Here is a 541086-nt window from a genome sequence, read left to right as displayed (position 1 = left end):
TTTCGATAACTCACCGCCAATCTCTGGGGACACGTTTTCCCCAAACAGTTACATTGCCTCCTTGACACTCTCCGACTCATGTAATGCATATTTTATACTAAAGACAATATAACAACATTTGATTTTACTGTCTGCTGAAATAAAATTTAATTTTCATATAATTATTAACACCGATATACTTTATCTATTTTATATATTAATAAAAATCATCAAATGTATAATTGTAATCAGCCCAACCGTTATCTTTATCCTTTAATTAGTATAGACGAATATTGCTCCTGGCATCCGTCGATTTGCTTTTTAAATTTTTCATTTGGTATCAGATATTAAAACATATGACAAAACATTTGAAAAACACATGAAAACGGGCGTTCAATGAAATGAAGTAATTAGACAATTTGGTGGATTCCTTAAAATTATGTACGAGCTACTCGCCCTTGCTTCGCACGGATACAATATATAAACTAAGTAATATACTATATACATACCTATATAATTTATAGCAGTTATGAAAAAAAAAAGAAGAATTAGAATATTTTTACCGGTGATTATCCCCTATACTAACAAACAAAACTTATTTATTATATAAGCTTAGATTCAAGTAACTCTAACAGTCATTGTACACGCCAAAATCTGTAGACAGATTTTTTTAAGACTTATTTTTATTGCTATATTTTGCGCAATTTACAATTATGAGGCTACGAATTTTTCTAATAAATAATCTTTATTATTGTAAAGTTCCATTAAAATTCATTCAGCATTTTTTGTGTGAAAGAGTAACAAACATCCATACATACTCTCAACACACAATATAACAAGGGTTAACTGAAAAAATAACGGACCGTTAGAGTTACTTTTGTATTTATATAATACCAGAAACGATAAAAGTATGTATTTTGATATATGGAAAAATTTTTTACTGCTAAATGTGCATTAGAAATAAATTATCAATTTTTATTGTATTCATGATTCACTACATTCGCGATAATGGCATACATCTGCCGTCGCAGACTTTTACAAGAGCTGTTTAAGATAACGTGTACCTAACGGTACTTGAAGGCAATTTTTTCATATTCACTAGCCATATTGTTATATTTTTAAACATTCTTTTTTGTTTTGTTACTCTGATATATAAGCTATTTAATTGTATAGTTTAATCAAATCAATTCAGTACTTTTTTAAGAGTAAATAGATGGAAAAGAAGTACCTACTTATATATTAGTAACGTGTGATACCTATATATTTTTTATCATCATTTCTAATAATTATCACGTTATAATCGGGCTCGAAAAGCAATACTTTATATGTAAATAAATATTTGAGATTACTAAGAATATAATTTAAGAAGTTTTTTTTTTTAACAATAAACACTAACATAATAATAGTTGTGATCGTTACAGTAATACGTAGCTGAATTTTTTTTTTTAATTATTTTTAGTGGAAGTTACACTCGCTTTTTAATTTACAATAATCGCATGGCAAATGTTAATTTCATATTGTTGGATAATTAATCTGTAACAAGTTAAGATCAAATAAGTATAGAATAATACGTTGACAAGTCGCATGTTCGTTAAGATCGATGATGTAGGAATTGTTACCAAGGGAAATCTACAGACGGACAGCGTGATGCGTGTAATTGATATAGTTAGCGTGCGAGGGTCCAACGCATTCCCACAGACCAACTCCGCAGTCATTGTAATTCTATTGTAATCAAGTAGCGAGCGATATAATGATGAATTGATTATATACTCCTATCTACAAATGACGTACCAGCTGACTTTCTACTTTTAAAACGAATTAAGTACATCGATAAGTCGCATAATTATTAATTTAAAGTAAAACTACTTACAATGTAATTAATTATAATGTATGTGATTTTTATTAATTACTAGCGATCGGCCTCACAATATAACAAGACACGATGATACTAAAAATAGTACTTTTTTTTCTCTTATTATATTGTTCATGTATATACAAAACCCTTCCTCTCAAATCACTCTATCTATTAAAAAAACGCATCAAAATCCGTTGCGTAATTTTAAAGATCTAAGCATACCTACGTAAGGACAGACAGCGGTAGTTGACTTTGTTTTATACTATGTAATGATAATGATTATGAAATGTTATTATTTTTATGTATTCATTAATATTTTGTTTGTTTACATAATATACTTGAAAATTAAGTTACCCTTTTTTTAAATCGAAAATTTATAAAATTGTTTTAGTAACATCTGGGGGCACGGCAGTGCCCCAGCCAAGTCTAGAGCAAAACGGCCGTACAACTTTTCTCGATGCGATTCGAGTCTGTTTCGCCCCCCCTATATCTTCGAAGTGGACACAGCTAGGAGTTTGGGTTTTCAGTGACTAACAGTAGGCATTAGAATAAGCTTAAGTTCGAAATTACATGCCAATTGAATTAATAGTTTAGGATTTACGATCGATCAAAGTTAACACCATTTTCTCACTCACTGACTCACTGACCGATCATCAAAAATCTAAGGTACTTCTAGCAGACTTAGAAACTTCAAATTTTGAACCAAGATAGGTCATTACCCACATATAAATGAAAAATTATAAAAACATAAAAAAATAATATACCATAGAAAACAATTTTATATTTGCGGTTTGGCAAGAACATTGTGTATGGATTTGGACTGCATTGTTAACTTTGTTCGTTGTTTAAGTATTCATTTGGATGAATACATACATAGAATAGAAAAGAATAATGTAAATGTAATACATAGGCTATAATTAATACAAATTAATACATAAAGTTCATAATTCTTTAAATTTTAAAGCTCCCTTATATAGCGATAAATATTGTATGCGCGCTCGGGCTCAGGAGACAGCAATGGCTAAATACAATCGACTCCGAAGTAGGTATATATCGCCCAGACTTGTCTACCTTAGAAGTAACGAAGCCTCAGAGAAAAACAGAAGAGATAGAGATAGAGAATGGATTCTAAGCAAAGCAGTAGTATTTAACTATTATATTATAATATTTTAGTATTTAAGTTAAATATAATTATAATATAATAGTCACTATATAACATATAATAGTCACTATAATTATAATATAAAGAAAACTATTGATACAATTACTAAATGTAGATTTATAATTTCATAATAATTTGAATAGGACTTGGCTTCTATGAGATCTCAAAACTTTTTACGATGGAAAGACTGCATCGAGAGGCTTGACATTTTTTTACATTTAATGTTTTTGGTGGGATAATATTATGACAATTAATTATTTAGTATCACTAGTGCTTTTTTTTTTCTTTTCATTTAATGCACACCTGTATTTGTATACTAGTTATTAAAGTAGCTTCGACATTCATAAAAATGAAGCATCAATAGCGCATTAGTTAACGAGCCGCCTTGCGAGGTTAACGGTTGCAGGTTCAACCATTTGGACCATTGTCTTTCATACTTCTGACTTCTGATACAAGCTTTGAGCTTAATTGGCTATTTAAAAAGGAACATTGGCAATTCTATAAAATGGCTCATCTTTATTCTTAAAAAAAGTTACACTTTACGATTAAATATACGTCTACGGAAAAAAATGCAATGGCAGTTTTATAACGTTCTTCATAATACAATCATTAAATTTATCTAGATAATGTAACGAATATATACTTAGCTGTCGAAAAGTTAGATAATGTTTGGAAAATAGAATTGATTGTAATCGATACAATTTTAACAAATACAACTATATAACACACGCTTTTATATTTCTCATACTTAACATGGGAAGTTAATGCGAGGCGATCAATAATAACATTCAGTTTTGATATAAATATACATAATCATATTACGTATAAAATCATTTTCATTATATATTTTTAACTACATAGGTCCGGTATAATAATTTAAGTCTTGTGGAGAACGCCCAAATGGACAAGTGATGACATCTATTGCATAGAAATAAAACTAGCCTCGTTCTTTACGCCATCTATGTAAATAATTCCAAAGCACAAAGAGAAAACATTTTAGGTAAGCATTGTTACCACGAGATAGGTTTTCGTTCCGCTATTCGACAAAAGATGACTCTAGTAGTCTTATATTTTATGAAACCTGAAATCATTTCAATTTACAAAGCAAATTAAAATTAAGGGTATTAATGTTGCATAAAAATAATCATAAACGACTATAAGTGGCTGCAAAATTAGAAAAATAATAATTGTAAAATAAATGAGAGTATAACCAAAAAAGTCTCGAAAATCTACAAGTAGGTACTATTTCGGTTGTTAAACACTCGTAGCATTTAACAAGATAAATAAATATGACTGTGAACTCTATGACATGAATTCACGGCCAAGAATCGGGATAAACAAAATCAGTGCCAAGTTTCGCACTCGGAGTTACCTCACACGCTGACGTCACATGTGATAATATTAGACGTTTCCCTCCATTGATTGACATAAAAAAAAAATCAAAAAGCTTGAAAACTAATTACCAAAATTTTAATTAAGGAGGTAATTATGTGAATAAATACTTTTTCGTTTGTTAAAACTCAAATATATTTTTTGAGACTTAATTGGATTATAATAGCGAAGGTTATGTAACTGTTGCATTCTCCAAAATCTCTTTCAGATTGTCTGTCAGATAAAGTCTTTAAGGATTCGTTGTTTTAAGGATTCTTGCATTGGATAGCAAATCGCTATAAATATAGCACCACACCTTCCTTTGTCTTTATAAATAGATGTAGAGTATTATCATTTATATTAGATATGAATTATTTTTATAGTTAACGTTGGACTATTTCAGTAATGATGACGAGAGAGAGACGAGACGCATATAGGACGAATAGTAAACAATAAAGCCATGTACGAGTAGTACGACCCTTGTAGTAAAACTAGCTTTACTTTGTGGTAGGGCTTTGTGCAAGCCCGTCTGGGTAGGTACCACCCACTCATCCGTTATTCTACCGCCAAATAACAGTAGGGTACTCAGTATTGTTGTGTTCCGGTTTGAAGGGTGAGTGAGCCAGTGCAACTACATGCATAAGGGACGTAACATCTTAGTTGATGTAAGGAATAGTTATGGTAACCACTTACCATCACGTGGCCCATATGCTCGTCCGCCAATCTATACCATAAAAAAAATGCTAGAACTGTAACTTTTTCAATTATTTTTATAAACAAGATAATTTCAACAGGAATAGTAGAGATTCAGACACCAAAGGCGCTGACAACGGTCTATTGAGATTTATTGAAATGAAAAAGAAACATTACAAGGGAAGAGAGGAAACCTTTCATTGATAGGTAGAATAAACTCACTAAAATAATGTGTAGAAGTGACACATATTTTTATTGTATATAAATAGAACGTAATAAGTACAAAAATCTTTTACTACCATCTAGCCAAATTTCAATACATACCTTTTAAGGTTGGAGTAATGTTTATTGATTAATTGATATTACAAGATCAAAGTGCACAATGATCTGAATCCAATAGTTGGCAGCAACTAATAATTGATTGTATAAATAATTTAATTAAAATTGTTTATTTTTCGAATTATATAATTCTAGGGATTTTTAAATTAAATTCGATAGTAAGCGGTTGGTTTTAGATTTTGTTAGCTGAAGGCTCTTCTGCATGTTTATATATTTGTATTACCTGCATGGTGCATTAACAGTATATAAACAGTATAAAAACTTGCCTCATGAAATGTCCATTATCAATTATCACCCTATATAATTCTCAACCTTTTTATTTCAATAAAACTATAGTGTTTTTAAATATACAGTCACGGCGAATTAAAATGTATTTAGTTTAAGATATTTTTAAGAATTATCAAATTCAAAAAGAGAAGAATTTATTTTATTTTTTGGTTTAAATGGAATATAACATTAAATTATTATTAATTGTAATATAAATTATAAATATTTTCGTATGACGTCGACGTAGGAAGCAGACCGCGATGTTATTTTAAAGCGTCCCGACGACGCTCGACGCCCGTGACGCAGCCAACATTCCACGCTACCAAACTGAGTGATAAATAAAAAATAACTTTTTAATAAGCATTTATTTGGCGGTAATTTCAAACAAATAACTATAACTTATAATAACTAATATCCTGTGGCATGTGGCAAATATCTATTGGTGCATGCTTATATTTTAAAGTCTAACTAAAGAGGTTAATATTTTATTAATAACTCACACTGATGTAAGATTTTTTTTTACCTTTAGATAGGCAAGAGTTTTTAAAAAACAGCCTTAATAAATTCTAAAATTAAACCCTTTCATGTTTACTCTGTGCTATTTTTATTATTTAAATGGAGGAATTATATCATTTTTATGTTTAACTTAAACATAATATTTACAAAAATGCACACATTTTTTTTAATTTATGTTAGAATTGATACAACCAAAAATAAAATTATTATATAAAAAGCTAAAAGGCTTTTCGTTTTTTATAAAATATATGTAAAAATTATAATAATTTTTTTTTTTGAAATTTTCTAGAAAAAATAAGAATTTGATGGAAAATATAATTTCAGGAACTACTGTGAATTATAGCAATTGTATTAAACACGTCATACTTTGCAGAATAAGGCAATTTTAGCCAACAATGAAATACTCACGTAGTATAGGAAAAAACCCACTGTTAGAATTTCAATATGTCATTTCCTCACCGATCTCCATATACGTAAGATTACTACGTAACTAAATAAAAGTAAAAGTTATTAATTCAAAATTGGATAAAAAACTGCTTTTTAGACAAATTAGTCAAAATTTTAAAGTATCTATGTTAATTCATCTTAACAAGGCTTATTAACACTGAAAGAATCGATAGGAGTATTATATATTAGCAATATAAAATGGCGAATAATTTATCTTTTCAAAATATGATTGAAATTACACTAAAAATAATTTACGGTGATAAATTGGTTTCACATTCGTTTTATTGAAGAATTCATGTCACTTATCTGAGTTAATTGTTCCAGATTGATCAACAACGGCCATTTTAAACGAATCGCAATTGTAACATCGAGAAATTTCGAGAAATCAATTCAAACAATTTTATTTTTTAATAAAAATATACTGTCATTGGCTTAATATTTCAAAATATGATATACCTAAGAAGCTGAAATCAAAAACAACGAATTACAAGTAACACTTTAGATTACGACGACCATTAAATGTGTTTTCTATATAGATAAGAGACCATAAAATTAGCAGTGTACACAATGAGCTGCTCCTGAAATAATGCCTACCCTCCACGTTCTAATTAATCATGATAAAGAAAATGGAAAAAAAAATATTAAAAATATCTTGAAAATTCGCACATGTATAACATGTGACCATTGTTTATTTATATTCAATGTTATCTCTTTTATCAGTCGTTAACCTTTAAAACACGTGGTTGTAGTATCGTATTTTGTTGGATTTGAAGCTGTAGCTCTGCATAAGAACACAAATTTTGCCCCATTCAAGCTCTAGAGAAAGACAGCTAACAAAAATCATTTGGCCGACGACCGAGAAGTATACATAGCACAAAGCTATTCGTAAAATAGAACGTTCAGCGAAAGAGAAAGGTATATACCAAAGTGTATATGTGTGAGCGGTACCAACTCGGTAGGTCAGACCGTCTGCGATGACTCCAAAAGACAGAGACGGAATTATACGCTGGAATTAATGCAAGAAGAGTATAGATGATGGTTGCATACTTATGCGTGGAAATTTCCACTGTCGACAATGAAACATGAACGAAAGGTACGTGCATTTAACGGGTATTCAATGCTATCGATAAACTAAGTGTCAGTTTTAAACTTAAAAGGAAATAACCATTGACTATATTACACACGAGCTATCGTTAAGACGTATTATTCTTATTTATTTTTTATTTAATTAAATCAAATTTTGAGTGTGTTTAATTGCTATTTTAATATGCAATGACTATTAATTTAAAGGTATAAAATAAAATAATTATATAATGAGGTAATGTTTTTCTTTGAATCACTTAATTATTTTTAATAATAACATACTTTACAGAAATATAGGTATTCAGGTTTTCACTGTCCCTCAACCATATTTTATAATATCACACAAACACTAGAAAAAAGTACTTCAATAATTTTATTCGATGATTAATAGCGTATCTATTCCTTCGCTGTCATTTCAAGGGCTTAAGACTAAATTATGCTAAAAGAAAATGATCTCTTCCATCTCGACAATAAATTAAACAGAAATAAATTAGCACGATTTATAAAAAAGAAAACACTAGGAAAGATGAGAAACACGGGGTATTTCCAAGGAAAAAAAATATAGATAAAATAATATTTGTCACAAAATTAATGAGTTAGTGTTAAAATAATTGAATCAATTCTAGTTACCCAACGGATAGGTAACGACAATTACTCTAGCTAAAATTACACTCAGTGTCAATCAGATAGCCTTGGGAAAAGATTACGTCGTAGTTATCTTTCGTCAAGGTTATATGGCTGAGCTATTCTTACTTCACTTGTTAATAAACTAAATTTTGTAATTAAAATTCCTATCACATGGCTAATCATCATTTCCATTTGCTTGCCCTTATCGCATTTATTTGAGACCACTGCATTGTGTAGCTCGTGTAAAGTACATATTTAGCAGTATTTCATAGACTGCCACCTAATGCTACCTTTTTTGGGAATTCTGTTAATCCCTTTCCTTCAATTGCTTCGTGGGTTGTTTCTTCCCAATCAAGTACGCTTGTAGTAAGCGGATATTTTTAAATCATTTTCAAATACTATATCTAATCGTTCAATTAACTGCAACTTATGAATTAAATTTAATAACCTTGCAATATTTGCTTAAAAGGATTTTTTTTTATGGTATAGGTTGGTGGACGAGCAGATCGGCCACCTGATGGTAAGTGGTCACCATCACTCTTAGACAATGACGCTATAAGAAATATTAACTATTCCTTACATCGTCAATGTGCCATCAACCTTGGGAACTAAGTTGTTATGTCCCTTGTGCCTGCAGTTACAGTGGCTCACTCACCCTTCAAACCGGAACACAACAATACTGAGTACTGTTATTTGGCGGTAGAATAACTGATGAGTGGGTGGTACCTACCCAGACGGGATTGCACAAAGCCCTACCACCAAGTAGATAAATAAGGGATGTTAACTTTTTATTTTTTCTTTACATTGATACAGTAGAATAATAATTAAATTAAATTTGTAAAAGATAATATTTTATCACAGAAAAATTGCTAATTATTTTAATAATGTAATAAAAGTTCTTATAAAAGTATTTTAGATATCGATATCGATACTCGAATGACCTCGACGGGACAACACTTAAGACGGAGCCCCTGATAGTCGCGGTCTGTTCGTCGTCGACTCGCAACCGTGAGGCTTGCATAATTACTCTTAACGGTCACAGCTCACAGGGGCTCACGTCGATTCACCGATATTTATAAATAGAGAAAGGAAAACATCGATTCATACAATTCAAAGAGTTTAAAAATAGAATGCTTCTTATTTTTATTTTTTGTGTCATTCTATTCTTAGAATTTTTCTGAACTTTTTTCGAAATTATTTTTCAAAAAGATTGAATTTAATATATTTGAAATTAAAAAAAAAAAACGTTATATCCTTTTAGTTGGACAAGTTTAAAACTTTTCTGTTTTATCATCGTAATATTTACTTTAAATATAATATTTTAAATTAATTAACACGTGCTCCACTCGTGGCTTAGGATTACTCAATATAAATTACACATAATAAGGATAAATAATGTTTAAAAAAGCAAATGTTCCTAAACTAAGCAACTATGGTGGACATCATAAAATCCACCTGTATTTTGGAAAAGTTCATTAAAAATTTAAATACGGCTCTAAATGATAATACTTTCGCCTTTTACTTCACACGCCCACATGCAAAATATCTGTATACTAGATATGTGAACACAAATTAACTTATATTTATATTCATATTTTTACGTCGCAATTGAAGGAGTAGCTAACGCATTTGTATATTTATGTGTGTGTAAGTAGTCGATTCAGTAAAGTCTATACTCTTAACAATTATAACGATGTCGAATAGAGTTGCATAGCGCCTATTGTACACAACATCAGCAAATGTATGACCGACGGTAGGTGCTATATCGCCGTAAATCGTTCGTTGAACTTGATTGGGTATTTTATACGTCTAATAAATTTTCGACTTCGGATATTGTCAGCGGATGGAATACTTAACTGAAGGTCACAGATTCTATTCTGGTAAAATAGCATTGAATACGCAATATGTACCTAATTTTGATTTGCATGAACTAACAATAGGTGTGGGTTCCAAATCTTGTACAAGGTAACACAAGATTTATTTGTCCAGCTCAGTTACATTTACGCATTATTAAATGGTCAAATTTTAACTACAAATAATCAAATTATCATAAAGTAGAGCCTTTTTCCAGTTATGATTACATACCAGAACCTAGTGTAGATAGGTCAGTTACAAATGACACAATAGTCCTGTATAATATACATATTATACGTATAATTTATATGACATGACGCTGTATTGCGTCGTACGCCGTTGCTCGACATAATATAATCTAATACAACCTTTATAAATGAGAACAAAACAAAACGCGTCATTCAGTGTAATGAAAATTAAATGAAAAGGACGTGTGTAGTTGTTAACTAGGAAAATATAACGCGAGCTAAATACATCTTTATAACAAGTTATTATTATGCATCCAATTTTTGGTTGAAATAATAATAAGTAATCGCTTTGATGTACTTAGGGCAGTGGCATAACTATCGCAGGATCAGATGGTGCAGTGCACCAGGGCCCCCGAGTTCAGGGGGCCCTCTAAACTAAACGTTGAGCTTCTGAAGCTAGAAAATCACGACTCTGAGCACAAGTTTTCTTATTTGGTATCTATAATTTTAAAGGGTAATTATTAGTTTAAGAGGGATTGAAAAGAGGGGGTGAGGGCCCGATTATTTTTCTATGCACCTTCCTCAGTTATCGCCACTGATTTAGGAGACCAGTTCTACCAAATTGTAACTGTAATGATACATACCCGATTCTATTCCGATCTTACTTCGATTATTCCTCACAAAAATAAATCTCCACATCATCATTACATTGATATACCATCGCGATTATATTTCTTTGAACGAATCGTTTGTAGAATTTGAAAACAGTTGAAAGGTGACGATTATAACTCGATTCGATTGCGATAGTGACAATTAGTTAAAGGAATTGGTGATTGTAATTCTGTGGGTATAATCGTGAAATATCAAAACAATACTTAAGTAGGTACTAAGTCAGCAACGTTTGTAACAACTTCAAGAGTTGCGTTATGGAAATTGTAATGAATTCTTGAAAATGTAATTTTTTTTTAATATGTTTATCTGGTATATGGTACTTCTAACAATTTGCACCAAACAGAAGTCATAGTATTTCTATATCCTGGTTTGAAAATTGGATTAGTCCACAGGCCTGTGCCTGAACCTATGTACAATATATCATAATATCATGTATCCCATTTCCCAATGTTAATATTCTATGTAAAAGGAAGTGAATAATCTTCTTAAAAATCAATTAATTCGATCCATATATAGACGGTGTCATATTTTGTTAGAGGTTATGTTTTTAAACCAACAAGTTATATTTCCCCCCTCAGTTAAATAATAATTTTAAAACCGAATAATTTACTTTCTCTGGTTGTGCGAATTTGAGCATTTTTCTCTAATCGTCTTTAGTTTTATATAGTAATTGATAGCAGTTTACTTCTTCGTAAACGTTGGGACAAATCTTTCAGTAAAAATATTTCATTTTAGAGGACAAGCTTTCGTATAAACTCAGAATAAATTATTAAGATACACATCAACACCCGTGGGCGGAAAATACGGTATTTAACCCATTAACTCGTGATGAAATTCAGGCAAGCGCCACTGGTTTTTGTTAGCAAGACAAATTACGTCTAACGCTTTAGTGAAGGACAACATCGTGAGAAAACTTGCATGAATCATACAAAAGTCGAATGGAGTTAAGAGCATTGACGACACCAAACTTTGAAAGCCTATATTATACATATATGTTTAATTTTTAAAAATAATGTTTTAGTTGATAATTGGCCAAATATTTTGCTGATTGAACTGAGCCTCTTAATCAAAACACTGGGCTGATAATTGAACGACTAATACTGATAGTCGCCTTCGACATTTGCTATACATATGTACAGTTTCGGCAGTATTGACGCGAGGAACCAACAATTTCCACAAAAAGACTATTCCGTTTAAAATGTAAAGAATTTCTTAAATATTTTCTGGTAGGTGGTATAAAGCAATTTCTGAATCTAGTTTACTCAAACGAAGTTACGGGTAAAACTGCATCGTAAAATATTACATCATATTATTTTAAGGTTATATTCATTTTCATTGTCTGTTTGGAGTTGGAATAAAGAGAAAGGTCAAAAGGCAGACGGAAATGTCAGAATTTCATTTATTTCCATTTCATTTGAGCTTGGCTTTATTGTGATGTCGATATATATATGAATAGCTCGCATTGCTTTCATTGTTAAGGAATTATTTTTTTATCAAAAATTAAACTCAGGTGCTTAAAAATAGGAAAATGTCAAAATATCTTCATATATTTAATATGAAATACAGGAATGCTACAGTCCTTGTAAAAGCCCACTTGAATAAAGTTTATTTTGATTTTGAGGATAACCAAATTCTATAAAAACTGTTAGGCTGATAGATTAATTTCGATATTCAGACAACATATATGGTTTGCTTTTAATCAAATCTTATAATATTTGTATATCCACGTGTTAATAATGGGTCAATGCTATTATTAATAACCCCTATATTCAATATTTAATTTTAAAATTATCTTATGCGTTACACTTGCTTATTATCAAAAAAAGTTATCACCGGTTCAAATACCTTAAGGATGAGAGAACTCAAAGAAATTAACTCAGAGGATGTTTTTTACCTTAACGATCGGAATGCGGTTTTTACCAGAATACGACAAACGACAAATGAGTTTTATTATTAACTCCATTCAGCATAAAAAAAGTTAATGTTCGATGTCTTTTTCAAATTTCAATTTGATTTCGTACAATTTCAAATGATAAACTTAATTCATAATACCTTATTTACGTCTGTAAAAATTCCTCTACTGGGGGGAAGATGCTCTTATACTGCTCTCTTGTTGAGTGGAACGCTTAACAACATATTCTCTACTCTGCCATCTTTTTTTCTCAACAACAACAACAACAGCCCGTAAATTTCCGACTGCTGGGATAAGGTTATATAGGGATAAGGGCCCTCTCCCTTTAAGGAGAAAGTTTGGAACGCGGGTTAGTGAAATACACATGTGGCTGAACTTATATGAAATTACACACATGCAGCTTTCCTCACGTTGTTTTCCTTCACCGCCGAGCACGAGATGAATTATAAACACAAATTAAGCACATGGATATTCAGTGCTGCAATCATCGGTTAAGATGCATGCGTTATAACCACAGGGCCATCTCAGCTCAGCTTTTTTTCTCACCTTACATGTAAAAGTGTTCGATAATTGTTTCCACAGTACTTAATAACGAGATTAGATTAGAAATAGAAAAGCGCGTGAAAAACAATGCGGTCACTTAATTTGAATCGCAGACCCTTGTTAGATAATTAAATTCAAACGCCACATCTCTCCGTTAGGTTTTATCAAATTCACAGAATGACACAGCGGCCTTGTAGGACTTTCTATTTTTATGGCAATTTCTATTTCTATATTTTTAAGCAGATGTTATCTGTGTCAAATAAATCTTCGTAAAACGGTTTACTTTAATTTGTTTTAATTCTTACGTATCAAGATTAGAATTAGAGTTAGATCCTAGCTTAAACTATACACTACACGCGTGTTTGATTGTGGATCGATGCTCGTTTGAAAGTTCATTGACCTATTAGGCGGGCTTTCTATTTTGTACCTACAGTGCGCGAGCGCCTGTAACATGACAACAAATGTTGGCAAAAAACGAAAATGTTTTTTGAATAAGACCATAATTTTTATATATGTCTTTTGTGTTTTTTTTCGCAGTGACTTAGTAACAGCTTTTTAACCATATCTGTTAATTATGATAATTTTAAGCGATTGGCTCAAAGATAGGCTTAATTATAGAAGTATTCTACATATTATATTATTGTGACTTTGGTTCCAAATAGATCCCATGAGTTTACATGTGTTTTGCATATTAAGTTAATTAAACAAGGTGAAAAATTATGTAGTATAACGTAGGCTTAGACGAACTGTCGCAAACTGAAATTTTCGAATCTATTATCAGAATGAAAGTAAAACAACCATATCTTAAAAATTAGGACAAATTATAAAATGTATAAAAAATTACTTCACACAAAGTTCAGTACCTGTACATTTTTACATACCCATACATTCGGTACCTTTTTTTTATAAAAATACATCTATTTAAATTCGAACATTTTTTAAAAAATCAATCATCTTTCTATGTTTTTTATTAGAATAATTATAACTGATAATCCTGAGAAACTGTAATTTTATTAATATGCATGAGTATTTTTTCACTCCTTCACACAAGAAAAGATTTACATCATATAATCGGTATAATAAAACTCGAAAGATTACAATCGAGCCAATATCACCAGTTCAATAATCTCAACTCGGTGCACCGGCCAAATCGCTTAACCTTCCGTCTGCAATGTAGGACAACTTAGTGTTATACCAGAGCACGTGGCGAACAAGGCCGACCGGAGACATCGCGAATGTTATAATCTACCTTTTAAACTACCATACCAATTTGAACTATAAATGTATGAAAAGAAAGCCTAAAATTACTTGGCCGTCTGTAAAAGTAACACAGCTATGCAGTGATAGTGTTTACGAGCAGTTATGTAAATTGTCTGGTTTTTGCCTGACTGTAACTTTGTATTTTATATTGCATTATATACATTATTACCTTTATTTAAAGGTTAGGTGTTTCGATGTGAGATGAGACGTTTATTAACTAACCACAGAATACATTTGTCTTTTTTAGAATTAACTTTTTTCCTTTTTAAATTTTTTGAAATGCCAGCTATATTAAATAAATTACAACACTTTAATTATACTACATTATGTGTACATGTAAAAGTGTATACAGATAAAAATTGAGATTAATATTTCAAATTCTTAAAATGTTTTATACAATTGAAACACGTTAAATTTAACCTAGAGGTACCGCATTGATTAATAATTTTGAAGATATTCCAAGCAATTCGAATTTCGATATTGGCAACATTGAAGGTCACGCAAACATGAGTCGGTCACATGTTACGCTTAGCTTATCGTTCTTTGATTGTTATTGCCAATGGCAAAGTGTGCTGCAACCATAAAGAACATGTATTGGTTATAAAATATCAAACCGATATAATACATTTTCGAGTTACTTTAAAGTAACCTTAATAATATTCTCTTTTCATTTGTAGCTTGTCTTATGCGATAAAAAGATATTACAACTTATGTCCTACGCTTGGTGGCTCGAACACAATGTATGTAAGCATGTATTATATCTCTGACAATGATTCAATCCGTAGACAGCAACAAGAATTTGCTATTGAATAAACACCTCAATAATTCTCAAACGACACAAACACATTTATAAAACAAATCATTTCAATTTTTGCCTTACCAAAAGATATTTTGGGCAAGTACTAACTGAGTCAATTATAAAGACTCAGGATTATGAAAGTTACACGTGAAAGTAATATACCTATATGTCCTCTATAAAACGTCATATTCAGACAGATACCCTTCAAAATATATTTTATTAGGTACCACAAATTCAAACCTGTCAACGATACTTTATTCGATTTTCACCCACTCGCAGCGACAAATTCATGAGAAATTTTCAATTCTGGCTTCGACAACGGTAGGTAACCTAAATTTCTAAACTATTCCGCCTCAATAAATAGTGTCTGACCATGTGATCCTTTAAAAATAGTTTCCCAGAATATTATCTGTTCCGTGTTGGAGTTTTAGGAAACTAAAAGAGGCGGAGTACTAAGAAGGTCAACTTGATTTTATAAAAAAATATTCTTCAATAGATAACAATACAAACGGTTTTGAACTGTTAAATGAACTGATAATTTCTGATACTTTGTTGGAGCTTATTCAACCATGCAGCTCCGATATGGGCACAATGTAAGCAGATTTTTCTTGCAGAAATGTTAATTTTGCCCACAAAAGCCCGATATGTAATAAAGACAACGTACATAGTAATTCCTATTGAAAAATACCTGAAACTTTGGATAAGATTCATTAATTTAACCGCGGATACATTTCGAAGGTATTTTCTTTACATTATATTGTTTGTATTTTATAATATAAAAGAATTTTCGTCATTTAGGTATACAAATACTTTTCGCTAAACTTATATCGTGAGAAAATAAACTGTGATTCATTGCCATTTCTGAGTGTCGCGTCCAAAGAACGTGTTGAACGCTAATTTTAAAACAAATAAATTGAAACATTAATTTATTTTTGTATGGAATTTATAGTTTGTACATAAAAATAATACTACATTATGCGTGGGATTAAAAACACGATATTTTTAAAAAATAACTTTACATATCTAAATTTTGCTCTACACAAATTGTTAGGTGGTGCTTTACTAACTTTATCACATACCTTAAAAGCAGGTCGTTTTTCTCCGTGACTCGTATACGGACATTCCATCACACAAAAAATAAATAATCTATAAAGTTCCATAATTTAATAGTATAGATTAATTATCATTAAACAGCGAGACAGATTTTAGTATTGATTGGTTGGTTAGACCAGAGCCTATTTATCTTATCTATCTATCCAAAACATTAAAAGTTTTCTTACAAATAGTACATGAATTGTAGAAGTCGAATGACAATTAATAATATTAAACAACAAGCAAGCACACAAATTGAGCGAGCAAGTTATATTTGGTACTGGATTATTTGATAATGTACCTTATGGTATAGTAATTAAAATCATTTTTGTTTATTTGGGATACCGCAATGCCGAATTTGATCTCATGAAGATGTTTGTGCGTAACAAAATTTCAGATATGATATGATGTTGTTATTTATCGTAAAATGTTAGACCATTTTATGATTAGTGACAAATAAATAAGTAGAATTAATTAAGAGTAGAAACTCTTTGCTTAATTGGAAAATGAATAATATAAACATTTAAAAAAAGATTGGTGAAGAAAAACAAAATGTTAAGATTAATAGGAAAGATAGGTGGAACGTATAGAAATCTGTCAATCCATTGAATTACCAGTCCAAACTGCAACGGCTGCTTGGCAAACTTGTAAATGTAAATAGGTTACATGGTACGAAACTCGCGTCAACAATTTCATTTTCTAAACTCTTGACCATCAAAAGTTCCCAATTCGGTTTCATTTCTAGCCAAGCCCTGCATGTCATATTGTGCGAAATCTGTGATGACAAATTGAGAATGTCACCTTTTAAATCTCATATCGGACTCAAGTCAACCCTAAAGTATCTTTTGTGCTCACCCTTTTCTTTCCTCCCCAAGTACTTAACCCACTATAGATTGTTCTTCGGATATCCGCTTCTGTGATAAAAGACTATTCAGATGGTATACATCAAAAATGTATTATTGTGTATATGGTGTGGTTCTTCTATATAAAATATTTCAATTAACACAATTACAAGGTTCAAATACTTTCGATCTCTAAATACTTCATAATAATATTTATTAATGATGAGCATAATATGTTAGTTGACCTAAGAAAATGACATGATCTTTAAAATTGGTGGTGAAGTTTTCACGCCTATAAAAACACGTAAAACCATTGGTCCTGGAGAAGGCACTATAATATCTCGTGCGTAGATAGCTCGACGTCATCACATCAATAGTATTAATTAAACCAATAAAGTATTTGATTTAGAACGAGTCCAGTTAATTGTTTGTTGTTTGGATGACGCTTATTCATTTATAAAGTGGTTCTCATCAGATTCCACGGGTGTGAGCCAGTAACGTGTCCTCAGCGTAATTGATATTTCTGGATCATAATTTACGCTTCCCTGGTACGACTGAATGTAAATTTGTAGCCTTGGCATTTATTTCGATGGTATTGTAGACATCATATTATAAAGAGATAAGTTCTGTATGTTTATATTTTCCGGAGTAACGTTAAAACAAGTGCTTATTGGCATGAAACTTTCATACTGTAAATTTTAAATTATAATTTTCGGATGGGCTGAGGTTATATATTGTATAAACGTTATACATATGTAATGTATAAAGTTTATATTTATTGCATTTTCTTTTCAGTATTGCTAATTAATATTTATTTTCTATGTACTCAGAGATCAAACTGCGGGGCGCTTTAAAAATTTTAATTTTTAAATTAAAATAATAATAATACATATAGACTAAACGTTGTAGCGGTTATCCGTTACATACAATTTATATACACATATACATCTATATACATTGTAATTTGGAGTTTCAGCGATATTACAAAATGCTTCTTTAAACGTCATTTTTTTAATGAAACTTGGCTTTCTGTGAAATATTAAATTCGTAAGCAAAGTAAGGACGTAGAGATCATTTGCCTCGATGTTTATTTTAGATCAATAAACTGCTCTAAAGATTAATTGTAATTATTTTTAAATCCCCCGATTTCTTTCAAAAATGTAACAATGGCTCAAAATTGTTGAAAATTTACTTAGAATGTATTACGGTAAGGTTTATTTTCGTTGTACGTTATATTTAATGTTTTTAATACTTTGGATGCTTAGAAACCACTGGCTCTTGTGTGATCTCATATATTTGATGATGTTCTTGCACCTACAATTTGGGTAGAATAAAAATTTTGAACATTGTTATCTTAACTTTGGTCATATTTGACGCTGACTGTACAAGAACATGAAATTCACGCTTGTCTCGTCAAAGGTCTAAATTTAAAACGAAGCGAAACTGCGAAGCAGGACTACTTACATAATAATAATACTTATACACTTAAATTGCTTCAGAAATTCGCTGCATATTCATACTTGTAGTTTTTGGAATATTGGTGTAGTATTTTTTGAGAAGGTCATAATAAAAAAATAGGTTATCGATATTACTAGGTAATATTTGTTTATATAAATCGTTATTTTAATGATATTACGTTATAAGGTCCAATCATTATCCCCAAGAGGAGAAGATGACACTGCCCAGCTCTGGACCATTTAAAAACTACATAATATAAAAATTAACATGCTTATTTTACTATTACAGATATATAATACGGGATATTTACCAACGAGACAGTTTCGTATACAAAACATTCGTAAATAATGTTGACATATCGAGCTCCACCAACTAAAAATACAAAACATTCAGTATTAAATAACTGTGATTTACGTCATATTTCAGCATAAAATCAAACTTTGGTTATGTTTACTTGTAAGACATAAAAAGAGCAACTGATATGTACTTAATGCCAATTACATAGGCCATTAAACCATTATAAAACATATCACAGAATGCAAACTATGTGAAAGACCGCCTGCCTAGATACCACCCAATCATCATTTATTCTACCACCGAACAGCAATAATCAGTGTTGTTCATTGTCTATGGGCGGTGGTGACCATAAACCATTTCTTTCAGCTTGTCCGCTGTATATACATATACAACTAATATGTATCTTTGTACTATATAGGATATATAACTCGTGTCAAAATATATAGAATTATTATATGGTGGTAGGTATAAAATTATTTGGCAGAGTACTGGCCATGTTTTAATAGCAGATGTTGCTTACAATAATTTTGTCTGGCCGACAAGACTGCTTTTCATCAAGTGATCAATTTATGTTATTGCCCTAATTAAAAATTAAAATAAACTGTTGAGGCTGTTTGCACATTATTATATAGGTATAGGATCTTAATACCAATTTAATAAATGTCAACTTTCCCACTTTTAATAAAATTTAAATTAAAAAATAAATGTTTCAGTATAAACGTGACATAAAAATAAAAGACACATAATCTGGGGAATAACGCTTCTTCACAATAAGTATTACAAAATATTAATATCTTGTGGTTAAATATAATACTATTATTTTTATCTAGAATAAAGAACAACCTTTATTACATAAAACAATATCTAATTACGTGTAACATTAATGTGCACATATTTTCAATTATAGATCATAAATATTAGGTTCTAATGGTTCATCATTCATTTTTAGTTTTAGCATAACATTTTAATTCAAGTCCCTTATTTTTGTTGACATGACTTATTGTTATGATGAAATAGCTATCGGAAGCAGATAATAGGTACAGGTATTAGGATCTAGGACCTTTTTTTGTACCAGATGTACAAAGATGGGTACATAAACCATGGAGGTGCGTCTTGAAGAGACACGACATGCAATAGTCTCGAAATCATCGTTGAAGCAAGGAAATTATTGGAGGGATGATGGGTAAAAGAAACAAACTTTTCATAGCGATCGCTTAAACTGAACGATTCAAGACTCACTGTGCTGGATCGCCATCTAGCGGTGAATTATAATAAGTGGATATAAGAAAAGCCTATCCATGAATAATACATATATACGTACGTACATTAATTAACATCCGTGGAACGATATTGATGTCACAAATACAAGTATTTTGTTTATTTATTTCATTAAAATACAACGCAATCATTGCCGAAAGATTTAGTTGGCGCCAATGCACACATCCTTATAAAGATAGTTGGCATCAAAATATAGTATCTATTTACATTCATATTATATTAATTAATTTAATTGTTTTCTTAGAGTAATTTTACCTGTATCATATATATTTACTAAATAGTTCTTATGTATGTATTATTAATATTCAATTGATGATAAATGATTGGCTGAATGGGTTCTTCCGAAATACTGTGACTACAAAATACATATAAAAAATATTTGTGAATTCGTTGTTTGACCGATAAATACTTCCAAATAGTGTCAGGATGAAATTGAATGTAAGGTGTTTCTGGTGCTAAATGTAAATTCTACCCATAGATACCGTCAAGAAAATCATTAGGTAGTACACATTTTGCGTATTGTAGTCATAATACGAACATATCATAACATCTACGAGACATGGCATGCTACACATTTCTCCCTTGGTACATCTATATTCTTTGCCAAATTATGAACAAAAAGTTGTTTCAATGTTAAAGAAATACCATTTAATCGGACGTCGTAATTTGAAAAGACGAAATTAGCACTGGCGAATTCTTTGGGCGGCGTTTATATTACTCTCCATGTCCGTGCCAGCATTACGTAGATGATTTGTAAAAATAAAAAAACATAAATAACAAAGCAATCTTTACCTTACCGTATTTGTATAAAGTACATTGTTTCTTGCATTTGATTTGTGAAAATGATTAAAAACATTCGATTTTGCTGTAGACTACTTGTATATAACGTAGCGTTCAATGTGTTTTTATGCGCGTGAGAATTCACGTTAACGCGCATGTGACTGGTCTATTTTTATTGGCGAACCCGAAAATCCTGAAATGAGGAACCTAGATAGAGTGAAAACGTGATAAGACGCTTTCTTATCGAAATAGGGTTAAGAGACGAAATAATTTAAAAACGTATTTAGATTATTCGACAGTGTAGTATGACCGTTGAATTTTCTCAAAAGTACTATTATAACATAACGCTGTAATATTCAATATTTAAATATTAAACGCTGTAATATTTAATATTTTTTAAGAATTCTTGCAGGAGATACGCTACTTACATGTCAATAATGGTTTTTTTAAATAGCAATAGATATATAATTTACAAAATTCAACATAAAAACTATAGTAATATTAACTAAAATGTAACTATCTCATATGCTGCGGAAAGTAAAACTCCATCATATATAATAAATTGCAGTAAAGATTTCAGATAGGAGTGTTTTAAAGCTGGGTGCTAGCCGGTCAGGCTATTACACACTTACTACTACCGTTTTTAATGTTCTGTGAAGCAGTAAAATTATAAAGGATATAACATCTTTGATCCTGTGATTCGTGGCCCAATTACGATACAAGAAATAATTTAGAATACTACAAACTCCAGTATCATCACGTATCATCAAGTGGCCTATTTTATCGTCTGCAAAACAAAATAAAAAAAAAATCATTTTTTCCTCAATATTACATGATAGTGGCAACCCTAAGACTTACGTCTAACGTGACGTAAATACTCTATTGTCTACGTTCATTTAATCAACAACTCTTCTTAGATTTATACCACCTTAACGTACGACTCTGATTAACTGTTATATTTTTAACTAGTGAGATAAATTCAAGCTAATGAGATTTACAGTAGAGTATTAGCAATAATGCCCTGGCAAATCTCCAGTGTTTATTTTCAGACACAAACAAAATACATGTTTAATATTAACGCGTCATAAATTACTAATATTTAAATTCTTAACATAATATATGCACGTTTTTCACGAACACCACATCACACACGAACACAAATTATTGTTATATTATCTACTACAGCGGTAAATTTTCCTAACGATATAAATATTATTAACAACCCCATACAACTATAATATTAGTAATACGTTTGGGTTACTCAAAACAAAAATACGCATGTCCTTGAACGCGTGACCTAAATAAACCCTGCCTTGACATTCCAAGGACAATAGTTTCACCCCTAACAACTGGCAGCTGCCCAAAGATAGTCGTTTTCGCTTTTTAAATGTCTATCGTTTTATTAAATGTTTGAAATTAAGATACTCTTTTGAATTTAATATATTCGACTCAAGTAGGTAGGTATATAATATATGATTGCTTTCATACAATTATTTTTTCTTTTATTTTTTATGACTAATTTTGATTTTTATACGGAAAATTTAACCTTGTATGACTTAAAATAATAAATATTAATTATTATTTTAATGTAATCCATGTTATCTTATCACAATAACATTTACAGACGTTTTAATAAAACAATTTAATTATGTAGGTTGAAAAAAAAACGCTCGTTCATCATAACAGTTCATGTAATTCAAGGTCTTGATATTCATTGATCCGAACGAAAACGAATAGTTTACTGATAGATTATAATGTATTTCTCTGTTTAGTATGTCGTCTACTCTTTGGATTATGATAGAAATGAATAAGAGAGTGCACAAGGTTTTTTACATTAACACTTATGTATTGTAATGTCTTCTGCGCAGTTGCATATTCAGGCGTTACATAATATACCTACCTAAACCATAATATATAACCTACTAACAGCCGCATCGTTTCAAATGTAACTGAGTAGATTAGAAGATTTAAATTAACCCTAGAAGGAGTTTAGAGGGTAACAATACTCTTTTTAATTATTACATTAATTCTAGCAGCTCGCCTTATTCCTTCCGGGTAGAAATACGACTTCTATTTACTTCCCAGTAAGGACGTCACTCGTACTAATGCCGTCGACAATTTAACACTAAAGGGCGCGGCTCCGTGATTGAATAGATCAATAACATGTAATGAACGTCATAAAAACAAATGTTTTAGTAGTAAAAGAACTCTGAATTTTTATTAACATAAGAAATATTAACATTAAATGCTTAAATATGTACTAATATGTACTAAAAATAAACTAGTTACTGTATAAATCTTGACCACCTGGAATGGTTGCAAGAATGCTAGCAGCATTTCCCCTTTGAATCGCAATCCCTATCCTCTGGGCAAAAAACGAACCAGCCCTCCTGTCACAAGTAGAGGCAATGAGGCGATGTGTTATACTTTTGTTAATTTAGTAGTTATTATAATCGTCATCAATGAACGATATATCATCCTCATTATTTTTTCAACCGCGTAAGGTATGATTCTTATCTTTTTGTGAGTAATTAGGTTAATCATGCATTTATATTATCTGATGTGATAAATTCATTAAAAACCAGAACATTCGAGAATATTGGCAAGTTTTGTATCTAAATAATATAATAATAAATGATAAGAAGGTTAATTCTTAACTATTAGATAATAATCAGTCAAGATAATGCCGTCTTTAAAATATTGTTGATATATTTTTTAATCTAATAAAACAAAAGGAGACTACTGCCGAAAGAATTCTGCTTGGTCTCCAGAAAATATATTTTCTTATCTGTTTGTTTTAAACTTCAATAAGGCAATTCAATGGTATGAAAAAACCTTATTGTTGTTTCAAGTTTACAAAGAGAGGCACACAGCTTAAATCTTTAGTTGCTGTAAATTTTTTTATCATTGTAGTTGATTGTTTGTCAAGGATAGCATTATCTGTAAAGTACGAGTAACAAAGAAAGTCGACGTAATAAAAAGTTATGATTTAAGAAAAGGATAATAATAAATAAGGAGGAAAGGAAGAAAATAGAAATATCGGACGAACGAATCGAGTACCTAGCCTAGCTAGCTAGATATATTGGAAGAAAAGTAAAAAATATATATATAATACGTAAGAATTTTATTTTTATTTTTGCGTATTACTTTGTCAATCTAAAAGTAAATATAGCACGTATTCAGTTTGAATAATGTTATCGTAATAAGCGTTTGAAAATAGGATTCTAGGTAGAATTTATTATGGAATGCGTTGCGAATTATCGATTACATTTTAAGTGTTTCAATTTACATAGCTATAGCATATAGAAACAATTGTAATGATATGACTAGGATAACAACCTAAGCGTTAAGGAGGAGCATTTATTCTCATCTATCATTTTTTCTTAACTATGGGGGCGAAATTAATTTAAATTGTAAACAGAACACGCATGTTAAGCTTTTTTTAAATTTTAATAACAATTTCGATTAAAACGCTATCAGAAGTCATTTTTTGTTTGAGGGTGTCCTTTCGTTACTTCTTTATTTATTTATTTATTTGATCTTTATAATTTAATTGAACAATCTCAATATATTTTATATACAAGTTTTTCAAGATTTTCACCATCTCGAAATCCAAGCATTCCCTAAATGATTTAAATTTGTGGCAGTTGGTCATAAATATAATTTATCTCTTTCGAAATATTCTGTTCTTTATATTCAATCGTTTAATAGCAATATTTTTATCAATTGATGTATCTGGTGTGGTATAGGTTAGATAAGGTTAAAATAAGGTTTTAAAAAATAAAAACGCATTTCTTGCATATCTATAATATTATGAAATATTAATTTCTTTATCTAACTGATTTCATCTATCACCTGAAAAAAGAAAACTAAAACTGGCTGTTACAAATAATTGATTTGACTATAAATACTTCGTAGACTTCGACTTCGGGACCGTGTCGTGCAAAAACAGCCTTTTTATTTTGCTCCAACAAATGTAATGTTCAAGACGATCTGTTCTCAATGGTAAAAAATACAGATCTTCTTTCTGACGGCAACATAGAGACAAGAGAATCCAATTTAGATGTAAAAAGAACTAAATATATATAATAGCTGGTTTGGAATTTGAAATTGGAATAGTAATTAGATATAGTACGACACAACTTAGATGTCGCATTGCCAAAATTCGTAAAACCGATCACATCCGAATTGAGTACGCGATCCCAAATTATCAATATTTATTTCTCATGGGAATATGATCTTTGCACAAACGTAATAACTTGTAATATCACATGACCTAATATATTCGTCAATTTGACGCTTCGATTTACATGCACTTGCTTTCTCTGACGCGTGAATCTATAGCGACGAATAGCGTCGAATGGCGCGATAGGGAGCTATTTCTATTGGTTGTGTAAATCGGCAGTAATCGGTTTTATTTTCATTTAATTGCATTTTCCGATGCTACATCTAATTTGTGTCGTACTATACTTATTATCATTATTATTGTTATATTTGTAAATCAATTTTTAAATTTGTATATTTTTAGAGTGCTTGCATATTTTTATTACCAGACAGCATCCAATTTATTAGTTGATACTGACAGTTATAAGTTTAATTCATTTATGAATATGACGGCTTACTATATTCATCAAAAGGCTTTCACGAAATTAAAATTGGAAGCTAACAAAAAAGGGTGAGTAATTGAGTTTTGGATGAATAACGCATACAGCTATGAGTGCTTTTATACGATACGAACAGGCTTCCGGGAAAATTATATTACTTCAAAAATCTAACCATACATTAAAACAAACTGAAATGTAATTGTCCAACTGTCTCTTTTTAGATGGAATGTATGTACAATATACATATATCCAAGGAACAATTAATCAGCATGGAAAAAATTAAATAAAAAAAAGATATATGTCGAAGATACTAAAAGTTTAATTAGAATTGATTTATTTTTTATCGTAGGTAAATGCTGGCAATGTCAGGATGACGTAGAATAGATGACAGCGAAAAAAAGTGATATTTCGAAAAATATCGAAAGAAGATAATACGAACGTAACGACTAGACTTATATTATAAAATTTATCATGTCTGGTGACGAGTTTATGCCTAACTACTCGTTATATATATTCGTATTCATAGACATCGTCCAAATACAATAATATAATACAAACACTCTTTCTCTTTCTCTCTGTATCTCCGATATCTTCTTAACGGAATGGGTTTTGATTTGTTTTAGGAAATTAGGAAAATACGTTGCAATTATTTTTATGCACATAATATAACAATAATTTATTAGAATAATTTAATTAATAATATGTCGATTGGCTAATTTTAGAAAATGTAATAAAGAAATATTTTAATTTTTCACGATTAACACTGGCCGAATGTCTGATACTGGCCGGTAAGAAAAGAAATGACAAGAAATCGAACGCGGCGGTGTTTTGTTATAAAAATAATTAGATTTTTTTTAATTTAGATTTGGTAAAATAAAAGTGAAATTAGTGTGAAATGAAACTATAATAAAAATACATGGTTACATGATATTTACATGGTTTTATAAGTTTCGACAACGATATTGTCGAAACTTATAAAACCATGTAAATATTTTCGATAAAATAACTGCTTACTTAGGTACGTAACAATCCTTCAATTCAGTATAATTGCTTTTTCAGTTTATTATATTAAATTATCTTGAACATTTAATATAGAGAAAAATTAATTCTTACACTACAAATTTCCAAGGAAAACTATAAAATATATTATACAACGTTTCAAACTTATGTAAACGTGCAATAAATCGTTCGCTGCGAAACGAGTGCTCGTATAACTGCTGTAACAATAAAATTATGTGGGGACACATTTTTATCTTTGTTTGACAATTTTCAGTCATATTTCTTATTAATGATAAGTTATATAAAGTAATAAATAAATATACGTACTGTAGTGTACACAGATCTGTAATAATATAATAAATATTGTTGGACTTATATTGTATATGGATATATATATTATCTGTGTATTTATGTATCTGTCCCCTCGAGTGACACACATCGCGGAAAGCGCGGGAATATAAAATATATGATTTGGGCGCGGGTGAAGACGGTGTGTGTGCACGGCGAGTGGATATTTAAATATAATATATATTTATATGTAACTTGTAAAACGATCTTACAAGTACATATGTGAACATTACACGTACTATATACTAACTATTTAAGTACACTTCTCATTATCCGTGCGAAGTCGAGGCATGTCGCTAGTTGTAATATAAGGTATTCATTAGACAATCATAATCCTGAATAAAGCAACATGTAACTCAATAATGTACCTATTCATATATTTATTTCCATTGGGTTCCGACTGCGGTATAAATAATGAAACCATATATGTATATCTATACTTATCATCATTACATAGTATAAAACAAAGTCGCTTACCGCTGTCTGTCCCTATGTATGCTTAGATATGTAAAATCACGCAACGGATTATGATGCGGATTTTTTTAATAACTTCGAGTGGAAGATTTTTGTATATATAGGTGAATAATGTAGTTAACAAACACTGATAATTTTAGAAATTTCTTATGTGATGTCGTAAATAAACAAATTCTCTAGTATATTTTGTTAATACTAAACACACGCACATTAATACTAAACACACCAAAAACGAAACCGGGGCAGGTCGCTAGTATTCCTTCCTATTCCTATTTAGTCCTTCAAATCGCTGAACCGCTGAAATGAAACTCGTTATGATATGGAGATAGGTTGAGTCGCAAGGACATTTGCCCTTTGACAAGGCTACTTTTACCCATCCTGGAAAAAAAATGATTTCAAATAAATTTTGTGCAGGTAAGGCCGCATATTCTGCTAGTGAATATTAAGGTACTAATACTTGAATATTATATAATTTAGAAAGAGCAAGGAGAAGGAGAAAGATCAATGAAGGGGTAAAGTAAGTGACGGTTTGTGTTCTATAGGTAAAGTTATATAATTTTAGTGTAAAGCCGTAGGTTTAGCTAGTGGCATATAAATTAAATTCAGAAGCCACACGTTCACAAACGTGACAAGCGATCATAAAAGTATATGGTAATCTGTCCTGAAGCTAAATATAGCCTACAGCAGTAATCACTATATTATTATCTCTGTTTGCTTCTCATATTTTCCGTTCAACCACGTGTGTATGATTCACTAGGCTTATGAATTGCAATGCATTAACGTGGCAATGGGTTAGGTACATTAGTTTCATGCCATATTTTCATATTTCAATACAGTCACAATTAATTCGTATACATTCGTTAAACTTATCTGCACATTTTTAAATACTGTCAAATAAGCAATAGCACATTAACAGCCTGTTAATTTGCTATTGCTAGACTAAGACCTCTTCTTTATTTCAGAATAGAGTTTATTCTATCACGCAGAACCCCTTTAATTTCGTCGATACACATGCTGCAGATTATCATACGCTACAGGCTGGGTTCGGCATTAGATGAATTACACAAATTACAATTGAAATTGTGAAAATGATGATTAAGAATGACGACTTATCGGACTTAAATGAAGGCTTAAATACTGAGAACTACTGAATTACTTGAAACTGCTGGAAATAATATAATCCAAAATCTTTGATGCTATTCTGCGGCTTTCTTATCGCGGTAGACATGAATTATAGAGGCTTGATAACATTGTAATTAAATATAAAATATGTACGTAAACTGTTAAAGCGTCGCGTCAGATTGGTATCTAGGTTATCCGACACTGAACTACGCTGAACTTATGTGTTTAATAATAAAATGTTATTCTAAAATTATCAAGAGGTATATTATATCCGGGTTTATATAAAACAGCTTATATGATTGATACAGAAGTCTAAATTACTTTATCTTATCGATAGGAAAATATCTCAAGTTAAAACCTTATTTTAACCTTGTGAAGCAACCGGGTATATATTTTGATACAGAATAAAAATTAACTGTATATTGCTTTTACATAATATTCCCACAAATTTCGGTTTTATATTTTAATACCTAAAACATTTCCACATAGGTACTTTGTATAAATTGATGTTTTTATATTAAATTGGACGGGGAAGATCGAAAATATTGATAACCTAATGAACCTAAATGATTGATAGACTGACGGAATTATATGAGCAAGCATAAAATTTTTAAAGACATAACTAGCGATAAAGATAAATAGCACCTAAAAAGTGAAGACTCTACCGCCATTAACTTAATTGGTTTTAGGGCTTTATGGTAAAGTATCACTTCAGATATTCTAACGCCTAACAGCTATACTTAGTATTGTCGTATTCCGGATTAAATTGTGAGTAGGCTAGTGTCTTATTTTTTATATACATTACTCTGATGCCAATGTAAGTAGCTAAAGCACTTGTGTTATGGGGAATCAGAAGTAACGACGATACCACAAACACCCAGACCCAAGACAACATAGAAAATTAATGAATTTTCTACATCGACTCGGCCGGGAATCGAACCTGGGACCTCGGAGTGGCGTACCCATGAAAACACACTACTCGACCACGGAGGTCGTCAAATGAGTGGCTCATGGTGGCGCATTGATGATGTTGGGAATGCTTATAATTTTTTACAGCGCCAATCTATGAGCATTTATGTCCAACGACCTTCGTGTGGTTCATTTGCATGTCCACCTGAATATTAAAAAACATTTTTGGGATAAGGACAAGCGAATGATTATGGTGGTTTAAGATATGAGTTGTTATTTACTCGATAAATGATATCTGTTTATTCATTTATTGAACAATATTGCAGGATATGAAGCACATTGATAATCATGATTATTATCTTTTTAATAAGAATAAAACAAAGGAAAGCGCCGCGCTGATGTGGTTGGTGCAGTAATTCTTTTTTTTTAAATAATGCCGTTGACTTACCTTCATAATATATTATTGACCTAATAACGTATAAATAAATATTAATTAATCCATTACGCTTTTGTACTATTTATCACAGCTAACACAAAAATAAATTAGATTATAAAGTAAATGAAAACTTATAATATTTCATTTAATTTAATTTGTTAAGTGCAGAATAGTATAAAATGTTGTTAGATGAACAACCTCGATACGGCGATTTTAACTGTTTTTTTGTATTATTTAGTCTCCATAAATAAACTTGTTCAAAGTTATTCGAGTACCGAACAGTCACTACAATATAAATAAGGTGAGTGAATCAATGTTACTAAATGTAGAAGAGTCATATTCGCAGTATTTTAGATAAGCTTATTGATTGTTTCTATGTTTTAACAATCGTATGAACACAGACAGTGATGCCGCCATCAAAACTTCCTTAGCAGGGACAAGACCTATTCGTACACCAAACTTAGGTACGCCATATCCACTAGCGAACAAGATATCCTCGCTTGCGACGCCTTTTCTCATGGACATGACAAGCGAAATCTTCCTGCATAACACCCGACCAGTACAGACCGACCAAAGCCGAGCTATCTGCTATCTCGAAGGAGACACTGATGGAAGGTTTGCCTGTTTGAGTCATCATGAACTCCCTTTTTGGTGCCGGACAACACAACAATAAAGTACCATAGCGATAAAATATAATAATAACAAATAAAATAAAAGACTACTTCAATTACTGCTGTACTAAAACATAATAAGTGCAAGTCGGGGTCGCACAATCTTTTCGTAAGAAAAACACAATACTGTAATTCTTAATAAGGAGTATTACGATGAAACAACAATACATATAAAGAATTAAAATGATATTACCTAATAATGTTCAATAATTCTTTGTAATAAAAAAAAAAGTGATCATATTTCTCATAACGAACTTATTATAATATGTTACATTTTCTCATATATTTCGACTTCCAAAGTCATATTTCTTTAGACTACACATCCATGACTTCTTAAAAAAAATTATGTCACCTACAGTTTGGAGTAAAATATTTCATTTTCATCGAAAATACGAAACCATTAAAAAGTGGAGCATTAAAAATCTCAAAGTAGATACAATTTTATGCAATCATACCTATATTTATTACAAAATATCATACACTGGATGCGAAAGCAAGATTAAGAGCCCGATGTGAAAATCGAAAATAGAATAAATCCAATTTAAACGGATTACAATCCCAGGCAAAATGAACTATATTATACAGCCAGAACCGATACATTTTTAAATATAAAAATTCTTGAAAAACTCATTTTACTTAAAAGATATATGTTTTTTTAATTAACTTATATAGATTTCATACATTAATTTTATCTATATGTGTGTATCTAACGTGAAAATAATGCTAAACGATTTGTCCTATTATCGCCTCCGTATTTTTCCGCGAGATAGAACTTGCGTTGGGTCATTGAACTTGATCGATCACGTCACTTCTCAACAGACAAAAAATTTAACTCAGTCATTTTTATTATTTTTATATGAATAGATATTAATATTACACTTATCACAATACTTAGTAGTAAAGATATATTATATTTGAAGGAGAAAGTACTTCAACATAGCTTAAATTGATGATCAATTTTAATAAATAGAAAATCAGTACCGATAGGTATTTCTTTGCCATTGTAAGCTACGCGTTTTATATTCATAATTAAATAATTAATCCTTAAGGAATAAACGATTAAATTATTTCAAAACCTTAGCGTCAGATAATTTCAATTAAATGATTTTATACTCTTAACTTGAAGTTAAACCTTGACTTTTTTTATTTTGTCATAAAAATCAAGATAATTGCTCATTATTGCTTTTTTCAGCAATGTAACATACGAGTAGGAACATACGTTACGGAGTAACTTAATTTTGCGTCTTGACTAAGCCGTTATTTATATTTAAGATTATGTGCACTCTCAATCGTTATCTAATGAAATCATCGAACTATTTCTAAGCTTGATGAAGCATATTGTATATTACATAAACGCAGCATATACTTAACATAGAACACAAACGAAAATAAATGAAATCAATTTTGATCATAAAAGCGACATAAAACACGAGTGTATAACAGGCAAACATTATTGATTTAAAATATTTCAAGAAACTATAAGCTTTATGTCCTAGATATTAAAACTCAAATAAATATCGGAAAATAATGCATTTTCATCACTGTAATTTAATGAACTATGCATATTGCGTTCTCGTTTACGTCATTGGATGTGCGTCGGTGTAATAAACTTTGGCTATTATTTTCGGTTTCAGAATTACAAGCACGTGAGACATCAAATCTTGCCATGAAACAAACACATATATATATTGACAAACGCTTCTATGCAACACACACAACGCTTACTCACACATATAAGAATCAGGTCTGAAGTATTCCTTTCGTCGTATCACCTATGTATAAGATAATAAAAAGACTTTTGATGTACGGTCAGAATGCACGACAGTCATTGAGTCATGTAGGCTAATCCCTAATAGACACTAAATGACTAATTTGATTACTATAATAAAAATGTTACGACACCTTGCGTTGATTCCTAAGTTCCTAGTATATATCTCTTATAATCATAATAATTGAATAGGAGGATCGGAATTGCAATTCAAAGGGGAAATGCTGCTAGCATTCATGCTACTATTCCACGCGGTCAAGATTTATACAGTAACTAGTTTAGTTTTAGTACATATTTGTATATATTTAAGCATTTCATGTTATTAATTCTTATGTTAATAAACTTGTATTTTAAAAACGCTTGTAATATAATATTGAATAGTTATTATATTAATTTTAAGCGTTTCCACCATAATCTGATAAGTTTATAAGACGTACAATTTCCACACATGTTCATATTTTTATGACTCGTGAATGTAGTGGTAGAAGCCCTGCATTTTCTCTCATAACTTTTATAGTTTGCGATCATTGCCAAATGCCAACATGGTTCTTAAAACTCTAATTAATTAAACCATTCCATTGTGTTGTAACAATACTTATTGCTTAGCAGTTATCTTTACAAACCATTATGTCGTCTATTTTACAAACTACTACTTTTCATTACTGACTAAATGACTCCTTTATTGTAAAAAGTAATGGATAGCACTAAGTATTTTACTAATATGGCATTATTAGACATTATACTCTACAGCTTCTTTTAAATTGTTTTTAAATAAAATATATTTAATATTGTTTATGTTATGTCTTGGCTTTGTGTTAAAAAAAAACAAAGCGGTGTTCTTAATTTGAATCATTAACTTTAACATGAACACAAATTTAACATTTTATTTGTTTATATGACATTGTTTTAATTTATGGCGGTGATTGTAAAAGTTTATTACAAAATATTGTTATTAATATACGTTAAAGTTACTTCATAATAATATAATAATAATTAATCTATTGTTTATCGTTTATATCTTAACAATGCAGATATTATTTATTGCTGCAAGTGTAAAAGATAGGTTCCATACCAAACGTCACAATATTGCATTTCATACGATTATAAGATTGCCAGTTCTATACACATAATATATAATATAATTTGAGATTGTAGATGTATTTAACATATGAATATATGTATTTAAATGTTTACCATAACATTTAACATTTCATCAGGACTGTCAACGAAATACACAAGCTTTATAAATCCCAAAAAAAAGAAAATCCCACTTTTACTGTTTTCTGTACAAAATTAACATTATAAATTGATTGAGCTCAAGCTAATAAACTGAAATATGTCGAGTTAAAAGTAATTAATATAAATATTGATATATTCTATTCCTGAATAATCCTACAAAGACAGTAATTCGTAGTCCCACAACTACTGATATTTAATACAGATCGCCGGTTTGGAAGACCTTATGTGTCGGGATGTAGTAAGTAAGCATAACTACTAATTAAGTCCTGTAAAATTTAATTATTTACTATTTTGCATTAATACCATATTTAGAACCATATTTTTTCCTAATTATATTATATAAATATGTAGGTATGACTATGTATTACTTAGATTAATAGCCTGTATTGTATAATATTATTATGCAATTTTTCTTTGTTTTCTCTTTATATCTAATTCACATGAAATTGTCCGAATACTTGGTTTTATACTGAGAGGCTTTTAAACATAATCTAATTATATGATTTTATATTTACTATTTATAAATGTCTATCAATTTTGGTTTGCCGTAGTTTTAGATTTATTACGAGATCATTGAATATAATACATGAAAGAAGGGCGCGAGACTGTCGGTACAATGTACAACAGTTTGTTGTTTGTGTTGTCTAATACGATCAGTATCTATAGCATTTGATTGAGTCTCGCTGTTTCATAAAACATTTATGGGGTAAAACCCCGATTTCCCCTTACTTATAAAATATACAGGTATTTCTGTTTTTAAATGACAATTATTAATGACGTACTGATAGTACGATCATAATCATTACATAGTATAAAACAAAGTCGATTACCGTTGTCTGTCCCTATGTATGCTTTGATCTTTCAAATTTTGCAACTGATTTTGATGCGATTTTTTTAATAGATAGTGATTCGAGAGGAATATTTATGTAGGTAATACGGTAAATACATGGACGATATGGTAAAGGAAACTGGAAACAAGAAAAGTCTAGTGTATTTAGTATCAGCATCGAACCCGAAGCCAGGGCGGGTCACTAGTTAATCTATAATGTTATTTAATAATCAATATAAATTATTATTTATTAATGAATATTACCAGAGCCAACACAATGCTCGTTCTACTTTACTTATTAAATCCTTTAACCTAGATGTGTTTATCTACCTAGATTACCTACTAGTGTTCACACTTAACGATTGGCATCTAATCTCCGTAACCTTAATATAGCAGTTGACTAGTTGACATAGTAACATTTCGTTCCTAGTTTATTTCAACAAAACTTTGAATATCAATACCGAAACGCAGGGTAGGATTTAAAGGCCCAGGGGCTACAAAGCAGTGGAGGCCCTAGACCAACAGGAGCGTGGATACCCTAATAATTATATTATGGATTAATGAGCTTTTTATTTCAATCAGTAAGCTATAATTTATTTACTTGTATCGGTAAGTAAGTAGTAACCTTATTATAATTTGACTATATCTCGGTATTTGTTAACTTGCTGAAAACTATTGTGGCCCCCACTCATGTGGTGGCGCCCACTCATGTGGAGGCCCCAGGGCAGTTGCCCCGGTTGCCCTTCCCTAAACCGGCCCTGCCGAAACGTATACATACACATACGTTAGATGATACAGCGTCACTAATTGACACGTTCATAGATCACATGTTATTAAGATGTTAAAAGGACTCTAATTTAATTCACGTTTATCGTCATCAAGTGTCTGACGTATAAAATGATAATAAAGTGTTTATAAATTCTAAGCTCACGTCAGTGAATATTTGCTTTGTTTCCATATACCTCAAAATTTCCATTTTACTTGTAGTAAATTTTTCATACAGCGAGAAAATGACTACAAGTAATATAAAATAAATATGATATTGTGACAGAAATAAAAAGGCAGTGCTTATTCAACATTTGATTCTAAATTCACATTGATTCCTAAATAAATTTCAGATAAGCAATATATTGTCTTTGTCATAAATAATGAACAATTTGTGTTTAAATATGTCCGATGTCTCTATTTCCTAAAACGGACTAAGAAACGGACTAAGCGGACTAAAAATATGTCAATTATGTTTTTATCTAATACTATATAATCAATGTGGGTGTTATCTGATACGTCCTTCGAGGATGAGTGCGTCCAACCTGCGCGTAATATTGGCGACGGTATGGCGGCGACACTACATTGTTATTTCAAATGTAAGAAATGTTGCAATAAGTATTATGTATACAAAGAAGTAAAAACAAAAATAGTTATTGTGTAAGGATATAACCAAATTGCTCTTTAACGGTCTGAAAGATTATATAGCCATCTATTTTGAAAAGCAATTATAACTAAATCACATGCTACTTAGCAAATGCTATATGATTGGTCTAGAATTGATATCATCATTTATTATCTAGTATCAAATACAAACATAACACATATATATTTTTAAATCCACAATCACATTTGTGGAGCTTTGAAACTTCAATAATTGAACCAACTACAACACAGTTTAATAATAATAAATAATAATATAATAATTATAATATAATAAAAAAATACAATATATAGTACAGTATTAATAAAGAATGATAGTTACACAAAGATATAATTATGTATAAGGGTAATTTTTCAAATAAAATGTATTATCATTTCGTAAATTAGATCTAGAAATAATAAGTACCCTTTATCGTGAAAAAAAACATGCGAATTTATTTTTCAATAGAGGTACGTATATTTTACTATTAGGTAGAAAAAATGTTAATCCATCATTACAGGTCTTTTTTTCGTATATTGTCAAGGTCCATCAATGCCGCCCGTAGATATTTCCGCTGTTCTTAAAGATATTTAATTTTTTTCGTGTTTTTTATTCAAATAAATACAAATGTTTAATTTGATCAATACAATAAACAACCAGTAAATACTACTAAACAAATGCCTCCAAGGAGAAGATTCAGATACACATTTGTCAGAATTGCATCACACCCACAAATTTGGTCAAGATGTTTTCTTACACGAGATCTACTAACATAAATTAAGCTTATCGAATGTTTATTTCGTAAAATATAGTTTCTTTATCATAATTTAAAATGGATTAGTTTTACGTGCTTCAGGGATAAGTGCGGATAACACACGTGTAGGACCGGCGACAACATGGCGTTGTCGCTAGCGTGACGCGAACGTATTGTAGTTTAATTTGTAAAGAATATTGCATTTAATCCTTGCTTGAAAATTGACACACAATACTCTTTTGTATACTCAATGTATTTCTATGAAGTAAACAGTACATACAATATCAAAACAAAACAATTTATGATTTAGGTATATACCTAATATTCAACTTTTGTTAGGGATGTTAAAATCACGTTAAATCTATTTAATGAATATATTTTCTACGTCTGCATCGTATCTGTATAGTTTCTGTATAACGTATATATCTGTAAGTAATAAATGATAATTAGCATACTTTAGATATTCGATTATTTTTTATTACAGAGCAGCATTACGTGTATTATAGAAGATGTGATACTTCTATGATCAGAATAAGATAAAATTATCAGGTGACCTTCAAAGGTATCAAGTCGACATGGGAATGTGATATTTACACAATTTCAATGGTATTTTTATACAAAACTAATATGATTAAATTCCTACTTCAGTGTCATATCATTTTTAGTAGGAATTTTCTTAACAATGTTTAAAAATAGAAGAACTGATTAATAACTTGCAAAGAATTTTCAAATATAATTGGTATTTATCACCTATCTGACCCGTTATAGGTAGAAATTTTTGGACGGCTTCATTGTTATAGATCTAATATAATTAATTATTATTTATCTTATTGAATTATAATAATATACTATATAGTGAGTTTGGAGAATACCCATTTTGCTGAAATACATAGTTTGTTTGCGATATTTTCTAATTATAAAATTACTAATACATATTACAGAAAATCAAGGATAATAATAATCAATTTCAGTTAAGCCAAATTTACGAATTAAAATAATAAATTTTGACATAAATATGGAAAGAAAATATATTTAACGTCAAAATAAAATAATTTGTACGTATGTTAACTTCCATTAATGAATTAAATACAAAAAAATATCTAAAAATGTGAGAGCGTTAGAAAAAAAATGATAAAATTGGCAGAAACACGTACGTTGCGTTATAAACCGGTATTAACCAGTTACATTTATCAGTAAATTCGATTTCTATAACGAAGGTATCTCTATTATCAGATTTTGTATTTATAAAGATGATTGAATACTATAATAATCTTTATTATTGTGAAATTATTCTCGGTACTTAATTATTTTTTACGATATGTAAATATACACATGAAAAGACATCAGCCTTTGCGACATAGTTTTTTTAATAAGGTTAACCTAGAAATAGCAAATAAATATTTTTATAACAAAAATTAAAGATTATATAGCACCTTTGATAACTATTGATCTACAAATCTATTTAAAAAAAAACTTTGGAAATACAAAGTTTGCACTAATTTATCATACCACTATCAACCTTAGAAAGACATTTTTTAATAAAAAAAGTAACGCTCAATTGAATGAAATCCTAAGTTAGTCTTAATATTTATTACGCAACTACGCATCGCATGGAATTACATGGGAATCCTTATTTGTTTTTAAAATTGCTGACAAACCTAGTAACTGAATAACCTAAAAGAAAAAAAATATATAAAAATGAACCGGACTTTTTACAGCTTATTCATATAGTACTAGCCACTTACAACGCGTTCGATAGTTCGGAGCGGAATCAATACAGTATTATATCCGGTATAATCTGGTTAGCGATTCGCTTTGCAGTACCGACCAGTCATCACGTGATAAGTATATTTTGTATATGATATTAAAAGCGCCGTTCATACTGAAAATATATTACGTCTAAAGCAAAAAATATTGTTATGCTCTTTGCTGCGCTTTCTATAAACGATACAATTTACACAAACTTTATGAGATTATCCATATAATTGTTTAATCTAATTTCGTTATAGCATAATAAATACAAAGAAAAAATAATTATATATGTATTTGAACAATTTCACGTTAAGAAATACACACAAAATATTTTTCAAAATAAAGAATTGTGCTCTATAACTCAGAATAGTTACAATAACTTCGTAATAACTCAAGACGGAATCGTCATTTCTTATTAAGTTATAATAATACTGAAATACCGAACTGTATGTATATATTAATAAATGTATCGATATTAATATTGGAAAAAACGGATGAGATTTCGAACGTATGAAATCGAATGTTCCTACAACAAAAATAACCTCCTTCTTCATGAATCGACAGAAAAACGAAGAACTGAAGTACATGTATATACGTATTGCATATTCACTTTCCTGGGCTCCTGTTACATAATATATAAAATTCCGCAGACATTTTTAACTTTGCCGTTTAGTAAATTCAAATCGTTTGTAAAAAATACATTGGTAGAAAAAGCATATCATTCAATACAAGATTTTGTAGATTATAAAAAAGCGTGGAGCTAATACCTGTTGACTTCCACGCAGGATATATTAATTTAAAATTATTGTATTTAACCAACATGACTTTGAATTTTTAAATGTTAAAAAAGAGTAACTACTGAGTTTCTTGCCGGTTCTTCTCGGTAGAATCTTCTTTCCGAACCGGTGGTAGCTTCACTTAATTGTAAAATGACGACTCAAAAGTGCTTGTAAAAGCCTACTTGAATAAAGTTTATTTTGATTTGATTTGATACATATTTCCGTCCCTTTTCACGAAAGTGCTTCCACCGGATGAAAGCGAAAGGAAAATTGTTATACTTCAAAAATTTAATATACAGGGTTATTGATAATCCGACGTATATCCGTTAGGAGGTGATAGAGGTAACTATTTGCAATAATTTTAACCCCCACATACATAGTGCAAAAATGAACCATTTTTGAGTTATCACTTTTTAAGCTTTTTACAAAATCTGTCAAGAATGAAACTTCAAAAATTCATTTAAAAAAAGTATCAATTAATATCTATTTTTTTCTTTTGTTTCAAAAAACGATTAAACACTGGATATTTGTCAACATTAAAACAATAATTATCGGTCCAAATTTAAAAATGCGAGATGTAAAACCAAATTATTTTTTGATTTTTTTTCTCAAAAATGCCTTACAAACAAAATAAATGAAGCTAATCTTATAGATAATTATATAATTTTTATTTGTAATATTTAAATGTACAATATATTACGTTCAAATTGTATAATTAAGTATTACAATAACAAATCAGTAAGTTCCTAGTAATATTAAGACTAAGTTTTATTTGCTTATTATATAATCGTATAAAAAATCCTATAAAATTCTACATCATTTAAATACAATAGTTGATAAGAAAATTTCCATAAATACAGATAAAAAATTACTAACACTACACACACTACACTAAAACAGTTAATTAAAAATCTAGAACTGTCTGACACAATATAGAAGAGCTGATTAATGAAATAATAATTCCATTCATTTGGACGCTAATGTTAGTCACCTGTCACTTCGTCACATACTTGGGTAATTACGTAGACCCTTGAAGTACATAGATCACTATATTTACGTGACTAGAGCGTGTCATCATGTGATGCAATCAATCTTGTAATTATTATTTTTCCGAATTCTTTATGTACGCCACATTTTTAAGGTACGACGTTAATTTTTTTTTTTTACTTTATATACAACCTCTTTACTTTATTTATTGGGTAAATAATAAATAAAAGAAGGCTTAAATTAATAAAAAAAAGGAGTCTAACATATAAAAAGTTATCTAATCAATAATAAGACATTGACATACTATATATGTAAATGAAAATGACAATTTACCTTGAAGATACATTTTATTTGTAATTTTTATCGATTGTATTGGTATTATTCTAACTCTTAGTTTGTCTGGATAAAATCGCTATTAAGCCTTATTGTAAATCCGTGTTTATTATGTTAAGTACTTTTGTATTTGTAATTCTATATGTAAGTGTGCTACACAAAAAAAGAGTAAGTATCTATTTGTAAATAAAAAGTATTATTTGAGTTAGCCAAGGTCACCGGAAAGAGTAACGTTAAACATTTTAAAATGCATAGATCCTTCAACCGATAGTTGAACGGAAAGGTTTATCTCTATAAGGAAATACTTGAAAACGATCACATTTATAAATTGAATGAGTACTTCGGAAATAATTATAAAGATTATTACGTGCACCATTGATGCAATTTATAAACGCTTTTTTGGTTGACATTTAACGTAAATGAGCCGAGATGGCCCAGATGGAGCCGAGATGGCTCAGTGGTTAGAACACGTACATCTTAACCGATGATTGCGGGTTCAAACCCAGACAAGCACCACTGAATATTCATGTGCTGCGAACCCGCAATTGAACAGCATGGTGAAATATTTTCCAAACCTTCTCTTCAAAGGGGAGAGGAGGTCTTTGCCCAGCAGTGGGAAATTTACAGGCTGTTATTGTTGTTGTTTAACATAAAAAATACGTATTTTCTTCTCCTATTGTAAAATGCTATCAATAATAATAACGACACATTTTGTGTATTTTATAATAACGATTATAATGCAGTAGGGATCAAATTAAACAGTAAATAAAAGTATAACCTTCAAACGAAAATGTACATGCGCCGCTCTTACTTATTTTCTACGTACGCTCGTGTTTACTACAATTTTAAACCTATTTGAACTGGAAATATCTAGCGACTAATGGGATCAAATTCAATTCGATTATAGCGTACTAAAGAAACCTCACAGTATGGCTTCTGTATTCAACGATTTTTATCGCGCGTTTTTATCCAAACGAATAACTTGAAGTTTTTCTATTGTTGGTCTACACCTGAATTTCGCAACGTGGACCGCATTATGTAGGGCAATAACTGAATATAGGTTTTTGACAAAACCGTTGCGATAAATGGAAAATTGTATTGCACAACTCACTCTAGGTCAGGGATTCCCCGTTTTTTCCCCTTTTTTTAGTCAAGACTGCTGTAAATAAATTAAACTAAATAATCCAATTTAATATATCAATTATTATTTGTCGTTTTTGATTTATGATTTAAAACATTATTTTCTTGAGTGCTTTATATAATTAGACGTTAGACGCTTCCTGATAGGATATACATAGTTAAAATCTGTAGTCTATCTGTACCAGTCAAACAAATAGAGTTAATTGCGAAATTAAATTATAAATGATGTCAATATCCTTAAATTATTTTTGTTTATACAGTGGCTTTTGTATATAAGTCCCCATGGGACTGTTATATAGGTTAACTGTATACTAATTTGTGCAGACATGTTAATAAAACTAATAGAAATTTTATTATACATATGTATGCAAATCATTTTATCGAGTACTTGCTAATGTTTTCTACCATAACTGTGACGTACACACATTCAACCGAACGTCATAACGTATCGGATTGAGATTACTTTATAAGATATATATTATTCTCGGAAATTTTTATTTTTTAATTAACCATATGGGCTATTGTTCTTTCATAGAATAGATTCGTTTGTATAAAAAGTAATTTATTACAAAAAGGAAGTCAATCTTTTGTTTTTATATCGTGAAGACATGATTTGCGAAAGGTCAACTACCTAAATAGTCATTAGGGCTACACGCAATTACACTCTCAATGTCACTATCCCGCCAAATAGGTCTATTAAGAAGTACGACTTTTCCTACCATTTTCCTAACTCAACAACAGAATGCCCAAAAAGATACTTATTTGGTCATCAGACTAACACACAATATCATTATCCTAGCAACGATGGAACTTAATAAATATAACTTATTGTGCTTTATCTTGCAAACTTTACCCTGCAAAAGATTTCAATCTTTATGACAAGAATACTGGCGAGCAAAAACTTTCCAACTGATATTGCACCTACAGTCAGTATCAAATCACAAGTACCCTAAACATATGGCCTAAGTTTTCATGTGCGTATCTTGGACGAATTATAATATAATATTATTGCAAGGAAACTAGCATGTATCGAATGATATCCTGTCTCATCCAAAATCCCGCTAAGCTTACAAAGGAATTGAAAGATTTATCCCATCTACGGTTTGATACTTCATAACTATCAAATTCTTTACAATAAATATGTTGTATTGGTCTATACTATCAAATAAAAAAGGGTTCAAATGATTTTAATATAGTTGTTTTAATTGATAAAAAAAATGTCTGTAACTGGTAAGTTTCCTCGAGTATGAAATCAAAGTAATGGAAAAATTTCTTATCGAAACATTTAGGTAACGTTTCCATACACGCTGAAACAATGAATCATCTGTGTTTCACAGGGATATTTGTATTCTACGGACATATTTTTACGGTTGACCGATTACGGTGACACGGGGAAGGTAATGACATCCCAATGTCTGTATGTTTGTCACATATATATCGAGACTTACATATTTTTTAAGATATAATTAAAATTAAGGCATTTGTAGCGTCAGTTTCATTGTAAAACTATATTATGTATTTGTAAATATTTTCACATATGTACATGTACCTTAATAAGTATTTCTTTCAATTTTTGTAAATATCAAAATAACCTTAAAAATACATTATTCTTTGATGTTATAATGTTTTTTATATATTATTTAGTTATGTTAAGCTGCAAAATCGAAAAATTGTTTTAAAAACAATTATGTAGAGCTCACCAAAAGTAAAGCGGTATAATGTTTCCACTAAAATAATATCATTGTTAATATAAATGATTCATATTAATAATATAGATATTATGTCAATCAATACCTACTCTTTTATCATATTTAATTTCCCAAAATTTTATAAGTACATGATATCATCTTCTGATAAAAATATACGTATTACGCGTTTCTTTTGTAAACTCATGCATTAATGTAATTTATTTGTAATTATCAATTAATCAAGTATAATCATTGTAGTACTTACTAATACAAATTGCATGTATTATAAAATAACGTCATCTAGAAAGATAAGGGAACTCCAGGAAGAATGAAACTATTTTTCTGACCTATGGTAATAGTAAACCATACATTCAAAAATACACAATGAACGAATGAATATTTTTTAATGCAATATTTACATCAAATATTTTGTAATAACGTGAAGTTGATAACATTTTAGTATTGTTAAAAATACTTCTTTATGCTAATACATTTATATTATAATTATATATTTAATAAACTCATAATTTCTTAGTGTATCCGATTTCATAAAAAGGTAATCGATTTTAGAACGTCATTGGTACGGCTGTATAAAATAATACAAGATGATTTCCCGCGCAAACGGTTTATAAAAAAACAAAAGAGAGTCGCGCATGGAACGACAGTTGAAAATTATTGTAAATTTGATTTGTTAACTTAATATTTTATAAAAATAAAACCAATAACAAGTATACATTCTACTGGCGTACTTTACTTTACTTTTCTATTAGTATAGTTTCCAAGTTATACCGGTGCGCGGATATTTACATAGTAAAGCACGTGCACCTGAGAGACCCTTTTATACTAGTACACCCTTACGATTGCGCGGAATAAGCCTGAACGTTCTCGAATGTTCCGCGCCGCGAAGGGGCGACGCGACACAAAACGCCTCTGAGTCCGAGTCACATTCAGGCACTGTAACAAAAACTTTACCGGACTTGCTTGATATTTTAAAAATTTAACGCAATTTATATATTGCTCTACATATTGATAGTTACACAAATCAATAAAAATGTGTTAGATTAGTGATACCACACATTTTCTTTTACTTTTGTTAATAAGTATTTTTTAATAAAATTTGATAAAATTAATAGACGTCCATATAAACAACATATAAGTAGAACATTAACTTTGTAATTATTACTGAATTAAAATGTTAATTGTTACGGCACCGATACCGAAAATGTTGTATTTATAAAAGAACAAAAGATTTATTGAGTATTGTGATTGTTAAAATAATTTTAACTTAAAAAAAACACAAAACATCTTATTAGTGGATTACGAGCATCAATTATAGGTTAATTTGTTCATGGGATAATGAAACAGATCATTAGGATAAGCATTATATATTTTTAAAAAATCATCAGATCAGACAATGCAGATTACATTTAATTGTATATAAACATATTGTATAGAAATTATTACATTTGATGAAAACGCAGAAACGTCTATAAATACGGCAGTTCTTTTGACAAAGGAACATAATTTAATAGGCAAAAGAAATACTATGAATATTATTCGCTTATCAATATAGCTCTACATTTAAAATACAATCACTATAAGTCACTTGCGTTCAGTTTCACTGAAATAATACCTAAAATTTAATAAATCTGGTCCATTTACACAGTCATTTTAACATCACATAAAATCATGCAATATGTAACAAAAAATACTTAATCATGTACATAATAATGTAGTTGGGACAAGCTAATGTCAAATCGATGGTTAAATATACTCTACCTAACATAATAATTAAATCACTATGTCGTAAAATTTGTATGCAAACGCATCTTCTATTTAAATTACAATCAAAGAATACTGAATCAAAATTTCGAACCTAAACTGTAATATCTACTAATCAAGCTAAACGAAAATTACATATCTCAATGAAACATTTTCATCAGATTTTCATATCATAATTTTCTGACAATTTATCATTACGGCGTTTACGCTTAAAGAAATAAATAATAAGGTACTTCTTTTCATTTAAAATTAATAACACCGTAACTTACAGTTAACAAATCACAGATACCAATCGCGAACTGCCAAGACTACTGGGCGTACGATTATACGAACGGTTTAAGAGCTCTTCATAATAGCTTAATAAACGTTCCCGATACTCCACCTTAAACTAAACGCAGTCTTAAACATTCTACATACAGCCCTGTTACAACCTCACTTTCAACAACCCTTTAATACTCGAAGGTGAACATAATACTAAACAAACATGCAACCGCCAAAGCGAACCAAATAGGTGACGACTATTACTATTGCATTAGGATGTTCAAACATTAAGGTTCCAGCGTCCATCCTCGGTTAACACATTCAAACGTACTCAACTGGTGTGCTCTATCGCGTACATATCACAGATGGTGTGTCTGCGAGGGCGGTGGCGCGAGCCCTCGGGCCTCTCCGCTTCACAGGTAGGGCATGCAGGCGCCACAGCGCGAATGTCGCTCGGGGGAGCCGGCGCACGCCCTGTACACAAGCACGCCCGGTTAGCTCACGAGCTCCTTTCGTCGTTACGGGTCTCAGAACGACCGAACGCCCGCCGTAACTTCTCCACCAACCTGCTGTGAAACTTGTCCGATTCCCGCGCGCTGCTAGGCGGGCTACCCGAACCCTTTCGGCTTTCGTGCACTCGCAATGACGCTCGGGACGGAGGTACCCGGCAGTAGGACAGCGAGCGCATCGCTGGAGCACTTCGGTGAGGGCTGAGCGCGGAGGCTGTTCGTGGGGACAACACGGGGCCTTCCGATCTGGATTCGGACACTTTCCGTACCCGGCCGCCGATCGCCACTTTGTCCGCGGACTCTGAGGCTCGCCGCGACCGCTGTGAGTTGTAAATGTCCCAATCGTTCTTCATAACTGGCATCATGAACGCCATCTCGGCGACGGTAACGGTGACTCTTGACTTTTAACGTTTTTGTTGAAATATAGTCGGCGCCGCTGTAAACTATAGCTTGTTCACGGAAAACTGTTTGCCGATCGATACTGGTAAATAGGAGTTAAATTGCTTTTCACTGTAGTAGCTAATATAGCGATTATAATTTTTAAAAATACTTTTTGATTTCCTTATTGTTATAATTGTTTCAAATCATATATTTGATTATTTCAAGGTATTGAGGAAGGAAACAAGCTTTCACTTCAATGTCACACACGTTGAAACTATTAAGCTCGGATGTTCACCTTAGGACGAATTGCAGTAGAATGAAGTATTTGTGAAAACACACCCTGAATATAAGGAAAATAGTGGCGCCACTGTCGCTGCGGACACTATTGTAAACATAATTTTATAGTTTTTCATTAGACATTGAACTGATAATCACATGTATTTTTTACTCTGTGTATATATAAAATAAAGATTTTTAAGTGTTATTTTTCCGGCTTATTAATAAATAGGTGTAAAAACATTATTAACATTGTAGAGATACATTAGCTACTCGATAAAAGATGGCGTAACTAGTTTTCAAATACTTTTTATTATTTTACCTAAATAGAAACTTAAATCAAATATTTTGTTAATTTTGTAACAATAAATTTGAACTTTATATTAAACTTCAACTTGTCTTAAAATTGCTACTTGCATTTGAACAATTAATGAAGTGATAAAATATCAATTACGTAGTTTAGGCCATTACCGTTAGATGGCGCTAAATTTATATATTTCAAATGGTGTGAGAGATTTGTACAAGTCCGTCGGGTAAGTACCACCCACTCATCAGCTATACTACCGCCAAACTGCAAGTCTTAGTGTATTCCCTTTTAAAGTGAGTGAAGTGAGTGAGTTAGTATAAATATACAGACTACATATACACATTTAATTAAGCAATATTAAACCTACCTATAATTAACAATAAGTCTTTAACATTAAAAATAAAATCGCCATCCAAAATGGTCTCTATTCTTTAAGCCATTAATTATACCTATATATATCATTAAATATTAATGCAACATATGTTATACAAACTTGATTTACAAATAAATATGTAGTTTTAACGGCAAGGAGACAAAGTCTACTGTTTGCCTCATCACGTAAGAAACCAAAATTTAGAGCTGGAATCTTTAATTTTTTTAGAATCACTTTTGTTTTTTTTTGTTTCTTTTTGTTTATCCTGACAAAGACTCAGCTTCGCAGTACATCCTGTTCGAAAAGTAAGACAGCTAACTTATGTTGATAATGCTCGACGAATATACTTTGGTTATTTTCATAGTACTAGTGTTATGGCATTTTAATTTTTGGGTAGTGCTAAATATATTTCAACTGATTGCTTCTGCAAACAAAAAACTGTACGACCCTATTCATAGTCGGAGCTCGAGACTCATTAAGATAGCTTTTAATAGAGTGAGTTTATATACAGGTGCCTTCAATGATGTTGTAGTAAACAGATATGTTATTAACGCGCAAAAAGTGAAGACTAGAAAACGTCCTAATTGGGGCGTTTTGCTTAAATAAAACATCTAGTTATCCCTTTTACTTATTGTTTTTATCAAGCTATCCTTTTTACTTTTAATTAAATGTAAAAATAAACTAAAATAAACGCTTACCGGCTGGGCACACTTTTTTCTGTTGTTTAGTGTGGATATAACATATCTGTTTATTAGAATATCATTGGGTGCTTTACGATTTGTTTACAACTTAATTATGTATTCAATTCAATTCAGTTCTTGGTTTAATGCCAATATAACATTGATTAACGGGGCATGTTACTTATTACAGAATGAGATTAACTATAAAAAAAAAACGCGAACTTTAGTATATGTTGATTTTTAGCAGGGTCTGAACAAATCCGATTTTATAATGAATATCCAAAATCCGATTTTTTTATATATATTTGATATATATCCAGGCTAAGAAAACGAAGAGCCTGTCATCCTGTAAACACTTAAAAATGTGAAATACAATTTTTGAAATACCACTTTTTTATTATAAAATAGTAACAAAGGAATTAGTTTCTATCTATTTGAGAAAGAAATTTTTAATGAACACTTAAAAACAATACCTTTTTTTCAATAAAAAGCTAGCCATACTGGTAAGTAAAGGGGATTTCCTCTACTTTAAATGAGGTTGCCATTTTGGGAAACAATCTAAAATCTAAATTATTCTGAATTGTAGTTTTTCGCTACGTGTTGCCAGGGTAAACATTAATCTACAAAATTTGTAGTTCAGAAGACAGGAAAAAAGCAATTGATATATATACCTTGAACCTTGATTTTTAGGCAGGATATATGTAAATTTGTCAAATTTGGTGGGTCCAAGGCTGATTTTGATCTATCTTCAAATCCGGGACATTAGTCTTTGAGCTCGATCCGAGAGGAGGTATAGAAAAAGGGAATATTTATTATGTTTACGTATATCACTCAAATATACTTAGTGAGTAAAAAGTTGACCAAGTTATTTCTTAAGCTTAATTTACAGACATTAGTACACTTAATTTATATAGTGAGCATTCGATAAATAATAAAAAAACAGTGGACTTTTATTATTTAATATATCAATAGTTTAATTAGGCACGTCAACCAGTTAAAATGAACTCTTAGGATATTAATTGAAAGTCGAAATTTTAATGAAATGATAGAAAAAATACATGAGATGGGAGTTCAATAACATTTTCATAGTGAAAATACAATATTTATGTGAGTATTAGATTTATTAATTATAAATAATATCAGTATCTGAATGGACGTTAAACAAAATTGTTTATAAATTATTTCTAGTTCAAAGCGAATTACAATTAATTGCTAAAATGAGTTTGAATAATGTCAGTAATTTGCATTGAATCATGCTTATGTAATTACAATGAGATAAGAAGTAATGATACTTTAAATACAAAAATTAAAAACATAATTATAACATACAACTACATTCTTATATTAAACAAAACAACATCAACAAACACATACTTCAATGATTAATTTGGTGGGAAATATATCACAACGTTAAAAATTATTCGATTATAACTTGCTAAGCAAAATTAACTTTATATTGACAAAAAACAGCTATATATACACTTTTTCAATGATATCATATTCCTTCAAAACTTATGGCAACATCCATACATAAAAATATCATCCATTTTGGACTGATTGTGTTTTATAGATTTTAATTGTAATAAGTAATAACAATAAGATTCAATTTAGTTTTTTAAAGCTATTATGATATTCATAGTAACTATTTTTAAAAAATCCAATGAATAAAATACCTTATACACATTGAGATGCTATAAAAAATAATTTTCATGATTTAATTGAATAATAAAAAGCATTAAATTATTATTCTACAATCTCACATACAATACAATCTAACCACAGACATGTAACAAGATATCTTAATAAAACTATGTTATAAAACAAACGCATTCTTCTAACTATAAAATTAACTTACAATACGACATTGGTTTTAATTAGAGAGTCATATTGACTGATGGCACGGTTATTAGGAAGGATTTAATTAAGTGTTAGAATGTGGTAGTACCCATTATCTAAGTGACTTAGTCACTATCCCACTATGCCATAGACAAGAATTAATTGTTTAAAATTATTTTCTAATGCTCGACTAATACGAATGATAAACGATACTTTTCAGAATCTATTTAGTAGACGAAAAATGTTTCCCTACAAAGGTTTTCTTTTATAGATGATGTTATGACAAACATTCGACTCGAAAAAAGTTTTAATTTTAACGAAATTACTTATCATAATTTTGCCCAAAAATAAATTATGATATGTTTTTGTAAAATTCGAGACTCCTAAAAATACAAATTTGGCAATTTTCACGTAGACTGTAAACTAATATTAGTGTCCTCTTTCGACCTGTCGGGATCATAATAACCATTTAAGTTAACCATAGTCAATAATTCAACCAAATGCCTTTGATAACCGCATTCCATTAACTTAGTTATGACTTTGTGCAAATACTTTGCTAGTTTTTCAAACAAATGGAAAAGTTCCTCCAATTGAACGTAACTGGTATGCGTGAAACAGCCGTTGGGCGCGTTTTGTCGCCATTCTCTGTAAAAATAAAACCATTAAGGTATTATGTTAATATCAATTTTCTTGTAAAAATACTCTTTCGTTTAAACAAACGTATCTGATTTTTAAATATATTGCAACATATATATATAATATTTTAGAATAAAAATCAAGTACAATTTTACAAATAATGAAAAATACGTTAAATTTTACGCAACTTTGTATTCTATTATCTTCGCTATTATATAAAACTAAAAATATAAATAAATAGGTAGAACCACTTAATCTGTACTCGGTACTCAAAATCACTTTTAGCATGAATAAAAACTAATACTTGGTGGTAGGGCTTTGTGCAAGTCCGTCTGGGTAGGTAGCACCCACTCATCAGTTATTCTACCGCCAAATAACAGTACGCAGTATTGTTGTGTTCCAGTTTGAAGGGTGAGTGAGCCAGTGTAACTACAGGCACAAGGGACATAACTTAGTTCTAATCTTAGTTCCCAAGGTTGGTGGCGCATTGACGATGTAAGGAATAGTTAATATTTCTTACAGCGTTATTGTCTATGGGTGATGGTGACCACTTACCATCAGGTGGCCCATATGCTCGTCCGCCAACCTATAACATAAAAAAAAAAAACAAATGTTAACAAATATGTGGTCTATAACTTACCCCGCTTTTAAAACTCGATTAAATTTCAATATAACAGTAAAGATATCGTTCAAGAGTTTCATGACGGGCGTCGATCTATTATTCAAAAGGCATCTGAAGAGTACTTTCTTTATGTAAACCACGTGACATTCGTACAAATCGTCCAACGTTTTAGCTTTCTTCAGATCTTTCTCGAATTCCGTCCAAGACGTCAGGATGCATGTGGTCACTATGTAATTGTCCAATGCCCTTATTAATGACGCCATATTATGTCGGTATATTTGTACTGATATGTACTGAGCGGACTTTAGGAGTTTTCGTGAATGCTGTCTCGATAATTTCGCTGTTAGTTTTAGTGTCTGTAAATTGAGTAAAAGGCGATTTTTTATCGTACTCATAAATAATATAAATAAATTCGTTGCAGAAAATTATTTTATTAGAGAATATTTTTACTTTACAAAATTTCCTTCTTTTAAATTTGATTATTAGGTATTTTGTTCTTGACCAAGATAAGGTATAGTATAGAATGTGTATGACAAAAAAATAACCATGATTACTAACCACAAAATCATCGCTCAAAACCCAAAATATTCGCCTCATTTTAATCAGAAACTGGAACACCTTGGCGTATCGCAGCAACGCTTCCTGAGACAATATAATGTTCAGAGGCCAGGTCACGGAGTACGTCAGAGAGAGACATTGCAATACATCCGGCGAACTGTGTTGAAAACTCAAGGGCGAATCCGTAATCGTAAATGATAAATTTTCAGAAAATTTGTGAACATCTGCAAAACAATACAATAACGATTTGATAAAATATAACAAAAAGGCCAACGACACGCGGTGTTTCCAGGCGGTCAACCAAGAGTAGGGTACGCAAGGTTACGCCACTCCGAGGTCCCGGGTTCGATTCCCGGCCGAGTCGATATAGAATTATCATTAGTTTTCTATGTTGTCTTGGGTCTGGGTGTTTGTGGTACCTTCGTTACTTCTGATTTCCATAACACAAGTTCTTTAACTACTTACATTGGGATCAGAGTAATGTATGTGATGTTGTCTCATATTTATATTTATATCCAAGTACTGAATTCGCCCGACGTTACTTAACTTCGGTGATCGGACGAGAACCGGTGTATTCAACGTGGTATGGACGTTGGCGATTAGATACTTGAATCTATGTAATATATATTCTTGATTCATACCTACCTAATCATTTAAATAAAATATTCTAATAAGCACGAGTCGAAATGACCCAGTGGTTAGAACGCTTGCATCTTAACCGATGATTGCGGGTTCAAACCCAGGCAAGCACCGCTGTTTCATGTGCTTAATTTGTCTTTATAATTCATCTCGTGCTCAGCGGTGAAGGAAAACATCGTGAGGAAACCTGCATGTGACAAATTTCATAGAAATTCTGCCACATGTGTATTCCACCAACCCGCATTGGAACAGCGTGGTGGAATATGTTCCAAACCTTCTCCTCAAAGGGAGAGGAGGCCTTTAGCCCAGCAGTGGGAATTTACAGGCTGTTGTTGTTTGTTTGTTGATTGTAATAAGTACAAACTTATTGAAGCAAATTAATATTATCGATTGCGTCGTTGGTCTAGTGACTGTGACTATGTGGTGGTTCGGCAAATCTAATTAAATGATAAGGTAATTGTACATCATTATGTTTGAAAAGAATATTAACTTACGAGAAATCGATGACCCCAGAGCTTTATCTAAAATATTGTGTAGAGTGGCGAAATTCAGCAACTCTTGCGGGTTTAATGTTTTTGTTAACTTTGCAAATAAATTATGGCAAATGCTTCGAGAAAACTCTCCATCCATCAAGAAAAAATAATCCTTTAAACTCCTTAAATGTTCATACATGTCTAAATTGACTAGAAAATGTGTGAGAATCGAATTATTGACGACCTCCAATTGATATGTCAATGGCAACATTACTGATCTCTGCAAGCAAGCTGTCAGTGTTGCTATATTATCGCACGATATCTTCAGATCTTCTTCTTCGTGGTCGCAATGTGACATAAATATGTTATTGTAAGGTCTTTTCTTTACTTCCTCCATTAGGACAGCTGGATGAGTGTAAACAGAATTTGAATCTTCATTAATTTTATGGTTAAAATAATCTTTAGAATAGTTCTGTAGTTGTTTCACGCCAAATGGATCGAAAGATTCCAAGCTGTACGAGCCATCGATTATATTAAACAATGATCGCTTGCTGTATAACGGACTAATACAAGAATCTACGCTTTTTGAAGGAGAACTCTCAGGGCTGACTTCTGTTTGAGCATCTATTATGTCTTCTGACGCGGCAGCTTCGTCTTCCACGATCAATGAAAAATTAAACCCATCTGATGTCAAAAATTCTTTATCGGGTTTAACTTGCGCTGACTCGAGGCCTCTACTGCCGTCACTGCGTGGAGTAAATATGTCACTTGTCATTGCTCCATCCAAAGGCATTTCAGCGGTTGTAGGAGTTTCAAGGTCAAGCTAAAAATGGCAAAGTAATTACAATTAGTTAACTATTAGGAAAAGTACATTCGGTCGACAAAGACTTTCAAATAAGTTAAAAAATCAAATAGAGGTTAATGATTTATAGCGAGTTGAGCAATATGCCAGTATATTGCCAAATAATTTCTTCAAAGACAGGTAGGAGACTTTATAGTAAGGCTTTAAAGAATATAAAAAAGCCTTAAATTTGTTTATATGCTGAAGACGTTTTATACATTGAGATGTTCAGTGCATTAAAATTATTAAATTTTAATACTTAATTAAAAGAATTAAGGAATAATATAGAATTTGATCAAAAGGGACTCAGAATATATTATATAACTGACGCATAGATTAACTACGACCTACTTTCTTACGCAGATGAGACTTAAAATTTTGTATAAACTTACCGCTGGGAACAATTCGCCTGGAGTTATCGCCCCAGTATTTGGTGTAACACTGGACGTCTTTGCAATCATAGGATCACTATATGGTTTCAAGTTTAACCTCAGAGCGGACTTTTTAGCGGCATCAAACTTTGCAACGGTTTTCATAGTTTTTTCATAAACTGAACCCAGTACTCTATTCTTATTACGTATTGCCTCTTCTTGGGCTACATTAGCAGGTTCTTTCTTAGCAAGAAATTCGCATGGCAGATTGTATTCAACGCCTAACACTTTCTGTCTATTCAAGAGGGCTTCTTTCTGTGCCTCAGTTCGAGGCTCCGATACAATCTCCTTGACTTCTGATTTGATCATTGCGAATTCAGCGCCCAATACTTTTAACTTGTTTCTTTTGGCTTCAGCATTGGGTGTCCAAAAGTTTTCGTTATTTTCTTCATCAAGTGCTGGAAAATTTACAGTAGGCGACAGGTCTTTAGCCTGATTATTCTCTGTGTCAATTTGACCAAACTCGTGCGCCATAACTTTCTGTTTATTTTTCAACGCCTCCTGTTTGCTTTCAAGAAATCTTAAATTGTCGATCGCATTATCTAAGTTCGCGCCAATTACGTCGTTAGATGTTTGGTCCGTTTTTGTTTCACGATTAATTTCTTTAACATCACTAACAACGTTTCCTTGAATATCAACTTCTACTTCATTATCGCAGGGCGAACCGGCTTTAGATTTTGGTGCGCCGAAGATACTCTTGGCGACATTGCAAATGGCGCTAAGCACGTCTGACGAATTTTGTGTTTTTGCCCGGTTTCTATCAAATTCTGAGTTAGCAGAACTTTCAGGCTCTTCGATGTTCTCAACAGAAGGTGTTGAGTCTGCCGTAGAATTATTTTCCATATCGCCATTATTATTGTCAACATTATCGAGATCATCGTCAGACTTGAAATCACTCTGTATGGACATCGCCATGACTTCATTACGTTGATGTTCCAATTCCAACTTTTCTCTTTTTAAATTTCTCTCCTCAGTAGAGAGGAGTTGCATTCTAGTTTGGTCCAACTGCAGACGTTTTATCTTCCACTCTGTATGTATCTTACTTTTTTCCACTTCCATATTCAATTTTGAATAGTATTCCATGATCTTACTCCTTAAATGAAACAAACATAATATTAACACTTGGTGGTAGGGCTTTGTGCAAGCCCGTCTGGGTAGGTACCACCCACTCATCAGTTATTCTACCGCCAAATAACAGTACTCAGTATTGTTGTGTTCCGGTCTGAAGGGTGTGTGAGCCAGTGTAACTACAGGCACAAGGGACGTAACATCTTAGTTCCCAAGGTTGGTGGCACATTGACGATGTAAGGAATAGTTAATATTTCTTACATCGTCATTGTCTATGGGTGATGGTGACCACTTACCATCAGGTGGCCCATATGCTCGTCAATCTATACCATAAAAAAAATACAAAAAAAATTAAGCAAAATATAGTGTCGAAAAGTTTCGTATCCATTTTGTCTACTTAAGATAAAAAGTTTTGTTATATTTAGATGTAAACCCCTGTATATCAGGTTACAATACGAAAATGATTTAAAAATATACAAAATGGAAAATCCAAAATAACAGTACAAACAGCGAAATACCAAAAAAACTAATTAAACATACTTTTCATCATCCCTTAGTTTCGAATCTACTTCCTCGGTAGCCTTCTTAGCCGCTTCTTCTAACTTACAAAGCTTCCCGTCCCGCTTTTTACCCTTGGTTTTACTAGCTTTCGCTTCAGCCATCGCTGCTTCTAAGATCCTCAATGAATGCTGCTTTTCAGCTATTATTAATTGAGCTAATCTTTTTCTTTCAGCTACGGAATATAGAATAGAATCTTATTAATTAAAGTAAAAGTAAAGTAACAGCCTGTACATTTCCCACTGCTGAGATAAGGCCTCCTCTTCCATTAAGGAGAGGGTTTGGAACATATTCCATCACGCTGTTCCAATGCGGGTTGGTGGAATGCACATGTGGCGGAATTTCAATGAAATTGGACACATGCAGGTTTCCTCACGATTTTTTCCTTCACCGCCGAGTACGAGATGAATTATAAACACAAATTAAGCACATGAATCAGCGGTGCTTGCCTGGGTTTGAACCCGCAACCATCGGTTAAGATGCACGCGTTCTAACCACTGGGCCATCTCGACTCTTATTAATTAGATGAGTATATTGCAACATTTTGTTTTAAATTAAAAACTATTAAGACTAATCTTGGTCCTAATGGCCTCTTAAGCGTCACCGGGTAGGTTAGGCGAGTTAAACTACACAAGCCTGGAGTTGAGAATCCACTTAACGGTTCAGAATACGCTCGTCCTAAGGCCTCCTATGAGGCCGGACCTCGGCTAGGCCTCGACGAGTCGGTAAGTAAAGACTACTCATTTGAAATTGAAAAATATGTATTACTGTATAGTACGACACAACTTAGATTTCGCATCGGCAAAATTCGTAAAACCGACCACATCCGAATTAAGTACGCTAACCCAAATTATCAATATTTATTTCTCATGCGAATATGATCTTTGCACAAACGTAATAACTTGTAATATCATATGACTTAATATATTCGTCAATTTGACACGTCGATTTACATGCACTTGCTTTCTCTGACGCGAGAATCTATAGCGACGAATAGCGTCGAATGGCGCGATAGGGAGCTATTTCTATTGGTTGTGTAAATCGGCAGTTATCGGTTTTATTTTCATTCTATTGCATTTTCCGATGCTACATCTAATTTGTGTCATACTATAGTGTAGTATATAAGCAGATGACACATTGTATTGAGGAGCAGTAATAAAATCTTCAAACCTTAAACATCTACTTTATTTACCTAGTCCCGTCCTTACAATTACGAATATTGTTAATCATATACCATAATGCTCTCTTAACTATACTCCAGTCAAATTCGATGTGGAATGTTTAATAACAAAGCGTTGCTTGGCAACCAACGTCAGGCAGATGCTCAAAACATTTTTAGAAATATGTACAACAATTATTTTTGATGTTAATAAAAATTAAATTTGATGATTAACAATAAAAATATTTAAGACAAAGGACTAAGCACATTCAACTAAAACATATCTCACCGACAATCTTCTCCATAGTTTCGGCCTGTTTCAAAGAGGCCATTTCCGTGAACGCTTTCCTTTCTGCTTCCCTCTTAAGCAATATTTGCTCGAATGTAACAGTCTCGCCGCTGACGAAAAGGCAGCGTGTGCGGTACACGTCCAGGATTTCCTGCTGACGTTCCAACTCCTCGAAGCTTGCACAGCAACGGACGGACGGATGGTCTGACGATATCAGTAAGACTAGAGGATCCTATAAAAATTGTACACAAAGTAATATTAATAATTCAACAAACACAAGAGTCGAGATGGCCCAGTGGTTAGAACGCGTGAATCTTAAACGATGATTGCGGGTTCAAACCCAGACAGCTGTTTCATGTGCTTAATTTGTCTTTATAATTCATCTCGTGCTCAGCGGTGAAGGAAAACATCGTGAGGAAATCTGCATGTGACATATTTCATAGAAATTCTGCCTAATGTGCATTGCACGAACCCGCGTTGGAACAGCGTGGTGGAATATGTTCCAAACCTTCTCCTCAAAGGGAGAGGAGGCCTTTAGCCCAGCAGTGGGAATTTACAGGCTGTTATTGTGGAATTCAAACGTAGGTATAACACAAATTTATGATAAAATGTCCAAAGAGTTTTTAATATTACTATTTAATCTATAAATAAGCAAAAACATTGTAGACAGACTATTGATATACTCTCCTATTGCAAGACAGTTTTCCACTGCGTATTTCTGGATACACTCACAAGAAGTACTTTTTAGTAAGCAGACTCGATATTTATTTATTAATTTACTAGAAACCAAAACCAAATAACGTACATATATGTATCATAGCTATGAATAATGTAACAATTTGTAAGTACTTATTCTATGAATACAATAGCCTGAACTAGGCCGAGTCTGTGTCTGACATTAGAATAAATAAATTACATACAAACAATGATATTCTAATAAACAGATATGTTATATCCATACTAAACAACAGAAAAAAGTGTGCCGCGCCGGGGACCGTTTATTTTAGTTTACATTTCGTTAAAAGTAAAAAGGATAGCTTGATAAAAACAATAAGTAAAAGGGATAACTACATGTTTTAATTACGCAAAACGTATTACTACGTAATTATGCTGTATTATAACGTATTACTACGTAAAACAACTAAAGGCAAACGTCTCAATTAGGACGTTTTCTAGTCTTCACTTTTTGCGCGTTAATAACATATCTGTTTACTAGAACATCATTGCATACAAATATCAAAACGATATTTTGACCTCAGGACTAAAACCAACGAGTTAGATAATTATAGAAATTATACAAATTATAATATAAACTTACACTAGGATTGCAAAGCTTCAATAGTCTTAGAGACTTTCCACACAGCAGTATAAACGTCGCTAGAGGTCTCAGAAAATCTGGAACCGCTACACTTAGCGTTATATGAAAACCTTTATCCCAGTAACGTTTCGAACGAGAATTCACATACTGATTGTCCTTTCTTATGAAGAATTCATTAAAAGTATCATCCAATTCACCTTCGAATATAAAACGTTCTATGAATCTGTAAAATTGAACAACATTTTAGTTTGTGTATCCTAAGAAAAAAATTAATCACAAGTCAGTAGTATAGTACGACACAAATTAGATGTAGCATCGGAAAATGCAATGGAATGAAAATAAAACCGATTACTGCCGATTTACACAACCAATAGAAATAGCTCCCTATCGCGCCATTCGACGCTATTCGTCGATCTATAGATTCTCTCGTCAGTGAAAGCAAGTGCATGTAAATCGAGGTGTCAAATTGACGAATATATTAGGTCATATGATATTACAAGTTATTACGTTTGTGCAAAGATCATATTCGCATGAGAAATAAATATTGATAATTTGGGATAGCGTACTCAATTCGGATGTGATCGGTTTTACGAATTTTACCGATGCTACATCTAAGTTGTGTCGTACTATACTCTATATCCAATTTGATTCATTTCACTAAATTAATTATACACAATATCATACACATTATAAACACTATGAATTTCGGCTATTTTGTGTGTAATCAATTCAAGAAAGCAATTAAAATATGTACAAAACTTACTTAAAATAAACCCTGCAGATACAAAACAAAGAATTAAAAAGCGTTAGAGCCGTCTTCCCGTGCGTCACGAGAGATATTTCATTGAACAAATATGACATCAGCTCAGCGCCGTGCGGTATCGATGTTGAATCTATAACAACATAAAAAATATTTACAATCAATAAAAAAGTAATGTTTTGTTTTGCGTATCATTTTGAAAACATCCCATAAGTTATTTATCAAGGTCACTGTCTCTATTAAAAGAATTTTCTCTTTAAAATTCTATTTAGCTTTTATTATTGTTTCTGTGCATTTAGCACATTTTAAAACAACATTTCAATGGACTCATAAAAATTTAAAAAAACATCATAACTCACTTCACATCAATTTTATCACCAATACGATATACTTTCTCTTCATATTACAGTTTAGAAGGAATTTGGTTTAAAATACATATTTATTCACACTCATTTTCTGACATCAATATCAAGTTCAATAAAAGAATATCCTACTATAGAAAAAGAATAAAGAATACTATCTTATTTAGGCAAGAATGGTAAATCTCATGGGATAGTGGATAAGTATGGAGGACATATTGTAATACTTAAAAGTATAATTTACATCTCATCAGTTTTATCCAATTGGCTGTCCCATATGTGACACAACAATAAAAAAATACAAGTGCAGAACCAATGTCCTTATATGCTTTCCAGAGGGATGAAAGTGTAAAATACTTTCAGCCTACTTTCAGCTGCTGTACTCAATCTCAAATCAAAATCTCAACCAACAAGATAGGCAATGAGTAAATGAGTATCTAAACCAACAGTTGGATCTACTTGTGGTCTTTGACATAATATTACAATTTTTTTTAAATATATAGTTAATGGTTTAATACCTGGATCGACCATTTTATATATCGAAGCAATAGTTTCAATCTCATAAATTAATGGTTCCATATGATGCAAGATCTGCAATAACGTTGGCATACAATTCAGCTCCTCTGCCTTATTGTTACAATATTCTTCATATATTTCCGTTGCAGTCAGACGAAATTTTAATAGGTATCTTCTGATTACTTCCCTCGCAGCCTGCACATTTAGTAAAAAATGATAATTTATTTTAAAGTACATAAGTAAAAATAATAATTGCCTAGTAGTCAGAAAGTAGTCGCATTTGGGTGTTGCTAGCAATATCTTTGCAAAAATACTGTAATGCTAACTACGATAATCGAACAAATATCACACAATCATAGGCTCTGGGTCAAATCTACTTGTTTCTTATCTGACAACAGGAGTTGGTATAGAGGAAGCTCACGTCTCCAACTATCCAAATTATCAAGTAAATATTAAAAAAAAAAAAACAAACGAAAATTTACTATAAATTTGATATGGTATTTGAAGCCAGGTTAAAAAAAATTTCAATAAATGATTAACCTAAAGTTAAGTTCAAGCAAAAAAAATGTTTAACCAAAATAAACTCACTTCAAAAACAAGCCCTTTAGTGTGAAAGTGATCTTCAGCAGTGAGATTAAATGCAAAATTGTAAAGTCTTCTATAATATGTGCCGACTAGTAGCAAGGGTGCAATATATCCCCTTAAATGTTCTTTGGATATTGCTTCGAGAACCAAATTGTCTTTAATGTAAAAACAATTTGATACTTCACTAAATGGAAATGAATTCGTTTCTACGCCAACTGAAAGAAAGTAAATTAAAATAATTAATTTAAAGACAAATTTAAAAACCACACACTTGAATTGTATATATCCTTATTACAGAATCCTCTCCAAAACTTCAGAACAGATTTTGGATTAAATTTCGAATTAAAAAGATATTTTAAATTAAGGAATAACACATTATTAGAACTCTACTCAACAGAAATTAATATTAGATTATTTACTCACTTATCAAATACATGATATGCCTTATAAATTGTTTTTCTGAAATAATCTTAAGATCTGATAATTCACTGCCATAGATACTCCTCCATAGACCCATTTCTCTTGATGAAGAAGCTATCAACTGTCTCTCTTTGACTATAGGCATCTTAGCTAAAAAAAATATACTGACTAATTAAACAATACTAACAAATCAGGAAAGACTAAATAGGTTTCAAATAAGTGTACTAGCCATATTGGGCCAACAAAATAGGCAGACTGCCAAAATGGGCAACCTAAGTAGGCAGATTGGCATGACATGCTAAAGGGTCACAATTGAACAGGTGCTTGGTACATTAAAGCACCAATCTGAAATGAAGAATGTTTAATATTTCTCACCAACACCACCACCAATATTGGGAACTAAGATTGTATGTCCCTTGTGCTTGTTGTTACACTGAGTCACTAACAATTTAAACCAGAACAACAATACTACATATGACAAGTGGATGCCATAGGTACCAAAGTATACCATACTTTCCTTATAAATAATTATTATATATGTATGATCCTCATGGATATATAACCCTCATGTTTTCATTTACATTTACCAGTATTATTAAAATTGTAAATAAAAACATACTTTTAGTAGTATAACAATGGTTTCAAATATGTATGTATAAAATAGTGTATTTTTTTTTTAATTGTACTAAACAAAAACAATCCTAGCCAATTCATTTAAGTAAAACATTCCTTATATATATTGTTAACAAAAACTATGCTGTCTTATATCTTTGTTAAACATTAAGACAGTTAAATTATACAAAATTAACATTGAATACAAATAATTATTTACACTTACAAACTTCTTCCCAAATATCCTCTGGTATATCTTTATCTATTTGTGTTACAATCTCCCATATATTCAAAGACTCATCTGTGTTGATTTTATATATAGCTGGTACATCTGATTTAACACTTGTGCTCACTAAGGAAACCTAGAAATAATATTCATTTGTTTTATTTGTTGTTGTTTGGAATATATATTTAATTTATATTGTAAGACAGAATTAAATTAATTTAAATAACATTTTTAAGGGCTTTCATTTATACCACCAAACTGTAGCACATATTATTTTATACATGTTTGTTTTAATTTTATGCAATACATGATTTCCATTCATAGTATTTATTCACCTTATTCTACAAATGAAGTTTTGTTAAAGCCCTTAATTAGTCTTAGTGCATGATGGCTTTGAACTTATAAGTAACTTAAGTACTTATGGTGATCAATTTCTATCTCAGTTTATACAAACAAAATTTTTTGAGTAACTTTTATCATTTCATTCAGTTGAGTCCAATAAAGTCAAATACTATAATTGATTGAGTAATAAATTTGTATTTCTTATTTTTGATTATGAAACAATAAATTAATAATGAAAAATGTAACAAACCTTAACATTAACATCCATACAATTTTGAATTTCAAGATCAGATTTTGGTATGTGAAGATCTCTGGGGGCTATCAGTCTGGGATAGTTAAATATTGTACTTTCTGCATAAGGAGATAAAGCTGTTGACGTCATAGATGGTATTGACATGGGACTCTGGATTGATTTTGTTTCATCTATGCCTGGTTGAGATTGGAAATCAGGAATAACTGCAAAGATTTTATGTATTATTTTTATCAAGAAATTTTCAATGTACCACATTTAAAATTTCATTAGCTTATTTTGCATAAAATTTGAAATAATATTGATAATCTTACATGATCGTGAATCAAAACTTTCAACTGTGTACTCAGTGTAGCATTGAGATGCTTTGTTGTCTAAAATATTTTCTTGACGTTTCAATGAATATGGTAGTTCAAAGACATGTTTTGGAAAATATGAGTATGGCTGGGGTGATCCAAAAATCTCTCTCCTCGGCTTTGGAAGCATTTCATCAAACAGACCAAAAGAAAAAGGATTCTAAAAGATTACATTAAAGTATTATACAACTGTAACAATTTATTAAATTAAGCTAACACTATAAACAATTAGCATTATTATAATATAAATGTTATTCAAATAGAAATAAGAAATCACCTGAAACATTTCACTTGATAAATCTTCATTAATAGAATTTTGGAGCCCAATCAATAATCTAAGCACATTATTGATAAGATCCTTCTTTTCTCCAAAGTCTTGATTCCGTATAATGGTTATATTCTTTTTTAGCTCAATAGACCTCTTATATTCGGCTACATTTTTTACAGTTTGTTGTAACACAAATTGGTGAGACAATAAATCCTTAATAGGATCAGCTTTCAGTGATGAAACTCCAGTGGAAGATCTTTTTAGAATAATTTCATATGATTGTGCTCTTAACTTTGATGCCAAGAGCTTTAGCGATAACCTATTATTATCGCAATATTTTTCAGCCATTCTCTCACACAATTTCGTGATAAGTTCGTAAACACCGGCATTTTCTATATCTGATCCTGAATTATTCATGTTTACCTGCTGTTATTTGTCAAAAGGTTTAGATTTTTGTTTACAGGAAAACTTTAGTAGTATTTGAATTTGCGCATCTTTAAAAAAACTATAATAATAACTTAATACATAAAATAAAATCCCAAAAGAATACCTAGGAAAGAAGAACAACAATTACTAAATACCAACCAAACAGTAAATAGTAGTAAATACCTATTAACATTACAATGTAATAAAAAGACAATTGTCACTTGTCATTGTCAAGTTGTCAGTTTTAGTGCTGTTTCATTAGTAATCTCATCAAAATTGACCCTAAAAAATAATAGTTGAGTTGGTAATTACCAACGATTCCCAAAATTATTATGGATTCTTTTATCTTATAGTAAAATGTACTAACTTTATGTTTTTGAACTTGTAAGAAATGACGAATACCAAACAGTTACATAATTTAAAGCTCTTACACCATTTATTTTCTTATATATTTTTCATTTTTTAACTTGTATTTTAAGTGACTTATTTTTATAATAAAACAATTATGTATAATATCATAAGCTTTAATAATATAATATTGATACTATTTTAACAAAAAATGTACATATAAAAATTATATATTATTGCATTGAAAACTACTTATGAAAAAACAAGAATAACAATATTAATTAAATAAGAGACATACTTTTTTTTAAATTTAAATTACCTTCGTAATGTTTATGTGTGTAACTGTAATATTATAATCTGTGCAAAATTGACATAGGACATACATATGTACATGACATAAGTAATGATAAATTAATAACCTATATAAGAACAGTTGAATTACATTTCTGTATAAAAAAAATTACTATAAGATACAAATATGAATCAAGCTGATGTTTCAAAAATAGTTTCGAAGTTGCGAATTAAAGTACCACCCGAACATCGCCGTCTAAGAGGTCCACAAGGGCCGGAAGGCAGGCTAAATAAATTGCGGAAAACTGTTACAGGTTTAATTAAATATGAAAGAATTGAATTAAATTACCGTCGCGGTGACGAAGCGCGTCAATATGCTGAGAGGGTTAGTAAATTTAATATTTACTATTAACCTTTAAAAGCTAAGTTTACCTTTAATTTTTTCTTTAATATTTCAGTTAATATCCGAAGCTATCAGTCATGGCGATTGTCATAAACCAACAATGGAAATCGCAGACTACTGGTTGCTTGAAAAGCAACTAATTCACAAATTATTTAAGGTCTTAGTGCCAAGATATGAGAATTATAGTACAGCTTTTACAAAAATGTATAAAGCACCACAGACTTACTATGGAAGGAATATTGATAAGGCTGTTCTCGAATTAAGAGGAAATCCATACCCCTCATTGACAAATAAACAATCAAACAATAGACTATTACTACAAAATGTTCTATTAGATGCCGCTAAATATGATTACAGACAAGCAAAATATGCAGAAATGGCAGACAAAATGACTAAAACTGAAGAATTAAAGTCAAAAGTAGACCAAAACCCAGAAACGAAATCTGAATCCTCATAATGCCACAGTACTAAAGGTTGTTGATAATTATGTAATAGAGTATGTAGTGAATTAATTAAAATAAGAATAAAAAGTTAAAGCTAAATTGATATTCCATGTACTATGTTATTATTTCAAAACCTAAACAAGTATGTTCATAGGCATAAGTTAACCCAGACTAGATAAGGTTTTATTATTGCCTGTTTTAGGACTGAACATTACTACTTTCATTATTTTGGTAAACTAGTTTCATTTAAATTACTTTTAAAATGTGCATTATAAACTTATTATTTGGGAATGCAAAAGCTGAACACACATATGTATTTTTAGATTATTAAAGGATTCTGTTGAGATCATTATTTATTTGTTACGCAGCAAGAAAAGAGCCAGAATTAATTAATAATATATATTTCCTGTTGCTTTAAACAACAATAAATAAAGAACATGGAATTATATCATGCTAATATTTTTAATAATAACATTAAGCTCCCTTTCTAAAACTCCAAAAAGATGGTTAACCTGTTTTATTTCAGTTATTGAAACAGTATAAATGCAAACAGGTATATAAAATATATTTTGTTTTTGTTAATTAATTTTTACCATTACCTACAACTAATTGATAAAGTCGATAGATCGATAGTGATTAGTCTCGAACTCGATCTTCTCGAGAAGGTTGAGTATGTCAACCCCAATAAGTCAAAGTCATATGACATTTAGATGTAACAAATAAACGTCTGTCGTGAATCGTGATGGTATAAAGATGGTATTGGTGAAAATGAATCGGTTAATCAATACAATGTATTATGTATTGAATACATAATATTAGGACTATATCTCACATACAACCAATTGAAGATTAACATATATTTTTTAATGTATTTATGTTTTGATGTTGTATATTGTTTAAGGTAGTGTTAATAGACAATAATAAAAAACACAAAATAGAAGATAAATGTAGTGAAATTAATTATCTACATATTATATTTCAACATATTTCGCTTCGTAGCAACTAGGTGCAGAGTAATATTAAAATTTGTCCTGATAACACAACAACTATTGTAAATACTGATAACAGATGATATAAAGAAAAGCGACTCATCTATTGCCTGTTAATATTATAATATTAGCTTATCTTAAAGTTACATTACCTAACCCATTTTTTGCTCTTCATAAGCAGAATGCAGTCAGAATTAAAGCATCCAAAAATTGTAGTTCTTGGATCCTGTTGTGTTGATTTTACAACGTATGTATATAAGTCATTTGTATATTTCCTTTTTTGTCACTCATATATTGGTTGCATACAACTTTGGAATTATTGACATGTAACTGATAGTTTAATTTCCGTATCTAAAGGCCAAAACTAAGTTATCAATAAAGTTATTAAATAGGTACTTAAGTACCTATTAAATATTACCATTTTAACTTGAAATATTACGACTTAGGTTGTCTATTTCGGGGTTATATTGTTATAGAGGTTACATTATTTAAGTATATTATTTTCAGATATTGTCCACGGCTTCCTATGCCTGGCGAAACACTTCATGGCACCAAATTTATGACGAGCTATGGGGGAAAGGGCGCAAATCAATGTGTTGCTGCAGCTAAACTAGGCGGAAATACCTTTATGATTAGTAGAGTAGGTTTACCACCTTAATGATTTGCAAAATACATGTAAATAAAAATGTATACATCACGAAGATTCAATTGATCAACTCATCAGTGTAAATCTCTTATTCATTTTTAGAAATGTTACCTCATTGTCACTTCTTAATTTTGCATGCTGTTTTAAGGCGGACATTTTATTAGAAAGTTAATTTAATTATATCATTATAGTATAAAACAATATACAGCAGGTAAGCCTAGTTAAGCCCTAATAATAACTTCACCATGGCATTAGTAAAAATGTTGAATTCTTGTTTTAGGTTGGGGATGACCAATGGGGTAAGCAATACAAGGAACATTTGAGTTCTTTAGGCGTAGACGTATCCCAAATTCACGTAACTCAAAACGTTACGACCGGTATCGCACAAATTTCAGTGGCGGAAAATGGTGAAAACCAAATAGTAATCGTCGCTGGTGCTAATAACTTTTTAAGTAAATCTGATATTGACCTTGCTAAGGACTTGGTAAAGAATGCAGATGTACTAATTGCACAACTGGAGACACCCTTTGAAACTACGCTAGAAGCATTCAAACTAAACACCGGTGTAAGTTATTGAAAACGAAGCAATGATATTCTAATAAACAGATATGTTATATCCATACTAAAAGACAGAAAAAGTGTGCCGCGCCGGGGACCGTTTATTTTATTTTCACATTTCGTTAAGAGTAAAAAGGATAGCTTGATAAAAACAATAAGTAAAAGGGATAACTAGATGTTTTAATTACGCAAAACGTATTACTACGTAAAACAACTAAAGGCAAACGTCCCAATTAGGATGTTTACTAGTCTTCACTTTTTGCGCGTTAATAACATATGTTTACTACAACATCATTGAAACGAAGGGTCAACAAAATAGACATATTTTTGTAAAGCATAAACATAAAATTGTTAAATCTTGATTATTACAGATTAAATTACTAAATGCAGCTCCAGCTAGGCCTGATATTGAAGCTATATTGCCTTATTGCACCATTTTGTGCGTTAATGAACCTGAAGCTTCTTTAATAGTCGGTTTTAACGTCGAAATAGCGTAAGCAATATTACATAGTCGTAACTGTTTTTTATTAATTGTTACTATAAATTTAATGTTAAAATATATAAGAGTGTTATTTATTTCAGTAATGTGAAAAATGCACTTAAAAAAATATTAGAAAAGGGTTGTGATACTGTCATCATTACATTAGGTGAAAAAGGAGCTGTTTATTCTTCAATAAATTCACCTGATTGTGTTCATGTTTTTTGTGAGAAAGTGATTCCCAAGGATACGACAGTAAGTATAAAGTTTGAGGTGATATACGAACTGTATGTTTTCCATTATTAATAAATAAAATTTATAGGGTGCAGGTGACGCCTTTGTTGGTGCTTTGGCTACTTTTCTTATGCGTGATAAAAGTAAGCCTTTGCATCAAGTAGTCGGTGCAGCGTGCGAAGTAGCTACTTTGTCTGTTACGAGGGAGGGAACCCAAACAAGTTATCCTGAAAACCATAGTGCCTTTGCTGAAGAATATACTTTTGTAATTCTATGATCTCAAATTATTATAAAAATATGTGTACAAGTAAAGGATGTTTAATTATTTATAAAAAGTATAAATTTTAAAATGCTCTCTATGTATTTACATAATATTACGACGAAATGTCTCATTCACGACACACCCTTAAGAAACTGGAAGTACACAGGCAATAATTCCGCTTCTATGTCGTTAAATGCAAAATTATATTTATATTACTTATGCATTAAAATCTTATTACAATCAAATTAAAATAATACATGCCAATTCTACGTCTAAATATGCTTTAAGTAAATAAGATCATATAACATTAAATTAGTAATACAAAATATGTATCCATATTCAGCTCTTAGAAGTAATTTATATTATTAAATATCAAACGATACCTTATTTTTTCACTTGACATTTATTCCACAAAATTGCTAAAATTATTTTATGTAAAAAAAAAGAAGAAAAAACAACAGCTGGACATTTAAAAAATATTCATAGGTATTTTTATTTCAAATAAATAAAAAACATTTTTAGAGTTAAGTATTTATCATAGACATCGTTAAGTTGATCGTTCAACTCATTTGATCAAGAAAACACGAAATAAAAATTAACTAAAGTATAAACTAGGTATCTAATCTAATGAGCCGTAAGGAGTCTAAATCGTAGTAAACATATATTTTTTAATAATAGTAGAGAACTACACTGATTAAGAACTAAATACAGAAAATAATCTACTTGAAAATGTTCAATGTTACCATAAGACATAATTAATATTCATACAAAGATGTATTAATTGCTATCGAATGTTACTTATAAATCATTTTAAATTTCTATTTTGAAAACTTAATAAAATTTTGTATTTTTTTATTCTTATATACGACATGTAGCAAAATTATTTGAAAAATTTGACATAAGGGAAGATAATATTTGACAATATATATTAACTCTTGTCAATTTTAATAATTGACTTATGTATTATTAAATAAATTTAAACAAGGTTAAGTGATGATGAGTGTCATTGTAGGTTATTTTTATCATTTTCCTGAAAAGAATTGTTGAATTCCATAAATATTGACCTTTTTTCTGTATTAAATGTATTGTGATGACTTAGTTTAGTTAAGTAAATTTTAGTGTCGGTAATAGATTATAAAAAAAAAAATATTTTCGTATGGCAATAAAACTCTTGTTTTTGTTTGTATTCTTATTTTAATCTATATAAAATCTAAATCAATTTTATTGCATTAGTATGAATACTATACCGTTATCATCAAAGATCAGATATTCTTGCCAGAAAAAAAAAACTGAGGTGAAATAAGGATTTTTATAGATGAGATAGTGTTAAATTGTTTTAACTGCTGGTTATTCTGCCAGGGTAACTGAAGTACTGTAACTTCAAATATAAGAGAACCATTACAATAACACTTAAAATTCCTAGACAATATTATATTTATAAAAATTGTAATGGAAGGTTAAGAAAATACAACAAATTTTCACTAATTTTATAAATAATATGAACACTATTTAATAAATGCAATAATAAGCATACCCAATTCTTTTCTTCATAGTATATTATATTTTGGCTTTTAACCTATTGGATCTTATAATAAAACATTTTTAAAATTATCAACCTTTTAAACAAATGTGTATTGTTATAACTATAACAAATATTTGGATGAAATATATTGATATTCCATTGATATAAAGGCAAAATGTTATCCTATTATATTCTATCTCTATAATTAATGTTTTTTCAAGTCAACTATTATATTTGTTATGACAAAATTACATTAGGTCATTTTTTTTAAATAGTTATCATAGGTTTGTCCAGGTTTATTTAAGCAAAACAAAAACTTCAATAAAGTACATATAAACTTCTTAAGTCTGTCTCATTTACAATTTGTAATAATACCTGTAAGTCTTCTAAACTTGATATATATTTAGGAGCACCTAAAAACTCCACAGATTTTTCTTCTAATTCTATGCTATATTTTAAATTTTTAGGACATGTCACAGATTTTAGACATATACCATCAACCACTTTTTTAAATACAACATGTGTAATATCTTCTAATTTAGATGTTGGAAATAGATTTAAATCATTTTCCGAGCTTTCTTTCAAAGGGCTCTCATTAGTGCTTTGGTCATTAATTATAGCTTGTTCAATATCAGTGTTTGTTTGGTTTTCATCGATTATCGTTTTATTTTGGTCAGCGATATTACTACTTTCTTCTGGTAGCGCTTCTACTTCAGGAATATCGGGTTCACTTTTTTGAGATGTATCGCATGGTAAGTGTTCTTCTATTCCTTTTTGTAACGCCTCATCTAATATTGATGGGCTATGAGGATTTTCAATTTCATTTATTGGGGTAACTTCAGCCTTCTCACTTTCAGTGCTAGTACTAAATTGTGCAACATCTTCTATTAATTTATTAACATCAGTAGTATCAACTTCCATAGGTAATGGTTCTTCTACTGCTTTGTTTTCTTCCGTTTCCTTGTTATCAAGGGCAGGCTGGCTACCAAGAAGCATTGCTTCTACATCACTTGATTCCAAGTTATCTTTAAATTCTATATTACTACTTTGGTCTTTTGTTTCTGTACTATTTACAGGAGGATTGTTATCGTTAAGTATGTCCATAATGGACGGAAAATCATCCACTTTATTTTCTGCAGATTCCGATTTACTAAATTTATCATCTGGTTTCTCACTATACATTAGATCTTCTAGTTCAGCCGCTATACGATCATATACTTTATCATCAGTTGGCTCTTCATTTTTAGGAAAATAATCTATACACCATTCCTTTGAAGGAAATATACTTTTATCTACTTTAGGTAACAGTTCCATTAAGGAAAAATCACACTTAACATCATAATTATTGTTGCATGATGGATCATTAAATATGATAGCATATTGTTTATTGCAATTATTATTTATTTGTTTTTGGGTTAAGTTTTTCTCCCTTACAATATCTGTTTTATTGGAGCCATTATTTTCTTTGAGTACATTATTTACTTGACGAGGTGTAACCGTTGACATTTCATTATTTTTCTGTTTCTTGGAATTAGAATTAACTAAATCTTTAACGGGATGTTGATTATAAGCCGTTCTTCGTAGGAGTACCATGCCATTTTCGTTGTTTTTTAACCTAGCATTTGAGTTTGGTACCGCTGTTTCTGTAGACTTCTGGGTTTTTGGTGAAGAACTACTTTCATACTGAATTTTAACTTTAGTAAACTTTCCCAATATTTTAGCAAAATCCATTCGCGTCACCACCACTGAACAGTCACGGCATTTCCCTTCTTTATATAAGCGTTCTATACTCCTAGGCATTTTTATAGCCTTACCTCTCTTATTTTCTCGGCCTTTGTATGCAATCATGTCGATTTTTTAACACAATATTTAAAAATAAAATGAGTTTTAATTTGCGGGAATACAAAACGTAACTATCCACATTTCCCGCGCAGATGATATCACCTATAGTATATGGTAATTCTTTTTTCTGATAATCTTACTAATAAAGTAAGAACATTACACATTTAAAAAAAGAATTAAATGTATAATTGAATATGTCTTTTAATAATAAAATTAACGTAAATAGACAAATCGTCACACAACAGTCACTTCCATATCACGCAAAAATGGCGTCTTAATAGTGTTGTATTGTGATGATAAAGTTGGATATTATCGATAACATTTCGACATGTTGCGTCGTAACTATAGATTCACACACAAAATAATTTATATATATTTTTTTTTACGATTTTTATATATATTTATCTCACAATTTAGTATTGTTAATATTGTATACATATATACTTTACAACATTGTCGATTTTTCAGTCTTTAGAATATTATAATTTCATGTAAAGTCATAAACAAAATAAAAAACACACTGATAATTTTCAAGTTACATTTTTTTTAGTTATAACCTTTGAAATATTATACTTATAAAATCTATTTGTAAGAGCACACCGAAATTTTTTTTTGAATGTTATTAATTTCTTAGTAAAGTAACATAACAATTATCTTAAAAATTATACTATAAATGGCAAATTGTATCGTTATGTTACATTTATTTTAATTATTGAATTACGTATTAATTTTAATACTATTGGATGTCCAAATTCCAAATAGTTTTGTGTCTATGTTAAAGTAACAAAGGACGATACGGTGTAAATATCAAATGTTTTACTTCTGAATCTTTTATCAATGTTAGATAGTTCTGAATTTTACTGTAGAAAAAATTAACTCAACCTGAAATTCGCTATATAGTTATATGTGTATACTACATATTATACTACTTACTATTATATATGTATGTATGTGTGTATAACTTTTGACAAGTGTTTCGTTGGCATGTAAAGGGTAAGGTGTGTACAATTTATATTGAATGTATAAATACAAGAGCAATAAATATTCTTCTCTGAGTGTATACTTAAATTCATTGTTTTTATACGATAATCTTTGTATAAAAACAATGTATTCAATATTGTTAGAATTTTATTAATACAAGTGGCACGAACGTCGTATCATTTTACGCAGGAACGTAATTCCATTTTTTTAGGCAATAAATAAACATAAAATCAGCAAATCCATCTTTAGTAGCGAATAATAGAATGGAGGAGTAATAATGGATGTTTGAATGCATATAGATACATATGCATATACAAAGTATACTTATCCTTTTCTTAATTAAAACCTATGGCCTCTTACAAAGAATGTTTTATTATTAATTATCTAATAAGCACAATAACGTTTAAGCTCATTTTCTTATTAGTGATTTCACAAAAAATACTACTACTTAACAAAATTACTGTTAAAATTAACGTAAAAAACGTAAATCATAATTTTATATAAAATATATAAGGTACTTACTTCATTTCATAATTGTATGAATTATTTAATGTGTTCAGATCTGAAATGATTCTAAGACAATTGCATTTATATATTTTGTGGTTTGAAGGAAAAAGGTTAATTTAGAGGAATATTAATGTTCTGTATCCCAAAATCGAAGTTGTTGATTTATAAATAAGGTTAACTACAAGAAAACGAAAATTCCTTATTTTCATACATTACAATGTATGCATGATTATAGTTAAAAATTTTTTGTTCCAATCAATACAGTATCTTCGAAGTAAAGCAACATTTAAATTAATTTTAAGATTTTACATACGAATTTCTTATATAAAAATTGATCGTATATTTGTGAGAAAACAGAAGATATTTTTCTTACTCATATAATATATCATATTACTTGTATATAAGTAAATAGGCGCATAGGTATATGCGGATTATATGAATATTTGACATATTCAACTTTGACTACAGAAGCTTTAATAATTGTTGTCGTCCAAGAAACTAAAACTATGCTTAATATTGCAATTTTATGTAGGATAAATATACGGAATAAGTAAGTAACTTTTTTTTGTACTGTAATTGAAAAAAACATAGTACAATATTTTATAAACCAAAAGATACTAATAAGAGTTTTGATAGCCTTGTATAAACAGTAAATAAAGAATATACAATAGTCCTCTTGTTATTAAAACAATCAAAAAAGAAAAAAAAATAAAGTTGTATGATATTATTTTTATTTACTTGACTATATTGCGACTTACTGCTGTCATCAAATCGTAGTATATTTATTGTACCCTATCGGCACAACTAAAAGCCTTTTTAACTAAGAATTGAATACGAAATTCATACTTTTCATGTCGACAATCTAAATATATGGTGGTTGGAACTGCGATGCGTAACGTTCATATAATAATATGATATGCCAAAACCTTGTCAGGAAAACTGCATTTTCTGGTACCAATTTAAGAATGGTAGTTTAGTAGTTTTTTCAGTTACTTATCATAATGAAAACGTCCCCACATTTATTAGCATTACACTCTCCTCCGAGTACTTTTTAATCATAAATTTACGAGGCAAATTTTAATATGTACTATTCAGTTAATTAAAATAATTATAATCGGCTTTATAGTCAAGGAAGGCTATCTACTAATGTATCTGTTACTATTTTATTTTAGGAATAGTCCTTTTTTATTAATGCCATTTTTACTATGGTATTTAAATTTATCAATTGGCAAAGTTAATCTAATCTGCTATTATCGATACCTTTCATTTTTGTACATCACTACGTCACAAGCCGCATTGTCGATAATCGTTAATCTATGCGCAGCGTTCACGTTTATCAAAATGGCGGCCGAGTGTTGTTAAAAAATCTATATTTGTAACATTATTGACAACTGCTCATTAATAGTTTTAATAACACTTCTGAATGTTTGAACTTATAGATATATTTAATGATTATATATAATTACGTATATATTATTGATCTAAATCATGGCGTGGTCAATGCCGACTACAGGTCAATGGAATCCTAACATTGGTATGACGCCAGATATGAATATGGGAACATATACGGCTGAACAATGGGCTCTAATGCAACAACAAAATTGGCATCAGTGGGCTCAATGGCAACAACAGTATGCTCAATGGCAAAGTCAGTATGGAGATAAGGTACAAAGCTATTTACGTAAAATTAATTTAAATCACACATTTCACTATTTCATATTAAAATTACAAAATAATGATTTCATATGAGATATATATGATATATTTTATATGTAATATGAGAAATATAATATTTCAAAATGAGAATTATTATTACAGTATGCCCAGCAAATGCAAGCATTCCAAGCTATGGCTGGTGCCCCACCTGTCCCACCACCCTCTGCCCCTCCACCAGCACCGCCACCGCCGGACAAGCCACCTCCACCGCCACATGAGAATGATCAACCATTATATGGAAATATTCAGAAACAGGATACTACCGTTCCACCTCCAGTACAATCCCACAACAGTGCGCAAGCTGGCTACAACAATACTATCACCACAACAGGTAACAATCTAAATTGGTCCTATGCAGCAAATGTCAAACCTGATACACTACAGTCTCAGTCAGTCAACTCAGAAGCTCTCAAAAAGCTTGCAGAGGAGGAGAAATTGTTTGATATTCAATTTAAGAAATGGGAAGAGGAAATTGAAAAATGGCGAAAAGAGAATGTTAATCACCCTGATAAACAAGCATATAAAGAATATGAACAAAAGTTTGAAGCTTGCCGTGTGCAGCTGTTAGAGCGTCGCCAACAAATGAAGTTGAAAAGGGCTCGCCTTATGGGTGGTGCATCCCAAGTGACAAATACTACAAGCCCAGGTAATATATCAACTGCTATTCCTCCTCCATTGCAGAATACAAATGTAACAAATTATGCCCAAAATGTGCATCCAAATAAACAAAATCAAAATAATATTCCTGCACATAATCACACAATTCAGAATATACCCCAATATCAGCAGTTTAATAATAATCAACAGGGTTACAATAGGAATAATAACAAAAATGTAGATCCACAAGATAGGTATGAATCCTATCAACCTATGAATGAAGAATATAAATCTTCTCAATCTGGCAGTCAAAACTTTTTACCAACAAATCAATCCAAGGGAATACCAGGACTGGACTTAGTACCAGAATTTGATAGAACTACAAGTAAACAGCAGGATGTAATTGATATAACAGAAGAGAATTCTGAAAACAAACACATGCAGCAAAAGCAAAATCCGAGACAGCCTGATTATTCAACAATTTCAAAGGGTATTAATAACATTCTTGGAGATGAGAAAATTATGAATATCCTGTCTATGGTAACAAATCAAATAAGTTCTGGAAACAGTAATGTCACACAAAATGCACCTGGACTTTATAGACAAGATGAAAAAAGTAACTATAACAGCAACTATCACAATAATGATTATGGTCCGAGGCCAGATATGCCATATAAGCAACAAAACCTTAATGCCTATTCCAATAACCCAGAACAGGCCAATTCCAATTATTCTGAACCTCCATTTCAGAGATTTGAGGAAAATTATGCCAGAGATGATTTTAGACAGAATGATGCACCAAAAGAACAATACTATGATGGACATAATAAAAATATGGCCCCAAGGAGCGTTCCACCACCATTGAGACCTAATATCGCTCCACCTAGACCATTATTGTCTAATTTGCCATCTCAGCAAAATTCAAATGATTATTCTCATGGTGGATTTGAAAGAAGGGATATACATGACAACATTAATAAACCTTTGATACAACCAGCTAAACCTAAATGGATAGATGAACCACTGTTTACTCCATCTATCATAGTTGACTATGAGCACAAATGTCTAAGATTGAAAGGTAATTAAAAATAATGATACTGATTGCTAAGATTGCATTTAAAATCTGTTAAATAGGATATCCTTATATGATTTTTCAATTTAAAATGACTAAAGCTATAAATATAAATTTTGATCCATTGCATATTCTTTCAAATCAAACTAGCAAGTTGTGTGTGTTTATTCATCCTATTTATAACACCATATTAATAAAGAGAATCAAAATAATATAATCTAAACATTTGATAAATGTTATGGTTCCTTTCTTGGAATTAAAAAAAATATATTAAATACTGCTACAATATAATACAAAATTGCTATCAGTGATCATGCCAGTCCATGTAAAATCAATTTAATCATTACTTGGTAACAATATTGTACAAAAACCTATAAAAATATTTTAAAAATTTTAATGCCTAATCATAAATTTTAGTTTCAAATCAAAAATCATAATTATAGATCAATATATGATAAAATGTTTGTTGGGGTTCATCAGATTGAAATTAATTTGCCTTTGGTTTGGAAATTACTGTACCATTAGGTATTTGAAGTTTCCCATAGTATATAAAATTAATTTCTGACTTGAATTCCAATAAGCAATTTTTTTTTTGATAAAAACAAAATTTATGACAGCAAGAATAGATATGTGCCCACATTTATTAGTATATATTTTACAATTACATAAAACCATTATTAGATTAGTCATTTCTCATAATTATTTTATAGTTTAGGATAATTCTCACTGAACTTGCATTAGTATAGAATGTTCATACTGTATTTTGTTTTTAACAGACATATAGACATAAATATCTGCTTTCATATGCACATTAAAGCTTCATTTTGTAAAGAAGGCAAATAGTTTACTATCATTATGGAGTTCCCTCAACAGGGACATTCGCCTGTGTGATTAACAGTTGAGATTTTAGTAGTTTTAAACTGAATGAGAAAATCTGAGTATACCAGTGTGAGCTTGTAATGTTACAATTTGGTGTTATACTCACAATTCGATCTTAGATTGTTCCATTACAGTCAAATGCTCCCAGTGAGGGACTGCTCTTAGGTAGGGTAGGCCAAAATTAAAAAGAAAATGTTTACATTTTAAATCATATATGATATTTTTCTTTTTAGCTCGAGGATTTATTGAACCTGTCCATATGTTTGATTACAATCACAAATCAAAAGATGGTGAGAGTAGCAGTAAAAAAGATTTTGAAAAGGAAATTGATGATTTATTTTCAAGAAAACCCCGCAGGCCAGATGACGATTGGAATAATTCTGTAAAGCATAATGATAGAAGACCTCTAAGGGATGACCACAGGGAGCGGTCTAAACTACCAATTAGAGACGATCACGATATCTTCAATAGAAGGTCGGATAATCCCTACGAAGAACGTAGACGTGATGATCGTGATCGCTTTTTACGTGAAGACTATGAACGGAGAGACAGAATACCAGAATATGAACGATCAAGAGATCCTGGCAGGGAAAGAGATTATGGAAGAGATAGGGATTTCGGACGAGATAGAGATTTCGGAAGGGAAAGAGATTTAGGTAGAGAAAGAGACTCGCTGAGGGAGAAAGATCCACTTAGAGAAAGAGATTTGGGTAGAGATAGAGATTTCGGTAGAGATAGAGATTTAGGTAGAGATAGGGATTTAGGTCGAGAAAGAGAACGAGATAGGAATATAGGTAAAGAAAGAGATTTTGGGCGAGATAGGGATCTAGGCAGAGAAAGAGATTCTGGTAGATACAGGGACTTTAGAAAAGACGACTCTCGAAATCGTAGCCGAAGTCGGGAAAGGGACAGCCGAAAAAGAGAACATAGCAAGGATTCAATTGATAGTTCAGGATCAAAAAAACTTAGAGAGTTGAAAGAAATGTCTGCAGCTACCCAATCTGGTAAACCGCAGCACATAGTAATGATTGATGATATATTAGAACCACCTGGCCGTGACATGAGACCGGATAAGATTGTTATTATACTTAGAGGTAAGAAAATAGTTTAATTATAAATATCCGGAATGGTATAATGTAGATTATTTAAAAAATTTCTAATAAAATCCATTGAATTTAGGTCCACCGGGTAGTGGAAAATCATATTTAGCGAAACTTATAAGAGACAAAGAAGCAGAACATGGAGGTACAGTTAGGATCATGTCGATAGATGACTATTTTATGCAGGAAGGTGAAATAGAGGAAAAAGATCCAACCACCGGAAAAATTGTAAGTTGTTAAATTCATTGCATTTCATGTACTTCAGTGAGAATTAGCAAACCACATGTAGGCTACTAAATACTAATATATCTTATTTTCTATAAGGTGAAAAAACCATCCCTCAAATATGAGTATGATGAAAAATCCGAAGAAGTTTATCTCAACTCATTGAAAAGAGCTTTCAAGAGAAGCTTAACAGATGGTTACTTTACATTTTTAATATATGACTCCGTAAACGAACAATTAAAGAGCTACGCCGATATATGGAATTTTTCACGGCAAAATGGTTTCCAGGTACAATATTTATTGTTAATCATACTAGTTAATTATACATGCTATTTATGTGTTATTATATATTAGTATTTGTAAACAAATTAAGGATTTAGACATCTGCTATGACACGCGCTCTCTGTTCATTAAAAAAATAAATGAATTTATTTGTACAGCCCAGTTGTAATTAGTGTACTGTAATGTAGTGTAATGTAGTGTTAATGTTACTCCTAAAATAAATTAATTCAATGAAATGTTTTAATCTAAAGAAATATAAATATTTATGTTAATTTTTGTTTAGTTGGTTAATGCTTTAATATTTATTTTCTAATTATTAATTAATAATATTTCTTGATTATTTAATAGTTTAGTCGAATTGTTATATGTATTCGTTTTCACTTAAAATATTTTATAAAATGTGTATTGTAATGTTATAAGTGCATGCCGAGACTACCTGTAATTAGTAGAACATTTTCCTTGATTCAAGTTCTTATAATGTATGTATTCAATGTGTTATTGTATCTACTGTTGGTTGTCCTAAGTAAATAAATAAACTAAATATTACAGGCTATTTACTGTTATTTTCTCAGGTCTACATTTGTACAATGGATATTGACCCGCAAACATGCTTCAAACGGAACATCCATGGCAGGTCGCTAGAGGAAATAGAAACGATCGTTGCAAAGTTCTTCCCGACTCCCGCGCACCACATACACTTAGACGCGACCACTTTGCTCCAGAGCGCTTCCATAACCGATGTGCAAATGGAAGACGCCGACGACGTTACAATGGAAGACGCACAAGACACTGAGGTGAGATTCCGCTAATGAGATGCAGCCTTCCTTCACGGCAGCGGACCTACACTTCGATAACATATATTTTATCCAACATATGACAACATTCATGTTCAAAGGACAAGTACAGAATCGTTTCGATAATGTTTATGTATCTAATTGTTTCAATTATCCTCTACTTATCGTTTTTTTTTTTCCCGTTTATTTTATTTTTATCAGGTTAGGGTTAATGAATTTTATTTCAGCTTTGTAACTAAAGACATAAGTGCTGTCCGTCACAGGTCGAAAGTAGCTTTACTTCGAAGTGGGAGAAAGTGGACGACGCCGCGCAACTAGGTAGGTTATGGGTTATATTAGCCTATTTTCATTTTTATATCGTATGTTCTTATACTTTGGTTTACTCTATCAATTTAGTTATTGTCTCAAATTATCGGGCTGCAGTGAAATCGATATTATTTTGTATTGATGAAATAAATGTGTTGTTTCAGCTCGCCTCGACGGCACCAGTAAGCCGCTTCGATCATCCCAGCTCTCAATGGAAGACTACCTACAGCTAGACGAATGGAAGCCTAATACAGCTAAACCTGGAAAGAAAACTGTAAGTATACTCTACTTTTACGTCACTTCAGACACTTTACGTGGTAAAATTCGTTTCGGATTTTTAATGTAAACCGTTACGCGGTTAATTTATTTTTTCGAAACAAAAAAGCAGCCATTTTCCCTTTGGAAATGTGGTGTACCATTCGGTTACGAAACATTTTGTGGGTTTGCACAATTTGCTATACGCCAAATTACTTTTACTACAGTATTTATTGTATTGTTAGTCGCAGGGTGACTAAAATATCGTTTGAATACTATTTTCACAAACAGTATTATATTATTCGTTTGTGAGTATAAAAAAATCTCTACTTTCTCATTAAAGATGATCACATTGTTTTCGGTTTCATCTATAAAAGATAAGGTTTTTTTCAATTATTTGTTCTCCGACGGTAAGTTTGGAATTACGTTTATAGTGGGGTTTCATCATGTTGTAATTAAAACAGGTACGGTGGGCTGACATAGAAGAGAGAAGGCAGCAAGAGAAGATGAGAGCCATCGGATTTGTAGTAGGGCAGACCGACTGGAATCGAATGACGGACCCGACCATGGGCTCCAGTGCGCTAACGCAGACAAAATATATAGAACGAGTTAAACGATATTAGAAAAGAGGGGTTTCAATAAGTAACTCGTGTTACGTGCGAAAGCTTTTGCAGATAGATAAATAATTCTGGACGTAATATTATCTCTTAAAAATAGCAGCTAATTTAGGAAAAGCAATACAGAATTAAATATCTTCTGTTTCTCAGTTGTTCGGATAGTTTTGAATGAATGAAAGCTATCCTAGCATAGAAAATATGAGATATATTTGACTTCCAGATTTAAAAGTATAGTTAAAAGGTGGTTTAAGTAAATGACTTTCGCATTGAATACTTATTAAGTTTAAACGGTGTTAAAGTTAAGTCGAAATGAGACGACGGCATAAACGTTTAGCAAACAACGTTAATAGTATAATACTTTAATATGGTAAATTTTACTTTTTTTGGCACCAATTTCAAAAAACGCCAGGTCTTGATAATTGAGGGAAATGGGGATTCGGTGAAAACAATTCGAATATTTATTATAAAATGTTTGTTGAAGGTCTCGACTTATCATTTCAGACTTGAATTCACATAAGAATTTATAAATTATAACCTCAAAAATTAAGTAATGGATGTATGAACCGATAAAGTATTGTACTGCTACAATGTATCCTTTGTAAATATACTCGAATATTTTGAGTAAAAACAATTATAGTTGGTGTTTTTTTCATTTTATCCAGGTATTAAAATATATTACAAATCACAATCTTAAATGTTATTGAACTCTCTCTCTCTTTCCCCCATTACCTTACATGCTGTCAACCTTAAATTTAACTTCCATAGTAGGAAGAAAAGATTTTACGACTTGGAAATTGCGTAAGTGAATAAATGAAAATCAAATACCATTGCAAGTAATATTGTCAATGAATTCATATAAATTCTGACAATTTTTTCTTTCTCTGTATGGACAATCAATGAAGTATAAGTTTAAAAAAGTTATTTTGTGATATAAATGATTTAATAGCATTTCATAAGGGATGCGCACGAGTTAACAAAATATGTGAATATTTTTTTCTAGAGTCGTAAGTTTCCTTGTTAATGTTCACTCATTAAATTAGAAAATGCCTGAATGTTTTGAAATATTGTAATTGGTATTTCTTAATAAAGGACCTTATGATTTTTATTTATATTTTATTATAATTTTAGCCAACCAATGAATACAATATATTTTAGCGAAATTATTAATGGATTCGAAAATCGGGCGTTTCATTTTCCGCGGCGCTGATATAGCCTGAAGACGTTGAGTGTTGATTACCAAATCTGTTGAAAACTTTACGATTTTCTTGATACTTTTCACGCGTGTCATGTTGTTTCCACGATCCGTGTTCGGTAGTGGGGATTTTCATTAAGTGTTTTTCTTTATTATCATTTGATGCTTCGGCTGCACCGTGATTGAATGTGTCCTTGTTTTCTTGTTCCGTTTCAAGTTCGCCGGTTTTATCGATTTTACTGTGGGATATTTTGGCGATGTGTTCGTCGCCTTCTCTTCCACCGGTCATTATCATTACTTGCGAAGTACTCATAGCGGTCATATGGTCCTTCAAACATTGTTGCAGAATATGCAGGAAAAATAGAAATGCCAGAAGTGTCAGAGCTGACATAGCTGCATTGTTTTTATGACCTCCGCTTATGAATTGGCTAGAAAATTTAATAAGATTATTTATTTCAAAATTTAAAAAATCAATCTTTTTTTATATAATAATTGCATATTTCTGGCATCAACAGGTACAAAGATTACCAGGTACTTTATTTGGATACGCGCGTTCTTAACTTAGAAATTTATATAATTTTATAATGAGGTTGCGCGAAAAAAAAAATTGATGAATGAGACATTACTCAATACAAGATTATATTAAACATATATAAACGTCGATTAATAATTATTGATATTAAGACATGAAAAAAAAATCATACTGATATAATCTGTGTTTATAATTGTGGAAAAAAGTATCTACGGAGTTTCTTGTCGGTTCTTCTCGCTAGAATCTACTTTCTAGAACTGGTAGTAGCTTTATAGTTAATCCAATAATTTAACATGGCGATTCAAAATTGATTTTATGAACCTACTTGAATAAATAACATGTCGATGTATCAGTGTTTAACTGTTATTTAATAACATACTTACTGTTTAAAGGGTGGATTTACGTGCACTTGTGATGGTGCTGGTTCATATGGATAATACAAAGATTGATCCTGCCCTGGGCCGGAATACTCTGCATATCTAACAAAATTTAATTACCGTACATTTGCCTTTTTTTAACACGACATTAAAAAGTGTAGTACGACACAACTTAGATGTAACATCAGCAAAATTCGTAAATCCGATCACATCCGAATCAAGTACGCTCTCCCAAATTATCAATATTTATTTCTTATGTGAATATGATCTTTACACAAACTTAATAACTTGTAATATCATATGACCTAATGTATTCTACGATAATCGGTTTTATTGAATTTGCTGGTGTTATATCTAAGTTGTGTCGTACTATAAATATAATTAAAAGAGGATTAATTAAATGCGACACACTTTTATGGATTCAGATAATAAATAATTTAATGTAGCAATATATTTGTTTTTATTGATTTAAGTTTATTAATATATAAACTACATACTTTTTTTACTATTTGCCTTTGAATATATAACTATATCGCAAACCATATTTTGTTATATCATAGTAAATTTAAAATGTAATAATTATAACTATACGATTTGACAGTTTTCAAAAGTATCACTTCAACATAATTATGTATACGTTTAAAATAATTATTCTCGGTGTTTTTAAGCGTCACATTAAACAAATAATTAACTACCCAGCTAATTGATTGGGCTAATTGTCAAGTAGACAATCTTAAAAGTAAATTTGTAGGCGTATCTGTTTTTGAAATGACACTATTCACGTGGTACTAACAAATTATAACAAAAAAAAAATACTATATTTGTGAAATATTCCACACCAATACAAATTTAAGTTTATTTTTATATTACTTCTGAACGAAATACATAGTATATTGTATTTTGGAAATCTCCAAAAATATGTTACATCGATACAGATAATCTGTAAAAAAATGTTACTTTTAATCAATTATATCTCTTTATGCCATTTGGTGTGAATAGGCTTAAAATATTGTCAAACATATTTTTTATTTTATTATTTCCAATTTGACAATTCGTTATAAAGCTATTGTATTAAAGTGGGCACTACTTACCTGTCTATAAATTGCTTTTGAGCCATTCCCAATTGGGAGAGGTAATTTTCCATCGTCATATCAGATGTCACACAGAACTGCGAATGTCAAGGCGTATGGCAGAGAGCGTCTTTCGAACACATTTTCATTACGCTCTAGTTCTTTTGCTGCGACTAATCTTTTGTACTTATGCATAACGGCATCATCACTTGATGATTTACCGCGAATTATCAAGTAGAGGGTGATAAGAATAAAAGATTTATATTTTATTTAAAAAGTTTTATTTTACAATCACAATCACACAAGGACGTCCTCAGTCACGCACGAACACAACAATATACACAAATATCAACTATCCGGTGATATTAATTAATTTATATCACTCAATACATCAGTCATTAATTACATGTAATTGGCGGAATTAAAAAACGAATTCGGTGCCAATTTATTCACAAAGCTCAAATCTATCTGTACGTCAGAACTGTTTAAATTTTGGATATATGAGAACACTACACATTTGCGGTTCGTTAAAAGGGTTTAAGCATTATCTTCTAAAATAAGTTAAATAAATAAAATAATTTAATTAAATAAAACCTTACTTTACGCGTTTAAACTGTGCGATGGGATGTATTACACCACTTGCCAATTTTTATGCAAAGCAAAATCAGAAATTTTACATATTCTACAAAATAAGCAAGTCTTAATTAATATTTTTCCATAAGACAGCCTTTCCTAAAAGCAAATCCTATTTTTACTACCTGCTTTTTACATAAACGATTCTCGTGTTTTTTTGGCCAATTGTAATTTGTTTTGGCGCTTTATCATGTAAAAATACATTTATTAGTGACTTAACATATTAAACTTCGTTACATTCAAGGTAAAGTTGGCGACAATCGATTCCGGAACGTCCGCGTCTTCCCGCCTCGTAAAACTGTTCAAATGTTCCACCAGACTGTCTTTCAAGGACAAAACTTGCGGCGTAACTAAAAAAAAAATAACACATGTTGTCATTTTATTTTTTTTATACATACATACATTTACATAACAGTTATTAAGTAGATAACTTACGTTCCAAGTTGGCAGAAGACACTCTTCGGTCCAATGTCAGCGGAACACTCGCTATTAGCATCGCATACATATTTTTGGAGACATTTATCATCATTCGTTCCGAAGGCTCTTACGTAGGTCTTCAACATGGCAATGCCGGCAATGGCGGCGTCACTAACTGAGTCTTTACGGCCAATTGATCTAGCAGCTAATGATCGGTGAGAGAAAGATGTCTTGAGAGCATCCAGGAGATTCATGACGACGTTGATAAACTGGAAAAAAATATACATAAATTATAAATAGAAGGGGTTGTTATGATAGATTTAAAGACTAATTGAATACTTTTAATAAATATTATGAATGGAGTTTTGAAAAGGGTAGGAAGGATAGCTCGCGTACCTCTCCAGCCTGCTTTGCCATGGAGGCGACTTGATCGGGATCTTTTGCACCGAGCATCGTCGACAGAACCACAGCCAATACACTCTGAAGCAAGCGAGAAGCGAAACCGTCTCCATAACCATAATTTACTATTTACAACTATACTATAGGAGTACCTCAGAGATTAATTTACTATAATTGATTTTCCTGGATCTTTTAATTATTCTGTGAGGTAGTCCTATATATATATATAACGTGAAGGATGGAGTTATTGTTGGTGACTAAAATCTAAATTGGAAAACCTAATCCGTACAGGTGAGGAATAAATCTTAAGTGCTTTACACTAGTGTCTGACATTACAAAAAAATATGCAATAAAATAAAATAAAATGCAAATATCTACATAATCGTTGTTAGTGGATAAGTATGATATATAATGTGGCTAATTTATAAAAAATATATTTTGTACAATAAATTGCTATATATACGATGTTTCAATTATATTTTCTTATCATGCGTTAAAAATTAATAGTGGTGGTTTGTACCTGCATAGGAGAATTGTTGTCACCTTTGTCGATACTTTCGCTGTTTCCGCCGGTCAGAATAGCGGTTAAAATTTTAAAACCCAAAGATAAGTAATTGGCCCATGGAGAAGGCGATACAGATTCAGTGTCCAAACTGTCGCTCTTATTGGGGCCCGTACTTCCAGGGTTGAAAATCATTTGCATTAACGAACCTAAGAAAGAATATAAACATTTATCATAACAAAACAGACGGATATCGGTCCAAAACTTTTTAACTGTATGTCATTTATATACGGATTAAAATACGTTGGTCTGTTTTCTTACTTAATATATTCGTCCATGAAAATCCATTTTCGGATAATGAATTGGTCTGAATGTCGTCTAGGTCGTCGAGTGCCACCTTCTTCAGCGCGTTAGATTTTTCAGCAAATTTACGCTCTTGAGCTATTTGCTCTCGGTTTGGTATCGGTAAAGAATTACTGTAGTATTGTGGATTTTGTGTTCGCACATTACTTGTGGACTAAAAATAAAAGAAACATTATTACATTTTATGTCTTCTAAAATAACTATTTTGATAATACGAGTAAAATAATAATTTAAAATTAAAACCTGTGATATGAGAGGTGCATGCTGCGGGTATGCCAGCGTGTGAAGAATTGCTGATGAACTTATAAGGGCTAAAAACACCCATCCTGTAATCTTCTGCTGCATTTTGCTGTAACAATAAAAATTTAGTTTAAGGAACACATTTTAATATACACTCGGCGATTAATACATATTCATGAAATGATATTTTATTTCTGCACTCTCAGTGGACATCAGATTAGAAAGTATTCTTATGAGTGAATAATGATTCGCTCGGATTGATTGCCTGTGTTTGGAGTCGCTTATAGAAAGTAGCCCCAGACGTCGGCTCGGAATATTTTTACGAGGATGTCGACTAATTAGAGGATGTTCATTAAAGTAATTATTGTGCTGGCGCCATTTGGCTACACGTTTTTAACTTTTTTATTATCAACATATTTTCAAAACGTTAGACAACTTTCTACAAGAAACGGTGTATCATGGCGTTATATTTATATTAGAGATGCGATGCGCGGTAAGATACGCTGTTTGATCACTTATCCGGTATGGAAGTGTGTTAGCGGTTTGACCGACAATCTCTATACAGGTGACCCGGTCTTTGCTAACTGTAGTTTGGTTGTCACCTCTCGCACCTGTCTTAATAAGGTGTTACTTGTATAAATTGAAGTTAATACGCTCACGACTATGTCAACACAATCTACTATTTTTGTTATTTATAATTAACACTGTTTATGTATATTATATATAGTATGTACTTTTACAGTTATAATTTGTATGTTATGAATATTTGTTTAGATAACTATATGTTACAATACACATTTAAGTGAATAGTCATTTCACATGTACTTAGTAATAATAATCACATTAAATATAGTTAAATGATTGGATATAGTGTACGATATATATTTCTGTATCGAAAAAAAATAGTATTCGAAGTTCCTGTTCGTTCCTTTCTTTAAAGGCTCGTGTTCATTTGTTTAAACTATTTCATGTATTAGCATAGTTCATAGATACATCATATTATAACTTATAAAACAAATCTATCGCGTCTCGATAGCAGGCACTGCGTCCACGAGATTCTCGTAGAGAAATTTTACTGCATCAATACAAGTCGCTTATGTATTATGTATGGTTTTGCAAATAGTTATTTAGCTATTGGTTACTTAGTTACGTGGTATTTTTTGAAATATAATAATATTTCTTTTGCTTGATTAGACTGTTTCTTGTAAGGGAAATTTCTCTGTTTGATTTATAAAGAGAAATGAGGAAATTACTTGGAAAATCCATGTAATTATTAAACACTAGTGAACTTGTCACTCACACAGAAGTGTGTGAGTGTGTGAGCGAAGTAAGAATATAAGAAAATTTTGTTTGAAACAACTTTTAGCAAATCATTAATCAATATAAGTTAAATGCGGTAATTAATTATCGTTATTTTGCTCAATTCTTCACTTATAATATATTTTCGTATTTGACTAAAATATGAATTTGTTTAAAAATTAAAAAAAAAACCACTACATTTTTTAATTTTATAACGTATCATTTAATGGCGTTGACATCGCGACCTAGTGACCCTGTGTAGCGCAGGCTAATGAACTTTGGTGCGTTCCGCGGGAAAGCCTCACTTTCAATTGAGACGGATGTTGACATCAATCGTGCATCTCTTTACCTTATTCCGTCGATTTTCCTTATTTTAATTATAAATAATTTTCCTTAAATTCGGCTTTATTGGCGCATTTAAAAAACAATATTTAATAAATAGAAAACCTTTATTTTTTTTTAACATAAATTTAATTTGATATAAAATATTAGCATTAGCATAAAATTATGTCTACTTGTATGTATATAAAATCTGTCAACTGATGGCAATGTAAGGTGCGGACGGAGCAGCGAACATGGCGATAGGTGAAAGCAACGCTAGCTGGTTGCGTGTGCTATGCAAGGTTAACGTTTTTCTAATTTCGGAGTGAGGGCTTGAGACCTGCTATCACGGCGCGACCAACTGGCTCCCTACTTTCATCGGAAATTCACCGTGGAAAAATAAAAGTTGTCTATTAACTTTAAAGATAGTTTTCTCGAACACACTTATTCTGATCTAGTACAGATCTATAAAGAAAATGAAAATGTTATATTAAGGTTTTTATTTTCAACGTTTTTGATTCCATTTTCGCCCATTCGCTGACCGGTTCGGCTTGCAATCCGCTTTCTAAAACCGCGCATAAGACTGCCACTGCGTGTTTCACACGCGGATGTGAGCACGAGCTGATTATTCAGCCGTGGACATATTGTATTAGTAACTGTACAGTTGAAAAGAAAAATAAATAACTAGTGTAATCGTCGAAGTATTCCGCATATGTAATAATTGTTAAAAGCGTAATTATTAAAAAAAAGAATTAACTTATTATTATTTATACGGTGAATTAATTCATCGTTAGTTCTAATTTTTTTTTTGTTTAAACTTGATTATAGATGTCTCGGAAAGTCTGAAATCAATGTTCCATAAACTCGATTAATTGCACGTGCATTTTATATTCCGTTACGGTGTTCTTTAAGTGGACCAAACGGTACACCGGCAGAAGTGCACTTCATATGTTCTAATCTCTAGTTAAACCTCGAAATAACTTGTATCCATTTGACGTTAACGTTCTTGGGAGTTAATACCGCTTATGTCTATAAAACTTGCGTGTTCTTGTTGGGAACTCAATAATTAATAAATACGTTTCCTTCTACAAACAAATGTTAACGCATGAATAGCATATTTTATGCTCTATTAATAATTTATATTTGTATATTTCCCTTTACTTCCCTGTTAATTGGGCGATTGTTCTTGTAATCAGATATGACATTTATTACTTAAATAACATCAAGAGAAATCTTGATATCGAAAAATAAAAGACATGGTTGTAATATAATGCATAATTATTTACGTGTTTAAACGATTTTGTAACTCAACGGCCGGTGAATGACTAGATTCCTCTCTCGTCGTCACAACTTTCACTTTAAAGTTTTTTGGATATGAAAGGAATGAATCGGAATGGTTTACGACCTGCGAGTCGGAGAACTTGTTTAGTAGAAGTACATTCGTATTGTTTGCTTTCTAAAAAATTCTTTTGAAAGTTTTGAACTATAATTTAAAACTTTTTGTTTTTTACTAAATATCATCATATAGCATTAACAACAAAGGGTTAAAATATATTGCTTGTGTTTTTGTATGTTATATATAAGCAAACTTTCATATTTGAAAAAGCAATTGTTGCATAATTTTAACGTAATTGTAATACGTAATTTCTGTTATTCTACACGAGAAACTACATGAGTGTCAATGGCACGCAAACTGTATTGACCATTCCGATCGGAGCAGCTTTCATCGCCACTTTCAACACTATCCGCAAACGTTTTAAGACTTTTAATTAGATACTTGAGTATCTCTATATAAAAATAAGCGTTTATTTATATAGCATATTGCGCATAAAAACTATGTTTTTTAAATTGCATATAAAAAATTAAACATTGACGGAGGTGAGTTCGTTATAGTATTTGATTCGCTCCATTTACAAATTGGAGCAATTAAAGAAACAAGCCGTTAAGATAAAACGCGGCTACCGGTCTAAAACGCGATCAACACACAATTCTTATGTGGTTTCTGTATGATTTTTTTTCAGTAACAACATTGTGGACTCATATTGTCAACAAATTTATGCCATGATGAATACTCTTTTGTTTTCATCGAGCACGTCTAATTCAGGGCTGAATAATTCAGAATGTATTTTAAGATTTTAGAAAGTGAAGGTTTTCATTTACATCTCTAAAGTATGCTTAAAGAGTAATAGCACGTATCCCCTTAAGTATTGTGAAATTCTCGTGACCTCCAAGCTATTGTTTCTTGTGCATTTTCAATAGATTTCCACCTATTCATCTCGTAAATGATGGCGTGTGAATTGAGCTGTGGCATACGCACATTATGTAATTTGCGAATGAATGCCATGGTGTGTGTGTGTTTTAAGAGAGCTTTCATAATGTCAAAAGAAGAGTTTTTCTTATTACGTTTTATGTTTTTGCGTACTTATTTAATTTTTTTTACAAGTTTTTTTTTAACTCCTACTTATTTTATAATATATTAAATTGTAAAGTTTTACTTTCTATTTTTTTGGAATATAACTAATTGAGAGATACTTTAAATTTTTCATTTTACATTTGGTGAAATGTTATTAATATTACATGTGAACAATAATTTCAAGAGTCAAAATATTGCTTATGTTATATGGTTTTCTTATATTTCTTAATTAATTTAAAACATACAATGGGACGGTTATGAAAAAAATCGTTTTCAACTTATATCCACACCACTAACGTATTAATTACGTATCTTGTTCCTCGTTCTGCATGCAAAAATACGAATACTTTCTCTTAAAAATAAAATTGTTATGCTATCGGTACTTTCACAAATATGGAAGGTGTTCACAAAATGTCAAATAATTTATAATCACAAGAATATTGAACGAATTTGAGTAAAATAGTGACTTGCTAGACACTCACTTAAGACACTAAAATCACTTGTGAAACCACCTTAGATAAGTGCGAGTATGATCTCGTGTATTCTAGGAGCGTCCACTCCGTAACCAGACACCCAGAAACTTTCACATGGTCTTCAAACACGGTATCACTCACTGCTGCAAATCATTAACTTCCAAAAATCTCTTACCTTATCTCGTTCCAAAGAGCAATCACTGAATCACTAAACACTGTCTATATCTTCCACGAGGTAGCTAATCGTCACCGGTGAAAGTGCGTCTTGCTTGTGCGAGAGTTTGACTTGCAATGAGTGGTGCGCCTTGAACTTCACATATATATAGGATGACCCAGATACAAAGGCAATAGCTAACTGTGCTAGCCCGTCCATCCGTCTGTGTGTCCAACCTGTTCATCCCGTTGCATGGAACTCGCGTTATCGGAGTCCTTGGCAAGGACATTCTGTTTGAGGTGGAAATTCTAACTCGGCTATGTCATGGGCGCCTGACGAGAAGAATATCATACATAACATTTAGTTTATTTATAATTTTTTTTTGTTACAGGTACTCCTCACTGTATAGTGCGTTGGTAAGATTGTAAAATAGTCCTTGATCCTTGGTTTCAGATTGAAATCATGCAAATAAAATATAAAGTATACAAATCGAAATATAAAAAATTATACATTGAAATTTGAAACATGTCAGCATTTAGGGTAACTTATATAATCACTTCTTAACACAGGTGTAAATAGACTTTTAGAAAATAGATGTCTAAGTATATCAAGCAACAGCCTCTGATCGTAACAGTCTTCACACGCTGTTTATTATTTTTTGTCATCTTCATAACATTTTCCAAAGTAGATCAGTGCATCTTTCTTGTGTGCATTAATTTATGTAAGTATAGTCTTCGTACGGTTATTACATATTGATTTCTTTCCTCATGATTTATGTTGGTATTTCGAGCTTGAAAAGTATTGATAATTCAAAGTACGCATTTCATAAGATTCAAAATTTAGATTATCTATCTATTACTAATGCTAACGTCCTAAATTAAGAGGTACCTATGTCTGCTTAGTTTTCGGTAAGTGGTATAAATATGCGAATAAAATGTATAAATGGGTGATGCAGCGCCTGGCTTTGCAAAAAAATAGTTGTGCTTTAATTTTGTGGCTTATATACAACTACTATTTTAATTGAAGTGCATAGTGCAGTGATTTGCATTATAGTTGATTCCTTATGCTCGTTGAATGTTCACATTAATCAACGTTTTAAATTAATTGAAAAACTAATATCTGTGATCTCTATACATTTAGATTACTATATTATAAGTAGTTTTTTTACACACGTAAAAAGAACCATTTGTTTGTTTTGATCTTCATTTGAAACATTAAAGCTTTCTGGTAATTGTAATTAGATTTGCAAGGCTTAGTTTCAGAACCAGCAACTGCACAGTAAACAAAAACATCGGTATGTATCCACGGAGCAGTGTTTGAGGAAAAAAAGATCTCGATACTCTTTTTTTTAATACATAATAAGAACGCAATACGGCTTAGGGTTGAAATAGCTTCATGTAGCCTTTGAACAAAGTGCGTCCAAGTTCGTCTTTAAAATACCCGATGTTACCTTAAATTATTATTTCAGGACTTGCAAAATATTCCGAATCGTTACTACTTAATACTTATTTGATCTCTTAACTTCATGTTCTATAAAACAATATTCAAACTTCTAACGCAAGCTAAGTATTGTCATATAATAAGATGAAGTATTGCAAAATTTTGCATTTATAGGTACTATTTATACTATTTATATTCACTGTAAGGACATATTCCTAACAATGAATAGTTACGAAAATATACATTTGATAGAAGTGGTAGTTGTCTATGGAAATCCTAAGTTTTAAAATCATATAATATTAAGATGCAATAAATATCTTGTGTGAGTTTAAATTTATACCATCAATCTATTAAAGATTTGTGTTACAATTGAATTTATATTCCATTTTATATTTCACAGGTACAAAGGTCGTAGCTACGGTTTTTTACTTATTGGCTATAAGCAAAATTGCGGATGTTTACGGTAAGTGTATAGCCTTTTTGGACTGAATCGATCGTTATTCTAACTTATTATGGTGCTTATTTACTTTTTTTCTGATAACTATTGCTTATACACTGAATGTATCTTTAAGGTTTTGGTTTTTTTAATAAAAAGGTTTTTGCAAAAAGTTTTTTATTTGTCTGAAGAAAATATAAAAAAACACAATTCCGATCTTTCAAAATTTGATTATACATAAGAATTCTAATATTTTTGTATTTATTTTTTCGTCAATCGCAATAAAACTAAGAAGTAAAAAATTGGTAGAACAACAGAGGCGAAGATGGTAATATAGATTTATTTGCTTGTGTGAATAGATTTACCTATAAGCCATTTTTATTTGCTTTTTTGTTCTTAACAATTGGATGAAATTCGATATTACCTGTTTTGTATGTGAGTCCAACAATTGAATATAGAATGAAAAAATATTTCATTTTTTTTTTATTCTTTGGTAAGATAAGGAGTACATTTTGAGAATTAATTGTATGATTAAATAATATGACTGTATATACTTTCCAACGGACTCTGGTTGAGTGCCGAGGAAAATATTTGCCCCCTTTCACTCGCGTCCTTGAAGTTGCAAGATTTAACGCTGTATGTTTACATACATTCTTTGAATGAAAGAGAAAACCTTAAGATCTTTATCAAATTGTTCCATTTTGAAGCTCAAATTTTCACATGATTTGTGGCGGATAAACCGTAGAATCTTAAATCCCACGATATGTAAAAATAATAACACTCGTTCATATATTATTTTATTTTTAAGGCTTATATAATTTTTAATATTTTAGTTGTTACCTACTAATCCAGCTGTTCCATTGTTTAAACTTAATTGATTGATTGCGGGTTCAAACCTTTAGCTCAGCAATTGAAAATTTATAAGCTTTTTTTTACATTTAAATATAACTTCTCCAAGAATACATTGATTTTCAATTATATATTTATATAGTAAGGTAAAAATACTTGGTTAAAAGAAAACCATCTTATTTTTAATTTTATATTTGTGCTGATTTGAGCAAATAACAATTGATTGAGTTAGTAACTTTGTAGTTGATCTATATTTTGTGATAGACACTGGTCTCTTATCTGGTCTGGTCTGGCTCTGATCTGGAAACTCATAACATCATAATCTATTTGTACTTTTAAAGTTTTCCTTAATTTTTTATTTCTCAGACAAGTATCTATTCATTATGTTACAATTAACTTACCAAAAAGAAGCAGATATCCCAAGTACCCCAAACGTAAATACGTTTGGGGTACTTTATCCAAGTGACCCGTAAAACTATTACAATATAGATTTTTTTTCTATATTTTTTTGAAGAGATATGACGAAATAATTCGATGACTTATACCAATATACCAATACGACGAAAAAGGTGAACACAGCGTGTATCATATCTAAAGAATTTTATGAGATAGGAAATGTTTTCAAACTACTAACACTACTAAAAGCTATAAGTAACTGCAATCGTCTTTAAATTGTGTACTTACTCCTAGAATCTTGTTAAAAATTTCTTATCTTGCTTGTTTGTTCAATTCACGATTAGTTAGTATTGGTATATATCGGAAGTTAATCCGACATGTTCAGACTTTTCTATTTTTATGATATTTAGGATACGTAGATAGACTACGCAAATAGTCTACCTGATCATCATCATCAGTGGTCATCGCTGCCTGACAAAGTTTTTCTTTTCAACGGAGGTAAAACTCCTGAATGTTTTTTTTAAACTTCTTTTACATCAAAAATATAAGAATGTTGCGATAATATATCAATATTTGTCTGCTTTTAATTATTTTATAGTGCCGCAATTATTATAACAGTTTTTGGGTGTCCGGTATGATGATACTCGGACATAGCCTTCTGCGGTAGGGTACTGTTAAATATACTTAAAAGTAGGTACTCTCTTACTCAAAGACACAGAGATTAAATCATAGAGAATTTTGTTAATTTTTAATGATTTTGTTTATTCCACAATAAAAAGACTTCGAAGAATTTTTATACAATTACATTTTGTCAATACATATACCTATGTTTGGATTGTATAATTTTTTTATCAAATATTTACAATATGATTGGTATTGTAAATATAGTCGCTGTCTAAATCTATATAGATTTACATTACCTTGGCTAATACGACAAATTATAGAAAAAAATAACTGCAATAATTACGAATAGTTATGTTAAAATTAAATTTTGTATAATGTATTAGGGGTATGAACCTCGATACTATCTTACGATATAACGAATAGGAATTCATAATTTCGTTGTTTTGGGAATACCAAATGTTGGATTTTATGGAGATGTTGATATTATGCTCCAAGACTCAGTATTATACGCAACAAGCGTGAGTCAACGCAACTTTCTTATTCGGGGAAATACGAACACGTTACTTCAACTTCGATGAAAGGTTTTCTGTATAAAAATACGTATATATATAAAATATAGGAAAAAGTAATTTTATCCTTCACGATTTTTGTCACCTTTCTTTACATTTCTTATCAATTTTAAACGAAATCATAACATCGATGTGTTCTTGACACAAAATATATTTTAGGTTTACTATTTGTGGATTCAAACTGATAAAAAATATTCGTCAATACGTATGTATTTGCTTTCAGCTAGCTATAGGTTTTGACGGCGTGTAAAATAACACACTGAAAAGCTAAATTTCTAAATTATCCCTTATTCACACTCATGTGTAACTTCACCTCCATACCTATACCTGCGAGAGTGTATTTATCAATTTGCATGTCTTAGAGGACGGAGGGTAACTGTAAACTTGGAATGTGTGCTTGACTTACATTTCTCTGAAGCAAATGGTCAAGCTGTATCGCTGATACAGAGAAGGAAGTAATCGATAAGAAAAAAAATTCGCTTAAACAGTTTATAACAATTTTAATAATGCAAGTTCCTTTCAAATGTAATAAACTTGGTCTATATATAACAAAATTAAAAAAAAATTAGCGCTATGCTATGGTTTTCTATCTTTAGCGATATCCATGTGTATAGTTACATTTCTTCCTAAATATGAAACTAATTTAATAGAAAAGATATTTTCGGCACTATGATATCTATAAGTTACAGATTCTTTTATATTAAATTTGACATAATTTCCTTTTCATATTTATTTTGAAACAATATATATGCATAAATATTTAATTAATGTTGTACCATATCTTACATAAACAATAATTTAATAGTTGAAGTTAATTATAACAAGTTACAATAAAAAATACTGTATTTAATGTTTACGTAAGATTCTTATTTCACTTTCAATTCGTTGTAGAGCCTTAAAATAATCGTACGAATATATATAACGTTAAATCTTTTTGAAATGAATTCGTAATTTTTATAAAAGGATTTGATCACTTAGAAGGAATACTATTGATGCTAAATATAATGATCATATAATAAAGTCATTTACAGAATATACTTAGATATAAAATCATAAAAATAAAGTTTATTTATAATAAGCGGAACTTGTTGAAATCGTGTCGAGCTCTCATTACAACTAAGCAATTTCTAAGCAACCGCAGAGGGCGTGGTGAAATGAACGCTGAAAACTAAGTTTGTGTACCTTCATAATCCTTGTCTATGATTTTCAAGAAAAACATGATATATGACGATATTTTTCGGTTTTTAACTTAAAAACTATGTTTCTTATACTGCAACGTTGCATTTCTCGCATTCGTCAGAATCCCCCCTTTAGGGAGACCAACACATGGACAACTGCAGTTTGCAAGTTCTTTATTCATTACGTTATATTACGTCAATCTTATACTCCCATGGGATGGTATATTTTTGCTATGTCAGCTGCTTTTGGTAAGGGAGGGCTCAAGCGCTTTGTGTGCTTGCCGAGGTATGATATTACCCTATCCTGTCTCGGAAAGCACACATTGCCAACTTTCAAATTACGAATTGCTATTTCGACTCGATTTTGTGGACAAAAAAATATAATATATTTTATGTCCTGTTCCGGGTAAATGCAGTGTCCCAGTATCTACGGACATATAATTAGCAAGGAACAAACCTGAATTATAAAAAAATTACCGTAGTCTTTTTGTTAAATAGATTGAAAATTAATGATAAAACTTTAAATTCGATTTGTGGTTCGATTATTCACGTTTTAAATCATCTTAGAAAAGAGAAATTACAAACGAAATTTAACTTACTTAAATGTACTAAAAATATAAAAAAATACTTTTTGATAGATAATAAAAAGAGGATGTAAATAAGTCATTATCAACAGTAAACGCCCCAGTAGGGCAGTAGGACAGCGAAATGTTGGCTTTCATTCTTACTGGTCAATGACAGTCTATTATCGGGCCGCTGACCTAGAAGGACACGCCGCATTCCGATTACCATAGACGCATCGTCTTATCATCATACCAATAATAATATTCGACGAACGCAAGTAAGTCAGGTAGATAAATTCAAAATTAAAATGAATTATGTAACTATTATATTTGCTTCATTAAAATTCAACAAAAGCTAGATACTATGTATCTTGAGTTCAGCATATTATCCAATATACTATTAGGTAAGTGTAAATACCTATTGAAGTATACATTAATAAATCCTTCAAAAGTTTTTAATGATCTATACTTACTAATATTATAAATTCGAAAGATACTCTGTGTTTTTAAACCTCTGAACCGATTTACATGCAATATGGTATCAAGATACTTGGAATCCTGGGGAAGGACATAGGCTTTTAAAATCAATTCTGAAGGTAAAATGTAGGTGACTGTTTGTGTGCTATAGGTAAGTAAGAAATGCCGCAAGTTCAGCCAGTCAGTAATAATCAGACGCGAGCATCGTAAGTTAATGTAATAAAAGACAATATCACCTTTACATAGTATAAAACAAAGTCGCAGTCTATACGATTTTAATGCGGCTTTCATCAATAGAGTGATTCAAGCGGAAGGTTTATATGTATAATATATTTTTAAAATTTTAAAAATATATTATACATATAAACTCAAATTTTTTTACACTATAATATAAAGGTTTAAAAACACAGAGTATCTTTCGAATTTATAATATTAGTAAGTATAGATCATTAAAAACTTTTGAAGGATTTATATATATTTTCATAATTTTTGTAAAATATAAAGTTTATATGTTTATATGTTTATATAACATGCATATTGTTGTAGGGAAAAGTCGATAATTTCAACTTTCTTGCTAGAAAAAACTAGAGTTATTATTTACGTGTTTGTTCTTGAAGCTAAATGTTGTATTTTATATTCAGTGAAGGCGATATAGGTCGCTAGTTTTATAAAAGTATTATAGTGTAAAAAAATACTCGTCATAAGCTTCACTTATTTTTGATTACCTTCTCAAAACTTTCTATTACTAATTTTAAGAAAGAGCAAAGAAAAAACTATAATTTTGGTTAATATATTTCATAAAAAATTCAATTTTTAAGCTAAATGCCGACAAGATTCACAAAAATAGATTTGTAAGTAAGTTAAAGAAAGTTAAAAACATAAACCAATACGTTTCGAATAATTACATAGAATTTTCCAAATTTATTTTACCCTTTAGGATACATAGACTAGATCTAGAGGAATAAGTAACTGCACAGGAAATCTTGTATATGTGCGTCAGTACGCAATCACAGTAGCAGTGCATAAACCGATAGAATAATGATAATCCGACCGACGAATAATAAACGACCGGAAACAAAAATCGTTAAATTAATCGCAGAAAAATATTAAAAAGAAATAGGTATATTAAAATTTAAAACCTTTATATAAACGCTGTGTTACAGAGAACTTTAGCGTAAATTTTAACGTTTAAGATTTTGATTGTGATAATGTGCTCTTCGATGTTTTTAACAACCGCGTCTATTTTAATGACTTTCTCGAAATTCTGTATCGAAATTCTTGAAAATACGAAAATAAAAGTATATGGGGAAATACTAGTGCACTTTTACATACATACAGTACATCTTTCTTTTAGTAATCTCTTGAGATGGACTAAAGGACTTAAGGTGCAGAACCAATATATGTCTTTCTGGTAAGGGTAATGTAAATATTACCAATTTCCAGAATCTAGACTGCTACTGAGAATTTATCGATTGGCCCTAACTTAAGGCTTATAAGGCAGCCAGCCACTAAATAAGCGAGGCAGTTGATAAACAAACAAATGCCTCTGTAATATCGCATAGAAAGTGAAGTTTGATCTAAATGTGAACCAGGACAGATCATTCGTAGGTACAAAACAACAATACCTTATGATTTTAAATTACCATTTCATGTGAAGAGAAAATACTAGGAAATAGCATAACAATTGTTTTCTTCTATTTTCACCAATGACATACTTTATTTCATATATTTTCTATGTATATATTTATAAGTGTCAAATAACCCAAAACCGTTAAATAGCTGCATTTTACTACTGGAATTTAATATTTGTTGTTTGATAATATAATGAAATAATGTGTCGTGTAAAGTCTATAGGTACACGATGTATAGAATATAGTTATAGGATTATAGAGTTCATTGTTACATTATATAGTTCCTAGGATTTTTTAAAATATTTTGTAGAACTTTAGACGTAGCTACTGTCAAAATAAATGAAACTCTTGATAATTCGAGAAATTGGATCGGCTGAGAATTTACAAATAAAGATCAAAACATCCAATTCTGAGTCAATTCTGCTGTCATAATGTAAATAAATAATTGAAACTAAACTAATTTATTTTCGAAATAGTAGCAAGTCGCTAGTATTGGTTATATTTGTATACTTAGGTAAAACTTTTAATCGAGTGTTAAATGTTCTATTTTATTTGAGAACCTCCGTACTGTAAGTTAATTTTCATTTGAAAAATCAAGGAGTGTGTTTATTTTCAACCGACTTCCAAAAGGAGGAGGTTATCAATTCGTCTGTATTTTTTTTTTTTATGTTTGTTACCTCATAACTTTTCACTGGGTGGACCGATTTTGATAATTTTTTTTTTGTTTGAAAGGTAGTGCTTCCCGTGGGGTCCCATTTTTTTTTAAATTTTTTTCCGATGATGGTATCCATATGAAAACGACATAAGTCTTAAATTTGCATTATGTATATGCGCGACAAATCGGTGAAAAACTGAAAATCACGTTAACCAATTTTGATAATTCTTTTTTTATTATAAAATATATACTTCAAGGGTAATTTGGTGAAAGTTTGGTAAGGTTCTGAGCACAGGATTCATGACAAAGTAACGGAACGGAAGGGAACGGAACAATTCTGAGGAGCACGTTAGCGATACTCAGTCGAATCTTTTATTTATAGGTTATTTGGATATTTGAGTCACCTTCTCTAATGTGGTTATGTTTACGTAATAATCATAGTCGAATATTATAATCAACTAGCTACCCACCCCGGCTTCGCACGGGTGCAATACTGATACTAAATATACTACAGAATTTGTGTATTTACGACATCACATCGCAAACTTCTAAAATTATCAGTGTTTCTTTACTATATTGTTCATGTATTATATACACAAACCTTCCCCTTGAATCACACTATCTTTTAAAAAAAACCGCATCAAAATCCGTTGCGTAGATTTAAATCAAAAATCAAAATCAAAATAAACTTTATTCAAGTAGGCTTTTATAAGCACTTTTGAATCGTCATTTTACAATTAAGTGAAGCTACCACCGGTTCGGAAAGTAGATTCTACCGAGAAGAACCGGCAAGAAACTCAGTAGTTACTCTTTTTTAACATTTAAAAAATACAACGTCATGTTAATTAAATACAATTATTTCAATTAATGTATCCTGCTTGGAAGTCAACAGGTATTAACTCCACGCTTTTTTATCATCTACAAAATCTTGTATCGAATAGTATGCTTTTTCTACCAATGTATTTTTAACAAACGATTTGAATTTACTAAACGGCAAAGTTAAAAATTTCTGCGGAATTTTATTATAGAAACGGATACCTTGCCCCAAGAAGGATCCATTGACTTTGCGGAGTCGGAAACTTGGCGTTATAAGTTTATCCTTACTTCTAGTGCATATACAATGATTATCAGTGATTTTATCAAAGTGATCAATGTTACTATACTATACAGCCAATAATACCCTACAGTATATCTATCAAAAAACAATACGAGAATACTTTAACAAATATGTTTTTTACAAATTACCTTTTACACAATAATATACTGGATCAATCAAGGGGCTCGTATCGCTTCTTTCTTTTGATTGTTGGGGCAAGGGCACCGTGACTGACACCGGCTCCAAATATACCAATAACTATAACTACATGATATAATCGTTAATCGACTTTTAAGTAGTCTAATATTTTTCATTTCATTTAACTTAGGAAGACTCTAAAAAATATGTTGAATACGCAATTATTTTTATTACTTTTTCGTGCATATTCATTTGTTTTAAAATAGTGTTTTGTTTGAAGTCGGTTTTTCTTTTTGTTAAAATTTTTTTTTTTTTTTTTATCTCGTAAATGACAAATTCATGGTTTACAATGGATTTTCAGATATGATTTTTAATATTTGTATTAATAAAAGTAGGCTACCTGAGATATAGTATTTAAGGAAACTACCTATAGTTTAATCATTAATAAAAATGTTTCAATGAAAACTTTCACAAAACATACTTTTTTATAAACGTTTCCTTCCATAATTTATTTTTATAAAAATGAATAAAAATATACCTTGCTTAAACATGAACACTAATACAGACATTCAATAATTATAAGTCGTTATATATCAACATTATATAAAATATTTCTTTTTGGCAGCAAAATTAAAGAGAATGAATCTGGGCAATTCAGGTGAATGTCCGAATTTTGCGCTTATATTTTTGTTTTAAACAAAATTCGTCTACTTTTTACTTGGCCGTGTGACCAACACTTTCTCTGGCGCACATTGGCTGCACGAAATGCCTATATTTATCCGTTTATAATATTTTACTTGTGGGTCAAATTAAAGTGAAATTTAATAGAAGAAATTACCGTGATGAGACCTCGACTTATATTTACTTCATTTGCTGTGCGTCTTTTCATACGGGTATTATTTAAATGCATTTAAAGATTAGCTGCACTTTTGACTGACTGCGTAATTACGTATACATAACGTAGATTGTAGTTATATGTAATTATTTTTGTGAAATCGTTATAGCATATTGTTGAGTTATGGTTATTCAAAAAGAAATATATCTATAAATATGTGATAACTGTGACGAATGTTGTTGTTTACATAAATGACATAGTATTTCGATTTAAACATTGGTTATATTTTATTAAATTTAATAAGTCGATCAAAAATATAATAACAATTGAATGCTTATATATATTGTTGGACTACCAATACATTACACATTCCAGCGCGAAATTTTGGCAGTAAGCTTTTCACCGGCGACTGATGGCCTTTCTTCTTGCACCTACTTATATTCTCCTTATGTAACACCATTCACCCACTCGGCCATCGATCTGCCATTATCTAATTATTACATCACCGATTATTACATAACTTTTAAATTATTGACATTCGTTAATTTACACTTTTAAAACTAAGTAAACATTAGGCAAAGATCAATAAATAATTACGTTGATAAGTAAGTGCTGCTTAGCCTGCTTATAATAAATTCATGGATATAACAGTTATTTTTGCATATTTGTGTTTCGATCACTGGATATAAGTGTTCATTGCTATTTTTTAAATATGGATGATTTTGTATTTATACCAATAATTATAGGCCTCTCTTATTTTAGGCTATTGACAGTAATGTCAAAAGCTATTTTGTTTTTTTTTTATTATATAACCTTTTAAGAAGTTTTGACTTTCACAGATCATAGCGACATGTTTTCTACGCCATGCAGTCTCTCGCCACAGACACATTACATAATGTTTAATTAAACAAAAATAAACTGGTATAAAATGATTTTTTTAGAGGTTATTGACATCGTCGACTCAGATGTTGTGTAATGTGCAATAATCATATTTGTTAGTACATAATAAAATGCATAAAAAGATCTTGAGTATATTTACTTATCATAGTGTTAATAAAACGTCTACTAAGGAGATATCTATTTATGAATTTTGAAGAAAATTATACAATACAGACTATATAATAACAACATTACATTGCACCAGTATATGTACACAGTGAAATATTTTATTTATATAAAATATTTCAAATTATTTTTTATTTATTTGAATTTACAATAAGTAAGAAACATCTATTTTATATTATAAATAATCATTTGATAAATTATTTTTATAAAAATATTTTATCAAAGTTTGTAAGGGTAGAAATGTTAAAAGGTTTAACCTTATAGATGAAAGCGGATAAAGCACGCTCAACATAGTAACAAAAAATAATACAATAACAAAATGAGTACAAATTCCTGGCGCGCGTAGTTATTGATTTGTTAGTCACTTTGAAAATGTTATTATTAAAGATTTACTTTAATATTTTTATTACAAAAAGATTCCTCGCTTTAAATCTCGAGATAGAGTCTCTTTTAATTTTTTATTCTCTTTAATAATTTATTTATTGGTTCACGTTAATGTTTAACGCGCTCCATATACCTCTTGTTTTATATTTGAGATTTTAACTATAAAATTAGAATTTTTAATTTAGGGTGATAGAAAGTGAGAAATCAACGTTTCACTAAACATTTGCTTTGTTTATATATAATTAATAAGTATTTTACAATTAATTTAACGATTTGTTTGTTCCATACCTAAGATGAAACAAAAACGGGTAGATAAATAGAATTACTCATATAGTTTACAGTCTTTGTGTTTTTCCTCACATATTTCACTTGTAGTATGAAATTCATCATTTGTGGGTAGATGTCTATACATAAAAGATGCACCGTGCGTTTTATCATAATCATCATTTTTCTCACCAAAAACCGCATCTTGCATTTTATTTATAAAAGGTGTTATTTTACAAACTAAAAGTCGAATACAACTAGTTTCTTCTTTCGATTCCTGTTCCAGAATAAGATCGTCTATCAAATTTGGCAGAGACTCATTTCTAGCTGTCGCTAAGAGATCTTGAAGTTTTCTTGAATTTTTATTAATAATCCATTGCGTAAAATCATCCGATCGGTATGGCTTGTTAATACGTCTAGGTCCTGCTAAGAATGTTGTAATCTGAAAAAATAAATGTTTATCTTTTTTTACTCTTTTTGTTTTAAACATATTATTCAATAAATCTGACGTTATGTCTGTCGATTTATAATACAAGCAGAATCATCCGAAAAAAGTTAGCACCAGTGTCATAAGACTTTTCATATTATTTAATCTAACTTTGATGTATGCTTCATTTATATGAATGAAAAATGAAATGAAAAATGAATATATTAAATCAGTCTTGATAGTAAAGAATCATAAATATAAATTGTAAAATAATTGTTGTAAAAAATAAGATGACAATAATTTAATAACAATCTTTGTTCATAATTAATAGGAACATCACAAAAATTTACAATCAATTCAAGGAAATATTTTAGGTTTAACAAAGTATCAAGATTCGATTATTGAGATTTGATTGACGGGTGCTTCAATATGGATAAACGTGCATATTATGACAATTTTGTTAATAAGTTTTACGACTTGTTCAAGTTAGAAAGGCGCGCATTTGTGAGTAAATACACACTTTTTTAAAGTTATGAAAACAATAAATTATATATGTTAATGTTTTATTTTTAAAATATGCCGTTGATATAACAGTTGCAAATCGTCTATGGAAATATAGAATAAGTTTTTTCAGTTAAAATACTTATATAATTCCAACATACGAGTAAGTTTACTGTTTTTGAATTTGTTTTCGTTCATATGAAAGGCTATAGAAAAAGTAATTACCATTTGAGCGACAAATATGAGTGCGTTGACAGCAACAGCGCTGATTTGTTTCGGCTGAAGTCCCAGCAATCGTACCAAGTGACGTAATGGTGACATCGAATAAGGAACCTCATTTGTATTGTAACTATGTTTATTTTCTTCTGAATAATTTTCGTTAATATATTCATTGGAATTGTCAGGTTTTGGGCGCTTATTATTTAAGGATACATTAGGTTGAAACGCACGAACAACAAAATCAGCAACTTTGAGTGCGACTGATTCGGATCCTGAAAGATATTAATTTATGTATAGTAAATATTCATTTTACTGAGTGTCTTTTATGAAATGCACTAAAACCGCGGTGGCTTAGTGTATGGTTTGGGTATAACTTGCGGGTTTATTCCGCGATAAGAAAACATTTGAAATTTTAGAAATTTTGAAATGACTTAGTAGGTACTAATTAAATAAATTGTAATAAGACTATTAATATTTTTCATATATTTTTTTATTTTTCATTTCTAAAACTTATAAATGAATCAATAATTGGAACATACCCAAAAAATCCTTAGCAAATTTTATTCCAGTGTTCAAGTGGTGTAAAATACTATCACTTCTATATTCTTCATTTCCTGCTACGATTTGAATCATAAGAAGACAAATAACAAGTGACGCCATCTTGAGATCACAAACGACACTACAAAGAGAGTATGTAACTGTCGGTTCTGAGCTACGCTTCGGTTCTCCATGTGATGGCTGCGCAAGCGCAATCATCGCAGTAGAGCGTAAAAATTCGTCTCATTATTGCACAATATAGGCTGTTCATATAAGTTAATATACACGATTTAGTAACAAAAAAAACTGATTTACTTTATTTTGTATATATATTTAGTTGTACTCGTTTATATATAAAACTAATTAGAAATAGCCCTCTAAGTAAAGTTTCCTTAAAGTACCGATAGATGTCAGTGCACGTAATAAAATTCGTTATAATATTAATAAACGCGTGAATCAAATTGTTATGCATTTATAAGTACAGACTTATCTATGCTTATTTTGTAAAATGGGGAAATTAGTTTTTATTACTATGTAGTATCGACCTCCGAAATTTACGAACCAATTCTAAGAAAAAAATATTGAAGCTGCATTATTCCTTAGTTCTACATATGTGGTATGAATTATATTTATATTATATAAAAAAAATCTATTAATAAAATTAACTCGTGCGAAGCCAGGACGGTTCCTAATTTATTCTGAAAGAAGAGAGGTGAAAATTGTATCATTTGATAGCTAAAATGTACTGTACAAAACTGGTCAATAATTCGTGCATGCAAATGAGAAAAATCGACCATTAGTGATACTCTATACTTTGATAAACATTCGAGAAGCTTTATCACCTGTTTTACTATAGTTTATGGTTTAATCGTACCCCTATAAGTAATCATTCAAATTATAATAAGATCGGTTGAGTTAAATTGCACTTTAAAATTAGAGTAAAAAAGTCGTTTATCCTATACAAATGACTCGACATTTTATACTTTCCATATTTAATGAAATTGATTAATTTAATATGGAGATTAATATTTCGAAATTATTCAAAACACAATAAATTATACGTTACTGTGTATCAAAATGTATACAACATAAGATTAATATTATTTATGTATTTAGTCATTATAAAAAACTAGTACGCGTATATCGACATCAAACATAACTTTAAGGTAATGTAGGTCCAATATTTTAGTTTTTAACATTTGTTATTTGGGAATTATTCAAGCTTTTCCTATCGTATTCTATTAAATAATGAGATATTATAAACAAAATCAAGCAGCATCTATTCAAAGGATATTACTGCTTGTACGAAATTTAGGTAGGTATATTTTCATTTAAGCATTTATTCACAAACATATTAGGTACATGTATTTTGTTTATCTTTTTTTTTTTTGTTTAAAGCAAAGACATTTAATATGATATTTACGTATTTATTGATTGAAAAATGATTCCAAAAATATATCTATATTACGTCGTGATCTTTTCAGTAGCTATTTTAGAATTCCAATTTAGGTACTAATTAATACATAGTTTTTATGTTTATTTAGATTTAGTTAGCATAAGCCATGCTAGTGCTCTAAAAGTATCTTGGCTTGATTATAATATATTACAGTATGATTGATGATATGATTCAAAACATGGCAACATTTGGTGAGAAATTATCAACAGTATTTAAAACTGCATAAATATAAAAGGATATTTTAGAACACGTAAATAATCAGGCGGAAATTCTATTATAATAATTGTATCAAAATGATAAAACATTCACATCACCATGTATATGGCTTGATTCTTACATACATATTGACGATAAAGAAAACAAAAAACAAAAGAACAATAGACATTTAAAACATTCGGACTTCAATATTAAAAGGAAAAGTCAAATAAATACGCTCTTTAAGCGTTCATGTTTGCAAATAGTTATAACTTACATATGAACTTTTTTCGAAATAATTGTCAAGTTTATATGACCGCTACTTGACTGTTGTGCTTAGTAGACCGCAATAATATTTCTTTCACGCCCTCGTGATAACTTCTTAACCATGTAGGCACCAGTGTCACGTAGATCAAGCTGTAAGCAACAATGCTATGTCATGTTATCATAATATTAATACTGTGTCGAAATATTAATATGGATATAACAACAGAAGAAGTTCAGTATCTCAACGAGTTAACTATAGACAAGCTGTTGCAATTAAAGAATTCCTTAAAAGATTTTTCAACCGAATACGACAATGTGACGGTCACAACACCTGCTAATGTAGAAAACTTCGGCGCTGAAGCGATGCCGTTAAAAGCACCGCTTATTAAAAGGATGGAGTATGAAGGGCTATACAAAAAAGGCGGATACAGCAAAATAAGTAACATTTTCTCAATATCAGTTACGACGTTAGCCTTTCTGGCGTTTGGTGGTTATTTATTATGTCTTATTGTGCAAGCTGTGAAATCGAAACAGAATACAATCGTTACAACTCCGGCACCGACATTGTTCGTTAACGCTGGTATCAAGAGGCCTCAAACAACTTTTAGTTCATATGGCCGCCGGAGGAGAGCAAGAAGAGGTTTGCAAGATTTGGATGTCCCTCCTGAGGAAATGTTTTCTGCGCTTTTGACTCTTTGCGAGGGCTACGCTAAATGGAGTAAAGGACGTTAAATGTATTTACAATCAGAATTATCTTTGAAGGCACACAATAAAGAAGAATACTAAAATAAGACTTATTAGTTTCTTCATTTTATATTCAAATTGATAAAGTCAATATAAAGCTTTGTGTATTTAACATAGAATGGATCAAATGATGTTACTAAAATTAATTACTACACATTTTTATATTTCAATTATGCATATAACTGCATAGTATACCTACAATTATACGTTTTTCATCATTGACCTTTTGTATTTACTCAAACTAAATGTCTATTTAGCGAATCAAAATAACAATATATTACTTATTAGTTAATCTTTTAATTAACAATTTGGTACACTAAAATAAAAGCAACAAAATTATAAAATAAATAATACCTACTAGTTCAGTAAATTTTTACCGTAGAGATTAAATTTATAATATAAAAACAGTGTGTAGACGCAAGATAAACACACTCTTGAAATCTTTACTAATATTATACATATATGCCAAATGAAGTATATAGCTTAATAATTATGTTTATCCTTTATTAAAGCAGCAAAGAAACTGAGCAATGAGCATTGAGCAACCGATAAATGTGATAGTTTTCGACACGATTGTGAGAAAAACTTATGTTTATCTCGAAAAAAAAAACAGAAGCAATGTTTGCAATGCGGTCAATAACTAATATTTTGACATTTGCTGTATAACATTTACAATGTCTATATTTCTAATTCTTTGTGTTCCTTTTGTGTAATATTTTTCTCCTTCTGTTTTTGTCTTGCTTTTCGAAGTACGACAGAAGCTTTACACGTGTGCTTTAAGACATAAGAATTATTTTTGATTGTTAATTTGATATCAATGTTAAAAAGACAAATTGAATATAAGTTAATTTAGATGTAGAGTTAAGTCAAGTCATATTTAACAAAAATACCATTTTCATATTTTTGATCTTTTTATTTTAAGGACGAGTCTCTTAATTTTACGATGAACAAATGTCACTCATTAAAAATCGTTAAAGGTATTAAATCTTAAGAAATAATTATTATCAGCACCTACATGTATAACCAATTATAACACATTATTTAGTTTTACTTTTATGTATTTCTATTAAAATAACATTAACCCCACTTTTAGATGATATTCTGAATGCTAGTTAAGTATCTATATTTTATTTAATTTTACTTATCTACCAACACTAGATTTATGTTTACTGTAAATCGGAAGCGTACATCATCGAATATACCAAAAAAGTAATAAAGATTAATCCCAAAACATATAAATTGCTATAAAATTATAAATAAAATACAAAATGCAAGGTTCAGCGCCAAGTATTGTTAGCGCATATTATCCCAACTAGCTTAAAAATCATATGAAGGCTGCGTATATTTAATGTGTACTAAATAATCGATGGTTATAAAATCCCGTCCGTTATGTAAAATACCGATTAATTTCCACTGAAATCGCAGCAAAACAGTGTTTACATTAAAAGCAGGAAGCCAGATTGCCTCGCAATATACCTATAATCTGTAAACGTTTTCAAACTGTCAAATATTCACGCTAACACCCAATAATAGCTGTATCTTCGTTTTAAAGATGCTATTGTATCTACCACTCGAAAATCGTTCCATTTACTTTTTCAACAAAATTGGTCCTAAAAGTCTTATTTTTAGAGTATGTTATCGAGTGGATTGTTACAGTTTTTATGATATTTTGGTTGGCTAAGTAGAAGCGGGTAATGAGGGGTTCTGTGGTGGATCTGTCATCGGGCAAGATCTACTGTTTACAGCTCGGCTCCAACGTACTTCGTTAAAACATATTAAAGCATAGCCGCATCGTTCTTTTTAAATAATTTCTGTAATGTTTAGCGATTTACACGGAATATTATTTGAAATTAAACATCTGTTAGCAATGAAATCGTTTCAACGCTATATAGACGTTTTGTTTATAATACTTTTATGTAAGTATGAAAATAAACTTAGCAAACTTTTTAATACGATTTTCCTTCAACTACTTGTTTTTCCAGTAAATTTTCTAATTTAAATAGCTGTTCTTATTAGTTTTTCCAGTACGTTAATTTTAAATTAAACGTTGTGTTAAAATCCTTGTAATTTAAACTATTGATTATGTTAAAGATAACAAAATGCCTCCGGGGTCGTCGGTGGTGTAGATAAGGGCTCATACACACCACATGTCGCTTGGCGATGATTTGTTACAATTGTTCACTGGGAACCAGTAGTAGTCTTATAAGTGTTTACCAAAACAAAGTAAAAAAACGAATGTTTAATGTGCATCTTCACGTTGGTAACTTATTTGTTTATCATTGATTCCGTTCTGTTTTACAAAACACATTTTGAAGAAATATTGCTCAAATTTATTATTCTGTATGTATATGTTTAATCTTTGTATAGTTATTACTTTTCTCTTAACATTTTAAATAAATTAAATTACTAATAATATATTTTAAATTGAATAAGTTTTTAGGTACCCACTACCAAATAGCAGTAGCTAAAATCACATTTATTCGTATACTTTTTCGCTATTTATACTATAAATACCTTCTGACCGATTATGTATCATCTGCCCAGGAGATATATACTCTATTAAACCCTCATTTACATGGGCCGATGAGACGACGATCCATCACGACCGACGAGAAACCAGGAGCAGGACAACGCTTTACATGCCGAGTCTCTTATTGCATTGTAACATAAGCAATTTCCTGACTTGGAGATTGCTAATAGAAATTTCTTGACAGAAGAACTTTTTGGAATCTCTACTTTTACTCTCATTCACATACTCTCATATCTCACTCTCAAACTTTTAAAATTATCGCTCATAAAGTTTTTTCCATAAATTCACTTAGTAACAGCCTGTAAATTTCCCACTGCTGGGATAAGGCCTCCTCTTCCATTAAGGAGAGGGTTTGGAACATATGCTGAGATGGCCCATTGGTTAGAACGCGTGCATCTTATCAAACCTTCAAACCCAGGCAAGCCCCACTATATATATGTGCTTTATTTGTGTTTACAATTCATCTCGTGCTCGGCGGTGAAGGAAAACATCGTTAGGAAACCTGTATGTGTCTAATTTCATGTAAATTCTGCCACATGTGCATTCCACCAGGAATTCGCTTATTATTATGAAATAGAAAAGTACTTATTTCATGACAATGATAGGGTGATAAAAAAATATTATGATTTCTTTTCAGTAAGTTAAAACATATAAACTTATGGAATACAGACAAAGAGAGAAAACACGAACAAATGATAAATGTTGCGGACACTCATAAAGTGTACAGGTAAATCAAAATCGTTAAAACACATGTAATTACACCGTTTATTATGATTATGTTTTATGCACGTTAATACGACACAAATGGAAACGAAATGCCCTTTGGGTCAAAGGTTTACGATGAAGCGATTTTAAACTAAATTGAATCTGACGCAAATCACGTCGTAAAGTGACTGAATACATGATTGGACGCGATCGATTTGGGTGTTAAGGGTAATAGCCTAATAGGATAAGTGAATGCGAATGTGAAGAATGTAGTTATTAGCACGATATGGAGAGTCGAAATGGCCCAGTGGATAGAACGCCTGCATCTTAACCGATGATTGCGGGTTCAAACCCAGGCAAGCACCGCTGTTTCATGTGCTTAATTTGTCTTTATAATTCATCTCGTGCTCAGCGGTGAAGGAAAACATCGTGAGGAAACCTTCATATGACAAATTTCATAGAAATTCAGCCACATATGCATTCCACCAACTCGCATTGGAACAGCGTGGTGGAATCCCAAACCCAAACCTTCTCCTTAAAGGGAGAGGAGGCCTTTAGCCCAGCAGTTGGAATTTACAGGCTGTTGTTGTTGTTGTTGTTGTTGTTGTTGGTACTGCAATTTCGATAAACTGCTTCTTTTAGTGCAATCTGTGTGTAAACTAAATCTGACTTACTTGGCTAGTGGTTGGACTTGCTACCACTACCAACCACTAGAAATAAGATCAAAGATACGTGCTCGAAGTATTGTTTTTCATTCGATAGAATGAAACAAATGAGTGTGATGTTTTAGTAAACGGATGTTGCGCATGCTCTCTTACTGTCTGACTGTTGATAATGTCGAGCTATATTTTTACCATATTTTAACTAGCTAGAATGCAGCGAAGAATTGTATAATATAATTGTATAGTATAGTATAATACTTAAATATATCATATATTATTATCACACGTTTTTATTAACTACGAATACAACAATAAACCTATAAAGTTATATCACTTTATAACTTAAAATTAACACTTGATGTAAGTAACATTCTACTGACATCAAATATTAATTTTTAGATATTATATTAATTTTAAGTTAGTATATTTGATGTAAGTAACATTCTACTTACATCAAATATTAATTTTAAGTTATTAATAAGGTTTATAATAAGTCGATGGTGTAACTATTACAATAAATAAATTAATTTATTAAAATACGTAACAAATAGATAAAGCCAGTTGTGGGACTTCGTGAAGAATCGTCTGTGTGCCATTTTCTAGTAATTCTGCCATTAAATATGAATAAGTAAGTGATTGTGTGTCACTTTTATGATCTATTTCTAGGCTAAGCATAACTTAGATACCACGGCACATGACCTAATGATGATTAAACTTACTCCTTGCAGTACCAATGTCTAAGGTGATTATTTTCGTTTCATGCTCTCTTGCTCATCTTAAATAAATCTATGTGGTTCGAACATTGATTTACGAAAGCGTATATACATAGACGGCCTTTTTGTATTACATACAACTATTTTTTACTAGATTAGATTACATTATATTTCTTAATATAAGTACTTATAAGCACTATCGTTTAATGAAAACTAAGTATTTCTAAAAATATCTTATATTACTATCCATATAAATCTATAGCTAGCGACATCTTGTACAAAAAATTGTTATTAAATTAAAAAGGAAAATGTGTATACTGTAGTAATTTTTCCATGGCTATTTTAAAATTTATCCTTATTACTAGACATACTGCTGTTTCTAAAAGTCTATCGTATTCCACTGAGGGTTGAATACAGATGTTACAGGAGGTAGTTTTTCATATGACATATGAAGATTTCCCTAGGATTCCCTTCACCACCGAGTAAGAGATTGATTATAAACATCAAATAATCAGATGACAACAATCAATATGTATTTGCTTATCAGAATTCAGTCAGTTCAGGCATTTTGTCTCGATTAAAGTTATTTTAAATTTTATGTAAGTATCGAATCTAAAATTATTTTAGATTGAAATCTAGAAAATAATAAATCCAAAATAACTCTTTAAAAATATATAAATACAAGTATATGAGGTAATGTTTTGCTATGTTTACTATGTTGACTTTATTATATATATTGCGCTTACAATATAATTCAAAATAAGTCTATTCTCATGTTTAGTACTGAAACACAAGGAAATATATTAAACATAGTCCAAATTCCAAAGTCATAAACCTTAGTTGATATATAATTATTTTACATAAAATATCGTTTCTCAGGAAACCGTTAGTATTAGTTGCATATTATATACTAGACTAATGATACAGCTAGTTACTGTCCGTACGGGCATATATTCACTTAGACTTTACATTAAGAAACTAACAATAAATATCTCAGGCTACAAAATACATCGCGCACTCTGTTGACAAATCCCGCAATAAAATATAAGCATTTACAATAAAATTAATTATTATTTACACGGCGCAGTCGACCATGATCTGACGATAGAATATAAAGGACATGAATAAAAATTAAGTTACTTTTAATGTATTCCTAATTTGTTAAATAAAAATAAACTTATACAAGGCTTCTCTCATTGTAAATTATAGTGCCATATAAAAACCTCACATTAATATTAACTGTCTTTTTATTAATGCAAAAGTGTCTGTATTTGTGTATATCTGCTGTTACACTATGACTAAGCTAACTAAATAATAATTGACTAAGCTAAGCTACTGAACAGATGTTGATGAAGTTAAGTACGAAGCAAGCTTAAAACCCAAGCAAGGACATTGGCCTTTTAACCCTTCAATGAGGTAAGGTTGTTGATGAGGCGTTATTTGCGAATTATTGGACTTCCATCCCAAACTGAATTCCATACGGGCAATTTGTGCGAGTAAGAAATATTTGCAAGTTTAAAGAATAAGAAGTTACGATATGAATCTTAGAAGTAGATACAAATTGAGCTTTTTTTTTTTTTTATGGCATAGGTGGCAAACGAGCAGGAGGCTTACCTGATGGAAAGTGACTACCACCGCCCATGGACATCTGCAACACCAGGGGGCTTGCAGGTGCGTTGCCGGCCTTTAAGAAAGGAGTACGCTCTTTTCTTGAAGGTTCCCATGTCGTATCGGTTCGGAAAAACCGCCGGCGAAAGCTGGTTCCACAAAGTAGTTGTGCGAGGCAGAAAATGTCTGAGAAATCGCGCTGTTGTGGATTTTCGGACATCAAGGTGGTGCGGGTGAAACTTAGAATTTTGGCGAGATGTCCGAAGGTGAAATTCAGCGGCCGGGATTAATCCGAACAATTCCTCGGAACAGGAATTCTTCTACCGAATTTTTCCCCGTGAAAAATTCGGTAGAAGATTTATTTATTTATTTATTTATTAAGATCCTCCAGGAGTAAATACATTAACACAATATTAGTAACAATAACAACATAAAGCTTAAAACTAAATGCATTACCTATAAAGGAGAATACCTCATGCAATGTGGATATAAAAGGAGCTTACACGATAAAAATATGTACATTTACAAGTTTAAAAATATTATGCTAATTGAAAAGTTACAAAAAAAAAAAAATATACTTAACAAAAAGATTTGCAAAAAAAAAAGAGATTTTTAAAAAAAAAATGATAACGAAACAATAACAATCAAATGGCTAATAATTCTAACATTTTCTTACGGAACTTAGATAAAGAGTCACCAAATGGATCAAGGGAGGCACTGTGCTCGTTTAAGATTTTACAAAAACGTGCCACAGGTGAGTTACTTCCTAAGACGGTTTTACGAAAAGGTCTTACTAATGGCGCTATCGGTTTTCGTGGGTATCTAGCAGGAACATTTAAATTTATTCTAGAAACTAGAAAAGAATTATCATATAAACTATTTAGAGATTTGTATAAAAACGTTAAATCTAGCATGTCACGCCGTTGACTTAAGGAAATAATTTTGAAGTACTTTAGTCTGTCATTGTAGGTAGGAAGTAATTTGGCTTTACCTAAAGAAAATGTAAGATGGTAAAGAAAACGTTTTTGAATTCTCTCTAGTCTTAAACTGTGAGTTGCGTAATGTGGCCTCCACACAACACTTGCATATTCCAAAATGCTCCTGACAAAACTGTTGAACAATATGATCTTAGTTTTTGGATTTCGAAACAGTTTACCGTTTCTGATAACGAAACCCAACATTTTAGATGCCCTGCTAATTATGTTGTCCATATGTGATATAAAAGTTAATTTTTTATCAAAGACCACCCCAAGATCCCTAATCGTATCTACGGATTTGATATGATTGCCAGCTATATTATAATGCGTACTAATCTCATTATAATTTCTAGTGAAAGATATCCATGAACATTTATCTGGGTTGAGTTTCATACCATTATTTTGACACCAGTTGTACAATTGTGTTAAATCATCTTGTAAAAGGATTGTATCATTTGAATTCCCAATGATTTTAAGAAGTTTTACATCATCAGCGTACAAATATGGGGTAGAATATTTAAGAGAACTAGTTAGGTCGTTTATGAATATATTGAATAATAACGGGCCTAAGTGTGAGCCCTGTGGAACTCCAGATATTACTTTGCGTTTACTAGATTGAAAACCGCTGGCAACAACATAAAAATGTCTGCTAGTAAGATAAGACTCAAGTAATCCTAACAGTGACCCTGTGAGACCACAAACGGACAGTTTTAAAATAAGAGCAGAAAATGGCACAAGGTCAAAAGCCTTACTTAGGTCAGTATAAATAACATCTACTCTTTTATTTCTATCGACAGATTCAAATAAAATTTCTGAGAAATTCACTAAGTTCGTACATGTAGACCGTCCAGCAACAAAGCCATACTGATGATTACTGAACAAGCATCTAACATGGTTGTAAATAAATGGGTAAATTAATGACTCAAACACTTTTCCAAATATCGAGAGAATTGAAATGGGCCTGTAGTTTTTCACATTATTTTTCTCACCACTTTTGAAAATGGGAACTACTTTTGCAGTCTTCCATTTCGAAGGAAATATCCCCAATCGTAGCGAAGTGTTGAATATAATTGTGAGGGGCAGAGCAAGATTTGATGAGCATTTTACTATGTAAATTGGGGGAATGTTGTCAGGTCCAGAACCTTTATTGCTATCCAAACACTTTAATTTTTCTAGAACGTCGGATTCTTTCAATTGAATTAGCGCTAAACTGCTATTGATTCTACTGTCCAAGGTTTTAAGAATATAATCAATATTATGGGAAGGTACTTTATTTTCTTCATAAACTGATGAGAATTGTGATGCAAATAAATCACAAATACTTGGGCCATCACTCGCTATAACTTCATTTCGCCTCATGGTTGCTGGATAAGTGCTAGCTTTGTTGTTTTTCTTTCTTTTTATATACGACCAAAAATATTTAGTATTAGATTTTATTTTCTCTTCCGCGAATTTATGATACGAATTATAGCACTCCAGTGATAGCTTGTCGCATCTTTTCTCTAAAATGGACAGTGACACCCCATCCATTTTTTTTTATATTTCTTAAATCTTATTCTTATCTTTTCTTTTTCTTTTATTCTTTTAATGAGAGTTTTATTGAACCATGGGGGGTACTTAAAAGTGTTTTTAACAATTATGTTAGGCGTATGAAGTTCTATGGAATTTTGTATAATAGCGTAGAAGCAGTTCACCATTTCATCTACATCATTAATCCCTGCAAACGTTTCGACCCAATTTACGTTGCTGAGGAATTCATTTATTGCATTGAAATTTGATTTAAAATAATTATATTTCTTTGTGTTAAGATTTTTATTCAGGTTTTTCTGCGAATTATCTTCTAGATCAATATTGATGTTAAGAGGTGGATGTAGAGGATCCACACGACTTAATTCGTTTGTTGAAGGGTCAACTGTGAGAGTTATTAATTCATCATTAAAGAGAACTAAGTCCAAGATTTTATTCATATGGTTTTTTACACGATTAAATTGACGGAAACAGTTTGTGTGCAAGAAATCTATTAAAGATTGAGCTAAGATGGTAGTGTGGTATCCATCGAGGTGACTTTCAGCCAAGTTCCAATCGATACAACTTAAGTTAAAATCTCCTATAATAATTGTTCTATAGTTAATTAATTCAGAGATACAATTATAATTATCCATAAAATTTTCTAAGACCAATTTATTGACAGGTGGAGGAATGTAGGCTGCACAAATAGCTAATTTAATAGATTTACTTATATCAAGAACAATCCATAAGTCTTCACATGTACTTTCCCAAAGGCCCATTCTGCGAGAGTTTAGTCTATTTGATACAGCAACCAATACCCCTCCTCCGTCTTTTTTCTTAGAGTTAAACTTATCTCTATCCCTTCTATAAACATTATAATCAGCGCTAAACATTTCAGAGTCCAAAATACTATTACTTAACCACGTTTCAGTCAATACAATGATGTCATATTTATTGCAACAAACATTTCTATACAGATCATGAGTTTTTGTCCGCAAGCCTTTAACATTTTGGTAATATATATTTAGTTGATTGAATTTTAAAATAATTTGAACCAATATGCGTGCTATTAAAATAGGTAAGAATAATTAATTTAACTTATCAAGGCAGTCCATATTGCTTATAAGTTTGTAGTCTGAATTGTCCGTTTTTCGCATATATATGCGCCCACTCCGTACCCAAACATGCCTGTAATTCAGTTCCTTAGACTTGCGCCTTGCAGCAGCATGAAGTAATTTATTGGCTGGGGATAAATGTTCACATACATATACAGGTACTATATTTCCTCCAATACCAAGGTGAGAACTGTTTAATTTTCCTGAGGGATTCTTTTTATTGAATTTAATAACGGCTGCTAAAAGCTGATCTCGAACTAACGGTGTGCTCAGCTGTAGAATAATAGATCTTGGTCGCTTTGAACTAGAATCAATTTTTGCGATGCGGGTACAATTCTGAATTTTGCTGTCGTCAAGGTCAAAACCAACGGCGTTTGACAGCTGTTTTGCGATTTTGATTAAGTTTTCGTTTTTCGACTCCGGTACACACTGGATTTCGATGTTGGTGGCTCGTGATCTTTGTTCAATCTGATTTATTCTGTTTGTAAGATTTAAAACAGTAGATTGAAGAGATTGGTTTTCCTGTTGTAATTTTATAGTCAACTCAGAGTATGTACTGACTTGTTTTTTTATGTCATCATACTGATTACTTATAAATGACACGGATTCCTGTAGATCTGCAATTTTGGTTTCTATGTTTTTTAGGTGAGTACTAACAGTGGATAAAATTGTTTTGTTGATGTTTTCTATTAGAGTAGTCATCTCCTTTTCAATAACTTCACTCACGATAACACGTACTTGTTCCTGGGTTACGGCTGCAGTTACATTCATAGACGTTGGAGAACTAAGCGCCTGTCTTTTGTGCGGTCTTTTGGTGACATTACAATCACTTGTCTTAGTAAGGTTATTACTTAGTCGCACAGGCGTTTCATCATGTCTGACTCCTTTTGGTGTTGATCCATTGCATTTTGGACAAATCCAATTATTACAATTGCCAGTACTTAATTTAACACCCAAGCAACCACAGTGATATGCTACATTGCATGTTGAGCATAGGATGTGTTCATCTTCGTCTGAACTTAAACTACAACATCCACAATTTATACGTTTGTCAGCCATGTTTCAATAATTGCTACAAAGACCCACTATTTAAATTCGATAAGGCGAATACTTTAAAACAAAGAAAAAGTTGAGATTACGCCAGGGTTTGAACACTGATTCTTCGAGTTGTCACCTAACTATCGCACCGTAGGACCAATCGTTTGATAATTGAAACGGTGAATTTGTCCTACTATAGAGTCATTAGCGATTTTAACAAACAAATAAATAAATAAAAGGAGGGTATAGCAGCGTACTTTGTTAGATTTTACACTACATACATTATAATAATCCCTTTGTAGTGAGCTTATATTTAGCAATTTTCAACACTTTTTGTTTGTATCACACTGAGTTTTGCCACTTATCACTTAACTTGCTGATTAGTACAGTCAATCAAATAGATTTTACAATTATACTATAACTTTTACTATTATTATTCGAATAAGATGTACAGAGCTCAAAAGAAACACGTCTATCTCCGTCAGCGCCTCGCTTACGTACGTGAAGATGCAGAGTGATCCAACATCTCTACGCAAAGCCAAAGGATCAAGGAGATCGGAAAGGGCTTGATCGTCGATAACTCGGGCCGCTCTACGTTGAATGCGGTCAAATGGAAGGAGCTGGTACTGGGGACCACCCGCCCAGAGGTGAGAGCAGTACTCCATATGAGGCCGAATTTGCGCCTTGTAAAGTTTTAGGCGATGGGCCGACGTGAAATACTGTCTCGCCTTGCTGAGCACACCCAGCTTTTTTGAAGCCAATTTGGCTTTACCTTCCAATTGACCGCGGAACTGAACGAGGCTCGAAATATCAACGCCAAGTATTCCGATACTACCTGTAGCGGCTATCGGAATGTTCTCAAATTGTGGAGATACGACAAATGGTGTTTTTTTAGCGGTTACACATACATATACATACATTGTATATGTATGTATATGTATTTAAAATCTTTAATAAAATTAAATGTTTGCTTTAGATGTTTATCTACTAAGACTTGTTGATTAAAATCTATTATTATACAAATATGTTTAATATATTATTTTTTTATTTTATAATGAGTCATGTTTGATTTTTCTGGTGTTTTTAATTATTTAAAAATTAAAATTTTAGGCCCATGTCCACACAATCCAGCCGGCAGTTCCGCCATGCTGGAGGTCCAGGGACCCCGCGGCGCCCTGCTTTATCGCACGCTGCGCGCGCGCCGGACACCTCGCACCCCCCACGCCCTAGCTGTAGGCTCACCACATTTATTGAAAAACTCATTCGCTATTTTATTACCCGATTTAAGATGATTGTTATGTGAATAGAAAAAAAGTGATGTTTATTTTAAATGGAGGAAATTAAAATACATTTATGTTTAATCAAAATCTATAAATATGGAATTGAAACCATATCAATATATTATAGATGTGAGGTTCGTGCAATTGATTATTAAGCGTAATTTCCGCTCTGGTATGGATATATTAAATACCACCATTAAAATGAGCAATGAGACAAGAATGAAGAAAACTAAATGATAATATTATACCCACATATCATTATTTATTATACCTAAAAATAATAATGATTATTCACTTATAAGCTTTGTCTTTGCAAAATTATATAAATACTAGCCACCGATTAAAATGCGTGAGCAATTAACTCATTTCGTTATATTATACCGTGAGTACATAAAGCTTTAGGCAAAAAATATTCTAGAGGTTCATGCGTTATTTTGTAATTTTTTATTTTAGATACTTTATTATTTGTTACCTGTTCAGCATTACTCGATAAACGTAATTAATAACATCTAAATGATTTATGTTAATTAAAATCATCTTTACTCTCTTATTAGCTTATTATTATTTAAAAAAATGTAATGAAATAGCAATTTACTCATCGTCAGTGGTTAAAAAGATGGCTAAACTAAATCTAAGTATAGCAGCTCTAGATGTCAGAAATTACCATAAAAACCATTTCGAAAAGTAGGAAATGCATTCGTTTCCATAATATATTGTGTACATCTTATCAATATTTGGATCTATAGGTAATTACTGTTAGAAAATATTTACTATGAAGATAAAGTTTGAAAGAATGAAATTTTAAATGAGCAAATCGCAAATATCCATTTGAAGCATTGCAGTGCGTACAACGTAGCGTAGTTTACGGCCATCCCGCGGCAATCATAATTCGTCTCCAGCCTCCGCGGCCTCTCAGGCGTCTCTCGAGACTTTTATTGTGATTTACACGCGTATAACCTTTGTGGCTTTTTGCAGTTTTTGCACGAACTTACGACTAGTTGGCGATTACGACGCTTGTTTGACATAACTGTTCAATATCTCGCTTATAATCTAGTGGATTTTAATTTTTATTTATAAAAGTATTCAAAGTTTCCTGTTTTTGTCGAATGATAATTAATTAGTTTGCTTTTCGCTTATGCTATTAATTATTTTTTCTCTATTTTTATTTATAGATAATAATTAAGTGGAATAGCATCTATTGGTATAGATGGGAGTCCAACTTTAGACTAGGTATTAAATTAAGAATTATTTTTAAAATGGTTGAATAATAAAGGTATTCTTTTAAAATTATGCTCGGGCATTATTTTGAACAAGCAATGTAAAAGATATTGTCTGCCTGCTTTTTGTAGTGTGAATACAGATATATACCTACTATTGTTTTTTTAACATGTATATTTTAAGACGATAAATTAAAATATGACGTTAATGGTAATCACCTTCCTCATTTAAATTCGGCATAAGGGGAAGAACGGGATATAAGATGTTATGTTATGTACTCATTAAAACAAGAACAAAGCAATATTTTTTACCTAAATAGAGTCCTACTAACGCTACCTATATTTCATACTACCCGGCAATCCTACAGCCTCAAATCCCAGTTCGGGACGACAAAAAGTTATTGAGCTATTCTGTTTATAAAAAAGTTAATGTTAACATTAGGCAGGTGTCAAGAGTTTATCAATTTGGAAGTTATGAACGCTCCAACTCATGAGACGGAAAGGATGTATCTGGTATACTGGTCAGCACCGACCCTTCAGATTGAGAGTAAATGAATAGTATGTAATTGGATTTCCGCATACATTTGTGCCTTATACAGGATAAGTTTGTGTAGCCTATGATGAAAATCACATTATCGTCATTTCTCAAAAGACCGATGTATTAAATCCATATTTAAAATAATATTATTTTCACGTCATCGTCATTTCGCAGAACTGCTTTATCATAAAAATTAAAATATTTTTAAGTTCAGGTTGTCAAAATATATTTAATGATTTTATCGAAACGACCATGCAAAATTTTTATATTATTATCTTATTGTTATATTGTTATCAATAAATCAAATCTAAATTTTAATTTATTCGTAGCCGTTAGATATAAAATTAATTCATTTGCTATATTAGCGAATAAACGAATCGATTAACTTTATCGATATCATGCACAAATAAAATCGTTCGTCCTGGTAGACTATCAAAACACAGCCTTAACGACTGAGTTTGAATCTGAGAAAGCCAAAATTTGGCAAATAGGTTTATTTTGTAAATTAAGTCTCCGCTAAGAAGTGGTTAGTGGAAAATTCTCAATGGGTTTCCCGTGTGGTTACATTCTATGAATTTTGAACTCTATGAACAGACTCCGGGCACCTAATTAGGCATAAATGAATAAGGTTCATTTTAGACTATGTATATTTATGGGCGGATTATGTATATATATGTCTATTTTTTCATTCCGTAAAGATTATTTGTAGTTGTAAAATGCAAATTATACAATAAATAATTCTCTACATTTCGCTTTTATATACGATTGGCGATCGACATTCAAAGGATATATAGAAAACACATTATAATTTTTAAATTATCTTAAAAAAACCAGCTGTCGTAAGATATATCAATATATTAGGTAATTAAAACGCAATGATACTTCTCTGAAAATTCTCAGCTATAAAAAACTCATAAAAATCTTTAATCATAATGGCGTATTCGATAATGAATATAAATCATAACGTTATTGATTGAAATTAATGCCATTTACACATTAGGTATTTCTATAAAAAAGGTCTTTATATCGGACTAATTCTTATAAGTATTCGTCGATAAATATTAAATTTCATAGAGGAACGTTATAGAATACGATTATGCAAATATTATTAGTTCTTAATAAACAGTTTAAGCATTTGATGGGCGCGCCACACGAGACGAACCTAATTATAATAAATATACAACAGCACATTAGAATCGATCAAGTTCCATAGTTCGTGTAATTTATCGGAACTAATAAACATGATGTACGGTTATCGTTATAATTATTTATTTTTTATTATTGTTATGTATGAACAGATAATATTAGCTGTTATAGGATCCGTGGAGTTCACCACGATGTTGTTATTTATAGCGTTTATTGGATTCGAGCTTTTCCCGAGGCGACATACTCTTACTGATGATCGCACGCGACTACTTATTCAGTAACTCTTCGATATATTCGATTCGATCAGTATTATATTTCAATTTATTTTACATACTCTCTCGTTCGTAATTACCTGTTAAAGTTTTAGTATATTCCTACAAAATAACATTACAAAAACTCAAGCTATGTAATTTATGATTTTTTTACGTTCCTTAAATAAAAGTCTAAAATAGAAACTGCTTTTATTCTTTAGTCGCTAATCTTTTTTAATAGTTAAATTATTTGCCGTGTCACGTAAAATTATGCTGATTCAATATTTCATAATTGTAAAATGTCCTATTTCGTTGCTTATTTATAGTACAACCGCTGTTTATAATAAGGTGGTTTCAGAATAGCCTTCGAGTCGCTCTTAAGCGAGACTCGTTCGCCAGACTTATGAGGATAATTCACGTCAACAATACACTTTATTAACAGTAAGTTATGCGTCGTTTGATGATATCGCGTCTACAATTAAATATTAATATGTGTTCGAGAGGTCGTAGGCGGCCCCTAAGAGATTTATTTAGCTTCTTAACGGCCCTTTGGATGCTGTTTAGTAACAATATGTAAGTTAAAGGTGAGAATTGTGATTAATGCTGCTTAGTCGTTCGTGTTATGTAGTTTGAGTTCTGTTTCTTGTGTCGAGTTTACTACTCATGTTTTTACTAAGTTATTATGAAGATAAAGAAATTTTTTTGTTAAAATATGTACTTAGTATGTACACAGTCAATATTTTACTAGATATAAGTTTAACAATGATTATAATAATTTATAATAAATATATATAGCATATTTTGATTAATTTTATCTGCACATAACAAACTTATTAAAATTATTCTCTTAGCCTATAGCCTAGAAGAAGTGACTGGATACCTTAGGGATATTTTGTGAATTATCCAAGGCCTTGGATTGTGCGCCAGGAAGCTAAGACAGTAAGGCATTAAAGGTACCACATTCAATAATATTGTAATGTACTACTAAATGTTAGACCATCCTAAATTTTTTGATAAAGCTGTAGATTATAAAGCTAAAATGTGACCGTCATATAAATGAACTGGCAAAAATTCAAAATTATTCAACTGGTTAAATTAAAAAATAAATCATTAAGGGACGTTTTTTGTTAAAGAATATGAAAATAATGACTTCTAAAATACACATCTTGCAGTTGAATCGACCGACGAAATTCAAAAATAAATATAAAAAAGCGAAATGAATTCCTTTGATATTGAATTATATAATAAAAGACAAAAATGTCTGGATTTTTTTTCCGCAATGGTGATGTATATTTTCCTTTGACATAATGACATAAGTTCCTAATTATAATTCTTCTTAGAGGAAATTTACATGAATTTACTTTCGCTTTTCGCTTTTAATTGATTTACTTTCGCGACTTGAATCAAAATTTCAAGAGTTCAAAATCATTTTTTTAAAGTAAATAATTAAGTAAAAGCTTGTAATTGTTGGGCAACAGTTGATAGATAGAAAAAAGCTAACGCTGCTAGCGATGTGCTCTTCGTGCTTGAGGAAACACATGTGTCAGAATTTCATCCGACACATGATAATTAGAAAAAAACTAATTAGAAAAATCTGTGGCACCTGTTCCTGATAACCCGCAATCATCAGTAAAGATTTATCCCAGGGTTACGGCGGCTTTATTTTACTCGTATAGATATTTATTGTTATATTTGACATTACTATTATCTAACTAATCTAAGGTATAGAAAGTTGTGAAATAATAAAAAAGAAAAGAGAGAAAGATATATACGCACTTCTTGCTAGATTTATGTATTTATAATTATTTAGAGTATTTATTGACGTATTAGTAATGCATATTACGACCTAATTTTCGTGTTCCGAAGTGTGAGATTCGATCTTAAATTCTTCAAACATTCACAGCGTAACTAACGATAATGATATCGATTTATAACAATTTGAAAACCAATAAAGCATTATACCGCAAGATCTCGAATAATATGCATATTGAGAAAGCGTGCGTGCATGAGAAAAAAATCCATAAATATGTAGAATGAACGAAAAAGTCAATTGATTGCCTCCTCCCGTACGTAAACATGTCTGTGAGCGCTCTCGTAAACTGTAAGAGGATATTTTTAACAGCGTCGATATTTAATATTTATGGCGACACAGACATCCAATATGAACCAACGATTTATATAAGTAATCGTCGTGGGTACCGATACCTACTAATTGATAATGCCCTTTATTCAATTTAGTAATAAAAATTGTGGTTTCTTTTATGCTTTATTCGGCTGTTTCAATGCTTTTGTTTTATGGGATTTAAATTTTTTTTGTCAATTCGATATTGTAGATATAATCTCGGTTCATTTGTAAATAAAACTAAAAAGTTGTGTTAGTTTTACGATACGATATGAATCTTAATTGCCTACTTAGGTTCTAATATTACTTTTCTACAGTTGAAAATAATATCTACCTATTTACTTATTACAATAAAAGAGATATTTATTTAGTCTAGTTAATTACATTTATTTAAATATCTTTTTTTATATCATTACCCATGTATGTTTTTTTTATAATTTATAAGTATGATTTACACAAAGATCTTACAGATCTTCTTTTTCTATTTTTGTATAAGTTTTGTTGTTAATGTTCATGTGCTTATAATTGTCATTTGGAAAGTTTTAAACTTAACACTTTTTTATATTTTAATGTTCGTGTAAATTAGAGAATCGAAATGTACTGAAATCTGATTGAGATACCATAAAGTTTATTTGAAATGCAGGTAATGGAGCAACGGCACGGTTATTTGTCAAGAGACGGACAACACCAAAACTCTGGTATGTCGGAATTTCGATCTCGATAACAGAATGTGGCAAATGCTCTCAATAGGTCCGAGCGTGTTAACAAACGCTTCGACTGAACTTTATTGATAGATCGGAGATACAGTTAAACTTTGTTGTACTCGAAGGGTTCACCTTTCTCGTCCATCAGTAGCTATTTTTATAAGATGGAAAACCGAATTCTGATAAAAAAAATCTTTTCTTTTTCTAAGATTGAAAGTTTACAGTTATTAAGAAAATAATTTTGTTCTTCTAGTAATAAATATTTTTAACATAGTACATTAAAAACTTCCAATGTTTTATTTTTTTAATTCTCATCCGATATCACAATAAGGATCAATGGTAGAAGATAAAATCATATGACCTAAATTAGCGCAAAAAGTATTAAGTAGATAAATGGCAAAAAATAATACCTCTTTCTTCAGTTAGTAATTAATCGTACTTTAAACCTCCTCTATTAAACGCCTTTATAAGTATTTATACCAACGCTATGACTAATATTGGTATAGAGACCAAAAATGCACTTATATTGAAATATTGCACGTTAAATTTCAACGAAGTCAATACGATACGTTAGTACAAAACAAAGCTTTTTATAGCGATTACAATAAAGCTATTTAAAAATTCAATTATAAATAAAACCACATGAGACATGAAAGATCAGCGAACGTCGTTCCCGATTAAGGAAGGATGTTGCTCTGTTTGTTAGTTCAACTACTTATATCCATTCGAATGGCCTAATTGTGGCGCGGCGTATCTCAGTGATCGGGCGATAACATTGACTTTATAGTCAAAAATGCTGTCAATACAGAAAGCCTGCAAACGATGAAAATGTGGTCTTTTTTATAAATATTAAATCAAATCCATAACATACAAAATAAAGTGTCACAATATATTGTGAATATATTATAGCATCGTATTGGTAAAACCTATCTAAAACTTCTTCTAAGATGATACCTTCGTACGTACATGTACGTTGCCCGTTTTTATTTTAATATTGAACAAATTTTAAGAGATTTCATTTATTAATATTCATATTTAATGTTATTCTGTTCCGTAAATACCCTTATTCTTAATCTCCGAAACGAATCTTAATCTCTGAAACGAATATGTTAAATTTTATCACAATCGGTTCAGCGGCTAACTTGCGTGTTATGGCGATGAAGTACAAATTACCAAAACCCATTTATAATGAAATGTAAATTAGTTTGACGCAATCAATATATACTTACATGCCAATATATACGTTACATTACATTAATTACATACTTTTTGAGAATCTTAAGGCTTGTTGTTAATTATTTTTATTGATAGTTGTACGATTTAAAAATGAATATTGTTAAGTGTGCGCTCGCCCTAAGCAGTAATAAATCTCCTCAAGAAGTGATTTCCGGAAAGTCATTCGAATCAGAATAGCAAGGCGGTCGTAAGATGCACCCGTTTGTCGATTTAAAGATCGAAACCGCGATAAATTAACTTAATTTGTCAGTTATGACCATTATCCTTCTTTTAGATTTTTTATTGTGTTGTAAATTGTTTTTAAGCCAATTGAAAATATTGTAGTGATAAAAATAATATTACTTTGTTCATTCATCAAAAATATGTTTAAATATTAAAAGATGATTCGCATTACGCATACCAACGGACTAAATTCCCTTAACGCCCTTAATACAGTTTCAGAAAATCAGAACTGTTTATTTTGTAAAGAAAAATGTTTGCGGGAATTTGCAGATTACAAGATATATTGCAATATTGCTTACGGAAAGTAAATGATTATAGTTATAATTCAACGTTTCGCTGATATCTCGCACGTGTGGGGATGCAATACATTTCGAGGCAAATCTTTTGATCCTATTGACGTTCGGTTTACAAGGAGATGCGGAGCTCACTCGCGTTATATTGAAATATGATTTATACACATTCAGAGCTTTGAGCAACTAGTTTAAGGGAATTAAGCACACCAAGAGGTATATAAGCACACAAGCTGATGTGCCCACGACTTTGTTTGCGTGGGAATTGAACGTTTAGATCTGATACATTCTTAACTAAGGCTATCTACTTATCTAATATAGGTACTTGTATTTCATTAAAACCTTTTATTGTTTCCTCATACATAGAAAATTATGAATAATAAAACAAAAAACATAACGCGCTTTGAATAATCTGGGACAAATATGTTATAATAAAATCTTGTAATTACTTAAGCTATTTTTAAAACAATTCTTCCAGTTCGAATGTTTTTAAAACAAAAAATATTGTTAGCAAAGAAACGACCTGTAAATGTCTCAATTCTGAGCTAAGACTTCCTTTCGTTGCAGTTGATATGAATGAGCCACCCCCAAAAATAACAATCAACATTATAAATTAAAAAATGCTCAACATGACCATGTAAATTCTATATAAATTGTGCTTCTAATCAAACTTTCGGTTACATAATATTTTACAATATATAAATAATGAATTTTCTTGTAGAAATTGTTGCAAGTCGGTACAGTTAAAATAAATGTTTGAATTTTATTGCCAAGTTTTTGTTTTAGCAATTTTGATGCAATGTCATAAGTTATAAGTTACAAATACCTATCTAATCTTAAAAGCTAATGTGAAACATGCAGTGTTAGAAACAACACAGTATTAATATAAATATTTAAATGTAAGATAGTTTAGAACTAAATGTTATTTTTTTTAAATAACCAACAAAGCTGGCAGGTTGTATATTGCCTGTGTATATATGTGTAATAATATCAATAATCATGGTTTTTGTTCAAACGGAAGTTGAAGTGCTGCATCGTTGTTAAAACTGAGTTACAAGTTACAACAAAGTAGATTGCATAAAACCTTCCCCCTAAAAGTTGAGATGGCCCAGTGGTTAGAACGCGTGCATCTTAACCGATGATTGCAGGTTCAAATCAAGGCCAGCACCACTATATATATGTGCTTAATTTAAGTGTTTATAAATTACCTCGTGCTCGGTGGTGAAGGAAAACATCGTGAGCAAACCTGCATCTAATTTCATCGAAATTCTGCCACATGTGCATTCCAACAACCCACATTGGAACAGCGTGGTGGAATATGTTCCAAAATGGAAGAGCCTTGAAGAGGCCTTAACCCAGTACCAGTAGGCCTTAAATTACTTTACTTCTTCATAAAAAAAAACAAAATTGATACTTGTGTCAAACTTACTTGTTTATCTCTCAAAAGGTAGCGAAATTATATCGTCACTGATACTTATATAATATACTTTTTTTTTATAAATAAGTTTCGTCATTACATATTAAAAAAAAACTATTTTCCGGACCGCGTTTGTCTGCCTGTAAAAAATACTCAAAAACTTCTTACTGGATGTATTTTCATAGCGTTTTCATTAATAGACAGACTCATTCATGGAGAAAATATATTTAAAATTAATACTGTTTCGTAGTTTAACTGGCGAAGTCCGCAATTTACAATAAATTTATATTTGTATTAGGATAAGAACGTTTAATGAAGGTATTTTAAGGTGTAAAGTAATACTAATCGATACATATAATAAAATTAGAGTGTCTGTTTGTGATATTAAAATTGCCCTTTTTTACTCAATGCATATGTATGCGTACACGCTACATATACCAAAATAACATTTGTCACAATTTTTGTCCGTCTGTCTGTTTGTTCCGGCTAATATCTGGAGCGGCTGGACCGACTTTGTCCTTCACTGGCAGATAAGTGATATAATAAGGAATAACTTAAGCTACAAATATTTTTTTTGTTAAATTCAAACGCGTACATGGTCACGGGCACAGCTAGACCAATAAATAATTTTAAAAACGGTGAAATTTGATACTGATCCGGTGGCCGACGAGCAGTGATTTACTTATGCTACTCAAAATATAATACATACATACATTATATGATTATAACAATAATTAGTAGCTTACGAAGCATTCTTTTCTTTTCTTTCTTTCTGAGTCTGAATAAAACATAACATGATATGGAAACTGAGTTCTAATTCGATCGTGGTTTTTAGAGAATCTTATTTCAGATTTTATGAAGAAAATCTATCTTACTTACTTATGATTTCCTTGTCCAGAATCTAGGATGGTTCCAGGATGGATCACATTCTGACGTATTATTTGAAAAAAAAGATGTACATTTCAACTTAAAAGCATATTTCATAGTAATTTGTCTTATGGCATGTTTCTTTGCGTAGGTACTGTTCGGTCTATTTAAATTCTTAGCCCTTGAGGCTCTCGAAGCTTAGATGTTTAAACTAAATAGGAAAACTTAAGATATGTATATCACAGTATATGTACAACAATGTTGTGTATATTGAGTTTAATGATTTTAAAAGAAACGGTGATACTCATTGCATAAACACGAGAAGTATGGATAAAGTTAAAAGTTTCCAACTGATATACTCCATCTTGGGTCTGAAAGTGTTCGTTTTTGATTGTGTCAATACTTCAAATAAAATAGAAAAAATAATGATACAAAAGTGTGCATCCACTCGTTCATTATCAGACAGGATATCTTCGATTGATTTAAATTCATGAACATTAAATGATTATCTAGTATTTTAAATGTTGGTAAAGAGTAACTGTTATACGGAGTTTCTTGTCGATTGTTCTCGGTGGAATCTACAAATCGAACTGTTGGTAGCTTTACATTTAATACTATTGTAAAATATTCAAAAGTGCTTCTTAATGTAAGCCTACTTGATAATAAAATATAAATATAAATATGAGACAACATCACATACATTACTCTGATCCCAATGTAAGTAGCTGAAGCACTTGTGTTATGGATATCAGAAGTAACGACGGTACCACAAACACCCAGACCCAAGACAACATAGAAAAGTAATGGTAATTTACATCGACTCGGCCGGGAATCGAACCCGGGGCCTCAGAGTGGCGTACCCATGAAAACCGGTGTACATACCACTCGACCATGGGGGTCGTCAAATAAAGTATAATTGATTTTTGATTTTGTATACGCTAGAGTCAGATCTCGCACGATGCACGAGGCACGATGTAACGATATAAAAAATAAAAAGTTTAATCAGCTTACTCAGATTTTCCCCATATATATCTTCATCTGTCTATTACTATCTAACTATCTCTACAGGGCCGTATTTAGGGGAGGGCAACCGGGGCAACTGCCACAGGCACAGTTTTCAGCAAGTTAACAAATACTGATATATAGTCAAATTATAATAATGTTACTATTTAATATTTTAAAAGTTACCGATACGAAACAAATCATAGCTTACTGATTGAAATAAAAAAAACTAATTAATTCATAATAATATACTTATTAGGGTGTTCACGCTTCTGTTTGTCTAGGGCCCTCACTGCTTTGTGGCTTCGGGGCTTCCAGACCTTTAAATCCGACTCTGTATCTCTATACATCTCATCTATATCCTTTAAATACAACGGTAATTTTATAAATGTGAAAGTATTTCTGTTGGCTTGGTTTTCATAACTAATTGAATATTGATGAAAATTTAAAGCTATAAACCTCGGTATAGTGATATATGATGCCTATTTAATTTACCTACTAATGAAGTGTAATGAGAAATACGACATTAAACTTTATTTTTAATTTATTTGGGCTGTTTTGGGTCTGGTAACCTATGCCTGTCCTCAAGGCACTTGTTATATCTTAAAGGTTCTGCTCTGGTAACTTTTTCTGAAAATCTGATAAAGTCACTAGACATCTGGCTGTTCTTTTTCCAGTGGTGTGACTGACTTCCCGTCGGATTAAAAGGCAGTCAAATACGTGTACCATGTAGGCGAACATACCTTAGCTCTACAGTCTTCTGCGCATTTGACTAGTTTCAATTGATAATGAACGAAATTGATCGAATAACAGGAAAGTATAGACTGGGCCATATGACATAACTGGAAGGCGTTCAACCCTGTTATTTGTTTAATTTTGGAACAAAAGCATTTAAAACGTTATCGAGTTTCTGTTGTAGTGATATATTGTCTCATAAAAATGTCACTAATCGGATTCTATCAGTATAGAGTCGAGTTATTTAATTAATCTCTCATTAATCTTAGTATGTAGACTGTAGTGCTTTTAGACTAATTGTGCTGAAGTAAAGTCGGTAGGCGTTTAATTTGATTACTAAAGAGTTAAGACTATTATTACCTACTTATAATTTAGTTTAAAATAGATACCAACCTATTTGTTTGTAAGGAAATATTTTTTATTAGTTAAATTTATAAAGTGGTTCGCTTTACCTCCGGTAATTGTATTAGGTAAACAATAGCACGCGCCTCTGCGAGATGTAATGATTGCATCTATATCGGGTGCCGCGGATGGACCGCAGGTGTTTTCTGACAAGCAAAATAAACTGAATCGTAATCGATTTTAGAGTTAGAGCGAACAGTTGTTCGTGAATGGAACGTTGATGTATCAGGTATTTAAAGATTACATTTATCAGAGGTTAAAAAATATACAATATTGGTTTTATGGATCGTTTATAAGGAAATGATGATATAAATTTTGAATCGAATAAAGGAGTATGTGACGCTCTTGGACTAAGTAGTCAAACGTTTCAAAGAATATGGTCTAAAACCACAGGATAAATTGTACCCAAGACCGCTTCGGATGGTGTCAATTATTGAAGACTTTATAATGATTTATACTGACGTTTAAAAAAAATCAAACTTAGCTAGAAATGTATTAGATACTTGGTGTATTTATAGACACTTATGGCCTGGCCTACCTATTAATATACCTATATATTAGTTATAAAGTAGGATACATATAAATTGAAACTGTTTGTAATAAACCATGCAATTCAATATTCATTATTTGTTTGGAATCAACAACAATTATGCGAATAAATGGAAGGGAGATTAATGTTTTACATAGATATGTTAAACATATATTACCCCCTCTAGCACATGACGTAAGCTTAGGAGTAATAAAATTAAATCGAACTTGCAAAGCCATATAAAACACATTAAGGAGTCAGTTTATTGTAAACAACTGCAGTGTTTGTAACATCAGTCCGTTCAGTGTTCGAAAGCACTCCATTGCGGCGCATACGCAACGCCCAGCGTCGATCAGCCAATCAGATCTTTTCATCGAGCTCGACACGCCCATCTCCTGCGCTTGCGCTGCGGTGCGCGTTGATAACGCCGCGCAAAGCTCAGTTTTTCAGTTGCGTTCGTAACGGAAGGTACGTTCTGCATATTTTTCTAATTTATTTTGTTATGGAGTCATGACGTCTGTCAGTGGGGATGTAAATACGTCCAAGTTGAAGTTCAGTGTGGATAGTATACTTGGGAACAATGAAACGTCATCGAGTGCCCAAGTGACGGAAGCGCGTACCCAAGAGCCTCCTTGTGCAGGATGTGTGGCGGCTTTATACAGATGTTGTAGAGATGAACCTCCTCTTCTTCAATTACAACTACCCTTGTCTTATGCACATTTGCATCCTGCTTTGAGACCTACGTCAGGTAAGATTTTTTTAAACATACATCTCCTTAAACTGTCATCTCCTTTCGAAGATCAGTGATCATTAACTATCACGACTTGTAACTTTTGATGTCAATGCTCTGAATAACGAACGGTAGCTTTTTCAGTACCATTGGAGTAGTTCTTTAGCCAAGATGTTCTTCTTGAACCCACCGTTCGTTTTTCTTGGGGTCTGCCCTGGCTTAATTCCTATGCATATTTAACCTCAAATAAAGTGGTTTTTGTTATTTGATTAAAATATCCATGCCAAAAATTTAGTAAGTGAGGCTCTGATATATTAATTTAAAAGGATCAATTATTTCTTTGAAATTATCACATATTACATAATATTTTTTGCTTACTTTATTATTTGTTTATTTAATATTCACAAATAACTCTTTCCACAGTCACTCCCTCGTGTTTTTGTGTCGAATAAATATTTGATCAAGATCAAGAGATTGTTTAGAAGTTTGAATGGAGGAAAGTATTTTCCTCAATGTAATAAATCTCATTTTATTAGATTTAAAATAATCTTTCTCTTGTATTTATATCTGGGAACCTTTTAAACATAGGTACATTTTTTTTTATATTTCTTACAAATTTGGTGACAAGGATTTTTACTAATTCATTCGGATTGGTATTACCCAATCATCATATACTCGTATTATACCGCCATGCAGCCATATTAGAATTGCTGTTTTCGGGTTTGGGGGAAAGTGACACAGTGTAACTACAAGGACTACTAACTAAAATATACACTACATTAACGTGAAAAGATACAGAAAGACAGAAAGAGTCAATACGAACATAATATATGAATATTTTCTTTATAAAAGTTGTATTGCTTCAAAACAACTAATAAAAAGTCCCTGAAGACTTATATTGATATTCTACAGGTATTTCACAAATGAAATATGACTAAAAGTTTAAATTATATTTATCATTAATTTTAACAACAAATTTTAGTAACACTTTAGTTAGAATAAATATGAATAATCTGAAAACTCTTTTACGGAAAAATGCCCAATCTTATGCACACTATATTTGAGTGTATCAACTGTTACACAGTATTGCACTACTGCTTACTGCACCAATTGAAAGGCGTTTTTAAGCTTGTGACTTCTTACTGTAGCGTGTAGCATTTAAATTAAGAAGTATTATAAAATATATTCTTTTGAAATATTGTTGTTCCCAAGCAATATTCCTTCAAAACAGGCAATGCAATGCAAGCCCATGGTGTTGCAGATGTCCATGGGCGGTGATTGTCACTTTTCATCAGGTGAGCCTCCTGCGCGTTAGCCACCTATAAAAAAAGCAAGACTACCCCATTTAAGCCGGAAGGCTAGCGCATGGTCTTTTTCGGCTTTCACCAGATTTGCTCTCCTATTTGAGAGTTTGAGAATATAGAGTGCATTTGTATATATAAATAGTTCACTATTGTAATTGAATAAGCATTTTTATATTAATAAGAAAAGATATATTCAAAGTAGGTATATATAGTAAAGTGTTTAAAATATTTTGTTACCTCAGAATTTTTTATAATTTAAATTTTATTTAAATTATAAAAATTACATTTAAATTTAAACACTTAATCGGTTAAGAAATGTGTAAGTAATCATGGCATAATTAATCATGTAATAATTTATTCGTAAATTATTGCTGTAGCGTTTTTAAAAGTCAAGCAAATCAAATGTCAGATAACTATTTTGTAATAGAGTTATTAAAGTTGATGCTTGAGTATCATTTTATTCTGCTTTACAAAGAAAAATATAAATGCTTGTTTAGTTTAGTAGTATCTTATTACTAGACGTTCACCTATAAGGACTATCTCATCGTAAACATTGGAGCAATATGAAAAAAAAAACGATTTTTTAATAACATTACTTCGGCCTGAGTATTAAAGTCTAAGTTTTTATTACATAAATGACTAATATACTTACAGACGTGTATCCATTATAAAACCTAGTTATATATTCGATATGTACCTAATGATTTTTAAAATGCTTTATTATACATATTTTTTAACTTCATACAAAAGCATAGGTATATACTAATCGCCATATTTCTAACATACTAGTCTCCAAACTCCATACAATCTTTCACAGCTAATTTCAACCACCTGGGCGAAGAATATTCAAACACGACGGAGGGACTGTTAAAGCAGAACTCTAAATTTGCTCCCAATTTTACTCCCTTGGGTGGTTATTTTTAAAAAACGCTGTATCAGATGACTTTTAGGTTTAAAGAAGTTTATTTCCAAAAGAACAAAGTTCGCTTACAAAGGAAATTTTAAAATTATAACTACAATTAAGATATTACAAATAATAAACAGTAGTGATATTAAACAAGATCAGTGAAATCATCTAATATATGGGTTCTTAATCGTTTTTTAAATAAATTTAGAGATTTTGAATTTACAACACTTAGAGGCAAAGAGTTATACAGCTGCGCTCCTTCAAATGAAATAGTTTTAATGCCGTACTTGGTTCGAGTTTTAGGTGTTTCTAGTTTATCTCTGTTCCTTGTATGGTAAGAATGGGTTTTGGTTTTAAAGGTAATTTGAGAATGAGTAAGTTTTGTTAATATTTTTCGAATAAGTATACATAATTTATATTTATACATTTGTTTAATAGTTAAAATTTTAGTTGTTTTATATAAATCTTTAGTAGGTGTATAATAATCCATATGAAATAAGACCTTAATAAGTTTATTTTGAGAAATCTGTAAATTCTTTATATGTGTTTTAGCCGCGTTGCCCCATATTTCTATAAGGTATTCTAATACTGGTTTTACTAAAGTATTGTAAATAATGTTTCGTACTCTTGGAGGAATACAACGTGCAGATTTACGTAAAGCTCCAGTAAGCGAAGTTATTTTGGAATGTATAGAATCTATATGAGGTTTCCAAGTTAAATGTTTATCTAAAATTAATCCCAAGTATTTTTCATTATTTGACTGTTTGATAGTTTGATTGTTAAGTATCAATTAATTATGGGAAGGAATAGATTTATTTTTGGCCGAAAAAATCATATATGAGGTTTTTGAGACGTTTAATGTAAGTAAATTGTACTGCAACCATTCGTTTAGGGTATTTAAATCGATTTGAGCTGTTTCAATAATACTGTGAATGGATTTTCCAAAATAAAATAAACAAGTATCGTCCGCGTACAATGATATTTCTCCACGCAGTGGCAATTGATCCATATCATTAATAAATATCAAAAAGAGTAAGGGCCCGAGTATGGAACCTTGTGGTATTCCACATGTGATTGGAGCTGGATTACTTTTGAAATTGTCTATTTTTACAATTTGCTGACGATTGCTAAGATAAGATGAAATAGTTTCGTACGCAGTCCCAGCTATTCCAACTCTTCTAATTTTTTGCAATAATATAGAATGTGAAACCGTGACCGTGACCTTTTACTGATAAATAAGCACAGATTTCCACAATTCGAACTTACGTCCTCACTTTTCACTTTTGGAGGATGTATTCTCATAAAAGCTCTCATAACTATCTGTTACTCATTAACAGAAGGCAAAATACAGAATTCTAAAACTACAAACAAAGAAATTCCTGACAAATATTTACTACTTGCTATATAAATACAATCTACCTTGCGGATGCGGATTAGTTGGCGCTATTTTTAATTTTCAAAAGTGTTGTTCTTAGTTCATTTTTAACTATCAATAAGCAAGTAAAGAACTTTTAAATTGAATAAAGATTTTATAAAAAAATAACTTTAACTAACTTAACTTTTGATATATGATGAATGAATAAGAAGTAACTAACCATCAGGTGGCACATTCGGTCATCTGCCTTCCTACTTTCATTATAAAGTATAAGATCACTAAATCGTAATCAGGCTGGTAATTTAATTTCTACGTAAACTATTAAGTGATTTAATTTAGATATAATTTATTACGCCAGGTGATTCTACTTTGACGTCGGTGTATGTTTTCGTCGTAAAATATATAACAAATATATTTAAAAAATGTAAATAATACCCAAAATATTTTATGATTATAGTTATGAAATTTTGACTTTAGTTGGTCCCTTGTTTAGGTACTGTTTAAATCTAATTGACAAATTAGTAATCCCAGTTGACTGTGGTAAGTTACTACTTACATCAGGTGGTACAACGAATAAAATAAATTAAATAAATGAATGAGTTATATAAACAGAAAATTCACTCTTAAAATCAAGATGACGAAGGACACAACAAGGTGCAGACTTCGGAAATAAAAGCTAACCTCTGCCAATGAGTTCTGAACAATTACTTCTGATAATTATTTCGATGTAAACCCCGTTTTGAATCTAATTCGATTTTATGCTTGTTCCAGTGTTAACAGTATGTAAGACGATTTCTGAAAAATCGTTTGTTTGTTTTGCATTTAATTTCAAAATCAAATATGTATCGAGAAGCGACAGTTTTTATTTATTGTTAATTTTTTAAATTTTAAAAATACCTAAGTATATTTTGGGCCTAAGCGTCATTTCGCGGATGCGCAAGCGATCTTCCTCGGAAAGTGGGAGTGATACCGCATACTTTTATACGGATGCCGCAGATTTTTAGTGGGTATTCCAGCGCTTTCAGCAACGGCGAGCCCCTTACACAAACACCCTCACATCATGTGGAGCAAAACCCGAGATGCGTTTTTTTTTTAATGGGCCCGGGAGTAGGTATAGATTGTATGAATTTCCTTATGATATTCCTGATATACAAAAATCATATTGATATCAGCTGCAATCCCCAGAGCAGAATACCCTAGATATTAAAATAAGAAAATAATTTAAATGTTATACTCAAAGAGCGGTGTCAACATCCATCAATAGTCATTTTTTTACTATGGCCCTTTTCAAATCTACTATATCCAAATTGCAGCTTAGGTTGTATAGTGATAGAAGTGTAATAACGTGCCACAGATGCCATATACATTAAGAATTCAATTGCTCGAATACGAATCAAAAGGTTGAGTATAGGAGGTCAGGAAATACGTCGCTAAGAAAACCATTGAATTGAAGAAATTAAAATTAAAATTGAATACAACAAATTAAAATTGAATACAACTATTGAATTGAAGGTAGTCAAGTCACAGAGATCCACCACAAATTGACCGTTATCCTAACGGGTTATCTAATGTTTTATAAGGACTTTTATATATTTAATATTTACAGTATGTATTTAATTTAAAGCTATATCTAACTTTGCTTTTAGTAAGGAATAAGTCAGAAGTTATTTAGTAAAGTACCTAATAAAGTTAGAAAATCATTTATTTTTCAGTTTGTTTCTAAATACTGGTCTTGTTTAATTTGAGGATGTTATTTTTTATTTTTCCAGTTACACAATTAACTCACCTCCATGTCATTTTAATTTAATGCCTCTAAATTTTTTTTGCGTATGTGGAACAAATTAAACTTTAAGCATGTAATGTAGATCAAGGAAGATATGTAATCTTCTAGATCCGGAATAATTTAGGTTTTCATCAATTTAAATATTTTTTTCTTTACATGACAATGCATACTCATTGTATATTAATAAAACGCTCAAATTATATTAAAATATAGGATAAAATTCGACTATAACAGGTTTACAATTAAAAAAGGTCAATAACGTTTGCATTTTGTCCTAAATTGTAGTTTTAATTATACGTAACTCGTGAGATATTACAACAACAAACAACAACAACAGCCTGTAAATTCCCACTGCTGGGCTAAAGGCCTCCTCTCCCTTTGAGGAGAAGGTTTGGAACATATTCCACCACGCTGTTCCAATGCGGGTTGGTGGAATAAACATGTGGCAGAATTTCTATGAAATTTGTCACATGCAGGTTTCCTCACGATGTTTTCCTTCACCGCAGAGCACGAGATGAATTATAAAGACAAATTAAGCACATGAATCAGCGGTGCTTGCCTGGGTTTGAACCCGCAATCATCGGTTAAGATGCACGCGTTCTAACCACTGGGCCATCTCGACTCAAAGTGAGATATTAATTTTGTATTTATGATTTTTTTTGTTCTGTAGCTGTATACCGCCTTCCGATACCAACATCATCACCGACGCAATCAGCAGCGCCCCGTTGCGACGTCTCCTCGAGCGGTAAAAGAAAACGTTCATGGTCCCGCGCAGTCTTTAGCAACTTACAACGGAAAGGCTTAGAAAGAAGGTTTCAAATACAGAAGTATATAACTAAACCAGATAGGCGGCAGTTAGCCGCTACGTTAGGCCTTACTGATGCACAGGTAAATATATTTAACTATTTTAATATTATCATTGTAAGTACATACAATAAAACTAAATGAACAAAATAATGATTTTTTTTTTCAATATGATTATGTCTTAAAATAGAGACTTTCCGTCAAGATCGTTGCAATTATATTTTCATCGTGTCCAAAAAGGAATAAGGATTAGCCAAGTCGCTATAGACAACAGACGGTCTTGAGATTGCAAAATAACGTCTATCTTACACTAATGTAAAAAACAGTTGTGTTATAAGTTATTTTATTTCTTTTAAGAAAATTAATAACAGGAATAGCAACTATATTGCAGGCCAAATAAATATTGAAAAAATAATCAAATAATTTTACGTACCTACTTTTCATAAACACTAGGGTATGAAGGACTTGTTAAAAACGAACGGTGACATGTGCGCTATAAGCTCTAGAATAACATCAAGTTTCAGAGATAGCCTTATGTATATTATATTTATCAATATTCCCCGTTTCATTTTTCTATATACCTTGTAATAACACTATTACAAGGTGGAAGTTAAGGTTGCAGTTGGTAAGGAAAGTCTAAAACTAATGCTTTAGACAATAATACAAATCCCGTTCCGTTTTGTTATATTTTTATACATTTACACGACTATTGAATTATCAAGTAACTTCCTTAAAATAACTGCATAACAATGGCAGCATATTTCATAACATATATATATATATAATCAACAATGAAATGTATGTAATTTGTCGTTGTGACTGCAAAAGTCACTATGTTTTTTTTTTCATATTTTTTGATTGCTGTGCCGCTTTAAACGTTATTACAATATAAGGAAATTTCGATGTATGACTACCGCATAGTTAAATTTAAACTATAAAAGTAATGACAAAACTGTTTTTACAGTTCGTGCGTATTGAAATAATGATTAAAACGGTGTAACAATCGAAAAACAAAAAAACACGACTTTTGCAGGAGCAACGACGATATGTAATGGTAGCAAAATAAGTCCTAATATGATTTCATATTTACAGGTTAAGGTATGGTTCCAAAATCGACGTATGAAATGGCGGCACACGAAAGAGGGCCGAGCGGGTCTTGGTGCGGTCACGGCTCGTGATCCTGACTCCACAGCCAACGATGATAACGAAGACATAGATGTCGATACGTTGAGTGATTAGTGAAAAAGGACACTTTCTTATTGCTTAAACTACATATATATTTAAATAAATATTATTACAACTCATGTCCAATATAGCACAATTATTAATAATTATAGGCATTTATTTTATTGTCATATAATTAATTACTTCTAAATAAAACTGTTTTATTGTTTACGATATTTATGGTATTGAAATGTGATAGTCTATGGACATTAGTCAAAAATTATTGTAAGGGGCGATATATCAATTAGAAATTATTTAATTGATAAATTACTTTAAATAAAATCAAAACGCTAATATTTTTTTGAGATTTGATTAAGTAGAAATTGCAATGAAAACTCGACCATAATATATTATAACTTTTTGTATATTTAAATTACAAATTCATACACTATTCTTTAGTAAAGTTAATTTTAGGCGTGTGTATTTAAATTATTTACACATTAAATTATATATTTTTAGTATTGGTGCCTTTTTTCAAGCCATCTGGAGAATTTGATGGCAAAATTATATTTTCATAAAAGGTGACTACAAGTGCTCTCAACTTAATATTAAAAAATATATAATTAAAATAGATAAATTGATAGATAACATAAGGTAAAACGATAATGCTGTATAAATTGTAAATAATTATTTAAAAAAAAAAAAACGTCATTGTAAGCTTAAATGTTTTATTATATACTTATCTAATTAATATAAAACAACCATACATTTGGCGTTCAATTTTAATAATCTACGAGTTTTATTTTGCTTCTGTTATTGCTGGCACCTTCACTCTCATCGTCACGGTGGCGGCTCGAAGGACCACCACCGTAACTATGTTCAGAATTCCTAACACTGCGAGTCCTATTTCCCGCTCCTTGTGAATAGGGACGTCTCCAGCTCGGTCCTTGGTGCCGATCGTGTTCGAATCTAGAATCATAGCTGTCATGACGGCTATAATTATCATGATTTTCGTAATTACGTCCATATTCACTATTCTGGTATCTATCATGTCTATTTTGATAATAATTTGATTCTCTATCATCATTTCTTCTATCGTCTCTGGAATATTCATCGGTATTATCTCCATAACGTCTTCTTGAATTGGAATAGTATGAACTCTCGCCCGTTTCAGACTGTTTGGACCTGTAAGGCAGTGGTGAAGGATCTTTATCGGTTTCCCATACTGGTATACGTTTCTCTTCAGGAGGATTACTTTTAGAGCGGCTTCTATTATCTCTCTTCCTTTCGGACATTGGGGATTGCCTGGAATGTAGAATAGAATAGTTTTGAATAATAATGATTACATAAACGAACTTGGTTTTTGAATGAGACATTGATAATGTACATATATGTTGAATAAATTGTATACCTCGAGGACGAGCCACTTGCACTTCTGTCTGAGTCGTCATCACTAGAGCGACGATACCGTTGGTGTCTCATTTCACGTTGTCTGCAAAATAATACGATTATGAAACAAGTTCCAACAAGTTTATTGTCATTATGTACAAACCTAAGAAAACTATAAATAATAATTATACAAGATACTGTTTACAGTAATTTTTATTTTTTTTGTAAGAAGATTGATTTCATTCCATTAGTAATGCCAGTTTGTAATATATCAGAAGGATGAAAATAATATTGGGTCTCAGGCTCGTAATACACCTTGCCGTGCCTTTTATGACTTGTTTTTTTGTTTCTAAGCAATGACTTAGTTTCCACTACTAGTAATTTTTAGTTAGGCACAAAAATAAATACGATAATATATTTATCGTTTCCATTATCTCTTACAATTTCAGGCGTCTTTCCGAAATGTCGAGCATATCGTAAGTGAACAGAAAATTAACAATAACAACACAGTGGGTTACAATGGGAATGTGACAATCATCGCAGAGCTAGACTAGAAGCAGGCTCACTTGCGGCCGTCACGGTAGCATGAGTGTATGTAAGCGATCCCGTGGCGTCTGCCATAAGACATAGGGTATCGCTGGTTTTTTAGTAGGTAAACCCGGAGTGCTTGGGGAGTGCCACCCCCCCCCCCCCCCACTTTCCATAACGTGGGGGAAGCAAGTATAGTAGGACACAAATTAGATGTAGCATCGGAAAATGCAATGGAATCAAATTAAAACCGATTACTGCCGATTTACACAACAAATAGAAATAGCTCCCTATCGCGCCATTCGACGCTATACGTCGCTATAGATTCACGCGTCAGAGAAAACAAGTGCATGTAAATCGACGCGTCAAATTGACGAATATATTATGTCATATGATATTACAAGTTATTACGTTTGTGCAAAGATCATATTCGCATGAGAAATAAATACTGATAATTTGGTATAGCGTACTCAATTCGGATGTGATCGGTTTTACGAATTTTGGCGATGCGACATCTAAGTTGTGTCGTACTATAATGCGTTTTTCCAGCGAGTAAATAAAGGCTCACTTGCGTCGCAGCTTGATGGCGAGTTCCCGCATCTCCTCGTCACGGCGCGCCTGACGCCGACACTCGCGCTCGATGCGCTCTGCCTCGGCGCGCTTGTCTGCCCGCACTGGAAGCAATAACAATTTCTCATTGAAACCACCCGTTTTAGACATACTTGACTAGAAATGTACATACATACATACATAATATAAAAAAATATATCTTAACTTCCGAAACGAATCAGTGCCGGGTAGTATTGGTATATATGTAAATATACATACGAACTTTTATTATATGGTTTAAGAACTTTATTAATTCCTCAAAAGAAATACATATATTTCACTTACTGAGAAACTATATAAAATAAAACAATTATAAAAGAATCGTACAGAGATAACAAAGTAAAGATAAAATAAAATATCACACAAAAGAGGGTAGACAGATCTTAAAAAATAAACACCGTATACATGCATGTTTCAATTATTAACTTCATAGATTAATAAGTACCAGAAGTGGCATCAATGGATATTGTTCATATGGAAGTTAAGTTTATAATGTTGCAATAAATTACCTAAGCCGGTATATATGTGTGTGTGTGATAATATAAAAGCTATAAATTTTAAGTCATGGAATTTCTTTCTTACATAGAGTAAATTATCTTCTTAATTTAATATCAATAAATAATCTATAAACTAGCAGTAGTAAGTTCTGATACATAAAACACAAACAGGTGTTTTACTCTGAAAATTAAATATGTTTTGCACAGTTTAACTCACACTGCCGCGACAACTGAGCTTGCATTTTCCTCTTCAACCTCTCTTTCATTGTCAGAGTTTCACGCGACGGACCCTGTAAAATAAATTATATGAATAAAATTGGAAAATATATATAACCTTATACTGTAATGAGTACTGTTTTTACATTGTATTTAATTTAAAAAAATACATTCAAACTATTAGACGAAAAGACTTTTAAATTAAAAAATAATTATAAGTGAACTAGATTATAAGATTTAATATTTTAAATTAGTGTATATTTACAGAGTTTGATTTAATTTCAAATAAAAAATGATAAAGACATAATAAAGCATCAGAAGTAACAAGAGCTAAGAAAAAATTAAAGTAAGCTTATGTAGCTTAAAGATTAATTTGATATTACATTTTGTCACATATTCAAAATCTTAGAACTAAAACACCAATAGGTACAAAAACTTCAGTACCAATCGACTCCAATTATTGTTAATTTTATTAACATAGGAATTTAAAACATTATAATGCAACATGCAGTATAAAAAACAAAATATTTGAAGTGTTGAATAAGTACTTAGAAGTATAATTTATTTAAAAACAAGATGATGCTTGGATGTTGGTGTTATTTTTTGTTAAATAACTTACAGACTCGTCTTTTTATTTTTTAAACTGCCCTATTTAAAGATTTCAATGTAAATTTTATGATTAAGATAAGAATTTATCACCTCAAGTGTAGATAATCGACACATTAATTTATGTTTGGAAAATCACGAGGAGGCTGTTTAATAGGAATTTTGAAAGCAAATATTCTTTTAAGGCTTATCTTCAATAAATGTTACAAACAAAAAATAGCACCACAATGATAATCCCGATGAAGCAAAGTATATCTTCATTCCATAAACTAAGGGTAACTAACTCAATGTGCTAAAATGTAAGCGTACAATGTAATAATAAATGATTCTTACTGACTTTGGAGCTGGATCCAGTTAATCGTAACTGATTCGGGTTTGTGTTTGATTTATTGCCAACCGCCGATCTGTAATGGATATATTAAAAACATTATTTACAGCTCATTCTAATATAATGTGTTATTTATATAACATTTTGCCTGTGAAATCACAATATATATGTTTAATGAATATTTTTTTAGTGTTCAAATATTTTGATATTAATTCGGATATTCTATTGATCAACAAATAATTTGCTAGGTACGAAAAATTCCGATTAAATTTTCTAACTTATTTTGAAGTTTATCAAGTTTGTAATTTATAAAGAACAACTAGAACATGTTAATAAAATTATTGTGTATGTACCAATATACATATGTAACGAGTTTATAAAAAAGGTTCAGGGAGAATTTAAAAGAAGAATGCAGTACATATTCCAAATATACTTCTTGGTCATTTTATTAGGTCAGCTTAGTCTTTGTTAAAAGTATTGAATTGTTCAACAACAGCTGCTCAAAGCAAGATATTTGAAAACTATGGCATATAATGCAATAGCATCTTTTGGGAAGGTTATTCAGCATAACAAAGGATGCTATATCTTTATATTTAAACTTATATTTAAATATAAGTTTAAATATAAAGATTTCTTCTAACTAGTATTCAATCATACGTTTGGTTTAAAATTTAAAACAATAATCTAAATTTTAATCCTGATAATTATATTTTTAACATTGAAAGGATGGTTATATGCTGATATCTCTGCATTATATAAGACATATTATTTAGAAAATTAAATTTGATGAACATTTGATTGAAATAACTAAAATCATTCTAGTTGGTATAAAATGTTGATCAAATGACATGTGATGTAAATGTTTTATAATGACCAGAAACCACTTTTCCCCCAACAAGCGTACTTCTTCATTGAACCTAACATATACAAAAAAAAAATGTAACAGTGTTAATGTCCCACAACTAAAGAGTACTGAGGAAAAGGTCTTTGGAGCTTAATTCGCCAAGCTACTTCAACGCTATTAGACGAATACATGTGTCAGACCCACATACGACATACGTTCAAATCAATATAAACTCACTTATTTTTGTCGTCGTCCTGCGACTCGCTGGAATCTGAATCCAGGGACAATTCACTAGACGATTTATCTTCTTTACGCCGCCCGTAGTAACGCGGCACGGGTTTGTTCTGAACCGTATTCCTCTCATTACTGGAACATTTAGGAAGTTTTAAGAAATAATTTTAAAAAAATGTACGCTATTCCATGATTAACTGGAATCTGAAAATAAATTATAAGTAGACTTATTCGCGTTTTCCTCCCTTAGTATGATATAAGAATACAAGCTTACCTTTCATACGACAATGACCTGGATCTATTACGATTCGGAAACCCACTAGCATTACTGTGAAGAGTGAAAACACATGTTAAATTATGTTAAAAATTAATGATATTACAATAGTTTTATAGGAAATTTGTATTTTTCTGTAGATGTAAAATAAATATAATAGATTTTAATATAAAATTAACGAACTTTGTAGGACTTCTAGAAAGCTTCGCCCTATAGTTCTTCGACTTGGAACGTGACCTCGACCTCGTCCTTTTGTACGAGTTGAAGGATTTAGATCGCGACCTAGACGATTTAGAGCGCGACCTCGATTTCCGGTACGAACGGGACCTCGACCTCGAGCGAGAACGGGAACAGGATCGTGACCTTGACCTCGAATTCGGCCCCCGAGGACCGATTTGAGAGCGCATCCCTTCCGTTGATCGAGATCTGTAATTATCATTAGATAAACTGAAAACCTACTGTATTGTACTACTGGTAGCAATTTATTTTGAACGGGTATTGAATTTGGGCTTAAATGTTTTTAACATCTCGTGTATTCCCATTAATAACTATATTCTATTAACCACTGATAACACTGTAAGACTATAATTATAGACTGAAAATATATTTGTTACACTTCGCTGCCAAAATATTGCAGACATGTATGTCCTAGTTACAATTTAAACATTGATAACAGGGAGTGTAGTTTGTTAGTTTAAAGTGGGTTTTTTTAACTTACCGAGGCTTATATTTTCGGACCGCCTCCGAATACAGCATATCCGGCTTTTTCAAATTTTGTTTCAATTTGTCAGCATATAAAGGTTTGGAGTTGTGTGCTGCAGAATGAAAATAGTTTTTTTGAGTACCTTATAAAATATTATTGCAAATTTTAAAGGTTCAAGATAGAGATAAGTATCTACTATTAATATCTTATACACTATTTATTCATTAAAGTATATAGGTATTAAATAACCGCCTAGATGGTCAATAACTACGGAGCTACATACAAAATGCATGTATTTTTTAAGATTCGATTAATATTTTTTGTTCATAATGAATACACCGCCTTTCTTGCAACAAGTCACGCGGCCACAACAATGACCACAATTGTCGATATGAGTTATTCTGGTGCTAGGATGATTATTATTGGATTGGGGGGGGGGACTCACGCGGTTTGTCGTCGTCGTCGGGCCCGAAGGAGGTGATGAACTCGATAATTGTCGACATGACTTATTCTGGTGCTGGGTTGACTATCATTGGATTGGAGGGGGGGGGGGTGACTACTCACTCGGTTTATCGTCGTCGTCAGGCCCGAAGGAGGTGATGAATTCGATGGTGGCGTGGTCGGGCGAGGGCGTGCGCGAGGGCGAGCGCGAGGGCGAGCGGCTGGCGGCTGCGAAGGCGGACGGCGCCGCGTAGCTCGGCGGGCTCACCACGCGCGTCGCCAGCTTCTTGTCCCTGAACAACGATTCCTTTTAATACACGAACTCCACGAAAACTTCAACTGACTTAGTATTGACTAAATTCACTCTCTGCTACCTTCTTAACCAATGATATTCTAATAAACAGATATCTTATATCCATACTAAACAACAGAAAAAAGTGTGCCGCACCGGGGACCGTTTATTTTAGTTTATTTTTACATTTCGTTAAAAGTAAAAAGGATAGCTTGATAAAAACAATAAGTAAAATGTTTTAATTACGCAAAACGTATTACTACGAAATTAAGATGTATTATAACGTATTACTACGTAAAAAAAACTAAAGGCAAACCGTCCCAATTAGGAAGTTTTCTAGTCTTCACTTTTTGCGCGTTAATAACATATCTGTTTACTACAACATCATTGTTCTTAACATTGAACTGCTACCGAAAAATGTTTGAGAGAACTGTTCACAGTTGTTACATAAATAGTTAAATAAGTTTTTGTACTTCTATCTAATGCCATGCTATATTATGTTTGTGAAGTAATGTTTAGTATTAAAAATGATTTACTTTTTAATAAAGGAATAATGATGAAACTTTTATTTTGTGCTGGAAACAGATTTATACTTTAATATATTTCAGTAATGCATTTAATTGCATTATGATTTTTTTTAATGAATAAAACTTATCAAATAACCTATGAGCACGACGTTCTCTCCTGCTTTTCCGTCCAGAAAACATCGCCTTTTCCTTTTCCTCTCGCAACAATTGCTTCTGGTGCTCTGCATCATCAGCATCACCAGTCAGGAACGAGAATAGATCACAGCCAGCCATACCATAATGAGGTCCCACTGCATTCAACTCGTGAGCCTGCACTCCATACAATTTTGTTATCCACATATATACAAAGACATTTTTATATTTCAGTTCTGACCTGCCCGCACCTTCGCATTAGTGCAATTTTATATATTTTTTATTGCTTTTTGTATGTTATTTATAAATAAGAATGTTGGGAAGTCTGGTTAATTGCATACAAATTTTAAATATGGTATCAATAATTAAAAAGAAAATATTTCTAATTATTAGAAGTTACATGTAACATTTAAGCATTCAATAAACTTCTTGATGATTGGATACTACATAAGTCAATGTAACATATGTATTTTTTTATGACTATTTTAAAACAAAATCTATTAAAGATAATGTTTATAAAGTTTAGCCAGTTGTTTAGCCAGTTGGTGATAATTTGAATTCAGAATGTATATGTAAGTATTGTATTTTAAAGATATAATGAACAGAAAAATGAAATACTTCTCATTTTTATAAATTTTTGAGTGCTGTGATAACATTATTTTTCTATTAAATATGGGTATGCAATACAAACATGCAAATATACAATGGCAGAGTAAGAAATATTAGCCATTCTTGCATCAGTTCCCTAGTGTAACTCAGACACCTTGTAACCAAATATAACAATACTAAATGCTTGGCAGTAGAATATGCGATGGGGATACCCTCAACAGACAGGCTTAAAAAAAAAACCAAGTGCAATATTTGCAAAGACAATAAAATGGACATTCTGAATCCAAATTAATGTTGAACTTTGTGACTGCATATTCAAAACAAAATTATTAATTTCAAATGTATATTAAAAACCCATTATATTAGTGTCTTAATCGACACTCAAGAAATTTAAGTATTAAACAAACAATGAATTTCTACCTTTTATTTTATTAATTTAAAAGTCATAGATAAACTATAATCATAGTTTGCTCAGCTGTGATTTAAAAAAATTACATTGTATTTATAAACCACAAACTTGAACTGAAATATTTATGCTTACAATTTAAAATGCTTTAATAATAATTAAATAAATTGTATGATTAGAACATAGCATTGTAACAATAATAAAATCTTTTCTTAGTCTCACCTGTGAAGCTTCCATTTTGTTGACATCAATGCTAAGATCCACATCAATGATTTCTAGATCTGAATCGTCATCAGATTCTTTTACTTCCGCTTTCTTTACATCTGGGCCTGTAATTAACACTGAATGCCATAAAATGTCCTTAAACATCTCATAAAGATGCCACTTATCCCCAAACTTTAATCTTCATCACAGCTGGATAAGAAATGCTGTATCTACCGTTAAAGCTGGATGTTTGTGCCCCTGGATCTGTATAAACGTATCCTATAGCAGCACCAGTTCCTTTCTTTTCACTTAACTTCTCCCTTTGCAGTTCCTTTTCCTCAATAGTCACCCCAAACTGCTCTTCAATTGCCAATTGCTGGAGAAACTTATCCTCGCCTAAAATAAAATTAGAAAAGTATGTGTAAAGATGTGATTATAAAATGTAAAACCTTTACAAATATTAAGGCAGCAAAAACCCAGTTAACTGATTTCAGATTGACTAAGAAATGTATTAACTGTCTATAATGAGATATGTACAAATAGTGCATTTGAAATATGTAATCCTTTGATTATATCTTATAATTAATTGAAAGCAGTATTATAAAATAAAATAATATATTACTTATTCCTAAAAAAGCATTTTGAGCCAAGATCCTGTATCTTTCATAGTTGCATTGACGCTCTTCCTGGTTGAGTTCTTCAGGTGGTACATCGGGGGCTTTCACGTCTGGGATAATGTCCAAATGTGCACGAACATCAAATCTATCTATCATATTGTTAATGTCACCTTGCCAAGGCATCCTGTAATTACATATTATTAATTTTATAAAACAATGGATTGTTTTTGAATAGACGACACTATACAATTACAGATGTACGAAACGCTTACAATTTAAATTGTATTAAAAGTATAATATAATATAATACACCATACTAACATAATAGCTGGACCTTCACCTGCTGCGGCTACAGCAGGGTCTAAGTGTATTTTACATTGTCTTCCGTGAAGTTGTAGAAACTGTGTTGGTTCCGCTTTCTGCAAAATTAAAATTGTATTTTAAGTGTATGTCTGTTTATGACTCTACTTATTTAACTGGATATTCGAGACGTATTTACAAAATTAAGTAAATTATACTTACTATCTTTTCATAAAAATCTTTGCGACGCTCGGCTCGTCGTCGATAATCAACTATCATGCCGCGAATCATTCGCTCTTGTTTTCTTGCTTCGTGCCACATATTGAGTTTAAATTTCGGTAAGTAAAGATATATATTCTTATTTAACAAATTAATAAAACGATAATGGTATGAAAAACGAAATGCATTAAGGTTTCGACGCCATTTTAAAAAACTTTATGTCACTTGAATTTGTTTTGTCAATTTCTTCTATCATAACAGGGTTACCAGAAGTATTTAACTTAGTGTTAGTATCATTTTTTAGATGGAATATTAATAATTTTAATTGTTTAACCACCACAAATAATAATACCCTTTATTTAAGTGTCCATTTGTCCAACATAAAATCTATAAAAGTTAAGGTTGAATACAGAGTTTTGTGCTATCAATTTTGCAGACTACCATTATTGTAGACAATTTCAAAATAGCCTTAAACCGTGTTAAATTAAAAAAAAAATTATTAAATTCTTAATAAATTGTGAATTAAATCCAGTTTCATTTATAAAATTGCATGACTGTCTTTTTTGAGTTCAATTTCATAAAATAATATTTGATTCATCTTATATATATGGGTTAGTATTGCTTTATTTAAATAAAACAACCATGTTTTGTTTCTATTTCTTATTTATTGTATATAAGTATAATTCACTGCAATCTTCAACATCAAAAAATATTTCATTTTCTAACTGATAAGGCTTGCAAATTGTTAACCAGTCCATAAATTCTTCAAATATATCCAAACCACTTAAAGTTTCAGCCATACTCCTATTAGTTACTAAATAGCTACCCTGTTTAATATGCTTTCGAAAGAAATACCACATTTTCTTATGCTTCTCTACATCCACAAAAAAGTCTAAAACATTGATTATGAAAATATCTGTACATTCAACAATATCAGCTATATCCATTACGTCCGAATGAATTATTTTTATTCTATTAACATCCATTGAATATTGATCTATTATTCTTTTTTGTACCTCACAGCATTCTTTATTTATTTCGACACCCACAATTTTCGATGCATTGGAGAAATAATAAGCCTGCAAGAAATATATATATATATAATAATTTGTATTACAATAATTAAAAACCCACTATAATAATTTAAAGCCAAACTCACTCCATATAATACAGCTCCTAATCGAGATCCAACATCCATTAGTTCTTTGCTCTCCAGGTCATGAGGAAGTAATACTTTAAAAATATATTGTAATGCTTGTTTAGACATTGAATGTGATATAAATGTTAATTTCTGGAAGTAAAATAAAAAGTAGATATAATTACTACATGTGTTATATTAAAGAATAATTTTTATATTGTTTTTTAATATTCATAGAGCGCAATGCTCTATTATAGCATGATTGTATATAGAAATAATATTGCATATACAAATATTACCTCAATATTTCGAGAGTTACAGTCTAAGCAAAAATTTCTTTTTACTTTTCCTTTATTAACTAAATGCTCGACTTGATCTTCATCATAAAGAAACTCATCAATATGGTAAGTGTTATGTTCATTACAATCAGCCTGATCACCAACAGTAGGTGCAACAATAGTTTCTGTTGGCATTTCAGCTTCAAATGGTACCAATTTCTTCAAAGAGTCTCCTATCTTTTTTAATAACTTCTGGGAGTTTTGAAGTTCCTTTTTACTTTTTAAATCTGTACGGATAGAAGAATATTCATTAAATATAAGTAAGGACGATATCTAAATAAAGTATAAATTGTTTGATAATAGTTAGGTACTTAACTTTTTTATATGATTGTGAACATATCCACTTTTCAATTGATGCCAAGTCTGTTCCATCAAGGTCGGAAAAGATTTCTAGTATTCTGCATTTTGCATTAGTTATGCCGTCGTCTGACATTTTTTTGTTAATTGAAATTTTGATTTGTTGATCAGAGAAACACTTGCACTTTGTTGTTTCAAAAGTAAGGTTATTTCTAAGAGCACAAGTATTGCTATTTAATCTAAGCAGGACTTACAGATTTAAGATTTTAATATAAGATTTATGGTGTAAAGATAGTTAAACAAAGATTTATAATTATTGTGTTTTGTGTTTTGAAGTTTCAATAAATGCTGTTATCTTTTCCTTCTTATCAGTTCCCACTTAAAAGACAAAACAATGGTGTTGCAAGCTGCAACATATCGAGAGTAAGTATTAAAGGATATTAAGAAAATTATTTATTTTATCAATATTTATACAGTTCAAAGTATATTTTTTATGATATTGCCAATTTCTTTTTGGATTGTGACCGGTTCACATTTATATTACAATACGTATTCAGCACTATGTATGTTGGTATGTATAATCTTTAAAATTTTTAACTCTGCAGTAATGAATCATCATAATATTGCACAATTTTTGCAAATCTAATGCTAGTGCCTAGTATTGTAATATAAAGGAATATCAATGCTCTCGAGTCTCATCTCCTTTCAGAGTATCCCAAGACCCAAAGAAACAATAATTTTTCCCGCCAATTGTTTTTTTCTACAATATTGCCCACTTCAAAAATCATAGGGAAAACAGTCTTAAATATATATCCTTTTTTATCGATAATTGTAATCAATCTATTGATAAAAAAGAGTTAACTATAAATAGTTAGTTAAATGTTTATGTTTCTGTTGTTATTGAAACTAGAACCACAAAAAAATTGTAAACTGTCAAAAAAATGTGGTTCAAGTTTGACATTCCATTCATAATTGGAATTCGTAGTGTCATTTGTCAAATTGTCAATACTCGATAGTAATACCTAAAATACTAAATGTTAAATATCTATGTGTATAGTTAATGAATAATGAATAACTGTTATTATAGAACCAGTGCTGTAAATATAATGTATTGTGTTTCTTATCTTATAGTATACACAAATTAATGTCTTGGTAAAGTTCATCAAATTATTTTGTAGTGTTTTTTAAACTTTAAATGGTTTCTTTTTCAGTTTAGCTCTGGTTTTTTCTTATTTATTTCAAAACAATAATAACTATCCATTTTACGATTAATCATAATCATTGAAATATGTTTATGTAAAGGATAAATCAATACGATAAAAATGAGCGACGATATTTATTACGGTAAAAGTATAGGTCTCTGGATGTCGGAAAAGAAGAGTCAAAAACTTAACTGGAAGGAATTGATTAAGGCTTGTAACTTACACGGCTATAATCTGGTTAAGGTAATTAATAGAGTCACACATTATTTTTTGTATTTAAGAATTTAAAAAAAAGTTGTGTACCATAATTTATATTTTGTAAATTACATTTAATTAAATAAAGATATTTTAAATTTCCAGTTAGATTTAGAGAGAGCTTTTGAAGACCAAGGAAGAATAGATGTTTTTTTGCACAAATTAACCGATGTCATAGCAGCAGCTGACCAAGGTGACATGAAGGTAAATCTATCTTTTTTTTCTCTATTAATTTCCTGTCATTACGAATCTTTGCCTTGACATAAAAAAACCTTAAAAGTAAATTGTATCGTAAACCAGGAAATATGTATTGCTACTTAGTATATCTATTTTGTGGCTTTTAAAGTGTTGTGAGTCATAAAAATTGTCAATTCAATTTGTTCAAAAGAATATTCAATTTGTTTTAATATTCCAGGCAGCAAATATTATAAATCGTGTGGAGCAGTATTTATCGAATCATCCTAATATAACTGTGATTGACCCTTTAGATAATGTGAGGATTTTATTGAATAGGTAATTATTAATAATATACACATACATAGAAAACAAAAGAAAAGATAATTTGTATTGTATTAAAAGATTATTGTATAAAATTGAAGCAGTGTATATTCTTATTACTTAGTCTGAGACGTGTGAACTGCTCATGTATTATTTGTGATATTTTAAAATGTAATATGATCATAAAAGAATTTTCATTATTGTTACGGTAATTTCAGGTACTGTTATTATACATTATTGCAAAATGAGTCATCATTTCAAAGTCAAGGTATCTTCACACCTGCCTTTGCAGAATTCACAACAAATAATACAGAACATAATATTGAGATTATGAGGCAAAGAGGTGTAAGATTTCCAGTGATATGCAAACCAACTATAGCACATGGATCTAAATCAGCGCATGAGATGGTTTTAATATTTAATGAGAGAGGCCTCAATGTAGCCAAGCCACCATGTGTTGTTCAAAGTTTTGTAAATCATAATGCAGTTTTACATAAGGTGTTTGTTGTGGGAAACAGGTTTGTCTTACTTAAATTATTAAAGCTGTATTTTTCTTATTATTTTTTTTTAAACATATACATATATTGATATTTGTAATTAAAGTGATGTTCATTTTTGGTCCACTTAAATAAAACCATCTCTGTTTTATCTTTATAACTTTGCTAATTAATATATTTTTGTTATAACATTTTATGTTTACATTTTATGTTTACATTTTATGTACTCTAGAAATGGATAATTAAAATTAAGGATAGGAGAAAGTAAATCTTAATATATAACAGAAAGGAAAGTTAAATTAAACAAATAAATATTTTTTATTTTTCTTTACAGATACCACATTTGTGAAAGACCAAGTCTTAAAAATTTCTATGCCTCTGAAGACTTGGATCCTATATTCTATAGTACTGGAGAAGTTTGCAAAGCTGACAGCCAATCCACACTGTCTATATTAGACCCCAATGATAAGGCTGATATAAAAATGTGTCTTAACGAAGACAGAATAAAAGATATAATCAAAGTAATGAGAAAGAAGATTGGCTTAATACTGGCTGGATTCGATGTAGTCATAGACAATATAACAGGTAATCATGCTGTTATTGATATTAATGTATTCCCTAGTTATGATAATTTTCCGAACTTTTTTGAACATTTATTAGATTGTATTCAAGATACTATAAAAAGTTCGAATAGTGATAGTAGTTTAGAAGGTAGTGGCAGAATAGATGACTATGGTGACAATTATAGGCCTAATGGCTTAATTAACATAGGTGGTAGTCATAATTATGGTGTAACAGGTATGAATATTATGTAGATAATAATAGTGATTGAATCAATATTATCAGATTAATGGGTCACGGGCAATTTAATAAATATGCTAGGTCTGAATTAAACATAGTGCAGCTTTCAAGTGTATAAGCAAATGTAATAAATTTTTTTATTTAATAATCATGTATAATATGAGCTTTCATTTTTTTAAAATAAATTAAGCAGAATGTTGGATTGTAATAATGTAGCATCTATTTATTGAGGAAAGCTTAATTTCGTGTATTTAACTGATTACATTTCTGGACAGCACAGATTTAAGATCAAAATTAATGTGGAAACAAATAAATAAGTCAACATTATTCTGGAGAAGCATTTTCCAGTCAATTTATCTCTTTTTTAATCTCATTAAGTTGTATAAATGTGTATAATTATATGAATTACCAGTTTTGGCCTTTTCTAAACTTAAGGCTATTCCTTTTTTTATAAACACTATTTGGATATGCATATTTTATTACAATTGTCGTAAGCCCAATATAAATGTACTACCAAACTTATATAACGTTATAAATATTAATCAGTAATATCGTTTTGGCGATCAGACCAAATACAGTCACTGCCTGATGAGTCACAGCATAGTGTTATAGTATCCTCGCAGTTATTTGAGGTCATATTTACTACAAAGCAATAAAAAGCGTATCCATATACATGAATATAAATGAAGGATAATGAGATATAAATAAGACATGCTTTTTTATAAAAATGTTGTTATGATTTAATCAAATATGGATAGGACAAATTGCTTAGTTTAAAGAAAAAAAATTGAGATGGTTTTGAGATTACTGCCAATACAAATAAGGTTCATTATTAATTGATAAAAATATCTTGATCATATTTGATATCATTACATAATTCTATTGTGGGCGTATGTCTGTCTAATCTAATCGAGTGTACCTTGATTGTGATGCTAGTATTTATTTGTAGTGATATCTTGTTTCTCTTAAAATACGAAATTAAGTTTGATTTATTTTTGGAAAAGATATGTCTCTCTGATTTTTGTAAAGTTGTATCTTAAAACGTTTCTTAATTAATAGGCTTCTAGACATATATTGTATTTTTAATGATTGTAATGTCATTGTTAAAAGCAACTCCTTAGAAGTTTGTTATTTCATTATAACTACTAAATACTAAATTTGTACAGTTTAGAGATTGTCCACTTCAGAATCACTAACATTGTTTTATCTGTGTGCCTTTGGCTTAAATTTATTTTGTCTATTGACATAATACCTAAAATAATATGTAATATATGTAAATATTACATTAATTTGTTAGCATTTATAAGCAATTATTTTTTTGTAGATATATTATATATATCAAAGATATTCTACAAATATCATCATTATTAGAGATCATTTTATTATTTTTGTTTGATTTACAAATCCATATATTCAAAATATTTTGAAATGTTTTAAGATATAAAATAACATTTAAGTAAAAATAAATTCTCAATAATTGTATTTAAAAAATGCGAGTGATTATTTAATTAAGTGTCATGCATAAAATGTATTTAGAAACAGATTTAATATAAAATGAAAATCATGCTCTATGCATTACTAAAGCATTATATTGATTAAAATATTTTTCTAAAAATAACGGATGTTTGTGTATATTATCGGCATTGTATACTAATTATAGTATCGTAAAGTATTTTTTTTTTGGAGCGAACCTTTTTTGATGCGATTAGAATAAAATTCAATGTAATCAAACTAAGTGTTCATCGCTTCATTATGTTTCATCATCTTACATATTTCTTGTCTGATTTTCATGGAAAAAGTGTTTCCGTGCTAGGAAAAAAAAGCCGTCGATTTGGACGTTTGTCATACCTAAGTTGATATTGTATAAGTAATTGTATTTTAAAAAGTATTTAACATACACGTATATTCCCTTTGCTTATCTTATGTCTACATAAGCTAAATATTTGATGCGAGTCGGGTAGCAGATTTGAGTGAATATTTGTATAATAGATAGACAGTTAGTTTAAGAATAGGGTATACAAAATAAGTTTGGTTTATTCTATAGAGTGACTAAATTATTACTATTTGAATTTTTTGGCTTTTTGACAGTTAGTGTGCAGCAACTTATCTTGTATTTCGATTATAAATTCGATTATTGATAACTTCTATGTTAGTCTTAATTGCTACACAAAATATATACGGTACTTGTAACACGTACACTAGAAGACTACACCAAATACAACTATTGCTAGATCTTTATAGCCGAATTAAAAAAAGTAATGAATTTTTAGGGGAAAAATTGTTCTGTGTATGTTTCTCGATAGCTTTTGTTTTTGATGTGAACGATGTATCTTATTTTATTTTCTATGTTTTATTTGAGGGTTCCAATCTTATTTAAAAACAAACCTAAACTTGATTTGTATATATATTATAGTATTCCGATATTTACAATATTTGAACATCTATTTTTGAAGTTAGTATCGTCGGGCTCCAGTCCCAGCGTGACCATGAAGGAAAGGTTGTGAGACTGGAATAGGATCATCGGTTCATGTTAAAGTTAATATTCAATATGTAGGCTGACTGATAAATGGATCACTAGATACATGGTTTAAATCGAAACAACAATGCTGAGCAATGCCGATTCAAAGTAAAAAGTGGACGTAGCCTACCTACTGATAATAATAGTTAATTTAATTGGGGAAAAATCGTCATACTGTAGCTCATCGTCAGATTTTCCATTTCTTGTCTTAACTTGAACGTATTTTTCTGTATTGACCAGCATTAAATCAAGTTTATATCGAACATTATATGATCTGGCAAAAAGCGAATAATTTTGTGAACGTTGTCTAAGTAGGTACATACAAGATAACAAAAGGATAATTAAGTTTTATTTGAAACATGAGAGCAAGTAAGTACATTTGTAATAATTATTGTTTCTTGATAATTTAATTATCAAGTCTCAAGATATTATCATTCCATAAAGCAATAGTGAAATGTATTACGAAGCGAGACTGATTTATATGACTATTTACTTCGTAGACTTAGTTTAAGTGAACAATGTATCTTTATACTTGAATTGTTATTGAAATATAAATATCGCAACATAACAGTATTTTTTTTTAATCACAGGTACCATCCCAATTGTATAACTGTATTTTATAGCTGACAGATTGGATACATTATATAAACTGTAATTATTATTATTTTAAAATATATTCGATAATATTTGATGGAAAGTTGGAACATAGATTGATTAAATTAATTAATTGAAATTTTGTAGTAAATACACCTTATTAATTAGATTTGGGTTATTATTGTCAAGATTACAAAAATATAGTTTTTTTTATTAATCTAATGTGTTGATTTGAGAAATAATCGTGTGTCCTGTCAGCTGTATTAATTCCATTACGACCAAAAGACGCAAGTGGCTGTCTGCACTTAATTACCAATAACAAATGACTGTTATAAATTAGTTTTACATAAAATATATAATATCGTGATTTTATCCACCTCGTCTCATAACGGTTGTCTAGCCGACGTTACTATAGAAGCGGTAATTGTTAATTCGACACAGTTCCGTGCATAAATCACACCTAGTTGCAGCGAGAGGTAAATCTGTACAATTTATTATACATTACGGTAAGCGACTTCCGCGGTGCTCCCGCGACGTACTGAAAACGCAGGAAGTTAATCCATATTAAAAAGCAAGAAACTGATTCTTTGGCGGTTAACGGTGTGTAATATAGATAGAAAAATTGGAACCGTGTAATTATTGTTGCGGCGTTGTTCCGAATTGCGATTCAGTCAGCTGTCGGCACATGCGGCCAATGCACGTGAGTCGCGCGCGCACTTTCGTCTGTTTTCGCGCTACGAATAACGTCGTTCGATTTTTAAATGTCGCATGTTAGGAAACAGGGAAATACAAAATGTCAAATGAAATATATATTTTTTAATTATAAAAATCCCTCGGTATATTCGATCTTGGTGACATGTGAATCTAAAATTAGATTGATCGATAGTGTATAACGAATATTGTGTTCTTTACGACTTTGTTGCGGTTTCGTTGGTTTGTTAATTTGATGATATAGTGTATCGAGGAATACGAGTTGTGTCGTGTAGTGATGCGCTAATTGGATTTTTCGGTGTTAATTACTACCCGAACAGGTTAGTGTAATTTCGTATGTAAACACTCAACAAGTTCATAAAAAATTAACTAACAATAATGAACATAAAACTTTGTTATAGTCTATGTATATATATAGGACATGGTACTTAATGTCATATTAATTGATATATTGGGTAAGATTACATATTTTGAAATTTAGGTTAAAATATTATGTATTAGCCTTTTTTGTCAAATGATTTAAAAATATATATATATCGCTGCATTTAAATTAAAACTATCACATTGTAGTCTAACCTAGTTTTTGACTTCGATACCTAGGCCCTTTGTTGACCCTTAGTTCAAATTACACTCGCTAATAATTAAATTCGCTGTTCTTATACATTTGGTCAACGCTACTAAAACGAAATATCTTCTCAGTCGCAATAACATTATCTTATACGGTTTAAATACAAGCATACGACTATACGAGTTCCTCGTTAATTTCCGTAAACATAAATACTCTTTACCAATTTTTGGAACAATAAAACGTAAGAATTTAAATGCCGTTTCATTGATATGCAAATAATGTCGTTAAATAAACGTTGCACTAGATTATTTTATAGCAGCATCTATACAATTTTATTTCAATTTTATTGTTTACATAGCTTTACCACTCGAGACGACTCAATTTAAACATTTATTATGCATTTTATTTAAGCTGCTCATGTATTAAAATACATCTCAATTTTACGATTTTTACTCCTTTACGATAAATGTACTCTACCTGTTAAGTTTTTATTGTAATATAAGATGCCCGAAAAATGTTACAAAACCTTTTAAGTATTCTTATCGGTAATTTAATTACTAAGACTCGTTTCAACCTCGTATTGTGATACTTTTCGAATATTTTAATATTCAGTCACAATAAGCAATCACTCAGCAGATATATTATACCCTTATTTAACCTAATATTAAGATGACTGACAAACAATGATGTTGAAATAAACAGATATGTTATTAACGCGCAAAAAGTGAAGACTAGAAAACGTCCTAATTGTGACGTTTGCCTTTAGTTGTTTTACGTAGTAATACGTTATGCGTAATTAAAACATCTAGTTATCCCTTTTACTTATTGTTTTTATCAAGCTATCCTTTTTACTTTTAACGAAATGTAAAAATAAACTAAAATAAATGGTCCCCGGCGCGCCACACTTTTTTCTGTTGTTTAGTATGGATGTAACATATCTGTTTATTAGAATATCATTGACAGACAAACAAATACGCCTTCCTGTCGGATCGACTAAGGACCTTTTCTCATAGACTTAGACTGCCATCAAATAATAACACACCGCGAGTACGGGATCAAAGATGTCATATCCCTTGCGCCTGTAATTACTCTAGGTCACCCATACTACTGGTACTGATGCACTTTGTACAGGATGTATTTATATGGAAAGTATTGTTTTTCAGATAACTCTATTTATTAAATAACAAGTACTTCTAGTACCCAAACCCTAGTACTTTACCGCACTTTCGATTTCTTTTTACGATTCCACCTATACATATTTTATTTTTATGTCAAGCTTCACTTTTTTTTAACAAGAATATTTTTTCATTTTAAATAACCTCGAAATGAAATAGGTCAATTAATTAAGCTTATTAATTGTCGACTATTATGTAATGGGCTTGTTTATATTTTGAAATGAAGACCTATCTTTGTGATTTTAAAATAATACTTTAGCATAATTTTCTATTATATACATATTTTTACAATGAGTATTAATGTTTAAAATGTATTTATTTGTCTATTTGATTTGTCGATTGTCGACGCAGAAAGGAAATTAAGAGATATTTTTAGAAAAATAATAATAGTTACTACTCAAAATGGCACTAATCGAGTCAAGAATATAAAAATATGGCCAATAGCCCTGAATAATTTTAAAAAGCTTGTAACATGCGATTATTTTGAATATTTCAATCAATAAATACATTTCGATATATATCCAGCGGCGAGTGAGTTACATACTTTATCTCCGATCCTCTGATCGATATTAAACTCGTTGTCAACTTGCTGAACAAATTGTAAATTAGTCCCGCTCGAGTTTCCGCGACCTTCGGCTAAGTATCGTCGCAGAATCAAATCGTCTCGTCTCGTAACTGTAAAGTAAAACTAGTTTGGCTGTCGGCCGTTTCTCTAATAGGATCGGACGTTCCGCACGGTAGGTGCTCTTTCTACACTTTTTCTCGAGCAATTGCGTAGACGAGATTGCCGAGGACTCGTGGTAGCCCAGACCGGATTCGATCAAGCATCCGCCCCATTTGCTCGCAGTGTTTGTTTTCATACAAGTATCTAATTTTCCCACAGACTTCCCATGGTTTATTGGCGTAATGATTATAAATATGTTTAACTTATATAACACGCTGTTAAATTTTAATTATTGTGCAGTAATTATATCGTTTAATAAATTGCATTGATGCCAATTAAAAGATATGATTACACATCAGTCCCAGTTAAAATTGACCAATATTTAAATGACATGTCAGCGGCAATGACAAAATATTAGGTGGCCTCAATTTTCCAATATTCAATTTTCAATCCTAAATTCTATATTCAATTCAATGTTTAATTTTCAATTCATAATTATAAAATTCAGAATTGCCGATATACATACATTTAATTATAATAATTTGTTGAATATTTTAAAGTTTGTATGTATTTTGTAAGTTTTTTCAATACCTACCTTATGTATCTATTTGTACATCACCTTGTACCATAACTAAAACTGTAGCATTTCAGCTCTAAATTTATTAGCCTGTGTCCATCCCTGGGGTTCTAGCTTCGTACCTAATGTCATCAAAATCGGTGCAGTTGTATAATTATGAAAGCGTAGGTATAAGTATATTAGATATATGGGCGAAGATTAAAGAAGAAGAATTTCTAAGGACAATAGAAATTATCCATTTCTTGTGATTAGATCAATCTTCTATAACATTTCTTTCGGTTGTACAATTTATGTTAGGTACTTTTTCATATTCAGCTAATCTCTACTAAAAATTGAAATTGTTTTTTTTTTCATATTACAGTTTTATTCCTAATTAGACAACTCGCTAACACAACGGATTTTGCTTTTATTAATTAATAGCGACCAGTCCCGCCTTCGCACGGGTGCAATACTGATACTAAATATACTACACGAGATCGATATATTGAGTTGCAGTGAAAACGCACAGAGAAACCTTCGAAAAGAACAACTGAATTCCCAAAAAAAGATTTTTATTCTTTGATTTATTGTAATTTTTTGGCAAAATTTTAACAATTGTTTAGCTAAATTATTATATACTTGTAGAATTGTATGCCAATATATAAAATAAACACGATATCGTTCTTTCGTTCCTTTTTTAACGAATTGTTTATCCATACACAGTGATTACGAACTGTGATCGACGAATTATTCACGTAGACTTTTTCAAACTTTTACGTGGCTTGTTCGCGTGGAGTTTGCAAATAGAGGGTAGATGGAGTTATTTGAAATTTCCCATGGGAACTCATTGATTCACCAGGATAAAAGTGTATTGTATATTGATCCAGAATATATACTGTCATTGCAAAATTGTCGTTGTAATTCAATCTTGACTATGAACTTCATTCTTTATATGGAGTCCTAACATTTTTTCTTTTTTTGTAATCTATGTATGTATTTGTAATCAGACTACAACATGTATAATCTGTAAATTTCCCTAAGGCTAAGGTCTCCTCTCCCTTTGAGAAGGTCAGGAGCATATTCCACCTCGCGGATCTAATGCTGGTTACTCACGATTTTTTCCTTCACCGCTAAGGACGAGATGAATTATAAACGCAAATTGAGTACTTAAAAATTCAGTGGTGCTTACCTGGGTTTGATCCCCCATCATCGGTTATGATGTACGTGTTTTAACCACAGGGCCATCTCGACTCAATCAGACTACATAGCCACGTTTTTATTATGAAATGTTGACAATCACTATCAAGTTATAAGTGAACATTTTCTATGAAACTTAAACTAAGAAAAAACAGCATACTTATAATTGTTTTTCTTTCCAAAGATATTTTTCTTAGTACAGTTGAATGACTTATAGAATTAAGAAAAGATATATGAGTCACAGGTATATGAACTCTTAATTTGCTTTTGCATGTATCTTTTAACTTTACTCGGAGCGATAAACTCTGTACAGTTTACCAAAGCTTGTTTTTACGTCCGATTGCTTAAATGTTATCTTAATGATACATCTATTGTTCTTTTAATTCATTAAATTCGTTCATTTTATAGCAAAATTTGTGTTTATATTGTATCATATTAACTATAATAATAATTGTTTATTAATAGTTTTTGTTTAAAATGAGTTCATTTCCATAAAAAAGCTTGCGTATCTGTAAAGCTTGTTAATGCATTTTTTTTCAAACTTTGTAATTTGAAGCACCTATCACATAAAATATTTAAAAAAAAAGTTATATAAACTTCATTCTTTAGACTAAATTTAAATTTGGAATCAGAAATCTTGAACAAAGATATTTATAAATACCATAAAGACATCCAGTAATGTAAGTTTTTCCATCGTCATGTTCGAGTGGTTTGAGTTTAGAGGCACCTTTCAGGTTGGCTCAAGAGCGTGGAAGTGTAAATATTGACTGTCCATTGGTAGCATTTGCTAAATGACGGAACGTATCGCTGAATAAACATGGCGATTTTTTTGGACAATAATGTTATGTGATATTATCTTTAAATATTTAAACCTAACCTTAAACTATTCTTCATTTTTTAAATAAGTTGTCTGGTCAAGACTCTGAACATATATAAAAACAAAAATTGTTTTACCACTGTCAGGGTTATTATTTTCATTTTGAGATACATAGGTATTAAATAATCTTACGTAAAAAATTGCATTATTGGTAATACTTATCAATAAATCTTTTAAAAAAAATATTCCATTATTCGCAATAACAACATTTTTTAAAGTTAAAGGTATATTTAAAAGTAAACTTACTTCACGTGAAAAGTTACAATTATTGTATTATCCTGTTAATATATGTTGCGTGGATACGTAATAATCTGTTTCCAAAACTCGTTCCAACAAGGTCTTTTGTTGTTCTGACAGGTCAAGGCTGCTGGATGTCGACAATTTGTTCATCTCTTAGCGCTGACAGAGTGACGGACAGACGCGATCCCCTATAACAATGCAAACGTCACCTCGTACTTAGGATTGTTTCGTGACTCAGCATTTCCTTACATTATTTTGTAAACTATTTAATTTTATAGTTTATCGTAGCTTTTAATTACCTTTAACTTTAACCTTTTAATTAAAAAATCTATTGGATATAAGAGTTTAATTGAAAAAATGCTAAAAGTATCATCCGCAATGAGTAGAACACTGGTCGGTTGTCTTGTTATTCCTGTTGTATACGCAGCAGCGTTATATCTCCAATCTCAAACTTTCATTTAATATAGACAGTGAAACTTAGAAACCCAGCTTAAGCTCAATCCATTTATCAACAGTGCAACTTCATCTATTAGAATATAGTTGAATAATAAGGAAGAAAGTGGCTTGCAATTTTGACAAATAATATAATGAGGTGGGGTGCAGTTTGTACATCAATATAATGAATCCTTGATGTTGTACATGATTTCCTTTAATGTTGGCAATTTACCTGATACTGACGCAAGCTTGAAAAGATCACGTTTCACCTTCTGATTATAGTGCGGAGTATAGTAAAGAATAATTGCTCTCGTTAAATTATTATAGTTAAAATATTACTAGTACTTGTCAAACAGTCGTGCGTTAATTATGCTGAGCTTACTGAAGTAAATAACTCAGGTAACCCATGATGAAGTAATTATTTCATAAAACAAAATCTATCCATACACGTATTGGATATTTTTAAGTGCATGATATATAGTTTTAAAATAAAAAGAAGTTAAAATTAGGTTTCAGTTTATGTATCACGTTTACGGCCGAAGCTTTAATACTCTCTTAAATAAATCTCCTTATAATAAAGTCATTTTCACGGCTTGTGATACTTATAAATTTGCATTTTTATCATGCATCATACTATTATATTACTACCTACCAACAATTCTAGCTCTTTGAGTTATTATGTAAACTCATTATATTTAGCTGTTAGCTGCGACCTCGCGCGCGTTGATTTATGCTAATGTCATGCTAATGATGCATAGTTTTGACGCTTTACTCATTTCTAATGAGGCTTAACAAAATGTATTTTAATATACAAGGCCGAATCACATTATTATTCAAAACAAAAATTAAAATATCGCCTGCATATCTATGACCATTTCGATACACAGACAACACTAGTTTAGAGTTGATATGATTTTCAAATTGGCATTATTGATATGTGTAACGGAACGTAAATAATTTTGATTTTCGATCTTGAAATTTATTATTAATTATACGTATGGCTTTTTAATAATTAATTAATATCTTCTGAAGTTATTTAATAATCTAATTTCAATACATATAGCCAATAAATATTCAATTTAACGCCTAGTGAGTTACCTGAACCTCTCCTGGACGTCAATTATATGTCATTGCTACTGTGATGTAATTGTCTTTAAACAGGTATAAGCAGCCGTGTATTTGTACTTGATCGACGGGATGGTATATAAGGTAATGTGTGGGAACGTCATGATCCGTAAGCACTATGAATATGTATCTTTTAATTATGATAGAATTACTTTATATTTCTTGAAATTGGGGCCTCCTTGTAATTGTAACTAGCCGTTATTGCTATTTACATAAAAACAAAAGGGGTCATATTGTATGACTAATTTTTGATATTATTACTATACGCCTATGTAGGTAAAGTACTGAATTGTTTCCATGCAAGTAGGAATGTCATTAAACAAAACCTAGTTCTCAGTTAAATCCGAGTAAGATCCGCTAAATTTACACGTGATTTATTTTTGTTTAATTCATCTCGAGCTCTGTATTGAAGCACAGCCTCATACGCCGTGTAGTCTAATCTAAGCAAAGTACAAAAACCAAATAAACAATCTTCGACAACGAATTGACGATATTGGTCGAGAGCTTGAATAATCTATTATTATCAATATGAATTTGCGAAAAACTGGCGTTTAAAACATCAGCAAAACTGTTATCGGAACTCGGGCTGTTAAATTAACGTCGTTATATGTATATTAAGTAAAAAATGCTGTTATATTATAAGAAAGTTAATTAATCAATAATGAAGTTATAGAGCTTTTAGAAAATCTCGTGGACTGCGTAAATCTAGGCCTCGTTTATAGGCCTATTTCGATTAGAAAGGACTATATATACATGTAAAGATCTACCACATTTTTATACGCATACACTGGAATAGCGCTGTGGAATAATCTTCAAACTTTAAGAAGAGACGAGTACTGCTTAATAAACCAAGTTGGATACGTAGACTATAGCGATACTCAACAGTGATTTAATGTAATGTTCAATACTAAAAATAGAAAACAATAATATTATATGGTTGGTATGTTATAGTAACTTTTTTTTTGTAACTTTTCTTAGTTCAATCACCATACCGTTATTGGGATTGAAAAAAATAATAATCTAAGAACTCTATGTGACATGATAATTAGGTATGAAAACTGTAATTTTATTGTGCGTTGCGTGTGACTCGTCTAAATAACGTCTGCGGAGATGAGAGAACGGTAAACTACAAACTGTTTTAATTATAACTTAGTTACTATGACGTAGATTTTCAATTTCAGATATCGCTACGAAGTTATTGGTGAAGTTGCTGTAATCGTTAATTTCTTATCGAGAATGGAACAGTTGTAAACTATGGCTAAAGTTTTCTTTGAACGCTTCGTTTAAACTATTTTATAATCAAATTTATATATAAGAAACGTTTTATTGCAGTGAGTTTGTTCTAATCGTCTCGGTTGAATTCGAATTAGCAATAAAGTATTTAGTTTTATTTGTATGAGATTAAAATGCAAAATTGATATCATTTCCTTTTGAACTAATGACTACTTATATAGCTACGATTTCCGGATCAAATAATAATTTTACTATTTCGTCGCTTATTATGAATGAACACACCTAGCCTCGAAATTATTATTGTTATTACAGAGCATAAAACAAAGTCGCTTACCGCTGCCTGTGCCTACGTATGCTTAGATCTTTAAACTTACACAACAGATGTTGATGCAGTTTCTTTTGATAGATAAAATATTACTAATATTAGTAATATTAGAAAGGTTTTTGTATATAATACATGGATAATATAGTGAGAAAACACTGATAATTTTAGAAATTCTAATGTGTTGTCGTAAATAAGCAAATTCTCTAGTATATTATAATACTGATAGTATACTGTGCGTTACCTTACTTATTTTAACTAAAAATTCCCTAGATTTATTAATCATATATTTACCCGATTATATAAGATATATGCTTTTTTGATATATCTTCGTATGCTAGTAGGTACTTAATTTACTTTCTAAAAATCAACACCAAAAGTCAAAATCGGTCCAGCCGTTTCATAGATTAGCCGGAACAAATAGACAGACAGACAAACAAAAAAATTGTAAAGAATGTTATTTTGGTATATGTACCGTGTATACATACATATGCATTAAATAATAAAGGGCTATTTTACTTTTACAAACAGACACTCCAATTTTATTATATGTATAGATAATCATAATCAATATAGGTAAATAAATAAGATAAATTGTCATTCAATATATTTTTAACAGAATCGTTTCATTTAAAAAATAGTTTTTTAATTATTGTTATAATTTAAAGTTTTTGGTAAATGACAAGCATGACATGGCCAGATTAAAACATTTTTCGACTTTTATTTTTAAGTTCTTTTATTTATAAAAGGATAGCAATGTCAAATACTCTAATAATATCGAAATAATTATCAGTATCAGTTATCTATGTCACACATACGCAATTTTGTTTTAAATATCTTATGACTTATTTAACAATTGGAGCTTAGATAAAGCATTTAAAGTTTACGTTCTCCTCCATTTTCTTTGGACAATGACTCAGCAACGGTTGGAGAGAAAATAAGGGAATTAGTTACGAAATTAGAATGTCAACAAAGGTTATTTTTAAAAGCTGAATTATCTTCCGTATCAGATTTAAATCAAAATTACTATTCAAATACATTTCGACTGACTATTGATTCTACCAGTTTTATTATTAATAGTATTACCACACAGTGTTATTAAACAGGTTACGAAAATATGTTATATTAAATGTAATAATATTGAAGTAAAGTTTCTATTGAGATCCTAGCAACATAAATCAATAATCTATTTTTAATAAAAAAAATCAATTCATAAAACCTCGATGTAACCTTAAACTATTTAATATTACAATGAACCATTCAATGTTAGAAGCATGGGCACTGTATGTATGTATATTTACATCGGTAATGAAAGTGTTTGGAAGATGAAAAGGATAATCTCACACCCGGGTTTCTGTAACGACCGTCCGTGTGAACGAAGTAGCTCGTTAAACATATTGTGATACCTTTCATGGCTTATTTATCTTATATCGTAATACACGAAGATCATTATAGTAACGTCAGACTAGTTTCCACATAAAACGATCGCCGTCATCTCTATATTATCTCATTAGGGATGGATCTTTGAAACGACGACAGCTGGGATTGAGAAAACATCAAGATTCTAATAAACGGACTACTATAAGTTTCGTTAATAGAATTTTATTGACATAATATTTTCATATTGGCAGGCTTGATTTTAAATTCGTAATGTTGCTCTATATTATTGAATTACAATTAAGTGCTGAAAACTATAATTTAAAACAAGTTATATGAATAAGTATTTATATGCAAAAAAGCCTAACTTTATATCGAGGATATAGTATAATCGTCTTTAGAATTGTAGTAAAACGTATTCAATTATGTGAATTATTTGAAATGGAGTCGGAAGTTGCGCGGGCGGATTATATGATATGCCGCGTAAATGAGCTAGGTTACTAGGTAAAAGGTGAGTGCTCTGCAAACCCGAAGCGTGTGGGTATGTCGCTTTCTATGCCGCGCTGAAATGGCGTACGAAGCTCTTGTATTCATGTACCATAATATGCTTACTGCCTACGTTTAAGTTTTACCTTTACAAATATCAAACAATATCGTTCGTTTTATGTTAGAATTAAAAAAAAAACTATAATTAAAATACTTAAGGAATATAATACTGTAAATAATTTATGTTCCTAATAATGAGAATATTGTTAATGGTCTTTATAGAGAAATAGGTTAAACTTACAGATAACAGTTGACAGAATATTAAATTTGCCTTCATCTATTTTATATATTTGTGGTAAGCCTTAATTCACTGAATACGTCTCATTTATTATGAATGCAAATAAATCGTCTATAAGGTTAGCCAAAGATCATTCAGTCCGAATATGGTAAACATCGTATATCTTAGGAAGCCACAAGCTGAAATATGGTCAGCTCATTGTTTGAGTATTGCGCTCACATTCGACAAAGATGCTGTAACACGAAGAAAGTACATATTGCATTACTTTAAATCCATATTAATATTATAAATGTACTCTGTCTGTCTGTCTGTTTGTAGCTCTTTCACGACCAAACCAATGAAACGATTTTGATGAAATTTGGTGTAAAGTAAACTTGAGCTTCAAGAAAGGACATAGGCTTATACGTTTTTTTGCCTAACACATGAAAACGAACCCTCTCAAACGAATCCGAATCGAAAAATGAAGCGAATACGCGAGAAACAACTAGTAAGTTAATGTAGTATAACTAATGTTAAACAAACTATGGTAGATAATTACGTTTGTTGAATTCCAACTGCTTAAAGATAGTGTTGCTTTATGTCTTAATTCTCTTAGTCTTAGAAGTTATAGTCTTAAGTCTTAATGACCGCTAAATAGCAGTACTTGGTACTCTTTTGTTCCGGTTGAAGGGTAAGTGAAACAGTGTAACTGCAGGAACTAGGAACATCTTAGATCCTAAGGGTAGTATAGTCGATGTAAATTATGTTTAATATTTCTTAAAATTCTAATATCTATGGGCCGTGGCAACCAATTACCATCAGGAGGCCCTTAATCCGTATTAGTATATACAAATGGAATATACATATATATGTGTACATTTTCTCAATTTTTTATTTATTAGTTCATTGTTCAGATTCAAATAGTATTGTAAAACCTATTGTTCTATAAATTGTGAAATTTACAAATGCGAAACACATCTGCCGGTACAACTATTGGTTGCTTTCAGAAGTGAAAGTGGGCTTCGTTGGTTGATAGCTTCTCATTAGTTCCCTCACGAACTAATCAAGTTTGTGATATGTCACATTTGACTATGAGTTATTTGTAAAATTAATTTCAGAATAAACCGGATAAACAGACGTATTATATTTATATTAATTTAAATTTTTTGTACAAATAAAATGGAAGAATAAATGATTAATTTTAATTTCGAACATTATCACACCCAACTTATTAATTTACCTAATTAGCATTTAATTATGATTATTTTCATTTGTATTAATCTATACTAATATATAAAGCGGAAGAGTTTGTTTGTTTAAACGCGCTAATATAAGTATATATTGGAGATGAATGAACTCATACAATAATACAATCGGAAATTGAACATATATAATGCTTGAGACAAAACTAACTTTGTAATTTTTCATTGGATTAACATATTATTATTTGGTAAAAGAATATTGAAATAAGAAGAATTGTGCTTGAAAATTGTTAAAACAAGACTAAGCAAAGTTATCATACTTTTAAGTAAAACAAACCATGAATTGATTACCTTTATTTTCATCTAAACTGGACACATCGATGTTCATCCATTTATAAACGATGTCTTGTGATGGCTCTGCTTACATATTCATTGGTTGGCCTTAGAAGCGAAAGTGTGCTGGTCCGATCGATACCATCTCGTCTCATTAGCTCCCTCACGATCTAATGAGCGGTAACACCTCACATTGTTGCTCTTTGACTTCTCACGTCTCTTAGAGCCTATGCACGCTGCGGCTTTTTGTTGCGATGTAATCGTGCGTTTTATGAACGCACCGTTGCTTCCTTTTAACTAATGCGCGATTAACAGAAAATTGCGATCGCGTCTTTCTGACGATTCCATCAAATAACGTTTCGAAATCGTCTTAATTCCCTTTTGCTATCAACGTATATTGTTAATGTAGGTACAATGAATGTAAGAATTCAATGCAATTCGAATATTGAGTGAGCTAGTGTAAGTAATTACGGAACAGACTCAAGGGACAAATTGCCGGCTCATTGGCAATGTAAGGATTGGTTTATTATTCCATTGCCAGTGTCTATGAGCATGTAGATACTTTCAGTTGGCCCATTTGCTTTTACCTAACTAGTTTATAAGCTATGTACGTATTTATGAGATAAGGCACATAGGCCTATTAATTAGAATGATATATACATATTTTGAATTGTGTTAATATAAATAGAGCTGAGATGGCTCAGTGGTTAGAACGCGTGCATCTTAATCGATGATTGCTGGTTCAAACCCAGGCAAGCACCACTATATATATGTGCTTAATTTGTGTTTATAATTAATCACTTGCTCAGAGGTGAAGGAAAACATCGTGAGAAAACCTGCATGTGTCTTCTTTCATCGAAATTCTACCACATGTGAATTCCACCAACCCGCATTGGAACAGCGTGGTGGAATGTGTTCCAAACCGTCTCCATAATGGAAGAGGAGGCCTTATCTCAGCAGTGGGAAATGTACAGGCTGTTACTTTACTTACCTAATAACATTGAAGTTACCGACTATAACAATCTGCAGTAAAACGTAGATTTGCATGTCAAGGATAAATGGATTACCTTAAAAAACTAATGTATATGGAAATTCTTTTAAATATCCATGGAAAATACAATAACATGCCATTTACCTTATTAGAATCGCAAAGATAGAATAGTTTCATCGTAATATTAATACGTACAATTTTCAACATAAAAATGGTAATTAAAACCTGTAATAAATTGATCATATCCTATTATAACGGACTGTTAGATAACACACGATTGCTTTTACATGTTATACGAGTAATAGTTCGTGATTAAAAGATTGTCTTATTCATAGCGGGCTGGGACGTGATGACGCATGCTCGTAAAGAGTGCTTGCTGTTTTGAGAGGAATCGTGATTCGAGATCGGACTATTATTGAGTATGACTTTTTTTATAAGAATATCAGTTAAGGTAATCAGCATTACCTTTGTGGTTATATCACTAAGATTAGTAAATAATTATTTTATATGTACTTCCTACTAATCGGTTTATATAGTTGTGTATTGTAAAGTTTTCAAAATTGTAAGTATGTTTTTTTTAATATTTACGTGAATATATTATAAGAAGGTTTAGGGTGTTGGTTGTGATGTAATAGGGAAAAAAGAAGCCTTTGTCCTTTCTTGGAGTTTAAGTATGCTTTATACCAAATTTCATCAAATTCAATTCAGCGGTTTGGTCGTGAAAGAGCGACGGACCGACAGACAGAGTTACTTTCGCATTTATGATATTAATATAAATTTAAACAATGAGATGTAAGTAAAGTAAGTAGTAAAGTAACAGCCTGTAAATTTCCCACTGCTGAGATACGGCCTCCTCTTCTATTAAGGAGATGGCTTGGAACATATTCCACCACGCTGTTCCAATGCGGGTTGGTGGAATGCACATGTGGCAGAATTTCGATGAAATTAGACACATGCAGGTTTCCTCTCGATGTTTGCCTTCACCGCCGAGTACGAGATGAATTATAAACACAAATTAAGAACATATATATATATATAGCGGGGTTTGCCTGGGTTTGAACCCGCAATCATCGGTTAAGATGCAGACGTTCTAACCACTGGGCCATCTCAGCTCTTTTATGAGATGTACCTATTCTGATCTAACATATCAGGGTGACCGGTAAGTCAATCACCAATAGTTCAAATCAAATATTCTGAAGGATTATTATCGTATTTATACAATACAACTTATACCGGCAAAACAGAATCAATTTTAATAGATGCTAGATTGTAACACACTTTTGAGTTTTATATCAAAACTAACTAATATCAAAACTTTATAATGATGTGCCTACTTAGATTGTAAGCCAAACCATAATTCAATACAGATCTTGGATCATAATCATGGATGACGTTGTATTGACGTGGCCGATACTTCTAACTGTGTCATTGTAGTAGTAGGTGGAAATTATGACTTGACATCAGATCGCCCACTTTCCCGTCAATCTCTACTTTAAAAACAATATAATTGTCTATGCATGTCATTATACTATGCCCGTATGAATTACTCGAAGCATTAATTATATTCCATAGGTTTGGCGTGTTTAACCGCTTTTATAACGGAAAATAAAGGCGCTTAAAATATTAAAATAATTGTAGGTATACCTAAGTTCAGTAGGAAGGTAATCGCGAATACTTAACGTAATGTAAAGATGTTTTGCCCTCTAATAAAACATTAAGGTAAAATATATCGTAATATAATTGAATATTATCGTCTTGGTGTTATCAAAAAATGATAAAACATTTTAAATTTTATTTATTAAAAAAACGGCTTTAGCGTATGTTAAGTAGATGACAAAACCGGTTTTAACGCCAACGCTAATTCGTAGTAAATCGTAAAATATAAACTACCTATTTAATGTATTCTATGTTTAAAATATCTGTCAGAATAATTTATTATGTCGTTTATTAAAAAAGTAAAAGTTGCTTGGTGTATAGTGACAAAAGTTGTTAAATACTCGTAGTGCAAACAAGAAACTTTTTCAGGTATACTGTCTGTATGTAATACTCGTTGTCGCCTGCGGCTTTTCTCTCGATTTAGGGGTTGGTAATCAGGTGTAACTCAAACAATTATCAAAATTTTATGAAATCGGTTCATTGGTTCTCTCCCATTTATAAGATTGCATAATATGGCATAGTTAAAAAAAATTTAGTTTGTGGATTGTATATGTGGGAATCGCCGGTGCCCAAGACTAGAACCCTAGTAGTACTAGGGCGCAGTGTGCACTAGACTAGTACCCACTTAAGACCCACTTAAAAACTATATACGCTCTTCGTCTTACCATAACGATACATAAATATGCTACGTTAGCACGATATATAAACTAGTTTGTTTAGAGGTTTTAGATACTTAAATAATCATATTTCAATCAGTATTTATAGGTCGGTCGAGTTTATTTGAAAAATTTGCGGTACGAGAATATCTTTACTTAAGTATATAATAGTTATAATATCTACATTACATGATATCCGAAATAAAAACCTAACCAAACCGTAATCGAATCCGATACAAAAAAATTAAAATGTTATTTCAGAAAATGGTCCCCTTTTTTAATAATTTATATATATTAACTTATGAGTAGGTACTAAATGATTATTATCTACAAATAAAGTCAAATTAACTTTTTAATTTATGAAATTCCCTTTACCATTTCCTAAACAATCTAATATCACTAACTGAAACTATTCGAAACAATCGGAAGCTCTGAAATAATATAATATCCGTAAGCATATCTAGATGTAAAATTTCATAATTTCAATTTAGTTGTTGTAATACAAGTTTTGTTATATCAATAACAACCGTTCTGTTTCCTTTGGAACAAATAATATCTATTGATTTACTAATGAGTACCGTTGTGTAATAATTATTGTGGTGATGGGGGTCACTGACTGCGCATGTTTTATTGTTATCCGCGTCTAATTGATCGATCACTTTGTTAATATCAATCACTTCACGCAACTTAACACGTGCATATATTATAATTAGTAGTTGCCCGCGGCTTCGCTTTTTAGGGTGCTGGTTGTCAAGTGTTAGACAAAAAAGTCCTATGTTCTTTTTTGGAGTTCAGTTTTGATTCATACCAAATTCATCAAATTCGGTTCAACGGTTTGGTAGTGAAATAGCGACAGACATACAGACTGACAGAGTTACTTTCACATTTATAATGTTACTTAATATAGATTAAAGAAGAAGAAAAAAGTCATAGTCTGTAATACTACTGCTTGATTTTTTTGAGCTTATTCCACATTTCAATGTGCTTTAGATACACCTGGAGTAGATTGTAGTTGATTTTCATACGATACTTATAGGTTACCATTAATTTGCACTCTAATTAATCTCTTGAGAATTATGTGGAGCAAGTCCGGATTTGAGCCCGCAATGATATGTTAAGCTTTAGGTGTTCTAACTACAAGACCGTCTTGACGTGTACACTTTGATATTTTGATTCAGAATTATACATATCCTTGATTATTTTTTTTTAGAATATATTTTTATTATAGAATTATAGTTATTTAAAGCATGCGATGTTTGAGTGCCAATATTGTCAGGTATCCATTTTGTATAAGGTGACCCATTTGCTAGTCAGCGTACCTATTTGAAATAAAAAATAAAAATAAAATATATCTTACATATCAAAATAAACAAGAGCAATACCAACAACGTACGAAAATAAAACGAGATAAATAAAATACCAGCAATAAAGTGCTTAGTGAAAATGTTCGTGAAATATTGTATTTTTGTTTTGCAATATAATAAATGTATTTTGATTTCAGATAAAATAAATACATACAATCAAGTCGAGTGTAACTTACGAGATTATCTTTAGTTCTGCAAACGGAATAACAATTATGTCAATAATGAAACTCGGCCAACCGTAACCGGCGGATGTATTGTTCGTTTTTTTAGGGACCAGCAGTAATATAAACGAAGTACCTGATATAAAAAATAAGGCATGTAATTTTAAACTTTTATATGGTACTGTAACTTTACAAACAACTTCGTATATGAGGTCATTGGCATAGCAAAGTAATTATTGATCTATCTCTTGACCCTTATGTGTTCCGGGATAAATGATTAGATAAATATAAATTGTCTTTAATTCAATAACCTGTCACTATACTGTTTTGTAAATTTTGTCTTAATTGCAGCATGACGAATTAAAGGTAGACTGTCTGATAGTTTAGTTCAATTTTAAAAAAAATCTGATTCAACATATAAATATCTTTTACATTTTACTAATGTGTAATAAACTTTTAAAAGTAGTGGTGTATGCTGAAAAAAGTAAACAAACAAAAGTTAGTATTAAATCATTTATCATTGTTCAATATTATTCTTATATATGCGACGATAATGAAGGCTATAAAAAATATTTCATTAAAACTTTGCTTTATGTGTTCGTACTTGGCCAATTTGCAAGCCCAATAGTGCGTAGATAACGATCGGTCTTAAACTATCCTCATTTACATAACGTTCCACCCACTAAGGGCGTTCACATGTTTTTCTTGACTTCAACGTGAAAGTTTAGGTGTAGTAAGTGGGTTAAAAAAAATATGCCATGACATGTACTCAGCCTGTTACATAAACGTTTGGACAGGTGTTAACGTGGAATCGTTTGACTATGTCAAGTCAGCCGTAAATTGGGAAATTAAAACGCTTCAATAACCCTCGTCGGAGTTGTATAGCAAATACACACCTTAACATACCTATATCAATAAAGATTATAAATATTTTCGTGATTTAATGTAATTTAATTCTAATTTATGCGATGTTTTTGTAACGAGTTTTGTTTTATAGTTCTTCAAAACTGTATTGTTGTTGCCTAATTTTATAGTCTCTGTTTTTTTTGTTTAACTATTGAGCCAGTCTAAAGCCTATACGAAAAAATCCCAAGAAATACGAATCCTTTGATCTTTTAGAGACGCGGATTTGAAACAAGATTTACTTTAATTCGTTTTATTGAGTACCGATATTTCTTACATTTCTTTTTCGAATTCAATGACTGTACCAAAAAGTTCGATTAGATAGATTATTATTAATGCGTTCTGTATTGCCATATCATATTTACTTACCTACTTAAATAAGCTTACAAATATTACAAAATCACAGGAAACAATGGAATTTTGTTTTGTTGAAACCAAATGCGTGGGATTGACTAATGAACTAAAACACATGCCTTATTGTGGTCAGTGACTATTTTCGTCATCATACATATGGATATGTATCAATACGGAATAAGATATTGTTTCTTTGTTTCTAATGAAATAGGCAGTCGCAATCATTATCTTTCGCGTCAAAGATGAAATTTATTTTGAGTTAGAACAATGGCCACCTACGAAAAATAAATAAACGTGGGCGCTTCCGTGTAGCAAACTATTTCTAACAAATTTAATTGTCTTTTTCGATAACTCTTCATAGCAATAATATCTTGGTCTCTTAATATATTTAAATGTCAAAACAACCTTAATAAAAGATTATAATATAGGAAATATTATAAATATAGTATTCATTGAATTATAAGCAGGATATATAATGTAGTTAATTGTATTTAATTAACATATTTAAATTGATGAAAAACAGTAACTATTGAGTAACTTGTAGATTCAGCTAGGTAGGATCTACATTATATCAAGATATAAAATTAATACAGTATGAGATAGAGTTTTATAATGATAATACAAAAAGTATCTAACATGTTTTACAAATATGTCTACTTTTAAAAGCTTTTAATCTTAGTTCTGTCAACGTGTCATTTGTCACGAGAAAGTGAGAACGAGGTATCTAGGCTTTCAGTGTAAGTTCCTCGTACCTATCTAACCTACGTGCAGTATTGATCACAAACGTGCTGTGACATTCTATTATCTTCCAGAACGAAACTGCGAACCTACGAGCTCTTTGTGAAATTACATTTAATATTATTTACTGTTATTTTAGAGTAGAATACATTTTGTAATTGTTTGCTTGTAAAATTACGCATTCAATTGTTACTATTATGTTTAAAATATTGCTAACGAATGTTCAATTTATCATCAATAAAATTAAACACGCGCTTAGAAAATATGAAATAGGTACGTTTATTTTATAACATTAATTGTTTATTACTTTGTAAATGATAAATGTTAATAATAAGTACTTATATTTGACTCATTTTAGTTCTTGTTTTTATCTCTTCAAACTTTGGTGATTTTAGTTGACAAGGTCAAAACTGTATTATTAGAACCAGCTATCCACTCATTTCCCGGCAAACTTTTTTGTTGCAAGTAGTTAAGAATTGGCCCAAGAATTAATAATAAAAACACATTTTTCATTTACTTTAAATGTCTATGATTAATTATTAATTGTAGAAAATGGCTTAGCAAATATGATTTTTCTATAGGCCTTTTTTAATACTATCAATTTTTTCCTGAGGCTTAGCCATCGTTAAATTAGTTGTTTGCCTAAAACATCATCATAGTTGAGACATTTTATTGTTTTATATGTACAAGTTGTCTTCGTTTATCACTGTATCTATTATTGAAAACCGCATCAAATTCCGGTGAGTGGTTAGCGGAGATACAGACAGGAACAGAAAGGGACTTATAGATAATGTATACGTGTGTTTGGAAAATATGTATTATAAAATAAAACGGTTATCTATTTTTGTCTTCACGTTTAGTTGTCATTGATGGTTATATATTTATTAGTACTAAGCTGTTATTTTAATATTGTAAACAGACAGTTCAATTTTATTAGACGTATTGGTATGTATTTCAGTCATATGTGTACGGTTGTGTAGTCCTGTGTCTCAAAATATATCAGGTAACAATACTATAAAAACTAAAATTACTGTCTGCTTGACTGTTCCACCTTCACGGCTAAGCCAGTGAACCGGATTTGATAAATTTGTTATAAAGCAAGCTAGTATCCCAAAGAAGGACGTAGGCTACTTTCCTTGCGTAAAATCAACTACCCTTCCAGCACGCGGGTGTTATCGCAGGCATACACTAATATAATACTACTACTACTTATGTATATCTGAAATACTACAAAACACGATGAAACGCTTCGTTAAAAGGTAGATAGTGCCAGGTATATTTGACTCGTCATGGCGGGGGCAGTACTGTGTTCCGGACGAGGGCAATACTTTATAATTTGAAATATTTAATAGTTTTCATATATTGTTATCAAAGTAAAATATACCTTTTTTGTCGCTTTCATGAATTGCATTTTTTTCTCAACAAATTGAATATTGCACTATTGTAAGCATACTTTAAGAGCTTAGATATCTATTTTATTGGCAAGGTATATGATATCAAATATATGATGGTATCAAATATATCAATATTTTTTGTAGTGGCAACATTAAATAATATAGATATGACAAATTATTTAAACATTGATTGTCAATTTGCATACTAGTAAGCAGAAAATGTTACCAAATCAAAATATTCCTAGGCGCTAACAAGAATTTCTTGTTACGAATAAATTACAATACAATGATATTTGTCTTGACAATGAAACCTAAGCAAGACGCCGGAAAGTTAGTGTGTATGGGGAATGTCATTAACTTGAAAATAATATATCACGCAACATTGTAAATAAATGTTAGGAATTTTGACTTATTGTTTGTTGCATAGGCAACACTGAGCTTTGAAAAGGGCTGAAGATTCATTTAAAGCAACTTATTAGCTTAGTTAATGTGGTTTTTTATTTGAATATTAACAAATAAATTATAAATATTTTTATATAATTTAATTTTTGTTAAATTATTTTATTATTTTTTTATCAATGAAGTAGCATGACAACTACAAAATAAAGTGTTAAAGAAATAAGATAATGAGTCCAGAAGGGAATTCTTTTCTTCTTTGTATAGTTGCAATTAGCAATAATGTTTGTTGTTGAATATGGTTTTGGAACATCTATGACACAATACTTCTCTTTAATGTAAATTTTATGCATCTTATTTAAATACTAAAAATATACCGCATATGAATATGTGCGGTGTTATCGTATGATATAAAAACTATGCTTTCATTTGTACATTATTCAGAGTCAGTTCATTGAATTGCATAATGTGAAATAAACATAAAACGATTTTGCAAACGTACACATGATTTAAATTAAAACCATGTACTATAATTACAAACATAAAATTCAAAAGACAAATTGTATCGATATAAATTTTCATTAGTTCGAAGAACACCAGTTAATCCTCTTTAAAGGGTATCGTAATCTACAAGTGGTTTACAATTAGTCCGATGTATCCTGTCGGTGGGATTTATAGAAAGCAGTTTGCTATGCAAATTAATCTTGGAGATCGTCGATCAGTGACAGATGTTGATTTGAGTACGGCTGAATAATCGCTTCTGTCATGACGCCAGGATATAAATGAATTAGGAATCATATAAGGACTTTGTACATACAAAACTGATATCATTTCAGCGTAACCTGGCCGTGCAATGAAACATTTCAAATAATTGTACTACCTAATATGAATTGTAACTCCACTGCGTAATGATTACCAGAATATTATTGTTCCTACTGTATTTATACAATACAATTATATTGTGACTATACCACAAATCTTGTGTAATTTAAAATTATTTCAGTCTAGGGTTAATGAGGTCTCTTGTAAAAGATAGTTTATCATACGTTTCTAAGATGAAACTTTTATTCAGCAGTTAGGTATATACGGGCTGTTTATCTATCATATATTATTATGTTTGTAGACACACAAAACGAATATACATTTCAACGAAGAATTTATTTTACTTATTAATATAAATAAGAACATGCACACGCGTGAAACTGAAAACGATGAAATATGAAAAAGTTTTAAGGAATTGCAACTGGGATAGAACCTGTTACGGCTAGATCGCTAAGTAGCTGGTACACTGCTAAGCTATTGGGTCTTTAGTATTATATTCCTAGACATAGAGAGTAGATGACAGTCACATGACATGGTTAAATATTTGCGGTCACGGTCCGTTTCCAATGTTCTCGTTGTTCATGCCTGTGCTCCCACGTTACATTCCTATATTGTCTATTCATTCTAATGTCTGGGTCAAATTAAAAGCATAACAAAAGAGGTTTTACAAATAACCAGTTTATCATTTTTATTACAGCAATTTTTTAGCTGTATTAACATAATCAAATTATTATGATTAGTTACGAACTTTCAAAGTATAATTAAAACTCTACAATTAGTTCATTGTCTAATTAGTGTCATATCTCGAATTTAATTTAGAAAATATACTATTAGCTACTTATAAATTAAATTAAAAAATATTATCTCGTTCATGAAAATCAAAATTCTTAATTCCACGTTTCTTATCATGTAAATAAAGTACTATGAAATACAGAGTCGATTTTCATATATTACGTTCTTTACGATTTAACAAAGAGACAAGACAGTATTGTAGTTTCTGTAGATTCGTGTAACAAAACGAAGCATCGTTAAATATTACGCACCACGCAATAAACAATCATCCTACACACTTAAATTATTTTTGTTCCTAAAAGTGGGTGTAATAATAACATTGTATTAAAATTACATCCGGATAAAATAAATATTCAAGCACGTACGAAATACGTTAATACATTTGAACTATTTTATGTCATTATCTTATTACTGAACATTTGCTGTTGTAATGATATTTCCATATTTAATGTGTTCAGAAATTTTACATCACATTTTGTTTCAGTAGTAAATTAATGTAATTAATTTTATCTTTAAAAAAGTAAATCAATATTATTTACTTGTCTCATTACAATTATGACTATATGACATTCGTAGTATTGGCATCAATGCATTTAATTAAAAATATTAATTACCGTTATCTATTTCAATTAAAACAATACAGTCTCTTTCATACGTATTCCTGTTTCCTATAATTATTTTAAAGTCGACTAGAAACCCGACCCGGCTTCGCAAGAGTGCAAGGATATGATATATATGTGAAACTAAATATATGTAGTAGAGAATGTCTAAATTATCGGCGTCTCTTTCCTATATTGTCTGTGGATTATTTACAAAAAACTTCCTCTCGAATAACTCGTATCTATAAAAAAACCGTATCAAAATTAGTTGCGTAATTTTAAAGATCTAAGCATACATAGACAGACAGCGGTGAGCGATTTTGTTTTATGCTATATAATTATAATGATACGTTCTATTATAAATTGAAATATATCGTAGTGAATATGCTATACATATATATTCTTTAAAGTGTAAGTTACAGTGGTTGAGCAGCTGGGTAAGTAGGATTAGTGTAATAAGGCTTCAAAGCACGCGTCAATAACGTCGGGAAGGGTTAGAGTGATCAATACATTCGTAACGTCTTCGGTTGCATTACTAGAGATTCATTCGTTATGTTTTTGATAACCTTAGTATGTTACCTAGTAGTAAGAGTGATATTTCAAATAATGAACTTAATATTTTAGGAGAACTAACTTTTTTTGTAGTAATATTGTTTTTGTAATTAAAAAAAACAGCTATGACATTTTGAGGAGAGGAGTATAGTTCTGTTGTTGAAATTCATATATATTCAAAGCTTATGCATATTTTAAAGTATCTATTACGTTATAAACGCAAACTCAATGCAACCATCGAAACCTCAAGTCATTCAGGGATTGAATCACTACGTAATAGAGCAATTTGTGTTGTACGTGAGGACACGAGGAATCAATTTCGTGGCACGCGCCATACAAACTGTTCGGTAATAAAACGGTAAAATGGAGCGACCGCTCGATCATAAACATTCGGAAACAATATTCAATTTTTTTATATACAAATTGCTCTAACATGACATATTCGATGACCTATTTTATAAAGCCGTTATAAAAATATATTTTTACGAATCGCAGACATAATTTAATGACACGTTTCTTATGCCGTAAACATATCTGGTTAATAGATACGACCTTTGTTTTATATGTATAAGCTATAAATAGCACTTTAATTAATTTGACATAAAGCCAGGTGTGCTGATCGTTTATTTTAAAAAGAAATCGAACGTTTTGTGTTTTTCTTTAAATCAGATTTTATTCGACAAAAAGTAAAAAGGAATGGTATTGGCTTTTGCACGGATTTCTTGTAGGTACATTGATAAATATTTTGGTCAGCGAATTTTATTTTATTTTCAAGTAAAAAGTGTGAGTATTTCTGTTTTAATTTTTCATACTAAATTTGTTACGCTGCGGTCTCTTTAAATAAAAACAAAACCGCTCCCCAGACGTCTTTTACGTTAATTTATTTTGTTCTTCTTTGTACCTTTTATTAAAGGCGTGACGGTTATAATTTTCTTTCTCTGAACTTGCTTTAGACATTTTAACTACAAGCTTAGTAAATTGCCAAATTATGTTTCCTAGACTCGTGGTTTTGATTTTGTTAAAAAGAGTTGCAATGAAACATTGTAATGATATATATATATATATATATATATATATATATATATATCACTGACATGCCAAGCGATAGGTTTGTTCGTATATTTGCTTATAAATATCGCCTTAATTTATTAAGAACTTTTACAAAGTTTAGTTCCTTAGTTTTTTTTTAATTTGTACTTATGAATAACAACATTATGACAAATGAATTGAAGTAAATTTGTTACCTTAATTGATTAGTTTCTTTTTTTTAATTTAAATAAATACTAGTTGCCGTTCCCGGTTTCACTCGCGATTTAGGAAAGCCATTCCTTAGGGACCTTGCTTCATACCAAATTTCATCAAAATCGGCACAGTTTTGTGGCGTGTGTAAGCGTAAGAGTATTAGTATATATGTATATTATTATTTTTAGTCTCGAACATTTCTATTTAAATTTTGTAGATCGACAAATTTTACATGCAAAGTTTTCTCGTAGTTGTTACAGTTTTGCTTGCTCAGAAAGTAGACCGAAAGTATTCTGTACGACTACGTTGACATAATAAGCTATATCTGAAACAGAAATGCAAGATACATTCCGCCTTGAAATACATATGATACATACAGACATGAAAAATCATTAAATATTAATGTTGATTTATTTGATTGTAAGGAAAATATAAACCATACGATTTTAAAGTCATAGTTTCAACATATTGTACTTTTTAATCTGATTATATATTTTAATAGCACATTAATAACTAACCCTTTTTCTCTCTAAGTAATTGTTATGAAGTTTACAAGGAATAGGTGGCGAAAGATTTAAATCTAATATAAAGTAATAACAGCAGAATTACCTCACGGTAGAAAGAAAAGTTAAATATTCAATCCAAGACGTCCGTTAACTTCGTTAGAATGTTTTTTAAATTTTGTTTAAGTTTCAATAAAACTTTATAAATAAAATTACAGGTAAACGAAAGTCTGCAATCGGATTTTGAATCAAAGACGAGGGTACCTGTACGTACTTATTTCCGCACTACTCTACTTGCATTTTACAAATAACTGTTCAACTTCCCCTTCGTAGTACCATTACGTCTAGTATGTTACGCTATATTGATTTTCTTGGAAAATAATAGCGTGACGTGAAATTTTCAAACAGCTTTTGTCTGAATAATTTTCATTATTGTCTATTTTGTTATACGTATCGCTTTCATCATACTCAAATATTTGAGGATTTCGGGAAAGTTTTTATAGTTATTACAGCTTATGCAAACCTATCTTAGTGTTTATCACCAATTACTCTGTTATGCTACGGGAATATTTTGTTATAAATAATTAGAAAGTAAGCTCGGTAAAGTGAAAATAATTATAAGTTATTCTTTATTTGAATTATCAGCTTTATTTTTGTTTCAAACCTTTTATATTTTATCATAGTTGTCTTCTTTTTGTTGCTGTTTAATAACGTCGGTTTATCATCAATGTTCCATTTTCAAAACTATGTCATTCGGTCTTCTTTTTAAGAAGTCACTACACTACCACCATGGAATTATATAATTTTAATAGTAATTCCACTATTACTTAAATTACGCGCACCTCGTTCCATTATCATTAACTCAAGTAGCGTTTACTTGAAAGTGCCACTTAGAAATACAATATTATAGGCACTTTCATACTAGCCCCTTTATTATTGTAATCGAATTGCAATAAAATCTATACTTTGTAGTCATTGTCGGACGGTTCTAATCGTTTTAATTCACACAAATTGTTCATTTTTTGTATTGAAGAAATAATTGGTTGAATTACTTTTATACACTCTGTGTAACGGTTTTTTATTTTTAAGTTATTTTACGATGAAATATAGTACCAGAATATTTAAAAAATATTCCTTTTGAGTTTTAAAAGAATCTTCAAAGAAATTAAACCGCAATGATCCGATATATCTATATCCTTCTTTTATGTGAGACTTTAAATAGGACAGTGGAAAATTTGACACCACTGTGGTCGACTTACCTCGAGATTGGAACATAGTTTCATATAACATTGCGGTGCGGATTAAAATAGTGTATTGTGAACCAGATGCTTTGTGATCATTCGTTTTGTCTCTGTGCACATCCTGAACAGTGTCGTTGACCTCTGATGAAAAGCTGATCTTCTTTGTTATGTGATTCGTTTGAGTTTCACGTACGAGTCTAATTAGATTATAGTACATTTGTTTCTTACGTTGGAACAATTGCGTGACTTGATATTGTAGTAAATCTTAATACGTTTATATGTATAAAGATTTACTGATTTACAGAATCAAGCTTGTCTAATTATTTATGATACATCTTCTTTCGTAGATGTTGAAAAAAAATGTTTTGTATGTTTAAAACATATTCATACATAAATTCTAAATGAAACTGTTGGTAAAATGCCAAAGTTTAGGTATTTCCATGCATATTGACATCAGTACCAAGAATAAGGCAACATTGAAATTAAGCATTCAAAGTGTATAGTGCTTGTTATAAATCTTTAACGTTTGTTCGGAATATATGTTAAATTATTACTGCATTTTAAAGTCTCTTCGTACTTATATATTTATTATTGCATAAATATTGACAGAACATAGAAATCTGTGATACCTGCGAGCTCAAACAGTAAAGAATTAATTTTTTTTTAATTTTGAGTATGGTTTAGATCTAATTTAGTAAATATTTCACTTAAAAATAAGCGTTAAAGAAAAATTAGTCGCACATATTATCGACATAACAATACTCGTACTACTACTTAATATAATTTTAAAGATAAATTATAGGGTTATATAATTTTAATAACAGATTCTAATAGTAAATAAAAAATGACACTAATATTAATTCTAAAAATAGAGTTGGATAATTATTTCTGAACACCACATAGATCAAAGTCAACTTAAGCTTACGAGATAAAAAATAATATAGATATATCTATATCAAATTCCTTGAGATTACATTTTTTATACGACATGTCAATCATAACACTGCTAATCGTGTCCATGTACAGATATTTCCAAATATTATTTGCAATATGATACTTACGAAGCCGTAATACTTCAATAGTATACAACCCGCCAAACAATATTAAAGCTGTTTCCGAATTAGACGTTTCATTGGAGATAGAAATACGAATGTAATAATGTCTTTGTTGTTAACTTTTATGATTTCCATTACATATTTTTTACATAGTTTAGCCTTACGAATTCTGTTGGTTTAGCATTTTCAATCACAGTAAAGCGAATAATATGTAATATGAAACTGAAAAATTTGTTTATGTGATTAAACGTGCTAGTCTTTGAATATGTTCTATACAATTAAAGAAAATTAAATATGTCTAAAATTATGCTCTAATTTTTGCAAACCAGAAACTTGTTGCGCCGTAACCGCGCAGAGTAAGTTCCGAAACACATTGTATTTATTTATATCAGCAGTGAAATTATAACTAACATATTGCTAATTTGAATTCGCTTTAACCGTGATCTCAGTGTTAATTTCATGATAATTAACACTAGTACATCGCACGTATAGTATTTTAAGCTAAATGCGTGTGTAAATTTAAGAATTTACACACGCATTAAATAATAAGTTATTTGAATTAAGTCCTATTTGTTATTAATTAACGTTAATATTAAAATGTATAAAACTTATTAGTGCTATGGAGATAACAGTTGATACTAATATTTTCTTTTATTAATGGACTTACTAGGTGTGGTTGTGAGTGGGTAGAAATGAATGGTTTGTGGTATTTCTAGTTTTATTTGATAATGGAATATTGTATTGTGGTTTTGATTTAATACTACATTATTAAAATAGCCGTCGCTCGATTGTGTTTACTATGTTATGTAAGATCTTCCTATAGTATTTTTATTGTTATACAACCGAGGAATTAGTGGCTAGAATGCGTTGATTTAAACCGACGAAAGTTGATTCAAACCCAGACAAACACCAATAAAATTTTCACTTGTATTTTAATTAAATTCTGCCATATGTGTTGGGTCTATATGATGGAATAAGCCCTAATTATTCTCTTAAATTAAAAATAAACCCTTAATTCAATGGGTCATTTACAGGCTGTTACATTACTAACTTTTATAATCAAATAAAATGTAGGAATATATAAGTATCGATGTTTTTAAACGATATATTAATTATCACTAGTTCACAATAAAACACGATTCCCAAACATTAACATTTCTGATACACCATTAAAAGGGTTCGAGGATACTCCCATTTGTATGTATCGATCAACTGTACAATATAGTTAAATGTTCAAGCGGCATTCTTTTATTGCCCTCATGCATGTCAACTCCATTTAAATTTTTGTTCACGCCAATGACCAATGATGTTGATAACACCTGCCGATTAAAAACACATTGATTGGTCCAGCTCTTATGTATTGTGACACACGGATTCCTCGTGCAGAAATGAATAAGATCGCCATACGTCATTCGAGCATTTTAATACGAAAGAATAACCCGCAAGGTGTAATTCGATCTACTGTCTTTGAGGCAGGGTAACCACAAAGATATAAGTATTTGAGGCTCTTTGAAGTATGCGTAATATAGTAGCTGTAAATTGTATTGAACTTGATACCATTAGTTTATTATTGACTAGCGACCCGACCCCGGCACGGTTGTCATGTTGGTACTAAATGTACTACAGAATTGGTTTATTTGTTGTACTAAAATTGTCAGCATTTGTTTACTATATCATAAACGTATTATATGAAAACAATATACAAAATATATACTAAATATATACAAAAACCTTACTCTCGAATCTCTTTATCTATTAAAAAAAGCGTATTAAAATCCGTTGCGTAATTTTAAAGATCTAAGCAAACTGTAAGCTGTTTTATTCTATGTAAAGAAAATGACATTTGTTTCTAACATTAATGAATGTTGATAATAAATTATATAATCATACAGTAGTTCTTTCTTGTAATGTTTGTTTGTAGAAAAGTGAAGCTTGTTCTATGATATGTAATAATAGGTGTAGAAGTAGGTAAACATCAAACCTTCAACTTTATCCAATTATGCAATATTAGGGTATTGAGTTTCACGTATTGCGTTTATGTATATTAATGAAATTTAAAGTATGATACGAAACAAACACAATTGTATTTGTTTATCAATATTACATAGATTAATGTAGGATTTCTTCAAGTAAAGTTATGATTTTGTTACGAATTATTAATAAATTTTTGAAATTATATAATCATAAATCGTAATGCAATGTTTCGAGTTGTCCTTCCATCATTTTTTAAGCATACATTTCTAAATTAAATCGAATAATTTCCATTATACTACCGAATATTGTTGCAAAAAAAGGTTTTATTCATTTCTAAAATTTATACTTCGATCAAATTTTAAATCTCGAATATATAATTATAATCCATGGACTATCGAACTCCGCTTGTCGCGGTTGGCATCCCTTGATGTAATGTAAGCGACACCGCACTGTGCTCGATGCCTACCTGTCGGTATTTTGCCTTATTTCAACAACTTTTTGTCCTCATCAATAAATCAAGTTTCGTAATATAATAAAAGGCAGCTAATTTTGTAATTTAACCCGACATCGGCCATGAAATCAATCTCGTAAATAAGATAATTTTTTGCGTTCTATTTCTCACATCAATTATGTATTCGAACATTTAAACATCGGAATCAATTTATCTATTAAAAAACCATTTTGGACTTCAATATGATGAATAGTTAAAATCTTCGGATCGGAAATATTCAGAACGTAATGAATTGTCAATAAGCGTGGTTGTTATTCGGTAAGTCAACTGTTTGCATCGTTTTATTAATAATTAAGTCAGACGAAATAATCTGGAAAATATTGATCACTAGAGACATTGCTGACGAATTCACGAGTTTTGATCCTATATATAGGCTAATGAAGTTGTTAGATTAGCAACAAGATTGTATTTAAACGATTTCGTTCATTTAGATTATATTCAAAGGCTTTAAATAATTCCGATGCGCAGATTGAATTTACATAAATATTCAATTTGTAAGTAATAATACTAATGTCCTCCTGACCGAATTTCTGTCACAGCGGCCGGTTTCAAAGATTACCAAACTGCACAGCAGATGTTATGGAGCACAAATGTACGAGTATGTACTAATATAGGTTCCCTATTTCACTATTCTCACATAGAGGAGCAGCTTTTACGTTCTTTCCTTGGAATGTTAATGACGGTAAGATCAGCATAGCATAGAATAGAACTATTAAGTCTCTATGTCAGAACTTATAGACCTGATTTTGGATATAAACCAGGGACAGGTTAAACTTAGCCACTGCACCGATATAAAATTAATTAATGAAATATGCATAATTAATAGATTCTTTTAGTAGGCTTAGAATAATTTGGTCCCATATGAGGCTAGCCTCATATGTATCAATTCTGTATTTATTAAAGTTATTGATTTCGGGATATTTACCATTATTTTTATTTTTGTTCGGTGGAGCTCGATATTTCGACATTATCTACGAATGTCTTGTTTACGAGAGTTTCGTGATTCGAACAAAAATAAAAAAACATGGTAAATATCCCGAAATCAATAACTATAATAATAAAAATAACCACGTTAATTTAAAATTCTATGTAAAGAAATACAGAATATGTCTTCATGTATCAACATGAAGACATATTCTTCGATTTATAAAAAAAATTGCTTTTTTAATTTAACAAGGTGTTAGTCATAAAATTACATATGTGTTGGACGAAACACACAAAATGATCATCATTTATGTTTAATGGAGCTATGTTCTCTGTTTAATGAAACCGGCAGAGTGAAATGTTATATAATTAAATTCAGGCGAACTTTGAGTTTAGTTCTAGTAGCCCATCTGCAAAATTCATACATAAATCATTCATTTCATCATTCAAATCAAATCTTATCAAAAATATACTTCATTCAAGTTTCTACAAGCACTGTTGAATCGTCATTTTAAACAACTGTGTTAAACGTAAAACTGTCGGTTTGAAATGTAGATTCTTCAAAGTCTTTTCCACATTTGAAATTCTGAAGTTAAAACGTAAAAGAGGGTTGCCTGTTCATTTACTTGCACTATTATGAAACAGTCGTGAAAGAAACGATTACAAAAACACAAATAACCTGTCATTAATATCTAACAGCAACAAAATCGGATAACAACTACTACAAAGTCAAAATAAATTCCAAACAGGAAGTTTTTAAACAGGTATGAGGTATACGTTCTCGCATTTTTTTTCTAATGTTATGTATATTTATGCAGATAAATTGTATTGATTATTTAATACGCTGTTACTTATCGGTTTTTAACAAATTTATTCTTTTAGTTATTTGAATGTTGTTACAAAGGTATGACCTATAAACAAAGTCATAAAAGAGGACACAAAAATAAAAAATGCTATCTTCAAACGTCAGTCCGTCCTACAAAACATTGCAAAAATACATCGAAAAGGCCACTGTGAAATGTCATGTTAGGAATTCCCAGTTCGTTTCGGGAGCCTGGCGCCCTGATGTCTGACGCGGATAAATGGACTTAGCACTGCCCTTGCCATGTCCGCAGTTGAATGGACATAAGATTGTAAGTTAACTGGACGTCCTAAATCATTTAAATAAAAATCGAGTTACATTTCATTCAAGTAGGCTCTTACATGTGCCTTTGAATCGTCGATTTACGTGAATTCATTAAAAGTATCAGAAACAAATATTGGGAATGGGTGTTTTTTTCAAATTGACCAATGATTTAAAAATAGAACTAATTTGAGTATAACTCGATGACAAAAAGTATAGGACATTTTTATTAATAATTTTAATGCCATATTAAAATCATAATTATTTAAAGTTAAAACTAAAGTATTTATTTTTACGTTGCTGGGCTAAAGCTTCTTCGTTATTTAAGAACGTGGAGAACTCAGTCCGCTCTGTTGCTCCAATGCGAGTTCATTTCGGAACATCAAATTTGCCATCAATAATATGTAGATAGTTATTAAAAGCCATGAATAATAGGTTACTTCTCTAATGGACTCTAGAGCCGGAAACTGTATTTTAAAGAAAGCAAGTAGTCGATTACATTATTTCATATCCATGTTAGAATATAAAATTACAAGGTAGTAATAATAACAACTATTTAGGCTTAAGATACGATCTTATTATTTATTTTTTCCGGTTAAATGATACAAGTTATTTGTATAATTATGACTGAAACATATATTTTTTTAATTAATATAAAAGTTCGAAGTTAATGATGCAAATGTCAAGAGGTATGTTAAAATAGCATACCTATGAGTATGTTTTAAAAGCGTTAGTCCAAACCAACGTCATTTTCAAGAATCGCAACGGATCTTTTTAACCTGGTTATGGTTTTTGTTCTCTGTTGAATAATGGAAGCTGTCACGGAACAGTAACATCAGATATTAACAGTCGGATCTCATCCGCCCGTGAACCCTCGAAATGCAAACCATTTTGTTTATGCTTCACAACATTGTCATATGAAATTTACATTCGTATACCTACATATATGAATTTTTAAGTGTTATCCCTATAAGCAGATTTGTTTGTATTTTGTTGAATGTTTCAACTTCAGATTTGCCTTAAAATATATAAATGAAAATTTTTCATTATATTATTTAATAATATTTTTAATTGATTTTTAGATACGAAAATTAACGTTTTGCTTTAATAAAAAAAAAAGGACTCGATACTATTGAGATGGCGCAGTGGTTAGAACGCGTGCATCTTAACCGATGATTGCGGGTTCACACTCAGGCAAGCACCGCTCGGCCGTGAAGAAACATCGCGAGGAAACCTGCATGTGTCTAATTTCATCGAAGTTCTGCCACATGTGCATTCCACCAAACCGCATTGGAACAGCGTGGTGGAATATGTTCCAAACCCTCTCCTTAATGGAAGAGACGGCCTTATCATTATATGCAGCAGTAGGAAATGTACAGGCTACTTTACTACTTAACTTTACTTTACTACGACAATTCACGAGATATATTTTTATTTCATTGTCAGAGCAATGAATCTAGATCAGAATTTGGTCATCTAAAACTATCCCTATTTCTAACTTCGCACGAATAACTGTAACTATATTCTGGATATACATATTGGATACTTTATATTACGGAAATGAGAAGCGCTCTCAGATGTATGACATGGTTTTAGCTTACCTGTTAACATAGTGTAATACGACACAAAATTTGACAATTTACCATTGACGATTGTCGTTTTAGGAGTATATTATATAAAGACTTAAAAGAGTAAGTTGAATTTATAAAACCTTTTATTAACATAATATTACCTTATCATATATATCTGATAAGTATCTGAAAAGGTGATACGATATCGCAATTAGTTCGGCTCGCCATGTAATAAATTAACGAAAATATTAAGTATTAAAATAAAATATATTTAACATTGTATTAAATATTTTAATTAAAGCCCTTGGTAAATAATCAATAAAGTGGATATCAGTAAATTATTCAGTGCAGTGCACGTAGTCGGCGATAACGAGTAAAACGGTTAATTTGGCGAATATTCAATTAACAAGGATTAACGTGTAACGCTTTTGTTACAGTACGTTTTCAGTTTTGTATTGAAAAAAAAATATATCTTTATTTTAATTCAGAAGTTGTAAATAATATGTCTGAAATTTGGAAAATGTTTTTATTTCTAAAGAATATACGTTGTATTAAAAATGCTTAAAATGATGAACAAGAGCTGGCAGTGTATCTAAGGCTACACAAATCACAGCTAGAAAAAATTTAGAGATTTGATCTGCTTTTTTTTTTAAAGTTCATTCGTAAAATATTGTACATGTATATTCATTAGTTATTTCAAAATCAACCTTCATATACTGGTTCATAGTAGATCTAACTTTCCAAGTGAGCGAAATTTTCTGTATGAGTTATGCTTTTTTAATTGGGTCTATAATAAACCAGTGCTCCGTAGCTTCGCTCGTGTTTTACTGGTTGATTGTTAGGTGTTAGATATAAAAAAGGGTCCATGCTTGCTTCTTACCAAATATCACCAAATTCGGTTAAGTGGTTTAGCTACGAAAGTGTAACAGACATACATACAGAGAAATAAAGGAAAGCGATAAAAGGAACATTTCAAATTTCTCATAAAACTTAAATAATTGCCATTCATTTTTGTTTTTGTAATGATTTAAATTCTCGTATTATAAGATAACCTTTGATAGGAGATTGATTTTCATTCAACGTCACGACAACACAATATAGGTGAATTGGACTTGTGATGTGCATAAATTACTTCAAAGTCAAGTTAGTTGTGTACACTCAGCCTCAAAAAGACGTATCACTAATAAAAAGTCATTGTTACATCTACACATTAGATACATGATTGTATTTGTGAACAGTAAATTGTATGAGTTCATAGAAATAATAAAAATATATACAAAACACAACAGTAGCGGTATTCTGTAATAAGTGAATTGAATCAACGCAGAACACGATGATATGTCAAAACGTATGTACTATGTGCCATTGAATTAATGAATTATTGTAGGTCACAATATATCACTAAAAATCGGTTGTCAATATTTCAAGAGTGAGATGTGAGTTCATATAGAATCGTACTCTTGTTCTCTGTGCACAATCGTAATATAAGATTATTTTGTTATAGCCTTGGTAGGTGGACAACTGATGAAAGTAGTTACGACTGTCGGATAATTTAAGGAGACCTTACATCGTCAATGCGCCTCCAAACTGGGGATCTGAAGCTCTATGTGTAGTTTCAATATATTGCGATCAAAATTTGTGATAGTGATTGTTTAAAATAATCGGCACTCTCGATTGTTACATTACATGGCGGTTCTGATTGATTTTAACATAAACTACATGTTTTTGAGGCTAACAGTACACATTTCACAGTATGCTTCATGCACATCTACATCTACGGTAAGTCACGGTTCTAATTTGATGGTTGACAGATTTACTATTCCATGTTCGAACCATGTTTCAACCGTATTTCAACTCCACAAATCGCTTCGAGTGGTCTGCCAATTGCGAACAGCATTGCGAATATTTCGTCACATATGGATTTCTTGAGATTTTGTAGCTTTTACTTAACTATAACTAAGTCTATATTACATTTACATGAAAAATGTCGGTAATATGTATATATCGTTTACGAAACAGGTATATTTAATTGGATATTATATGATTGCTTAAAACGCTTTTGGATATTTTATATCCAGCCTGATGCATTTTTTTTCTATTAGCACCTTTTATATATCTATTTCAAAAAAACCTCTTTTGATTGTCAATGATATATATGAAGCCGGTGGAACAGTTGGTCCCGCGGCTGATTCCCGGTCGTGTCATATTATCGTTCTATCAGACATTAGGATGTGCGAATAGAGATTTCAGCAATGTTTGTGAACAAATGGGTACTATTAAATACACTAGCGTAGTTGGGCGTAGTCTCATCATCATTTTCTGTGTAATACAAATACATATTTGTCCAAATTGTTTGATAACTCGACCAAATTGTATACATCTGCAAACACATGCAATGGCCCGTCTTAAACGTCTGACTTTATTGGACATGTGAGGCCTGTCCGTCGCTAAGTGTTATTATAATTAAACGGAGTGATTTATGTATTGCCGCCAAATTATTAAAGCTATAACTTATATTCAGATTATAGGTATCGTTATGCGTATAACATGGTTTTTTCGAAAGTTTGACCAGGAAGGACATGAAATGGACAGTTTAAGTTCTTAACGTAATTATCCAGTCGGAGCCGCGGGCGATACCTTAATACCATAATACGTAGGTCATATGTGTCTGCTTAAAATATTTGTCATGTAATTTGTAACTGACTGAATAATATAATATTCTATATAATGTGAGCGTGTGTTGCGTATTGTCAATCTTCTCAATCATAATAACATTTATGATTGACACAATTGTTTTGCCTTAGATAATAAAACTATTATCCATCCAAAATTCGCGCGAGTACAAAATACATATATATTGGTATGGTATAATTGGTATACGAGTATCAATTTCATAGTTTTCTTCTTAAATTATTAATAAACATAAAACATTAAAAATATCTGACCTTAATAAGAGTTCTTAAAAACAATCCTGAACAACCTAATTCTTAAAAGTAACTGATTACATATACCTACATATTATATATTCTACGAGTAGGCGCGTAAATGGATGTTGATCTACTGTTTAAGATTAGCTTAGGTATCGTTTGATGCATAACCATGAAAATTCGAATAGGTTTGTATCTTTCGTATAAAAGGATTTTCTATTAGCCATTTTCTAAAATTCACCGCTAGATGGCATTGCGGAATGTCAACTTTGATACCACCCAACCGATCGTATTTAGTTTTGCATTGTTACTCCATTCACAACGCTTACTAGTATGTGAAGTACTTTTGAAAATTTTACATTTCAAAGAGAGAAAATAGATCGGCAAATTTGTATGAATTTTATCCGTATGTAGAAAGCTAGTTGGTATATATAGAATTATGAATTACAAAGTTTAGATGGGCATATATATTTTTAGTAGACCATGTTAGCTATAATAGTGCGTATAATCATTGTGATAGAATGAGCGGCAACAATTGTTAAAATGTGAGAGATATAAATAAAATTTTAACAAAAATAAAAACCGACTTCAAACAAAACACTATTTTAAAACAAATTAAAATGCACTAAAAAGTAATAAAAATAATTGCATATTTAACACATTTTTGAGAGTCCTCCTAGGTAAAATGAAATGAAAAATATTAGACTACTTAAAAGTCGATTTACGATTATATAATGTAGTTATAGTTATTGTTATATTTGGAGCCGGTGTCAGCCACAGGCACACCCTTCAACAATCAAAAGAAAGAAGCGATACGAGCCTCTTGATTGACCCAGTATAATATCATATAAAAGGTAATTTGTAAGAAACATTTCTTAAAGTATTCTCGTATTGTTTTTTGATAGGTATAGTATAGGGTTGGCTGACACCGACTCCAAATATAGCAATAATTATAACTACATTATATAATCGTAAATCGACTTTTAAGTAGTCTAATATTTTTCATTTCATTTTACCTAGGAGGACTCTCAAAAATGTGTTAAATATGCAATTATTTTTATTACTTTTTAGTGCATTTTAATTTGTTTTAAAATACTGTTTTGTTTGAAGTTGGTTTTTCTTTTTGTTAAAATTTTATTTATTTTTTAATTTTAAGTGAAGCTGATGTAGACTAACATTATTTTCTTAATATGGATAGATTAAGCGTGCCGTTTATATGAATCAGAAACTACTTCAGGGACAATTTCAAAAGAAAATTTCGAATAAAGCAAAAATAGACTTTCGAAAATGCGGCTTTAATACGTCATGCGGCATAAACTACAAGGTACCACCCTCGAATGAGCTGTAATCGACCTCAGTACAAAAACTTTGCAAAAGAGCTATTCGTATGCTATGTCGTACATCATATGACATCACATCATATACACAAAATTTGATTAAAGACACAAAGAAATTCTGCCCCAAATCGCACCCTAACTGTAAGCCGTTTAGGAGTTCCGTCAATACATAGTATAAAACAAAGTCGCTTTCTCTGTCCCTATATCTTTAAAACAACGCAACGGATTTTGATGCGGTTTTTTTTAATAGATAGTGTGATTCAAGGGGAAGGTTTGTGTATATAATAAATGAACAATATAGTAAAGAAACACTGACAATTTTAGAAGTTTGCAATGTGATGTCGTAAATAAACAAATTCTTTAGTATATTTAGTATCAGTATTGCACCCGTGAGAAGTCGGGGCGGGTCGCTAGTTGATTATAATATTCGATTATGACAACCACGTTCCGGAAGGTGATTCAAATATCCAAGTAACCCATAAATAAAAGATTCGACCGAGTATTGCTAACGTGCTCCTCAGAATTGTTCCGTTCCCTCCCGTTCCCTTAATTTGTCATGGATTCTGTGCTCAGAACCTTACCAAACTTTCACCAAACTACCCTTAAAGTATATTCTTTATAATAAAAAAAGAATCATCAAAATTGGTTAACGAGATTTTGAGTTATTCACCTATTTGTCGCGCATATACATAATGCAAATTTAAGACTTATGTCGTTTTCATACGGATACCATCATCGGAAAAAAATAAAAAAAAAATGGGACCCCACGGGAAGCACTACCTTTCAAACAAAAAAAAAAAATTATCAAAATTGGTCCACCCAGTAAAAAGTTATGAGGTAACAAACATAAAAAAAAAAAAATAGACGAATTGATAACCTCCTCCTTTTTGAAGTCGGTTGAAAAGTAAACTTAGTACAGATAGTTTCCGCTTAGTCAGTACATCCTTCCGGGGCAATGTATTCGTTTCTATTGAAAAAAGACCTTAGAGGTTTTTACCTTTTTATATATAGAAATATTTAAAAAAACAATTGTTGACGATAAACTATAATTCTAACTGAGGAAAATTTTTTTATTGATTTTCTTTCTCTTTTTACCAGATAGAAACATTACGAAACAAGTAGCTTTGGTTAATTCAATGTTATGTTTACCGGGTTAAATACATGTCGATTTATAAGAGCTTATGAGAGCCTGTTTGAATAAAGAATATTTTTATTCCTTATTTAATTTGCAATGATTTTAAGAGTTACAACATATAAGCAAGCTGTATTGGTGTACCACTTTTCGATGGTTCCAATCATAGTATTGTTTGTTTGGTTTTTTGCCTGATCCGAATCCAAGGCCTTGCATTAAGACAAGTGTATGCCTATAGGTATATAATTATATGACTTTTTGTTGGGTTTTTAAATGTTATGGTAATTATTTATCTGCATTCCTAGAGGATCCCTTGTTTTCTATGTCTAGACAACTCCTTGTAAATTAATTTAATTGAATATATTTTTTCTTCGTTAAAAATACCATAGCAAAGTATATAATGTTTTGCTCAACGGTATAAATAAAAAGTAACATATAAATGATTTACATAGAATATAAATCAATGTTATAGTCAACTATACTACTTATAATATGTTACGAAAATAAAAGAAAAGATTTATGTTTTTTTACAACGAGAAGATGTAATTATCATAATTTGAATCGAAATTATAGTGAATATAATAGAGCGGCTGTCCTTGAAACAGATTTTATTTTTTTACGAATCAACAGCTACGAATACAAGTTATCAGTCAGTTGGTCGTTATGTTATTGAGATCCGTCTTAATATGTATATACAGTTTTTAATTCAATAACATTTTTTTTGTAATTAGCTACTTGTCAAAAATAATCTACACTTAAGACAATCCTGTGCTCAATAAATAATTTTCATAATGTATTTATCCAATGGAGCTGTAATGGCCCAGTGGTTAGAACACGTGCATCTTAACGGATGATTGCGGGTTCAAACCCAGGCAAGCACCACTAATTTCATCGAAATTCTGCCACGTGTGCATTCCACCAATCCGCATTGGAACAGCACGGTGGAATATGTTCCAAACCCTCTCCTTACTGGAAGAGAAGGCCTTTCCTCAGCAGTGGGTAATTTACAGGCTGTTACTTTTACTTTACTTTTATTTATCCAATGATTCGTTTATGAACCTAATTCAAAATTTTCCGCGACAATAATTATTGTACTTCGTGCACTCTAATTCTTACTTAAGATGCTTTGGATTTGGCATGAAACATACTTTAAGTCTGCGGTATTTGTGACGGCGACGGCGCGGCAAGGCGTCTTAAGGCAGTTAAAAGTTCTTACTTATCACAGCAGCTTTGCTCTCTTACATGTCGATTTTTCAAACTTAATTTTATAATACATTTCTACAAATTAAACTCCTAATAAAATAACTCGTGGATATATTTATACTTCATTTTGATTTATTGTAGTATTTTAATTATGAATCGCCGAAAATAGACGAAACATTCGTGATTATAAATGTATCTTAACAAACGTTAATATGCTTATTAATAAATTGTCGTCCGACTACTTTCATTTCTCGATCGTATATGTCAAATTAATGGTATGTTTTCTTAACATGTATTCGTATTTTAGGAGAATTCGGCACATGAATAGAATGAATAGAACCAGTCATGGCGATTTCTATCGAATAATTTTGTCTTCCGCATATCATCAATTAAAATGTTTACACGTGGATGAGTGACGCAAGGCGGATTCTTTTAAACCGGTTACGACAATGGTTCGATGGAGAATGAAGTTCGGTTAGCGCCACACTAATTTAGGCTGACCTCTGCCTCTAAGCACATACGTGCGGTTGTTTTACCACGCCCAAGTAACCACAATAAGCCCACTTCGCTATCTTGACCTCGGGCCTCGGTTCTAAGCGGTTGTTTCTGTAATATCTGCAATATGTTTTTTAAGGAATATATATAACTGGTGAAAGATAAAATAAACATTTGTTGTTATCATCAATAAAGAAAAAATAAATAAAACTTAAAACATTATTGCACAAAGGTTCTATTTCGATGTTTACTTAATTTAACTTAGGGTATAATAAAATGCCTCCGGATACTTCCATCATTACTAGATAATTTTTTATAAGAGGATTTTTGAATATAAAACATGAGTAATAAACATTCATATATGAACATTAAATAAATAGCTACATACATATGTACATATATAGCGGTAGATATCACATCACATACTCATCAGATATTCTACAAAAATCTATACTTAATATTGTTGTGTTAGAAGGGCAAGTGAGCCAATGAAACTACCGGCATAAATGACATCGAAATTTTATAGTTTGAGTTAAGGAATGGTTACTATTTCTTACCACACCCGTGTCTATGGGTGGTGGTGACTTACCATCAGGTGGTCCATTTGTCTTCGTCTGCTCATCTATATTTAATATAAATTTTATAAGGTTTCGATTAAGATATCGATTCTATAAAAGAAAGATGTATAATTATATTTAAGGATCCAAATCTCCGCAGAAATATAAAATGGAACTGAGCTCGAATAGTATTTAAACAGATGCTTTTAGTGTGATCCGGCACGTCTGAATACCAAATAAGGCAGGGATACGATAGCAGTACTATGACAGATCCACAGTGTCTACCAAACAATGTAATGCTCGGTTGATTTTATTGAAATAGAAAGCTAAAATTGTTTATTTGTCTCTTTGAATGTATCTCACAAAGGGGCGCTGCGAGAAGATAAATGATTAGAAAATAACCCAAGAGCAATTTTATTCTTCGAATGGAAACAATTGGTAAATGTGTACGATTTGTTACGACACTTATAATTACGTGTATACAACAGCAGCCTGTAAATTTCCCACTGCTGGACTAAGGCTCTCTCCTTTTAAGAAAAAAGATTTTGGGACATATTTTACCATGCGGTTTAATGCGGGTTGGTGGAATACACATCTGGTAGAATTTCTATGAAATTAAACCTTTGGAGGTTTCCTCACGATGTTTTCATTCACTGCTGAACACGAGATGAATTATAAAACACAAATTATGCACATCATTATTCAGTGTTGCTTGCCTGGGTTTAAACCCGTAATCATCGGTTAAGATGCACGCGTTCTAACCACTGGGCCATCTCGGCTCAATTACGTGTATATGTAGACTTATTAATCAGTCTTAGTTCTAGAGACTTGTACTGTCTAGTTAATTACAAGTCATTAAATTAAAGAAAAGTTCATACAATGGCGCGTGGACATTGAACCAAGGTGAGCAATTGTTCGCGACAGTTCATCATTCGATGGTTACTCTTTTGTATCAGTACGAGTTTGTCCTCAAGGCGATATCTCGTTTTGAACATAATAAAAATCTTAATGCTTGTTTTTGTGACCCATTCAAGACGGCTGACAATCGAGGCGTGAGACGACTCGTCTTGTTTGCAAAAGTCGAATCGTAGAAGAAGCCGTTGATTTATGTAGATTCGTGTATTACAAACTTAAACAAAATGCACGGACCTTAAGTATTACATTATTCATTAATTAATAATGACAAAAAAATTAAATATGTTACAATATAAACTATGGAGTTAAAAGAAAAAGAAATCGTAAGGACCACTTCATCAATGCAATATTGCATTTTTATTTCACGGTGCTTATTAACGATATTCATAGATTCGATGCGGAAAAAAGGTGATTGTGGAATGGATGTTATGAAATGTATAAAACACTCGTAATATGAGATTTATGACTTATTGTTCTTTGTTCTTGTTTTTGTTCGGATTTTAAGTCATGCAAAGTGCCTTGACCTCCGCGTTTTTGCCTCCATTTGGCGGTCTAATGGCCTTGGTGTAGCCTCTAAACATTTCCTCAATTAACGATAACAGACTACCACCCTATTGCGTATAGCTGAAGTGCTTATTTCCCATGAATCAGTACTCCTACTTCAGTACAAAAACGCTAATAATAATTGCGCAGTTAAATAAATTTGTTTAAATTGATAATGTGCGATCATATACGAGTATATGCCAAACCGGTATCAATATTTGTGAATGGAGTTTATGAGATTAAATATAAGTAAATTGATATATTACCTGTCCCTCTTTAAGCATGCGGTTACCTTTTAAACGCGTAATGAGTAGAGACTTCTTAATGTAGTTAATGGTTTTCTTCTTCGTAAAAACATTCTTCGAAGAATTTGTGAGCTCGCTAAATAATGATACGTTTTCTTTTATGTACTTTTATCTCGGTATGTTTGGATAATGAACCAGTAAACAAGTATTTGTTTTCATAATTTGGCGCAGCGGTGTCGGACCGGAGTTGTAATTTTCTGTAATCATTATTACATATTACATCTGACATTATCTATGCTTGATTTTTTGTTCCTCATTGCTACATACTTGTTATAAATTTATTTAACAATGAGAACTAATAATGTTATTGTATGTAATAATTTGTTATTGTAAGTTCTGATATTAGGTCGGAAGCCAATATTTTGTTTTTATAGTGATATATTTTTCTGTTTTTTTCCTTTCAATTTATTTTACGATATGTTTCCAAAGAATTTATTGATAGATAAATCGTTTAAGTCTAGCCATGACAAATTTTCATTGAAATATAATTGTAATACACAACGAACGTCTATTTTTACCTTTAACCAATTCCTCGTAAAATAGTACGTATAAATCACATGCATTTTTATGTAAGAGGTGAACACTTAATCGTCGACTGGCAGATGCTTCCCACGTCTGGCTTGACGGCATGATTGTGTAAGTGCCGGTACCTGCCAGTGTGCCAGTTAAATACCGCCCCATTACACTTGGCATCTGCTCACGAGTCCACCCTCGAGAAACAATGCTTTAAGAAAAGGAATAGCCAATTCGTTAGTGCTTTTATTTGGATTTAACTATTCTTTTTTTTAAGTGTGAAAATACCTTTAAATCGAATGTAATATAAAAAGTCAGCACTTGCAATGATTTAATGTGCACAAAGATGACAGATTTGCGTCCCGGGTTGGGCTAGTAAACGTAAATGGACTTTCTGTCAAAGAAATTTTATTACTTGTCTTGAGTTAAGATGTCAGCAGTGTTACACTTTCATATGTCACAAAGTAGATAAATGCATGCATCCAGCACTCGTATTCCATTCTTGGAACTTATTCTTCTACGCTGTTTTATTACGAGAACATGGATATACAACATGGATTATTTCAAGGAAAATTTAACGTAGCTTATACATACTAGCTTAGGAATTCATCTTATTTTTACGGAACGAGATAAATTTTAAATAGAACCATTTCAAAACTCAATGATGATTTGTTTACAAATTCAATCCAATTAAGCTTGGTGTGTTTTAGCTATTAAGCGACCTAATCTAGTAATCTATAAACCTATTTAATAAAAATTTAAATTTAATATCTATATATCTACTAAAAAAGCGTTTAAGAGTGCGACTATAATGAAGTGATTTAGAATGTAAAAACAACTTAATAACAGCGTTAAGCTGATAAGAATTACTACGTAATAATCAATATTCAATATACATAAAATATTAAATTTACATCAAGAATGGTTTCACACCATGAGATTAAAAAAACTAATGATTTTTTTATCTTGTTGTGACATTAATCTTTATTCTCTGACGATACGGGTTTGCCTTCAGGGTGGTCTGCTAATGTGATAGAGAAGCATTCGAAGGTTTTAACATTTAAATCTCTAATTTGATTAGATATCGGCCATTCGGCCCTAAGTCCTTTAACGTACGCGTAGATTAAATTAACTGGAACGGCTACCTTTTATAGATGAAGGCTTCTTATATGTAATTAGATTGCACCATTTTATTAAAATGAAACTTATTTAATTAACATATTTTAATTGTTCATAGTGCCAATTTGTATATTTCATATGGAATTTTATGTCCCATATTTAGGATGTATGTTTAATCAACCTATTCAGCGATCGCATGACTTAAATAAATCGTTTGTTGAACTCGCACGCCGCCATTGCCTTTATAAACTCGTTAAATTATTAATCATAGAGAAAAAATATTGCTTAACGTGAGAAGAAAGTGTTTAAGATATCTTAGTGATGAAGCTTAATAATTATCGTGTTAGTACATACAGTTCGATTACAATGTAGTCGAGCAAAAAGTCGAATGTATGCTACAAATAATAGTAATAAAATATCAGATGATATGAGTACGGTACTTCTGAAATGTTAGCAAGATGCCCGGGCTTTCCAGTCGTGGACCCACCCTCGATTGTGCCGCCTCATTGTATGCAAATCGGTTCGCCGCGCCCGTCGCTGCCGCTACCAAATATTTCACGCCGAACCTTGCGACCGACAGCGACCGCCCAAATTACGCTCTCTCTACATTTATTCGCATCCATCCGGAACTAGCTAGCTAGTATGCTGTTATAAAGTTAATGAAATTGCTTTTGTTATGAATTTATTTAAAAAAAGTACATAATGTTTATAAACTGTAGCAAATTTTAGCACCTATATGGATTATCTTCTTGAATTAAATGTCCGTACTTTCGGAATTGTAAATTGAAGTCAAAACTGTAATAACTAATATTGCTCTCATTGAAAACTATTTTTCCGCGAATATGTCAGTTAAAAGCTGTGATCTCACTATTGAAGCTCGAATAAGCATTCCTCGTACTGAGGACAGCCAATTTGTCCCTTCCGTGTCACTGATTCAGGCGCACGGACGTTCTCTAATAAACTTTCCGTACACAGCTATAACACGGTAAAAGCTGTTCACATGTATACAAGTAATCAACAACTGCGATGACATATTACTATCGTGTCGCGAATCCGCTTCAAAAGATAAATTGACTGTCAGATATTTTCAACCAGAGTATTACTATTCAAATTCCGTAGTGTAATTTGTATCGTCACGTCTAAGTCCTAGCCGGCACGCCTGCAATTCCTCACAACCGAGGCTTTACAACAACATAATATTACCCAACGATTCTCACCTTTCATTCAACATTTAGTGGTCGATGTCGAGTGCGGCCGCCTTTAAAGTTGAAATCTTAATAACACGTTTGTGTCACTCCTACACTCTCCGGACCACGGGTTGCTTGAATTTATGAATATTTAGCTCGTTGTAACTATTCCTTGAATACTTATGAGGGATCTTTGCGATGCTTGAATGAACTTCGATTCCATTTACATATTCTTGATTCACAAATTTGACTTATGTTTTAAATATTGCCCATTCATCAAGCCTTAACGTTCACGGCCCGTAAAATTAAATATGGATCAATCTAATTGTTATATCAAGATAATCACTTTAAAGGTCAAAAATGATATTCATTAAAATATAAACAAAATAATTTCTTGTATTTATTTAAAAACAATACCAAAACATTTCAATTAAACGGTATTTGTAGGCAAGTTGCAAATGAATGCTAATGACGGCGAATGCTAATTTGTGGTGTTAGATAAATGCTACTAAGTGTTAGAAACTGTAATTTAGTGGTTTGAGTAAAATGTTTTCGTTAATTAGAGACCGCGGCTGGAATACCCGTTCGTTGTTATGTGCGAACGAATTTCACTGTTCATCATGTAATTTTAAAATAGTTAAGATGTATAAGAAAAAGATTGCCTAAGGCAATTTACAGAATACAGTCCATTTTCAATAGTTATTTTTATCATATAAGATTTGTCATAAAGGGCAGAAGGGTCGGGGTATTTCAAATTATCACGTTACATATTCATATGAAGAATGCTTTTCACAACGTCGATGTTTCTGAATAGATCATTTGCTAGAAAGCATTTAGGATGAACTATCTTCTTGATCAAAATATTGTTATATGCATATTTTAATATGTAATACAATGATTGCTATTTAAATTATGTTATAAAATTCCGCCTGTGTGAGTATTTTACATTCACCAGTTATTAAATTTAAGTTTAAAATCGAGGGACATAACGCTTCCGATGGTCGGTGGTGGATATTCAGTGGAATCAGTGATTTTTACTTCTTACTAAACCAGTATCTATCGGTAAATATGAGCACTTGACATGTGAAAAATATGTTACATTTTCTTATATATTTGTTTTTCTATAGTAAATAAAAATTACTAGGCATATGATAATTGAAACACCAATAACGTAAGCTACTTATTTACTTATACGAGTGTAAGGATTAAAAAAACAATGAAGGAAAATTAGTAGTTTACACTGTTCACTAGGTACTTATCGTTGGAGGCTCGTCCGGTATCGGGTGGGCTGTGGCGTTCCACAGGGGTCGATTCTCGGCCCAATTCTGTGGAACGTCGGTTTCGACTGGCTCCTGCGGGCTCCCGTCCTTCCCGGGATGGGGGTGTTGTGTTACGCTGACGACACCCTCGTCACGGCGATTGGGCGGGACTTCCAGGAGGCGGCTCGCCTCGCCGAAGTCGGAACGGCTCTCACCGTGGACCGCATGGGAATGCTGGGCTTGAGGGTCTCCATATCCAAAACGGAGGCCCTCCTCTTCCACGGTCCACGGAAAGGACCCCCACGAGGGGCGAGAATCACCGTCCAGGGGACGGCGATCAAGGTGCAGGCCCAGATGAGGTATCTGGGCCTGATTCTGGACGGACGATGGAGTTTCGGGCAGCATTTTGTCCATCTCGGCCCGAGGCTCATCAACGCCGCTGCCGCTCTCGGTCGCCTCCTTCCGAATGTGGGGGGGCCGGGATCCCTATGTCGGCGTCTATATTCCGGCGTAGTGAGGTCGATGGCGCTGTACGGTGCCCCGATCTGGATAGACGCCCTCACCGCTAAAAATCGGGCCCTACTGCGAAAGCCGCAGAGGGTCATAGCGGTGAGAGGCATCAGAGGGTACCGTACGGTTTCGTGGACTGCGGCGACACTTCTCGCGGGCGATCCGCCCTGGGAGCTCCAGGCGGAGGTGCTCGCGGAAGTGTACCGGTTCCGGGTCGAGGTGAGGGACCGCGGCGACCGTCCAGGGTCAATGGAGATCGGGCGGATCAGGACTCTAGCCCAGCAAGCTCTGATCGGCCGATGGCAGGAGGATCTGGGGTCACCCACAGCAGGCCTGGCGACAGTGGAGGCGATCCGTCCCCACTTGAGTCGCTGGGTTGAAAGGAAGCACGGCACACTGTCGTACAGAATGACGCAGGTACTTACCGGGCACGGATGCTTCGGTAAGTACCTGCACGCGATAGCGCGGCGGGAGGAAACACCCTCCTGCCACGAGTGTGGTGCGCCAGTGGACACGGCGTACCACACCCTGTACGAGTGTGCTGCGTGGGGACCCCAGAGGCACATCCTTGCGGCGACTATGGGTGGAGACCTCTCGCTACCGAGCGTTATCAACGCCATGCTCAGTAGCGAGATGTGCTGGTCAGAGATGCGCTCCTTCTGCGAAAGTGTCATGTCGCAGAAGGAAGTCGCGGAGCGGGAGCGGGAAAATAATGCCGCCGCCGACTCGCTCCGCAGAAGACGACCGGGGAGGAGGAAAAGGCGCTACGCGCACCTTCTCCCCCCGCCTCAATAGGCGCCGCAGGGACCAGGGGGGGTCCCAGTACCCCGGGAATTCCCCGTAGGAGTTGGAGGCCCGCATAGGCGGGCCGACCGTCAGGCCGTCACGGTAGCATGCGTAAGCGATCCCGTGGCGTCCGCCGAAAGACGGAGAGGGTACCGCTGGTTTTTTAGTGGGTAAACCCGGCGTACTTGGGCGCACGAGGCGTCCAGGGCTCCGGGGAGTCCCACACACCCCCCCACTTTCCATCACGTGGGGGAAGCGCGTAAAGCGTTTTTCCAGCGAGAAAAAAAAAAAAAAAAAAAAAAAAAAAAAAAGGTACTTATCGTTGGAAATATTAAAAAACAAGTTTTCAAAATTAATAAAAATTCATTAACTAATTATTTATTGGTCAGCCCTAAACTTTAACTACATGATACATTACACATTCATAGATGTTATAATTTTTGTATAATGAACGCTTTTAATTCAAATATATTTCACTGCTGGGCAAAGGCTGCTTGTCCTTTTAAGTTTAGAGGATTATTCTCGACTCTATATCAGGCTGGTGGGATAATGAATTTTCTAAATTACTCTTTTTTTTAAAGTAATGAAACAGGTAACAATGCTGCTTTCCTTTTACCTTTGTACATTATTATTTAAATTTCTAATGTGATATAGTGTACGGATATCGTTTGGACATTTAAATCCATTTAGGACAGTGTGAAAGCGGCCGGTCCATGGATTAGAGTATAACATAGGATCTAACATTGTAATACTGTACATTGGTGAGTAAGCTCGGGCACAATTGCACACAGAATAGAAATAAACCTATATCACGGTTAACAGATGAATTATGGCTTATACAGAATATTTGTTATGCTTTTGATTCAAAACACACTTAAAATATAGTATACAATATAATAATTGCGCGAATGCGTTATTTTTTTTTATTAAGATGTAAATAATACAATGATCGGTTCATCATTGACGAAGTTCTTTTGTTTTTGACGACGTTTGATGAGATTTGAAATGTAGACGCGGAGACAATGATTCTTATTGATCTTCCACGCGATATGCGATGCCCATAATTATAATTCCTGCATTGCTTCTTGGTATTGGTACTGTAACAGTCTGAGGCTTTCTCCCCATGAGAAGGTTTTAGCTTATTCCATTACGTTGTTCAAATCCATGTCGTTCGGTACACAATTGGCAGGCCCGCAATCTTCGGTTAAGATTAGTTGGATCCGATTACCATTCGTTGGAATTCGTCGTATCGACTCTTTCTTATTCATACTGGCATTTCAATTAAACTATTATTATTAATGTTGTTATAATTATTTATATAGTAAAGTTATTCTGTAAAAACTCGAAAGGTTTTGTAGACCTTGACCGTGAAATATCAGAAAGCGTAATTGATTACAATTATATACTAGGCTGATAGTATCGATAGGCTTTGCGAAGGTTGTCCGCCAAAATATTGATATTTTGTATTAAAAAGCATTCTGTGTAATTTTAGGCATAACATAAATAACATCTTAATTCTCATAGTTGCGTATTGAAAGATTAAAAAGTTTATATATAAAAGGTTCTTCTTGTTCCACTTTAAAAAAAAATAATTTTAATAAAAATAATAAAAGAAACGCATCACCGCAGCGTCGTTTTTAGGGCAGACCGTCGATTTTCTTTTTTTTTTCCTAATAGAATACCTTCGCAGCGGGGTTTTGCATAATACGATACTCACCATCGAAACACAATGGTAAAAATAGATACACGCTCTCTACTTGCTAAGTTGTTTTAGAAAGTATTTATGTGTTATAATTAGTTACTCAACAAACCGTTAAAAAAACTTAAAATTTGAATTAAAAAAATAGATAAAACTACTAATCCAATACGTATCTTCTGTATGATTTTTATTATTGATAGTTATTATGTGTTAAATATGTTTAAATAATTATTATTTTGACTTTGGTTGTAACAAAGTTTAAGATATGTTTATATTGTTACATATTTTCTTTATTCTGGTAAGTAGTTATTAAGATTATTGAAATTCTCATTGCATGCGTTGTTTAGATTATACCTAATGTCACGTTAAGCTAATCATTCTGTTTCATTATTTTATGTGTTCAAACCTTTCACATATATAAAGAAACGTTATAAGTTGTTGATGCATTAAATAAAGGGAAAAAGTAGTGTTAAAGTAATACTCTACACCTTCATAGATAATATATACAATACTTGAAAATTTCAAGGCTATTTGTTCATGCTCGTTGAATGTTTATTTTACCATTCTATCTTTTAATCGCTTATCACTCAAAATCAATATTATATATTATTGTACTTAAAGGGTTAATGAATAAGTATTATCACGGGTACTAGATATATAATAATGTAGAAACTATGAAGTTTATTGATTTTATAATGACTTTGATGAAATCATTTGTTAATATTTTACCATATCAATAGGTTAACAGGGAAGTAAAATTTTGCAATGAGCGTAGTGTTGTGTTAGTCTAAGTGACAAGTGAATTTTAATCGAAGTAAATAAATTAAACATTTTGTTACTTACTTTTATAGTTTCCAAGTGAAATAGTCCTTGGAACTAATACGAGCTTAACGCTAATAGGTGAGGTAAATGAAAATAGTAGAAATTCCTTGAAAAACTACATCGTTTGAAATTTTTTCGTTTAAAATGTTTCTGTTGCTAATTTAAAAAAATAAACTGGGACCAAATTATAAATATATTGTAGAAACTATATCCATTCAATTTTAAGGCATTGTATTAATAATTCCAGTAGTGTTTCTGCAGTCGTAATGGTATATAAGATGTTCAGTGATTTTCTATTTAAGGTTATAATTTCCCCTGAGTCTGGCCTAGGTTAACTAATTCCACGTATCATTGTAGCTTGGGAAGCTATCAGAAATTTCTCAACAAACTTATTACGAGTGTTTGGTTCGTTGACTGAGGATTAGGTACTTATATAATATCGTCAATTTCTTAGTTCTTATTTTTTGTTATTTATATTTAGTATTTTGACAGAAAGGAACATAAAAAAAATATTTTCATAAAAGTTCGTAAATATTATCAATAATAATTGAACAGTTAATAATGTGTTATGTTTTTTTTTTGGTTTGCAGAAAGGCGGTGATATAGGGCGTTACCACATGTCCCCCAAAAATGATTCCGGTGAGTAAACATTACTGTTCAAAATAGACGAAAATTAGTAACGAAAATACAAGACACATTTAGGCAATAATAATAATAAACTTATACTTCTGGATAATAAATATATTGTTTATCTTATTTGACCTGGAATCACTGATGGGAATGTTCTATACTTTGTCAAAAAATCATCTCATATGTATACATCGTTTGTAGACAAATTTAGACTATTTTATACAAGATTATATTTTATAGACAGGCCTCGAGAAAATGGTTGCAATTAAAATTATCTTAATTGCGCGAGTTTGAAAGCTAGTAGCGTTTATACTCTCGTGCCGCGTAAAGAACGTAAAGCCCACGCTTCTTTATCCGTGTTGAATCGATTTCTCTCTTGGTCACTATGTCACTTATCACTATCCTTTTATAACGCAGGATGAAACAAAAGTACACCGGAGTGGTCCACATACATCCGTATTCCGTATTTAATGTCCTCCATCTCAATCTGCCTTCGCAGCACTTATGCTTCACCCTCAGTCTGCATGAGCCATTCCACCGTCAGAGTATTGAAGTAAACCTTCCTCTTATATCTGAGAGAGGGGAAAGTAATGATCCTCTATTCCGCCATTGAGTTTTGCTTTACCTCTAGGATAACCACCCTGTAATGTATTGAGTATACTGTTTTCAATTTTTTTTAGTATTTTTTGTTGTGTTATTGTCTAACTAAATATAAACCTTAAAGGGCGTTTATATTTGTAAAAAACAATCTTATGTCTGGTACTTTGATAAGATGTAATGCAACAATCTCACAGGATTAGTAATGATTACTCTTCTTTCGCTACGAATAATGAATGTAGTTTTTTTCCTTACAAAATTATTTTTCTATAGTTTTTAATTGTTTACAATTGATTAGCGTAACCAAAGTCGAATAAATATTTATGACCATTATTTCCTTTAAAATCGTTTAATGAATTTTCGAGTTTTTTGACAAGATTAACAATTACGCCATTTGCATAGATCAGAAGAGACTCATTCTTTTGACCTGTTTCACCTTCGTGCATTAGCGAAACAATTAACCAGGCACCGTTTGTTTAATGCCAGTCACCCCTACAAGTAATTACGTAAACATCTGCGTTAAGGCAGCTGGCGGACTTATTGCAAGGGTAATAAAGGAAGCAAACGCGTTTATAGAATACCAAGCGCTTTTTACACCCGTATTTAGTTCTAGACTATAATAGTACGTTTTTTCACGTTTTCATACGCGCCATACCATTTGTGGAAAAAAACAGTCGTTTTCAAAACATGTTAAGGAGATGTTAGAATTGTTTCTATTTTATATGAATGTTTAGATGTATATGGAAGTCAACGTCAAACGCATTGTATTAATTTAAATTGAAATGTCGTTATAATATTGTGAAGGCACCTTACGCATTCTTGGTCTTATTACATAGTTTATTTTTTTAAAATGTGCAAAATGCTTAGATGTCATTAAAGTTATTATTAGATAAGTATTCCAAGTTCTTCTTTTGCGCACGATGACGTACTGTGAAAATTCTAGTTTTTGTAAGCTTATGCAATGATTGCAGCTCACGTTTTGCTTCAGGAATAATATAATAAGACACGTCTTTGACGTTTTATTTTACCTATTAAACGAAGTGATTTTTTTTTGTTCTTATAAGTACTGCACTTAAGTAGATCTAAGAATAGGTATTGCACTCAAGAATATAGATGGGCTACCTGCATTTGCGGAAAGATAGACAAGAACACGTAGTAATTAAAATAACCTTTTCGATTTTGTAAGATTTGAATATTATATAAAGAAAGAAATAATTCTTTAAGTATAAATAGTCATCTTGCATTCCAGAATCAATTGCATATTCTTACTAATGAAGTCGTCAGCTATACAAGAATTCTCGTATTACAAAATACAGCCGTTAATATTTAATAAACACAGTCAACCTTTCAAATCTCCGTGCAGTTTTACGTATGTAAAATTATTAAACATCTTATGTCGGATACCTGAATGTACTGTAACTATGCCGCAACTAACTTACGCTTTCAACTTAAAAAGAAAATTATATTTACTTATATACCTTATTCCGTTGCGATAGAGTTCAATTTATGTCACAAGAATTTATAGAGATGATAAGTAAATTTGTAGTACTAATCTTGGGTCGCCCTCACAGACGCTTCTATTCTGATGAACATATAGACAGCTGCCACCAGGTGACAGTGATTACATTTAAATTTACATGATATCTTCCCCCCAGGGACTCCAATACATGATGAATATAGCAGAAAATGACAGGAAACTTGTTGGAGCCTTTCATGGGACGCTTTTGCATCGTAAACGTATTTTAACTGAAATTTGACGGTCGCCTAAGATGACAAAATCTTATTCATCTTCTGTATGGACTTACAGATGATTTTATTAAATATTAATCGTCATATAAAGATAGAAAACTATTATTTTTACATCACAGTTTATAAGTTCAAAATTATAAAGAATGTTTAAATATGTGTCTATATATTTATCTTTACACAGTATAAAACAAAGTCGCTCTCTCTGTCCCTATGTCTCAATGTATGCTTTAATCTTTAAAATAACGCATACCGATTTTGATGCGGTTTTTTTTAATAGATAGAGTGATTCGAGAGGATGGTTTTTGTATATAATATATGGACAATATAGTAAAGGAACACTCATAATTTTGTTTCTAAAGTGATTTCGCAAATATTCTGTTGTATATTTAGTGTCAGTATTGCACCCGTGCGAAGCCGGGGAGGGTCACTAGTAAATGTATATTGGCTATTACAAAGACACAGAATGTGTACTGTGCAAGGACATGAATAAGACTTATAAAACTATCCAAGAAGTTATGTATGTTGTACCATTCATATTTACAAACGTGCTACGATCTAGGTGAAGGGTCATTATTTAGTAGAATAAAAAAAATTATTCATAACAGCCCGACCCTTTATTCCTGCATGGCACTTCATTGTAGTTCCATTAAATAGTTTCTCACCACATTTCCGTTCTATTAATATGTGTATGGCTTTATGAAATTCTTATAATTAAATTCGTGTCGCACACATGAATTTCTAATAGAGCGTTGTAATTGAAAAGCTAATGAATATAAAGTAAGCCATTCATCTACGTACATGTTGGTATATGCTGATGTTTTTGATGAATGGAAGTGATTATAATCAGAGCATGCCTCTATTTGTAGTTCCTAATACGATGTGATACTTCTCGTTTTGCAAGTACCATATATGAAGACTTACGCCTCTGGCTGATAATGCCCCGAGCAGCTTGGAATTTTTTTGTTAGTATCTTTTATTTTTCGATTCTAGGAATATTACGTCTAACTCGATTTCAGACGAGTTTCGAATAAATCTTCCAATTAGTTCTCTAGTTTATTTTATTTATATACATACTCGTTGCACTTTTATTATTCGAATATAATCTCATTAGAATAGCATAATAAGTTTAAAATTAACAAAAGTTAAGAATATAATTCTAATCACTATTTATAATCATATTTTGAATTTGGCATCTATTCACCATTTCGTATTTTCAGTAAGGAAAACAATTTCTCTTCTTTATAGAAAATTCGACATATTTATTCGTTGTATTCATATTTTTAAAAACGTTTCCAATTTTATTTTAAGTCCTAACAAGCTGTATACCAGCAGAAAATATAATAACGGTGCAAGGTAAAAGTTCCAATAATGTGATTTCACGCCATTTTCGCACTAGTTCATACACAGGTGACGTTGGTGCCAATAGTTACCAGGTCGTTAGGTTCCGCTTCCCTGACCTTCCTCTTATACTTCTTTTACTTTTACTTTTAATACTTTAAAAAATATTAATAACATTTTCATTGGATAATTCAATTATGTTAGCAATAATGTAATGTATTTCATCGATGAAAATTTAAAAGGAAATAACATTATATTGTTGCTAAATGTTTTCATTGCATTATTGAGTCTGAACAACAAATGGATCATGGAAGACTAACTAGAACACGACACAAAATGTCACGTTTTGAACGATTCTTGCAAAATAATGTCTTAAACAATATTATGTTCTGTTACGGTGAAAGGATCGATCTACAAGAGTTCGCTTATATATCAAACGTTTTTAGTGTCTGTTTTATTGGCAACTACTAATCTATCAATCATCAAGTTTGGTAATCGAAATGCTTTGAGTTTTTTTGTCGATGATTTGTAAAGATTAAACCTTGCGTGGTATTTAGTAGTATTTTATGAATGTTCTAGTTCGTATTGTGTCTCTATTTTATTGATGTGATTTATTTATTACTAGCCACCCGCCCCGACTTAGCACGCTTGCAATAACTGATACCAAAGTGCATATACTATAGAATTTGTTTATTTACGAAATCAAATTAGAAACTTCTAACATTATCAGTGTTACTTTACTATATTGTCCATGTATTATACACATAAACCTTCCTGTCGAATAACTCTCTTTATTAAAAAAACCACATCAAAATCCGTTGCGTAATTTTAAAGATCTAAGCATACATAGGGACAGACAGCAGTAAGCGCCTTGTTTTATACTATGTAATGATAACGCATAATATTTTAAGGAAATAATCGGTGTACTGTATGATTAGTACTTTATTAAACGATATACAACAGAGACCAAATTCGTGATATTTACTATATTCGGTCTCATTTGTGTACATACGTTCCATGTGGTTTTTTTAGAGTAGAACCGATCTAGCTGGCGCTGGCGTTTCGGTAACACTCGTTTGTGTGAAGAGCGACTGCCTTAGTCGGCTAACTTTTGTTCAGCGCGTCCAATCGAGGAGATACACGCTTCAAACGCGGATTTGTAGCGGAAAGCAAACCCATCGGCTAAAGTATTCTGCCAAATCATTTCCATAGAGTTATATACAGAGTATACACGTTGTCGAACCTGAGTATGTGACATGCATGGTAATGATGATGAGAAAGACAAAATATGGGGTATTTTTATTGGAATTAGTAATACATGTTTTAGTTTTAAGAATCTTTATACATTATATTGACATTATCCGAATTCATAGTCATAGTTTAATTATTAACCAATACATATATGTTATCATTTTCATTCATAGCGTGTGCTTATGAATATTCGAAATCAATATAAATTGTACGTTTTTTATTATTAAAAAAAAATATAAATATTTCGGTTACAAATGTAACAGTACTGCGATCATTTTCTGTATATTTTTATAAATTGAAAAGTAAACATATTTGAATTAAATGTTTAAATAATCCATTATAATAAAACAACATGTGATTGATAAAATCATATGTTTATAATGCCTCGAAATATTGACAAAAAAACAAAATACTCAATTTGTTCCAAGTATGTTTGTAACACAATAGGTCTTGATTAACGAAACCAAAAGTAATTGAGTTAAATCACGTCGTATTTTATAGGTACGTTTTCCTGTAACTAAGTGTAACTCTTATCTCGAGTAAGACACCTCTTGAAGATTTCTAAAGCTCGGTATTTTGTACTTTCTGCAGAAAATGCTCGCCTATCGCTATCTGTTTTATTATAACCGATTTGATCCGGTTTCGTTCTTAAATATTCAGAATTAGTTCATAACGTATTTGGAAAACAAATTTTTATTTTTTATAAAATCGTAACTATTTGCCACAATTTTATTAAATGTATACAACAGTTTATAAATGTATAATCATTATGTATAAATAAACGTCATAATATAGGTAAATAAATAAATATTACGATTACGAATTTAGTGCAGATGCGAAAAAGTGATTTATAATTTACACTATTTGGTCACTTCCAAGAGGTTCTGTCCAATGAGTTATGTGCTCAGTTAAGTGCTTATCGAAGATTCTAAAAGCGGTGCATCTATAAAACGATCAATCATAACTATGACTTATTGCTTAGATATTTTTTGTCCGGATAATTTGTAATGACTCTCGATACGCACAGGACCATAAAAATGTTCAAGTGTTTCTGTCTAACAGGTCTGAAGTATCTCTGGCGCTATCTTTATTTAATTTCCTTGAAATAATTATATACGGTATAATATTTACATCATTCCTATATCAATCTATATCTGTAAAAAAGAGATACGAGTATAGTGTCAATTATGCTGATTATTTTGAACACATTATGGACATTAAATTCATTCGACTAAATATTTGCTATTCTTCTTTAATATCATAAAAAATAAATAGCAATAGCTGCAGACTTATAAATTTATATGCAATTGTAATTTGAATGCCTCTTGAGCAGATTACTTATTAACATTATTTATTGTTTTATCTGTATGGATATCTCCCGAACAAAAGAATGACAGACGCAATCATAACAATTTGACTTTTACCCGTCATTAGATAAGATTTCTGATTACGTCACACAGAGGCACTTACCACAACACATTGGCAATATTTCTTCGATTCTCACGAGATTTCGTTTGTTTAAATCGATTCTGGTATAAAGAGTTTACGTAAACCATATCTTCCGATTAGTTAATACTCCGTACTTATAATGTAAGCGTGCTTTAGTTATAATTATTTGGTGATATACATATTTATTAGAATTAACAGCAGAGGGCTAATTGTATTAACAAAATTGAAGGTTATTGTCATACTCCCAAAACGTAATCGTTGTCCTTTAGTTGCTATTAAAACAACCGGGTGAAAGCGCAACGATTGAATCGAATGATCGTTCGATGTTATATCGATATAGAATCGCGAACGTATCGAAATCGTTACAATTTTACTTTAAAATTGGCCTCCAGAACGCATCATCAAAAGGTAAATTTAAATTGAAGCACATCGATTGTTGAGTTCCCGAAAGCTGTGCTATAATTGCTACGTACTGTGCTGTGTAAGCTTGAAAATTGTACGTATTTGCGATCTAATTTGATTATTCATTTCTTCATTACCTCTACTCCCAATAGCAGACAACTAATTAACACCGAAGTATGTACTATGACCATAACACAGATATATATGCAAGCATTTATTGTCTTTATATCTGAGTAGGTAAGGTTGGTTTTCCATTAAAATATTTAGCCCGGTTACCTACCGCTGCACTAACCGTTCGTTAGTGCTGACACTCGATAGACAGACAGACGAAAGTGCTTGCTTATCTATCGATTTTATTCTGTATTCGACTAGCTTGTAATATATTAGTATTCGGTGATTTACGTTTTGATAAAGACACCTAATTAGAACGTGTGATAATTAAATGTAAATTGTATTACATAATGTGATTTATTTAAAATATTAGTAAGATTTATAACGAGATTTCATTACGATAACATACCAGTCAAAATGATTAGTACCCTACAATCATTAACATTGAATAATTTGTATAAAATAACAGCCAGTAAATGTCTTCTCTCCGTATACAGGGAAGGTAGTCATTGTACCACGCTCTTCAATTTCAGATCAGTAGATATGATAGATAATATTAACACTATAGGTGGTACTGCTACTACTATACTGACATCTAACATTGCTGGTTTCTTTTTTTTCCGAGCGCAAGATGAATTTTAAATTAATAGAAGTTAAAAAGAGTTACGCACAGAACACTGGTCCACAATATTTGTTTCAACGGAAATGGCTTTGTTTCTTATTGCAATTTTAAATAAAGTGCTTAATAGTAAGGAATTCAAATGAAAATATAAAGAAGTTAACTTATTGATAAATTCTAATTTAATTAAAGCGTGTAAAATATTCATAGACAAAATGTCCTCGGGGTCTTTATGCGATGCTAATTATCTTGACTATAAATGCTAACCATTCAGACTTAATTTAATCTTAGAATTATATTAGATACTAATTGATTATTTAATGTTATGTTATAAACAATATTATCTTTTAATTATTTATTCCGTGTGGCGTTTGTTTTTTAAACATAAAAATAACTTGAATTTAAATAACTGCATATGTTGAAATCTATACGTCGTCGCCAAATAGCTGTATTATGTGCAAACACAAACAATTTTGTAGTGTTTTTTTTTAATATTCTGTATAATCACAGATAAGCTTAAAATTTTTTTGAGAATATTCTTTCTTTTATACTATGTAAAGAAGAGTAACTATTGATTACTATTTCTTACTAGTCTATAGAATCTATATTACGAACGTGGTAGCTTTACGTTTAATATAATTGTATAAAAAGACTATTCAAAAGTTCTTGTAAAAGCCTTCTTGAATAATGTCTATTTATGCAGGTTTCCTCACGATATTATAAATCAATAATGGGCACCGATAAACATCAGTCATGTATGTGTAAATTCAGTAGTGCTTGTGTCAGGTTGAACCCTTCGAATGAAATACTCTAACTTACATCCTATAGATCTTTATTAAATACATGAAATATATATTGTTATCTAGTTAATTGTTTTGTTTCTTGTAACAGATGATAGTGCGAGTGTGGTGCGAGAGCGGCGCGGGTTGGTCTCCAACGCCGGTGCCCGTCACACCACACACGACCAGTCGAGACGTTCTCGATTGCTGTCGAGATCCTGGCGACGAGCCTTGCCTGCTGCTGAGCGTACATCCTCACCATGGAGGTAAAACTTTTCAATACTATGTTCTATGAGCCGACATAGTCCGGTGGTGAGTCGAGATGGCCCAGTGGTACGAACGCGTGCAGCTTGACTGATGATTACGGGTTCAAACCCAGGCAAGCACCGCTAATTGCTCGTGTGAAAATTTGCAGCCTGTTGTTGTTTGTTAATATTCTATGAATATCAATGGCGACTTTTACATATTTAACGAACTTTTGATTATTTAAATAAGTAATTATAATAAGTTCGATTCACATATGTATGAAATTGGCATCGAAGTAAGTGCCATTCAAATTTTTCCTTTGGCAAAACAATTTCAAGTTTGTGACTTAAATTACGATATTATTAAAATAGTGCACTGTGGAAGAAACCGTACAGTAAAAGTGCTTTTGAGATATTAAACTCTTAAATTTCAAGAGAAGGTGTTGCGTTGCTGAGTTTTTCTGAGTTTTGTAATAGTTCTAGGATATTTTTATTATAAAGTTAAGTAAAATAACTGATCGTATTTGTCTTAATGTGAAGTTAGGTACATCCATCACGCCGCTCCAGTGCCAGTTGGTAAACTGTGGAAGAGAATCATGGGATGCATTTTGATTTCCATAAGACATATTCATTCACTCATTCATTCAGCACGAGGTAACAAAGAATTTAACATGTGCATACCTTTTTTTTAAATTACATTTACAACCTATAAATTTAACACTGCTGGGCCAAGGCCTCCTCTCCCTTTGAGGAAAAGGTTTGAAGCATGTTCCACTTCGCTGTCCAAAGCCGGTTGGTGGATACACATGTAGATGGCATGGCAGACTTTGAATGAATGAATGATACTATGAATCATAACACAAATTAAGCATAAGAAAATTCAGGGGTGCATACCTGGGTTTGAAGTCGCAATCATCAGTTAAGATCCAAGCGTTCTAACCACTAAGCTGTCTCCGCTCTTTCATGCATACTTGATAAAGTAAAAGTAAAATTCTCAGTTTCTTGAAAATCTCTTATCTTATTATTATAAAGTAAAAGTAAATTAGAGTAGGCTAATTTGGTGTCTAGTACATAAGACTTGTATACACTTTGATACCAAATATGCAGTAAGTTTAGACTCAGGTCCTTACGTTCCATAATGATGTCACAGTTTTGTACAAAGTTCAGTGAGGATTGAACTATAGTTTGTTACTGAAGTTTGTCATCTCCACTTAGAGAATACGCGAGATGGAGAAACTTCGTGTATATACAATGAATGGATTTGCAAACTTGAAATTTATTGTAATTGCTCACTTTACCTTTATCGACAATAACATATTCTGCATTATGGAAATTTTAGTTATGACTATGTTTTAATGCAAGCAATTTTACTATAAATATATCTAATAATAATCTTCAGACACAAAATATTATTTTATTATACCTATGTAAAGTATAATACCCGAGGTAGTCCAGTCGTTCTTAGCCAATGATGGGGTAAAACCCAGGCAAGCACCACTGAATTTTTAAATATTTAATTTGTGCTTATAATTCATTTATTCGTGCCGAATCTGAATAAAATAAATCGTTAGGAAGCCTTCAGGTCTTAATTTCAATAGCGTGGTGGATTTAGTTCCAAACTTTCTGCTCAAATAAAGAGGAGGCATTAGTCTAGTTGAGAATATTAACAGGATGTTACTTAATTATTTTTTTACTTTATCAATATCTTATAATACACATTATTACATCTGGCATTATCAAACTTTGGCATGGAAATCTACTCGAAACGTGTTATATTTCCTTCTCTATACTGGAGTAAGCAATGCAAACCCAACGGTGTCAACTGGCGATAATATTGCTGGTGAATAGATGACGTTTACCCGCGAGGGCGGATTGTGAGCACGAATGGAACGATAAGCAGTGAATTGATGAATTACGTTATAATTATTTTAAATATTAAGATATTAATAAATTATTAAATATTAATATGAAAATATAAATTAATAAATTAACTATAATTTTTGGTCTAAATCCTAAACACAAATACTAATATAATGTAATATCTTTGTAACTCAGATGAGAAATAGTATTATTTTTTATCTCACTTTATATTTAAGACAAATATTTTATGTAAATAGCGTAAGTATATAGAGAATTGGTTATGATCTCATTTTAAAGAGCCTAGCCTAGATCTAGCCTTAGATCGGCAGAAAAATAAAAAATATTTCTGATTGCTAGTTACTAAATTTTGTCATTGAGTTAGTATTAAAGAGCGGAAAAAAATTACTGGCCGGCTAAGCATTACTAAGGCTGTATAAAAACTAAATAAATTTAAAGAAAATTGGTATCGACAATCTCCAATTCTTATGAATAAACGTGAAGTTTTGCGGGAGACCCACTTGTAATTTATTAATAACTCGACCGTAACGCTACCTATCGAGCCCAGATTTTGTGATTTTCTTTTTTGGCACAAGCCCAACAAAAAATATTATTATAAATATGAGTAGTTTTGGTTCATAAAAATAGTCACAAGCTTGACAAAACCGGTAAATAGATGTACCGGTATTATATTGGTATACTCTAGACAGATTTTGTAAATATTACCGCACTCAGTCAAAAGCAATGTTCAATAGCATAAGCACCCGTGTTTATATTATATATAACGGTTTGCAAGAAGTTTATAACATTAGTGTCTAGATACTGTTCAGGCTTTCCCACAAAAACATCCGATCCGTTACACAGTGTCACTTTAATTTACCTTAACAGTACTTGATGGGTGTTCCTTGACGTAAATCGTCGTGGGATAAAAACAACTATGTTATATTGAACATCACAATTGCAAAACATTTGAAATAACGTTGAATATTGAAATTACTTACAACATAAGAAAATAATCATTTGCGTTAAGAACTTGTAATTAAATTGTTTACCAGTTATTATTGAATTAAAAAAAAAACATTATCTTATTCATAGTAACAATTTTCAATAATTACAAAAAATATATTACATATATTTAATGATATCTGGGGCCGATAAATCGATGTTACTACGAAAAAGGTTTCGATTTTCGATAATCGATATCAATGATATCGATTAACTTCGGCAGTTGAATACGTTTGAAAGAGGTTTAATTAAAAATGTCTTGTTACTGTATAAAGAGCGATGACGGTTACACAAAGTTTATCTTGCAGTTCACTCTCAGCAAAAACGAGACGCCGACGTAATTGCCTCCCGATCGAGTCCTCCGTGGGAAAGATATGTCCGAAATGTCATTTTCACTCGACGGATCGGTCAAGGAAATCTTTCGACCCCACTATTGGATGCGATTTAAAATATTGACAGTAACATTGTTTTTAAAAACAATTTATATATTTGCCCATGAAGGATTTTTAGTTATATAGTTTGAATCAAATTTAACTTTTTTTTTCCAATGTTAATTGCCGTATTATTGTCTCCTTACAATAATCTTCTGGTTACTTACAGATCGATTAGCTCGCATTCCTGCTAATAATCATTTTTTCATGATTTTATTTAAAATAATAAATCTTATCTGGACACGATTTATAAGATAATTTCAGTCATTGTTTTTTAAGTAATGCTACTTATATAAAGTACAATTGTTCAATTGTCACGACGATGTTCCGTACGTTAATCAATGTAGGACAAATTATTTTCATTACGTCTTGCAGTTTCCCTTTGCAGGTTCGAATGTTACAATAAAAAATAATTGTGTGAACTCAATATCCATGTTTAAAAAAATAAAACAATGTGGAAAAGTATTATCAACATAAAATCAGAGATGTTAATATGATTTCGCAGAAACTGAATAAGTTAGCGTACATTAATTTCTCATCAGAAAAACATGCAAAAGCAAATTGCGAGGTAACAACTATAATTTGGCGTAATGAACTTATGTTCACGAAGAAGGACCATGATAAAGCGTACACGCGAGGGGTTGGTAATATTATTGTGGCTTGTTCGGACCGGACGAGGTTATACGAAAATGTCTAGCGAAAAGTCCCTTCTACGAAGCGCCTTATTAGGCATGATGTGATTTTTGAAGGTAATTTACGCTTACAGTGACTTTTACTTTGGTCCTATATTTTTAAATATAGAATAATGTATTATAATTATTGTACTTTCGAAAATTATGAAAAAGATCTTGTTTTTATTTAAAAATAGTGTCAGATTACGTACAAAAAACTTATTATAATTGATAATTCTGATTGAGTTATAATCAATTTCGGTTCGTAGTATCTTCAATAAACTATAAGTGATTTGTTTCTTCGAAATATAATCAACAAAGGAAGTTTTTATATCGCACGAGCGACGACAGCGAGAACCACTTTGTAATATCATCGTATATTTTTATGAAATAATTCACTCAATTATTTGCACGGAAAGCAATTATTGCTTATATTTTTTTATAGGCGCTCAACTTTATGTAAGTCTTGGACTTTTGGATATAAAACCGTAACAAGTTATCTTTATATATATAGTATATTTATATAGATAAATGAAAAATGCGGTGTAATTCATATTAATGATCTTACGTCATTGCGAATTTTTAAATTTTGCGAAGAATATGGTTATCAATGAAAATTATTAAAAATTAGTTTGCTGGGTAAGTTCGGCTCATTAACAACAACAACAACATCAGCCTGTAAATTCCCACTGCTGGGCTAAAGGCCTCCTCTCCCTTTGAGGAGAAGGTTTGGAACATATTCCACCACGCTGTTCCAATGCGGGTTGGTGGAATACACATGTGGCAGAATTTCTATGAAATTTGTCACATGCAGGTTTCCTCGCGATGTTTTCCTTCACCGCTGAGCACGAGATGAATTATAAAGACAAATTAAGCACATGAATCAGCGGTGCTTGCCTGGGTTTGAACCTGCATTTATTGCAATTTATTACGTAGTAAATCACCAAACTGCAATTCTTAGCATTGCTGCGACATAGTTTGAAGGATATATAATATAAAAGTAATAAATATGAAGTAAAAATCTATACCCAAGAGACCTTACTTTCCAGGGGCGTTGTAAGATATGATTAATATTTCTTAGTGTCAATATCTGTGGGCAGTGGTGACCCAGTTCCTAGTCTGCTTAAATAAATTAAATAAAAAAAAAACTGATAAAAAGAAACAAAAAGTAAAGATGATGCAATGTTCTCTGCATTATAATTAAGTCTGTGGAGCGTAACTTTTTACACCTTATATTTATATGAAAGTAAAAAAAAACACAAGGTACCTAGTAAAGAATGTATGCTTCATGTATGGAATGAATATTTCCTTAATAGTCGGTTATCGAAAGACCCTGTATTAAGTAACACTAGAATTACGAAAATAACTAGTATTATGAAGTGAGTAAGTGCAGTTGTCATTTCAACCTCTTCAACAAATAGTATTTATTAAATACATGAATTATGATTCCGGTAAAAAAACAGCTTCATACTATCGTAGTTAATAAATATTTTATGTAATGAATTGAGTTATACGAGTACATAGTATAAGTAGAAATTAGAGAAGGTTGCAAGGGGCGTTTACAATTATCTTAAACTAGCGATCTGCCCCGCTTCGCACGGGTGCAATGCTTTTACTAAATAAACTACAGATTTTTTCTTGTTTCTTTACTATATTGTTCATATATTATATAATACATATACAAAAACCTTCCTTTCGAATCACTCTATCAATAAAAAAACGCATCAAAAATCGTTGCGTAATTTTAAAGATCTAAGCATACATAGGGACAGACAGCGGTAAGCGACTTTGTTTTATAATTTGTTATGACACTGACGATGAGTGTATATGTTTTACTTGTTACGTATTCATTGTATTACCATAATAATATAGTATTTGTTGAGATCACAAGTTTCTTCAATTAAAATTCAAGACATGTTTAAAAAACGTATATGATATTTCTATTGTTGTCTCAGTTCTGCATTTGTTTTAGTAAATTATAATTTTTTTTATCACAAAGCATTGATTCGAAAGGACGTTCTATGTACATAATACATCGACAATATAGTAAAGAAACAATCATAATTAAAAAAAATCCAATGTGATGTCGTAAATAAACACATCTTTTATAGTACATAATTTTATTATCAGTATTTTACCCGTGCGAATTCGGGGCGGATCACTAGTATTTGTATAAACATGAAGGTCTTTGTACTAGCTACTAATTTGGTACTACCCCGTCATAAGTTATTCTGCCACCTAATATACACGTACAATACGCTTTAGTTCTATATTTTGGGCTAGCTAGAATAATTTCAGGTACAACGGCCATAATATCATTTCATAGCTGGCGGCGCATTGACGGTAGCAATGTATATTTATATATGTATTGCTGACAGTCTATGGTCGCAGGTGAACCATTTATCTGAGTTTCTCCCTGTCAACAATATGAATAAAAAATGGTATAAAATTGTAATAATTTTATAACTGTATCGTAATAAATATAAATATTTTTTGTAATTAGATTTTTATGCCTTTAAAAATGTACATATCACAATTGTTTACTTTAGGAGATAAATGTACAATGCTTTATTTCTTATCATATTTTTTACGAGCCTATGAGGAATGTTAATGTTGCTATTCACGTTTGTAGTATATAGGTCACCGTTTCGCCACGCTGATGAGTGTACGTTTCTTTTGACGGAAATAAGATTTTTGGAGACGTCCTTTATAAATTAAATGTAATCTTTTCCTTTGATATTTTATGAAAGTTCTGTGTATTTGTTGCCCCTTGTGTAATATCATTTTATAAGCGGTTATACCGCGGTTCTAGTTGATGAAATATTTAAATATAAATTGACCAATAAAATAATTAGGTATCAGTATCCACTTATTGAGTCGAGATGGCCCAGTGGTTAGAACGCGTGCATCTTAACCGATGATTGCGGGTTTAAACACAGGCAAGCACCGCTGATTCATGTACTTAATTTTCTTTGTAATTCATCTCGTTCTCAGCGGTGAAGGAAAACATCGTGAGGAAACCTGCATGTGACAAATTTCATAGAAATTCTGCCACAAGTGTATTCCACCAACCCCCATTGGAACAGCGAGGTGGAATATGTTCCAAACCTTCTCCTCTAAGGGAGAGGAGGCCTTTAGCCCAGTAGTGGGAATTTACAGGCTGTTGTTGTTGTTTGTTGTTGTTGTATCCACTTATTTGATACTAAAAATATAAGCCGAAATGATGTGGGATAAAAGCCTCTTTAATTCAATCTATAGTTTAAAAATACATATATGCATTACGTACTATACTTAAAGCCTGTGTTGATTGTAAAGATTATATAATGTTGTATTTAATTTTAGCATTCAAGTAAATTTTTTAAACGAGTTTAACACAGCCAATTGCATTGTATTAGATTCGCGCTTTTATATTAGGTATAGTAGGTATACTATAAAGATTCTATTTATTAGCATATGTATTTACTTACTAACATTAGGCTTAAAGGGAACCCAACCTCTTGTTACCAGTGGTGGCAATAAGTCTGTCTCATTCTCGGGCGGGGGGTTTGAGCTGTGTAATAAGTGTTAGAAAACTTCTTAAACTATTACTCCAAGATGCAAGTATTTCAACTGCAAACGGCGCGAATATATAATTTGGAATTAGAGAAAAATATACCTACGCTTGTTCTCGTCGACATTTTTACGGCGTTTCCTGTCTTAACATTGTTTCCTAGATTTTATTATACTTTCATATAAATCACGGATGAAGACTGGTGAATATGAATTCGTTTGGCCTAATTTTTTATATGTATAATCAAAAGATTTTATTAACTATGTAGTATATGGTTCATCCTATTACCTTTATTCCTGGAGAGTTGTATTTACACTTAACTCGCCGGTCGCTGTAATCTTTATTGATATTATAAGATAAAGAGTTTGTTTGTTTGACCGTGCTAATCTCGTTATCTAGATCTGTCGGATAAGTCTGATTTGATTAAATGCGTTTTAAGTAAAAGCCCATTTATTGCGGAAGGTTAAAGAGTTATACTACTCGTTCCACGTTAACCACGAATGTAGAAAGTAATAAGTGGCTACCAATTATAATTTAAATGTTTCTCTTTTTCAGTTCACGTTCTCCGAGATAGCGAATTGCCGCTTGAATTAGCTTCAGCCCTGGGCCCTGATGTTCAATTCGTCCTCAAATACGTTGATCCTGGTACGTTAAATTATTTATTTGAGTCAAACTTTAACTTGTTTCATGTAATTTTGGTTAACGGTTCAGTGAGTACTGTAAATACAGCCTACATATTCACATATATATCACCTCTAGAACCCATTGTTTGCGGGGCATTGAAAGTGTACGGAGTGATTTATATTTCTCACATTGATAATGTCCAAAAGAGAAGGGACTATTTACCATCGGGTGACCTTTTCGCTCGTCTGGATTCCTTATATATTTTTTAAAAGATACTTATTTGCGCTCATAATAATAGATACCAGTACATTCAGTGCGTAATCTCAGTAGTATCTCCGTACATAAGAGCTTCGCAATTTATATTTTGTAAGAAAAAAAAAACATATCAAAATAATTAAACAGTACTAAATTGCGCAACTGTGATATAACATAAGATTTTTTTACTTAAACTAGTATAATTTTAATGTTAATTTCTTATATATATTTTTTTCTTTGTACCACTTTAAAACATTAAGATTAATTACCTTTATATGTTGCGTAAAATTTACTTTACTTTCGTTAGTCTTGTTCGCTGTTGTTGGCCCTAGAATCTGTGACCTTAATAATATCGTCATGACCGATTTCGACGGCAACCAAGCTTAAGGAAGACTAGCCAACTACGCACAACATACTATAGTGCAGAAATGTGTGTAAACAGTTCTCTATTCCATCACTGTCATAATTTGATGATATATTCGAAGACCGGAAAGAGTTCCGGCGCAAGACCAACAGTTCTACGTGCTATCCGAGACACGAGATTCTAACTTCCAAAGTCTGGGCTACTGCTTGATTTTTAATAATTTTATTTTTATTAAACTTAATAACCTTTTATCGATCCGACTTGGATGAATGCTTCATCGAATCAGATAAACCATCGAAATGGTTAATCTGAAGGCGAATTTCAAAATATGTATTCGAATGTATTCGAAGATAATGTTATGAGTGTCAGTTGAAATAATTGTATATGTATCATCAATCTTTCCTGAGATCAAAGTAAAAATACATTTTACTCCATCTGATACGAAGATAAAATTGAACTCCAACTTTAAAATCGTCTGACCTTAAAATAAAATATATTGAAAACTTTATAAACAAAAGTGTATTCTATTGCTTCCAGTTTGTATAAGGATAAAAGTATTAAAAGAACCAATAACTCTCGACGTTCGTGTTTAAGTTTATCTGCAGGGTTTTCTATTAAAAGGAAGTTGTTAGAGAGTAATTGCTTCGTTTATTTGTTCCTCCCTATATTGAGTGCAATAAAACTGTCGCTAAGGACGGCTCCTGATATTAGCGAAGGGTGGTTTAATTTGGAATTGTAATCGTACAATTCAGAATAATAAAGTAATACTCTGTTAGTCACTTGATTTTATTTCTATTAAATAAAGGGTAATATAAAGGAAAGGAGGATCTACTGTATAAAACCGGTTCGTTACTAGCTTACATTAATATAAGTTATGTTAGTAAAATATTATTTATTGAAAAATATATTTTGCACAAAAATCAACAAAAGTAACATTTTATCATGCACCTACATAATTTTGTATTAAGGTATTGAGTAATAAGCCTTATTTATTAAATAATTAACGATATTTAACATTTTAATTTGCAAATTCTTAGTGTATATGTCTTTAACATCTTAAGTATTCCTTTAAACAGTGGCGTAGATATCGTAGGGCAGGTGGTGCAGTGCACGAGGGCCTCGGAGTTCAGGGGGCCCTCTAAACTAAACCTTAAGAATCTGAAGCTAGAAAAACACGACCCTGCGCACAAGATTTCTTATTTTGTATCTATAATTTTAAAGGGTAATTATTCGGTAAAGAGGGATGGGAAAGAGGGGGTGAGGTCCCGATTCTTTTTCTATGCACCGGGGCCCTTCCTCATCTAACTAGGCCACTGTCTCTAACAGTCAATATGTCACTAATTGTGAAGTAACACTGATTCATGTATCTGCAAATCGAACCACAAACTAATGATAGAATAAATAATATATTGCTTTCTGCTGGCAGTAAATTAATATAAAATGTTATAATTTGATACACATAGATAAAATTTTATTTTTGTCTTAAATAAAAACTTCTTTGAAAGTATGTATATAGTGAACCTGTATAAAATATTGGTCAAATGATTGAATGAATGATTAATTATTTACTGAAAATTACATAGATACTTAACCATACTGAGAGTAAGGATTTGAATTAATATCAGTGTCATTAATGTCATATTATACTGTTTGAGAATTCTCATGTAGTATAATATAAATAACTAGAGCCATTACAAAAAAATTAAGCAAATTAAAGGCGAAAGTTTTCTCATATTATTTTTTTATACCGTCTTACAAAACTTCATTAGTCGACAGTTAGACAGTTATGTTAGACGTGAAATAAAGCATAATGGAGGTAACGCTATTAAAGTGTTCTTATATAAGTGACTTTCTATTTATTATATAAAAATATACAATGATACCGCCTTAATTTAAAAAAAGATATGGTAGGCTATCTTTGTAATAGAGCTCTTAGTTAATGTTACAATTATTAAGTGACAATTTATAAGGGTTATCTCTTTATTCAAAAAAAAAAAAAATTTAAACGAACGATGTCGCAGTCATTATATTAATTTGTAATTATGTGAACTTTTTATCTTTTATTACGTTTACAAGTCTGAAACCGTCAAATGAAGTAGTAAAGTAAAGTAACCGCCTGTAAATTTCCCACTGCTGGGATAAGGCCTCCTCTTCCATTAAGGAGAGGGTTTGGAACATATACGCTGTTCCAATGCGAGTTGGTGGAATGCACATGTGGCAGAATTTCGATGAAATTAGACACATGCTGGTTTCCTCACGATGTTTTCCTTCACCGCAGAGCACGAGATGAATTATGAACTCAAATTAAGCACATATATGCTTGTCTGGGTTTGAACCCACAATCATCGGTTAAGATGCACGTGTTCTAACCACTGGGCCATCTCAGCTCAACCGCCAAATGTACGTCATAAAATTTTGTTTACATGTTTTAAGGGAGATATTCATACAAGAGATGGCTTAGGCTTGGTAACTCCTAATCTACTGACTTATTATTATATATATACTTTTTTTTTTTTTTTTTTTTTTTTTTTTTTTGGCATAGGTGGCAAACGAGCAGGAGGCTCACCTGATGGAAAGTGACTACCACCGCCCATGGACATCTGCAACACCAGGGGGCTTGCAGGTGCGTTGCCGGCCTTTAAGAAAGGAGTACGCTCTTTTCTTGAAGGTTCCCATGTCGTATCGGTTCGGAAAAACCGCCGGCGAAAGCTGGTTCCACCAAGTAGTTGTGCGAGGCAGAAAATGTCTGAGAAATCGCGCTGTTGTGGATTTTCGGACATCAAGGTGGTGCGGGTGAAACTTAGAGTTTTGGCGAGATGTCCGAAGGTGAAATTCAGCAGCCGGGATTAATCCGAACAATTCCTCGGAACATTCCCCGTGAAAAATTCGGTAGAAGATGCAAAGTGATCCAACATCTCTACGCAAAGCCAAAGGATCAAGGAGATCGGAAAGGGCTTGATCGTCGATAACTCGGGCCGCTCTACGTTGAATGCGGTCAAATGGAAGGAGCTGGTACTGGGGAGCACCCGCCCAGAGGTGAGAGCAGTACTCCATGTGAGGCCGAATTTGCGCCTTGTAAAGTTTTAGGCGATGGGCCGACGTGAAATACTGTCTCGCCTTGCTGAGCACACCCAGCTTTTTTGAAGCCAATTTGGCTTTGCCTTCCAATTGACCGCGGAACTGAACGAGGCTCGAAATATCAACGCCAAGTATTCCGATACTACCTGTAGCGGCTATCGGAATGTTCTCAAATTGTGGAGATACGACAAATGGTGTTTTTTTAGCGGTTAACGCGCAAACTTGCGTCTTTTTGGGGTTGAAATGGACTAGATTTAGTCGGCCCCAATTCGAGACTTCGTTTAACGAAGATTCGATTTCAGATACAAGTTTGATCCGGTTCTCTTCGACGTTTTCCCGAGAAATATTAGCGCGGCCGGTGTATAAGGTGTCAACGGTACTGTCGTCTGCATAGCAATGAATGTTCCCGATTTGCAACAAATCATTGATATGCAGAAGAAACAGAGTGGGTGATAGGACGCAGCCTTGTGGAACACCAGCATTGACGAATTTTAAGTCAGAGCATGCACCGTCGACAACGACCTTGATGCTCCGATCTGCCAAAAAGCTGGTAATCCAATTGCATAATTTCCCGGGAAGCCCATAGGAAGGAAAAAAAGCTTCGAAAGAAGCGCTTTGTGCCATACACGATCGAAGGCCTTCGCTATGTCCAAGCTGGCTGCTAATGCCTCCCCCTTGCTCTCAACTGCTTCAGCCCACCTGTGAGTAAGGTAAACTAGAAGATCACTGGCTGAGCGACCCCGACGGAAACCGTACTGGCGGTCACTAATCAGCTGATTCTCCTCTAGGTACCGCAGGAGCTGGCAGTTAATAAGGGACTCCATTACCTTGGAGAGCAAGGAGGTGATGGCTATAGGCCTATAATTGGACGGATCTGAGCGGTTGCCTTTTTTAGGGATCGGGTGCACCAAAGCTGTCTTCCATGAGTTCGGGACGACGCCTAATGTGTAGGATTGCCGGAAAAGACGCGTTAAGACCGGTGCCAACTCGGGAGCACATGTCCGTAGCACGATTGGAGGGATGCCATCAGGTCCACTCGACTTATGAATATCCAAGGAAAGAAGTGCTTTGCGAACTGCACTTTGCCGGAATTTAACCTCCGGCATCGTGGTATCACACCGCGGAATTGTCGGTGGAGACTTTCCTCGGTCATCCAGAGTCGAGTTCGACGCGAAGAGAGAGCCTAAAAGATCAGCTTTCTCTTTCGCGGTATGGGCCAATGACTCACCGTCCCTGTGCAGAGATGGAAACGAAGGCTGACAGAAATTCCCTAAGACAGCCTTAGCGAGAGACCAGAACGCACGTGTTCCTGAAGGGAGGCGCACCAGTCTTTCGCCAATTCTGCCAATGTACTCCGTCTTCGCCCTAGCAATCACGTTTTTGAGGGACCTAGAGGCAGAGTTATATTCCTTTTTGAATGCGCTGGTATTTACATCACGAGACGCAGATGCATTAGCCCAGGTTTGATAGCGTTCCCACTTTCGGCGTGATGCCGTTTTGCAGAAGCGACCAAACCAAGGCTGGGACTTGCCACCGATGGGTACTGCAGAGTAAGGAATGAATAGTTCCATACCCTGAAGCACCACATCGGCAACAGAGTCAGCAGCAGCGTTCGGATCATCCGGCGAGAAACAAATCTGCCCCCATGGGTAAGATGCAAAAAAAGACCGCATCCCATCCCAATCTGCTGACTTGTAGTGCCATACTCGGCGGCACCCAACAAAGCGAGGCCTTGAGTACCGCATAACCGGCACTGTACTCCGGACGAGACAGTGGTCCGACGAGCCCAGAGGGGGATCGACGGTAACCTGATAGCCATCCGGATGCGAAGTCAGCAGAAGGTCCAACAGGGAAGGTGTATGATCCTCCACATCCGGTATTCGCGTTGGCGAGTTGACCAGTTGTGTCAGATCATATGCTAGAGCGAAGTCCAGAACAGATCTACCCGCATGATCGGTGGACTTTTATTGTTTATTATACTAAAATATTATAAATAACTTATTAAATCTTCGATATCGTACTTATTCACACTATCTGTACCCGAAGTATGTGTGCGTGTTAAGTGTTGCTGAAAACAGTTCTAATCAATCAACTGAGCTGTTTTGAAGTCATTTTTCGAGCTGCATTGCTATTCTGTAATAACTCACTTCGTAACTAACTTATTATATGATGTTAACTTATAACAAATATATAATATTTTTATGCACGTATTTTTTATCTCACTATTAATATGTATAATTCAAGACTTCCTGATAAACGCTTTCATGGTCAGCGGTGAATTTTAAGTTCGTGCAAAATAGTTTAACTACATATATAATAAAATATTAATATTTATTTTTCAAAAATATAATTTATAACACACGTTTGAAGATGTTTTTTTTAAACGTCTCTAAGCTAAATAAATGGATATCAAAATTTAACAAAGTATAGCACTGACCGTTTGGTTAGAAGTAAGCATAACAAATTTAATTAATTTAATTTTACCCGTTAAAAGATGTTGCATATGAAACAGCCTTAATTATGATATAAGCCCTGTTAAAGGGTACAGATGGGTTAGACCCGCCACCCATAAATAGTCCTTTCGGTAATCCTTAAGATAAATTAAGGTTTTTCAGAACTCAAAAGTACATTTCTCATTCATAGGAATTCATTGTGCAACTTTAGGTATGCCATATGTACATATTTCAGGGTCTTTGTTTTAAACGTTAATTTGAAATAATTTTATATGGATAGGTCGGACCCGAAATTAAAATTGATTTGCACATAATAGTAGTGTTTGTTTGTAATATTAATAACCGCTTTTTACTAAATGCATTTGTACACATGGTACATATATTAAAATAACATTTTTTACAATTTTTTTCTGTATGACTGTATGACTTTAACAGGTAGAAAGCTGATGTAATAAGGACTAATTTAGCCTTTGTCGCTCCTTATTACAACATTTTTTTTTTGTTGAAGTACAAGACGCAAGAAGTCGCAGGCACATCTATTTATTAATAGGAATATTAACTCTTGTTGTTTCCAGGTGTAACGTATTCTAATTGAATTAAATAATTAATGATAGTGGTGAATATTTTCACGAATAGAAATGTATACTGCTCGTGAATGTGTGAAAATGTATGTATGGATATATAGTTTTAGTGATTATGTTACAGTATCCATTACCTACGACATTGCCGTTTCATTTTCATATTTCATAATCTTATTCGAGTTCTAGGCTCCGTTAAGCCAGACTGTAATTTCATGACGATCGGTTGAGTGGTTTAGTCATAATGAAGTAACTGACGTATATAATATGTATATACTGAATTGCTTTCGCATTTATAGCATTAAAATTATCATACAAGTATATGTTATTAAAACTACTTTACTTTATTACTTGTGGTAGGGCTTTGTGCCCGCCTGGTACTGTAATCATATTATAATAATTACTCCTCATATCACCAATGGGATTAATATTTCTTGAAGCAGTGACTATGGCCAGTGGTGTCCATTTATCGGTTATAGTATTAATCGTAGTTGTAGTATACCATATATTTTGTTTTTAATAATAATACAATTTTTGATAATTTAGTGCTCAGTTAAACGTGTGGGTGAGTCTTTTATACTTACTTTGCACAGAGGCAATGTCGCAGCCAATTGGTTTGGTCCAAGATTTGATTATTGCTAGATGATTACTGGGTCTTTTATACTCAGTGTAACTTTTATAAATATTGGGTTTTCAATAAATTAATTTAGTTCGTAAGAGAATTCAAAAGATTTATTAACCATAAATAAACATGATGTCGATCAGTTTGTCCAGTTAGCTTAATAATGGAATAATTTAACTTTAACCCTTTCCTTGTACCGCATATCATATATGATTTATGCTTATTATTTAATTATTGTAAGAAAAATTTATGAAAAAAACGCTTGAATAATATCGATAATATGTTATTTATTGAAAATTCATTTTTATACAAAGACGCATCCGCATCAAATCTCATTTAGGTATGGCTCGCTGCTCATAATTTAAAAAAATATGCTAACGTATCCAATTGGTTGCAATTGGTCAAATGTGACAAGTGTCAGACGAGTCACTGTTAGGATTATATCAATTAGTAAAAAGTAGTAATATTTCTTTGAATAGTGGCACATATAATATTTGACAGCAATAATTAATATGTAGTACTCTTAAAAAAAATAGTAAATAAGTAACTAAATAGTATATAAGCACAAGAATTCACAACTGATAGTAGTCACAAACAATTAATCCTTTCCTCGTTTAACCCATATCATTAAACATATCAAACCTAAAGTAACTATTCTCAATATCCATTTGTGTCACGGTCATTTTCACATTGAATACGTAATTTATATGCCTGCCCTGATCCAGGTCCTAGTCTATCTCTCTGTCACATTTCATTACTATAAGTTGAGCGGCTTAACGACAAACGGACAGACCGAGTCACTGTCACATTTAAATTATTAGTTCGATAAATTGATACGAAATAATAAGTTAAAAGCAACTGATTTCTAAAGCTATGGTACGTTGTGTATCCATAAAATTCGGAATTCGACAGCTATTTATCGCCCGAGATTGATTGTCTAAAGATAAATCGTTCGAAGCACTCTTTCCAAATTGTCCGAACTTGATTGCAAACGGCTTATTATGTTTTACTTGTCTTTCTTTTCTTTAACGAGAATTTGTTTTAAATTGTAATGTGACATTTGTTACTAACAAACATTACTGTACAAAGGTATTACGAAGACTTAAAATTTTGTTAATTCGTTTAAGAGCTGTGATTACGATTGCTATTTAACTGTAACGATCGAGGATTTTCATAATCTGCACAGATTTTGTAGACAATGATTTAACATCGCGAATTAAAATTACATTAAAATGTGCGATCGTCGATTGATTGTGATATTCCGATATAGTTTATATGTGCTTTTAATGTTTGTGTATTGGCTATTGCAAGATAAAATTTATCATTATTTAATAATTAAATTTATTACTACTAACTATTTCTTCTTTTTATTCCAAAGCTTGAATACCGTTGCCAAAAAATCTTGGTTGTAGTATCGGTTTTTTAAGCATTTAATTTTAAATTCTTAGTGATAAAGTGACTTCCAATAATATTAAAAATTATATTACAACGTGTAGACCAATATTCTGTATTGCTGTGTTCCGGTTTGAAGGGTGAGAGAGCCAGTATAATTGCAGACACTGGGGTTAGATTAGATACCAAAGCTCGCAGTGCATTGACTGTGTAATGAGTGCTTTATAGTAGGTACTTGTAATGCCAATGCTATGGGTAAGTTCTAATTGATAACTTACCATCTAGTTACCACTAGACGGCCTTTTTAACATAAATGATTAATAAATGTGTTATATGATAGCAAAAGATAAATTATCTTTTATCTCGTATAACGGAGTAAAAAAAAACAGTTCATTCATTTCCAACTCATAATAGCTTGTTGAATACCTGTTAAGTTTTCAGTTTTATCTCTAGAAGAAATCAAATCTAAAGAAGATTATATAACATTTTAAGCAGTGGCTTTATTATACAACTTATCCTATTTTGTTTGTAAAATTACAATACAGCTACGGCAGATTAATATTTTGATAATAGACTAAGACGTGCCGAGTATTATTTTATTAAAATTATTAGTGAGACGTTACAAAGCATCACATGCTTTACGATAGTAATCGGGTCTGACGGATTAACTTGTTTTCTGAGGCACGAATGGGTTGAGAACGCGAATAAAAGGCAATTTATGTCAATCAGATAATAAATCATATCTTAATATTTCTTATTAATGAAATTATGAATTTAATATTTTAAATTGGTATTTCGTTCTAAGCTATGTATTTAGTCTAGAATTTTGCAAATTTATTTTATGGTTACAATCATTGACATTGGCTCTGTAAGAAATAATCAAATACTAATATCACAACAAAGCGCTTCAAACCTCGGAAGCTTAGTTATGTTCCTTGTATTTGCAGTAATACTGTCTCACTCACCCTACAAACAGGAACGCAGCAATACAAAGTATTGCTTATTGGCGGTAGAATATCTATTGAGTGGTTGGTACCTACCCAGACATATTTGCGCATAGTCCTACCTGGTAGTAAATTATAAATTATATTCATTTCATTTTGTTTTTTTGCGATGTGATATTTATTTTTCAAATAAAAAATATATTGAAAAAAAAAGAAGCTTAAAAGCGCTGCAGTTCTTCACATAATAAAAAATAATAGTATTTTATTTTAACTTTTACCTAACTAATTAATTATTTAATAAAAACACATCATGATATGAAGATTCGATGAATGCTTTACTGAAATGGAAAATCAGCTTCATTAAAATCATCGAAAGTAAAAGTAAGGTAGCAAATATATTTAATAAGGAATGTCATGTAGGTAATTCGAGAAAGAGAATACGAAACGGACGAGAGAATATCGTTTTATATTCATAGGTCGATAAACTTAATGAATATATATTTAATTTCTCGTTAATAAATATCACAAATTCCATATTCGTCGGAACGCTACTGTGGCCGACTTCGGATTAAATGACATCTAACAGTTTTATCACTAAACATAATCAAGAGAATATACACACATTGATACGAAAAAAACCTAATAACTATACACGCACACATTTAAACGATTCACCTGTTGCTATGGTTGTGTTGTGAGGCTCTGCCGCTCCGGCGCAGGTTGTAAGTCTCCCCACTATTATCAATTTTGATATAGCCGTCTCTTTTTTTCCCGCTACTTTAAAACGAGATGGCAGATCAAACGTGTTTACGTCATGAAATGAGCGTCGGTAAAGCGATTCAACTGTTTTATCGACTATACAACTGGATCAACGGTCTTTCCTCGCTCATATCGCGACGAACTTAGTTTTAACTTACCACCGTAGCATAACGATTGCTTTATACAATTTAACGGACGGTTTTTCAGCAATGTTGTGTTTAACACGTCACAATTAGAATTAGGTATCGTGTTTATGTTTAAAGGGACAGGTTTTTTAACTACATAGTGTTGTTTTGAACGCTCGGTATAGTTTGTGCTAATTTAGGCTTTCATCTTAGTGAATGCTGGCTTAAATCACGCCATGTACCTCTGTGCACCGTAAGTTCGTTAGTGGTTGTGTTCGAATTTGTGGTGGAGATAAAGTTTTACACGTTGTACTCTGTACAACTGTTGTGTTGTGAATAGTGTTCAATAAAGGATTGTCACATACACTTCAGCATATAACAGGGTATGTAGTATTTGGTTCATAACAACTTTCTAAGCAGTTTCTCGAAGTTGATATACGGCCTCTTATAAGCAACCTCTTTGCTTATTGCTATGTTGTTTTATAGAAACAGAGATTTTATTGATAAATATTATGTGTTAAAAACTAGCGGTACGGATATTTTGAAATCCTTTCGAGATAAACTACCTGCGTTCATTAAAAGCGAATTGTGCTGTTTGAAATTCCTTTTGTGCTTTTTTTTGTCTCCTTTTGTATACTAAAGGTAATTCTTAAAAGGTTTCAGAATATCTCCAAAGTTGAACGACCGAAGTTAACGTAACTTGATGTTATAAAACGTAAGAACAATCACTTACAACTTTACTATTACTGTATAATGACTGATCGAGAGCATAATAACTGTTAGATTTCTTGTGAAGGAAACAAAAAAAAAAAACTGTAAATGACAAATTTCAATTTGTAATATTATTAATCCTAAAAAAAACATCAACGCGTCGCACACACAAACCTGTATTAAAAACAGGACTAAACAATACTTATTGGACACATTAAACAATTCACTTATGTTACAAGTAGGTGTCATATTAAAAAAAAAAACTTTTAGAGTTTGTACTCAAATAAATTCTAATAGTGTATGATTATTTTTCTTCTTAACCTTGAAAAGCGCGTGTTAAAACAAACAATATATGAAGTTATGATCATAGCTTAGAGTTCCTTCAACTCCATTAAAATCTATACAACCAAATATTTCAGATAGTAGATTAACAAATACATCGAAGTTTTCAAGTATTCTCCAAAGACGTGCAACTTCAAATATTTACGTATGAGATTGAATATTGAAGATAGCGAGCATAAGCGTTGTTCCCTAAATCTAATTACCACAAGGGATTCAATTAACGCAAGGTATTTAAGTATCACATATTTCTACCCTTAGAATTAAATTTCAATTTCGATGTAAAAATTGGTCAAGTTAAAAATGTTGATTACGTGTATAGAAACATGAAAAGTTAAGAGAATCCTAGTTGATTATTATAGGTATATTATTTTTTAAGATACTTTGTGCCATCTTTCATTATGTTTCTACTAAAGTTATTTATTCATTCTAAAATAACATTTACATTTTAAAATACTATTTATTTTTCGTCGACGCTCCTTCCAATATGTAGGTATTTTAGGCTCATATTGTTAAAATAGAAATGTAGTATGATATACGTACCATTTCAAAAGTACATCTCTGTAGTGGTAAATTAGCTATTAATATGTCTGCTGCGAGTAATAAATCATAACGTTTTTTTTTTAATTTTTCACTTGAAATCTGATATCGCTTAGATAAGAAATCCATTCCGTTTCCATCAATCTCGCGAGGATTCTTTACAGCTCAGCACATTTTGCGGATTCCTTTAATTAGAGACAGGTAATCCGAGAATAGGGCGGCCATGACATTTGTATCTCGAGAGACTTGCGGTTTCAGGGCTGCGAGAATGGTTTTTGTGTTAATTAACATTATTCCGCTCTCTACGACATTACACCTTGTATTACATACTGAGGTAGCTTTAACGGCGAAATTTTCCAAAATTATTCCAGACAATATTCCAAAGTCTTATTTGAGTTATCATAGAGAGATTATAAGTTTGTTACTAGTGACAATGACGAGTGATAAGATTTTTTTATAGAATATTCATTTGATGATGAAAAGTTGGAAGAAAATAATTAAAAACTGCTAAAACTACATTATCTTTTACAGTAATAAAATTTTAGTTATCAAGAAAAAATGTCGATGTTTCAAATACAAAAGAATTGACTAATAGAAAATATTCAATAGCCCTTAGCTCGAACATGTAAGCAATTGAAAGTTCGAAGGAGGAAAACTCATGCCTTCGGCGGATCGACCCCGTAGCCCTGTCGCTATTTAACTGGTAATAGCGTTGCTACACGATATTGCTATCCTTGCAAATCAGATGCTATTGGAAAATGGATAAAATAGTACTAGCTACGAAGTTATACCCATATATACCTATATTTATTGTTAGGAACGTACAATGTTTGAACTTTATACTGAGTCCTTTTACAAAGGCATTTTTTGGGCCGTTAGACCGTGAAAACAATATAAAAACCCTTGACCAATTTACTTTATACCTCATGACAATTAATTAGTCTGTAATAAAATAAACTCTTATACCTAATGTTCCATCTATATCGTGAGGTATAATAGTATCTTTGAATACATAAATTATTATTTATTTAAAATCAATATTCCAATTGAAATGGAGTTCATGAGGTTTCGTCTGAACACGCTCTTAGATATTCTCGACGATGATACTGGCCCGTGTGGAATCTCGTGAAAGTTGGCCAACGCGTAAGATCAAGTGGATGAGTCGAAGAACGAGTTTAGTGAATCGGCAAGTGTCAAAACGAGTCGATTTTTATAGGAAATGGCAATGAATGAATGAGCTATTCGGACCAGTATTTTTGAATACTTTGAAATGCTAACGAAGTTTTTGGAACTGGATTGATAGTATTTAGTTTGATTATTATTAAGGTTTTAACATATATTTTATTATAATTTAAGTCACGAAATTATTATGATAAAATATATTTTTCCTTATTCATTTAAAAAAACTTCTGATTATTGATACTTACTACATGAACATTGTAAAACTTTGTCTGAGTTTCGTCTATATATTGTACTGTCAAACACAAACGTTTTTAAATTAAGTGTTTCGGCTTACCTTTGTTAATAAAACTGTGTCATTGTCGATACATGGAATAAAATTGTGATCTCAATACAAGGGAGGTAGGTCACAAGTTTTTGGCAACTTATTTATTTATATTCACATTTTCTTCAACACATTGTTAAGATTATTAGTACTATTATTACTCGACTGTACCGATCCTCCTTCGTGTCTTTACATCCTATATGTTATTGATATACGTTGTGGGAAGTGTGAAAATGAAGATAGTAAAACGACTTAAATATTTAAAACAACAACTACCAATGTCGTCAAACAGACACAACCCGAAAGAAAGTCACAATCTACTGTGCTACATACAAATGATAAGGTTAAAAATACATATTATTTGGATAACACATACGGTAGCAATAAAGTTATTTGCGGTTCTTACTTATCGGCTTCGGAGTAAGATTGTGTTTTTATTCGTAACTCGTTAGGCCCCACACACTTCGCACGTGCGGCACTTTTTGAGGTTCATTTGGCTTATCATATAATATATTCCTTTATGAAGAGATGTTATTTCCTGAATTCTTTGTACATTTTTTTTGTTAATAAAATTATTTCGTTATCATTTTGTTGCCTTAAGGATACTTGATGCAATGTTTTTTTTTCTTGAAACAAGGTGATCAGTTCCAACTCTGGCAATAAAATTAAAATCTCATATTGTTGTTATATTTTGACTGCCACGCTGGTGTATTGTCCCGTGTATAAGACTAGGTCCGAGGTCCATTTGGGTTAAAATCGTTTGCAATTAAATTCTCAATAAGAGCACGTAGTTTGGAAGTTTGCAATGGTTATAATATCATGCTTGGGAATTTTATATCTACATCGTTAACATTACATTATAGGTTTTACACAATCCTTTTTCATGTTCAAAATAATACGAACTTCTCACTTATAGCGTTATGTAATTGCTCTTGAGTTCTCGTTGATCGATTATATATTGGATACAAAGTTGGCTGAATCTAGTAATCTAACCAAGCTGGCATGCACGTCCATGCAACCTTTAATTAATCAATAATTTGTTCTAACATACGATAAACGATTCGTATCCGTTGCTGTGAACAACGTTTTGTTCCTTCTATTTATATTTATATAGAAAAAGTCTCCCATGCGATTCCTCTCACGTGCTATTGTGAATTGTTTCAACCTAATGGCTACATTTAATTGTTGAGGTATTGTTATGGCCATCACGATCCCACAATGGTCCGCCAACAATGGCTCTCGAAGACGTTGAATGTAGTGAAAAGTTATCAGAAAGAAACGACTGACGTTTCAGATTGAAGAATAGCAATATATATGGCTTATCGGAATCGAAGCGGAATTGATCTTTTCTTTGATTTTACTATTCGCAAACGTGCATATGATTTTATATATTGATAAACATGGTACGTGTATCAAAGAAAGTAGAACTGCGAATGTCAGTACTAATTCGGATAACAAGTAATATTGAATGCTTCGTATATTTTATGATATTACTTAAAAAAATCCTGTAAATAATATATAAAATTTCGTTACTAATAAAGATGGCATAACTCCGTTCTGTTCGCCTTAATAAGGGTCGCTAAGGTTGAAGGAAAAAATAATGGCAGGCAATTTGCTCTTGATAAATTTAGGTAAATTGGTTGGTAAATCCAAAGGCCGTGTAATGCTTCGCAGTTATTGACTTTAAGTAAGCGATAAGTACAAAGAAGTTTAATAAAATGTTTATTACTTGTAGTAATTGGAAATGATGTAATGTACCTCGTGTTTTGCCTTAAACTGTTTTTATAAGATTAATATTATGCTATCTAAATATATTTATATTATTCTGTTTATCTAAACTGTTTTTAGGTTATTATGTACACATTTACAATATAATTACTACACGAGTTATTAAGCGAAATTTATTTATTATGATTAGTTTACGAAAATGTTTTATAATTATCGAATGTATTGGTACACAAATGCAATGTCCAATTTCAATCTGAAATCTCTGAAAAGCAACGTTATTACGTAAACGAGTCTGAACAATCCTTTTGTTAAACAACCATGACATCTGCTGGATTCATTACTGTTTACCCGACTCGTTACTTTATCAGGCCAATGGCCTTAATTCCTAATAGGAAACGTCTAGTATATTCTAGCAATTTATGCATGTAACAAAGTTTCTTAAGCAAACTCAGCGACTAAACATTAGATTATCTTCAATTAGCCCGTATTCGGTTGTGTGAACGGAAACTGTTAGTAGGTCCACGCGATTTGAGGTCACATTACGTAAAGTAACGCATTCACGCACCGAAACTAGTTTTGAGAGTACATGCCATAGACCCATAAAATAAATAAGGTTACAACCTCAGCAGTAAATCTTATTAAGGGGACTACAGGAGCTAATTGCCCTTGAGAATCACGCGCACACACTTACACTAACGACAAAAACGGCATGTCCCCGCGCGCACTACGCTTAGCGAGGCGGCGAGGTTACGCCTGAATATTCCAATAGATGGCGCCGAACCGCCGCGCGCCGCGCCGAGCGAAAGCGAAGCGAAGTCAATTCTATCAATTCTATCAATCATAGATTTCATAAAAATAGACAGGACAACAGAATTGTTTCTTTGTGTCATTTAAAAAATTATGATAAAATTAAACTGAATTAATTAAACTTAAATTATTATTATTTTATGTACAAAAAATAGTTAATTTAAACATTTTTTTCTTTAATTTTTACTGTATCAATTCAATTAGTTGTAATACTAAATATTAAATCGTACCTATTTTTAAATTTTGTAAGTTTGTTAAGCGATTTATTAAATAAAATTAGAACTGTTCGTAATTTGTACATTGACAAAAAGCTTAGAGTTTGTTCGTTTTACTAATATCGGTACACAAAGAAAAAAAAATATTTAAAAAAGTCAGCATCAAAAAGTTACTATAAAAATAATATCGTCAAGTCGGTTTAGTAGAATTATTGGTTAACTCGGTCAATCACAGTGGGTTTAGTCATAAATCTCATAAAAATAGTTTGGATATTAGAATTATTTGTATTGTTTTTGACTGATATTTGAAATAAAACTGATTCAATTAAATTCAAATATTTTTATTTATTTTTGGTTTAACAAAAAAGCAAATAAATTTCGTTTCAATTTTTTTATTAAAATATTTTTTTTAATTATTCGTTCGTCGTCGTTCGTTATTAAAATATCTTGGATACTTGCAGTCAATATTTCACCCACTTTCACTGAAGCTACGAGCTAAAATTTTTCAATTGATACTATTTCCAATCTTTAAAAAATATTGAATTACGTATATGACACTTCTAAATATTTTAGTTCTTTGGTTCACAACAATTACATATTTCAAGATGACCCAGTGGGTAGAACGCGCGCATCTCATTGCGGGTTCAAACCCAGGCAAGCACCACTAAATATTCATGTGATGTGCTAATTTGTATTTATTTATTTTTTTTATTATTAAATTTCATCCATACATAACTATATTTCCTATTATAAACAAAATTGATAAAATTAAACTCTAACGTAATAGAAATAGCTTCCGTGTTATTTTTTTTCGATTTTCTTAATTCTGAAAAAATAAATGCATAGTTGTTAGGAATTAAATTTTAATAATTATAAAATATATATATTTTTAAATATAGTCCTTTAAAAATAATAAAATTTTAGTTCAGAGTGCGAGGATCGAACCCGCACATTCTTCATGGACTTGCTTGCATTGACCAAATACTCCATGGTGACTGTAAGAAATCTGTCGAAAAATCTGATTCTATGCGAACTAATTGCATTGTTTTTAATAAATGTTTCCAATAATCATTATTTATAATATATATATATATATGTAGTATGTATATATATATATATATATATATATATATATATATATATATATATATATATATATATATGTTTACTAATTAAATACTCTTACCTTTTCATATTATCTTTCATATGTTGGGCTTTTTAATTTATATGAACGTTGAAGTTTTTTAGTTTTCTTCACAGATTGTACTTTATTTCCCATGTTTACAAAATTAAACTTTATAAAAATAACTTAACAAAAAAAATAAATGGTTAACTACAACTAGACTATTTTAACTTAATATATTTATTTACATAAAAGAATAATATTCAACAATTAATTTACAATTAAAATTACACAAAAATAAAATCTACGAGATTTTATTCGCAACGATGCGGTGAAAAGAGCGACACGTCTGTATAGCAACAGGCCTCGGCCGGCAGTGTCTGTACGAGGCGCTCACGCACACATGCTTACGCATTTTGGTCGAAAATAAGAAAATCTGATTTAAAAAAAATCTATTGATTTTACTAAATAATTATGATAATAAATTTTTAGTATATTGTTTGTAGAATAATCTGACAAAAGACCAAAATTATTAAAGGTATATAAGTGTTTTTAAAAAACAAAAAAAGACTTTTTTAGAGGTAACTTTGCGATTTTTTTCTATCGTACCAAATTAATTACATCATGTTTTCAACACAATTAATAACTAGCATCTGTCCTGAAGATTAACATATATTTTTTTCATTTGGTTTATTGCATTGGATTATATACTTTTTGGCATTTTAAAACTTGCATTTAGCTCATGTAGTCCCCTTAAATCTATTATGCGCTTGGGATCAACAGACGAATATGTTTCACAGGTGAATATGTAATTTTTATTTTCCGTTTATAAGATGCAGGACGGGTTACTATTAGTTAAGTCGATATTTATTAACTTTCTCGTTATATAAATTTCGGGAGCTCGATTTAAATGTGACAGCGTTCCTTAATATCTTATGTAGATTGTATTCGTTTATTTGACACAATCAGTTAATCAGATTTATAGCGTTTTAACATTTAGTTAAAATACAGCCATAGTTTATTTCACTTGTTTACTTTTATATAAAATAGGGTAGATTTATTACTGCGTTTGTTTAACGGACGCTTGCTTTTACATTTATGTAATAGTACTCTTTATTTCGTAGTCAAGGATGACATTTTCTCTATATGTATTCAGATTTGATATTTGCTAAAAAAGTAATAAAGAAATTCAAATTCTTGCCATTGACTATTATTGACTACTAATAACTTAAAATTTATGTAAATACTACAGTAGTCGTTTGTACATTTAACTACAAATATCTCAAATAAACAAAGTATTTAACTCGAACATAAAACATTCTTACACTGTAGTTCGATAAATATTAAATATATATATATAAATACGTAGGTACGGCAGCAATACTTTGTAACAAAATTCTTTACAAAACGCCTTATTGGGCAGTCAATGTTAGTTTATTGACATGCATTTCGAACAGAAAATGTAATGAAGCTGTCAAACAAGTAACCTTAAACGCGACGAAAGATGCACCCTCTAGTTAGAATGTGGTACGTGCCACGACACACCTGACATTTTTTCGTATTGAAATACCGCGTCATTGTCCACAATTAATTACATTCCACTGGGTTACATTTAATAGACAGGTGTTGATATAATACAGATGCATTGTAACAGCTGATTAGTGTTATTGAAATGAATATTGTCAATTATAGTCGTAGTCAATTTTCTCGTAAATTATTATAGCGAACTCGTTTAACTTGTGACTTTATTTTATTACGTAACAAACTGTTAGTAACAGAATTTTTTATTTAAGATAAGTGAACCGGCTGTATACCTACAGACTGCGCATCTTCCGAACAAGATATAACAACTGAGTTTTGACGTACATAATTTGTACTCAAAATACATGACATGCTCCGTAGTGAACGTCATGTATTTTTATGTATTACGTCGTCAAGCAAGTTTCATGTGTTCTGGACTGTTCAATTCCGACTCTTACTTTGTACAATATTTTGACGTTATATTCAAATTATTTCAATAAACAAATAAAACATTTATGAATTGTTTGTATCCTATAATGAGGGTAACAAAAATGCGAAGATTATATATATTATAGATATATTGGGCCTTCTGACCGTTCTCCCGCGAAACAGCGAAATATAGTGTTGCTGTGTATGTATATATATACCTATGTATCTTAGTTCCAAAGGTTAGTGGTGCAATGGTCATCTAAGGAATGATTAATATTTCTATCGCCCCTAATTTCTATGTGCAATGGGGATGTGCAACTAACCATGTGGTGGGCTATTTGCCCATCCGTCTATATATATCATAAAAAATAAGCCCATCACGTTTACATTATTCAAAATACGTAGATTTAATCAAGTATTGTAACATTCGATATCACAAGAGGAATTTCAAATTAGATAAAAATACATTAACGGAATTCAGTTCTTCGTTTTACTTGAAAACGATTCATGTTTATTATGACGTGTTCTTTGCTGCTGTAAATTATCATTGCGTGTACAGTACAACGGAGTACGTAATTGTTATTATCATAACAAAGTTTAAAAATATCTTTTATGTTTATCTTTACACAATTATTTTGTTTATTTGTTCACGTGCATTTATTGACAGTTGAGTCGCGTGCGGAAATACGTGAGTCATGCTCTACCGTGAGGTTCCCTAATCGCACGTCGCATGTTGGGCTCTTTAAAAACGAAAGCGTTTATATTAACGCTATTCATTGAAAACTATGATACAACAACGAGAATAAGATACGCAAGTAACACGCAATGGAAAACACACATTCGGTATGCGTTGTTGTATTAAAACGGTGTGTTATCCCCAGTCGATCACAAATTGTAGGGCTGCGGTTAGACATGTGAATACCTTTTGGACGTGAACACATTACGCTATCGACATTCGTGCGGTTGAATCACGCGAAAGTGTAATCAAAGCTTTAGCTGTCAGTGTTTCAGAGAATTTGAAATTTGGTACATGTAAAGGAGAAAATATATGCTCATATTTTGAACAATATCAACTTTCTTCAAGTTTCTTTTCCGCATTAAAGTTAACGGAAGGCTATTTACATATGTACATGTGAATTTATGCACACAGACTTAAATTGCGGTTGAATTTTATACGAAAAGTTACCGCTTGTCTTGAGATAACGATATATATCAGCATTTGTAATGAGATTTATTTGGGTAAAAGAAATTTTGCCTAACAAATTAACCTGCTTTAAATTTTAAAATTTTATGAAACAGATTGTTGACTTATGTTGCTTGCATTTCTTCCGTGATTCTATTAAATACTACAATGTAGTTGGCATACCGATGTATTTTTTCCGGGAAAGAATCCCTTCTTTCCCGGAAAAAATAACCACATTTAACACCAAATAACCCACCGCGGATTGTGCAAGCGAAATTCCAGCAAAAGCGATTTTATGCAATTACGCTTAACTTGCTGGAGTTATTACTGAGAGAGCGGTCACGGTGCGGGTAATGTTCGCTCAGTCACGAGCCTCTCGGCCTTAAAACCAGGACGTTTTGTATTTTTTAGAACTATTACCTTCGCACCCTTGGGGTAATTTGGGCGATTGTATGTATTAGTCAAGACAATGTAGTCTGTAACAAATATATATTATACGTATGTTTGTCTGAATTCCTGAGCGTAAAAATTATGTTTTAAGATTAGAACATCACTTATTATACTACAACTGATACAAACTGAATCATATTTTGCTGATAAAAATAGCAGTATTAGTGATTTTCATGTATTAAAATTTATAAAGATATCATACTGTGGAAATTCCGTCTGATGATCCACCCAATGTAAACTGACATAAATACATTAGATAAACTTGATTCTTTATTCTTACTCGATGTAAGTGTATATATTTTCTAAGTAATTCTACAGCTTGCATTTAATCTTCCTGTGTACTTGACTGCTTAAGGATGCAAACAGACTTCTTATTGTATCATTGTCATGCAAATAATTACATCAATAAAACCGACAGTAGACTTTTGTTTTCTTTGAAATATTTATTTTTAGATTATTTTGTATTAATTGGTTATAATTTAAATAGTACATAATTTTTTTTACTTGGTGGTAGTGCTTTGTGCAAGCCCGCCTGGGTAGGTACCACATACTCATCAGAAATTCTACCGCTAAACAATAGTACGTATTATTAATGTGTTCCGGTTTGAAGGGTGAGTGAGCTAGTGTAACTACAGGCACAATGGACATAGCATCTTAACTCCCAAGTGGTGGTGACCACTTACCATCAGGTGGCGTATATGCTCGTCCGCCAACCTATTCCATAAAAAAACATAAATCTGGGTAGCTTTTGCTATAAACCAAGGAATTCAATCCGAAAAGAATAATCTCGAACGATTCCGGCTACTATCATATGAATAGTCTTAAAACAATAAGTACTTGAATGACGGCGGATGCCTGCACGTAGCGCCGATGCGCGGCGTTATCGTCTTACTTTCCACTGGGTGGATGTATCTCCAGGTAAATTATATGTACAGTCAGAGTAAGAAAACCTTCGTCAGTGTTCAAATTCATTCTTTTCTCAAATCTTAAACTCTTAGTGCCTTTTGAATCTAAACATCCAATCATTGCGACGCAATATGTCATTCTCGATCGGTAAAGCAGATTATCGCTCATACTGAGCACACGAAAATATATTTTAACCTTTTCTTACCCCGACTGTACATACGTAAGAGTAGCGCGTTTTATCAAAGCTTTTTGAATTGACAAGTATGATGTACAAATTTAGAGATAAAAATGTGACCAAATGCTACATATTATTGGTTTATACTATTAATATTTGGTGTTTAATAAAGCAAATTATATATAATTATTTAAAGTAGTAAATATTCTTTTGACGGTATTTTATCTTCTTTATCTTACTTGGTGATGATAGTACGTGAGATTTTCAACTGATCATTGCGAAGTAACAATAATTATTTTAATAAAATATATAATGAAACCAATACAAAGTATTTTCATAAGATTAATTATACTTGCATTTTCTCTATGTGTGCTTACCTTTAATAAATTACGTGTATTTAATACAGAATTTACTATTAATTTATAAGCTGGACAAGTAGAAAATCAGCTTTGAGAAGACACTCGCTTGGCCGCTTAAAATAGTTACGTAGGTATATAAACGCAATCAGTCTTAGTGATGTTCCTCTCACTCCAGTGCTAATTTTATTGTCCTATCTTAAACACACGGCTTTATACGTCTCAAGTGATAATATAATTAAAGTCGTAAAGTACAATGTGATGTACTGTGCAATAGCAAACAGCATCTTCTTACACTTCTTGTATACAATTAATGTAAACACTGCTACTCATACGAAATATTCTACAGAATTTGTTTGTTTACGACATCACATTAGAAACTTCTAAAATTATCTGTATTTCTTTACTATATTGTCTATATATTATATACAAAAACATTGCTCTCGAATCACTCAAAAAAAACTGCATCAAAATCCGTTGCGTAAATTTAAAGATCTAAGCATACATAGGGACAGACAGCGGTAAGCGACTTTATTTTATACTATGTAATGACGATAATATTTTTTTATTTAAAAATGGAACGTTAATTTCTTTTAGTGCAAGTTACATTAAAAAAAGGAACATTTTGGCTCAGTTCAAAATAAATAGTATAGTTTTATTAAGTCTGCTTGAGTTCCTCTGTTAGAGGACCATCCGGCTAACCTCATCCCTGCTTTCATTTGTAAAATGTTGCTGCCGCGTCAAAGGATCTTTGGAGCAAGAATAATATTCAATGAAATACAAATTTGCAATGAAATTAATCAAATCTCCAATGAATTTCGCAAGACAAAGTCGTCGATTTATCTTTAATTATAATAATTTAAGGGAAAATTTTGGTAATAATTTAATCAAAACACAATAGGGCTGAGTTAATAAAATTTACCGTTTCCTTATTCAACAATGGATATGTAAAGGGAGTGTTACGGCAGTTGGTTCATAAAGTACAGAGCATTGTTCCACCGGAACTCCGCGTCGTGGTCCCGGGCTCCAGTGACGTCACGGCGCCACCTCACCTTCCGGATTTACTATATTTGCTGAATAGTTCCACTTTTGAATTTTTATTTTTAAATGTCGTAAATCAGAACAAAAGTGTTATATATGGTAGTATTAAATACAACACTTTATTATCTTTTAAATTGCATTTATCTCATTTATCTAATTTTAAAAAAAGAACATGATTTTCGTACGCGATATGCTATAATCGAATTCTGCTTATTTAATATAAAATTCTAATTTAAGTTCTAGAAATTCTATTCATTAGCTTCCCAGTTCATCTCGTTAGAATCTACATTCCGAACTGTAGCCGTAGTGGTAGCTTTAAATTTAATGTTATGTCGTAAAACTACGATTGAGATGTGCCTATTTATTGAAAGCATGTTCTGAATGAATGGTATGTTTTGTAAGAAAGTAATTAGATGCTTGAAATATTATATGCTTATTGCTTTATATTTAAACAAATTGACTAATTTTTAGTACAACATTCATAGCAGAAACAAGAGTACAACTTAAAAAGTAATATCTAGGATTACTACAACCAATAATACTACTACTTAAAGAAACATTACAGTAATTTAACTTGTTATGAACGTCAGAAACTTCGCCGGTTTTACTAAATTCGAACGAATTTACTGTTATTCCATTCATAACAGACATTGTTATACCGGAGCTTCGCGTCGTGGTTAAAATTCTAAGTCCCAGTGACGTCACGCTTATGAGCTGCCCACCTCGTGTTTCTACTTCCATATCATTATAAAGTTCAGTTTTAGTTAGTCGCTCTTTAAATTGGAAATGTTATTACTTATTTGCTATTTCCGTTTGTATTCCTCATGCGTATTAAAGTAAAGGTGGGTTATTTGCAGTTAAATAGAGTTCAGTATTGATATTAATGTCTAAAACTAAGAGTAATTTTATGATGAAAGACTAATGTCAAAAACCTTCGCGCATATGTCAACAACTACACGAAAAAGTTTCAACTCAATCGGATCAATCACAGTCAAAAGTAAAACACGTACTAACAAAAACAAGCATCAATTTTTATAACTCTTTGTTAAATTAATAAAATGTTAAGTTTATTGTGTATAATCAGGATTTTTCATTTCAAAAATATATAAAACACTTACTTACAATGTTCTATTCTTAAGTAGATGTTTTCATTTTCCTCTTTTCAAATAAGATCTCCTTTAACTAAGTGTATAGAACTGTTCACTTAGCCTCAGTAATTTTAACTCTACGCTGTTACCTGACTAAGCGTGTTCTTTTATTTATATAACGTCTCGCACACATTTCTTACAGAAGTGAAGTGCATTCTACCGGTATACGAAGATCAGGTTAGTTATCTCCGGTTCATAGCCAGTGAAACCAGCAAATCATAAATTTTAAGTCATTTTATATATTTTTTATTTAAATACACTTATTAGTATGTATGGGACAAATCTTTCAACTGGATTTTAACCAGTTCCCATTACTTTGAGTTCCTGAAATTTTGCATTTACTTTTATTTTTATTGTAGTCGTGTATGTAATTATACTTATTTTCATTTATATATATGTAATATTATGTAATTATATATTATGTAATTTAGTAGGACTTCTTTAAGAGTTTAATTTAAAATTTTAAGTCGAAAGCATAACCTATGAAAAACCTTATTGAGTCAGAAAATAAGCATTCAAATTTTTCATACAGAAATATTGCTTTCAAATTTTACTTTGATCTTGTACTCTTATTGCTATAAGTCTGGAACGTGCTCTTAAAAATATATCGTATAGTGATTTATAGCATTTCAACATTCACACTAAACTTCAACTAAAACTAGCGACCCGCACATTTCCGGAGGTCAGTTCCCGTTGAAGTGGCCTAGTGTGGCATGCAGGCTTTGCGACACAAACTATAGCCTTACTCAAACTCGAACTAATTTTGCCTTTCGTGTGATATATATGTACATATGTATTTCGTTTTATTGCCTTACTTAATTTAAATATACCTTAAATGTTTTATTTAGATAATTTACGTACGTAATGGGTTGACGGTTAATGTTTGTTTGTGTAAACATATTTCAAGAGTTTATTTATCAAAACATTATCTTAGAACAATAAACAAAGTTATTGTTTTAAGTCCAACCTTCGTATCAAGAAAAGCGTTTCATAAATAAACACTCGCTGATATGTACGTAGGTGTAAGATGATCTCGAGGGAGGAATTTTCGAGGCATCGCAAATATTCAAGCCCTTTGTTCGAAACGAAGCCTTATATGGCGAGGAACGCATCCTACTTTATGATATTAAATCGGCAAAAACTATAACAAAAAATATTCGTCTTCCGATTGCTTGTATATTTGTGATTTTTAAGTTTCCCATGAATATTAAATTAAGAATTTAGTTGAATTAATTGATGGGTTGACTTCATTGTTGGAATGCTTATGGGTGCCTAAATTTCATTGAGCTTCATTTTGACGATATAAAAGTATTATTATTATTTTTATATTGCACGAATTTTTTATGGTATAGGTTGGCGCACGAGCATATCGGCCACAATGACGCTGTAAGAAATATTAACTATTCCTTACATCGTCGATGTGCCACCAATCTTGGAAACTAAGATGTTATGTCCCTTGTGCCTGTAGTTACACTGGCTCACTCACCCTTCAGATCGGAACACAACAATACTGACTACTGTTATTTGGTATAATAAGTGATGAGTGGGTGTTACCTACCCAGACGGGCTTGCACAAAGCCCTACCACCAATTTTATATTTAAGGGTAAAGAAAAAACTGAGTGATATTATGAGATATGTGCATAGTAGTCTTGTTGTGAACAGCGATGTAGCTTGTTGGATAATATTCCATGTTCCGACTATAAACAAAAGACGATAACTTCGCGCTACAAAAGTTCTGTGACTATTGGTTATTTTGTTAGAAACACTGGAAACAAGATAAACTAAGTTTCCGACACTGCAAAGTCAATACATCCTTCGTGGGGCCTAGTATACTGTTATAACTAGATCTCGTAGACATTTTGACACTTGATACTTAATGACCTTGAAACTTGTATTCTTTGACTTATTGGACATATCAAATTTCATTGGAAATAACGAATCTATATTAAAATGTCATTACTGTGCCATGTCGATTCTTATTGGTACATAATATAATCTAATCTTTACTGTATATCCCAAAAATCGACTAACAGAACATCACTGTCATCTTTATTTATACACTTTTATTTTACTAATATTCTTCATCATATCGGAACTGTTTTTAAGAGTACAACATACATTATTTTAGAACTAATCTCTATCATATACACGTTGTACAAGACAGCTTAGTGTTCTGGAAGTTTCCTTGGATTCAGCGTGGATTTACTCGTCACTTCTCTTAACATCCAGCGCTTGAAGTGCTTGCAGTATTAAATACCAACAGACGTTGCAACTATATAGATACTAATATTATGTGGTCTTTATTTCGATTGTACAATTTAATTTGGATTTATATATGGTAGTCACTTCAGACTAACGCAGCAATGTTTTTATACATAGGTATTGCCTACTGTCTGTCTCGAAATCATGTGTTTAAAATTTAAAGAAAATTACCGTCATCCATTATTTTAAGGCGACTTTTTTTTTAATTTTCGAATGAAATAAATCAATTCTTAGTTTTATCTTTCTAAATAGATTCAGGTTTTATAAGTATTACGTATAATTGACTAAATTCAAAGTTAGCGTCGCCTCTAGGTACGGTACTTGCGTTGCATTGTCGATATAAATTGTACTTTTCGATGCACAGTTTTTAAATAAATAACATGATTCATATAGCAGAATATAGTATACATATATATTTTTATTACTGTTTATCCTTAACACAGGTTATTTAATTAGCCTAGCTAGGATAGTCAGTACTTGATCTGTGTTTCTTTTGATGATCGTGTTATAATACATTGAGACTTTTTTCGTAGTTCAACCATATAGATATAGATAATTTTTGTATGGAATAAATAAATTATTGTCATTATATTTTTTTACCTATTCATGTTTTGATTTTGATAAAGCATTGTATTTAAAACTTGTGCCGAGTTCTGAATACAAAATTATAGTTTGTTAAAAGAACAACGTCCATTTGATACTTCGTAGGTTATTTATCGTTTTTACGTAAATGTCATTTTATAAATATTCATTATAACCATAAGAGAAAAAGAAATGTATTCTATAATCGCTTGGAAAATCTAAAACGCCAGTTACGCCAAGTCGATGAGAACGCGTGGACGTGTGAAGAGGGCTCGCCCTGATAGCCTGTCTCGTCTGGCAGTGCCTCATGAATGTTAATAGCAATTGCATCTCGAGATTGCAACCGAAATTGAAGCTTACTTCGTTTACACTTGTTGAGCCTTTATTGTCATTGTTATGACATTTTAATACTTCAACTTAAATCTAGTCTTAATTTTTTTAAATTTTAATAGAGTTAAAATAATTGGTGGTAGACCTTAGTGCAAGCCCGTCTGGGTCGATACCACCCACTGGCCAGTTATTCTACCGCCAAATAACAGTACTCAGTATTGTTGTGTTCCGGTTTGAAGGATGAGTGAGCCAGTGTAACTACAGGCACAAGGGACATAACATCTTAGATCCCAAGGCTGGTGGCACATTGACAATGTAAGGAATAGTTAATATTTCTTACAGCGTCATTATCTATGGGTGATGGTGACCACTTTCCATCAGGTGCCTCATATGCTCGTCCGCCAACCTATACCATAAAAAATATATATTTCTAAATTATTTATTAAACCTATAAATTTCGTAATGAAAAAATAGTAGTGAACAAACGAAATACTTAGGCTTAGGATGCCTATTATATTGCAGCGCTTGAGTAGCTCGACCTAAAACCACTGATGTAAAAATTACAGGTAATTTGACGTTTTACGCTCTTGGCATTGTACTTGTTCGAAACGCAGTAAGGCTTAGAACATTAATTGCATATCGCTATCGTATTACAAAAGAGTCTTTGTTTATCATCCTTTAACGAGATAGATCTGTTTGTTTGGGATCAAGTGGGATGCTGGGAAAGGAGTCCAGTGTTCCGTGATGTTTTGTTTCAACATGATTTATTGCGTGCTCTTGCTTCCCTTGTGTTTTTTCGTGTGTCATCTAATACGTGACCAGAGAGTTTTTAGGCAACACCAATATAGAGACAGATGACGCTAAGAATAAGGAATATTTACGTAATAAAATTATAACTTTTCCTTTGTAACCAAGTTTAATTAATTTTGAGCTGACATAAACAAATAAGGTTGTGGTTAACAATTAAATAGAACAACAAAATTATTAATAAAGTGTTCTCAAAATTTTACTCACGACTTCAGACTCAGACGCAAGAATGCCTTATAAAGTATTCCCTTATGTTTAATTACTCCTAAACACTCCAGTATAAGTATTTAAAATTAGACACATCTGTGTACAGTATACAGACATAATGTGAAGTAATATGAAATAAGATTACCAAGGAAACGTACGTTATTTACAAATCCTTTTATTTACTCTTTCTTTATTCCTTCCAGCTATTTTTTAGGAGTTTTGATGGGTTTTGAAAAATATCCTTGAAATAAGGGTAAGCGAATAAGATATTGGTATTGAGTTGTAATGTTGTTTAAGATTCTATAAGAGGGTCAAGTTAGTTCAATGGATAGAATACTTGAATCTCAGCGGAAGATTCCAGGTTCAAATCCGGATAAATATTACTGACTTTTCATTTGATTAACGTATAATTCATGTAATCAGTGATCGGCGGAAACTTTAATGTGTTTCACCATCACGGAATGGTGTCGCTTCGGAGGAATACCCTCCAAAACGTCTTTAGAGGAGTTGATTTTGCCCATTTATGATTATTGTATATAAGCATATGTACGGGTTATCGCTTTTTTAGACAGAAATGAGCACTGCTTGACTCGTTAGCAAAACCTTAAGAAAACAGGCGATTTAGAATTTCAATGTAGTTCTTCAATATATTTTATCAACATTGTTTTAAACAAATTAGGTAGTTTTTATATGTTGATTTTTTTTTTTTTTGAATAATACTTTGATAGTCGCCTTTTAATCATATTTTACATAGTGGATTTATTGTATATATACATGCACCTTGTACTGAAATAAGACAATAACAACGAACATATATCATCATGAAATAGATTCATCTAAGAATAAACTTAGCCTTAAAATTGAATATTTTTTAAAAATAATCGAGACTATATTTTGCCTCAGTAGGAATTCAGTTAGAAAAGATCATGAATGTTGTAGCTTATCTAACGAAACGGCCAGATCACTGGTCGGAACCTCCCATTTATCACAAAAAGCCACTACACACAGGGAATGCAATCTCGCCGGCTATTGAGTCCACAAATTACACCCGAGTTAAGCAGTCTAAACAATCCTAACAACAAATGATACAGAATGTTAATGACATCACGCTGATACCTTGTAACGACGTACCGGGCAATGATTTGTTTGTTCGTGACTAGACGATTTAGTTTCAATACGAAAGTTATTGGCCGCATATTTATTTGAATACGTGGGCGCTTGCACAACCCAATTGCCATTACGGTCTGATCACCTATACAGTCTAGCAAGCTTAGAGTGCATTAAACCTTAGTTTGTGACTCATATTGATAATTTGCTATTTTTAATTATAATTCTCGTGGGAAATGCTCGAAATTTAATGAGCGGGGATTCAGTTCCGGATTTGATACATACCTATGATGTTTATAATATTATGTGACGTTAAATGACGCTCTTTTATTTTAAATCAATTGTAATTTTATTGTAAATACAATTCTGTTCAAAGTTTCTATTTCGAAGTAAACAAATTTACTAAGTTATAAATACACTAAAATTAAATGAAAAGAGATTTCGCTGGAATAATATTGAATTCTCTTAATTGTATTAAGAATAGCGAAACTAAAAAGGTTGTTTTCCATGAAGAATGCACGCCAAGTACTAACTACATTACAATTTCAAAGTACCTTCGGCTATTGTACCAGTACTACTATTGTATTGTAACATGCATTGTTCCTATTAATATACCTCATCAGTGCATTTTATCATACATTCTTTCCGTATTTTCAATACATTTTTTAGTTTGTAGTATTACTTAACAGTTGAATAAACTCTATAAGTATTTGCTTATACACGTAGTGCGGACCTCGTTCTATTTTTTAACAAACTGAGACTATGGGAGAATTAAAACGTAACCCAATTGACCGGTTTTCGAATTCCGCAGACGCCAGGGCCCCGTATTGTGCAACGAACTCGTAGACGTTTCACTTTTTACATATCGGTAGGGCCACAATGGACCGCGATACATAGCTATCGTGAGGGAAAGGCTTCCGGCGTTTGTACGGAACCGGTTTCGGTGCCCCCGCCTCCGCGAAATGATACAGGCGTGGACGAAATGCAGAACCAACTTAATTTATAGTACACGACTGTGCTATTAAGTATTGACTCTATAAAACATTGAAAAATACTAATCGGTTACTTGATTAATCGCATTAAAGTAGGTGAACGTTTTATGATGAATAATTAATTAAAGTAAAATGAATTATATTATTCTTACAATAGAAACTACATTGCTGCTGATAATTGGTAAAAAAATGTAAATATTCGGCATTGCATTAATATGTATTGATGTAAACAAGTATTAAATATTAATTTATGCATTTTAAAGTAACTTAAACATATTTAAATGAAATGAAGTATAATGATCCTTTAAATTTTCTCACGTATGAAAATCGCCTTATCTTTAAAAAATCTACGCAAGGCAACATATTCCTAGCGAAGAATCAAGGCTAAAAATTAAAGTCGCGCATATGATTTCATCACAGACGAAACAATGACTTATTATGAAAGTCTAGAGAAATATAAGAACGTTTTAAAATAATATTATAAAGTTATAATTTAAAATGTTATGTTTTCTAAACGAGGCGAAGGAACTCATTAACAATTTATCACTACACAGTTTTGTATCCAACATAAGTCACGATCTAGACTAGATTATACGAATTTATTAAATTATGTATTCAAGTCAAATGCACTAATTACGCTATTAATTATTCAGTCTGGACTCGCCTTTGCTTGGACTTAATGTTTACTGTTTAATGATCACTTGACAGAGGAGCTTAAGCAGTGCTTTGTGAAATTAGCCTGACGTATATTTAATAAGGCGGGCGAGGCTGGCCTGCTGCAGAGATCGTGTCAAGGCTAAGATGAGATTTGAGGCGCAGGGAAATTTTGTTTATTTGTTCAGACTTTAAAGTCTGTATTTTATCAACATTTTACATTCAGTGTTATTTCACGTGACATATATTTTTTAAATGTTTTTGTAACTAGCGACCCGCCCCGGCTTCGCATAAAAGCAATACTGATACTAAATATATTACAGAATTTGTTTATTTACATCACATTACAAACTTCTAAAATTATCAGTTTTTCTGTACTATATTGTACATGTATTATATACAGAAACCTTCATCACGAAATACCCTATCGATTAAAAAAACACATCATAATATCTTCTGTACTTTTAAAGATTTAAACATACATAGGGATATAGAGACAGAGGTAGCGACTTTGTTTTTTATACTATGTAGATAGAGATATCGAAGCAAAAATTTCACTTTTTTTTTTCACAATTTCACATTGATGTTTTTTTATCTGTGATCGTTGATTTAATCTTTTAGAATGTATGCTACCTTAATAACTATTTTTAAACCTATGTGCCTTTTCTGCTTATATAAGTGGGTGTCGGAAATAATGTGGGAAGGGTCACAAACATTGCCTTCGTAGAACTTGTATTTACTTTTTGCCTCTGTATAAATATGCTATTAAATCATATTTGAGTTTGTTGACGCGTATTGTTTGTGCATCTAATTGTTAAGTAAACTAATTAGTAATTATCCTTCCCTTTCTGAATCAATCGAGTTGATTTCAAAATGACTCGATTCTGCGACGACATTCAAGTATGTTTAACATAGATAAATTAAAAAAACAAAATAAATAAAAGTTAATGAAAAATTGAGTTTGTTTGACCTCTGTTTCATTTCCCGTTTTTCAACTGAATGCTTATGTTTTTATTTGAACGTTACGCACAAAGCAGATTTTTGATAGAAAGAGTTTTGCATCTAATAATATTTTCTATGTATTTTAATACATATTTCAATTAAGTTCCTGTATGAACTAGTTTTATATAAAGAAAAGATTTTCAGGCAACTATTATAAATATTATACTTTTGTCCTACAGCTGAGTATTTCTTTCGAATTGTACGGAATCCTGTCTTTATGCGTTATGGCTTTATAACTGTCTTTCTATCTGTTGCTGTTTCACGGGCACACCACGGAACTGAATTTAATACAATCTGCCATGAAGAAAGTTCGATGCAAGCTCCACAGGATATTATATTTTGTACCAATCAATAAAACGCAAGGAAATCATTACTTACAAAGTCGCGGATGCACAAGACAAATACATTTTTGGTATTGGGCACAGTTCCATACAAATACAGAAATTAACTTTTATACGCCAATTACGGATTTCAGCTTCATCTTTAAACAAACATTCAAACATTACATTCTTACATTCATATTTATACTATGAGTTTCGTATAATGTGAATCTTAAATAAGCAATATAAAAGTTTTGGAATGATTTTCCGACGCTGCCGCTTATACATTAGGCATACATGTCTTCAAAGGTGGAAGTAGTTTCTATTCTCGATTGCAAAGCGATCGCATTCAATGCAAGCACTTCACAGGATATCCAACACCGTTTATTGAGTTACTCTTTAGTGCTGTCAATCCTAAGATAAGCCTATCTAACACCTCCGTCAGTATTCATTTGTAAATGCGATAGTGTGAACGCGGTTTAAGGGGAGTCAGCGCACATTTAATCAAATATTACTTTAAAATATTACGTAATATATATTATTATTATTATTTATATACTACGGCATTATATCAAATCGATAGGCTTTATTCTGTCGTATGTATGTACATTTTTGTATGTTTTCGTCAATACATATAATTATGTGACTAGAGCCGCATGTATTAACGGTGCTTTGTATATTATTAAAGCGTTTTGCGACGCATTTTTTGTTGTAGCAATTAATCGTCAGAATAAATCCATTCAATGTTAAGTCGTGTTAAAAATAATGATATGTAAATCTGAAGACAATAGACGCTGTTGTTGAACATTCATTGTATTAAGATAAGGCAACGCTAACTTTATAATTTAAACAACTTATTTAACTGACAAGGTTTTCTAGCCTATATCTATATAGTTATGTATGAAATTTCAATTCTTTGTCAATGATAAATACATAAGATATTTAAAGATAAAATGAGTAAGCCAGTGTACTACAGGCACAAGGGACATATCATCTTAGTTCCCAAGGTTGATGGCATATTGACGATGTAAGGAATAGTTAATATTTCTTACAGCGTCATTGTCTATGGGTGATGGTGACCACTTACCATCAGGTGGCCCTATGCTATGCTATATGCTCGTACGCCAAACTAAATCATAAAAATAAAAAAATATATAACTCGTTTCATAATTAAATGGAATGTTACACGATACGAAACTTATAAATGAATTTTATAGATCTTCTTACATACCTTCTATTCTATACAATATGGTAGTTGTATATTAAGAATAGAAAGCCGTCGATACGCGTATGACAATTAAGAAAAGACGTCCAAGATTAAGAGAATGAAAGTGTTTTAATTATATCTTATTAATCTGTATGTGTCTAATAATAAATTTAAATGTAATGTTAATATTAAATAATAATAGACGATAAAAAGGGTGATCATTGTGCCATGTATAGTATATAACTCTGTCTGTCTATCTGTCGCTCTTCAAATTCCAAACCACTGAACCGAATTTGATGAAATTTATTATGAAGCAAATTTGAACTCTAAGGTAGGACATTATATAGGCTTATTTTCCTTAACACATGCCAACCAAATCTATAAAACCCGTGCGAAGCCGTGTAGTACAACTAGTAGAGTAGATATGAGTGTAATTGTCTATACTTAACTCTGTATTTAATTTGAGAAAAAGAATAACGTATAAATACCTCGCGTTCTAACCACTGGGCCATTTCGACTCACGAGATGGCCCAGTGGTGCATCTTAACCGATGATTGCGGGTTCAAACCCAGGCAAGCACCGCTGATTCATGTGCTTAATTTGTCTTTATAATTCATCTCGTGCTCAGCGATGAAGGAAAACATCGTGAGGAAACCTGCATGTGACAAATTTCATAGAAATTCTGCTACGTGTATTCCACCAATCCGCATTCGAACAGCGTGGTGGAATATGTTCCAAACCTTCTCCTCAAAGGGAGAGGAGGCCTTAAGCCCAGCAGTGGGAGTTTACAGGTTGTTGTTGTTGTTGTTGTATATATACCTCGGTATAATCTACATTCTGAACAGGTGGCTATTATTTATTTTTTAACACAAAATGTTGTAATCAATGTGAAGTACGAGATAGAGTACATTCGATAATGTATCGGTTGGCGTTATTAAGGCGTTGATTGAATGTCTATAGACGAGCTCCTGGTATTGTGCTAGTTGGGCGTAGATTGCTTCCAAGCCTCCGGGCGTACGTTCATACCTATCTAACGAATAATGTAGAGCAAGAACTTGAGATAAAGTTTATGAAGGTTTCTAAGCGTTTTATTGTACTCGTTATCTAACAAGTAGACGTAACGACTAGTGCTTGCTGAAGTATATTTTGCCTATAGTAATACTTTCGTAAATTCTCTTGTACATTTTGTTACTAAGGGTTTTACTTAGTGCTTGTTTTTTTTTATTATTTCTCGTTTATATGAATATTTTAATTTTTTATACATACCGGACGAAGTGCTTTTAACTTATTTGAGTAATTGAATTTGAATTCTTTATTATGATCTATTTTTACCATAGTTATACATCTATAGTATTAAGTAATGTTTCACAGTAAAAAGAAAGTTGAAAGTTACAAAAAATTGGCTATCAGAACATTAAATCACTGTTTGTAATTAAATTAAAAACGTCACTATTATCTCGGAATGTAAATTTTATTGACAAGAACTGAAAATAACGATTAATTTTTTTGTGCTGACGGTACATTACAATTATTAACAATTAAATATATATGTAGTGTAGGCAAAAGTATTTTAAGTTATATATCTACGTTCAAGTATATTCTATGGCATGCGCCTCAGGGGATCACCGTTGATATGATGAATCGGAATGTCTCCTTTCATTTCAACGCCGACTGATGCTATTACAGCTATCCGTCTTCGTCTAAAGAATGTCGCTGGAGATATTAAGCGCCGCCACTACATCGAACACCAAACTTATTACTCTATGGTCTCCTTCCATCGTCAATAATGAATTAAATAATAGTTTTATGCTATTTGTTATTATTACATCATTAAATGATATGAGAGTCGAGATAGCCCAGTGGTTAGAACGCGTGCATCTTTACCGAAGATTGCGGGTTCAAACCCAGGCAAGCGCCGCTGATTCATGTGCTTAATTTGTCTTTATAATTCATCTCGTGCTCAGCGGTGAAGGAAAACATCGTGAGGAAACCTGCATGTGACAAATTTCATAGAAATTCTGCCACATTTGTATTTCACCAACCCGCATTGGAACAGCGTGGTGGAATATGTTCCAAACCTTCTCCTCAAAGGGAGATAAGGCATTTAGCCTAGCAATGGGAATTTACAGGCTGTTGTTGTTGTTGTTGAAATGATTTGATCATTTATTATAATAGATATTAAGACTACCATCATAATCTTATTTAGTTGTGGTCAACACAGTATCTTTAAAGTAAGGCCCATTGCTAGACATCATATCAAGTTGAGTAAAATCTGAAAGAAAATATTGTGGAGTTTATTTTGTTACATTGTTTAAATGTTTAATTCAAGAATGGATTCACATATGTTTTAATTCAATAATTAAGCACAAGAATAAAGTGAATTTGAAATTTTTGGTTGAGATTCTCCTGTTCTAACTAATTGGGTCACTTGGTTATCATAAGTAAATAGAGGCTCTCACAGTATGTAAAGTAAATGCAAAAAGATTTTTTTATAGCTCACCCTGATCGCTCTGATCTAACTCCAATCCGCCTTTGAAATACTTTTCCTCGTAGGTTAGATACAACATCGCCATTAGTTGGCTCTTACTAAACACACAAGAATTACGATCTTTATTTTACACTGCTGTTTTTGTTCCATACGAAAAGTGTTTGAAGTCCATCCACACGTAAATGTAACTAGCCTTATCGTCTTCGTGTTAATCTCTTGTCTATGAAAAAAACACATAATCTTAACGATGAGATACGTCATTTTGTTCAAATAATGTGATACCTACAATTACAGTTCATCGCTCGGTTTATTTAAACATCGGTTTCATTACAGGTGATTAAGTTAACGACTGATGGTTCAAACGTTCGTAATAATCTAGTAATTTCAGTGCAGATATAAACGAGCTAGTGTCTTTATAACACGCCCACTTCGCCGCTCGAACCAATAATCAGTGATAAAGGGTGCCATTAGGGGGATGGTGTAAGGAGCAAGATGTATGCGAATGAGTTCTGAGAAGTGGGTATATTACGCATGGAATTGCATAATATGGCAGTTCTGATATATTAATCTTTGACGTATTTGAAAAGAACCAATGACAACGTTTTACTCGATACTAAGCTTAATAAATTTAAGTTTAATTCAGGTCACTTCTGAGAACATTATTAGTTTCAACGCAGTAAAAACTATTTCTTCTATAAATTCATTAGTATTCTATACAGTCCGCAGGCAATCTTGGCCGGTTTGCGAGTAAAGATAGCAACTGATTGAATATTTACATTTGTCCATTCGTTTTCAATGTCTGAATAAATCAGAAGGCATCTGGCTTTGCAATTTTTTATATGACACCAGTTGAGTTTCAAGGCTTCAACTAGATAGATTGTTTTAAACTCACGCACGCGCATCTTGGAGCCGCTTTCAAAGGATTGGCTAGGCTGGCAGAAAAACTTCTAGAGTATGCCTTTTAATCATCAACTCCATATTTATGAGCGCCGGGGCTTGCTCAGCGACATTCTTCTCTGTACAGACGAAGCTTATATGTGTGCAGAGATATCTTATAATTACTTTGAAAAATAAATAAAAAATATTAACTGCTTCGTGATTTCATGTGAAATTTTATAAATGCTACACAGTATTGAGTCGTTTAATGATCTGAGACATGACTCCAATGATATCTGTTCATTAATCATTTTACATTCACATTATACTTGTAAATACTTTATCTATGACAGAAATCATTATGAAACTTTAAATAAATGAATCTGGAAGAAAATATAGTAAACGATTGTATTTAAAAGTGTTTGAATTGTCGAAAAACAAAACCTCGAAACAAATTTCATTCCAATCTATATCGAGGTTTATGATTGTAGAAATAAATCTAGCCTGTAGTCATTCGGATGATGTAACTAACGCTAGCAAAAAATTCGAACGAACCAATTTATCTGGTGACGCGAACATTTTTAGTACGTTTGTTTGCAGCTATGTAAGTGCTGTATCGATTTTAATGGAAATATCGGAAGTGCTGTTATTGTTATTTTGCAGCGCTAAATTTGCTTTAAATTTTTCCTTTTATGGAATGAAAACTAGTCCACGAGGTAACACATTTTGCACAATTTGAGATACTTAGCAAAAAGGTATATTTAAATGTAGTTAAAAAGCACATCGGTAGCGCTTGCAGTCTAAGACCGTTTATTTAAATAACGTCATCCCGTTGTTCCTTAAAGAGTTTCCTAGGTTGTATTAAAAAGTAATAAAATTCTATTCTTTTTCTTTAGCAAAGATGCAAGAACTTTCCTCCTTAACTGAAACTAACCAAGTACTGAAACTCTTAGTGATGTTATCTAGAAATATGAATTTTATTGAAATATTTAGAATGTTAAGTAAACATCTTGTTATTTTATGTGTGTTAGGGAATTTAAAACTTTTTATTTCGACTTTATTTAAAAGTAATAAGTATAAATTGCTTTTTTTTATTCATTGCTTTTGAACGTCTTTTATTGTAAGCGAGAATTTACAATCCAACTTTATCGTGATATGTCATAATTCCAGCGAGATGTCATAATTTAAATGGTCTCGTGCTCGGCGGTATTCATGAAACATCGTGAGTAAAACGGAATGTCAAAAAAACCGCCACATATTAATAACCTTCTCTGCAAAAGTAGAGAGGGTTTGAGGAAGGCTGCGAAACATTTACAGTCTGTTACTTTATTTTTACTTTATATCATAATAAATCATATTTAACATAAAAATATAATAAATACTGTGTCGAACTTTAAAGCTATTAATTATATTAATATTGATTGAACTCTATGACAAATATTTTATATTAGTGATCTGCTGGCCACGGGGGCAATTAATAAATAAGGAATATGAAAAGAGCGTTTGTTAAGTAGGTATGTTTATTTTATGTAGTTTATTTATTCATGTAAGTATGTCATAAATGAAAAAAACATTGGTCCATCCGTTTTGCAACGAACGATTTTTACGTTGCGAATAATTTGGAATCGGTGAATTCTAAAGCATTCCTTCGAATCTTATCGTTTAAAAGTCAATTTTTATATTTGATTTATCTTAAAAGAAATAAGACGATGTTTCTACTTTAGCTAAAGTTTAGTCATCGTTAGTTATGTGTATGTGTTACATTTGTATCAACTTTTTGTCAAAACCGTATCAAAATCGGACCGTATCTTTACGTCGAAAACCGGATGTAGAGATAGAGACAGAAAGCGACTTTATTTTATACAATTTTGTGCAGATATATTTAAAAAGTTAGATTCATGGCTAAGAAATACACAAAAATGTAAATTTTAAGACCCTTTTAATTAATATTGTATTTGCCTTGTGAATATTCTCAGTAACTTAGACATCAGAATCTATTCAAGAACACAATATTTTTACAAAGTAAGTGAAAGTGTGTTAAAATATCTAAATATATTTGCTAAATCCTATCTCAATTGTCGATTAGACTCTTAAATGTCATGTGGGTGGTCACCAGTGATATATTGGAGGCCAAACAGAATTATCTGGCCACGTGGAAGGAGCTAACACCCACTCGGGCATACATCTTGGCCCGATAGTGATTCATGTGACAGGTTCGATGCCGCGACTGGACATTTCTATGCTCGACGAGTAATTTACTAACAATGGTTATGTATATCGTTATTTATGGTCGCTTATATATTGCGATGGCAATTTCTTGTGCGTAAATAACTTCAGGTGCAAATAGTGTTTTACCTTTTCCTCCAATTACTAGTAAACTTTGATATAACAAACGCTTAATGAAGAATTATGCTTTTATCGTTTTATAATTTAAAAAATAATTGCTTATTAAATTTTCAGCAAGATATTTTATATTTCATATTATGCTCAACCGAAATAAGATATGTGTCTATTGCACTTATATTATAACCAGTGAAACTTTATCCACGAGGCCATAATACCTGCATACATATAGAGAGATTACCTTACAAGTTACAAGGTTCTAATTTTATATACCGAGGTTGTTATTTTACAATTAAATATATTGGAAGGGTTCATCACATCATCATCACTACATAGTATAAAACAAAGTCACTTACGCTGTATGTCCCTATGTATGCTTAGATCTTTAAAATGACGCAACATATTTTGATGCAGTTTATTTAATAGATAGAAAGATTCGAGGTTTTTATATATAATACGTGTACAATGTAGTAAAGATACAAGAAAAATTTGTAGTATATTTAGTATTAAGCATTTTAATTGTGCGAAGTCGGTTCGTGTCGCTAGTTTTTAGTGTCATTTATTAGACTGCATCATTGATTGCGCCTTGCGCTGAGTCTTGAAAGAAAATACCTGGGTGTGGCACTTGATGGTTAATAAGTAAGGAAATTTAAGCATTATATCGTCTGTGCATCAGCAAACATGAGAACTAAGATGTGATGACGTTGAGACGGACGGACTTACACAAAAACCTATCATCGAGTAAATTATGTTGTTCTCTCGAGACATTCTCAGTAGCAACACATAGTCGATGCCGCTGATTGGCAGTTTCAGGTTTCCAATCCTTTCGTCTTTACCGTCCCATCGGAATACATATGACAGACCTCGCTATAATATGTTCTGGCCGGATGTTTGCATCCCAGCTTTTCTTGAAAATCTCCAGCGTGATTTGGACGTCACCATTAACGGCAATCGAACTCGTCCAAGAATAACAGCCTTTTCAAAAATAATATTAGTTTAACGAAATAGTTAAGAAGACTATTTATATTATAATTGTAGCTAGACTATTTATATTATTATTTTAGCTACAATTATAATATAATTATAAAATTATTATAATTGTAGCTAATTAATCATAGTCTTTTTAATCGTAACCCTCAAATAATATTGTACATTTGAATATTAATATAAATTCTTTAATCAATTGAATACAACCCCTTATAATGAGCGTTTTAATTACTCCAGAATTAAAATAACTCAAAACACGCTCGATTGATCTCATAAATTTTGAAACGAGTTTTTAATATAATCAACTCGTATTTAAACTGGTATAAGACTGTCATATGTCAGTGACTAGAGGATTAGACGGAGATTAAATTATTTTAATAAAGTTTCAGTTACATAATTTGTAGCTCGGTTATTACATTTAAAAAATGTTTATTTAAAGTAAAATTGTCTAATTGACGTTAACTGGAACCCTAGTCTTTATGCGATTGTCTAGTATATTGTTATTTAGTCTATCCATTATTTACAGCCTTCTGATCTGATGAATCTCAGGTTCTCAATTTAACGTCTCAGACAATTCTTAAGTAAAACGAACTATTACTTGAGCTTTCTTGTTAGTCAAGGCGTTTTCGAAGTTTAAAGAAAGAGAGCGTTTATTTTATCGCTTGCTAATTATTTATCTACATTTTACCCGCATGTCTGTTCTAGGCAAGAACGTATGCGTATTTCAATACAATTTAGCATATTGTTTGAAGTTTATGGTTGATTACTTCGATCCTTAGAATATTCTGATGAATTTTCTAAGCCTAAAACCTTCCCGAATTAATGGACTATAATGAACAATAAATTGTAAAATAATTATTCAAATCATACTGTCAATTTATATATGAAGTTATAAGTACCAAAAATATAGTAAAATATTGTTTGAAATATGACTTAAATAGTCTTTGAAGTTATACGAGTTCATTTTACTTTACGATTCTTACTTACGTTTTTATGTTATTTATATTTGACGGAGTAAAAATATTTATTTTACTTGTAATTTATTATTATTAAGTTTGAACAAATGGATATTGCTTGTTTGGTATAGTAGATGGGGGTAAAAGAGAACAAAAAACAGTTCTAGTGTGAATAGGACTCATGTATAAAATGGAAAAGAAGCTACTAACGTCTCGCTCGCCGCGAATACATAGAAAAAGTCTAAAAATAAACTAAAACCAAGCTTTAATAATTCCATGTACTAAATTTATATGAGATTGTATTTCACCAATAGGTACAGTTACAATTAATAATTCTACTTCATGAGTTTCGTACCGTGCTATGAAAAATGAAACCTAAATAAAAATCGAATAAAGTCCACTACTCCACGTTAAACTATTAGAGTACCTTAAAAATATAATTACTCATAATCATGAAATAATATAAGATATACGAGTGTAGAGTTGCGAGAATTGACATTTTACACAAAGTATTCTTTTATCGTTATGAGTAAAATTGTGAAGTGAAAAAATTATTCAAAATGCATATAATTTTCTTTTCCATGTTATCATATTAGGAAAGCAAAAGAGTCAGTCATGCGACTCGGTCGTGTGAAGGGAACATCGTAATTATTGTGCGACCGTTCGCTAGTCCATAACCGTGAACTATGCTTTATGAAAATTCATTTACGCTTGCCTTTTTTAGACTGGACGTTTTTCTATCCACGCTTCACACGGTCATAATTTTAATAAACTGCAAATTGTTGTATTAACATCTCTATGCATAAAGGTTAAGCAAAAACGTAACGTCCAACTCTTTTGAGGACAAGATTTGATGTTAATGCCACTACGCTGTTCCACGTTGTGTTTGTGAATACACATGTGGCAAAATTCCACCCGATAGCTACAGATTTTGTTACAATGTTTCTTTACCGCTGGATTTGGATTATCCGTTAAGATTCACGCGGTTTATCCGCTAGGAGCGAAATTTGCCCAACGCATTTATTTTTGGCTAACGAGTCTTTTCTTCTGGTTTTTTGCTGTAATTCTTATTATTTATGTTTATATTGTAGTATATCATAAATTCCTATGATTGGTTCATTGTTTTTGACGATATAATGATTGGTTATTATTTCTTAGTGTCAATGTTTGTCTGGGCGGTGATGATCACTTACCGTCAAGTGACTAATTTATCATGCTTGAAATAAAGAAAAAATATTCAACTATATACAGTTTAATGTAATATAATATAATGTTACGAAGTCGAATGTACTAATAATAATCATATAACATTAGTTTTAATATAAATTGATCTGGATTCAGAGTTAATTATGTGGACATTGGATAATTATTTTACAAATGAATAATTTACTAATTAGTGGTATTTCATGAGCATCATGTTAGTCATTATAACGATATTAAATCAAATATTACCAGTATAACTACGGACACAAGAGACACGTGTAAGGACCAAGTTTGTGGTGTATTGGCTATATGATGGTAGTTTTTGGGTGGTGGTCACCGCTTTCTATCCGATTGACCATTTGTGAACACAAATAACTGTTGTCTGTTGATTTCCGATCTGATTTCACAATTCATATATTTTTTTATAATTTATGCAAATTGTAAAATATATCGATATTTGTTAAAACTGCAATAACTGGTGAATGTGTTTTAAGTACCGATGTTTCAAATAGTATAAATGCCCTTGTAGGTAATTTCCAGATAATATTAGGTGATCTATATAATTTCCTCTCTTCTTATTACTAATAAAAAGAAATCAAGTGAACGTGGTCGCGAGGAACCGCACTCGGGATAATGGAGTGCCTGATTATCTCTTGTCTAATCCGTACCGAAATTGTTTTTAATTAATTAAATAATATTATTCGAATGAATAATCCTTCCTTTACTTTATCTTTCTCAGCTTTTGTTATATTTACTTTATTCAAATTTAAATTCTATGTCATTGATATTTAATAAAATAATTTTCCGACAATTTTACAATATTTTTTTTAAATAGAGGAAGGAAGAGGTGTACAAAACAATGAGATAATAGGTGTAAAGATAAATACGTATATTATTTTAGTAAAAGCCTTGGACATTCCCAATTCCAATAATATTGACCAGGACTACTGGACCTAGATCTGGTCTCCCATTGAGGAAGCCGTACGTACTTATAAGCTATTATTTAAAGACTTACACAATAAAACGTGACGAGCAACAGAACTGAAAACGGTAGCGATTTAATTGACGGCGAAAGTTTCGAAAGCGATTCAACACCATTGTTATATAAAACGTCAATAAACTAGTCGTCTTCTGAATGACAAGTGACCATAGCATGAGATAAGATAAAGAACGGTATTAAAGATTTCTTTGCGTGACATAATGTTAGCAAACTGAGACGAGACTTAACGACGATTTACTTTCTGCGGTTGACACTGCACAATAAATACTAAAAAGACGTAACGCGATGGATGATTATAAAATATGCGTTAAGCTTTATAGTTAAAGTGTAGTTTTGTGTGCAGTATTGACGGTCCGTTAAAGCGATACAATTTGCGTGAATGCACGTAACAGGGCTCACCTTTGCGGTGACTCAAAGCTGTGAAGCGGCAAATCCAAGTCTAAGATCGTGCAACGTGAGAAACATAAAGGATCGTTTATGCTCAAGTTGGCTTAATGCTTTTTAGTTCTAAAACATCTGCCGGCTTTTGCTTTTGGTTCACCGCAAGATCTTTTTGCTGGATTTTCTCACGCCTTTTCCAAAGGTTCTTCTCGTTAACATAGGCTGTTTAATACTTGTCATTAGAGTAAACAGTTTATGTACGGGGTTGAAGATAACCATCTTTAATATTGCACAATTTAATTTCGACGCAGAATTCGTCAGTTACTGCTTCGCTTTTACATTTTTTTCATCCTCTAAAGAAGAATAACTGTTTGTTTCATAGAAGCAAAATTAAGCTGAAGTATATTTTAAACAAATGACGTTTGGTCGGTTTGACGAAATGTTAGAAGCATCTTTGTCAAATCTATGAATAACGTTTTATTATTTTTACGACAAACAATCGTTATATGGTTTATTTATACGTATTTTTAAGTATAAAGGGCCCATATAATAAATATCTTTAACTGATTTTTCTGGAACCAATGTTTTTAATTAAATATAAAATGTCCTCTATAACAGACCAAAATGGACATGATATTACCTCATTTGACTAAGTCCGTTAAGTCGTTCGAACATGATTCAATAAAAAACTACTTAACATGCACACTTTCGCATTTATGATATTATTAAGATTTTCAGCATTAGTGTCCTCGTAGCTATTGTATAACTATATCCTGTGACGCAATTTGTTTCATCAAAATGACGAGATTAAATTTTGCTGGTCGATAAAGTAAGCGTAATGCATATTTAATTCGTGCACATAATTTTAATATTTACCTAAGCGTGATAGGAGCCAATTTGGCTTGTATATATTTTATTATAATTGTTACCGTTTTGTTACCGGGGCTCGTCTATTTTGGTTTATAATTAGCTCTTTATCTAGAGTTTTAATTAACAGCCGTTAATTGGACGCGTTTTATGCTTCCGTTGTTATTAAAAATTAATTTTCGTGATTTTTGATGGTCTATCGCTGTGATGTTCATGTTTTATGTCATTTATTAATATTTATGGTAATTATTATCAATATTTACTTTTGAATATTGGGGAAATTAAACACCTATAACACGCGATTGGGATAACTGGTTGCTTGTTTTAGTACGTGTTATTTATATTTTAAACAATAATGACTTGATTAGAATCAATATCGCGACTTTTATTACTAATATTTTTTAACAAACTTCAAAATAATGAGAATTAACAATTCGGTAGTTTTAATTTTAGGAGTCCAATATTTATGAACTCTTTTAAAAATATATTTTTAATAAAAATCGTTATTGTGTTATCGTTACAAAGACAGCAACATAAAAGAAAAAAAAAAACACTATTAAATTTAAAATTCAGTCAATAGAAATAAATGGACGCTTATATAAAAATAGTTTTTATATTCCTTATGTCAGTAGTTATAATAGCTCACTTAAAAGCTGGTAAACTGCCATAAGTAGAGCCGGTTGGCGGTATACTCGTATATATAACTAGGAGTTAGACATCAACTCGTTATCAGACATGATGATATTTGAAATATAAGTCCCTTCGTAATATCTCACTACTTTCGATATTCCCTGAAAAATAACTTTTCGGCTGTCATTTGTTCTACGCCATACTGACGTTACCAGCATAAAAAAATCCTAATTAAAACTTTTTGTTGATTCGACATATAATAATGAATGGGTGGTGGTACCCGAACATGAGACGGTCTTGTACAATGCCCTACCATATCTGATGGAAAACATCTTTAAACTATCGTTATTAATATTAATTTGTTATAAATTCACCTTTCAGTAATTGTTTTTCGCTCTAAAGTGTCAATTTAATTGTTCTCAAAGTTTCACGACCCTTGCAAGTAAATTCATTAATTTGCTTCGTTTCATCGTCGCTGAACCGCGTTGATTGCATCAAAGCAATCAGCTGGTATTGACGTATATTCATGACACCTATTGATAGAACAGACTTCACTATCGCTACCGTAAATTGAGCGTTGAAAAAATATGTAGGTTTTTTGTTTACGGTACTTACACTACTATACAACATTTATATTTTATCACATTTTTTTTTAACTTATATTACGGATATATTCATATATAAGTCCTTTAATTTAAAATACAGACAGTAAAATACTATTATTTATTCTTTTATATATTTATTTGTTAAGAACCATGAGCAGTCACTACACTTACACATGTTATACATAAAAAACATATTTATACTTAATATAAAATAGGACTCGTTAAGACGGCCACAACATGCATTTTAAGGTACTATACATAATGCTCAATAAGCAATAAGACACAATATACATTTTAGAAACTGGTATAAAGTATATTCTGAAACTTACTTTTTTTTTTTTTTTAACCTACATAGATATTATATTTTTTTACAGAGACGGGGAGCACGGATAAGAGCAATGGTATGAAGGAACCGGGATCTCCCGAGGAATTGGTAAGTTTTCCATAAATAACGTTTAGCTTTCATCTCGTATTATTAAATGGTAACAATATATCACTTACATTGTTTATGCAAATGTTATTTAAATTTTTTTTTAGAAATTACTTACTTTAATATGTTATTTATTTTATTGATACTTACTACTCTACGATACTTATTTGTCCGGATGAGTTAAAACAGATGACACTTTGACTAGTCGATTTCTATTTATATTACAAAATCACGTATATTTAAAGAGTCGTTCTTAACGTTTTGTTTAAACATTTAATTTACAGCTCAGTCCAGCTCTGCTGTTTTTTTCAAAATTAATTTTTTATATATGAATCTTATCACATATTTTTATTCGATCAGTAAAATTACATTCAAAACTGAAATAATTCAAGAAAGACAATTTAAAACTCGATCAAAACAGTCCGTTAAACACGTCAATTTTGACAAGAAAGATTTATGATAACGCGTCAGACTTACAAACGATATTATAATGCCTTCAATGACGTTGCACGCTGATTCATATTGATATTCGGATAAAAATCGCAAAGGTATCAGAAATCAGCCGCTTTGTGGGCAAATCGTAATACACGGGGGACTCGATTGGCTTACATCTTTATGTCTTTGAAGTATTTTTCGCCTTATATTCACGAACATTGTCGACTTCTAAAATGATAACGTATTTCCAAGATATTTGTAAATAATTAAGGCTACATGAAATTATGGAAAATGGCAGTTTGTTCACGATTCATTTTTATCGATAAAATCTCCAGAAACTTGCATTAGGGGTTTTTTTTATATCAATGTGATTGAGTTTAATAGTCCAATGTGTTTTTTTAGAACCAAAAATAATCGATATTGAATGATTACAATTTTATATTTCCGTAAATTTAGTTAGTAATGTTATTGATTCTTGATATTTAGTCTGATCTGCATAATTTTGGACTAGACTGTCCATGAAAAAAATGTAATTAACTGCAGTCATATTTTTTTCATTTTTGTTCCAAATATTTGATAGGTTGAACATTTATCGTTGTCATGATATAATTGTTTCGATGGCTTGTTAAATTACTAGTTGCAGTGGGGGCTTTACTGGTATGACTTCCCAATGATAGATGTCCGCCAATGTCCCGTCCTTTGTATTCAAGTTAAATGATGATTGATAACAAACACAATATGTACAAACAGAAGCATATATTTTTAAGTAAATTGAATACTATAGGCAAGTTAATATTGTTAGCTAGGACTAGGTTTCAGTAATTATCTAAACATAATGAAATACAAATTACATGTTAGCGGAATTATAATTTTGCAGCATTAATGGTGCATTTAGTGCATATTATGTCGGATAAACATTTACATCGTGGGTAACAATAGTCATATCAACATTAAAACCGAAGAAAAGGCCTAAGCCCAGGTCCGTTACCGGCTTAGCTCCGGTAGCATGCGAAAGTGTTCACGAAACGCTCGCCAAAGAGGTTGCCTCTGGGTTTTTAGTGGGTATTCCGGTGTACTAGGGCACGCGCTACGCGTATAGGGTCTATACTGTCTAGTCCCACAAACACCCACTTTTTATGTGGAGATTGCTACTTAATTTTAACTTTATTAATGTAATCGTTTCTAAAAATCCTCGATATAAAAAAGGGTTTAAAGCATTTGAATAATAAACGATTTAGCTTTATAAACGATTAATTTGTAACTACATTCGTATTGTATTTTAAAATGCTTTTAGTTAAACATATCGCGATCTGTAGTGAGCCCACGTGATGACCTGTCGATGATAGATGATCGACCTAAATCCGTTTGAACGTATTGGAGTTAAATTGGTATTGTTGATGGTTGAGTTGAATTGGTTGATGTATTCGAATCGCGTGACTTTAATCTCTATATCATGAATTAAGTAATTAAATCTAACATACAGTGTGACAGTTTTACATTTTTTTTTAATCAATATAAATACGCAAATTTGTTACTGTATTCTGCATACATGAAACACATCGAAGAGGAAATAAATACTCGATACTATTTATATGGATATTACTAGAAAAAAAATTGGCATTTAATTTTATTGGCATTTTGCGATTTAATCTATATTGGGTTGTTGGTGGATGTTTTGATCTTATCCTTATTTGTACATTTTAGTAAATTACATACATCTGTAAAAACAATCTTTGTATGATTTTTTTTTATCTATTATACGTTATAAAGCACAATTGCTAGATTTAAAAAATAATAATTGAATTGGCATTAATAGTTCTGTATTTGTTCAAATCAGAAGCGCGCAATACTTGTCGAGTTTACTGAGCAAATTGCAGCTTCATTGAAAATGTATGCACACTCTGTCGACCTTATGCATTCGTAAGGTATTTACCAACTAGAGAAATATAAAATGTATCACTATTAAGATATAAAATCAAAGGGATTGAATTTTATTTGAGTAAATACACGAAAAATACATTTATATCATGAACTGTTTTGGAACAGAAGTTGCCAAATTTGTACGTTTTAATGCTTCAGTGGTAATTTATGCGTTAATTAAAAATGTTTTTTTTGTAAATTTTGTAAATATTTCGATCTAAGTATGTCGCGACCAAAATAATCATCCAAAACAATGAAATCCGATGCGTCATTGCATATTAGATATCAAATGTAGAATAAATAATAATAAACGGTTTTTATTAATGTTAATTAAATTGTTGGCAGCACAAACTGTGTATAAAATATACGAATAATATCAACTCAAATCACATTCAATGAAACGGAGAAATATATCATATCGCACCGGGATCATTTTCTATTCATTTGCCAAAATACCGAATTAATTAAGTTGAAGTCTGCGGTTTAATTTTTGTTATTCTTAAATCAAATTTGTTAAGGTAATAAACAAGAAATGTCTTACTTCGTACTTAAATTCTCTTTGAACAAAGGCCGAAATATCGTTTGACACTAAAACGACAAGACTCAATTCCGCCTTGTTAACACCAAAACAAAGATACTAAATTTAATCAAAATATTCTTTAAAAAATTTGGATGTCTTCCAAGTGAATGCGGCTTGGATTTAAATTGACTTGCATTTTATGTTTTTATTTGCAGGAATTTATTAATATAATGATATCATTGTATTTCCGTTATGTATTATCACTATTACTAAACCATTTTCCGAAACATACTGCCTCGTCTATTATAAATTTTTCGTATATTAATAGAAAATAATAACCAATATTTCTATAATAATAATATTAATCAATTGACCAAACAATATTTTCTTTTTTCCATAAAAATTTTGAGTGAAATTTTCTTCTCGTTTTACTAGTAGAACTTTTCGCCCTATGTACTCAACAATTGCATGTAAGTGTTGAACTGCGCCTGATACATTGCTCGTTTATCGTTAAACTATTCAATATTGATATTGGTTTTATCTTAAAGAAACTTAAATGTAATGTTGTTGAAATCGTAATTTATTTCATCACATTGTATTAATCCATATACACCAAAAGATAATTTTGACATCAATTTACACCTTACACTATATCCATAGTAGTAATTTGTATTGTAACAAAATCTTTATTTAAAATGTTTCAATACAACTTCTTTTTCAATCTTTCAATATCAATACATCAATAAACATTATAATATTACATCGCTCGTAACAGTGTAACCACTAACGAACGGAACAGTAATATGGCAGTCATTATTCTTTTCTCTAATTGGACACAGTTCAATATCATATTTTGCCTTTACTGGTGCTCTATACCCATTTTACATAGTAAATACGATTGACCCAGAACGTAAATTTTAATTATTCATAGAATGCAGTTAAATACGAAGCGAATTTAGCTAAAACAATCTGTATTTATTTGTTTGCCTTGACTATCAAGGAACGCTAGAACAGCTGGATCTAGGAAGCTAAAAATTTGAGCATAGCTTTATTTTTAACGTAAGTGTATACTGAAAAAGAACATTTGTAGATTTCAACTTTTATTCGTATAAAGTCCCGACTTCGTGTAGTTCGTGTTTTAAATTAATGCAATATTTTTCCGCTATTTCTCAAACTAATAGCAGTAATAATTTATTCTATATAATTTGCTTACAACTTCCGTTTTACAAGCTTATCTTATAAAAACTGTCATCTGCAGAACACAGTAATAATGGACACGATGTCTACGTAATTAAGTCATTATCATTAATAAGTAATTAAAAAATGATCCTTACTGTGTTGTTATAAAGTATGGATATATTATTACTTATATAAATATGAATTATATTGGTTGAATACATAATATTGATTGAGGTACGTCCTTGGCCAGTACAACCTTCACAAAATAATTAATTTTCTGCCGTGACGTTATAAATATGTCGATATGAATAAGCCGATTGTGCCACTGTAAAAATCGAATCATCCCTGTATTGGGTATATAAAATGATATTAAGTATAATACTTACAAATTAAGATGTCGCATATTTATTTGAATGCTATGAATGAATATTATTTTTAATTGATCGACATGAACTCGCGTCATTTGGAAAAGTCATATCGGCCCACTCAAAAAGTAAACTCGTTTGCGGATCGAGCGAAACGAACATAAGGCTTCGTGTAAACATCATAACGGTCGTCGCGACCCCGATAGTGTCACACGAGCTAAGCACAGAGATGTTGACTGATACCTGAGGGCATTAGACCTACTTTTTACAGGCCAAGCTGGTTATATGGCATGTCACAGTTAGAACTACATCCCGCTATGATAGCCTAAAAATAACAAGGTCTATTTATTTTCTCTATGTATTAAATGTTTATCGATATTAAGTTCTTTATATTGATGTAAATTTATTATTATTATAACAAATGTTATATACGCTGGGAGACAAGACAAGTCTTACTAGTTTATCTTTTGAATATTATTATAAGAGACTGATATAGAAATTAAAAAAAAAATCAAATAAGTTTATGGAAAAAAAAGAGTTAACAAATTTGATTTTTAAACCTTTTGTAATCCATATTAATTTGGAGTATATATAAAATATAGTTATAAATACAATTGATATTTATTTTACGATTGCCTTAAACTGATAAAATATTATAAGCTTTACTGCCTACTAAATAACGTATGACTTTGTATGAGTTGGATTTTTTTGCCATTGCCGAAATCGGAATACTATATTTTGAATCTTTACGTTATAAGAATAGGTATCTTTTTTGTTTGAATATATTTTTGGAAGATTTACTTGGGATTACTTTTTGCTGTAGGATTGTATACAGATGTAAGCGCGGATATCCGTGACTTAGCTCGCTTGAGTACTATTTATTTCAATTCATAACAATCATTGGATCATATCTTTACACTTGGGATTTTTAAAATCGTTTTTAAAACTGATATATTATGATCATTTGGCTTCATAGCTCTTCACAACTCAAAACATGCTTTAGCTGTTAAGTACAAGTTCACGACTCAACAGGTAAGTAAAATCATTCCTCAGACACGTTTGATTAAAACGCTGCATAGATAGAAAAATAATCTTAAAATATTGAAAACTATAATAAGGAGAAACGTAACCCTAATGTCACTGTATAATTTACTAAATCTACAATATAACGGTCGAGTTCTTGCGTCGACAGTTTCAACTGATGAATGGGCGGGCCATCAATAGCAGATCACTCGGAAGCTTCATAAATATGTACACGACATTGTGGCATGAGTTTTTATGAGCTTAAAGGGCCCACTCGCTTTTGATTGATGATCGACATTCCTAAGGGTTTATTGATTCACTTGATCCTCAGCGGTGTGTGGCGTCGTTAGCGACCAATTCGTCTATTTTTGTATTGAGTTTACGCTAAATTACTGCAATATTTCTTTGCTAGGATTTTGCTGAAAAAGAAAATATTTCTTTAAGTTATTACTCTTTCTAAGTATCTTCGTTATTAATAGCGAGATGACTCGAAATTGAATTTTATAGTGAATTAAACAGGCAATAAGACATACAGAGAAAATTTTGCATGCAATTTTGTTAAAAAAAACATCGGATGATTTGCGCGATGGAAGCTGTAATTGGTGCAAAAGTAGCGTGCGAAAATCGATATCGGCGAAAAGCGCCGTTGCGTGTGCAGATGAAATATAAATGTTTACCAGTCAGCCTAATTCCTGTATGCTACCGTCTGGAAGCTGATGCGTTTGTATTTAAATTGTGCGATTGCTAATTAAATTCAACACGCGAGGAAGGTATTTAGACCATTACCTAATTTCTTTTTGAGTTCAAGTCTCAAAAGTGATGCCGAGACATTCCAATTGGGTAATTTTAAGAATTCGGTATTTTTATCTTGACTTTATATTTTTGTATTTTGCTCTGTTGTCACCTGTGGCTTCTTTCGTTTTCTAAGGTACGGTTGTTTGATGCATAAAAATTGGTATGAAACAAGCTTGAACCTAACGAAGGATTTTACTTCTTTCCTCTCTATTAAATCTTATCAAATTCGGTTTAGTTTGTAAGCCATGAAATAATTACAGACAGAGTAACGGATTCAGATTCATTAAATAGTCAAAGAAATAAAAATAATAATATTTTAAAACATTAGATAGGGTGGAATATTTAAAAACTATATTTTTTTTTTTGCGCTTCTAACTTATCTTAAAAAGATGACGAAACGCTTATCTCAGATAATTCTAAAGTAACGTATAAGCCCTTTTCATATGCGATATATCTCTTATAACGCCATCACTGTACCTTAAGAACAGCTAGGAAAGCCTATTTTGAATGTGATACGTCTGTATAGGAACTTTCATCAAACATAATAACATCTTTACTCGTCTAATAATCATCCTTTATGAAATACGAGGCGTCTCGACCTTATAATTAATATCTAAGAAACATAATTGTTATCTTAGGAGTTTCACCGTGTGATATAGTCGTTAAAGTCTCGATGTTTAATAATATTTTAGTTAATAACACAACGTTTGGCCTTCAATTGAAATTAGGTACATTTTGTGCCAAAGCTCCAAGGTAGATTCTAATATAAATCAAGACTATTCTAAGAATAATTCCAATAATATTATATGCATAAATAAAAGTAATCGCCCCTAAGCATATATATTAGTTAATCAAGTAAACGGAGGTGAAAATAATATCATAACTAATTTAAGAAAACATTTAAAATTGATATAAGTGAACGCGTCATTTTAACAGCTTATAAGATTAGAATGATTAACATTATGTATTTTCTATGAACATGTAAAAAGTATAATATACTGTTTGGTTAATGTTTACTTTATGTTATTGATAAAATGTTCAATACACGTTTTGTCTTAGTTATTTTCTGTATCCAAACAAAGGAAATTTCTCTGTTTCTACAGTATGTTTGATGTGAACGATTTAAAAAAAAATCATGTACAATTTTACAAACTTTTATTCAACTGCTGCTATCTGTTTGTACATATGTGCAGGTCAAATCTTGCAACCGAATTTTAAAATGGTTTCTCTCAAACGATTTTGCTGAAATTTTGAACACATTTTTGTCTCTGGTGACAATACAATCGAATATAATAAAATTTGTTTATTTGGATTTATTCATTAACTAGCGACTTCTAAATTTAGTGGTCTTCTTTACTATATTGTCCATATATAAATACAAAAACCTTCCGGCGGACAGACAGCAGTAAGCGACTTTTTTATACTATGGAATTATTTCTTAATATATATATTTAAGTAGGAATTGGGCTAATATGTTATCTACTTACCATAGGGTTTTATTACATAAAATATTTATGTGTAGGTAGATAGTGTTTCATTATTAATGAAGTTCGAAAAATATACAATAAAAAGCTAATAGTGAAATAAAACATACGATAACAGAAAATATTGGTTCAATCGAATGATATTTCTTGTCACTACAAAAGTTTTTATGCAAACATCAATTGTTTGTGTTTTACGCGTTTCATGTAACGAGAGATATACAAAGGGATTTGCAGCTTTAAAGCAAACATTTGTTGACAATGGGAAAGATATACATTCTGTACATAATATTATACGCGAATGTTATGAAAATTGTTGGAATATTACAAAAATCCAAGTCTCCACAGATACTAAATAATTAATTAGTTATTTGATTACATGTTTACATTCATTCAATCTTTCACTCACTCAATTATTGTTAAGATACTCGGTTACTTTGTGTCACATTAAATTAAACTGTCGAACAGTGCAGACGTGTTTTTCTTTCTACCTGCGACCCATTTCACAACAGGTTATGGGCCCAGGCCACGTGCTATAATTTTATTAGTTTATTCGAAGTAGTCAATCTAAATTCCGTTATTTTAAATTCAAAAATGGATTCACGAAATAAAAGGAATATACAACAATTTAATGGTGACCGTTACAGTACTTGGAAGTTTCGTATTAGATCACTTTTAGGAGAATTGCAAGTATTATCCGTGATTGACGAAGAACCGCCACATATACCGAACGAAGAGTGGAATAAGAAGAATATGATTGCAAAAGGTACGATTGTTGAGTACTTAGGTGATGCATTTTTGATTTTTGCGAAGGGTTCCGCTACAGCGAAATCTATAATGGCCGAATTAGACAAGATTTATGAAAGAAGAAGTTTGGCTACGCAATTGGCACTGCGCAAACAGTTGCTTAATTTGAAATTACAGCCAGATGTGACTCTTTTCCAACATTTCAATAATTTTGACAATATTACAACGGAATTAATTTCTGCCGGTGCGAAATTGGATGAGATGGACAAAGTATCGCACTTGTTATTAACACTACCCACATCTTACGACGGTGTTATAACGGCGCTAGAAACGCTAGGAGAAGAACAATTGCATCTTGCCTTCGTTAAGACTCGTCTTCTCGATCATGAAGTGAAATTAAAAGCTGATACAACAACTGAACTCAAAGTTTTACATACATTTACGAAGAAGAATACCTTAAAAAATAAACCCGGATTTGATAAAAAGAAATCACATTATTATAATTACAACAAAAAATATACGGGAAACACGACACATAAGATATCAAAATTGTATTGCGATCATTGTGGACGACGAAATCATGTGAAGAAGGATTGCCGTTATTTCAAGACGATGCAACAAAATGGCGGTAGTAGCAACAATCAAACGCCAACTGCAAATACATTACAAATATCCAATAACGAGGAGAGTTTCGCTTTTATGTTATCAAATTGTAAGTTGTCTAATTCTTATCACAATTCTTATAATAATACAATTGTTTTTCTTTTAGATTCGGGTGCAACTGACCACATTGTAAATTGAAAAGATTTCTTTTCATCATACTCAGAATTAATGTCTCCGATAAAAATTGGTGTCGCTAAAAACAACGCTAGCATTCCAGCTCTTGGTAAAGGCCAGATTCACGTCACTACTAATTTGGGTTTTCAAGGATCAATTGATGATGTCTTATACTCGCCTGAGGTACCGTATAATTTGCTTTCCGTAAATCGTATTCAGCAAGCAGGTATGTCTGTTATTTTTAAAAGTAATAGTGTTTATATTTACAAAGATAACAAGTTATTAATGACTGGTGTTAGCTATAATAATTTATTTAAATTAGACTTTCAAGTAACGCGATGTCAATATAATTTAAATTTATCTCAGACTTCTAAATCTTATGAACTGTGGCATAAACGTCTTAGCCATTTAAATAAACAAAAATTTAATATTCTTAAAGGTTTAATTGTAATAATAATGTAATTAATGATATTACTCCTAGTGATGAATTGTGTGAATCATAAATACTCGGTAAACAATCACGACTACCATTTGCCAAATCAAAACAAAAATCGGATAACAATAGCACTTTTTATAATTCATTCGGACATCTGTGGTCCTATTACGCCAACTACATTTAATGACAAAAATTACTTTATAACTTTTGTTGACGATTTTACTCACTATACAGTTACGTATTTAGTGAATCTAAGTCGGAAGCATATAAATGTTTCAAAGATTATGTATCTAAAAGTAAAAATTTGTTTAATTTTAAAGTTGTTAATTTGTATTGTGATAACGGTTGCGAATATCTTTCAAATGAATTCAAAGAATTTTGTGTTGACAAAGGGATAATGTATCATTTAACGGTTTCCTATACTCCGCAACAAAATGGTGTATCAGAAAGAATGAATCGTACATTGACCGAAATGGGTTATAAGTGCGAAATTAGACAAAATATTTTGGGGTGAAGCTGTTTTAACAGCTACATATTTAACAAATATTTTACCCACTAAAAGTCTAATAAATAAAACACCATGAGTTGTGGCATAATAAAAAAACCGAAAATAAATCACTTAAAAATTATTGACTCTACTGCATACGTGCACAATAAAAATAGAAAAACTAAATTTGACGAGAAATCTATTAAATCAATATTAGTTGGTTATGATGCAAACGGGTATAGATTATTTAATGTTGAAAACAATGAAGTGTTTGTAGCCCGCGATGTTATATTTGACGAGTTAAATTTTGAACAAACACGACCAACTCGATGCAGTAGTGACAACAATAATAAAGTGATTCCCTCAAAAATTAGTAAGCCCGAAAATTATTTGGCAAAACTAATAAGTCAACAACAAGATTCTTTGAATGAAACTTCTTTTGAAAATCAGCCAAGTAATATAAGGCGCAGTGAAAGAATTCGCAATCTACCCCCCAAAGATTACAAACAAATGAATGATCCTGATTTACTGCTATCTCTAATTACTATGCAATCTTTACCTTCATGTTATAAGAATATTTTTAATAGACATGATTCCGACAAATGGTTAGAAGCTGTAAAAAATGAAATTGAATCACTTTGCAGCAACAAAACGTGGACTTTAGTTGAAAAACCAAAAAACGTTTATATTGTTCTGTATGTTGATGACTTAATAATTTCTACTAAAAATTCTGATTCATTACAAATGTATAAAAATAGTCTTATGCAAAAATTTCAAATGTCAGATTTAAAAGAAATAAAATTATTTCTTGGAATTACAGTTCAAAGAACAAATAATATAATTTCTTTAGATCAATCTACATATTTACAAAATGTTTTAAATAAATTTTCTATGAATGATTGTAATCCGTCAAAATCACCTTTTCCATGTAAATTATTATTATTAATAATTAATAATTATAATTATATAATATTAATTAATAATTATATAGCTTTAAATTCGGATGCATACTACGATGCACCTTGTAAAAATGTCATAGGCTGCCTTATGTATGCAATGATTTGCACAAGGCCAGATATTTGTGCTTGTATTAATATATTAAGCAGATATCAGTCTAAAAATAACGACGAATTGTGAAAAAATTTAAAACACCTTTTACGTTATATAAAAGGAACAGTTGGGTTAAAATTAGTGTATAATAAATGTGATTTTAAAGATATAATATGTGGGTATGCAGATTCTGATTGGGGAGGCGATCAAAACGACAGAAAAAGTACAACAGGCTATTTATTTAAAGCTTTTGATAATTGTACAATATCTTGGAAAACACAAAAACAAGCTACTGTCGCCGTCTCCTCAACGGAAGCTGAGTACATGGCTCTTTTTGAAGCTGTAAAAGAAGCAGTGTGGATAAAATCACTGCTAAACAGTATTTCTATCCAAATAAAAGAGCCTATTATAATTTTTGAAGATAACAATAGCTGTATTTGTATTGCAAATAACCCCACGGACCACAAAAGGTCCAAACATATAGACATAAAGTACCACTTTATTAGGGAAAAAATCGCCGACAATATAATAAAGTTAGAATTTATTTCCACAGGAAATCAACTAGCTGATATATTTACTAAGGCGATGCCCTCGAACAGATTTCTAGAATTAAGAAAGAATTTAAAATTAAATTAATTCAAAACTTATGTGAATTTTGTAAATTAACTTGAATGTGTACTTGTATTTTTGAGGGGGACTGTTGGAATATTACAAAAATCCAAGTCTCCACAGATACTAAATAATTAATTAGTTATTTGATTACATGTTTACATTCATTCAATCTTTCACTCACTCAATTATTGTTAAGATACTCGGTTACTTTGTGTCACATTAAATTAAACTGTCGAACAGTGCAGACGTGTTTTTCTTTCTACCTGCGACCCATTTCACAACAAAAATATTTATGGAATTAAAAAAATCTACTGTTCGCTTTGTACTTGTGTAATATACTTCTATATTTTATATTGCTATAAAAACAAAATATATAGAAGTTCCTATAAACGTGTTTGTATATATTATAAGGCGTTTGTCTGGCTTAAAGAAGTTTGCTTACCATTTAGGTAAGGAAACAAGCACGACGCGGACTACTCTGTCAACTAGAAAGTATCAATAGCGTATTATACCCATGTGTAACGGTTCTAGTGTCAATAGCATCCGTGTATCATGGTTTCATGCCAGCTTGGTTCTTGTTCTTCAAAGAACGTCGTTGCAACACGGAGCGCATCAGCACTGGAAAAATATTCTCGATTATGGCGACAATTGTTAACGCTATATGCATAATCAGCGTCGGTCTTAGTTGGGAGATAGATCGGCATAGTATGTATAGTGTCAATACAAAGAATATTATATATCTGACGCGTTCTTAGTTTGAATTTTTGTAGCGGACAATAGTGATTGCTTCGAAGCAATCACAGGCTAAAAAATAGTTTAAAATACCTTGAATAAATTATATACTCAATTTTGTCAATTATATAACACACTTAAAGTTTGTAAATAAATAAGAGTTCGTTAAAACTTCACCGCTGGTGTTAATTTGTAACAGACACATTAGCCAGATTTAAAGTACTCAACATAACCGGAGAACTAACCGCATTCGGTGTTGTCATTGAATTTTGACCTCTGCTTCTTAAATAATAAGAGTTATATATTTCAGTGATTGTAGGTTTTAAATTTGTCCGAAGCATTCAGACTGTTTTCATTGGGTGCAGATGTGCTGGCAATGTACCAAGCAGTCAGAGATCGAGACAAGGTCGCGGTTACACTACCATTAAATGTATGTGCACTCAAGGTTTTTAATTATAATGGTGTCCGCTAAAAGATTGGAGATAAGATATTATAAAATATAAGTCCATACACACTTTGATTATAAATATGAAGTATTAAATGTATAATAAGTATGCGAAAATTGAGCTTAATAATGATTGATATTATTATTGGTATTAAGTGAAAGTAACTTTATTACATTTGCTTGAAACTAAGAGCGCTAATTAATGTAAAAAAATAATCTATATCACAGATACAATATCCTGTTTAAAAGAAGATACTTTTGTATATATATTTTGTTTTGGAAATTTTATAGTTAGACATTTTCTGCCTCGTACAACCACTTTGTGGAACCAGCTTTCGCTGGCGATTTTTCCGAACCGATACGACATGGGAATCTTCAAGAAAAGAGCGTACTCCTTTCTTAAAGGCCGGTAACGCACCTACAAGCCCCCTGGTGCTGCAGATGTCCATGGGCTGTGATAGTCTCTTTCCATCAGGTGAGCCTCCTGCTCGTATGCCAGCTATCACATACAAAAAAAAATTGTTAATACATATTTAACTTTTATTTTATTTAATCCTAAACATACGGCATCGCCTGCGAGTTATTTTGTTTGTAATGATTATTCAAAAACTGTATACAAACCCTAATATACAAATAGACACCCTTGGTTACCAAACCTAATAAGAATTATTAACTAAACAGAAAGAAAGGATAAATAATAAATGATCTCATTTGAAGAGTAATAAAAAGTTAGTATATGTCCGTTGCCTGCGTTCAAGCTTACTTCTTAACAAATTTCATTCAAAGAGGTTCAGTGGTTTAGAGACAAACATTTGTATAGGCGTTGTTGATGTGTTCGTATATGATTGTATGTCGGATTTATGTAGACAACTTACCTGATATGAATCTGGCGTCAATTATTTTTATATACATAGATAATTTAGTAATACAGTTAATCATATCAACGTTGAAAGTTGACGCTCCATATGTAATGTTTTCAATGCGAACGCTGTCAAAACTACATATAATCGAAACGGGAAAACTTTATATATGAAACATTTGTCGATCTCCAAAATGTTTAAAATACACGACAACTTTAAATCAATTTTCTTGTCACAAAGTATTTATTCAGTAATATCATAACATTTTATTTATTTAATAATAATTATTAAAATAGATAAAATCTTATAACAACGCACGACAGATAGCTTCACTCAATCCATTCCATTATGATGTTTTTATGTATAATAAATAAGGTAATAATAGATAAATTTTGGTGCGATTTCGATTACCGGGTTTAATATTCAGGGATAATGTGTTACTTAGCCTACCTGTATTATAATTGTGTATTCCACGGAAAAAAAACCTAGATTGAATGCTTTGATATATCAACAAAAGTGAAAATCAAAATCAAATATAAAATTCTGATCAGAGTAGGTACTTAACGTTATTCTTCTGTTTATGAATAAAAATAAAGTATTAAGGTTACTAGTTTCTAATTGATTTGTTTTCTAGAGTAAAAAAAAAAACATTTGATTTTTTTATTTACACAGATTCGGTACATTGTTTGTCATTCGTATTCAATTAGAATGTGTTCCAAGAACTCGTTAAGTTTATAATAATAGACTCAAAAAAAACATGAATGGCTGATTCAGTGCGGATGTCATTGGGCGAAAGAAAATGGAAAATATACGAAGATATTATACGCGAAGTGGATGTATTACGAATTTAGAACTTCAGTCTTCGTCTACCCGCGCTGCGCGTGCGCCGCCGGCGATCTTTAATATTTACTGCAGTCATTTCAAACCGCGTGTTCTGTGGTCGTAATCATAAATTCGACCAAAATTAAAGGTCATTATGATTTTACGCGTGTAATAAATTTTTAATTTGATTCGTTTCGTTTTCCGTACTATTAAGGATAGTTTCGAATTATTTGCACAATTAATTTATAGCTACCGTGTTTTTTTTGGGATTATTTGTAAGTAGTCCTTGAGTGGTACACGATCTTTAATATTTAAAACTTATATATTAGAAATATTCCGCGGTAACATAACAGTTTATTAAATAAGTTTATTGTATTGTTTGGCAAAATACAATATAATATCGAAAACGCGAGTTTTAGTCACAGGTTATTTTTTTGCGTATAATTTATTTTATATTATCCATAATAACCATTTGTAATATCGTTATTAAATTGGATTTTAATTAAGAAATTCATAAACAGTTTAATTTTATTGTACTAGCAAATATTACTATCGTTTTGATAACATTGAGATTGTTGGGTGAGTCAATGTTATAAAGGACAGGTTATCATTTTGGATCCCATGGCTACTACCTGTGCTAATTATTTACAAAATTATCCCGTCAGCCGTATTAAAAAACAAAATTATGCAATGACTTAAATCTCAGTGTAAACAGAAAAAAGAAACAAAATGAATATTTATATAATATTAGCAAAAGATCGTAAATAGTTAGCGTTACACGATCAGTTAAGGCTGACATGTTCGTCTTGTCTCCGTGTTTACAAAGCGCAAAGGTATTGTGTTATGATAAATAATCTTCACGGTACTCGACGTGACTGGTATTGTTCCTTGAATGAAAGGTTTCTTTGAATTCTAAATAATGACGTCATACGGCTTATATCTTAAAATAATACCATTTGGATCTTTTTAATGTCAGTGAATTAATCTGCTGAGGAAATTTTAATTGGCTTTAAGCACAAAAAATCTTAACGATAGTAAATTCAATTATACGTAGTTAAAAATAAACATCGAATTTGATTTCATATAATGAATAAAAATATATTATAGACAAATATGAGAAGTCCTTATAATTCTACTTACGTATTATTTCTTAATAATTTATTAACAATTCGTTACACGAAAGGATCAACGTATATTATTATAACGTTAAATAAATAGTAAAAGGTCTACGTATAAAAGTCCCAAATTAAATATTGATAATGTTCTAAATGAAATGAACGATCGAGTACGGGTGTGCTTATTCGAATAAAAAAAAGTAACGCATGTTTAATATACTGACAACTGCGACATGAAATTCCCTTTCGTTCTAAATTAAATATCAAAAACGTTTATTCAATTCCTCGAATTAATATAAAATGTTACTGTAATATCTATTTTTTTTTGTATATATGGAACTACAGGGTTGCTAGTAATGTTTTTGTTATTCACGCGAAATAAATGATAAAGAAGGTATATTATGTTTCATAATGTAATGATATTTTGTATGGACATATTATTTCAATCTAGAGCGGAATTAGAAATGAACCCGTCGATCCGTCCCATCCTAACGACTTTAAAATACACGAATATATTTAACATGCAATATTTCTTGACGATCGGTGTGTGGTGTATTCAAAATAAAAAAAAAACAATATAATTAGCAAATTTAATATTTATAATAATATTTTTTAGACTTGTTCAAAAATATTCCATATTTTTTAATATCATTTAAAAGTCAATAAATTATTTTTATAATTATGAAATAACTTGAATTTTTATTAATAATCTGTATGTAAATTCTGTATTTAAAAAGAGATTTTTCAAATATACTTCCAGATAGTTTGTTAAGTTCTAATTTTAAATATTAAATCATAAACGTACATTTGACTCGACATAATGTTTTGATTGAAAAAATGCAAATGAAAATTTATAAAATGTTTTTTAAAAGGTGACGTTTTTAAATTCAGTGACCTAAATAGTTTTCGCGCCTTGCGTGAATTAAGAGCCGACAAAATATGATAGTATTTTTGAATCAAAATCTTTATGATCCTGTTGCATGTCTATATCAATTTACTTATTTTCGATTACATAACTACCAATCTACTTTTACTTAGTTGCATTAAAATAGTATTATTAGATTACTTCTTACAGTGAAATATATATAATTATTATTACTATTTGTGTATCATGAGTTTCGTTTCATTGAACTTTGACATATTGCTCTACTGAAAGACCGCGCAGACGTTATACTGCGTCGAGTGCAATGACACGGGTTACGAGTGACCATACACTCTAGACTTCCATTTAGGCTATTTGACGATATTATATACTAAATATGTTACTACTACTGATAATATCAGCTTTTAATGAAAACGATTGAAAAATGCTCATCCCAAATTAATGCAATCGATTTTTTGACTCTACCTAATACATTAATTTGCTGATTAAATAAAACCAATAAACAAAACAATGAAAAATGTTAATTACGTTCTATAAAAACGAGAACGTTAATTCAAACATGCAGCAAGGTCATAAAGATTTATACTAACAAATATTTTGTCCGCAGGTGCCAAATTCATCCAACGCTTGCAAAAACTATTTAGGTCACTGAATTCAAAAATGTCATCCTTTTTAAAAGGAACGAAAATATTTTATAAGTTTTTATTTCAAGTTATTTTTATGGTGCCAAAACGTTTCATTCACTATATACTATTAAATATTTAGTATTGAACAATCGTGATTAGTTAAGAGATTTATTTTTAAAAGAAGATTTGCAAATGTTGCCGTGTTAACTTAAATATGTTATAACGATTAAACAAAATCAATGAAAGACTTCTTATATATTTAATAAAATGTCGCAAGGGTATAGTCTGCCTTAGCGGTTTTGTTATAGTCTTGACATTAAAGCGGCTTGTTGTGTCTGCCACGGATTTATTTAAGATGCCTAAAGGCACGTCACTTTGAATTAGCAAGTGACGTCCTGAGAAAATTATTGGTTACAGAATTCTGTAACTTATTATTAGTAAGTAGTATATACGAGGACTATTTTTTCGTAACTTTTTCGTTTCGTCATCCTTTAATCTTTGGGCTTGTGTGCGCTCAAATGTTATATTAGGGATGTTTACTTTCATTAATGTTTGAGTGAAATTTTATTACGCTTAACAAGAATGCGTCATCAAGATTAAACAATTTTGTGTGAAAATAAGAAAAAGCTTTTTTTCACGTTTTTTAATAAATGCTCCATCCATGTCAGAGTCATGTTGAAGAATGTTTTGACGTGTTAAAAACCAGTATCAAAACACGACCCATGTGGCAAAGGACAGGTGCTGAGAAGGATGATGAGGGTCGAGTTCCCGAGTCTCATTGGACTAATTACATATCGCGTTTATATCTCGAACATTTTACCAAACATTGTTTTCTTCATATCATAAATAAATGCGTTAGAAATGTTTTATTTTATCAAACATTCGTGATATTGTATTTTGCCAAGCCACAAGGAGCTCTTGATCAGCTCCGACGTTGTGTGATTTTATTTTTCCACCAACATAAATAATAAAGTGATCACGCACGCAATCGTTTTCAGATTGCAGATTGAAATTGGATCTGTACAAACGCCCACTCGGCTGCGTTTCATCATTCACTTTAGCTGTCACACAGACTCATACACAAACATTGTAATACATCAATATTTACATTAGTAACAATGGAGTGCGGACGGTTAATAAATGGACTGAGATGGAGTGCCTATTCTTTCGCTTCGAATTCGAACACAGCGTCAGTTTCTATAGAAGACGTTTGTGGCAGTGACGAACAAAGTACTTTGAACGACGACTATCTTATAACTTACCCGGACGACGATAGCGATTGTAGCTCAGTCAACAAGGAGTCTTCGAGGGCGAATTTAAACGAACCTTCTAAACTTAATCGCTACGTAAACCCCCTTTCCGTCTCGGGTGAAGTTTTAAAAGGAGAGATAACAGACGACGAGGACGTTGAAGAACTAATGAAGAATGAGGCGAAAAAGTTTGAAGATTATAAGTTTTGCGAGGCAGTTAACGACTTCGACATAGAGTTGGAGTCGGGTGAGGCGGTTCCTATAGTTTACCTTTCGACGTCTCGGGCCGCAAAACTACAGAGGGCTCTTCGACTGTCTGGATTAAAAAAGGTCAGCTTGATTTTTATTCGCAGTTTGACGTCTTCATTTTATTTTTTGAGAAAATAAATTTATGAATGCTAATTAACAGTGTCAGAGTTTCGCTTTTTACTCGCCGCCATACTTCGTTCTTCGTTAGCTTTTTTCAGACTTCACAGACTAATTGGAGCTTAGAACGAAATTAAATTTTCCGCGAGATATAACGTTCCTTACATTATGCATGTATATTAATATTGAGATGTAGATTATTATTTTTTACTTCAAACCTGAATTATGCTTTTAACTTACCTTTGAATCGGAGTACGTCGATATTATATTCTAATTAAATCAACGAGAAAAGCATGTTTATATCGTCGTATACGTCTCGGGATCAGAATTTATATCCGAGTGGTTGACTGTTTAATGAAATATGATACCCATAAGATTACGAATCCATTACAGTTAGTTATTATTTTGCCTGGTTATTTAAATATCAAACTGCTCGAGTCTAGCCTACGGCGATAATTGGCCATTTAATCATAATATTATATGTATGTTATGTATAGATACATCATAAAAATATTCTTGAATTTTTATAGCTTTATATTGATAATTTGATCCTTGCTCTCTTTTGGACTTTAGAGATTATTCCGTCAGTTCCAAAGTTCAACCCACTCGGCACATATACCTACTACTCCAACAGATTTGATATTAGTGATTTCGGTTAAGATGCAAAGTACAGTTAGTAAGTAGTGTAGTAAGTCTATCTTCCGAGTCTTAATGTAATGTAATTAAAAAAATTTGTAAAGTATCCCCTAAATAAAATTCTTTATTCAAACATGAAATGAATTTAGAGCCGTTTATAAACATTAAAATTAATATTCAGCGTACAAAGTGAAAATGTTCTTATTCAATATTTCCTTGAATTACTACTATACAAACATTTTACGAAGAAATTTAAGTCGAACTAAACACTGAATAATTAAGTCATTTATTACTTTTGTTATGAAGTTCAGTTAGCCTGAACTACGAATAGCAGTTAGTGAAATTTCCTTTTAACAAAGTTGTTGCATCGAAGTGATTTTACAACCGAATAATATAATTAGAAGTGAAAAAAGAATTCAATAGTTAAATAATTTGTCTATGTTTGTATTATGTACTGTCAATTTTAGTAGTTTCTAATGTGTCATAAATAAAGAGACTTTAGTATATTTAGTATCAGCATTGCACCCGTGCGAAGCCGGGGCGGGTCGCTAGCTTACTATATTTTATTTAACTGTTATGGTTTTACGAATTTTTTGTTCCATTATAGCAATTAAAACGTTTTAGAAAAGACAAACTTTTAATTATGAAATAAAACTTTATCACACAAGGGAACTAAAAACTAAATATAAAAGTAATTACATTAATGTCTTAGGTAGCAAAATCCAAGTAATGATACATTTACTTATTTTACTTGCCTAAAACTTTATGAACAGTAATTTCGTATTTTATCTAATGTTCAATATAACATTTGTATGAAATATATGTTCAACGTTTGGAAAATTCATCCAGCTCTGGGCGGAGTCTGCATCTTAAAGCATTGTTCAAACACGTCTGTGTCGCGACCTATAAAACGAATGACAGTTGGAATTGATATTTCCTCAAGAAACTAGAGTATTGAGAAATACTATTCTATTTTAAAACCTTTTATGTTCCACAATGTGACATAGTTAGGTCATTTTATTTTCAGTAAGGTGTACGAATTCGTACAAACACATAATGTATAGCAGAGATACAGTAATCAACATATAGAATAAAAATAAACTGTATGCACCTCAGTGCGCGTGATCGAAGCGAGACATATTTGACTCAGAAATGTTACGTGTGTATACGTTTTTCAGTATCTGAAAATACGACCAATCGGTATATTACTTTAAATGTAACTTAAAAAGTCGTTTATTTTATAAGCAACAAGAGATGATAAAATATCTTTTGTAAAAATATATACAATACCATACCATCTAATCGCCAGACTAAATAATCAATATTCAATTGTTTTTATTTTTACCGATGAGTTAATATTTACTAGGTTATGATAGTTTTATATCCTTGATTTTATCTGTCAATTAAATATATAGGTGTGTGTTTTCATTATTGTCAATAATATAATTACATTAACTCATGTAGTTTCTTGTTTGAGAACATATTTTAATATTAAAAATCGTTGGATTAATTTAAAAAAAAATGAACGTAATAAATTTGAAATAAAATAAATCTTAACAAGTATCTATAACTGTTTATTTAATTGAAATGATTAGTTAAATTAAAGTTAAACTTCCAGTAATGTGGGCTACATAATTACATATTCAAATCGTGAAAGTAATTTGTAGATAACAAATATTCACGACAATTCAATTCTCATTATACAATGTTACCTCTATCAGGGAAATGACAGCAACTTCCTGTAACCTGGATGAGCAAGTCTGTTACGACGCAAACGTAAAGCCGCTCTAATTATGTACTTTACGCGCTTGTAATAAAGATTAATTTAACTAAACGGGATGTATGTGTCATGTATAGATTTGGCGTAGGTGCTTGGCACAGCTGTCTCGTAAGTCGCGTTATATTACAACGGGTTAATATTACACGTATGATATTTCGTCTGAGGAAAGTAACGTTTTTTTTATATATATCTGCTTTATTCTTTTGTTATAAATAAAATCGAGTGACGTCGATAAATATATAAATTATTCATTGTTAGTTCCATTCACGCGACGCCAAAGACTTAAGTATTGCTCGTACAATTTTTTTATTATTATTATAGTTTATTCAATGGGCCATGTTTTATAAGTTCATTGACCCACAAGCTATAGACGTAAAAGCAAAATTTAATAATATCGTATGTTTGTTTTATTAAAAATCAAATCAAATTATCCTTTATCAAAACTACCTTAAAATAGTGATTGGTTGAGATAGTAAGACCGCCCGTTTAGTAATGTAATATTTTTGTAATCTAGATTCTACGAAGAAAAAGCGACAATATATTTAGATCGAGGTAGTCTAGGTAATCTTGTATTGAGTAACATAACGTTAATATTAAAATAAATATAAACTAATAGCGCCCGGTTTATTGCTTTTGCGGTATTAATAATATTACGATTATAATTTTGCCTCTTCAAGTATCAATTATCTTTATGTATGTTGCAAATAAAACAAATAGATGCTCGGAACTGAAATAGAGCATTGTTGGACAGCCCTTCCTACTTACAGCGCGCTAATTTTAACACAGATTAAATATCACAAAGAGACACTTAAATTAGAATAAAATCGTTTTACACATAACGTGCTCTTGTATTTATTTACACCACTTATGCACAGCACGTGAAGTTTTAATAGCAAAATAAGTCTACCAGTTTAAACGATTGAAAGATAACGTATATAACTGTTGAGGAAAATTTAAAATACTTTTTTTTATATGACTGTTTACTGGACGCGTAACAATTGTGGTGACAAATAACTAGAAAACTCTACGATGAGTGGGTGGTACCTACTCACAGGGGCTTGCACAAAGCTTTACTACTAAGTAGACACGATTATCTAACAGGCTAAATACTTAGACGTTAACTCGCTACCTATTGTCCATTTGCGGGGACGATTTCCATTTGTTATGAATGATAATATCGGTGAATGGTTTTGAAGTTGATGCGATACAGCATCTAGGGAAAAACGAAAATACCTCCACTAAAAGAGTGTCCAGTCCTGAAATGTCAAAATGATTCCACAGGTAATTTAAATTTTTGTTATCTATATTAAAATTATAAATGCGAAAGTCATTCTGTCTCTTTCTGTTTCACGGCCAAATCATAGAGGCGACTTTAATTTAATTTGATAGAAAGCTGGCTTGAATCCCAAAGAAAGGAATGGGGTACATTTTAAACGGAACTTATGTCGACCAACCACTAAAATGCGAACGAACCGCGGGCGATAACAAGTATTATATTGTATAAGAGACGTAACATTATTATTTATTATTATTAGTAACTTTTGTCACGGTGAATGTTTCGTCACTCTTGTCGTGTCCTTGAATATGTATGGAGGTGCGCGCACATTACGACGTGACATTTATGTCTGCATCTGTACATATTCACAGACTCGACAAGAGTGACGAAACAGTCACCGTGACAAAAGTTACCAGTGCGCGCTAGTTCTAATGAAACTTGTTTGTCACACACAATAATGAAAATTTATAATTAGCTAGCAATATAAGTGAGTTGACACAGCACCGGTTGTGGTTTACAGACAGACAGGAAGAGTAACATTCGCATTTATAATATTAGCATAGCAAAAGTATAATATTTATAGTATTCATATCTATGGAGATCCACATATATTTTTTGAATTGCTACTGAATAATAACATTATAGTGGCAACATGAGTAAGATCTGACAGAACTTACGTAAAGGACCTTTTCTCAGAATTATTCAAAGAAAAGCGAAGCGGTTCTAATAAAATATTTTCTTCAGACATCAGATTTGTATTTTATATTTCTAGGGTTCGATCGTTTGCAAAAATTATCCCTGATAAAAATCATTCGGCTCTGTTTACAATGATACTTAGCTTTGTCTTTTTGCCGTTAAAGCTTCATCCAAAATCTTTTGGCTGTTGTCGTATATATTTTTAGTTGTACTAACTCGTCGATGTTAGCATAGAAGTAAGTATTGTAAGTGGGAATATTAAAAAGGTTATTGATATAAATTATAAAAATAGTCTTTATTATTTTTCAAACAAAAAGATTAACTACAAAAAATAAAGGTTTATATATATAATATTTATTTTAATTGACAAATAACCACTTCTTGAGATCCGAATTAATTAACGCGTTACAGAAGGACCACAGATGTAGCGAATTTGTAAATAATAAATGACGTCTTAACTTTCTTAGGAGACTTCGAATACTAAATCGATAGTGTGGTTTACCCATATCACACAATACAATTATTATAATCGTCGGTACAAAAATAGTATGAAATATAAAACTACATTCTCGCAAACACGCACTTTGTTAGAATTTTCATTTAAATCATCTGTTATTCTCGTTCCACGAAATAATCTGTATCCTTGCGCAAACATTATATTTATACTTGTAATATTTATACGCTACAAACAATTTGTACCTGCGGTAAGTTAGACGCATGAGTTACTAATACAAATGGCTCGCTCTGGCGAAATGACCAGCTCTCGGCGACCGTAGCGTAAATTCACTTTTATTAATATATGTGAACCATATTCCAGAATATACAGATTTATTGAATTTGTTTATATAAAATATTGTTACATATTCGTACTGTATAATAATATCTGATCAGTTAAATATAAAAATCCGTCTTTAGGATTACATTATTCACGACTGTTCTATTAAAATATAGAAAGTAACAGCCGCTAAAAGTTCCACTGCTAGGCTAAGATCTATTTGTGGGGGAGGTTAAGAACTCATTCCTCCTTGCTGCCTCAATGCCGGTTGAGGGTGAGACAGGTGGCAATGAATGGCACGAATTTCATTGAAAATAAATACATGTAGGTTTTTCTTAACCGCCGAACACGAGATGAATTACAAACACAGATTAAGTAAATTAAAAATCAGTGGTGCTGGCCTTAGTTGGAATTTTTATTGGTTTATTTTTCTTTCGTAATGTTTATGCTGTTGCCACTGAATTTCTTGCCGGTTCTACTGACTTTCTTGCCGGTTTTTCTCCGTAGAATCTACTTTCCGAACCGGTGATAGCTTCACTTAATTGTTAAATGACGATTCAACGTTTGAAGTTTATTTTGATTTTGACTAATGTCACCTACAATGCTGATTTCACATGGACTGTTGACGGTACCAGGATAAGTCATTACATACATATAATATACATCTAGAAGTGCCTTTATCTGTAGCCAGATGTAATAATTTACCAGTTTTAACCGGTTTCTAAATATTTCTGTGAAATAATATATTAAATAAAAATCAAAAAAATCTTACAATCAAAAAATTAAAACGTTGTTTATGGCAGAAGGCTTTTATAAGCATTTTTGTATTTAATACATTAATTAAGTATGTGCTAAGATAACGCTTTCAACAATGATTTTTTTTAAGAGACAACACGTTTTTTATCGAGTAGCCTTTATTAACAGATGTTATTAAAATAAATTCAAATATGATATAAGTTACACGACAGGCGACGTTATAAAGCTGTGGAATCTTATTAAAGAAACGAATACCATCAGGAAATATATTATTGGCAATACAATTTTACTTTTATTTGTATCAATACATGTATTTTCGCTGATTCCGTCGAGAGATGCATATAGTACTGTGATATACGTAATATTGTGCCTCAACTCTAAAGTCTAATATGAATACTTATTATGTTAAAACATCCCGAAGGGAGTCTCGGGCTCCAAGATTATAAATAGACCGGACAGTCAGACACGACCGGATAGAATTATGCTAAATATGAATATACAATATGATAAGTACACTACGAATAGTCATAATGTACATAAAATCGTTACTGCTATGTTATTAACTCAGAAAAATGAGGGTTTCGTCTCGGAAGCTGATAAGCTTTTTCAGATCTTTATCAATCTCGCTAAAAGATCTTACACTTTCAAGTGACTGAAGACTAAACGCTATTTTTTGTAAATATTAACATCGCGTGTTTTTAAATATATATAGGTATTTGTTTTATAATATTTTTTATTTTAATAAAATATAACACGTTTAAATAAATAATAATAATTATTTAAATAAAAGAGCTGTAGGTTGAATAGGATTTGTTGGTGATAATATATCGTTATAAAATCAAGTATACCATGATTTTGTTCCAATTAAGCATCTTATAGGCAATTCTCGTAAATAACGACATATTGCTTCGCTAAACCCACTTTGAATGCGAGCGACTGTATATTTATAAGTCATTAGAATTGTAGCCAACTTTTGAAGGAATTTGTTATTCTGAATTTCTAACTACACATTTTATTAAAACGTTTCATGTCATTGACCTTTTCTTTATAATAGATATCTAATTTATAATTGAATCACTTTTCATTTTATAAATGTAATGAATTTTATATATGAGCGTTGATCTGTAGTTAATATATTATTAATAGTAATCAAACCGAGATCATTGATTTTCTATCAAGATATTGGTGCCGTTTAGCAGTTTTAAGCTCGTTTAACATTTGATCTTGTCTCATTTCCCAGTCGGGTTGATAATATACATACCACCAGATTACGGCCCTTTAGGATGAGGATATTTTTCAAGGTCATTAAAAAACTACTTCGCGGAATAACAGTTGAAGTATAACAATTTTGTTTGTAGTTAATAAATAGAATAAATGTTTATAGAACAGAGTCAATGTTGACTTAGACTAGAATAACATAAATCGAGTCTAAGGACGTAAAATATTTTTTATGTACTTGTTATACTTCAAGAGTATATTTGAAGAAACTGATAGTCTGATACGTACTCGACGTATCGGTTTTCATATTAACATATGTATGTCAATGATAAATTTATATATTGTCATAGAATACTCTGTTATATGCCAACCCGTCAGTTTCTGAATGGGAAAAAATGTCATTGAAAGAAATATAAAGAAAGCCTCATTGTAAGCGATTATTGTGATTTTTTATTATTGCATCGCTGTCATACACAGATATTACATTTCTTGTGCCTTTACAAGGAAAATACAATATTGTATCTGAACTGTTATATTATTTGTTATATGTCATTGTAACGAATAAATAAAATCACGTTATTATTATTTTTACTTTCCTTTATTTCATATAAAATTATGTCAAATTGAATTTTGTTAATTTTGTGTTTTTATCAATTAATAATAATTCATGTGCTTAATTTTTTTTTATAACTATTTACAAATACATAAGTATATTTATTGTTAAAAGGACCAGGTATACAAAATGAAAAAAAAAAAACAATTATAATAATATTATAAGATTGAAAAAAAAAACAAAGTTTTTAAAAGTCAGAATTTTGACCTACACAAATACGGGAACTAACTTTTAGACATTACCTACCTCAGTTATTTTATAATAATAACTACTACTTCCTGGTATGCTAAAACTAAGTATGCTATCAAACTAAAATAAAGTATTCGAATAAACATCGCCCAAACATATTGGATGTATGTTAAAAATGTTTCTTTTACATGTTCTTAGAACTTTTGTAAGTCGTAATTCTTCAAAACTCTCATTCCACTTCACAGTTAACTTGTAGATTCAACAAGTAAGGACGTGACTTGATATTTCTATGAGCTGTGTTCTATTGGATCAGATGATGTGTAACAAGAAAGCTAAAATGAACTCTATCGTAATGGAATAAAAATAAAATTCCGTTGTCTCAGATTTTTATACTTTTCGTGGTAAAGGGCGAATTCTTATGGTGCCTCAATTTTTTCGGGATTTTTGATACGGATGATGTATGGGTGTGGAAATATGTTTTTTTTTTCTTAAAGGCGAGCTATCTGTCCTTAATCCATCAATGACAATAAATTACGCTTCTTAAGGCGACCCCGAGGGAAATATGAAAGTATCAAGATAATCTACTACAAATACTTACTACTTTTAGTGAAAACGATATTTTTTGTAAAAAAATATTGTCTAAGAAAATAACTTCGTTGATTTTTGTATTTTCATATTTATTATTGTAACTTATATAACATTTACTTACTGAGAAGATATTTTTATAACCTCACATAAATATCCACTTGTGAAATAAATAAACTCCACATAACACAGATTAAAACCTTATTGCTGGCAATGAAATAAAATTGCAGATAACGCACGTGAAGTTGATATATTTATACAATTTTTCGTACTGAATTTTATACTTATTATATTGTAAGATCATTCAATGTAATAAGCATTAAGTGGTAATTTGTCAAACTGACATACTGTCTACTTTTAGAAACAGACGTGCCTGTAAATAACATGTACCTTTACATAAATAAGGTATACTTACGACACAATAGTACGCAATGGTATATAACTATTGTGTCATTGTAGATACGTAACTATATTTATACATACAAATATGTTTCCGTATAAACCATTACCTAGCCATCTCGATATGGCTCGGCTAAACTCGATATTTTGCTTGATTTTTTTAAACAATAAATTGTATTGCATCCAGAAACAAAGTAGTTAATTTATTATAAATGTAAACAAAATAATATGTGATAAATATGTTTCAAACAACCTTGGAAAGAGGAAGTGGTCTAAATTTTTATAATGAAATACAAATATTTATAATACAATCAGTGGTATCGAACCAAGCGATCTCGGCACCTGTACTTTATGTTTAATAAATCATACGTACGCCCGTCGTTTTCATTTTCATGCGTTTATTCAAATATTTTGTTAAAATTCCAAAAGTATTTGTGGACATAACGAAAATGTGCTTATACGGTATTTTTTCCCTACAAATAACGCATACAATTTATATGTTAATTATTTTGGTAAGGAATGATACGGTGCGAAAAGAAAAAAGAAATTACTAAATTGTTTATTTCTTCTGAGCCGAGATGGTCCAGTGGTTAGAATGCGTGCACCTTCACCAATGATCGTGGGTTCAAACCCAGGCAAACACTAATTCATTCATGTGCTTAATTTGTGTTTATAATTCATCTCGTGATCAGCGTTGAAGGAAAGTTCGTGAGGAAACCTGCATGTGCCTAATTTCATAAAAATTCTGCCACTTATGTATTCCAACAACGCGGAACAGCATGGTGGAATATTTTCAAAACCTTCTCCTCAAAGGGAGAGGAGGCCTTAGTAAAGTGGGAGATTTACAGGCTGTTGTAGTTGTTGTTGTTATTTCTTCCAGTTATTTTGAACTCAAAAATGTCTATATACTTGGTGTTACGCAAACGTAGTGTTACATCATCTTTCTCAAATCTTACTTTCCCTTATTATTTTCGTTCCCTTGGTTAAAAGGACTACGCGATACTTTCGCGGGTCTTTGTTTTTATCATTTAGATGGCTTTGTGGGAATCTGAAACTCGAGAGATGCGTTTGTCTTGTAATTCATTGGCTCCGATATTTCACGCAAATCTGTTGGTATTGCGCCTAAAGGGGTCGGATTTGCCATCCTATCGAATTATAAGAGTGAGGGAATAGAGAGTGCATGAGTATTATAATATGTCATATGTTTTGTCGTCTTTCAGAAAAAGCAGCGTGTTGAAATATGACGTCAATATCAGAATATTCCACCAATTTAAAATGAATTAAATTATGTTTTGTATATTTCAATCAACAACTCTTTCATTTGATATTTAGAATAACAACTATAAACATGTCGTTTTGCTTAATATTATTGTATAGTAAGGTTAAACGTATTCCGTTTCACTTCAATTGTTTTTTTGATTGATTGATTTGTCAAATGACAAAACGTGATTTACATTTTACTCAATAATGTACAGTCAGAGTAAGAAAACCTTTGTCAGTTTTCAAATTCATTCCTTTATCAAGTCTTGAGCTCTTAGTGCCTTTTGAATCTGTACATCAAAACATTGCGAGGCAATATGTCATTCTCGATCGGTGAAGCAGATTATCGCACATACTGAGCACACGAAAATAGTTCTTAAGGTGACGAATCTTTTCTTACCCCGACTGTAATTTGGTTAGTCACATAAATAAACACAACAACCTTTGCATTATACAACTTATATACAATACTAAGTTTTCATATTAACGTATTTGTTTGTCCCAAAATTATAATTTAATTAAAGTCTTTTAAGTATGTAATATGTAGTAATGAAATTCGTAACACCTTAAATGTTATCTCAGTAAGAAAAAAGGTTACAAGCAACATTTTCTTATTTGCATTAAACTTTAAAGTGGAAGCAAACTTCTTGATAACTTTGTATACTATTTTTTACGTTTAAGTTTGTCTAGAGATAATTGTAAAGTTTTTTAATAGGAAAAGCAGATTTATAGTAGTTTAACGTATTAAGAGTCGAGTAAAACTATTTTGAAAAAAAAAACCCAAATCTGATACAGTCACATATGCTAGTCATGCGCATCATCATTTCAGTCATACTTTTAACTACAGGTATTCATTCTACGTTATCAGATCTGTGACGCGAATATTCTATCAAATATATTTCAAACTTAAAGAACTCTACTTCAAAAATTTGTACTCGATGCTCAACCCTATCGTAACAAAACGTAACATAAACGCTGATAAGCTATTTTGATATTTGTTTCCTCTAAATGTTTTCATCATTTTGGTCAATTTTGCATACAGTATGCGCGACATACTGACATTTCAAGATGGAGTTGTTCGAGTTTGTTATTAACTGCTTGGAAAGAGAACTGCCAACCCTGAAACGAGATTAATCAGAGTTCGTATATACGCTAACCACGATAATCTGTTTGCGGAATTTAATCGCAATTTAAGCTTTTTACGAATTGCCGGCGTTTGCTCTTTGATTTCTGTATGTACATATTTGTTAGGTTTTACAATATCGTTACTCTGTAACGACGCAACCCTTGCTTATTTGTCTATTTTTAAAATGTCTTCTCAAATATTTGATTTGATTAAGGCAATTGTTTTATTAACATCTACATATATACTGCAGCAAACAATAAAACTTCTTGCACCGTAACATGAAAAATACTACGGAATCTAAAGCAATTTTGATTCTATTGTTTTTTATATCAGCAATAACAAAACCTCAAGTATTTTATTGTTGATGTTTGGTAAAAAGTCTATGAAATCCAACTATATCTAACTTTAAAATTTCTCTCGTATTTCTACGTTTGATGTTTGGTTGACGTTAATATTTGCATTGTGTCATTTTAAAATAAACAAGTGCAAGTTCTTAATAACTGCCTAAACATACAAGTACCTACTTATAAGCAAAACGTCGTAACATCTCCCAAGTGTCCGCCATCAATCTTACGTTGGACTCCACTACCTAATTATCTTTTTTTCTCTGACGTCACCGGCGTCCAGCAATTTGGGTAAAGACTAATTAATTTTTGCTCATTTACAAGTCGTTTGCCAAGAGAGCCGTTTAAATGGTACATCTAAATTTATTAGAGTTATTTTTCCTCTTCGTTGCTCTGTGGATTTTATTTAATGTCTAATGTCTCTGTTCTTTTTGTTTCAGGTACGTTAAGCAATTGGTTCCCTTTAAGCTTTAATGGAGGAAAATCTTCCTTATAAACGTGCAGTGCTTAAAATAATATATTACTACTGTTTGCTCTTCGATCGGGTTAGTCTTAAGTCTTAACGAGGCGATGAGAATAATACATTTCTTTACTACAATATTTTAGGTACAATTCTAACAATTAATAATATATCATCATAATAATTAATAATGATACAAAAAATTTATATTTATGAGCCAATGGAATAATTGGATACTTGAATTTAAGAACTAAGAGCTAATCATGCCAAAAAAATATTAAATATTTTTTTCAATAAATATATCATTAAAAAAGGATTTATACTAATGAAATAAACAATAACAAACCATTTTTTTTATAATAAGAATATAAATTACTATAAATTATAATAACAGTGTAATATTACCCTTTGCTGCCAAACAGTATAATTCAAAATTCAGACAATTTATGTTCGTATATTAAGCTTCGCTCCTTTAGGGAGTAGAATTTACCATTGCAAGATATAACTTATCAAGTTATTTAGACTTGCAAAGTCAGAATGGTCTATCATTAGAAAGGGTCAGAGCGCTTGGCTTATGGAATTATAGTTTACACGCTCGGTATAAGCTATGTATGTAGATAACTAAAATATTAGACAGAATTGTAATCTATATTGGTATAATAAAGCTGGAGAGAGTTTGGTTGAGCGCGCTAATTCGATGAACTACCATTCCGATTTGCCTTAGATAGCTCGTTAATTAGAAAAGGTTAAATGATGTTACCCTAAGGAGCAAAACCGTTGCATAATTAATATGGCAAATAATATGTATTAGGCTCGTATCTACATCGAAAGTGAAATCGTGTCTGTTTGTTAGTTTATGAAGCTTTATAAAGGTAGATGACGCGGATAATATAAAGAGCTTGTATGCTCGAACGCTCTTATCCAAGTAATATATTGATAGCCCGTTTATTGAATTTGGTTATCTATATATACATCTTTTAAACGTGTGTAGGTAATTGATTCCACCGAAATGGTTAGATTACAAATGATGATTTTTTTGTGTGAGATTTAAAAAGGAAACAACAGGAATTCTGTTCTTTTTTTAAATCGTACGTAAGTAAGTCTTTTTTTAAATCGTACGTAAGTCGGGACGAACAGCTAGCCTCATATATATAAAATCTCTTTAAAATTCACAAACTTTGATATCAGCCCGAAGATTGAAACAGACATATATGTTATAATTTGCCCCTGGGTGCCGCTATAGCATTATCTTATAACCGAAACCGATCGCCCTGACTATTAGTATACATACGTTTTCCTAATACGTTATATAGCTTCAAGCTACGAGCTAAGGAATTGAGCATTAATTAAAAACGTTCACCGATCTGGAAAGTTGTAGGGAAGCACTCATTGGAATGTATTGCAATAATGAAACGAGTATAATACATATTCGTTACATTATTCAAATTAAACACGGATGAAACCGCGGAACACAGCTATCTATTTATATAGCTTAATAGTGTATTATTTAGTAAGGTTTTCTATTGTTATTCTGAGATGTATGTAGAACCAAGACTTAAAATTCAATCCCTAAAACGGAACGTATATTAAAACCGCCGCTGTTCAACTTAACTGTTTATACGGTTTTGTGCGCTCGTCTGCGAAAGTGAATTTATTTACTTTATTTAATTTAATCTAGTCAATCGGACTAAGAGTCTTGATCCTAGTATCCATTGCTTTTTTTGTATTATCTTTATTGGAATCTGTTCTTCTTTGAGATGAGATCTTGATATAAGAGTAAAATCTGTGTCTTCATTAGTACAGAGTATTTTATGAGATCTTGCGATAGTTTGCATTTCGTTTTAAGTGAAATTATATTTACTACTTTTAATTTCGCAAATAATGTTATATTACTAGAAACTTGTTTCACTCGTCTATAGCTTAAAATAAACGTTGTAGTCGATATAGTAGGTACTAGTAAAAGATTTCATCATTTTGTCTCTTTTTTATGTTGACTTCCAAGCAGGATATATTAATTTAAATAATTGTATTAACTAATATGACTTTGTATTCTTTAAATGTTGAAAAAGAGTAACTACTGAGTTTCTTGCCAGTTCTTCTCGGTAGAATCTACTTTCCGAACTGGTGGTAGCTTCACTTAATTGTAAAATGACTATTCAAAAGTGCTTATAAAAGCCTACTTGAATAAAGCTTATTTTGATTTTGATTTTATTTATTTAAAAATATTTTAAACTAGTGATGTAGGTACAATATGAAAATTTGTATATTAAATATACATACACATGTTGCTTTAAGGTCGACGATTAAAGACGTCATATAAAATAATTAAATCAAATAGTTTCGCATTTGGCAACAAAATAAAGAGTAATCATTTTAAACGAAAATAGCATTAAATAAATAGCACACGAAGTATTTCCAGAACTAATTAATATCGTGTAAGTTTCAGCCATTAAAACTCAGATACAGTAAATCGTCCATATGACTATGCAGTGTAAAGTTTAATTGAAACGAAGCGACTGAAGGCAACTTTATACGAAGTTTCATTCATACATCTTCCTTCATACCTATTGCTTGTTCAACTAATGAACTTGGGGATATATCAAACATTTTGTAATTAATACATGATATATATAATTAGAAGATCGATTCAAAGGCAAATACCGATGGTTTCTTGTGCTCAATTGGATAAACTACATGAGTTGGTTCATATTTTACCATATAATATCTGGTGATAGCGCCGTTGTAAGCCTGTCTGGGCAAGTATCGTTGATTGGTTTGAAAGGAACCAGTGTAAGTAGAGGCATATTGAAAATTACATCTTTGCTACCAGGGTTGATGAAATTTGTGTTGTACGGAATGCTCAATACGGAATAGCCAACGAGTTATTGTTCATGGGATGCGGTGACCAAGCAGTACCAGCTCATTCAGCCAAAAAAATTATAAAAAAAGTGCATAACAACAACAGCCTGTAAATTCTCACTGCTGGGCTAAAGGCCTCCTCTCCCTTTGAGAAGAAGGTTTGGAACATATTCCACCACTCTGTTCCAATGCGGGTTGGTGGAATACACATGTGGCAGAACTTCTATGAAATTTGTCACATGCAGGTTTCCTCGGGATGTTTTCCTTCACCGCCGAGCACGAGATGAATTATAAAGACAAATTAAGCACATGAATCCGCGGTGCTAGCCTGGTTTTGAACCCGCAATCATCGGTTAAGAAGCACGGGTTCTAACCACTGGGCCATCTCGACTCTCAAAAAAGTGCATACCGATCCGTATTGAACCAGGATGGTGGAAGACGATATAAGTCCATTGACCAATTATTTTGTCAACAGATTTAAATAAAAATTACCATTTTATTTTATTATTACGACGAAACAATGTGAAATTGCGTTAAAAATGTTGTTTTTCCAGAAAGATCTATTTAGTTTAATGAGTATAACAATTATGATATGTGATGGCGATAAATTAATTGGAATATAATATTTTTTGACACCGATATCAAGTATTTAAATGCAATAAAACGTTTAAATCACATTATGAACTGCGTTCAGTTTAGATGGTCGGGTTTCAGAGTTCACTGTGATCAACTTTGTTTTGGACAGTTGTGGGAAAACATCCACTCCGGGTAGATATTTGTTTAGTTGATTTGTGTGCGTTTATATTATTTTTCTGCATGTTCTTCTGAAAGCAAAATGAGGTAAGTGCATTGATTGCTAGTACAAATAATTTAACAATTTTGATATAATTTGTGTAAGTTAAAAAATCTATACACAAATTTGGGACCTTTTTTGTTAGAACTAATTATAACCATGATTTAAAAAAAAAACAATTCGCTTTTTGAATATAGAACGAATGTTAGTAGTTGATAGAACAAACGAAACCTCACTATTTTTTATTATTTTATTCCAGTTCAATTTATGTTGGGTTTGAACACAAGTATAGAGCACGAAATAGCGTTTGCGTAGACTTTAAAAATTCAAGTTTTAATTAGACTGCCACACGACTTGTTTTGTTCATGTGCAAAATATAAAGCAAAAAGCGTACATGTCGGTTGCAATTCCGCTAAAATTTCACACTGGGTCAGTTTGTGAGTGTTCCAGTTTTATATCGAACGAAATGTTTGACTGAAAATACGAAGCAAATTCTTTTGCTCACCCACCTCAAGATTTCCCCATCATTCTCGAAATTTTTACGATAAAATTGTGCATATTATCAATAAAATTATACAGCCATATATTTTTATTATAAATGAATTTAATAACATATATGTTTGAAAAGGTTTGTTAAGAAGATTACATAGTAATACATTTTATATGTATTATTGTATATCTGAAAGAACGTAATAAAAGGCTTTGTATTAGTCAATAATGAAATCGAAGGCGTTGCTTGAGATATTAAAGCGAATTCTTCTCTGTAAATTATTACGAATTCTTTACGCTCACTTTCTTATTTTCTTTGAAAAACAGAATTGTTACATACCTATTATGAGTGTAATTTTGATTAAAAATTTTCATAATAAATTCTAAAGTAACGTAACATTTTTTTTTATACGTTTTGGTTCCCGCACATTTTTCTAGTAAACAAGTAGTCACATTAGTCCCCTAACTAAGCTTTTAGCTCGAATCACGCCCTTCATTATAATAAATTCATTAAGTTTTCCATATTTGTAAATGTCCCCATTTTAAATCGTGTTCACAATTAAAAGGCTGTAAAAGCGAACATTATTTTTTCAAAGGCTTGCCAATTTTAAAAGTGAGAGCATTCGTCATTGTTCATCATATATTATCAAATCAAATCTAAATGTATAAGTTAATAGGATTTTACTACTTTTTGAATTGTTATTTAACAAATATATTTATTGAAGCTATCACCGGTTAGAAAAGTAGATTCTACCGAGGAGAACCGGCAAGAAACTCAGTCGTTACTCATTTTTAATTTTTAAATATACATACAGTCATGTTAGTGAAATATACTTATACATGTATAGAATATATCCTGCCTGGACTGCAACAAGTATTATTATGTTTATTTAAAACGATTACCCTTATTTTAGTACTAGCCTTTAGTCGTCGTTGGATGTAAAATAATCATAGTCTATGTTCGTACTAAATACAATTTAGTTATTTTAATCAAAATATTGTCAAAGGTCTGAAATTTCATGAATTTTCAATTTTATAACGCGAAATTAAAGTTATTATACTGTAAGGAATTTCTGTTTAGAGGAAATTGATTTCACCTAGAAACACACTAGCCCTGTGCTATGAAATATTATAATAAAACTACAGACTTAATTAAAAAATATCGTATAAAGAATTTGAACACACTTATCAATTATTTAAATACAATCACAAGCTAGGAAAGCAATTTTTCAAACAATTATTTTTTTGATTATATATATTCATAAGTATACTCAATATCGACCAGCCAATGAAAAATAATTTAAGATGATCATCGTAAATCGAGATTCCATATGTCATTATATTTTATCTTGTATGATAGTATAGTAAGTGTTTTATTTTAGTGTAAAATTAAATTCACAGTATTATTATGTTTAAACTATACATTAAATAATTATAAATAAGCATGATTCCGATTTAAACAAACATTATTGTGGATTATTTATTGTTTGTGGTAAGTTTTGTAACCATATATGTCAACAAATAAAATCAATAAAAGAGGCATATATATATTCGCTGGTTTATGTATAATATTAGGTATATTATACATAAACCAGCATAATATAATATTAGGTATATTATACACACACGTATACAAAGTAAGTTTATAAAAATAAAACAGTTGCGATTGAATTATTTAAAAGAGAATAAGAACAGACAAAATAAGAATGTTAAAGCAAGTTTATTTACGTGATAGGCGCTGTTTTTCAAGATTAGCTCCAATATATCGACTTACGCCATAATGCATGTGATTTATCCAAATGACATCTCATTTCGCGTCAACATACTGAGATCCATCGTGTTTCACTTTGCTTTCTTGCGTAAATCTGCTCTGATGTATTCAAGCAAGTGAAGCTGAAATAACCTTAATAAATACAGCGACATTACCAACACAATGTGTCGGAGTTCCAAATTTAAATTTTAATATCTAATTTTGTGTCGCTACACCAGTAATGTGATTTAAATTTTTGAATGCTTTGACATTCAACTTTTCGGTTTAACCCTATAGTTGTATATAGCGTTTTGAAATAAAAAAATACCGTTGCTATGCGAAGTTAGATCAACAAATTCTACGATCTATAAGACTATTTTCTTTTTCTTTTAAAAGTAATTATTTTTACGTCAATCATGCGAAGTTGGTATGTCTCTTGTATTGATCTTGTATTATACTTATTAAGTCCAACCAAAACAATAGAAAAATATGGTACCTTCCGAAACGGATTTGTTTAAAAACACTTAATGATGGAAATTCAGTATCATTACAAAGTATAAAATAAAGTCGCATTTTCTAACCCTATATCACTATGTATGCTTAAATCTTAAAACTACGCAACCAACTTTGATGCGGTTTTTTTAATAGTTACAGTGATTCGAGAGGAAGGTATAAATAATATAAACTGGACAATTTAGTAAAGAAATACTGATAATTTTAGAAGTTTCTACTGTGATGTCATAGCATTGCACCCGTATGAAGCCGGGGCGGTTCGCTAGGAAAATATATAAGAGAGAAAATATGTATAATTTCGTTATCATTACAAATAAAAAATTTAAAAATTTCAACGCTCTTGGAAACCTATGCTAATAGCGTAACGTACAAAGGAGACTTGTTAACAAGATATCAATCGATTTGTTGAACAGGTTTACATGAAAAAAGAAAAGCTTTGGTGAACGAACAACAACAAAACAATTTTGATTGTACTAAAAACCAAACGCTTTGAACTACAAAATATACAGAAAAAACTCGCATATTCAATTTGTTTGAGTATACAAAGTCCAGTTTATATTCGTAGTTGCTTTGCTATTATAATTTAGTCCCGTATTTCATAGTAATTATAATTATTTTGTGCCTTTAATTGAATAGTGGAAATAGCCGTAAAACACATGAATCTTAAACTTCAGTACGCGAGATCCAATTTGTCAAACACTGACTTCTCAGTACTAAAGTATTGTATGTTATCGTATAATTAAATTCTATTATACACCAACATATTTAATATTCGTCAATTCGAAGTCAGATTAGGATGAGTTCTAAAACTTTTACTTTAAAGACAATTCGCTCGCAGTAAGACTTTTATGTTCAATATTTATATTTTAATGGGAAGTGTTTTAAGCAATGATATTCTAGTAAACATATATGTTATTAACGCGCAAAAAGTGAAGACTAGAAAACGTCCTAATTTGGACGTTTGCCTTTAGTCTTTTTACGTAGTAATACATTATAATACATCATAATTACGTAGTAATACTTTTTGCGTAATTAAAACATCTATTTATCCCTTTTTTCTTATTGTTTTTATCAAGCTATCTATTTACTTGTAACGAAATGTAAAATAAACGGTCCCCGGCGCGGCACACTTTTTTCTGTTGTTGTATGGGTATAACATATCTGTTTATTAGAATATCATTGGTTTTAAGTAATTGTTAATATATATGCATTGTTTTCTAGACAATGTATTATGTGGCTAGAAAACAACCCTAGGTTTCCACTCACATTATATTTAATACCTAGATAATGCTTCGTGTAATTGTGTTTCGGTGTAACGTTGAGTTGGCCAGAGTTATGAAAGCCACTTGGGAAATGACACATATTAAGGTCCTACGTATTATTGTATGTATGTCTAATGTTCAAAAAGTTAGTCTTGTTTTTAAGTATAAATAATTTAAGACGATATTATGATGAAACGACAGTACGACTTTTTTAAACTGTTTCGGTAAGGATTAGTTTTTAAATTGTATTATTTTGTTCTTGTGTATTGTATTTACTTTCATTGGCATATTAATAGAATACTTTATATTTTAATTGATTTGAAATTAATTCAAGGGGTAGTATATGAACTAAAAATTAATTGAGTTCCTTGTTTTTTGATATTAATTAAATTTAAGTCCTTATGTTTCTATCTTCGTATGTAACAGATTTTTTAGTTTCTTATTACTTAAAATATTACTCATTATTATTTAATTGTTTTGCAATATCAAGAAAGTATTAATGTATGCAATAACATATTCTATACGTTCTTAAGAGTCATATCAAGACGTAGGTTTGTAGACTTATTATGAAAGATTTGAGCGCGACTTCGCTTGGTTTACGGTTTTTAAGATGATTGACATAGACTAACATACAAAAAGCTGTTGCGGTCTCGGCATTTGATTTAAATTAAAACAATATATACACGATACGTGCACAGACAGACAGATTGAGAGACGGACAGGTAGAAAAGAATTTCGAAATTTGTATTTCAATTCAATGAATAATTAATTTTCCCTTTTCGATTTTTTTTGATGTACAGACACGTAACTAGAATTACATTTTATTATATATGTGTTGTACGTGATTGTCATATATGTCCTCAGCGTAAATCTTTCGTCCTCGATCCATAAGACTCATGCATATTCGTGGGTTTAATTATGTTTATGTAAATATTTGATGTTTCATACACTCCCTCATATTAAGCAGATATAAATTTCACTCTCACATACAATACGAGCAATATGTTGATGAAATTTCGGCTTGACATACTTTATAGATCTGTACACAAACGAAGGCGCGCCCCTCCACTTTAAATTATAGCCATTCATTTGTATTGAATTACGCTCGTGCTTAAAAGGTGTCTTAGTGAGATGATTATCATAAGAGTACAGATAGAAAAAAAATACAAAAAAGATTTTTATCATTAACTTTTTTTATTAAGTTTACTTGTTGTTTAAAGTGGAAATTTAATCTAGAGACATAATCGTCAAAGTACACAATTTGTAATTACTTTAATGAGTACTTAGTATAATAATAATAAGTAACAGAATTATTTGATTACCCAAAGATATTAAAAAAATAATTCTTGTATTTCCAAAACTAACTAACTTCCAGAAATGTAACCGATTTATGTCAGAATCTTTGCACCAGGAGTATTTGTCAAAAAACTTTTCGTTTTAATTCGACCACGAAACGTCACTATTAAAGAAATAAGCTTTATTTATTTAAGTTACCTGTGGACATGTGAGAGAATTACATACCATTTATTTACTTAAAGAGATTTCGTCGTAAACACATTGACATATAATGTTTCTCGTTTTTACATCCACTGTACTAAATATCAATTTGTTGACGAGTATTTTATAGAGGCGCCCGTGTAATAGATAACATTACGGGGTGACGCGTTCGTAATTTTAAATTATCCCACAAAGTTTTCCAGCGATATATAGGAGATTAAATTTACACCAGATGCGAATCTCGCTATGATGTTAATGACACAAATTACACTCATATTACTTCCCAACAATATTTCGTTTTATTAATTGTTGTTTTTGTAAAAAATATTTGATAATCATTCTGATATTAATTATTTAAATATGGTAAAAAAGGATTTATGTTTCTATCAGTATCATAATCTGTATTTTCAAAGGATAATTTAAATACAACAATTTTTAGATATTTCTTATTTTACTTATATACTTATTTTTCCAAAACTTTTACTTATTATTCGTAATTTTACGTAAAAATAACGATAACTGTGTTATAATGTTACATATTATTGGCGGCGAAAACTTCGTGAGGAAAACTGCACATGTCGGATGAAATTATCTTCCATGTGTATCCACCAATCCCCATCAGGGCAGCGTGGTGAAATAAGCTTTAATACTTCTTCTTTTATTTTATTTAAAGGAAAGGCTCTCAATTCTGAGACATTTACAGTAACTTTTATGTATAATATATCATCGTGGTAAAATAAATAGTATAAATATTTCACAGTATTGTGATGTTAATCTCGTACCACTCACTCTCTCTAATAACCGTGTAATGGAATTAATTAGGTATTGTAACAACCAATTTCAGAGGCTTAGATACGTCGTTATTGGGCTGTAAATGTTTTATACCACCTGCGTAATGAATACAAGTTCAAGAGGGATTGCGAATGCAAGCAGGATGTTTGTGTTCTAGGCTATTTACAATTTAATATGTCATTCGTATAATTAGATTGGAAATTGTATGTCGGGGGAATGTTTAAGTTAATGAAAACTTATTTGTATTTTTTATTGTTGCTTGTATAGCTTATGAGGTCCGGGTTTTGATTCGTTATCGCGAGCTTAAAATGAAATTTTTAACATATAGCAAATGCTATCACTAATAATAATCACGGAAGCGTGATTTTTTAAATACATTGATATATATTTTAATAAAGATTGAATGAAGAAAATCTAATTTTTTATTCGTTATTTATTTTATAAGATTAAATATAAAATTAAAAAAAGTTCCGATTGTAGATATTCGCATAAGAATCGTTCAACAAACGTTACCATACAAAAAAATAAAAATGTTTTGTCAAAAGCTAACACAATATTTATATAGTAATTGAAGTTGCATCATTTATTTGTACTTAAATAATTTTAAATGGGGTGTATTCGAATTGTGTTCAAGATTTCATTAAGGATGTTATCTTAGCATCCTTATCGCAAATAATTCGAAGTGACTAAAATAACGCGCTCTCCCCAAGGGAAAACATTGAACTTGTAGCTATCTTTGTTGCTTTAATTAAAATTTTAATAGAAAATAATTGTAAACTTTCGCCCTTTTTGTTAAAATTGTTTAAGTTTTATATATAAGCGACAGTCAAAAGAATATAGAGTTTAATTAAAATTTACGCTTAATATTATGTGCTAAATTTAAAATCTTTGTTCATTTTTGATTACAGCACCGTCGAGCTTATTATATTGAATTATATTTTTAACAAATACATATATTGTAATTAGTAACTAAATATAAACAGCGCATATATTAATGGCATATTTGTTTCTCTATTTATCAAATCAAATCAAAATAAACTTTATTCAAGTAGGCTTTCACAAGCACTTTTGAATCATCATTTTACAATTAAGAGAAGCTACCACCGGTTCGGAAAGTAGATTCTACCGAGAAGAACCGGCAAGAAACTCAGTAGTTACTCTTTTTCTTTTTCGTAGAACGATGTTAAAAGAATTTAAATTGTTATTTTATTGTTTTTTTTAGAAAAGTAACATAACTAATATTTTCCATATATTTTATAGAGATTTGGTAAAGAATTTCGTTAGCGTATTTTAAGATAAAGGTTATTTAACTTAGTCAAATTCTTAAACAATGTCGTCTAAGAGGGAATGTCAAGATGTTAGTTCATGACAAATATTCAAGGAATTTATTGTTTAATATTATTAAGAAGCTGGTATGATCACCAAATATTTATGTATAACATTCCACTCGTATTTATCGAGATTTATATGAAATCTAAGATGCGTGCGAGTTTATTTTCAAAGAATATATCAAACTTATAACGAGATTATCTGAAGCTCTGCGTTAAAAGATATATTGGAGATTACGGGCTTAATACTTAAATTTAAGGCATTTACCGAAGCAAGACAAGATCCCGAATGTTTGGGGATAAATATTAGACACGCGTCTCGGGTTTGTATTATATGCGACTTAGTCTAATGAAATTATAATAAATGATGTACAAATGCTTTATGTACAAATGTTGATATCAAAATATATATTATTACTTACTCGGTAGCATGCGTAAGCGATCCCGTGGCGATCGCCGAGAGACGGTGAGGGTACCGCTGGTTTTATAGTGGGTAAACCCGTTGGTTCTGGGCGCACTCGGCGTCCAGGAAAGTGGGGAGTCCCAAACACCCCCCCACTTTCCATCACGTGGGGGAAGCGAGTAAAGCGTTTTTCCAGCGAAAAAAAAGGGCTTTGTCGAAGCCCGTCTAGATAGGTACAACCTATTCTACTACTAAACAGCACTACTTGGTATGGTTGTGATCCAGTTTGAAGAGCGTATCAGCCATTGTAACTCCAGACACAAGAGATATAACATCTAAGTATCTAATTTTGGTAGCGCCTACGTTTATCCGTTGCTAATGTTATGGCTAATGTCCGCCTTGAAATAAATTTCACGAACATTTCATTGTGTACATACGGCTTTCACATACATTTTATTTCTTTCTATCATCAGGATTTTGACACCTGAAAGAAGAAAACAAAACATTATACAACTATATTACCATATCACATCTAAACAAAAATTATTAATATAAACAGTTATATTATATTTTCTGTATATTTATGTAATTATTTCGACGTATTCATTTGTCTTTGCATAATATATACAGCAATATAATAATACTCTTCATTAGGCTCACCCTTTAACATTTGATCAAGATCAAAGCATCGTCTATGAATATAGCCGAGATTACAGTTATGTGTATAACTAAATTTATTCCTATACCGTTATTACTTATTTATGTATTCATGGTTTTAAGTAAGCTATGTTTTTACTGAGGAATTTTGGGATAAGTTCGGATAGCTGTTTGATGTACATTCCTTCCTTATGTTAGATACTTTAAGTAGACTTATAAAATGAGAAATTATTTATATTTTTTTTGTTCAATGTACCTGACATCTTTACAAATGAAATAATCTCATAAATTTGATAACATTTGCTATGAATATTTTGCAATTACCTTTTCAACCGAGCTATCATTTGCAAATATAATATCATATGATAATAATTTCGTCGCTTTATTTTTAATGTTTTATATTTTATACTTATACGTTTCTTGCAGGACATTAAGCGTCTGATAGCCGCTGAATAGCGACACTAATGGCTATTTAATAGTGCTTCAGAAAGCATTAATACTCTGATAAACAGCAGTTACACATTTATTACCTTTAATAAATTATTCATCCAAAATATATACGAAATATATTACGAAGTACTTCATGTATTCATATTGTTTAACTCATTGTGGAAATATGTATGCATATTTGCAAATAATGTGTGAGCTGTTGTTTTTATATGAATATGTTGCGAGATAATGTATTTTATATTTCGAATATTTTTTAATACGACATACTTAACATTTATTCTATTTCCAAACATTACTTTGTATGTGTGTGTACCGGTTGATGTGTGAGTGTCTATTATTATACAGACAACATTTATAAGTTTTTAAATGTAAGAAGTAATAAATATTTCTTTGGAAGTGTGGATGCCTAAGGTTCGCACTACATTGAAGGTATTTTTGCTTCTGATCGAATTTCATCTGACCCGACGCTTCAATGTAAGCTAAACAGTTCAATTTTAATAATTAAAATTTCTTATTTTTTAAACATTATCGCTATAGACGTTCAAGAAGTACTTATTACTGCGCATATATCAGATTAAAAAAAGTGGTAATCAAATTATTAGTCCTCAAAGTCTGACTTCGTTTTTTTTTTATGTTTTCGATATATAAACATGATGAAAATAAACAAGTTAAAAATATCCATATCTCCTACATACAGATATCACCAAATCTTTTTCACTGAGATCCATAAAACATGTAATTTGGCACGTATTTTTCTCTTGGCTTCAACATTCTCAATGAAATTCTCCAGAAAGGAGTAAAATTGTGTGAAAAATCGATAAAATATGCTGATCAAATATCATTAGCCTTACTATGAACTATTTGTTCTGAATGCTATTTCATATTATGTTGGGATATTGATTTGAATTATTTTACATTTATATATTAAATACTCTAGCTTCGAACCAACGCTTCGCACGGGTGTTATTTACTTCTAAATATTAAATTTTTTAATATCTATAGAATAAAATGCTTTTTTACTCTTTTTATTTATTTTTGATAAGTATGTTTAAACCTTGGCTGATTAATATATTATATATCCATGGTTACAGGCATATTCATCTGAATAAGGATTACTAATTCATTGGAAATCGAATTTATAGTTTTGTCAAATAACAACAGCTATTCGTTTAATCCAAAGGCGGTTTGTAAATATTTCTTTGATTATTAATTGCAATTTTTTTTTTCATAAATCACATCTGAGTAGAATATTGAATTGAGAGTAGTTCTATTTTTAAATCGTTTTGAAGCGGTTACTCAAACGATTCTGACAGATGTTATGAGATTTGTAAGTGAGCCAAAAGTATCATTGTTTACAAAACGTCGCCACAAACACACTAACCTAGCTAAATAGAACTTGTGAGAAATTGCTTAGGCACAAATATAAATTGGAACTTTAATGTTAATATTTACATGTATAATTGCAGTGTAACTAATGCTAATTAGTACATATCGATGTAATCCAGATGTCCCAGTGGTTAGAACTCGTGCATCTTTAATTATTGCAGATTCAAACCACAACCCAGCTAGCACCACTGAATTTTCATGTGCTTCATTTGTTTTTATAACTCAAATCGTGCTCGACGGTGAAGGAAAACATGTTGGGGAACCCTGCATGTGACTGTTTTTCTGGCACATGTTTATCCACCAACCCGCATTGGACCAAACCTTCTCCTCAATGGGAGAGGAGGCCTTAACCCAGCAGTCGGAAATTTTAAAACAGGTTGTGAATGTTGTTGTTGTTGGTGTATTTGTTTTATTATAAACAAGCAAAACTGACGAGCATCTTCGAGAGGGTTTACGTGAGATATATGTAGTTCCTGCTCCGTTCCCCTAGGCCTAATGTTAAATTGTCTCTTACCTTCTTCCTAGACGTTTATAAAGTATAAAGTCAGACAATTTGCAGACTGGGATTCTACACAGAAAGATTCACACAGTTACAATTTTTATCCCGTTTCAACCCAGGTCCAAATAATCTGCGCCCTCATAATAAACCTTTGAATAACGAACAGTTATTTGTAAAACAAATAATAAAGTGATTAATTAACACAGCCTATTTGTTTATCTTTTTGTTCGTTGAATTTACAATAATACCACAATAGAACTTGTACCGATAATTCCCATCGCTCTCTAATTATGCCATTCGAAACATTTACATTTAAAGCCGATAGTCGACATAAGAGGGTTTTAATTTCGAATGTGACCAATCTCAATGTACCAACCACAAAGTTTGTGGTTTTGAATTCAACGTTGCGTGTTCCGAGAACATAATATCCTGATATACTCCAGCGACAACCTACATTCGACCACACCTGTACCACAGGTAATGCCATAAATCACAATTAGCACTATGGGACTTCAGTGTTCCATGTTCATTTGTGCTTTAAAGTTTTGAGCAACGTTATATGTTTTTACTGGTATTTATTATGTAGATAATAACGATCATATATATTTTGAATCACAATTTTTTTTTATATGTAACTTTTATTGCACAACTATAAAGACATTGAAATATAAGTCACGGGTTGTAGGTTATTTTTTTTAGAAGTTCTACTTAATGGAATGAAAATAAATATTTATTTGTACAAGTAAATAGTTTAGAGTATGTTTAGAATGAAACGTGTAAGTAATGTACACTTCGTATAGTGTTTTGTTAGGTATGTTTACACATTTTTTTGCAATTGTGGAGTATTCGTGTCCTAAATAAACGTTTTTTCTTATTTTTAATATATTGGTAAAAAAGTAACTGCTGGGTTTATTGACAGTAGTTATTCTTGGTATAAATTACTTTCGAAGCGGCAGTAGCTTCACTTAAAATAATTTATTTAGCAAAGGCATTTTATAAGACGAGCCCTGTGAATAAGGTCTATTCTTTCTGTTAATATAAACAACATTTTATAAGAAATTGATTACGAATAATCATATGTAATATTCGTAGAAATGTATTCGAATAAAACTACGGTTCCTTTTTTGTAATGGTCGCATTGTAATAAGGTTTTACTGCGACTGAGATCCTTTAAAACTGATACCGAGGAAAAATACCAGTGAGTTTAACTTTACGACTATACAATATATACAGTCGGAAAGATAGACAGAAGTCGGAATAAAATATTTATTTTTCCTCAAAGAGAATTGTCCGAGCGTTTTTATCTTTACGAGTAACAATTTATGAAGAAATCTAGAAAATAATTATTCTTTGACGTTTCAATTTAACTTTAAATTCTCTTTTAATTGAATTAATGATTAATTGAATAGATTTCATACCATTGTGACGTTGCCAGCGTCTCGGCGACGTTGCGGTGTAGCATTCAGTGTCAAGGATGAGTTAGTGCGTTTAATTAAAGGAACAAACCACCGTTTCATGGCTGACAGGGCATTGACATCGTACAGGCACCACGAACATGACCACTTTTCACGGACAGTGAAACGTTAACACATCACAAGACAATATGTATTTCTTTGGTCGTTATATTAGTTAGCCGCTTATATGAAGCAGCAGAAGATTTTTTTTTTCAAATTTGAATATCTAGATTACTTATATTAATATATACACACACACGCACACGCGCACGTACGCCCATATGCAAGAACAACTGCATGTTCGTACACACGCACACATACATAGTAACTTATCAAAATTAATTTCAATGATACCAGTTTCTTTTTATTGTATTTTTACATGTAATTATTAGTCTGTATGTACAAATACATACATAACTAAAAAGGTCATTATTTTTCATATAGCACAGTTAAAACCGGCTTAATCGCATTTACGTTTCTAAAAACTAAAACGGAATATAAATTAAAAAAATGAAAAACGTGAATCAAAATTAATTCCCGACGGTAATTCATTCCATATTTTTTACACAGAATGTATGTGAATATATGTACATTGGAACTAATACTGATTTATAAAATATTTAATAGCTTTTTTCTAATAGTATAATATAAAATTTGAAAACCACTATTAAAATATATAAACAATTCCGATCCTCAGTATAAGGTGAGCAAAAAATATTCTGTTTTAGAACTTTGTTACATCAACCTAACAAAACCTTTGGCTAGAATTTGTTATTAAATTCTCTGAGAGTAAATTCGACATAGTTCTAACACACAATAACTTTACAACCGACCAAGTTAAAATTCCTATCATAAAAACCGTTCAAACAAGAGTGACGTTGCGGGGTTTTATCTGGTCTTTTTTTCGTCGTATTTAAAAGGTCGGTTTATTTAGCATTCACGATTATACTCTTGTTAACTTTCTATACTTATTTACTGAAGTTCGATAATTTAAATTATTTAAAAAAAAATACAAAATAAAAGTATACTAATTTAGGAGACTTATTTTGTAATGTCTAACTTAAAAAATAAATATATACGAAGGCAAGACTCTGTAGAGTGATTTGAAGAAGGTTTTATTATAAAATATAATAGTAAGAATAGCTGCGCTTCGTAGTAAACCTATATGAGATTGTACGTTATTTTAACGTTCCGTAATATTTATTTTACTATAAAAAAAAAACAAATTGTAATCTCCATGGAGGTTCTTACGTGAAAAAGAAAGAATCCTAATACCGTTTTTGAATTTCGAAGCCGATACTAATAGCATTAAAAATGGTAACGGGTATAAGATCCTTTTAAATCGGCGCCATTCTCCGTTATCCACGATTTCTCTAAGTGGTTCCAGAAACGTCTGCTTTCCATAAAGTCCCTGATAAGGGTTAAGGGCTATCGAGGACCTGTCTCGCTTACTGACATTTTTGAGATCTTTCGAATTCCAACGAGTCATAAATAAAGATTGGATTGCTGTTGTAACCAATAGCCCGGTAGATTTACATAAGTAACAGCTCTATAATGTAAAACGTCAAATGTAATACACGGCGTTGGTACGAAGGGTTTGGTTGGGACAGGATTATGTTTTCATAATTAGGTGTAAAGGTCAAACCGCACTATTGCAGATCGCGCGGCATAGGAGCGGCACGACTGACAAATTATATTCGTAATGATTTATACGACCCAAACCAGATTGCATCAACGCGGTAGGGCAGCGGTGCGGCGCGGCCTAGTATAGTCCCCAGGGAATGTTCCGACGTGTGCCGCCGCTTTGCTGCTGCTAATGTGCCATTGTTAGTATCGCGATAGTTCACAATGTACGTCACTTTAATTGTTCATAATGTTTGTCTATTTTATGTCTGTGGAAGAGAAAATTGTCCAGCTGATAGTAAATCGTATATAGCGATAAGTCATTCCTTACCTTATATCGAGTATTAACCACCAACCGTGGGAACTAAGATGTTATGTCCCTTATGCCTTGTCAACAATATTAAGTATTGCCGTTTGACGGTATAATATCTGATGAGTGGATGGTACCTCTCATACCGGGCTTGCAAAAAGCTCTACCTAAGTAGGTAAAAAATACTGTTCCCGTTGTCTCGCTGCAGTATATCGCGCATAGAAGTAGTTACGACGTTCCGATGCTGGGCTGTGTTGTAACTAATAAAAACATTAAATATTTACTCGATAGTTACTAAATTATTGAGAGAGAATAATGAGTTCTATAAGATTCTCTATAATGTATATTTTCATATAACATAGGTATATCACGACCACAAAAAATTACATGATATTAATCCTCCTCGACACAAATGATTCCATGGTATTGTATAATATAAGTTTATATATAGACGTAAAACACTAATGGCGAATATTCCTTCAATAAATCTTGATGCTTGTGCGAAATTGTCTTGTATTTATAATAAGTAATATTCGCAGTCACATAGTTTATTTTTCAAAAACGAATTTCCTAGAAACGCCTGTATTTTTTCTACGTACGCCATTAAATTTTTTGCTCATTGAAAGACAGGCTCATTAGGTTTCCGATGAATGGCAAGAAAAAAAATACGACGAAACATTTGAGAACATACCGAGAAAGGGGCGGGTTGTAAGCAGATTGAATATATTTTAAGAATCTGTCGTAAAAACTTTGAAGTTGAGAGTGATTTGTAATTAAAATAAATTAAATAAACACAAATATATTTAATTGTCTCGCTTGAGTTGTGAGTTAAAACTTACTTCTTACCCAAGTTTTACAGATCATTAAGTAACATAGGTTTGCATTTTCACTCCATTGCCCCCAAGCCCTTCAGATGTACGTAATTTATTAACTACAGTGACAGTCGAATGTTTCATAGGAGATACTATTAATGTAAAAGTAATATAATACATAGAAAAGGTAATCCATCAATATTTACAGGGATTGTAAAACTTTCCTATATTTGAAATTAAATAAAATATAAAGGAAAACATGTATAGCATTTGACTCGAATCTCCGAAATTCACAAACATTGAAAACTCAATGAGCGAACCTCTGGTCAAACAACCTTCAAAGGCTCACAACTCTCCAAGTAAACAAAAACTTGTTTTACGTTCATAAAGTTTGTTAAGGTATCCGTTAGTATACTGGATGATATACAATATAGAATAAATCATTTTGTAATAAATATCGCATTTGTCTATATGATTTTTATTACATTTTTATTTTCATATGTAATTTTAATTTTGGGGTACACATGACTTTATTGGTACATTAATTACAGTTACTTTTTTGTGGTATGGCAATGTTTTTTCATCGAGTGTTTCCCAAGTACTATTGCGTTTTTAAAAAGTATACTGTGTGTAGTGATTGTCTTATGTTATTTAAATCTTCGAGATCTTTGAAATTCCAATGAGACATAAATAAACATTAGTTTGCTGTTGTAAACAATTAATGCGACTATTCATTGCGTGTTCAATGTTGGCAGGAACTCATACAGATTTTTGTAAACAAGAGAATAATGCAATATTAATGAAGACTTATACTTATTCCTACGGTTTTGTGAGTCTTATCTGAAAAATTATTTACGTTTATTGGCTATGCATGAAAATAATGAGTAGCTTAATAATATTTTAATTATACCAATATTAAATATAATATTTATTATTATTTAAAAATATGAAATATCATTATTACAGACATACATTTGTGTATACTTTATACATATATTACATTGAGTCTATTTAAAATCACTGAATCTGTACGTACGTTATTATAATTATAATAAAGTTTCTATGAATTTCTAACATTGACGAAGAAGTTTTGCGTTTAGTTAATTAATTATATGAATAGAAATAAGATTTGAATAATATTAATAAACTTTTACTTTGAATAACTTACTTACTGTTATAAAATTTTAGCATTCGAGAATGATAACATTTAGAACATAAATATAATGAACAGATGTGAATGAATGAAGATGTATGATAAAGGGACTAGATTAGAGTATAGTCGACTCAATTAGATGGAACAACTAGGCCGAAAAACGTTGAACGATTGATGAAGATTGATAAAGTATGTTACGCCCCTCCTTATTTGCCAGTTTGAATATTCTTAACGGATCTAAGCTCTTACAACTATATTCTGAAAAGCGTATTTATATCCAGAAATATAAAGTCAATATCAAAACAATATTCCAATTAAAAATAATATTTATATATTTTAATTTTCTTGTCATAAAATGGTTTATGTAGATTTATTCTTAATCGTTCCGAATAAGCTTCGATATTACGACTGGTGATAAAATATGTTTTACAGTCGGGCAAATGTTGGGTTTTTTGTCATAAACCCTCAAACGGGACTGTCCAAATTAATATTAAACTTTTTTATGGTTTCGATAAGTTGGTAGAAATATCCTTTGCGTATTATCTTTGCATTAAAATGTATCAAAGATATTTTAATTAATTAGACATTTCATTCGATGTTAAACCGCGTAATTTGAATCGAACGAGAATTATTGTAATGAAAAATTTCTTTTCGAGTTTTTACACAATATTATTTTTAATGTAATGTTTCAATAAATATATTATTAGTATTTCCACATAAAATAGATTGACAATTTATCTTACTACCTGTAATGAATAAGCAATTAATTCTAGTAATTTAAATAGTAAAGTATTTAAGGTAAAACAGATTTCCTATCCAATTTGTTTCACGTCCCTGAATTTGCATTTTAAATGACATAACTTAGTTGATTGTACGAAGGCCTTTGTGTGAAATGGCCTCCTTCTACACCTAACGTGAGACAATATGGGGATGGCAGACGGCAATGTAATGAGGGTACTTTGCTAAGAGAGATTGACAATTCTTATCCCTGGCGTGACCTTAAACATGCCAATACTAGAAACCATATCAAAAATCCTTTTTCATCATATATCGTCTTATCTGTTACAATCTTGAACAATTCGATCGATTTGTATTTATGTAAGTAGCTCAACTGTAAAGGCCGTTTAGCGATATGGAAGTCCTTTTGATAATATCGTCCTCAGTAGAAACTTTACGTATAAATGGGGACTTTACGTATTTATTAAACTTGTTGGTTATGTCAATTTTAGTTATAAGACATACATTCATGTATAAATATATCTTATGATCTAAATACATAAATAATATACATTTATTATAAATATGAAAACTAATGTGAGTTTTTTTTTTGTTTCAGGTAATTACGCTGCTTATATTTGAATGGTAATTAATATACATTTTAATCAATCTCGAAGTCTGCATCTGTTGAAAAGAGTTCTTTTTCTGTAACTATCATGATTTATATGGCGGCCGTGAAATTAACGACAGGTGTAAATAAGAAGATGTCAAAAATACCACAGGGAATACGTCGACATTCCTCTTTTAGACACGTCTAGGAGCGGCCGACAAAGTTCATAATAACATACTTTATGCATCGATAAAGCCCTTATCTGCGAGCACCCTTTTCTCAATAGCACATTCTCGGGCACAGTATAGATACAGTATATATGATTACAATAGTAAAAGTCGACCTTTTTCTGTGGTTATTACGGCCGTTTTTCCTTTTTGCTCTGTTTAGAATTATCTGATTTACGATCAGGTGTGGGCGCTTGTCGCTCGCTTCTCGGCTATTCAATTTGCACAAAGTGGAACACCTTTGGATTCGCATGCCACAATAAATGTGGCGGCCTTTGAAATCAACACACGATGTATATAGATCACTTTGAAGTTCTAATACACATTTTTTGGCAAATAAGAAGGTTGAAAATCACGTTCACAATGGTTGTTGTTACTACCACAAAAACTTTGCTTTGAATACATATTTTCTTTTTGCGGAAATTTACATAACAAGCGTATTCACTACGATATTGCTTGAGTGTGTGTTTATAAATATACTTTAACTTTCAAGGTTTGGTATTTTAAACATGGAGTATCCAAACTTTTCCAACGTTTATTACCTAGATCAGATTCTGTATCGTCTGAATTCAAATTGTGCTGAAGTTCTTCGAGCATTTGCAGCCATCTGTATACTTGTAGCACAAGAATTTAATTTAGCGCAACGATTTTAAAACTACTTGGTGAATCGTTATTTTTATAATTCTCTTATAATTGGTGTTCTTTATTTGACTTTTATAAAGAAAGCTATTCAATTATAAAATTTGTGCTACGTTTTAACCGTCTGGGTGCCAGTTAAAAGTTTCCTCCTCGACACTGTAATAGATAAGTACAGATAAACTACAGACGGAGAAACAAACATCTATAGATAGCGTCCTTCCTAGTGCTCATTAGAAAGCAAACAAACGAGGGTAGGACCCATTCAGCGTCCAAGTGGGCAATTGTAGTTACTTGTGCTGCTTGCGTCCCTTTATAATATTTTTTCTAAAAAATTGTGCATTTTAGTCAGGAAGAGAGCGGGAGGGGTGGTTCCGAGCTTTCATTGTGAAGTCAGCCTGTGGCATTCGCGCTAGTCCACGTCAATTCAGTAGCTTCTAGCCCTCGGCGAGGGGCGGTTGTACGTACCGACGTACCCGCGGTACGGCTTGACGATCTCGCGAATCGAGAAGTGAAGTTTGTAACGTTAGTTTCGTAGTCGTAGCTCTTTAATTAAATATATTACTTGTGTATATTTTAATATATCTGGAAACCTTCGTACATATTATTCGATCGCAACAACGAAATGCTTAATTAACTCTTCGTTTCTTAAATAATTTGAGTCAGTGGGACTTGTTTGGTGTTGGCTAACCGGAGCGTGTTTTGAAACGATTGATAAGGGAGATAAGTCGAATACATAGAATTTATTCGAAGAGAGAACTTGTTAAGAAATAACCGGCGGTTGCAAGACCGGGTCTGAATAAATAAAACCTGGTAGATACTTCATTTCTTATCTTATAAACTATGTATCGGTGACATTGCTTTAGGCACTTTAATTTAAATATTAATTACCATTTAACTTGCTAACATTTAGATAAAGTATGAACTCATATTAAAACATCGTTGCATTAAGTTAAACAATTTATATGAAAGAAAGACGTTATATATGAATGCAATTATAATAGCCTTAAACCAAAATAAAGGTTTAGTTTTTTTTTACAATTTGAAATAGATTAAAAAACACTGCAATAAGGTCTATTTTCGTCTATTTATGATTATTACCCAGTGAGCAGGTAGATAGAGATGTATTCATTCGGTCTCCTCATGTGACTTCTTGAACTTTTCGGAGTTACTTTGATTCGAACGCTAAAATGTATATTTTTTTTCTAAACAGACGCTTGTAATGTAAAATTTAAACATTAAGAGAAATCGATATTCCAGAAGATTCGACTTAACTTTATATGTGTATGCTAATTGTATATTTTAATTCTTATAATAACCTTGAAAGTTTAAATTATATATATAATCTGTAAAATGAAATAAAATCGATATAAAAGTAGTTCAGTAGCCACTCCGATATCAAATAAATAAAAAGGCCAATATTTGATAGTTAGTGGTCACTTTGTTTGAAATACACCGGTAATATAAAATGTATAAATTCATTACATCGTATTATTAGACGTTATATCGGAATGCCGGTAACGACAGGCCTACTCACTCTTCATACTTGCACACAGCAATATAAAATATTACTCACACGGTAGAATTATTGGTAAATGGTCTGTAGCCGCCTATTCTTGACCAACAAAATCAATTTCTTTTGTCTGTATCGATGTCATATAAGGCGACTTCTTGGAACTGTTAATAAATTATTATAACACTCCGTAAATATCATCATGGAAAAATGACTTTTTCCTTTAGCGAAAGTGTACTAAGGCTTATAAACAATTGGCTTGTGTATAAAAGATTCCAAACGTTATTTGACGTGTGAATTTCCTCTAAATATATTCAAACAATAATTTGAGTGTAAATTTTTTTTTTTTCATAGATCTTCATTTAATTGAATAATAGTTAGCTATTATTCTTATAATGCAAATGTTTAAAATCTAAGTAAAACACTATATGTCTTATTTCTTTACGTTATCGCATAGCAAAAGCAAACATAATAAAGCTAAGTGAAAAACTATTAGTATTCACTTATCCATAATACGTAATAATAAAAATTACGTCTGACACTTATTGATAGGCGAAAATCTACTACCGGTTACAAAACGTACGACTTTTCCTAGTAGCCGCCGTTGTGTCATCTTCTAAAGATTCCATAGTTCCATAGTTTTATAGCTAGTCTTTGGACAATGGCACTTAAAAGTTTCTTAGAAATATTATTTTGGAACATTTAAATACAGTTTTATACAGTTTTATAATCCTGTATAACATCGGGTGTCGGGTTACACTTTTCAAGTGCCTGTAATGAATATTATGAGTATTAATCATAATTACGTCGAAATTTCTATCAAACAGATTCAGTACATAAGCGACAATAAAATTACGATTAGTTATTTTTTATGACTTTAAATTTACTTTTAATTGTACTTTTAGTCTTCGATCACTAATGGGCCCAAGTTATAAATTGCCCTGAAAGATTATAATTAGATTAGAACAACTTAAGGAACAAGGAAAAGTATTCTAAAAACCAAGAGGCATTTATAATTCTGATACTACATTATTTTTTATGACAATCTCATTGAACTGAATTTTGACATCCCTTTGGAATGTATATTAGTGACGTCACAGTACACATGGGTAAATCCCATGATCCCATCTTTAATGCATTTAAAGTAGTATGTTCATTACCTACCTTAACAATCAACCATTTGGGGCATTTCCGTGTTAAAAATTATTGAAAATTGAATAAAAATATAAACTAGATAGTTATTTCTATTTTGTTGAAAAATATTTTTCAACATAATTTATTAATCAGCTTGCAATATTTCTAACAAACTGAAAATTATTTTTAAAGTCACTTTCCCTTGATCGACGAAAACATCGCTTATATATTTCGTACAACGTATACATAATATTTAAGTGACTTTATAATTGTGTGTGTAAGTATTGACTTCGATTAAATTGAACATTGTATTCACGTATTTCCCGGAGCAATATCATAATCGTTATCTTGGAAATTGAAAAACCGTTCATGATAGTCAAAACCATCATCGTTATTTTCTATGTATACATCAGACTTGGGAATAATTATTTTTTAATATTTAATTGCAAGGATAGGCATATGCAGATTAATCCGCAGTAACTAACCTAGATGTTATAGCCCGATTGTAATTATCAATGCAAGCGTTTATCTTTTATGAGTAAAGGAAGTGAATGCGCAACTCCCAAGTGTTTAAAGTCGCATTTAACTGGGTTATAGCAAAATTTCGCTATAAAAATAACTACAAGTAATTATACACGTACAGCGTAAAATTAATTACAAATAAAATTCATTTCTACAAAGTTTTATCTCGAAAGCGAAGTAAATATTTCTAATTTTGATAAGCCTTTGTACGTTTTATATAAAAAAATTTATAATAGATAATTGTCTTAAAAATTGAGGTGCAGTTTTTTAAAATGTATTATTTCGAAACGCGAGCTAATTAAACTGCTAAAAATAATAACTCATTGCTTTGTTATCGCTATTTTATTCATTAATTACACATCTAATATTATTTTTTTAACTATTTTAAAGTAAAGTAACAGCCTGTAAATTTCCCACTGGTGAGAATGGAAGGGTCCTCTTCCATTTAGGTGAGGGAATGGAACATACTCCACGACTCTGTTCCAATGCGGGTTGGTGCAATGCACATGTGGCAAAATTTCGATGAAATTAGAAACATGCAGGTTTTCTCACGATGTTTTCCTTCACCACCGAGCACGAGATGAATTATAAACACAATTAAGCACTGTGTAAGCAATTTAGTGGTGCTTGCCTGGCTTTGAACCCGCAATCATCGGTTAAGATGCACGCGTTCTAACCACTGGGCCATCTAAGCTCAAAATATTTTGTATTGCTTAAAATTATGAATTTATGGTTTGTAATGGTGTGCAAATTATTAATAATAAAAATAACACAACAATTAAATAAAATATACTTGATCTCTTGTACTCGTATATCCATGTTTAGATTCAATTGATAATATGACAAAGAACAAAACGATGTATTCTTTTATATTTTAATGTGAATTAAAATCTTGATATAAATAACATAAAGGGTTCTTAAACAGAACTCACTCTTTAGTTAAAATGTTATCGTATTTAATGATGATATGGTTATCCACTTTAGAAGTTGACTTCTGAAGCTTCAAAGGGAATATCAAACAATATTTCTCTTAGTTTTCATTTAAGCAGAGTTTAGTAAAGCCGTGAATATATCTTGAATTTTATTACTTTATAAAACTAAATAGCCCACATTAAAATGTAAAAAACATAATATGTATAATATCGAAAAGGGCTTAAGTGTTAAATTTTAGTTGTAAAATATATTGCCTTAGATTCTTCTTTCCCTTAATATTCTAAGGGTTCAAACTGCATGGGTCAAAGTCTAATTATTAATGGCTCGGTCGTGCGACATACATTTCTTTAATTACGTGACACTGGTACATTAAACGAATTTATTTTTCTAATTTCGACTACGTTATCCCTCGATCGATCAACCTCCAGGCGTAATTACGTCAAAATTTCTTTGTAATTACATTACATGCCTTTTACGTACTTAAATGTTAACAAAATTTTCTTACTCTCTCCATCTTTTTTGTATTCCTAGTCATTTGCAATTTTAACTTTATGAAGAAAAAAATATAATTTGAAAGTTTGAAACACTGAAAGAGAGATTCTCAGTCAATGGTCTCTTACTCTGTTTTAAACAGAAATAACTTTGAGAACCTCACAGTTACCTAAAGCGTTCATGAACCTCTGTTTCACATAATCTATAAATAAAATCATGCATGCATGTATATATTGATAGAAATGTCTATATTAATTACTATATCTGTGATGCCTATTTGGATAATTTAATATTTTTTAACCAACACATCATGCGTCCAAAGGTACTTAATACTTTTTGTAAATTTTAAGGCGCAAGCTGCTTCATATCTGTGTCGGGTATTTACTTCTTTCTAATATATCCTTAAATTGATTTATAATTAGTATCGATAACAATATAAAATAGATAACATAATACCAGTTTGGGTGACAGAACAAATAATTATTTTCCCTAGTAATTGTAACAGTGAATATGGTATCTTAGTTGAATAGTTTTTCTGAAAGTGATCTGGATACGTAACAAAACCTACCTTTTCTTTCCCTCGAGATAAATGGAATCTATCTATTCGATTTACATAAAGGACGAGATGAGTTCAGTCAGGTTTGTATTTGCCTTGACAAGTGGCGTATAAGGTCACGTTGTGTTGGAATTCAATTTCTGGCAAAGGTTAATATTTTTTTAAGGATTCCATTGCAAATAGGCTAACCAACAGCGTTTGTTGACCCCCGTCTATGTCAATGGCAATATAAATTAAATTTCGTGTTCTAGAAATGACCGAAAAAATATATTATTGGATAAAACTACGCAACGAACGACGTAAAGAAAGGGTATCCTACGTCGATTCCTTATAAGCCCTATCCTTAACACAGTGTGAAACGATTGAAGAATTGAATTTTTTTTACTTTTTATAGTAGCCAGTATTTTTTTTTAGTCGTGCTGGCCTAGTGGTTACAAATGAATCTCAATCTGCCCCTTGTCCACCAACCTGCTTGGAGCAGCTTCTTTTCAAAAAGGAGAAGAGGGCTTGGCAAAGCAGTGGACGATTACCTACTTATTACTTTTTTAAGTAATCTCATAATGCTTTCTTTCGAAAATCCTCACATCCACACAATATTAAAAACCTCATATTTAATTGGTAGAAAAATGATTAAGGGTAACGTACTTTATTAACTACACTTTATCGTCAGTACGACAACATAATACCGTATACAGCCGTTAACATTCTGATGTGCAAAAACAGTAGACCGCCACCTCTTCCTTTCGCTAATTAGTTTTGCCTTCCTCTCTTTATAATGTTTCAAACGAATTCTCACAAATAACATTTTTCGATTTCATTCAAGTATTTATGTGTCCTCCGATAGACAATAAAGTGTTTATAAATCAAGTTAATGTTGAACGCAAGCGAATTTGTTTACACAGGCCGCCCTAAATCTTCATAACAACACAATCAAGAGAATCGGACCAACTTTGCTGAAGTAATTCAACGCGAAGATGACATGCAGAAAGTTACTTGTTGTTAACTGTTAATTTACTTTGACTATTCAGTATATTATACGTTTCAGTAATGTTGAAATTATTTTATCAACAGCTGCTACATTATTACTGCTATATCAGTTGTATATTTTTTTAACCTCAATAATAGTTAAGGAAAATATTATTTTTTTATGTAGGTTGAACATGTAAACAATGAATACTTTAAGCTGAATCATTCAGTTTATTTGATTCACGAAAAAATACAGTAAAATATATTTTTACGATGTCGTTTGGAAATATAATTTAAAGCGAAGAGATGTCGAGAACGTTTCATTTGTCAAGGACGAGGACATCCGAGACACGAACTAAGTGCTAAGCGCTTTTAGTTCTGCTACCAAACTGAATTTTATCAAAATATTCAACTGTCCGCTCAAACAAAATACAAACTCTGCCAAGTTACAAATTGGTTCAATTAAACAGCGATGACGAGCCGAAATGCTCATTACTAAAACAAAGCATTTCAATATACAATGACAATTAATTTAAAAGCTAAGTTTTTGCCCATAAATTTATTTTGCAAATCTAGTAAATTTAATTTCAATTTTCACCATAAATATCTATTTAAATGGGTCAGTAATTTAATTTGGTCTGTCGAAAATGATTTAGGGCAGTTTAAAACTTAACTGTACCGTAAGATCATCGGGTCTCGCTATCGAAACGATTAGGTACTTATCGGTGGCGGATTTCAATTCGATTATTAATATTATTTCAACTGAATCACGTTTTGGCTCAGCGTAATAATAATAATAGTACTCACATATTCGTCAAAGAATAATGTCCCATTGTATTTATTTATTAATTCAAAAATGTTAATTGTACCTTTAATTATAGGATATTGACTTTTACAGGTTATATCAAGTTTTTTCCAAGTTACGATAAAAATGAAATAAATTTAAATTAATAAGATAAAATAATATTTATAATAAATATTTTATCATCCAATAAAAAATCATTATTATTATAGTAATAATATTCATCGTAAAATATATTTATTCGATGGTGAATGATATTTTAATCTTTAATTTTCATCGACAACTATTTAGGTTCATGCTAGTATGTATAATATAAAGTTATTAATTTACAATATTTTATCACGTTGTGTAATAAAGTTATCGATTAAGTCGCTTCCGCTCTATAATGAGATAAACCATAGTCTTCCGGTACATAACTTTAGAAGAAACTTAAGTAATGATAATAAATGCGAAGAAAAGAAAAAAACAAGTAAAAAGATTCTCATTTCCCAATTTTAGAACAAAATTTAAGAATCTGGTATATTCTGGTGGTATTTCCTGTTAGTACGTAAGAAGAGAAACTATTAAACTAAACATACAATCGGTAATACATTTTTTATATGTTGAAATCATTCAATTTAAATTCAGATTTTAGTTAGACGATAATGTTTTGTTGTTCTAAGGCGACCTTTTCAATGGTGAGTGTTACGTATGTACGCTTTGTTTTAATAGATTTTATCAAGCGGACAGTTATTGATATATTGGTGAAACCTGAGGCGAATTCAAACTCATAAATCACTGCAACGTTGTTTAGTATCTTAGTCATATAACAAATACTTGGCTTTGATATATAATAAAAATATAACAATATATATGTGCTTAATTTGTGTTTATAATTCGCTCAGCTGTGAAGGAAAACATGTAGGTTACATGTGACTAATTTCCATGAAATTCTGCCACATTTACTACTAATCTTCTACTCGGCCTTAGCCCAGCAGTGGGAAATTTACAAGCTGTTAATGTACTGTTCTGTACTGTACAGAATCGAACAATTTACATGTACATATATTCATGGCTATTCATAAAACTAGTACTAATATATGTCAATGACGTTAATTGAAACCTTTAGCGGAGGTTTTGAAAAGTTAACTTGAATATTAACTAAATTCTCGTACATTCGCTTTGAAATGAAGTTAGTTGAATAAGTTGAACAATGTAGTTTGATTAGGCTGTAAGTTTATCGCTGCACATGAATAGTTGGAGGTGCCCAAAGTTATTGCTACTAATATAAAGTAACACCTTGCTAGAATACGGAGCTTTGACGAAGAAGTAAACTTGTATTGGCGCTTACAATGTAGTACATTTTTATTATTGAAATATTTTATATAGGTAATTAACTTTATTGAATTTATTAAACATAATAAGAGAAGTTATATGACCTATATAACATAGTCCTTCAAAATGGTGACCATAAACTTCTCTACAGAATAATTGTAGGCTATCTTCGGATAGCTTCGGTCTTAGCAAGGCCGAATAATTTTTATTTATTTGTTAATATTTGTCACCAACGACTTTGCTCGCGTTTTAAGAGCTGGTCGTCAAGTATTAGACGATTTGATTATAGATCAGCCTATTTCCATCCCTGGAGTTTTTGCTTGCTCGTAACTTAAACTCATGAAATATGTTTGAGCGCTTACACTTTATAAATACAACAGACATACATACATATAGTTGCTTTGCAATTATAACATAAGCATACATGACGCAATTAAACAAAAACAATAATGTGGATGTGTGTGTTGTTTTTAATTAGTCATGTCAGTCACATTCGCCTATACCAATTTTATAATATATAGCTATAGGAAGGATACAATTGTTACACAGTTAATACGTCACCAACCACATGATCTAAAATATGTCCCTTGTTTCAATAAAATTATACCTACTTAGTTTTTAAGCCGGAACATACGAATCTGAGTAGGTACCACACACGCATCAGATATTCAATCGCCAAACAACAGTACTTAGTATTGTTGTGTGCCGGATTGCAGAGTGAGTGAGCCAATTTACGGGCACAAGAGACATAGCATCTTAGTTCCCAAGGTTAGTGGCCATTAGCCATGTAAGGAATGCTTAATATTTCTTACAGTGCCATTGCCTATGGCCGGTGGTGACCACTTATATTCTATTCTACGGCGTAAAAAAATATATTTTTAAAATAAGAACATTACTAGGTAGTCACAGTATTGCATTATATTCTAAAAAATGCATAATTTTTTTTTATTTATATTTCCTTTGTCTGCAAAGAGATCAATAACATTGAACAATATCAAATTCTATTGTGAATTCAAATCCTCTATAAGTGACTCTGGACTTTGTATGCGGGTTTGGTAATTAAACCTCGCTCTAATTGACTTGCTCGATCAATACAAGTACGTAATCTATATTTCATGAAGATGTTTCACTGCCATTAGCACATGCCGCCTATTTCGAAATAGATCATTATCTGAACAGCTGATACAAGACAAATTATCATTCTCGTAAAGTTTAAATGAATAGTCCTTAATGATTTATCATAAGGTTGTGTTTTGAATGAAATAATTCATAAATTTTAAAAAATTAAATTGCGAAGCGTTCTTACCAAAAAGTTTTCATGACTTTTTCATAAGTTTGTTTAAAAACTACTTCTAATAGAGAGATCGCCGTTGAATAACTTATGTTTTTAGAATGTGTAAGAATTCACTGACCTACATTCAAAGGTGACAGATTTAGATATCCCTCCGTTCTGCTATTTTCATTTAAATATTTATATGTCATTCCATATACAAACATACATATATAGAATGGAACACTTAATTTGTTCGATAAAAATAAATAAACTATTTGTTATTCATAAAATACTAAGTGACAACTTTTTATCGAAAATTTAACACGAAAAGTCATCAATGAAACAAAAAAAATGTCAAGTCTTATTCTTTAAATTATTATGCATTACATTATATTTTTCCTTTACATTTGAATAACGAAATTGGTTATTGTTTCTATTAATTTTTTTTATACTAAACTGTTAACGATATTGTATTCGATTAATCTGAATATAAAGAGAAGTCAATTAAAATGATTAATGCTTAACATAATTTAACCAATGTTAATAAAACGACGGGTAAAACTTAAACGAGGTAAGCAACATTTTAAACTGTTGTTTTAAAAATATTTCTATATTGGCCCCGTCGTATATGCATGCCAATTAACTACTCGGATTTTATCACGACTTGTTTCTGCTCCCGGAAAATATTAAATGCAATTAGTATAGTCGATTGCTCTACGCTCTCTTGATACGAGTGTACGACTAAATATTGCATGTAAAATGGCTATATTTTTTCACAATGTTTATTTATGTTGTGATCTTTCTCTTTAAAAACTTTTATTTAACATATGTTAGTGTGTGGGTAAATCACGCATATTTTACTGATACCAGTTTGTATTAACTTTTTATTTGTAAAAGGAACGAAGATGATACCTAGTGTTAGAAGTTATGCAACTCTGTCCGAGTAGATACCATCCACTCATAAATTCTACCGCCATGCTACAATACTTTGCATTGTACTGTTTCGGTTTAAATGGTGATTGAGCCAGTGTAACTACAGGCACAAGGAACGTAATATTTAACCTGCACCGTTGCTGGCGCATTGGTTAAGTAATAAATAATTAAATTTTGATACGGCGCTAAGGTCTATGGGCCGGGGTGATCCCCAAATGGCCCATTCGCCTGCCTTTCCTAACGAATCCATATTAAATAAATGACTAAATGGCCCTTATCACGTAAAGATGGACTCTACAATAATGACTAGATATGTTGATACCTTAATTAAGGTACACACTCACACACAAAGTTAGTTACAATAATTCGTTATACAACACACATCGTTATATTACAAAATCAATAAGCAACACAATACGTATCCAATTCAAAAGTCACTTGTTTTTTTTATTAAGTAATTGATTACAATGGCTGAATAACTTTTTAATCTGTATTTTTACAGTGGTTAATATAAAATGTATTTTTTTGTAAATGAAGATAAATACTAACGGCCAATGAACGATGGTTTCTTCGAAAGAGTTTGAATAATTTAAAAGCAAAAGGTAGCAAGTTGTCCGAATTATTTCGTTTTATATTTCCTTATATAAATGTCGTTAAGATTTGTTTGGTCTAAGTCTTTTAGGAGTGTTCCTTTCTTTCTCTGCCCTACCTTTTGGTAATATTAAACGCGCCGCTTACGTAAACAGTCTGAGTTTACATTCATAACGTATACTGAAGGATACGTAGCTTAGATTAAATTTTGTGTCATTTCGTCGTTCTTTCTCTTACTTCTAGTATGAAATGCGTTATGCGCACTGATTTATTTTTACGAATAAAAACAATTTCTCGTTTCATACACATACATTTAGAATCAATAAATTAATCCAAAATTATATAAAGAAAAAGGAAACGCGAGAGAGTTAACGAAGATCGCTTTAATGGGGATATAATTTTCCTTATACATGATTTAATGAGCCATTATTGGGGTAACGTGTACTTATGCCTAATTAAACCTTAAAAAGATTGTGCCTTGCACATACATTATAGCTGAATTTATATAATTTTCTAATTGCAATCGGTTCGGGCGACCTATAAAGACCAACGAGGTTCTTTAATTATCGTGATGTAATGGGAAATGAAATACTATATTGTTAGTGCCAGTGTTATGATGTTACCATCATTCAATAATTTCCTAGAAAAGATCCCGCGGCTAATGTTCACTAGGCGACTTAACTGAAAACACGCCGACCACTCACCACCTTGACTCAGCTCAGCATCCCTTGGTGGCACTTGTATTTTGCCTCAAATACATTGTGTATGTCGCGTGATATCGTTATCAATGACAGGTTAAATTGATCAAACCGCTTTTATTGGTTATTTTCAAACCTGATCTAAGTCCTCATTTAAAACATATGTATGACATTTGTTTGTTCTGAAAAACGATAATAATTATAATTCCATGAAAAGTTTTTATCTCAATTATTCTGGTAATGGTTATCGAGATTTCTATAGTATTTCCAGACTATTGTCTGAAAGAATCTTAATTATCCGCTGTTTTATAGCTCTATACAATAGCAATTTTAATGGGCTTTTTAGGTTATCATAAGTACTGATAATGAATTGTGGCGTCAGGACTGTCCTTTCAATTTCTAAAAGTTCTATTGTTAATAGGGCAGAGAACTTCTCAATTGAACAACCAGTAAGAACCTGCTGCCTGTAAAGTTTATACAATTTCCGGGAACGTTATTTACTAAAAAAGTTGTAATATTATTTTTTCGGAGATGATGTGTATAAAGGAGGATGTCAAATGACTTTATCACCGAGATTTATTTCATTAGTTCGGTAAATTAAATCGCTTTTGATGCAGAGCTAGTAACAATCGGTCACAGTTTTTTTCTTTTTGATAATTAATAAGTTTTTTACATAGAACAAGGGTTTTATTGCAAATTTTTTTGCAAATTTTAGTATTGATTTACATGTACAGATTGTAAATTATAAACAATGAAATAAATATACTACGAATTCAATAACGAAATTTTTCCTCACTGTTTGATATACCTACCTAACACTTTATATTATATAATATCGCAAAATTCAAAATTTAAAAAAGGTATGCTTGAAATTCTGAATATAGTGGCTGGTTTAGATCTGTAGAATAGAAATTTAATTTTTTGCATTTCTTCTGGAAGCTGTATTCGTTAGATACAAAAGTAGTTTTTGCGAATATCATCTTTATATAAAGCGCGGGCTTTATATTTTTATGAAGGTTATGAATGAATGACAATGACAATGAAATCCGAAGACTTAACTTGGCTGAAGATTATTATTTAACAGTGCGAGTTCTTTCGCCTTTTATCTGTTTATAATGAATATTCTAATAACATTATTATACCTCGGTTTCCTTTATTACACATAAAATATATTATGGATATATTTGAATTCACAACCTAATATAAAATAAGATCAACGAAAGCGTGTCTGTCAGTTCGAACGCAATAACTGAAAAACTACCGAACTGATTATCTTGCGGTTTTTTGCCAATGGTTGGAATCATTCGTGAGGAAGGTTAGGTTAGAAATTATTTTTAAAAGATTTTACTTTGCGTCGCGTATATCAATACATTTACAGATATTGTATTATATGAAAAACAATAACAGTTTAACGTAGACACCAGACATGTGACCCCAGGAAGGATACTTTTAGATATTAATAAAGCAAAGAGTTTTTATATGTGGAATGTAAGTTAATAACTTGATAGTTTGAATAAACTCAATGTACGAATAGCAATATCTTATATCTTAATTATGTACTGTTCAATTTCATAATGTATGCTAAAACTATCTTCAAATCTTGGTCTGCGGTATTTCGAACAATGAATGCGTCTATTTCATGAAGTTGTTTCATTCAAACTTGGAGCACAATATTATATTACACTACGAACGGAAGTGTCTATAACATATTATAGGAGCTATTGCTAATTTATTACGATACAAGATAAATTTTATAGCAACTTCCAGTAAAGATATAATCTATTTTAATAATTTTACTTATTTTATTGAGCCGAGATGGCCCAGTGGTTAGAACACGTGCATCTTAACCAATGATTGCGGGATCAAACCCAGGCAAGCACCACTATATGTGCTTAATTTGTGTTTATAATTCATCTCGTCCTAGACTGTACATTACACCAAACCTGCATGTGTCTAATTTCAATGAAATTCTGCCATATGTGAATCCACCAATCCATATTGGAGCAGCGTCGTGGAATGTATTCCAAACCTAATCTTCAAAGTGAGAGGACTTCCCAGCAGTGGGAAATTTACAGGCTGTTACTTTACTTATTTTATCTAATTGATTACTCTTCATAAGTACTAATTCCCTTTGTTTAGTCACTTCGCTGATACCGCTGCTTCGAGTGATAAAATTTTCAAGATTCACCTTGTACTCAGTAATTACGAAATTTATATTCTATCACTTCGCAGTAAATTACTTACCGAATACTAATTTCATTATTGTTAAGAACATATTTTTAGTACCTTATTCATTAACGATGTTAAGTATTTCGTAATGTAAAAATTCGAAGATAATGCACCATCTTCTTAGCAAGAGATTTTTACACGTACGTTACACGAGTTTCTCTTTAGAGTATCGGGAAATACCCTCGGGGCAAACTAACGCGAAGTGCCGTTCAGGTCCGATGACCGTTTTATACACTTAAACACTAGACGCCCTAATGGAGCTCCTAAATGGAAAATTTAAGATTAAATGACTTTCGTGACACTGCTTTACTGCAAAGGACTTTATTTTTAGGTCATTTTATACGAACCAACTTTTAATTATATTTTAAAATTATTTTTCTTCGTAAATAAATTTATTTTTAATTAAAATATAAACGCTTTTTAAAATATACAAAAATGCAACACGAATAAAGAAACTTATGGCACTTCACTGAGAATATTAGTGATTTATATTAAATCAACTTTAATGTAGTTTATAAATGAGTGTGGGTAAATACAATATTATTATAATCAGTTTATACATAAAATATTTATTCATACATAATCGTGGACTTATTAAGTGGTTACTATTAGAAAAGCTTTCTGTTTATTTATGACGAAGCGAGCGTGGAATTCTGACTTGTAATCCTAATTCAAGAAATTCCATCTACATTTTTCCCTTTGTGGTACGATTTGAGGCTCCATTCAATCCACTCTCTTCGGTGTCAAGTAGCCTTTATTACACGTCAAGTGGATGTATGTTTAAGTATTATTATAAACTCCTGACCTGTATTTTATTTTTACAGCGTCGAGTTTTTAACATCTTCGCTTTTTATTATAGTATGTTTATAAATAGCCTATTGCCGTTAACGTTAGCTCGTGATAATGGCAAAGGCAACTGTCAAAACGTTTAAATTAAAACGCGAAAGAAACACATAATTTTCTTACCATTTTGAGTCATCAATTACAAAAAATAATCTTGATTTATTGTGCAATAATTGTTACCTTTCATTCCATACCAAACAACTATCTTTTAATAGATATTTCCAAGCGTTTTGCGGCCCCGTAATAAAAGCCTAAAATGTCATAAGGCCAACGATTGTAACGTCGTATGATATTGTGTTTCTTGTTGTAAAATTTCTCAGCCTCCAGCGTTAGGAGAAATTTATGTGATCTTGTTATACGAGTGATCTCTTATTAAATCATGATGCGATATACTTTTATTTATATAGGTACCATTTATAAATAGCATGATATTTATTTTCGTACATTAATAATAAGCTTTATTGTTTATCATGATAATTTTTAATAAAATTAATACAATAATACTATTTTAATATTTAAAATAAAAATAAAATGTTCGTGCTGTCCTTGTCCTTTTTGCGGTAAATAAAGAGAGAAAACAAGAGCGAGTTACCGCACTTTGCACTACGCTTTTAGTATAAGTGTAAAGTTCACATTGGTGTACCAAGATTTATTCACACCGAGTCCTTAAAACACGTAGCCGAACTTTTACAAAGATCATACTTCTAATTACCAGAATATACTCAAATTTTAAATGAAAAAAATATTTAATTTTAGTTATTGGTATACAAAAATGATGCACATATTTAACGGCTTTTGTTGTATCAAATTTCACGAAATATAAACGTTGATATTAAAGATATTAAGGAGATGCCTACAATCGTTCATCTAGAAACAATGCGCCATAAGTCCTTGTAACAGAACGGAACTTTAATATCAGTGTAAGAACGTCGGGAAGCTATGTAGCGACATGGTACCGCTAAGTACGTACTTATCTCGTAAATAAAGCCTCTTATAAAAAAGGATATCACATAGCTAAGAGATTAAAGTATCTCATTCAATCTATTGAGGGTTTCCAGACACTTTGCGGTTTTTCTTGCAGAATTTGTAAAACGCTTTACGAAACAAGTAACACCAAACAATGTAAGTGATAATAGTGATAATTAATTTATGACTAAGTGAAAATGCTAGCTTGTGTGTGTCAACCAACAGAGACAGCATTATTATTTAAAGGAGGACCACCGGTTACAATGGGGCCACTTGGATCTAGTAGTAAAGTACGTCAAAACGCAGCTGACGTTATGAAAATAAGCATCTTTCATAATCCCGAACATCAAATTAGTGAAGATACGAAAGAGAGTACATCATCTTTGACATCAATACCGTCGTATGTTGATTCATCTGGTAACCTTTTAAATTTAAGAAAAATAGAACGCAAAGCAAAATCTACTAAGATTCTAGTCAATCCTGTATGTTCTGATAGCATTAGCGACGATAGTACTACATCAAAATCAGTCAATACAAAATGGAACGGTAAAAAGAAACGTCTCAAAATCGGATTGGTCAAAAATGAAAACAAAGACGGTTTCAGTGTAGAGCATAAAGCAATTAGTCGTGACGAAGCCAAGGAAGATAAAAAACCAATATCGTGTTTTAAAATCAAAAGCTGGGAAGATAAATCACGTACTAATGAAGATAGAAACTCAGGCCGAGAGAACTGTACGAATGAAAATGCAAGTAACTCAATGAGCACAGAAAAACCTGATCTCATTAGACATTCAAGAAAAAATAGCAAAGAAACTTTAATAGACGAAGCAACTATGACCGATGCATCCTTAGAAGTTGATTATACAAGAAAGATTGACATTGTTAATACATCTTTAAAGGACTGTCAGGTGAGTTTATTATAAGTTTTATTGTGCAATATAATTTAAAAAATTTAAAAAAGAAAATAAGATTGGTTAGATATCGAAGATAAATTTGGAGATGAAACAGTGATTAGATGTTTAATTTTAAATAGAATTGAGTTCATTGTAGTATTTCTGTCGCCTTCGTTCTGCGGGTCAATCTGTATGCTAATGAACCTCTGAAACATCCTGGGATTCCATTCGCCTTTCTCTTCTTATCCGACTTATTACTTTTTGTCTGGACAAATACCTATTTTATATTCAGTTAAGGATAAACGATTCTTTAATCCTTAGTTATAATGTTAATCTGTAATTTTTAATGTGTCTTATCCTATCATTTACGATTCATTTCATATTTAGATATGTCAATTAGAAAATGTTATTATATTTTAGTTACTCAAGAGTTTTATCCAATCGTTTAAAAAAGACAAATCTCTGGTCCTTTATTCAAATCTATATTTTATATTGAAAATAAAATACCACAAAAATCGACTACTTATAAATTATAAGTTTAATTTTTGCGATAATATATGCGTGTGAAGACGTATCTGGGGGCACGGCAGTGCCCCCACCAAGTCGAGCAAAAAAGCAGCACGGCCGTACCATCCTTTTCTCGAAGCAATTCAGGCCATTTTCGACCCCCTGTAACTTCGTCGTGGATAAAACTAGAAGACTGAATTTTCAGTAACCATGCAAGCATTGTAAAGACACGGTATATTTCAAATTTCATTCAATTTGAACTAGTAGTTTAAGAATTATATCGGGTCAAAGTTTCTTAATTTTGTCACTCACTCACTGACTCACCGATCATCAAAATTCTAAGGCACTTCTAGCAGACCTAGAAGCTTCAAATTTGGAATATAAGTAGTGTTTAGTGTATGAACCAAGGAAAAACTAAAATAATTAACAAAATGATAAAATTAAAAAAAAAAAAAATTACAAATTCAAAGGAAGATTATTTATTATATTATTATAATAACAATATAATAAATTTATTATATTAATAAGCTTTCGAAAATGTTTGTTAATTGTGTAATTACGTTCTCAACTAGTGCACACTTATAACTACAAGACCAGACTAAACTATGACCATGTTTCTTTACATTTCCAAAGACCGCTTTTCCTGTATTTATTTATTATTTTTTAATTTATTTTATAATATTATTAAATATTTGGATATTATGTATTATTATTTTTAATAATAAAATTAATATTATTAATAATAGTATATATTATTAATAATAATATACATATAAATATTTTAGTGTATTAATTACATAAAATATGGATATCGGTTCTGCAGTATTCACATCCGGTCAAGCTTACGTGGCACTTTCGAGAGTTACAAGTCTGGACGGTTTACATCTAATTAACATCGACTTTGGAAGTGTTAAAGCGCAGGAATCCTCAATTTGTGAATACAACAGACTAAGAATCATTTACCGTCCAGATTTGTCAAAAATTTTAACATCAAGGCCTCCCAGAAAAACACATAGAGATAGGGAGTGGGCTCTTAGAAAAACTGTAGCTGAAGCTCAAGAAGTAGTACCGGAAAAGAGAAAACGGAAGGCTACCTACAAAAATAAGAAAAGTTAATAATTCAGAGAGAGGGCTTTAAGAAAATTCGTTGCTGGTAGATATAAGTAGAAGGTACCGAAAAGAAAAAAAGTAGAACTGTCTACAAAATACAAAAAGAAATGAGATTCCATCAAAAACAATACTTGTCAAAAAAACCAAGTCTCGCAACTCAGTTGTTCTGCGGTAAAAAGTTGTGAGATCCATGTAATACCAAGTCTTATCCATGTAATACTTAAGCGACTTCCTGCCTTAATACGTCCACTCCCTAAGACCACGATCGTGGTCCATATATTGACTTGGTCATCGCACTAAATAATTTAATTAACATGTGTTTTTATGCGATGGCCGAGTCAATATATGGACCACGATCGTGGTCTTAGGGAGTGGACGTATTAAGGCAGGAAGTCGCTTAAGTATTACATGGATAAGACTTGGTATTACATGGATCTCACAACTTTTTACCGCAGAACAACTGAGTTGCGAGACTTGGTTTTTTTGACAAGTATTGTTTTTGATGGAATTCTAATTGTTACGTAATAAAGAATATGTTATTGAAAGAAAAACCTTTTTTTAATCACGCAGATTCAGGACGAGTTGACAGCTCTTGCAATTAATATCCCATAAATAATTATTTAAAAGGATGTTATTTATTCAATGTTAGTAGTACTGAATGAAAGCATGATCAATAAGCGTTTTTCTTAGAAATCTCAGATTGTTTTTTCCTGGAAACCGTTTCATAATATACTTTTATATTTCTAAATACGCGCCAAGATTTTTAAAGATAAATGGTTCTTGCGTTTTTTATGACTTACTTGAATATATTTTCTAAAATAACAAACTTGGTTACCAATATCAATTAATTATACTTAAGTATTAAGTTGTCTTTTGAAAGATAATTTCTCCAAAATATGAAATCAGCATAAAAACTAGTAATGTCAATAGAAGATTTGAAGGCACACAAACAGCAAAGATATCGACGAAATAAAAATATGAATAAAGTTCAGTAAACTATTCGAATATAAATTTAAGAAGCTTGTTATTCTATAACGTTATAAATTTTAAAAAACATTCGACACCACGTTGGTGCTTCTATTTAAATTACGTTCAATTAGTTATTATACAAGTTACTCACGCCGATAAAAAAATAAAATAATAGTCATTTATAGAACTAGACGTATATACCTTCATACCAACTTTTGGCGACTTATTTTAAGCAATAGTCGTCTAAGCTAGACATAATTATTATATTATATAGTAAATTATAGTAGTCGAACAGTCGTCATTATACAAGTAAAACATATTACATCACAGATGAAATCTCTGTGTACTCTCAGAGACCGTTGATACGACAATCCGATAATCGATAAGATATCAGGCGCGGATATACCTTGAAGTGCTATCCGAAGCAATAAAACTTGTTTATTTGATTTAGTTTTAACTTTTTTCTAAATCCGAGCTATCCATTAGAATTTGTAGACAGAAAAACTCTTTTAATTCTGTTAACGACTCGAGATTCGAACCGGGTACCTCGAGATTTGCAACCCAACAATCTCCTCACTAGACCAATGAGTCAGACCTACGAAAAAAATATTAAAAGTTTCATAAAGAAATTGCAAGTAAGAAATATATTTCAGTCCTGTTAAGGATAAAACTATTATATATTTTTGTAAACGTCCCGAGCCATTTAGGAAAAAAGCGATGTTTCAAAGGAAATGCAAAGTCACCCTCTTAAAAATTGTCGTGAAAGAACCGACTGGGACTTGGTAGTATCGACCCCAGCTTTCATGAACTAATGGTTCTCAGGAATGAAGAGGCGTAGGGACGTACAAAAGTCGAATAGACGAAAAAGTACTTTGTTGTTTGTAATTGTTGTTATTTTATTTTTAATACTGGCTTATATGCCCAGCTATTCTTACTGAACTTGATTTTTAATCTCTTAATAATTTAATACATAATTAAAGTACGTATATAAATCTAATCAAATGGTTAGTAGACCGTTGCCGATGTAAGGAAGGGTTAATATTACTTACAGCGCCTATGGGTGGCGATAAAAACTTGCCATCATTGGTCCATATGCTCGTTCATCAAAATTTGCCATAATAAAAATCGATAAACTTTCTTATATATTATATGTAAGCACACTGCCTCCTTGATCTAGTTGAGATACATACATATATTACGAGGTGCCTGGGTATAAACAGGTCGGACTGATAAAAAGTTATAGATGTATCTCATCAGTAGCTCGGAATGTAGAAATGTATTATACATTTCCCTTGTTTCGGAAAGCACGTAATGTCGTTGGTAATGCCTGAACTGTTTCCGGTCGGAAAGATTTGCTGCCCCATCGAATTATGACAGGGGGGAATAGAGTGTCAGTCAGTGTCAGTCGTCAGTCAAAACGACATCATATACAGAAATAAATTATTCGCACATATATTTTTAAAGTAAAAAAAAGTAACAGCCTGTAAATTTCCCACAGCTGGGCTAATGGCTTCCTGTCACATTAAGGAGAGTGTTTGGAACATATTCCACCACGCTGTTCCAATGCGGGTTGGTGGAATGCACATGTGGCAGAATTTCAACGAAATTAGGCAGGTTTCCTCAGGATGTTTTTCTTCACCGCCGTGCACGAGATGAATTATAAACACAAATTAAGCACATATATGTAGTGGTGCTTGCCTGGGTTTGAATCCGAAATCATCGGTTAAGATGCACGTGTTCTAATCACTGGGACATCTCGGCACACATATATGTATTTTTAAATCAAATAGAAATATAGTAGCTCGTACCTGCTTTCGCTCCGTTGACTAATCATCTTGCTACTTTTAATATTTGTATATAACTATTATCGTATGTAAAATAATTACGTTATCAATATTATAATTATCACAAAATTGACTAATTTAACAGTCTTCAGTCATAATTAATATAATATTTAATCATACATTAATTATATGACTTTCCAATTAGTTGTAATAACATTTAATTAAAATTTCATAATCAATCTAATGATATTACAATGAAATTTAGGAATATATTTTGTATGATTAAAGTATATTTTTGAAATAAATTGTTAGTTTAAATAAAGAAGGATGGAATAATTTACAATTTAAAATATAAATAACTTCTATCAGTGTTGGTTTTCTTTGTCCTATTTAGTGAATCACGTAAAAGCACCTTTTTTCAGCAAAGCTTTGTGATTACCCTCCGTTAAGACTTGTGTTGCGTAACAACAAGCTTTCATCACTCCCCTGTGATAATGGAAATATTAAACAAAGCCGCTGCTTTGTTTAATATTTCCAAATATGCAGTTGCACTCAATGCACTCAATGCAGTTTTTATGCAGTAATATCGTAATGAAATATTGGAAAAGATAGGCAACTTTGTTTATATGGCCGTTAGTGAAATGTTTTCCTTATATTTCAGAAGATGTAAATTGGTATATATTTGCATACTTAATTATTATACCTATATGTGTGCTTTATATTACGACATTACGAATTAAATTAATATCTGTGTTATATATTTTGCAGACAATACTGAAAAATTATATTAATGACTTCTCTATTATATTTAACCCGTCTAAAGCCGGTGAGGGTTGCTAGTATAGTAGGTATAGTACATATTTTTAAATCGCTTTCTTAGTGCCTTTTGTTTGATCTATTCATAATTTAATATTTCTATTAGAATTGGTAGCTTACACTATTTTAACATTTATTTTTATACAGGGCTTAATAATTAAGTTTATTAAATTTAACCACTTGTATTATATATCACGTTTAGTTTTTAAGATATAAAGCAATTTAAAATTTACTATATTTATATATTTATTTATATATTTTTCATATCTTATCTACTATTTAGTTTCAACTGAAATTTGTTTAACTTTATCTGTAGCAAACAAACCGTCATCCCCATTTTTACCCCTCGAGGTGTGAATTAAACTAAGTAGCCTATGTAATGAATTTCATCTAAATCGGTTCAGCGGCTTAAGCATGAATTCGTAACAGATCGAGTTACTATCTTATTCATAATATTAGTATATATGTAAGAAACGGGCTTCTAATAAAATATTTTTTATTTAAAGAAATAACATTCCCATAAAAATAATTAATCTTCAGTTCCCGAAGCCTTAAAGTTAAAAGTTGAATATAAATTGAAAATTTTTATTTCATAATTAAAACTTTTCGTTTGTTTTCCAAGACAGAAAATTCTGTTTATTTTCCAGTTTGACGCATTTGCATTTGTGAGGGATCTTTGACAATGAAACGAAAAATTTCTTAATATTATTTGTTAAAGTTGTATGAAGTCTATTTCTTAATATTACCTTTAAAATTTATGATATTTATTCGTAATATATTTATATTTTCATTCTAATTAAACGTTTACTATTTATACAGATATCTCTGACCTAATGTCGAGGTCGGCAGCCACATTCAAAGACTAGTTAATAATTCAAGATACATTTTAGCACACAGAAGGATCTACTGTCTATTCCTTTACACTTGAACCTATGGGACGACCATCTACCACCACCGGAAACATATCACTGTAAACCTGTTACATGTGGAGAGTCATGGGGGCCACCACCGCCAACATTCCGGAAATTAACCAATCTAGTATTTTGACGAGGCCGTTGATTAAATAATTCCGAAAAACTATAAATAAGACCTCTTTGATTTTTTCTTTATATTCATAGATAAAAAATGAATATTCAATGTTCTTTATAAATATAAAAAGTTATACTTAAAGCTGATTCGATAAATATTTTCTCAGTGCGTTTTTATTTATTTAAGAGCTTAGTTAATGCATCTAAGTGGTTAGGGCTCGGCTAACTTATTTGTGTTTTATTTTATTGTAAATTACATCAAATGAACGTTTATTGTCGAGTTTTAAACGGATATGCAACAGTGATATTTTATTTAAAAATTTATAAAATTTATTTCTCGGCACAGAGATTAAATTAGTCGAGCTTTAATCAGTTATGAAGTTTACTTGGAGTCGGGCGAGCTGTCGGCTTTGTTCATAACTTGCTAGATAGTAACCTTGTAACATAATATCATGAAATTTTACCATAATGAAGTAAGAAAATAACTATGTATGACATAACTTGTCTATAACTGTTTGAAATATATTAATAAGTGTTAAAGTTTTACTAGATTAACAGCATTTTCCGGATCGAAATATGCAATTTAAATTCCTAACCAGTGTGTTTATCTTTGAGAGATTAAGCTTTAAGATAATTGAACATCGCATGAATTAATAAATTAAAAAGATACACATATGTGTATTTAATCTCTTTACTCTATAATTCATTCAAACAGGTCGTTTTATAAATATAAATCACATCCACAGACCTACGCAAAATAAACATCATAGAGTGTGGATTTCGCGAAAGTTTCAAAACAAGAACACATTAACATTTGTAGCTATTTCAAGTGTCGCACATAAACCGTAATATCCTGTCCTGTCTGTTTAGTTATTCAAAACATTAAACCGATTTCAGACTGGGCATTAGAGTTACTAAATTGTTATAGCAATACCCCATCGAATGTTCCTTTCAGACCTAAACAAACTCACCTTGAATGCTGATGAGAAAAACAAAATCAACTGTATTCGTTTTTGAATATGTAATAGTGTAGTTCTATATATACAAGTGAATTATTGAACATTAAATCCTTAATACGAATGTAAATTAAAAATAGTTAGCCAGCCAGCAGCATTTCCCTGTTGACTGGGCAAAAAACCAACTAGCAATCCTGTCACAAATGGACGCAATAAGGCGAGGTGTTTTACTTTTAATGAAGTTTTTTGCACTACAACTCCAAGATCCAAGTTATTGAACAGTAAATGGGATAAAAAATAATTTGAAAAAAAATAAATAAATAGTCCGCCCTAATGGGGACATGAATCCTGGACCCTTGGATTGAAAGTCCAATGCTCAACGAGTATATATAAATATTGTGAATATATTCACATGTTAAATTATTATTGGTTGTTATACAAAGTTTTACTAAAAATAAAAATGGCACCTTCAGTATTTCTTTACTTTGGAACCGATTCACAACACCTGTTCTGTGGTAAAGGAAATCGGCGTGAGACAACCCACATGTGTTGGAAAGAATTCTAAGGCTTGTATTTATCCCCTTTGCAAGTGCCCGGTGGATTAAGAATGAATCTTCTTAGAAAGATAGTTTTAACTCCTGTTTATTTATAAGAGCGGTCTTGTCACATTTCTGCGAATATTGCACTGAAAGATAAATAATATTGCAAATTAGCAGCCTGTCTAACGAAAACACTCTTAAGGAATACTTTTGCTCTTGGGCTGATTGTTGTTAAACTTATAACACTGAATGTTGTTTTAAATTTTCGCGATTATTACACATTTAAATAAAACTAGTTATAACAGATTTTAATCGCGTATATTAAATATTTTGGACATCCCGACGTTTCGAGTACTTTACAGCGTTCGTGGTCACGGGTAGACTGTAGTCTACCCTTGACCACGAACGGGATGTCCAAAATAATTAATATACGCGATTAAAATCCGTTATAACTAGTTTTATTTAAATTATAACACTGAGTTTCGAACTTCTCAACGTCAATATCCCGAGCATTATATTCGTTTCTATAATAAAATTCCATGAATATTTTTACCTTAGCATATCATTAAATTAAAATATCATGTTCAATTTTTTGATTTTCACGTTTGAAAAAACTACGAACGCATTCGTAAAATAAAAAACATAAAAATTACTCTACTGACCTTCTTTCCGTCCTAACGTCCGAAATTTCATTATAAATGGTATTAGGCTTTAAATGAAATATGAAGGAGACCGTAGATAGTTTAAAATTCAGTTCCCATCGTAAAGGGCTCATTCCGAACTTACGCACCAATATAGGTTCCATTAAAATTTTAATTAATATTGAGGTACTTAATTTACCTTTACGGATTGTTTACTGAATATAAACGTGGGTATTGTGAAAAAAAATACCGCCTCTCTAAAAGCTGAGTGTATACAGCGGAAATATTGTTTGGCAACATATTATTTATTCATAGAAATATTTATTAAATTCAATCAATATACATGTATATTTTATGTTGGCACTTTTTCATATCGTCATTTTTTATATTGAATTGTAATACTGGCAACAATACGTTTGTTAAATCTATATGTTGTGTTATTTTTTTTAATTGTATTTAACAGATAATAAAATGCAAATATATTGTGAAGGGTTTTTGAAAAAAAACTCGTAAAAGATAATCGGATAAATTTCCGCGGAAGATAATTTCGGTCCCGAGCGTATACCGATTTACGCTGAATTTCAATATTCTGCCGAACCGACAACAATACTTAGCTTTAATTTTCCTAAACAACTCTCTTATCGCTAAACAATAAATCTAACGGCTTATCCTCCTTACTAATGTCTGCCTATGGATTTAATTTATTGTTTAAATTAACATTTACAGCCAAAACCTTTTAATAAAAATGTAAACGGAAGAAAATTTCCCACTCAAATTGTGTATATTCTTTATAATAAATATTATATATTCAGCTATCTCTGCGATAGAAGATCTTACTTACTTTTCCGTGGTAGCGTATTGAATATTTTAACATTATGTCATTTTATCGAAGTTTTCGAAAGATTATCCATAATTCCTAGGGTTGATCTCTTCAAAGCCTATTTAATTGGCTAAAACTATTCTAATGGTTTTTTATTACTATATAATACAATTTCATCTGCATCACACGTTTTTGCTCCACATCAAAACAGAAAATATTTTTTTAATTCGTAATGATAATACGATTTAAAAATATATTTTACAGACACATTGTATATAATTAGCTATAATTAGATAATAGGTGTCACGATGACTATAGTTGTTGTCTATAAATGTAGGTGCTTTAATATTTCGCAAATATACACTTGCCTGCTAATGAGAACCTTGCCTCTATTAGCTTTACGCACAGTAACAAGAATGGCTACCAACCCAATAAATTTAACGCATTGGCTTATATATCACCCCGAACTTATTAAGGCTTGGTGTTTAATAAGGCAGTGTTTCTATCAGACTCGGGATATTTATTTTGTTTCCAATATAAAAGTGATGTCGACATTCGATAAGTTTTCAGAATAAAATAATATTCATTCGTAATTAATGTGCCTACTATCCTAAAGGAAGCATAATGAGGTCGCGTTCTCCCAATTTTTTACGGTAAATCAAACCATTATGCGTCAAAAGTCTAAAGATATTTACCACAAAAAGCGGGTGCTCATAAATTGCTCCGTAGTCACCGTATTAAGGTTTCCGTCATTGCAAGCAACAATGGCCTTTATTTTGACTGCTACGTTCGCGGAGACATGAAGGGCGGCTTCGATGCTATTTATTTTCTGGACAAAATAAGCGGCCTCATTTCTCTAGTTACGAATTGCGCTCACATCGCCGCGAAGACATACGGCTGGGTCTAAGTGCAGAAAAGTGTTTGCTTCCAGACAAGGTCAATGAATAACCGCGTTGGTTTTAAGTTGCCACTTTTTATCGACTTCCATAAAGCCCTGACGTGACTTCAATTTTTAAATCTAGGCTGTAGTGTCTTTTATTCGAAATTCCCTCTGTGCGACACTTGACTTTTTCCCAAGCCGTCTAAGCCAGCTAAGACAAAAGGGGAAGTAATAATGTCAACCGAAAGAATAGGGGTAGAACAAAACAGGGTGAAGAGGTGAGCCAGGGTTAGACTATTGTTACCTCCGCGCCCTCAGCAGACACATACGGTCGTCATTTACAAAAATGGACTTTTTGACGTACATCAAGAAATTCTTAAACCTACTATAGCATATATGTATATGGGACAGAGTTCTTGAATAATAATATTTAAAAAAAGTATTACGAACTAAGAACGCTAATTTAAACCGCGGTGTATATTTTTTTATTACAATTCAATATTAACAAAACCATTTAGGTATGTCTAAGCATTGGACTAGTTAGATTATCTGCAAATGAGGTTACAGTAATTTATTAACTTGTAAATTGTTCAGAATGATATGATATATTTATCTAGGCTTTTTGATAGGTTTATTTTAAGAACAATGAAGTTAAATGTTTAAAACTCAATTTAATAAAGTACATGTTTCTTGTAACTCATTAATGTATAGACAAATGTTCATTTATAATTGATATGAATACAGATATTGATTAAAAAAATTCATTAATTTATAATGAAGTCGTAACAAACAGTTAAATAATAGTAGCATTTGAGTGACATAGAAAATGCTATAAAGAACATAAAACAGTATTTCGGTCAAGGCAAGTTGTATGGAGCGATTACATACAAGGCGAGGTTATAGCACGCGATAAAGACTTGTTATTTCTTCGTTTTATGTTTCAAATTACAAAAGAATGTTAGGATTTTTTGAAAGCTTTTGTAGGCTAGATTTTGGTACTGCATAGCCAGTCATTTAAAATATTCACTAGTCCCGTGGCTTACCCGATTTATAAATCATGTTACGGCAACCTGTACCTACCGGTATCATCTAATTTTGGAACGAGACACGAGTAAATTTATACTCTATAGCCTTTGATTTAAAGATTTATTTGTTGCTTTTCAATATTGAATTCTATTCACGTCAAAAATAAAGGCACTTGAAAAAAAAAACAGCAAAAAGGTTTATAATTTTTACGCGTTTATATTAATTCATTCATAAGTGTGTTTTCTATGTTTCATTATTTACGTTGCACTAGTTTTCATTTATTTGTTTATTAAATATTTATAATATAATGCGAATGAACATATTTTGGATTATAAAACTATTTTGAAATTGTATCTGATCCGTTTCTTTATTGTGAACAAATATCGTTATCAGTAGGTTACATGGAATCGATTTGGTCTCTAAAGGAAAAAGGAAGTGGGGTAGAGTGCCTGACTTCCTTTTGCCCTTAGAGACAATAATACCTATTTTCAACGCGACCTATTATTTATTACACAATTCTTAAATATGTAATGTTTATAAAATCAATATAATTATTATGAATTGACTAAACTTTCATTTTCAATACACATGATATAAAACGAGTAAATATCCCTTCCAAAACTTTCTAATAACAAATATTCAAACTGAAAATAGGAAATTATTTACATTTACATACTGAATACATTAAAAGTGAGTAATTTCCTATTTACACATATTAGATATACGTAAACATTTATTAACATAAGAATTAACAACATTAAATGCTTAAATATATATATATATATATATAAATATGAACTAAAACTAGTTACTGTATAAATCTTGACCGCGTGGAATGGTGGCAAGAATGCTAGCAGCATTTCCCCGTTGAATCGCAATTCCGATCCTCTGGGCAAAAAACGAACCAGCCCTCCTGTCACCAGTGGAGGCAATGAGGCGAGGTGTTATATTTTTGATGAAGCTTTTTGCACCACTACTCCAAGGGCCAAGCGTTTCGACAGCAAATGGAACAAAAAAGTAATTAGACATAATACACGAATATTTAGTTATTTTTTTGGCTTCAGCTTTTTCCGCAGCGGCACCGGCTCTTAACATTGTTTCTCGGATATGAGATGGGGCCAACGTGTCAACACATGTAGCGTCCCACACAAGGGCCCGACCTCGTTCCCAGGGAACCAATGTTAATCCATCAGGTCTCTTACCATCATCACGACTAATTCCACGAGGCTCAGTAAGAGCAGGAACGTCGATGGTGGCAAGAGCCCTTTTTATTATGTCATTAAGCCTGAACTCCTTGGGCAAGAGAGACCATGTAAACCGAAAGAGTCTACCTCCTTTCCACACGGGCATCTGTGTTCAGAACACAGAGGTGTTCCCAGTCGGAGACCAATCGATATGCGAAAACATTCATTATCTAAAAGTGTCCCAAGATTTTTAGAGGGTAATGAATTCAACCAGTGACTAGACTCTTTAGATGATAACGCTAGAAGCCTGGCACGGTCTTGAGCACTTGTTAAATTTTGTGTCAAACTGTGTAGTGTAGCGTGAACCAATGAAGAATCCCAAAGTTTTTGTTTTGTAACTTCCTTAGGGATATCATCATTAGGGCACTTTACCTTCCAGGTCTCTATCGCCTCAGTAACATTCATGATTTTTACAGATTTTGATTTTAAAATTTCTGAACAAAGGTCTGAAATGCTATGTACAGAAGAGAGAAAGGCCGGGAGGGCAACACTTGATATTTTTCTCACGCCGATGCCACCAAAAGGAATGGGAAGTGTAGCTTGAGTCCAAGAATATTCATCAAGAGATAAATTTAGAATTTTTTCTAAAGCTTTTTTAAGGGTGGCATCGATTTGATTGGTAAGACTAGGATATTTCTAGATTGGGCTCACACGTAGAATGTACATTAATTTTGGAACGAAAAGGCAATGTTTTAAGATTGTATAAGCTATATGAGAATTTAAAATGCCCAGTCTGTCAAAATTGTCCGAAAATATTTTAATTTTTTCGTTAAGGGAAGGCTCTATGCCCTCATCAAATAGTGGTGCACCAAGGAGGCAAAGTGTATCTTTATGAAGAATTTTTATGTTAGGTGCCATTTTATTAAATTTATCTATTGCCAAACTAATATTTTTGTAAGTTAAATTGTCCGTAAAAAAAATTTCACATTTTGAAAAATTCAATTTAAGACCAATTTTATCAAATTGTTCTTTAATTTTAATTAAATCTTCAATAACGTCATCTACTTTACCTCCTATAGTTCCATCATCTAGGTACCAAACGTTTAATTTAGATTTTAAATTCGAAATGCAGCTATGAATACCTAAGCTAAAAAGAGCAGGACCCAATGGATCTCCTTGCTGAACGCCTACATTAGAATGAATTGTATCTTCACCAAAAAATAATTTGGAAGGTGAACTATAACATTGCCAAACGTATGGGTAAATTTCAGGCAGATTAGAGAAGACTTCGTTAAGCAAGGTTCCTCTATCTAAGGAGTTAAAAGCATTCTTTACATCAACTTTCAGAAGTACCTCGGCCTCGTTTCCTTTTAGAAAGGTACGAGTAGAGTGTACTGCTGCTTCACAACCACCTCTGCTTCCAAAACCGAGTTGAATTGGTTGAAATTTGGTTTTTAGGGTGGAGACAATGTGCCTACATGCTAATTTAGATGCCAAACGGCGAAAAGTGGTCCCGATTGCTATTGGACGGATACTTCCGTCTTTTTTATTAAAGGCACAAAGTCTTGCACCATAAAGATGTGGTAAAAAGGATGAAATCACCTTACCAGATAGCATAAAATTGCAAAGATTAGTTATGTCACTTAATAGGGCCCTGCCAGCGTCACCGGCCGAGGCACTCACAAGATCTTTAAGATGTTGTGGAGTGATACCATCAATGCCACTAGCAGACCCGCTAGAAAATGACATAATGGCGGCATAGGTATCTTCATCCTTAACCTGTAAAAAATTGTTCTGTGTAGGCGGGGGCGGAAGCACAGTTGTTGGGTATGGCAAAGGATGCTTTTCTTGCAAGGATTCTAACGTTATATCATTAAAAGGTGCGATGGTATCGCTAGAAAAAAGAATGCGAGCTGCATTCTTAAAATCTCCATCCATTGCTTTATTCTCAACAATTTTCTTTAAATCAAATTTTTGAGGTCGTGATGAGTATTTTGGAATTGAAATTTGTTTATCTAATAAACTATTTTGTTTTAATTTGGTCGATAAGGAACCATTTTTGGTTTTATCGACATGAAAAAACTTAAAAGAAAACGTAAAAAGATTTTGCCATGCCGAATTACTTAGACAATTAGACAATTTTGAAGTACAATGGATAAAGATCTAGCTAGAGATATCTCGCTCCCCTAGGTATTCTTTTTACTAAAGGTATATTTTTGTGACATTTTGTTAATAGAAAAAATACGTAAACATGTCCCTTATAAACCAGCTATAAGCAGCCGATCTAAATCGACGGACACAGGTTCAAAACCGTGTTTATAAATCAACGCTAAAAGAATACTTTCATATGTTTAAACGAAATTCTACAACTTTTTATATTCTCATATTTTGACACATAATTTCATTGATCGTATATTGATTATCTTTATGGAGTTTCGAAACAAAAACGTCCAATTATAACGAATGAAAATCATCGTTATAATGTAAATTTTTCACAATACGCACTTACCGCCCATGGGTACTTCATATCGACTCAATAAAAGTATTGATTTCCTAATAACTTGTCCCTCCCCTACGTGTACTTATTAAGGGTATGGCTTACGTCACTGAGGCTTGGCTAGTGTATAAATCTTTCATTCTGTGCGCTCTCTCATTATTTATTTTGTATTTTCATGTTCGTTTCATTGGAGTTAAAATCTATACTTAATATTAGAAATGTGAAAATAACTCTGTAGGTATGTCGTCAGTATGTTGCTAACCACTACAACGAATTTGATGTGGTATGAAGCAAGTTTGAACTCTTGTAAAGGATATAGGCTACTTTTTTGCGAGCAAAGACACGTGTGACAAATAGTTTGTATATAATTCAGATTGTTAAATTATTTCCATAATGTTAAATGACTAAATTTTGTTTCGTTTCTACCCATAGTTACTTTTGTGATATAATCAAAACGATACGAATAAATAATATTTGTGCGCATTCGTGTTACGAAAATAAATACCTTTTCATATTTATGTTTATAAGGGAAACTGAAAGAGGTCTTTTTTTAATTTGGTCTATTTGCCTGGGGAATATTTTCAAAACTGATAAAAAAATAATTGGATTATAATATATAAATATCCATATAAGTTGACATATAAAATTTATAACAAGTTTACGCATTTGTATATGTATACTAATTTTTAATATTGTAAATATTAACAGGTTTAATTTTGTTTTTAAATGAACTACATATTATTTTTCTTCGTAAAACTTTAATTGTTTTTTAAATAATGACTTCGTTAAAACTTAAGTTTATTATATTCTGATATACATAATATACCTATTGGATGTTATACAAACCAGGTATTATGCGTGATTTAAAGTTATCTGTTTGCAGCTAAAGTTAATTTAAACTTTATTGTCTTCAATTTAAGACTAATTTTTCAACAAATATCTAAATATTTTCCTCAATTTTTGGTTGTTTTGTATGGCACGCCGCTAAGAAAATTAATTGTTAAAGTTTGTTCCGACGACACGCAACATGCTGCTATAAATATTCATTACAATTTATCGTAGTTAGATTAAGCTATTTACTATTTTAGGAGCAATTCTTATAATAATACCTTTAATCTAATAACATGTATAATAAATATATTTACATACATTTATATTATAATGAATAATTATACAGCTTCTTAAGAGATTCCAAGGTACAAGATTCAAATATCTATAATCAATTTGTCTCTATACTTAGCTATTCTATGAATTATTTTTTTATTTTTCGGTGTTAGTGATTGTTAGTAATCCTTCCAAGTAGTATAAAAATGATTTCATTAAGTATATAGACCATGCACTCAAGAAAATCTCGGTACTACTTGTAGATATTACAACCCCTGGCCTGGGTAGGAACTTAGATGTTGAGACTGGTGGTCTCTACGGGTATGCTGGAACATCTCATCAGACGACGTGACAGGAGGATACAGTATAAATACTTGAGAATAAAATCTTTCACGATTTTAGGTTCGGTCAGGAGGGTTTCATTTAAAATGATGAATCTTGATGCTTTTACATATGTCACTGGGTAACTTCAACTACCACCATTGTCATAATCATTATAAAACAAAGTCGTTAATGCTGTCGGTTCCTTATTATGCTTAGATCTTTAAAAGTACGTAACGGATTTTGATGCGGTTTTTAATAGAAAGAGTGATTGGAATGGGTTTTTGCCTATGATGGACAATATAGTAAAGAAACACTAATGATTTTAAGAAGTTTCTATTGTGATGTCATAAATAAGCAAATTCTCTATTATATTATAATACTGATAGTATTGCACCCGTGCGAAGTCAGGACGGGTCGCTAGTTACTTTATAATGTACTTAAATCGTTGAGATTATATTAAGACGAAAACTCCGAATCCGAATCCACTTACAATAAGAACTAAAAGTTCGATAATTTGAATTACCTTACTTATAATTTAACTTATATTGGTTTGCTCTATTGTGAATTCAATGCTCCGTTCCCAATTAGCCATCAACTAAAATTTCCCTAGATTTATTAACCCGATTATATAATATGTATGCTTTTTTAGATGTATCTTAGTATGCTAGTACTTAGTTTACTTTCTCGACTGCTCTAGTAGATTAAGAAATTGAAGGCCAGCTCTACTACATTCCTCTACTCTAGTTGGACGAACCCACGTGCTTCAAATTCCTCGATAAACATGGTGGTCTATGCATTTTTTCGCTGTAAAACACAGGAGGAATTTGAAGTAAGTATGTGAACCTACAATTTCTATTCAAAACAATGAAATGTTAACTAAGTTTGAGCATCATATTAAATGGTACCATTTTTAAAATCCTCTATGTATGTATGAATATGCTATGTGTGACAGTGACATTGATCTATTTAAAAAAGAAACTTCACCTTCATTTTTTTTAATATGATTCAAAATATGTATCCAAATTAGAAATTCGATCATTCATATATTACGTTTACCTTTGCGGGCTTATAAAATATCTATTTATTATTGTGAGAATGAGTTTCTAAAATATTCACAAAAGAGATATTTTAAAAGAAAATCAAGAATTATTTTGAGCTGGTCATTCTTTTTAGACGTTTAGAGATATTGATGTGACGTTGTATCTTTTCTCGCGTGTCAGCGTTATTCACTACAGCGGTAAATATATGAAATGAAGTTTTACAAGGACGGGCCTTTTGGAAATATGGAAATCTGTTGTAAAAATAATGTTCGGCTTCATTTCTTTGAATTTATAGAAAAAAATATCACATATTTGTAAAAACAAATGAAAATATACATTCATTGAATCGCCATTACAGAATTCATCAGACCTTAAAACAATTGTGAAACCAACAAGAATGTTATTTACATTGAAACAAATATCTCGTGCTAGACTTTGTGGGCTTGCAGACCTATTCATGAATGCGGTACATCTGACCGTCTGCCATTTAAAACGATGTAAAAAAAGTATATATATAAAGTTTTTTTTTATGAAAGCATTGGCAAACTAATTCTGAGTGTACAAGAATATTTCCAGTCTACACAATTTACATAAATTCCAATAAACCAATGAGCATTCCTACATTTTGATTTTCACGCTTTGTGTTTTCGTCTCTTGTGTTGTTGAATCAAGAAAAGATATTGAATTTTTTTTGTAAGAGTACTGTCAATATCTTTTGTGCGATAAGATTTATACCGTATAATTAAAAAAATATAAAGATACTTTATATAAGTAGGCTGTTACAAGAATCTTTATTATATAAATTCTACGTTAAGCTCTACAATTCAATGTCAAGAATATACGATTTGATTATGCCATGAAAAAATGATTTATTCCTACTCTTTTTATGTCATATTATTTTGATGAACCTGTAACATGTTGATTATTACAAGTATACAATAAAATTAGTCTCTCCATAGAAGTACTTATTCGATCTGATCATTTAAGTATAAGAAATTACATTATAAATATATTTTATTGTATTGATAAAGATCTATAAGTATTACTCCTTTCTAGCACCTAAATTATTATCAATGTGTTTTTTTTAAGATATTTATAAATCGTTGCTATCAATAACTAAATCGTATTATATTTCAAGAAGTTAAAAATATACGAAATATTATCTTTAGTTGAAACCTTTCAAAAGTTTGTTTGACTTCTATTGAAAGTATAAATTAGATGAAGTATTTAATAAAGGCCAACCCCAAAGCGTTTAAACTCCAAATTTCAATTTCCGATCATTTATTAACAGGTGCCATGAAGAACTGTCGTCAAAATTATCAAAATTCTCATTGAATATTTAATTCTTAAATAACTACTATGATATAGTAGTGTCCAAAAAGTATTATTAGATTAAAACTCTTCCATTTATATTTACATATTTGATTATCTTACCTATTGAAACTCAAGTCACTTTCACATTCGTTTTGACAATCAACTGAACGTTTCAGGGTTCATATTTCGAATTTTTAATGAAGTAAACTTATTTGTATATTTTTTTGCTGTCTCTACTCGTAGTCACGCACACTGAGGCAACTTTTTATTGTTATATTTGTAGCTACACAGACATGTCCGTATCTTGGATGTTTCTTATCTTTTAATATGTATTTTAATTTGAATTACCTTGCATTTTTTTATTACGAAACAGCATCCTGCCACTATCATCACTCATACTGATGAACGCCGATAATTTAAGGTACTAGAGTTATTTCCTATTACAGTAGTGATATATTAAACTAAAGTAAAAGAATTGGTAAAACTTTGAATTATTATCAGTTATAATAGTTACGGTATTCGCATTAAGACCGTGATGTGTCTTATCTCACTCCAGGAATCGATATATAAAGATTAGTCTGCGAAGAGATTTAGGACGACAAAAACAAAGATCCAAAATGGTCTAAGTGCATTCGAGAAATGCGGGCGTCGATAAGATAAATGCCATTTCAGACACGCAAAAGGGTTTTAGGGTGAAAGCATATTTGGGAAAAGCTTAAGTTAGATAGACGAATATTATAAAGATAACTCGTGCTACCATTCTTGAACCATATTTATTCAGCACATAAACCTGACTACTATGATATGATAATACTACAAAAGTCTACTATGATATGATAATACTACAAAACTCTACAATTTCAGTTTAAAGTATAATTATCATTTCAACTTCCATTGATCAATCATTCGTATCATTCGAATAAGAGGAACTCAATGAAACCGAAATTGAATTATCAAATCATTTATCAAATTAATATGACATCGAGCGATACTGAGTGGCACCGACCACTAAGATCGTTCCCAAGTGAATTAAACTCTAAAGCGTCAGTTTTACTTCAAGCGAGTAATTAATTTGTGTTAGTTCTCAGTACCTTTGAAGCGCTACTTGCCACGAAAGTGGTTAGGAATTCCGAACTATTCTATAAACATATGGAATGGCTAGTAATTGACCTTAAAACTTGTCAAACTCAAATGACCCGGCGCTTGCAGTTAATGACGAAACTTTATTTGCACTGAGCAGTTTAATACTAAATAAATTTTAGGATTTAATCGAGCAGTATTTTCCTAATATTTTGCTAAACTTTGATGGTAGGACTACGAGAATTGCTAATCAATTATTTATCCGCTAAATATAGCTGTATTTGTTGTGTTTAAGTTTGAAATATAGTGTAATTACAAGTAGGTACATGCGGTGCAAGAATAGAGTTTTGTTATAAATCTTGCAATATATATTAGATCATGGGTTATATTTTTTACAAGACGATGTAGATGGATTTTAATATTGCTTCTATGAATGACACCTTTGTTTATGGGCAAAGCTGACCTACAATTAGGAACTGTACGTCGTTTAAAAAAATATGATTTATTTTCTACGAATTAGCTGTGGTAATATTATATAGTATATAAGTTTTCGGCAATAAAAGATTTTGCATCAAATCGATGCTTCACAGCTGTCAATTAAGATTATTGAGTTAAGGATTTAACTATATTTTTTGATGTAAAAAGTTATCAAATATTTTTAAAGTAAATTTTAATAATGAATAGACTGATAAAAATAATGTTTGATTTTTTTTAAAGAAAGATATCTCCCCGTCATTATATTTGCACGGATCACTAAGAATTGACTTTTAGTTTTTAATAGTGTTATGAATAAATCAAGTTCTTTACACTTTAAATTTAGAAGGCTCTAATAAATTTAAATAAAAACTTCATAGTGAAACATATTTTTAATCCGATTCAAAAGTTTCTTAGCGTGATAATAATTTCATTTGAAAACAGTACTCAATGTGACTACTAAAATCTAGATACAAGTATTATATTAATTAAAATAATATACATTTATAAATAGGCTACAACATTATTGTTATAGAAAGCCTTACCTTATTAACAGAATAAATACACAGTGAATACTTCTTTTAGTTGCATTTTTGTGAATAGAATTTTTGTCCGTACTTTTTCTTGCAATAACTCTGCAATAAAACCTCATTACAAGATTCCTAAGTGTTAATGAGATGCTTTAAACAAAATTAACATTTTCTCAGCTGGGCGTGATATAGTAATCACTGAATTTAATCAGCGCGAGATGAAATTCGAGTTTTAATTATTAGGCCTAACTAAAATCTTAAATTGTCATTATTAGGACTTGAATAATCAAAAGTGTAAATTATATGTAAATAATTAAATTTAACAAAATAACATTTTGAATAATTGATGACGATAAGGTAATTCTAAATGATCGACTCGCTGTCGTTGTGACGTCATAATGTTAATGTGCTGGATGATGATGAGAACAAGAAATATTCATGTGATAAGATTGGAAACGAAGTTACATCAGCTGTGTAACAGTTACGTCACACGGTACCTGTCGTGACGTCACATGGGAACTCTTGTGACGTCACTGGGAATAAGATTATAATGTTAACTAAAAGTGCATACTATTTATTTTTTAATGGAATTAGTTACGCTGATTGGTAATTGGTAACCGTCTATAGACACTGTATGAATAATAAATCATAGAACTAAGATATTTATAGCCTTTGCACTCACACACTTACTCTTTAAACCGGAACACGACAATGATATGATGTTTTACCTATAAAAGATTTCCTGCTTATTGTTTTACTATTTATTATAAATAAAGTTATGAAACTCCCTTATATGTAAATGATAGAACACACATATGTTCTTCGTGTGTAAATACCTCATAAAGTCGCATCGACAAGCAGCGTACGATATTTCTGCATTAACATGCAAAATATTGTCGCATGTGAAACTGTAATTCAAAGGCGGCGCCGCGCCTGCATTATTTTGTCGTTAACCTATTTCTGTCTCTATATACGTACACTTACAAGGTATTTTCACGTGTGACCTTTTCTTCGCGATGTCTGTTTGTGATTTCTAAGTTTAACTCGGTGGTTTACATTCATGATTTTTTTTAAATTTTTGGTTATTGATTTCGCCAACTGCTGCTAAAAAAAATAATATTAAAATTGATTATTTTTATTTTATAAAAAAATAAATCTATGTAGAGTGGCTAATTCTTAATAATAGTTTTGTAAATGGAGTCGAGATGGCCCAGTGGTAAGAACGCGTGCATCTTAACCGATGATTGCGGGTTCAAACCCAGGCAAGCACCGTTGATTCATGTGCTTAATTTGTCTTTATATGTAATTCATCTCGTGCTAAGCGGTGAAGGAAAACATCGTGAGGAAACCTGCATGTGACAAATTTCATAGAAATTCTGCCACATGTGTATTCCACCAACCCGCATTGAAACAGCGTGGTGGAATATGTTCCAAACCTTCTCCTCAAAGGGAGAGGAGGCCTTTAGCCCAGCAGTGGGAATTTACAGGCTGTTGTTGTTGTTTGTAGTTTTGTAAAATGAGATTTGATTTTTAAATTAAACAGTAATCTATTAAAGAGTGAGTAGTTGATATCAGTTAATATGTATGTATTAAAGCTGTAAATTCCACGTTGCAGGCGCTCATTACAAATAACCACGTGGTGTAAAAAATTCACGGCTTTCACATATTTGTGTTCCCATATCCTCGCAAATACGTTCACCCGACGGACGCTATCAACAAGTGTCAAGATTTACATTCGGCCACTTAATTCTTCCGTTATGGCGCCGAAGGGAAAAGCAACATTTTTTTCGGACCCAATAGTACAAATTGCTAAGGCTATTTATTATGTACGAAGATAGTCTGTTTTAGTTTCGTTTATTTATTCAGTTTATTTAGGTATATTTGTTTGAGGTTGATGAAATTTATTTAATTGGTGGCTAACTAAATGGATTCGACAAAATATTTTTGATGTCATCATTATTTGACTCGCCAATGGGAGTAAAATCGATTCGTTTGTTGTTTCTGCAAACGGCTCTTTTTCACGATGCGGAAACGTTCGAAGTGGTATCCAGGCCCCGAAAGGGAGCGAGATATGTGGGATTCTTACTCACTAATCTATCGGAGAGGCTGCAGTATCGTGTTAATTTAACGTATCCGAGATCTTTCCTGTGCTGTGCATGTGCCTTTGTGGAGTCTTTCTCTAAGGACAAAGGCGAACCGACCCCTTGAGGAGGAGGAGGCCCCTGAAATTATTATGAATATTTTTTTTATTTAATAAAAGAACAGCAAAAAAGATTTTTCTTTACTTCATATTTGATTTTCTTACGCATAAATTCTTTGAATAACCATTAATATCCATCATCAACCAATAACTGTCAGGCATTCCGTGTCGACCACATTTTTGTATGAAGTCACGATATTCATTAAAATGAATGAATTTAATTATGTACGACTAGTTTTTGTACGCGGTTCCGTCTCATCCTTTATTTTTATTTATCTCGGCCGTCAGTTCAAATTTAATTACTTTAGTTTAGTAGCGTCGTTGTAAAGAGATAACAAGTAGACACAAAATTATTCACACATTTCTATGATATTGTATTCATTTAATTGAGTGCAAAAATTATAGTAGCGTTACAAAGAAATGTGCATAATTTTATTTTAAATATGTACAACAGTAAGTCCCAATTTTGTTTAAAAATAAGAGACATAAATAATAGTTGACCGGTTATCTCAAAGTTACACTCATATTTTCAGCGGGTACAAATCCACTACGAATCCGCTGCGGGTTACGTGTTAGGACGGGGTAAAATATTTGAAATCATACATCACTAAAGTGCAGAGTAGCTTCGAAATAAATTTTAGTATTTCCAACAATTTGTTAAACATTTTTGTTTTAACAAAAGAAAAATTACGATAATATTTTAAGAGTATGTGATTACTGGAATCAAGAAATAGAAGTAACGAACTGTGTAACTTTGGCAGCTGTTCTATTTTTAAATTAAAATAGAAAAGTGGATAAGAGTTAAATAAAGTTGTTCATTTAAGTTTTACGATAAAGACTATATCTAAATTATTCATTCCAATTCCGAACACCATGAAGTAATGAACCTTTTTTTTAATTGAATAGGTTGGAGGCCGGTCAAATCGGTCATCTGATATTAAGACACCACAGCCTAGAGACATTAGTGCCGTAAAAATATATATTCCTGATGTAGCTAATGCGCTACAAATCTTGGGAACTAAGATGTTAAGTCCTTTATGCGTGCCGTTCCGCTAGTTTGCTAACTATCTAAACGGGAACGCATCATTACTAAGTATTGATGATTGTCAATTATGTGATTAGAGAGTCGTATCTATCGAGACGGGTTTGCATTAACACCAACAGTGATTTTGTTGTCGAGGCGTCACTTGATTGAAGAAAGATTTCTTATACTTTTATCCTTGTGCCTGTTCCCGTTTTGAAGATTAAGTTGGTTAATTATATGCTTTGATGGCGTCTGTATGACACACATATTAATAATTAACATTGACAATCCACGTCAATTTTAACTCGTTCGAATTAAAATTTACTTTATTCGAGTAGGTTTTCCAAGGAGTTTTGAATCATCGTGTATTTATTACCGGATTATATTTAATGTAAAGTAACAGCCCGGAATGTATATTCTGCCGAGAAGAGCTGTCAAGAAACGAAGCAGTTATTCTTTTTTAGCAATTAAATTACGAAGCCATGTTAATTAACTCGAATACATATTGTAGCTATTTATATGAATTGTCGGAATTGTAATCTTTTAATCGGTTGGATTATAGCAATATGTTTCAAAGTAGATCTTTTTTATAGAATATGTTGTTGGAATTTTTTTTACATTACACCCAAATGCAGTAGTAGTTAATTCACAGTGACTAATCCTATAGTATTGATAAGTTTCATCGAAAGGATCGAAACTTTTAATTAAGATAATCTTTTCATTTAAATTTAATAACACTGAATTACATATATTACCAATTTTATTAAAATAAATAAGTTAAAAAAAATATTGATAGTTTTCGACTGATCGATATTTTTAGGTTTTTTTTGCATTATTTATTCAATAATTGACATCATTAATTATTTCTGCATTCATTTACACTGGACTGTTACTGAAACATGTTTTATAGGATTTTTAAATTATTTTTATAATAATAATTTCTATAACGTAATACCTATTTATGTATGTATAAGAATAATATTATAATTAAATTGCCGTGAGTTATTTAAAACTAATTTGATCTCGCATAATAAAAAATTGTGAAAAGTTTGAAAATCATCAATTTTCTCTGTACGCATAATTTTGTAATTTTGTATACCGAAGTAATCACATTTAATGGCTTTTTGGTTCTGATAATTTTTATCTGACGTAGCAACTTATTATAAATTTTAGTTTTATCATTATCATCCTTACATAGTATAAAACAAAGTCGCTTACCGCTGTCTGTCCCTATGTATGCTAAGATGTTTAAAATTACGCAACGGATTTTGCGGTTTTTTTTTTATAGATAGAGTGATTCGAGAGGATGGTTTTTGTATATAATACATGGACAAAATAGTAAAGAAACACTGATAATTTTAAATGCTTTTAATTTGATGTCGTAAATGAACAAATTGTGTAGAATATTTAGGGTCTTTAGTACTATATATGTCATGTAGATATAATTAAGTTGGTACAGTATTAATATTGTTTCTAATTGTAATATTCTTGTCCATAGTTGGGGGAAGGGGTGGAGCTGACGCTGGGCGAACTTCGGGCGATGGCGCTCCGTCAGCAGCAGCAAATCGACACCCAACATCAACTGCTCTGCGCTAAGGAGCAGAGGCTGCGGTATTTGAAGCAGCAAGAGGCCCGGCAGCATCAGGTAACAATATGACAAAAATACTAATATATCAAGTGCTTAAATATAAAGACATTTTTAATTCCATTTTCAAAATTAAGCTCTAATAGTTCAAAAATGTTTCAGTGAATATATTCATTGTTTTAATGTTCTGGTCTAATAATGCCGTTTAGTTCTGTCAGGATAGGAAAAGGTTACGGAAGGTTGTAAGGTGGATTTGTCAAGTTTTTTGACAACATGGTATTTGGAAGTTGACGGTATTACATCGTGTCTCGGATAACACGTAACACCAAATTATCTTCGATTATAGGTTGCCTTCTCGTTGGACTTTGAGAGTGAGTAATGTAAGAGTTGCTGAATTCATACATGTTTTTTAACCGACTTCAAAAAGGAGGAGGTTATCAGTTTGTCTGTATCTTTTATATGCATACAGTTTGTTGAGAAGCTGCTTTAGCCGTTACAGGTTAGATGGTTTCATTATAAAACAAGACATATCAAATACAGATTCAAAATCCACGATAAATTTTTGTAGTCCATAATAAAAATATTTCAACTATAAATTAAGGCATACCTTATTTGAATGAAATCATGTACTTAAATGGTATGCTTATATTAAAATATGATCGAAGTAAAAATTTAATTAGATAGATTTATGACTTTTATTGATTTTCTTCTGTTATCGTTAAACGAATTACGAATATGATAATGAACGGTTTTAGTATTCCAAAATTTACCTTTGTAATATGAAATTTGGAATATGCAATTTGAAGAATATATGCGATTGCTTTCAGCAAGAGTTATTGATTTAAAGAGTTTTCTACGCTACATGGTTCATAATATCTCTGAATTCAACTTCGATATTTTCTGAGTTTCAATATCATTCAAATCAGATTATCTACACGTGTGTAGAAAGTATTTGTCATATGACTGTCGAATAATAATGTAAAAACCTTTAATATTTAAGCCACACGAAATTTTAATAAAACCATATTCTTTACCTTAATATACAAGATTTATTAATTCATTTTGGATATCAGTTATTTCCAAGAAAATACCGTTACTCTGAGAAAGGTTTTCAAATTAATCAAAATATATTTGGAATTATTTATTTCAGCCTCGTCTGTAGTACAAAACGACGAAATTGGAGCAATACTCATATTATGAACTGCTTTATAAAGTTATATACAATTAATTTTTCATTTTAAAATTGTTATTTTATAAACAAGATGGAGCTCAACGATTTGTCTTTTCAGTAATTAAAGTATACGTATTTATCTAAGATTAAATTATATATTATTATACTTTAATTATGTATTTTGTCAGTATATTAAAATTCGATTACTTATAAAAAGTACGCACAAAAGACGCAATAATTGACTGGTATTCTGCCTCAATAGCTTTAAGGTAAACTAACTTTCTAGCGGTATAAAAGTCCCAAGTTCGATTATTACCCTGACCATTATTCGATATAATAGATTTTTGTCATATGAATTAGTACAAATTTAACATTGTGTGTAAAAATTTAAAAGTAACAGCCTGTAAATTTCCCATTAACAGCATGAAGAGATAAAAAAATACGCATTATTCTATTTAAGAAAAAAAAAACATTAATATATTTTATTATACTAGTAACACTCATTACGAGGCTCTAAGTCAAGCGCTGAAGGACTCCAAACTACTCATAAAAGATGGATCATCTTAAGTTATTATGCTATTAGAGAACGTTATCCTGCCCTTAACATTTATGCATTGTTGATGGGATTATTTCGTTCCTTACCGTGACTCAAACATTCGTAGCCGTTGGTTTCCGGCTTTAAATTATTTATTTTCTTTTTAGCTGATGTAAGAAGGAAGGCTGGTAATACAAAATTTCTTTAATTTGTAGTAAACATAATGCGCTTTAAAATTCTTTATTTAGGTATGTATGTATATTTTATATAATAAATACATACGCAAATAAGTATTTCTTTAAAATGTATCTTAGTTGTACAACTATTCAATACGCTATATGTTCGGTATGCGTCGTGTCTTTAATTAGATTAAGCGTTTAGTGATTTGCATACTTTTTTTCACGTATTTCGATTTGAAGAAGTGTGACAGACAGACACAATTGTAGTCCTTTTAAGATGAGAGGATGAGCCTCATGAGATTTAATAAAACAGTAATACGCACAGAGCTGACGCGTGCATCTTAACCGGTGATTGCAGGTTCAAACCCAGGCAAGCACCACTATATATATGTGCTTAATTTGTGTTTATAATTAATCACTTGCTCGGCGGTGAAGGAAAACATCGTGAGGAAATCTGCATGTGTCTAATTTCATCGAAATTCTGCCACATAAGCATTCCACCAACCCGCATTGGAACATCGTGGTGGAATATGTTCCAAACCCTCCCCTTAATGGAAGAGGAGGCCTTATCCCAGCAATGGGAAATTTACAGGCTGTTACTTTTAAATTTTTACACACAGTTGCGTCTCAATACCCATGCAATAATGTTATGTGTATTCACATTATAGAGTAACATTGATCACTTTAATAGAATCAGTGGTAATCATTGAATACGAGGAATAAGCTTATAATGCCAAGTTCCCGACCCCGTCAATAAATCCTTCTTGGGGTACGGTATTCGTTTCTATAATAAAATTCCGCAGATATTTTTGATTTCGCAGAGTTATAAATTCGCATCACTTGTTAAAAACCAGTAATAAATAAAGCATGTATAACACATAAGATTATATAGATGATAAATATGCGTAGAAATAGTTTTTGTTGACTTTCAGGCAGTATATATTAAAGAGTAACTATTGAGTTTCTTGTCGATTTTTCACGGTAGAACCTACCTTCCGAACCGGTGGTAGCTATACAGAATAACATTAATAATTCAAAAGTGCTTGTATAAGCCGACTCGAATCAAGTAAATCTTGATTTTCGTTTTTGATTTAAAAATAAAAGAATGCCGATAGGTGTGATATATCGAATCTACGGTATACTTAAATATATTTGTACAATGATATATAGTAAATAATAAAATCATTATGTAGTATACTCGTACGCCAAGAAAATTGTGAGCATTGGCACGAGCACGTCGTGCGCTGTCACGGCATACGAGACGATCTTATTCTCAACGTCACGTCAATATACCTATATTTCATATCAATAAAAACACTTTGAAGCAAAATAAAACCATAAACTAAGTAAATACTACGTTTACTTTAATGAAAAAGTATCAAAATACAGAGCAGCGTTAATATGAATGTGTTACACGTTATGCAAATCAAAAAGAATTTGTATTTTTCTTTCCAATTCAATTTGATTCGCAATTTTTTAATTCACGTATCTAGCAGCAAAAAATGCGTCTAAATTAAAAACCCGTATAAAATTCTCTCCGTAATATCAAAGCTTGATGGAGTGTTGTAGGGAATCTTTTCAAATGAGGCTTTTCTGCAGAGACATTAATATGTTTTAACTTTACTCGTGCGATTCATTTTGCAGTCACGTGACTAATGAATCACGTCAAAAGCTGTTGTTTGCTTTTATAAATGTAATGAATGGAATTAATTAACCTCTCTTTAATCTTATTAATATCACCTATATGCTAAAGAATTGTGATTGGAACTGGTCCAGATTATTCAGCCAGAAAAATATTTTATATGTCTTTCCGACAATTTTGACAAAAGATAAGTAGATCAGCTAATACGCTTGTTATAAATATAATTTATATAATTAATAAGGCAATATGGGTTATATGTTTTTTTTTTTAGATTTGATCCCAAGTTCCGATATTATCCTTCATACAAACAAATAAATATTAACGTTTTATATTTTTACTGGTAGACGCTCGCGTAATCGGGTGTTGGATATCATATGTCAGACAACAAAAGACAAAAAAGTATGTCTTTTCTTGGAGTTTAAGTTTGCTTTATACCACATTTCATTAAATTCGGTTCAGCGGTTTGGTCTTGAAAGAGCGACACACATATAGACATACAGAGTTAATTTCACATTTATAATATTAAACATAGATTTAGTATAGATGTGATTTTATATTTGCCTTTGAATAACGCTCTCAGAGATTGATGGATGGAGAATGATTATATTACCGTCCTTGTCTAGGTCCCATGCTACCTAACGTCAAATTTCATTAAGATTTGTTCATTAGCCGTAATGAAGTAACAAACTATTTGTGTCACTTTCACACTATAATATTAGTATACGATGACATGCTTTTGTTTTCCATTATATAATATATGTACGTGTTGTAAGTAGAATGTTTAATTTTATTTCTACTCTTTGTTCATTTTAATAAGTTTTTCTAATAATGTATTGTTACGTTATAATGAAGCCACTGTAAGTGGTACAGAACCATTTCGGGTCGGCGAATCAGCTGAGGCTTTTGTGCTTTGACTTTTTTCTAACTGAATTCCTATTCTTTAATTATCTGCGCTGCTATTTTTCTACATTAAATACAAGTCATTTGACCCCGTTTTGCACTGTTTGTATTTATTAATTAAAAAAGTATTACTCATAATGAAAAGCATTCCGGAACCAAGTAGCTCTCAGTCGAGAAACAACCAAATTTACCTCCTAATAGTATAGTATAGATATATGTTTCTACTTCGCAATAAAAATGAATAGTACTACTACTAATACTACTATGCGTAAACTATTCATCGTATTATGATGAAAAAAAAACAAAACATCTATGCTGTTATTCTGAGTACGCCAGTTATGGTATATTTGTCTTTCAATAAACTATATACTCCCATAATAAAATATCAAATTTTTGTAACTTATTTTTCTACTCGTGCAAAAACGGGAAGCTAAAAAATTAAAAAACCTACTGTATAATATCACAACCTACTTATGATGACTGCTTACAGTATGATATTACAAGTTTCGGTCTCTTGATAATAACTAACTGTATAACTTTAACTCTTTTAATTTATAGTTAGGTTTCAGTAAGAAAAAGCTGTTCAATCTCATTATTGCTAATTATTTTCGCAATTTCTCTCACATATCATTAATTTCTTCTCTTTACTATATTTTAATTTAACAATAATTATTGTTTGAGTATGTTAGTGTAATACTTCTACATTGAACGATGGACTTTAAATATAAATTAAACCTGACAATTATTTGTTGTTAATTAAGTACATATCATATTTGTTTAAACTTTATTCATAATATTAACTACAATCTATTTACGCATAGCGAAGCATGTGGGTAACAGTAATTTATGATATCATCATAAACTCTATTGCTTATAATTTGAAGCGCTAATTAAAACCGTATTAATTTACTTGATTGATTATTTATTGACAACAACAGTCTGTAAATTTCCCACTGCTGGGCTAAGGCATCCTCCTTTGAGGAGAAGGTTCGGAACATATTCCACTACGCTGTTCCATTGAGGGTTGGTGGATTACACGTGTGGCAGAATTTCTATGAAATTAGATACATGCAGGTTTCCTCACCATGTTTTCATTCACCACCGAGCACGAGATGAATTATAAACACAAATAAGGCACATGAATATTCAGTGGTGCTTGCCTGGGTTTGAACTCGCAAACATCGGTTAAGCTGCACTCGTTCTAATCACTGGGCCATATCGTCTCTTGTTTATTTTTATTTTTTGACAGTATCTAGCAATCACATTCATTTATTTTAAATTTAGCTCATAGTTGTTAATCAAATCATTAAAAATACCTGTGCGTTCCGGGACGCCTTACAGAAACTACTCTATATATATTTATAACTAATCTAACTTCAACTATTTCAAATTGAAATTGTTTGACTTGAGAAAGCTCATGGTATTACTTAAATTTTATGTATTACCTTCATATACATATATATTTATATTATTAATAAACTAATCTAACTAAAACTATTTAATATTGAAATTGTGGAACTTGAGAAAGCTTATGTTGTTACTTAAATTTTATGTATATTCGTGTGTTTATATATTTACACTATTGATGTAATTATTGCCTTCCTAAGGGTGTCGAATTCGAAAAGGAAATTAGGCAGGCTGGCGCCGTAACGCGTTACGTAACGAACCGTTGTAAGATATAAAGCGTTGATAAGAAGTTATCACTTCCATAAAATCAATTAATTAATGAAATCGCATTATTAATAAATGTCAATTATTTGATTATTTGTCTTCTTCGTAATAAGAGAGAGTCGAGATGGCCCAGTGGTTGGAACGCGTGCATCTTAACCAATGATTGCGGGTTCAAACCCAGGCAAGCACCGCTGTTTCATGTGCTTAATTTGTCTTTATAATTCATCTCGTGCTCAGCGGTGAAGGAAAACATCGTGAGGAAACGTGCGTGTGACAAATTTCATAGAAATTCTGCATTTTGGTTGATGGAATGCACATGTGTGCATTCCATCAACCCGCATTGGAACAGCGTGGTGGAATATATTCCAAACCTTCTACTCAAAGGGAGAGGAGGCCTTTAGCCCAGCAATGGGAATTTACTTGTTGTCGTAATAAATAAGTATAGGTTCACAAAACAGTAGTTTTAATCTCATATAATGGGTACATTTTTCCGGGGACTATTTGATAAAACATGGAATTCAATAATGCGGAGAAAGCGCTGGCCAGCCGCGAGTTAATAATAAATTACTTTACATGCCTCATGTGGTTTCCTCAGCATATTAATGCGTTTCGTACCGGTAACGCACAAAATGAAACTTTTTTAAATACGAACGTATTGTATCTACATTATGAACATATCAAATTTAATCGGACTAAGAAATGGATATCTTTTCAATTCCAAGTCACTTAATAATGATGGTTAAAGGTTATATTATTGAACTAGCGGCTTGTCTCGGCTTCGTACGGCTGGACATAAGTTTTTTTTGTTATAACTATACCTCTTATTTATATTTTTTATTGCTTTTTCTGACATATTTAACAATTGTCATAAAATATTTCAACTTATTTACACAAAAAAACTTAATAAATTATTCATCTAAATCTTCCTTATGAATTCCTCTGTCTATTAGTAAAAACCGCATGAAAATCGAATCAGTAGTAGAGTTTATGCAGACTTTCTTTTATAATATGTAGTGATAATATTCCGGTTTTAACTTAATTATCGAGGAATAGTCGACGTATTTCGTAAGCAATAATGTAATTTTGAGATTGAATAGTATTGAGACAGTACTCGATCACGCAACTTCTTAAGTGTTGTGGTCAACGAGCTCTGGGATTATGCTATGTTCGCCTGCATAGCATACCACATATTATCCCAGCAGCTTCATCAATCACACAGAAACGACAATATAAATTATCGCGGCTTTGCGGTGCCAAATATAGCTAGTTTGTGGTATGTACTCGAAAGCGGGAGGACAGGTTACTAAAAATGGATTTAAACTGTACAAAAAGGGTCACCAAACAATATCCTTTAATTAATTAAGCAAAATCTGTATACCGCAAAAGTATAATTACACTTGAAAAGGTAACAATAGCTAAAATACTTTTACATCGTAACGTAACTTCATTAATAATTTTATGTTTAATTTACTTTAGTATTCCAAAATTCGTACACAAAAATTTTATAATGGTCGCTCAAGAATGAATGGAGGCGAAAAATGAAAATAATGAATGAAAGTATAAAATTTTTCCATTAAAATTCCTATTAGATTTACTATGCAAATGCTTTAAAAGTTTCCCGTTTAATTTAAAACGGGAACCGCGACTTTTTGGCATGAATATACGATTTCTTTATTCCGCCATTTTGAAATGAGAACACATTGTTGTACTCATTTTCATACACCTCACTTTATAATTGTGAGGTGAAAATGTTTTTATGCATAGTGAAGTAAAGTAATTAACTTTCTGAATTATTTAATGAAAATATTAACGCTTTATACACAACGTCCACAACCAGAAAAACTTGTGTCCTGAGTACATACAAACACATATACGTATATATAGACTTCATACATCGAATCCGCCAACACTATTGCAGTGTTTTGTTTACTATGCCATCCTGTTTAAACTGTTTGTATCTGTGGTGTAACAACTGTTCTTTTTTAAACCACGTAGTTGTGTTGTATAGCACTATATTTTGTTCTCTGTTTGTTCGAATATTGAAAATCGTTTAATGGATTTCAGAGGCTTTGTAATAATCATGAAAGGCGAACGTTTAAAACTTTTATTTAGATTAAAACTAGAAATCGAACGTTTGCGTATATTGCAATAGAAAAAAATAGTTGTACAAGCTTAAATCAAGTTTTTATTGGTTACATTTTTAAACTATCTTATAATGCAGTAGAAAAAAGAGTCGTTATGGAAATGCATAAGAATTCAGGTGCTTTTTCTGATTTAACATTCTGAATACGTATCGGTATTTTCATAAAATTAAAAGAAATTTATTTCTTTCATACAGATGAAGCCATAAAAACGGAAAATCATAGTGTTAATTTAGGAAGTGTACTTAATATTGTTTTCCAGTGGTGCAAACATAGAGGACAAAGAGATTTATTTGACTGTTTACTATACTAGAAATAAATTTTGTACGTTAACAAGGATATAGGAACTAAAATCTCAAAAGTAAACTTAGCACGAAAGGCATAGTTATTCCTTGAAAAAAATATAAATGAAATATTGACGGATAAATGAAAATTTTAATTTAAAAGCAGTTTTTTAATTGTACTATTTATATCTATGCAATTTAGAATTTCGTAACCTCAGTAATGCGTCATTACTTTCCTGTCAAACCTTCGACTTAGTTAATGCAAATGAATGTAGTATCATTTAGATTTTAATAAGACTCGGTGTGAGAGTCTTTTCAGTCGATGAAAGAAGGCTAAATAATTTATAAACGAAGCTTTTAAATTGCGAACAAAAATAGCAACAATGAATGATATTCCACCTTAATGTTTTTGTAATAAAGTATAAATTCACTTGATTTCAATGGGAACTTCGTTTCATATTTTTGAAATGAATTGTTTCTCATCTTAATTGGCTTTCTCGGTTCATCATTCAAGAAAGAAATTGGTGGAATTGTAAAATATATTTTTTGTTAGACTAACGTTATTTAATTAGCCCTTAAAATACAAGTTTCTCATTACTTTATAAATTGAAAAGCTCTCTGGTAATGGACACTTTTTGTCTTCATTTTTTTAATCAGCTTCTAGCATGAGATGTATACTTCATCATTTGAAGTCAAAATCAAAGCCCCTATATATAAAAGTACGATAAAAACATAAAAAATAGTCCGTTATTATATTCATTTACATCATTATTTATTTTCACTAATATGAACCACTTTGCTTTGAATTACTTTGCTTTAATTGTCTTAAATTGGTCGGATAAAATGTATTAAAATTAATACATCATTGTAATATCTCACGTCTGTTATACATTATGTAACGAAAAGTAGACAATATTTGAAAATAAACGTTTAAGTTTACCAAATTTTGGTTATAGTTCCTCAAGTAACCTCTATTCCTGGGTTCGTTCGTAAACACTGGCTAAGAATAAACTTCGTTTACAATGCAGCCTCTTTTCGAAACTTGGTGCTTATTTAAAGGTTTTACACTGCCTCCATTTTAAAGATTTGCATTATGTTAGCTAATGCAAAAGTTTGTAAGCTGATTATATTTAGTAAAATACAATATTATTGTTGGATACCTTTACTGGAATTGATTACTTGATGGTTCTTAAACTAAAAATGTTATACAAATAATCGTCATATAAGAATATCTTGAAGTAAATGTGTGTGTGTGTGTTTGTTGAAGTAATAGTGTGATAGATACGCCATCCGCAGCAAATTCATAACGTGAAAAGATCAGAAATTATTTATATTCCAACTTATAAATCACGTAGTCTGGAGTTGGACGCCGTTAGCCTAATGCGATATTTATTGCTCCAAAAATAAATTCTTCTCACCTAATAAATAAGATGAAAACGTAAATAAAAATCCTTGAATTTAACTTTGAACAAACTGTCATAATTATTACTATGTAATTATGTTTTATTAACTAAACTTTGTTTTGACTAATTGCGTTAAACGTTTATTAAACAATACAAACGATACGAATTCAAGTTTAAATAGAATAATAATTACGTTCATAATAATTAATAACATGTTACAATTACAATGTATTTATTCACATAACTTAAATATATGCAAATATGAGTTTAAAATATTAACTGTGTAAATCTTGACAGTCTTGTGACAATTTGAAATATCATCATCCTCCTGCCCTTTTCCCAATTTTTTTTGGGGTCGGCGCAGCATGTCTTCTCCTTCCATACTTCTCTGTCAGACGTCATCTCACAAGTAACATTCTTTCTAACCATATCGTCTTTCTTCACACAGTCTATCCATCGTTTTCTTGGTCGTCCTCTACCTCTATTTGAAATATAGTTGAAAATTATAAGAATTGTCAAATTCAGTATGTTATATATATTTTTTAAATATATTGGACAACATCATACATACATTACTCTGACCCCCATGTAAGTAGCTAAAGCATTTATGTTATGGAAAATCAGAGGTAGCGATGGTAACATAAATAACCAGACAACATAGAAAACGAAAAAACAATTCTACATTGACTCGGCAGGGAATCGAACCCGGGACCTCGGAGTGTCGTACTCATAAAAACCTTTGTACACACTACTCGACCACGGAGTTCGTCTAAATATTCTGACCGACCCGAGCATAAAACTAGTGCTAAGGCCGTGTTTGTTAACAATCTTAATACTTCGAGGTGCGGTACACTAAACACAATAGTTAAGTAATTATTCCTATATAAGCGTATACTACCTTAGGAAGTGTTAATTACGTTAACGACTTTATGAGTCCTATCTGGGTACTCCCTCGTTTATTTTACCACCAAACAACTTTGTTTATATTGTAATACCGTCCTACGGGTATTTGGGATGTAACACCTGGTATCTCACGATTAGTATCTTACAAGAAACTAGTTTTCGCCTGTGGCTTCGCTCGCGCTTTCTGTGTGCCTTGTTTGTGGCCTTTGTTTAAGCTTGCTTCATCCCAAGTTCCATTGAATTCAGTTCAGTTTTTTGGCTGTAACAGAGAAATACGTTTCGCAATTACAATATTGATTTATATATTTTACATGGCCAATATCCAAGAGCAGGTAACTGCTTATATTATGGTGGAGTGTTCACTGTCTCTTATTTTCTTACAACAATAATTACCCCAAATATTTCAATTGTTTTATGTCAAAAATTTGTTGACTAATTAACAATAATGACATTTAAATAGAAAGAATGAATTATGAACATAGAGATTCTGACGTTGTAATAATAATACGAACGATACCACGATACTGATGTAAGCTGTACATTTTCTTAAGGGAAACACGCAGCTGTTTAGCTATTACTGAACGCCCTGTAGCTATTGCCATAACAATTTCATATTTACCCATACATTATATAATAACATGTCCGTTATTAGACTATAAAGAACACTTTAGGGTTTACATCTGTTTCGAACTGGGCTCCAAAAATGTTTGGAGGACTTTTATTAGTATTCTTTTGTAATTTTTTTGCCATCACACATCGTACTCCAATGAAGACATATTATCTCGTGTTCTTTTGTTTTTCTTAGTCAATTATCTCCGATAATACTAGTCAAAAACGTTTAGGTTGTCATAATAGTAAAAGGTACACCCAAACATTGAAATTTTGAATGAAGACAAGTAAAAATATAGGTCTTATTCAGAATTGATCGCATACTTTGCCAGCCTGATAAAATATTAATAACATAGCAAACCTCTTTGTTCAAATATTCGAAAAAAAAAATGTTTATGCTTCACAAATGTTTAAAAATGAAAACCAAATATCTACAATAAATTGATAATGTCAATTCCAAGATGAATTTTATAATCACACATAATCTTTATTTATAACTTCCTTTTCAATGCTTTGTATTGAACAACTCACTTAGTTATATAACCTTTTTTACCTCTATTTGAATTTCACAGAAATTGTCACACTCTTTGTAGACTTCCTGTTATATTCAATACGAAGGATACTGACGTTCGTATCCCTTTGGGTATTTAAGTCAGAATATCTTAAGATAATTTAACAGCGATGAATAATAGCAGGCGGAATATTTCACTGGGTATTTAGTATTCAGTTTCATCAGTTCGGTATAAATGTCGTTAGAATTTGGACATTTCTTCATAAATACTAAATTATATTATACAAACATTTAAATATTATAGGATCGTTGGTATGTACCATATATAAGGTGTACAATTTTATCATATAACGCTACTCAAGAAATATCAAACTTATTTTGCGATCTTACTATTGGATAGATATTCCTTGCAATTTAATAAATAGTAATATATTAATTAAGTTTACATATCATTCTCGTTATCAAGATGAAAGGGGCAAGTCAATATTTTTTAATAGCATTAATATTTTTTACAATTTTTTTTTGATACGGCAAAGTTCTCTTATTGTAGCTGACTGTTTTCTTTCAAGATCAGGAGTATCTCTGAACAGGTCCTACGTTAATCTGCTGACGTAGCTGGTTTCTACCTTCCTTGAAAATGTTTTGAAGGACACTTTAGGTCCCCATGAAGACAAATACATTTAATTTTTTACGCCACGGTTAAAATATCCTAAACATTTCTGTTTAAATATGTCAAAATACTTAGGTTCTTTTTTTATTACGAAGTATATTTTATAATTCATCTGTTTAAGTCTTCTTATTTATGAGGATGAATTTGACGTATCCTTTTGTTGATGTTAACAGGTGGCGGTAGAAGGCGAGCGGTTGCGAAGGCTGCGCGAGCGCGTCGAAGCGCAGGAACAGAAACTACGGAGGTTAAGGGCGTTGAGAGGCCAACTTGACAGAAACAAACAAGCGAATATCGCTCTTAGTGAGTATACAATAAATATGTTATTGCTTTAATCGTATTCGTGATTTACGTGTACGTTTCGTTCGTGTTGCACTGAATTATGTTCAAGATGATTAATTAATGTTTAGAATCAAAGTCCATTGCATAAATGCGTGTAATACAAAACTACAATATTTTATGATAAGCTAATTATAAGTCATAAAGAATACAACAATACGTTATTCAAAACACTTGAAAGATTGAGATCAACTTCGATAGGTTTATTTTCTGACGGTTACGTTCGTTCAAATTTAGGTCCCAATTCTACATTTTAAAATATGAATACAATTCATCTCTTTCAGCCATTATAATTCAAGGTAAAAATGAAATAATATCGTACGATTCTCTTCTATTTTAGATGTTTTATAATTAATGTTGAATGATAATACGAGATAAACCTGTATACCTACTTTTTCATTGAATAATACTGCTTCTTAATTAATATTTCATCTTAAAAAACAAATAACCTGCTATATTTTGTAGATATGCCCTTTACGGTATTTAATTTCAACACCTTATCAACTTAAAGGTTGGGTAATTTGTCAAACTGAGATGGCACAGGGGTTTTAAGCCTGAGTAATCACCGAAGTACTTGTAGGTATTTTGAGAGCTCCAATTGTATTTTAAAATTATATTGTGCTTGCTGATAAGGAGACGACGACATAAATACAAAAGTAGCAGCAGTAGGAGCAGTTTAGAATACTTATGAAAAAGAGAGAACGTTTAAAGTTTATCTGTATTGATAACTTATAGTCTTAAGATAATGTTCAAGACAAAGTAGCTTCCAAGATAATTAAACTTTACTAATTTATAACGGATTAATATTATCGAATATAACGACTTCTTTGTTAGTTTCATCTTGAACCAGTTTATTTTTGAATAACCTTTCCCCAAAAATGTACCCGAAATATTCGTAAAATTCATTACAGAATATTTGAACAATCTAGGTACGAATCAATATCGCGTCTCTGCGCCAATTCCAATTAGTGTGAGGATCCGTTTCACTAGTTTTTTTTTTACGAGAAACTCTATTTGAGCAAAGATTAATATTTCTACATGCTTATGTTTATGTTATTACACTGTCTTTAAAATTTAATAATATTAAAAAAATATTTTTTTCATATTTATAATATCAAAATGAAACCCTTAGTAAAATAATGTCTGTCTGACTCACCGGGTTAGTCTGTGAATTGTATGTCAATCTTATTTGTAAAAATATATAAACTACAATTTACAGTATGTTCAAAACGTTTTTTTTTAGGAACGTTCAGTTTATGTTATTTGACTCATTAGTATGACCTAAAATTTCTGTAAGCGTATCATCCGGGAAATTGTTATTACGGATTGCATTCAGATGGTACGATAAAGTTTTGATGCATACTTTAGCTTCTTCCTAATAGGATTCAGTATACAAAGAACATTTATATATATTATATATAACTGCAGACCTCACTTTTGTTTTTATATGAATAAATAAAACAAAGTTTAACTCCATACAATAAACAATTATTATACATCCAAACAATTGTTATTTAAAATACAGTTGAACGGCCATTAAAATAGTTATAACCCCCACAGGGCTGGAACAAGTAAAACAATTTGTTCGGAACTCGTCTGTTTAATCGTGCAATTAATTTTCTCCTTCTGGTATACACATAATTCGGATATAGTCCTCTCATAGTGACCTGACCTTTATAAGCTTAATCGTTGCACACAGGGCTATAAAAATTTGAATGTATAATTTTTTATTCATTACTATTAATTACCAAATAAAACCGTGTACTCGATGGGATATTCCATTAATTAAATGCGAGGAACCGTACGAGCATGATGTCAAGTGAGGGTGTGTTCAATGCAAGCTGCACAATACAATCAACGTATCCAAAAATGTCCGCAATTATTCAAATTATTTATTATTACTGCAGAAACTGCTATCATTTGTAAGAAACGAAAAAATAAGCTTACATATAAATTGCTAAAGCACTAAATAAATAAATATGGAATATATATTTAACTGAAGTTTAAGTTGCGTTAAAGTGTTTTGCTAAGTGCTGTTTTAATACCTTCTAATTTTGACAGCTGGGTACAATTTTTTTTTCCCATAAAATGAACGCAGTGGAGAAGATATGGATCTATCTTTCTGTCTGTCGTAATACTTTTATTATGACAGAAAGATAGAAAGACATTCGATAGAAGAAGACACTTCATTGTTTAACTTATCGTACACAACATTTATAGATAAAGTCACTTGTGTTGTTTTTAAATTAATATGTCTAAAGTGCTACTTGGCTTCAGCTGATAGCAGTTCAGATGTTGAGAGAAGCGTTCAATTATAGGATGATAAAATAATAAGTTTTAGTGTCTACATTTCTCAGACAGATAACTAACATTCAAATAAATACATTTTACTCTTAATGTTAATATTATGTTTGAGTATTTTGTATAAGATTGCTCCTTGGTTAGAAAACTGAGCATACCTTAGCCAAGGATTGAATTCGTGTGCTTCTTTTTTTATACATCATAACATGCTCGATAAAGTAAAATATCATGATGATACTGCGTCATGACGTATCTGTAGCACAAACCCATAACATGGCACAGTTAAAGGCTATTTTTTATTTTTGTATATTAAAATGTTCACCTTTAAATATATCCAAAACTAAGTAAATTTATTAAAATACGCGATAAGTATTTTATCGTGAGTATAGGTTTTCCTATAGTACCTACATATACTTATACATAAAAACTGAAAATTTTCATTTTATGATTAAATTGAAATATAAAGTCGATGGGAAATCGGTTTTAGATTTGCGAGGACAGTTTTTGAGGACTGAATTCATAATTTATAATTCTTATTACCTATCTACGTAATTGGTTTTAAAAATTCACAATGTAATTTTAGCGAGACTCGTAAATCTCACCTGGGGCATTTGCCTATCATCTGAGTCGACGTTATTGTAATACAATTACCCTTACTTCAAATACAAAAACTTAATTAAAGTTCGGAGTGATAAAAACTGAAAACGTCTTTACCTTATTTATGTCTACTTTAAAATAAAGGGATCGAAACAAGATTCAGTGAACGATCGGTTGGCGAAAATATTTAGAATAGAAGGTATTATCGTTGTTTATTTAAATCACCACTTCGAATAATAATTAAATCTGTTCATATAGCTTCTTTTGTGATGAAGATAGGCGAACTGACAAATGGACAATGGAGCTGGTGGTGTAACCACTGCCTGTGAAAACTAAGATGTTATGTCCCCTGTATCTGATGACCTCCGTGGTCGAGTGGTGTGTACACCGGTTTTCATGCCACCACGAGGTCTTGGGTTCGATTGCCGGCTGATTCGATGTAGATTATCATTAGTTTTCTATGTTGTCTTGGATCTGGGTGTTTGTGGTACCGTCATTACTTCTGATTTTCTGTAACACAAGTGTTTTAGCTACTTACATTGGGATCAGAGTGATGTATGTGATGTTGTCTCATATTTATTTTATTATTTTTTATCTGTAGTTACACTGGTCCACCTACCTTTCAAACCAAAATACAATAATACTAATTACTGCTGTATAGCGGTAAATATATGATAAGTAGGTGGTACCTGACCAGACGTGCATTCACATCGACCTATCACCAAATTTCCTGCATATTCTACAACGTGCTACCTCATTTTTTTCACATATACATTATATTAATCACGTGTATTGTATTAATCTATCGATTGTTATTGCGAATGTGTTTGACATTTAATCTGCTTGATTAAAGGCCAGCAAGACAAGAGCCCTTGTCGAGACTGTAAATAGGAATTCGATTATTGTTACTGTAATTTCCTTCCGAATGCAGACTATTGCATAAGGAATGATCGCTCTGGAATACCGTATTCGACCTACAATGGAGGGTTTTCAATTAATGTCCAGGCTATTGTATATAAGTACTATTCTAGCGTCATCTTTGAGGTATGATCTATTGATTTAATTAGGTTTTGTAGGTTGAAATTAAGTTTTACTATAAATTATTATTTATATAGTTGGTCAAATGAAATTGTAAGGCTTCGTGGCAGGCCGTCTGGGTAAATACATCAAATCATCAGAAATTCTACACAACAATAGTATTGCTTGTACAGTTTGAAGGGTAGAGTAACTACAGGTACAAGAGTAATATTAATGTAGTTCCCAAAGTTAGTGGAGCATTGAATATGGCATGATTCGAAAAAGTTTTTTTTTTTTTACCGCGTCAATCTATATGGCAGGAGAGTTGGCATCTGATGATCACTAAAAAAAAATTTAAAACATTTTTGGATTATTTTTTAAAAATCTTATTTTAACAGCCAACAAAAAGGTTAACAGTAATTCAGTGGCTAAACATGAATGGAAATATCAAAAACCTTTTTAAAAATTGTAGGTACTTTGTGAGTATTATGAATACGCAAACAATTCTCATATTTTTTCTTTTGTTTTTGCTCTGTAAATTTAATCCGATGAAAAGTTGCTTCATTTACATACAACGTACATCGTGTACGCTGTTATGTGACAATAATAAAAAGAAAATCAAAACTGTTCCATTTTCAAATGACATGATATAAATCTTAAAGTTAGATTCGATCTTAAATAAATAAAAAATAACTCAATAAATTCTGCCAGTTATTTTTGTATTGACAATATCAAACTTTTTTAGTATTTATATATATTGGAAATTTTCTTAGAATCTCAAAAAAAGGTATATTGTACTTTTGTCTTATCTTTCATGTACATATTAATTACTAAGTATTATGTCTTATAATGAGATTGTAATATATTATTATCAAAGAAGTCTTTACACATTGGAATAAATCAAACTGGGCGTTAGGGGCACAAAATCTATTCTATACGGGACGGATAGCAAATGGAATGTCAATTTGAGATCTAACGGCCGGCTATATCGTATCGATCACCGCTTGTCTAAAATTGAGCATAATGCCAGCTGTCCACTTAGGGAGCATAATCCAGGATATCAATTAAAGCGAGTTTTCTCAACAAAACCCGTTATTTTTTTTTATGGTATAGGTTGGCGGACGAGCATATGGGCCACCTGATGGTAAGTGGTCACCGTCGCCCATAGACAATGACGCTGTAAGAAATATTAACTATTCCTTACATCGTTAGTGTGCCACCAACCTTGGGAACTAAGATGTTATGTCCCTTGTGCCTGTAGTTACACTGGCTCACTCACCCTTGAGACCGGAACACAACAATACTGAGTACTGTTATTTGGCGGTAGAATAACTGATGAGTGGGTGATACCTACCCAGACGGGCTTGCACAAAGCCCTACCACCAAGTAAAAACCGTTAATAATTAAATTATCAAGTAGAATGTTGAAGTTGCCCCGTCTATATCTTAGTTCCATTTTGGACTAACAGTACAAAAAATGATTTATTATTATCAATGAGATTGTAAATACAAAGGTTTAAATATAATATTTATATAGGCGCTATATTAGTCTCTAAGTCAATTTGAATATTAACGTTTCAAACAAAAAGGGCACAAATTATATTAAGTATGACAAGACAAGTTGTTTTACTCCTCGTGTTTGTTTGGCAAAATAAAAATTTAATAGAGGAATTTATAATCGTATTCTGTAGTAGAGAATTGCTCTAAAACTTCGCAAAGTCAGTTGTCTAATATATTGGAAGAATCTTAAATACCAATCAAAATTGCGTGATAAACGGAGAATAAATGTCATGTCCTTTATTGGAGAGGAGTCTTTATTTTCTAAACGAACAGAAATACGAAGCGTTAAAATTGTACGGGCGGTGATACACTGGTTCACTATTATAAACTTTCGGTTTTGCAGCCGAAATACATAGATTAAAAGTTAGTTGTAATGTGAAATTTACTTTACGCGTGGACGGGTACAAATGAATATGTCAAAATATCATTTATCTCGTAACTCTATAGTGATATTAATTCGCTACTAAAATTAATTTTAACTTGTCATTTATATTAATGTTTCATATTCTGTGTCAAACATTTATATAAGACGTATTACGTTAATACGATTTACTATCAACGAAAAGTCGAAAGTATAATGGATGGACTTAAATATTAAGACAATCTCGTTTCGTAATCAGATTCTGTTCTGTAAGGGGCGCTTTGTCGCCTCAATCTTCTACTTCATACAATCGATCCGTTTGAAGTGTCTTTCTGTACAGCTCACAAATAATAATCGTATTCGTATATCTATGGAAACATAATATATTACATACACTACTTATCCCGGGCGAAGGCACAAAGGGTAGTGCTAGTAATTATATAATAATCATCCTCCAATAAACTGGTCAATGGCGCATGGAAGATTATAGTGTTTAAGTGTGTGTGCAAAATTATCAGCATTTTTTAATATTATCCCCACCGAATAGAGTAAATAACTCTAATCCGGCAATATAACACCACCGGACAAGGAAAAGCATAAGATCAACGGCTTTAAGTGATTTATGGATAATGAAGATTTTAAAATATACATATTTTAAATTATAATAGTATTATTTAAATTAAAGTTTTTGAAGTAAAGGGAATCAAATAAAACATAAAACAGAAATCATCTGAATTTCTGGTGAACGCAACTGGCAACATTAGTCGAATATAGCAAAACTTTTTATAGGAGATTTATAGAACTCAATTATGGCTACTGAAAATTTCGGTAACTTCCGCTAAAATGTGTACAACATTATTTTATTTTAGAGTAACTTACAAAGTAATATTATTTATTTCCTCATCCATAATAATTTATGCCGGAAAAAATTAAACTAGAAACTGCTGAACGTGATTAGTTGTCTCAGTTAACATCTAACTAAATAAATAGCTGTATACAACAACAGCCTGTAAATTCCCACTGCTGGGCTTAAGGCCTCCTCTCCCTTCGAGGAGAAGGTTTGGAACACATTCCACGACGCTGTTCCAATGCGGGTTGGTGGAATACACATGTGGCAGAATTTCTATGAAATTAGTCACATGCAGGTTTCCTCACGATGTTTTCCTTCACCGCTGAGCACGAGATGAATTATAAAGACAAATTAAGCACATATATATATAGTGGTGCTTGCCTGGGTTTGAACCTGCAATCATCGGTTAAGATGCACGCGTTCTAAGCACAGGGCCATCTCGACTCTCTATATATAATAGCGGTATAATATCGATAAAATGATCAATTAATATGTGACGTCAGAAAGTGTATCTATTGGGATTACATTAGTATCCTTACTTTGTAATCTTATGTCACGTATGGAAATAACATTCATTTTTACTTGAAAATATTGCACGAGATTACCTTGCTGGTAGAGTTTATAATGTCATTTCGTATCGAGAATAGAGATGTTCAAGTTATGTAAGGTTCAGTGTTCGATACAAGCATGTTTCAATGCGATATTAGAAATCTAAATAGAACGATCTTGATCTTACATTGTGGCCTAGTTATGTCAAATTTGTTGCTAGAATTTTACTGACAAGTGTTTTCTATAAAATTCATTTTTACTAACAATAATAATTTTGTTTCATTGTTATTCACATTAATAGTTCTAAATAAATATGTAGATGATTTATAGCCACTTCATAAAATTAAAAAAAAAAACGCTGGCTTTTGTGCAGTTCGATGTCTGGGTGGACAACTCATCATGTATGTTATATGAAATATAGTAGAGTTGCTATTGTTCGGTTTGAAATTATCAGTGAGCCAGTGTATTTGCGGCATATCCTGCGATTGGTGGTACATACCCTTGCTAGTAGAAGCGTTTATTAACTTATCTACTTTAAGAAAATCATTAATTAAACGATATTATAAAGAAAAATCTTGTATGTCTAAGAAGTATTACAAACCGGGTTAGAGCAAAGTTATTCTAAAACGTCGTTTACGGATAAAATATTTTTATATAGCAAACAATAACCGATGTATAAAAGTATTAGCCGGCTATAAATTTAAACTTCCTTTTCGAGGAATTTTCTTGCTTGCCTCACGACTGAGCTCCAGGTTATGAATTCTTCTAGCAGCAGTCTGTTTACGGTCGCTTTAAAAATATTTTACCTAGCTCTTTCATGAAATGAATGAATCTCTTTATAAAGAATGATTGAGTACTACGTCAATATTTTAAAAACATATTTTATACGTACTATTTTTAATTATAAAATGGAACGACCGACATTTTGTTCGAAAGGAGTTTTTAATAACGCATCTTAGTTCACATAATATTTTTAAATGACTTATGTGTTTTTTACATTTTAGATTCCATCAATTCGTTTGTAATGTTTTAAGTTTACGAACAGCTGCTACTCTACGCCTGTTGATGTATCGTTAGTCATAATCTGTCTTTAGTTAATGTCTGTTAAATTAAATAAAGCCGTTAAGCCTAAGAAGCTCTCAGACGAAGATGAAAATTATGATACTTACCTTAGATAAAATATGGTATATCTTGGAGAATTTTAAGGATTATACAATGTATTTACATACATATTTTGTTGGGTAGGGTAATACTCAGTATTGTTGTGTTTATGTGTAAAGGGTGATTGAACCCGCGCAACTACAGACACAAGGGATATTACTTCTTAGTCTCTAAGGTTCGTTCATGTGAGAAAAACTTATTATCTCCTACAGCGCTGTTTGTTATGATTGGTGACCACTTACCACCATGTGGTCAACATTAATTTAACATTAATTTAACATTAATCAATCAAACGAATAATAATTAATATCGATATGATTAAAAAGCGAATCGTAAACGGTAATGATGTACCTACCGTTATTATTGTTTGATTATTTCTAAATTAAATTAATAACTAAAGGTAATTAATGTTACTATCATATAAAATATTCGGTTGCAATATTCGATCTATCAAAACTTTTTATTAGAATAAAAAAAAATTTATGAAAATAATTTATTTTTATCTAACAGAAGTTTAGTCGTATATTGTTTCTTGAAAGAATATCCAATTACTTAAATAAAACTTTATTCGGTAAAGAATATCATTTACTAGATAAATGTTCTTAAGACGCAATAAAAGAAAGATTTGTGTGATAGCAACCGTTACATAAAACAAATGCTAAGATGATTATGTGGGAACGTACAATCCCTTTCAGATTGAGAAATAAAGCTTAGCAATTGAAGTATGAGAAAATGATGATAAAATGTTCTGAATACAATTCATTACTTTATTATATATAAATGGTAAAAATTGTCGGCAAGTAATTGTTGATTTTTGTTCAGGATATAAATTATTGTTGGTCCAGTGGCTATATACACTATGGATCTCGAAGTTCTGGGTACAAACTATAGATGGAAAAATTCCCAATAACAACCTGGAGGTTGGATGTTACAATTGTGTACAACCCCTTGTCTCGGAAATCATCGGATTATGAGACTGCACTATAATACTTCCTACGAAGTTGTCTAGTCTTTTTTGAGATTTACTACTGTGAATATAATTATCCAGGGCCAGGGCGACATCAACAATCAATTCATCAATATATACACATACTCCTTCTCTTTGTCTTAATCAGTTGAATCTACATTCAAAACGTTAAATAAAGTATATTTTAATTTTTACGAAAAATAACACTTTTCCCATTACATTTATAATACATAGTTACAAATCTTCTAAATTTGTTTTGAACTCGATATAAGCTTTATCGAATCATAAATGTTACAGATAACAGCAGAAATATTTAATGAATACCTATTACTTAATTTCAGTCCACACAATATAAATATATACTCGTAATGTCTCTATTATGAATGTAATTCTTAATTAAAACTAAATCAAAACTTACTTCAAATAAAAATGTATTATCGATTTTCAAGCACCTGTAAATCACATGTAAATAATAAATTCGAAAACCTTGGTCTATAAATACACTGCTTTCGTCACTACGGTCGTATTTTATTTCATTTGCTTTTTAAATACAATATTCGTTATTATTACAGTCAAAACACTTTTAATTATTTCCGATTGTTATTTTGCTAACTCAAAATATATCACAATATTGCTGTCGCTGAAAACATTTGTTTTAATACGTTAAGTAAATTAAAAAAAAAGATTTATTATTTTGAATATGGTAACACCAGTAATATATGATTTTAACTTTAGTTCTTTATAGAAATAAGAGTTTGAATGGCATATACATATTGTAAAACTATAACACTTTTTTCTTCGTTACGATTTGATAATATTTATCTTTCAAATAAAATATTTACGCAGTCAATACAGAGTCAATAATAAAAATGTAAATATTGCAACGTTAGTCGAATTTGACAAACCGACATGTTCACGTACCAGGCGCCGCATGACACAGAACTAGTCACGCATCCTCAAGTCGCTGAAAATCAATAAGTTTCATAGTTACGTTACTTGTTACAGTTTTGTGTTGACTGTTTCGAAGTAAAACCTATGTGGTCGTGCCCAGAACTACTTCTCGTTTCTTTATTTGTGCCAGTTGTATTGGAAACTCACACTCGAACTAACGAATATACGACCGGCTTTTTTAGAATTGTAGTGTTGTTCAAAGCGTTGCTGATATTCTCCAATAACAACTTTTTATTAATGCTTTTTATTTTCAACAATAACTCAAAATCCAAATCCAGATTAAGAAGCTATAAGATACACTGAATCGCTTCTATTAGTTCTCAACCCTTCTGAGTAACCTATAAGTATAAATAAAGTAAATATTTAAATGTAACTTCGGCGGTAAACTAATGTAATAGACAAATTGTTCTCTTAGTTTTATTATATACCTATTTATGTAACTTATAAATTATTTGTACTGTATACACTAATGAACATATTTAATTATATTTTACATATTCTCAGTCTTTTTAGAATTTTAATAAGTTTTTGTGTTGCCGATAGTCTACTGAGAGTAGAAGGGCTAATTCCACACGACCGGAGCATCGAAGTTAGTTTACCACTTTTTAATCAGTTTGAGCGAAGAACTAACAAACTACGATACATCATTTCTTTGTCTTTTATTTTTGTACTAAAAAAAATTTCTTGTTTATCTGATTTATGCTGAGATGCCCCCGTGGTTAGAACGCGTGCATCTTAACCGATGATTGCGGGTTCAAACCCAGGCAAGCACCACTATATATATATGTGCTTAATTGTGTTTATAATTTATCTCGGGCTCGGCGGTGAAGGAAAACATCGTGAGGAAACCTGCATGTGTCTAATTTCATCGAAATTCTGCCACATGTGCATTCCACCAACCCGCATTGGAACAGCGTGGTGGAATATGTTCCAAAACCCTCTCCTTAATGGAAGAGGAGGCCTTATCTCAGCAGTGGGAAATTTACAGGCTGTTACTTTACTTTACTTTACTTTACTGATTTATTTAGGGCTGAGTTGTGGGGTACATTTATCTCTAGATCGAGTCAAATATTGGCTATATCCTATTAATAGCTATTTACGTACAATTTATTATACTTAATATTTTAAAATAACCCCATATTATATTATGCATGTGTAGTATTACACATGTTGTATAAATGAGTATATAAAAAAATGTTTTAAGGTCTTATTGCTTTCACTTCTAACCAGATTTCATTTTTGGCTCAGAGAATTGAAATTGCGATTCAACGTGGAAATACTGCTAGCATTCTTGCCACCATTCCACGCGGTCATGATTTCCACAGTGGTTATTTTTAATTTAGTTTCGTATATACTTGTGCAAACTAAAAGAGTATCTACTATAGTTAAAATAAATATCATCTAATATTCATATTAGTACTTACACCGATTAATTTTGTTGAAATTTTAGAATACAAAATGTGCGTCTATTTTTTATAAATTTAAAGACGTATTTTCGTGATAAAATATTTTCTTACCGAGAATTTCGTATAATACATTCAGAATATGTATTTTCTGAAGAGTAAGAAACGGTTATGAGATCATTTTTCATGTTAACCCTCGTAAGTGTTAAATACCCGTTTTGTTTTTGCTCGTACATCAATTTGCGTCAGTTAAACTTTTTGTGGCCTGCGAGGAAGGAAATATATATGATATTGATAATAAATTATATACTAATGTTCTGCTCAGTGAATTATAAGAGTTTTTTAGTAAGTCACGAGAAGGACTTACGTATAATCATTACATAGCATAAAACAAAGTCTCTTACTGTTGTCTGTCTCTGTATATTCTTAGATCTTTAAAATAACAGTACTGATTTTGATGCGGTTTTTTTTAAAGGTAGATTGATTCAAGGGGAAGGTTTGTATGTATAATACATACACAATATAGTAGACATAAATTATTTTAAAGGTTTCTAAAGTGATGTCGTACACAAACATGTTATGCGCTTGCAAAAAAAATAGTGTAAATGCATTGCAAAAAATAATGAACTACAGTGTTGTACATATTAAGAAGGTCTTCAAAAAAGACCACGTAGACTTTCTGAAGACATTCTGTAGCAAAGCACCTGTGCGAAGCCAGGGTGTGTCGCTAGTCAATAGTAAATAAATAAATAAATATGAGACAACATCACATACATTATCCGGATCCCAACGTAAGTAGCTGAAGCACTTGTGTTATGGAAATCAGAAGTAACGACGGTACCACAAACACCCAGACCCAAGACAACATAGAAAACTAATGGTAATCTACATCGACTCGGCCAGGAATCGAACCCGGGACCTCAGAGTGGCGTACCCATGAAAACCGGTGCACACACCACTCGACCATGGAGGTAGTAAGTAATGTGGATTACAATAATCATTATACCGATGAGGCTTCTGTCTGTATTCTTGGTGCGATAAGTTGAGATTAATTCAGATCTCACCCACTTATCAGTTGTATTACCGTCAAGGATCAACTTTGAATCGCTTTGTGAAATGTTCCGGTTTGAAGGACAGTAGAGGGAAATTTAAGGAGTCCCAACAACTTCGATAGTTGAGTTATTGTTGATGATCCTCGTGGCAGTGACCTTGTAAGAGTAGTTTGGAATTCTGATAACATACAATCAGGTCAAATTGCTATTTTATTTTCTTAATAAAATATGATCTATTATGTGTATAAAATTTATCTATTTTGCAATAATCTCCATTTTCCTATAAAATATTTATTTTATAAGAGCATTTATAAAACTTAAATAGATGAATGTGTAAAATTTGTATTTAGTGTTACCATGTTAATTAATTTAAAAGCGGCAAATTCACTCATTAAATTAATGGAATTTTAGTTAGAAGTAATCTATTAAACACTAAAGTGATATGAGTTGTATAAATATATAAAACATCAATCGTTATATCTTTACAATGGGAATAACCGGCATTATGAGAATTGTTTTTTTTTTTAAACCAAATTGCTTTCATACTGACAAAACATTTTGCTAACGGAATGAATTCCATAAATTTTTACGTTTAGAAAACCAGTTCAATACATAGTTTTGTTTTTTACTCGATGACCAGTAAATATTATAAAAACAACAAAAATTGGAATACTCTTATTTTATTCAAAAATGTGTTTCAGGTGTATGCTTAAATTAAATTTAAGACTTAAAAGTTCAGCGATATGATTGTCATAAATATGAATTTAATTAATGAATGTTGAAATAAAAGACAATCATTAAAGTATCATTTACATTTTAATTAAGTTTCTTTTATTTCATGCATTAAAGGAAAATGTTTTTCGTATAATAATTATTTGTTTAAGAGACAAAATATTCTTGATAAATTTCAACAAATATGTAGCAAATTTTAGTCATCAGTCAAAAATCGCGTAGATATATAGGTTGATAAAAATTATCAGGGCGATATATAAGCTTCAGAAAACGAAGACGGGTATGTAGATAGTTCACAAAGCTACCTCCTCGATTTTGCTCTATTCGACGCTTCGGGGCGAAACGAGCCATTGTTTTATCACCATTTTATTCAATGGAGTTTATTAAGAATTTAGCTCCGGTAATAACTTAGAGAGCTGAATATATTGGCTTAGTCTAGGCTAGGCTATGCTAGCGATAAAATGTTTAAATATTTATATATATAATTATATATTAATATATATAATGCAATTTTTAATAAGGCAGGCAAATAATCCTTTGAAAAGTTTTCAAAACGATGTTTTAAAATTGGAACTATAATTAATTGAGAATAAAAAGTGTCTTCGAGATTTTTTGGCGGGTTTGTCTGGGTGAAACGTTCGTTCAGTACTGCTTTTACTTTCACATTTAATATAATTTAAAAAATATGTTTTAGGATCGCTACATTAAACTCATTCATCCAACGTATAGATATATCACACCCATATAGGTGCGCATTATTGTAAAAGTAACATATAATTCAATAGAATTCGAGTTTTATTGAGTAATTCATAGATCGAACTTGCTTGATTGATCAAAGCTTCAGAACGTTGAAAGAGGTATATTTATTAACCTGATTAAATATTCTAAAGTCCCTCTAAAAAAAATTCCATCAAAATATTGAAATCGTATTGTTTTTAATCTATTTAATTGAATAAATAACCTTTCAAGTCTGTGTGTAAATTGCTTCCAATTCCGACTAAAGTATTATCAATAAAATCCACGTAATAAGGGTGAATGCCATCTCATATATTTAACGATACTTATCAATTGCAAAGCGGTGTTACCATTCAATCTTATGGATCTACCACATCATATAACAATCAAAACAGCTATGTTATTTTATTGTTATGACACTATTACATAGAGCTTCAAATAGTATAGAAATGTTACTAATCAAAAATACAGAAGGAATAAGCAAGCAATATTCTTTTATGGATTTTGTTAATATTTTACGACCTCCGTGATCGAGTAGTGTGTACATCGGTTTTCATGGGTAGGCCACTCCGAGGTCCTGGGTTCGATTCCCGGCCGAGTCGATGTAGAAAATTCATTAGATTTTTATGTTTTTTTGGGTCTGGGTGTTTGTGGTACCGTCGTTACTTCTGATTTCCCACAACACTAGTGCTTTAGCTACTTACATTGGGATCAGAGTAATGTATGTGATGTTGTCCAATATTTTAATTGGAAATGAAAAGGCTGGTTATAGGGCTAAGGTTCAAGTGAGGACGCTTCATAGAGATAGAACCCTCTTTATTGTCTCTAGTAAATGAAAAGTCGGAGGTATTTCCCTTGGAGCGTTTAAATTGGTCGCAGCTGGCTATTTTTACAGTGAAATAGAATTTTTGCATAAAATTACTTTCAAAGCTGAAATTATATTTAATTAAAAAATTGCGACACTTATTTTCCGTGTTTCAAATAGATTCGTCATAGTACTCGAATTTATTGCAAGAAAATGTAAGCAAAAACGTGACAATACAGACAATATTAATCGAATTATAAAATATTTATCACAAACAGGAAAAATATCCTGACCAAAATATCCGAATTATTATTCAAGTTACTTTTTTATTAAATGTATTATAAAAAAAGCTTTATATAAGTATAACTTTTATTCAGCACAGCATTTGACGCATTTAATGTATATTAAATAATGCAGTGCCTATGTTGCGAAGTAGGTGTATAGTGCAAAAATCTTCTTCATAAAATATACATAGTGAGTTTCATCGGTCAAATATTTTTTTAAATGGGTCGTAAGCTACGTTAATTACACGTAAGTTAGTTAGTTTTAAGGTGAGGGTTTGGAATATATTCCACCACGCTGTTCCAATGCGGGTTGGTGGAATGCACATGTGGCAGAATTTCGATGAAATTAGACACATGCAGGTTTTCTCACGATGTTTTCCTTCACCGCTGAGCACGAGACGAATTACAAAGACAAATAAACACATATATATATATATATAGTGGTGCTTGCCTGGGTTTGAACTCGCAATTGTCGGATAAGATGCACGCGTTCTAACCACTGGGCCATCTCAGCTCAACTAACCCTCAACCCTTACATCAATGGAAGAGGAGGCCTGATCCCAGCTATGGGGAATTTATAGGCTGTTACTTTACTTTACTTTACTACTTTAGTTAGTTTTAATGTTGCCATTATATTTATTCGAAATATTTATTTTTTTCTAGCCAGTGACCTCGAGTCAATACGAGCGTTGTTTAATGAAAAAGAAAAAGAGCTGTCAGTGGCCGTGGCGAAGGTTGAAGAATTGACGAGGCAGTTAGAAGAATTGAGGCGAGGCAGAGTACAGCCGGCTCCACCTTCAGCTCATGAGTTGGATAAATTAAGGCGGGAATTGATGGTAAGTTTAATATTCATACATTGTAATATTCAAATACGAAGCTAAATAAATTAGTACACAGAGTAATAAATGGGAATGGCGTGTATTCAATAATGATGATAATAATTTCAAGAATTTAATTCAAAACTATCTGAATCGTTTCGAGATAAAACTGTTCTTAGAAGCCTGTAGAGATACGTTCGTGTCATGTCAATTGAATAAAAAATTGCGCGTCTCGTTATTAATTATTCCACAAGAAAATGTCAACATCAAAGAAATAAATCCAATGTTAATTTATTGTAGATTTTCTTTATTGATAGTAATCTTGATGTAATCAGCGATTACATACTTCCCATCCTGTGGTACGGACAACATATTATATATTTTTTATCGGTCATCAATAAGGCACTGACTTTTAAATAAAGAATTAACGTTTGAGATAAAACAGATAAAATATCCAGGTAGATTAAAAAACAGACTTAAACCGCAATTAAAACGCCAACATCATTTACTTATTAAACGAATGAAATTTCAGTCATTTTAAGTCGAGTATTCCAGAATTTTCTTTTGCTTAACAGACATAAAGAGAGGAACATCACCTTGGCTGGGTTTTAAATTTTTCAAGAAGTTTTTTAGCACTTTTTAACCTAAAATTTGTAATAAATTAAAAAATAAATGTACATACAAACACTTATATATTTTTATAAATAATTTTTGAAAACAGTAAAACTGTTTAGCACTAAAAGGTACTATGATCTATGCATTTTGAATTGAGAACTACATTATACGTTTATATTTACATGATGACATTTAAATAGATCCTATAGTTTATAATGGTTTCTTTACATATTATGACAGAAAAAGTAGTTTTTTTTTTTAATTTGATATTTATAAATAAATATAAATATAAATAAATATGAGACAACATCACATACATTACTCTGATCCCAATGTATCTGAATGAATGAATGTAGCTGAAGAACTTGTGTTATGGAAATCAGTAGTAACGACGGTACCACAAACACCCAGACCCAAGACAACATAGAAAACTAATGGTAATCTACATCGACTCGGCCGGGAATCGAACCCGGGACCTCAGAGTGGCGTACCCGTGAAAACCGGTGTACACACCTCTCGACCACGGAGGTCGTCGGACGTTATATATCAGATTGAATTATACCTACTCATTATTCTTATAGCTTTTTGGTTCAATTATATACTTAGAGTTTATTCTATTACTAACACTAAATACACTAAAACTACTACTATATAATATATGTTGATATAACCTTGCACGAAAACATTATATTAATATAGCGATAATTATGTTTACAATTATTGAATGGCTATAAATATAATATTGCATGCGTAATCTATTTTATGATATAATTACTTAGCACACATTCTAGAATAAGCAAATTGTATATTTTCTCCTGAAATTTTTCGATTTTGACTGATTGCACGAGATTATTACCAGAATTAATTATCTATAAAATATTAATTTCAAAGAAAATAAAAATTAAATCATTAAGTCCCCAATTGAAATTGAACACGACATAAATTGAATTTTAACAAAAAACAAAATTACATATTTTTTCAATTCATTTATAAATAAAATCGTCTAGAAAACTCTAGAATAATCTACAATGCTCTCATTAGATTCGATCCTGCAGCTCGTATATAACTTTACTCGATTGCATTGAACACTACAAGCTATTGAGAAATGTAGATATTATATAAAAAGGAATGAACATGACAGTAGAGAACGCATAACTGTCAGCAACTCTTGCATTGTGAATGTCGCCAAGTAGGTTACGGGAATTCGAACACTCATAATAATAGTGACTGCTTTAAAATAAAACATATAATTTAAATAACTGTCATATTATTTAAAAATATACATGTATTTATTACTTTTTAATCATAAGAATAAACTTAGTGCGATCGATAATAGGTAGATATACACTAGTACAAAAAAGGTAGATATGGATTTTAAAATATATTACCAATAAAATTTTTCGTCATTAAAACAATGCGTCAATATATTTAATCGCTGTCAATTCGCACTGAGCTAGTCGCCAAATAGGTTGCGGGCATCAGGTCGCGATCACACGCTCTTGATAGCATTGAATCTTCGCAATTAAGATCTAGAGATTTAACAAGTTTCAAAACATCACTTTTATTTTATATACAATTCATGTGGATGAATCCACAATCATCTTTGAATTTTTCATATAATTTTATCGATTTAAGTGCTACATATATTTTGTATCTATTTCAATATAAATAGATGTATTTTTTTACAGCGCTTTAAATAAAATTATACCAGTATTAATATCTAAGTGTTGGCATGACAATTATTGGCACCTTTAAAACGAATCATGGTCTGCGTTTGTCATGCTAGTTAGCTGAGCATTAAAGAATAGATCTCTATTTGAAAATGTGATTTAAATGATATATAATCTGAAGATTAATTCGAAGACAAACTTAAGAAAGTCTACATTAAGATTATATAATACAAAGTTAATAATTATCAAATTCAAATAAAATTTATACATATGTCAGGTAAAGTCAACGTCACAAACATTGGTCATACCGGCGTGGACCGGTACTCTGGACACGTAATATTGACATATCATCGTAACGTAATTTAGTTCAAACAAATCTTCGAAGATTTAGTTCAAACAAAAATTTATTTATAAACGTCAAAAAATATGAAGATAATAAATAATTTGAATTTAAAATTACATACCTAGTAACATTCTTTTGTTAGCTTCACTTGAGTCTTGAAACAAATTTACTGAACTCGAACTAAATATCTATTCACGTTTAAAGTTTCGAAGCTCTAATGAGTTGTTCAATGAACTTCATAACTAATTTCATGTATCGCAACCTAATTTGTTTACTATAGAGTTTATAAGACGAAGTTAAACCATTTGTGAAATTCCAATAATTTTCCTCGACTGATCTTGAGATTTATCTGCGAACTTGTTTCGCTTGTGTACCCCGTGCAATGTTTGGTCTGTTTGATTCAGATTCTAATTTGACAATTTAGTTATAGCTTCAGCGTCGCGCGTGTTGCTTCATCGTACTCTAACTGACCTTAGACTTTTGACGTGGGCGAATAAACAAACGAGGGTTTTGATGTGAAGTGTTTATTTGTTATTTGAAATAAATCTTTTTTTTAATAATTACGCGTGGTTTAGTTTGTAACAGTGTTTGGATTTCAGTTCTTGTCTCTTGACGATACATTTTGTATATTTTGGTCTCGTAAGTAAAACCCTTTATTTTATTAAACATTTAAAGTCAAATGTTTATCATATATAAATATTTTATTTTTTGTTGTTATGTGTTAATTGTTTGCTTTTAATATTGTCAATTATTTTTATATCAAAAGGTTATGGTAATTGTTTTAAATTAGTATCAAATGCATCACACTTAAAATTTCCACATAAAATACTACAAGTGTATTTTTTGTTTATATTTAATTTAAAGTTTCTTAATTCAAACTATAATATGCCAAATTACGATACGCTGAAATATAATGTAAATCTTATATAATCTGTGATTAATGTCACTCTGATTTAATATTATTCGATTGATTATTGAATAATTAAAAAAAAAAAAGTATCGCGGTGCATTTTTCCGCGGAGCTATAAACTATTGGACATTCCTTCGTACTTCACATGTTTTTAAAGCGTTTAAAAAACCGGGATTTATAAATAACGGACACACTATACGTTTTCCTTTTGCAATTGTCACGCTTCCAGGGTAATTCTCTAGGTTTTTTAACCGAGTTTTAAAACAAGGAGGTTGCATGTATGAAATATTGTTAGAATTTTATTATACTTGAGTATCCATTCATTTAAGCTTCAAGTACATGTGCTTAATTTCGGAAGTGTGTGTTTGTATGTTTGTCTAAGAATTCTTCGAAAACTAAAAGTCGTATTGAGATAATCAATTTAGATTTTAGTTAGGTACACTTCGACTTAGGGTACTGCAAGTTTCATTAAAATCGGAAAGAAAGAAGTCATAGATATATTTTTTATTTTTATTATTACAGTTTATAAATACGGGATATTTACCATGTTTTTTTTATTTTTATTCGGTGGAGCTCGATATTTCTTCATTATATACGAATGTCTTGTTTGTTATCTCGTAAACAATTAATAACTATAATAATAAAAAAACCACGTCAATTTTATATCTTATTTTTATTATTATTGTTTTGTTTCTTAATCGGTTTAATTTTTTAATAAATTATTTACATAATATTTATAACGACAAGATATTAGGTTATGATTGCTTTGTATCTTTTTCTTTTGTATATTTTTCCAATATACTTACTAGAATATTATAAGTACTATTAGGTACTACTAACTAATGATCGGCTTGCGTTTCATATTCATATTGCATTATAACGATGCCAAAAACCTTCAAAAGTGTCGACAATAACTGTTTAAAGATTCATCGATCCCGGGCGAAGCTCAATGGACATACAAAGTACATATCTTTTAATCTTAAACAATTTAAAAAATATATATAATTTTTGTTAAAAAGTATTTATTAGCTTCGTAAATGTTAAATTAAGAAAAATATTACATAGATTAAAATATTAAAACCTAGCGTAGATAAGTCTGATGCCTAATGAATTACGACTTTAAATTGCACTCAATATAAAATAAAAAAGATAATTTATGAATAAGGCTTTTATCTAATTACTAATTTATAAGCATTAGTTCATAACCTTTTTTTATCGCTGACTTAATAAGTACTCAGGCTTGATGCGATTATTCCGTATTTAAGTTATACTAATAATGTTTGAATTTTAGTGTCTGAATTAAATAATAATGATTTTATTTTTAAAAAGTCGCTAAACCTATAAAAATTCAAACTAGTAAACATATGTAAACAAAGATTAGATTATAATATAATCATTATTTTATGAAAAATAGATCGAACGATCGTCTGTTCTCCTTTCATCTCCTATTATCTATCTTCTTTTTTCCCTTACATTCCCGTTGCTGGCCCTATTTTTTTCAAATACGGAATAAGTTTAAGATTAATATGGCCTTTGATTACTTATATTAATTCTAATATATAATTGAATATGAAATTGTTGATTATGCAGTTTAATGAATGAATTAAAAACGTCCGAACTGACATTTTTTCAACCAAATTTACATAATATGTATACAAAGTTTACATACTATAAGCTTATGTTCATCCTAAAATCATTTGCAAAAAAAACGATAAATCCATTTTTTTTTAAATATTTGTCCTAATGTAATTGATTATTTTTACTTTTTGGCTGTGTTTATTCTCTCTTAGTCCCCTTATGCACACTAAGTCATCTTGTAAGTACGAGATTTACTTATAATAAGTATACATAATATAATAGCACGCTAATAATAATAGTATAAAGTTCAGGGGCGAGCCTTCGTTTTTGAATAGATTAATTAGGTTAGGTTAAGCATAAAAGTTAGTAGGTTTAAAATTTAATTGTATTCAATAACAGTGTTCACTAATTATAAGATATATTTATTGCTTAATCGGTTTATATAGTATACAGTTTCAGTGAGGGTTATACGTAAGTTCAAAGAAAAATTAAGTATATAGTATAATTCAATATCCTGACTTGCAACGCAGCCCATCTAATTTCGCCGTTGTCTAAATTTACGGTGCCAATCTAAAGGAATACCTTCGAGATGAAATTTGTTGAAAGATCGAAAGAATTTCCATCATGACAGGCTTCGATAAAAAATTCCCCGACTTTATTTAAGATTTACTCGCAGAAAAATTACTTTATAAGTACGTTTGAACGAGTCACGTAACGTACTTGTTTTTTGTAATTTTAAAAGGTTAATTATAAAGATATAACAATTAGAACAAATATTTAAAACTAGCATTTAATTTATGTGTAAAATTCATCACTTGCTCGGATTATGAAACATTATGAAAAAACCTTTATTACTATTTATTAGATTATATTCTGATCCACCAACCCGCACTGAAGCAGCGTGATCAAGCGTGGTGAAAGCTCATACATCGAAACAATTCATCAAATTTGATAGAATTATTATTAAAAAATAATTCTATCAAATTTGAAACTTTTCCAAATAGACTTACTTGTTTATTTATAATAATGAATAAGGGTGTAAATAAAATTTCGAGAAAACTAATAATCTATTTACACACGGTATAAACTCTGTACCTAACACTAGAAAACATTGTTGGAAATAAGCCTTAGCTAAATAATTATTGGTATTATTATACATAAATTAGATTACTCGTATAATTTTACTACTAAATTGGCATAACATTTATTATATTATTATTAATTATTCGAAATCACGACAACCCATTAAACCTATGTTGAATTGAAATATCCTAAAAATTTCGACCATTTCTCGATAATCAACCTAAATAAAACCAGCAACAGCTTATAATACGGTTTTGACATTTTTGTTCCGTTATAATTAAATTTATTAATAACAAAAGCAATCAAAACCTAATTCACACCGGACTATTCAGCTTTAAATTAATTATATTAATTTAACGTCAGCTCAAACGATCGCATCATATAATTGCTATTACGTAGTTCCCAAAGCCTCATTAATACATGTTATTTTGCAAGCAATGTAATCAGAAATGAGAATTCAATACGGACACAACTAATATCATTGTAAACTGAGCTGAAATGTCAAATAAATAAATAATATTTGTCATTCAACGAATTTTAAACATAATATTATACGTCGAAATATTAAACACCTTTACCAGTAATTTAGAAGGTGTTATTTTGTGAAGCAAACTGAAAAAAAAAACGTCTACAAATTTTTACCAGAAAATGTAGCGCCTTTCAGAGAACGCTTAATTTGTTTGATATTTAATCTAACTTAAAATATTTTTGAACATGTTCATATATAAAATAATACGTGAGTACTATAATATTATGTCGCTAAAATTTCAGTATGTTGTTTATGATAGTTGTTGGCAGACGGGTGATAAACACCTGATTATAAACTTACCACTACCCATAGCTATTAGCTATAGGAAATGTTAAACATACCTTACATCAAGAATGCGCTAACAACTTTGGAAAGTTAAATGTTATATCCTTTGTGCCGTGTAATAAATCACTAACAAAATCGAACACACGAACACTACGTATTTGTGCTAACTTACCACATGCACTTACCATCAAGTAAACTGTATTATGTTGTAAAAATAATTTATTATTTGATTTGCTTACTCACACTAATTGCATATCAATAGTTGATTTCTTTTGCAGGAAATTTACAAACCTTTGCTCCTAATCAATCTAATGAATACCGATGTGTTGTTTTTACTCTTAATGAACCGTTTTATCGACTGAAGCTCTATGATAGCCTCATTCCGCCTCGCATACATGAAATTTCATTCCATTCATATACACTAAACGTTGCCAGAATCCCGCTTATTGGGAAATGGATTCTGGATTAACAGATTATTTGGTCACACTGTTTGAAAATATATAAAATTGAAACTAAATTATTAAAGAACTAGCTATACACGACAGGTTAATACTGACGTTTTTTCAAATATATGATAGATTTATTCATCGTCATTTATGCTGAATATTTCTCCTTACGTTCGTAACGAGTAAATAGCATAGCCTAACGCGAAAAGGTTAAATAATAACAAATTCTCTAGATTTACAACACAACACTAGTAAACATAATTATGATTCGGCAAACAATAGCTAGACAGTGAAACAGCTTGCTGTAGGCTATGCTATCATGATCGCTTGTCATTGCGTTATATTAACGCTTCGCCATCCAGGCGAATCAATATGCACAATTGACTGAACCTTATTAAAGACTGTGTCGATTATATTATATAATCTATAATACATAAAATACGAAAAATATGCCTATTATTAACCGGTCAAATTAATTGCATAACAACAATAAGTATAACGGTTAAAATAAAATAGGACAGAATGGACTAAACGATGGCTAAGAGTGTCTTAAAACAATAATACTTTTGGTGCTTTAATTAAAGTACCTAATTGTTTGAGATTTGAAAACAGAAACTTTTGATATTAACTTGTCAATTTAAAATGTTATTATTACTGCCCAAAATGCAAGTATACATCTGTTTTAATTCTATTGATTTCATAGAGATAGGTTTATAGAATAATAGTAGTTCTAAATTTAGTACGAAAATCGTCGAAAAACGTCGATGTCACCGTTGCGACGTCTTCAATTGTTACTGACATTAACTCGATTTGCGAGTTTGCTGGCCCCATTAACAAAAAAGGAAAGTTCGTATATTTATAGTAACATTATATATTGTTCCTCGATACTAATCGTAGCCTGTTTTCATCATTTTTTTGTGATATACAGAACTATCAGTACTATCAGTATCTACAGTATCACAAATGCATAATTAAAAGTGTATAATTTTTATAGCGAAATATATCACTAACAATTCGTTTGTGTTACAAAAATACTTTTTCAAATATGGATATTCAATTTTATATTTTACAAATAGTGAAGCAAATATTTTCTCTTTTAATTATATTGTTTTTTTGTATTGCAAAGATTATCCCGATATGATCAAGTCGATAAAAAAATATCATTTTGTGTTGCGAGATGAACAGTAATAAATTAAAACAAAATTACGTAATGTAAATCCATATTGCGCATTTTTCATCATTTGTTATTATTCAATTAAAAATGAAACTTTATCCGTTAATGAGTTTAAGTCGTTTACGTTTTTGTGACAAATTAATTTCATGGCCGTAATCCATAGATTTATTTCGCTTCCGAATTATTTCAATATCGCAAATGTTTTTGCACAGCGCAATATTCTGATGCAAGATATAGACAAAAGTTTTCATAACGTGATTTATTTCTAACTTGCTTAGTAGAGGGATAGAATTTTACGACTGACCCATGTAAACGAAGGCACTTTTACCGAAACTGTTTTAGTAACGCCTAACAAAATATATGAAATGGTTATTTCTATCCAATACGTTCAAATTTATAAACAAAATTCCGTCCCTGTACCCACTCAATTCTTTTGGATACATTTATTATGAAAAATTATATTGAATAAGTTTTTCAATTTATGACAAGTATTTCTTACACGATGAAAAAAAAAATGGAATTGCTCTCAACTTTGAGCAGAAAATTCGTTGACATGGAAAAAACCATTCAAATGGAATTGATTCAATCCCAGAATGTATTGGTGGTCACATAAATTGGCGGTATAATAATGGGTTTCCGATTAAATTGGACTAGTTTTATTTTATTGTGTATTTATGTCCGGATTTCAGTTATTTGCAATTTTGATCTTCTCGTTTGTTTTTATTGACGCTCGTTTATTTGTCATTAGTAAATATTACACCCTTTTCTGCTTCAGCTGGTTTAATTATGTTTTAATTACACTGTGTTTAATATCTCATTTAATTTGGGACTACATAGAAGACCGAGTATGATGAAAACTCTTATTTTTCTTGATGAATAAATATTTATTAGCATTTTTACTTTTACTATCGTGCCTCGAATATACGCTTGTCTTATCAATAATGCCTATAAATTAAAAGCGACCGAAACAGCGAAGTACATCAATTTGTATATTATTATAATTTTTTATATGATATCGTAAAACCTCTAAAACGCTCTATAACATCTTGTATAAGTTTTGTTATTAAGTAGGTAAGTACATGCTTATTATATGAGTATAGATTATCACTGATGCTAATCATTATTTTAAACTATTTGTTAAATGAAAATCATATCGCAGTGATAGGTGCCGATAGTGTCACATCTAGATTGTTTTCATCGCTTTACGCTAGATTTATTTGTGAATGGAAGTCGAACGCTATATTCGGTTGCAAGGTCCTAACGAAAATAGTAATAGAGATATTATTTTAATACTCTATTTTAAGCAAGTTTATTTGATCAAATTTTAAAAGCGACGAGCGTAAAGCTATTTGTTTGTAACTTTTCGAAATATAATATATAAGATATTTTACTTATAACGAATATGACTATAACGTAATTTGTATTTGGAATTTATACATGGAATAGTCGAGCCAATATGGGCCAGAGGACATAATAATTGAATCTTAACACTTTACGAGACAGTAGCTAAGTAATTGTTATGACGTCTACAGCCGTTCGCTGACCCAGAAAGTGTTAACTGAAGTTTGTGGGATAAGATCCGGGCACCAATAAGTTTTCATGTATATGATTTGTGTTTATCATTACATGTGCGGCGGTTGAAATAGACTTCGTGTAAAGTAAAATAAGGGTTGAACTTTCTTCTTAAATGTAAAGAAGACCTGTATTAACTGGCTCAACATTTTTCTTTTTTTTTATAGTACGTGTTTTTTAGGACATGTGTCTAAACTCTATATTAATATTATAAATGTGAAAGTAACTTTGCCTGTCTGTCTGTTTGCCTGTCGCTCTTTCAAGACCAAACCCCTGAACCGAATATGATGCAAGTGTCTAAATTATGAAGATATTAATATTAAAAAAGTAAAAGTAACTTTGCCTGTCTGTCTGTTTGCCTGTCGCTCTTTCACGACCAAACCCCTGAACCGAATTTGATGCAATTGGACATGAACTAAGCTTGAACTCCAATAAAGGACATGGGCTACTTTTTTCTTCTGACACTTGACAACTAAGACTCTTAAACGCCAGCGAAGCAGCGGGCTACTACTAATTACCAATAATTCTCGAAATGTTAAAACCGTTGTAATACAAAACTATGTGTAATACGAATAGCATGTATTGGAAAAGATGTTTCAATTAGAACGAAATGTTCCCCGTTTATAGACAAACAAAATATCAATTGAAACAAATGATATCGTCCAACCCATGTTTAATACGAGAAAACGATCGTAATAATTTTATTGATCGAAATAATGTTTATTTATATGATCAAAATACAATATTGTTGGAAATATAAATTGAAATATGTATCTAGTAACAAAAATAGACAATAAATGAGCGTGGTTTGTTGTTGCGTGTTTATTTAATAATATGTTTCAAAGTCAAAGGTCAAACAAAATCTATATTTATATTGTAAATGCGAAAGTAACTCGGTATGTTTATCTATTGCGCTTTGAACAACGAACTGCGGAACCAAAAATTTGCTTGAAATTTGCTTTGAAGCATGCTTGACCTCCAAGTATGCTTACCCCTAAAACGAGAGTGAATCCGCGAACAACAACTATTAACAAATAAAACTGCATTAGTGGTCTAGTGTTTTATGTACTATGTAGCAGATTTCAAAGGCGATGATTAATCTCCCGGGTTAAAGTAGTAAAAGATTATTTAATTGTTAAAAATTCGCCGTAGCACCCCAGAATTGAATAGAGTGGCAATTTTGCGCTTCTATGAAAATCTGCTATTAATAGTTTTTGTATATCCGACGAGTTTGACGAGCTTTCACTCTATATACTCTTACGCCCAGAATTTAGTTTTTCTATATTCTAATACTTCATCATATGAAATTTATAACGTAACAAAATGGTATACGACCTCAAAATTTTATTTCACAAATACTCTATTCTCTAAACTTTTAAAAATTGAACATCGTATATAATATATTTCTGTAAGCATATAAAACGACTTATAAACCTTTAAGTGAATAGTAGTCGTAGTCTAGTTAACATCGTAGTTGTAGTGTACTACTCCAAGCTTGTCAGGAGAGTGGCTATTGTTCTCTTAGTTTTATTATCGATTTGGGTGCTTACGTATTCGTTACAAGGCGGAAAATAAATGCAAATTGAATATTTCTTTTTAATCTTCTATCTAATCACTCTACGTCGCATTTCTAACTTTTATTGGAAACTCTTTTTAAGCGTTTATCGCTCCGAAATTCCCTTGCAAGGGTTTATTGAATAAGTTTTTGTAGGTTCTTTCCGTTTACAAATCCGAGTCGTATATCACATAGCTTGGAATATTTCGCCAGAATATTTTAATTATTATCATCATATCTCGAGCTCTTATTTAAGATTACTTTAACTCTATTGAAATATTTTTAAAATTACTTACTTCCTTTGTTAATTATGAAAACTATAATTCATATGATTTTATTGTTTGATCGTCAAAATGTTTTATTTTTAGTACCGGAACAAACTTAATGAGCAGCAAAATGGTCGACTATCAGCGCAACGAGCAGCGCTTGGTGCGCGACAGGAAGAAATGCGCAGCATAGATCGACGAGTTTCTGAACTACAAGCCAGATTACTTCGGAAACGAGCACTCAATAGACAGCTAGCAGCCGCACATCGACAACCGCAGCCAAGGTAATATATCAAAAGTGAGACTTCTTTATTAAGTTTTCCTTAGATCAAGAAATTTTTTTATGTTCCATTACACGAAGTCTATTTGTAAACAATTTTCCTGAATCGGTCCTTGCTTGTTAAATTAGTTATTCAACAAAATTCAATTAATTGCGGTTTCGCATAACTTTAATATTTAACAAACGTGACCTATTACGCATTAATATTTTGTTGAAAGTTTAGTGAAACTCAAACTGCAGACCGTTATTTAACAAAACTGGTTCATGCTCTGTGGCTTACTGGTTCAAAATTTATGCCTAATAACTGTTTAATGTTGCAAGGGTTAAATTATTTAATACGAGGCAGTAACATAATCTTTTAGGAAAAATTAATATTAAAATGAGAAGATTATTAATATACAAAGTTTCCGATACATATTTTTCTTCTTTTCGATTTTTAAAAGACGTATTACAAAGAAATTGTTTAAGTATTTCATAATGATGGAAGTTATCCAAGGGAAAGTAAGTTCCACATCTATCTCAAACGCTGTGTCTCGAGAGGACCATCAGCTGTACCTCTTGTTTGACTTATATCTTTTATCTTAACAAAAGAAAGTTTGACATTATTACTCACCCATTCATACTTAATTATATTTCGCCATGTTTAGCCTTAATACTTAACTGAGCTGTATAAATTTGTGCAGAATTATTTAAAAAGAAATATATTTCTAAACTAACATTTTAAATCCAATTAAAAATGATTTTAATTTAGTTCAAAAATATTCTAGTTATAAAACATCATAAGCACCAAAAGTGTGCCCAATATTTCAGTGTTGGGTCGAACTAGTTCAAAATACAATTGTGACTCTATACATACGTAAAGAAAAAAAAATAAAAAAAACGGTGTAGATTAATTTTGATAACTTTTAATTTTATTTTTTATTACATATTAATTTATTTATTTTATCTGAATGATATAAATATTGATTCCATTTCATTGACAGTCACTTTCAAATGCTCTTTTTATTCCAATTCGTTTCAATATAGACGTTAATATTTGTTCATGTGGATGATAAGGATAACACTAAAATCACTTTTTTTATAACTGAATTATTTTCTAAAACGAATTTATCATAAATTAAATATATAATAATACTGAGTGAGTTAAACACAGTTTCCTTTACTTAAATGTAAATTGATGAGTCTGTTGTATTTAATTTTTTTTAATTACAGAACGAACAATCCCACGCCGATGCAACAGCTACCAAACTACCCAGCTGGTAACAACGCAGTTAGCCAACCAAAGAATCAACAGGCACGTGGCAACGTAGCGGCAGTGGAGCCTTACAACCACGTGCCACACGCCCAAAGCCTTCACAACAATAATTTCCAAGTAAGCAAAAAAACCGACAAACATTCTAATCATTAAACAAAAGAAAGAGAAAGTTTTATTTTGATAAACTTCAACTTTTTAAATTTCTACATCTTTAATTTTCAGGCCATGAAACAAAATGTTTTACAAAACAACGTGCCATTAAAACAGCTGACTCAAAGCGATAACATACAAAGTCATTTAACGCAACAGGAAGCTCATTTCTTGCAGCAGAAACAAATGATGAATCCCTTATATAACGGAAATTTCCCTCATATGCCGACTGTTCCAGATAATCAGTATCAACAACAATATACGAACAAACACGATGCCAACGCATTTTCTCATGTTCAGCAAGGTATAACTAATGCCTATGATCAGAAAACAATGTTTGATCACATAAACAAATATTCCGAATATCCTAAGCAATCTCAATACAGTCCGAATAGTACAAGCAGTTCTAATAGCAATCAAACGAGTAAAGAGCAAAAAATAAATGAACAGGAATTTCCACCAGAGTTCGCGGCAAGTAAATCCGACCCTAAATATCAAACATTGCCATACAATACTAAATTTCCGCAGAACACAAATGGTAAATTAAAACAAACCGATTTGAATGGGAAAGGAAGTGAACAGGATTTAAAAAATCAAAATGCTTCAAACATTAACCATATGACAGTACACTCAACGCCACTGTCGGTGGTCAATAAAAGTTTGGCGACGCCTTTAAGTCAAAATGAAGCAACATATCAACAAGAACTTACATATCAATTGCAAAAGTCGGATTCATCCAGTAGATGTAATCAGGAAGGCAAAGAAAATCATGCATATCCACAGAATTCTAGGTTAAGTCAAAATAGCGATGGGTCCAGAAACAACGGAGGGAAGAATCAACAGGGCAATGCCGTAAAAGGCAGCTCACCAAGCCTGCTTTCGAATACAACTTCTGCTGGTAGTTCAATAGGATTTGGGGTAAGCAAATATTTTTTTTTATGAAAGAACTTTCATTCAAAAACATTTTTCATTTCACATATTGAATGTTTGTCAGTCATATCCGCTTTCATCAAGTCATAGCTACATTCACCCACATTTGTAAATATCGCCATCAATCATTCATTACAGAAACCCGTATCGAGTGTAGCACCTACATCGGTTCAGGTATCGAGTGGCAAACCATCACCCATTTATCAGACATCCTCAACAAAGATCCAACCAGTTCAACCACAAACTGTCCAGACCCAAAGCATATCTGTACCTTCATCGAATCATGTAACTAGTAACATGGTAAATTCCCAACCCCAGATTGTTAGAAACACCGCATCAGGATTATCAACTAGCACCCCGAGCTCAAACTTCAGTGGCCAGAACGCATCATCACAAAGCATATTGTTATCTCCACCACAAAGTGCCAGTACTCCGTTATCGACACCAGATGTTAGTGGAAGTGACAAATCGCCTAAACCAGCATTACCACCAAAACCTACAATAAAGGTACAAAGCGTTTTGTTAAATCATCAACTTGTGTAAATTTCATGTTCTAATTTTTATTTTATTCAATCATCTTTCGGTTATATACGCATTCATTCAAATACTATGAAGTTTTAAGATTTCGTGCATATTTTAAATGTTATTATTGAGATATCATTTGTTTTAGACTCCACCGAGACAATCAGTTAACCACGATACAGGCTTCGGTCAGTCAACGGAGACAATTAATATGCCCACAATATCTATCCCTGACTCTTCAAATGAGAGCGAATTACAGCAAAATTTCAAAGAAAACAGTAATGGGAGTAACAACGAGATGATAATTAAAGCACGACCTTTGACCATTAGGAAACCACCTCTTAGTGAACAACCGAAGCTTCGAAATGTCAATAATGCTAAAAATGGTATTAGCGTGAACATGAATCGGCGAATAGAAATGCCACCGGCATTTTTATTCCCCGAAATGGATCATTTAACGCTTGATCCTGGGAATGAAATGCAAAATGGTCAGAAGGATAAATCGAAAATGAAAGATGAAGTAGACAGATCAATCAATAATAACATATCTCTAAGTTCTAATGATAAACAGGACGACAGTAAAGATATCGTCGTTTCTGATATAACGGACCAAATAATTTCTGTAGATTTGAACGGTCAAGATTCTCAGAGATCTGAAAATGTATTGAGACGGTCTAAGAAAGGGAATTTAAAACAAGGAGGGAAAGCTCCGCTAGCGAGGCGAGTGAGCTTCGATCCTCTCGCGTTGCTTTTAGATGCAAGCTTGGAAGGTGAATTGGAACTCGTGAAAAAGACGGCAACTCAGGTAAAGATAATTTATATTTCTTTTAATTCAGTACAATAAATAAAAACTCTCATTCAATTAATATTACTGTAGAGAATCCAAAATGTATTACTGATTTTAACATTAAATAACCAAGACAATGTTTCAGGTACAAAATGCAAGCGCTGCAAACGACGAGGGCATAACAGCACTTCACAATGCCATTTGTGCCGGCCATTTTGAGATAGTCAAGTATGTATAAGAAATAACTTAACGCATATCATTTATAAATGACTATCAATCGGGTTCAATCTAATATCGTTTGGTCTTTCAGGTTCCTAGTAGAGTTAGGTTGTGATGTAAATGCACAGGATTCCGACGGGTGGACTCCACTACACTGTGCTGCTTCTTGCAACAACCTACCGATGGTGCGATTTCTTGTCGATAATGGTAAGTATATTAGTTAATCATAATACAAGTTTTAATTGTACTTTAATTTTAATTATTATTAACGTGCGATGGTGTAAATTTTCAGGCGCTTGCATATTTGCAACAACACTGTCAGATCACGAAACGGCCGCAGAGAAATGTGAAGAAGATGAGGAAGGTTTCGACGGGTGCTCTGAATATCTTTACAGTAAGCTCTTATATTATACGTTTGGAATGATAGCATTTCATATTCCGTTTCAATTCAACGTTTCTTAACAAAATGTAACGTATTAATATGTATTACTTTTGCAGGCGTTCAAGAAAAACTCGGCATAATGAACAATGGTCTAGTTTACGCTGTGTTCTCATACTCGGCCTCGCGTAGCGATGAGCTGTCCTTCGAGACGGGCGCGAGACTGCAAGTATTGAGGAAGGGAGACGACAACGAGCGGGAGTGGTGGTGGTGTCGAGACGACTTGGGGAATGAGGGCTACGTGCCTAGGAACCTGCTTGGGGTGAGTTGAACTATTATTCTAAAATTCCTTACAAACTTACATTTTATTCGTTCCAACTTCTTATTAAAAATACTTTTACCTTTGAATGTGATGTATTACGGAATAGGGACGGGTAAACAAGGCAGTGTTGCTAGTATTTGACTGGGACATTAGTGTAACACATTTTTGCTCCATTCTTGACTTGTACTTAAATATCACTAAGAAAAAAGTTGTTATAAAAATATTCTTTTATAATAATTAATTTAAGGTGTTTTTGAAATAAATTACTCACGCTTTGTATTTTTTTTTTTTCAGTTATATCCGAGAGTAACCCCTCAGCAGGAATAAGAATGTAATTCTACGGCTTAAATTATAAACTTATCAATTGTAAATACATTGGGTAATTTTTATTTTTTATGTATTTATATAACTGTAATCTAATGATAAATATTGTATACAATTTTAACAGAATAAAATATTTTGTAAATATTTAAATAAGCGATTAAAGTTCAAAACGAATGAGATTATATTGTACATTTTATAAATACGCGAGTCATCATTTTAATTCGTAATGAAATTTGTAATATTCTTAGGATTTCTGAAAATATTGTGAAATATTATAAATTGACAATACAAGATAATGTTACAAACAATACATTGGCCTTTTTTTTCTTCCCGTTAGTTGTGTTGAGGGCTCAGTCTTCCGTTCTCACTGATCACGTAGGGTATAATTACGTCAAAAATACACTTTATCGGTGCTTCGTAGCACGAAAAAATATAATTAGGTTATTAACATAAGAATTTATAACATTAAATGCTTAAATATATACAAATATGAACTAGTTTCTGTATAAATCTTGACCGCGTGGAAAGGTGGTAATAATGCCAGCAGCATTTCCCCGTTGAATCGCAATTCCGATCCTCTGGGCAAAAAGCGAAGCAACCCTCCTGTCACCAGTGGAGGCAATGAAGCGAGGTGTTACACTTTTGATGAAGCTTTTTGCACCAATACTCCAATTGCCAAGCGTTTCGACAGCGAATAGAATAATAATATAATAGGTTGATACTCATAGGTATTGAAGATCCCGACCACAATTCAACCATTACTGTAATTCACAAGAATTTCCATAGCATAGCACTATTTCCTGTATTCAAGAACATTTATAATAAATTTATATTAAATATACCCTTTATTGAGTAAGTGTTAAAAGTAAATTTTATAGAGGACAGTAATAATAATAACGCATTATTATTTATATCGTTTTTTGTCTACTGTCAAAGCAAAAGTGGTCCTATTATAATGTTATTTAAGGTTATTTTAAACGTAACCTTGTAGGTAAAGATTTGAAAACAATATCTAGATTCCAAAACATCTCATGAATTTGTTTAACACTTTGATTTAAGAATTCATTCCTATTTTCATATATTAGGGGCTTCCATATGAATTCTTAAGAATGCGGTGGATAATTAAATAAATAAATACATTTATTTCGATTACATAGAATATAATGACATTTAAGTAATTTTATATTTGAATAATATCTATCCATCCCCGTACAAATCTGTATCTTCGTCGAATCGTGTCACGAGTTACACGGTTAATTCCCAACCCCAGATAGTTAGAAACACCGCATCAGGATTATGAACTAGCAGCCCGAGCTCAAACTATAGTGGTCAGAATGCATCATCACAAAGTATAGTTCTACATACAATAATTCAGTTTAATTAGAATCGAATGTTTATTTAAATTTATGAACGAACGAAGGTAGTGAATGAATGAATCCCTGGAATAAAATACGGGGTTTTAGTGGGTATTTATTAGTATTATTAATTAAATCACAAATTGATATATATGATAAATTACATTACTTCATGATTATCATTAAAATGACGTATAATTTAAGTAGTTTTAATTGTACAAAAGAGTTATCTTACAAGTCAAAAGCTGGGAATAAAGACTCGCTCCGAGCCATGAAACAGTTAGTAAGATTGAGGTCAGTGATAATTTTGATAATAAGAAATAAATGAGGTATTCCTTCCATACAGTGGAGTGCCTCTGCGTGAAGCTATAGTCTAATGTACAAATATTACTAAAAATTAATATTGATTACTTTAACGTGTTATAACTTACGACCTCCGTAGTCGAGTAAAGTGTACACCGGTATTGGGCACGCCACTCCGAGGTCCAGGGTTCGATTCACGGCCAAGTCGATGTAGAAAAAGTTCATTCGTTTTCTATGTTGTCTTGGTTCCGCGTGTAAAATAACGATAGCATCACTATGCCGTCGTTACTTCTGATTTTTCATAACACAAGTGCTTTTTTAGCTACTTAAATGGGATCAGAGTAATGTATGTGATGTTGTCAAATAATAATATATTATATTATTTATTAAAAAAAACTATTAACAATTTCACTATACACTAATTAGCGATATCTGTGAAATTAATTAACATTACATTCGTAGAAATTTAGACATTTATTATAATTTTATAATATGTGTAATTTTATCTGCGTTCATTCTGATTATAAATAATTACAATTAAGTTACTTATTATCAAGTTTAATATAATATTATTTCTAGAATCACAAATTCTGCGAAGTAATCAAAATATAAATATTTGTAAATATCAACAAAAAATACGATATAATAATATGAATTACCTATAGCCTATTCCAACTAGAAAACAAATGCCAAATACATTTGACAAGGAATTGACGCGATCATTGGTCGATAGCTTGAATAATCTATGATATACATTATGGATTTGCGAGCAAATGGCGTTTTGAACGACGTAGGTGTTACCAGAACTTTGGAAGTTATATTTAAGGGCATATAAGTGAAATAGTATTATATTAGAAATAAATATAAGTTAATCAACAAGAGCAGCGTACAATATAGGTTAGCTATTGGGTAATTCCTAGGAATATGTACATAAGTCGATAGTTCGCTCATTTTTATACTTGATTCGATATAAATAGACACGGTAGATATACTATTCTTTTTTTAATTGCCTTATAAATGATTATAATAGTCTATACTATAGACTATATAGACTCCATTGTATGTATGTATTTATCGATAAAAATCGTGCAAGATTTTAAATGAACATTTTTATTATTTATTATTTTTTTATTATTAAACGTACGAGAAAGGAGGTAGTCCGATATGGACACTTCTAACATTATCAACATCTACCCGCAAACTTCAGTCTCGTGAATAAAACATTCGTAGATAATGTCGAAATATCGAGCTCCACCGAACAAAAATAAAAGACATGCTAAATATTCCGAAATTAATAACTTTAATAAAAAATGTGCAATTATAAAATATAGAACTTTGTAGTGAACACAGCAAGTATTCTTAGGTTACGTTCATTATTCATCAATGTTATCATACATTTGATTTAACAGAGAAAGATATGACCAAGACGTACTCATTACCTGGAAGAATAATAATATTAACAATGATGATTTTACGAAGTAATTATATTTCATTTGTTTAAAAATCATTGAAAATAGTTTTGTGGAAACCGGGATATACCATGACAGGTGTGGGGCAATGTTATTCGAAGGAATGAGGGTCATATTGTTAGGAAGGTCTTGAGCATGGACATGGATATCGAGGAAGGGAACGACCAAAGAAACTATGTGTATGTGAAAGACGGTATGACTGGAAAGATGTTACTTGTGAGATGACGTCAGAGAGAGAAGTATGGAAGAAGAAGACATGGGTACCACGAATAATATTAATTAAAATTAAAATTGGGGCAGGAGGATGATGACCTTAAAATTGGTATTATGGTATTTTATAAAAAAAGATACACTACCTTCGAAAACATTGCAAGAGTTAAGTCTGAAAATCCTAAAGCAGAGAGATGACATTCTTTCTGTGACCTGAAAATAAGAATATCCTGTTTGTTTTATGAAGTTATGATAAATGTGTGCTATTTATAAGTAAACTTATTTTAAATAAATGATGGATCTCAAGAAAAAAATATCGGTTTTTGATTATGGAAAATATTAAATGGTAAAAATTTTGTCTTTTGCGAAGCATGTGAGACTGTAAGTCGTGAGCCGAATGACACCTTCGGCTGTGTAGTAGTGCAACTCTATCGAATTTGACAGTTAGGATTGGAAATAGTGTAGTAGGCCTATTTACGTTATCGTTAGGCATTACGTGTACCTGGCTATTATTATTGCAATGCATTTTCTGAATTTCTTCCCTCTCTCATACCAAAGACATTGATATGCCGCAGTAGCTACGTTATTACTCTGAAAGTATTAATGATAATATGTTTTACTCGTTTTCTAATGTATAAATAAGGATAGCGAAAATTTGTTATAGGTAAATTCCGCTGACGGAGGTGATTAAAATTATTACGTTTTTTGAATAAGAGTTTTTTTATTGGCTTATATTCTCAGCAATAAGCCAATAAATTTGCTTTAAGTGATAATGTATTTATCATATATCATATCATATTACATGATATTCTCGATTATATTGATTATCACTAAAAGGATAAAAAAATGTTTTGTTTTAAACTCATTTTAATTTTGATAAAATATTTTTTGCCTATTTCATTATTGCAATAAATTATGTTCAACTAGGTAATATCGTCTCGTAATAAAACAGTCTTTTAAATATGTTTTAAATTCGCATATAAACTCTACTTAAAACCACCATACATTAACAAAGTTTGTGTACGTTGTAAGTACGTTACGTTGCTCCGGGCTTACGATTTTTCCTTTATCGCCGATCATGAGATTAAATATTATCAATACAAATTAAGTATTCAAAAGCCCAGTGCTTTCCCGAATTTCACAACATTATATCATATAGGCTTTGTACGTTAAATATGTTAATCCTTTAAATGAATTATTATTAATGAAACTTCCGTTACCGCATCAGAGAGCATTTGTCCCGGCCATGCTATTATGAAAATTGCAAACATGATTCCCAATGAAGCGGTCAAATTTTTAAGGAACATTCCGTCGGCTATCTAAAATTAAAACGAGTAATTAATATACGAGTACGATTGAAGGTATTAGAAGTCATCTAATATCTTTGTATTCTGTGATTTTATTAAAGTCTGATTATAGACTTTTGTAGAAAGTAAGAAGAAGTTTAATAGAAGTAAATATTTTCTTTTCTATACTTTTTTCCCTTAAGTGTACGTCTTGCTTTCCTTTGCCCTACGTAGTTCAATATAATAAACGTGTTTCTTATTGCAATTTAATAGTTAGATTGATCATTGTTAATATCTTATATCTATCTTTAAAAAAATAATATTGCACAAATATTTGGTCTTTTTTTTTTATGGCATAGGTGGCAAACGAGCAGGAGGCTCACCGGATGGAAAGTGACTACCACCGCCCATGGACACCTGCAACACCAGGGGACTTGCAGGTGCGTTGCCGGCCTTTCAAAAAGGAGTACGCTCTTTTCTTGGTCAGAAGTTATGTACTTTTGGAACTTCGTTGTAATCATATGTCTGCCCCTTTGTATTCTTGATGCGGTTTTTTTAATACAAAGATTGATTAAAGAGGAAGGTTTGTATGCACAACATAGTAGAGAAACACTGACAGTTTTAGACGATCGAAGCCGGGGATTGTCGCTAGTAACTCATAATAATATGTTTTTAGTAGGATGAAGGTCCGAGATAGATTTTCTGTCATTCGTTAGTTTTTTTTATGGTAAACGTTGGCGGACGAACATATGGGCCACCTAATGGTAAGTGGTTACCATCACCCATAGACAATGACGCTGTAAGAAATATTAACTATTCCTTACATCGTCAAAGCGCCAACAACCTTGGGAACTAAGATGCTATGTCCCTTGTGCCTGTAGTTACACTGGCTCACTCACTCTTCAAACCGGAACACAACAATACTGTGTACTATTGTTTAGCGGTAGAATAACTGATGAGTGGGTGGTACCTACCCAGGCGGGCTTGTACAAAGCCCTGCCACCAAGTAAGTAAGTAGAGTCGGCGTAAAATAAAATTCACAGAATTTATACTAACCACAGCCATAAAAGAGTAGCAACAGATGATCACAGACGAAAACGACACCTGGCTAAAGATAATTCCTCCAAAAATCTCGTTTAAGGTTTCTGCAAGACTGGTTAACAACACTAAACATATTATTAGTGAAAAAAAAAATAGTTCAAGGCGCATAACTAACGCACCTGCTGAAGCAAAAACTTCGAAAAAGATTCTAACTAAGAGTACTAAAATAAATAACACAACAGCTAGGCTACATAACATAATCACATTTATTTAATTTATTTTATAGTATGTAAATTTCAATAAAAATTGTATACTTTAAAAGTGAAACTTGTCAGATACCTTAATAATTTTTGATGTTTTACTACGATAACTTTAATGTCTTCACAATCATCGTCTTCAAAATCATAATTATTTGAGTTATGTTCCACTAGATTCTCTAAGTCTATTCGCAGTAAACTCAATAGTGCACTCAAATCAAATATCAGATCTACTAGTAGAAAGTCACAGGAAACGTATACACACATATGAACCATGCAACCTGCGGCAAAAAATAATTCCCAATAATTATATCAAAGTACCTACCGAAAATATCGGAAGTAAAATAGATATTAGGTAACTAAATATATTTAAAAGTGTTACAAAGTAATCCTAGCCACCGATACGGTGTTATGACATTTGATTCTATATCATTATTATTGACCATTATGAATATAGCAGGGGCTATTGAATTTATTACATACAATTATTATTGTAATTAATTGATCAATATAATTTGTAAAACTGTAATTGATATTACTTTATGGCATAGTATTTAATACTGGCATGTAACACTATTTCTTATTTTAAATATGATTGAGCTGTCATTAGAAAACAATTGGACGATTCTAACAAAAGATAGAGAGATTGGAGCATCATTGTAAAACGATAATATTATTTTGGCCATCCCGAACTACTGAAATTATAGAAGATATATCTTAGATAATTAGATTTAAGTACAAAATGCGGCCAATTCATTCTAAAATACATAAAAAAACGTACCATATAAGAAAATTGGACCTAATTATTAATCCAAAATAGCAGCTCTAAGATACCGAATTGGTAATTGCCAAAAAAAACGTTAAGAATTGAAATTAAATATGACACTTACATACTACAAGTTCATATGTATAAGCCATAGCGTACTGAAAGTGAGACTGTAGGTCACAAAAGAAATACATCTGCACTGGAAACTGATACTGAGCATCTACCTCGGTATTCATGTAATAAACCGTCATGGCTAAGGGCAGAAGCTCGTAGAATACTAAAGAAATAATTGCAGCTCTAAAAAAAGCTGTAAAAATAATGGCAAATATTACATAACACCATAAATATAAAACAAATAAATGTGTAGGTATATTTTTTTAGGAATTGGGACCCCAAGGCGTTGTATGCCTAGGAGCCCATTACAGTTAATCCGGCTCGTAGGAAATACTTACTGGTCATAATTAAGTTATTTCATAGAAAATATTTTAATTTCTACGTTTGTTTTTCGAACAGACAATGAGAGATAATGGAAAAAAGTTTTATTACCATTAAGTTATATTTACCATTATCAAAGAATTTTAGAGATTTTGTCCACGAGTACAAAGTTTTTTTCTTCTCTTCGTCATCAAGTTCTCTTGGCCATATTTTACCAATCTCCATTATTACTTTCCTTATTCGATCTCGCTTATATGTCACCACTAATATCTTGACAAGATCTGAAATTCCTTACTTTATAAGTTTTTCTTAATGTGCAGCGTTTGGATAGATATATAAAAACATTAATTTTCTATATGAAATAATCCTACAAAGATCTAATTTGTACGCATGCTTTAATACCTTTGCTTTTATACAATACGGAGGAAATAATTAAAAAAAGTCATAAAATGTCAGACTAAAATTATCCAAAAATATGCATAGTAAATAAGTAGCAATGTGGAAAAACGGTTAATTATTCTCCTCCAAAGGCCTTAGGCCCACTGTGGGCCGGTTAGGAAACTGGTATATTTTTTTACATTCTTACTTTTATATTAAAATAGTATATAATGACTATTATACCTTGTATGACGATAAAAGTACTCGGTATGGTACTAACAACGTCTAAAAATTGGGCACCAATTTCGTTTCTTTTGAGAACATAAAGAATTTGACCAACTAATAACACCATTACTAGGATCATAAAGAAAGCTAGCTTGAGATGTCTTATAAAGAATGAATGTTTCTTTTCATCAAATATGTTTATACCGATTTTTTCTATCATCATTGTGTGACGAATAAATGTATCGACGAATTTTGGTGGCAATTCTTTTAAATCTTTCATTTTTTATTACAAATTGATTTCCCTTCGTCTACGGCAATGACTTAAGTGACTTAAAAACCACGTCTCTGTAGTTTCCGTGAAATTTATAGAAATCATTTTCAATTATTGTAGTGATAGAAAAAAAAGTTATTGTAAAATACGCTATAATAAAGTTTCTTTTGTTTAATTCCTACACGATCGTAATATTGTGGTGTTGATATTACGAGGAATATACATATGTATATTGAACTAGCTGGATCGTTTTTTAGTAGATGACAACCTATAAGCAAACTACTTGCCAAACTTTTAGTTTGTAAATGTTATAGTTTTTAATATTTAGCGATTAATCAGTAAGTTGTATTTCGATTTAATATAGATTATTTTAAACGCTTTTGCTTAATACTATAGATCGTATTGTAAATTTAATAAACAAGTAATGTTAGTAAAGCAAAGTTACTAGTCTAATAAAAACAACGTCACGTCAGGAAATCTTAAATATAAATATTAAATGTCATTGACGGCAGCTGTTTGCTGACCGTACATTATTAAAAATACCTATAGACTTAAAGCTAAATTCATACAATACTTAAATGTATATATTAAAACGCCGCGAGCTACAAGACATTATTATGTGCAATTCAAGCGCAATTTTATATATTTATTAAAATTGCCTTATCAAATATTTAAATAATTTAAGACATTATGATCGAAATCCTTTTAAAACGTTAAATTTACAAAGGCATTAATTATGGATATAGGTTAATGTACATTTTAGTACTTATTTAAAAAAAGTACCTATTTATGATTGAATAATAATACATTTATATTTTTTGTATGGCTTAAAATAATTTCAAGTGTTCGTGAAATTATGAAAATTCGAATAAATTATAAAGAAGTTGGTGGTAAAAGATACATAAAACTAATTTAATAATGAATTTCTAAAGTCAAATACCTTGAACAGAAAAATTACACCCAGAATAAAAATCAATCTGTTGCCTTGACTGAAACCGAATATTTATAATTATGTTAACATATAGAGGAAAAAGAGGGAGTAGTTAATTGTGTTTTAAGACACCAATTTTTCTATGATTATAATTACTACTAAATAAAGTCTAATTAATATATTTTAATTTTACAATTTCCAATTAATCTATTAGCGTAATCGACACTCCGAAACAATCGGATAATCTGAAATAATTTCGCGGCAATAACCGTATAAACTATAACTGAAATAGGTAAAATATTATTCATATATTCGATATCCATATCCAAATAAAACTGATTGCCAACAAAAATATATTTATCATTTTGCCTGCCTTGTGACTTGTCCAATATTTAACTGCTGGTTGGATGAGCAAGTTGCTAAGTTATAAACGGCACATACATAAATCCAATATAGCAAAAGCTAAATGAACACAAAAAATAAATAAAAAGTTGATTTCAAACTTTAAAAATTTTTTGTAATTTAAATAATGTAAATACATTCATCAAATGTTCTATATACAAATTTTAATGCAGAATATAAACAGAAAGATAAATATTAAAAAATAAAACAGAATTATTGTTATAAAATTTTATTATCTATATATGTTTTTACATGTCTCCCTCATCAGAATCCTCAATATCAGCTAGAGCTTGTTTGGCTTGATTTTCTGCTTCTGCCGCTATCTCCTTCGGTACCATCTCGTGACGCCCCTTCGTGTCCTTTGAAACCCAGGACAACTCAAGCTCAAATTGCTTGTCTTTAAGCTCGTCGTGGACAAGATATATACTGAAAATTAAAAAAATTCAATTAGTGAACAATATTTTATTTTGTTAGCTTTTATGCAAGGGAGACAGTTGAAAATCAACAGAGGGATAAAAATCCCTCATAGCCTGAGCTGTCTCCTTTTGACTGCACACAAGTTTTATATTCATTATATATTTTTTATTATGATATCTTTCTTTGTTTATGTTGTTTTTATATCCATTTCTTGTATATATATTTTTTCTTTATATGTGTGTATGTCAATAAATGTTTTTTTCTTTCTTTCTTTCTTTCTTTCTTTCTTTCTTTCTAATATGTTAATGTTAGTAACTACAATTCTCATTGCTGCATTACTTAAGTGCTTACAATTCTCATTGCAGTCAATAGACTACAGCAATTTGTCCACAATAAAAGAGTGATCCCATTTGACATTACTGTTACTTAGTTTGATAATGTGTTAAATAATATAAAAATTATATGAATATTCTACGTAGAACTGAATAGTTAATATACTTAGAGAAATCAGCCATCTTGCATTATGCCATTTCAATGATGCATGTAATCAGATATTCCTCACCAGCTATTATACTTAATTCTGTAATTGTATACCATATTCATAATTTTTTTTTTTATATAGTTTTTCAGTGATTCAGCCGACTATGAATACACATATTAGAATACATATACCCAAATATTCAGAGGCATAATTATAAATTAATTATTAGAAGATCAAGAGGTAACAGTAAAAACAAGATCATATGTATTGCAAAATAAACACATTAAGAGTAAATAAAATTTTACAGGCAATTAGCATTCATAGTATAATAATATTTAAAAAAAAAATGAAATTGTAATTTGCAATACAACTATTTTGCACTTGTAATAAGTATGTCATAATTTAACAATATTATTATTATTGTTGTCTATAAAAACTGTCTATCAATAGTTTATATTGTTAAATGTTTTGGTTTTAATAATTTTATTAAAATGTTTGTCTAATGACCAAAATATAAGGATATGAGAAATACAAGATACAAATAATACAACTTTCTTACAACAATAGAGTTTAGTAGTAGTAATAGATTCTATAATTGTCTGGAAGAGACGGTCATTTAATGATAAAGCCACCTATTTTGCATCTTTCTTTAATGTGACTAATATAAGTGTAATGTATGTGTCTATTGATGTATAATAAAGTATATTTTGATTTAGCACAACAGTGTTATTTTGTGTTATTATATAAAGTCTTGCTAGTTTGTATACTTTAGGGAACAATATAAGGTGTATATTAGGTAGCTATAAGGTGTTTGTTCAAGTAAGATATTGAGTAATATGTGCTTTCCATGCAAAATGATGTACTTTTTGATACAGTTTTCTTCCATATAGTTTTAAAAATTAATCAAGTTTTATGGATAAATACTCTAAACCAAATTATACATTGATATGTAATGTAAAAAAAAAATTAATGAAAAACCAAAGAAATGTCATATGCACTTACATTCGAGCAGCTTCCTTTACTAAATCCTTTACAGACATGTCAGCAAGCTTCAGCTTTTCAATTTCAGTTTTTGCAGCTTGCTTTGCTTTTCCAACTGCACATCCAAAATATGACTGAAATTATAAAAATAAATACATATTAAAGTTAAGTTAAGTTTTCTATGTTGTCTTATCTGGGTGTTTGTGGTACAGTTGTTACTTCTGATTTTCCATAACGCAAGGGCTTTAGCTGCTTACATTGGGATGAGAGTAATGTATGTGATGTTGTGTTATATTTATTTTAATTATGTTCAAAATTGTTGCTTCAAAGCACAACTCCAAAATGTGGAATAATTATCAAACATATTGTTTTCATTTAAAATTTTACATACATAAATATTAAATTATTCTTAATTAAATATTTGGAAAACAAACATGTCAAGTTGAAAAGGTTTTTGATGTTAATAATAGCAGCAGTTATATTAATCATGTATAAGATGAGTAAAATAGGCTATTTGACTTGTTTTGACATGTAAAATCCATTTTATATTATTTAGTAGAAGTTAAGGAACCCAGTAAAAGTTGTTTTTTTTTTTTTATTAACATATTTACCGAAAAACATCATATTAAAATATCCATATTTAAACAGCGCGCGAAAACACTACTCATTTAATTAATCTGAGGTACATATAGTAGAAAAGCTAGGTTAACAAGAAAGTGATTTCATCATAAGCCCGGCCAATCAGGAGTGTTTTGTCACATGATAAACGTTTGAAAAAATGCATTTTTATTTATGGATTTTTGAATAAATTATTTAAATTAATTAAATTTAAATTATTATTTTCAATTTTCGTTTTTAAACTCACAATTTACACTGAATTATATTAATTGGCACTTTATCTTTCGATTTGTCAAATAGCCTATTTTAACAAAATTAATACCATATTAATATCATTATCTCACTATTTACCATATAGTAAATCTTAATGTATAGGAGATTAAACACATTTAGAACAATTAATGATTGAACATCTTAACCAAAACCAAAACTGCTGGTTTAAGGAGGAAATTTTTTTTAAGGAACATAGGTGAGCCTCTAAATGATTTTTGTAAACAAAAATCCATCATATAGTTTAATTGGGATTGTATGGAAAGTAATTTTGTTGTTAAATAATCATTCTGCAACTGTTATTCAATCAGTAACAATAACAATGATAAACTCTAATTAACCAGCATGCATACAAAGAATGCAGCTCAAGTCAATATCTTAGAGTTAGTTCTTGATAATAATTAAGAATATACTCACAAATGAAACTCCACTTGGCTCAAGCATGAACATTTGTGGTCCTTCATATTCTGACCAAGTTCCCATTATCACTGAGCATCCGTAAGGCCGGACGGCACTGTATAAGGTGTATGCATGCATGTACATGGAGACACGCTCATTCAAGTATTTCAGAGGAACTGGGGCTCCATACTGTGATCTGTAACTCGAAGCTTCAGATCTTGCTGTTTCTACTATTTGTCTAGCGTCTGAGATAAGACCAGCTACTGCCTGCAAAACAATATTTTTGTATGATAAACAATGAAAATATGAAGAATAAGCATCACTTATTTTGTTTGTTTATCGTATTTGTAAAATAAAAAAAATCATCTTTGCTTTGGTGAATTAAACTATACAATATGAGTAGGTGAGTAGATTAAAAGTACTTAATGGTGTGACAGTATTATAGTAGTTCTGTTTGCAAGTTTCAATCTATAAATAATATTATTATTATGTATTGTTGTATTTTTATTCTAAAAAGTATTAATATAATGTACGCATACCATGCCAACATGTTCATCAGTGTGAAATATCCTTTTGTTAGCACCGGGTTCATAAAGTTTTGAAGTCACGAGTTTTTCCACAGCAAACACAACTCCATCTTTCCCTCTCAGGCCGATAACTGTTCCTGAGTTTTCTACTGCTTTTGCTGCGTATTCAACTTGGAATACTCGACCATCAGGTGAAAATTGGGAGGCAGAAAGATCATACTGAAAAATTTGAAGTAGGATGATTAGGCATTTTTCATTATTGTATAAACAAAACCCGTAATTAGTGTAATGCTTTTTAGATCAATTATTTTACTTTAGTTGTTGTTTGGTACCCACAATAGTAGTGTGTATTCAAATTTAGTTACTTAAAACTTAAAGTAAAGTAGACTTATACTTACACCGGTACCGATTGAACTCATATTTGGGATAGGTGTTTGAAGACTATGAGTTAATTATTTAAAGTTTTTTTATAACTAGCGTTTTTAAGTGTAATGGTATTAATTTCACGCTTTATATGTAATTACTACATCAAACTTTAATTTTGTATAGCGAATAGCGGCGACAATGACAAGCAGTCAAGCAACTCACGTTCGCCACAGATTGCTACAAAAATTTGCTTCCAACTCTTTATTATAATATGTATAACAATTATGATGATTTGCAAAAATGTTAATTACTAAAATAAATATTGTAATTAAATATTATAAAAGTATTTTAAAAAATTAAAATGTTGTATTCGTTACATATTTCTATTTACCATTCTACATAAAATTTCAATTATAGGTTTAAATTTGTTGTTCCAGCGAACACGTAGTTTCAATTTATTGTAATAGAGGGCGTTATACTAATATTTTTAAAAAGCGATTAATATATAAAATAATAAATATGAATAGGTCGATACTAATTTTTAAACAAAGGAACCACCGATGTCATTATGTTAAAGACGATATCCCTAGAAAGTATGTTACTTATGAGATGATGTCAGACAAAGTTGTGTGGAAGTAGAAGACAAGCTGAGCCGACCTCAAATAATATTGGGTTAAGGGACTACGAAAGGATGAATGACGAGCTTAATTTAAAATATCATTTCATATAATAAACTTACTAGAAGACCAAATATCCTGTTTTATTAACATAATAATTAATAACATTAAATGCTTAAATATATATAAATATGAAATAAAACTCGTTACTGTATACATCTTGACCGCGTGGAATGGTGTCAAGAATGCTAGCAGCATTTCCCCGTTGAATCGCAATTCCGATCCTCTGGGCGAAAAACGAACCAGCCCTCCTGTCATCAGTGGAGGCAATGAGGCGAGGTGTTATACTTTTTGCACCACTACTCCAAGGGCAAGCGTTTCGACAGCAAAAGGAACAAAAAAGTAATTAGATATAATTAGATATAATACACGAATATTTAGTTCTATTTTTTGGTTCAGCTTTTTCCGCAGCGGCACCGGCTTTTAACATTGTTTCTCAGATATGAGATGGGGCCAACGTGTCAACGCATGTAGCGTCCCACACAAGGGCCCGACCTCGTTCCCAGGAAACCAATGTTTTCGGACAATCGGTCAATATTGTCCGAAAATATTTTTATTTTATCGTTAAAAATAGGCTAGAATAAAAATATGCCCTCATCAAATAGTGGTGCACCAAGGAGGTAAAGTGTATCTTTATGAAGAATTTTATGTGGTTTGTAGGTGCAATTTTATTAAATTTATCCACTGCCAAACTAATATTTTTGCTAGCAAAAATTTTAATTAAATCTTCAATAACGTCATCTAGTTTACCTCCTTAGTTCCATAATCTAGATACCAAACTTTTAATTTAGATTTCAAATTTGAAATGCATTTATGAATACCTAAGCTAAAAAGAGCAGGACCCAATGGATCTCCTTGCTGAACGCCTATCTTAATCGCCTAGTATCTTCACCAAAAAATAATTTCGAAGGTGAATTATAACATTGCCAAACGTAAGGGTCAATTTCAGGCAAATTAGAGAGGACTTTGTTAAGCAAGGTTCCTCTATCTAAGGAGTTAAAAGCATTCTTTAAATCCAATTTCAGAAGTACCTCGGCTTCATTTCCTTTTAGAAAAGTACGAGTAGTGTGTACTGCTGCTTCACAACCACCTCTGCTTTCAAAACCGAGTTGAATTGGTTGAAATTAGTTTTTAGGGTGAAGACTATGTGCCTACATGCTAATTTATATGCCAAGTGGTCCCGATTGTTATTGGACGGATACAAAAGACCAAATTGTCATAAATCAATTACCATGTAATTAATTGAAAACTAAATAAATTTTAAGGCGAGTATAAATTACCACGTAGGTAATTCTAAAATCTTTCAGCTTAGGTTTTGTTGTAGCTAGACGAAATAGTTACAACAGTGACGTTGTCTCATCACCATTAGGTATTATCACTATTTCACTTTCGTTTTAGAAGAAATCGAAATAATTATACCTATTGCCCTTTTGTATTCTTGTTACAGTTGAAAATATTTCGCGAATATCTGGGATTCAATTATTTTTTTTATAATTGAATCCCTCTTATGTTAATTGTTGTCCAATCGTATAATTGATCCTTGGGTCTACGTTAATCTATGTCATGTATCAAGTACAATCATTATAACTTGTACTTATTATATAGTTATTATGCAGTACCAAGTCTTCATTGGCCCTTGAACTAATATTTTACTTAAATTAACCGTTGTTTTCGATAAAAATGGAATCAAATAAGCAATAGTACTCATAATGCGACTCATTGGACGAATGATCGATCCGATCGAGTCATATATGAGTATATAACACAAATTACGTTTGTCTAGTGCCAATATACGAGTATAATAGGATGACATAACTGCAGGATGGAGTTATCAATTGAAATCAAAAATAGCGGATATATAGATACTCTGTTAAATCTAAAATAAAATCTCATTACTCTCTACTGTAACGACAAATTATTAAGCCCTTTAAACATCGGATTGATAATTGTCCTGTCTGATCAATTGTATCGCTAAGGAACATATCATTAATAATATTTATGAAATATAACGTGTTTATTTGTACAGCAATTGCGTGCAGGGCATGTTACTGTTTCTATTTCCAGACAAAATAAAACTATGTACCTACACCTAGCTTATATTTAAGTCGTATATTCCTATATAACAACGGAACAACAAAGGCAAAACACTACGATGTTTCAAGAAGCAAAAGCAGATTACCATGTCAAAAGAATTTACTGTCGCCCCTGTTTACACGTTTTTGCCACCCGCCATAAACGCCGAAAAACCTAAAGGAACTTTATTATCACGAAATCCACACGACACTCGAGCCTTCAAAGTACTTGTTACTGAAGCAAAAATGTTTCAGCGTTCCAAAATTTCTGACTTTACCTACTATATCTATTGCTTTCATGAAATAATTTGTGGAAGAAATGATCTGTACTTTGATTATTTAGTTCAGTTAAGTATCAAAAATATTGCACGACTTTCATTTTGATAAATGTTTTAAACCAGGACTTATCGTTCCAGTACCTACTTATTATATTTATTAATTAATTGCTGTGTCCAGCGGTTCATTTTCATCCCCATTAATATTGGCTTACACAATTATTATATAAAAATAAAATAAAAAATATGTATATACTTCATACAAAGGATATTAGGCAAGTTATTAAAAATTCTTTTTACAAAATTTCAGTTACAAATTAACTGAGCAACAAATGTAACAATTTGTAACGGTTTTTTTTTTGTAAATTGCGACTATTTAACGCAAGAGAATTTTTTAAAATAGATTTGATAAATTAATTCTTGAGAATCTTGAGATTGAAGTGTTACGTTATATAAGCTAGAATATTAGAATATATACTCATATAAGAGAGAAAAATTGGTACACTGAAGTATTTATCACATCGGTTGATATGAGGTAATGAAAAAAAAGCATGGTAAATATCCCGAAATTAATAACTTTAATAGTTGTTGATACCAAAACAACTACATATCACGTATTGAGGGATTTAATTAAAGAGGAAAATTGACAAATCAATAATTTCTTCCTAAATAAAGTTATCAAGTACTTATATTCTATTACTTACAGGTATTCTTAAGAAATATATATCTTTAAATAAAAACCTAAAACATAAATAATACGGAGACTTTAATTTCATTACTTTATTTAGTATTACTCGACTCTGTAGATTCGATAGTCTTTACAATCACATTGTTTATCTCGAGTAATACAGTCGCAATTCCAACGCTCCCACCAATATTGAAATATAAATAAATATCGTTCTTAAAAGGGTAGGGCGTTTACTTCGAGTGCTATAAAACAAAATGAGCTTTGTGAGCCAAGAGTGCTGTTTATAGAAAACCTACGAATACGAATGGAATATATCTACTGTGATAATAATATGCAGGAGAGATACGATATTATTTTTTATACTTATTTTGTGTATACAAGCTGAATAAATATATTTATATTTTTAAATATTCGTTGACGTTTTAATCGAATTATAGTAACGAATCCTGACAATTTATGCATTCACCATATTGGCAAAGATGGACAGAAGACATCAATGAGAAATGAAGATCATGGGAACAAATCTGGGATTAAACCCCTGAGTTTCATACTTGACTTTTGCGTTTAAGTGCTGAGTTATGGTAATCCTTCAGGCTTCAGGCCTGCCTACTACCTACCAATTGGTTGGCCAGCAATAAGTATCATCCTCATAGAATCAGTTTCTAAAGATCAGGATGAGAGAAGATTCGATTGTGGGTCTTGTACCGGATATTTGTTAATTATTTTTATCTATAATCTTATTTTCATACAGTGGAAGAAAACATTTTAAAGTATATTTACGTCCGGAAGTTAAGGCCACATTGAGTAAATATTCCTGTAATTGTGTTGTCTAAAAACGAGATAAATTTTTCAGGCAAGCTGTATCCCGCATACGAAATGAGGCGCGGGATTATTATTTGCGTAGCTGACATCCTAATTAACATGACTTTCGTTTTTTTCCTCTATCTGCATTTTAAATTAAGGACGCAATGAGATGGAGCTAAGCCAGATACTTTCGAACAAATTCACGTAAACAATAATTCGATTTGATAGCATCAAAAGTACTTTGGAAATTGAAACTGTTTCGCTTCTTAAATATTATTCCTTTTTCTATATCTAGGATGGATGAAGTATACTTTAAACTTTAAAAAAAAATGTACTAATTTTACAATTATCATAAACATACCTATTTACTTAATGATGATGATGTTAGGGTTGTGCAAACCTATCTAGGAACCAGCCCAAATATAAACTAACTATCCATTACCTATATGTCAAATATTTTAAATAAATTCTGTTATCGATAGGTACATTTTAAATTGATATTTGTATATTTTTCAACAAACCTAAAAAGTCCTGGAATAGTGTGTTTTCGTAATAATATTTTTGTATTCCTGTGATGATTTTAATTATTTTATTCTGATATAGAGATGGTAACAATGTTGTATCGTGGTTGGCTGGTTAAGAAAGCCGACTTTGATCAGCTGACTAATTGGATGACTGGACAGATTGTAAGGTGACAAGAAAAAAAAAGAAAAACAGAAGAGAGCGGTCGGTGGTCAGAATCCGGGTTTTTAACGGGTTTATCTTAAAAATTAAGGGTGATTGATTGTACAACTTGGAATTATGCCGATTGAACCTATTATGTTAAATAAATGTATCGAGCTGAGTTTGGATTTATAAAATACCTGTCTTTTAATTATAAAATAAAATCAAATATCAATTATTCAAGGATGTTTTTCATTGAAACCGAACGGAATACAACATCAAAAAATCATTATCTATTCTAACAAACCCTAAGATTAATTAAATTAAAAAAATAACACGAATGACAAACCTATACTTTACAGATCTTTATTTATTTATAATTGAACACAATTACCATCACTACATAACTTTAATCGGTTACAAAAATATTTCAATCCATAGATGGTTAATTAGTACGTACGTACGTAAGAACAGTAAATACCACGACCGATACAAACAGACTCGAACCTATTCGACCGACAGTCAACCGAACATTCAACCCGTCACTAAGCGTTCTGCCGTATATATGTGATTCCACTCGGTCCTGTTTGAGAAGAGGGTAGTTCTTGTAAGACTATATAATATTTTAAATTAAATATCTATAAAATTAATTAATAACTATCAGCTATCATAAGCTTAATAAAATTTGTGTACATAATGATTAATTTACGTATTATAAACAACGTTTTTATTTCAAGTTAAAAGAAAAACAAGCGATAGTTTGAGACAAATTCACAAGTTTAGAACAATTAAACCGGTTTTTGACATTAAACGGACGAGCCAGACGAAGTTTTAGTTGGAAAAGTCTTAAACTCGGAGCCGGACACTTAGTCTTATAATTCAGGTGAAGGAAGCATTTGGAACTTCACTCTTGCATATATTTTAGCAAACATAGTAAACTTTAACTGACCAACAGTTTACTGATTGTTGTCCATGTGAGTTGGGTGAGCTTGTATATGTAACGAAATGTTGAAAACTTGTTTGAAATAGAACAGATTGTATAAGATTCGATTTAAATATGAATATTTTCCAAAGAAATTTATTATATACTAAGCGACGTGGTATCACTTATCTCTTAACTTATATAGTTAAGCTTAAAATCCTATTTGTTTATTATATAGGAACATTACTTCAATCGAAATTTTATCGAATAAATAAGAAGCTTATTCATCAATAAGCTTATTATATATTTGTAATATACAAGTAGGCTTTCAAGCTTTTTATATTCGTTTTTAGACCTACTCAGTCAGTTCGATTTGAAAGTACATTCAACACTTAAATAATTAACAAATTATCAGCAATAATTTATAATTTTACCTATAATTACCAAAATGATGATTAAGTTTCCATTAAAAACAGCATAAATTTAAAGTACAATAATTAATTCTCTTATATTCGAAAAATTACTTCGTCGCTTAATGACGGTTTTCTACGCGTCACTATGAATCAGATATTGAATTTATAAGTACCTATAGGATAATGAAGGACGAAACGTAAGTAAGTTTTCTTTTCCATAGAGTGTTTAAAATCAAATCAAAATCAAAATAAACTTTATTCAAGTGGGCTTTTCCAAGCACTTTTCTTCATTTAACAATTAAATAAAGCTACCAACGGTTCGGAAAGTAGATTCTACCGAGAAGTACCGGCAAGAAAGTCAGTAGTTACTCTTTTTCAACATTTAAAATTCATAGTTCATGTTAGTTGATACAATTATTTAATATTTCCTAGCTGGAAATCAACAGGTATTAATTCCACGCCTTTTTATCATCTTCTACATCTATTTTTGAAGACATGTTTAAACAAACATAATTGAAATTGGCAAATTATTTAGTTTTCAATTTCCAATTAATCAGCACTGTTTGTCATTATATTTTAAACCTTACATAATGAAATCAGGTCCCAAACTTATGGGGGGAATGAGGTCACCGAACTATCTACATTGTTAACATACTATAAATATTTGACCAAACTTTACCTCTGGATTTGTGGCCAAGTTGCTGGCTATAATCAAATATTCTATTCATTGCCTATAAACTGGAGATAGTATTTGAAACTAGAATAATATTTTCCTTAAAATTTCCTTTTCCAATTTAAGTGGTTTATAATATTGTACAGAAATTTCAAGATATTTATAACAATTGTGTAATAAAATGATTAGTTAATTTTAAATGGTAAGTAAGACTGTAATTAAATATAATATAACGCGTATATTATATAAAATTGAATGTATTCTATATGATGCAATATTACTGTTAAAAAAATTCTTTGAGCCTGAGATTTGTATTCAACACTCAGTTTTTTATTCAAGTTAGATCAATTAAATTGATAATTTCAAGTATTCAAGTTATACTAATAGTTCCCAGATAGATAATTAAAAAAAAAACAGGTAACGAGTTATTAAATTGTTAATATTATATCTCAAAATAAAATAATTTACTTTCAAGGTACTTAGCGTAATACAGCTTACGTAGAGAATAAATTTTAAGAATTGGAGCTAGAATCACGGAGGTAGCTATAAAATTTTATATAGGAATTCACATACATTGTGGGTAAAAGAGGCCACTAAGAATAATCTATGTGTCATGAAAAGCGAACTTTTCTTTCATTACTTTTCGTAGACTGCGGCAAAATGGGGCAATTTAAGTCCCGGATATTTCAAATTTTTATTTTCATCGTAAAAAATACTCAGGGAAATTCGGCAATCGCATTATGAATTTTAAAATTTCCCTAATTTTATTTTTGTTTGTTGAACATTTTGTCCTTTATGTAATTGTGTAATTACATTTATATTTACTATTTTGTTCTGGGAAATAATTATAGCTGAATCTATGAATGATAATTGTATTTACATAAGTAAGGGTATTTAATCAAACAAATGTCAGGACTGTTACATAAGCTTGTTTTTCATTTGTGTGACATTATAACTCAGATTGTGAATATTTTTATTGCGGTGTTGTAAAACATGTTTTGTTTTTCCTAGCTGCTATTTGCTTAACTTTCAATCCTCCGCTTTATATCGGAATGAGGATCTTGCATTATGATTTACTTTGCCTTTTTATATGCTTAATCCTTAAACTACGAAATTTGCTTCCATCGTACCTCTATGAGATGGCCCAGTGGTTAGAACGCGTGCATCTTTACGGATGATTGCGGGTTCAAACCCAAGCAAGCACCACTGAATAATCATGTGCTTCATTTGTGTTTTTAATTAATCTCGTGCTCGGCGATGATAGAAAACATCGTGAGGAAACCCACATGTGTCTAATTTCATAGAAATTCTGCCACATGTATATTCCACCAACCTGCATTGGAACGGCATGATGGAATATGTTACGAACCATCTCCTCCAAAGAAAGTGAGAAGAGGTCTTAGACCAGCAGTGGGAAATTTTCAGGCTGCGACTACGAATTTGAATATGCTTCTTTTCATTTAGTTTGTATTAATATAATAATATAACAATTTTCCTGATTCACTTCAATGACAAAATCATAATCATTTAACGTTTTATGTATCGAACAATTATCCTAAAAAATATGAAGAATAAAGGAACACTAATACCTTAATAATATTCAAATTAATCTGCATGTCCTTTCCAGGCCGAGTTTATATAGGCCGGTATCGCATCTCCTTTGTGTTCGACACACATTTACTACACTCTCATAGTCTGATTAGACGGATAGAGAGAGCATGTGCAGAACTAATGGCTTTGTGTGCGTCTCCGCGGAATGGGAGCGAAAAAAATTGGCATTTACTAAGAGATTTTCTTGACATAAAGAAACAATAGTTTGATGTGCTCTTTCTGTAGAATGATACTAGAAATCATCGAAATCCGTCTGATTGGCGTATGAAAAGTCAAATGGTCTTTGATGAGAAACGAAAACGAAATTATCGAAAAGTTCAAATGTTATGAACAATATTTCATCTGTCCTTTTGACCGATTTTGACTATGGCCATTCTCAAGAGGATCCAGCCATCTGCGCGTGACATACATTACTACACAAAACAGTTACACTATGTATTCATTCTCATATGGGATATCAAATCTGGCACGATTGAAAGGAGTACAGTCGCAAGATCAACGTGTACTCATGCTTTGACGATATATTTTTTAAATGGTTTGAACCGGAATTGATCATAGAATTTCTATTAGCCATGTAACCAAAAAGTTTTTTTATTTTTAGTTATTTATACAAGTATATCCATTTTCAAAACATTTTTGATGCAATCTATAATCATTATGTAATTACGTATTAACGCATAAATTAAATCATTACGTACTAATTTAAGTTATGCGTTAATACGTCATCTACGTAGATTATATAGAATGTATTAAGTTTATGACAGTAACGATAAATACGTCAGTGAAAATATTTGAATACGTTAAAGGGATTTCGATTACGTCACGATCAATTTAACTTCGAACGCAATAAAATATCCATTAATTTCGAAGATGGCCATTTTCCATTTCACTGAGCAACGTTCTGACTTTTGGGGTGATTCTATGCGTATTTTTGCGTAATCGTTGTATATATAAGGATGTAAAAAAATCTTGAATAAGTTCTTGAGAAATTTAAACTAAGTAAAAGTGCGATTTTTAGGCCAAATTTTGTGGCTTAAATTTATTGTCTTAATGAGCACATCACAGTATTAAGATAACCTTGGTATACTTGTTACACTATCTATATCTTACTTGGCATCAAGGTTATTTTAATACTGTTATTAAGTATCTTTTAATAATATTCACTGCTTAATTTTATGAATCCTTACCTTGTCAAGTTACTGGTAAATGAGGGTGTAAATAATAACACGTAATTATTTACTTGAATCATACTTATATTTTAACATTCTATTTCTTTAAAATATTCAATTGAATTTTTTGAAGAAATATTTCATTGACATATTATTTTAGTTATTTACACATGTAGACATAAATCACAGAGTGTAGCATAATTTAATTTCGCTAAGTAAAGCAATATAGAATTTGTTGATAAGACATAATAAACAAATGAAATATAGCCGGAAACACTCAAGATGAGTACTTTTGCAGAAAACTAATATCAGTGTTTGCCAAGCAGTTCGCTTTCCGTGAATTAGGGTGACAACAATGGGAGCTTCTGTTGAAATGGAAATGTACATTTCAAATAATTATAAGTTATTAAATTTGTCGCGAGAATTCTATATATAGTTAAAAGTTTTCGATTATGATATCATACAACGAATACTTTTGTTTACCAACACTTTTGTGCATTTATTAAATTTCTTTAATAAAAATAAAGAATGCTATTGAATTTGGTTTTAATTACCGAAAAATATTAATTATGTTTACATAGAAATATGAACGTTTGTAGAAAAAGATATGATAATAGTATGATATCGGATTATTTATTTTTGATCTAATATTAATCTTTATTACGGTAAAATATTCCATCAATGTGAATACGTGACAACGTAGGAGGGATTAATTTTTTAATATATCTAGTCTAAGGACGTAATACGTCTTCGCAAGAGTCACACAATGGCGTCTCTTATCGAAACGTCGCAACGTTATTAAATAAACAGGCACCAACCCTTGCCTGTATTACTATCTCAGGATTACAGCACTCTCTTCGGTAAATTATTGAAATCTGTGTTTGTGTGCCGTTTCGTATACCTAGAAGCGTTTCGAATAGTGCTTTCATCGATCACATTGAATCGACATTAGAGGTATGGCTTGATTGGAATGCGAGTCTCCTTTGCTAAACGTAACAATAAAAAAAACATTATTCAAATTACGTTTTTTTAACTACGAGTTAAAGCTTTTTTATGTGTGTATTTGAATAAAATGACTTCTTACTTCAGTTGGATAAATATGCTTATCATATAGCAACATTACTTTTAGATATTGTATTGTTGCATTGTTTTGTGTACTGAAGTATAAAATAATGATTGTATTCTCTCTTCAAAAGTACAATGAGATTTATAAGCAATATTATGCAAGGTATTCGTTGTTCAAAGCGAAGTGAGAGTTGGAATGAAGTTTTTCTATGGAAAAGAATGTTCTTTTCTTTCAGTGTTACGTTTAATGCTTTTATAGAACTGATACTACAAAGATATTTTGCTCAGTTATAAAATAAGGAAGAGTTTTTAAAGTGGATTCAAAACGTTTTAATCTTGGTTTATTTAAACTGAAGCTAGCATTGAACTATAGGCACGGCTCAATAGTGGCAAATGAGGCGCGCTCGCCTGCAGTCTTAAGGAAATTTCTTTAAAGAAGCTTTAATTCATCGTCTTTAGAAAATGCACGCGGATTTACTTTTAATGAGTTTCGAGGGTTCAACTTTGGGTTTACTTTGTAAATGAATGCTGAAGTTAGTTTTCGACGGGTTGGCCCTAAAATTATTGCCTCTATTAAAATATAAATAGTTGCTGAAAACGGAGAATCGTTGTTGAAATGTTCTTAAGTATTTGGGGCTAATTCGGAGCGGTATATGTTGTACTCGAAGGAATTTAAGATAAGAACATAAATCTATTTGAGATCGCTTCATTGATTTTCGGTTCCTGAAAGTTTAGAACAGGGTGAAGTTTGTACGAAATTTAAAAACCTTTCTAATTAGGTAGAGCAAATTAATCCGATTTTATCCGAGACAAAACATATAATGAAGACTGTAGATGTTTCGTAACTTACCAGTAATTTATTTATTGTCCCTAGGCGCTGAATTGTACTACACTTGAAAATTTCATTAAACTTAGGGGAAATTTTAAATACAATTTTTGCCTAATTCGGTGTTACCCTAACATATTATAAATGTTTTAAGTGAGTTTAATTTTTCTATAAGCAACTTTTTCAAACCAAATAATTGAATTCAGAAATGTAGTTATAACTTTAGTTCCTTGGATTTAATCCTACGATTACTTTTAATTAATGACTAGTTATTTATTATAATATAGTATATAACTAGTCGTTGATTTTTTGTGACACTTTGTTGTGTTATTAAACACTCCTTTTTTTAAATACAAGAATAAGTTTTACCTATTATTTAACTGTAGGTATCACTTTATTCTTAACTTTATAATTGATGACTATTGACTCGTTGTTTTTTGATTCATAGATACATTACTGTTTTGCTTGATAATATATTACTCTTTTGAGGCGTTTTTCATTGTGTATCTACTTAAGACATTTCTGTGCCTATGTTTTTAGTCATTCGCAGTGATTGTAATTCTCAACGTCACCGCCACGACTATCAATATCATACACTCTGAAGAACATGTTGTTTTTAAAATCTATAATATGCGCTATACGTTACGATAAGGGTATTTTTTTTTAAGTTAGTTCAGACAATTTAGATTGACAGGAGTCATCACGTTTGACGTGTGAGAACGTAGGAGCAGAATTTGCTCATAAATCTTCATTTAGGGCCGGTTCACATGTCTCTGAAAATTACATTCGCAATTGATAAACAACAAAATTGTTTAATTAAATTTCATAATAAAAAAAATATGTATTTTTTCAAAACGATTTTCATTTGGGTTTCATGTATAAATAATATTCGTTTTGAGATGAAATTAAAGTATTTTTAACTATTAGTGATGTATTAAATTTAAAAAGTTTAACCTACCCAAAAAAGTTCGTTTTAATATAAGTTAAGTCAATACAAGCACATAATATTATTGCGAAGTAGAGATAATCACACCAGTGGCATTATTTGTATTTCAGGTTTTATACGTGAGTAGGCAACATTGTACATACAACACTTGATTAATCTTAAGCTTAAGAAAGAGATGACTACGAATGTATCTTGAATGAAGATCACCGGTTCGAACACCGGCAAGCACTAGTTTTTCATATACTAAATTCGTGTCATTTCTTTTCTACTATTAAAGGTAAACATCCTGTATGTATCGGATAATAATCTGCCACACGAATTTCCACTAAATCAGCGAGTCGTAGTGAGTTTTCTTCTCTAAAATCGGCCTGTAGCACAATATCATACTGTTTCTGTACTTTACTAATAAAACAGCTACAATAACATTAGAGATAATACGTAACTTTATTAAGATATAAACTATCCCCATGTAACACAAAGTTCGGCAACTAGGGTTAAGTGTTGACATTTACGTCAATTGAGTCGACGTCGTGATGGATGAAATGCTTGTAATGGGGGTTGAGTTCAACCTTTTAAATTGCCAATATAACAGCCGAATTTTATACGTGTCCTTAAAAATATATCTCCCCGGTATTATATAAACGTTTTCCATTTTCAAAATTATAATATTATGTAATTCAAAAATGGAACGAGATCGCGTTTAGTTTTAAAATATTTGATTGGTAAAAAATTTGAATGAGATATATTTTTTATGATTTAAAATATAAATTTTATTTGTTTTCGTTAAAAGAATATCACGGGTAAGATCCAGTTTATATAAAAAATAAAACGAAATATGAAATGAAAAAGAGAACATTTCTATTTTGTCTACGTGTGACAGAATATACTGACGCAGTATAGGGAAAGCAATGCTGTCCTATCGAGGTAGCATACAAGCAATAGAAGTAATTCTTATTCCTCCGACGTCCCTAACCTAACGTCGGCAAGCTAATATTGGTAGTGAACGTTGACTCTCTCCCCTCAAACACCTCCCCCTATATGGGTGTCTGGTACTAACTGCACTCTCCTCGTTTGTCCCGAGATGATTCTTTTAAAGAAATAGGAAAAACTTTTTAAACCACGGATGAGAGCGGTCTACAGTAACGCGAGAGTATTTTTTCTTTTAGAAAAAGTTCGTAACGAACAGTTCCCCATTAGTGGCCGCCCAACCGTGTGCGTTACGAGGAAAAAGTTACCGACTAATGTTAAAGTTTCTCAAAAGCTTCACATACAATTTCAGCGAGAGCGTCACAAGCTATAATGGTATGGAAGATTGCTTCGCATCCGACATTAAAATAATATAACAAGTAGCGTTTGTCGTTTGTCTTTCGCTTAAAGCATGACATACTCGTTATATATCGTTTATTTGAAATAATGAATTGTATATCTGTAACGCAAACAATTAAAATAATTTATTTCTATGTTGACTAAGCAAAGTATACATTTTATTAGTTTAGCACCGAAAATTATGGTGGATCGAATATTATTATTACGTTTAATAGATAAATACCAAGTCTGTCTCCATATAGTGTTAATGAAAAAAGAAACTTACAAGCGAAGATAATCCTACTTACTCGTATTTTGGACTTGGAATTTGATTGCGATGAAACTAACTCCATCAGCAACTTGGAAGATGTCCCTAACGGCCTTTATTTATCTCTAAGCTTTATTACTTGAACATACGAGAAAAAGAACATCTTTATGACGTTATATTTAATTTCTCACACGTACGAGAGTGAGATATGAGAAATAAGGATTTTCATTTGAAACCTTGATGAAATGATCTTGTCTTATTATGTTTCGTTCGTTTGTTATTGGTAGTTATTATCGCAGATTCTTATTGACTATACTGACATTTTGAAGTAATATTATTAAAAAAAAATAGTTTTGTACAATCTACTTATATAACTTTACAGTCGATTTATTAGATGATACGTACAAAAAAAATGATTTACATATTTTGATATGAATAAAACAAAAAAAAGATATGTTTTAAGAAGCGTGCTTGAAAGTATTATTCGTTTTACTGCACACGAGACATAACAGTTTAAGTGAAAATAAACGGAACAAAATGAATGATGATAAAATAGGTGGTCTTATCGAGAAAGAGCGATCTCGTCCAGGCAACCTTGGGGTTGAGGAAATAGTCTTGTGACTGCATAAGTACAAAAGATTTGAATAATATACATATATATCTAATATATATGTATATTGAAGTTACCTTCAAACCTTCTCTTCTAAAGGAGAGTTTTCATAGTGGACAATTTACAGGCTGTTAATTGGTTACTTTTGCTTTTTAAAGTGCAAAGATGACATTTCCAAACTATAATTTATTATTACTAGGTACTCATAATGATACATACACAAAGACAAACCTAACGCGTTTTACTAGTAATAGAAATAATAAGTAAAGTAATAAAATCGAGATAGACCATCAAAGCAATATCTTAAATACTGGTAATCGTGATCGGAAACGATTACAAAATAAAACTTAATATCCTGAGATCGATCGATTAAATACGAAGGTTATATAAATCCATGTTGAGTAAATCGAAATTGCTCTTGCCTGTTGTAATTGCTTTCCTTTAACCGATCCAATTATTTTTCTCAACCATGAAAAGATTTACCTCAATACGGGCAAAGTTTCCATTTTCATCGGCAAGCTATTTATTTATTTATTTATTTATTTATTTATTTATTTAGGGACAACCAACAGAAGTTACAACATTAGTAATTGCATAAAAGATGTTCTTAGACTAAGAATTAGTTGCACTTCCAATTACAGGTTATCACAGCATGCGTGAATAATTGAGATACAAAAAAAAAAAAGTAAATATGATTAAATTACAAGAGACATCAAAATTATTAATTAAATATAAAATAATAATATGTACCTACTTCAATGTTAATTTTATAATAATTCAAATTTAAATAGTTGCATATCATACATAGTCAATTGCATAAACATTAATTTATTCTAACTTAATTTAACTTAATTTAATTTAATTTGAGGTATGTCAAGCAATAGTGAATAAATGTGTCTTTAATTTGTTTTTAAATGCCCCTAGGTTGTCGTGAAATAGATCTAAGCCATTTATTTCTTTGGATAAATTATTGTAAAGTATGCTCACTCTTGGTATTGGAGAATTTTTTCCAGCTCTTGTTTTGTGTCGGAGTATTTGGAACAAGTTACAACCAAAGCGAGGGATTCTGCTCGGTACCGTGAAACAAAATTTGTTCAATATTTCTGGACAGTCGATATTATTGTTGAAAAGTTTGTGCAAAAAACACATGTTTAGATAGGATCTTCTGTTTTCAAGCGTTTGCATGTTAAAGTACTTAAGCCTTTCGCTGTAGGTATTAAAAGAGTTATTTTTGGTTTTGTACGCCAAATGCCTTACAAATCTTTTTTGTATCTTTTCGATTCTTGTTTTTTGTGTTATATTGGTTGGACACCAAACTATGGAGCAATATTCTAACTTGCTGCGAACATAGCAGTCATAAAGTCTGATTACTGTACTCGTCTTTCGAAATTCTTTGCTACAGCGTATAATAAAACCAAGACTCTTATTGGCTGATTCGACTATTTTATCGACGTGTTTATTAAAATTTAATTTCGTATCTATTGTGACACCCAAGTCTTCAATGTTCTGAACCTCCTGCAGTTCTATACCTTGTATGTAGTATTTTGAACTTATTGGTCTTAATTTGCGTGTAATTTTAATGTGTTTGCATTTATCTATATTTAAAAACATTTTGTTTGTCTTGCACCATGTATCCAAAGCATTTAAGTCATGTTGCAGAAGCAAAACATCGTTTTGCTCTTTTATGACACGTGTTAGCTTGAGATCGTCGGCGAAAAGGTAGCAGCGTGAATATTTTAATACTGTAGTAATATCATTAATAAATATATTAAAGAAGAGAGGTCCGAGATTAGATCCCTGTGGAATACCAGAGTATGCCATGACGAAGTCAGATTGGTAGCCGTTTACAACAACCCTAGAATTTCTAGCTTTGAGATAAGTTGTGCACCACATCAAAAGAGCGTCGGAGATTCCCAGTAGTTTTAATTTTTTTATCAATAGGTTGTGGTTCACTTTATCGAAGGCCTTTGAAAAATCCGTATATATAATGTCATTCTGGTGGCCCCTGTCCAGGTTTTCAGAAATATCTGTCACATACATCATGAGATTTGTATTTGTAGATCGTTTAGTAATAAATCCATGTTGCTTGTCACTTAGGTAATCTTTAGCGTAGTTGTAAATTATAGGATAAACCAGAGATTCAAATACCTTAGACAGAGTACACAAAATTGAAATAGGTCTGTAGTTTTTAATTTGTTCGAGTTTCCCTGATTTATATATTGGCACAATTCTTGCTTCCTTCCACCTTGTAGGAAATTCCCCAGACGATAAGGATTTGTTATAAATTAACATTAGTGGAAATGATAAAGTGGATGCACAATTCAAGAGAAAAAGAGGTGGAATATTGTCTGGCCCCGCAGCTTTGTTAACATCGAGTCTTTTTAGCTTTTTATAAATCTCAGTTTGTGTTAGCTTAAACGTACGTATTCCATTTTGGTTCATTTTATAAGGACAAGGATCAATACCAGTTAACGAGTCTCTCTCGTATACTGAGGAGAAATTGTATGCAAAATAATTGCAAATAGATTGGGGGTCATTAGATTTTTCGTCGCCGAGAAACATAGTTGAGGGATAAGGATTCTTGCGCTGGCGAAAATTTTTTAAATGAGTCCAAAAGTATCTAGGATTTTTCGAAAACCATTTAGGAGAGTCTCGTTTACTGTTTATTTTTTGGGATACGAATTTTACTATATTTTTTTGTAATATGGCGTAAAAACGATTCAGCATGTCGTTAACATTATTATAGGTAGAAAATTCAACAAGCCATGATATTTTGTCAAGTTCATTAATAATTTTGTTATAGTCGGCCTTATAGAAGTTAAATTTATTTACATTTTTATTAATATTTTTTGTTTTTTTAGGTAATTGAATATTAATATCTAGTGGTGGGTGTAAAACATCTATTGTCTTTTTTAAAGGATTGTAACTATTCGAGACTGTAACGTCTTGACTACATAGTACTAAATCTAGAATTTTATTTTTGGAATTATATATTAGGTTATATTGGTTTAAATTGTTCAATGACATAAAATCAATTAAGGAGCTCTTGATATGACAATTGTTATAGTTGTCGGGTATAGCAAAAGAATCTTCTTTAGAAACATTCCAATAAACATCGCTTAGGTTAAAATCCCCAACAATAAGTGTGCATTCACGACTGTGACAGTAATCCTGCAAAACTTTGTTTGTATTTTTTGTGAAAGCGTCCAGCAACTCACGTTTAATAGGTGGTGGTAAATATACTGCACAGATATTAATAATTACTGGCTTTAAATCTACGGTTAACCAAATATCTTCACAGTCACTTTCCCATTCAAGTATCCTTTGTGACGTGAACATCTTAGATATAGCTATTAAGACACCTCCACCTGTCTTTTTATGTTTGCTTAGGGCAGAGCTTTCGCGGTCACGTCTGTATACGATGTAATTGTCATCAAAGAGTTCCCCCGTGAATAGACTGCTATTTAACCATGTTTCAGTAAATATTATAATATCATAATTTATCGCTAGTATTTCTTGACGTACCTCATTAATACTTAACCTTAAACCTCTAACATTTTGGTAATAAATTGAAATAGAATCGAATTTTAATAGATAAATTATTATAAACATGTCTTTAATACAGTGTGTTGCATATACAAAAGGGCACTTAAATCAATGTGGACAGTGTTTCAATGTTCCTTATGAATTTGTATTCGGATGTTTCAGTTTTCCGCATGTAGATATTGCCTCCTCTGACCCAAACAAATCGGTACTTTAATTCTTTGGCTTTTAACCGTGCTGCTGCATGGAGAGATTTCTGCGTCGGAGAGAGATGCTCAACCACGTAGATTGGCTTCGGATCGTCTCGTATTCCAATATGGTTGGTATTCATTTTTTCGGAGTTGTTCTTCGCTTTTTTGTTGAAGTTAATAGATGCTGCTAGGAACTCATCCCGGATTCTTGGACTGCTAAACTTAATTAAAATAGAACGTGGCCTCGGACTGTTATTCTGAAGCTTTGCGACTCTCGTGCAGTAGTGTATATTGGACTCATTCAATTTATAGTTTGTGGTTATTGCTATTTGCTTTACAAGAGTCATCAGGTTTTCATTCTTGTGCTCAGGTACGCAGTGGATTTCTACATTCATCGAGCGTGAATGTTGTTCTATCTTTACCAGACGTGCTCCTAATTCATTCACCGATGTTTGTAAATTCTTGCACTCAGTCTCCAATGTCTGAATAACCTTTTCCTTCGCTGATATTTCCTTCTTTAAGTCTTCGTATTGTTGTTCTATGAAGTTCATCGAGTCTGTAACTTGCACCAATTGATCTAGCACTTCTTTAGTTTTAATGTTCAGTTGAGACATTACATTCGTTTTAAAGTTTTCTAAAGTATTGACTAGTTCTTCCCTAATAGCTCTGCGAACATCAGCAAGTGTCAGGGAGTGTGATTCGCCATCATTTGAATCATGTGTTTCCTGTTTTCGTCTAAGGGTGATATTATTTTGAAGTTCTTGATTATTATCTGGGAAAGATCTCACGGGTGTGCTGGTGTTATCAGTTCCAGGACGAGGTCTATTACATGATGGGCAGAGCCATGTAGATTTGAAATCTTCAGATAAATTTTTATACAGTGTAGTAGTAATAACCGTTACGCAGGTATAGTGGTACCTTTTCTTACACAGTTGGCATTTTAAGATTTCATTTGAATTTGTTAGACGGTTACAACACTCGAACTTATTTTTATTGAGTGCATTTTTTGCTTGATCGGCCATAGTTTATTTTTATAGTTGTACCGAAAAGAAAAAAAAAAAAAAGAAAAACAAAAAAACAAAAACTTTATATGCACGGGTTTGATGAGGCGCGATCCGTGATCTATTACATGTGAATTCTATGCTTCATACCAAGACGCCAGCGTTCGCTGATTATGTTATGTCAAATAGTTACTCATATATTGGCTGTTATGCGAATTGATAAGAATGCCTTTTGTTTGTTGCTTTGCAATGATTTTGTTTTATTTTTACACTACCGGCACTTAAACACTAGTAAGGAAGATTGAAATTTTATAAATTTATTGCTTCATTGTAGCGGTTCGTTACTGCCTGTTATTGTTTATATGTTTTATTGCACTTCACAAAATACATGTTAGTGATTATATACAGTCACTTATTTTGTTTTGGTATCACTAGATCTTGAGTTCAATTATAAGTTTTCACTTTTATCACTAATTTATCGATAATTTGTGTAATTGATGACGAGACAACATTTACCACAGAGTATCCTTTTGCAATTTACACATTTAGTTAGACTATCACAACTTTTTCCACTTTTAAATAATTTAAATAGAATATTTTAGCAAGAGCAAGTGTATCCGTGACGTATGACGTGACGTATATGCTAGCTATATTGTAAGGTCGATCAAATGGGCCGTTGCTGGATAGAGTTTGGAGTGCCGTTTCCTAATAGCTATACATACTGTTAGTGGAATTAAATTTTAATGGGAAGGTACTATAATGTATGGATTACGAATTAATATGACTATATATGTATATTATACGAGTACGCTAAAGAAAAATAATGATATTAATATTTTAATGATATTAAATAATGATAGAAATAACTTTATATTTATTATTTGTGGTCGATAGTTCGTCCACATGTGAGAAAATATATATTTTGTATTTGATTAATAAAAAAAACAATTCTTTTACCGATATAAAAATGTATTGAATTAAATATATGGTATATATTTTACGGACAGATAAGATAATGTCTGTACAATTGGAGGGCTCATTATTTTTTATAAATTATTTAAAGTTAAATAATAATTTAATCTTAATATTTTTACCAAGCGAGTATAATATACAATTAAATACCTAAAATAAAAATAACTTAACAATTCAGTATTACGAACTGGTACAACTGTTTAAAACTCATAATATGAAATATTTACTTTGCACGGTAATATAATAGTAAAAGTAAAATTAATTCTCATAAAAAAGTATGTATAGACATTAGTCTTAGCAATATTGAGAGTTAAATCTAGCATGAAGCGTAAAGCAATGAACAGGAAGGAATTTTAATAGTTGAGAAACGAGTACAGGAACAGAACGAATTCGTATTAAAATGTAAAAAGATAAAATTTAAACTGTTTGAACTACAATGTTGAGTATGAGGAGATTCACCATTGTTATACAATTCGATCATTAGGAATGTCGCCAACGTCTCGCTCCAGTTGTCAGCGCTTGTTAGAACATCTAGAGATAGCGATTCTGGTTGAATACTTTTGTGTGTGAAAGATAAAACTGTTTCAAAAATGATTTTATTTCAGTTATGTGTATCTTTGTTATAGATGCTTCAGCATTCGCAATGTTCCGATTTCATTATCATTACATAGTATAAACCACTGTCTTTGACGACATCCGTCGAGGAATGTGCACACCGGTTTTCATGGGTCATGCAGAAAATTCATTACTTTAAGTGATGTTGCCCAATTTATTTATTTTATTTATTGTCTGTCCCAATGTAGATATTTAAAATTACGCAACGGATTTTAATGCAGGTTTTATAATAGATAGAGTGATAAGAGAGGAAGGTTTTTGTATATAATAGATATAAAATATAGTAAGAAACATAGAAAATTTAGTATTAGCATTGTACCCGTGCTGTTTGGGTCGCTAGTCTCATAATCAAAATGAAATGGAATTCTGAATTTAACATGAGCATCTTATGTCTAATTCTTGTTACTATTTATAATATTAAAGAAATGAAATTGACTTGAGACATCAATAGTCAAATTTAAAGGGTGTTAGGAAGCGAAGGGCATCTTCTTATGTAGCAATATTATTAATATTAAAATTTTCAATGAAATACGCTACAAAGTATTTTATACGATTAATGTATAAAGGTAATGTGGTTCTTTCAGTTCAATATTACAAAAAAAAATCGTTTATTAGTATTTATGACAAATATAATTAAAAAAACCGTATTAATAAAATAAAAGGAATGTTTTTTTTTTTATATCAAATGTTATAGAAGAATGTTATGTGAGAAGGTGTTACGTTGTTATTTCGAAATAGTCAGAGCAGAAATGAAAAATGTGTTCGGACGCGATGTTACGCTATGTACATAGTGAATGAAATGCAAGGAACTTGGGAAATAAAGGGGCGGTAGAACGCTTTGCCGAGACAAAGGTGGGGCTTATTGCAAATTCCTCCGTTCACCTTGCGTCGCTGTTAAGCTCCCTTCGCGGATAGTATGCAATATTTTAATGTTTCCAAAACCTCTGAAGGTGCCGGGGTCTCAGCTGAATGTAATACCATTCTTTGCTATTTAACTGAACAATCGTTTGTGATATATTCACTTTGAAGTGTATTAAGATAACATATCACACTCTTATTGTATAAATATCTTGTAAGATTTGATCGAGAAATGGAATATCCTGTATGGTTATTGTAGATCCTGTGTACCGTTACTGTCTTTAAAGAAAAAAAAAGTTCTTTAAAGAAAAAAATTAAAAAAAGCAGTGATCAAAGATTGGTGTAGTAAAGTTTAAAGGATCATAGGGCTTAGACAAAGGTTTGATTCGAGTCAATGCGATTTCTATCGAACATTTTCTGTAACTTTCCATTAAGACATATCAAAATTATATGTCATTTTTAAACATTATAATTTTCTATTTTATGTTACGTCATACAACGTAACAAATCTGGCCATTTTATCACATGAGATCTAGTTATTTTTAAACTGTAAAATCAAATAAAAAAATTCATATTTATGAGAAAAAATTTAGATAAGGCAAAAAAATTAAAATAATTTCGTCTGAAAATCGTCTATAAAAAGCCACAATATATAAAACATCATATTCATATGAGGCATGGAATTTTCACAATCAGAAAAAGCAGTCCCCAGCGGCATATTGCGGTACGGAGTTTTCATTAAACAGAGCAACGTTTGTGACCAAAAAAATTCCTATGCCCTCAGGCGTCTCGCATATAAGGAATGTCACTGCGAAATTAGTTCATAAAATAAATTCTCCCCTAACCTAAGTTACCCTTTCTAACGTATTCAAGGACCCATTTTTCTTTTAGGATTGCATTAATTTTCTTATCTTTTATGTTCATAAACTGAATTTGACGGAGTAAATTGAAACGGTTTTATTTTGTAATTTTTATTTTAAGGGTATATTTTGTATCAAAAGATTAATCACAATAAGATAAGGTACGACTCTTACCAAAAACAAAGCTGAAACGAAATAATTGTAAACTAAATAACTTCCTCGCCATTAATTCCAGTATATTTCTGTTTCCAGTTTCTTTACAATTAGATTCCAATCTGTTATTACTTGTAGGTTTCCTACAACATTTTCGCTAGGCAGTTAGACTAACAAGGGATAATTAAAAAATATATATATTTAAACTCAATGCTGATAGAACTGTTTATCTGGGTTTGACCTGATTACCTACATTCTTCGGTTAAGATTAATGTCAAATAAAAATGTACGCCTATAAAAAAATATATACCTTCTTGAAATATCAAAATACTCTTTTATAAGATAAATGACTCTGAATATGCAATTATTTTTACTGATATTTACTATTTAAGATAAATATTATTTAAGATTATCAGCGATAAAATAAATGCAACGCGCTGTCGTGTTCTAATGCAAATCCTTTGAAACATTAAGGCAAGACATAAAGCTTTATCTAGCTGTGTATGTTGTGTGGTGACGATTAAGGCTTGATATAGCTTTAGAACTCAGACAGAGTTATTAAAAATAGTTTAATTTATTAAACCTGCATTTTAGGGGAATATAATATAGATATATGTTATAAAAACAAATGCGATGAAATAAAAGACGAGCGCTGATCTCAAACTGTTTTGTTGGACTCTTGGATAGTAGGGAAAACTTATATGGCGTGACCTGTGATTGGTTCAAAGTGATCAATTCTGTTTTTTTTAAGTTTTCGAGCTCTGTTTATCTGTAGATAAATAAGTAAGAAGTAAAGTAACAAAAAAATTAATTTAACTTTTTTAATAAACTCATTAAACAATTGGTTTTAATGTTTAACGTCATTGGAAAAATTCAAATTTATTTTTAATAAATATACTATTGCAATAATATATAATAGGATGTGTGTTAAAACTTTTTACAAAACAACTTCATGCAAGTATGATAACATTGTTTTATAATATTGAATTCCGAATTATAAATCAAATTCAATTGAGACATTATAAGCGAGATTTCAAATATGTATGCATTTACTGTTTCATCGTCGGCACTTAAAATATAAGAGGGATGTAATTTTCCGGATATTTTGTTGAGATTTATTACGCCTTGACACGTTTTTATTAGGATTCAATAAACGCCACGTGGTATCAACGCCAACAGAGTTAGGGCCGCATTACGTACGAATAACAGAGGACACTTACGAAAATTGCTTACACAGAAAACTAATATCAGTGTTTGCCAGCTTGCTGCGATTTATTGTGGTACAAATGTTAAGCGTACGCGCTTCTGTGATTTAAAACTATACAATATGTTTTATTTAAATTTAATGTTTACTTTTAAACTTCTCCTAAAAAGGAAAAAAAAAATCTATTACATTTTTTAAATTGGACCTAAACTGACATCTTAGTTTGTACTTTGCATAATCTTTTTTTTATTAAATACACGCGAGACTTTTTTTTACTCGTTCAAACTTAATTATTTCTATAAAAATTAGATTTGCGAACACAATTCAGCATTGTAAAATACTTTACATGTGTTGCAAACTTTATTTTCATAGTCCGTTATAACAATCCGAAACTCCCAGAGATAGTTCAGGCATTACGACTCGACTTTCCCCAGAGATATTATTGAAAATGAAATGGATTTTTTTTTAAAGAAACTAACTATTTTGCAAAAATCATGTATGACAGAATCTATAATGTAGGTGAGCGTAATATAGCGAAGTTTAATCATATATAGATTGAATAAGGTGGCTGTACTCCGGTCATAAAAGCTCTATTGACGATTTTTAAAGATTTCATAATAACCCTGCAAACTATAATCATATGAAGAACTTTACCCGTTGTCGCCTATGACTCACGGCGTGTATTGCGACTCCGCCCGCATTATTGTACGTAGGATTGGCAGATAGAGATGGTGGGGATTGACCATTCATGACTTTTTTATTACTTTCTTTAATAATCTGACGCTAAGGGATACCTTTTTTATTAAGTACATATTAAAATATCTACAACATCACAACTATAAAGGCACATAGCGTTTCCTACACCGTTTTTTATGTCAAACTTCTGTTATTATGCTTCAATTTAGTCAGATCGTATGGTGTGACAGCAAACGGTATGAAACTTAACCGTGATAGTCGCTTGTATGCGTTACGCACACATACACGCACTCTACGTATTATGTAGTTGTGCTATTATAATTATAATGTTATAATCATTTGAGTTTTTTTAATATTGAAATAATTCATGATTGCGTGTTTCGTATCCTCTGGGCGTTTCGTAGTATTGACATATAAGTATATGTAGTAAGAAAGTATTTAGCGATAAAAATAACATCGACGTATGTAAGTAACTTATGAAGTTAGTTAATGTTCACGTTTTGTTGACGAACTCCTTCAATGTCCGTTAAGCGCTTTCACTAATATGGGGATTTTAAGTTTAATTTAATTAGTTAAAACTTTGTTTTCCTTCCTTCATGATTATATTATTAAGCGCTCTCACACCTATGTGGGATTAAATGGAATTATTGTGTTACGTGTTGACAAAGTAATTTTTGTATAAACTGTGTGATGTTTAATTACTTACAAAATCGTCATTCGACCACCAAGCTGTAATAATTGCTATCGTTGTGTTCCGGTGAGTCAGTGTAATTAAACTGACACACCGGAACACATCTTGTGGGTGTAATTCACCCACAAGAGAAACTCAGTTGCCAAAGATGATGACGATTTTGTGATGTCATCATCAACAGCCTATTTTTGTCCACTGTTGGACATAGGCCTCTCCCAGTGCACGCCACTGTGGTCTTTCTCCGGCTACTCGCATCCAGCTCCTGCCTGCCGCCTTGCGTATATCGTCACTCCACCGTGCCTGAGGACGTCCTACACTACGTTTGCCGAGACGCGGTCTCCACTCTAGAACACGTTTTCCCCAACGGTTGTCGGTTCTACGACAAATATGACCAGCCCACTGCCACTTCAGCTTACTAATCCGGTGGGCTATGTCGATGACTTTGGTTCTTTGACGGATAACCTCATTTCTGATGCGATCCCTCAAAGAAACGCCGAGCATAGCCCTTTCCATAGCACGCTGAGCGACTTTAAGTTGGTGGACCAGCCTTGTCGTGAGTGTCCACGTTTCGGCTCCGTATGTCATGACGGGTAGGACGCACTGATTGAAGACTTTCGTCTTAAGGCACTGTGGGATCGACGATGTTAGGATTCGACGTAACTTCCCAAACGCTGCCCAACCCAGCTGAATTCTTCTATTCACCTCGTCCTCAAGGTTGTTTCTACCTAATCGCAGAGTCTGCCCGAGGTAGACATATTTTTGAACAACTTCGAGAACGGTACCGTGTATCGTAGTCGGTTCCGGTAGAACATGTTCATTGAACATGACCTTGGTTTTATCCAAGTTCATCCGTAGGCCGATACGCATAGAAGAATCAGCCAGCTCGTTCAGCATTTGTTGTAGGTCCTGCAGCGTTTCTGCCACGATGACGATGTCGTCTGCGAATCTCAAGTGAGAGATGTATTCGCCATTGATGTTAATGCCACGTCCTTTCCAGTTCAGCGTCTTGAACATATCCTCCATTGCATTAGTGAACAATTTGGGGGAAATAACGTCCCCTTGTCTCACTCCTCGATGCAATGGTATGGGATTTGTTTGCTGATTTTGTACTCGGACGGACATGGTGGCAGCTTCGTAGAGACATCTCATCACTTGGATGTATCGCCAATCAACTTGGCAACGCTGCAGGGACTCCAGAACAGCCCAGATTTCAACCGAGTCAAAGGCCTTCTCATAGTCCACGAATGCAAGACACAGGGGCCGATTATACTCATGGGACTTCTGTATAATCTGCCGCACTGTATGGATGTGGTCTATGGTGCCGTATCCGGTCCGAAACCCGGCCTGCTCCGGGGGTTGGAATTCGTCGAATCTTCGCGCAAGACGGTTCGTGATCACTCTTGAAAACAGCTTATAGACATGGCTCAGTAGGGATATGGGACGATAGTTCTTCAGCAGGGTTTTGTCTCCCTTTTTGAAGAACAGGACGACCACACTCCTACTCCACGCCTCCGGAGTTCTCCCTTCGAAGAGGACAGAGTTAAAAAGCGTCTGAAGTTCCCTAAGTACCGGTTTACCTCCCGCTTTTAATAGCTCTGTGGTAACGCCGTCCTCTCCAGGGGCTTTTCCATTTTTAAGCTGTCCAAGAGCAGTCTCGATTTCGCCAATACTGACTTCAGGCAGGTCTTCGGAGAAATGGCGTGTTAATGTAGCTCTAGGATCCTCATTTTCGGGATCAGGTCGAGATGCATGCGATGCGTATAACCGGCCGTAGAAGTCCTCTACTTCCGAAAGTACTGCCGGCTTAGAAGAAACGACTTCTCCACTTGCTGTGGTCAACTTCGTCAGGTGGCTCCTTCCAAGAGATTGTACGAACACCTTAGACCCCCGATTCTGCTCAATAGCTCTTTTTATTGCAAGAGTATTGGAGCACCGGAGGTCGTGTCGTACGCGCCTGCTGATCTCTTGGTTTAATTGCCGTTTCTCTGACGAAGTGACAGGTGGGTTTTCACGTCGTTTCTTCATGAGCCCCAAAGTCTCTTCCGAAAGGTTCGACTTCCTGCCCTTACGCTGCATGCCACAATATCTCGTGCCTTCTTCCCTGAGAATTCGAACTACATTTTCGAGGTTCTGGTTTACGTCCGTTGTGGTTTCCACGGCAGCGAATCGGTTCTCCAGGATTGACTGGAATGTTTCAGATCCCGCAATGGTTTGGAGCAGCTTTGGTCGGAGCGTGGACTTCATCAGACGGGCGCGCTCGGCCTTAAAATTGATATTCAGAGAGCCTCGGAGGAGTCGGTGATCACTACCGGTATTGAACCTGTTAATCACTGAGACGTCTCTGAATATATGCCTCTTGTCCGTCATTATGAAGTCGATCTCGTTTTTCGTCATAGTGTCGGGGCTTTGCCACGTCCACTTCCTTTGCGGCTGCTTCTTGAAGAAGGAGTTCATCAAGAAGAGCCCCTCCCGTTCGAGGAAGTTGACAAGCATTTGCCCCCTATGATTCCTGCTTCCAAGTCCATGGGGTCCTACTACCGATTCGCTGCAGTTCTGTACTCCCACTTTAGCGTTGAAGTCCCCCATGACAACGTTGTAGTGGGTTTTCGTGGTGAAGTGGAGGGCCCTCGATATGTCATCGAATAATTCTTCCACTTCATCGTCCGAGTGTGTCGAGGTCGGTGCGTACGCTTGCACCACCTTGAGGCTGTACCTCTCGGTGAGCTTTATAATGAGGTACGCTACCCTGTTCGACACACTGGAGATTTCCACCACGTTGTCAACTAGGGACTTATTTACTAGAAACCCAACGCCACCTTGGGATTGTTGGTCACCCTCTCGGAAGTACATTAGGTGGCCTGATTCGAGGGTTACGGTGTCCTCTCCCTCTCTACGGACTTCACATAGCCCTAATATGTGCCACCTAATTTTCCCAAGTTCTACCTCAAGTTGCGCTGGAATGGAACGGTTAATAGATATATGATTAGACAAAGATGCTGGAAGATATTACAGCGCCATTGTCTATGGGTAGTTTTGACCACTTACCACCAACGGGCCTATGGACACATTCGCCTATTTCTTTAAAAAAATCTAGATCCTTTTTCAATTTTATTCGGTCCTAGATACGTAGTACCATGACATTATTATCACTATTATCTAAAACATACAATACAAAAATACACAACTCACCCGTAAAAAAATACAAAGACCACAATAGCCTTCTTTAACTCACTGTAATTCTTTTAAAGTTACTAAATAAAAGAAAAAAGTTGAAGGTAATTTTTCCGTAACAACAGACATAAACAAAAATAATATTTCCTAACTCTGATGAAAATATTAGTATTGTTGTGGGCGCAAAGACTTACTTCCAAAATTTAATTAATTTGACGGATATAAGTTTTGTCGAATGAAAAAAATATTTATGATTATTTAAATCAATCTATAAATGACATTTCAATGTACGGAATGTATTTATTTAATGATGTTAAAAAATCACATTTCATTTTTTTGTATATGAATTGAAACGAATGTTAGTTTTGTCATAGTAACAAATATTTATGGCTCGTTTGATTTTGACAATGACAAGCACCAACCAATGTAAGGTATTTATTTAAATACTAAAATCTTTGGTACATTTAAAAAGATTAATTTGTAGCTTTCCTGCTAGAAGGTGCTTTTTTTTAGGTATATGAACAAAATAAAACAATTTTATAATTAGAGCTAATTATTGCACTTTAATATCAGAAAACACGAATGTATATTACCAAAAAAAAGCCTATTTCAAAGATATCTGTATACAAGCTACATTGAAATAGCTCACTGCTTGTTTCTAAAACTCGCGTTTATAACAACACAAGCAATAAGGTTGTAAATATTTAAATATAAATTTATATTTCAATTCTTCTAAATAATATAAAAATTTAGATTGTAAAGATTTTAATAAATATGAACAATTTTGTTTTAAAAGTTCATAACGTCGTCCAAACTGGTCGGGTCGTCGACTGATATGAGTAGTTTTATCCTAAAGTAATCCTTTAGTTAGGACATCAACACAGTAAAAGTAAGACCTTTTTTTGAAATTTATATATATAATGGCAACATAATATATATAAATAATATATACCTATGTATATAATGTTGCATTAATTATTTAAATTCAGTTTTTTTGTCTGAAAATTAGTGCTATTTGGTATGATAAAATCAAGGGTAGTTGAAGAAGGCAAGTGGGAAGTTGGTTCATTTATTGGAATTTAGTGATGGCAACACTATTCTAAATTATTAAAGCTATTCCTGATTACTCATTATCATTATAATCAAAGAGTACATGAGTGTTTTTTAAATTGTGGGAACGTCGTTATAATTAAACTGAGCTCTAAGCCGTCTCAAAAAGTGGGGAGGGCTGAGTCCACGGAATATTTATAAACCGTTCTTTACTTTTAGTTGATGACGTATGATATCGATTCAAAAAAAGCAAAAAGACTACCTGATGTTAAGGGGTTCTCAATAAAGATACACTGGCTCACCTACCCTTCAAATCGGAAGACTATAATATTTAGCGTTGCTGTTTGGTGATTGGATACCCGTGTGTGACCTAACCCAGGCAGTGAGCAATTTTTTTTACTTGTATATAGATATACGTATTTTTTATTACATTATTATGAAAATCAGGCCTTTCAGTAGCGACCAAAAATCAAAATTTTTGGTTGCCATTTTTTTAATATCATACTATGTTTTCTCATATCACAATTCAGCATCCAATGCGTAAGGCCGTCGAAATAAAATTAAGGCAAATGATTGGATGAAAAACAGAAATGAAACTCTTCGAATACCTTTTATATAATATGTAAACAAGAATAGTTATTAAAAAAACATAAATCAATCAATGTTTACCTCCTGTGAGTGTGCTTATGCCTTTAGCCTGGTAAAATATTCAGGCTCCTTCATACCGGCTCTATTATATAAAACAGCGAGGTGCTTTAATCCTGTAAAATGGAGATTTGTTGCCTGCGGCTCCTTCCATACTTCTTTCTTTACGTTAGTTACCCTCTTAGAAAATTTATTCAGTTTCTCCTTAAATAATATTGAAGTCGTATCTCAAGTTGAAATTGCGGTTGTTAAAATTCGTAAAGTTTTCTTTTATTAAAAAGTACCACAGTTTACAAATAAGAATTTTTATGAGATGAAACCCTTGTTTTATGATAAAAGTTAAAAAAGATAAAAGTATTGATTGACTTTACAGATGCCAATATTATTCACGTATTTTTGAGTTATTCACGAATTTACATTAATTTACAAGCTACTTATCTCGGCTTCGCACGGGTAGACTAAGGATCTAAACGGGTAGAATTAGTTACATTAAACTTTGATATTGAAAGATAAATAAAACAAAAAGCATTGTTTTTTTGTATTCAACAAAAAAAGTTTATGATATCGGGTAAATGGTATTCGAAAGCATAGGTGAGAAATATACAAACAGTAATTTTTATATGACAGAATTTGTATGTATGTATATGTACTTATGTGCGTTCTTTTTAATTATTTAATATTTTATAATGTTGGCGTAATTCAGAATATTAATATACATGAAAGCGTGATAACAAACTCTTTACGCGGGATAAAAATACAGCGAATCGTTTAGACGTTACTTACGGTTTTAAATTATACTTTTACGTCTTTATTTATTTATTTTCTTAGCCTTGTATTAAGTTACAAAATAAACAAATAAAAATGCTTTTTAAGGAGCCGTATAGTTTGAATGGCTTCTAAAGCCAAGGAGCAAAGTTTAATCTCGGACAGAGGCAATAAAATAAGGGCGCGAATTTTGCGAGAATTCGACGCCTAACCTGCCAGTTGCAGACGGCTATTGATAGGGTTCGGCACGGTCCGAATATACAGAGCTGTTAAAACCTCCTTTTAAAATTATATAAAATACATACATTTAACCTAATCCAATTTGTATTATGGTAAGGTTTTCTGTGCTGTATAAATTAATATTATACATATTATATTGATATGAAAAGAGGTTGGCTATATATTTTTTTAAGATAGATACCTAATATATTCATAGAAAAGTCCGTACCACCTTATGTTTCACTTTTAATTGATAAGTCACATTATTCAGCTTTATGTTAAAATGAAAGGGAATAAAATAAAACTTTGACTGAATTTCTAAAAAAGATATTTTTTTTGCTTATCGATGAGAGTTTTTAAAACATATTTAGTTATCTGGGAAGGTGTGTTTTTAATAATATGTTTTACGAAGATTTTTTCTTTTTTGTAATAATAATTAATAAACAATACAATAATAAACAAAAATAAACGTGACATGTAAAATCAATTTTTAATAAGCAATAAGGACACTTTTTTTAGAATATAGAATTATAATATAGTATAATAAAACTATTTGAGTTATTTAGGTCACCTGTAATATAGTTTTCATCTCCAGCTCCATGTAATATACTCAAACCGTTATTCTCTGTCATAAATTTGAATAGAATCGATTGCTGTCTGCGCCTCCGGGAAAGTTAGATTTCCCCCAGGATTTTCACGACACCTGACCGGATGTAAAATATATTCTCAATTTTTTTTCCCATCGAGAACGTGTACCATATATACGAGTACATATGACGTTAATATCGGATGGAGGGAATTTCAAATTGAATATTTTTATGTATTATATAACATTTCGTTGTTGACAATATGTTTAATGAGAGATCAGTATGTTAGTACCTTATTGTTTTAAACATGTACTAGAATATCTAATCAAAAACAAAATCAAAATATTCTTTATTAAAGCAGACTCATAAAAGCAGTTTCGAATCGCAATATGTCAGAAGAAGAATAAAAATACAAATAGTACCTATATTTGTTATAATAGCTTAATCTTATCTAAATAAATCAATTCGATTTTATTCGGTTTTTACTTGTAAATTTACGTATATTGTTTGATCTTCATTTAGTCAGTGGATAGTTGGAGCCTTATATATTTTTTCTATAACAAATATTTAATTACATTATTCTGGACTATATCATAGTTATTATACATACTATTATAATATTAATAATTAAACAATATTAATGATTATCTAAAGTGCTATTTGCATGTGTAACAAGGGAGGATTTAGCAACTAATAATCCGTGTGCTATGCGATTCTGTAACGCTATTGTGTCTTAGAATATAGACTTCATCTAAGCCATCCTTTACCTAGGCAGCGCTTTGTGTTAAGTAGTTAATAGTTATGTATCACTGGCGGCATTAGTAAGTTAAATTATTCATGGTTCCACTCGACTGTATTGTTGAATTTAATTGCTTGGATACACTCGAAGGACAAAGTAAGGGTATGTAAATAAGGGTAAATACTACGTTTCAGATCTTACTTGTAAAGCGTTCAATATTTAACAAGTATACCTACGTACCTATTATTTAAAAACTATGATTAATTAATAGCGGTTTGTGTGGTTTATGTTTTTATTGCTACATGGGAGTTTTATTATATGTATCTCGATTAATTTTAGGTTCTAGGGCGATTTTTAATTAAAGACTATATATTCAGTGCATCTTTTCTTTCTCGGATTGAGATCTATATGATGATTCTTGTTTGAGTACTTCAAAGCAATTGTGTGTGAGAAAAAGAAAATAAAACCTTAGGAATTCGTTACGTTGTATCTGTATCATATTCCAAAATATAATACTGAAAGTTGAAACTACTTAAAAAGGACTAAATAGAATTTTTTCACACAAACTTTTCATAAATTTAAAGACAAGATTATTAGGAAAAAATATATAATTATTGAAATCATTTACATTCTAAACGTATATTCCTTATAGCAAAGTATGTTATTCTATCATTTTATGTAAAATCTGTTACAAACGATAGCATCAGAAAATCTAGACACCCTATCTTAGATTCAAATAATATGCTATAAATGAAAGAATATCATCAGAAATTCCCACAATCTTTGATAGCTAACGCAGACGTAGAAAATATTAATAACGTCGCTAAAACAAAAATACGTTGTTCATGCGGGTGAACATACAGAATCCCTAATAAGAGAGGCTTATGGAGAATAACATCTGGGGCTCGGATGGTAAACACTTGCCAGTAAACACGAGGTTACAGTAAGAAAAATGTTTTTGTTACCCAAAGCTTTCTTATATTTTGTGGTATTTTATTTGATCTAACTGCCTAGAGCTTAATTGCTTACATGTTTTTGAATTCAATTTATTGTTTATATTTGGACTGCCATGTAAATGATTTTAAATTTTTAATAAGGATGATTTCTTTATTCGAATTTTATTGACTCATTTATGACAAGAAAATAAATAACAATTAATTATTATTGATCTTCGATACGTCCTTTCGCTATAAATGAGCTGTTTTAATGCTAATAGTAGTGGCCCGCGGCTTTGGGTTCAAGTTGGTTCTATACCAAATTTCATTAAATTTGGCTTACCGGTTTGGTTGTGAAAGAGCGTCAGACGGATAGACAGAGTTACTTACTTATTTATAATATATTGATTTTAGGTTAAAAATGTATATTTGTAGTAGGTATACACTATGAGTCTATGACTGTCGTCTTATCAACCTCATTCAGTAATTATTTTACATCGTAGTGCGCTTATATCCGAATATTCGTGTTAAAATTGGCATGCCCTGCCATCTGTGTCTGACTGCCAATATTATATGTACCTTGAGATTAGAAAACAATATTGTCAAATATATTTACAGTTACAATATCAGTTAGAAATAACTTCGCAATAGGATGCCATGTCAAGCATGATCTTGTAAACTAATTGCGATGTTATGTTGATTACCTATTTATTATTCGTCGTGATATTTTTAATGTCCATGATTCCCAGTACAAAAATTAAATATGCCCAATTATTATTCCTGTAATGAATACAATATTTTTTTAATGCTATAGATGTATTTTCATGTTTAATCAATCTTTGTTAAATCAATTAATATTAATTGTCTTATGTCATTAATTGGTTTTTGGGTTTGTAATTCATTGTTCTTTCCACAACTTAATGCTTCTTACCTATATTGGTGTCATATAAAATTAAATATTTTTAGAGCATATTCTTCCACTGGTTAGAATACGTGAATCTTAACTAGAGATCACAGATTCAAGCCCAGATTTAGTACCAATGTTTTTATAGTTGTTTAAGTTATTTATAATTCATTTCGGGAAGGAAATCTGCATGAGTTCGATAAAAAATCTGACAGATATGTATCGACCGACCTACATCGGAGCAGAATAGTGGTTATACGACTGGGTTACAAAGTCTTCTCCTTAAAAAAAACATCTGGTTTCAGTAGTGAGATATTTACAAGTTGTTACTAAGTAATATATATATCGTAATTATATTTTAAAAACAGTAATAACATGATTATATCGTGTACGTAAAAGTAATAATTGGATATATTTCCAGACTAATATATTTGGGGAATATTTATACCCGTGAACACGACTGTCGATTCCGAGCACGTTCCGCGTCTGGGGAGTCTAATTCTTCTCCTAATTTCGCACCTTATTGTCTGAGAACGGCAAGAAAATTGGAATTTTTTATAAGAATTCCAGACCACCCTTCGTGGTTTGGGTTTTAGATGAAGCTTGGAACATTACAATGGAATCAATGTAGCGGTCAACGAACTTTATATTGCAATTATTTTACGTAATTGAATCGGCTTCATTTTTATTTAATCACATCAATAAAATATTTTAACACAGGTATTCAAATTGATATAAGTTTAAAATAAGTTGATATTGAATTAATTTCATTGAATTTCTGTTCTGAAATATATTTTCTATTTATTAAAAATCATTAGTCTCTTCATAAATGTTAGTCGGGTAAAATATTTCCCTGATAATAATTATAAAACGTTTTGCGAATTATAAAAAATAAAGTCTTAAAACTGTTTTTTAATAAGATTACCAGCTACGTTTTTATGTGACATTTCGTAGAAAATATTCCCTTGAAAGTAAAAAAGTGTTTCTCTATTATTCGAGCCATTCACGAAATGAAGTTGGTAAAATATTTGAGACATTTGTCAGTCGATTACCTGAGAGGGAGCCACCCTGATAATATGCCAAACACACTTCCCTACAATGTCTTACTCGTTTTATGAATATAAATTTTGTTTTCAGTGCAATGCAATTTGTAAATAAAACGAATAGGAAAAAATATGTAATATTGATTTAAAAATGTTTTCTTTTCTCTGCGGAAGTGGTGAAGTTAAAATATCAATATTTGCGAGTGATAATATTTACTTAATGATTATTTTTGAATGTCGCACTCTAAATAACAACCACGAACGGTATGGTAATACTGATTATTTTTAGACTTTGTTTTTATTACGTAAAACGTTTATGACTTTTATTGATTGCGAACATGTTTTTTGCCTTGATTTCATTATTGCTTCTAAGCGATAAATGTCTTAATTAAATTGGTAATACATGTTATTAATAGCAATATACTACAAATATGAACATGGCATGACAATTAATGAAGTACCGTTACCGTATACAATCGTTTTATAATGTACTTGCGATCCGACCCGGTTTCGCACAGGTGCAACGCTGATACTGACTATAGTAGAGAATCTCTAAATTGTCAGCGTTTCTTTTCTATATTGACCACGTATTATACATATGTATATACTTTCATCTCCAATCACTTTATCTATTAAAAAACGCATCAAAATCCGTTGCGTAATTTCAAAGTTCTAAGCATACATAGGGACAGACAGCGCAAGCGACATTCTTTTATACTATGTAATGATTTTATAATCATATATTATCTAATAATTATTAGATAGATGTGTTTTAATTTGACGAGGACTCTATTTTATCATATGTACGCCTAGCCACGTATTCGATCCTCTGGAAATATATTAGATCGTGGTTCCTGTACGTGATATCCGATTAAGTTCTCTGAAGTTAAGCAAAGAATTTTAATAGGAAAGAAATTTTATTGTGGAGCGGTTCGTGGCGAGTCAAAGCGTTCTGAACTTCTAACAATACTCATTATATTGCTTGTCTAAGTTCCAGTATAACCGCCTGTGCTGTTTAAATAACGACGTTTTAAATTATTCATTCCTTTAAATAAGAATCAAATTATTTCTTAGCGAATGACAAACTTCAAGACTTCGCTATTCAGAGTCATTCGATGGACGAGCGGACGGTAAGAATGAGCCATCTGTAAGACAACATAATTGCTTCGTCTGAAGATAAGTAGTCGTTCATCTTTGTTTGGGTAATCTTGAACGTTGAAGTGCGTCACGAGTTATGCGTAATGATGATGTTATGTTAAAAATAGTGATGTCACTTCAAGTTTGAAGTAACGCTTGATAAACTTTAGCTGATTACGTTTCGATGGTTTTATTTCTAATTGTGCCTTAATAACTCACTCATTGGATAACGTGTCTTCGTACGTTATCCAAGTTCATAGTTTTGTTCCCCCCTCCCAATAAAAGTTTTTTTCTCTATTTCTCATACTTTTTACGTTACATTAAAATAAACTTACTTTTTTTTCCTTTTAATTGCCTTAATTTACGTGTTGTTTTCCTTAGAAGAGCATTTATTTTAAATTTTGCTTTAGTGTGTAATGGGTGTCATGAACAATAGCTCCACGGTTTCATGGTCGGAAGTGAAAATGTGAGAAAACTAAGCTTTTAACGTATTATCAACAAGTTTCAAAATATATGAAATAATTGACATACAAAACAATATAAAATAAAATAATGGGCTAATATTCGGGGTCGTTTTTAGTTTTATATTTAATAAGTATTGCATAAACAATATGCATGGATATAGCTAAGTATTTGTGTATTTGCCTCCACAAGGGCTACCCACATCCTTTGTGCGTTGAAAATTTGGCTGTAAGCCGTCTGCGGGGCGATGCGGCCGGATGCGAGAGCCTAGGGCTGTGTGCATACAATCGGGATATACGTGAAACCTATACAACCATTTTACTTTATTTTCAATCAAAAAAATTTGATTCAACATGAAAATATTCTTTATTCACATAGGCCCATGAAAACACTTTTAAATAAATTGCAAGAAATTTAGTTCTTACTCTTTTAAAGCAAAAAATTACTGTGAAATCTATGCACATCAACATTCTTTTTATTTTTTTGGAAACTAGGTATTATTAGTTTACCTTTCTTCCTCGTGTATCTAATGATCGTCACTGTTTAAAAAGATCTATATTCTGGTAAATATACACAGATTTGGTGGAATTATTCTGTGAAGCAACCGTAAGTACGCACTTTATTTAAAACATACGGAAGGGAATCTAAAGCTCCAAGATTATAAATAGCATTTTGCTGAACGAAAACAGTTTCTGTGTGATACTTAGCCTCATAGGCTCTTTCAAATTTACATCGAAGCTCCGAATCTTTTGCCTTTTGACAGCTTCTCCAACTAGTAGCTACTAGAGTAGGCCCTCATCATTTCTTCAGGCTATACACTTGGCTCGAAGTTGAGTTTTCACTGTAGGACTTGTCTTTACTCATTTCATTAATTTTGTAATGATATAAATTGGCTAACTTTTTATAGCCATAATTTTAATTCATTGCTTAGAAGAACGCTTAATAGAATTTTCTGGAAGAAGAAGAGATCGTTCCCGCAAAGTATAAGACTTAGTATTGAAATTCTTTTGTATAAAATTGATTTAACAACAGCAAACCAATATTTGAAATATTAGCCATAAAAATTACAACTGAATTTAATTTTAGAGATAAATGTTTGAAAATCTTATTTTTTTTTAAATATACGTAATATATTTTAACTAATTTATTAGGTAAAATTCAGTTCTATGGCATGATCAATGATCGTTATACAGATAAAGGTATGGACATTGTAATTTTCGAGATTATTCTAAGTATGATCGGGTTACCTGGGCAAATCTGTCGTGGAAAATGTTGTATCATTATGACTCGGTCTTTATCGGTCCTCGTGGCCGGATGCGTCAACCTCTAAGTATTACACGAACATGCTACACATCTAATCCTCCCAGATTATTACAGTAGAGAGAATTCGTATTACCGACCAGGGTTATTAACGCTCGTATCTCTACGGAAAATATATTTATATGTTAAATTGAATGATTATTTTCATCCCGTCTTTAAAATTTATTCAGGTTAAAGATTTAGTGGATAACAAAGCTGAATTAAAATAGATTTAAGTCATAGAAGTAATCAAAATATAATATCAAATATTATCAATAAAAAAATCACAATCGAAACATTAAAGAGATCATTAAAAATAAAAAGAATAAATATTAAATTATAATTGTGGACAGTAATTTTCAAATTTAGAACATAAAATTGGTATGATTCTTATAAGACGTAGACTGTTTTTTACAAGGTTAATGCACTGACTGTCACGGTTAGCATGGCATTCCGTGAGATCTGAGATTCCATATTCCTTGCACCCGCAGTTACAAGTTACACTATACCTTCATACATAAGTATAAACTATTACTTGTCACCCGCCGTTTTACTTGCGTTTTAAGGGTTGGTCGTCATAATTTTTATGGTCCTTTTTGGAGTAGGAGCATGCTAAATACCAATTTCATCAAATAAGGCTTAATGGTTTGGCCGTGAAAGAGCAACTGACTGTGAGACATAGTTACGCATTAATAATATTAAATAGATTACTTTTTGGCAATAAAGTTGTTAAGGATGGGTGTGTTAATATTTAAATTAAATAATATTTAAAAAATATTTATAATTATATTCCTTCATTATTATAATCTTGGTGACCCTATAAGCTAAGTCAAATCAAAATTTTCCAATCAATTTATGTAACGCTGTTGATTACAAATATATCATAATATCTAGAGCAAAATTTGATATGGATTCAATATATTTTAGTATTATGTAAATATGCTAACACCAATCTTCGCCTATCAATTGCGAAAAAAAATCGAGATATAAAAGCGAAAATTGTTTCCAAGGAATTCTCGATGTAATAAAAAGCCTTACACCGTCCTTATGCGTAGTCTTTTTGAGCCGAGTGAATGTTTTACTAAATTGACGTCGAACACGGGATCATGCGTTCTTTTGATATGGTAATCCGGCTACCCTTCGGCAATAATCGATTATTAAATAGGCAAAAATCGAGATCAGAAACCCTTATATCTACGATGACTTAAGAGAATTCTTTACGATCGAAATGACCCAATTCATGTACCTTTGAACTTAAATCTTTAAAGGTTTGAATTGACGAAAGCGCTTATACTAAATAAAATTTACTTTATTACTTATTATATAATATCATATCATATCATATCTTGTAACAGCTCTAGGTTTTTTTATAACGCTATATATAGAAGATAAAAATTGCTTGCAATTATAAGAACAATAATAAAACTTCGTCAATAGCAAAAAAAAAAATAATAGATTTTTATTTCATTGCTGACGTAATACTCTTTTCAATATCTGTACATTCTACAGTCTTATACTTATTTAAGGTCGAGCTAAGGCGAAGATATCTTTTAAAATATTCAGATTTCCCTCCGCTATCGTCTGAGAACTTTATCTTCAGGTGTCAAAACCTAGCGGCGTTCTCTGCTATCTGGTACTTTGGGTTAAATTTATATAATTTTCGATATCAGCTATGTTACCCTCGATCTGAATAGCTTATAGAATATTTTATGTCGTATAATTTACTGAGATCAACGTTACATAACCTTTAAATTGAAATAGATATTTTGCAACAAATATTGTTAATACAATTATAATTATATTTAATGTTTCACATGTTTTAAATTGGTACATATAATTATGATATATACATAAATAAATGATTTTTTTTCTTTTATTAATGTTGTATGTTATAAAATGTCTACTTAACGCAATAACGTATGAATAAAATGAGTATAGACCGCATCCGATAAATAGTCTAGTGCGCAGATTGACTGCTAGCGTTATTTTTACATGACGCGAGCTATACTGGATCTCATATAGAAATTAACTAGTTGTACGTAACTATTTACAATATTTTTTATGTCTTTATTAAAAGTGTAACTACTGAGTGCTTACTGTCATGATTTCTAATTATTTGTCAAAGTTACGTATAAAAATATTTTCATTTTCAAATAATGATATCGGATAATCTTGAAGTAATTTTCATGTCACGTACTCTTAGGTAGAAGGTGTATAGGGTACAAGGTTTTTTTTTCTTTTTATTTACCCAAGGAAAGTTAAGTAGTATGGTTAATTATAATTAATCAAAGAGGAAGAATGGTACAATTAACACCTTTCCAATTTAACCGAAAACTTTAAATGAAACTGAAAGGCCATTCGTCTTTAATTACTTTAATTTATTTTAGAGTTACGAGCTACTTATAAAGTTAATTTCTTCAAAGCGCTAAAGTTTTTAACAGTAATTTAGTTTGAACATTGTAATTAAATTAAAAATTTTATAATTATTACTCTTTATATAGGAAACTTAAAACAATAAAAAAACTCTATCTTGGTTATAGTTAGTGAGTCTTTTTTTAAGTTAAGAATAATGTTTTGCTTATAAGCATAAAATTTATGTTATTTATTTTTACACATTACAAAATTATAAGTATTCGTCAAATCTGAATAAAATACACAGTCACACATACACAGTACAAATAATAAATATACTATTATGAGATATATTTATGAGAATTCTGCCTCTAGTGGCTAGCCAAAGTGGCTACGAATCCAAAGGTCCTAGGTCATTATATCATTTAATATATCTTTAATTTACAATATCTCCCGCGTAGTGGATATAATATTGTCTACCGTGGTCGAAATTAGTTAGGGCGATATCATCATGAGATATTTTTTCTTTTTAATCAAACTGGCTAGGAACTCTCTCGATTAAGACTATAGGTTTATGAATAATTTCATATTATTTTATTTATAAATTTAGATGTTTAATTTATTAATAATATTGAAATAAAATATTTTATAGGTTAAATCTATAAATATAATGTAATATTTACGGTAGTAGAATACATTGATAAGAAAAATACCTATCTTAAAACTGCTTGTTCCAAAAATAACAACACAATGTGTACAATATTTTTCTTTACAATAATGTGTAAATGGTTAAATTTAAAAAAAAAAACATACAAATACATCCAACTATTTCTTAATTGCAATTATAATGATGTAATCGTTAAAACTGACAAAATCAAACAGGTTTCGATCGACACCATCGATCATAGTTACTGTACCTTGTAGATCTACAGTACATAGTTATCTAACATTATCTGTTGATTACGATCTTTTCAATTATTTTTAATTGCCCAAATGTCAAAAAGTATATTTTATTTGTTATAAATTCATGTTATAATATCATTTTAGTTTAAAAAATAATGGAGATTGCAAGTTTGACTGAACTTTGTTTAGTGCGCGTGTTACACGATATCCGATCCCTTTCGTGATCCGATTTTGAAGATCATTTTTATTAAAAATCTATTCTCTTTGTAGATATTGCCATTTAAACTCACAGTGAAATTTTAGCCTTAAGAGTGGAAGTTTTGTTGTGTTTATCACTTCTACTATTATCTTGATATTATCTTCGCCGATCGATAAACAATTTTAACATTTAACACGAGAAGTTAGATTATAATTTAAATACAATATCAGCCTGTAAATTTCCCACTGCTGGGCCAAGACCTCCTCTCCCTTCGAGGAGAAGGTTTTGGCACATATTCCACCATTCTGTTCCAATGCGGGTTGGTAGAATACACATGTGGCAGAATTTCTATGAAATTAGACACATGCAGGTTTCCTTACAATTTTTTCCTTCAACGCCGCGCTCGAGATGAATTATAGACACAAATTTAGCACTAATTTTAATAAAAATCTCAAATCAGAGAGGGTGGAAAACGGTCTTATTTGATCGGCATGCTTAGAAATGCATAACAAAGGTTTTCTGTTCCTTATTCTTTGTGTAACAAGTAGTTAATATTGGAAAATGTATAATTAACCAGAAGTTATTTCTATTTTAATTTGGCTTAGGCAAACTTTTTAGATGTAATCAGTAATCATCTCCGAAAGACACGTCATTTATTATAAAAAGAAGCAGTGTTGTCATGGAACCTGACAAAAAGACATCGACAATCTTGTCGATGAATCGCAAGAACATCGATTAAAATTATGGCAGAATATTAATTACATTCAGTGTATGAGATGTAAACGAAAGCGACAGGTCACTGACCACTCGAGGACCTGTCAGATGGTATCTCAGACGGATGTGACTTTACTTTTTGCACTCCCGAATCGTCTGAAGAGCCCCGCGCCTCGGCGTTGAGCGAAATGCATTGAGGGAATAATTATGATAATATTCTTGTGAATTTTTAAGTACACTCAGTATTTTTTCGAAATAAAATATCTTACTAAAAATTATGATGTAAAAATGTTGCCTGCATTCACAATATAAAAATTGATGTAAAAAATTACATATCGACGTAGCAGCATCACTTTCGTACATAAGTCACATGCTATGCTGCAGCTATTTAAGCGACTTAAGTAAAAGGACTTAAGTGTAAGGAAAGGTTGATCTGTTTTATCTCCAACGTCTGTCTCCGTCCACCTTCCAATGTAATAAAAAAACTAGAATTTTTAATTTAACGTTTACATTTAATATTAACTTCAGTTATAGCTACTCTCCATCATTCTTAGTCTTCATAAATAAGTAAATGACTATTGGTAGCTTCTGTAGTACGCATCATAGACAATTAGAATAACTGACATCTAACGTCTTATACACGCCCATTACGTTTTATCTCTATAATCAACGAAATTACGAAAATATTCATGTAAACAATATATGTATATGAAACAAGTTATGTTTTAATGTTATGCAATAAATAATTCAGGCTTAAATTACAGTAGTTGCCTTGTCATTATTATTAAACATGAGAATGTTTACTGAGACTATAAAATAAATGAAGTTAATGTGAAGATGCAGACTTCTTTATATGCTTTTGTAATTCAAAATGTACGTATATTTAAATTTCTTCGTACGTTTCAGATAATTATAGCAGTGACTCTGTATTCATTTTAGCTGAAAGTAGTAAAAAGATTAAAAAATGTTCATCACTCCAGGTTACAAACGGTTGCACACACACATAAATATACCAGCAAACATTACCATCAGAATATGAGTTCGTGCTCTGAAATCTTTGTTTTATAAGAGTAAAAACAAAACGCGACATCTTATGCGCCGTTGCAAGGCATTCAGAAAAATTCGGGATTAAAAATGGACTTTAGAAGGAGTCGAAATACCTCATACTTATTTCAGGCTTGTCCTTGTTATTCTGAAAGAACTGGTAAAAAAATGTCCTTTCAAAAATCGTGTACGACTTTGCATTTTCTTATACTCGAAACAATATATAACTACAACGTGTTCCAGAGTAATGAAGGTAACAAGTAAGCAGATGTCAAAAGAAGCATCTCTGATCGAAAATTCCGTTATCCGCAGAGGGAATAGAATAGTACAAATGCAGATACAGTGAACCTCTTAAGTTTACACATACAATGATTGTAAGTTTTGTTACTTTAAGAATAAGGGCGATAATATAAAGACGTCGGATGTATTCTTCTGCGCACTGTACGTTTGAGCTCCGTAAGTTTGCCGTCGTGGTATCGAACGCTATACCTCACCAAACTGCATGTGATTGGATTTCGTATAAAAGTTTATCTATAAAGAGCATAGTTTAGGCTCTTACCGAAGCCAAATCAGAAATTCCCTTGGTCAGCTTAAGACAGGCATAACCTGTATATATTTTTGATAACTATTAAATATCTGACTTATATTCTCATTCCATACAAACAATAGCTTTATTTTTAAGATAATAGAAAATGGAATAAAATTAAAAAAATAAATAAATTAACATTAACAAATAATTTATTCATTCTACTAATAATGTTCAGTAAATTATATAATCTAAATTTTTCTTTACGTTTTAATACGTAAATAAAGTCATATTCTTGACATTTTAAAACTTTTTCCTCAGTAATTCAATTACAATATTTAAAGCATTATTAGTTTTATTTACAACTTTATAAAAACAATCAGAAAATAAACACAAATAAAAAAATGCTTACGTATTTGTATTCATTGTTTAGTGTTTTTTTTATCTCCACAAGCACAGTTCGCGTATTCACCTCTCAATTAAAAACAAAAATCCACCTGACATATGTATTCGATATTGTAAGGTATACAATGTTTTTCTTCGAAAACATCGATAAACTATATAGCGATATTTGAAATAAAATGCGATTTTTTTTAATACGTAGAAATTCCGAATTATCTATGAATTTATTTATATGTACTTATTTATATTATACGTAAAATCCAACGATTTCAAAATTAATATAAACAGCTAGTAGAAACTATATGCAAAAATATATAGATTTATATGGATTCTGAAAATTCATTAAAAAGTCTTTACACTGTTCACTAAGTTGAAGTGTACATTAATATACTGTAACTTAGACTAATTATGAAATTAAGCACACGCGTTTGGAAGTCTATGTGGATCATCATACTCAAATATAATTGATTTCTACCAATTTTACATGCATACTAAGTCAAACTGATAACCTCCTTTTTAGAAGTCGGTTAAGACATAAAAAAAAAGTAACGTGTATTTTCTATTTATAATTTTTTAATCTTGTGTAAAATCTATAATAATTGACTATTGAACATCTTAGGAAAAGGTATTTTGCAACTTTAATATCCTTTAAGTGGATTAAGGATAAAATGTAAGAAAATTACCTGAGCTTCACTCTGTGCACTTGAATATTGTATAGCGTTACTTTTTCAAGCGAAAGAAAAAGATTTCCTGAAATTCCTTGGAGAACAAAATACGAAATATTTAATAAATTGATCAAGAAAATATAGTCATTAATATTTTATATCATTTTAATGAATCTTAATTTAACGAAGAGGATTGAATACATAATGTTCACTTATTAATCAATTAGAGATTTTCAAATGTATTAATTAATTATTCATTCATTACTTAAACATCGTTGTCGTCTGTTAGTCTAATTGGTTCAGTAGTTTTAGTTCTGGTTATATTTTCCGCTTCTTATTTATTTATTGTAAAAGTACACAATCGACTTATCACTAATAACTTAACAATAATATTTAATATACGAGATATTCGAGGTGATACATCTTTAAAGGTGTAAACAACGTTGAACTATTACTATATTTGAATAAAACCAGTTGAGAATTATTTGCCTTTAATAGTCAGTATAACCAAATCATTTGGACATTCCAATTTCAAACTTTAAACTTAAATTTCCAATTCATCTTTTGATTAAATGGCGGATAATGATTAATGATTCGTTGTTTACGAATGTTTACATTTAGTGTTCTAGAGGTGTAAATATTGTCACATCCTATCTAAATATCGATTTTATCTCATTGTAAGTGAACGTTATGTTTTTATGAGAAATAAATTCTTATAAGTGTGACGTAATTCTTTGTGGCATATTCCACCAACCCACATTCGAAAAGCGTGGTGATATATGTTCCGAACTTTCTCCTCAGAGGTAGAGTATGCCTTAGCCCAGCAGTGGGCAGTTTACAGGCTGTTGTTGTTGTTATTGTTGTTGAAGGCTTTGTTTTTAATAGATTACATTCTGTAGTTATATTTGCTAAATATGCTTATAAATATATTTATTTAATTTAAAAATAAACAATGCAATGAAAACGTTTTAAATTAATAATAAAACTGTTTTTATTATGTTTGTGCCGATTTCCTTGCTTATCTCGAGAAATAAACGAATGTTCTGCGAATTCTACGTATAAAAACAAAAACATAGCTTACGTGTTATTGTGCGATGTTTTTATATTCCCCCAGAAAATGAGAGCAATTTTCAAAGAAAAATTGGACCTATATGGAGTCAAATATGTAACTGGAATGAATATATATAATGTGTTATCGGTAATGTCTAGTGGTCTTCTCTAATAATACCACGAACTCCTAAAAATCAAAAGAAACGTTAAATTTCAATGTCATTATTATAAAGTTAAAAACTGTTGATATTGTTTCTACTATACCTACCATATTTACATCTGTAATTTAGCACTAGGCATAGCTGTATGACTTATCTTATGAGGCGTTTATTATTTCAACAGAGCTTCTGAGGTTATAAGTGTATGAAAAATAATCATATTTTATAAACGCCAAGCAAACTACAAATCTAGTAAGCAAAAATGACTATTGTCTGTCTATGTAATTACCCATTTTTAATAACTCAAAATATTTTAATGAAATGTGAATAATCTTAGGTTATATTCACTGAGATGAGCTTAATATTAAATAAATTCTAGTTAATCTGCGCGATTTAACCCGTTTTATACTTTACTACTTACAGGGGGTAGTTCCGTGAGCAACGTCTTGTGAAATCTTTCAATAAATAATCTATCCAATGCAAAAGTACACATTTTTTTAATTCGGAGATCTGTAATATTAATTAAGATTGCTCAATATTTTTGTAGATGATGTAGAAATTAGTGATGTGTAATAGTCTAATCTTTAGACCTAACGTATTGAATGCTTACAGAAACATAGCATGCCAGCTTTCAGTGGTCATGTAGTGACGTGTTAATCTAACTAAGTTATCGCTTAAAGAGTGGTTGTTGAGGCAAATTGCTCAATCAAGAAGGAGAGGTCAAGCGTGACTTACACCGTAAACCACATAATCACTAGTCAGCGGTAAGTTATTGATCTATTAGCTTTTCACTACTTGAATATTTATAGACGGCAACCTTTTTTAACCCTTTTCGTTCATAGTTTATACACATTTTGTCGTTTGTAATCACGACATTGTGTTTATTTAAAAATGTTAAACATAATATTAAATTGTTTATAAATTATACGAAACCTCGATCGAAATTTTATGAGAATATAATAAAGTGGGCCAATAATCAACTCACCGTATAATAATATTTTTTAACAAGATAACTTTGGATGTGGGCTCGTTGATAAGAGGTTTTTGTGTGAAAACTTTGGTGTAAACTGTAATATAATCAAGTCTTTTATAATTTAAGCTGTCTATTATAGCCTATGTATTATATATTACGATTATGTGTATTCTTTTATCACGTAAGTAAATTATTTGAAATTAAAAAGATATGTTGTACCACCAAATCTTGCATATTTGTTTATTGAATTATCTCAAGCTCATCATTATTATAACGTAGTATAAAACAAAGTGGCTTACCGCTGTCTGTCCATATGTATGCTTAGATATCTAAAATTACACAACGGAATTTGATGCGGCTTTCAAGATCTAGATTGATTCAAGAGGAAGGTTTATACGTGAAATACATGTACAATATTGCAGATTTAATGTTAGAGGTTTCTAAAGCGATGTCTTAAAAACACATATTGTAGTATATTTTGTATCAACATTGCACCCGCGCGAAGCCGGGGCGAGTTATTAGTATCTTATATCTCTCAAATATAATTGCACAACATTTCATCATAAACGTTTCATATTGTATTGTTAAAAATAGAGTTCGCTTACAAATAAATATAAAATGTATAGTAAAGTAAAGTAACAGCCTGTCAATTTCCCACTGCTGAGATAAGGTCTCCTCTTCCATTAAGGAGAGGATTTGGAACATATACCACCACGCTGTTCCAATGCGGCTTGGTGGAATGCACATGTGGCAGAATTTCGATGAAATTAGACAAATGCACCGCCGAGCACGAGATGAATTATAAACACAAATTAAGCACATATATACAGTGGTACTCGCCTGGGTTTGAACCCGCAATCATCGGATAAGATGCACGCGTTCTAACCACTGGGCCATCACAGCTCAAAGTGTATAATGGAATACAAATGTAAGTATTAATTCTTGTAATCGTTGTAGCGATCTTGTGCGACCATCGCCAACTGTTGCGGCGAAACATTAGCAACATTAAAGGTTCCTCCACATTAAACTTCGTTACAAAAATAATATAAGCAGCTAATGCTCATTACGGTTACTTAACTCATGCTAAAGTTCAGTAATAAGAGATGGTTCTCCATAACAATTACGCCTCTCGGAAGTAATAAAGGCTCTCTTTTCTGCGTACGTGACGCAGAATCCGCCGACTTCAATGTACGTGTTCAGTGTACCTAAGCTTTCCCTTTTATTTTCCTCTTTATATGGTAGCCACCGTTTGTTTTAATGTCCGGCCGAAATCAGCGCTCTTTTAATGAACTACTACGTTTCATATGTATTATTATACTGAATAATTAATACATATTTAATTATGTAAATATCGCTTGATTAAATACAATTGGTATTAGATAACAATAACTAATGTTTTATGCAATATTTATTAACATAGGAATTAATAATATTAAATGTTTAAATATATACAAATATGAACTTAATCTATTTACTGTAGAAATTGACCGCGTGGAATGGTGGCAAGAATGCTAGCAATGTTTCCCCGTTGAATCGCAATTCCGATCCTCTGGGTAAAAAACGAACCAGCCACTAACACCTGTCCCGAGTAGTGGTAATGAGACGATGTGTTATACTTTTGATAAAGCTGTTTCTAATTTTTGTAGATTCTTGTTATCCTTGTAGCGATCTTTTACGACCACATATTAATATAAAATATAAAATAACATTCAATATAATTATTAGTATACAAAAAGCAATTTACGATTATTTATATATCTAAACAAAGTTATAAAGTAAAATTAATGTAACAAAAGTTACAACATCTATCAGATAAATCTTTTGAGATTGATAAATTATATTGAGTATTGCAATTTAAAAATGGCTTTACCGATATCTTGTTGGATTCAATTTCGAATTGAGAATTACCGAGACAAATGTCGCCTTTTGTCTAAACAAACGCGATCACCAAAACGGGGTAACGAGATGTTCCCTTCGCACGTGCAAATCGGATTTGTCTAATTTATTGCTCTGTCTGGAGCATTGCGAGATGCTACGGTTACTTAGCTCTCGACACCTTAGGATGCGCGCAGCTTCTAGACAATACAATCCCAATATTTTAATATCTTTATATTGTAGTTTTAGTTCAATATTATAATAGTTTCATATTTGACTTTGAATCAAATATGAATCAAATATTTTTTACACGCAACCCATGACATTGATGAGATTGATTAGTGTTAGATATATTAATTAATTACATCTTTTTACAATATCTTAATAGGCCAATAAATATCTTATTATGCCTAAAATTCATAATGTATAAGCAATCAAAATAATTTAAACTTTTAATAAACGATACGACAAAATAGTCGCAATCTAATACGTACGTCTATGCTACTGTATACTGTAATAATAGGATTTCTAGGAGGATTTAAATTGAATCCCTCTGCAGTGCTGAGATGTATTTAAGTCGAACTGAAGTCGCGATGGAAAATGTTTTGATACTGTATTCAGTTGAATGCCATCGTATTTACACTATCGTAGCTTCAAATGATAAATTTTGGCTGCAATTTGTCGAATTGCAGTGCAAATTTAATGCAAATCTTGTATAACATGGAAATACATGAGTTGACTGTAACAGATGCCATAGTTTATATAAATTTTACCAATGTCTGTCTCGTTTACCATTTATCTTAGATAGTATACTTACTGTATGTAAAACTCATTAAATGACCAGTGCACTGGTAATCATAGCTCTTAATTAAATGCAGAGGTAAATTATAGAAATTCGCTTATAAAACAACTGGCCTTATTCAAAGATTAGTCATGTAATCCATCACTAGTAATATTTTATTGTAGTTTCAGCTGTACTTTGCTCCATGTGCTTCTGAACGAGATTGTATTCGATTGAGTTATACAAGGAATGAATGTTCCTTCTTACAACGGTAGAATTTATTGAATATAGATTTAATATTATATAGAATATCTACAAAATATAATATCCACATATATGCAATAGGCAAGTCATTTTCTCAAAAATATGTACAACCAATTTCCCACTGCTGGGTGAAGGCCACTTCTCCTTTTTGAGTAAAAAATTTGGAGCATATTCCACCATGGTACATGCTGCAGTGCGCGTGGCTGCATGTGGTAGTATTTGGTTGGAATTAGAGACATGCAGGTGTCACTATTTTTTTTAGATGAATTATGTACACAAATTACACATGACAATTTAGTAGTGTTTGCCTGGGTTTGAACCCTCAATCGTTGGCTAAGATTAACGCGTTCTAACCACTATGCCATTTTGCCACCTTTACCCATAACATGACTACTGTAACAAAACACATAAATTATTTCCTTTGATGCTAATAATTATAAAATTTTGCATAAACGTTACAGCTGAAGAAAAGGAGAAGGGGTATCTAAAAGGGGTCCCTTAAAATTTAGATTTTATACGTTTTATTTTGAACAAAATTACATTTGCAAGAAATGATAACGTCTATGTCTAGTCTAAGAATATGATGTACATATTATCCTGTAAATGTATCGTTAATTATTTAAATAAACTTATTTGATAAGAATATCATATTAATTGCTTTCAGAATCAATTTAATTTTGTACGTTTAAAAAACAACGTTTTCTTTTTCCTTCGTGTAGAACTCTCATGAGTCTTGCATTTCATATCATAATATTTTAGTATAATGTTTACATTACACTAAAAAAACAAGGATATCGTCTATTGTGTAAGTTCCTACCTCTTACCCTTATTCTTTTTAAGGCTTTTGTTTTAACATAAAGCAAATAAAGGTATATTTCATTTACCCTGCAACAATGTATCAAGGGAAGACAAGGGTGAAAAAGGGCATGGACGAAATGAAAATAAACGTTGAACGATCGTTTAGACCCTTCACTTCGGACCGACGTACAAAATTAAGCCAATATTCACTATAAAAATGAGATGTTATAAATTAAATAAGGCGATCCTTTTTATCCAATAGTCTTAGTGAAATATAGTGTATCTGGGTTGGTAGCACGTACGAGTTACATTGAATGCAAATACGATTGCATTGCTTTGTTCTGGTAAGGAGCGTGAATCAGTGTAATTACTCACCGGGGACATTTAACCTAAGAACCCACAGACGACACTGTATTGACAATGTGTAAAATACTCACACAATCGTTAGGTATCTAGATACCTTTTGCAATCTTTATGTAAAGTGGCATTTATTGAGAAGTACAAATAATATTGTGACTGTTAATATAGTCTGTCTATGATTGACGTATTAAAATAGTTATCGAGCAATTTTCAAATAGTTCTCTATTTTGTAAAATAAACGACATAACATACATAGATGTGTTATTTGGTTTATCATTTTGAAAATAGAATACTGCACCGATACAAAATGTTACTGAACTAACACAATTTTTTAGGTAAACCGTAGCTGTAACTTAATAAAAATTTCATGTCAAACGAGCGTTGCACAACATCGAAATTACATGAATTGTGAAACGACAATTTTTTTTTAGCCCGCGCCATGAACAACTTTATCGTACTCCTAGCCTTTCATTTGTACTATAACAGTAGGTAATTTCTGTGCAAATGTCTCAATTAACACAGAAAAGCGTGATAAAAGCGACACGAATAAATTGAGGCCAATTTAGTGCCAACGATTTACTGAACTCAAATCACTCTATATCCTGTCGGTCCGAAGCTGGGGTAGTTATTATAGACGATTAGCACGACCTTTTATTTGAAATTCGTGACCCTTTGTCCTAATTTAGATTAGGGTGTAAATTTATAAGGTAAAAAGGGAAATGAGATTTTATATTTAAAAATTAAATATTTATTACGCAACCTGAACCTGATGTTATAGTGTTCAGTAAACGTAATTAGCTTAATATTTTTTTATATATGCTGTTTTTTACTAAAATAAATTCTAATGAAGATTAAAAGTCTTTATAGATATTACAAAAACAAAATCATTGATTACATTGTAAACAAAATATTGATACAAGTTTATTTAAATCATGTTTATTGAGTCTTGCAACATTATTGTCGATACAGGTTGTTCCATTTTCAAAAACAATTCAACTAAATAAATATGAAATATTCTTAATGTCTTGCCGTTACCTGTTATTGTGCAAGATAAACTTGCAGTTGATACTGCAATATTCCGAAACTGTAACGATAAGAACCTTTACACACTCACAGAAATCTTATATTCGTTCTATAATAATATTATATACATTTTACGGATCATGATTTTATAATTTATATCTTGATTTAAAAAACCATTCTGTGCTTGGATTTTGTTAATAATTTAACCCTTTTTTCAAATGAAGCGCCATATTTTATATTTAAATTACATATACAAGAGGGGCATACATACATAAAATTATAGAACAATATTTATATGTCGAATATTTAAAAGCCATTATATAATATAGAGTGTAAACTAACTCTAAAATCGATTTGTATTTTCGTATATATCACTGAAACAACGGGAACCGCCACGGAACTGCAGTTTATCCAAGATAGTCGCAAAATCTTAAGTGGCCATTCTATGCGTCGTCAAGCCATAATGGTTGCGGACGAATGGCAGAATTTATCGTAAAATCGACACTAAAACAGCGTAACACATCGTATTGGGAAACAGTGTATTTGTTGTCCAAAGCACACTAATAAATTCGAGAGGCCTCATTATGTCGTACGCGTAATTAATTCCCTTCAAGATGTAAATAAATAGTGATGTAATCTTGCAAATATTTAATAAAAAAATGGAAAAAAGTATAATATGTGAATATCAAAACAGTGTCGACCTAAGTAAAAAGATTATACTAAGTTCATGCATCCATGCTCCTATATGTATTTTGTTACATAGTTGTTCATAATTTCTTTTTGATTAACATTTCTAATTACTATTTTTAAAATTAAGAACGTTAGGCTAAGGTAATTGTTTTATTTTTATGCGTGCTAGGTTCTTCTTTAAGTACTTGTGACACTTAATTAGAATTTTACTTTTTCGAGTTTTTCATAAAATGATGGGGTTAAGTTATAAAATAACGTACATTCATATTATTTTATACATCACAAAAAAATACTTTATATTTTTTAATCGTTGTTGAAGAACCAAATAATATAAATAAATAATATATATGTCAGTAATAAAAAAATCACAAGTCGCCATCTGAAGAGTAGATAATATTATAGCGGATATATATTTGTGTACATAGATTGAAAACTTCACACGAGCGGAGAGAATGCTTGCATAAGACCAATGCCCATGTAATTTTATCTGTGTCATACTTTTACATCACACTTCTTTATTTCGTTCTATTAATGAGAAACTATCGATAGAAAACCCTCTCTATTAACAACTCAAGGTTTGAAGCCTTATAAGTAACTCACAGGGCACTTTTGAGCGGAGAAAAATACGTATGTTACTTCACACGCTGTGTTAAGTGCTGGTAAATTACACGAACACATTTTATGAAGAAATAATAAATAATCTGTAATAGATTATGTTACCCTATTATTTTCATTTTTCCAGTATTTTTCCAAACTTTCGATTATAGAATCGTCATTGTCTTGGAACTTATTATTTGTTCAGTATGTGGGATGGAAGCACTGCGTTGTCTACATCGTTCATTTTTATCGTTGTGCCGGCGCCGTTCACCTACTTCTAAATGTAAAACGATAAAATCATATTTAATTTATTACATACAAATTATATGTAACGGTGGGTCACTTATGTTAATCACTTAAGTTCACATTTTTGAGAGGTTCAGGTTCTCTGGCAAACCGAAGAGTTCTCGTTGAGTCGAAGTTGTTGAAACCTACTGCTTCCTGCAGGAATTGTGCGTCCGGTGCCCTGTAGCTGCTGCTGCTGCTGATGATTGCCGCTTTGTGCTGCTTTCGTTCTTGCATTATTACTTACATATAATTTCTGTACTCTGCGTCCAAGGTTTGTAATATCTTGCTTGTTTCTATTATCTTTTATAGTAAATTCTAATTTCTTGAAACTTTGTCGCTCATTTAGCTCATATAATCTTAATTTGGTATATACATATATACACTTGTATACTTAGTTAATACCTAACACGACCAGGCACGGTCATCAGTCGATCTCCCATTTTTGTTAACTATTTAATAAAATAATTACAATTAACACCTTTAACGTTATATAACACCATTTTCTTAAAAGTTTTTCCAAAAACCCAAAAATTAGTAGATTTATTATAGAAAAATTTAAGTGCATCTGATTACTTCTGTGTATGTTTTGCAAAAGATTACTAGGATTTTTGTTACAAATTCGAAGATGCCAGTGCCATGCTAATTTTGGATAGAAGTGCTCTAAGAGATTGACTGATCGATAATGTTGATAAATATTATCGGTTCCTTTGAAGGCTAAAGTATAAAGAAAATTTTTTATAATTCATATTAAAAATTTAAAAACAAACAAACTTTGTTTATTTCTAAACGATCAAATCACATAACATTTCCATTTCAGAAATATATTTGTAAAAATATAAGTAATATTCATAATAATAAGAGGTATATGGTATAGTAAAATGAGTTAATATTATATTTCTCCATCGCTTGTTATATCAATAATTCAATAAATATGAATACCCTAATCTGAACATCATCGGCAGACGTTGGTCGTAACTTCAAAGAATATGCTAAAATGTCAAGGTCCCAGAATTCGTGCTGCCTTCTCTGAACTATTATTTATATTTATTTGTTATTTTCCATATTTATGATATTTGTTTTGCGTAGTCGTCTTGTTTATATATCTAGAGAAATAATCAAATTCGGGATAGAGAAAAATATTATTGCAATGAAATGAAGTATGAACAATATGAACATTAGTATGAATTATTTTGCCCATTATTAATATGAAATTTGTATTCAAAAATAAACATACAACAACAAAAAAATATTCTATAAAAGTATAGTCCTTACATAAATTTCCAATGTTGACTTCTAGTGAGTGTGATCTAGTTTAGTCGGTCCGAAAATCCGTAAAAATATATATAACGCAAACGAATCTAATTGGGTACTAAACAAGAACTCAATTAACGGCTATAATACTAAGCCTGCCAAAAGAACATTTTTCACAATCCAGTCACGCCTCTTAGTAATGAAGTGAGGCGTTTGTCACCATAACAGGCTTCGAGATCTTATCCCTTGAAATCACGATTAAAAGTAAATTTACTACCTTCTAATTTATAAAATATAGGTAAAAGGAATCCATATAAAAGTGTTTTGGGTAGACTACAGCTAAATTTCTTTCATTATTACACTATTGGCTACTTTTCAACTTCATAAAATTTTATTAGTGCAAGTAGAATGCTTCTTTTGTTGCTTACTGTACTTTTCTTTGGGCATGTGGCTTAGCCAAAAGCTTACTTAACAATTTATAGTAGTTTCGCGGTGGAGGAAAATATTGCAGGAAAATCTGCGCGGCCAAGAAATTCTTAGACCTGTATTTACACAGTAAACTGAGTATCGGAATTGCTTTTGAAATATTTCACACCTTGCTTCTGATATATGGTGAAAGAGCACCCGCATGTTATACAAAATTTAAGTACTTTCCGTATTCAATTGCCCTGTCATGCTTCCTTACATATTTCTAACCCCTGAAATAACTGCCACTATTCTATATTAACGTATAAATATTTAATCTAAACATATAATAAAATTGGAATGTCTGTTTGTAATATTAAAAAAGTCCTTTTTTACTCAATGCTTTATGTACGGTACATATATCAAAATAACAATTTTTGCCTGTCTGTCTGTTTTTTTGTTCCAGTTAATCTCTGGAACGGCTGGGCCGATTTTGACGGGACTTTCACCGGCAGATAACTGATATAATAAGGAGTAACTTAGGTTACAATAATATTTGTTTTTTAGTAAATTGAAATGCGTACAAGGAAGCGGGCACAGCTAGTGTATAATATATTTTTGTTATCGTGATATATTTGTACTATAAGTAATTATATCGTGAATAAAATACTTTAATAATGCCCGAAGATACATGGTGGTAGTGTTTTGTGAAAGGTCAACCAGCTCATCATATATCACACCGCCAAGTAACAACACTTAGTACTGTTGTGCCGATTTAAAGGGTGAGGCAGTGCAATAACAGGAACAATGGACATAACATCTTAGCTCCCATGGTAGGTGGCGCATTTGTTATGTAAGGAATAGTTAAGATTTATTAAAGTGCTAATGTGTGGTCGTTTCTAAACACTTACCATCAGGTAGATCAGTTGAAATATCATAAAGAAACAAAAGTATTGTTAATAAAATATTATGAATAATGCATTATATCTTGACGTCATATTTTGGCCATTTTCCCTCAATCGTTCGCTATCGTTTAGTTCTACCATGTATTTCTCATATTAGTCGTTCGTCTCATATACTATATTTGTATTCATAAGAATATCAGAATGTTGACTTAGAAATATTCCCGAATGTTTTCGATAAAACGTAATAGCACGTTGCAGTGGCTTATAGTTATTAAAATTGAAACAGAATTCACGCTCCGAAAATCTCATCGTGCATTTACGTAATGCAAACGAAACCGCACACAGAAAAATCCAACAAAATCTTCCTTCGCAAATTGTATTTGAAATATCCAAAACGTGAGATGAAAGCGAGCTGTCCAAATCTAGATAACGCAAATATCCTGTGAGGTCATTTTCGAAAGGTTATATATTCGGAAAATCGAAGCATTCTATTTTAGAATTTACGTGCATGTAATAAATACTGTAACGGCTTAAACTGGTAACCCTGATTGATTGTATTATATATATACTTGATACCCTTTTTAATGGATTTAATCTTATGTAAGAAGATAATAATGTTGTCTGTCGAAGTAACAAAAGATAATTGTAATTAAAAGTGTAAATCCAGGGTCAAAGTTCGATGATAATTTATATTTTAATTTTAATTAAACACTCAAAGTATTCATTAAGTATGATAAGGTACTGAAGTGCTTTGTTTGTATATTTATAGATAGATTAGAAAAGTACGTGTGCGTCTCGAGACTTCCAACAGAAGTGACAACTGTAACCAATCTAAGTTGAACTATTTCATATTGAAATTGTTTAACTTGACAAAAGAGTCGGTCTAAAAAATGGCTGGTCATAGATTACAGTGAGAGAGAAGGAGCCTATCTACCTGCCATATGAGTAAGAGAAAGGGAAGCCTGACAGACTCTCCCCGTAACGCGTTACGTAACAAAGCGGTTCCATTAGAAGTAACCACTTCAAAAATACTTACCCATATAAAACTTAATTCTTCAAACAAGATACGACAGTTAATGAATTCAAACGATAAAACAATAAAATTATTTATATTTTGAATGATTATTGTACTTAAATATATTATGATAACCAAAAATATATCCTTCAATTTATATTGATTCCAGAAAACAATACGTAAAGTCAGAATTCGTTTCGAAATTAATTTGATTGCTTTATCTGAAAATGTGATGAAATGTATATGACTTTTGCATTTAAGCCGAGAACAATATGGGTAATCGGTACGTGTCAGTGCACAAAAGCAATATCGCCAATGAAAACTATTCGTTAAGCAGCCTTTGTAAAAGTATTGAAAATATTGGGTAAATTTTATGAGAATTGGAAATTCCTACGTCGATGATTACTTTTAAGTTATGTGACCTCAATTTCATAGGTTTAAAACAAAGGCGGCTGTATATTACCATACCTTGTTATATTGTCGCCTTGTAAAATTATATTACATTAAAAAAAAATTAACAATATTTTATTTAAAGATTAAATTTGATTTATTATTCGATCAATTGAACTATATAGTCTTCTATGTACATTTTGTTTTATAGCCACTACTTTTACCTATTAACTTCTATAGATTATGTGGATTTGTAAAGCCAGAACTAAGGGACGTGAGATGTGACTTATGCAATTGGGGATGAGAAGAGAGAGTATTTCCGTCCGATCATACAAACTATTCAAACGATCACTATTAAGCAAACCGCGTGTCGTCCACATATGTATGTATGTTATTCAATCGAAGTATAACTAAAATATAATTTTTAATTGATAAATATGGCTCTACTAGGTCAACTAACAAAATGTTACCGCAAGTATTTTTTAACAAATTTGTCATGACCATATTACAATAATGTAAAACGTAAATGATTGATATATTTTAAACACTGAGTAATCTATTAAACTAAAATGTATATTATTTTTGTTAACCACATTTTTTTAATAATATTTGATATAATTATATGTTATACACGAAACATGAGCCATATTTCAGTAAATTTTACAACTTTGACATTATATTGGACAAAGTTACTTTATATCTCAAGATAGTTTTCCGACATACATGTTCAAACATTAGTCTAGTTAGCTATTTTAGATAAGTCGCTGTAGTAACTAAACGTTATGTATATATAATACAAAATATAACAACGGAGAACAAGCACATGAGAAGTCGCGAGAAGCCACGAGTGGCCAATAAATAACAAATCAGTCACAAGCATAATGGGACCATTCCTCAGCGCCAAGAAGTTAAACTTGGCCGTAGTTCAAGCGAAGTTCCTGGTCCACGGTTGCATGATAGTATGTAGATGATATGTTTAATAAATGGAAATTAGGTTATTATACCTAATTAAGAACAATAAAAAATTTGGTGTCGTGATGTCTGGTTGGAACTATGTCGCTTTCGCAGTATATTTATGTGTCTATTAAATAACAGACAAAAAAATTAATTTATAAACAATGTTTTCAAATCTGATAGAATAAATTGTTATTAAAAATCTCGTGTGGCATTTGGAACTATTAACAATATATAAATGTAATTAATATAAATATTTGACACTGTAAACAATAGAAAGAAATGGAGAGATAAATAGAAGAAAAGGACGCATGGAGGGCAAACGGTTCTTCCTTACGTGACATTTAAAAATATATGTAGTCATAAAGTATTATTATAGATTCCATTTAATTATTTCTAGTAAGGAAACTTTATTTGTACATAATAGTGATACAAAAATGTAATTAACTTTAATGGTATTTTATTAAAGATACTGCATCATTACAATTTCTTACGGAGTATAACTGTAGCACACGAGTAAGTAGTATATATTGTAGTAGTAGTAGTATGTATGAGTATTCGAAATTCTCACGAGAATATTCTTGATCAATAAATACCGTAAACTTAAGACTAAATGCTTTTTAAATTTCGAATATAATTTGAATATTCTAAACACCTAACAGCTACTTACCTAACGCCAGCTAGGCGTACATTGAGAGATGAAATATTCAACCAAATACATTGAGGCCGTACCATTATATTCTACAGAAACTGGATATAAATGAAAATTGTTTCAGTGGAAAAGAGTTGAAAAATTCGATACGGACATAACAATGTCGTTCGAAGCGTACAAATTGGAATCAATTGATATGCAAATAAACTAATGAATGTTGACACCGCTACACCATTTACGATAAAATTATAATTGGAGCTATTGTTACTGAATTCATGCATTTTTTATATTTATATGATATTATAATCAATATTCATATTTAATAATTAAGTTTTAATTTCGCAATGAGACTGAGAGAATGTTTATATTCATTAAAATTGAATTAGAATTTATTATTAGTTGTAAATGATTTATGTACATTTGAAATACTTAACACATTATTTGGGCTCACCAAAATAAAGTTTACTGGTAAGATTTATTTTTATTTGACATTGCTGTAAATTAAATCTTGTCACTATTTAATGAAAAGGGCTTGGGGTATAAAAAATCAACCGTGGATCACTTATTTCAGTTCAAAAACAAGCAACGAAAACACTTAGATATCCTCAAAGTAGCAAATAAATATTCGTCGAGGGCAATTTTCTACTTCCTTATCAGTCTATGTCATTTGAATTCATTTAGATTTTGCAAAAAAGCCGTACTGTTTGCTGTTCGTGTTAATGACATTGAAAATAAATAAGGTCTGATTATAACGACACACACTATCTACAAAATATTATAAATATTATATATGATAGACTAGCTGTGCCCCGACCATGTAGGCGTTTGAATTTACCAAAAAAATATAGATAAAGTTCTGTCAAAATTGGTCCAGCCGTTCCAGAGATTAGCCGGAACAAACAGACAGACAGACTGACAAAAAATTTGTAAAAAATGCTATTTTGGTATATGTACTATGTACATACATATTATGCATTAATTAAAAAAGGCCTATTTTAATATTATATATATTCCACGTGATCCCTTGAAATTGAAATTAAAGACTTTAAGAACTTTCACATAATAGTTTAGCTAGATGAAGTTCGTAATTCAAAATTGAATTTAAATCTACATTAGAATTGCGCCATTGGTGAAATGGTTGATAGAGCTGGCTTTTGTGTACAGATCGCAAATTCCAAGGAAAGAAAAGATATTCCCTTTTCGTTTACATTTTTTTATTATTTCGTTACATTGATCTTTATGTAAACTACAGATATAGTTAAATAAGATTAGAAATTTTTAGTATGACATTATTCATAATAATACAAATTTGAATTTCATAATTTAATATAATAGTAAAGAGAGCCCAGTTAGCATACGTGAATATTAACCGAGTATTGTGTATAAAAACTCAGGCAAGCAAATAGGTGTTTAGTGAAATATTTGTCATGATTCACCAAATTACATTAGAGTCGGTGGTATAAAATCCAATCTCTTTCTTTAAAATAAGAGAAGGCCTTAATACGTATGTATGATTTCAATTTACTTAGTAGAAAATATGAATAAAAAATACAGTTGAATAGAAAAAAACACGCAGCTTGTTATACTTATATTGTCTTTTATTAAAGTGTTTCTTTAGCGATCATACGATGGAAATGTACCTTCCTAAAACAATTTAAATTACAGTTACAATGTTGAATGTATCTTGAGATACGGCTTATATTGTCAACGTGGTGAGAGATAATTTTGTCGGTCTGGCCGCTTTTCAAGCGAACGCTACCAAAACTATTACAGATAAACGGAAACTTTGTATAAAAGATTTATTGATCTAAAATGTCTGAAGGAACGGTAGCAACATCGATAGATTCTTATAATATGGAGTAACCAGTTTTATTTTTAAGAACGATGCAATATAAATCATAACAAAATTTTGATTTATCTATCACTCATTATAAAATAACTTATAGTTTCCTGCAAGAAAGGTGGCCATTTGAAATATGGGCTACGTATAGTTTTGAATATACTATAAAATATTTAAATAAAAGCAGAAGACAGCTGTATGTCAGGTTAAGACGTAATGACACGCGAGTTTTTAAATTGCAATTCTAGATGCTGATTGCGTTAGTTTTGAAATGTAACTATAAAATATGAAATGTTGAATGAAGATGTACAAGGACGTAAGTAATAAGACATATTTGTTGTAAATAATTAATTAATATACAATGAAACTATATTTTATCAAAGAACACAAACGAATAAAGTTCAATATTCTCAATTTTTATATTTTAAAACTAAACCAAAAATTAAAATTATTTCAGTTATTATTTATTAAAAATAGCATAACTTAATTTAATTTATTATTGTGATAAATGTAATTGTATTTGTAGAAAGTACCCTAACTGTATTATATGCAAAATTGTTACTCTGGGTTATAAATAGAGGTCGTTGCCTCTAAGCTGCTACGGCTTCAAGATGCAGAGCGTAGCTCCTCAAGTCCGCAATTTATTTTTGCATCTACGTGAGGGTCGGTCGGTCCAAAAGCACAATCCATAATCTATGATCAATTCCGTACATGCCTTGATTCTAAACATCCTTACTTTATCACGATTTACCTGAATTGTACTAAGAACTATTAGATTTGCTTTAGTGCAGACCTTTTAAAGGTTTTCTTAAAATATATTTTATAAGTCTTTTCTTTTTACCCTTTTCTTGGTTTTCATTATATAAGTCTTATATGTAATGCACGTACAAGTCACGATTCTAATCATGGAAGAGTAGACTGTCAATAAGTCTCGATAAGAAAATGATTCTCCATCAGTCGCTGTACAATAAATAAGGTAGTAAAATTGGCTTTACTTATTTAGGTATTTATTTATTATTTTGAATAATTATTTAAAATGTTATAATAATTCTTAAATAATAAGATGTTCAATTCAAGGAATAATAATAAAATTTAAAAGTCAACGTAACGAATACCTTAAACTTAAAATAAAATTATATTGTGTGGATTAAGAAATTGATTGAATATTTTAAATAAACTTGTCTAGGTAATTTCCAGCGAAATATTATTTCAGCTTACCTTAAACCCAGACATACTAAAACTAAATAAAAAAACTAGAATAATTTAACAGCTGAATGATGATGAAGGGTACTTTTCCTTCTAACTCGTTTCGAATGCATAAAATTGACGTCATTGGTTGAATGCGCACCCTAACTCTCGTCTAGGCGTAACTGGCTAAGAGTACACTTGCCTTCCTCTAGTACACTTTAGAACTACCGTTGGGAGAACATTACCCAACTAGCTTTCACTATTGCAGTCATAAGAATAATTACATGTTTAACAAGTACTTTAACAACTGAACACCGACTACAGAGGTTCTATTCGCTTTCATTTTTATTATTATTAAATACATTTTTCAGTAATTCGATTTTTAAATGCCATTAAAAATTATTTTATGAAATTGTGGTCAGTTTTTTATTTTTTTTTATTTGTATATTTTTGTAAGTTTATAACAAATTTTAACAAATTTAAAATATTTATATATAATTTTAAACAAAAAATATATACTTCTTTTCTGAATATCTTTCTATTAAAAATGTCACGTTTAGTAGTTTTAATCTGTATGCGTCACGGAGTAGGATAGGGTTCTTGTGAATCTTTGGATAGTGCCGCCATATTTTAGAAAAGGGCGGGAACGTTCTGACGAAACAATGCTTTTTGAAATCAACATGGCCGCATTTGACAGGCATATGCGCACATTGTGTTTGATATGAGTAGTTGTCATTTCATTAATTAAATCTCGCACTTTCTCAACTTGTATATACATTTTTGTGCAAAGATTAATTTGACTATAAAATGAATTTTAAAATAAAGTTTTGATTGAGGTACATTGTTTTTCTAAAGTAATTATACAAACTTATAGTTTATTGTTACGAAAAATATTTTAAATCGAGTGTTACCATTAAGAAAAACTTAATGACGTTTCTGTCATTTTTGTATACCCTTATTGAAACTAGAGGTGCCAAGTTTTATAGTAATTATTATTCATTGTCGATACCAGGGACTGAAGTAATTTTCCAGTGTAAAAGACATTTTACACTGCATAATTGCATATAATTTAACATAAAATGGCTTCCATTCATAAGCTGTTACCTCCTTTAAGCAATTAACATACGAAACTTTGCTCTTAGACACTGAGATAAGTATTTTAATATATAAAACTAGTGAAGAAAATTAGTTTGAATATACTACATAAATATGTATGTATTATTAGTACGCATCATCAAATCCTTATTGAATAAAAAAATAATTTATATTTGAATATATAAATAGCAATATTAAGATAATATTATTTGAAGTTAACGATTATTATAATTACTTTTATTTAAATTACTATATAAAAGACGTACCTATAATGTGTAAGTACGGTAATCATCAGTAATCATACCTTTGTTACGGCTGTTTATAGTATGAGATTATAAGTGTGTGGGTGCATTACGAACCCCAAAAACCCTCACTATAGTTTTTTTTTCTTATACAGCGTAAATAGAGTCTGCATGCGAAGAGACGAAACGAATAAGCGATAAAAAACATGACACTTGATTCGAGACAGACGACCCTTCAGACAATACTAGTACTTAGTATCATATACAGGTAATTGTACCCATGTTCAGTAAAGTGGTTCCGTGATTTAAGTAGTACCTAAAGAGAGGTTTCATACTTTTCGATATAGTCACTTTGTATAAGGTGTTTCTATGTATTTAGATTAATGGATTGTTAGTGTATGAATGTTTTGTTTTTATTCGCATTCTATATGTTCAATTGTCATACATCGTTTATCTAGTCCATTATAATTTAATTGAGAATGTCACTACGTTCAAATGGTAAGAGCTATAGATGTTTTTTGTATGATCTAGGTAGGTGGATGAGCAAATGCTCACCACACGGTGGTGAGTGGTCTCCCTCGCCCACAGACTATTCAACTGTAAGAAATAACAGCATGGTAGATTAAGCTCTAAATTAGTAAAGCGCAAAAGAAGAATTTTGATAAATGTTTTTTTGTTTTTGTTTGATTTAACTATAATTTAAATATTAAATGCAACTATGCAAAAATGATTATCTTAATACACCAAATACAAAACTGTTCAAATGGTAAAGGTATGTAAGGCAGGTTTATTATCTGACTGCCTCTTTTATCTAGTGGCTAGATATAAGACCGTAGTTCCTGGGTTAAAACCACATGTCAGGCTGATAAAAAAATATGAAAGTCTGAAAAATGCAATAATTTGGATTTTACTGTAGAAAAATTTGCGGCCACAGCCCGGTCGGATGTATGGACACTCCGATTCCTCGAAAAGCGTGTGAAGCTTTGATTCTGCGCCTGAACTTTTCCTGTCATTCATTTTCCATTCGGTCATATTATGGGAAAAATGAAATAGAGAGGACATCTGTGTTTTCGTATACACTTGTGAATACGAAACTATTATATGTTTTGTTGAAGTTGAATAATGATGATCTCGTGATTGACCGCCGCACCCAAAACATAACATCATCCATTTGTATATAAAAAAAAATATAAACTTTTTGTACTTTTGATCAGTAATTTTAAGCGTTAAAGTATTTAAAAGATTACTTGTTTGTATTATAAATTTGATCGAAGACGATCAAAAGCTAGAAATTAAGATTAACAATGTTGAAAGGGCGGAAAGAAAGATCCTGAGATCTTTCTTAGCGACCTTTACAGAATAGTTATTCTTAGATACAAACTCACTTTTCCAGATATAATTAAATACTTTTTTTATGGAATAGGTTGGCGGATGACCATATGATCCACCTGATGGTAAGTGGCCACCATCACCCATAGACAATGACGCTATAAGAAATATTCCTTACAACGTCTATGAGCCACCAACCTTGGGAACTAAGATGCTATGTCCCTCGTGCCTGTAGTTACACTGGCTCACTCACCCTTCAAACCGGAACACAACAATACTGCGTACTGTTGTTTACCGGTAGAATATCTGATGATGATACCTACCCAGTAATAAGTAATATAATTCGTGGAATAGTTTGACATATTTAATTTAATGTAAATAATTCATAAGCAAACAGTCTATACTTATAACGTACCAGATGTTGCTTTATTGTTACAGTCAAATAATAATTAGATGTCTATCTTAAATCGTGTCTGTGGTAATCCTACAACGAAAAGAAATAAAGTAAAAAGAAAATTATGCTTAAGTAGAAATTTATTTGAAATCTTATTAGATTACATTAAAATATTCTTTAAAGAAAATACTCATTTGTACTCATCTAATAAAAATAATTATAATGTAATGGAAAGGAATTTTACTTATTTATAATTTAGGCAATGAAAATGCTTGAGTGTTACGCTTGAAAAATTTGACTAATATGTTTTATTAATTATTCAAAATAATACATCACCAAAAAAACTTCAAACACTGATATTAATAACTTAAAATATTATAACGCGATTAATAAATTTGTTTATTTATTGGTAGTAAGTAAGATACTGAAGTTATAATTCAGGATATAAGTAATATTCAGGTGGATCTTCTGCACGAGCTAACTTACAAAAAGTGAACTGAATGGCGCGAATAATAATTTCAGAAACAATGAATAAACTTTCTCATTTATCTCGGAATAGCGCAAAAGAAAAAAAATGCGCTGTTATTTTACAAGACATAAAACCTAACAAGATAAATTTATGTTGCCACATATTCTTAATAATTGAATTAGCATATTAAATTTTCTAAATGTTTGTTGGACGATCAAATATGCCAATTGACGGTAAGTGGTTACCATCGCCTATAGACAATGGTGTTGTAAGAAATATTAACCTTTCCTTATATCGCCAATGCATCACCAACCTTGGGAGCTAAGATGTTATGTGCCTTGTGAATGTAGTAACACTGCCTCACCGGAACCCAAACACATCAATACTGAATGCTGTTTGGCGAATAGAATATCTGATGAGTTACTCTGTGTAGGCGTTACGGCCTGGCCAAGGGGATCGGCGGCGCGAAATGGCATGTTTTACTAAGCAAGCCATTGCTATACGTTTGTTTCAGTCGCAAGACGTTTCGCTGTTCGCACCGCGCGAATATTCGCGTTGATGAATTTTCTGTGGCCAGGCGGTTAGGTAGGTACTACCCAGATGGGCATACGGAACCATACCACCAAACATTATAAGTTAAGCTTCTAACGTACAAGATGACAATATTTAAATTAAAGTATTCAATTAATGAAGTACGTCTTACATATTTAATTTTCACGGAGATTAATGTAGTATTCTAATATTCCTTTTATAGACAAGAGAAAAATTGTAACGAATACTGAAAAGGGAAAAATGTTTTAATATTGTACTTACAGAAATATGTTAATTTCATGAACATTAAAAAATGACAATTTGTCCTTATGTAATATTAATCATGCAAAATAATAAGCTGGCAAATTAAATAGAGCTATGCACATAATATTACTTTGTGTAGTTAGTACAAGTAAATTAGATTAAGGCTCGTTGTGGAGTTCGCAGTGTAAACATAATTACCGAAAACTGTTATTGTTGATATTCTGGCATTAATTGAATTGATGCTGAAGTTTATTCAGACGAGGTTGGTAAAGGCAATCGGGGTCTTGATTAAACTAAACAGTGTTGCTTTTGTGCTATTAATGGTTAGTACGCTAGAATTATCTATATACGATATAATAAAACTTTAAATAGCGTAATCAATACACTAAATCATTGGAATTTCGTTATTTGTGTTGAGTTCTGTGATGTGAAACTAAAAAGTGCTTTGAAAATTACTGTACTCGAAAACAATTGTATGAAAATCGGATCTGAGATTGGTTACTTGTTAGTATACAGAATATTTTATTGTCGCAATTGATCAGCGTGGCGGAGTAAGCTTTAAACATTCTCGTCAACAAAGAGGCTCAGCAGTTCGATATTTGAAGACTTTTACTTTATTTTTTTTAGTTATCAAGTCTTTGTTATACTGCCTGCTTTGACAGAAATCGGCCAGGAGCACAGCATATTCATGCTCTTCGCTATTCTTTAAGGATACTACTAGACGACTGATTTTTATATACGGAGAACCGTCAATGAATTGCCATAATGGTCAAATTTTGTTGATGTATATACGTGTTGATAGCTCTTTCGTCACACACATTTTTGGAGTACTGTAAGATTTTACAGGACATATTACTGAACATAGATCAGATTTGAAAACACTTAAGAGAACGATAGTTAGTAGAATATGTACAAACGTCTTGCGTTCTAATAGGCCTCACTTGGGTAGCCATAAATTATACTTTATATAAAAGCTTACATTGATATTACAATGGGTGATACAACTTTAGTCTTGTAGCGAAATTGTTTCCAGGGGATAATAAAAAACTTTTACTCTAAACTCAATGTCAAATTGAATGGAGGCACGGGCACAGCTGGTCGGAAAACATTAATAACATCTGTTTAAAAGAATAGCAAAAGCAATTGTTTTCTTAGATTGTTAAAACGAAACTTTTAATCAAAGACAACTTATTTAATTCGGGTAGGGCTTGTTTAAATGCCTAAAATTATTTTCCTCTAGTTAAGCGTAAAACTTGCAGTGGGCATAATAAATACGAATGTTGTCAAGATTGAACCGGCTAGTTTCGCTTCGCTAGGCGACCAGTGTATTACTGAGCCGTTTACATCTTGCAGAACCAGTTTATCAGTTGATATATTCCATATATATAATAACGATTAAGTTCAATTCAAGAACATGTAAAAGACGAAGAAAAAATATATTTAAATTGAAGAAACGAATAACAAAGCTAGAACATTTTCACATTAAAACGGAAAATCAAATTACTTCTACAACAAATACTGAAGCGTAGGGCTTTGGATTCCCCGTATTTCGTCAGTTTGAATTTTAAAATGCATCCCTATAAAATCCATGCTTCTCGTCAGACCAAATTGATTTCGAAGCGTGGACGCTGGTCATGTCAACAGCTATCTGCTTCTGGATAATATTTGCAGACGGTGTTTGACTTGGGAAATACGAATGCAGACGCGAAAGTCTGCTGGAAAGAAGTGATTGATTCGTACTTTGATGGAACGTTATTTTTGATTGAAAAGAGATCAAGGGTTAATCTCTGCATCTAGTTTGCGTAGGTTTGATTCGTGATTGATACCATATTGATAAGGAAAATTGTATTGATCATCCTCAGTTTACAAGGTTGTCAATATAAGGTGTCAGTGTTGATATGAAACAAGAGAGAGATTCTGCGCACCGATATGCGCCTAAGTGCACAACAGAATTGATACAGATAAATAAGTCACTTTATCACAGAAAAAATTGGGCATATGTTAGTTAATGTACTATGAAAAATCTGATATATTAATCCGCATTTGCATTTAGTACCTTATATCGTAGTCACATGATAATATAGTCTAAAAAGATACGCGGTGTCGTGGTGGTATGCGCAAGAGTTTCTATAAAGCTTCCCAAGGAGACGGAAAGGGTATCGCTCAGTTTTGAGTAGGTATTCCAGTGAATTAAGCAGTAGCTAGTTATAATACCTCCCATTTTATATGAGCGAAATGCGTAAACGTTTTGATCTAGTGTAAAAGACCAAATTATTATTTCAAAGTGAAGATATACCTAAATACAAAATACCTATTCTTTTTCATTAGTATTCATTCATGAGGCAAATAATCCGGATTTTTTGTACAATACTATAAACACAAACAAAAACGTCAATAATAATCTATATACATCACAGATTAATCGGTAACAACCCATATACGGCCAACTACTGTGGAAAGAAAGACCTTCTTGCCTCTTAATGAGTAAGTTAGGATCTTTTTACACAAAGCAGAATTTTCCAATATATGGTAACATTTCCTTCACCGAACACGATTTACTCAGTGTTGATTTTCCTTTGATTGATTGAAATCCGCCATCTTTGTTTTAGATTCACGCGTTTTATTCACAGATCCATTTCTATCTCTATTTGACCGTAAATTGATATAATTTTACGATTTTTAACATTAACTATAATACATAGAGCTTAAAGTAATAAAATACAAATTAAATTATTAATTAATTTAATACAAATTGAATCACTTAGGATGAAGTATTCATTATATTTGTTAAGAACGTAATCTATCAGACAACCTTGAATTTGATATTATTTAATAGAAATTCTAATATAAAAGGCATTACGTTACCTAAGATGAAAATGTTAATTATGAAAAAATAAAGAAATGAACATTATATTCCACGAGGATTATTTTCTTTAAATATATTCTGCGGGGGTAATCTACGCTGTTAATTTACGAAATGAGGTTAAACGAGTATTTCTGTTCAAATATTTATTCAATGTGGAAGATGAAACGTGTGCTCGCCGCTTTTGTTGAATAATTTATGTTTTATTTCTCGTAATACACCCGAGTATCCATCTAAATATGCGGACCTATAGTTGACGTTTAACGGAGAACATATTTTCATTACAATAAAATTAAATTAAATTGCATATTATAATTTTTTACACCAAAAAGTATTGTTAAAGTTCTTGCAATTAAGAAGGAAACAATTAACCTATCGTCAGCTCGGTGTTATTTCTTCTGAAGATGTATCTCTTGAAATTATACTTTGATCGTAAACAGTAGCAAAAAAAAATTAATTTATTTTTCAGTTGGTATTGTTAGTTGAATACAATAAAAAGCTTTCATATATGTATATACTGGGTGGTCTTGCTGTCATTATCTCATTTGTAAATCTCCCAGAATTACACCGAGTTACGAATTATTACGAATTACCGAAACAAGTACGAATTGATTTCGACGAAATTATTTGCGATGGCTCTGTGGATAGGCTAAGTATTACAATCATGTCACTACCTATCAAGTATCCTATTTTTGTAATCGTTAATTTAACATAAACATTATAATAACATATTTCATCCATTGAAAAGTATTATTTTATACATCTAGAAACCTTCTTCAATTTTAAATAACTATGTAGCATATACATATAATAATATTCAGTAGAAGTACTACATTATTTTTCTAATATAAAGTTAGACGTTGAAATATCACGAACAGCGCAATGAGACAGTACAAGATAAATAGTTAGGCACTATTCATGAAAAAAAAATGCTTAGTACATTCAGAAAATAGAATAAAATCCAAAATTTTTCAGTGAAAAATATCGCTTCAATGTCCTTTACATACCGTACAATTTAGGCGTGAAAAGTCTAGAGATGGATTCATTAATTTATTTTAACGAATGAAAAGACACCCGACGCTTTGTATGTTTATAACATTTCTATGACCATGATTAATTAAAAAAATGATAACTTCGTATATTTCAATTGTACGAACAATTAACATTCATAGCTCTGTGTTGTGTAAAAGTAAATATTTATTCAGATACGAATGCTTCGTAATTAAATATTTCAGCGGTTGAATAAACTATAGTTCGTGCATTGACATAAAGGAGATTACAATTACGTAATAAAAATAATCTTTATTATTTTATATAGATACATAGTTATTACGACGTATTATATCAATTTAGACTATTAAAAATGATGGTTAGATCTTCTTTTTCAATTCTACATGATACTGATGAAATACTTACGCTCTTTTGAACTTACTACGATTCTCAAAAAAGAAAATTGGATTGTATCAAAGAACGTGGTTAGATGGTGAACAAAGAGAAGGAAGGAATGTATTTCTTATGACGGCCCAGGATATGCCTCATAAAAATTCATTTAGTCTCTGTAAGGGATGTTAACCAAGTTACAGTATGTGCTGGATGTTAATGGAAGAGTACAGATCATTCATCTACTAGTGAGCCTATTATAGCCAATTCTCGAGTATAAGTAAAAGAAAAAAGGCAATGTGAGCCGGTGCACTCTAAGCATTCGAGCTGGATTTTTTTGGCTCTTGCTGGCCATAGCGAACGATGGATGGAAGGATTGCGGCAAACGGATCAATGTAGCAATTAATCAGCTTAGCAGATTAAACTGTGTGTACGGAGAGCCCTACTGCACACCTATCCTTCGGAAACATACATGCGGTCGTACCCTACAATGGAGAAGGTAAATGTCTAAGATTGTTCTTGTAAGGAATTAATCAAGACCTGAATCGAATTTCGATTTACACACTGCGCTAATTATGTCACACACTATTAAGGTAATTAAATATTCTTAATTCATTTTATTCGGATTATTTATTATTATTACTCTTTTAAAACAAGCAAGTCATTTAAAACATGATGGACGTGACATAATAGATGACCAAACTGTATAATTACAACAAGTTTATTTTATTTTACGTATTCTTATTTCCATTTTTAACGGTGCACTTGTTAGATGTAATCAAAGTCTTAACGATTTTTGTAAAAAGAGTTACAATTGTGTAAAGACTGAAAATGTACAATAATTCGAAATAGGGCGTTTCTTAAATTTCAATTTGGTTTTGAACAAGGGTTGAGTGGAGCAGACGGTTCATAATGCCGCTCTCGACACGAGGGCTTGACCGCGGCTACTTCGACAGCTTAACATTTAAGTGCTTGGCGCAATTTACAAGAGACGACTCAAACGTTCTATACGACAGCGGCAGTTAAAAAAAATATAAATACATATAATTTTATAGTGTTAATAAATTTAAGTCAAATATGCTCAATTATATTTAAATAAAAGAAAAGCATAAACTCGTAAAACATTTTCTTGATAAACCATTTGTAATGTATATTGATGTTATAATATTTTAAATATTTACGAGAAATTTTAACTGTAAATAAAACTAATCACTATTATCTAAACTCGATTAGGTTATAATCTTGTACCATTCCGTGAGACTTACTCATTCAACCTCTTACCAATGGGCAGTCATTTAGAGCTTCAAAATAGCCCTTTAAAAAGTCGAGAACATTTTATATTACATGTTCATTTTGTGGCAAACGCAACAGAAGCAATTAGACCGTACTTCCTGCAAAAGAACAAAGCCTATTTATACAATTAATATTATTCATAAAGAAAACTTTTAATTTCCAAACCAGTTAGTTTTTAATTATGTATTTTTTTATAAATATATTATTACTCTTAACTCAAAAACCTTTTGTATATTTGTGTAAAAATATTTAAAAAAAAAAACTTCAATTTCAATTATAAAATTAGTTTACAACTAGTTTGAGGCTTAAATTAACAATCTATAGTGATTTATAAGTTCGGTATGGAGCTGGCTTCGACTCCAACGGAGGACACAGGGTACTTTTTAAATATGTAACACTTGACGGTCAGATTCTGAAACGAGAGCGAAGTCGCGCGTGGCAACTAATAATTTATAAAATAAATTTGAATAGCTATTCTTTTGTTTGTGAAAGAAGTTCCTATATTTTTCGTTTATATTCCATTTAATACTTTCAAGGGTATATAAAAAATAAAGTATATTGCATCTTATCTATAATATTTGTATCATTAACCTATATCACCCATTTGATATATGAAAAACAATACCCCCGTAATGTAAAATAAATAACCTCCGAAATTATTCTAGTTTACTAGCACTATGGGAAAAACTATTTTCATTGTGATCGAAAAAAAGCCGTCCATACGCAAAATATGAAAATTGCGGTGCGTATACTGCCAATAACGGAAGACCCTTTAGTCGTTCGACCTTTTTTATTGTAATTTATATTAAAAGCTCCTCAAGGCCTTGTCGTGTAAGATTAAATAAGTACGAGTATCTCTAGAACGCTTGGAGGGTGTGATGTGTACGACATACGGTCCGAGCCATTGTATCGATGCAGACAGTATTCAAGCCCGTGCCTCGTAAAAGTGAACGTGCGATGAAGTTCGTCGCACTGAAGGGTCATCGAAATCGTTCCAGGGGCGACTTTAGTGCCCGAACATTTTTAATCCCTAGGTAGCTTCGGCAAGGTTTTTATAGCCATACATTTGTTTAACTATGATATAAAATAACTAATGTAACTTAAGTTCATTACTAATTCAAATATATTTAATAATGAGTTGAATGAATATATCTCTAATTCAAGTTAGTATAATAAAGTCATATATCTTACGGCTTGCATGTAATACATATTAGCTGAAGGTTGTGAGTTCAAATCAGGGCGAATGTGATGAGTATCTTGGATTGGGTGGTGGTGGAAACACTATAGTAAAATCTGCATGAAAAACAAACACATGCAGGTTACGTACATTCACTGACGGTAGAATAAGCTTCAAAGTAACTCATAAATAGGTGTTTATACAGTGTCACTTTCTTACTTTTAATCCTAAATTATACATACCCATATAAAACTCTATTATGAATCTGCGGCTTCACCCTCGTGAAATTCATAACAATTAACCTATAGCACACAACCCGTCATCCCCATTTTACTCCCTTGAGGGGTGAATTAATAAATAAAATTTTAACAAAAAGAAAAACCGACTTCAAACAAAACAGTATTTTAAAACAAATTAAAATGCACTAAAAAGTAATAAAAATAATTGCATATTTAAGATATTTTTGAGAACCCTCCTAGGTAAAATGAAATGAAAAATATTAGACTACTTAAAAGTCAATTTACGATTATATAACGTAGTTATAGTTATTGTTATATTTGGAGCCGGTGTCAGCCACAGGCACACGCTTCAACAATCAAAAGAAAGAAGCGATACGAGCCTCTTGATTGACCCAGTATAATATCGTATAAAAGGTAATTTGTAAGAAACATTTCTTAAAGTATTCTCGTATTGTTTTTTGATAGGTATAGTATAGGGTTGGCTGACACCGACTCCAAGTATAGCAATAATTATAACTTCATTATATAATCGTAAATCGACTTTTAAGTAGTCTAATATTTTTCATTTCATTTTACCTAGGAGGACTCTCAAAAATATCTTAAATATGCAATTATTTTTATTACTTTTTAGTGCATTTTAATTTGTTTTAAAATACTGTTTTGTTTGAAGTCGGTTTTTCTTTTTGTTAAAATTTTATTTATTTTTTGATTTTAAGTGAGGCTGATGTAGACTAACATTTTTTTCTTAATATGGATATATATATTAAGCGTGCCGTTTATATGAATCAGAAACTACTTCAGGAACAATTTCAAAAGAAACTTTCGAATAAAGCAAAAATAGACTTTCGAAAATGCGGCTTGAATACGTCATGCGGCATAAACTACAAGGTACCACCCTTCAATGAGCTGTAATCGACCTCAGTAAAATAACTTTGCAAAAGAGCTATTCGTATGCTATGTCGTACATCATATGACATCACATCATATACACAAAATTTAATGTAAGACAGAAAGAAATTCTGCCCCAAATCGCACCCTAACTGTAAGCCGTTTAGGAGTTCCGTCAATACATAGTATAAAACAAAGTCACTTTCTCTGTCCCTATATCTTTAAAACTACGCAACGGATTTTGATGCGTTTTTTTTTAATAGATAGTGTAATTCAAGGGGAAGGTTTGTGTATATAATAAATGAACAATATAGTAAAGAAACACTGACAATTTTAGAAGTTTGCAATGTGATGTCGTAAATAAACAAATTCTTTAGTACATTTAGTATCAGTATTGCACCCGTGAGAAGTCGGGGCGGGTCGCTAGTTGATTGATTATAATATTAGATTATGACAATTACATGAACATAACCATGTTCCGGAAGGTGATTCAAATATCCAAGTAACCCATAAATAAAAGATTCGACCGAGTATTGCTAACGTGCTCCTCAGAATTGTTCCGTTCCCTCCCGTTCCCTTAATTTGTCATAGATCCTGTGCTCAGAACCTTACCAAACTTTCACCAAACTACCCTTAAAGTATATCCTTTATAATAAAAAAAGAATCATCGAAATTGGTTAACGTGATTTTGAGTTATTCACCTATTTGTCGCGCATATACATAATGCAAATTTAAGACTTATGTCGTTTTCATACGGATACCATCATCGGAAAAAAATTTTAAAAAAATGGGACCCCACAGGAAGCATCACCTTTCAAACAAAAAAAAAAATTATCAAAATCGGTCCACCCAGTAAAAAGTTATGAGGTAACAAACATAAAAAAAAAAATACAGACGAATTGATAACCTCCTCCTTTTTGAAGTCGGTTGAAAATAGTAGCATAAGTCCTTCCCCAGGTTTCAAACTATCTCTTTATCATATTTCATCTAAATCGATGCAACAGATTTCAGGCTCGAGTACATACCATAATCGTGGCATCGATTTGAAGTATCAGACAGAGTTACCATTGGTATTTAAATTTTAGTATAGATGAATCACACCGATCGGATTTGAATTCAATTTGAATTATACAAAACTTAAGATTACATAAAACTAGTATGTTATTATTATTAATATATATATTCGATTTATTTTTTAACGTTGCAAATTCGTTTAATTCAATCGAGTTTCATGTGGCTACCTATTAGATTACAGCAGATTTTTACAAATTCTGTGCAGTACCTTCCATATTCTCCCTCATACCTTTAAGAGCGATTTATTTCTTACCCTCTGACCTTTTCCTGCATTTTAACCGTCGTTCTCAATTAGATAACAGGCTTAAAGTCTTATATTTGATACATTAGTTGCTATAATAAATCTTTCTCTGCCAAAACTGTACCCCTTTGGAACGCTTTGAGATTCGTCAGTATGTAAAAATCGATATAATTTTCATCTAAATAAATCAAATTTTTAGTGTATCATGCTTTTATGTACCTTATATATAAGGTACATAAAAATATATATAAATATGTTTATTAAGATGTATTTTATTATTAAAATTAGATGTATATATCTTTAAATGCATAATTTTGTATTCAATATAGGTCGTTAGGAATTTTATTACAAACACCTTTTCGCTTTATAAAGTGAAGGTTGTCTGAAAGTGATTGCTAAAAGCAATAAGACTGCCCTTTCACACTTATTATATACCTCAAGTCTGAGCTGAATTTTATACCATATATTTTGTCTGTAAACATGACTTTCACCTTTTATAGGCTGTGGTGAGTTCTTTCGATCTGGTGGGCCATTTGTAATTCTACCTACCTATATACTATACTATATACACACAATATGTACGATATTAATTTTTTTTTTATTTATCTTTACACAAATTTTGTATTCATATTATATGAATTATTGACATGACGCAATAGTTATATATAAATTATTGTTCTAAAGATGCCGAGAACCGTCAAATTCCAGCTGCCAAGCCAATAATAGTTTATTTCGACTATTTGTCAAGAAACTCTTCATAGCCACCCAAATTTTGGAAGTTGGCAATGCTTACACGTCCATACTTCAAAAAGCACGTAGGGCCGTGGCCGCCCTGTGGTATCGGATTGCCGACCCATTGGTTTATGAGAGTAATAGAAATGCAAATTCCTCGTATTGAGATTCATTGTTTGTTGTAATAAACATCATTTGATACAAAATTATATAAAATTTTATTATTTTTCAAGTTGGCATTAAATCATATAATACTTAAATCATTTCATAATCATAATTGTTCACATGTGAAACTCAATGAGTTTGGATAACGCGGTCTCCTTCAAATTTTCTATCGTCTATTTTGCGTCATACAAAATAATCAGAGTGGAATAATTGAGGCGACTTCCAAGAGCGCTGAAATAGCCGAGCGGTAACTAAACCTACATAGCTATCAAAATTCAATTAGTACGTGCCGAGCCTCAAGACCGATTTGTACCTCGTCCACGTCTTGAATAATCCATTACTGACACATAGGCTTAACTCTTCATGAGATATTAACATCTTAGATACCATTAACACGTAATCCTTCAGCATGACCCGACCGTTCATATGCTAATGGTGACCTATTAAAACGTCACGTAATCTTGAGCGAGATGACACTTGGAATGGAAATGAATGGGGGTTAATTTATTAGGGTTATGATTGTGGAAACTTTTGTGGTCAATTTCGTTAATAATAATTGCCGAATAACTTTTCTTACCTACCTCTTCTTAATCAAATCGTGCGGTTTACATTTAGTGCTACCCCTTATCTACTCCTGGTATCTATCGTTTGCGTGGGTAGCACCCAATCTGTTATTCTACTGTCGTCGCTGTGTTTTGTCTCAAAGTTAGATAGGGGACAACTGTGTGACGAAATGGCTTATGTTTCGTGCAGTACCTATTTTAAATAAGCTACTGCTACTGGTATATCTTACAAAGTAAAAGAAAATTAGACCAGCTCGCCAGATTTTTGTGCTGTCGGTTTACTTTTTTTTAAATCCCAATGCATTTTCAATGGTATTTAAATTATAACGAAAAAAATGATTTAACAACATACATAAAAAAACTTCTATAAATATTAAATCAAGCAAATAATTGACGTGTTGAAAACGTATAGAAAATATTGCGTTCAGCAGAGTCCACCGGTGAACAGACTCATAAAATATTGGCGTACAAGTCAACGGCCGGCGGCGGATATTTATCCACTTAATCCGATTAACAAATACCTACTGTTTCCCACAAATACATACACGGATTATGTTGTTACGAAAAGCACATCAACTCTGCGTCATCACAATTGATGAAACATGAAGCTGTTAAAAACTGATACGGTTTTTCGTTCTACATTCAAATATTGCTTTGTCAACGTGAAAAATACATTGTTTTTTTTTTATTGACACGTATATGCAAACGTTTAACGTTACTGATTCCAAAAAAATTAAGCAAAGAGGGTTTATGTGAAACCTTTATTGGTTCGTTACTTCTATTCTGTTTGCTAAAAAGGATTGATATTCGACCTTTTTACGCATCACAGAAAGATATAATTATAACGAACGAAACATTCAAGAAAAAAAATTAAATGTTAATTATTAAATATATTTCATATTTGAATAGTAAAAAGCAAGTGCGCTTAACGGAAACTTCCTGTGAAAACAAAATATTCTTTATTTAAATAGGCTGTTTGTTATTAGTACTTTTGATAACTCGTTTTACAGGATTGAATTGATTACATCGATTTGGTATGTAAATTGTATCGATAAAGACCTTTGACAAATTAAGTAGTTTTTTTTCTTAATTAAAATACATACCAATATTTCTTCAGTATTGTATGGTTAGAAATGAGAACAAATTCCACAATAATTTTGTTTATCAGTAAATATTAGATGTACATTAAATTTATTAATCAGTTTACATATAAAACAATCAAGTTCCCGCTTAAATCTAATTCATACGTAGCAATAAACGCGCACTTCAATTACCTTATAAATAACTAACATCTACAAACTAGAACAATATTGTTTGTTTTACTTTCTTATATATTACGGCTAAGTGTTAATTTGATAAGTTATACATATATTTGGTAATATAGGTAATTATATAGGTAGAATCAAAGTCAAATATTAATCATAAAGTAATTTTAAATTCATTAAACTATCAGACGATATTAAATTTCGCCTAGCACTACATAATTCGAATGAGAATCATAAAGTATTTCATAGTTCCATGTTAATATCCATTATACAAAATGGAAGCGCAGGATTTCAAGTTCATTAGACCCGCATCTCGTTAGCGCATAGTCGAGTGCTTTTCCAATATTGGTCTTCTGGACAATTCATAGGCACCAACATAATTCGCATTATTATGCGCAGTTCAATTTTCAACAATTGCGCTTTTGAGTCAATTTGTATACCACGGTTTAACGCGTAAAACACTGAGAGTTATCAACTTCAACATCTGTGTGACTGGATTTTAGGCACTTAGATGTTTTTACTTATTTAATACTTCAATGTAAATCAGGAGCTCCATAGGTCATTTGCCTTTTTTATTTCATGTAAACAAGTATTAGACGAAGCATCTTATTTGCTCTAATTTGACTAACTGCTTCGTCATTTACGTATTTTTGTTTCGACATAAAATCTCAAAGCATTGTATGTTTATAAATGAGTTTATATGTGCTGAATGTCTGTTTTTCATTATTAAATATATAACTAAGAACTGCATACAACGTATTTATAAATAAATATTTGATAAGACTTGCACGTAATGGTACTAATGCCATAATGCCAGAAACTTTCGCGGAAGTGCCAACAACAAGTGCACAAAGTTTCAACTCAGTCGGATAAACGAAGCTTCAACGAATACGTACAAAAACAAACACTAATTCTAGTATGTTAATTAGTTAATAAAATCAAGGATTGGTGCATATATGTATTATTAAAATCACAATTTCTGTGCACCGGTAAATAAGTTACGTTGGCATAATGTTGTCTTAAATTTTCGCGATGATTACACATTTAAATAAAACTATTTATAACGGATGAGTCTGCCCGTGACCACGAACACTGCAAAGTGCTCGAAAACGTCGGGATGTTTAAAAATAATTAATATACGCGATTCATCCGTTATAAATAGTTTTATTTAAAAGTTACGTTGGCATCCATCATTGTTATAAAACAAACATTTAATGATTGTTATAAGATATGCATGTTGGCATCATTAGAAAATATTTAATGAGAATATTTAGTCAGTAGGACTTTGTGCAAACCGTATAGTATACCGTATGGCTAGTGCCACCTATTGATCACATGTTCTACCATTAAACTGTAATAATTAGTGTTTCTATGGTCGGAATGATGTTCCAAAATGGTGTGAATCATCTTCTAAAGAATATCCAAATTTTAAGAAGCTAATATTTCAAATAGGCTTACAAAAGGCTCTTATTTCTCCGAAATTCCATCTAATTTTACGAGATAACTCACATAAGCTATTTCGTGTATTTTATTTTCAATTACGTTCATAAATATTAGCGTTTTCTGGACGGACTTTAATGAGAATGTTTGCGTTGTTCACGGGCCGCGGGTCAAAGTGGCCTCAAGATGGGAGCTTGAAACAATCTCAGCCACGTTCGTTATCTCACAAGAAAATTGAAGTTCCCAACATTGTCATCGTAATGAAATTCTTGCTGGGTAACGCCGCATTATAAGCCTGTTTTCCCTCTAACTTAAGCCCGCAATTTGCTAATTCGTTGTAAGCCAAAGTATTTACAACGAAAAGAGGTAATAATAATGATGGATCAAACGCTTAAACTTGATTTAATTCTTCACAATCTTTACTGGAATGAAAAATAATGTAAAATTTTAAACTGTTATTTTAGTTATGAGTATTATTGTTTCTAAATTCTGTTAAAATAGGTCCATTTAATTTGGCATTCTATGTCGTCAATTAAGTTTAATGGCTAATGTAAGTAACGTTGACAAAAAAAAAAACGATTATTTTTGCTCTTTATTAAAGGTATTAAAATATATTTTGGGAAATGGAAAAAACGTGTTTATTATAGTACGATAAAGTAATTATTTCTGTAATTTAACTAAATATTTTAGGTATTTGCTGGATTCAATTTTGTAAGTTCTTGCTGAGTTTAATTTTAGTAAAGTATCTTAAAATTTCTCTGAATATATATTTTTCAATTTAATTTATTCGATGTATTGCTTACTATACACATAATTGCTATCGCGTTTTTAAAGGGTCATGTCGTATCAGATTTTAGAACAGAATATTATTTATTAAATTTTATGCGATTTAAGAAGAAATTCTAAACAAATTCTTGTACAAAATCTGTAAATAAGTATTACCAACGAAATATTTAATTTCACAAAAATGTCTAAAATTCCTAAATAATCTTAATTAATTTTAGTAATAATTAAGACACACAAATCTATAGTTTTATTTATTGCTGAAATATTTATTAGTCATTTTTTATTATGTTTATTAAATCTATAATATGTTTAAATATATTTAAACTTTGATTCATCAACTTTATCTTTGTCATTACAGTAAGTAATAATGTATAGCCAAATGGCAATATAATAAATAAACGATACCAAGTACGTATCTAAAAGTGTTACCATAAGTAGGAAGTAATTAATTATAACCCTTCGTCTTTTGCAGATTGTTTCCCATTTCGAGCTACAGTGTTAAATATCCTGTTCCAACGTCGATTGCGAGCCACAGTCTACAATACTAAATAATAAAAGTAACTTTAAAAGCCAGTATGCTAGCTTTTAGTTTGATATATTTCTAATCTGTTAAGTTATTCGAAACTATACGATGTGTGTGTTATGAGCGAGGCAGATGATTGATCGCCATAACAACTGTGAGGGGTCGCTAAATTCATTTGAGCCGATTCGTCATTTAATATTTGTGTGTGAGTATTGAGATATTCATTAATTTTGAAAGGACGACAGTTAAGTTGAAATTGGAAATTATGGCCTGCTTAATTCAATTACGATGTCAATTTGTTACTTTGTCGATCCGTAGGAAATTTATCAAACCAATAATGTATATATTAAATTATTCTATGCAATCATTTAAACCACATATTGACTTTTGAGGTATATTTACATATGTTGTTTTACATTGTTTCAATCCTTATTTGTTAACAAGTATTGGAGGATGATTAGTTGAATGCTGTCTTCCTCTTTCGAGTGATAAATCTATGATGACGAAAAGGGAAAATAGTATTTTTAGAATAATCGATAATGCATGTTTTTACTCTGTGTCAATAATAGTTTTTTTTATCGTGTAGTTTGACGAACAAGCATATGGGCCACCTGATGGTAAATGGTCAACACCGCCCATAAACAATGGCGCTGGTCGCTGGCGGGTGGTACCTAACAAGACTGGTTTACACAAAGCTCTACCACCAAGTAGGTACTAGGTCTTATTCATAAATCCATGTATTATGTTAAAGTTAAGGCACAGCGTGTATATAAATTAAAATAAATAGCAATAAACTTTAATTGTATTCGAGAATAATTTTCCGAGCGTCTGAATTCTAGACGTAGTTGACAGTGTGGAGATGTGATGTTATAGAAAGTCGTGGAATAGCTTCGTTCTAAAATAAAATTCTCATTTTCTATCAATTTCTTGTCACATACATTCTGATCTATTTATTTGATAAACTCGATTAAAAGACATTATAAAATGACGTCTCAGTTATTTAATGTACATATATATTTAAAATATTGCAGCAACTGGAGAGGTTTAATGATTTTATAAATGACATTTATACGTGCCCCACAAAGATAAATTCAGAAAAAAAAATTAAATAAGATATTATAATACATAGAAAACTTATAAAGGTCTCGAAAAAAGTGAATGCTAATGTATTTTTTACGCTGAGCAAAAAAAGTTGATCAGCAAGAGTTTTGTGCTTAGAAATATTTTTTATTAATTTTGGTATATGTTTCAATAATAATATACACTCAATTAGTGCACTGTACTTTAATGAAAAAAAAATCCGAAAGATTCTTTACAATTATCGAATGTATAAATAAAATAAAATATGAAATAAATAAAGGTCGGTCTAAAATATCCAGTATTATTTATCATTAATTAGTACAATAAAATTCTACGTGTATATTATATTTGTAAAATCTGTTTTTCAGTTGGGCTAAAGTTCTATACGAATATCATAGTCATTGTCATTTTACGCAACTATAAATTATGTTAATTTTGTGGTTAATTAATTGTTTTTGGTTTATATTTAATTACATTTTATGTGTATCAAAAACACATACATAATACAATATACCGGAGCCGAGATGGCCCAGCGGTTAGAACGCGTGCATCTTCACCGATGATTTCGGGTTCAAACCCAGGTAAGTACATCTATATATATATGTGCTTAACTTGTGTTTATAATTCATCTCGTGCTCGGCGGTGAAGGAAAAAGTCGTGAGGAAACCTGAATGTGTCTAAATTCATTGAAATTTTGCGACGTGCATTCCACCAACCAGCACTGGAACAGTGTGGTGGAATATGTTCCAAGCCCTCTCCTTAATGAGAGAGGAGGCCATTAGCCCAGCAGTGGGAAATTTACAGGCTGCTACTTAACTTAATATATAATAACAACTTTACGTGTCTTTGATATATATTTCAAAAGATGTCTCTAGACATTTCAGTTTCCATTAGGTATATTCTAAATTTCATTAGTCAGAGTCGAGCTACCGCCGCCGTGTAATTGCTCATTTTCCTCCCCACCCCCTAAAAAAAAAACTACAACCTGACATTGTATAAAGGTATTCAGATTTCATAGTCAGACATTACACTTGTTAAGATAAAAATGGGATTACTTGAGCTTGTACCGAAATCTTTTTTGCAAGATAATGTAGGTACAATTTTGCGATAGGAACAATTATTTAAAAAAAGCAAGTTTTTTTTAGTTTTTGAATTTAGAACGTGATACTAAACAAATATACATTTAAATTTGATAGATAAATTGCTTTTATTTTTTATGTTATCAAAATGTATGTAACAATCTGACCTATTAAATTAAACATTAGCTCTCTACTTCCATAAAGGCTGAATTAAACACATGCATAAAAAATAAATGACTTAATTAGGAAAATTTAATGTTTATTTCCATATTTATTTTTGAATGCTTTATTTATGCGTAGAATATTTAAAAATAAATTAAGCGGTTTATTAAATATGTAGGTAAAATACCGAGCAGGCGTATGGTGTAGTATTCAGTATGAAAGCAATCCTACTGTAGTCAAACCAATGGACTTTCAGTTTGAAATGTAAGCACAGAGAAACGTAACATTACGTCCATTGAATTGCGATGCAAAGAAAAATGAGCTAATATTATAAGTTGCACACAATTGAAAAAAAAAACTCATTACTTTATAGCGATATCAATGAAGTGCATTCCGGCTTTACCAAAGCCGACAGGAATTGAATTAAAAAAAAGTGCACTTGCAATTACTCTATTGAAATGCCCTCTCACGTTTCAATCTTTTATGGCGGCCTCTATGAATCCGAATGGAGTGCAATATGAGTCGAGAGGGCCAATAATGAAATATAAAAACAGAAATAAGCACTCATTTCCAAGGGTATGGCCCGTCGAGTATTCTACATTATTCCTATTCAGTACATTTGCTTTGACGAACTTAGCAAGCGTTTAAATTATATAACTTATACGCTTGTTACGACTTGCGTCATATGCTTTGTTTTGTGCCGTGAATGTCACGATCTTAATTAGCTTTGCTTGTGTATTTATTATTACGTTTAGCTTCTATTCATTTGCTTAAACACTACTTATAATATTTCGATTAAATAACTTCTACTATGCATGTTATATAAAAATAAGAACGTCCAGTTCGATTTCGGCGACGACAGGCTATGTAAATCGAGACCAGCCTATAAAAGACTACAGATATAACTATGAAGGATATATTTCAATGCACAAGTGAGTGTGCACGGGCTCGCTCTTTATTTTTATGTTATAGGGGCAAACGAGCAGGAGGCTCACCAGATGAAAATTGATTACCAATGGTCATCTGCAACACCGTGGGACCTTGGGACCTGGATCTTATTATGGCAACCAACTGACTGATATGTGTATAATTTAATCTTAAACATAAAGAAACAGTACGTTTACTGTGTATTAATTAAATCAAGTATTTTTTATTGTAATAAATTTATCAACTCAATTGATCACATAAATTTCTTCACATATAAATTTCTACGTATTTTAATGAGAATATTAATTAAAAAAGTATATAAATACTTATTTCAAGTAAAACAATTTAAAGTAAAATTGAAAACAAAATAAAATCAATAAAAAAAAATCGAGACGATTATTAAATCTATGTAATGTATGTCCATATATTAATAATAATTTTAATGTACTAGATACTATGTCTTTCATATCAGTTATTTAAGCAAGCGAAATGGGATTATAGAAAACGCATTTACTGAATGAATCGAACTCCATTGAATGTTGCTACGATCGGAATGCTTGCGAATACGAAACACATTAAAAAGAGACGAAAAAATGTCATCAAATGCTAAGTAGAGCAAATAAAATGGTTTCCTGTACAATGATCGTCTATAATGTAGACAAATAAAGTAGTGTTTGCATTTACTTTGATTTAGCTATTGACTCAATATTTCATTTACATATGTACATATTCAAAAAAAAAATTATTTCACATAATATTTATAAATTAGTCGTATTATAAGTATTAAAAATAAAACGTTGAAATATTTTTTTCTATATGATTTAAAAATCATCAATCATATTGACTTAAAACAGTATGTAAGTAGTTCTAGGTACTTCTTTAATATCGATATTAGCTCGTTTTGAATTTAACATTCTAATTACCAGTAGTGACCATTGTGGATGCACCAGATCAATGAACTAACCGATTGTAGGGACATTACGGGCGTGTAAAATAAGTACACAACGGGACGTCAGTCAGCGCCTTTATTGAGATTCCAGGCAGCATGGCTGAGATAATTTGCGAACTATTGAACGCAGTACTATCGATCTTTTAAAAGGCACTTCGAACGTCGATTTGCTTGTAGTTTGGCAATTTGTTTAGTGGAACAAGATAAACCGTATCCGTTCGTGAATGTTTAAGTAACTCTTTGGAGTTTATATAAATACATTCAAATAATTTATTTCGCATACCTAATCCAGTGACAAGATTTACAAATAAACTATTTTCAAACTTTCTAAGTGTCAAACGTCTGTTATAAGCAACTCCTTCATTCGATACTTTTAATATGTATTTTGTAATTATCGTAAAAATGCATACGGCTGTCTTAGCAATGATTACTTGAGCTATTTTTGAATATTTTTTATACATATTTTTTACTAGGAATAGTAGTAGTAATAAATGGATTCAAAAACAATAAATTAATACCTTTAATACATTATCACACCAAAGATAAATACATTTCGACAAGTATTAATTAATTAAAATGTTTATATTAATAAACATTTTCTGATATTAAATTGTTTGTAAAAATTTACTTCATGTAAAGTATAATATGATTTGATATTTAATAAATTGTAACTCATTTATTACAATATCAACGTGTAATAACGAAGCGATCTCCTTAACAAATGTAATATGATAATTGTATAGAATTTGTGCAAAATTTTCTCGAAACAAGAAGCTTAATTACATCCAAAATTTCTGTTCATAGTTGAAATGAAATGGAAGTCATTAGAGGTTTGCAGAGCTTAGTGCCTCATAATTATTACGCGCCTAATTTCGGTTGGATTCAAAGCTCGTGTCAACAATACTTAGTCGGCTGTGGTGTAATAACTGACATTTCTTTGAAGTTACCCGACTAATTAGTTTTGAATCGCAAATATTTGGTACAGGACTAGTTAATAGAGACAGTAAAAAGAAGAAAAAGTTACTTTCAAACCTTAACGATGATACATTAATGGTAATTTCTACAAGGATTATTAAGAAATAATACTTTGTATAGTTTTTAAAATTCAAAGAAAAATAATCCCCTTTTTCTGTAATTCAGACACGTAGGCGAATCTTAAAGACCTGTGCAGAAGTGTCTCCTGTCTTCCAAATAGATAAATGATGAAAAACGCTACACCAAGGGCTTTGCGTGCTATTCGAAGAACTGGAGAGTAGCAATACTACCTTCATATATTGGAATATTATAAAATATACAATATATAATGAAACAAAAAAGAAAAAAACCTATAATTCTATTACTTCACAACGGATTCAATATATTTATCTCAAGCATAACGATCATCGCGAAAATAAATCTTTAGTATCCACAAAGGTCGAGTTGGGATTCCTTTTTTTGTGCGAAGGGTCAAGTGGGGCTACAAAAAGAGGCTGTCATCAAGGCTCTATCAATAATGGCCTGACATACTAGGGATAGTTCAGAACAGGCCGTGATGTGGAAGTGGCGCGAAACGTGAGATTGCGTTTGATTAATAACCTGACAATAGACCTTACTTTGGACAACATCACATACATTACTCTGATCCCAATGTAAGTGCTTAACTAAGCACTTGTGTTATGGAAAAGCAGAAGTAACAACGGCACCACAAACACCCAAACCCAAGACAACATAGAAAACTAATGATTTTTTTTTACATCGAGTCGTCCGGGTATTGAACCAGGGACCTCGTAGTGCCGCACCCATGAAAATTGTTGAACTCATTTCATGACCACGGAGGTCGTTAAGCGATGTGTCTTAAAATGTGGCACATCATTGGATTAATAATTCGAGAAAAAAAAGACGTTTGAATTAAGAACACTTCTTTATTTCAGCATTTTTAATGCGACGTATAAAACAAGCATAGACTACGTCACGATGGCAAGGATAAAGTTTTGTACGTCAAAACATGCTTGATACCAAGTCACAATTTTTCAGCAACAGGTATCCTATTTTATATTTGTATCTGTAATTATATAATACATACATGACAGAACATATTACAGAGCTGTTTCAATAATGGATACTTATTTCGAGAGTGTAATTGAATTATCAGACTAATATAATTGTGATATAATATCTATGTTTAATTTAAATCATTATTAATAGTGTTATAAACATGGACAAACACTAGCGTATGTATTTGTTTATGTTTCGATAGCTGTAAGTTAAATATATGAAATTAAATTTGAATTGTGATTTACAAATAGAAGAGTATATTCAATGATTAATATTTTAATAATAAAACTACTAGTATTTGATAGAGTGGTAAAATTTTTGATCGATCAACGAAAATATTTTAAAGATTTAAGATTAATAAACAAAAAAACTCTTTGTGCGTTAAAAATAGTAAAGTAAGTATAGTGTACCTAAGTGTGCCTATACATTTCCCACTGCTGAGATAAGTCCTCCTCTAACATTAAGGAGAGGGTTTGGAACATATTCCACCACGCTGTTCCAATGCGGGTTGTTGGAATGCACATGTATAAGTTTACAATTCACTCGAAAAAACTTATTAAAATATATATATATGCATTTTTTTGCATCTTAAGCTATATGTAGTAAAGAAAAAACTTCAAAAAAATAAGTCACGTGTAACTGTAATACTAAAAAATATTTTTGAACGTAGAACCAATGGTTGTAATGCTTTCCAAGACACTGTATACATATCCAAATTTAAGACACCGAGCTTCCATTGACAATTTGTCGACTTAGAAACCCAAAAACTTTTTAGCCATCTGACCTGGAGTTTGAACCCACGAATTGGAAGCTCCAGCCTTATATTTACCCACTTGACTAACGAGACAGTTAGTATTGAATATAATTGACATGGTTTGTTAAGTTTATAATTGAATAATAACTATTAGTATTGAAGCCATTTCTAAAATAACTTTGTCTTAGAACGATGGGTCAAGATCTGAGAATTGTCTTGTTACGGCTATTCTCGTTATCATTAGGACTTTATCGTATTGTGTGGGCAGATTGGGTCCTTTTTTTAATTATACTAATAATAAATCATTCTGTTTCATACGTGTGGAATATGAACACAATCTTTGATGCATACAAATGATGAGTACAAATATTTTATTCGCATTTTACATGTTGGTTGTATGGATTTTTTTTTACTTTAATGACCTGTATTTTTTTAAACTAAGTATTGAAATACAAATATGTCAAGTGTGTGTACCTAAATAAAAAATATTTGAATGTCAAAACAAAAGTGGGTGAAAATATCAAACAATTTTTATTTGCATAAGAATTATGAACAGAAATATAAGGCCTTAAAAACTATTTCAATTGTTTGTATTTGTTTTAACAGTAGTATAAATCATAATCAAAACAATAGCAAGATTTCTTACTAATTGTTATATGCATGCGGGGTCAATTTTATAAAGATAAGTCTCATTATTGTATTGTGTGGATACATTACCGAAATCAAAAATATAATTAACAAAGGTATATAGAAAAATAAGGTGGCTTCAGACGATTTCTTCCATAATTATAACAAATTTATTTCATCATTGTCTATATGATGGTGCTTTAAGTAAAATAGGCATTCCTTACGTCGCCGATGCGACAACTACCTTGGAAACTATGACGTCATGTCCCTTGTGCCTTACTTACCCTTGAAACCAGAACACAACAATAGTGAGCACTGCTGTTAAGCGGTAGAATATTTGATGAGTGGAAGGTCACTAACCAATCGGTCTTGCACAAAATCTATGTAAAATGTAAATGTATGTAAGTACAGCGGGGTAAGAAAAGGTTCGTCTGATAATCTGCTTTACCATCGAGAATACATGACACTAACAGACACATTTCGAAAGTTCAGTAGAAGTTATCATATCTAATTTGAATTAGCAATGGCTAATTACGTCATTAAAAAGGTTTAATTTTGATATAAAACCAGACGTAGTCAAAAGATGTTACACTATTTTGAACCAAGTTATCATACTATATATGTTTAATTTTATACGCAGTTGTCAGTTAAGTACTTTAGATTCAAAAGGTAATAAGAGTTTAATACTTGATATGGAATGAATTTGAAAACCGACGAAGGTTTTCTTACTCTGACTGTACATACTTTTACTACTACTAAAAGTATGTCCTAATGACTTATATGTGTGATACATATAAGTCATTAGGATTATGAATTTAAAAAAAAAACGGGATTCCTATTTTTCTTTGTTATACCTTAAGCACCGACGTGAAAGGTTTAAATCTGGAATTTAACATTTACTGATTACTATTACATAAATCCGTTTATAAAAAAACATTTGGCAAAATTCGGTCGAAATTATAACTAAAGTAAAAAAAAATATCATCATGAAATAGTATATTTTTTAAAGCAGTGTTAAGCCAATAGGGGTTGGTGTTTGTATTTGCGAAACGTCGTTTTATTCAGGTCTCAAAGGATCTCGCGTTGCAACAGTATTACCTCGGTACAACACTTTCGCTGTGCAGTTAATTACATTTATTTGAAACTGAAAATTGTTTTCTATTACAATTTCATTTCGAATTTATGAATTAAATCATTTCGTTTTATTTATTTATATGAGTGAAGTAATAACATTTAAATACTGATACGATAAAACATACTTTAGATGACTTTAAAATTTAAGCTACGTTTTAAAGTTTGAGCAATTTATGTTAATCAATATTAGACCATATTTGTTCATAAAATCAAAATCTTATACACATGAGATTAAGAACACGATTGAGTAAAAAAAAGACAATTGTTAATCGTTACTTTACGAATGCGAACTCTTTGTTAGGTATTAAGATTTGAATATAAAACATTGAAATTAGATACAGCATACATGTATATATTCACATGTATATACCCCATTAAATATAATATTTTATAGATAAATCACAGAAACCAGAAAACTACGGAAAAATATTTACGACAGCTGCTGTACTTTCGATTAATTCTCAGAAAATATTCGTCCTTATCAAAATAAACAACGTATTTACTTTACTTGGTAGCTTCACTTAATTGTAAAATGACGATTCAAAAGTGCTTATAAAAGCCTACTTGAATAAAGTTTATTTTGATTGTGATTTTTTTGATTTTGATTAAACAATTTTTAAGATAATTATTCCCTTAAAATTTGAAATTCGAACTTGTAGAATATTACGATTTATTTAAACAGAATGGAGTCGAGATTGCCCAGATTAGAACGCGTGCATCTTAACCGATGATTGCGGGTTCAAACTCAGGCAAGCACCGCTGATTCATGTGCTTAATTGGTCTTTATAATTCATCTTGTACTCACCGGTGAAGGAAAACAGCGTGAGGAAACCTGCATGTGACAAATTTCATAGAAATTCTGCCACATGTGTATTCCACCAACCCGCATTGGAACAGCGTGGTGGAATATGTTCCAAACCTTCTCCTCAAAGGGAGAGGAGGCCTTTAGCTCAGCAGTGGGAATTTACAGGCTGCTGTTGTTGTTGTTGTAAACAGAATGTGTGATAAGTTACGCTAACATTAGAACAGTATATTTAAATAAGAATAGGAATTAACTTTTATTTTATCCACGCAACGTCAGGACAAATAGCTAGTATTACATAAAACATGAAATTCTTCATCAAAAGTACTCGACGTTTCTAATTAGGCAATAGCGTTATAAAATCCTTTCCTCCTATTATAATTAAAGCCTATTGTTATTTTGATATTATTAAGTGATAATTAATATGGATTATCTAATATTATTTTCATTTATCGGTTAATTAAACGTATGTTAATAAAATCAAAGCCGCTTTGTGTTAAAACAATTATATTTTAATTTGAAATATTAGGCTAGGCTTATGTTCATACATGCATTTTAATATTATAAATATTGAATATCATACTCGATGTTAACTGTATTTTTGTTTATTTTTAGCCTTTGGTTTTCGTAATATTCGTAAAAAGTTGCATATTATAAGAAAATAGGTTATTACATTTATTCAAAAGGAGTGACATAACAAAGGCACTTATATAATAAATGCTCAGATATAAAGTCAGAATTCTTAATCCATTATACGTTACAACAATACTAGACAACGAAGTATAGAAAACATGGATCTTAGCTGAAGATCATGTGGTCCAAAGCACGGCACTTCTCATCTTCAGATTTTAATTGCTCTCTGTGAATATATGGTGGTTTGTTTTTTTTTAGTGGTCAAAATTGCATCTGTTGAAAGATATTCTGCCACACATCACGTCTATCCACTTGTCTGATTCGTAGATCAGTGTATTGTAGTCCAAACCTCTTCTTTAGCAGAAGATATATTTGCAGACAAAACTGGGTCAAGAACCTTACAAAGATGTAGTATTAGCCTTATTCATGATCTCAAAAAGACCACTAATAAAATTTATATTCTTATCACCGCGTAGCGTATATTGATTTCTTAATTTACGTCTAAATAAGGTTAATTAAAAAGAGCGACCCCACAAAATTAGCTTATTATAGCTTATTAGATTTCACCGATACACGTACCTCTGTTGTTGAGTCAATTTACCGCTGGCAAGTTAACTGGGGACGGTGGAACGTTCACTCAATTAGTTAATTTTGTTAAATATCCTTGATTGAGCAACGGACGGCAATCAGCCATGCAAATTCTCGTCGTCATTCCAGACTTTATGCGAATAGAATTTTACTAAACGTTTGCAATTTTATTCTTATTAGCAGCAAGCTTGGAATAAAATGCTATTTTTTGTACATGTTTTGTTTGGAATTTACTTATAAATTGGTATTGATATACACAGTACATTGTTAAAATCTTAATTAAGTTGAAGGTATATATTTCTCAAAGCTATGAAGCTGTAACAAACTCCTAAGCCACGAGCGACAACTAGTATTACATGTGTATATCTTAAAGAACAACATTTCGTACTTATAGTATTATAAAATATTTCATGATTTATTCGAATTCTATTCTGTAAAAATAAAACTCCAAACTCACCAGATAACACGAACGTGAAATGTCATTAGGTGATAGTGTTGAAATATGAGACTTATAATTATGAGTCGAGATGGCCCAGTGGTTAGAACGCGTGCATCTTATCCGATGATTGCGGGTTCAAACCCAGGCAAGCACCGCTGATTCATGTGCTTAATTTGTCTTTATAATTCATCTCATGCTCAGCGGTGAAGGAAAACAGCGTGAGGAAACCTGCATGTGACAAATTTCATAGAAATTGTGCCACATGTGTATTCCACCAACCCGCATTGGAACAGCGTGGTGGAATATTTTCCAAACCTTCTCCTCAAAGGGAGAGGAGGCCTTTAGCCCAGCAGTGGGAATTTACAGGCTGTTGTTGTTGTAATAATTATTATAAGATGTATCATTAAATCGAATAAGTTATTTCAGTCAGTGTTCAACGCTTCAGACATGAAGTGACGTCTAATTGAAGAGCAAGACAGTTAATATTAACATAGTTTTAACGTACAAAAAGCTATTGGATCACACATTAGCAATGTTTGAAATAATGATTATGAGATTTAAATTGTCTTTAAATATAAAAAATATAAATATAATAAATATAAATATGAAACAACATCACATACATTACTCTGATCCCAATGTAAGTAGCTGAAGCACTTGTGTTATGAATATCAGAAGTAACGACGGTACCACAAACACCCATACCCAAGACAACATAGAAAACTAATGGTAATCTACATCGACTCGGCCGGGAATCGAACCCAGGACCACAGAGTGGCGTACCCATGAAAACCGGTGTACATACCAGTCGACCATGGAGGTCGTCTTTAATGTGTCTTGATGGATATGAATATGAAAATAATTTTGTTCGTGTGTTTCTTGATGGATAGCTAAAAGCCTGTGCGATAGTCAGCTGTATGCAATATTCTCAAGTACGCTTGGGTCGCTTCGTTACGCAGTGAGTGCAGTATACGATGCTGTCCTTAGTGTTGATGTTACTTTGCTAAATTAAATCGTATACAGCTTCGACTTATACAATTAAATGCAAATCGAATAATCGATTAATTAATTATCGACTCACTTATAAGACTAAGAGGAAAATTATTATTTTTACACTTTAATGTAATCGATTTATCGTATTACTAGATGAAAAGCCAGCTTTGATCGAGAACTAAAAAACTAAAAAATTACGTTTTATCCTTTACTTTTCATATAACATATAGCCTTTTTACAGATCTATAGTTTTATTGCGGATAAGTTTCCATCACGACTACCACGAAATTATTATTTGGAACACACTTTCTGAACGCACCCGTAAACTTAAATATGGCCGCACTTTGAACATCATTTGACATGTCATCATTGAATTTCATAGATGTAATTCAGAAATACCTCGATTACTCGATTATACGAATTACGTGAATGGATGTTATCGACTCAAAAATATTTTTATTACTGATCTACAATTGTGGATCACTTTCGATCTCATTTCGAAATGATAGATATAGATTAACTTAGTCTCAATTATCCTTAAGGTTGCCACGATAGTAGCGCATTGGTGATGTAAGGATTGGTTACTATTTCAAATAGCGCCATTATCTATGGGCGGTGGTGGCCACTTAATAGGTGGCCCATTTCTTCGTCCGTATATGTGTATAAAAAAGATCTTCCTAAATAGACGCAGAATAATGATGAAATTGGTCATTAGCGCTTTCAACTAAAATTAAACGTTAGTAATGATAGTAAAAATATATTATTTACTATTAAATTTTGAGTCAAATTATGCTTATAACAAAAATATTTATGATAATCAAAACCAAAAATATAACAACAGTATGTAACACAGATTAACTTAGTATTTTACGAAATTTTATAACTATTTTTTTTTCAAGCAAGTACTAATTTCACCTATACAAAGTAACGACTTACTTACTAATACTACTTATTTTGAAATACAGCAAATAATTTGTTACAAAAGTCTTCAAGAATAGCTTCGTAACGAAATTCTTTAGTAAATAATATAATTCCAGACTTGAGCAACATTAAACATCAGAGCTTCGAAGTATCTTCTCGGCGATAAATTCTATGAAATTAAGTTCCAACTAAACTATCACGCCACAGTTGCAACTTCCTTAACTACTCAATAATTACTAAAGAGAAGATTTACAACATCATTTATGTTTGATATATTATTATTAAAGACATCTAATTTAAAATTAATTAAATTTTAATTAATAAAGACTACATAGCTTGACTCTTAACCAGAAATTGAAAGAATTTATGAGCTCAATTTTGTGTTTTGGTAATTCATCTCGTGTTTGGTGTTCAAAGAAAACATATATTGGATACAATTCAGTCACATGAGATCACCGAATATCGAAAAATTTATCCGTGCTTACTTTTGATATAAACGTCCAATAAAAAAAATCTCGGCGAGACTTCATAACATAGAATACACGCAGTATAAACAGTGCGTTCTATATGTGCGTGCGCATGCGTATAATGCATGCATTATTTAATTAAGGAGACAAAATTATAAGGCTTATAAGTCAGGTTAATAACATATTAATTATATAATTTTCATAATTAATATGAATTTATTTTAATTTCCACTTATTTTTGTAGGATTAAAATTAATTCTTCTATGACGATCTCCATGGTCGAGTGGTGTGTACACCGGTTTTCATGGGTACGCCACTCTGAGGTCCCGAGTTCGATTCCCGGCCGAGTCGATGTAGATTACCATTAGTTTTCTATGTTGTCTTGGGTCTGGGTGTTTGTGGTACCGTCGTTACTTCTGATTTCCATAACACAAGTGCTTCAGCTACTTACATTGGGATCAGAGTAATGTATGTGATGTTGTCTCATATTTATTTATTATTTATTGACATGTATGAAGTTTCGAGTGAGCTAAAATTTAATTATGATAGATCTCGAACATAAACTGGATACAATATGCAAATGACGGATTCATCTTCGGTGTCGAAATATGATTACTTTGTTTGATAGTATAGTTTATCTGTAGCCATAACTATAGTCAATAAAACTTTTTTATTCGATGTTATGTTTTAGTAAAAGATTAATTTACGGCAGTAAATAGCAGTTAGACAAAAAGAATAAAGATGCCTAAGAATATATTTCGAGAGCTTTTTCTTTAGCTATTCAGTCCTATAAGCGGAAGAGAAACACACAACTGCTAAGCATAAAATCAAATTATTAAAGAAAAAACTAAAAATAACATTAAAAAAATGATAATACAATAAAAAATCAATGAAAGGAATAAGAATTAAAATTAATTTTTGAATATTTTATTATAAAATACAAAATTTCCTTACAAAATTAGCAACGTCTTAAAAATATAAACAGTTCCACTCAGTATTCACCGCAGAGCATGCCTTATCAACTCGGCTGTAATTATGCGTTTTAATACCATGGCCCCTTTCATTAATTAGAAACTTCATCGTGACAACGCAGAATTCATTCTAAGGCTGTATAATAGAGTGCTATAAATTCCCTTATCTGCATCGCATCTCGACATTTTATTGTGACAAACTTTGGGCTTGCGACATTCCCTGCGTTTGTTTAGTACATTGTTAGTATTGTTGATATTTCGTTTTGTAAGATTTACATTGTTTCTCGTTCCATGTAAGGAGATAAACTAACGCCTATTGTGTTAGATAGATTGTGTATGAAAATAAAATACACATGTGTATACACGCTATAAAGACTTTGGTGAAAAATAAAACATATTAATATCTGTGCGAATATTATAAATGTAAAAGTAACTCTGTCTGAATGTGATCCTTAGCATAAAGTAAGTTTTAACTCCAAGAAAGAACTTGGGCTTTGTTGGTCTAATACCTGACAACCAACCTCGAAAACGCAGCGAGGCCGCAGGTGAGAACTGGTTGTTTATAAATCATGTTTTATTTTATGGAACACTAACAATTACATATGTACATACTTTCGCCGATATCGTTCTTCTATACTTTCATTCTTGGAAGAATAGGAACTGTTACTGACCATTAGACTGAGTTTAACAGTTCTGAAGTTTGAAAGATATATTAATATTCATTGGTAATTAATTATTATTAACATGGTCGATTTCTTTTTTTCAATTTGTGCCTCATTTGTAAATCTTTTGAACTCTGACACAGGCTAATTAATAAAAACGCGGTCTCCAATTTCACGATACAGCGATATCACAAAGGTTTAGGTAGTTATAACTTCGTCGTTATCTACGGCATTTCCGCAATTAATCCTATCTGAACGATAAGGCTGTTTCAAGTTAAGGGCCAGTCGCTGGGGATCCGAGCAATCTTTACGGGTGACTTGTCAAAGTGAGAAAGGGTCGGAAACTCAGGAGACTTTCAACAATGCTTGTTATCTTAGAAATAAGCTAAGAACCTAATGATACCATTTTAAGTAAATACGTCTGAATTGTAAGACTTCAATACTCAGGGGAGGTCTCGCGTTGTTCTTTTGTGGATAGGCCTTTCATGAAACTTATATTCTCTATACACGAGTACAATTTCAGACAAGCGGTTTAATATTTATGTAGGCATCTGTTGTATTCATTCTTATTTTGTGATAAAAGAAAATATATTGTAATTTTCTCGAATAAAGTAAATGTTTTTTCGTCAAATATTTTTTTGTATATTTCTAATTTCAAGTGAAAGATGACAGGAATAATTAACGTATTCTTCACAAATGAAAGTCATATCATATAAACATTTTTAGCACGTGAAGTAATGTGGTCGAAGTTGAGTTCAATAAACGATTCGTGTTCGTGACGGATGACGACAGGGGTTGTGAACATTTGCTCTTATTTTGTCGTGCAACTCGTTTAGCACATGCCGACTGACAATCAATCTCAGTCAATATATAGGACAAAGGATCGTTGTTTCTCTGCTGTCGCTGCCTAATGAAATTTTTCAGCGACGCTTTTTTCAATACAGTCACTCATACAACGTGCTGGAATACAGTAAAACTTGTTAAGTTTTGTCAATATAGGTATATTGGGAAATGGAATAAAAGCCATATGGGCGGAATTGTATTTTTTTAACTGCGTTGTTTCAAATTTTGAATTTAATAAAACCTCTAAAATATATTCGAATCCGGAAAAAGGATTTTGTTATTTGTTGGATTCAGACATTTAAGCGTATGTCATTGAATTTAACGTATACTTCGTTTTCGTATATAAAAGTTACAGCCTGTTAATAGACCAATCCACAGTTTGTGAGGTGAAGATCAAGAAGTAATTCCACTAGGTTTCTCCAATGTGAGGGATGCACTATGTACACATAGGAGATTCACATACGAAATATGCAGTCGTCGGTTAAGATTGACGTATACATATATGTATATATTACTTTTTTGCGGTCTGGGTTCTAAAGCCTAAGGTTTTGACGTACTTCATCATGAGATTGTTATAAGATGCTTGAAATAAAATAAAATCTTAGAAGTATACCTATTTATATACCTAAAATAAGTGCTAATTTAAACATATAATCTGTATAATAATAAATAATCTAAAATGAAGTGAACCCAACTTCTACCCTTAACTTTTATTAATTACCAAAATGACTCGACAGAGTTAGTTTTACAAAATACATTACATTTCATTTAGGGACGAGACGTAATAAATCGTCTAGCACCCTAAGGAAAAACATACAAAATCCTCAACCGTCTGGCGGACAAATTAAATTTTCTATACATTGATTTTAAGCGGAGTAATTACTTAATGTGCCGATTAGTTTACACAGTCTGGCTGCAGGTACAGGGGGACGAGATGAGCAACTTCTATTCGATTAAGCATTAAATAATTTAATTATATTACTTTGGTCATTATTTCATAGTGTAAAAAGTTTAGTAGTCAAGGAATAATCTGTAGAAAAATCTGATTTGAAAATTATTTTCAGGAATCACCTGTTATATCATTGTTTGCGTTTGTACCAAACACTCATAATTGTTCTACAGATTAATTAATACGGCTTGAAGCATAATAAGGCATTCAATCACGGTTCAATTGCTATCAGACCAATAATTATTGTTTGGAAGTTGGCACTGTTTCTTAATCCATGATTTAGAAAGTTGGTAAAGCATTTTACAATGCTTACATACCCTTTTTTGTCGTTTTGCCACTATAGAAAATTATGAGTGTGTCACGTGTGCAGTATAATATTTCTTGCACGGTTGATCGGAATATTTTGATGATGAGCAAGTAAAATTTCCGTCTTAGTTTTATTTATTTTTATCATTAAGCAGGATGTACGCTATATAACCTTTAAATTCCATACCATGCCTTGAGAACTCCTCCAGCTCAGAGGTCCGCAAAAGTGGGCTAACCATCGGGTCCTCAAAGCAGCATGCGCAAGCGATCCCATGATCAGATTTTGTGTGAGTATTCGATATTTGCGCACCAGATATTTTCGTACTGATGAGTCCTACAAAACCCCTTGCTGTACGGGGAAGCACGAAAGAGCGTTATTCCAGTGAAAAAAGTATGTATGCAATATGAAAAAATACCATTCTAAAAAATAAACGGCTAGGGTTTTATTTAAATATTGATGAAAAGTAAGCAAATCCTGTTGAAAAAAAATGAAACTTAGAATTTATTTCGAGAACATAGGTAGTGGTATCGAATAAAAAATCGGCTTTGTTGTTACGCTACAAGTTGTTCTTCGCTCTTTAGTCGAACTATTATTATTAATTCATTGTAGTTTTTAGTCACCTGTCCAATGTATGATCATTCTAATAGACATACGCTGTTAGCGTTGAAATGCACAGCAACTTTTTTTTAAATTAGTAATTAAACACTCTATAGAACAACAACAATAGGTATGTTATCTAATGATTGGCTTTAGACATTAATTATTTTCTCATATTGTTATTCTTTCATTGTGTCTTCAATTAATAACATAATTCTGGAATGCCTTATCTGCAGAATTAAAATTGTATCAATATCTTATCCGCTTAAATTATATTTTCTGAGACGAACGAGCGGCTATTGAAATATTTAAATTAAATCGTATTAATTTACAAAGCAAGCCAAAAAAATATGAAGATAACTTGACAAAAGTGTCGTTCTGAAAACGCAGAGACGAGTATGGTGTTATATGTTTAATGTATAGATTTATTATCGCAGACGATACCACTACAGTCAGGTATCAATTTTCTTCTCTAACTTTTTAAAAACTTTCCGAGACTATATAGACACAGAATTGTTTTTGGTTTTTAAAACAATTAACCAAATAGAAAATAAAGAATAAATTGTTGTGTAAAGTCATTACAATCACGTCAAAATGGAAAGATCAAGATGTACCTCATTATTAATATTAATAGTTTTTACTTTAAGCACAAAATAGAAATGAAATAACTTTCGTAAGATTTATTTACCTAAGAAACCCTTCCGATCCATTCTTACAATTCACTTTCTTATTTCTAAGAATGACGTTACACTGTAGACACAGTTGTGCAAATACCCATGTGTGGTCACGATTTTAGGAGAGGATATATTTAGCACGTCTCCTTCCAAATAATGCGGGCACATTGAAAATTTGGAAGTACTTTAAAAATTTCACAATATATTTTAAAGATAACAAAAGGTCTTTGAAGTAATAATAACACGCACTTAAGATTTATAAGAATAAAAGTTTAACAACGTAACATAAAGAAACTATTCTCATTCATTGATTAAAATTAGTAGCATCCTATATCGATCCTGTAATCAATAAATTAATTACAGTAATAATTATGTTATAAGTATGAAAGTTACACTAACATACATAATTATAAATATTGATTTCCTATAACCAAGGCTTACACTAAATAGAAAAACATAATTAAGGTGTCATGGACTTTTCTTTCTAAAAACAAGAACAATTTCATCATACACAATTTATATGTAACTTTATCCATTATTGCAGCGCACAGTGAAGTTTGTTAGTCAAGTGATTTTTTAGGGTTCCTTAGTCAACGATAAAATGGGACCCTATTCCTTAAACTTCGCCGTGCATTCGTCTATATCTATTAAAAAATAAACAGAATACAATAAATATTTGAGGGTGATTCCATACAACAAACATGACTTTTGCCGTTTTCATAGATAACGGTGCGGAACCCTTTGTGCCCGAATACGACTCGCACTTGACTGGTTTTTGAACCAAAATCGTTAGCTCAAGCGAGTCAATTTGATTCCACACCATAGTTCCTGTGATTAGCCCGTATATAAATCTGGACTGAGTCATTTATACAGACATTACATATAATTTGAACAACAGTATTATGTTACTATAAATACAAACTTTACAAAGAATATGTATATATTTCAGCTACTATTAAAACTTCTTAACAGCCCTTAAGCATTTTTAAATTGCACGTTTAAAGTTCAAATTGAATTTCTTTAGTAAATAAAAATAGTAATGATACCGTTTTAATAATAAATAGAAGTAAACTTGCCCTTCATTTTCGTTTTGTCCATACAGTAATATTTTTAAAGGTAACTTTAAGATCTACAATTTCTAGATGAAAATATTACTTTATTTTCAACATTAATAACTACGCTATAGAGATACTACGTCAGATTAAGTTAGATTAGATTTCTACTAAAATTTGCAAATAAATAAACATTCATGGTCTTATAAAGACCTCTTAAATAAATAGAATTATGATTTTATTATGAACTCGTGCTAGACTGTTTGAAAAGTAGTCGCGATATTGCGATAAAACAAAGTCTAAATATTTCAGGTTTTAGATTTATTTCCCTCTGAAAGGTATTTAAACCGCGGAAATATTTCTCGACGTATCAAAGTGACGATTCTTTTAATACGAATCAAATTGTCATCCACATCAAAAGATCGGAGCACCTTTGACTCAAACGTTAGGCAATCCCGTTTTTATTTTTCGAATAGGACATTGAAAGCACTTGTATATTTCATACGTCGGTGCTTTGATGACCAAATGACCGGCCCTCGGGCTGAGGGCTCTCGGCAGTCAGTTCAATATTACACTCCCCAGGCTTTGCGTGCAGATGCGTGGACGCGAGCTACGCTGACTTTTAATTAAATTTTTATAAGCACTTGTATTTCATATTAAAAATAATTGCGAGGGATTTTAAAAATAGTTTTTGATTTTATTTATTTACGATAAAAATAATATTAGCTTTGTCCGTGATACTAAGATTGACTGACTATTTGTTTTTAATCGACGAAAACAAATGAAAGATTTACTCAAGTCGATAAGCATACTCACACATATACATATCTTTATTGTAATACTTTTATAGCATATATATTAAAGACTAACTATTCGCATTGTACGATATCGTATTCTTAATTACGGCCAAGAAACTAATCAATCTAATTATTTTTTTAAACAAAGTACAAAAATAAACTTATATGTATTTTGATACAAATCGTGAGACCAAAAAACGTATCAAACAAATGGTTGCTATGTTTTATTTATTCTAGGTATTCCGTTTAAAAGTTCGAACACGTATTAAAAAAAAATAAAGAAAATTATCTCTTTGTGACACAAATATGATTTCAAAGAGACACGGTAACAAAAATATATGTTCTCAGAACATGTATTTTTGTAAGATGAAAAGATCTTAAGATACTTTTGCACTTTTTATTAAATTGTAAAGAAATATGTATATACAATAATTTGTATATTTATACTCATCAAATATTCTACCGCTGAACTGCAATACTTAGTATCGTTGTGTGTTTATTTTTGTGTGTTAGCTGTATAGTATAATTCATTATAAATAATAAGACATTGCTATAAATACTGGGCAATATATAATCCATAATAATGAATATCAGAGAACCGAAGCGTAAGTAGCCTTACGTGAACGAAATTCACATTTAAGGTGATTATTAATTATTCAAAGCACACAGACTCTAAGATCAACATGATACTGACTTGCGCCGTGATAACGAGTATAAACTATTTAGACAATCACTGATTATAATTTCTAAGCACGTTTACCTGTTACACAGAACTTCGTTAACACGCCGTCCCTGTGGGGATTCATGCTTAGTGACAGATAAACATATTAACTACTGAATAACTATGTATATTAATACGAGTAGACTGTACCGTTTAGCTTTATAATTAATTTCTAGGTGGTTTGTTAAATATATATTAAACTTTAAACAATATTCTGTTACAACTTAAAGCAGCAATTTTTTTTAAAATAATTATAAATAATAAATAAATATAAATATGAGACAACATCACATACATTACTCTGATCCCAATGTAAGTAGCTGAAGCACTTGTGTTATGGAAATCAGAAGTAACTACGGTACCATAAACACCCAGACCCAAGACAACATAGAAAACTAATGGTAATCTACATCGACTCGGCCGGGAATCGAACCCGGTACCTCAGAGTAGCGTACCCATTAAAACCGGTGTACACACCACTCGACCACGGAGGTCGTCAAATTTTGTAACTTGTAGCAATTAATGTAGTTTTACATTATAAGAATTAACCATTCATATTCATAACCATCGTGTTGATGTTCGCATGTATCCCACATCTGTACAAAGGTTTTATCTCATGTTTAGAGGAATGCTTAGAGTTTATTCCTTTACGTGGCTCCTGTGTGGATTAGATACATTTCATTCAAAACCGCTGGTGCAGACCACGAGAAAATGTCTTGTGTAAAATGTGTTACTTATAATTCTGCGATGCTTGTCCAGATACAAGATGTCAAATTTTGAAATCAGTTCTACGGACTGCGAGTGATAATCGCTATGTTGACATAGGTAGGTTACGTAGTTGGTTTGTACCTTGTACTATAATTATTAGATACATTACATTTTTCCGTGTACAGTCTGTAAATTTCCCACTGCTGGGCTGAGGCCTCCTCTTCCTTTGAGGAGAAGGTTTGGAACACATTTAACGTAGCTATTCTAATTCGGGTTGGTGGAATACATGTGTAGTAGTAGCAGCATTTCAATGAAATTAGATACCTGCAGGAAACCTGCCAGTTTCCACACGATGTTTTCCTTCACCGTCGAGCACGAGATGAATTATAAACACAAATTAAGCACATGATTATTCAGTGGTGCTTGCCTGGGTTTGAACCCGCAATCATCGGTTAAGATGCGCACATTTTAACCACTGGGCTATCTCGGCTCGTACTAATCAAAGCTCAGTTTTGTAATAATAAATTTTTGTTTCACTATTACGTAGTTACTTTTTCATATAGCACAAAGATGAACCAACGGAAGTTTCTTATCTTAGCAATAATTAAATGTACTACATACAATGGACGGTCTTATGGTTAATTAGCCATCTCTTCTAGACAGCCCAGTCAAAGAGCGTTTTAAACACATAATCTGACAAAGTACTACTTGTTCCTAACTAACTGAAGTACTCGAACGCTTAGTTGAGCGTAAATTAAAATTGTTCTTTTAAAATTAAAAAAAGATAAATAAAATACTTGTTTTTGTTTTTGTTTTTATGGTATAGGTTGGTGGACGAGCATATGGGCCACCTGATGGAAAGTGGTCACCATTACCCATAGACAATGACGCTGTAAGAAATATTACCTTACATCGTCAATGTGCCACCAGCCATGGGAACTAAGATGTTATGTCCCTTGTGCCTGTAGTTACACTTTTTTATACTAAAGCAAACCATCCATCCATGAAATTTTTATCCACATCTTAAGTATTTAGAATATGTGTACATAACAATGAAATGCAATAAACTAGTCGACATGTGTTCGTTCCCTTTTTATGTAATATGATTGCAGTATATATTTTTATACATGCATATACGTAAGAGGGATGCAATGTTGTACATTCGATTCTGTCCCCTCAGTCTATTATATTTCCCACTCCTAGTTCAAGTTTTAAGCTTAATTGGAGGGGTCAATATAAATATTAGTAATTTCTATACGTATGATATTAAGAATTGATATCAGGGCTATTGTTGACTGGTGAAACAATCAAACAATATAAAAATAAATAAGCCAGAATTATCATGACTTAAGAGATTAAAAAAAATATAAGTTTAAGTTATAACTTTCTACGTAAGAAACATCTCAACTAAGCAACGGCTTCTTACCCGACATTCGTCAAAGTATACGCTTAACGCGAGTTAGATTTTTGTTTCGTAGAATCCGTGTCTTTATTTATGTTTCAATCGAATCGAATGAAAGACATCTAAAAGAAATCCATAATATAAAGTACACCATACATTAATATTAACAGTATATTAAACAATAAACAATTAGATTAAATAAAGACAGATCAATTTTCCTGTTAAAGCTTTATTCACTTTCATAATGTATAATTTATTGGTAGATCGGTGTTTGATAAGTTAATATATTAAATTATATTTTTATTAAAATACGAATTACACATTTATCTTATCATAAGCTGAAGATACATGTGAATGAATGAATAAAAATATTTGTCTTTTTAAATTAGTTACCGAATATTTGAGAACTATAAAAACAAATGCTTGTAAAAATTTCATATTCATACAAATTAGTACAGATATCAAAAGTACGTAATTTTTGCTATAAAAATCCGCAATTGGATGCGGTTTTTGCATTCTCGTCACGATTACGAGGAACGCGAAAATGCTATTATGTAATTAAGTTTAAAATTTTGATCGTGTATTTAATTATCTTTGTATATTTTTATAAAATATTAAACATGCCATTATCTATAAAAGATTTAATTGTTTTGAATTAAGTGTTTCGTAAAATACCTTTACGTAACGATACCTTTAGTGAAAATGAAATCAAGCAATCTGACTGTCTATTTGCAAGTAATTTATCGCCTATTTTATAAATACACATCTCTCATGAAAAGTATGACAGTTTTCCATCTCATAAATATTTTCAAATTACGATATTCGAAAACAAATTCAATCAATCTTGCACAACAGTTTGATCAAATATTTCTTTTGTACGCCACATAATTTTAATACTTTACAAATACAGACTTCGAAATAAGTTAAATATTTGTCTGTTTCGGCGTCTATTGGATCAGAATATTCTGTCGAGTGCTTGCTTATTCCGTATGCAGTCATTTAAATGTAGGTTGCATCGAGTAAGAACATGTCCCATCTCTTCACAGTAATAGAATTCCTCTGTACCTAGCTATGGTATATACGAACAGTATATACTATTCGAGGATATGTTTTGAGTCGGAGAACACATTTCGTACTAGATTTCGCCATTTGTGAATAGCTAGAATGAGAATTTATTTCACGTATAGATTACATATTTTTTTCAGTAAGCTTATAAAAAATAATAATGTTGATTAATTTGATACGGTATTTATTTAGGAAAAAGTAAATAAAAATATTTATTGATTGTTAAACAAAGTACATGATTTTATTATCATTTATGCGAGAAATTTATTGAAATATTGTCATATTACTGTAACGTATTATTAACAATTAAGTAAATGTTAAACATTACTAATATTAGATTTGAAATTAACATGGTTATTTTTATTATTAAAGTTATTGATTTCAGGATATTTACCATGTTTTTTATTTTTATTCTATGGATTTCTTGTTCAGTCTCGTGAACAAGACATTCGTAGATAATGTCGAAATATCGAGCTCCACCGATAAAAATATAAAACATGATAAATATCCCGAAATTAATAACTTTAGTAATTACTAATATTGATTGCTTGTCTTATAAATTTGAATGCAGAATGATTATGCTCATGATATCAACAAAATATGCTCAAAATATTTCATTGTATGAAACTTATCATCTTATACATAAAGTGCCAGTTGGGTAAAATTTTTGAACGGAATTTTCGTAGAAGTTACGATCACCTGAATAAACTGCAGTGACTAGCGGTGAACGATGGCGACGCATTGTGTTACCGAAAACATCGACATTGTGTTGGATTTAGGTCGACTACGTTGTATGGTCTAAGTAAATTATTTGTTTCTCTAAGTAAACAAAGTATACCGTTTTCGACAAATATTTACTAACTTCTTATCTACCCACAAAAATAATGGCTTACTTTTTAAATACAAATGAATGGCTATACCACAAATGTTTAAAGGGTGATTAGTTGGACAAAGCTCTTCTTCTTCTTCTATCCATTGTCACATCTATGATGACAGAGAGAGTGAAATGTATTTTTAATCAGAGCACCTTTAAAAATGTTTATTAGTCGGACTGAGAATGTTTAGTAACATGTTAATTAATTCAAGTAGATCGGTAGAACATTTGACAAAATATGAGTGGCTACTACTACTGACATATGGATATAATTTATTTGAATATGTTGAAGATGATGTTCGCTTGGTTGATCTTGACGTCCATGTAGAGTAACCATAGTGAGACAACCTGCGAAACATATTGTATTTGTAGTGTAAAATGTGTGCACAAAATCAAGTGTTCAAAAATAAACCAATGGGGCAGAAAATCGATTAACAACTTTACGTACCTTTTGAGGCACAATAGTATTAAGACTCGCAAATTCCATATTCCGAGCTTCTATAATATTGAGATTTTGCGACAATAAAAATCCAATTACATTGTATAGCTCCGAGCCGGGGCTTGAACCAAGGACCTTGGGAACTGTGACCTCATAAGCCAGCCATCTTAACCAGTCAGCTAAGGTGCATTAAGTAGCATTATATTCTAAGTTTAATGTATAAAGGACGTTAGAATAAATAGTATATTTACAATATAAAAAGAGGTACGTTGACGAGGTTTTTATGAAGTATATTACGGCAGTGAGATCTGAAATTTTTACCAACCCTTTTTCGGTAAATAATGTTATATTCCATTGTATTCTTATAAGGCTATATTTTTTCCATAATGTTATTATTGCTTTTAAATAAGTAGTCAAATAACTAAACAAAAAATTATATTAATATTTTTTATGACGTTTTAATGTTGATTATGGCTATTTAAGTTGAATATTGTTTTATTATAATAAAAGTCAAGAGTTTTAATGCTATGGGTTATTATTATCGCTGAGGGTACTAGGGCCATTAACAATGGACAACAATGCATGGCAATTTCATAAACAATGGCTTTATTTCGATTTTAGATCGATTGTAATTTCTAATAAAAATACGTTCAGTATTAATACTGATTATAAATTTATTTAATAGAGACCAATTCATTTTAATCTCATATATGAGAAATAAATTGTGTAATTTTAAGTTATGTTTAATCACTAAGGAGTTTTCTTTCAAAGGAGTCTGCGTTTAATTGCGTATTATTTTTCGGATTAATATAATAGCGGTATAGCTGAAGAAATCTCTCTACTTTCATTCATATTAGTTTGTTTGTAAGCTGTGTTGACTATCGACAATTTATCAAGATTGAAATTTTCAAAATTTTAATAATCCTTTTTTAGCGCTCACCCAGGTTCGATAAGAAATTCCTGTGCTACATTTTATCCATTTAAATTCACCGATATTGTGATATTAGTCAATCAACAAAAGCACAATATTGTCATTTATGTTGGCAACTTCATAATCTAAAACATATTGCTCACTGTACATAGAATTTTCAATTATATTGAAGAAATAAATATCAATACAATAATGGAATCTTTTATTTTTCTTATTTCTATTTTCAATCGTCTTCAATTTAATTTAAAGAAATTGAATTGAGTGTCAGCACTATTGAATGAAAAATATATTCTTGCTTCTCACGATATATTTGAAAATTTATTGCTATTTAAGTTTGTTTAATATTATTTTTGTATGTAAATAATCAAAACTGTAAAATGTTAATCATTGTTTTTCTTTCATTTTTGATCATTAATTCGTAATAGGTTTTTTAGTAGCCGAATTCTAAAAAAATCGAAATTTATAAAATCGAGTAATTGCGGTTCATGATTTAATATAATTTATAGGATGATTGTTAACGTAACTTATTGGTTATTTTGAAACATTGGGCTCAAGTTAACATAATGAAATCGTATAAAAAATCTAATAACAAACGTTCTTAGTGAAATCATACATCCATTAAATTGAAATCTTATATAAGATTCAAACAAGGAATAACGTAGAGAGCTTATTGTTTTATAAAATATAAATTTTCTCATAACCTGAGCTAAGCGCATTTTGAAGAGCACGATTGCCACATAACTCCAGGAGCGCTGATGGAACCGCGCTGAGTTCCTAGCGGGGCGGAATACTGATTGTTTACTCAAGTAAATTGCTTTGTAAGACTTGAGGCGGTTTAAAAAATGTTTCTATATCTGTCACGGGCTCCTGGAACACAATCATCTTACGTTAGCAACGTTATTTAAAAATCGTGAGTTTGTTTTTACTTTATTTTCTGTTTACTTAACAAGAGAACCATCGAGCTTTATAAATTAGTTTGCTTAAGCTTTATAATAAAAAACGTTAGCAATATAAAATTCATAGCGAGATTTTAGTCAACTCGAATATTTTAAAATTGTTTTTTTTTTCTTAAATATATATACAACGGAGGAGGTCCTTGCTCTCATGTTTTGTAATGAAGTTACTTATTAAAAAATGTTTAATTCGAAATACAATTTTTTTTATTCGACATTCGAATTTAAATTTTTTATAATCTTCATCGTATTTATTATATATTTTATTATTTTTATCGTTCTGGACTCTTTGTTGCAGTACCGAAATCCTGATACCAGTGATATCATTTTCGAGTTGCCAATCTGTTGATAGCAAATTGACGATAGAGCTTTCTCAATACATGTTTGTTTCAGCTACCGTATAATTGTATGTGTATTTTTTTAGTCTTGTTTGGGACTGTAACTATAGATGTTATACATATTGACCTAAACAGACTCAATTTATTCCTCTATGGTTGATTTTTTGTTTGTTAAAAGCCTAAGAAAGTAAAAGTCTTTTAATGTCCCTCTGCTGGGTTATGGCCTGCCTTGAGGAGAAGTATCTTTGGGGGTATTCCATTACGCTCCTCCATTACTGGATATTGCTCAATGACTTATAAAATTATACATACAATTTCTTGACACATCTCTTCTGTTAAGATATGATTATTTAATAATTCAGTAGCTAATTTATAGCCAATCGATTGAGAAAATATTACATCGTTACAATATTTTATTCTAGTCCAAGTTAACCGCGAAAATATTAGTGATAATTTAGTCAATGTCATTTACAGGTAAAATTAATTTTATTTGCTTATTTTAAGCCTCGCTGAGTTCACATCGTGTTATCAGCTTCGGCTTTAATCAAATAATAATATTTGCATTATTTATTTTATTTTCGCTGATGGTAAATGTACAATTAGATTATCACTTATGCATTGTATTCATCCATACAATAGTATGTTATTTTGTAGTAATTTAAACTTTTGATCATTTAGTTTTATTTAATACAGATATTTTCAAATAATATGAAAAATGTTTTTGCTTTTAAATGGTATTATTATTATTTTTTAATTATATACATATGACAGAATTTCATTGAGATTAAACGCATTTAGGTTACCAAAACGCGATGAGTGTTTTCCTTTGCCGCTTGAAATGAATTATAAACACATATTTAGCACATGACAATTCAGTGGGGCCTATTTGAACCGACAATCATCGGTTAAGATGCGACTTTGATATAAATACATACAATTTAACCCAAATACAAAGTATACGGATAGGCCATATATTTTTATAACTATATAATTCTAAATTTAG

General features: G+C 31.2%; 18 protein-coding genes across 28 annotated transcripts; 7 read left to right on the top strand and 11 right to left on the bottom strand.

Annotated features, from left to right (window-relative positions):
• Positions 1-44923: 44923 nt before the first annotated feature.
• LOC124535643 lies at positions 44924-46819 on the bottom strand. Its single transcript, XM_047111917.1, has 2 exons — positions 46164-46819; positions 44924-46071 (listed from the first exon to the last, which is right to left on the bottom strand). Exons 1-2 carry the CDS (start codon positions 46478-46480, stop codon positions 46011-46013), a joined length of 378 nt encoding a protein of 125 aa, XP_046967873.1. The 5' UTR covers positions 46481-46819; the 3' UTR covers positions 44924-46010.
• Positions 46820-50238: 3419 nt separating this feature from the next.
• On the bottom strand, positions 50239-63836 carry LOC124535669 (gamma-tubulin complex component 6). The gene is made up of 16 exons (XM_047111958.1): positions 63255-63836; positions 62936-63137; positions 62622-62827; positions 62030-62165; positions 61195-61341; positions 60775-60986; positions 60189-60381; positions 59315-59444; positions 58552-58774; positions 57234-57465; positions 55768-55960; positions 54121-55252; positions 52909-53710; positions 51776-51999; positions 51236-51573; positions 50239-50604 (listed from the first exon to the last, which is right to left on the bottom strand). The coding sequence occupies exons 1-16, from the start codon at positions 63660-63662 to the stop codon at positions 50367-50369; spliced, it is 5016 nt and encodes a 1671-aa protein (XP_046967914.1). The 5' UTR covers positions 63663-63836; the 3' UTR covers positions 50239-50366.
• A 571-nt stretch (positions 63837-64407) lies between these two features.
• On the top strand, positions 64408-65266 carry LOC124535518 (39S ribosomal protein L17, mitochondrial). Its single transcript, XM_047111732.1, has 2 exons — positions 64408-64695; positions 64769-65266. The coding sequence occupies exons 1-2, from the start codon at positions 64498-64500 to the stop codon at positions 65168-65170; spliced, it is 600 nt and encodes a 199-aa protein (XP_046967688.1). The 5' UTR covers positions 64408-64497; the 3' UTR covers positions 65171-65266.
• A 605-nt stretch (positions 65267-65871) lies between these two features.
• Positions 65872-68411, top strand: LOC124535517 (ribokinase-like). 2 transcript variants are annotated; one of them, XM_047111731.1, is made up of 7 exons: positions 65872-66392; positions 66653-66785; positions 67072-67090; positions 67187-67356; positions 67721-67842; positions 67932-68082; positions 68150-68411. In XM_047111731.1, exons 1-7 carry the CDS (start codon positions 66328-66330, stop codon positions 68336-68338), a joined length of 849 nt encoding a protein of 282 aa, XP_046967687.1. In that variant the 5' UTR covers positions 65872-66327; the 3' UTR covers positions 68339-68411. The 2 variants fall into 2 exon arrangements, with proteins under 2 accessions (XP_046967687.1, XP_046967686.1); XM_047111730.1 differs by having other exon boundaries at positions 65874-66392; positions 67072-67356.
• A 1327-nt stretch (positions 68412-69738) lies between these two features.
• LOC124535516 lies at positions 69739-71960 on the bottom strand. The gene has a single exon (XM_047111728.1). The coding sequence runs from the start codon at positions 71691-71693 to the stop codon at positions 70164-70166; it is 1530 nt and encodes a 509-aa protein (XP_046967684.1). The 5' UTR covers positions 71694-71960; the 3' UTR covers positions 69739-70163.
• Positions 71961-74480: 2520 nt separating this feature from the next.
• On the top strand, positions 74481-82123 carry LOC124535859 (YLP motif-containing protein 1-like). 2 transcript variants are annotated; one of them, XM_047112249.1, is made up of 9 exons: positions 74481-74840; positions 74994-76566; positions 77673-78533; positions 78619-78767; positions 78864-79052; positions 79619-79840; positions 80104-80158; positions 80311-80420; positions 80866-82123. In XM_047112249.1, exons 1-9 carry the CDS (start codon positions 74664-74666, stop codon positions 81022-81024), a joined length of 3495 nt encoding a protein of 1164 aa, XP_046968205.1. In that variant the 5' UTR covers positions 74481-74663; the 3' UTR covers positions 81025-82123. The 2 variants fall into 2 exon arrangements, with proteins under 2 accessions (XP_046968205.1, XP_046968206.1); XM_047112250.1 differs by lacking the exon at positions 80104-80158.
• Positions 82124-82181: 58 nt separating this feature from the next.
• LOC124535898 lies at positions 82182-84314 on the bottom strand. The gene is made up of 4 exons (XM_047112300.1): positions 84211-84314; positions 83126-83221; positions 82759-82765; positions 82182-82673 (listed from the first exon to the last, which is right to left on the bottom strand). Exons 1-4 carry the CDS (start codon positions 84267-84269, stop codon positions 82182-82184), a joined length of 654 nt encoding a protein of 217 aa, XP_046968256.1. The 5' UTR covers positions 84270-84314.
• A 139-nt stretch (positions 84315-84453) lies between these two features.
• Positions 84454-91579, bottom strand: LOC124535860. 2 transcript variants are annotated; one of them, XM_047112251.1, is made up of 7 exons: positions 91425-91579; positions 86747-86852; positions 86462-86657; positions 86159-86349; positions 85636-85719; positions 85258-85508; positions 84454-85172 (listed from the first exon to the last, which is right to left on the bottom strand). In XM_047112251.1, exons 2-7 carry the CDS (start codon positions 86846-86848, stop codon positions 85046-85048), a joined length of 951 nt encoding a protein of 316 aa, XP_046968207.1. In that variant the 5' UTR covers positions 86849-86852; positions 91425-91579; the 3' UTR covers positions 84454-85045. The 2 variants fall into 2 exon arrangements, with proteins under 2 accessions (XP_046968207.1, XP_046968208.1); XM_047112252.1 differs by lacking the exon at positions 85636-85719.
• Positions 91580-103976: 12397 nt separating this feature from the next.
• LOC124535797 lies at positions 103977-105856 on the bottom strand. The gene is made up of 3 exons (XM_047112152.1): positions 105690-105856; positions 105157-105422; positions 103977-104445 (listed from the first exon to the last, which is right to left on the bottom strand). The coding sequence occupies exons 1-3, from the start codon at positions 105808-105810 to the stop codon at positions 104062-104064; spliced, it is 771 nt and encodes a 256-aa protein (XP_046968108.1). The 5' UTR covers positions 105811-105856; the 3' UTR covers positions 103977-104061.
• Positions 105857-107767: 1911 nt separating this feature from the next.
• On the top strand, positions 107768-108337 carry LOC124535897. The gene has a single exon (XM_047112297.1). The coding sequence runs from the start codon at positions 107768-107770 to the stop codon at positions 108335-108337; it is 570 nt and encodes a 189-aa protein (XP_046968253.1).
• Positions 108338-133631: 25294 nt separating this feature from the next.
• Positions 133632-141564, top strand: LOC124535709 (homeobox protein DBX1-B-like). Its single transcript, XM_047112019.1, has 3 exons — positions 133632-133912; positions 139934-140151; positions 141160-141564. Exons 1-3 carry the CDS (start codon positions 133675-133677, stop codon positions 141304-141306), a joined length of 603 nt encoding a protein of 200 aa, XP_046967975.1. The 5' UTR covers positions 133632-133674; the 3' UTR covers positions 141307-141564.
• Positions 141565-141959: 395 nt separating this feature from the next.
• On the bottom strand, positions 141960-151453 carry LOC124535591 (CLK4-associating serine/arginine rich protein). Its single transcript, XM_047111851.1, has 16 exons — positions 151207-151453; positions 151006-151103; positions 150690-150868; positions 150302-150463; positions 150086-150192; positions 148853-149025; positions 148021-148190; positions 147472-147568; positions 146937-147179; positions 146754-146807; positions 146486-146614; positions 145414-145480; positions 144472-144544; positions 143717-143822; positions 142643-142723; positions 141960-142536 (listed from the first exon to the last, which is right to left on the bottom strand). The coding sequence occupies exons 1-16, from the start codon at positions 151303-151305 to the stop codon at positions 142014-142016; spliced, it is 2361 nt and encodes a 786-aa protein (XP_046967807.1). The 5' UTR covers positions 151306-151453; the 3' UTR covers positions 141960-142013.
• A 388-nt stretch (positions 151454-151841) lies between these two features.
• Positions 151842-153367, bottom strand: LOC124535567. Its single transcript, XM_047111816.1, has 4 exons — positions 152995-153367; positions 152641-152906; positions 152363-152494; positions 151842-152282 (listed from the first exon to the last, which is right to left on the bottom strand). The coding sequence occupies exons 1-4, from the start codon at positions 153110-153112 to the stop codon at positions 151857-151859; spliced, it is 942 nt and encodes a 313-aa protein (XP_046967772.1). The 5' UTR covers positions 153113-153367; the 3' UTR covers positions 151842-151856.
• A 501-nt stretch (positions 153368-153868) lies between these two features.
• LOC124535566 (inositol-tetrakisphosphate 1-kinase-like) lies at positions 153869-156484 on the top strand. 2 transcript variants are annotated; one of them, XM_047111815.1, is made up of 6 exons: positions 153869-154128; positions 154279-154421; positions 154539-154637; positions 154849-154946; positions 155150-155449; positions 155763-156484. In XM_047111815.1, the coding sequence occupies exons 2-6, from the start codon at positions 154299-154301 to the stop codon at positions 156241-156243; spliced, it is 1101 nt and encodes a 366-aa protein (XP_046967771.1). In that variant the 5' UTR covers positions 153869-154128; positions 154279-154298; the 3' UTR covers positions 156244-156484. The 2 variants fall into 2 exon arrangements, with proteins under 2 accessions (XP_046967771.1, XP_046967770.1); XM_047111814.1 differs by having other exon boundaries at positions 153872-154421.
• Positions 156485-160006: 3522 nt separating this feature from the next.
• LOC124535560 (apoptosis-stimulating of p53 protein 1) lies at positions 160007-417191 on the top strand. 7 transcript variants are annotated; one of them, XM_047111806.1, is made up of 18 exons: positions 160007-160372; positions 211541-211589; positions 219988-220141; positions 228190-228279; positions 275186-275244; positions 370504-370650; positions 383383-383509; positions 399533-399705; positions 411816-411997; positions 413206-413365; positions 413471-414316; positions 414467-414835; positions 414999-415655; positions 415783-415865; positions 415948-416063; positions 416149-416250; positions 416355-416557; positions 416852-417191. In XM_047111806.1, exons 2-18 carry the CDS (start codon positions 211581-211583, stop codon positions 416882-416884), a joined length of 3510 nt encoding a protein of 1169 aa, XP_046967762.1. In that variant the 5' UTR covers positions 160007-160372; positions 211541-211580; the 3' UTR covers positions 416885-417191. The 7 variants fall into 7 exon arrangements, with proteins under 7 accessions (XP_046967762.1, XP_046967763.1, XP_046967764.1 ...); XM_047111807.1 differs by lacking the exons at positions 160007-160372; positions 211541-211589; positions 219988-220141; positions 228190-228279 and adding an exon at positions 238817-239211; XM_047111808.1 differs by lacking the exons at positions 160007-160372; positions 211541-211589; positions 219988-220141; positions 228190-228279 and adding an exon at positions 327647-327672.
• Positions 417192-419843: 2652 nt separating this feature from the next.
• LOC124535896 (putative odorant receptor 85d) lies at positions 419844-424886 on the bottom strand. The gene is made up of 9 exons (XM_047112296.1): positions 424625-424886; positions 424132-424284; positions 423678-423875; positions 422885-423083; positions 422561-422657; positions 421439-421537; positions 420721-420809; positions 420365-420431; positions 419844-419978 (listed from the first exon to the last, which is right to left on the bottom strand). The coding sequence occupies exons 1-9, from the start codon at positions 424884-424886 to the stop codon at positions 419913-419915; spliced, it is 1230 nt and encodes a 409-aa protein (XP_046968252.1). The 3' UTR covers positions 419844-419912.
• Positions 424887-426423: 1537 nt separating this feature from the next.
• On the bottom strand, positions 426424-430512 carry LOC124535595 (proteasome subunit alpha type-3). Its single transcript, XM_047111857.1, has 5 exons — positions 430302-430512; positions 429916-430122; positions 429395-429643; positions 428111-428223; positions 426424-426636 (listed from the first exon to the last, which is right to left on the bottom strand). The coding sequence occupies exons 1-5, from the start codon at positions 430320-430322 to the stop codon at positions 426459-426461; spliced, it is 768 nt and encodes a 255-aa protein (XP_046967813.1). The 5' UTR covers positions 430323-430512; the 3' UTR covers positions 426424-426458.
• Positions 430513-448905: 18393 nt separating this feature from the next.
• On the bottom strand, positions 448906-450012 carry LOC124535895. Its single transcript, XM_047112295.1, has one exon. The coding sequence runs from the start codon at positions 450010-450012 to the stop codon at positions 448906-448908; it is 1107 nt and encodes a 368-aa protein (XP_046968251.1).
• Between the last annotated feature and the right edge of the window lie 91074 nt (positions 450013-541086).

The sequence above is a fragment of the Vanessa cardui genome, chromosome 15, assembly GCF_905220365.1.
Source record: "Vanessa cardui chromosome 15, ilVanCard2.1, whole genome shotgun sequence".
NCBI classification, from domain to species: domain Eukaryota; kingdom Metazoa; phylum Arthropoda; class Insecta; order Lepidoptera; family Nymphalidae; genus Vanessa; species Vanessa cardui.
This window is presented reverse-complemented; position numbering and strand designations above follow the sequence as displayed.

Excerpts from the sequence above, each read along its gene's own strand:
- LOC124535897 (XM_047112297.1), top strand. The coding sequence starts at position 107,768 with ATGCTATGTCATGTTATCATAATATTAATACTGTGTCGAAATATTAAT.
- LOC124535643 (XM_047111917.1), bottom strand. The coding sequence starts at position 46,480 with ATGGCGTTCATGATGCCAGTTATGAAGAACGATTGGGACATTTACAAC. Across the intron at positions 46,072-46,163 it reads TCGGACAAGTTTCACAGCAG|GGCGTGCGCCGGCTCCCCCG; the intron begins GTTGGTGGAGAA and ends GCTTGTGTACAG.
- LOC124535896 (XM_047112296.1), bottom strand. The coding sequence starts at position 424,886 with ATGAAAGATTTAAAAGAATTGCCACCAAAATTCGTCGATACATTTATT. Across the intron at positions 424,285-424,624 it reads TACTTTTATCGTCATACAAG|ATCTTGTCAAGATATTAGTG; the intron begins GTATAATAGTCA and ends AAGGAATTTCAG. Across the intron at positions 422,658-422,884 it reads AAACATCAAAAATTATTAAG|TCTTGCAGAAACCTTAAACG; the intron begins GTATCTGACAAG and ends GTTGTTAACCAG.
- LOC124535567 (XM_047111816.1), bottom strand. The coding sequence starts at position 153,112 with ATGTCAGACGACGGCATAACTAATGCAAAATGCAGAATACTAGAAATC. Across the intron at positions 152,907-152,994 it reads TTCACAATCATATAAAAAAG|ATTTAAAAAGTAAAAAGGAA; the intron begins TTAAGTACCTAA and ends CTATCCGTACAG. Across the intron at positions 152,495-152,640 it reads GTAACTCTCGAAATATTGAG|AAATTAACATTTATATCACA; the intron begins GTAATATTTGTA and ends TTTTACTTCCAG.
- LOC124535895 (XM_047112295.1), bottom strand. The coding sequence starts at position 450,012 with ATGGCCGATCAAGCAAAAAATGCACTCAATAAAAATAAGTTCGAGTGT.
- LOC124535591 (XM_047111851.1), bottom strand. The coding sequence starts at position 151,305 with ATGTGGCACGAAGCAAGAAAACAAGAGCGAATGATTCGCGGCATGATA. Across the intron at positions 146,615-146,753 it reads AGGTCATTGTCGTATGAAAG|TAATGAGAGGAATACGGTTC; the intron begins GTAAGCTTGTAT and ends TAAATGTTCCAG. Across the intron at positions 143,823-144,471 it reads AGCTCAGTTGTCGCGGCAGT|TGCGGGCAGACAAGCGCGCC; the intron begins GTGAGTTAAACT and ends TATTGCTTCCAG.
- LOC124535797 (XM_047112152.1), bottom strand. The coding sequence starts at position 105,810 with ATGGCGTCACTTGTTATTTGTCTTCTTATGATTCAAATCGTAGCAGGA. Across the intron at positions 105,423-105,689 it reads ATTTGCTAAGGATTTTTTGG|GATCCGAATCAGTCGCACTC; the intron begins GTATGTTCCAAT and ends AATATCTTTCAG. Across the intron at positions 104,446-105,156 it reads TCATATTTGTCGCTCAAATG|ATTACAACATTCTTAGCAGG; the intron begins GTAATTACTTTT and ends TTATTTTTTCAG.
- LOC124535898 (XM_047112300.1), bottom strand. The coding sequence starts at position 84,269 with ATGACGATGGAAAATTACCTCTCCCAATTGGGAATGGCTCAAAAGCAA. Across the intron at positions 83,222-84,210 it reads CAAAAGCAATTTATAGACAG|ATATGCAGAGTATTCCGGCC; the intron begins GTAAGTAGTGCC and ends AAATTTTGTTAG.
- LOC124535709 (XM_047112019.1), top strand. The coding sequence starts at position 133,675 with ATGACGTCTGTCAGTGGGGATGTAAATACGTCCAAGTTGAAGTTCAGT. Across the intron at positions 133,913-139,933 it reads TGCTTTGAGACCTACGTCAG|CTGTATACCGCCTTCCGATA; the intron begins GTAAGATTTTTT and ends TTTGTTCTGTAG. Across the intron at positions 140,152-141,159 it reads TAGGCCTTACTGATGCACAG|GTTAAGGTATGGTTCCAAAA; the intron begins GTAAATATATTT and ends TCATATTTACAG.
- LOC124535595 (XM_047111857.1), bottom strand. The coding sequence starts at position 430,322 with ATGAGTTCAATCGGTACCGGT. Across the intron at positions 429,644-429,915 it reads CTGATGAACATGTTGGCATG|GCAGTAGCTGGTCTTATCTC; the intron begins GTATGCGTACAT and ends ATTGTTTTGCAG. Across the intron at positions 428,224-429,394 it reads AGCCAAGTGGAGTTTCATTT|TCATATTTTGGATGTGCAGT; the intron begins GTGAGTATATTC and ends TTATAATTTCAG.
- LOC124535860 (XM_047112251.1), bottom strand. The coding sequence starts at position 86,848 with ATGCAGCAGAAGATTACAGGATGGGTGTTTTTAGCCCTTATAAGTTCA. Across the intron at positions 86,350-86,461 it reads TTCATGGACGAATATATTAA|GTTCGTTAATGCAAATGATT; the intron begins GTAAGAAAACAG and ends ATTCTTTCTTAG. Across the intron at positions 85,509-85,635 it reads TGGCAAAGCAGGCTGGAGAG|TTTATCAACGTCGTCATGAA; the intron begins GTACGCGAGCTA and ends ATTTTTTTCCAG.
- LOC124535516 (XM_047111728.1), bottom strand. The coding sequence starts at position 71,693 with ATGATTGCATACAAAGGCCGAGAAAATAAGAGAGGTAAGGCTATAAAA.
- LOC124535669 (XM_047111958.1), bottom strand. The coding sequence starts at position 63,662 with ATGAATAATTCAGGATCAGATATAGAAAATGCCGGTGTTTACGAACTT. Across the intron at positions 61,342-62,029 it reads GGATATTTGGGAAGAAGTTT|CTAAGATGCCTATAGTCAAA; the intron begins GTAAGTGTAAAT and ends TATTTTTTTTAG. Across the intron at positions 52,000-52,908 it reads TCTGGGGTCATCGATTTCTC|ATGTTCACAAATTTTCTGAA; the intron begins GTAAGTTAATAT and ends ATTGTTTTGCAG.
- LOC124535566 (XM_047111815.1), top strand. The coding sequence starts at position 154,299 with ATGAGCGACGATATTTATTACGGTAAAAGTATAGGTCTCTGGATGTCG. Across the intron at positions 154,638-154,848 it reads CTGACCAAGGTGACATGAAG|GCAGCAAATATTATAAATCG; the intron begins GTAAATCTATCT and ends TTAATATTCCAG. Across the intron at positions 154,947-155,149 it reads GTGAGGATTTTATTGAATAG|GTACTGTTATTATACATTAT; the intron begins GTAATTATTAAT and ends CGGTAATTTCAG.
- LOC124535517 (XM_047111730.1), top strand. The coding sequence starts at position 66,328 with ATGCAGTCAGAATTAAAGCATCCAAAAATTGTAGTTCTTGGATCCTGT. Across the intron at positions 67,843-67,931 it reads GGTTTTAACGTCGAAATAGC|TAATGTGAAAAATGCACTTA; the intron begins GTAAGCAATATT and ends TATTTATTTCAG. Across the intron at positions 68,083-68,149 it reads TGATTCCCAAGGATACGACA|GGTGCAGGTGACGCCTTTGT; the intron begins GTAAGTATAAAG and ends TAAAATTTATAG.
- LOC124535560 (XM_047111802.1), top strand. The coding sequence starts at position 344,463 with ATGCTAGCTTGTGTGTGTCAACCAACAGAGACAGCATTATTATTTAAA. Across the intron at positions 413,366-413,470 it reads TTCACAACAATAATTTCCAA|GCCATGAAACAAAATGTTTT; the intron begins GTAAGCAAAAAA and ends TTTAATTTTCAG. Across the intron at positions 414,317-414,466 it reads GTAGTTCAATAGGATTTGGG|AAACCCGTATCGAGTGTAGC; the intron begins GTAAGCAAATAT and ends CATTCATTACAG.
- LOC124535859 (XM_047112249.1), top strand. The coding sequence starts at position 74,664 with ATGGCGTGGTCAATGCCGACTACAGGTCAATGGAATCCTAACATTGGT. Across the intron at positions 79,841-80,103 it reads AAGACGCACAAGACACTGAG|GTCGAAAGTAGCTTTACTTC; the intron begins GTGAGATTCCGC and ends TGTCCGTCACAG. Across the intron at positions 80,421-80,865 it reads CTAAACCTGGAAAGAAAACT|GTACGGTGGGCTGACATAGA; the intron begins GTAAGTATACTC and ends TAATTAAAACAG.
- LOC124535518 (XM_047111732.1), top strand. The coding sequence starts at position 64,498 with ATGAATCAAGCTGATGTTTCAAAAATAGTTTCGAAGTTGCGAATTAAA. Across the intron at positions 64,696-64,768 it reads CGCGTCAATATGCTGAGAGG|TTAATATCCGAAGCTATCAG; the intron begins GTTAGTAAATTT and ends TTAATATTTCAG.